The 478,979-nt window shown below is 53.1% G+C and overlaps 11 protein-coding genes, 2 long non-coding RNA genes and 1 other non-coding gene across 44 annotated transcripts; 6 read left to right on the top strand and 8 right to left on the bottom strand.

Annotated features, from left to right (window-relative positions):
* The first annotated feature begins 4,861 nt into the window (after positions 1-4,861).
* On the top strand, positions 4,862-11,184 carry Barhl1 (BarH like homeobox 1). The gene is made up of 3 exons (XM_027939128.2): positions 4,862-5,327; positions 9,102-9,324; positions 10,890-11,184. The coding sequence occupies exons 1-3, from the start codon at positions 4,862-4,864 to the stop codon at positions 11,182-11,184; spliced, it is 984 nt and encodes a 327-aa protein (XP_027794929.1).
* Positions 11,185-15,200: 4,016 nt separating this feature from the next.
* Ddx31 (DEAD-box helicase 31) lies at positions 15,201-75,041 on the bottom strand. The gene is made up of 20 exons (XM_027942505.2): positions 74,880-75,041; positions 70,722-70,978; positions 70,542-70,617; positions 69,602-69,645; positions 68,441-68,511; positions 67,567-67,631; positions 62,368-62,412; positions 61,179-61,220; positions 60,382-60,446; positions 58,999-59,118; positions 58,776-58,882; positions 57,410-57,645; positions 56,569-56,745; positions 54,497-54,556; positions 46,472-46,522; positions 44,849-44,988; positions 40,715-40,793; positions 34,804-34,915; positions 29,034-29,202; positions 15,201-15,904 (listed from the first exon to the last, which is right to left on the bottom strand). The coding sequence occupies exons 1-20, from the start codon at positions 74,904-74,906 to the stop codon at positions 15,781-15,783; spliced, it is 2,067 nt and encodes a 688-aa protein (XP_027798306.2). The 5' UTR covers positions 74,907-75,041; the 3' UTR covers positions 15,201-15,780.
* A 246-nt stretch (positions 75,042-75,287) lies between these two features.
* Gtf3c4 (general transcription factor IIIC subunit 4) lies at positions 75,288-93,501 on the top strand. Of its 2 annotated transcripts, none has more exons than XR_011704181.1 (5): positions 75,288-75,692; positions 80,520-82,346; positions 85,481-85,611; positions 87,078-87,258; positions 88,126-88,208. XR_011704181.1 is itself a non-coding variant. In XM_027942495.2 (5 exons), exons 1-5 carry the CDS (start codon positions 75,348-75,350, stop codon positions 88,710-88,712), a joined length of 2,457 nt encoding a protein of 818 aa, XP_027798296.1. In that variant the 5' UTR covers positions 75,288-75,347; the 3' UTR covers positions 88,713-93,501. The 2 variants fall into 2 exon arrangements, 1 of the variants encoding a protein (XP_027798296.1); XM_027942495.2 differs by lacking the exon at positions 87,078-87,258 and adding an exon at positions 88,648-93,501 and having other exon boundaries at positions 88,126-88,214.
* A 10,433-nt stretch (positions 93,502-103,934) lies between these two features.
* Tsc1 (TSC complex subunit 1) lies at positions 103,935-278,012 on the bottom strand. 10 transcript variants are annotated; one of them, XM_071601104.1, is made up of 35 exons: positions 277,957-278,003; positions 273,162-273,315; positions 269,429-269,491; positions 255,421-255,607; positions 253,823-253,926; positions 252,377-252,529; positions 250,136-250,280; positions 248,724-248,878; positions 248,278-248,351; positions 241,004-241,179; positions 240,239-240,354; positions 239,809-239,920; positions 239,391-239,509; positions 237,465-237,534; positions 236,900-237,004; positions 236,056-236,614; positions 234,752-234,795; positions 233,985-234,151; positions 232,980-233,162; positions 231,816-231,926; positions 231,036-231,158; positions 228,126-228,313; positions 227,881-228,042; positions 227,286-227,512; positions 204,304-204,353; positions 201,584-201,697; positions 195,613-195,681; positions 182,314-182,395; positions 181,709-181,780; positions 180,703-180,903; positions 177,327-177,458; positions 169,306-169,395; positions 151,498-151,639; positions 105,308-105,388; positions 103,935-104,219 (listed from the first exon to the last, which is right to left on the bottom strand). In XM_071601104.1, the coding sequence occupies exons 4-35, from the start codon at positions 255,524-255,526 to the stop codon at positions 103,982-103,984; spliced, it is 4,470 nt and encodes a 1,489-aa protein (XP_071457205.1). In that variant the 5' UTR covers positions 255,527-255,607; positions 269,429-269,491; positions 273,162-273,315; positions 277,957-278,003; the 3' UTR covers positions 103,935-103,981. The 10 variants fall into 10 exon arrangements, with proteins under 10 accessions (XP_071457205.1, XP_027798276.2, XP_071457204.1 ...); XM_027942475.2 differs by lacking the exon at positions 273,162-273,315 and having other exon boundaries at positions 277,929-278,012; XM_071601103.1 differs by lacking the exon at positions 273,162-273,315 and having other exon boundaries at positions 277,933-278,006.
* On the top strand, positions 212,774-221,149 carry Spaca9 (sperm acrosome associated 9). Of its 7 annotated transcripts, XM_071601111.1 has the most exons (6): positions 212,774-213,148; positions 213,883-214,065; positions 215,926-216,019; positions 217,476-217,656; positions 219,633-219,835; positions 220,194-221,149. In XM_071601111.1, exons 4-6 carry the CDS (start codon positions 217,513-217,515, stop codon positions 220,525-220,527), a joined length of 681 nt encoding a protein of 226 aa, XP_071457212.1. In that variant the 5' UTR covers positions 212,774-213,148; positions 213,883-214,065; positions 215,926-216,019; positions 217,476-217,512; the 3' UTR covers positions 220,528-221,149. The 7 variants fall into 7 exon arrangements, with proteins under 7 accessions (XP_071457212.1, XP_071457211.1, XP_071457214.1 ...); XM_071601110.1 differs by lacking the exons at positions 213,883-214,065; positions 215,926-216,019 and adding an exon at positions 213,387-213,851; XM_071601113.1 differs by lacking the exons at positions 213,883-214,065; positions 215,926-216,019 and adding an exon at positions 213,431-213,851.
* LOC114100961 (U6 spliceosomal RNA) lies at positions 244,435-244,541 on the bottom strand. Its single transcript, XR_003584183.2, has one exon. It is a non-coding gene; the product is annotated as a U6 spliceosomal RNA (small nuclear RNA).
* Positions 278,013-295,625: 17,613 nt separating the features above from the next.
* Positions 295,626-297,517, bottom strand: LOC114098302 (uncharacterized). Its single transcript, XR_003583729.2, has 3 exons — positions 297,435-297,517; positions 296,593-296,732; positions 295,626-295,837 (listed from the first exon to the last, which is right to left on the bottom strand). It is a non-coding gene; the product is annotated as an uncharacterized lncRNA (long non-coding RNA).
* Positions 297,518-297,534: 17 nt separating this feature from the next.
* Gfi1b (growth factor independent 1B transcriptional repressor) lies at positions 297,535-307,846 on the top strand. Of its 7 annotated transcripts, none has more exons than XM_027942431.3 (8): positions 297,535-297,610; positions 297,968-298,012; positions 303,916-304,030; positions 304,406-304,543; positions 304,987-305,252; positions 305,326-305,463; positions 306,411-306,675; positions 307,107-307,846. In XM_027942431.3, the coding sequence occupies exons 2-8, from the start codon at positions 297,968-297,970 to the stop codon at positions 307,283-307,285; spliced, it is 1,146 nt and encodes a 381-aa protein (XP_027798232.1). In that variant the 5' UTR covers positions 297,535-297,610; the 3' UTR covers positions 307,286-307,846. The 7 variants fall into 7 exon arrangements, with proteins under 7 accessions (XP_027798232.1, XP_071457216.1, XP_027798241.2 ...); XM_071601115.1 differs by lacking the exon at positions 297,535-297,610 and adding an exon at positions 297,717-297,885; XM_027942440.2 differs by lacking the exon at positions 297,535-297,610 and adding an exon at positions 297,717-297,885 and having other exon boundaries at positions 306,510-306,675.
* A 22,442-nt stretch (positions 307,847-330,288) lies between these two features.
* On the top strand, positions 330,289-345,917 carry Gtf3c5 (general transcription factor IIIC subunit 5). The gene is made up of 11 exons (XM_027942419.2): positions 330,289-330,716; positions 332,848-333,067; positions 334,436-334,634; positions 338,596-338,791; positions 339,736-339,840; positions 340,886-341,000; positions 341,375-341,455; positions 341,639-341,736; positions 342,786-342,868; positions 343,570-343,712; positions 344,432-345,917. The coding sequence occupies exons 1-11, from the start codon at positions 330,564-330,566 to the stop codon at positions 344,596-344,598; spliced, it is 1,560 nt and encodes a 519-aa protein (XP_027798220.1). The 5' UTR covers positions 330,289-330,563; the 3' UTR covers positions 344,599-345,917.
* An 8,041-nt stretch (positions 345,918-353,958) lies between these two features.
* Cel (carboxyl ester lipase) lies at positions 353,959-361,644 on the top strand. Its single transcript, XM_071600415.1, has 12 exons — positions 353,959-354,024; positions 355,954-356,104; positions 356,188-356,310; positions 356,537-356,734; positions 357,238-357,368; positions 357,491-357,598; positions 357,744-357,861; positions 359,010-359,196; positions 359,361-359,564; positions 360,011-360,208; positions 360,486-360,682; positions 361,220-361,644. The coding sequence occupies exons 1-12, from the start codon at positions 353,959-353,961 to the stop codon at positions 361,642-361,644; spliced, it is 2,106 nt and encodes a 701-aa protein (XP_071456516.1).
* A 5,351-nt stretch (positions 361,645-366,995) lies between these two features.
* Positions 366,996-408,169, bottom strand: Ralgds (ral guanine nucleotide dissociation stimulator). 3 transcript variants are annotated; one of them, XM_071601117.1, is made up of 18 exons: positions 408,063-408,169; positions 378,489-378,599; positions 377,422-377,615; positions 376,840-376,935; positions 375,843-376,051; positions 375,229-375,638; positions 374,348-374,563; positions 373,979-374,082; positions 373,504-373,588; positions 372,083-372,151; positions 371,558-371,644; positions 371,123-371,155; positions 370,810-370,931; positions 370,529-370,624; positions 370,039-370,240; positions 369,648-369,890; positions 368,602-368,716; positions 366,996-367,863 (listed from the first exon to the last, which is right to left on the bottom strand). In XM_071601117.1, exons 1-18 carry the CDS (start codon positions 408,078-408,080, stop codon positions 367,688-367,690), a joined length of 2,586 nt encoding a protein of 861 aa, XP_071457218.1. In that variant the 5' UTR covers positions 408,081-408,169; the 3' UTR covers positions 366,996-367,687. The 3 variants fall into 3 exon arrangements, with proteins under 3 accessions (XP_071457218.1, XP_027798209.2, XP_027798192.2); XM_027942408.2 differs by lacking the exon at positions 408,063-408,169 and adding an exon at positions 386,556-386,744 and having other exon boundaries at positions 376,840-376,899; XM_027942391.2 differs by lacking the exon at positions 408,063-408,169 and adding an exon at positions 386,556-386,744.
* Positions 408,170-412,071: 3,902 nt separating this feature from the next.
* Gbgt1 (globoside alpha-1,3-N-acetylgalactosaminyltransferase 1 (FORS blood group)) lies at positions 412,072-421,245 on the bottom strand. Its single transcript, XM_027942485.2, has 8 exons — positions 421,173-421,245; positions 420,901-421,024; positions 420,044-420,250; positions 419,428-419,493; positions 414,645-414,695; positions 414,536-414,571; positions 413,949-414,083; positions 412,072-412,756 (listed from the first exon to the last, which is right to left on the bottom strand). Exons 3-8 carry the CDS (start codon positions 420,112-420,114, stop codon positions 412,072-412,074), a joined length of 1,044 nt encoding a protein of 347 aa, XP_027798286.2. The 5' UTR covers positions 420,115-420,250; positions 420,901-421,024; positions 421,173-421,245.
* Positions 421,246-457,623: 36,378 nt separating this feature from the next.
* Positions 457,624-465,827, bottom strand: LOC114108519 (von Ebner gland protein 1-like). 7 transcript variants are annotated; one of them, XM_071601121.1, is made up of 9 exons: positions 465,688-465,825; positions 462,319-462,522; positions 461,211-461,891; positions 460,665-460,801; positions 460,188-460,258; positions 459,535-459,645; positions 458,642-458,743; positions 458,428-458,454; positions 457,624-457,785 (listed from the first exon to the last, which is right to left on the bottom strand). In XM_071601121.1, the coding sequence occupies exons 3-8, from the start codon at positions 461,673-461,675 to the stop codon at positions 458,429-458,431; spliced, it is 912 nt and encodes a 303-aa protein (XP_071457222.1). In that variant the 5' UTR covers positions 461,676-461,891; positions 462,319-462,522; positions 465,688-465,825; the 3' UTR covers positions 457,624-457,785; position 458,428. The 7 variants fall into 7 exon arrangements, with proteins under 7 accessions (XP_071457222.1, XP_071457223.1, XP_071457221.1 ...); XM_071601122.1 differs by having other exon boundaries at positions 457,624-458,743; positions 461,211-461,460; positions 461,763-461,891; positions 465,688-465,827; XM_071601120.1 differs by having other exon boundaries at positions 458,428-458,743; positions 465,688-465,826.
* A 9,993-nt stretch (positions 465,828-475,820) lies between these two features.
* Positions 475,821-477,840, bottom strand: LOC114098225 (uncharacterized). Its single transcript, XR_003583702.3, has 3 exons — positions 477,737-477,840; positions 476,675-476,761; positions 475,821-476,260 (listed from the first exon to the last, which is right to left on the bottom strand). It is a non-coding gene; the product is annotated as an uncharacterized lncRNA (long non-coding RNA).
* Between the last annotated feature and the right edge of the window lie 1,139 nt (positions 477,841-478,979).

The raw sequence follows: 478,979 nt of genomic DNA on the forward strand, positions 1-478,979 counted from the left end.
CCTCAGGATCCAGGCCACGTATGAAGAGTCACCTGGGCAACATCGTCCCACTGTGCAGCTGGAAGAGATGGTTCAGTGGTTTGCTTTAAAAGCAAATACATAAAGCTGGCACAGTGGTGCTCCTGTTATCCCAGCCACTAGGGAGTCTGAGGCAGGAGGATGGAAAGTTCAAGGCCAGCCTGGGCAAATTATAGTGAGACCCTGTCTCAAGATAAAAAAAATTAAATAAAAAGGCTGGGAATGTCAATAGTGGTAAAGCACCTGAGTTCAATCCCCCAAATTGAAATTAAAAATAAGTGTGACTTCAGCCAGGTACAGAGACAACTCAAGAAACTGAGGCAGGATGATTGCAAATTGAGACCAGTGAGACCCTGTGACAACATTCAAAGGGGGCTGGGGTGCAGCTCCATGAGAGAGCACTGCTGGGTTCAGTCCCCATTTCCACAAAACAACAACAACTTTTCAGGAACAAAATTTGCCTAAGGTGTAAAATTCAAGGGATTTCCAAACAAACTCAGTAATTAATATTTCTGATAACAATATTTTTAAACCAAACATTTAAAGCCCAGGAGAGACAAAAATATCAACATTTTAAAAAAAAGATTTGCTGGACTTACCAGTCCTAGATTCCAGAGTCAGGGCTCTAGTTCATCCCCAGCCCCACATGCTGCCCTAGACCAGCTGCCCGCGTGCCACATTCTCATATGAGCAGAACCCTCAGGGTCATTCTCAAGAGCGCTGAGCATAGCTCTCCTGGCGGGTGGCTCTGTCTGCTGAGTCAGATGAACAAAACCGGCAAAAGCAACCCTTCCTCCAGCCCCAGGGTTGAGCAGGGTTGGGGAGAGAGGAAGTCAGGGCTGGGTTCTGAGGATGCTGATGAGAGCCATGACCCAGCCAGAAGCCCATGCTCTCCCAGGTCCATCCCTCACCCAAAGTCAAGTCCAAGCCAAGAGCCTAGGTAGAGAAGGATGTGGATTCTACAGCTGGCTCCTGATGCTGATGCTGTGTACTAAGGGGAATGCTGGGGTCCTGGCTGGCAGGAGAGAGGGGCTGACCAGAGCCTTCTAAGGACTTGCCAGTGCGTGTGCCTGCCCCATCCCTCTCTCTGTGGGTGGCTGGTCTTGGACCTTCTAGGGCTCTGGGTCCAGAAGTGCTAAGTGTTTAAAAAGAAAACAATCTCAAGGGACTGGGCAAGGAAGAACTGTAATCTGACGCAAGAGATTCCAAGAGGAGGTGGGAAGTGGGTGTATAGGGTCTGGGGTCTTGAAAGGATGCTCAGGACAGGGAACGTGGGTGCTGGAGTGGCAGTTCTGGGGCCTAGGTTAAGATTGAGTGGTCCTAAGAGCATGGCTCTGGAAGTGCCCTGGCCACACTCATTTTCTTCCTTCCCTTGAGGTCTCCAAGCCCGTCTCCCAGGCTTTTGGGGAGGGGACCGAGAACTGCTGAGAGCAGTAGGCTGGGGAGAGAGACCTGCTTCCCACTGTGTCAGTGGGGGCTCAGAGAAGTTGGGCAATTTGCCAAGGTTTACACCCAGCTCATCCTAGTCCTGATACCCCTCCTTACCAACTAGGCTTCTTTGCCAAAGGGTGGGGCTGATCAGGAGCTCCTGGACATTTAGTAAAACGCCAGGTCCTGGGCTCCATCCCAGGTAAGCATGAGCCCAGGTGCGCACACACAAACCTCTCAGCTACGGACAGGCTAAGATGCAGGGCCCACCCAGATGATGAAGGAGAAAGGAGGTACCTCAGTGGATCTGGATAGGAATAAAACCATGTTAGTGAGAAGAAGCTAAATCCTAAATTCCAAATGAAATAAATTGCATAGCACGTTTATTTTATAATAGACATTAATAATTCAATACTAATGATAGTATATGTGGTCTGTTAAATATTCTTACGCCTTCAAAAAGCACAGAGAAGTTGGCCAAGGCTGTAGGAAATTGGGGTTACAGAGTTCTTTTCCACCCCAGAGGTTCCAGCCAGCTCCCCACCCCCAAGCCCCACCCTCCTGTTCCCATCAAGTGGCAGCGGCTGCTCTGGTTTTACTGTGGCTGGGTCAGGGATCCAGACCGCAGCCTAAGACCCAGAGGCCAGAAGGATCCGGTGTGTCCAGCAGCACCTCCCCAGTGCTGGCTTGGGCAACGGCTGCTAGGGACTGCAGACTCTCCTGTGGCACGGTGGCCAGGGGCTTCACCACCGTTAGCAGTCCCTGGAGATGGGGATATCTCACGACCCAAGTGAGGACCTCGGTGGCTCCAGGAGATGAGACACAGGCTGGGGGAGCAGGGGAGGGTGGGTAAGGGGGGGGAGTGGGTTCTCCACAAGCACCCCGAGCAGGAGTGAGGTCCAAGCCGGGGGCTAGCGGGGAAGCGCCAGGGCAGCCCTCCGCTGCTGCCTCCTTCTCTTGATTTATGGCCCCTTCCCCATTCACCAAACTGAAATAAACCACGGGCCAGCAAGGCCCCGTGGCGGGAGGCGTCCATTGCAGCCCCCTCCCTTCCGCCTCCCCAACAGCTTGCAGCCGAGCGCAGCCCGCTGTCCCCGGGGAGCCGCCCGTCCTCGCCCCCAGGTCGGCCGGCGGCCGGCCGCTTCCAATCTGCCGGCGGGCGCAGAGGGAGAGCGCGGCGAGCCGGGCGTGAGGCCACCGCCAACCCGGCCCCAGGGAGGAGAAAGTTTTTACTTTGCCTGACATCGCGGGGCTGCTCAGGCCAGGTCTCGGGTTTGGGGATGGAGCGCCTCGTGGTCCCGCTGCGGGCTCGGACAAGGAGCCGGGCGTCTGGCCCGCGGTAGTTTTCTGGGGAACCAGGAAGGGGAGCGGGAACGCGCTGCCCGGCGAAGGCCTGGTTTCCAAGCGTGCGGAGGGTGAAAGGCGCGCTCGGGGCCAGCAGGACCGCTCAAAGGCGAGGGCACTCTCTGGAGCTCCGCTCCCGCAGACCCGGTCCCGATCCCGGGGCAGCGCGGAGAGGATCAGGCCCGAGTGCGCTCCAGATCTGCCTGGGGTCCTGGGCCCTGGCACCACCTGAGGCCCACCCAGAAAGACGTGGAACTAAAGACCGAGCCAAGGTCGGGAGGGCGGCCGGGGTGTGGGGGGCGCGGCGATATTCCCAAGGCAAAGGCCACGTTTCCAGTCCTGCCTTGACCGCTCGCTCTTCCCGGGGAGCGCCGGCTGCGCGCGGAGTCCGAAACAGACGTCTACGCTCGCACGGTCGCACTCGGGCGCGGTCCTATTCCGAGGTACAAGACACCAGTTCCCCCGGACGTGCGTCGCAGGGGAGGCCACTGGCAGGGGAGTGGCGTGTGACTGCCTTCTTTGTCCTTGGCGGCCTCCCTGGACCACAGAATTTCTACGCTTTACCCTGTTGTTCCGGGCACGATGTTCTCACGGTCTCCATCCTCGCCCCAGAGAAAAACCATCCTTCAGGTCACCTCCCAGGCAGACACTAGGCCTTCTCCACCCTCCCAGGACTGCAGGGCCCAAAGGGCCAGAAGGAGAGGCTTGCAAATTGTCCTACACGGGAAACATCTAGAACCCAACAGAAACGCCCTGAAAACAACGTAAATTAAAATTTCTTCCTCGAACTAGGAAAGGGGTTCTCTGTCTCTTCACACGGACACACACACACACGCGCACACACGCACGCACACACCCACGCAGACACTTCTTTTTCCGCTGGGTTTAATACCTTTCTGTCCACTGGAGGAAGAAAAACGGGGGACAAAAATGATCTACTACAGAGCCACGGACAAAGCAACTCGAGTGACCTGGGAAGGGGTCGGGGAACGCTTTAAAAACAGCACATCCCAATCCAGCGGCCGCGCAGCCACTCGGTCCTCCTCCCGCCAGCCGTGCCCCCCTCGGCTAATCGCCCTCATTAGGGGCTTCATCACTGGCCTAATGAAAGCAAACCGTGTGGAAATCGCCGGTAAACAGTTGGGTCTGTGCTGTAATTAATTCAGTGTCTCTTTTAATCAAACTGAAAAGGAATCGGGCAGGGGCTTGCGGAGCCGTGACATCACCCCCAAAATCGGCCAGAGCCAATCAGCGTCATCACTCCGGGGACACGTGGGCGAGTCTCGTTTAAAAAAAACACAACACAACGAAAAAAAAGAGAGAATCAACAACAACAACAAAAAAAACCCAGCCCCAAAGTAAAAGTGACACAAGTTCATTTTTTAAAGGAAGGGGGGGAGGCGAAGGCGCGCGCGGAGGACGGGCGGAGAGCTGCAGCCTCGGAGCCGCAAGTCGCTGTCCACGGTGCTGACGGGCCCCTGGAGCGGCGGAGCGCGGATAGAGGACCTCCCTGGCCAGGTGGAGCGTCATGAACTGCGGGCCGCCGCCGCCGCTATCCGCGGTGCTGACGCCGCCAGGTGCGCTCGGTTCCGCCGGCTGGTAGCGCAGCCCAGGCCCGCTGCTATCCGCGGTGCTGACCACGCTGCCCTCGGCCACCGCTTGCCTGGAGGATGCGTGCGGTTTGGATTTTTAAAAAGCCGTTCTTTATTTAGATTCCAACATCCTCGCCTATCTTCTGTGCCACAGGGGCCCTCAGGCCGTCCTTCTCCCCCTTTGCTCTCCCCAACTTGGCGGCCCTCCTCCCATTCCTCCCTGACACTCCCACCACCCCCCCTCGGCTCGGCGGCTCGGCGCGATGCTGCAGAAGACGCGCTGAGCCCTTTTGGATCTAATGCGCACAGGAGGTTGGCCCCAAGCTCCAGAGCTCCCCCAAGGCTGAACTCTGTCCAAGGTGCCCGCAGGCTCCCTGCCCGCCTTCCCCATGCCAGCCCGCAGCTAGGGGCAGGGGCAGCGGCGGCTGGGGTTGGGGGTGGGTGGGGAGCTTTGGGGGAGGACAGGACGCAGCTTGGCTATGGAAGGCTCCAATGGTTTTGGGATCGACTCCATTCTCTCCCACCGTGCGGGCAGCCCCGCCCTTCCCAAGGGGGACCCCTTGCTCGGGGACTGCCGCTCACCCTTGGAGCTGAGTCCACGCTCGGAGAGCAGCAGCGATTGCTCTTCACCAGCCTCGCCAGGAAGGGACTGTCTGGAGACGGGCACCCCGCGGCCTGGCGGGGCATCGGGCCCAGGTTTGGACTCCCACCTGCAGCCGGGGCAGCTCTCAGCCCCAGCCCAGTCGCGCACCGTCACCTCCTCCTTTCTGATCAGGGACATCCTTGCCGACTGCAAACCACTCGCGGCCTGTGCACCCTACTCTAGCAGCGGGCAGCCAGCAGCCCCTGAGCCTGGGGGCCGCCTTGTGGCCAAGGCCGGGGAGGACTTTAGAGACAAGCTGGACAAAAGTGGCAGCAACGCCTCATCAGACTCTGAGTATAAAGGTAAGAAAACAGGAGGCAAAACCTTGGGGGATGGTATATTTCTAAAATCTGTTATTTAAAACTTGAGGGTACACATGCAGAAACATGCATGCTCTCACCCCAGAGCTCCCCCAGGGCCCTTGTGGAGCAGTTGGTTTTGCTTGAACCTTTTGGCCAGGCCCATGGTTGTATTTCTGAGCAACAAAGGGTCCAGGGGAAAGAGTGGGAGCTGGTGAGGGATATTGTGTGCCTGTGGACAGAGTTCTCAAAATGCACAAAATAAACTTTCTAAACTTGGAGTGGGACCACCAGTGGTGCCAGTGGACAGCAGCAGGTCTCTGCCTGGTCAGTGGCTCTCTAAGAGGCCGCACAGCAACGGGAGGCCCGAAGGGTGCTGTTTGTAGAAGCCAAAGCCTGGCAGGAAAATTTCGGCTGGAGTTCTGGGTACAGTCAGGGTTTTCTGACTTTTAATCTGAATTTCACAATGAGAAGGGAAACAGGGCTTTCCCTCCCACCGGGCCCAGTGCTACCCGCCCCATGAACCATGCAGAAGAACACGTTCACTTCAAAGGAGAAATCACACGGAGCTGGCCATCGAGCTGGCACAGGCTGGGAGGTTTGGTGGAGAGAGACAGCCACCACACTACGCAGTGCTGTTTGGATTTTCGTGCTTTGAGCAATCCAGGTTGTAGCAAGACCCAGAGGCTCCTGCACCACGGCCCTGCTTCCCTCCTTGGGGCTGGTGCCCCTGCACTTGCCTTTTCACCCTGTGAATTTTCGTTGTTGTTCTTCTTCCCTTTTTGTTCCCTCTTAACAAGGGAGCTGAGATCAGGACTGAGGGGGAAAGGGGAAAGGAAGGGAGACGGAAAGAAGAAAAAAAGGAAAGACTGGAGGGAAGAGGGGAAAAATTTCTTAGTTTTGTTTCTGATCCTCGGCTGCTACCTCAGCTTTACTGTCTGTTGGGGTCAGAGGCATAAAGTTCTTTTTTGGAAGAAGTCAAGAAGCACAAGGTGAGAAGGAGAACCAGGGCTTTGGGGAGAGAGTTCTGTGTCTCCATCCTGCAGAAAACTAGGAGTTGGTCCAGGCTGCTCACAGCTCTGTCAGAACCCTGGAATTCTTTTCACAAGACAAAATTTTCCTATAAAGGCAGCTCCTTTATTGTCTCAGGGGTCTGCATTTCTTAGCTCCTATTTATATCAAGCCCTCAAAAAAAATTTAGGAAGTCTCATTTAACACAAAATATAAGAATTCATTTGGAGACAGACCCTGACTCCAAATTGAAAACCATCTAGGGGTCTTATTTCACATCCTATTTCTCTCTACTTCCTCGTGTAAATGGCCGAAACCTCCTTCAGCTAGGCTGGACCAGTCATCCCTAGAAAACAGGCAGGTTAGACTAGAGCACTAAGGAAGAAATCCGGAGGCATGCTGGACCTTGGACCAGAGACCCTTGCTCCTCCCTTAGGGCCTGTTTAGAGAGGCAAAGAAAACTTGCCTTGGAGAAAGACAGGTGTGTGTGTTGGCGGGGGTGGGGGGTGGCGGTGGTGATGAAATATAATTTATAACATCCTGTTTATTTACAATTTGCAACAATGTCTACCACCACCACCCAGCTTTGTAGTTAGAGCAAGCAGCAAGAATCTCCAGCTTTGCTCGAACTTACAGTTTGGTTTGTTCTCCTTGCATGTTTTTGCCCCAATAAGAATTTTAGGAGAGGTTTAATTTAAGATAATTGGATATCAGTTTTCTTCTCCTGTCCCTAATGATATCTGATCAGGGAGGTGATGAGGGCTGGCTGTCTACATATCACTTATATAGGCTTGGAGGAGCAGGGGTAGGTCTCCCCCACCCCTAGGTACGGCCACCTTTGCATTTAAAAAGCCCTAGGGTGAAAAAGTGAGGAGGGCCTGGGGCGTAAAGGCTGTGCCTGGAATGTTTCCCCAGTGTGGGGACAACCTTTTCAGAGTTAGGAAGTTTGGCTCAGATGGACACATGGAGCCAGCTGTGGAAGACAGTCAGTGGGGCATTTAAGTGGTCACCTCCCCAGCCACTATCAATGCTGAGTCATTTCCTCCAAGGAGGGCAGGGGGAAAGGCCAGTCTCATCACAAGTTTCTAATACCAAAGGTTTCTCAGCCTAACATTGAATGAAGTTGAAGGGGGAGCCCAGCTTTGAAGTAAGGCATCCTTAACAGTAGTGATGGGAGTCAAGATGCAGGAGAAAACAAACCACATCTTTGCTCCAGGCAGGGAGAGGTTGCTGGAACATTGAGCTGTAGCTTCCAGACCTAAGTCTGGGAAGGGGAGGCCCCCTGGCTGGGTCTGCCCCCAGCCACCAAAGCCTATGCTAGAGAGCTCTTGGAGTTTTAAAAACCCAGTAGCTGATCTGTTCTTCCTGAGTGGGGGATTTTCATAAATAGCCCAGGTCAGTAGGTTAAAAAGTAAGATTTCTGTAATATTGAGTTTGAGGTTTGGTTAATCCTTTCCCTAAACTTGTGTTAACTTTCTCAGCATGCACGAATCCAACTCATTTTTCCTCTCACCCTAACACAACCCCATCTCTGGTGATGGCTGTGTCTTCAAGAAGTCCAGCCTGCCAGGCAGGAACTGCCTGTGTCCGAGGCAGAAAGCCTCGCCCTCTCTTGCCAGGTTCCGCACCAGGTGCCGGCAGGCCAGTCGGGAAGCATTGCCTTTCTGGCTGAAAAGCTTCGCTCCCTAGTGGCTCAATTAACCGGATTATTGTTTCCTACAGAGAGAAATCAACTCGAATTCAGCTGAACCCTGACACTGCAAACGCCACACACAATGAAACTCACCATAAAAGAAAATTTTAAAAGGGGGGGGAACCCCAGCCCGCACCCTCAGTTTTGGAGAAGTGGCCTATTTAGTTTTACAGTCTCTTTAGGGGGGACAAGGAGGGGCTGCGTCCTGCTTGTGGGATTAAGTGTGCGCTTTCTGACAGTCTACCCCAAACGAAAGCAGGGGAAAAGGAAATGACCCAAGTCGTTCTAGGTTCCATCTTTGGACCTCAGGAGCAGGGACCCCGGTGCTGTTCTGTCCCGACCGAGGGACTAACGAGATCTCCGCGAGGGTGTAGTGGGAGCCCCAGTGGGCAATGAAATGACAACGAAACCTAAGGAAGCCTAGACCTCGCTCGGTTCGCGCACCGGGGCAGACGGAGCGGTTTCTCTGGCAGATCCCGGCGCCGGCCTTCGGCCGCGCCCAAGTTCGTAGGACGCTAAGAGCCGAGAGAACTTTGACCCTAGATCGGTAGCCACACAGGGCCCGCGTGTGGTGCTTGTACAGTTATTTTATTCTTCAGGACAATGAACTGCCGCGGGGTGACAGGCTCTTGTCCCTCCACGCGGGATTCTCCCCGAACCCCAGCTTTCAGCTCTCTCCCTTCCCCTCACCGACTGGCCGGGCGAATGCGGCCCCGATGCTGCGGAGCCCACCCTCAGACACCCGGGTGCCCTCCTCCGACGGGTCGGTGCGGTCGCTCACTGTGGCTCCCTTCTGGGTCCAAGGAGCGCAGCGCAGGAGCGCGGCGGGGAGAAAGCGGCTCAGGGTTCCTTCTCCCCGGGGCCGCCCGCGGCTCTCAGCCTCCTGTGCTCCGGCCGGCGTCCCCCTCAGTCAGGGTTCATGCCCTGTTTCGGGGGGCCGGGAGTCCCGGCTCCAAAGGCGGTGCTGCGGTCCCCACGCGCTTAGGTGCTGCGGGGCCATCGATGTCCCAGGCCGCGTTTGCACAAGCACCACCAGCCGGCGGGCCGGCGCTGACTCGCCACTGTCTCCGCAGTGAAGGAGGAGGGAGACCGCGAGATCTCCAGCTCTCGGGACAGTCCCCCAGTGCGCCTGAAAAAGCCACGCAAGGCGCGCACCGCCTTCACCGACCATCAGCTGGCGCAGCTGGAGCGCAGCTTCGAGCGGCAGAAGTACCTGAGCGTGCAGGACCGCATGGAGCTGGCCGCCTCGCTCAACCTCACCGACACGCAGGTCAAGACCTGGTACCAGAACCGCAGGTGAGGCTCTCTGCGCGAGGGGCTGGGAAAGGTCCTTCCCTTGCAGATCCGGGAGGGGACCCAGATTCCACATTCTGGCTCTAAGGAGGGGCCCCTGAGTCCCCTATTCTGTAAAAGCGAGGAAATTGAGGCCCTGAGGGGAGAAGACTTTGCCCCAGGTCCCACAGTGAGGGACAGAAAAGAGACTAGACTCAGAATCCCTATGAGGTCCAAGACCTGCCCCCACCCCAGCCTGGGCCTTCCCCCAGCCCCCACCAGAACCCCCGAGTTCTCCCAGTGGAAGCCCCAGGGCATGGAAGGGGTGTGGACCTTGATCCCCCCAGAGTCCTGCAGGAGAGGACCAGCAGGCAGCAGCCCTTGCCTGCTGTAGCCCTGCCTGTCCAGGCGGCTGTGGCTGTGCCTCGGCATTTGCCGGGCTCTTTGGGACTCCCCAGTTTTCCCAGTCAGGAAAGGGTCTCCGGGGTAAACTGATTTTTCCCCAGTTCCTTGGGAGCATAGTGACTGAAATATTAGTGTTGGGGCACTGGTCTTGAATCAGTTTCCCAATCTTCCTCCTAAATACATCTGCACACACACACACACACACACACACGCAACCCACAGTGACACACACCGACATACAACTCACAGTCCTGTATACCCACAGTGGCTCACGTACTTAGCAGAGGCAGGAATGGTGCTTTTTATAAACAAGCCTCAGAACACGCAGCCCCATTAATAATAAATATGATTACTGCTCCAGGCATCAATAATTAAGGCCCGTTGCAGTAATTACACAATTATGATGATGATGAATAATTTAGGGAGGGAGATGAGCTGGTGTGGCTGAGCCCACCTCAGTGGAACCCCGACTGATCTGCCCAGCGTCACCTGCAAGTGAGCCCTGGGCTCCCAGTCTGAATTTTCTAAACTACCCAGGTCCATAGCTTGCCCAGTCCAGTGACCTCCCAACTTCAGGGCCTTACTGGATGCAGAGTTAGCCCCCAGCCTCAAACCTGGGTGTTCAGGGATGGTATGCATATGGAGGTGTGGCAGTTTGGCAGAGCCGTTGGTGTATGTTGGGCCAGCCACCTTACAGTGGAGGTTTAACTCATGGGGCTTGCTTCTAGTGGTGGCCAGACCTCCACTGCCTCTGCTGCTGTCTCCTGAGTGATCTGACTTCATAAGGTCCTCCCAAGGGACACATATGAAGGGTGGGGAGAGCCCCAGCCTGGAGCTCCAAGGGTTGTGATGGCCTGGGCAGAATGTGGCAGGCGAGGTTATGGCCCAGTTTTGGGTGGGATAGCCTGGCTTAAAACATGGGCTTTGCCCTTCTCAGACCACCACAAAAAGCACACCTCAGTTTTTTAATCTGCAAAATAGGGATAACAGCCGTGGAAGACCAGTGAAAGATTAAACGAAATGATGCCTGTAATGCATGTGAACAGTGTCCGGTGCTCCGTTGTTTATTAACAAATGGTGCCTCTGGCCTCCCTGCAGGCTCTCTGGGCCAAGCATTCGGGAGGGGCAGGGGTGGGAGGCGCTCTCGTCCTGACCCCGCGGTACGCGTTTATTTCGGTCCCCAGGACTAAATGGAAGCGACAGACCGCCGTCGGGCTGGAGCTGCTGGCAGAGGCGGGCAATTACTCAGCGCTCCAGCGGATGTTCCCGTCGCCTTATTTCTACCCGCAGAGTCTGGTTTCCAACCTGGACCCTGGTGCCGCGCTCTACCTGTACCGCGGCCCCAGCGCGCCGCCTCCGGCCCTCCAGAGACCTCTGGTGCCCCGCATCCTCATCCACGGACTCCAGGGCGCCAGCGAGCCACCCCCGCCGCTGCCCCCGCTGGCCGGCGTCCTCCCGCGCGCCGCGCAGCCTCGGTGAGGCGCCCGCCCGCCCCCGGCCGCGCTCCGTGGCCTCGGGCCACGCTCGGCGTCCGTCCCTTTCGCCCGCCTCTTCGGGCGCTCGCGCTTCGACGCCCCGGGGCGGGGGCTGCCTGGCTCTCCGCGGCGCCCCACCCAGTGTCCCCGAAGGGTCAAATGCCAAGTCCACTGAGGCCCGGACCCAACTGCGGCTCCCTACCCCCTCGGCGGCGTCCTCTCTCCGGCCGCCCCACTTCCACCCACCGAAGTACGTCCGCGCCACCGCCCGCCTCCAGCCCTCCCGCTCTGCCCGCTCCTCCAGGCGCCCCTTGCCCGCCCCCAGGAGCGGGCGGGGGTGACCCCCTGTCTCCCCCCTCCCTCTGCCCTTCCCTGCTCGCCGGGGACCGTCTCCCCGCGCCCCTGCGGGCTCGGCGGGGGAGCGGCGCGCGGAGGTCCACGCGCTCAGGCTGCGGCGCCCAGGCCGCGGCTCCGCTGTACATACCGTGTGCAAAGTGTATATGAAGTTATTTATTCGTGACCCATGAGCCCGTGACCGTGTCCGTGAATCAGTGAGTCTGTGGCCTGTGCCCTCCCCTCTGGGTGGGGCAGGGAGGCCGAGGGCTTGCCCGCCGCCCCGGCCCCGCCTCCACCTCCAGCCCGGTCCCCGGGTCGGCCAGGCCTCTTGGGTTCTCTTTTTTAAATGTCGAAATAAACTTCTTACAAACGACCTGGCGCCTGTCCGCGCTCCCGTCCGTCGGCCCGCGCTGAGGCCCTCTCCCATTCCTTGGCAAGAACCGTTTGCCTCTCTGTCCCTCCCGTCCTCAAAAGGGAAGCGGTTTTCTCCCCCTTCTCTCCCATGGCGCTGTGGTCGGGTACCGGGGACCACGACCAGACTCGCGGGGCTTGGGCAGGGGTCTCCCCCAGCGACCTCAGTCTTCCCATCTCTATAATGAGGCAATCCGTTGCTCTCCGCCCCCCTTCCTCTCCATCTGTTCCTAGCCCGTCCTGGGGACCGGGAGGCGCGGGGCCGGCGGCGGCGGGGGTCAGCGCCCGGCCTCCCTCTCGGCTGCAGGTCGGGCTGCGGGCTGCGGTGCCCTGGCTGAGCCAACTCATCTGGCCGCGGCCAGGGCGCCGGCAGCTGGTGACCGGCCCGCCGGGCGTGGGGCCGACAGATGGACTCCGAAGCTGCTACCTCATCATCCCACCCTCCTCTGCCCGGCGACCCCGGCTCTGACGCTTGCGGGCGCCAAGGCGGCTCCCTGGCCTCTAGTGCCCGGTAAAACCCATCGGGCGGTATCCACGAAGCTGACATCTCATCGGTAAACCCCTTTCGCATCCTCCACTGCCCCCTTCACCCTGGGAGTAAGTTAGAATGAGACCCAGACGGGAGTCAAATCCCAGTGTCTAACCCAGGCCTGCCCCTTCCCACCACCCTGGCCTGTGGCTCCACGATCCCAGGGGAGGGAGGGGGCTGAGTCCTCAGCCAGACTACAGGCCTCTAGATCACGTTCAAAGGGCCAAGGTCACACCCTGAGACCTTCCTCTGAGGAAGGGGGCACCAAAATGGCCAAGGCTGGGAAGCTTGGGTGCCTAGGGAGCCGAAAGCACCCTGCCCACCCCACCCTTTGTTGGTAGGATTGCTGGGGGAGGACTGAGATGGGGAGATGAGGGGCGTGTTCAGACTATAACCCCACAAACCAGGCCTGCTACAGTTTCCTCCCTGGCCCCAGCCCCCACACACCCTGGTCTTTCTTTCCTGGGATGGTGAGGGTATTATTCTAATTTTGCAAAATGCACAGCAGCTAATTAAGTCAAGGAGCCCCTCGGCTTTCAAGTTCTTTTGCATGTGAATGGGGGCTGGTAAATCCCCAGCTCTGGCTTTGGTGGGGGGTGAGGGGGGACTGTCCCCAACTCAGGGTTAATGAAGTGGGAAAGGAGTCTCTCATAGCCTCCTGCAAACAAAACCCCCCATGCAACAAACCCTGCCCAAATCCTACATGGATTGACTTAAACCCAGGGGATAAGTGCTTTAAATTAATCTCATTGAATAAGAATGAGACCAAACAAAACTCTTTAAAATCATATTAAAAATCTATCAAAGGACAACTTGCACCGGTGTGCTTTTCATTTTGTGGAAGTGGAGGAGGCAGACTGGAGCAACCACCCTTACATTTACACAGCCGCAGTGTAAATCACAGACACGTTCTCAACTATGTAATTGTCCTTGTACCTCAGAGGCGATTTCATATCTTACATTAATGAAGAACAAGGCTTCCCTACAAGTTTATAATTACAATATCTTAAATTGTCCTGCATATCCCATCTGTAATAATAACCTCACAACCTTAGCTGTAAGGTGGGCTTCTGCTTTCATCCATTTAGAAGGCCAAATTGGTTTCCCTGTTTCCAGCCCTGGGGGTGGGTAAGTCTTCATTTAAAGGTGGGGGAGGACCCCCAGCAGAGGGAACAACAGGGGGTCGTGAGAAGTTGCCTTTCCTGCCTTCCACCAGAGCCTCTCCCGGGACCCTGGAGCAACAGGGCAGGGCGACAGCTGGCAGTTTAGATGGCCACTGGCCCTCTGGCCAGAGAATCTAAACTGCCTACCCCTGTGGGCCCTGCCCTGGCTCCCCAGTGGAGGAACAGGTAAGAGGGGTGAGCGGTCCCGCCTGCCAGCGTGCTGAACTGAGACCTGCCTCCGGAGGCCCTGTCTAGGCCCCTTTCTCCCACAATCTCCCCTCCTTTCCCCTGGGGTGAGGGGAATGAAAAAAATCAAAGGAGCCCACTGGGCTTTGTCCACTGTCCTCTGCCAGCCTTCAGTAGCCTGCTTGCATTGCACCCGCAGGCTTAGTTACTCACCAAGAGCTATGTGCCCTTCAGTGCATGGGAACGGGGCCTTCAGAAGGTGGGCTGCGACTAGCGCTGCAAACAGGGAGATGTTCTGGATTCCAAAAAGGCCTTCTTCTGCCAGCCCACAGGGAGAAAAGTTTTAAGGCCACAGCATTACAGTAAATGTCCAAATTCTCTGTGACTCTAACATGGCAACCAGGCTTAAGTCATAAATGGGTAAGTTTGGGAAATTAGAAAAAAGAGGCACAATTAAAAATACACACAAAATTAGAACTTGTGCAGTGGAATTAGCCTAAATCTTTGCCTAATTGATGCCTGAAATGTATAATCTGTCAGGAGCCATAATAAGAGATTTATCTTAGGGTTATTTAAATTTAGACAATATTAACCCTAAATCTGCTAAATCCATGTTTCTTTATTAAGAGGGTGGTAGTATGTTGATTTTATTTAGAAGCACACAACACAACATCTCTAGTGAGACACCCTCACTTGATAGTGAATAGGATGTTTGAATTAAAGTCACCACAGTTTGAGAAGTTCTGACAGTGCTTCCGGAGGACTGAAGGACTCTGCAAGTCCCCCTGGACAGAAGGTGTGCTGGGGGCTCACACTGGTGGTCCGGACCACACGTGGCATCCTGTTCTCACAGCTGGGTCTCAGCCGTGAAAAGCTGGTTCCTCCTGTTCTTGTCCAAACCATATGAAACACACCTACCGCTGCGACCAGCCAGGAGGTGGTGAGGGGCCCTTCTTGCCACCCTCTCCCAGTTCTCCTGGAGCTGCGGGGTCACTGAAGTGCTGCCTCACTCTGTCCTGGGAAAGCCACGGAGGGGGTCGGGCCACAGTGCAGAGCAAGCGCAAGGAACAGGCGGAGGCCTGAGTGGGGCCTGGCTCCCGGGCTGTCTCTTGTGAAGCCCTCTCATGTCCAGATCTTACATTTATTGGGAAATCAATACGCTCCAGGGGTCCTCTTTCAAACCTCCCAGAGACACAATAGTGGGGGGCAGCTAGGGTCTGGGTCACAAAACAAAGACCCCAAACCTTTCTTGAAGGCAAGATGGGATTTGATGGGAAGAAAAGCCCAGGCCTTTTGACTTGAAAGGCAAGTAATAACAAGGCAACAGAGAGCCGGCCAGCCTCCGAGTGAGTTTTCCCTGCGCAGGAAGGGAAGTCCACACACCAGGTGACGCTGTGGCGACAGAGGGCCTGCCATTGCAAGCATGTTTGTATTTTGACCCAGACTTTATGGTTCTTCATTTAAAAAAGCATTTGAACATAAAGAAAATAATTACTTGACAAATACTTTTTTGTACAAACTCAAGTCCAGTTTTTAACCAATTCACATCATTCATGCCAACACCAGCATGGGCAGGGCAGAGGTTAGGGTTAGGGCAGGGCAGAGGTCAAGCTGTGAAGCTTCTTTGGACAAGGACACGGGGTGGGCGAGGGGAGGGTGCCATCACTGCAGACCGCGCTGGTGCTGGGCGTCTGGCACTGAGGAGCACCTGTAAGACCTCTCTCTGCCGTCACCTGGCTAGCGGACCTGCTGGCTGCCCCTCCCCACTCACTCTATCATGGTTCCTCTACCAAGGGGTCAGGGCTGGCCCTGACGTCTGAGTCCTGGGGTCTGGGTGTTCAGGGAGAGGTGCCTCCTCTGATGAGAACAGGCCTCAGAGCCACTCGAAGGCCTAGTCCCAGGGAGGAGAGGAAGGGCTGCTGTCCTCAGTTGTCTCCGGGTTTTCTGGCTCCAGGGTAGTTCTGTTTTCCCTTGGCTACAGGTTTCCTGATGGCTTCGCCTTCCGGCCTCCTCTCGAAGCCTCCAGGCCACTTGCATATTCAGAGCGCAGGACCTGGGCGAGATGGTGTGTGCTCTGGGTCTTCTTGCGAAGGCCGGGCCTGGAAGACAGGGACAGCAGAGGGAAAGAAACTTTAGTATGCTTTCCTCCTGTTTGGAAAGAGGCTGGCGCAGCTGGCCCTGAGACGGAAGCTGACATTTCTGTATTAATAGAAGTGCAATCCCTTCAATGTGCTTGTTTTGATATTCTATGCACCGGAAGATTAGATACGGCGCTGACAGATTTTCATAATGGTGCAAAATATCATGGCATTTTTAAAAGTGAGGCTTTGTTCTGTGTTGTTTTTATGAGGGAAAAAAAAAAAAAACTCTACATCCTCAAACTCTGATGGCAAATGAGGCGTGTGATATAGCAGTCTGCCAAAGGATCAGAAAACCCACCAGAAGACTCAACAACACGAAGCCATGAGACCTGTCGGTGTTCTAGTGACCTTGACACAGTTCAAAGTACCCTCTGGGTGCTGGTGGCCCTTGGCACCAGGCTCTCTAGGACAGGAACTTGCCAGGCCCACCCGTCCTGCCAGGTCCAATAGGAAGGTGGATGTCAATCACAGATGTCCATTGCTGCCAGAAGATTCTTAAAATCGTTTCTAACCTTGAGAGGGTGGGCTCAGGGTGCAGCCTGCCAACACCTGTGTGGAGCCTTCCCAGAGGGGTAAGTCCTAACCCACACTAACAGCTGAAAGCCATTTCAGATGCTGAACTGTGCTCAAGACAGCAGTCTCACAGCTGATCAGAGCAGAGGAGGAAATCCGTGGAAGTTCAACGACACACAGAAGAATGGTTATAAAACTGCAGAGCAGAGTGCTTCCCGCAGAGCAAGAGCAACGTGCCCCTGAGCCTGCGCCAGCAGCCAGGCCGAGCAGTGTCCTGACAGCGTGTCCATAGCCCTCACCAAGGGCAGCTGACACGTGCCACTGTTTTGTTTGCTCTAATAACCAGAAGATGAAATTGATTGAAATTGTGGTCAAAATAAATTAAACAGGATTCCCCTGAAACCCAAGAATTTGAAACAAGACCAACACTACACTATTAACCTGATGCAGGACGGGTGGCGTGGTGTGTGTGCTGGTGCCCACCCTGCAGGCGCTGCTCTTCACTACGACATGGGGGAGGAGGCGGCCACCTGTGCTGGGAGAAGGCCTGGAGGCAATGCTGAGGGGCCAGGAAGGGGGTTCAGGGCAAAGAGGAGACGGGCAGCAAGTACTCCCTGCTGTGCACGTCCCCTCCCAGTCTCACTCCATGGCAAGGACGACTGTTACCCTCACTTCTCAGGTGAGGACAGGAAGACTCAAGGAGGGGAATCTGTGAAGACCAACAGTCAGCAGACCCAGAGGCTGACGTGGACACAGAGCCCACGTCCACTCTTCCCAACAGGCTGGCCTTGCAGGCCCAAGAGCGGCAATGACCAGGCTCTGAGGTGGGGAGTCCTCGGTGGTTTCGAGGGGCTGCTGCAGTGAGGGAGAGGGGCAGGAGCCAGTGACGGCGGAATGGAGGAGAGCAGGACAGGGGACAAGGGGCCAGGGCTCTGCACCTCAGTTCCCTCATCTGAAGAGCGGGGACACTGAGGACGGAGCTCGCAAGGTCTAAGAGGACTAAGCAGGCAAGTGCTGGCTTCTGACAGGCAGGCAGACCACGGCCAAGCAGGGCCGCGAGCACTGGGCGGGGCGCTTCTGAGCGCTCCCCACCTGCTTCATCTGTCTGCACCCGACGCCCTTCGTCCCAGCGGAGGTCCGGCTGCGAAGGCCCAGGCGTGGCTGGGAGTGCAGACAGGCCCTGCGGCGGAGCACACGCCCTGCTCCCAGCTGAAGCTGCCACCTCTTGTGCTTGTAGTTTATTTTTAGTCAGGTTACATGACAGACAGAGTGAAGGGGTTCTGACAGGAAGGAGCGCTCTTCCCTCCCTCTCGTTTGAAGCCAGGTACTCACAATGTGTATAATTTTAAATGTAACAACCTGAGTTTCAAAATATGCAAAATTTCAGTCCAAATATTCTCCCCAGCATGAGTTCTAGCACTTCAATGATCGCTGCTGCCACTGCTAAAGCACAGTAATAACCCAAATCTCACCGGGTGATTGATGCACTAATTGCCTACAGACACGGTGTGGGCTGGGGACACCTCTTCAGCCCAGGGCGGCAGGCAGTGTGCAGTGCTGTTGGCCTCAGTCTACCAGGCAGAGGCTACTCAGTGTGCAAGGCCCATTCCAGGCTGGGGACACTGCTCAGTGGCAAACCAGGTGCCCAGCACGCTCAGCCCCTGCCCCCCTCCAAAGGGAGAAGAGCGCCACTTGGGAGGCTGGCAGGAGAATCAAGAGTTTGGGGCCAGTCTGGGGAACTTGGTGAGACCTTGTCTCAAAATAATAAATTAAAAAATGGCTGAAGTGTGGCTGTGTGTGGGCAGAGGGTGAGCTCTGGTGGGCACGTGGAGCCGGCATACAGGGATGCTAAAAGCAGGGAAGGCGTTGGCGTAGCAGGAGGGTGACACCAGGATCACGTCGTCAAGGCTGGTGTGGCTCGGGGTGAACTGGGCACTTAGTGTGCACAGGTCTCTCCTCTGATCCTTCCCGTACCTGGAAGGAAGCCTGGGGGCTGGTCTCATATGCCCTCACTCATGATGGTCACATCCTTCTCTGGTCAATGTCTTTGACTCAACAAGGTACAGAACCAGACACCCCTCGGTGGGAGAACTTCAGGCCAGCCCTGCAGGACCTCTCTCCCTGGCCAGCCCTGGTCCTCTCTGTGCTAAGGCCCCACTGAAAAGCTGAAGTGCAGATGGGAGAGGAAGGCTCAGAGACAAGCATGGGGCAGGCGCACCCCTTCCTCTGCCAAGCTACCGTTCTCCCAGAGACCTACCAACCTCCTTGCCTTCGAGTACCCCCACCCCTCACAGGCAACAGATCAGTTTATTTAACCAAGACAACTCCTAGTAGAGCAGACGGAAGACCTGCTACTGCCCCAGCCCAGGCTGGACCACACAGCACGACAGGCTGATGCCACCTGCGCTGACAGGGTGGTGAAGTCAAGGCCTCACCAGCAGATCTACACCCCGCCAGATGGGCCACTGAGAGACTGCAGGCCACCTCTCCACTATGGACACACTCACAGGGGCTTCCCAGGTAAGAGGCATGGCAGGGCGGGCTGTCCACAGGCTGTCTTAACAGGGAGAGCGGCTGTGCTGGGAACAAACCCAGGCCTGACACGAGGCAAGGCCCCACCACTGAGCTACTTCCCCATCCAGGTGTGCTCACCTGGAGACAGCTGGCTAGACTGCCCGCGGAACCCTCCTGCCTCAGCTCCAAGCAGCTGGGATCAGGCATGCCACCCCGCCTGGCTGCTGGTGGCACTTTTTTTAATAGGTTAGGACTATAAATAAGTTTAGGGTCACACGTAGACAAGTCTTTGTTCTAGGATTTGAAGAGTATTTAAGTAGATTTTCTTCTAGTTTGCTACTGCTTTAATTTCACCTAGATTTTATGCTGCTCTGGGGTTGGGTGTGGAGAAGGAACTATTTCTTCCCAGGAGTTCTCCACAACCTCACTGACGGGTCAGCCTTCTGAGCTGTGAAACGCACGCACTCCAGGGCACTTCCTGCAGACTGAGCACTTCTCCCAGGCTTCGCACTAGGAGGCGCAGAGGACGAGGATGATGACGAAGCCGCAGCCTACCACAAACACTCAGGCAGATGCCAGCGACGCGGGCTATGTGGGTTTAATGTAAAGCAAGTAAATCAGAGCCATGCCAACTGGCCATGCCAGGCGGGGGATGGTGATGGCCCTGGCCTGGCACCACACGCAGGCGCCAATAGGCATTTCAGTACTTTACCTTTCCAACAACCCTCCAAAACAGCTACTTGACTGGTGAAGAAAGTGAGCAGAGAGGTTAAGTAGCGAGTCCAGGTTACAACCAGTAACAGGAGAGCTGAATCCAGGAAGGTGGACCCCGCCCCTTGCGCACCTGACCACCATACCACGGTTCTCTAAACAAGGAGCAAGTTCCTTGCATAAAATATTTTTAATATAAAAACAATGTTTATATGGCCTCAAACTTCAAAACCTGGAACCCCCGGTAAAGTGCATCTTCAAAGTCACAGTGAATGATTTAAGGAAAAAAAACAACCCACGAGAAAAAACTCGCGTATGTCTAACAAATGCAGAGTAACTTTTAAGCTTTTATTTCCTCAATTTCTCTAATAAGCATTCATTACTTTTATAACTTGAAAAGCAAGCGCTCTACTACTGAGCCACGACCCTGGCCCCTGTATGTTAATTTCTTTTAAATATCTATTTTTTACTTGTAGGTGGACACACAATATCTTTATTTCATTTTTATGTGGTGCTGAGGATCGAACCCAGTGTCTCACACGTGCTAGGTGAGCGCTCTACCACTGAGCCCCAGCCCCGTATATTCATTAAAAAAAATTTTTTTTTTTTAGTTGTTGATTGACCTTTACTTTATTTGCTTATTTATATGAGGTGCTGGGAATCGAACCCAGTGCCTCACACTTACAAGGCAAGTGCTCTACTACTGAGCCACAACCCTAGCCCTTGTATATTCGCTTTAAAGGAGAAAAAAGTAAATAAATTTTGCCCTATGTTCAAATCCCAAGGTACTGTAATTTCTACTTAACAAAAACCTTTCTGCCTTTGGCTTTTAGTCAGTTTAATTTTGTGAGAGCTTTCCTCTTGTGCTATAATTAAACCACACTGGCAGAGGACACATTTTCCCATGAAGAACACTGCTTGTAAACAAATGATTCAGGGCCACAGCAAGGCCTGAAGGACCTGGCCCAGGAAGTGTGACCCTCTAACTGGAAGAAAAGCCTGGGTTCTGAGTGACTCTAGGAAGCAATGGTGACCTCAGATGACTTCAGGATGCTTCCAAGTTTCTCTGACGGCTTGTGCCTCCCTGGATGGAGGAGGAGGGAGAGGCAGTGATGCCCACAGGTTTTGGTGGCTGTCGGAAGACAGAGTAACAGGCACCTCTGGAGAAAATGTGACAAGTAGTGCCCCTGGGGCAGAAAGAACTGGGAAAAGAACCAGCAAGTACAGAGTGATGGTCTCGCCTACTGAGAGGAGCATGCTGACCCTCTTCAGTCACAAGGGAAGGAACCGTGTTGGGGCCCAGGACCCACCTGGGCTGGCAGTACAAACCTGTAATTCCAGCTCTGCAGAAGGCTAAGGCAGGTTTGAGGCCAGGGGCCGCAAAACCAAGAGGCTCTTCACTTTAGGGTTCTGTGCGGCAGAGCTGTACACTGGCTGGCGACTGTCTCAGGGCCCCAAAAACGCCCTGTGGGGTGAGCCCTGCTGCCGCCAGCAGACACAACAGCCGCAGTCCTGTGGACACAGGCACAGATGGACAAAATGTGAACTCGGCCTCACACCAAAGATCAGTGGAGAACAGAAGAGGACGAGGGCGCAGCTCAGACCAGGGCAGGCCAACGCCAGGCCACAGCCTGCGGGTCGTCGCTAACAGCCACTGACCTATTACTGGAAGGCCATGTGCCCCAGGGGAGAGCAAAGAGATGACAGTTAGAGGTGGCTGCATTCTGGCAGAAATGAGATTGTGAGAATTTTGAGTGTGGGCCACAGGTGGCAGGTGGCGGCACTGGGGATGGAGCAGAGGACCAGAATTCTGGTGGCCCTGGTTAGAACCCCAGTTCTGCCACCCACCTAGCTGACAACCTTGGAGAGCCAGCAGCAAGGTCACGAGGGCCTGGAAGCAGGCAAGGGCGAGCACAAAGGCGGGGAGCTGCAGCAAGTGCAGAGCTCCGTTGGCTCAGGTCCTCCGGGGAGGCGGCAGGAGCCCTCTGACTTCCAACCACTTGCACATCAAGTGTTTTGAAACTGGTATGATGAGATTCTGGGAATGCTGAATCTAAGCGGTGTGGGTCAGAATCCCAGCCCCACGCCCCAGACCTCAGCTCCTGGGCCTGTCCTGTTTGGCATTCTTATTGATGGCTTGGAAGATATTTTGAAGCACACTTGTAGCTTTTGCAGATGGATGGAGAACACCCCCAACACCCCAGAAGACCAAAAGGGCCCACGTGATGTGAAGTTTAGCCCTTAGAAGGTACGGTGTGTGCACAGGGGATCCAGATGGCAAGTTTCAACCTGGAAGCAGAAGGCCTGAGTTTTTAATCCTGGCTCCTGCCCCTGGACGCACTGCAGCCACAGCTCCGGTCACTGCCACCAGGGCCCCATGTCCTGCTGCTGGGTGGTTTCATGAGTCAGATTCTGCAAAGAGCTGGGGCAACCTGGGCTGCGTTGAGACAGGCCCGGGAGGGTGCTGGTGTGGCCCTGCACACTGGACTCATCCTCCAAGTCTGGGCAGGGTGCTTATTCCTCCAGGTGTTTGATCACTTACAAAACGATCAAGTGTTGCCTATTAATTTCAGCAACATCATGAAGAAGAGAGAAGGGGAGGAGGAAAGATGCCACCATTAGACAGCCGGCACACTGCCCTGGGGACGAGGGGCTCGACACACCTGCGTCTGCACACCGTGTGCACACCACTTAGGAGCCTCACAGAGACCAAAGAATGGACAGTGACAGTGGCCAGCCTATCTCATTTTGGGGAGTTCTAGCAGTGAGCAGGGCCACTGCAGAACGGGCACCCTGGAGTGGTAAGCCCCTGGGACATGGACACCTACTGTGTGCGCCAGCCTACTTCACAGTAGGCTGCTCTGAGTGCTGGGGTTAAGGTCAAAGGCAGGAACACACACCTTTTTACCCCTGCACCCACAGGGAGCTGGGGGACACTGAGGGCTGCCTCCTGAGCAGCTGCACAGCCCAGGCCCTGAAGTGGGTAGGGATGCTAAGCCTGTGGACTCTGGGCTTCTCACCAGTCACTGAGGGTCTTGTTGGCCACAGGGGCCACACACATGCCCTCAAGAGAGAGGCCACTGCTAAAGAACTTAAAGCACATAGGCCGACTGGCTTCCACAGCACACACCTCGAGTGCAGCCCTGGGAGAGCATCAGAGTGAGCAGGGAGCTCCACCTTCGAGTGACACTCACACAACAACTGCCACCCTCACCAGGGCCTGCGTCCCCCTTGATGACTGATAGGGGCCAGAACAGAAATGACAACCAAGAAAGGTCACGAGGGGGGAATGGCTGTGTCCTTGGAAGGACAGGAGTGCCAGCCCAGGGCCTGCCTCCGGCTGCAGGCACCCCCTGTGGAGGGGTGGAAACGCCATGGGCCCCAGCTCTCCCTTGCTTCTCGCAGGTGCACTGGGGGAGGAGTGGGTGCTGGCGGCCCCAGCAGGGAGTTATTATCTCCAGTATGCTCCCAGGGGAGGCTGGCTGGGCCCTGCTTTGCCACCTGCCCTGACTGCAGGGCCGAGCGCACAGCGCGTGGCTCCTGCTCCCTGCAGGTGACCCAGGTGTGGAGGAGGCCAGGGTCACTGTGAGCCCTCTCTAATTGCCTCATTAGCCAGGTGGGGAGGAGGCCGTGCTTGTTCCAAAGGAGGCAGCAGCCGGTAATCGCACCGTGTCAGATAAAAACGAAATAGTGGCAGAAGTAAAAACTAAGGTAAAAAGCTGCCCTGCAGAGCCGTAATTAAACCAGAACCCAGAGAGGACTCCCAGTGGTGTGCCGAGGGGAAAGCACCACCCGCTGGGCCCTGTGAGAGCTCCACACCAGCAGTGGACGTGTCAATAGACGCCTGAGCAACGGCATGGGCACTGTTCTCCCCTAGGGCCCCAGAGACCTCCAAACCTGTGTCTCAATCACCACCCGCCCTCCTGACCGAGGACACCTACTCCAAACCTGTGTCTCAATCACCACCCGCCCTCCTGACCGAGGACACCTAGAGTGCTCTTCTCCACCATCCGCAGCTCGCCTAGGTGCAGGGAGGACCCGCCCTGACCGGCGCTCGGTTTTCTTGCAGTCCTGGGGATTGCAGGGGGGGTGCCCCACCCCTGGGCTGCAGTCCCCTGCTTCAGCCTGCGAGCTGGGTTACAGTATGCGCCTCGCACTCTTCTTTAAAGGGCAGTTACCTTCAGCCGGCATCTCTCTGCTGTGCCAGTATATACTGGGTGCCCCATCACCTGCTGTGAGGACCATACTTTCCAAGTCCTGGGCTGCCCTAGGTCAAGTTCACGATCACCTCCATGTTCCTGATGGTGGACTGACTTCATTGAGCTGTGGCCTCAGGGCTGGGCCTGGGCGGTGCATTTGGTAGCACTCTCGAAGGCTGTGGCAGGCAGTGCAGAGCCGGCTCTGTATCCACAGTCCCCCAGTCCCCCACCCACCCAGGGCTCTGCTGCTGGCCCTGGCTGGTCCTCTCTGGTCTCAGCTGAGGTGAGCGCTGCCTGTCTCCCTCACGGGGGGGGGGGGGGGGGGGGGGGGGGGAGCAGGCAGGGTCTGCTGTTCTCAGGTGACTGGTTGATAATGAGGGCTCACCTTTCACATCGGAACACTTCCTTCCCCTTCTTTCACTTTAAGCACTTCCTCTCAGAATCACAGAAAGCTTTCAGTTTCTATTCAGCCCCTTGAAAACATGCTCTGAGCACCTACTGTGTGCACCAGGTAGGTGCTGGGGCCACAAGGAGCAGAGGGCAGGTGAGGCTCTGAGGGGAGGGACGACTCTAACCACACCCTTCCCAAGCACCCACTGTGACAGAGTGGCAGGGCATGAGGTGTCTGCCCACTCAGGCAGGTCAGGAGACTCAGGACAGTGAGGGACAGCAGGTCAGTGAGGCCAGGCGGGCTGAGGGGTGTGGCGGTCACGCTGCCTGTTTGGCAGCGACCACATGGGACCTGGAAGGAGACTGTCCAGAGCTGGGATGGCGCCCAGGGGTTGGGAGTCGCTGCGGTGGAGACAGGGCCGGGGTCAAGGTGGCTGGAGGGAGGCCGCAGGGGTGCGGGGAGCACCTTGCACCTCCCAGGGCAACGCTGCCCAGGCCGAGCACACGTCTGGCCTGTCTTCCACCGGATGTAACTGGCTCCATGCAATCAAGAAATTGTCCCTGTGGGCAGGATTCCAGGTTTGCATCAGCCAATGAGTGATATTAGGGCGGCTGTAAGTGCCACACAAAAACTGGCAGGTGAACTGCTCCTAATAACAAGAGCATTGCCTCCCAGGGAGAGGCAGCTGTAGCCCAAGACCAGCGTCCAGGGACCCCACTCTGTGCTCTCAAGGTTGTCCCTGAAAAGACAAGCTCAAGGGTGCTCAGGATGCTGGAGGAAGGAGAAAGGGCAGCAGTCACAGGGCTGGGGCCATGACCGTCAGGCGCCGGATCCTGTGTGGGATTCAGTACATTCAGTAACTGGTGCCACCCTAAGGCCCAAGTGCCTCTCAAAGGACGTATCTAAGTCACAGAGAGGCCAACTAACCTGCCCAAAGGAACACAGCATATAAGTGGTTCAGACAGGATTCAATCTCGACGTCTGTGGGAACCAACTCAGACGTAATCACCGTGTGATGCCCCGAGAGTTGGATTTAAGAAGCCAGAGAGTGGTGAGGCAGGGAGCTAACGGGGAATGGACGTCCCCAACCATTTACAGCGACTGAGCAGGTGAGGGTGAAAGTCAGAGAACGACAGAGGCTTCGAAGACCAAGAACACCAAGCTCAGGACTCCACAGCTCCAAGCTGAGCCTCAGTGAGCAGCACTTGAGACGCCCCAGTGTGATCCTTCTGCAAAGAGGTGGGACCTGGCGGGCAGGGTCTCTGTAAGATGTGTGCTCACTCTAGGAAGTAAAGCGGCTTCTGCACTCTGGAACACAGAGGTTGAGGAAGCGCCCTGCAGTGCAGGGGAGCAGCCGCTGGGGGTGCAGGTCCTGTGGGGACTGGGTGCAGCACACCTAGAAGTACCCAGGGAGGGCCCCTGATTCCGGATCCACCCTACTTGGAACCACCAGGTAACGCTGGGCCAGCAGGTCGGGGGAAGTTCACATAAATAAAGTAAGATGTTTCTTTTAGGAACAATTAACAACTGAGATCGTTGTCTTCCTATCATTAAGAAGGGAGTTGAGGTGGGGAACAAGCTGACTAGCTTCTGACAACTATGCTGTCACTGGGACAGCATCAGGGAGGCAGAGGGAAGCCCAGGTGGCACTGGTCCGGGGCACTGCAAGCTGAATGCCTGTCTGGGGAGAGAGCAGCGCTGGGGGTGGCCGTGACTCTCAGGAGACCTGCAGTGATGCTGAGGTCCTCAGGTGCGTGGGTTTCTATATGCTGGAACTTTCTCCAGAGGGCGTGGGCAGATGAGGGAACCAGGGCCCTGTGTATGCCTGCTCCCGGCCTCTGGGCACGTTGTGCTCACTGGCCAGCAGACACTGTGGCCCTCACCAGCACACAGTGCTAGGTGTCATGGCTCCTGCAAGGAGGGCAGCTTGGGTGGAACGTGTCCTCTTGTTCCCCAGGAGCTGTGGAGCCTACTCGATTTCAAGACAGGCACTGCTCCACAGAAGGAAGGCGCTGTTCTGTGCCGGATGTTGCTAAGGGGCCTCTGAATATCTCACCAAAGCACCACTCTGTGTGTGTGCGGCGTAGGTGTCTGGGGAGGGGCCGTGTGGACAGGTGTGTGTGTCGGTGTCAGAAGAGGATCTGTGGCTACGACTGTATCCCTAGGTGCAGGGAAGACACTGCTCCCTTTCAGAACTGAGGCCTGGAAGGTGACAGACATCTAGTTATTAAGAGCTCATTTGGAGACATTATTTATTTTCTTGTTCTAAAATGCGGTGGAGTGAAGGGATAAAGGTAAGTGGAACGCCAAGTCCCTTTCATGTTGAGTGGAAACGCCTGATGGTCAACAGTCCTTGGCCCTACCCTCAATTCACACTTCAGCAGCTTGAACTCCCTGCCTGGGGTGGCAGGGAGAGGGCTCTGGCTCAGTGTGGTGGACTTGGAAGCCGCACTCTGGAGAGTGGATGAGTGTGGACGATTCAGTGCTGCTCATCATCCCCTCACAGAACACGGGAGCCTTCTCTTTCCTGACAGATGGATTCAGAAGAGGCTCAGCATGGCAACTGTGGCCAAGCCCCATTCTCTGCGCCTTGTGAGGTGTAAAGGACTTTTCTTTCCAGTCCTTGAAAAGGAGCAATCTGCAGCTGCCCGAGCCCGACTGTGGTGTGACAATCTGCAAGGTCTCTGCCGCTCACAGTGGCCACAGTTACATGGTGCGTGTGCAGGGGCTGCAGACATTCCTCCCCAGGAGCAACAAGGCTCCCCAGTACAGAAGGTGCCCGCTGCATCCTCAGGAAAGGCAGGGTGGGGGAGTGGGGAGGGAAGGGCCTGGCGAAGAAGGGCACAACGGAAGAGGTGGCTAAGCAGAGTGGTGACACGGCAAGAACAGAGAGCGGCACTGTCACAGCCGAGTAATCCTGTGACACACTGCTGTCACTCACCACCCAGCTCCCTGCCGCGCCAGCCAGACATCAAAGGCCGCCCCACACCATCTTACATGCTCCTTATCAGCTAATCAGCCCATTCTTTCCTGAATAAAGCCCTGTTAAATCCCCCGCTCACAGGGGTATCATGGTCTTGGTGCCCATCTGTTAGCCAGGGTCAGCTCAGGCAGGAGGCGGCAGTTGCTCCCTCCCTAGCGGCTCCTCAAGGTAGGACAATGCTGCCTCAATCCCCTGCCCAACTGCCTCCTGCTTTGTGTCCTGGGGCCGGGGCCGGACAGGATGGCCACTCTGGGCAGAAAGGCGACTGTCTGGGCCAACACTTACTCGTGAAGTTTCCATCCTAAAGGCAGATCATCTGAGAACAGTTAAGATGTGGGGACTGTTTGTGTTCTCCAAAAGCAAAATATACCGAGGCACTGTTTCTAACAGTGGTCACTGGGCAGGTCCACTCCCGCCTCCTCAAAGAGCCAGCGTTGTACAGACAGTGGCAGGACATTCAGGCTAAACGTTCACGCTAGGAGGCCCATCAGACGTGGACTGGGGAGCCCGTGGTTTCGCTGCAGTATGTGCTGGTACCAGTGACACTTAAACCAAAGACAGGGACCCAAGTCTGGGGCGCTGGAGTCCTAGCCCAGCCACAAGGCCTGGCGGTGGAGCGAGGAGGGGGCGACAGCACACAGCACGTGCAGGACTCCACACACCTGCCTCTCAGCACAAGCAGGGCCTGGTCCTACCTGAGAGGTCACGTGAGGAAGAACCCTCAAGTTCCGAGCCTAGAGAGGCCTTGCCCGCGGGTCATCCAGCCGGGCACCTCGTTCCTCTGCCTTCTAGCTGTCTGACTGTCCACTTGGTTTGAAAGGTGTACTCACTTGTGTCACCTGATCTCAAAACCACCCCTGGAGTAACTAACACGGGCTTTCTTCTCCCTTTTGCAGGTGAGGAGACAGAGGCTCTGAGACACTGAGCAATGCACATCAGAGGGCAACTGAGGTCCATGTCCCCCGACTCTCAAGCTGTCATTCCACACGGGTTCAGGCAGCAGCAGGAGAGGCCTGTGCCCACTCCTTCCCTGTGTGCCCTCAAGTCACAGGGCTGAGAACAGTGTGCTGCCTGTGCCCGGCTCCTTGCAGAGTACTTGTGGGGTCTCCAGAGCTCCAGCTACGGCAAGGGCTGGGCCTGGTGCTCAAAGAACACCTCATCCTTGAGGAGAAGACGACTTTCTAATGAAGTCTGATGGGTGGTCGTCCTGGTACTGTGTGGCCAGACGCAGCCCACAGGGGCAGCACCCCTTTCTGGGCCTTCTCTTACCAGCTCTTGCTGTTTGGGACGCTCTCTTTTGGGGGAAAGAGGATGAGTTCACTGCTCTAAGCCCTCAGCACCAAGGTGTCTCAGCCCAGCGTCAGCCCCTGGGGCCGGTGTGCTGCACACCTGGGTGTCCTTGGCTCCTGGAGCCCAAGGCTTGGCACTCATCCTTCCCATCTCAGGAGGACAGGCCTGTTATCAGGGATAATCACAGAGTACTCCAGGAATCCACTGCCCGGCCCTGAGGCTCACCTCCACGAGGACACGAGGACAACCTGTGAGGGCTCTGTGCTCCACAGCCCCCACTGTGCGGGCCTGACAGAGACGCCAGGGAACTTCTGGAGGACTGGGTGTTTTTCCTCTTATTTCGGGTGCTTATTACATAGAAATAGGCGATCCTAGTGATAATTCACCACAAAAAACAAATACGAAGGCATGCTGGGCCACCAGCCCACTGCAGCACCTCACAACTCCTTGGTGCTGCTCGGATCCACCGGGCTCAGCTCGCCCTACCTTTTCAGGTTTGCCCTCCTCTTCTTCGCAGTGGAGACACTGAGATTCCTGGGTGCATCTCTGAGCCCAAAGCTCTTGGCCACGTGCCCAAGGTGGAGGGATCGTACGTGGAAGATGTGCTTCAGCTCCCTGGGATACGCAGCATAGGCGCGGATGAAGGACTGCAGGGCTAGGAGGGATGAGAGAGGCTGTCAGGACTGGGTCCTGAGGTCCCACAGCCCCCAGACTGCTGCGTACCCCAGGTCTTTATCTCCCCAGGCAACGGAACCCAACCAGGACGGTTATAACACAGTTGGCCTAAACCTATACTTCTGCGTATATTTAAAATTCCTAAACAATCATAGTCACAATTACTTGATAAAACCAACACAATCTCTGATTTTACTTCAGAATTTGTAATAATCCAAGGGCAGAGGACCCTGTTTCTTTTCTGGGTTGTGGTCTCGGGACCCAGTGCACACCTGGTGCTCAGCAGGCACTTGACAAATGTTGTATGAATGAATGAGGTGAGAATGGGTGAAGAAATGAAGAGCTGATCACACAGGACATCACCTTCTTATAAAAATGAGGGAATTGTTAGACAGCTACATTAGGAAAATTTTTTTCCTGATTGAATTTGCTGTATTGGTTAATGCGTGCATTTCAAAATTCAGGAAGTTAAAAAGGCTTTATCATTCACTATGAATATGACAGTGCTTCTTGGCACCCTGTCCACACTTATCACCACCCAGCCCCCGGTATGTTCATGAAATTTTAGGACCAAGTTCTTCCAACAGTGTCCAGGACTGACCAACACAGCATGTCTAACTCACTCAAAGAATGTGTAAAACAGAAAATGAAAAAAGAAATGAGAAAAATTTTAAAGGAGAATTATTAAATATCTAAAACAGTCCAGGAAATAGTCTGCCCCAAGGATGGCCAGAGGTAGGAGAGCCCATTCAGCATTGTGTAGGGAGAGCTACAGTCCCACCTGAAGTGAGGAACAGGGGTGCTTCCTCTGGACCCCTGCTCCAGCCAGCAAAGAGCCAGACCTGGCTCCCAGGGGCTGCAGCACCAGCTGCCTCTCAACACTCCTTTGGGAAAGGCTTTCCTGTGTGCAGCTCCCGACTGTCTCCCAGTGACGCTGGAAACTGCTGCCTGCCCCTGCTCAGGCCTGCAGGGTAGAGGGGCACGTTCTGAAGCGTGTTCTGCGTGCCACCACTGCCTGCTATCCTTCCAGACCCTGCTCCCCCGAGGCAAGCTGGAGCCCAGCACTGCGCGGACGAGGAGGCAGCACCTGCCAGCCCCCCTCACCTTGCCTGCTGAGCCACTGGACTGGCAAGTTTGCCCACAGCTTAGGTGCAATATCCCAGCAGCACCTGGAGATCGGCGTTTATGAACAGTAATAAAAAGTGTCATTTTAACAGATCAGCTCCGGGAAGGATCCTGGGAATCCATCAAAGCTCTATTTACTGAGCAAAGTGAACTCCTTTTCCCAATCGATAAGAAATAATAACCACGGCAACTCCTCGGCACCCCTCTTAAATCCGTGCTCACTCCCTTTTTAATAACCAGGGACTAGCTTTTTCAAAGAGAATCTTTAACACTTCAAATGGACTGCACTGCCTGGAGGGTTCTGACATGGGGCTCCCAGCCACAGAGCCACACAGCCCTGTCCTCGGAGAGGAATGCTGCCCCACCCTGGCGAAGGCCAAGAGGTGAGCGGCTCTACCCCACCTCCTTCCCCCAACCCCAATCCTTACTCTGGTCTACAACTCCAGACATAGACAAGAAAAACAAGAGCCTGCACTTTAAAAAACAGGGTCACCCCGGTGCTGGTCCAAGGCCTCCTCACTTCCCACCACACCCCTGCACAAGCAGACAAGCCCTAGGCCCCCACCTTGCTCACCTGGTCCTCCTCGTATCACCCTAACGCCCAGCACAGGTGTCTGTCCCAGGAGACGCAGTTGCCCAGTGCAAAGCCTCACAGGGATAAGGAGACTGCCAAGCATGGTGGGAGAGCTTCCTCCCAGACAGGGGGCCAGGCAGCATCTCTTGCTGCACACCCTCACCGACTCCTCGTCCTCCAGGGCCGCATCTCACCGGGGACAGCAACAGTGGGCAGTCCTTGTGGACTTGCGTGGACTCCTGTGCCAGGATAATTCAGAGAGGCAGGGGTTTCTGATGCAGCCAGGTAGAAGCGGCTCATGCTGGCAGCGTCCAGAATGCGCAGAAGCAACAGAGCTGTGGCACCAACACAGCAGAAAGTGGAGAATTGGAAAGGAGATGTTTATTTGGGTGGACACATGAAGCTGCAGGCAATGAGAGTGGAGTCCACAGCTGCTGCAGATTCTGATTTCCAGACAACTACCTAAGGTGCACAAATTAGGGGGAATAGACTTAAAATAACCCACATGGACATCTGTCCTTCTTCAATCCTGACATCTGGATCAGGAATAGGGATATCTCACAGATGATTCCTAAGATGAAGAAGGCAGACAGGGACAGCATCACAACCGCAGGTCAACCCCAGCTCCTCAGGACACCCTTTGGTAGGAGGTGGGTGGGGACAGGCATGTGCACCTTCCCACCTTCCCACCTGAGGTCGACAGCGACCATTCCCAGAGGATGCAGGAAGGAGGCACTCTGCTCTGACCCTCCCGGAGACACAGGGTTTGGGAAAGGGCCAGTTTGCCCTGATCCCAGGGACCTGCCATCCCTGGCATGGGTGTTCTGGGCTGAGAAGTGTCCCCTCTAAGAATAGGCAAAATGCCACACGGGGGTCCTGCTGTCCAGGGTGGCCTAAGATGGAAAGGAGTAAGCCGTAGGAGCAGTGGTCATGGGCCACCAAAGGACCCATTTTTGCTTGGGAGCCTGCAGTTCAAATGCATGCTACCACTCTTTATGGGACCTGGATCCCTAAACTAAGATTAAGGAATGAGAAAAAAACAAGGTAACTGCTCCTAGAAGCTGGGAGCAGTAAAAGCTGGCCACACCTGGGCTGGTGGCCTCCACATCCCAGCAACGTGGGAGGCTAAAGCAGGAGGACTATCACGTTCAAAGCCAGCTCAGCAACTTAGTGAAACCCTGTCTCAAAATGAAAAACAAAGAGGGCTGGGGATGTGGCTCAGTGGTTAAGCGCCCCTGGGTTAAAACCCCCAAACCCCACCTCCCCAAAAAAGCTGGTCACTAACAGTGACTGGGCTGGAAAACACAGGAGACAAGCGCACTGGGCCCCATTTCTAATAGTGTCCTGTCATAAAGGCAAAGCAAGCACCATCACTCATACAAGACCACTCCGAAATGGCACAGCAGGGAGGCACGGCACCACCCACAGGCACAGAGGCCGACCTGCACTGTGTTCAGTTCCTGAGAGGCGGCAGATGCATGTGCATTCCCGGGCCCAAGGTCCCAAGCCAAAGAAGCAGGGAGAGAACAGAGAAAAGCCAGAGGCTGAAACGGGTGAGCAGACCAAGCGAAGGGCTGGCTGTTCCCACCACTTCCAGCCTTCGAGGAAACAGATGATAAATGAGGGAAATGACGTATTCACTTCCCTCAGCACATAATGTTGGGGAGCAGCCCTGCTCCCACATCCTTACAACAGGAGAAAAGTAACTCTGCTTGTTTCTTTCTTTCTTTTTCTTTTTCTGGAACCAGGGATTGAACCCAGGCGCGCTTAACCACTGAGCCATGTCCCCAGCCCTTTTTATTCTTTGTTTTTAGACAGGGTATTACTAAGTTGCTGAGGCTAGCTTTGAACTAGTGATCCTCCTGCCTCAACCTCCCAAGGCGCTGAGGTCACAGCTGTGGCACAACATCTGCTGCTTGTTTCCTGAACATTCTACAGGGTGACACACCATGACCTGCTGGGAGGACCCAGGTGGCTCCATCAACCGCAGTCTTGCCAAAGTCCTCAGAAAGCACAACACCAAAATCCAAAGATGGTGTGTGGGCCTGCTCTCCTCTCCATTGAGACTGCTGTGGCCCTGGACTTGGGCTGGCTAGCAGCCCAGATTTGATCAGAGGTGGCAACTCTGTAAAGTCACACTGCGACAGATATTTCATTCCTCTTTGAAATATTCCAGAACTCAGAGGTGACTAGGAAGACCCCTAGGAATCGCTGAGTTCACTTTTGGAGATGCTAAGACAGAAAAGACTATCCCAGAAAAGACTAGAAGGCTACGTCCTACCCGTAATGACAATTACAGGGACTTCATCTTTCCCCTTGTGCATTCTTTCATGATGTGCTAAGGTAGATGACAGTTACTTGAAATAACTGATAACCTGCTGTGGGATTTTGGGTCAGTGCTGGGGATGGAACCCAGGGCCTCATGCATGGGAGGCAAGTGCTCTGCCTCTGGCACTTGTTTTATTCACCGGATCCCTGATGGCCACACTAGTCCATGCCCAGTCTCCTGATGGCTGCCCCTGCCCCCAAGGGCCCTGTCTCCCCAGAAGCCAGCTCATCTTTCAGGACATGAGCCTGATCGTACTGTGTCCCTGCTGATAGCCGTCTGATGCATCTGTTCCATTGAGTCAAACCCCAAACCTCAGCGCCACCTCCAGGCCCTCTGTGACTCCACCTCCCCACCCTCTCTCCTTGAGCTCAGCTGCCGGGTGGTCCCATGCCTGGAGCACCCTTCCTTGGGACACGGAGCTCATCCTGCTCTTGGGTTCCCCTCCACAATGGGGCGTAATCTGAGCCTCCTGTTTAAGAGGCAGGCTGTCTTGCGGCCCCTGCATCCCCTGCCCTGCTCTACTTCCCCACAGCCCTCACCGTGCTGCCACCAACTTACTACCTTCATGCTCGCTGCTGCTTTTGTGCCCACTAACGCTCTGGCTTCACGGGGGTGAGGATGTCTGTCCTGGTCCCTCATGTCTCTGAAGCACCCCGAATGGTGTCCGATTCAATAATTATTGTTGAATAAATGATTTAAAAAGACACTTCTATTTTTAAAAAATATTTATTTTTTAGTTGTAGTTGGACACAACATCTTTATGTTATTTATTTTTATGGGGTGCTGAGGAGCGAACCCAGGGCCCTGCAGGTGCTAGGCGAGCGCTCTCACACTGAGCCACAACCCCAGCCTCAGCACTTCTATTTAAAAAAGAAAGAAAGGGTGCCACAGAGTTTTTATAGTGGTTAGCCTGTTGGGCATTTTTCTCAAAATCGTGGGTAACTAACAGAAAGAACTCTGCTTCTTCTACTCGAAGGAAGGCGTGTCAGCACAGCGACCATTGCCAGCCAAGACATTCTTCTACCCTGCCCAGCCCACCCAGCACTGGCTACCCGGGTGAACTGCTCCTACAGAGGGTCTGGCCACTGCCAGCACGCCACCTTCCATGGCCCACGCCCCCACAGCACAGGCCACTCCCCTGTGCATCTTCAAACAGGAACTGTCTGGATTGAACACTTGCAGCCCGGGGCTTCACTTCTAATTTCCACCTCAACTACTAATTCAACTGATGTGTCGTATCTCTTCCATTTAGTGTTCAAAGAAGGAAAACGGATCCCCAAGTTCCAAGTTGTAGACTTGGGTCAAAGCTCTGGCCCTGATGTAAGCCAAGGTAAAGCCTCATTTGTGCACAGGATGGGGAAGGGTGAAATTAACATTTAATATCACTCTAAAGCCCCTCATGTCTGCTTCCAGGCCTGCAGAATCACGGAGACTGCAGGCTTCACAGGAAGCAGCGATGGCTGGTGCCTCTGCACCCGAGCGGGGGTGCGAGTGAGGCTGGGTCAGCACCCTGCTGGGCTGGTCCTCCACAATCACCTGCGAAATCCACTGACCTTTCTTTGCCCAGGAGACCGTCCTCTCGCTGGAGTGCACGTAATCTTCAAATACTGTCTGCAAGACTGTGGCTCGCTCACGGATTTCCTGGGGGCCAGCAGCGTGGGATTTCTGGGAGGGTGATGGAAGGATTAAAGGAGAGACAGAGTTGAAGTCAGGAATAATGAAGCAGTTTATAATAGATTTAATAACAGTAAAACCACACAGTAACCACCCAGGGGCCAACGAGGGTAATCCTCTCAATATTACTAGGGAAAAAAGAGCTATCAAGATGTTGAAGTCAAGCAAAGACGCGGGTGGCTTTGCGAGGGGCAGACTGGGTCTGTGTGTTTATTTACTTACTTTTCCTCATGACCTCTTATCACTCATGTTCAAAACCAAAGACCATTGGAGACACCCTGGAATTTTCCAATTTAGCATTGAAAACACCACTGAATACAAGCTGTTTTCAAATAAATTTCTGTAAATTTTCTCCCTTCCCTCCCACTCACCAATTCCTCTCTAAGGGCATTCGAGTGACCTCCTGAAATTCAGCCTTAAAGTCACTGCTATCCTGGGTTTGCAGGGCATACTCCCTGGATCCCCAGAAGTTTCCTGTTTGTTCCTAGAGCCAGTTCCCTGCAGCCCATCACGGACCTGGCTTTCACAGCGAGTCTGGGCCACCGTAGTACTGTTTCCACTCACAGACCCACAGATGGAGAAGGGTCATGAAGGGTAAAATTACTTCCTTTTCATATTTCATAATACCAGAGAAAAGATTTACTTTTTAAATATCTCCACTAAAAAGTAGTGCATTTTGTCTCCTATATCTTAACACAAACACAATGCTTCCTACTGAAGGTGCATTTGGGATTTGAGAGCAGAGCCTCCCGAGCCTTCAAGGCCCACAGGCCAGGTGATGCCCACCATGAAGCGGTGCCCACGTGTGGCCCCACTCGCACCCCAGCCTCACACAGGCCGCGGGGGAAAGTCCACATGGACCTAGGCTGCCACCCTCACCTCTGGAGCATGGGGTATGTGTGCCAGCGTTGGGCCCAACCTGGACACCCCTGGCTCCCTTCCACCCTTCAGGGTGACTGAGGAAGAACAAGGGGGACAGGTGAGAGCCTCTCTCTGGATAGACACTCTTCTCTGTATTAATAGAGACTTAACAACCTGGAATGTTTTCAGTGTAGTCAAATCACCCCTGCGACCTGTTTGGCTGATGACAGTCTGGCTGATTCCACCGTATGTGGTCCCCCTAAGGGTTCTATCCACTAGGATGTCAAGAGCAGAGTCACTCAGAAACCGTGTTACCAAAGTGGACATTTGCTATTGTCATTAACAAGGACCCCCTTAACCGATGTGAAATGCAAACTCTTCCCGCTGCCCTCCTTTCGTTGAAGCCACCTCAGCAGCACCACTGTCACCTTGCCCGCGTCCTTTTTTTAATATGAATGTGAAATTAGTGAGGATGCCCTTTCCCCTGGCGGACAGAATCCTCTGTTATTAAAAAGTAAAGCACTTTAATAATGAAAACTTTTTCCTCTTTTTCCTGTGTTTTAACTGTTTAAAATTAATGAGAAGGGCAGAATGGTTGTCAAAGCGATATTGAAAGCCGGGCAGCCAGGACCGAATAAGCACAAGAATCCCTCTAGAGTGTTAAGTAAACAGAGCCGCAGCCCGCTCCGAATCCCTTCTGTTGGTTACTGTATACATTCTGTAACAGCTCTCAGAATAGATCTGAGAGCCAGGGAGGCAGGGAGGTTCAGAATTCCAATAAAGGCCTCAAATTAAAGACAGCCTGGTGCGAATTCCAGGAGAAAATTAAAGAGACCTCAAGCTTAAGTGACAGGTGACTTGCTTCTGTGTCACAACTGTCAGGGGATTTAGTGATAATATGGCAATATATTACAAAGGGCTTTTCTTATTCCCCCCTTTAGGTTTCAAAATGAGGCATCTTTTCTTCCCAACCAAAAAAAAAAAAAAAAAAAAAACCCCACCATATATATATAACACAAGTGTATATACAAGTGAAATATGTAGAAAAAAACAATCAAACTAGGTTCACATATTTGAAATGATGAGGTCAGTTTTAGTAAAATATAAGAAAAAGTTAATGACAGAAAACATATTATACTTAGGAAAAAGCATGTCGTACTTTCCCCACCCCCACCTGCAGAAATACTCTAAGACGGCCCTCCTGAGAACCAATGGGGGCTTTTCAGCTGTCTGGGGGGCGGGGTGGGGGGGGTGGCCCGCAGCCAGGTGGAAACTGAAGATGGGGCAGAACTGCATGGCGCTGCCACCCCAGAAGACAGGCAGGTACCTATAATGAGAGTGGGTCAAAACCGCGAGCACACAGATGCCCTGGAACTCGGAGCTGGTTAATGACGCTACTCTGCAACCAGCAGCCCACAGGTAGTTTAGGAAGACACACGTCCAACTGTCCATCCGCACAGTCTGCCTCTGTCTCTAATGTCCTGCAGATCTTGGAAAGAACAGACCAGTGGAACGCCGAGCCAGGGCTCTGATTTGACTTTAACACCTCGCAAGGCTGTGACAGTCTGTTGTCAGGGTAAGTCTGTAGGCACACCTCACAGGACAAAAAACTTGTAAGAAAAATATGCTGGGGTGTGCATGCTCTCTCTGGTGGTGAAGATCTCACACCCAAAGTGCAGCAGCAGAGATGCCCGGTAACTGGGCAGGACCAGTCTGCTGCAGTGTTGGGGGGCAGTGGTGGGGAAGGCACGTGCCGTGGCGTGTGCCCACATCGCCCACTTCCAAGGTATCTTTAACTAAATGGCAAGATTTTGTTTTAATCACTTGCCTGCCAAGCTGAGCTTTATCCCACGGTCCCCAGAACCTTCTGAGTGCCTCCCAGTCAGGTTGAAAGATCAAATTTATTCTCTTTGTAGGTGGGTGAACACACACACCAAGAGGAAGCTATGTATATTTCATACACCTAAATATGAAATATACATTTTACAGATGCCTCACTCACTCGCTTTCTGTTCACAGAAGCCCAAAAACTCATGTGCCAAAGGGACATTTACCATGGACTCCAGTCGAGCTGGGTGCAGAGGAGGGTGCTGCAGCCAGGGCCCAAACGCTATGTGAGGGCTACACTACTAGCCATATACACGAGCTCTGGTGCCCTGCCAGAGCCACAGCAGCAAGGGGCGCCAGGGCGCCTGTGTCTCATGCGGAACAGAGCGAGCGGCGGTGCCCAGCGTCTGCCTTGCTCTTCCCACCTCCGACACTGACTGCACACATAAGCCACTTTCCCAGGATACAGACCTATGTAGTTAGTAACTGATTCAGTTTTTCTTTTCTTTTTTGAATATAAGTTAAACTCAGTCCCACAATCAAATTCTTTAATGGCATGACATCTGGAACCCCATATGATTAATTTAATTTTCTAAGTTCACTATTTAGTGTCAGGGAAACTCCTACCCTGCTTATTAACATTTTTTTTCTCTCTCTTTTTTAAAAAAGACCACATCTTTAAAGTGTTGTATCTAAGCTCACTTCCAGCTTAGGCAGGCCTTGCACGATGGGCTAAGACCGGCTCTGGCCTTAAGATCAGGCCCACAACCTGCAAGCACTCTCCACCCTGCTGTTTAAACCCCACAGCAGTGCTCTGAGCGGGCACTCCCACTCTCCACAATGCCCAGGCCACAGAGCTACCAGCTGTGAAGCAAGGATTCAAACGCAGGTCTGCCGACTCGGGATGCTCTTCCCTGAGACCGACAACGGCTCTTCCAGGCTCGGGAGATCCCTGAGGCTGGCCTCCAGCCAGGGAAAAGGCTTAAGAGAAGAATTGATGCTGTGAGTCCACAGAAGGGCAGATGTTAAAAAAATGGCGTAGGCTGTTGCTGAAAGGGCAGAGGGAACACAGCTGCTCTGTGCCCTGCTCGGGGACGTGTCCTTCAGGAAAGGCTCTACAGACGGACACAATGCTCATTCCCTGGAGAGAGAGAGGTCTATGTTCCCAGATAAAGACTGAAACCAAAGCGGGTCTGCAACTGGACATGTACGGTCAAGCCGGAGCCAACTTTTACTCTCTCATTTTGCAATTTCCCTTCTGGCTCTTATTTCTGGAGAGCAGGCAGATGCAAATGTTCCACTTATTAAGAAGTAGCAAAAAAAAAAAAGTAGTGCACTGGGACCCGTGTCACTGAGGAGTCTGGGCTTCAACTTTACACCTGCTACCTTCTCGGGTGGCTACAACATTAATAGCAGTAAGGGACAGACTTTTCTGGGCTGTGCCCTGTACCCACCCAGCCCTCTGTGCCTCTTTCAAGAAGGGTACTATCGTCTCCTGATTCTGCACAGGAAGGGGCCAGCTTAGCAAGGTCCAGGACCTGCCAGAGCCTCACATCTGGTGACAGATGAGGAGTCTGAGGCCTTGCCCCAACCACTGTGCCCTGCTGGCTCTGCAGCACCCCATGCTCCCGGCCGATCCCACAGAGCCAACTGCAGCCATGATGAAGCACTGTGGGTCATTAAAGCCCACAAAAACCCTAATCGAGAACTTGCAGTAGTTCCAAGGAACAAAGTGTAAGACCGATGATCATCTACACGGTGCCTGGTCATTCTAACAATGAACATACTCCTGACAAGGGATGGTCTGAGGTCTAGTAGAGCAGGGATGTTTTATGAGAAAAACTGCTCACACACCTTGTTGATGAACTATGTCTATAATAGTTCTTTTTGATCACCATTTACTGACCAGACTTCACACTTGTGAAAGTGGCTAAGATTACTAATCTAAAAGGCAGTTTAGGGCTGGGGACGGAGCTCAGAAGTACAGCGCTTGCCTAGTACATGTAAGGCTCCTGGTTTGATCCCTAGTACCGCCAAAACAAAACCAAGCAACACCATTTCATATTTCTGGTCGTGCATACACAGGCACAAAGCACAGTCCAATGTGTCACCTGTGAATCCCAATGACCTGGTTTTGAGTCCCAGAAGGATTGGTGAGTGCCATTCTGCCCTCATGAAAGCTCTTCGCCCAAGTCTCGATCTCCTCACTGTCAGCTGGGGCAATGGTGACCTCACGGGGCTGCTAGGAGGACTAAATGGGATCCTGTGAGGTAACAGCTTGGCACATTCCCAGGTCCCAGACACACACTCCAGCAGCAAACCTTGTGACCTTCTCCTCTCCTCTGATCAGGTCAACTTATAACTCAGGCCAGGACCAGTCGGGGCCAGTCCCTGTCTCGAGTGTGTCTGATCCACGTGAAGACACACTGCAGACTGACTGTCTACGCCATCCTCAGGCATAAGAAGCCAAATGCAAAACAGTCAAGAAATGTGACAGACTCACACCCAGTGACACTACCCACATGTGTGGGTAAGGGCACACTGAGTGAAGGCTGGAGGGGACAGGGGACCGGAGGGTGGGTGGGCCTGACAGGCAGCTGTGCAGGGTGCTCAGGGCCACTGAAACGACTCACAGCCTCCACCCAGAACCACACGGAAACTGGGTCTTCTTCCTGTGTGGCGGCACCATGCGTTACAAACCAGGTGAAGCAGCATGTGAGGCAGATAGATGCCTTCCTCCTGCCTCGCTGTCCAGGGCAGGAGCATTTAGTTAAATCACTCTCTAATGACCCGGAGAGGGACCCCCAGGGCTAAGCTGTGACGCTGCCCCGGACTGGCTCAGGCCCAGATCTTTCTGGGGAGCCTGCTGCCACCCGGACTGAACAGACTGAAGCCCATTAGCTGGGCAGGACCAGCGCACACATCCAGCTCAGAGGACGAAGAGACACATCTGAGACTTGGCCTCCTCTGATGCTCATGATCCTTGAGATGTGAGTTCTGCTTAACAGAAGAAAACTGGCACCTCCCACACAAGGTCTCCACCACCCCAGGGCCAGATACGAGCCTTAGCGGCCAGCAACAAGCACAATCAACAAGACTCACGTGGTTTCTTTTTCTTCCTTTAAAACAATCATCCTTTGCCAGAATGGACAAAATATCTTCCATCTTAACTTCAGAAATGCTGTAAAAGGAAACACACATCAAAGTAAACACTCTACTTTTTCAAAAACACTCCAAGCCCAATGCATAAAACCGGTCCATCTTCAAGCTAATCCATGCCCAAGAGGACCCCCATGACACTGCAGCTCTTGGAATGTCCAGCAACTGCCCTCCTCTCTGAATGGAAGACAGTGCACATCTACAATCCCCTTCAAAGGGACAGTGCCATCATTTCTTAATAAATCTTGAATGCCACACAAGTAGGCTTGTTTGTTGAAGTCCTACCCCGACTTGAGCAGATGATGAAATAAACATCCTGGAGAATGTGAAAGGAGGAAGGAGAAGACAGGCACAGCGGGCAGGCAAAGGCCCTCCATGCTGGGGACACTCCAGTGACAGGTGTCAGTGGCCCAGGCCCTGGGCTCAGCACCTCTGCTCTCTGCTCCTGCCATGGAGAATTGCCACTATTCCATCGCTTACATGTTCAGGGTAAGGGCCAAAGACCTACGCACAAATTGCTAAAACCAGAACCGGCTTCCTTTGTGAACAAAAGTCGAGCAGAACAAGAGACAAGTTTGGAAAGCCCACACTGCACCTGTGAGCCCAAGGCCCCTGCCCTGAGCAGGGCGCACACACAGGCCCACAGTCAGAGAGGGCCACCTGAACTCTGAAATGCTACTTCCAGGGAGAAGGGAAAGGGAACAAGCAATTCTGGGTGAGAAAACAGATAAAAAGATAAATGATCCGTCGTGGTCTTTTTAATGGACCAGCACACTGCAGCACGAGCAGCAGCCTCTGCCACGGTAGGGGACTGTCCTCCCCTTCCCCACAGGTCCCCCCACAAGGCCATGAAAACACCACTACTGAGACTGCCACTGGCTCCCCAGCGCCCACCCCAGTCCCCGCTCCACAGAGGAGAGGCCCTGGCAGTGGCCAGAGTCAAGGCAGGAGGCAGAGGGGGGCACAGCACCTGGGGCTGCTCCCATTCCTCCTGGGAGCCTCAAGGTGCCAACAGCCCTGTCCTGTCCTGCTCCAGCTCACCTGGCTCTCTTCAGCACCTTTCTTCTTGGGGGGCAGGGTACAAATGGAAAAGAACCTAAGAACTTGGAGTGAGACCTTGAAATGGGGGGAAAGGAAGGAAGAATGACGCCCCCACAGCCAGGGACACACACAGTGAAACAAGCCACAGCCAGGCCACACGCTCAACGCACCAGTGTTTCCCCCCGGCCTGGGCATGGCCCGGGCACCTGGAGGACCAAGAGCACTGCCCTAGGCACTCAGGAACCGAGAAGGAACTGGAGTGATTTCCAGTTTCAAAGGGCCTTCTTCCTGTATTTCTAAGAAATCGCTGCTTCTGAGGAACAAAGCAAATCTACAGTGATTATTTATGGTCCTATCAACAGATCTGAATCACCCACCTTGCCAGGGGGAGAGATGGAAAAATAAATAAATCCAGGGTCTGTCTTATGCCTGATCTAAGATATACACAGTTTGATGCAGAATTTTCATTTTAATGAAGTCATGACTTTCATTATCAACACATTTAAAGGGGAAGCAGGGAAAGTTAGGGAGCTAGTGAACACAGAAGTTGAAAGGACACAGAGGCAGAGTTCTGGGCACACAGGCATGGCAGCAGTGACCCAGGGCACCTGTCTCTTGCCTGGTCTGCTAAACTTAATTGTCAGGATGCGCTCTACAGCACCGGTACATGAAGGCAGGCAGCAATTTGTTGTGATGCCCTTGCTGCCAAGAGCCTCTGCCTGCCTTCCTGCATCTTCTCCGCAATTTATCAGCCACCCGGCGTCCTGCCGCCTGGCTCCTGTGTGCTCAGGCACAAAACGCTTCCTCCTCCTGCACCTTCTTTTAATCTTTAGAGTGTGCCTTTTGGATTCCAGAAATGTTCCAGTCTGCACCTTCCCACTGCACTCTGCAACCAGTTCTCACTAGGTTTTATTTTATCTTGTATTAAATCAAAGACACAGTTTACCTGTAGACAGGCAGTGTGCAGCTTTCCCTCAAGCAGGAGTAAAGACAGGCGTGCGACTCCACCGACTGGCTAGCCAACCCAGCCTCCTTGAGAAGTTCCACGTGGCCCCGGAAACCCTGGCTCCCCCTTTGGGAAGCACAAGGCACCCTTCCCAGGGCCCGGGCCCGGCCCCGCCCTGGCTCTGCACGCCCAGTGAGCTGGTGCAGAGTCTCGCACTGAGGCTGGCGGTCTGCTTTCCAGACAACAGCACTGAGGGGCTTGCACTTGTCCCGTCTTGATCGTACCGGCCCCCATAACTCCTGCCTGGCTAACACTGCTCTCCCTTTCCAGCTTTAGATTTACATCTGAACCCTTCATAGCAATAGACATGAATGTGTTTATTTATTAATCTTTTTTAAAAAAAGGACCACAAAAGAACCATGCTGCTCGCTCAGGCCCTGGGCAGCCATGTGGTCTACAACTGTGGCCCTGCTTCCCAAGGAGACTAGGCTGACATGAATGGGCACAGAGACACACAAACCAGGAACCAGAGAGGGACAGGAAATGGGAACTGCAGGTGTGGAAGAAGAGGACCTGGCTCCGTCTCAACCCAGCCAGGACTTCCCAAGCGCCTCTGCCTGAGGTGCCATCAACTGACTGACATGCAATTTCTTTTTTTTTTTTTTTAATTGTTACTTTTAAAAAAAAAAAAATTATTTTTTAGTTCTTGGCGGACACATACAACAGCTTTGTTTGTATGTGGTGCTGAGGATCGAACCCGGGCCGCACGCATGCCAGACGAGCGTGCTACCACTTGAGCCACATCCCCAGCCTGACATGCAATTTCTCTCATAACAAAACCATGCACACCTTCCTAAAACAAAAAACCACTCCTTCAATGACAGATCATATCGGGAAAAGAACAAGTTAGGAAGAGAAAAACCCAAAGTCTTTATTTTGGCCCATCTGAAATTAACCTCAGGATCAGGTCACTACTCATCCCTGATCACCAAAGGAGGCAGGTATGTTTTGAGAACAAGCCTCAGCCCACACTAACAGCCTTAAAAGGGTTTTGAAATTCTTACTGGCCTACAGGGCTCTGCAGGCTGAGAGCATGGGGGGAACTGCTGGGACAGACATGCAGCCCTGGCCTGGGGGCGGCCAGCAATCAGACCTGGTCCCCGGTCTGCTTGAACAGTTTAGTTCTGATGTATAGTACAGTCATTTTCCCAGCTCTGTACTTTAGAGGGGAAAATGTCACATAGTTTTATTTGTTGTTTTACATAAAACCTCGGGCTGGGCACAGAAACTATAGGAAACCAGCCGTGGCAGCCAGGAGCACAGCTGAGACGTGCCCAGAACAGCCCCGACCTCAGTGCTGCTCTGAGAGTCGCAACTGCCATTTGGGCAGACACAGGGCTCTTTCTGTGCTTCCAAAAATACCTTTAAACATCACTGTGCTGTGTTGGGGCACAAGAAATCCTTCAAAGGAGATCTGTGTTGAAAACAGCACACCTTTAGGAGCCCGTCACTGAATTGCTGCTGCAGGTGCCAGGATTTCATGGAAGACACAACATATCCGTGTGTGGCCCAGTGAGTCGCTTCTGAGGGCTCCCGTACCCTCCCAGGCCTGAGGTCTGCTGTCTGACTGCTACACTGAGGTGGTGGCTGGGAAATCCTGGCCGTGGACATGCAGTCAGAGCCCTTTCAACTGCCTCCAAATATCCCCCAGGGTCACCTGTAGGTAAGAAGCTTATTGTTTTGAAGTTATAAACATTAACTACAGGAAATGAAGACTGGGAATAGGAAGGGCCTGAGGAGCTGGCTGGAAGGCTGTGCATGCTCACCCAGAGTCAGAGACACCAACACGGCCTCGGTATTCAGGAGAAGCCAAGTGCCACGGATCCTGACTCCGCTGGCAGCACAATGGGAACTGTCAGGTGCTGATGGCATTAAGGGCTCTAGTTTTTGCCACTGGCTATACTGGGACTCATTTAGGGATCACAAGGGTTAATGGCTCTTCGGCAGCTTACAAGGGCCATGCACTGTAAAAGGCGACAGGAAGTTAATTAGGTGAGATCAGCTGAAGCCCATGCGGGCTTCTGACTCACTTGATTTTGTGAGCAGCCAACGAGTTGACATATTCTGCCTCCGAAGGAGCCAAGATGAGCAGGCTGCTCCCGTGGCAGCCAATCCGGGCGGTTCTTCCAATCCGGTGGATGTACTCTGCAGGTGAAGACGGGGCGCTGTACTGAACAGGGCAACAGAAACAAAGGTGTTCACAGATCAAGGGACTGCCGATAATTACAAATGCAAACCCCCACTCCTGCCGCAGGTAGCCCAAGAATTAGACCCCGGTGCTATGGACACCCTAACAACCACAGGGAGAAGTCACTCCCTGTGGTTGTTAGGGTGACACTCCTGGCCTCACTGAAGTAACAGGCTCCGACACGCCAAGCGAGCGGTGGCCAGGTTCCAGATGAACGAGACATCACTCATCCCAGTGCCTCCTTTCTAATCTCCCCTCTCCATGGGTCTCTTCATTTTCCTCTTGCATCTTTTCCCTGAGGGGATGTGCAAGCTGCAGGTGCAGCACATGGGGTAGGCTTCTCGGCCCCCTCCTCAGGAGGCAGCAGCAGGGATAAGGCAGCAGAGGACGCCAGGTGGCATGGACAGGAAGGGGGCTGGCCATGGTGCCGGCAGAGTCCACCTCTACTGCTGGCCCCAGGAGCGGGCCTCAGTCCCCTGCAGGGGGGCCAGCCAAGCTTCTGCTCCAGGGGAGCGTTCCTGACACAGGAGTAAGAGCCACGCCAACTCGGCAGCACCCTGGCACAGTGTGTTTGTCATTGACGGCAGTAACTGTCATCATTAAAGGTAAATGACCAGAGTCACTGTTTCCTTTTCTCTCTGCTGCTACATGAACCACAGATCAGAGGGCCTATGTGAGCCCACTGTACAGGAGGCCAGGGACGTTAAACTAATCAATATTAACAGTACACTACCCTCCATGATCAATTTTGTGTCTGACCTCCAGCACATTAAAATTATCCTCTCCTCTCATTTTTCATTCACTCTGGCCAGCAGGAAAGAAGACACAACGTCTCTAGTCCCCAAGTGATCCTGTTACGAGCAGATCAGGTTCCCCAGCCAGACACAGGCATGCAGTTCCACTAAAATGTGAACAAACCCTGATTCTCGTAAACAGGCCAGTGTCCTCTGACCACATACAGAAGGGCTTGAAGACACCATTCTGCACACTAACCAAGAACAACAGGAAGCAAACCCACCGGACTCCAGCGCTGACATCTGCACCCACTGGCAAAGCATCTCTGGCTAGGGGTATGTATAAGATGGAGTCAGGGACTTAATTGTTCCCTGCAGGCCAATGCACATGGACATGGTTCTCAGGACAGCTGAGCCATCTCCTTCTGGACACAATGAGGCCTCCCAAGAGCTCAGATAATTCCTGTGATTTTCAGACTGTTGAAACTTTGGTGTGTGACACCAGTCCAGAAGCAAGGCTGCCACCTCCCTCCTGGCTGTTCTGCTACAGCAGGGAGGTGGGATGGGTTAAGGAAAGATAGCAGAAGACTTGTGCAGACAGGGCTGACTGCTGCCTGGTTACCAGGGCAACACCCAAGAGGGTGATATAATTATTCTACTTAAGACCAATGCATCTGCTCATAATCATACATTCCAGCCTCAAGTTCACACCTGAACTACTAAAAAATTACCTGAACAATCCATGTGACTTGTGGGAGATCTAAGCCACGAGCTGCAACATCCTTTAAGAGAAAAAAAGAGCATGTTTAGAAGGAGTCTATTGACTTTCTGGGGGTCATGGATACACCTTGAACGTTCATTCACCCCACAACCTGCCCACACACAACTCAAGACACACCTTCAGTAGATCAGGAACCCACTCACATCCCTCTGTGGCTAAAAAAAAAATCTTTGTGGCAAGTTCAACAGAACCCTTTAATAACTCAAGTTGCTAAAGGACTGCACCTTCCATCTGAATAGCTGCCCATGAAACAAGTGTCCATGGACTGTTGCCCCACCCACCCTCCCAGCAACGCCAGTGGCCAGCAGTAAGGCTGCTGGAATGCCCCTCCTCAAGGGACTCACAGGGGTGGGGGAGGTGTTGCAAGCTGCCAAGTGTTCCTGAGGACTGTCTGTCAAGCTCAAGGGCAGTAAGGGTGGAGCATGCCGCTGTCCTTTCTGAGCGCTAGGTCAGAAGGCAGGCCATGCCTGCTGATCACTTCAAAGTCTAAACCAGACAGCCAAGACCAAAAACAACTGAGATTTTATTTTTTCTTTTTAACTGGTCACTGCCCAGAGAGCAAAAACTCTCTGTTCTCTCTAAGTCTCTTGCTGGTGAGGACCTGGAAAACGGACGCTCCCAGTCTATCAATAATCTTCACTCAGCATCCCCTTTGGTCTAACAGGAACATTTTCACTTGACATTTACTGAGCACTTACTACACACCAGGCACTGGGTTGAGCACTGGTTTACCTGCATTATTTCGATGAACCCTCAAAACAGCTCTTTAAAACAACTACATCCCCATTTGGCAGATGAGGCAACCAAAGTTAGAGAGGTGAAGTAACATGTCCAAGCTAAGAAGAGGGGGGACTTCTCCAAGGCCATGTTAGATTAGGCCACATTCCACCATTAAAAAAGACACCGTGTCCCCCATGCCCACAGACGGTGGGAATGCAAAATGGTACCAAGCCCTGCGGTGGGGAATTTGGTAATTCAAAAATCCCATGCACACTGCCCTGCACTTGCCCTGCAGTCCAGAACCATCTCAATTCTAGAAGGGTACAACGGCAAGAACACAAAATTACACACACACAAGGCTTTTCCTCCCGCAGTGCGAGGAGACGGGCTGCGTGAGACAGCTGCGCTCCATGTAGTGGACTAGAAAGAGCGCCTTCAGGACACTGGTTTGGACATGCTCCAGGACGTGCTGAGTGGGCCGGGTGCACTCCCACATTAGAAACTGGGGGACACCCACACACCTGCTTACATTCCAGGAGAACCCCCAAAGCTTACGGAAACAGCCATAGGACAGGAAGAGGACAGGGGAGGAGGCACAGGTGGAAGCCAAACTGGCTCCTTCAGTGAACATGGACTTGAGAACGTGCGGCCTAATTAAGAAGCAAGTGGAGCCGCTAGGAGCAGCTGGAGAAGCAGCTCTCGGGCAGCAGTGAGCAGCGTTGCCTGCACTGTTTCTCTTCAAAGGGACCAATGGCAGAACTGACACCCAGACCTCAGAGTCCAGGTCCAACTCCAGCAACAGGGAGGACGACACTGAACCACCCCCAGGGGCACTCTTGGCCAAATTCAACCGCGGAGGACTCCAAGAACCTACCACCTGATGCCTTCAACCAGCATTGGGGGAAGAAAGGAGCAAGAAAAACCAAACCACCAGAGACAGACGGACAGATGGCTCAAGCAGGCACGGGTGGTGTTGGCGGGCACAGCGGCCAGCTGGGGTCATCTCTGGACCGGGGGATCCAAGGTGACAAGGTGATTTCACCTTCCTCTTTGCGTTTCCCTTGGTTTGGCTATCATTTCTCCCAAAATTCTGATTCAGAAAATCAGAGCCCAGGTGAGCTGAAGACTGGCCCAGTGGGCCTCGGTGGCATGGTCAGAGCCAGCAGCTGCTGCTGGTCAGCGCCTCCTCCTCCCCCACACACTGCTACCACCTTTCAGCCCTGGAGACTCACTGGGCATCTCCTAAGTGAGATGGATCATCTGGGAAGATGGAGCATCTCCTGCTCTCCGAGGTCCCTGCCCAGGACGCTGGGTGGGTTCTGATGGGGGAAAAGAGTGCAAAGGGGCTTGGGTTGCCACGGACACGCCACATAACCACTACATCAGCACGCTTTAGGAAATCCAACACTGAACAAAACCACCTCCTCGTGAACAGCCCATCCCGGAGCGTGTAGCAGATCACACAGCTGGGTGTGGCGGCACGCGCCTGGAACCCAGCAACTGGGGAGGCCAAGGGAGGAGGACTGCAAGTTCAAGGCCAGCCTGGGCAACTTAGTGAGACACTGTCTCAAAGTAAAAAGGGCTGGGGATGTGGATCAGTGGTTAAGCACCCTTGGTTCAGTCCTAGGACCTCACACAAATACACGCAGCCCGGACCCTGGCGGCGTCCCCCAGATTTCACCACAGCACCCCTGCCTTGCACTGACTCCTTTAGACATTCGTCAGTTTGGCTTCTCAAGAGTGTGGCTGTCTCGAGGAACACCACACGCTGGTAGGACACGACTTGAGGGTGGTGTGTGTTCCAGGACCCCTTACGGGAGGCGTCAGGGTGGTCTGACCTGGGCAGGCAAGGACCTGCAGTGAGCAGTGCCCTGGCTCTGACACTGCGAGGGGACCTTTCCTCTTTGCAATGACTAAGGAATGGGAGGTGGAACATGGAGACCTGGGAACACGGCTTCGTAAGATACCTCCGCTGAGGGCTCCGGCTTCCACTGACGCTCCTTGTCTGCACCAATAGTGGCCCTGATGGCACAAAGGATGGCTTTCTATCACCCCTCCCCTCCACTGCACAGCTGGGAAACCCTTCAGTAAGGAACAGGTTCTCCACCACTTTTAAGAATCACCAGGATTCAGATGATATACATGGCTTATGTGAAAAGTAATCCCATGCCAAGATCCTGTAAGACCAGGCTTGCTGTGCGCCCAGAGTGAGGGGGGACTCAATGAGGCGTTGTCCTGTACCACTCACCCGGAGGTACCTCAGAGACCACCTTCTCTACTCGCTCTGAGAACTCCTAGTTCCCTTGGAGTGTGCTAGGCTGCGCCTGTTAAGTGTGCAAGCAGAGGCTGGCACACAGGTGTGTCAACCACCCGCAGTGTCTTCAGATGGCACAAGTGCCCCGAGAGAGGATGTTCTGTGTGTTCCCACCTAAGAGGAGAGGACCGGCTTGGCTACACCAACAGTCGATGGCTTCAGGAAAGCTAACGGACTCTCCCACCTGCAAAGCTCTTGTTAGGAAACGACTTCTCTTATTAAGTGCTCTGCTGGCAAGGGGCTCCTGAGCTCTACAGATAGGCCTTGTAAAACATTTAACGCTCGATGGTTCAGTACTTCCATCAGGAAACTCAGATAAAACAAAGCCAGCCACGACCCGCGGGAAGTTCCCTGGGCCTACACACTGATAGGCGAGTGGCGGTGGGTGCGGCAGCCTGCTTGAAGGTGGGGTCCAGCCCTGCACCACTGGCTGACACTGCCTTCCTGGGTCCTGCTGCTGGCATGGGTGGCGCTGCCTGCTGCCTGGCATGGGTGGCGCTGCCCACTGCCTGGGCTCTTGCCCAGATCTGAGCCAACACTGCCGTGAGTGCTTCTTTCGAGCATGCCCAGCCGTGGCTACGAGAGTGAGGAGGAGCTGAGGAGGATGGTCATGTGGTCCAGAACAGGGAGGATGGCCACTGGCTTAGCAGGGTCAAGTCAGCTGAGCCTCAAGTGGCCATCCACTCAGAGGCTACAGCACAGCCCTCTCTGTCTCATGAGGCTGCCGTGGAGAGCTCATCAGACAGTGTATGTGTGGACCTCAACCCTGTGCACGTGTGTCCTGCCTCCTGTCAGGAAGGAAGACGGTGGGGATTAGGCAGTGGCAACCCAAGCCCCTTTGCACTCTTTTCCCCCATCAGAACCCACCCAGCGTCCTGGGCAGGGACCTCGGAGAGCAGGAGATGCTCCATCTTCCCAGATGATCCAGCCAGCAGCCCCAGATCAACAGGAACCAAAGATTGCTGGAGACTCCCAAGGCCGCGGTTTGCGGCCTGCTCTCAGAATGCGAGTCCAGCCGCCGCCCGCTCCATCCCTCTAACCTAATTAGGGCAAAAGAATCGCTAAAGTCAGTTCTGAAAGACACTCACCAGCAAGGCCTTGAGGGCCCGGGCTTGACAACTGGCTGCCTCCATGAGACCCAGGAGTACAGATGGAAGGCAGCCTGCTCAGGTGCCAGGCTGTCAGTTGGATTAAAATGACTCATTTATTTACCCAAGAACCTCGCAAAGCACTTTTACTAACAGGGAGAGGGGGCCTGCTGCCTCTCAGAGAAGGGACGCAGCAAACGCGCCTCTGACGCCTTCCCGGCCTGCCAAAAGTCATTACTGCCGTGTGTGGAAAGCCATCAGCAGGGTACAGGCCCCCGCTGTCCGGGTGACAGATTGGGCTGCGTAATCAGAGGAGGAAGGGGAGAGTGCAGAGCTGTCAGAGGCGAGAGAGCTTGGCTGGAGCCGCCAAAAAACTGGCAACATGAGTTAGTGTGACTGAGTAAACAGCGACCCATCTCCAGATGATCCTCCGTGAACACCAGTGAAACAGAACGCAAGACCCACTGTACCCAACAAGCACGCCCCGAGAAGAGCAAGAAGTCTATAGTGCGAGGGGTGCTGCACCGACACTCCCGCAACTCCTACACCTCAGCTCCTTTGTCTCCTGGCCGCCTGGCACGGCGGAACTTCCCCAGGAGGACAGGAAATTAGGAGCGGTACAGGCACAACAGTGTTCCAAGCGGAAAAATGCCCAGGAGGCGGAGGGAGATGAAGGAAAGCAGCACACGTGCTGGACAACCTAGAGCTGCCCAATCCAGGCCTGTCCCTCCTGGGGAGGAAGTCTCTGTGTGCTCCACTTCCCAGGGGCCACCATGGACAGCCAATGCGCCAAGAGAAGGCCTGGTCTAAGCCAGACCCCCTTTCCTGCACTCTTCCCTCTGCCAAAGCCCCAGCGTAGTGGTCCACAGACCAGGCTCCTTCCCTGGCCGTGGGCTGGTGCCTCACTATACAGCAGCCGTTATTTTGAAGATAGTTCAATGTTTTACATTTGATTTCTTTGCTCTCAGTTCCACTTGGGAAAGCAGGCCTGGAACTTTCCAATGACTCCTTCCTACTTATCCCTAATTCCGTTCTTAATCTGGCCTCTCACACTGCCAATGTGTGAAGGCTTCTTCTCTTGGCAAGTGGTCTCCTTCCCTGACCACACTTCAATTCTGCCTCAGCTCCATCTGGACACAGTCCAGCACTTCCCAACAGTCAGGCTACGAAGGCCTGGGCCTGTCCCAGGAGGGCTGCCTGGGGCCCGAGGCCCTTGCTTTAGGGTGATCATCATGAACACCAACAACTCACCGCCCTTAAGTGCTCCTAGGAGTAAGGGAAAGAGGGCGAAGGAAGGAGCGTGTGTGGTTCCATCTCCACTTCCACATTGGCAGACACTGTCTTCTCTGGCCTTGTTAAAAGGTATTGGGATGATATATTAAAATGGCCAACGGTACAGTATGAAAGAGAGAAAATCCCGATGCAATAATTAACAACATGAGTCCCCTTTATCAGACAAAGCCAGTTCTCCATCTGCCTCATCCTGACGCAGCCTCGTTCCTCATTAGCACCGAGGAGGTTCCTGGGGAGCCTTCAGATAGCCTGGCAAGCAACAGGCTGCCTAAAGGATGCAGAGTGACAGTGCCGCCCCACCCCAAGACGATCTAGCATGGCGTGTGTGTCTCACGTACCCTGTGGTTCTCCAACACAGAAGTGTCAAAGGAAAGCCAACAGACACAGCAGGAGTGGCAGGAACACGGAGCAAGAGCGCACCAGCACCAGCACCAGCACCAGCACCTGGGCTCACCCGGCTCGGCACTCTCCGGTCACTTCTGCAGGGCCAGGGGCAGCACAGGCTGTGGCGGAAGGTGTGGCACTGGAAGTGACCAGGAAGCCGGGGACCTCAACCACAGACTTTAGGAAATCAGGCTGTGGGCAGGCAGTTGGCTGTGCACTCGTCACCAGGCTGGCAAGGGGCTAGGGCTTGTGCTCTTTGTCTGGCTGATATCACTTGACTACAGGTAGCAGCCAGAAAGAACAGGAAAAGTGATCATATGCTTTGACCTAGTGAGAAATGACATTTCAGAAAGAATGGTCTGCTTTCCACCTAGGGCTACTAAAAAAACAGCTTTGAGACCTGTGCTCGCCCATTTCCCTAAAGCATGACGCTTTCGTGTACTGGGAGCCTCAACAATGTCCCCAGGACAATCCAGGAGGAACTTAATGGACCAGGAGAAAATGCTCTGTACATACCCCACCTACATCCCCCCAGCAAGGTTCCTACTGCTCCCAGAGAAACTACCTGTACCACTCAGCCTCACACACCAGCAAGCGGACAGCAGGAGCGTGCTGTGGCCAAGTGTGCTTAGACAGCGGCATGCACTGGTGGTCCTTGACACGAGCTCCTGGCCCCACCCATCCACCAGCCAACCATAGGCAGTGCCTGCTCTGTGGGTGACTCCAGGATGAAGGAGAATGCACTGCATGTCTTCATGGAGCCCGTGACCTGGCAACACCCAGCCACATGTGGAAGAGAAGTGAGCAGGCATGGGAGGCCCTGGGACAGCCAGGGCACCTGGGGCTCCTCCTCCTGAGGTGGTGAAACACAGGCTCTGACCCATATCAGGCTCAGGCCAGTCAGTCTGGGTACTGGAGGCAAAAGGAAAAGTACCTAACACTTCTCAAGGCACATTCAAGGAATTTAAAGAGGGGCAGGTTGGGCTGGGGGGTAGAGAAAAAGGGGCGAGGCAGGTGAGGTAACTCGGGGCCAGGCCCTGGGACAATACCACTGCTGCATGACATGGATTCCCAGTGTCCTTATCAACAGACCATTTGGACTGGATCTTTAGATATTTCAAGATGGTCTATTCCTTTGTTTGTTGATTATGGTACTGGGATGGAACCCGGGACCTTGAACAAGCAGGTGCTCTAGCACCGAACCACACCCCAGCCTAACGCTGGTTTAGGAACAAATGCAGGTATCTGCCTGGGGAGCTGGCTGAAGGACAGACACAGCTGGCCTCCCAGGAGGCACACATTCTAGAAGCTTCTCAGCTCTGAGTGCCGCACACAGGCAAGCCTCTGCCATGCCTGTGTGAGAACAGCACTGCGCCAAGCAGTCTCCAGGAAGAGCTTCTGTTAAACAAGCACAACAAACTCACACAGACAAAGCTGCACTCGCCCAAGCTTAAGAAGAACACAGTCTCTCCTACCCTCAAAACTGAACACGCAGCAGGAGCTCCTAAAAAAGCAAGTGCTTTGCTGAGCAAGGGGAGCGGCTCCAGGCTACTCTCCTCCAGGCCGCGCTCGCGGCACACCCCGCATGCACACTGCACTTCCTCAATGCACACGCGGGACTCCCACGCAACCACACAGGGTCATGTTATGTCATCCAATGTGGCATGAGCAGAGAAGGCATCTCCTCTTGGGAGAGAGTGACATCATGGTCAAGCGAGTCCCCGGAGAGGAGGGATCATTCAAGGTGTGGTTCTCAATCTTGAGAGCACAAGAGATTAAAAAAGCCCATGCTGTGTGGAGGGCCCACTGAGGCCCGGTCACCTGGTCCTGAAGATCACAGGCGAATGCCGGTTCTGGACAACTGCAAACGGAGCTGTCCAAGAGCATCTATCTCCTTTAAAAAGGTGAGCAGAGGTGAGCAGTCACTTCTGCTGCAGAAAGACTTTCTCAGCTCTAATGACTCCCGATAGCTGTAATTTACAAGTTTTTGGTGGATAGAAATCACCACAATTCACACATTCTCAGACTAACAGCTGCCACTATTAGTGAGCAAGTCGCTAAATCTCCTGCACAGAGGCAACTAGAGGTGTAGGAGAGCAGCCACGTCACTGCCCCCGAGGAGCTGGCCACGGCCCCAGCCCAGACGAGCCCCACAGGAGCGCAGAGCGCTACTTACCGTGCAGAGGAGGATGCCCGTTCTGGAACGTGAGAATTCCTGGAACACCGATGTTCTCTCCTGCAAAAGAAAGAACAAAGGGCCTCATGACACCAAGCTAATGCCACCAAGGAAAGCTACGACTTCTGTGAATTCCTGCCTTCCTACTGCTCTACTTGTAGGCACAGAGAGGTTTAGCAGGAAAAAGGAAGACATCGAGCTGAACTCCAAGACCTGGTATCAGAGCGGGCTTTAGTGACAGCACACCTCAGGAAGCCCACAACTGGGGCACGTCCTTCACCTATGCTGATGACAGCCCTGTGAAGGCCGAGCCTCACTCCCTCTCCAGACGGACAATGGAGGCAGCGAGAGGTTGTGAAACCTGCCTGAGGGGCACACACGGAAAGGCCACGCCATGTGTGAACAGGCTGTGTTGGAGGGTTGGCGCTCAGACCTTCACATGGCAGGTCACGGTCCAGCCCACTGTGTGGCAGTCTCTATAAGCATGATTTTTACTGATTACGTTGTAGCCTCAAATTCAGCAAATTTCCTGAAAGCCAGAGAAACGTCTTGAAGACGGGACAGACGTACTTAGGCTGGGGAAGGGACGAACCCCGGGCCTGGTATTGGCAGCAGCCCCACGCAGCCTCTCCTCCCAGCAGGTGCTCCCCACTGGCGCTCACAGACTCGTCTGGGACGTCAAGCACTCAGGGAGACTGCTCAGGGGCAGGGGCCAGGAAGAGGGAACAGGGACTATTTAAAATGGGAGGCAGGGTCCCCACCTCCTGCCCTCCACCTAGCCATGGGAGGCTATGAAGGCCAAATCCATAATATCATAACATCAGTAAAAGGTTGACAGTTCTTAAGCTGCATAAAAGGCCAAACTACTCCTGAAAAAGAACAATGCAAGGGCGGCCCTGTGAGCCCAAGCGCGCCAAGAGGGACTTGTGCAGTGCTCCTGCGTCCCCAGCTCACAGACAGCGCCACAGGCAAAGGGAGGACCTGAGGTCCCACAGGACCAGAACACAGCACTCTACCTCCGGGGGGCCCAGGGCACGCGCCATGCTGGTGCCACCCCATTATGGAAGCCTGCGCCACCAATACCCAGAGGTCACCAGGTGCAGCCACAGCCCCTCAGACTAACGGAACCAACAGCCTCCACTCAGCGGAAGATAAAAATCAACGGCTAATACAACTCACAAAGGCTGGAAATTGAGGGACCTCTATGTAATCTGGTGGCAAATAAGCTGAGTCCACCAGTGACCTTGAATAAGGCCACTGTTTTGAGCCTCCACTTCCTGAGCTATGAAAACAAACAGGACAAAGAAGGAATGGCCTTGTTTAAGATCTCGTCAGGCCATTCACGCCTCAGAGTGCTATGAGCTGCTCTGGTTTGGCGGTGGTGGTGAGGGGTGTCAGTGAGCCCAGGGCTTCCCATGGGGGCCCCACCACTGAGCCCCGACACTGTGGTGTGTTGTGGCTTCCCTCCTCCCTTTCTTACCTCCTATGCTCCAGGTAACCTTGCTCCCACCTCGAGGACAAGATGGCCCCTCTTCCAGGCCCACTTGTCCTCCCCTCCCCACCTCCAGCGAGCACGCCTCTCCCCTACCCTGCCCTGACCTCCTGACATGTAGGACTAAGCATCTGAGACCAGGAAGACAGGGCACTCTTCCTCACGAGCATGAGTCCTACTCTCTGAGAAGAACGGCTGGAGCCCTGTGGTGCGCTGGACCCTCCCATCCCAGCGTCCAGCGTGCGGCGCTGCGTCTTGTTGACAATGGCAGCAGCCGTGCTCAGCAGTGCCATATGGGATCCACAGTTTAGCTCCATTAATGCTCTTAATTTGAAGACATCAAGCCCTAATTACACACTGGGTACTAAAAAGGCAAAACCCTTCCCTGGTGCCAGCTACTTAGTGGCACTCTGTTGCTGTAACAGCTGGCTGGGGTAGACGTGGGCCAAGCTGGGCCGGGAAGCTCTCAGGTGGAAGGAATGGGCTTCCGGAGCAAGAGCAAGCAGAACCACGGGACCCTCGCCCATGCCCACCTGGTGGGCCCCTATTTTCTGCAGTCTGCTGTGGGCCAGGTGCTCACCTCCTGCGCCATGTTGCCGTGCAGCCGTAGGAATGCCAGTTGCGGTGAGGCAGAGGGCAGCTGCCCAGGGGCCGGGGCCCGCAGGCGGTTCATCAGGGTCTGCAGGAAGAGGTGGTAGTGGAACTCCACCAGCTCGCAGCTCGAGAAGAAGACGATCACCTTCTGGTCCTGCTCCAGCTGTGTCAGAACCATGGGGAGAAGCACAGTTTTTAAGGTGTTTGGATCAAATGAGCTCTTCTAAAGTACAGGATCATGCCGGCCCCGACTTGGTGACAGAGCTTTCAATTACTCGAGAGAAAAAATTGATACTCCACTCTATGAAGAACACAGGGAAGGAAAATGACACAGCTCTCACCTCAAACAGAAAAGAAATGCACTTTAATGGTGCAGCTGACCCCCATCTCCGGCCTTTCTTTGCTCAGTGCTCATCACATGCAATACTACCCACTGCGGTCCTCTATGCACAAATAAATCTGAAGCCTCATCCCAAGTCCTGCAATCTCCCCTTCTCACAGCGCAGGGCGAGCCAGCACCTGAAGCTGATGGGTGAACGGCACCAGCACCAAGGCCCAGGAGCAGCAGCTCCTGCGCGTCTTTGATGTGGCCATGGCCCTCCCACACTTAATCTGGGAAGGTACTCAGATTTCAACCTGAACACCATGACTACCGCTACCTGCAGCTCCTTACCACCACCCTGGAACCTCTGATTGAAAGGACATGTATCAAGGTCTGCTTTCTGCGTGCGCGCATGCACGTGTGTCTCCTCAACCCACTACTCTCAATGCCTGGCGCAAACCAAACAGTGTCCCTTCCCCACGGGGCCAAGTCTGGCCAGTCGTACCTTGCCCTTCTGGAGGAGGAAGGCTGCGAGGCACACAAGCCGCAGTTTGCTGGGCACCAGTGCCACATGCTGGTCGAGACTCTCTGGTATGGCAAAGCCACCCAGCTGGTCAGCAGCTTGGGGAGGAGTGACTTCCTGGGTCACTTGGTCCTTTGGGTTAGGCTGGTCATGACTTTTGTCCAGAACAGAAATACTGACTGGATTGTGCAAACTGATATCAGCTAGCCGTGCTACACCTTGGACAAAAAGTGAGGAGGATAACAGGAATGGTTCATACATTCATACCCTCAAACACCCACCAAATCCCAGCAACTCAGGAGGCTGAGGCAGGAGGATCACAAATTCAAGACCAGCCTTAGCAAGGCCCTAAGTAACTAAGCATTATCCTATCTCAAAAATAAATAAATGTGGCTCAGTGATAGAGCACCCCTGTTTTCAATCTCCAGAACCATAAAAATAAGTAGACTGACATCCCAGCACTGATCTGTCCTAATGCCACTTTGGTGGGGCAGTCCACAGCCCAATGCCCACACCTGTCTGTATGTTCTGAACTCTCCCCAAGAGATCATCCAGAAGGTACCAAAGGATGTCTGCATCCACTCCACTGCCACCCAAGGTTCTTGGGTCAAGTAAGTTTTAGATCAAAGCAGTGCCACAGACTCCCTGGCCACAGGCCTTCTCAGGCCTCGAGTGTGTTTGCACCATGAGTCTCCCAGGAGGGGAGCTGGTGGTCATTTCCTAAACTTATTTACTGGACCACAGGATGCTTTTTTTGTGGAGTGACATTCCTCAGCACACCCTTGGAGCAGTGCTGAGGGGTCACAGGAGTGGCGCCTGGCTCAGCAAACTGTGACCAGGGAAGCAGGGCTGTGGCCTCCCTATGCAGGTGAGCCTGCTGGAGTGGTCCCATGTTTCCAAGCCTTAGCTCTCCCATCTGCAGAAGAGCTAAGAATTTCCACCCCATGAGGGTGGGAGAAAGAAGTAGGAGGATTACATTAAAAGCCACACCTGGAAGACTGGGGTGCCACTCGGGCAGAGCACCCGCCTAGCATGCACACCACCATTTTTTAGAACAGAGGCCCTGCTCCCTCTGGTTGCAACTTCAGTGAAACCCTGGGAGATCATAGGCCAGCGGTGGGCAGCCTTCTCTCCTCCTTCCCACCTGCAATGACCCTGGAGCTGGGTGGGACCTGCCCTTACTCCCCTGCCCTAGGCCCTGGATACCTGGAAGTGGTGGGGAATACAGAATGGTCTGGAAGTGGTACTCTTGGGACATTCCTCCCCTCTCTCTGAGCTTGGGCATCAGTGCCAGCAAACAACCAGTCCTCCCTGGGCCCCCCAGGACCTCAGCTCTTTTTCAATGCACCTTCCGAGAGTGTGGCGGACAGTAAGACGTTCTGTCGCTTCTGGCACTGGGCATTTACAGCATTGAGTATCACTGTGACATCCTTTTCAAAACCCAAGTCCAGGATTCTGTGATCATAAGAGAGGAATTTAATCCATGTGAGAGTGCATGTGATACCAGGCCAGCGGCTGCCTGGAGGAGAGCAGAAACGGCTTCCCCTCCACACTTCCCAGAGGAGACTCACCTATCTGCCTCATCCAAAATCAGCCACTGCATCCGTCTGAAATGAATGTTCTTTGTGGATTTTATGTGATCCACCAGACGCCCAGGGGTTGAGATAAGGATATTTATTCCTTTGCGGAGCCTGTTTAAAATTATATATCATAAGAGAAAGTAAATCAAACAGAAAACACAGGAAAGACAAAGGAGGTAGACTGACTTCATGTATAGCGCCAATGTGCCACAGCCGAAGTCACGGCCAAACACAGTGACAAGCAGACAGGAAGACAAAACGTGCCTATTAAGATCTAAAATCACATTCCAGTCATTAAACCTTTACTTTGAAGAGTCGTCAACAGGATCCAGTGCTGGGTATCTGACTCGTCGATGTCTGCTAACACACTCTGTGGATGGCATCCAGCCGGCTCTGGAAGGCGTCAGTGACCAGGAACCCCCCAGCTGGGAAAGCTGCACTTCCTGTGCTAGTGAGCTCTAATTGCTAGAATGTTCTTTCTTATACTGAACCCTTAATTTCCATTAGAGGGGCTTAAGCTTTGCCCCATTGACCATGTAGAATAAATCTCATTTCTCACTCCCCAAACAACCCTTATATCCCATTATTCCATAAACACAATACAATTTTTAGCTCGCTATATTTTTAAGCTTTCCTTTCAATAAAGTATGGTATTATGCCATGTCCTTGCAATAGGATAAAAAGGCAGAGTGTGCAAGTCAAATAAGTACCTGTGGAGAGAGGAGTAATGATCTCCTGTTACTGATGACAAGGACTAGATATGATGGCTGGAGCTCCAGCTCCTGTCCTAGACTAAGAGGTTACCTTGGAAACGAAGGGCATACAAAACAAGGAAGGAGCCTGGGTTCTGACACTGGCGCACCAGGCCAGCCCTGGCCTGGTCCACCAGACTTGCTGCATGTGAAAGAGAAAACTCCTATATTGTCTGTGCTATCACTGTTTTTACTAACTATTTTCAGCTGCATCTAATCCTAATCGATACTTTTTTGGGTGTTAAGTTTCACATTTACTCTTCAGTTAGAGACTACATACAGAGTTCAGTGTAACTACTAAAAGTGTTCAAAATACAGGTGCAATTTTGGATTTACCTGTTAACAATTTTCTACAGAAACCCACTACAAGTTCTAATACAGGATTAGGAATCAACGTGTGCAGGTGTAAAAGCATATTGCTAAGCACTGTGTAAACTTAAGATCTTGATTTTGTAAATCCAAACTAGGGAACCCTCCTCACCCCAACCCCCGCCCCCCCCTCCCCCGGGCTGGGTCTATCCCAGCACTGGGAAGAGGAAGCACAGCTGGAAGCCAGTTCAGCAGGATCATGTCCTGCTACAGAAACAGGACAAACAGATGAACAACTAGCAAGCGCCCCTACCTGGCCTTTTCTGATTTTCTCTTCTCTCCACCCATCAATACTCCAGGTACAATCCAGGTGAATGGCTACAGATAACAGAATAGAATCAAAGCCCCATTTCCTGAAAACAGAGACTAAGTTGTAGTCCCTAAGGAGGTCAGGGTTGGGGACACAGGCTCCTTGCGGTGTGGGGTGTCATGTGCACACAGGTCCTGGGATCATAGCTACATAACTAGTTGCTGACGCCGGAGGACACTAATGTGAGCTTTCTAAATGATTCAAGCCCCCACCTGTCCCCATGGAGCCTGAAGAGAATACAAATTTGAGTAAGTCAATTTGTTCTGGCAGGGCTGGGGGTGCTAATATAAAACCCAAGTGATACCCTTCCCTACTTCCCACCTCTGATGAAGGACAGATCAATTCATGATGGACTCTGGTGGGTCAGAGGCTCTGCCTCTGAAACCTCCTCCCTCTGCCTTCTTAAACAGACCCCACAGTGGCCTTGTATTGCTCTCCACTGGGTGGCCTGAGGGTTGCACCTGGGAGCCCCTGCACATGGCTTCCTGGTGGCTACTCTGAACAGGCTGTGGGACTGTAAGCTCCAGGAAACACTGGTAACTTAGCTAAGCTAGAAATCAATAGTTACAAAGGTTTCAATCGTAAAAACCTACAAAGTTTATCTAGAGAAGCTGAGATATCCAGGGAGGAGAGAAACAAGAATAATTTCTGACCTCTTTGAAAATAAAGACTGAGGTATATTAATCTTTCCTCAACATGGCAGAAAAGAAGATAAGGCTGAAACTCAAGCCTTGTCTTACCTTAAGCAGCTTCTGGACAGTGTCAAAGCTTTGCAGGGCCAGCTGCAAATATTAAAAGTTATAGATCATGAGCATAGCATCCAGTTTTTTTGTTTTTTTTTTAAAGATAATCTAAAATGATTAGGATCTGAGCGTGGACCTCAAGTTAAGACTCAGGGGAAAAAAAGTTCTTTACACAGAACCTACTCTGAAAACAGACCTGTCCCAGGCTGGCCTGGCAGCCTGCTGGTTTGGGGGTGAGGTAGAGAGTGCAGGGACTTCTCGGCCACGTGCAAACCTAGTTCTGTGCTCCCTCTGCTGGCCCGAGCACCCAGAGCCACTGATGGAGCAGAAGGCAACACAGTCAGCCAGAGTCCCGCTCTCCTCAGAGAAAGGTGGTGTGTGGGAAGGGTCGACCAGGGTGGGGCTGCCACAGCCCCACGTTAGGGACTTCACCTGAGGTGACTGCTGTGTCCTAGAACTGGGCCAGGGAATCTGAAGACCCGGCGGGTAACCACCCCCAAATTCTCACACGAAATCAAACCAGCAGGCTCAGTAAAAAAAATGGGTGTAGACAGGCTCAGAATCCCACTATCCAAGGAGACACGCACATGCCTCCACTTCAGGATTCGTGAAGCAGCCAGCTCGATGTTGTAAATTTCGGTAGTCTCTGTGCCCGCTCTGTCCCCAGGCCAAGCCGATGAGCAGAGCTCGAGGCTGCAGCTGTGAGAAAGGCCAATGGAAACTCCCTCCACCGCCAGGTCTCCGCAGGCAGCGGGGTCATTTGGTAGGAACCGGACACCTTAATCTGAAATTGCCTCTGTAAGCAGACACACCCACTATGTCACTATGTTCCACCAAAGAAGAAACTGCAGCCTGACTTCCAGGTGTAAGTGAGTTCTAGGAGCAACAGCTTCTTAAAAAAGGTTCATTCCAGAGCTGTTTTTGTTTTTTAATTAGTTGTTTATAAAAATGTTTCTTTTAATTCCTTTAAAAGAACAGAGACTTAATAATGCTGTTAGTTTTTAGACAATAGGAAATGCCTTCCCATGCCTATCTTCTGATTTTCTACAAGTACTTCAACTTTTCTTCTTGATAGGAACCAGAATGATGGTCCCTGTGCAGGGGGTCAGGCATGCAGTGGTCAGCACAGTAGGAGAAAACCATAAAACCACCTTGTCAAGGAAACACCACATGACCGGCCACTCACCTCCCTCGTGGGCACCAGAACCAGAGCATAGGGGCCGTCACTGCGCTGTGGACAGGAAAGAGAGACCATGAGTAGGACCAACAAAGGCCAGCCTCCAGATGGCCTGCTGAGAGACACCAAAAGCACACTCACGGGAGAAAGGGACATGCATGTCCCCCAACCCCACTACCACAGGACACCATGCTAGCAGGCCATGCTCCTGGCCCATGCAATCGGATAAGACAAAGGAATAGATGTGAAGCACCGGAAGGTGGAGGCAAAGTCACCATTATTAGCAGATGATGCTATCTCATCTTTGGAAAAAAAGACCTTCAGTCAACTGAAAAATAACTGCAAACAAGGTATTTCAAGTCCAGCAGCTGAATGCAAAATTAGTGAATAAAAATCAATAGCTGTCTATTTCAGAGCACTAGAAAACACAATAAAGGGAAATTTCACACTTACCATGGCAACAAAAAAAGATGGAAAGAAAAAGCCTAAAAGTGTACAAGATCTACACGAAGAAAATTAAAAACACCACCAAGGGGCATAAAATAAAATCTGAATAAAGATAAAGTTGTACCCCATTTTTGGATAGGAAGACTCAATATTATAACTAAATTAATTCTCTTTACACCAATCCATAAATGTGAAGTAATCCTAACGAGACACCTTAAAAATGTGTGTGCGTGTGTGCGCGCGCGAATGTATAATAAAATACATAGTAAGACAAGCTGATTTCAAGGTAAATACGGAAAAGTACACGTGTACAAATAACTGATGTCTATGAAGACATATCACATGTAAATTATAAGCCAAAGCAATTTAAAATATGATAGTGATATACAGAGATTGCAACAGCAAATAATCTAGAATAGAATCAAATACATATGGAAATTTAGAAAAATATACAAAGGCCATTTTATACCAATAAAGAAAAAATGGATTATTCAAAAGTCCTTTGGAAAAAAAAATAATCAAGTCAGAAAAACAAAACTGGCATTAAAGTTGGACTTTTACAGATGACATAAAATTCAGAAATCATAAAGAAAATTCTGGTAAATTTTACTACATAAAAATCTAAAACTTCAAAATGGAGAAATGTACCTAGGTAAAATAAAGAATCGAGTAACAGTCTAGGGAAAAATATGCTACAATGAAGAGAAGAGGCTAACTTCCTTAACTTTTACAGAAACTATAATTTTTTAGAAGGCCCATAATTCAATTAAAAGATCAATAACTCAAATAGAAAAACAAATAATTTATGAAAACTAAAATTCAAAATATGATTATTACATATATGTAGACATATTGGGGGGGCATTTGACCACTGAGCCACATCCCCAGGCCTATTTTCTATTTTATTTACAGACAGGGTATGAGTTGCTTAGTGCCTCACCATTACTGAGGCTGGCTATGAACTCATGATCCTCCTGCCTCAGCCTCCCAAAACACTGGGATTACAGGTGTGAGCCACCACACCCGGCAATGTTCACCTTTATTCCTGAAAAAACTCAAATTCAAACTACGATATAATATTTTCCCCATCAAATGACTAAAACTAAAACAGCAGACAGTTTTGATGAGGATGTGAGCAAACATGAACCAATGTAGCCTGCTGGCAGGAGGGCAAGCTGGCAGAACACCTGGCAGCTCTGGCACTAGCTGCCACGCTGAAAGGCAAAGGCCACGCACAGGAATGGCTGCTGTGGACAGGCATGCGGGCGTAAAAAGCCACAGAATATTTTAGAGGCTGTAGGGTATGATAGCCTTGGCTATCATGCTCTACTGGACATATGTCAGGTCCATCAACCAATGAGGGAATGGCCTGGAATTTATGATGCGAATGTATAATGGAATACCAGGCAGCCAGTACAAAGGCAGCTCAATGTGGAACTGATAAGAAACCAAGCCCCAAACATGAACAAAAGCACAGCACAGAACTTCATGTGTAACAAGCAACCATTCGTGTATGGAATCAAACAAAAACGAAAAAGTTCACAGGGAAAGGGGAAGACATTTGCTTAATAAGCAAAGAATACTCCCGGGAAGGGACTCCAGAGCCTGGCAGGCCACATCATTCCTCCCCAGCCACACACTGCTCCTGGAGAGGGGAGCAGGACTTTTTACTCCATCTACTCTTGGTACTCTGAATTTTTTGTTTAGACACATTGTATCTAAATAATTATCCTAACATTCCCCAGGCCTTGGTCCCACCCAGAGAGGGCAGAGATGCTCAATGAGTCAGAGCAAACCCAGTGGCAAATTCAATCACCAGCAGAGCTTTTGTGTTTTGCACAGGAAACATTTACCTACAGGAGAGAAGGATTTAGAGCTCACACTTAAGTCATCTGCCCTAGGACCCTATGTGCCCATACTGCAGTGCCACTGTGAGGTCAGGGGCACTTCACAAAGCATTACTCAGAGATGAGGCCAGCTCCTTGCAGGGCACAGCATGCAGAGCAGGATAGATGTGACACCACACAGCACAGCCACATGGTGCAAGCTCTGAGCAGTGGGCCACCCTTAGTCCATCACCAGGCAGTTGATATCTGGAGTCCTGGGGCCCCCAGAGGTCACAGGCCAAATCATTTTATAACGAATGTCAAGAGACTCCACTGAATACTCCTGGAAATTGGCAAATTAAATTGGGGCTTGGAAACTTTTTCTATAAAACACTTCAGTCTTAATAGAAGGTCCTGCTGATGGCGGTAGAGTCTCTGAGCACAGAAAAGGGCTGATGCTCGTGGTTCTGAACATGAGAGGCCAGGCCCCAGGGCTCAAGCCTCACAGGCACAGTTGGCCGAGACAGGCACCAACTGTGGCTCCTGGTAAACCAGGACAACACCGAGACACAGGGGGCTGGGCATGGAGTGGCAGCAGAGAGCACACCCAGCATGCACAAGGCCCTGGGTTCAATCCCCAACACCAAAAAAAAGTACACCCAGACCTAGGATTGAAGCAGAGATGCCCACACCGTCCACCTGACACACAGGCCATCTTGTCTTGCCCTCAATTCCCAGTCTGAGATGAGAGCTGGGTTAGAATTGCGGCTTCATTCCAACTCCCACGGTGCCCTAGCTCTCAGGCTAGTGTGAAGCAAAGCCCCACTGGTAGGCGCTCTGCAGTGTGTGAGTGAGCGTACCTCAGACAGGAGCGCCACATGAGTCCCCCCCTCCTCTGTGTGCCAAGGAAACGCTGGGCACATTGCGGGGACATGCCCGCTGTGAAGCACTCCATAGGCAAAGTCGTTGTCCCGGAGGAGACAGCCCTGGTTGCCCTGCCCAGAGTGCGGCTCAGCAGCCGGCTGCACTTCAGCTGCTTATGCAGAGACACGGGCCGGCATCTCCAACACCCAGTTCCACGACGTGCGGCTTTGTAACCTGTGTTTCTTCCCTTGAGCCAGACACTGCTCAAGTTCATGGCAGCAACCTAAGGAACATTACTTCCAGGGGCTACGTAGCATTCTATCACTGGGAATGACTGTGGCGGTTTCTTCTTTGAACCTTCTTTATATATGTTTAACCTACACATTTTGAAACAGCTTCAAACTTATTAAAAAAAATTGCAAAAATAGTACAAGGAACTCCCATAACGTCTCCCAGTTCCCCCACCATCAATACCAAAACCCCAGGATGATTACTGAAACCAGGAGGTTAACGCTGCATGCTGTCAACTACTCCACAGACCTTATTCAACGCCAACAACTGACCTATAAACGTCCTGTAACCCGGCTGGACTGCAACCCAGGACCACAGGTCTTCCGCTGTCCCACCTCCCCCATCTTTCCACCTGAGGCAGCTCTTTAGTATTTATTCTCATGACCTTCACCCTTTGGAAGACTACTGGCCAGTTATTTTGTAGGTTGTCCCTTAATTTGTCTGGTGATTCCCTGCAACTAAATCAGGTTATGTGTTTGTGGCAAACCCAGCAAAGAGCCTTGTCCTCAGGTGGCTCTGGAGGATGACACACCTGGTCACCTGGGCTTCCCGCTGTACAGTTCCGACTGCCTTCACCAAGATGTGCCTCATGGACACCCAAAGACCATGTGCTGCCCCCTCACTTCAGCCTCCATGCACCTCATGCCTGGACAGCCTTCCGTGGCCCTGCCAGACACAACACCACATGCACCCCCGGGGTTCCCCTGTAAGGAAAGGCTTTCCGCCTCTCCCATTTACCTATTCACTCAATAATTTATAACCTCCTGATACCCGCCTGGGCACACGGTCACACACCTTAGTCCATGGAGCCCAGTGCAAGTCCACGTTACTTCTCTTCTCACCTGAAATCAGGGAGGCCCGACGCCCTTCTGATTCTGCATGTCCAAGCCCAGAGAAAGCCACTGCTTGTTCTTTTCCTGTTCTGGGCACTCATTCCTATTTCCGGTCTCACGTTTCACCACTTCTGTCAACCGAGTGACTGGGGCTGCATCTGCGGTCCCCTGGGCTGGGATCGAGGAGAAAAGCCTCTGCCCATGGATCAGAGCAGTTAACTGGCCTCCACAGAAGCCCCACATTGGCCCTCTGGCCTCAGCACTAACTGTTTCACAGTTGAGGAGGAATTCTAGGCAACATGCAAACTGTGACAGCCCGACTGCACGCTGGCTGACTAGGCGCTCCTGTTCACACCTATAACCAACAAGCCGCCACTGTAAACACCAAGTGCAGCCTCTCTGGTCAAAAGTAACAAGGCACTGAACTCAGAATAAAGGCTGCAGCACGATTCCACATAATGACAACACTCGAGATCAGAGCACGGGTGGACAGCTGCAAATCAGGTCATTCTGAGGCATTTACTGAGTGATGGTCTTACAGAAGGTCGATGCTGGTTAAGTGGAAAGCACAGAAAGAGGCCCAGCGCTGAACTGTCCCATGAAGCCCTTGCAGGGCCACAGAGTGAGACCCTGGAGCCAAAGAGATGTGATGGGAATCTGGCTCCACCTCCCTGCTGCATGGCTTTGGCCATTTCACCTCCCTCAGCTTCTGTCTGTGGACTGGGCCAGCAGTAAAGGTGGCATGTGGTGGGCGCATGGCATCAAGAGGCTCGGAAGGTGAGGTGTGCAAGGCACACACAGAAACCCTGGTACACTTATGAGGGCGACAGGGAAGGACGCTGCTCCACTCCACACTGGACAGTCTTTGGTCAGGACTTGGGTAATAAATGCAATGCATGTCACCCACAGCACTGTGGACGAGAACAGAGAAGCACATTCACACGCACCTGTATTTTTGACTTCATTGCTTGAAGGGACTGGACCATGGGGATACAATAGGCCAGAGTTTTACCTTTGAAAAGAGCACAAAAGCAGTTAAAGGGCAAACAGGCTCTGCTGTCCCTGGTAGCTGGGAGAAGGTCAAGTGCACATCAAGAGACCTCACCCATCTGCCATAATTCCTGATTCTATTTTGTAAGTTCGGTCCTCCTAAAAAGTCTGAAGCTTTGTCTCCTTTATCCACCCAGCAAGGGAGGTTAACGGCATTTCCCAAGTTACACAAATGCTCAACCTGATGGCCATCTGCAGAAGCTTGACCTTCCTCCTCTGGAGCCCCCTTAACCTCTCTGATGAGCCTCACGGTCAATCAGGCCTCTGCAGTGCTGATGCGATCAGTGTGAGCCCTGGGAAACCCAGCAAGGCAGAAGTCCCAGCCCCTGCCCGGGGCTGCACTGGCAGGAGTGGACAACAGCCGTCTGCAGCACTGAGGGCACACGAGGGGCAGAGGGGCAGTTTGCCCAGGCAGAGCTCTGCCCCAGGACCACAGCTGGCATCCAAGCAGCCTGTGCTCATGCCAGACTGCTTTAACAGCAGAAGAAGAGTCACAACCGACCAGTGAGGACGGGTGGCTCTGGCCACAGGTGGTGGGACTTAGCCCCAAGGAAATAACAAGAGAGCCAGCTACCGCCTTGTCACTGCTGACCACATCACCACCCACTGTCCCCTTCCCTTCATTCTGTTAGCAAATGCGGGGCTCTAATAAGACACAAGCATGGCCTCCTTCCTCCAAACAAGGAGAAACAGCTACCACTGCCAGACACAGAGCCCACCGCACGACCATGGTCTTGGGGCCATGGAGGAGTGCAGCTAGACATCACTGACCTGAGCCTGTCTGGGAGCGCACCAGGGCGTCTCTGCCTTCCAGCAACACAGGAATGCTCTGCTTCTGAACACTGGTATCACCCAAAAGAGAAGACATGTCTCTATCAGGTGTGCAGGCAAAGATGCAGGGGACAGCGGAGGAGCTGCCCCATACTCTGAGCTGTCTACCCATGGTCCCCGAAGAAGTCACCTAACGTGCAAGGGAAGGAGCTGAGAGGCTGCTGATTATTAGGATAAGTCCCTAGTAAATTTGTTTGAATTTGGCTGAAAATGGTGAATCAAGTCAGAGATTGGCCATTGTTTTTAAAAAACTAGATGGCATGACAACAAATTAGAGTCACCACAGTAACAAGCCACATGCTCTCTTGCCTTCTATAATAGAGATTACAGACATGACAAAGGACAATTCCATTCGGAAGAGCCAAGGGAAGTATGCGAGCTACCCAACCAGCAGCATGGTCCCCTCCCTAGGCATCTGTCAGACGCTGAAGGATGTGTCTGCAGTGCGTTTAAGGCCAGTTACAGAGGAGTCATTGAAATCTGGCTCACCAAACAAACAAAAAGGGACTGGGATGTGGCTCAGTGGTAAAGCGCTTGCTTAGCATGTGTGAGACCCTGAGTTCAATCCCCAGCACCACCCCCCAAAAAGAAAAGAAGAATCTGGTACTAAGAGGTCCTCATCCTCATTCTTCAATATTCTCATTTTGACTTATAGCAATAAAAAGTGACCACGACTAAAGTACAGAAGTACACGTGCTCTAAAGAGGCCGCTCTCCTCCCGCACCTGACCATGTAACAAAAACAAAAATTTTTCAGTTTCCCATGTCATCTAACCAAACACTTCTGTTTGACCCTGACCTTACTATGAAAAAATGAGGTGACCAAATTCTGTATTCAGGTCAAATCATTCTCAGGGAAGAACTGGCAACAGCAGATCTTCTTAAACAGACTCTCTTGAGGGTTAGAGTGGAAACAGAGGCTCTCCGTTTGCCACGTGGGAACCCGAACATCTGAGTGCGAGGCCAAGCCCTTAAGGGGCCCACAGCCCGGCTGTTCTTCAGTGCCAAGACTCACAACCCGCTCTGCCCTCCACAGATGACGGTTTTCTTCTGTCTTTTCCACTTAAGCCCTAAGAAAGTTAAGAAGAGCCTAAACTCTTACCTGGTCATAGTGCATATTTTTAAGACAGTACTTATTGTAGAAACCTAAAAGAGAAGAGGAAAACAAATTTTTTTTTATACAAACATATTTAATGGAAATGACACACAAAACAGGAGAAAACACTAGGATGACACCGATTGCCAGGATCAAGTGAAGTTCCACCCACCCAGTGGTTCTCAACTGGGAGGCAATTCTGCTGCCCCCACACGTGACAATATTTGGAGAAATTTCTGGTTGCCACAGCTGGGAGAGGATGCTACTGTTATTCCCCAGGATGCTGTTAAACATCTGAATGTGAGCAGCAAAGTCCCCACAACAAATCACCTAGCCCAAACTGCCCACGGTGGTGAGGGGAGACCCTGGTCTACACACCATGGGTGAGAAAATGACCCTCCATAAGCCACCTGAAGAAGGGCTGGGGGAGCTGGGCTTTCATGGCACAGGAAACCAGGACACGCCTCCTCAGCCCAATCACAGTAAGCCTAGGAAACATGTTCATGGTACCAAAAAAGGGGGAAAGTGGTTTCTGTGTGTTAAAGACACCCTGAAACCTGTCTCTTCCACCTTCATCATCTGAAGCTGCACACCCCTTAACTACAAGAATGCTGCTTCCCACTCCTGGGGCCGATGTGACGTTTGCAATCACTAACGGCTTTACCACATTTACGCAGTAATTAGCAAGCTATTTCAAGTCCAGTAAGCGAAGCCCTGGCCTCAAAGTGCATCAGGTGGACAAAGTCTCCAGGCCTTAAAATAAGAAAAAAAAAAGATGGGGGTGGGGCAGGTAGGGCCAGGAGACAGAGAAGAGTAACCTCGGCGTAGCTCAACCACGCCAGCAGCCAGTCCAGCAGTCCGAATGCACTCAGGTAACTAGGAACAGAAGCAGACACTAAAAGACATGCAGGCACAAGACAGACATATGAGGCAGGAGAGTACTCACGAGATGTGGGTGCAGGCCCAGCTCCTGGAAGGTCTCTGGAGCAAATACCTGTTCTCGCACCTGATGTACCACAGGTCTGCAGGGGACGGACAAAGCCCAGGATCAGTGCCCATGCCAACCAGGAGAAAGGCAGACACAGGCCATTCCTCACGCCTGAGGTGCAGCCGCACCTGACCGTACCTGTGGAGTTCTGGGATGTCAGGGTTATTTTTGAACAGCGATGAAGTCTTGATGCATGGCTTATCCTCTTGCTTTCGATCTCCTGTGTTAGCCCAATTCTTCTTTGGAGACAATGTTTTTTGTGCATTGCCCCTAAAAGCCCTCCTAGTTTCTCCAACACCAGTTTTCTTGGCTGGGAGAAAGGACGTTTCTTTCTTCCGTTTTGCTGGGGGAGCCTCACTGGACGCTTGGTCTTTTCTCTTGGTAGCCTTTGCTTGCTGTTATTCCCCAAAGGAAAGATCAAGAGGTGCATTAGTCCATGAAGACAGAGAGCAGAGTGAAGCCTGACTGCCCTCGGAATTGCAGCTCTTCCTGCAGGGATCATTACGCCCCATATGCCAAGCCACAGTTTAGGGTTTGCAACCAGATTCTTTCACCACTTTTTCCAAAATGGAAAAAAAGAAGAAAAAAAAAGTCTCAGCTCATTCATCTGCATGGCCTCACTGTCTATCATGATCCTTAAACCACCTCAAGGAGGGTGAGGATCAGGGAGGAAGACGTGCCTCCTGAAATGATGTTCACCAATTAAGACTGTTCACAGGTAAGTGAGAACCACCTGGTGCAGTGTGCCAGCTACTGCCCACACCCCTAGAGATGCCCCTGAACGGCAGGAGCAGAGGGGCAGGAAAGTGAACCTCTCCATCAACAGAGCACCTCAAGCCTCGACACGGGGGGAAGCACAATGCTGCAGCCCAGCTTACGTACCCAGGAAGCGGGAACCTTCATTACTGCTCTACCCAGCTCTTGGCTCTGTCATCTTCTCCCCTCAAGCTGCTCCTCCAGATTCAGATGGTCTGGAGACAGCACCACTTGCCGTTGCCATTCCAAATGAGAGACTGCTTCATCCGTCACTTGGATCACAATCGGTTCCAACCCAGTTCCATCCCTCCCTGCCTGATAGGAGACTATAAGAGTACAGGCTAGCCACCGCTAGGTGTTTCCAGCCTGTTGCTTATTTCCATAACAGGAATGAGATTAAATGCACAAAGGGGAAGTTTCCCTAGGAAGAGAAACATCCAATTCCTCTATTGTCTTTCACTTTTCCCCCCAACTTACTCAAGAATGTAAGAGCACCTCTTGAGTAGCCAGTGTTTTGTTATTCTTGAGTTTTGGAATAGGTTATTTTCCTCTTGCCTGAAATAATGGCTTGTGTGTGCACACTGACTGGCATCAGCCTTGACTGTAACTTCAGGCTAACCTACTAATACAAACCACAGTTATTTTTCTTGAACAATCATAGGATTTCTTTACTTTAAAAAATTCTATAGATATAATTTCAAATATGTAATACTAATAACGTATGTACTGAAGTTGCTTCACTTTGTAAATTTATTTTTTTACAAAGCCTCAAGTTTATGAACTTCAGGATTAAAGAAAGGTGTGAAATCAAGTTTCAGGCCTGTTGAATCATCTGCAAGGTACTATGAAATTTGCTGACTTCATCTGATTGACACTGTCTGAGAGGGGCATCAAAGGCCTGAAGGCCTCTCCTACTATGTCTGGGACTCCTAATCACACCTTCCCTAGCAGAAGGCTTTGCAGCCTCTGCCCACACACCCCCTACAGCACAGGAGGCAGCCTATTCTGCTCCTGACCAATCCAAGGATTAGGAAACTCTTTGGGCCCTCAGGAAAGATCTGCCTCTTTGAGCATCCACAAGCTGAGGATGTGCTCTGAGACACACAGGGTTCCTGTGCTCCATTCCTCAAGCAGAGTGGCTTTCCATGACTTACAACTCCCTCCTCCCTCTTTGAACTAAATATTCCCAGTAATATCTAAGCTTTAGAAACCTTATCATCCTGATCACGCTTCATTAACCCATCAACATCTCTCTAAAAGCAAGCACAATCATAGGTTTTTCCACTGCTCTGAGGCTAAAAGTGAAAATCTGCAGTGAGATCCACACAGCCTCCAGAACATGGCCTCAGCCAACGTCAGTAGCTTCAGCCTCACCCTCTGCCATCCTGGCTTTCTTGATTCCCAGGACATGCCATGCTTCTTCCCTCCTCTAGGCCCAGCACCTGCTATTCCCACCAGGGGGACTCCAACCTGCCTTCTGGCTGGCTACAGTGCTCACCTGCCCTACCTTGGGAAGCACCTTTCCTGCCCCCCTGTGCTCCATTGGGCAAAAGTTCCAGGATCCTGGCTCTCCAGCACCCTGACTCTCCTTTGTGGTGCTCAGCACAATAACAAGCAAAGCACCTTGTCTGGTGCCTGCCTGCCTGCCTACTAGGCTGCAAACTTCCTAGGGAAAGGCCCAGCTTGTCCTGCACAACACTGCCAGCCCTGCATGGCCCATGCCTGGCACAAAGTCAGCACTCGACAAACACCTGTGAGGCAATTGTGTGACTGACACGAGATGGAGTATGCCCTTCACATATCTGGACACTGCTGCCATTGCTAGCTCTTCTCCCCAGCGACCATAACATACCCACTCATTAGTTGTCAATTATCTTGATTCTGAACATACAAAGTTCCAAGATTAGCCAAGACCTTGAGGAAGTCACAGACAAGTGGAAGATAAGTGTCAAACCATAAATTCAAATCCATGGTTACTATAACAGAGGACACTAACATGGCCTATGGCAAAGGGAGGGAGGAAAGAAATCAGGGACTCATTCTGAGGTGGCGTTTGAGCAGAGGGAACAGGGGCATAACAGATCTACTAAAATTAGCCGTGCAACATTAAACTACTTCCCTGAGTCTGTTCCTGTGCCTGTGAAAGGCAGGAACTATGGGAGGTGATCTATAGGGCCTGCCTAGCCCTGTGAGCATGCGGTACCATGTCCTTGGTATTAATAAACACACCGAGTAGTCACTATATGCCAGGCAGTACATGATGCACTCACGTGAATTAATTATTATTTATTAATACAGGCAATAGTATCACCTTATTTTAAGTTGAGAACACTCAGAGAGTGAGGTAATTTGTCCCAGGATCACTGAGGGAACCAGGCTTTGTGCCAGCATTATGATTCTACATATTGATGAAATGCTATAATGGGACTTATTGAACTGAACCCTGCTTGGCCATAAAACATGTAATTTCATTTCTAGAAGGATATATACCGAAATGTTAAAAGTTATCTCTCCGAGTTTGGGAATTATGAGTGCAGTTTTATCTTCTTTCTGAACTTCCTAAAATGAACTTGTATCAATTTAATAATCAGAAAGCAATTGGAAAGAAAATATCCCATGCAGTGTTAGGCATGGCAACATAACTTGAGCCTTTAAGATGCTTGCAAATCCGGCATATAGGCTACCCACCAGCAGACTTGGTCAGCAGGTGGATCACTCCCATTGGAGACACACATCAAAATGCAGATGCAGACCCTGCCACTGCTGATACCTGTCCCTGCTTCTCAGTTAATCCCATTTGAAACAGTGATTAAAGCAATCAAAAAACTAGATACTGTTTAGTCAATTCACTCTAAGTTTCCGGGCTTGGTCTATATTAGTTCTTCCTTTGTATTAGTAAATGCTTTCTATGTATCAGTTACTAGGCTTGTATGTGATACAAGCAAACCTACTGACTTCCTTGTGTAGCAATCTATTATCCAAAATGGTGCCAATATGATTTTTTTTAGCACTGGCACTTGGTAGGTGCCCCTGTGGGTCATTACGTAGAGTCTCACAGCTCTTCTCTATACTCCTCCTCCTACAGACTCAGCTGTACCAGTGGCTAGCTGAAGACTGCGTGCTCCCAATCATCTAAATCTTAAAAGTTTGTTGTTACACACTCAAGAAAAGGGAAGAATAAAATATCACCAAATAGAACCCAGAGGAGGGGTGTTAGCTGGTGCGAGTCTGTTCACAAGCGGTGAAGAACCTCGTCCTCGACACTGCTGGGCTGAACCCACTCTCGCAACTGACTTTTCAATGGAATCACGTATTGCTTTGTAGGAACAACCCCCCTAAACCCAACAAACAAACAAACAAACAAAACAAAGCCCCAAACCCGCCGAGTCCCTCCTACTCTTCTGCAATCGGAGACCGCACGAGCCTCCGCCCCGCGGTGCTCCTTCCCGGGGGCCACAGCGGCCGCCGTCAGCTCCGGCCGCTGAGCTCAGGCGCCGCCCGCAGCCAGCCCGCCGCGGTCCCCGCGCCCCCCGCACTCACCATCCGAGCCCTCCCGGCGGCCTCCATGGCGGGCGCGCAACACGTGGGCGGCCGGGCCGCCACCGCCCCTTCCGGGTCCGGGCCCCGAGCACGCGGCGGCGCAGGGGCCGAGCGCGGCCGGGGAGCGACGGGGACGCTCGGGGTGCCGCCGCGCTCCGAGCCCGCGGCCCCGACGCAGCCCGCGTGGCCAGCCCGCAGCGAGGCCCCCGAGGGCCCGGCCGGCCGCCGGCAGCGGGAGGCTCGAGGCGGCCGCAAGCTCGCGCGGTTTCCAGACAGGCAGTGTCGTGGCCGCCCGGCAGGGCTGGTCGCCTGGCAACGCGGGGTCCTTCCTGGCTCGGCGGCGCTCGCGGCCTGAGCGGAGGAGGCCTCCGCGGAGGGCGCTGGGGGCGGTGGCCGCGCGGCGGGGGCGGCCGCGGGGCGGCGACGCGGGCTGCGCGCGCCGGGAGCCGACCTCTGCGCGGAGGGGACATGAACGCGGCCGACAAGGCCCGGCTGGGGCCCGCGGTCGACGGGGCCGCCCCGCCCGAGGACGAGGAGGGCGAGGGGGGCGGGAAGGACCCGGCGACGGACGCGGCCCCTGGGCCCAGCGCCTCGTTCCGCCTCATGGTGACTCGGCGGGAACCGGCCGTGAAGCTGCAGTACGCGGTGAGCGGCCTGGAGCCGCTGGCCTGGTCGGAGGACCACCGCGTGTCGGTGTCCACGGCCCGCAGCATCGCCGTGCTGGAGCTCATCTGCGACGTGCACAACCCGGGCCAGGACCTGGTGATCCACCGCACCTCGGTGCCCGCCCCTCTCAACAGCTGCCTGCTCAAAGTAAGTGCGCCCGGCGGGGTCGCCGCGCGTCCCGAGCGCGCGGGGGGCGCCTCTCGCACGGCCTCGCAGGCCGAGGGTGAGGGTCGCCGCCGCTTGGGAGAACTCGAGCTAGCCCGCGGCTGCCGGCGCCGTGGCAGGATCACCCCGGGCTTGGGCCCCCGCCGGGTCCCGCGGCCCTGGCTTCGCCCCTGCTTCTGGCGGGCTGCTGGCGCTGATTGCCCTCCGCCGTGCTCCTGAGACTCCACCCCCTGTTGACCCAACCCCGGACCTGCCCCTAGCTTTGCTCCTATTGTCTGGGCCCGGCTCCCCGAGGCCCTGGGCTGGCTTTGTTTACTGTGTCGCGTCCTCTCGCGCCGCTTTTGCTTTGGAGAAGAAAAACTGGTCCTTTCCATTGTATTACCGGTTCAGCGGTTTTGCTGTGAATGATCCTTATGTCACACCTGGGGCCCAAAGGTAAACACTGGTTCTCGGGGTTTATACTCTAGTTTTTCTTTACTAGCTGAAAATCTTCGGGATGTGCACTGCAAAAGCCTCTGGAAACAGATGCAGTGCTTTAACTTTCAAGTCCAAGGTCTCTGTATAAACTTGGTACTTTCAGCTTCTTAAAACCTAAGTTCACCTCAACTTAAGTAGAGTTTCTAAAGTTTTGTTGTTTTTTGTTGTTGTTGTTTGTTTTGTTTTGTTTTTTTAATATTTTTATTTTTTTTAGTTTTCGGCGGACACAACATCTTTGTTTGTATGTGGTGCTGAGGATCGAACCCGGGCCGCACGCATGCCAGGCGAGCATGCTACCGCTTGAGCCACATCCCCAGCCCCAAGTTTTGTGGTTTAATCAGGTTTTTAATAGTAAGACTTTTACTTTGTTTTACTTTGTTCATTTTAGTGGCTTAGAAATATGAAGACTTAAAACATGAATGATGTGACTCTACTTTGTGTACAACCAGAGACATGAAAAATTGTGCTTTGTTTGTATAATATGAATTGAATTGCATTCTGCTGTCAGATATAATAAATCAGAATAAATTAAAAAAAGAAATATGAAAACTTTCCTTGTCCCTTTACAGATTTGTGTGTTCTTAAGTACAGTAAGCGTCCTGTCAAAGTGTATTATATAGTTATTCACCACTGATTGAGTAAGTGCCTGCCCTCATGGAGCTGAGATTCTTTGGCTGGTTATGAACAAATAATAATGCAGTAACAGGTAGTGATACCCACCATAAAGATCACGTCCACAGACAGAGATGGGATAATTGGAAAGTAAAGTTTTACTGAACTCTGGACAGCCATTCTGAATCTGAGTCACTCACTGTAGGTAGAGTGTCAGTAGCCTTTATTGCTTTTTAGCAAACTTAATTCAAGTTTCAAACACAACCTGAGTGTGAATGTGAAGATATCCTTAAATCCTTGGGATATTTTAAATTTGACTCATCTTGCCACATTGGACATTTGCCACCACTATTTAAATAGTACCAGGAAATCCTTCTTTAGCCCTCTCATGATTTGATAGAGAGCTGACATGAAGAGGCCTCATGGGATAAAACTGGCGTAATGGTAAGGATGTAACCGTCCATCAGCACTTTGATGGCTCAACCCATTGATGATCCCTGCAGACTTAAATATACTCAGTGTTGTCCAACTTTGCTTTTGTTCTGACCCAAATGACAGGCAGTCTGCAACCTGGATCACAGTTACAGTGTTTAGCACTCCTACACTCAGACACATGCTGAGCCCTTTTTAGGCTTTTGCTGATTCTGTTATTTAGATTATGAATTTCTTTTAGGAAAATCTGCAGATATTTAACAGTTCAAACATTTATGACCAGCCTATTTCTAAGTTATTTTCTTGGGTGCTGACATTTTAAGAAACCTATAATTTTCAGTGGCTCAGGAGGTTGAAGCAGTAGGATCACAAGTTCAAAGCCAGCCTCCGCAACTTAGTGAGGTCCTAAGGCAACTTAAGGAGATTCTATCTCAAAATAAAAAGGTCTGGGGTTGTAGCTAATAGTTAGTGTTCCTGGGTTAAATCCCTGGTACAAACAAATAAAATCCTATTATTTAGAGGACCTTCCAATGCTTCCTGTCAAATAATGGAAACTGGGTCATCCCAAGGTTCCTATGGATACCCAGCCTGAGGTCATCCCCACACACCTTCCCATACCCACCTCTCACCAAGTTACCTATGAAGAAGAGTCAGGAACCCCCAGAATACATCTCTTACTCCGAAGATGGCCCACATTCTCCTTTGAATGTGTACTCCTTGCTTTACTAAGTAAATCTCTATGCCTCTACAGACACATGTTGAAATTTTTGTCACCTTCATTAAGGACTCCACTTGTCCTGAGTTGAGGCCCCCTTCTCCAAAAACTCCTCGAGATCCTTCTCCAGTGACATCTCTTCCCTAGTGACAGCACCACTTTGTATGTACCCTACATTTTACATACTTCTATTAGGTCTCATTAACAGTCACTTAATCCTCAGAGAATACTAATAATAATCATCACAGACAATGTTTATCAAACACTAATGTGTATTACATATTTTGATTTAGTTAAATTTCTGAGACATGTATTATTATTATTTTGTAAATGAGAAAATTAAGACCAGAAGGTTTAAGCAATTTGCACACAGTCGTGGAACTGGAGTATAATGGAACAAGCATTTGAACATGAAGTATGGGATCATGGTTCAGATTTCATTCGATGCTGTGCTTTGTTATGGTGTGTTTCATTGTATCTACCCATGTAGCCACCTACAGCTCATTTCATTGGGATTTCTAGTCTGTCGCTGTCCGTGGGTCTATATCTGTCCAAGAAATTATCTTAAATATGTTTCTAAAATCAAGATGTGCTGCCTAAAACACTGTTTCCAGAGTGTTCTTTAGGATGGCAACTCCCCCAAAAGGTCCTACTTTAAATTTTTATTTTTTATTTTTGGCTAACTCTAGTTAAACAAGTCTGTACTTTGAAAGTCTATGACTTTTAAAGGAGGAATGATATGTAATGTTTTGTATTTCCAAAGCTATTTGGACATAGAACTGTTTTCAAGAAGCAGTTTAGCGGGGTAGTGTTCTGTGAATCACTTTAGGAAAAGTTAGCCAACTAATTCATTAGGTGGGCAACTTTTATCTGGCAGTGTTAGCAGGAAGGAGAAAAAGACTCGTCCAGGTATCTCTTGCTAGTTTCTAATGATTGCTGCTGCGTCATGCACTCACTGTTCATTTGTTAATATGCTGACAAATTTTATTCCTAATCAGGCTTATTAGCTTGCCTGTGTTCATCATTTGGGGAATCTTCTTAGACTATTGTTGCACTCTGGTTTTCTGACAGGTCTCCAGTTGTCTAAGCTTTACCCAGAATGCAGCTTGTAGTTCTGAGTTAATGTTTTCCAAGTTCTTTTTGTGTTCCAGAGTGTAATTCTTCTGTGCTTGGGGACTTACTTAAAGTGGCTTTTATTATATTCATATATGTCTGAGACTTGAACTCTTTTAGTCCTGTTTTGCCCTTTCAAGTTTGAAGATCAGTCTCTATTAATAAGGAGATTGACACTAAAGAATTGCAAGATACTACTTTCTTTCTCTCTCCATTTCTCTTAAGAAGTCCTTATGCTTCCAGCATAACAAACCATCTTTTGGTTCACCTCTGCTTTTTCTGGCTATTTCATGGCTCCAAATCACTTTTTTATAGTTTTTGTTTTGTCATTTACCTCTTCCTCCACGTTTAATATCCCCTTAAAAGTCTTTATAAAGAACTTGCCATCATACTGGTAGGCGTTGTTAGTGCGTTATGTATGGACCTAGAGAAGGGAGAGGTGAATGATAGCTAGAATAATCTCGGAAGGCCTCCTAGAATCAGGCCTGGTAAGCTGGGTGGGATTTGGATAGGGGACGGACTAGGCAAGGGGTCAAAGTGAAGCAGTGGAGGGAATGTTCAAGAACTAGAGGCAGAGTAGTCTGATTGGAGCCATCTTACTGTATAGCATGAGAGCAGTTGGTGCCAGCCCTCAGGGTAGTTCGCAAATTAGGGTTTGTATTGTAAGGGTATTATAAAAATTCTAGTATCTAATTGTATCAAAGATGAATATGGATACATATTTTATAAGTTTTTAGCACCTGTACTGTTCTGTGACAAGCTCAGCTGAGTACTCCATTCTCTCTTAAGAATCAGCTACATTTTGTTGCTTTTGTCAAGAAGCATATGGGAACCAGTCTGTGAATAATGACATTTATTCTGGCCCTTAAAAAACAATTACTGTGGGGCTGAGATCATGGCTCAGTGGTAGAGTGCTTGAGGCACTGGGTTTGATCCTCAGTACCACATATAAATAAATTAATAAAATAAAGGTCCATCTACAAGTAAAAAAAATTAAAATTAAAAAAATTACTGTGAGGCTTGGGTTGTGACTCAGTGGTAGAGCGCTTACCTAGCACCTGGGAGGTGCTGGGTTCAATTCTCAGTACTACAAAAAAAAAAATGAATGAATTAAAAGTATTGTGTCCGGGGCTCACCTGGTAGCACGCTCACCTGGCATGCGCGGGGTGCTGGGTTCGATCCTCAGCACCACATAAAAATAAAATAAAGATGTTATGTCCACTGAAAACTAAAACTAAATATTAAAAAAAAAAAAAATGTGTTGTGTCCAACTACGACTAAAAAATAAAAAATAATTGCTATTTCTTTATGTAAATACTCAGTCTTTGGACATGATCTTTTAAATGTGTTTAATGCCAAAATTAATGGACTTGACATCAAATTATTATGTATGTTATCATAAATACTCAGTTAATACAAGTGAACATTTATCTGATAGTTTCTGTTTCTCTTATTTTCAGGTTGGCTCAAAATCAGAAGTTGCTGAGTGCAAGGAGAAATTTGCCAGCTCTAAAGACCCCACCATCAGCCAGACTTTCATGTTGGATAGGGTGTTCAACCCTGAGGGGAAGGCCTTGCCACCAATGAGAGGGTTCAAATACACCAGCTGGTCTCCCATGGGTTGTGATGCAAATGGCAGGTGCCTCTTGGCAGCGCTGACCATGGACAATCGCCTGACTGTCCAGGTGAACCTCAACAGACTCCAGTGGGTCCAGCTGGTTGATCTGACTGAGATTTATGGAGAGCGTCTCTATGAGACCAGTTACAGGCTCTCTAAAAATGAGGCTCCAGAGGGAAATCTCGGGGATTTTGCTGAATTTCAGAGGAGGCACAGCATGCAGACCCCAGTCAGAATGGAGTGGTCGGGCATCTGCACCACTCAGCAGGTCAAGCACAACAATGAGTGCCGGGACGTGGGCAGCGTGCTCCTGGCTGTCCTCTTTGAGAACGGTAACATTGCCGTGTGGCAATTTCAGCTGCCCTTTGTAGGAAAGGAGTCCATCTCCTCATGCAACACGATTGAGTCTGGAATCAGCTCCCCTAGTGTTTTATTCTGGTGGGAATATGAGCACAATAATCGGAAAATGAGTGGCCTTATTGTGGGGAGTGCTTTTGGACCCGTAAAAATTCTCCCTGTCAATCTCAAAGCAGTCAAGGGCTATTTCACCTTGAGGCAGCCTGTTGTCTTGTGGAAAGAAATGGACCAGTTGCCTGTGCACAGCATTAAGTGCGTGCCGCTTTATCACCCCTACCAGAAGTGCAGCTGCAGCCTGGTGGTGGCTGCAAGAGGGTCCTACGTGTTTTGGTGTCTTCTTTTGATCTCCAAGGCAGGTCTGAATGTTCACAATTCCCACGTCACAGGCCTTCACTCCCTGCCCATTGTCTCCATGACTGCAGACAAACAGAACGGAACCGTGTACACTTGTTCCAGCGATGGGAAGGTGAGGCAGTTGATTCCCATCTTCACAGATGTCGCATTAAAGTTCGAGCACCAGTTAATTAAACTCTCAGATGTGTTTGGCTCAGTGAGGACTCATGGGATAGCAGTAAGCCCGTGTGGTGCGTATCTGGCCATCATCACAACTGAAGGCATGGTCAATGGCCTTCATCCTGTCAACAAAAATTATCAGGTCCAGTTCGTTACTCTCAAAACCTTTGAGGAGGCAGCTGCTCAGCTCCTGGAGTCTTCAGTGCAGAACCTCTTTAAGCAGGTAGATTTAATAGACCTAGTACGCTGGAAAATTTTAAAAGATAAACATATCCCTCAGTTTTTACATGAAGCTTTGGAAAAAAAGATCGAAAGCAGTGGAGTCACCTATTTTTGGCGTTTTAAGCTTTTTCTCCTGAGGATTTTATACCAGTCAATGCAGAAAACTCCTTCAGAAGCCTTATGGAAACCTGCCCATGAAGACTCAAAAATCTTGATCGTTGACTCTCCTGGGATGGGCAATGCAGAGGATGAGCAGCAAGAAGAGGGCACCTCTTCCAGGCAGGTGACTAAGCCAGGCCTGCAGGAGAGGAGCAGAGAGGGCGAAGCAGAGGAGCCCACAGACGACTCACTGCCCCCATCGGGAGACAGTGGAGGCCACGAGGCAGTGGAGGAGAAGCTCCTTGAGATCCAAGGGAAGATCGAGGCTGTGGAGATGCACCTGACCAGGGAGCACATGAAGCGCGTCCTGGGGGAAGTGTACCTGCACACCTGGATCACGGAGAACACCAGCATCCCCACCAGAGGGCTCTGCAACTTTCTAATGTCTGACGAAGAGTACGAGGACAGAACGGCTCGGGTAGGTGTTTCCCAAAACCGTCACGTCTGCTCCCTTTCTGAGAGACACGTGGCAGATTGAGTCGCTAGAGCTAAGCTTTCATGTTGGCACTTTGTAGGTAATTGATTGGCATGAGGTTAGGGAAACAAAGAGGAAATAGGGGTTAAATGCAAGGACACTTTCTTAGTACACAAAGAATGTTGGGTTCTTCCTTATGGTGGCCTGGGCTGGGGCTCAGGGCTTGCCAGAGGAGCTTTCCAGGCTGTGGATGAGCTTGGGGAGGCTGTGTGAACAGAGAGCAGTGTGGTGGAGGTTCCATGCCTTACTCCCTGCCCATCCTGTTTTACACAAGTTCTAGGTAGGGGGCACATTTTTGGTTTTAAAGGACTCAAAGAGGCCTTCTGGTTTTGCCAAAACACACAAAGGAAACATATATATTTTGTTTTTACAAAAAACTGAGTATTATCTTTTTCTTGGCACTGGAACGGTCTTCAGTGTTATATAAAACATGTTCTGTGGCATTTGGGGTCCCTGAGAGAACACCAGGATCCCAAGCCTGGGGACACTGCATACTCTCTGTTCCTCTTAAGGGACCCTGTGCAGGTAGCCATTTCTGAGGGTTCTGAAAACTCCCTACAGAAGAGAAATGTGCCTTTGTCACCCAGATGTCTCTGCCAGGGAAGCATCCTAGCAGCTAGCATCTGCTGAGATACCAAGAACGCAGCTCCGAGGAGCATGCTGTGTGCACAGGTGTTCAGAACCATAGCCTGGCCTTTTGCTCTGAAGACTAGCTCTGTTCTCACTGCCTCAAGTCTCATTTAACAAGTATTATTTGAAAACAGAAAATTCAAGTGTCTTCATCCTTAATGTTAAATCATTTAGAAATCACTCATTACATTTTCTTGCTGGCAGTGACACTTGTCCTTCCTGAAATGACTGCCAAGATGTCTGCAGCGACCCTCAGAGTGGCCAAGGTGCGCTGGTCATGTAACTGACTTTTCTACTTTAAAAGTCAGCTTTTAAGCAGTGTTTCCTTATGTTTCAATTGCCTGGGAAAGTGTTCTGGTTGTCATCATGTCATGGGACTGACTCGAGGGTCATTGAGATGGCAAAAGCATTGTGGAGAATGAGTAATGAAGTTCGTTCTTATTAGTTTATAATTCTGGTTTAGATGCTGTGTGGACTTGGGAAGCTGTGTCTAGCTGGTTGGTTCCAGCAAAGCCAGTCTGAAAAATGGAAAGATTATACCTACCTGGCTATACCAACTGCATTCTGACTGCAGACAGTGCACTCTGCGTCTTAAAATCTTAACTGTGTACTTCAATTGAGGGCCTTTTTAGTTGAAGGTCTGGGCTGGGCTGTAGCTCAATGCCTGAGTGTTTGCACCATGGACCAGGAAGAAAATCCTCCCTCCTGGGATGTTGTTCTTACCAGTGGTCATGAACCACCTCTGAGATTCCTGCCTGGCAGACTGTGCTTCTCAACCTTTCGTTTATTATCACCTTCCCCTGGAGTGTTCTTTTTTTCCTGGTTATTCCTGCCCATGAAATGTTAATACGACAGATATATTGTTTGTTTACCTGCTATTTATATATATATGCGCACTTGAATACTTAAGATTAAGGCTGGGCATGGTGACACACATCTGTAATCCCAGCGGCTCAGGAGACTGAGGCAGGAGAATTGTAGGTTCAAAGCCAGCTCAGCAATTTAGTGAAGCTGTAAGCAATTTAATGAGATCCTGTCTCAAAATAAAAAAAATTAAAAGGCTGGGGATGTGGTTCAGTGGTTAAGTGCCTGGGTTCATCATTTTTTTTTTTTTTTAAGGATATTTTGTCCCCCAAGAACCAATATTTGTCTTTCATGAAGAACTATGAGCCCCATTGAGAGTGAGTCAGATGAAATAGTTGGGCTTTGTGATGGAAGCCACGGAGAGCACCCCACAGTAGTCTTAGGTGCATCTGCACTGCAGGAACTCTGGGCTGGCTTGGCATGTCTATGACTGGTCCTAAGTTAGATCCTTTTTGGTTTTTTGGTAGTTCTGGGGACTGAACCCGGGCCTCTTACATGCTATACAAGCAGTTTGCTACTGAGCTACTTTGAAATTTAAGTGAACTAATTTTAGTGAATTAATCCAAAATCTTACAGATTCTTCACAAGAAGTATAAATGGATTCAAAATTTGGAAAGGCACTATGCTAGTTAGAAAAAGTGGTTCTAAAGGATTGGCACGTCCTGTGCTTCCCAATGAGATACAAGAGAGGTTTTGTTTCATTTTTTTCCCAGTAAAATGATGGCTGGGCCGTGGTACATGCCTGTAATCCCAGCTAAGGGCAGGAGGACTCCAGGTTCCAGGCCAGCCTAAGCGACTTAGTGAGATCCTGTCTCAAAATAAAAGAGCTGGGGATTATGGCTCAGGGGTGGAGTGCTTCCCTGACATGTGCAAGGCCTGGGTTTAACCCCTAACACCCCAAAAAGGGAAGGAAAGAAGAAAATAATGAAGTGGATTTGTGTTTTTCAGATTTTGTTTTGAAGAGTATGATCTTAACAGTAGAGGGAAGCAAAGCTAGAGGAGGGCAAGGCCTAGGGTGCCGCCGCCCGCCCCCCCATCTCACTCTGCTTCCTGCCCTCCCAAGGCGCGTCTTGCCAGGCCTCTGCAGCGGGTGTCTGGACCTCAGAGGCAGGCTGCCTGACTGGCTCAGTCGTGGGTCTTGGGCCATCAGAAGGAAAATTATTTTTTAATCCTGACTCTTGTACTCGTAAGCCTTTCTCAAAGGCTAAACGTTTGTAGAGTTCTATAAAGTTGGCAGTGTCACTCAATATTTTGTATGGAGGTTACTGTCAAAACATTATTAATAACAGCTAAATCCTTGCTTCAGACAGGAGCAACTAAAGCAAGGCAAGTAGTGTGAGTTTGGTCCTCACAGTTTTTCCCGTAATGGTCCTGGTTCACCCTGTGGTCACAAGGTACCTGAATGTGTTTGTTTTATTCAGTCAGTTGACATGTCCAAGGTGCAGCTTTCCTGTCTGACAGCAAGCCTGGCTAGTGTGGAAGTGAAGGATTCCATTCAGCCCTGAGTGGCTGTCTCCTCATAGCAGGTTTTGCTTCAGGACACCTGCAACCACTGCTGACCGCTGACCACTTTGTCTCGCTAGGTGCTGATCGGACACATCTCAAAGAAGATGAACAAACAGACTTTCCCTGAACACTGCAGCTTGTGTAAAGAGATCTTGCCGTTCACAGATCGCAAGCAGGCCGTCTGCTCTAATGGGCACATCTGGCTCCGGTAAGCCGGTATCTCACCCCTGCTCTTGCTCATTTCTCAGTGTTATGTAGCGTGAGCCACTGTGGCCAAGAATAGGTGACCTCATTACGTGTCGCCCACCACTACATTAGAGGAGATCTGCAGTCTGAAGCCTGGTGTGGACTCCTCCTCAGTCTGACTGGAGCAGGACCTTGAAGGACAGACTTGCTGCCTGGTTTATAGAGGTTTCCAGTTTGCTTTGGTTGTACTGTTTTCCTTTAAAGTAGTGAGAAGTTCCTAAATCATTATTACAAAATATTGTCTGTTGAATGGATGAGTTTATGTGTGCTCCTGGCACATTTTTTGTTTGTTGAATTTATAATGAAAGGTAGAAGCCTTTCTCCTCCCATCCTCATAGTCTATACCAACTGTGAGCCTCTTGGACAGTCCTTGCTTCCTCACCTGGCTCTCCCCTGCTCTTCTCCTCCTCCCCTCCATGTGGGTCTGGGGCCTGTCCTCCTCTCAGCCTCCTGGAGGCCTGCACCCCAGCCATGACTGGGGAGCTCATGTCTCTGGCCTCCCTCTGGACCTGGGACCTCACTGCTGATCGGCCTCTCGGGGGTGTTGCAAGCGCTTCACACGGCCCAGCCTCGTCTCACTGCTCCGTCTCTGCCCTGTCTCTGGCCCACAGATCGTAGCTGTCTCCCCTGGTCTTGCCGCCTGCCTCCCTGCCTCGACAGTCTTCTCAGCCTAGTTGTCACCGTGATCCTGTCCAGACATGGTCAGCTCCTGCAGCCCTCTGAACAAACTGTTCTGATGTGCGGGGCTGATTCCTTTCAGTGACTCGAGCGCTCCACACACCAGGGCCCTCCTCCCCGCCTCCTCGCTTTGACCTCTCTGTCGCTCTCTGCATTCCAAGTGACCTGGACTCTTTCCTCAGGTCCGTGAGGGACACCTGCTCTGGCTCATTTGTGGGGCTGACCCCTCCACCTGTAGGCTCTTCCAGCAGATATCATGTGCCTTCCTCAGAAGTCCCCTTTTCGGCCCTCCGACTCACTGGCTAAAGTTGTAGTGCCTGCTGACCCCCTTCCCTCCCGCGTTTGGCACCCTCTTCCCGCCTTGCTCCCTCCTCCATGGTCACTGTTATGTGGCATGTTACGTTTGTCTACTTCTTCTCTTTCCTGTGGACAGGGAAACTCCATGAGGACAGGGACTTTGGTGTTTTGATCACAGCTCTTTCTGAAACTGTGCCTGGTGTGTGGAGGCCCTCAGTAGACACTAACTGAGGGGCTGTTAGAGCCTGCCAGCTGGCCACCAGGCTGCGTGCTGCACGTGTTGTCAGCATTGGTACCGCGGCCCCGTGTGTAACAGCGCTAGGGTTCTCCATGTGTGAACGCTCTGTGATTTATTCCTTTATTGGAAGGTGTCTTTTTGTTTTTGTTTTGTTTTGTTCTGATTCTGATTTTACTCTTCGGACTTTGGTTTTTTTTTCTTTTTTATTTCTTCAGAATATGAAACAAGCTTATGGTAGACTTTCGGTTTATAGTAAAAAGAACATTTCTTGAGCACTGACAACCTTCCAGGCACAGTCTCAGCAGTGATGTGTCTTACATCACTGTACCTCCTAAAAACCCCACGCAGGAGATGCCACGTTGTTCACATCTATAGACGGGACACTGCGCTGCAAGAGTGAGTGAATTTGCCCCAGTCACACCGGTGGTTTGTGGCAGAGCTCAGAGCCTGGCCTGCTGGCTCCAGAGTCCACGTGTGACCTCTGTGTGTCAACCCCTCCTAGGTGACACTCTTTCACAAAAGTTGTTTTCCATTTTGTTGATTAAAATAGTGCCAAAGTACCTCCGCATGGTCTCTCTCCATGAGGTTGGGTGCTAGCTTCTCTCAGGTGGGCTGTTCCACCATATGCTCAGGTCTTCACTCCAGGTGAATCTGCTTGGAGCCCCTTCCCTTAACCCTCTCCTGTTTGTATTCCCAGCTCCCTAATTGCTCAGGGAAAACTACAGCCTTTGGGGAGACGACCTCCAGGGCCCACCTGCACCCTTGACCACCTCATGGCCTCCACTTGCCCCTTTGGCCTGGTCTTGGTAGATGCTTGGTGAGGACCTGTTGGGTGGAATTGAATCATTGGTGCCCTTCGGGTTTTCCTCATAGCTGTCAGGTTTTTAAAGATAGTGCTTCTACCTAAGCCTAGCAGTGACTAACAAGAATGACCTTCCGTGTAACAGTGTGCTCAATTTTTTTTTTAACGTAATAAGAATTGAGAATAGTCAGGGATGACAGATTAAATCCTCCCAGTGCTGCAGTCACACAGCAGCTGCAGTGAGTATCTGGCCTGGAGGCAGTGTGTCTCTGGTCAGTAACATGACAGGCCACTTCCCTCTTGCTCAGTGCAGGTGATGCAGGTTTGCCCCGAGGGGCACTAGGGTAGGGCGCGTTGTTGCCATAACCATGCTGGAGCTGCCCTCAGCCCCTGCCGCCTTCCCAGTGTTGGTGGGACCCGGGCTCGCCCCTGCCCTGACAGTACAATCGCTCTTCTCTCAGGTGCTTTTTAACCTACCAGTCCTGCCAGAGCTTGATATACAGACGGTGTTTGCTCCATGACAGCATCGCTCGGCACCCAGCCCCAGAAGGTGAGTGCTTTCCCATCCAGGGGGCAAGGAAGTGTGGGTGGGCAGTGTGCTAGTGCTAGCACCCCACGTCATGGCTGGGTTGGGCTCCACACTGCTGTGTCCGTTGTCAGGGACAGAGCAGGATCCAGCCTCTTCACAGTGTTGCTGTGAAGCCAGAACTGATTAGGAAATGGTCCCTGGAGTGTGTGGTGTTAAGTGCACACTGCCTTTACTTTGAGCAAAGTGGATCTTGGCTGCTGCTCTGTCACTGCGGACTGACCAGGGCTTGTAGAATGTTGGAAACTTAAGCCCAAAGAGTAGGGTGCTTTGTCTAGGGACATATGGTCATTGCAGAACTGGGGCCAGAATGTGGTCTTGATGCTGCCGTTCAGCACGCATCCTGTTTGGGCCTGCTCTAGGCCTGTGCTTGACGCCTCTCATCTTCCTTCTGCAGATCCTGACTGGATTAAGAGGTTGCTGCAGAGCCCCTGTCCTTTCTGTGATTCTCCTGTCTTCTGAATGCAGTAGTGGAGGGCAGAAGGGCGTGAGCTGTGGAGCATTCCAGAGCATGGGAAGCCGTGCGCTGGAGGAAGCCGACTGCGTGGAGAGGTGCTCTTCCTAACCGTCGCCAGGGCCTCTCTGGGAGGGCAGCGCACACCATCTCCAGGACTAAAAGATATCTTTCAAGTGATTGAAGGCTTGGTATCATTTTGAGATGGACGTGGTCCCCCAGCTCCTTACCCAATGAGGAACGTTTACTTTCAAGTGTCTTGATGAAAACAGTTTGAACAAAAAATTGTCCTATGGAATCTAGGAACCTGGTGGTCTCTGGTAGAGAATTGTGTGAGGGCCTTCTGGGCTGAGTTAGGTCTTATCCTTTTTTGGTCTGAGGCAGCCCATGGCTCTAGAGGGCTTGAATAGCCTGGTCCGTGCATTCCACGCACCAACAGATATTAAAAGTATTAAAACAATGTGTGGGCTGATGTTTTGCTCCCAGTGCATAGCTGCAGATCTGTGTCCAGTTGACTCTTGTTTCTCATGCATATGGATAACATTTTCCTTTAAAATTCTATATTTTTTAAGAAGTTGAAGCCAAGACTGAATCAGTTTTAATGTATCACACAATCAAGTGACTGTTCGAAGCCAACAGTTGTGATGTGTTTCTGATCGTCTCCGTATCATCAGATTTGCTGATCCTGCTCCTTAACATATGTGAGGGTGACAGTGCCCGCTTCACCCATCTGTGCAACCCAGATGAGATGCTGTGCAAAGAGGAAAAATGCTTTCTTCTTTGGAAAATTAGAATTTAAGTATTTTTAATGTCAACACTGCTGGATGGTGACTTGAGTATCCAGTGGAGGAGTCTGTTCAGGGAGTTCTGGAGAGAGAGCAGTGAGAGTTCTAGTGCCATAGATGTGGGCGGCTGAGTTGAGCAGAGCCTGGGATTCCTGCTCTGCAGAGCTCCTTGGAGTTTGGAATATCGGTATTTGTAGACTGTGAAGAGATGTCACGTTTCATGTCTCTATTAATTGCGCTTAATAGACATTCTGGAATCACAGTGTTCCTGGGTTTTTAGAGTAAGTGCCCTAGGGATCGGTGCTGATTAACTGGACTGCACTTTGAAGTGGTGCATAGCTCTGGAAGGTCGGATGGGAACTCAAAATACGAACTCTTCACTCTTATTTTGTGAGGTTTTTTTGTTTTGATTTGTGTTTTGTTGTTGTTTTTGGTTTTTGCCTTTATTTTGACATGGTCTCCTGCTTGTATTTTGTATCCTCAGTGAAAGACATTTTGCCTCACTCAGAAATTGTGTCTGCCGTTGGCTGCTGTGGACGAGACAGCCACACCTGTGCTGATCTCTTCCCGCAGGCCCCTCCAGCACTGCCCCAGAGTGTCTTGTTCTGTTCAAGGGCTTGCTTTGTCTCTTAGGCTTAATCATATATTTGCTGGACTCTTTTTTTTTTTTTTTCTTTAAATATGTTTTTTAGGTGGACATAGTTCCTTTATTTTATTTTTATGTGGTGCTGAGGATCGAACCCAGGGCCTCACATGTGCTAGGCGAGTGCTCTGCCACTGAGCCCCAGCCCCAGCCCCTGCCCCTATTTGCTGGACTCTTCTGCTTTTTTTTTTTTTTTTCATTTTGGTGGTGATTTTAAGCATCATGTTTGTCCAGACTTGAGGGACCAGCTTGTTAAATCGGTGTTCATGGTGGGGAACCCAGCAGCATGGTGGACATGCATGGCACAGGTCAGACTGGTAGAGAAGCCCTGGTGCCTGCAGCTGTCCAGTTCACAGGGCATGTGACGTGAGCATGGTGAGCATGGGAGGACAGTGCAGCTATGGTCATCAGGCATCCTAGGTTTCACCTGGTTCTTTGCTCCAGACTAGAGTCATAGGAATTTGTGTTGTTTTTGTTTCTTGGTACTAGGGATTGAACCCAGGGGCACTTAACCACTGAGCCACATCCCCAGCCCTTTTTTATATTTTAGAAACAGGGCCTCACTAAGTTGCTAAAGCTGGCTTTGAACTCACAATCCTCCCGCCTTAGCCTCCTGAGCTGCAGGGATAATGTGTGTGCCACCGTGCCCGACTCTAGGAATTTGTTCTTTATTGGGGAATTTTATGCTGCTGCCACTAAAAACTTACTTTAAGTTTTTATTTAAAGCAGTTGTGCATTTTCGAGAAAATTTAACTACTGCGATAACTAAAAAGGATCTTGGAATTTAGTATGTGTCTGTAAAAATAAATGTGGCAACTGATTTCCTAGACGTGGTTCTCTCTGCAGGGTCATGGCCCAGGTCCAGGCTCTGCCTGGTGTCCACATGCCCAGTAGGAAGGTCCTCTCCCACCCTTTCCCCCAGCCCCAGTGCTGAGCAGACAAGAGACTTGGGGTTAATGGCAGCCTCACAAACAGTTGGAGTTTCGGCATTGGAGTGGTGATCCGTGCAGCCTTGGAAAGTGGGAGTGGCAAGGGGCTGCTGCTGGCCCCTTCCACTTAAACTTAGCTCCCTCTTTGGATCTTCCTAAAATTTGCCGGGGCTGTTCTGGTGGCTTTCAAGTTGGTTTTTGCTGTACCTGTAATAACCGTGTCAGGAATGGGAGGGAGACCAGCTGCCCTGCAGTTGAAGTGCAGGAGGCAGGTGCTGTGGTGAGACCTTCGAAGCCACGGCACGTTTCTGGAGTCCGACTTCCATGTGTGTGTCACCTGTGCCTGGGTTAATTTGTTCCTGTTACTCTACATAAGAAATGTTTAGCTTGTTACGCTGGAAATTCATGCTGAAGTCCTCTTGTGTCCATACCCAGACCTCAGGCTTTTCTACTGCTGTTAAATCTGTCAAAACTACCAATTATTTCTCAGTGTTGGGAGTTATTGGAACCCTGGCCAAGCTCATGGTTGAGTGTCACCTTCTGCTTCGGCCTCCGGGAAGTTTTGAGGATATTGATGTTGAAGCATGCATTTGGACTTATTAGCAGGTTTAAGAGGTTAATCAGGTTGAAAGAATGTTGGAGGTTGACAGTTAAATATTGGAACATGGTTTTGATTACGAGGTATCAGGTAAAGAAGTGCTGGAGGGCAGGAGGGCGGCCCTGGTTAGGCTGGCGTTGGCCACAAGGCCTGGAGCAGACACAGGAGTCAGTGTCGTCGGTCAGTCCCCCCTCTCTGCCCCCGACCTCTCTTGCTTTCCATTCCTTTAGTTCCCTCAGCTGTAGGATATGTTCAGAGGTAAAATTTCTTTTTTGAAAGAAGAATGGATGAGGGAAAAAGTTTTCTAACTGCTCAGCCACGGGGTGGGGCTCCCTTCCTGAAAGAAACTGTCATTCTGCTTTCTGAAGGTGACAGTGTTAGTTGTTAACAACAGGGTGAGTTGTGTCTGGTTTTCCTCAACGGATACTTCCTGGTCAGAGAGTCCAGAGGCTGGGCTGGGCTGTGGGACGCAGGATCGGGCCTCTACCACCACCCGTTCCCCTGCCTCCCAGCCCATAGTTTTCTTCCCCAGCAGAAATTCTGGCTCTGCTGACCGAGCAGGTCGTGCCCAGTCACACCCTGCAGCCAGCCAGGTGGACAGCAGCTCTGCCGTCAGCGGCCTGTGCTCTCCGAGCCTGCAGGACTCCCGTGGCTCCTGACCCCCGCGTCCTCACCCGGCCTTCCCCCTTGGCTGTCGGGTTGAAGGGTGCAGCTGAGGCAGACGGCTCTGGTCTTCAGTGAAGGCAGCAGTGGCCGCTCAGAGCTCAGGCCGTCTCAGGGCTCTCACAGCTCCTGGACGCGGAGCTGCTCTTTCTGGAGGCTAAGAGAGTCTTGGCAGTGACCTCTGCTGCGGGCCAGGTGATGTGTCTGCTGCTCAGCCTGAATCCAGAGCACGTGGAACTGTCCTTAAAGGGACGCAGCGTTGCGTCCATAGGAAGCACTGGAGCCCTGTCCTGGCGCCCAGCAGGGTTATCCTGAGCTTGAGGGCTGTCCCACAGCGCCTACCCGCCCAGCAACAGGCAGTATCAGGAGGCTCTGGCCAGGTTGTCTTGGGGGTTGGCGCAGCTTCACGTCTGCTGCTGTGCTGTGTTCCATGGTATGGTGGCCACGGGCCTGTCTAGCAGAGGAATGGGGTTTCCATGGCGTCTGCCCCTCTGGTGTGGAGGCATCTGTCCCTGCTGCTCCCTGTCCCTCCTTCCTGACTGTGGGTGGGGGGCTCGTCTGTGGCTCCAGGGAGAGGACACCCAGGTCGAGGCCCCCAGCAGCCTCCGAGGACTTGTTCGTTCATCTCAAGAAAGACTTGAGATGGGGAAAAGGTGTCGCTCTCCCATGAAATTGTTACAGTGTGGCAGCCTGGTGGAAGTTCTGTACGTGGGTTGGAGAAAACCCTCAGCGCTCTGAATCTCATCCCGAATCCCTGTTAATCTCACACAGAAACAGGTGCTGGGAGACTGCCAGGACGGCGGTGTGAGAGGCAGCGGCAGATCTGGGTCCTTGCCCTCTCAGCCAGCTGACATGAGGGTCGTAGGTTCAGGGCGAGAGCTCTGCCCCCCCCCACTCCCTTTCTCTCTCTCTGGGGTACTAATGCAAAATTAAATGCAAAATGTCGATGAATTATGTCTTTTTCAAGGCTTTGACTCAGATTTGTACTTTGATATATGAAAGTGAATATCAAGCTTGTTTGTACGGAAATAAGACTGTATATAAAAATGAGTCTGTGTTGTGTATAGTGACATATATTTTATGTTTACCCAGCGCTGTGCTAAACTTTGTGCTTGGCTTTGAATTATATGTATATTTACACCTGACTTTTTTTAAATAAAAAGGAAGATTTAAAGGTCATGGAAAGATCTTTTTTTTTTTTTTTAATTGTTACCATCTAGTCATATGGTATGTCTTAGACTGTTAGTGTTTAAATAAAAAACTTTTTAAGAGTAATGACACATTTTGCTTGGAATAACTCCAGATCCAGAGAACCCACTGCCTTCTCCTTGCGTTTCCGCAGCTGGCCTCACTTGAGGCCACGGGCTCCTGGGCAGGTGCTCTGATGGCGCTCGTCCTGCGTGTCCAGCACCTTGTGGCCGTGTGGGAGGCGGGCAGAGCTCCCCCGGGGCTCACTGGCTCTGCCCAGGGGAAGCAGGCTGTGCCACCTCCTTCGCTTTCCTCAGCTTGCTTTTCCTGCAGGTAATGTAACCAGCCCTGAGCTCTTATCTAAGATTAGAGCTGAGGCTTCTGGGAAAATTTGAAATGGGGAAAATTATAGAGAAAAAGAAATAGAGATTTGGAGAGACTCGCCATCAGTATCCAACCCTGTGGAGCGATCTTATTTTCGCTATTATTAAAAGTAAGGGGAAGGGATCCTCAGCTTCTATACCTATTAGCTGGTTGGCCGTTGATACAGTTAATGAAAGACAATTGAATTTTAGCTCTTACTCAGTTTGGACCCCCTCGTTTGTTTGTGTGATTTAGTACTTAAAGTCCAATGAAGTTTCTGTTAATATGTGGTGCTGTACATAATGGCAGCTTCATAAATGTGAAATAACCTCAAATATGTGGTATTTGTATGCATAGCCACTAGTGTTGTTATTTTGGCCACTTTTTTATTCAAAATAAATAACAAATATTTGTATATATGTGTCTCTTTGATGGGGTTCATGGGGTCTGTAGCAAGCTGAGCCACCTCTTTAGGCCTAATCACCTCCAGCCAGGCTAAGCACAGGCAAAGGCAGAGGAGAGGGAAAGAACAGCTGGGGAGATGTTGGGGACACCACTAGCAAGAGCCTCAGTGTCAATTTGATGTGTCTTTAAGTTTTATTCCAGAAAAAGTCTGAGGAATGTAAGGGGAAAGGACAGATTCAGGGCTGGACGCTTGCGTAGCATTATATGCTATTTGCAAGCCTGGAGGGTGTGCCAGCATCTGAGCTGCTCCTTGTCTGTACTGGGGGTGGGGGCAGTGTCCCCTCCTGGTTCATCTGTGCCCCTCAGACCAGAAGGACCTGTTAAAACACAGACAGTGGGCCCGGCATGGTGGCACACACCTGTGATCTCAGTGACTTGGGAGGCTGAGGCAGAAGGATTGCAAATTCCAGGCCAGCCTCAGCAATTTGGCAATATCCTAAGCAACTTGTGAGATCCTGTCACAAAATAAAAAATCCAAAGGGCTGGGGATGTAGCTCAGTGGTCATGCACCCTGAGTTCAGTCCCCAGAACCCAAAATATTAAAAATACCACCCTAGAATTCCTGATTCTGTGGGTCCTCGGAGCCTGGGATCTGGCACTCCACGCTTTCCTGCTGAGCACCCGCGGTGCCTGTCGCGGTCATGTGGGGAGTGTTGGTCCGTACCAGTGCGGTCTCTGTGTCGTTGCCCTCTCACTGTGTCAGGAGCACAGCAAGGTGGACCACAGCCCTGGACCCTTCCTCACTGAATCTTGCTCATCTCCCTCTTCCCCAGATTCACCTTCAGATGGCACGCTCATCCCCCATCATGGGTAGCCTTTCCCCTGCCCTGTCCCACTCCCCTCACTTCTTTGGGTCACCTCCCAAATAAACCATCTGCATCCAAGTCCCCATTTCATGTTGTGGAGAGGGAGTGTTAGACCACTGGTCCCACAGGCAGCCCGGGGAGCTGTCAGGTCTGGATTCTGGACCCTGTTTCCTGGCTAGTCAGTGGCAGCTGGTCCCACAGAGCTGCTGTGCAGTCCCGGGAATGCAGGCTGAGCGCCTGGCATGACCTCATAGACCCAGGTGGGTTCTTGATGAGACACTGAGATCCAGAGTGGGGATCTTTGGGTGGGTGCTCTTGAAAATTGAATCCAAATTCCTTTCAATCCCACTGGCCAGCAGATGAGGTTCCCTCCCCTGCAGGAAGGAGAGGACCTCCCCTCACCTGGAGACCTCTACCAAGTCCATCCTGACCCTCCCCTCTTTCCTCGAGGTCAATTACTCAGCTCACTGGGAGTTGAAGTCCCAGTAGCTCTGGGAGTTGGGGCTAAGTGCTGAGAACGCAGGGCTGGGTGAGGTGGCCATCTGTCCACACCGAGGTGCTTGCTGTGATGGCTTCACACAGGCAAGGACCCCTATGGCTCGCCCTGGATAACAGTGGCCTGCTCACAGAAGCTCGGCCTCTGTGTCCCTTGCTTCAGTGGTTAGGATGCTCCTCTGCATCCACAGCATTGAGGGAGGGATAGGGGCACTGATTAGAATGAAGGAGGCACACGTTAGAACTGCCACAGGAGGCCCAGGGCTGGCTGCTGTTTCCCTGGAGAGACGGGAGTATGCCACTGGCTAAGGCCCAGGTGAGCACTGGAGGCAATGGGAAGCCATTGGTGTCGGGATAGACAGCAGGTTAGTCCTGGTGAGCCAAGGATGGGACTTCCTCATGTCCGTGACAACAGGACTACAGGATGACAAAAGCCAGTGGTGGGCCTTCAATCACTGCTAAAGAAAGGCGGCTGTGGCTGCTGCCCCAGCAGAACAACTGCAGCAGGCTCTGACCTGGCCAAAAGGCTGCAGTGTTCCTAGGGGCAAGGAACGTGGGTGGACAGTGAGACCAATGTCCTACTTTTTTAGCCAAAAAGGACCTGTTTCTGCTTATCTTGGCAGGTTTTTAATTCTTCAGTTTTGGAGGGTAGCTTTTCTGGATATAGCCATCTTGGTTGACAGTTATTTTCTTTTAGAACTTGGAACACATTGTTCCAGCCCTCCTGGCTTTTAGAGTTTGTGCTGAGAAATTGGAGTTCTGATTGGCTTACCACGGAATGTGACATGACATTTTTCCATTAAGGCTTTTAAAATTCTATCCTTGTTCTGTATGTTAGACGTTTTAATTATAATGTATCGTGAGTAGGTTCTTTTTGGATCTTGTCTATTTGGAGTTCTGAGTGCCTCCTGTACCTGGATGTCCATCTCATTCTCAAAGTTTGGAAATTTTTCCATTTTTATTTCCCTAAAAAGGTTAGTCATTCCGTTAGCCTGCATCTCACAACCCTCTTCAGTTCCAGTGATTCTTGAGTTTGGTCTCTTAATGTCGTGCCAGAGTTCTTGTATCTCTGATCATGGTACTTATTTTCTTTTCTTTAATGCTGTCTGAATGTTTAAGACTGGCCACTCTGTCTTCCAGCTCTGAGATTCTGTCTTCAGCATGAGCTACTCTATTAGACTTCCAGCTGAACATTTTCTTTTATTTATTGTGTCTTTCATTTCCAAGATTTCTATTTGGTTCTTTTTTAATATCCTGTCTCCTTATTGAATTTCTGATTCATATCCTATACTGACTTCCTTAATTCATTTAGTTGCTTTTCTGTGTTCTCTTGGAATTCATTGATCATTTTTATACTCCTTCTTTTGAATTCTTTATCTGATATTTCATCCACTTCAATATCTTTGGAGTAGGCTGCTGGTGAATTATGAGCTTTAGGAGGCGTCGTGCTACCTTGTCTGTTTGCATTTCTGGTGCTCCTGTATTGGGCTGGTGCATCTATTGGGATGAGTTTATCTTCCACTGTTAGTGTGGGCCTTTTCAGGACTCAGTCTTCTCTTGCCTGAATGTCCTAGAATGATCTGTGCTAAGACACCCTAATAGATGTGATAGCCACAGCCTTGTGTGTGTTCTGTTTTTGCTCTAGGAGTGGATATCCATGGTGAGGCTCCAGGGCCCACTCTGGCTGTCCCTACTTGGACCTGGTCATTAGTCAGTTTTCCTCTTCTGTGTTTTTTTTGTCTCTGTCTTTGACTGAGTTTAGTTCCACAGCACAATCTCGGTCTTGTGAACCTGTAGTGTCCCTGTGGATTTGCAGGCAGCTGGGCTTCTCAGCTCCACTTGACCCAGGAGTCTAGGAGGCTGAAGCTGCCCTTGCCTGTGTTTGCCTTCTCCCCAGCAACCTCCCAATGTCTCCCTGGATTTTTCTCACAAAGCACTCTCCTATTTGCTAATCCTCTCCCCAAGAAAACTGGCACACACCAAATGACTTCTCAAACATATCTGTTGAAAGTGGCTAGAACGTTTTCATTCATTCCCCCTCCATTATATATAATGATGGAATTTCTGCCTTCCGGTGTCTTGTGGCTTTGTAGAGAGAGCAAAGTTATTGCTACAAACAAGATGCTGACCCTGGGGTGGGCCCTGGTACAACAACCTCTCCCAGGTGCAGAGTCAGGGAACAGATGGGTACTTCCCACCTGGGCCTTAGGCAGGCCCGCACTTCTGGTTTTTCCTCTCCACCTGGAGATCAGTGGAAGGTCTTGCTGTTTCTAGAATAACAGAGCAGGTGCCTCAGTATTTATTTATATGTAAATCTGGGGTCAGCTCCTCATTCTGGTCTCTTGGCCCAGGGCCAGTGGGAAAAGATTCACAAAGAAAGAATGAGCCTGTTGGGAAGAGCCGGCTGGACACCCAGGCAGCCTGAGGAGCGGTGTAGGCTCAGGACAAGTGGAGGCTGTGAAGCTTGACCTCTGGCCCAGGGAAGGGCCACAGCTAGACTGGTTGTGTAGTGGCCCGAGGCTCCTGGGCAGCTGGTGAAAACCTGAGGAGTGTTTTACTAAAGAAGGAAGAACTTTGTGGTTTACTGCAGGAACCTCAAGCCCGGCTCTTTGGCAGGTGCTGGCGTCCAGGCCTGACCCTCTGAGCCTCTGTGCTTGCCAGCAGGTGTGGTAATTGGTCCAGACCCCAGTGAGGGCCTTGTCTCTTGTCACCTGCTATAGCCCCAGAACAACGGGGCTTCAGGCCTAGCAGGAGTTTGGTTAGTATTTGTGGAATGTGTGAACCCAAAGATTCGTTAACGTGTTTTTCTGCTCAACTTGATGGTGACAGCTTAAATGACGACCTTGAGGTCAGGAGTGGACAAGGGGTCCTTTTTTAAATGCGTGGGGAGCCAGGCATAGTGGTGCATGCCTGTAATCCCAGCGGCTCGTGAGGCTAAGGCAGGAGGATTGCAAATCCAAAGCCAACCTCAGCAACTTAGTGAGGCCCTAAGCAACTTAGCAAGACTCTGTCTCAAAAAATAAAAAGGGCTGGGGGTGTGGCTCAGTGGTTGAGCCCCCCTGGGTTCAATCCCTGGTACTAAAAATAAAATAAACAAAATGCATGGGGCTTTGACCACAAAATTACCAGCCTCCCCACTGTGAAGTGGGTATCATAGAAGAGACAGTCCGCCCGGCAGGAGGCAGGGGCTTCAGTTCCGCCCCCTCCTTCTCCTGGCTGGGCCCTCTTCTCCTCTTTGCCTCAAGCGCTCACCTCCTGCACACAGCTCAGGGCTCTGAGCAGGCTGAGCACTACCTCCCGAGGTCAGCGCCGGGCCGGGTCTCAGCTGCTCCAGTGAATTGACCTGCACACCCCAGGCACGGGGCAGGGCCCCGCTTTCTTCTCCCCTTTCTGCCCTTTAGATGAGAAAATAACAGCTCGCCTGAAAGGGCCCGCTGGGCAGAACCGTGTCCCATGGTCACCTGAGCTGCGAGGGAAGTCAGGATTTTTAGCTGGTGGGGTTCTGAGGGCATGGAGGGAAGGCCCTGGAAAATGGACAGTGTCCATTAGTGTCTGCCTCTCCAGCAGGGGACCTTTGGGTTCTCTCTCTCCTCTTTCCTGTCACAAAGTGTTGCAACAAATGTCCTTGAGCCTTGTAAACAGGTGTCGGGGTTCAAGAGCAGGAACCCAGAAGTGGCACTGACCCACGCTGAATGGGTGAAGCAAAGGGACTGTGTTTTGTGCTTTTCTCATTTTAATAGGTGCTGTCACTTTCAATGGGTGCCCTCCAAGGTGACTTTCCAACTGTATTTCCTCCATAGTGGGAGAGGGTCCGTCCCCACAGTCTCCCAGCCAGAGTGCTCTCTCAGGTTGGATGGCCCTTCTGTCCTTGGCCATGAAAGGTGGAGCCCACACCGGGGTCTGCCTCCGATTGCCTGTGTGACCTCAGGACGTCACTGCCACAGCTTTCTCATCTGTAGAATGGGGATAATAGATTCCTACTTTCCCAGACAAAGACATCCTCGTGGGACTGGCACAGACCTGACTCACGCACGCGGGACTCTTGCTATTCACAGACCCCTCCCCAGGCCTCCTTTCCAGCTCAGCCATGGGAGGGGTGTCAGAGCTCATTCCTTTTCAAGCACAAGGAGTACTGTGGCAATCAGCCCAAAGTGGCCTCCACCTGAGGCAGCACAGCTGGACGAAAGCAAGAATATAGATGCCTACAACGTGTGCATCTCCAGGTAAAGAAGGATCACACCACAGAGGTGAACACCAAAGCAGGGCACCAAACAGCTGATCAGGATCTTGCAGAGAAATTTGCACCCCGTGCTCACCACAGCGTTATTCCTGTCAGCCAAATGCAGAAGCAGCCTAGTGTCCACTGATGGATGAGTAAATGGTGTGGCCTGTCCACACTGCAGATATTATTCAGCCTTAAAAAGGAAACAAATCCATCTGCTGTCACCCACAGGAAACCATGCCAAGTGAAGTAACCAGATGAAGGACACATACAGCACGATTCCGTTTATACACAGTTTCTAAAGTAGTCTAGTCAAAGAACCAGAGTAGAGTGGTGATGGCCACCAGGGAAGAGGAGGCAGTGGAGAGCTGCGGTCCAGTGGTCACAGTTTCAGTTGTGCAAGAAGAATGAGTTCCAGGGACCTGAAGTTGGCAGTGCTGGACTGTACATTTCAACGTGTAAGAGTGTAGATTTTAATATCAAGGGTTCTTACCACATTTTTTTAAAAAGGTTACAGAGGACCCAATACAGTACAATCCCCCAAATGTTCCTTTCCATTCGTCGTCTGTCATCCACCCATCATCCATCCATCATCCTTCAATCTGTCATCCATCATCCATCCATCTATCCATCATCCATCATCTATCCATCCATCCATCAAATCCATCAATCACCCATCCATTCATAATCATCCATATACCATCCATCATCCATCCATCCATCCATCATCTCTCCATCTGTCATCCATCCATCCATCACCCGTCTATCCATCCATCATCAATCCATCATCCATCAGTCATCCATCATCCATTCATCCACCCATCCATTCATCCATCAATCATACATCCATCATCATACATCCATCATCTATCTATTCACCACCCATCATCTGTCCATCCCTCATCCATTCATCATCCATCAATCTGTCATCCATCATCCATCCATCCATCTGTCATCAATTATCCATCTGTCCATCCATCTATCTATCATTTATCAATCCATCCAACCATTATCCATCAGTCATCCATCTGTCATCAATCCATCTATCCATCATCCATCAATCCTTTATCCATCCATCATCCTTCCATCTATCCATCATCCTTCCATCTATCCATCATCCTTCCATCTATCCATTCATCATCCATCAATCAGTCATCCATCATCCATCCATCCATCATCCATCCATCCATCCATCCATCCATCATCCATCCACCATCCATCAATCCATCATCCATCCATTCATCCATCTATGCATCAATCTATCCATAAATCCATCCATCATCTGTCATCAATCCATCCATCCATTCATCATCCATCAATCCATCATCCATGCACCCATCCATCCATCATCCATCTATTCATCTGTCATCCATCTATTCATCTGTCATCCATCCATCCATCATCCAAAAGTGCAGTTATCTGCAGGGAATGACATTAAGAGTTTTGCTGGAGGTGTTCACTCCCTATTTGATATGCTTCTGCCATGTTGTTTGGATTTTTTACAAGGAACATATTTCAATAATCACAATATTTGTTTTTATTTTTTTTAATGGCAGCATGTTCCACGGTCAACTAAAACACACGTGTGTTTTTTTCCCCATGCACCTGAGCCCTCTTATGTGCCTTAGAACTCAGCTTCCAAGTCACCTTTGCCCTCCTAAAGGGTTCTCCTGTGAGTTGTGACCCCCTTTGAGTCCCTCCCACCTGCTCCTCTCTGGCAGACAAAACAGGCTGGTCTGCAGGGAGGATCAGCAAGGAAGGGTATCAGGAGCCACCCAAAATCTGAATTTCCTTTTCTTTCATTCATTTCTGGCATCTTTATAAGATATCAGTCCCATAAGGGCAGAAATCTTGTCCCTTTTTTCTCTACTGTGTCCCCAGTGCTGGGCATGTGATAAGTCCTCAATTAATGCTTGTGGGATGAAGGAGGGAGGGATGAGCCTGCGTCGCTTTATTCCCAGATTAACTGTCATTGCTCTGATGTGCTGCACACTGGCCAGGCAGCCCTGATGTCCCTCTCCCACAAGCCACAGAGGACAGTGATCATAGTTCTTATTCTCTTCTGGGAGAGAGAAGTCGATTGGCCCAGCTCAGGGCAGAGGTGATCCTGTCCTCATCCTCTGCAGCTTGGGATAGAGGCTGTGGGGGGCAGGCGGCCAGACACCCCACCTGTGCCCCTCACACCTGTGCCTTTCCACTGCCAGGGGCGCAGAGGGAACCGCACAGAGTGTGCTGGGCCGAGCGAGGGAGCCTGCGCACTGACCACTTAGGATAGAGAGGCGGGCGTGCCGGGCGGCGATGGGCTGTGGAGCCACAGACGACAGCGTCAGAAGCAGTTTGTTCTCCTGCAGGTGACGTTGATCAGACCTCAGTGGTTCATTCATCACAGCTGCTCACCAGTAAATTAGCAAGATTCGCCTTGCAGCCACAGGAGTGGCCTCCCTGGACCAGGAGCCCTGAGCACCACCGTGGGCTGGGCTGGACGCTCATCAAGGCAGCCAGGCCGCCCCTTAGGCTGCAGCTCCAATTAGGAGCCCAATTCACTGTGCCTCCCTCCAGCCCGAGCAGGCGCAGCCCGGCCTGCAAAGCCAGGGAGGGCGGCAGCGTGCCGCCAGGGAAGGCCCCCAGCCCTCACCTCCCAGGGAGTGATCTGCAGGGCCCCCAGCTCGATGGGCCCCACCTGCGGCCCGCATGGTCCCTGCGTCTGGGATGGCACCGGGAGGGACTCACTATATGTCACGACCTCCCAGGAGGCACTACATTTATTCTTATTTACAAATCCCCAGACAGGTGAGTGACTTCCCAAGGCCACAGAGCAGCACACAGGGCTGGGCTGCAGGGCTCCATGCCCAGCTCTTGGCAGGGACACCACCTGCCTCGGCGTGCTGCATCCAGCAGCTCAGCACAGTGGGCACCGCTGAGCTGGGTGGCAGGGGAGGGCAAGACAAATGGCAGAGTGGGCAACCCAGAGGCCAGGCAGCCGGGAGAGCTAAGGTGGGGAAAGTGACCCTAGGCAGGCCAGTGCTGGCCGCTTCCCTCCTTGCTATCTCCCACAATTCAAAGGGGCAGCTGTGTCACCTGCAGAACAGTCTGTCACAGACCCTCCTGGGGTGCATGGAGGGTGGGAGAACTGGGGCCTGGGCAGGGAGGCCCCAGTGGAGTTTCAGGTGACCCCCAGTGTCAGAGCTGGGCAGGGAGGTGCGGCATGGCTTAGGCTGGCCACAGAAGGCAGGACTTTCCAAGTGAGGGCCCAACCCCATGGGGCCTGGCTCAACCTGCCAGGGCCCAGGGCAGAAGCAGGGTGGGCCCAGAGGCACGGCTCAGCACAGCAGCTGAGCAGGGGCTGTGCTGGAGGAGCTCTGCACTAGCCCAGGCCAGGAGGGGCTCTGGCCTTCGGACCCACAGCCCTGGACTTCCCAGAGCCCCAGGGCTAGAGCACCTTCCAGCCTTGATCAAGTGGCCTTAGCAGGTCATCTACACTCTGCGTCCATGGGACAAGCACCTACCTAAAGAGACCATTGTGGTGTGCAGGAGAAACATGGCAGGGCTTGGAAGGGCTGGTCACCCCATCAGCCTAAGGCATTGCTGTCCCCCACATCCCTCCTGGCCCTGCAGAGGGACTCACTTTCTCCCACCCAGAGGGACCTGCAGGAGGCAGTCTGGAGACCAGCTGTCTGTCCAGCCCTGTGCTGCCCCAGATGGCAGCCACTAGCCCCTGAGGTACTTAAACCATGGAGGTTAAACAACATGGCCCCAGCCACATTTCAGGTGCCCCACAGTGCCCTGTGGCTAGAGGCTGCTGGACTGGACAGGGTGGGGTGAGGGAGCATAACAGTCACCCCCAGAGTCCCACTTCCCAGGCTGCTTGCTGTGTGCCAGACACCTGCTAGGAGCTGTGCGTCACTGCACTGGGTCCCCAGGGGACACATGGTGTGCGGGGACACTCCCAAGGCCTGGCCCAGGGCTCCCTGCTCTGTGTTCCCAGACTCCTAACAAGGCCATCTTGCAGCCACTGTCCCCCCAGGACACACAAGTCTGTCACCAGCACTCTTTATTGGCTTGGTGGGGTTTTCCAGGAGGCGGGCGGGGTCCACTGGGCCTGCTCCTTGCTCTGAGCCCATCAGAGCCCTTTCTTGGGCAGGGGATTGATGATCCCGCTCTCGATGTACTCAAAGACGGTGTAGGGGTCCTGGTCCCCATTGATGGTGGTGGCCCACCTGTAGAAGTGCCCCAGCTCGGCGGAGTTCCTGTAGTACAGATCCACCTTGAACTTGACCCGCTCCTCAGAATCCTTTGGGTGCTGCAAGAGACGAGCCTGGATCTCCATGGTGGGGGGCGGCTTGTACATGAGGTGGTACCTACGAAGGAGAAGGGAACAGGTGACCACAGGCTGGCTGTCCTACGCGGACCAGGTTGCTGGGCACTGTCAGCCATCACCACCAGCCCAGCACTCCTGGGCACAAGCTGCATGTACACTCCTGACTGCCTTGAGCTGCTGAGTGACCCAAGATCTGGTGCCCGCTGGGGTCGGAGCAGAGACATCAGCTAGGAGGTGGCTGCGAGGGACCACCCCCAGCCCTCCCCCCTCCCCCACTCTCTTCTTGGCTTTTTCCTCCCAACGATCCTCGTTAAGCCTCTACTTTAAGCCTGCATCACACCTGCTGCTGGGCACCGACCGACCGTGATCCTGTGTTCCTGGGACTCAAGGAGGGGCGTGGCAGGAAGTGCCAGACGGCACTGAGGACTGTCGCCGGAGCCAGGAGGACAGACCAGATCCGTATTCAGAAAAACCCTCTCTGGCACCTCCTTCTCCCCGTCCCCACTCCTGTCCCTACCTGAAACATGCCCCTGGTTCCCAGGGAAGAGGAGAGCTGGGGCACCTTTGGACCGTGGGGACTTTCAGGTGCATTTCTGCTGCACTGTGGCAGGGGAGGGTCACAGAAAGCTTTGGCCTGGGCAGGCGGAACTTGCCCGGAGGCCACAGTGCAGTGACTGTGCTGGGTCAGACTGCAGAATGAATGCAGAATGCAGAATCCACCCCCAGCCCTCGGGAGGACTCAAGGATGAGCCGGTTCCCGCGGGAATGCATCTGTACAGCTGCCAGCTCTGGGGGCCTCCTGGCCAAGGCCACTGGTGTGTGACAGGGGACACCTACCCACCCATTTGCAGCCGGTGCAGCCGTTTCACATGCTGGGCACAGCTGCTGACCCAGGACAGAGTGCCAGTGTCCTGAGAGCTCTGGACAGTCCTCTCCTGGTTACAAAGAGGGCCACCAGGCATGCTCAGAAGAGCTAGTGGGGACCCCATTTCTAGCCCCCTCAATCATCCCCAAGTGTATCCCTGGGGCAGGTCCTTTAAGGCACTGGTCACAGCTAGGAGAGGGCTCCCCAGGTGGGCCTGGCTGCTAGCAGCCCTGGGTGGCCAGCTACCAGGAAGAGGCACAAACCTTTCTCCTGTGACTGGATCCACTCTTCTCAGGGTCAGCCGCTCCATGATAGAATCGAACGGCACGTTCAGGAAAAACACCCTACGGGCACAGAGCATACCTGTCACGACCTGGACTCATGGTGCTGTGACAACCCAGGCCTGGGCCTCCTGAGCCCAGGTACACTCCCACCCCGCCAGCCCACGGCTGCCAGCCCATGTCCCCTGCCAGCATCACCCCGGGGCCAGGCGCCAGGCAGCCAGAGCCACCAGAATTATTCCAGCTGCCCAGGCTGAAGCTTTCTGTGACCCTCCCCTGCCTTGCCCAGTCCTCGCCCAGAGCCACAGTGCAGGCTCTGGGCCCTGCTCTCCCCACGCTGCCCCCACCAGCCCAGGCTTCCCGCAAGGCGCAGGGTGGCGTGGCGTGCCCTCCTCTGGAGCTGCGAGGAGAAGCAGCAACGTGGATGGCACCTGAGGTCATCATGTTAAGTGAGATAAGCCAGACACAGGGGACAAGGACACACGGTCTCACTCGCGAATCTCACAGAAGAACAGAATGGAAGGTGCTCACCGGGGCTGGAAGGGCGGGCAGAGGGCGGGTGGCGAGAAGCTCCCTGCACACCAGACGCGGGCGGGGCACAACTGCCCTGTTCCAGCCCAGCAGTCACCACCCGCTGAAACCAGCCAATTCTCAAAATGCCCAGAAGAGTGTGACATTCCCCACACATAAAAGCCATCTGCATCCGAGGAGAGGGGAAGGCTGGCCACCCTGATGTGAGTGGCCTGCACCCTGCACATGCTGACTACCACGGTGTCCCCACAGAGAGGTCTCAGGGAAGCTGCTCCCCAGGCAGCAGCTGCTGGGACGTCCCGTGCTCCCTGCCCTTCGCCTTCAGCCAGCGTGAGGGCCCAGGGCCAGCGCCGCGGGCTCAGCGCGCCAGCTCCCAGCAGGACAGGCCGTCACTGTTGGTGCCTGGGTCTGTGTCTGAGGTGCACACTTCCCACTGGGGACAGCATCGGTGACGACCGACACGCTCACACACCCACGGCCTTGAATTCAGTCCACTTTCACAGAAGCAGCAGAAGCCGCCCAGGCAGTGACCTCACCTCCGCTCTCGGACGCTCCGCCCCTCACTGACACCCGCAGAGACCTCCAGACCTGTCGGGTGGCCACACTTTGGGCCCAGACGCCTCTTGGTAAGGCCAGAGCAGTAATGGGCCCCCGGCGGGTGCCCAGGAACACTGCAGGGGAAGAAGTCACACGCGAGGCACACACTCCCCGCGGCCTGCGCTCCGCCTCCTCGTGGTGATTTCCCACCTGGCCACAATCCTGGTGGCTCTCGAGCACAGGGCTGGAGGGACCCTGGACAGGAGATTCCCAGGGGGCTCACAGACTCTCCAGGGCAGCGGCTGGCAGAGGACGCGGGCGCGCCTTGCCTGGCTCAGGAGGGTGGGAGGCAGCCGGCTTGCCTGGTGGTGGGATGGCTGCCTCTGGGTGGGGTTCTGAGCTAGGGAGCCTGCAGGTGCTGCGACCCCCTGGGAATTAGGTAGGACCGTCAACCACATGGGGACTCTCCAAGGGAGACAGGGCTTAGAGAGGCTCCTCGTAGCTGTTCTCAGCCAGAACCTCCTGCCTTAGGGAGGCCTGCAGGAGAGGCCAAGCCGGACTGCTGCTGGGACTGCACGAGGACCATTTCCCCCAGCTGTGGACACACTTTCCCCAGTTTCCTCTCATCTCAAGGCCTCATGGAACTAACTTGCCCAGGGCTGCAGCACTGGACATGAGGGAGGCCTAGAGGTGGCCAGTCTGAGCGCCGGCTCCTCCTGGCCACAGGAATTGGCTCAGGATGCAGGCCGATCCACGGAGGGCTGCCCCAGTGCATGCTGGAGAGAAGGGAGCCTCATTTCTGCTGAGGCTGCAAAGCAAATGGCTTGCAAGTCCAGGTTACCCAGAGAGAGCCCTGCTGAGAGAGCAGAGAGATGGGGAGAGACAGTGTGGGGCCCTGGATCAGGACGTGCCTGAAGCCAGCACACCCTCGGCATTTCTCTGACATGAACACGTAAACCTCTTTTCTCAGTTTCAGTTGGTCTGGACTGCGTTTCCTGCAATATGACACCTAACACCTCTCCAAGGCCAGGATGCTCTGCTGACGTCTGCCCCGCGCACGGCCCTGCCCCTGTGCCACGTAACACACCAGAAAGGGGAATGGTGAAAGCAGATTCTCAGAGGGGCACGGGGCAGACCGGGTGAGTGTAGCCGGGGCTTAGCCGCAGCAGGACGGAGCCGTGCCTGCCTTCCAGCTGGGGCAGCCTGGGCGCAGGGGCAGGGGGCAGTGGAAGGACCTTGGAGGCCCTGGTCACACTAAGCCTGAACGGCCTGGGTCTGGGGCTACTGGTCTGCAGATCTCAAGCCCCAGCGCCCACCCGCTGAACCAGATGACCCCTAGCACATGAAGGTAGGAGAATGGCCACGCCGATCCTGTTCCCGAGCTTTGTCTGATGGTGAGCACATCTAGATGGCTTGTCTAAAATGCAGATCTGGGCACCCACTGCCCCCTGAGCTGTTGAGCCAAAACCTCCAGGGAGGGACGGATTACCCTGTATTATAAATATTTATGATTCATAATATTTATTATAAATATAAAGTATTTATAAATCAACAGCTCAAGTGAGTCTCACAACCAGGCAGCTATGGGGGCCATGGCTCTAACCCAGGGTCTCATCCCTGGCCACACAGGCCACCATTAGGAAGCTTTGAGAATACCAAGCCTGGGCCCCAGCCCGTGATTAGTGATTAGTCCAAGGCTGAGTTCTGCAAATGGGGTTGTTTGCGGGGAGGGGTACTAGGGATTGAACCCATGGGTGCTTTACCACTAAGCCACATCCCTAGTCTTTTTTGAGACAGGGTCTCACTAAGTTGCTTAGGGCCTCACTAAGTTGCTGAGGTTGGCCTTGAATTTGTGGTCCTCCTGCCTCAGCCTCCTGGGTCACTGGGATTACAGGTGTGGCCCCACAACTAACTGCAAATGAGGATTTTGAGAGCTCTTCAAGTGATTGTGGTATGTAGCTAGGGCTGGAAACCACCACTCTGATCCAATCTACTGTGTCAAGATGGGGAAACTGAGTCACGGAGAGGAAAGGAGCTCACACGCTATCATCCTGGCACTGTGTCAGACATCAACGACAGGCCCTTGTAACGCCTCCTCCAGCCACTACCTCAGGCTCAGTGTGGGAAGCAAAGGAAGTTCCCTTAAAAGGCCCTGAAACTCCCCTGCTCCAGAGCCAGTCACTGGAGACGGAGGAGGGGATTGGCTGTACCCCCAGGAGGCTTAGTAAGTTGAGAGTCACGATACGCAATGACTGGCTCTAAGTCTCATGTCCAGTCCTGCCCAGAGACAGGGGCCCGCCTGTTGGCACTTGATCTCAACAGGTGGACCTCCATGGTCGCAGAAATTCTGCAAAGCACAATGGTGCAAAGGTGGTGAGAGAGGACTTCACGTCCACAAGGGAGACAAGGTAGGAAGGCAGGCAGGAAGGGAGGGAGGAGGGAGGGAGGAGGGAGGGAAGGAGGGAGGAGGGAGGGAGGGAGGGAGGGGGCAGGGACACGTATGGCAAGGGTGAGGAGACTAGAGCTCTCTGGCCCTGGGACAGGAAGGTCAACAGTGCAGCCACTTGGAAAATTACATGGTGGCTTCTCAGAAAAAGAAACACAGAATGACCATCAGATCCAGCCCCCCCACCCCCACTGGATACGGACCCAAATCCCTGGGAGCAGGACATGCACAGGAGGCGCACACCCCTGCTCACAGCAGCATGGTCCACACAGGCAAAGCGGGAACACTGCCGTCACGGAGAGGTGAGTGGACAAACCACGCGGGCTTTGCACACAGCCAGCCTTACAAGGCAGTGAGCTCTGACGTGGGTACGCGGAACCCACTGGGGCATTGGGAGCCTGCAGGACCTCGAGCTGGACGGAGTCAGCCCGACTAGGACAGGTGCCGCGTGATGCTGCTTCTGTGAGGTTCACAACAGTCCAAGCCACAGAGACGGCAAGTAGCCTGGGGGTTCTCGGGGGCCGTGGGGGCCGGGAGGTCAGCCTCGGTGGAGGGCGAGGCAAGGGTTCAGGAGATGGTGTGATCCTGGCTGCACAAGAGTGTGACTGTGTTAGTGCTGCTGAGCCACCTGTGAGAGGTGGCTGTGAGCCTTCTGTTGCTTTATCACACACACAAGCACTGCGGAGCAGCGGCCGGACCCTATGGTAAAGGCCGCGGTTGGGGAGGGGGTTCCTCTAATCATGAATAAACTTACAAGTTGGCAGGTTCTGAATACAAACAGGTGTACAAGTGAATGAGCGAATCAAAAATACAATCACACGATAGTACTAATTCTGCAAAAAACGAATGGAATGCTACAGGAACTCTTCCAGAAAACAGAAGAGGACTTCAGTTACTCTAGTTCCCAACTTATTTTATTTGGCAGCCTTTCCCTGATACCAAACGATAAAACTATTAATAATCCTCATGAACACAGATGCAAAATTCTTCAATAAATTTTTAGCAAATTGAATCTAGCAATACATAAAAGAATAATCTTTTAGAACTAAGTGGAATTGAGCCTAGAAATGGAAGACTGATATTAGAAAACCAATTAATACAATTTACTCTAGCATTAGACTTAAGAAAAAAAAGTGTGTCATCATCTCAAAGAATATGGAAAAGGCATTTGAAAAATTTACATCAGTTTCTGATTTTTAAAAAAGTCTTAGCAAACTAGAAATAGAAGAGAACTTTCTTGACACACTTACCAAAACCAAAACAAACAAACAAAATGAAATGAATTCCAGCTAATGTCATACTTAATGGTGAAAGACTGAATGTTTTCCCCCTAAAATTGGGAACAAGACAGAAATGTCTACTCTTACACCCTTATCAAACATCCTACTGAAAGTCCTGGATTATGCAATCAGAAAAGAACATGCATACATACTGAAATAAAACCCTCTCTATTTGCAGATGCATGATCATCCAATAGAAAGTCCCAATGGATTTTCAATAAAGCTACTAGATCTAGTAAGCAAGTTTAGTGAATTCTCAGAATATAAGATCAATAAACATGAAATAGATTGACTTTCTGGAGACTAGAAAATAAATTATTAGAAATTGAAATTAAAGAGTACCATATATACTAGTATAAGCCAGAATACTTACGTACAAATCTAACAAAACAGTATGAGGTCTGTGTGCTGAAAATCACAAAGTGCTGATGAAGGGAACCAAGGAGACAAATACAGGACTCAGATATTCAATGTCGAAAAACTCAGCTCTGACCCTAATAGGTCTGTTTGGTCAGCCTTTTCACCACTCTGACCAGAAGACCCGACAGACCACAATTTCAGAGGAGAAGAAGTCTATTTGGGGCTCATGGTTTCAGAATCTCAGGCCACAGCACCCAGCTCCATTGCTCTGACCCTGAGGTGTGGCAGAATATCATAGTGAAAGAGTGTGGTAAAGGGAGTGGCTCAGGACATGGCCACCAGGAAGCAGAGAGAGACTAAGCTTGGCTCACAAAACACACCCCAAAGGAAAGCCCCCAGGGACCCACCGCCTCCAGCAACAAGCCATGTGCCAGAGTTACCACCCAGTAAATTCCTACCAAAGGGTTAAGGCCCTGATTGGGTTGAATCTCTCCTAACAGCATCATTTCTCCTCTAAACTTTCCTGCATCTTCTTGCACGTGAGCTTATGGGGAGCATCTCACATCTAAACCCCAACAAGATCCAGAGATTCAGTGCAATACCATTCAAAATTATAACAAGTTTTTTCCCCTGAAGATCCTACATAAGTTAATTCTAAATTTTATATGGAAAGGAAAAAGAATCTGAATTATTAAAATAATACTAAAAAGGAAGAACAAATTGATTTCAAGACTTACCACAAATAGAGAAAAATGCATATTTACATTTGTAGAAGTGTAAAACCTCAAACTATTAAACTTCTAGAAGAAATCTATGTGATTTTCTTTGGGTTGAAGATTTTCCTTGATCGGACACCAGATTAATGGTTGATAAAAGAAAAATATTGGGGCTGGGGCTGGGGCTCAGCGGTAGAGCACTTGCCTCGCACGTGCACGACCCTGGGTTCGATCCCCAGCACCACATACAAATAAATAAGAGAAATAAAGGTATTGTCTCCAACTACAACTAAAAAATAAATTTTAAAAAAGGAAAATATTTATGTTAGACTTCATCAAATGTCTAACAATTAAAAACCCCACTCTTCAAAAGACATTAAAAAAGAAAAAGAAAGATGAGCCACAGACTGGAGAGGATATTTGCAGAACACAAATCTGATCACGGTTTGTATCCAGAAGACATCAAGATGTGAACTCTATGCACAGAAAGCCGCAGATACGGAGGCCCAAACAGACCTTCCTAACTTGTGTTTTCAAACCGCACCCACACGTTATAAAAGTCTGGTTAGGAAAACAGCTTCTGAAGAAGGCTCAGGCTGGCCCTCCTTCCAAGGAGGAACACTGTCTGGCCCTTAATGAAGACTCAGTCCCTTTTGGGGGTGACTCACACCCAGTGCTCATTTTTCCCAGACAGGCTGCCGCTGCCGCTGTCTGTGGTATAATCCAGTGTCTCCTCTCGAGGGGACTCTGCAATGACCACCACTGAAGAAGGATCAGAGAAAGTGAGAGTCAGTAATGAAACTACAAAACAATACCGTAGACTAACACCTAGAATGTTCTGCTTATCATCAACTACAATGTGTTGCTTGTGACACGTCCCAAAGGAGATGTGTGATGCAGGTGCAGTGGCAACTGTGTGGTGCTTGTGAGGCACAAAGCGGGAGTGATGGTTTTTTACAGACTTGCTAGGACAAGTCTGTATCTGTCTACAGGCCAGAGGCAGCGCTGTGTTGAGAGATGACTACATTTTGGAATGGCAGTGAGCCATTGGCAAGCTGTCAGAGAAAGCCAGTCAGAATGGGAGAGAAAGCTGAACTGAGCATGGGAGGAAGAAAAGGGACTTGGGGAGGATGGGAAGAGGGATAGGTGCTGTTAGTGAATTACATTGAGACTACCAAATCTAAAAAGTAGAACAAGTCACCTGCGAAGTATTCTCTATCAGTCTGTTTTCGGTTACTGTAATGGAATGCCTATGGCTAGGTGATTTATAAAGGAGAGAAGGTTATTTACCTCACAGTCATGGTACTGGCCTCTGCTTGGCTCTGGTCAAGGCTTCATGGCAGACGGCATCACACAGGAACTGTACTGATCCCTCCTGATGGCATGCCCCCGGTGACCTGAGTGCCTCCCGCCAAGCCCTGCCCCTTAGGGGTCCCGCCCCCTCCTCACCTGGCCTCACTGGGCCAGCTTCCAACATGTGAGCCTTTGGGGACACAGGGGATCCAGAGCTCTCAGCCTCCACGGGGGCTGCCTGAGGCAGGAGCTGGGCTGCCTCCCAGGGCCGCGTCCGTCCTGCCTGCACCGTGCTAAGCGTCAGGGCACAGGCCGAGCGAGAGCCCGCGGGTGGGTGCTGGCCCCCGGAGGACCGAGCAGCCTCCATCTGCCTCACGGCAAAGCCCCTCCACGGTGCCATGAGCTCCCTGCTCCTCCTGGCAGGTGCAGGCCACTGGTGCCGACTGGGAAGATCCCCCCACAGCTGTCAGGGAGACTGCGAGGGAGAGAGCCGCGGGGAGAAGGTGGACACCAGCCCCTCTGGAGCCTGGGAAAGGCCCCGCCAAGATTTTAAAGTGTTGATGATGTCTGTTTTCTACTCTGTCAAGGATGCAATCTGCAAACTAGAGGCCAAACATCTCCACCGCATCTTACGGCCTGAGCATTGCGCCTCCCGCCCTCGGGGAGCAGCTGCTCCCCACTCCTTAGGAAAAGGGGCTCCAACTGGCCATTTCTTGTTTAAAACTGTGCATAATTGAAAGTGGCAAACCCACCCTGGCTGTGTCTGCCGTCTCTCCAGGGGCAAGCAAAACACTCTCCAACTGTCATTAACTGGTAAATTAGCGAGCTCTCCTGGCGGCTCACCACGTGCGTGCCAAAAGCAGCAGTCTGGTTTAAGGAGAATGACCCAGGTATCAAATCCCTGCATAATCCGCCTCCGTCTCAGCGCCGTCTTCAAATGCCGCCTCCCTCACCACCGCGAAGAAAGAAGCATCTCTCCCTGGGCGGCCACCCAGGTGCTCCCCAGACGATACGCAGAGGCAAATTGCTGGAGTTCTGCCAACTTCCCCCAGAGAGAAAAGCAAAGGAGTCTAAGGCAAAAGTGACCCAGGCAAGTGGAAAGCTCCGGAACCGAGAAGCAGAATTTCCCAGGGGCCTGAGAGATCCCTGCGCCTTGGGCAGGCGGTGGTGGGAGGGCCCCGGGGGACAGCAGGTGTGCAGCAGGAACTTCTGGTAAGGTCTCCCCATGCAGGTCACTGACGGGTCAGGAAACAGTGCCCCCCCTGCCTGAGATGCCATGTTCCTGGGACCAGGAGACCAAGCCAAAGGACACGGACCCGCTCTGAGCTCTTGAGAGTCCCTGAGTTTTAAGTGCCTTAACATGACAGTTTCCGTGTCCGCCGAGCTATGCCCAAGGCAGTCCAGGCTCTCATCATCACTGTTATTATTAGTCGTGTTTTAAACCAGGTTCCAGGTTCCATTCTATGTCATCAGTGCAGTCTGGTCCAGCACACGTGTCCTTCACAGCCCCCAGCTTTTTCTGACGACAAGTTCACTGCCCCCCAAACTCTGCATTTCCCATAGGAGCAGGGTGAAAGGGGGGACCCTCTTGTGCAGGGAGAAGACAGAGGCACACTGTGACTTGTCAAGGTCATCATGACACATAAACGGCAACGCGAGGTGCTCACTGAAAGACGTCAGGTCCCAGGTTAGGCACTGTTGTGTGATCCCACTGACTCGGTGGCTCACACTTCCCCGTGGCATGGAAGGTCCCTGGGTCCGAGGGTTAGAGGCTAGCCTGGGCAACAGAGCCTGGTATCTCATATTCAGAACAGTATTGAAGGAAGAAAAAAAGGTCAGAACATTCCGGATGATTCTCCGTGAGTAGAATTGGGAGGGACCTTTGTTTTTTCTCTCCTTTTTTTTTTTTTTTTGTTCATTCCTGGGGATTGAGGTCGGGGCCGTGCGCGTGCTAGGAGAGCACTGAGCCCACCCCAGCCCTTTTCGGTTTTTATTTTGAGACAGGTCTCACTAAGTGCTGAGTGTGGCCTTGAGTGTGCCATCCTGCCTGGCCCCCAGGTAGCGGGGTTGTGGGAGTGTCCCACCACGCCCCTCCGTATACTCTCTCTTAGCTCCACTCCATTTAAATAACTTTTCATAACATTATATGACTTTTATGCAGAGAGACAAACCAGAAGCTTTTTAAGTCAGCGTCTACTAACATGTCACAGAAACGACGTCCTGGGCTTCTGTGTCCAGCAGCAGCCGGGGCTTCTCTGAGCCGGGTGGAGGCTCCGAGGGGAGCAGGGGCAGGTGGGAAGGCCCCGGGCACCCTGGAGCACACTGGCACACACGGCCCTGGCACGCCCTGCCACACATGCAGCCCTCTGAGCTGGGCAGCAACTACGGTTCCCTTGCTGAGCACGGGCTCTGGCCAGAGGTCACTAACAGCGCCTGTCCCTCTGCCCATTCTATCAAGGTGAAGCCAGGTCCCCTGGAGGTGCTGTTTGTCCTGATCCTCCCAAGGCCTGTGAGCCCTGGGTCCTGGGATTATGCTGACTGTTGTGTGAGCCCAGAAAAGCAGAATCCTGTGCAGTAAAAAGGAGCAGACACTTGACCCAGGGCTGTCCACTTCGGCCCTTCGCCCACTCTGTGTTGCCCCCGTGGACTGAGTGCCACATGCGGTATGCAGAGCCCTCTCCAGATGTGCAAGATGTGCAAGATGGGTAACGGACATTCTGGGGAGGTGGGGGAGGTGTGAGGTCCCCTGGAACACTGGGCATGTGCAGGACCATGGGGAGGAAGCCAGCCCGGGGACTCGGCTTCCCCCAGCCCCGTTGCACTCGGGGTGGCGGACTGACACCTGTGTGCCTCTGGCCTTGGCTCAAGCTCAGAGCTGGGAGCACCCACTCCTCACCAGCACCCACCAGGCCCTGGAAAACACGGGTGAGGGCTGATGGGCCCTGGTGCCATCTGTCCCAGGATGCCCCTGTAGGTGGGGCATGGGAACTCCCGCAGCCCGCCAGGTCTCCCTCCAGCTCCCACACACTCAGTCCAAACTGTCCCTACTGCTCCTCACTCCCCCTCGGCCCGCGCACACGTGGCAGGCCAGGGACCAAAGCAGGACACACACACACTTTGGTACAGCCACAGTCCCTCTTAGGGCTCTGGGAACCCACCTGGATCACTCTTCCTCTGTGCTGGTCTTCAAGGGGCTGGCTCTCACCCGGCTCACCTTCCCCTGGGTGCTCACGAGACAGCACATGACGTTCTTAGAAACCCCCATCTTCCTGGGCACTGGCCAGAGCCAGAGCACCCTTCTCCTGGCACTCAGAGCACCAGCATGGGCCGGCAGGGTCCCCCTCACAGAGGGGGTTCCCCCACAGAGGGAGTCTGCGCAACACCGAAGCATCCTGGGGATGCCCGTTAAAACCTCTGCCGGCAACAGCCCCAGGAACAGCTGCGGTGGTGGCATCTCCTCGGGGCCCTGTGGTATGGCCCAGGCTCAGAAGAGGCCAGTGGGTCCACCTTCAGGAAAGAACCTGTGCCCTCCTGCAGGAGCACGGAGCTGGCCTCAGCTGAAGGGCCTTCAGGACTGCGATCCTCCATGTGCTCTCAACACCTTTCCTGAGACAAGTCAACCCTCAACGCGTCCAGGGGAGCGGTTCCTGGTCTATTCCCGGAGCTGCGCAACCGTCCATTCCATCAAAGCTCGGCACATCTTACCTCTGTCAAAGGCGACCCTGAGCCGGGGGCCGTCGTCCCCAGCCCAGCCTGCACAGCACTACTGTGTCCCGTCTCCATGGATTGTCTTACCCTGAACACTTCATCTGAATGGATCGCGTGGTGTGTGCTCTCCACATCTTCCCAGGAGAAACAGGAGGACCCACGGGCTCGAATTGGGGTTGGCAGATCCCATGAAGCACTCGGTGTGCCATCCGCAGACTGCACGCTGCCCCGCCTGGCACCCTCACTCGGCCCCTGGCTTCCAAGGGTCCCCATGGTGCAGGGTGGCCAGAACGTCATTTCTCCACAATGCCGAGGAGTGTTCGTTCGGTTGAAAGGACAGGTCACATTTTGCTATCATTCACAGTTGGTGGCATTTTAACCCCAGCTTTCGAGACAAATCGCAGTTTCCTGGGGCAGTGCTTGAACAGTGACAGAGTAGGGCCACCTCTTCCTGCCCAGCGCAGCCCTCTGTCCAGGGCAGCCCGTTGGGCTGGCAGGTGGGGACGGGTCTGCTCCTCCACGCCCTCCTACTCTGGCCCCTTCTCTGGGCCAGGCATGGCCTTCTCGCCAGGCCCTTTCCACCCTGACTGCCCGGCGTCTGCTTTCTGGGAATGTGACCGTGTCCAGCTGGTCCCGGGGCAGGACCCCAGTGCAGGCCCACACACCAGCACCCGCCTCGCAGCCTACAGGGCAGATGGGGAAACTGAGGGACAGACAAGACCCTCCCCTGCCCAAGGGCCAGCCAGCCGTGGCAGAGCCAGGACCCCTGCCCAGGAGGCTTCGGAGTCCAAGCACGACGGTGGCCCTGCTCTGTGAGTTGGCTGGAGGGACAGAGGGAGGAGGGAGGGTGGGTGACCCCTGCCCAGCACAGACTGCACACCCGGTGCCCCACCCAGCTTAGCTGCACAGTGGCCTCAGAGCCACCTGGGGTCAATGTCATCTTTCTCCACTTGGCACAGATCAGCAGAAAGGGACTTGAGGCTTGCTCTGCAAGGGCACCCCCTGACCTGCCGGGGGGTCCCCACAGGTGGGGATGCAGGATCTGTGACACATGGGAACATGTGCGTCTCCTTGTTACTGGCCACCAGAAACGGGCCGAGGGCTGGTCCGGGGACTGATTTTGAGTCCTCCTTCCTCAGGGCCAGTCTCCACCATCCTCCAAAAGCTGCTTTTAACCCTGGCTGCCACCCGCGGCAGCAGCCCCCTCCAGCCCGGGACCCCACCTGGTTCCCCAGCACTTCTTTCGGGGGCTCCCTGGAGCCCTTGCTCTGACCCTCCTGCCGCAGACTTTTCTGTTCTGACCCTGGCTTTCCCCTCACCTCACTGCCACCGCGACCACCGTGGCCCCACACTGTCACCTCACTGCCACCACAATCACGGTGGCCCCACTCTTGCACTAAGCGTGCTCCACACACGCACAGGCTCCTCCCTGCCCGTGGGGAGCCGAGGCCCAGGGAGGTGCTGTCCTCAGACTGGGTCCCACCTCGCACGCCCGGTGCTCTGCTACATTCCTATGCCCAGAAGTTGCTGGAACATCCCAGAAGCCTCAGGGAACGTCAGGGACTGGACGGAGAGGACAGGTACAGCTCCTCTAGGGCCCGAGACAAGGCAGATCCCAAGGCCCCATCGCCACGGCGGCCCTGCCTGGGGAAGCTGCCGCGGTGTTTGTTAAGCCACACTCTAATCACTCCAAAATTATGTGAAGCCCCTGCATGAATATCGCAGGGGCACCTCCCGAGGAATCTCACTACAGAAACTGGGCTGTCGCCAGAGCTCTCGGTAAAATAAGGCACACGCAAAAAAAAAAAAAAAAAAAAAAAAAATCAACAGGCGGAGAGGTTGACCTCTGTGAGATCACCCAGGGTCGGAGCCAGTCTCTGGACAGCAGAAGCCTCCCATTTTACAGATGGAAGGGGAAAATGCCCTGCAGCTCTCCAATCTATTAGATCTACTTCTGGAAAAAACCGAAAGCTGATTAAATATTAATAAGCAGTGGTATTAATTAAGGGGAAAGTCCATCAAGAGAACCCCAATATGTTTACAGTGTCCCCGGGAAACTGGGAAAATTCACAATCAAGTGTGTAAATGTTCTAAAAAAGGGTCCTGAATATTTTATGAATATTTGTCATAAAACAGAAATAATAACCACTGTGCAGAGCTATTAGAATTAATATTTATGCTGCCCGCCATGAAATATTCATGGGGACAGAGAGAGGGGGGCCGTAAGACAAGAATTAATTTACACTGGGCTCGGTTTACCCGCCGGCTTGATGTTTAAAGCGGGCTGACAAGCCTCCGCCACCATCCGCCAGTCACTTCCCGCCGGCTGCCGAGAGCGAGGGGGTGGGGATGGTCCGGGCTGCTGACAGCTCACAGATTGAGTTTCTGACAGCCCTTAAAAAAACCTAAACGGCCCCCCACCTTTTTTTCCTTCTTCCATTGCCCAAGGCGCTCTGTTCTGCCACCGTTCATCCCATCTCCCCTTCCATCTGCTGAAATTAACGAATTAATGAGCGCAGGCCGCTTTACGGTGGGGCCCTATGAATGTTTACAGGCGATTAAATTATAATGTGGGCGGCTGTATAATTCATGAACCAATTAAAGGAAGTGTTAGTTGATTTGATGGGATGAGGACGTACAAAATGCATTTAACTAATGGGGAGCCAGCGGCTGCAGAGGGCCGGCTCCCTCTCTCGAATTACGCTGCTAATTGCTCGGCTTTACGGGGCTGTCACGGATAGCCATGCATATTTCATTGTTCTCAAATACTTCAATTGTTTGCGACCGTGTCACGGCTGTAATGTGGAGAAGCCGGGCCAAACTTGGATGTAGTTGCAGTGCCCCGCGGGCCTCACCGGAAACCAGAGCCCCCCAGTGGAGTCGGGTGTCCCTGGCCATTAAGTGATTAAAAGGGCTCAGCATGCGATCACCTTTTGTTTTACTAAGGGACACTAATTCCAGAAGCTGACCTCCCGTCCCTGGTGACACTGGGCCCTGAACAGTGGGAGACAGAGCCAGAGCCGGGGAGAAGGGGAGAAGGAGGGGAATTTTGGCAGCCCCCGGTGGTTCCCACTCTGTGGGCCAATGTCCGGAGTGCAGGGGTCTCAGGTCACCCAGAAGCCCCCCCTTTCCCCTCGGGCAGCCCTCCTGAGGTGCTCCCCAAGCTAAGGGTCACCTCCAGGCCTGACCTTATCCATCTGCACCAGAGGCTGCTCCAGCTTCGTGAAATGCAGTGAGCGGCAAACTTGGACCCGAACTTGAATCTCTCGCCAGCTCCAGGGAGTGTGGTGAGGGAGAGGGTGTGCAGAAAGCTGGACGCCCCACCCCAGAAGAGTGCTCAGGAAGAGGGAGGTGACCTCACATTCGGAGCCAAAGGAGGAGGAGACAAAGGTGGCCCTCCTCCCAGCAGGAGCCGCAGGATGCCACCTTCCAGCCAGCCAGCGCTCCCTGTTTAGGGAGCTCCTCTCGCTCCCCCCAATCTCCGGAGCATGTGGTCAACTGGACTGACCGGAAGTCCTTCTACTCTCTTCTCTGGCTTCCAAGCTACAGTCTGATTTTTGCATGAACTATGAAAACACACACACACACACACACACACCAAAAAATCCTGTGGTCAGGTGAGTGTGGTGATGCAAGCCCATAGCCCCAGCTAGTTAATGGCCTGAGGCAGGAGGATTGCTTGAGTGCACAAGTTCAAGACCAATCTGGGCAACGTAGTAGTGAGACCCTCAACTCAAAAAACAAAGTTAAAACAAACACAAAAGCCACCGCTGTTGTCGCCAACTTCAAGTGAATGGCAAAGAAAGAATTCCTTTTGCTCCCACTGATGTGAGGGGTTCCCAGGCCGGGGCCAGTGACTGGGCCTTGGGGCCTTCTCAAGTGCACCCTGAGCTGTGTGATGCGCGGAGGCCCCAGGTTGCCCACGTGCCGTGGGGTGATGACTGAAGGAGTGAGCCCTGGGCTGGGCCTCTCATTCCGGCTGGCACGTGATAACTGCCCAGATCACACTGTCCAGTACTACTGCCCTGTGTTATTGGTGGGTCTGGAAGGTCCCCATGGGCTCATGTGCAGAAGGCCTGGTCCTGAAGGCAGCAGTGTCAGAGGTCTGGGGGACCTGATTCGATCATGAGGGCTCTGATCTTGGTGGCTCAGTCAATGCTGGAGTAACAGTTTGATGGCATGAGTGGGAGGTGGTGGGGACGAGGGGGCAGGGCCTGGCTGCAGGAAGCAGTCACTGGGGTGTGCCCGGGAGGGTCGGCCTTGCTCCTGGCCCCTTTCCTGTCTGCTCCCAGCCATCCTGAGGTAAGCAGCCTCCTTCACCACATGCCTTGGCCTCCATGGTGTTCTGCTTTGCCTCTGCCCAAAGCAAAGGAGCTGGTGACCAGGACTGACCAAAAAGGAATCTCCTCCTGTGAGTTGTTCTTCTCGGGCATTGATCCCAGCTGGCGAATAGAAAGCGATGAACACCCCTAGGAGAGCAGAGCTGGCCAACGGCAGCTAACAGCACCATGTCCTCCACAAACACACCTGAAGGCAGGGGCCGGTCCACCCCTGCCGCAAGGGGTGTATGCAGTCCTGGCCTTTTGCAGTCAGCAGGATCTCTAGTGACACACACAGGGATCTGACTAGATCCACACGAAAGACTGTGGGAAGCCAGGGGCCCCGGGGAAGAGCACCCAGCACGACGTCAAGGAGGAGAGACAGGCCAATTGCAAACCCAAAGAAGCGGGTTAATGTGGCCTCAGTGCGACCAGCCACTGGCAGTCAGGTTGGCCTTAATGCACTCTGGCTTAAAATAAAACCAAATAATAATTTATCAGGTGCAACTGCTTCATATCATCTGCAAGGGGAACAGCATTCTCCGTGTCCAGAGGGGGAAACTGAGGCACGGGGGAGCTAAGCATCTTGGTCCACAAATTTCTTCTAAGCACATAATTGTGCAAATGCAAAGCCCTGTGGGCAGGTTTCCCATTGCTGAAGCATTTACAACAGCCAAAGAGGAGATACACGTCTATGCCCACAGACTCAGGAAGCCTTAACAAATCACACCATTTTCTATTCTGCAGCTTTCAAAGAAACAGGGTAGCTCTATGGCGCTGACACTGAAGAGAAGTGCAGGACACCATCTTAAGTTTTTTAAACTTACATATTATGACACGGGATGCATGAGCTTGTCTGTGTATAGCAAGAAGCTGTCTGGGGGTTCATGCTGGAGGGAGCCCCGCAGGGGCAATAGAAGGGACATTCAACCTCGCACACACCTGGTTTCTGTTTGTTTGTTTGCAACGAGAAGGTACCTTTCTACCATCAGGAAAAACACTAATCACAAAATCACAAGAAGGGGAAATACTGGGAATGACATTGGCCAAATTACTTTGTCATATCATATGCATGTAAAATATGTCACAACAAATTTCACCATTATGTATTATAATTATAATGCACTGATAAAAATATGGAGAAAAATAAATAAAATCACAAGAGAAGTGTTACTTAAAAGAGGAGAGGCTTCAGTTTTAAGCAAAGGACCGGTGCAGGGGCAGTGACCCATGCCTGGACCACAACCTCTTGGGGAGCTCCCAATGCACAGGACTGAAAAGCAACACCAGGGCCAGCCAGGAGCTCCCAGCAAGCCCCCAAAACCGCCCAACAGGAGCAGACAGACAGACGACCAGGACACAGCTGCTGGTCACTAGGAAGGACTAGCGGCAAGATAACTCTCCAGGTGCCAGGTCCGAGGGGCCCCGTGAGAAACTGTGCCCCACTTTGTAGAGCACTGCCTCTGGGTGAGGAGAATCAGTTTAGGTTCATTCATTCTTTCTTTCAACAAATATTTGCCCAGTGCCTCCTCCCTGCCAGTCGCTGGCTGCCCCAGACCCCTGCACCACTCCGGTGGTGAATGAGCCAGACACTCCTGGCCGTCACAGGTTCACTAGGCCTGTGCATACACCACCTGTCCTTCGCACTCAGGGTCAAGGCCCTGATTAGAAGATTAAAATATGTAATAAAAAAAAAAAAGGCCAGTTGGCACCAGCAAAGGATCAGATGCACAATTACTTTGTAACTGGTTGGGGGAGGTCTTGGGCCCTACAGCTGCTGGGCCAGCAACCAGGTGGTGACCACCGTGACATTTCCATTTACCAAAGTCAGTGGCTTTCTAAGTGCCGCAATCTGGACTGCATTACCGTATTTACTCTTGTTTTCTCTCAAGGCAGGTTTGTTCATCACCTAATTTTTTTAGACTGAGGTGAAATTCATGCGACATAAACACAACCATTTTAAAGTTCACGATCGTGGCATCGAGTACGTTCATAGTGACACAAAACAATCACCTCTATCTAGTTCCAAAACACTTCCATCACCCTAAAAGGGCCAAAGTGTCCGGGCAGCAGCACCTCCCAACCCGCCTCCCTACTGGCAGCCAACTGTGCCTGCTGCCTCCGGGGACTCTGGGCTAGGCACAGCAGGACGTCTCAGTGTGAGGTTTTGTGACCACTTTGTTCACAGGCACAGTGTGAGTGAGGTCGTATTTACTCCACTAACCACCTGCAACTGGCCCCTTTTACAGGTGGGAAAATGGAAGCTCAGAGGCAGGAAGGGACTGTCCAGGGCCACCAGGCCAGCCAGGGTGGAGCCACCTTCCAGCCAGGCCCCTGATTCCAGGGCTGCCACTCTCCTGCCTCAGACACTGTGAGACCTGCCGAAGACAACGCTGTTCAAGAGGGACTGGGAGTGGCCCAGGTTCATGCCTGCTCAGCTCAGACCTGGGGTCAGCTGCTTGCCGGCCCATCCCCATCACGACCCCTGGCCCACGCTCTGCACAGGCCAGCCCCCATGGACGTCCGCCTCCCAGGTCACCATGAGCCCCCTCCCTTCCTGGAGGACCCCCCATGCCCACAGAGAGCAGCTCCTGTGCCCTTCCACATGCCCGTGTTGCCCTGGTGAGCCCCTGGGAGGCGGCCGTGGGGACCTGCCGGGTTCACCTGCCCGAGGGTTGCTCCAGGCCTCACCCTTGGCCTCACGTCTTGGCCTCACCCTCTGCTCTGTGTCGGCCCCTGGGACCAACCTGGCCACATAGGTGCCTGTAAATGTCTGCGGACTGAGTCACACTACCCTCGGGAACCCCCCCTCAGAGGGGTGGGCTGAGCTGAGGGCGGCCAGAAGAACGGGTAGGAAGACCCCACACCGGGAGCTGGGGCGGCCAGGGGCCTTGCTGTAGGCGTCCTCGGGGCCCCCAGGGCTGGGCAGGTGGCCTCGCTCTGCTCCCCACGACCGGCTCCTCGCCTTCCTTTCCTCGCAGGACCTACAGACCCTTCTTCTGAGAGTCTGTGGAGGCCCAGGCCACCAAGGAGGCCCTCGTGGGCCAGGTTCCTCAGCCTCTAACGTCCCCTGAGCCAGCTCTGCTCCACTGCCACCTTCACTTCTACCACAGGTGCCATCCAGCATGAAGGTGGCAGAGGCCTGCAGGGGACAGCCTGTGGCGCTCCCAGCACATTCAGAAGGTTTTCCTGAACTGTCCAACTCCAGGATGTCCCCTGGCGCTACTTGACCTGCTGCCTTTGCCTCCGTCTGGAGGAGGGAGGCTGAGCCCGAGACTGCCCTGTGGCCTCCAACACAGCCCAGGGCTGAACTGCCTACCTGGGTGACTCCGGGCCAAACTGTGGCACACCACCTCCCTGGGAGGGAAAGCCGATCTCTAGGAAAGCTCTCCTTCTTTTGGACTGGGTCCTCAGTTTGCAATTAAAACTCCCAGGTTCAGGTAGCTTTGTCTTTGGTCTCAGTGGAATCTCTTCGTCTCCCCACAGCTGACTTCCTCTGCCCTCCTTCCACACCTGGAGCTCCTGTGGAGGCCCAGGCCCTGCCCGGGAGGCCCTCATGGAGACTGTCTTGCTGCAGTGACGCGGCATCTGTGAGTTAGGGCCCACCAGGGGAGGCCTGTGACCATCAACCTTGAGGCTGGGCTAGTGCTGGCCGCGGGGCGTGGGACAGTACTTTCAGTGTGGAGGAGATGGCTGTGGTCAAGACCCTATTTTTAGAGTCTCCAGTCAGCTTAGAAAAAGCTCTGAGACAGAGAGGGGGTGCAGATGCTTAGAATCTTTGCACTCTGACGTTTCTCAGGTACCTTAGCCACAAATGAACACCAAGATGCCCTTTGGGTCTAGATGGAAATGGCTATTTGCACATCACTCTCTGTGGCAGGTCTGCCGATATACACAGGGTCCCACAGGGAGCCGACTCCACCCCCGCCCAGTCAGCCCCAGGCCACCTGGAGCCAGCCTTCGAGACCATTCAGCGCCTGCCTGGTGTGGGACATCCCCATTGACTCTGGGAGTTTCTGGATGAATGGGCCCTCTCGGGAGGTCAGTGGGCTGCAAATGAGGAGACAGGAACCAGCCCACCCCTGCCTGGCTGCCCGTGAGGCGAATCAGAGGCCCCCTTTACCATCACGCTTCTGTGATGCAGGCCACTGTCACTCTGCTCCTCTGCACTGCACCCCTGATTACGGGGCCCTTTGGGGAACCTTCCTCAGGGCCACTTCCCCTCTGCCCTTCCCTCGGCTGCACCTGTCTCACGTAATAGACCAGCATCTTCCATTTGACTCAACCACTTAGAGGAAGAGTGGCTGAAGTTGTATCCAGAGACCCTGACAGCCAGGCTGGATCCCGGCGGCGAGAAGGGGAGATGCTGGTCAAGCACCAGCCAGGAACTCTGATCAGCCTGGGGGCAGCTGCTTGGAGGAAATGGCTGCAGCTAAGACCCTGCACACATGCTCCCTGCCAGGCGGGACTCAGGGCTCTGTGTCCCCAGCAAGGCCCAAGAAGTGCTGGTGTGTCCTGCAAAGGGCAGTCTGACCCTTTCCCCAGGCAGCCGATCCAGACTCCCTGACTCAGACGGCAGCAGGAGAAGGGCTGGAGGGCAATGCAGGGAAGGGGGCAGCCGAGTGCACCTCCGAGACCCCTGTCTGCATGCCCCTCAGACGGCTCACTCAAGATCACTACCAAGCCCACATACATAACTCCAAGATTGGCGTCTAGAGACCTCCGCCTGGCTGATTTTCTGTGTTCTAACTACTCCACAACTAAATGCTTCCCCGAGCCATTTCCTCCCCAAATATTTATGTTCTCAAATGTTTATTAGCCTCTCTATCATGATCAAGATTTTATGAGCACTCTATACCAACTGCGAATTAAAGACACAATTCCGGACCCATCATATCCCAGTTTGTTGCTACATTTGTCTCTATTATGCCACAGCAGTTGCCGTGGGCGCCCGGCAGATGACAACTGAACACGTTTGTCCAGGGGCAGCCAAAGTGAGTGACATTTCAATTCAGAGCAGCCACAGGGATTTGGTGATTACCGCCACCAGCAGTAGGGGTCTCTGCAGCTCTGTGGGGTAGTCAGAGGGGCTTGGGAGCAAAGGGTGAGGCTCCAGAGGGGCCCCCCCACCCTCTCTCTCCAATGTGACCCTCTCCAGCCCACCCATTCTGGGAGATGAAGAAGACAGATGAGAGAAAACGGCTGCCTTCACTCTGATGGCTGTACAATGCTCCCATGGAACAATCCGGGCTATGCCTGGGGCCTATAGGTTAATCCAATTCTCCACGGGAAGTTGCTACAATTCATTATTCACATTTGCCTACGCTGCCTCACACTCTCCCGCAGTCTTACGCGGCGGGCACTGCTGATCCCACCCTGCACATGGAGAAACTGAGGCTCTGCCGCCTCCCGCTGCTCCCTGGCTCCACAGCTCAAGCAGTCTGTGTGGCTGTCACCTCATCACACGGTCCCTGCGGTGAGGAGCCTGGCTGGAGAGTAGGGGAGCTGTCTGTCCTGCTCACCCCGAGGAGCTCTGTGTAGAGCTGCCCCAGCATGTGGCATGTGGCCATGAAATATTCACTGATTGAGATTCAAACTCAGGCCTGTTGGGTGCTCTTGTCCCTAGCACCAAAACTACCACTTCTACAAAATGCCACGGAAAGGCCAGCGGTGGTGGGTCCCAGGGGAAGGGAGAGCCCTGCGGCCAGAGAAGGCCACGTCCAGGCTTTTCCTGGGTGTTCCCACAGCCACAGGTTGCAGGAGGAGAACAGAGTGAGGGCGGAGCCCTGGGGAGCCAGCCGCCCCTGCGTCCGCTCAGGCTTCCACCTTCCCTGGGAGTCGCAGGAAGAAGCCACCAGAATGCCTGTCTCTGCTGGTGGCCTTAGCAATCATGAGCCTGTCCAGGCACTAAAACCCCCAGTCCTGACATTACCGTAGTGTCGACGTGAACATCAAGAATAACTGCTGCGGGGACCGCTGACATTCTTCAAAGAAAACATTTAGGCTCGTTTGAAACCCACCATTGACACTAAGGAAAAACATGCTCCAGAGACTTAACTTGCCGGGCTAGATGTTTGCATGGCTTGAACAGGTAGGCAGGAGTCTGGCCGAGGAGCCCGCTGGCTTCAGGGGCTGTCGCTCAGGCTACTGTCCAGACGTCCTCAGCCTGTCCCCTAAGCTGAACTGCAGCCTTGGCTGCCTGGATGCTCCAGCCGTTCCCAGAGCGTGCAGCACCTTCAGTCACGTCAGTCTTCATCCCCACCAGCACGGTTGGGAGCTCTTGGGCACTTGGTAGCAAGGTGCACAACAGACCTGCAACTACAACACAGCAACTCCCCTTGTGTTGGGGGTGGGGGGTGGGGACTGGGGTTGAGTTCAGGGTGCTCTACCACTGAGCCACACTCCCAGCCCTTTTTATTTCTTATTTTGAGACAAGTTGCCTAGGCTGGCCTTGAACTTGTGATCCTCCTGCCTCAGCCTCCCAAGGATTATAGGCATGAGCCACCACACTCAGCTCCTCTCTTTATTCAAAGAAAAAAAACTGATGCTGGGAATTGAACCCAGGGCCTCCTGAGTGCTAGGCAAGTGCTCAGTCACTGAGCTACATCCTCAGTCCTTCTTATTTTCTATTTTGAGACAGACCGGCCTCAAATTCCTGATCCTCATGCCTCTGCTTCCCCAGTCACCGGGATCACTGGCCTGGCCACTGTGCCCGGCTGTCGCTTCCAGGGTTATAATCTGGGAGGCAGTCTTCTGAATACACAGCCACCCAGGCAGGACATTTATTGTTTACAAAGTGGAAGAAACAATCCAAGCCCTTTCAGCAGGAGCTGGTGAAATAATGCATGTCTAATCACAGGATATCAGATCTGAAAGTACCGAGAAGGAGGCAGAGCCGAGCTGTGCGTGGTCCCAGCCTCCACCCATGATGACAATAAGTGCATATACTCACATCTCCTTATTTATGCAAAGAATTTTTCTAGGATACTCAAGAAACTATTTATAGTGGTTACTTCTGGGGAAGGGAGTAAATGTCTGGGGTGAGAAGAAAATGTAATATTTTGCCCATTTAAAAATTATGACATTTTATAGAGAGAAATGTTACATTGCATACATTAATTTAGGCTGCAAATATTGAGCACCCAATAGTGTCAGGGTTATTATGTTGAGAGTTTAAGATAAATTAGTGAATAAAACAAAAAGGGCTTCCTTGGGGAATTTTTTTTTTCCAGGAGTGGGGAGGTGCTGGGATGAACCCAGGGCCTCGCCATGCCAGGCAAGGGCTCCACCACCGGGCTCCACCCCAGCCCCTGTGAGAACCTCTGCTCTGGTGGACACTTCCACCCTGCCATGTACACGTGCAGGTGACAAGAATAACCCTGCAACCCCGCCACCTGAGAAAACGATGGCCCCAATCCTGATGAAGTGTGATGTCCTAGACATCCCTACCCCCCACCCATCTGCCCACCTGACACCCGAAGGAAAGCACCATCTCAGTTTCCTTTACTTTCCTTCTTCTTCTTTTTTTTTTTTTTTTTTGAGATGGGTCTTACACGTTACCCAGGCTTCGACCTCCAGGCTCAAGTGATCCTCCAGCCTCAAGTGATCCTCCAGCCTCAGCCTCCCAAGTAGCTGGCAGGTAGCTGGCACCACGGGGCATGCCAGCCTGCTCAGCTGAAGTTGAAGAAGTGTATGTGAGGCACCTTGATAGTGTGCTGCCTAGTTTTGCTTGGTTTTGGACTTTGCAGAAATTGTGTCACTCCGGCCGTGCTCCCTGGAAACCTCAGCTCTTGGTGGCCAGTGCTGCTCCCTGGTTCTTCCAGACGCTGTGCGTGGCTGGGGATGCTTTCCCTGCACCGCCCGGTCACCCCTTGCCACCCACCCTCTGTCTCTTCCCATGAAGAGCTGCTGTGAACGCTCACGTGCGGTTTCCGTGTCATTTATTAAGTGGATTTACAAGCAGAGCTCCCCAGAGCTGACCGAGGCTTTCCCGCAGCCCCTGTCCTCATGGACGCCGGGCTGGGTCACAGTTAAATGCTTGGTAATTGGTGGGACGAGCACAACGTATTGTTTGATTTTGTTTTGAATTTTCCATTTTCTAATGAGGTTTAGCAGAGTGTAGTTTTGCCGTTGTGGGTTTTGTGTATGCAGAAGTCCCTGCTTGTATCTTCTTTTTAAAAATCCCAGCCTTATGGAGATGTGATCCACCCCTGATACGCTTCCCTCAGTTAAAAGTGTGTACAGTCCATGGATTTTAGCACAGAGACAGACAATCTGTTCATGTTTTTTGCTCATTTTTGTATTAAGCATGTTTTTATCTCATTCATCTACAAGACTTCTTCATGGATTTTGGATTTAAATTACCTAGTCTGAGTATCTTTATGCTCTATGTGGATTCTTTTTGTCTTGGTTTTTGTTACCAGGGATTGGGCCCAGGGGCTCTTAACCACTGAGCCACATCCCCAGCCCTTTTTATTTTTTATCCTGAGACAGGGCCTCACTACATTGCTGGAGCTAACTCTGCACTGGAGGCCCTCCTGCCTCAGCCTCTGAGCCACAGGGTCCCAGGCCTGCTCTGCTGCTCCTGGTTCTATGTGGATGTTTTTTTTACTGGAAAAAAAGTTTTCACTTTTAAGATAGTAAAATTCATCAATCTTCTGTTGTTTGTGTTCTTTGCACCTTATTTTATCTCTATCCCAAGATCATAAGGTGGGTCCTACATGTTCTTGATGAGATCTAGAAACTTGCCCTTCACATCTAGGGCTGAGTCTCTCGGAATGGACTGTTCCATACAGAGCAAGTTTTTGCCTAATTGGACTTTTCCCCGTGTGGGTACCCCGTGGCCCTGGCACCGTTTACAGCAAAGTCCCTCTTTTTCACTGACCTGAGGAACTGTTCCGTCACTGTCCAGCACCCACACCACGCGGCCTGCCTCTGGGCCCTGGACTCTGCAGCCTGTCCCGTTGGTCAGCGCAGCTGATTGTCCGCCAACCTCAACGTCCTGAGTCCATCTCTATGTGTGCTAGGGCTGCCCCCTCCTTTGTTTGGGGGGATGACCTGGCTATTCTCGACTTGTTGTTTTTCTGTACAAAATGTAGGATGAGCTCAGAAAATCACACTTTCAACAACAACCATCATCTTGTTGGATCTCTGCATCACACTGAGAGTAGGTGACATGTTTAGGCAAGAACACGGCCTTGTGTCCCTTTAAGGGATGCTTTCTTTCATGTCTTTCAACAACAATAAAAAAATTTTAGACATTTTTAGTTGCAGATGGACATAATGACTTTATTTTACTTACTTCCTGTGGTGCTGAAAGTTGAACCCAGAACCTCACATGCGCTGGGCAGGCACTCTACCGCTGACCACAGCCACAGCCCTCAACGAAATTTTTATTTTAATTTATTCTCTTATGGAAGGTTTTAGACATCTTTTGTCATATTTATTTCAACATGCCCTTTTTTTCTGCTATACACTTTTGATTGTTTTCTTAATTGTACATCTTCCACCTCTTGGTTGCCAAAGTGTAGTGAATTTAAGACCTGTTAGCCAGTCATGTTGCTGAACTCTTACCCAAACTGTTAAGCTTTCCCCTGTTTGGGGGCTTTCTTAATGTAGACAACCATCTGAAAATAGTGCCTTTGGATTCTTCCATTCCAAGTCTTATGCCTTTATTTACTTTTCTTGACTTTACTGCATATTTATTAATGTTTTACAGAAATGCCAAAAGTGACAGTCATTCTGTGCTTGACTTTAAGGGGCAGGCTTCCAGTCTTTCACCACCGGCGTTCGTGTTTGGGTTTGACAGATATTTTTATCAGGTTAAGGAAATTCCCTTCAATTTATAACCAAGATTTTTCTTGTTATCATGAGTGGATATTTAACTTCATTGATTGCTCCATCTCCATCTGTTCAATGGCCACATGGCTCTCCCTCTCCTTGTTAGTGTGACCAATTCCACTGGAGTTTCCTACCGTCGAGTCATCCTGGAGCGTCTTCAGACACCATTGGATTGGCTTTGGTCATTTTCTTGCATAGGATTTCGGAAACTATATTTTGAAATTATGTTGAATCTCGGTGGCCTCCACGTTTCTTCCCTAGTTTGTCTTCAGGTTTGGATCAATGCTCTGCCTTATTAAGCGTGTTCCCTCTTTTTCTATTTTATAAAAAGAGTTTGTTTTTGATGGGGATGGTCAGCTCCTTGAAAGTTTTGGTACATTTTCCCTGTAAAAGCCATCGGGGCCTGGTGTTTGGGAAGGGCGAAAACCTTGTATCATTCCATTTATGAAACAGTTACAATACTGTTTGGATCCTCTATTCTCCTTCTTCTTCTTCCTCTTCTGTTTTGAATTGAACCCAGGGGTGCCCTACCCCTGGGCTGCCTCCCCAGCTCTTTGTATTTTTTATTTAGTGACAAGGCCTCTCTAACTTGCCAATGCTGACATGGAACTTTGGATCCTCCTGCCTCTGCCTCCTGAGTCAATTACAGGGTTACAGACCCGTGCCACGGAGCCCAGCTCTATTCCTTCCTATGTCAATACTGACAAGACTTTTTTCCTGCAAATTTGTGCATTTTGTTGATGTTTCCAAATTTTTGTGATGAAGTTATCCACAGTCTTCTTCCTGTTGCTTTAATTTCTGTTGCTCATGGTCACGGCCTGTTTTCATCCCAATGTCGCCTGCGCTTCCTTTCTTCTCTCATTGGCCACTCTTGCTAGAGATTGCCACCTTTATTAACTTTGTCAAAGAACCGCTTTTGGCCTATTGTGTCCGTGTTTTCACTTTGTCCCACCGATTCCTGTCATTAAGGCCTCTTTCCTGCCACTCTTTGGGTTTGTTATTTTCTAACTTAAGTCAGAGACTTAAAATGATCAATCTTCAGTTCTTTTGATATTTATTTTCACTGAATACCCATCTGTACTCTCAATTTCCACCTCCTTTCAATTAAAACAAGTACTTAACTTTTAATTCCATCCCTAGGAACGTTTCCTAAGAAAGTGACTAAAACAAACACAGATACAGAAGCAAACACAGATGTGCACGTGTGCGCATAGGGACACTGGTTGTTGCACCATTTTAACAGAAAACTGCCAGAAACCAAGGTCTGATGGCAGAGACCTTCGATGCACGAGGACGCATAGGGACAGTCAGCACCAGGTGGCCCGTAACCAGCTATGGCTCCGTGTGACGGAGGACAGGGTGAGATGGCCACAGACTTTTACTAGGTGAGAGTGCAAGTGACAGAGGATCTTTCACAATTTTATTGTTTGTTAAAAATTCTCACAGGCAGTGACCTGGGTTTTAGTCCCAGCCTCCGGAGGTAAACGGTTCCTTAGCTGGTTACTGTCCCTTTACCAGCAGACAAGGAGACAGGCCAGGAGGGGCACAGACGTTGCTGAACACAGTCCACCAGGGTCAGAGCCAGAGCCCTCTCCAGACCTTGACTTCTAGGCCCAGACACTCTTTCCCCTTTCCCCGGGTGGACTATGGTCCTAACTGACCCTCTCTGGGCTTCTTCACACCTAGGTTCTCTGTGGACACAGACCAGGAGCAAGGCCAGCTCTCTGGGGGGCCCGGGGAGACCCAGCAGCAGGGAGCCCTCTCAGGTGGTGCGGGCGTCCCAGCCTCACGGTGAACGGCAAGCGGAGCTCGCGAGTGGGAGGGCGCGCAGGGCGGAGGCACGGCGAGAGTCAAGGCTTTTCTGAAGTGGGTGTTGGGGGGGCCACGAGCTGCCTGCAGCCCAGCCCAGTGGCTGGGGGGGAGACCAGCAGTGGGGCTCCTCCCTGGGCCTGGAGAAGCCGAGCCTTCCTGCTGACAGCCATGGCCATCCCTGCCTGGTCACCAGATCGCTGTTGATTAACGAAGCTGTCAGGTGAATGATCCTCTCTGGTCATTAGTATCCTTTCAGAAAGACAATCCTGCCGCCACCGCCCATCCAACCCTCGGCTTGCAGCGCAATTAACTTAATGCTATGCAAATGAGAGGCTCTTCTCATCATTAGCTTATAGCCCACGAATGTTAATCGCATAATTGGGCCTTCAACAGGGTAATTAGACACGATTTCGTCCATTAGTCTTACAAGGCTAATTATTGTTGAGAGGCGAGGTGGGCCCTCCCCGCGCTCCTCGCCCGCACGGGCATCTGGCTAAAGCAACCACCGGCTGCACCAGGCCAGTCGCGCTTGCCACCACTGAAGTCCCCCATCGCTGGGGCAGGGCAGGCGAGGAAGGTGACGGAGGACAGGGCGCTGGGACCTCGCTCAGTGATGGGTTGGCCTAGCGCTCCACAGGCCCTGGGTTAGATTCCCAGCACACACTCACACACACTCGCACACTCTCTCTCTCTCTCACACACACACACACACACTCACTCTCACACATACATAAACACATACATCACACACACACACACACTCACACATTCTCACACACACACTCACACACTCTCTCACACTCACACACACACATACTCTGTCTCACACACACACAGAATACAGCATCTCTGAGGGAAAGGGGAACAGGCCAGACCCCCACCGAGCTCACCCTGGCTGACCCTGGCCCTCTCTGGACCCCAGTCTCCTCCTCTGTACATGAGGCGGATGGACTGACTGACATTGGGCCTTTGGGTGTGACTTTCATGGGTCGAATCTCGGAATGAACAATGAAAGCCTGCTCCTGGCCAGGGCAGGGAGGGACCGATGGACGAGCTGGGGGGAGGGAGCACTGGGGGTGCCCTGGGCCCCTGAGCACAGGCCCTGCCGTAACTGGAGCCCAAGCAGCAGGCTCAGGGTAAGCGATTACTTCCACATCTAAACAGCTAGGCCGTGGGTCCTGTTTCAGCCTCAGGTAACTGACCACTCCGGCCCCTGAGCCCAAGGCGGGAGGCTGTGGCTGCTCTGGCAGATGCCCACAGAGGGCCAGGAAAGGCGTGGGCGGCTGAGAGCAAGGGTGGAAAGCACAGGTGGCCCGCCCCTCCAAGGCCAGTCCTGGGGCAGAGGTCCCCAGAGCCTGCTGCCTGGAACACCCTGGGGTCGAGGGTCGGGCACGTCTCAGGGTCACCTCAGTGGGGTGCTGCAGGGGGAGCTCAGGCCACTGCAGAGCTGTGGACAGGCCACAGGACTACCCTGGAGATGGGTGGCAGGGCCAGCTGTGTGGGCTTTGGGCTGCTCCGGCTGAGAACACAGGTGTCCAGAGCTGTGGATCTGAGCCTGCTCCTCTGCAAAGACGTGCTGTGTGATGTGGGCAGAAACCCCAGCCTCTCTGAGCTTCGGCTGAAAAGTGTGGGCCCCGCTTGCGTTTTGTACCAGGGCTCAGTGGGATGAGGTAGCTGGCCCAGCGCCCGCCGGGAAAGGAGGGTGCTACAGCAGAGGCTCGCTAGGTTTCTACTCCAAGCAGAGCCACACAGGGACCCTGCCTTGTCTCAGGCCGCAGCACTGCACAGCCCCGTAAGCCCCCCCTGAGGGACTGAGAGGGCCCCCTGAAGGAACGGCAGAGGTGTCACCGGTCTGAACTTGTGAAAGGCCACACAGCAGAGCTGAGGGCGCGGGGCCAGCACATCTGACAGGACTTCCTTCAGAAGATCCCGACCTTCCCGTGCAGGTGGGCGCCCCATCGAGGTCAGCCAGGCCAGTGTCGAGCTCCTCCAAAGGAGCTGGCCTGGGGGAGCCCTTCCAGCCCAGGATGTCCCTGCTGCTACCTCACACCAGCCGGGTTCCAGCAGCCACTTTGGAGAGCTCAGGAGGCTGGAGGCCTCTTGCTGGCTCCCGTGAGCCCCCGAGCTTCCCCTGAGCTGTTGGAGTCCGCGGCCCATGCGACACTGCCCCCGGCTCTCAGGGGCTGGAACTTGCCCTTCGACATCTTTGTCTTGAAGCCCTAACCCAGAACTCGGGGTGGCAGTGTGAAGGGACTGGACCTTGTTGACAGAGGTGATTAGGTTAAAGGAGGCCCCGGGGGCCCGGTCCAGCCGCCTGGGTGGGCTCCCATCAGAGGGAGATTGGACACGCGGAGGGACTGCTGGGGGGGCATCTGCAAGCCAAGGACAGAGGAGACCAAATCCGCAGACTCGGCCTGGGTGTCCCACCTGGGCACCACCAGAAAACACATCCCCTGGTTTAGGCCACCTGCCCTGTGGCATTTCGCTGAGGACCCACAAAAGTGAATAGATTTCTACCAAGAGCTCAGGTTTCTGTCCACGACTGAGCTAAGGCCCCTTCTCCAAACCTTACTGGACAGTAAATGGCCGGCCCACCCTTCCTGCTGCGCCGGCCAGATCAGGAGTTCTCTTGGAGGCCTGTCTCGAGGCCTGGCACCCCGTCTGGCCGCCTGTGGGCCCATCAGTCTGCCTGGGAAGCAGCACTGGGTGGTCATCACCAGAGCGCGGCTTCTCTGCGCTCCGCAGACACCACGCTGGCCAGGCCACCAGGGTCCTCCGGGATCACTGCTGCCAGCCCCCACCTAGGCTGCCTGCTTCCATCCTGGTACCTCCTCTGCCCAGAAGCCTGTGTTCTCCTTTAAGATAGAAGTGCAATCTCATCATTTATTAGCCCAAACTCCCACAGGGTTCCCTCCTGACTTAGAGGAGCAGTCCAGCCCTTGGGGAATATGGCTCCCTCTATCTCTGGATTTCCACCTCACTTGCTCCCTGCTCCAGTAGCAACAGCCTCCTTTAGGGTCTTTAAGCTCCCCAAGCACATTTCCACCTCAGGGCCTTTGCACTTGCAGTTCCTGGGCCAGGACTGCTCTTTCCCAGACCTTCCCAAGGCTTGTCAGTTAGTAGGCCTCTGCTCAGTGTCAGCAGAAAGCCTTCCCTGGCCACCTCCAGCCACCCCACCAGCACCTCCACTCCCTCGCAGCCGCCCGTCTTCCCTGTCCCCCTGCCCCGTTTCCCTGTCTCTGTAGGACCCCGCACATCAGGCACATCAGGCATCTGTCACCAGCCTCGCTCACTGTGGTGTGCAGGGTGCATTAGGCTTCATCTCCTTTGTGTCCTGAGGACTGGAGAGACGCCTGCCCGCGACAGGCCCCCTGCACACAGCTGTCATCTGTTTGAACGGCCATTGTCATCCTCGGCTGGAGGAGACGGGCTCAGAGACGACAGCAGCACAGCCGCACAGGGCAGAGCCAGGATGCCAGCCTGGCTGTCGCACTGCAGAGCCTTCTGTCCACTGCCCTGTCCTGCAGTCCCAGAGGGGCAGAGGAGGGGCCTCCAGAGGGGGCGTTGGACTGAGCCTATGAAAAGGCAGATCTGGAGAAAACCCACAGTGTCCCGGAGAAGCCGCACCAGGCTGGACCCCAGGTGCAGGGGAGGAGGGGGCGTCCCTCTGCCCCGCACCCTGCTCTGTGCCAGGCAGCTCCTTGCACCCAGGAGCCATGCTCTGAGACAGGCCCGGGAAGGAAGAGGCCGCCCCAGCCTCCAGAGGGAAGCTGTGCCCAGCGGCGGCCAGGCGGCTGACCCCAGTGGGGTAGACCCTCGGAGGCGGCAAGGAGACTGTCTGTGAAGAGCCAGGCTCCTGTCTGGGGAAGGCTGCCCTTACGGTTTCACGTGGAATACTCCGTGATATTTAGGGAGGAGAGCGTCAAGCTCTTGGCCACACGCACCCGCATCTGACCGAGTCCTGCGCTTCATGCCCAAGGCCGGGTTCAGCAGTTCAGCGCTTTATTTATGCCTCTGAGGGAGAAGGAAATTGAAGTCCACTCTGATGTCTCCCAGAGTCTCCTCCAGGTAGAGAAAAGCAAACACCATTTCTCCAAGTGGTCGAGGTCTGCGCGCTCTCGCCCGCCTCTGGGAAATGAATTGAAGTTAACGGTCGAGCACCGCAGCTGCCAAAAACGGGGGCGTCCCCATCAGAGCTGACTCAAATGCCAACACCCGGGCTCCGGCCTGCTGAAGGTCACCTGTCACTCTCAGCCCGCTCAGGTATCTGCTGCCCAGCGGGGAGACGCGCTCATCTCCTCCGATGTCTTCCTCTCCAGTGGCTGGGGCGCCCTGTCACCGGCTGGATGCCAACCCACTGGGCCCTAATGAGAGCTTGGGAGCCCGGGGGAGAAGAGTTGAGATGTGCTTTGCCAGGGAGGAGCAGAAAACTTTAAAGGGGAAGGGAGGGAGGGATCCCTGGCTGTGAGGGGTCAGTCACCCACAGGAAACTGAGAGACATCTCCCCTTCCTTTCCGAGTGTCACATTTACCCAGAATGCTGTGCTCAGACTAGGGCAGCAGAGACAGGCCTGGAGACCCTTCCTGGACCTCTCAGAGACGCCAGGAAAGGCCTGGGTGCCTCTCTCCAAAAACTCTTAGGAGAAAAACACTAAATGGTGATAGGTGAACTGAATCTCAACATGCCACCGAGACTGTTGGGTCCATTCTTGACCAACAAAATGACTGGCCAAGAAAATACCAAGCAAATCCCTCACGTGGTGCTGCAGACGCTTCCTCAAGCTGAAGTTCCCGAGGTGACTGGCCACCTCCCACAGCCGGTCGAGTCCTGCACTGCCGCCCAGGGCGCTGTGCCGTGCCTCTTCCCAGTGCTCGGCTGCCCTTTTGAAACTGCAGAGCTGAGGCCGTGGTCACTCGGGCTCTCTGTGTCTGGGGTCCGTGGCATTTTTATACTCTGAAAGGCCCTTGTGGCTGTGGGCAGGGCACAGAGGTAACGGGCATTTTTGCTGTTGCTCTCTCAAAAGTAACTGCTCTCCTGCTCCCAGAGACGGACAGCAGACCTAGTAGCAGCCTGTCACACACTAGGTCTTAACCCAGGAAGAAGGCGTGCGGCCTTGCACACGGGCACAGAATCATCCTCTCCAGGCGTTTTCTTACACAAACATTGGAAATAAGTGGTAAAATGTCAACAGTCCCTCAGCAGAAAAATAATGGGAACGCGTTCATTTTCCCACTCCATTCTTATTTACCGAAAGATCAAAACGTGCCACTCCAGGGGCTGTGGCCCATGGCTCTGTACCACCATCACTGGCCACAGCTTGGGCTTGCGGCCCCGAGGTGCGCCTCCTGGAACTAGGGGCCAGGCCACCCCGTGGCGCCTCCCCGACCCCAGGCTGCCACCGAGTCGTCACCAGCCCACCTACGCCTGCCCTGAGAGTCATGTCATGGGGCTGTCGCTGAGCACAAGTGGCTGTGAGGAGCACTGAGGTAATGAGCCGCTGGCCAGTGGCACCTGCTGCACAGGGACTGTCCTGGGGTCAGCGAGAGGCAGCACAGACAAGCAGTTACTAGACGGCCCCAGGACCGCGGTGGCGGAGCGCGGAGGGACGCCGGGCGGTCACGGTGCTGCAGGGTGGCAGGCTTCTGCGTGGAGCTTAAGCTCTCCAGGGCTACCTCCAAAGGTGTCCTTGGACAATGGCGGGTCCAGGACGCTCAGCTGGGGTCGGCCAGCCCACCCCGGAGCTGCTGTCCTGGCCCTGTCTTGAAGGCACAGCTAACAACTCCCAACCCCTCCACGGGCAGCTTGTTAAGCCCAGCTGACCACTTCCCTTATCGGGCTCCTCCATGCCATCTGGGGCCAGCTGACGGACAATGGGGACAGCCCTGACGCCCTGGAGCCCAGGAATTATCAAGTTAGCCAATCCCGAGGAGCTGCAGAGCCTAGCTAAACCCAGCCCGCCGACACTCGGGAGCTGCCATCTGCAGTCCAGCTGCTGCTGCCCAGTGCTGGGCATGGTCCCTGCCTCACGCCCCGGGCAGCCCCTCTCTCTGAGCTGTAAGGAGCAGAGTCCTGCCTCTCCCCAGCCAAGGGTCTCCGTGTCCTCCATCCAACAGAGGCCAGGGGTGAAGTACACACATTTTTTAAAGGTTGCATCAGAGCTCCTACGTGACATGTGAGGCTGCTCTGGCATGAGGACCGTCCCTGTGCCTGGCTCCACGGGCCTAGGACAGAGGTGACATTTTCTCTTTGCAGGATCATTCTCCTGCCCCCAGGTGTTACAGGGGAATAGGAAGCCCCTTCTGCTAGCTGTCCCCCATGGCCAGCCAGAGGGAAGCGGCTGCTCGGGGGCCCGCGGGCCCGCAGCCTCCGTGCTCGTGTTCTGGGGGATCAGCTGCTGCCTCCGGAATCTCCGTCCTCCACCAGAAGGCGCAGCGTCCCCCGTGTGCTGGAGTAAACATGGGCGCCACACGCAGAGCCCATTTGGGCCAGCCCTGGGCCAGCGCTTGCCACACCACCACTCACCGTCCCCAGTGTGCTAACTGCTCCTGCCTGTTTGGGTGAGGAAGTTGAGGCACAGACAGGAAGTGACCTGCCCAAGTGAGAGGCAGATCCCAGAGGTTAGCCCAGACTCCACCTGGTGCTCCTCACCTGCCACCCCAGGCCCAGGAGAGCACCTCTGCAGAGAACTCACTCGGAGGGTGATTTTTGGTCTGTCGGTGGCGTTATCGCGGCTGAACAGAGCCCTTTCCAACTCGTAAACCCACCCTCCGTCTCTGCCCAGGAACACGTGGTGGGGCGAGACGGGCAGGTCCGGCCGCTTTGATGGTTGAGGAAACTGAGCGCCCCTTGGCCACTCGGCCAGAAAAGCAGCGAAGAGGGTTGTGGGAACAAGGTCGAGAACTCCGGGGCAGGAGAGACGGCTGCCCACGTCAGGGAGAAGACCCCAGGAGAGGCACGGCCATGGGTCTGCCCTGCTCCCCTCCCCAGCACGGGCCACGCTGTCTTTTCCACCTTTGACCCCAGACATTTGACACACCAGTCGCCTCCTCCACAGCCTTCCACCTGGCGGCTTGGGCCCTCACACCCAGGGTGGACGTCTGCCCAAAGGTGCAAGTGGAAGCGGCAGGCCCGTTGCACCCAAGAAAGAGCTTCCTCCCCACATCAAAGGCGCCATGGTGCACAGAGGTGATATGTATTCCAGCCCAGGTCTGGTAAACTCTCCGATGGCGGCAGCAAGGCAGGGTCACTCGGGTTCTATTAGCTCAATTAATGAGGAGTAAGAGAAGGCTAACACCCCGCGCGTCCCCGGCTCAGGCACGGAGCTGCAGTAATGGAGTTATTAACCTCCGCCAGCCACTGAATTTGGCTGCTGATTCCAACTCCATTTCCTGGTTCAGGCCTCCATTAATGGGCTGTTTATTATCCCTAATCCACACAAGGATCAGCTGCAGGAATGTGAGAGCTTCCTGGAAGGACCCAGTGATGATGAGCGCACACTCCCGGGCAGGGACCTCCCTGTTTTGCATTTTAATTGTTCCTTGGTCCTGCTGCTGTCCTCGTCAGACGTGACAGCTTCCTGCTCACTTTGGAACCATTAGAAACGGCAAAGTCATCATCCCAGGGCTGGATTGTCATATGGAATGAAAAAGGAACAAGCTTGTGAGGCAAAGCAGAGCCCCGCGTACAGGTCACACACCAAACGCTCCAGAACGTTGTTCAGAATTTACAGAATTAAAATCAAGAAATCAAATCAGCAGGTAGCAGAATAATTGTCTCAATATTGTTAAATGTCCTGAATAAGAATTTCTGGTTTGCTGGGGCTCAGTAGGGCCCTGAATAAAGGGGGACTGGCTTTTGTCCAGGATCGTCCTCTTGTCCACGTGCTGCCTGGGGACTGTGGCCGGCCACCTTCCTCGATTCTGACCCAGCAGTCTCTACTTACTTACTTAGCAGAGCTGGGAATGGAGTCCAGGGCCTCTTGCCTGCAGGTTCTCGAGCTCAATCTTTTTTATTTTTCGATTTTTTTTTCGTAGTGGATGGATCTTTATTGATGTATATGAGGATGGAACCCAGTGCCCTCACACGTGCTAGGCAAGCGCTCCACACTGAGCCGCAGCCCAGGCCCCATCAAGGTTTAAAAGGTTTTCCATTGATAAGGAAAGCAAGCAGCTTGCAGCCAGAGGAAAAATGTTTTAAAATAGCAGTGAATGGTGAGCACCACCCCGTGGTGAGCAGATGGAGCAGACACTCCTTGAAGGTCACCCTGCAGAGTGGAACTGTCCAGGGGCACCACCTCTGCCTCTGTCAAGCAAGAGCTCAACCATCAAACAAATGTTTTTATATAGACTTCACATTCAGGTCTGCAGCAAACCTGTTTGGAGGGAGGGAGTACGTGACGCTCTCCGGAGGGTCAGTAGGGCCTCCACAGGGAAGGAGGGTCGGCCCAGCAGGAGGCTCCATGGGGAGCTCCCAGAGCCAGTCCTGCTAGTCCACCTTATCTGTAGGGCTCCCCCATCATATGTGCCACCACCACGTTCCATGAGCTCTGCGGAGCAGTGCTGTGAGGTCACAGAAGGGGAAACCCAGGTTAACCGGAGCTCTGCATTTAACCTCTGGCCTTGCCTCCGCCTGGGACCCGAGCGCACCCAGCAGGGCTGTGCTGTGCAGAGCCTCCAGGGCCTGGCAAGGGCCTGGCCCCGGAAATCTGAAGAGAAGCCTTTCAGGCTCACTTGTCTGGAGGGGACAGGCCAGCCAGGCAGCTGCCCTGGAGTGGGTGTGCGGCCCCTGGGCGGTGGCAGTCAGGGAGCAGCCTCGGGCTCCCTGGAGGACGACCGTATAAGGAATGTCTGTCCAGCAAAAGCCGACAGCTTCCCCAGGACAACCAGGCCACTCTGGACGCCCCTAGATGCAGGACATACATGGGACTGACCATCATATTTAACCAGTAATAATAACAGAACTTCAAAGGCCGCCACACCCTCAAAGGAAGCCGCTCCACTGAGTCCGGCTGGCACAAACGAGCTGGGGGACACCACTCCTGGGCGCCTCAGCCCTACAGAAAACACCACCCATCAGGTCCCTGTGGCAGATCCATTGCCCTGGCTCCTGGGGTCTGCCCTTTCACCTCCTCTTCCAGGGTTCTCTGACAGAGCCCTTGGGGTTAAGGCCCCAGCCTGGCCACTCCTGAGGGAGGGAGAGGCGGGTGAGATGCCCATCTCTGTCTGATTCGCTGCCAACTGCCCGGCATCGTCAGAATCCCACGCTTCCTCTCTGCAGTAAACATTAATTTTAGAAGAAAATACCACACTGCAAACTTGCAGCCTGAGATGAATTATTTTACAGCCAGGCGAGGGCGGGTTCTGGATGCAGCCTGGGATAGCTCTTTCTTTGTTTCTTTCTTCTTCCCTTTTTTCTCTTTTTTTTTTTTTACTATTATTATTATGTTTTAACAAACTTTATAGCCCATTTTATTTGTTCTCAAATAACTTTTTCTCCTTTCTTTCGACACATCAATTACTGGTTTGTTTCCCTCCTCATATGACGTTGGAATAAAGAGATTGATGCTGCTCTCTGGGATGTGATTTAGTGTTATGTGCCCGGGTCTAGGAGGTAGGAGTCTAACCAAACATTGCACTGAGCACTCTCCATTTATTAGCTCTAAGAAGAGATTTATATTTGGCAAGGAGACAATAACTTTGTTTTCTGATAAGCCAAAGAGGTCTATTTTTGTGTTCAAAACAGGGAGTAGCTTGCCCTTCCTCAATAACTCTATTTATTAGTGTGAATATATTTTAATAATAGAATTGATATATATGTAAATTTATTTTAATCTAATTTCATGGAACCCTCCTTTAAAAAGGGGCTTTGGAGATTGCTCTCGTATCTGAATTATGGATTTCTGTATCGTTTCCCCAGATTGATTTTGAGGCTATAATTCTGCCAGGATTTCTCCTGGTGTCAAACCTGCGACACTGCGGCGGGCGTGTTTTACGATTGGCATCACCACCGAAGTAGAATCACATCCTGGTGCGCACCCCGGGGCCGGGAGGGCTCCTTCTGGAACGCTTCTCCTCCTTAGCCCAAGTTTGAATCACCAGAATGTTTAATTGAAAACCAGAGTGGCAGGAATGGACGAGACAGACGGGAAGGGAGGCAGGAAGAGAAACTCTGCCCTCGACAGCAGCAGACCACCCACCTACCTGGTCAACAGACATCTGTTAGAACCTTCCTGCCTGTCCTCTGTCCTCGGGTCAAATAAATCAGTGTCATTCACTAAGTTGTTAGGAGGTGACTTTCACTCCTTGTGAGTGGAGACGGGTTGATTTGCAAGCCGACCCTAAATCAAACTGGTTCTTGAACACCCTGCCTTTTCTGCCTCGCTGTGGGGTACAGGCTGTGGTGCTGGGCGCAGGTGCCTGGGGTCAAAATAAGACAACCAGTGCTGGACTCCTTCCCTCCAGTGTCAACCACACCATCCATCTTCAGGTGGGCTGTGCACCGACACAGGAGCCCCCTGGTTGGCTGAGTGGTGAGGACATTAGGAGAGAATGGGGTGGACAGGGACAGCCTGGGCCCTCAGTGCTGACTGGACTTACCCTACAATAAAGGGAGAGGGTGGGACATTCAAGTTGACACATTCAAGTTCCATCCCACCGAGCTGGGATGGAAGACACGTGGCCTTCCAGTGGGAAGTCCTCCAGACAAACCAGGGATTTAGCCCACCGTTGAGGAGAACCTGTGCCTCGTGCCCAGTCCCCAGTCCCCACAACACAAGGAGGGCTGGAGGTCTCGCCCACTGGCCAAGCCTCTGCACACAGATCAGGTCAAAGGTCGTGGCATGCTCAGACTGCCCCAGATCGCAGTCGGACTCACGGTCCTGACCTCTGAGGACCCGCCCTCCTGCTCTGGTCAGGACAGGGAAGTAGGAGGAAGGGGCCGCGAGCCAAGGACCCAGAAGCGACTGAGAAAGGCAGGAAACAGAGCCTCCCAGAGCCTGCAGGAGACAGCAGCCCCGTCACTGCTCACAGCCTCGGGAGCTGGGACAGGGACAGCAAGCCCTGCTGTCATCAGCTGCCCACACAATCCCCAGACTCAACAGGCCTTTCAGGACAGGTGACTCCACGCAGAACATCTGTCTTGCATGGAGATGTCACCCGAAAGGGGAGGGAAGGTCATAAAGAGGCAGTGAATCCATTATAGACATCCTAGGGAAAGGACCACTCAGGAAACCTAAGGCTCCTGGTGAAACCCTGTCAATATGCTCAGAATAACAGAGAGGGCAGGTCTATGATGTAAGAAATCAGGGTGAAGATGAGGGGATTTTTAAAAAAAGAGAAGAGAAGAAAGTTCAGGGCAACACCAAGGGGAAAATACAAGATTAGGGAAACGAAGAACCAGGCCAATGACACGGAGCACAGCAAGGCTGTGGGGAAGGCAGACCTGAGGAGGCCGGGCGGAAGGAGAGGAAGACGGCCACCGGCCACAGACCAAGGGCGGGGACAGGCACTGACACCCATGGACACACCATGATCCTCCAGAGGAAGAAAGCCGAGGGGCTGACCAGAAAGTAGGGGTATCTCCACCAGAAGAGACTCCTCAGACACCGTCAGTGGGAAGGATCATGACTCCAGAGAGAGTGGGGGGGGGGGGAGAAGACTAGGTGTGAGGCTGGAACATGGCCTAGTGCATGTGAGTGAACAGAGAGAGAGAGAGAGGGAGAGAGGGGAGAGGGAGAGAGGGGGGAGAGAGAGGGAGAGAGAGAAGAGAAAGGGAGAGAGAGAAGAAGAGAGAGGGGAGATGGGGGAGAGAAGAAAGAGGGAGAGAGGGAGAGGGAGAGAAAGAGAGAAGGGGGAGAGAGGAGGTAGAGAGGGAGAGGAGAGAAAGGGAGAGAGAGAGGGAGAGGAGAGGGAGAGGGAGAGAGGGAGAGAGAGAAGAGGAGAGAGGGGGAGAGGGGGGGAGGGGGGAGAGAGAGAGCGGCTGCGAGGCTGAAATATGGCCTAGTGCATGTAAATGAAGAGAGAGAGAGAGAGAAAGGGAGAGGGGGGTAGAGAGAGAGGAGGTAGAGAGGGAGGGGAGAAAGAGGGAGAGAGGGAGAGGAAAGAGAGAGGAGAAAGGGGGAGAGGGGCCCAGCCCCCGTGAGAGCCCAGACAGGGGAATGGAATCTGAGTGGACACAGTCCCCCTGCCTGGAGGCCCTGAGGACAGACGTCAGAGGGAGCTGGGCCTTGAGGAGGTGGAGGAGGTGGAGGAGGTGCTGCCGGAGCTCCGGCCAGATGCTGTTTACCAGTGAAGACAGCAGCGCCTTCCCCAGCAGCCAGAACTTAGGAAGCAGTGTGTATGTAGCCTACTGAAAGTGACTCAAAGACTGATCCATTCACATGAAAGATGAGCCAGAATCAATAAACAGAGAGGGCGAGTTATGTGAACAGCAGGTGTGGAAATCTTAATCTGGCTTCAGAGTAGTGAAGACTTCATAAGCATAGTCATTGTACCTGAAAACGGAAGATAAACTGTTATACTTCTTGAAAGAAAAGGTTGATCAGTGCAGATTGAAAACAGTGATCTGCCTGTAATAGATGGGCATGAAAAACGCCAGGCAGTCCCATCCCTGCCTCTCACCCTCAAGGTGAAGTGGTGTCTGCTGCACTTCGAAATCCACAAATTGGGAAATTTAGGTTTGATCTAATCATATGGAAAAGACTGGCAGGAAAAAAGGAAAAGAAGAGAAAAGCCTGGTAGAACTAGGAACCGATGTCTGTCTATTTATTTCAGGGCTGGGATTGCACTCAGGGCCTCACAGCGGCCACATAATTTTGAAACTGGGCCTTGCTGGGTGGCTGAGGGTCCTCCGACTTGCAGTCCTCCCCTCTGCCCTGAGTCCCTGGGGTCCCAGGGGTGCTCGGCTGCGGACGGAGAACCCTCTAAGTGAGCAGGGAGGGGAAGGTGACAGTAGCATTGACAAGACCCAGAGAAAGCACGCACCATAGAGAAAGGAGGGGACCCAGGAATCCCGAGTGGAGCAACAGTCATGGAGCTCAGGAAAATAAGTAGAAAACAGTCAACCATTCAAGGAAAAAGGCATGCAGATTGCATTAAAAAAATCAAACCAGTTTCATTCAGTCTACAGTGGGGACAAGTCTACGCTCCACTTGGGCCCAAATAGCTTTGGAGCTGTGTCAACAGCAAAAAGTAAGGGGTGCCCAATAGCTGGGAGTGAAAAAGACTCAGAACCCAGCGGACTCCGCAGACACCAGGCTGCAGGGCAGGCAGAGAGGGCTCCTTGGAACGTGCAGCAAACTCTGTTTGCTCCCAAAACTGCACAGAAAAATGCGGGGAGAGAGAGTCTGCAGGTGGGGGCCAGGCAAGGAAGGCAGAGGAGGCCTCCACGGAGGCCAAGGCCCCAGGACCCACAGCTGCGCAGGAGTCCCCCAGGTCTCAGTGGGTGCCACCTGCACCTGAGGTACAGCCGGAAGAGCCTGAGGTTTGCTGGAGCAGAGTAAACCCAGAGCCCTCCTCCCTCCACCTGCCGAGCCGCTCCTCAGACATGAAGGGTGCGTTCTCCAGAGGACAAGGTGTGGGCTCTTAGGGCTGAAGGGCGCCAAGCACAGGGAGTCACTAACAATGTGCCCACCCTAGGCAGCAGGGCCCTCTCACCACCCGCCTCCCACTGGTCCTGAGACAGGATCCTCCTGAGGATCAAGAGTGGCCCAGAGGAAAGACCCCAAGGACAGAGGCCCCAGGAGATCCAGGAGAAGGCCCAGTGGAGACAAAGCAGGGGCCAAGGGGAGCCAGACCTGGGAAGGAAAAGGCAAGAGAGACACTAGGTGGGAGGGAGACCTCTCCTCCCTCCCCTCCTCCAAAAACAAGCCTGTCACTGACATTCTCCAGAGACAGAAAGTCCACGAAGCGAGATCAAGAAACTACAAAGAGAAGATCGAGAAAATAAAGAGAACTCTGCAGAAACTCCCAGAGATAGAGAGGGCAAGAGGGAAAACTAAACTTAAAAAAATATCTAGAAGCAGAAAAACCCACCACCACCCAAAACAACAACCACCGAAACAGACAAAGAAGGTCAAAGGGCAGTCTTGGCGCTCCAGTGCCCACCAGATAAAGAGAGGGCAGTTGTCACCAAGTGTAGAGAAGGGCCAGACCCCAAGGACACGGGCCTCCTGCCTAAGTTCAGCACAATGGAGTGGATCAGACCCGGGTCAGGACATAGGAAGCTTCACTGTGACATCAGAACCCGAGACGACTCCCAGAGGGCAAATGTCACAAGTCCCCGAGCATTAGCAAGGGACCTCTCAACAGCATCCCTGGAGACCAACCCTCAGAGGGAAAATGATTCCCAGCTTGTGATTCCCTCCCAGCAAACTACCCAACAAGTTTGAAGAGAGAAAAAAAGACACCGTCAAACATACAAGATGCCAAAAAAAAAAAAAAAAAAAATCACTTTCCGAACTTTCCCAGGAAGCTTCCGATGGAAGTGCTCAATTAAAACAATGTAAGAAACCAAAAGCAAGATCACATATAAACTCTCTGACCTGGGGGAAGGTGATGGCACTTTGGAGTCCCAGGATGGCACTGCTGCGGGAGGGTGCCCTCCTCACACTGGCACGCCTGGGTCTCAGGTACAACAGCCTGGTGCTGTCACGCCATCTTTTACCTGGACGGCACTGGAGATGTGCTGTGTCCAACCAGGGAGTTCGGAAAAAAGAGAGATGAGTGTTCCAGAAACAGGGGCTCCGGCTCGGAAGGAAGGTAAAGGGAGGCCCTCTGATTTTAGTGAGGAGAAGTCCTAGAAGATCAGCCAGGCAGTAAGCCCAGGGAAAACCCAGGCCAAACAGGAGAGTTTGGGGGTCACCAAGAAAAAACTGGAACTGGCAGATCACATACTGTGACGGACGTTGTGGAAAACAGTTCTGAGAGGCTATATTGTAAGTGGAAATTACCAATTAATAGGTACACAGAAAACTCATCAAGCGAAAAAGCAAGGTAGTTATTAATTTTAGGAAAAACAAAATGTAAGAAAAGAAAGACAAAAATTCGCTCCTTCCAGCGGGGGAAGCTCCCTCACAGTAGGTTTCCTAGAAGGAAGACACGGCTGAATATTTGGAGCCCACTGGCAGAACTTAGTGCTGTTGTTACCTAGAGCTATCAAGAAGCCTGGAAACGGAGCCTTTTCTTTTCATACACTGGTGTGCGCCTCCGAAAATCCAGGTTTTGTTACTGCAGAGAAAGGGGAGAGTGAGTGTTGGAGTGGACGAGTAGCAGCCACCTGAGTCACTTTCACCAAAGACACATTTCCAACTGAACACGGTGCTAACATGAACCTTCATGTGCTGAATAATATGGCACCAAAACATGCAAAGTAAAACCCACAGAAACACAATAAAAAGAAAAAGGAACACAATATTCAAGGGAAGGTAACAGATCACTTACTCCTCGGTGGACTGATGACAGACAGACTACCACCACTTGGGAGCAACAATAAGGAGATATCCAAATTATAAGATCAATAAGGCTGAGTTAATATATATAACTTTAACTTAGAAATACATGTTATTTTTAATACCTACTGAACAATTATCCACAGGAGAGAAGTTTCAAAAATTTTGATGCCATATTTAAATTATCCATACTCTATAGGAAAATGAAAAATTAATAATAAAAGTTGAAATAATAACAACAAAATGCCAATGACATGAAAATGTTCAAACTCCTAAATAATTCTCAAGTGTAAGAAAACTCAGCTATACCTTCGGAATGCCTTTAAAATAATGAAAACATCAGACATGAAAAATAGGAGATACAGCCACCATTGCAAACAGAAGACCACTCAAAGCCTTCACCATTTCAGCACTGAACCAGAAACACAGGAAATTAGCAGATCATGCATTTTGCTTAAGTCTTATAAAATTAACAAAAGAAACCCAACACAAAAAGAAGCCATGAATCACGGGCTGGGGTGGTGGCTCAGTGGCGGAGCTCTTGCATAGCATGTGTGAGTCACTGGGTTCGATTCTCAGCACCACATATAAATAAATTAAATAAAGGCTCATCAACAACTAAAAATAAGATTAAAAAAAGAAGTCATTGATCAAGAGAAACAAAAGTTCATGAAAACAGAATACAAGTGAAGCAGCAGCAGAATTGATAAACATTTTGTTTGCCAAGCTTTCTTTGGTAAACAAAACAGAAAAAGGAAACAGAAAAATTAAAAAAAAAAAAGGAGGGGGGGCTACTAGTTAAAGTAATCCTCAAAAAAGAAGAAGAAACAAACACATAAAACTAGCAACAATAAAGAAAAAAATGACCACAGGTCCAGAAGAAATGGGAGAGCCCCACAGATGGGGGACTCTTGCTAATAATGACTTAAAGACCTGGGAAGGAGAAGGGTGATTGTCTAGGAAGAGACTCATTGCGTGAGAAAAGAGAGAAATTAATGCTGTAAGCAAAATCAAGTTGTTAACAAGCCACCTCTGCTCCAAAGTGCCTGCTCCGAGGAATAGTTACTGTGAAGCTGTAAAAACTCTTCCTGATAGGAGCAGGCAGGGAGACCTGGGGATGATCACACTCTGACACTAACACCTGGTGTAAGGGTCCGGCGAAGCGTCGGAGAAAGAGACCACCAAGTGACCACTCATGCAATTGGCAGAAGGGGATTTATTGATCTAGCATGCTAGGGCTCTGTGCCCACTCAAGAAGGGAGAACAGCCCAGAGCCCCGAGCAGGGGCTGAGCACTGCTTAAGTACACTTTTTTTGGGAGGGCGGGGATTTTACATACATCACAGTCTCCTTTAACAAATCATTATACACCGCGGGAAAGTCAAACAACAATTCTTAGACTTGATTAGTACATACATTGGTGGGAACAGGTCAGGCTGGAGTGATAGGTCATTCCTAAGGAGGGTACACATTCAAACTGATTGGTCCAGGCCCTGCAATGCCTACGTGACAAGCTGCACAGGGTCTTGAATGCCATAAATCAACTAAATAGCCAGTAGGGCATTGTCTTAACTGCCTCAGGAATTTAACCCAGGCTTTGCAGTTTAGAAGCAGGTTTACAATGCCTGGTCCTTTACCCTTTAACTTTTACGCTTTAACTTCAATTTCTTTTACCCTTACACTGGGAGCACAAAAATACGGGACTTCAGACCCATATTGTGCACATAAGTGCAAAAACCTAACTAAGGACACACCCGTCCATCCCAGCCCCCAGCGGGTTAGTGTCTTACCACTGCCATAGGCATCTCCACAAGCTGCTGCTCAGAACCACTTCAATCTATTATCTCACAGTTCTGTGGGCCAGAGATCCAACGTGAGTCTAAGTGGGCCAAGGCCAAGGTGGGCCAGGCTGAGGTGCTCTCCTGGGCTCACTGGTGTCCCCTGTCCCCACTGCCGCTTCAAGCCAGCAGAGGTGTGTCAAATCCTCCTCTGCTTGGACTCCCTCCAGCTTCCTCTTCTGTCCCCTGTGCTTTAAGGGTTCATGTGATTGTTGTGACCCACCCAGATATTTCAGGGGGACCTCTCTATTTTAAGGTCAATTGGTCAGTAACCCTAATTACATCCCTTTTGTCACATAACATTCAGAGGCATGACAGCTGGGGGCAAATGTCATGAGGGTCAAAAGTCTACCTGCCACAAGCAGTGTTGAGAGACTAACATGCCACGACCCAGCCCAAGAGCCTGACCACTGTTAGAAAAGGTACTGACGTAAGTCATTACTCGAACATGGGACATGTCGTAAAGAGAAAAACATTGTAAATTTTCTTAAAATGGACTTTATAAAATTCAATATCCCCTTCAGACATTTTACACCCATGGAGCCCTAGTTCTGTAACTTTATGGAAAATGCATATCCCTCAAACCAAAGCCTGTGGCCAGCGGTGCTGCCTACCAAGACCGCCCTCGGGTCAGGAAAACAGCCCCCGGCCGGCCTGGTTCTGCAAGCACTGCCCAGCCAATACGGCGCCAGCCAGGGCAGCACTGCGGCTGAAAGGAGGGGCACAGGGCAACCATCTGCGGGCGCAGAAGGACCAGCTGCAACACTTCCAGGGACAGGCAGAGGGTTCTAGAAGGAGGCTGGAGCACAGAATCAACAGGGAAAATCAATCCTGTTTCTGTTCTCCTGAACAACCCTAGAAAATAAGGAGGAGAAATCACTTCATCAAAGTCTCAACAAGAACAACCACAGATAACACCACACGGAAATATGCTTCACAGTGTGGCCCAAGAGTGCTGTGTTCCAACACCTGAGACCCCACATCAGCTTACAGTCGGAAGGCGGGTCCCATTCAAGTCCCCGGCAGTTGTCCTTACACATCGTGAAAGTGCTACAGCCTTCACCAGGAGCAATGAGCGTGTAGAACAGATGATAGAGAGAGTGATGGGAGGGCCTTGGCCTGCATTTATATTGAAACATGTGAGCAGTGTGGCACTGCCGCAGAAACGGACACGTGGAAAACAGAACGTTCAGAAAGGGACCCACGTATTTTGAGAGGCTGGACATACAAATGGACAATGGTCAGACCATACACAAAAGCAGAACCAGAACCGCCATCCACAGCAACTGCCCAGGAACCCAACGAGGAGCCCTCAGCCCCAAGAGTCAGGACCAGCTTCCCTTACTTTGCCACCATTCCCAACGTAGAGGAAGCCAAATATGCTCCCTCACCAATCATGCAGGATGCCCACTTCACGTCGGCCCAGCCCAGCTCCCCAGGCCAACAGCTTGCTCGGGAGGAAGCTGCCCTGGCCCACTTGCCTGCCTGCAGCCTCTGCCCCCTGCCCCCACGAGCTCTCATCAAGTAGCCCTGACCCTGGCTGGCCTTCGCTTCGTTCCACACCACTACGACTGCGGCCCCTCGCAGGTTCAAGGCAGTGGAGGAAGGCAAGGCTACTCAACAGTATTCAGCATGGTTCTGGAACAAATGTTAGCCACCTGGGACAAAGAAGACTCACACTGCATACCCACAGCAAGACAAATACCAAGGGCATCAAAGATTTAAGTGCAAAAAAAGTGAAGCTATTGAAATAGTAGAAGAAAATATCAGTTGATTTGCACAACAATCTCACAAGGAAGGCGACTATGGTATTTATTCCCATTTATGGGTGAAGATATCAGATCCAGAAGGAGCATGAAAGCCAGGGATCGAACCCTAGCTCAACTCCTAGTGCCCAGGGCAAGTGGGGCGGGTAGGTGGGAATGGGTGGACCCGCGTCCGTCCCACTTCAAGAACATGAGAACACGGTCAGATGGACCCAGTTCTCTGAGCCCTGGAGGGAGAATGCCCAGGGCTCAGGCAGGCCTGGCTCTGGCAAGACGGCTCACCTGTTGGGGATGTAGCCCAGGCTGTCGAGCTTCTGTGCCTGGTCCAAGTCTCGGGGGAAGCCATGCAGCACCCACCCTTTCTGCACACAGTCCTGCCGGTCCAGGCGTTCAGCCAGCATCTTCATGATGACGCTGTCAGGGACTGCAGAGAAAGGAGAGTGAGTGAGGGTCCGCCTGCTGGTCTGGGCCCCGGCCGGTGGCTTCCTGGCCTTTCTGGCCCACAGGCTGAGCTGCTGAAGAGGTGGGTGTAGGCGGAGCCACTTGGGACACCTGTTTCCAGCTTCCTCCATGTCCCAGCAATAAGAGGTTGGAAGAAACCGGTCTGCCTGAGATGGGGAATGTCCTGGTGACTTCGTCCTTCCCTGACCTAGACAAGATCCCATCACCATGGGCAGCCAGGGTAGTTCCCAGGCCTTCGATGACACGAGGGCAGTTCCCCTATCACCAGCAACCTGACCAGAAGCCCTACTTCCTCGTACTGTCATCTTGGGGTTAGGCTTCAACATAGGCATTTTGAGGGGGACACAAACATTCAGGTCAGAGCACCCCACAATGATCCAGCTCTGCAGCAATCACTTTTCACGGCAGAACACGAAGCCCCAAGTTCTAGTATTCTTCAGATGGGGTCTCGTTGGTGCCCTGGCTGCTCTCTGCTAATTTGGGTCCACAAGCACCCCTGCCCTTGCTATCCCTGAGTCTCCCGTCCTTGATCCTTGGACCCGAGTCTCTCTCAAGAATCATTTGTAACTGGAGACTGAAATACAGTCCCACGGAGAAGACGAAGACGTTGGAAGCCTCTTATTGACATTGCCGCGACTGACATTTCTCTCCTGGAATCCCGCCCTCCCGGGCTCATTAAGTGCCCTGTGTTGCCGATGTACTGCGTCCCAGCGATTAGCACTGCGCTTCCCGCACTTTGCACTCATTTCCCAGAAATACTTGGTAAATGTTACCACTGTTTGCTGTGAAGGTGGCCCAGGTGGGCTGCTGTGCAGGAGCCACAGTGACAGTGTTCAGCAGTTTCTCTGGAAGCTTCTGCCCTTGGGCCTGGCAAGTGGCTCTAAGGCACTTATGAAGTCTCCAAGGCCACCCCACGCCCCGCTGACCGCCAGGTGAACCTGGGGGTGAGCGGTAGATCACAACCGCTGCTCTTCTCTGTGCCAGCATGCACTGGGTGACACCCTTGTCACCAAAGAAATGCAAACCTTATCCCAAGCAATTTGCATCTCATCAAATTTGGTTTTTCTCCTGTCTTTCAACCTTTCTTCTCTAGTTCCTAGGAAGGAACAGGAAAGGGATTCTACTTAACGGAACACGTGGCTGTCTGCCCTGGTAAAAGTTGCATTGGCTGATTCCGCCCCTCTCCCCTCTCCCGGCATCCTGGCAGTGGCTCTCCAGTGCTTTGAGAAAAAAATCAGCCCCCGCCCCCGCCCCCACGGCCACAGGCCTGGCAAGCTCTGGATCCTGCCTTCCTCCTTCCCTTTGTCCACAACATCTTCTTACATGGGCCTGGCCAAGGAAAGGCCTTTGCGCTGCGGCCTCAGGACTCAGGACCAGGGAAAATTCCCTCCGGGGAAGACGCCAAGGACTGTCCCCAGCCTGGGCTGCACCTGCACTTACCACCCTCCTTCCCTTGTTCTGGGTGATTCTTCAGTGAATGTCTGCCACTCACAAAAGACAGTGGGTCTCACAAGGACAAAGGACTGGGCCTACTAACCTTTTCTGTGCCCAACACAGTGCCTGGTACCCAGTGGATAAGGACAGACAGACAGGAGGCCTCCCTTTTCAAAAGTGTCACTGCAGCTGACCAAACGAGACCAACTTGACCGACTCTGGGGAAGCTGCAGTCGAGGCTGGGAGCATGGCTCCGGCCCTCCCAAAGCAGGACCCAGGCCTGCCTGAGCAACGATGCCCACCAGGCCGTCCACCTGCAGCCTCAGCTTGCATCTGCCACAAGAGGACAGGGGCCCATTGCAGTGGGTCAACACCTCGTATGAAGTTCTGGCGTGCAGCAGACACTCTATGATGGTGGCTTGGTTTGATCCAGGAGATGTGTGTCAGGGAACAGAGGTTCAAGAACATTTTCTGGTTTCTCTGTGGCCAGCGAGTCTAGGATGCTGAGCCCCAGCCAGCCTTGGAAGTTAGAGACCACCAGGTGATCGGGTCCTCAGCTGAGGTGCTTGCTTACATTCTAGGGTTGTAACCCGGTGACCTCCTCTTCCTCTCCCCAGTAGGACTTGTCTGCACTCTAGGGTCAGGTGGCTGGAGCTGGGAGCTGTCCAGCACCTCCAAAAGCTCTGCAGCCCAGGAAATCAGGGCTCCACCCCTGAAGGGCTGGGGCGTGGGGACCCAGCTCTGAAGGTACTGTGTGCTGCAGTAATCGTCAGCTCTCTGACCCAGAACCCTTGTGATCAGGAACACCGGGGTGTCTAGGCCCACCTGGAATGCTGCTGGGGTTCACACCTAGACAAGAACTTGGGCACAATAAGCCTCCCCAGGGCTCCCTCCAGGGGGTGGCTATCAGCACGTGGCTAGTGCCGGGCACAGGGCTCAGCTTGGCTCTGACGTCAGGCAGGACACAGGGCCTGCCCTCTGCAGGTCTGTGTTCTTGTGGGGGAGACAAACAACACCCGAGTAGACAACCACTTCAGGAAGAGACGATGCCAATGATGGAGACTGTTGGTGTGACTGGCCGAGGCGGCCTCTGACGCAGTCACATTGGCTGAGATCCGAACGTGGACACCCAGGCCCATTAGGGCCTCCTTACTCTGTGGTGAGGACAATGTGGGGCCAGATATTTTCTGATTGTTCATAATGACCGTTCTTGGAAGCCAAGATGCCAGGGAGGCCCAGGAGGCCCAGGGAGGCCCAACATCTGAACTGCAGCTTTCTCGAGGGCTCGAGGTCATCCCCAGGACCTCCCACATTTTGAAGTTGGGAAGCCGAGGCCTGACGAGGGCGTGCTAACGCGACTTGCCAGTTGGCGCATCGCCCTCCCATCCAGCCCTCAGCTGTTCTCGTGCCTCCTTGGCCAGTGTCCCTGGAGCTCTGGCAGCTCAGCCACATTTAGCCCAGTCCAGAGAAGTTTCTCGGCTGGGAGAACGGGGCCAGACAGCCTCCTCTCCTCCTCCAGAGACTTGTCTTCCTTTTCTCCTTTTTTTTTTTTTTTTTTTTTTGGCCTTTGGGTAACAAAGATCCCTGGGGGGAGACTCCCAGTTCCCACGCCCTTTGGCCCCCGCTGTCCTAGTCTAAGAAGCACCCTACGCTGAGGGAACAGACGGGAAGAGGTGTGTCAAAGACCTGTCAGGGCTGGGCTGGGGCTCAGCAGTAGAGCACACGCCTAGCACAGGCGGGTCACGGGCGGGTGGCACGCACATAAAAATAAAGGTATTGTGTTAGAAAAAAAAAAAAGGAAGAAAATTTAACAGGACTGTTCACCATAGTGACATTGGGACATGCAGAGTGTCCCCCAGACACTGGGCAACCTTCATAAAAGGTCCTAGGATGGGATAAAGCAGCTCAACAACTGGCTTGTGGAATGAGGACCAATTTAAACCTTTTTTTAGTTGTAGATGGACACAACACCTTTATTTTATTTATTTATGTGGTGCTGAGGATGGAACCCAGTGCCCCGGGCATGCAAGGCACGCGCTCTCCCACTGAGGCACTGGCCCAGCCCTAAACATAAACTTTTGTGTAACTGTTTAAACACACAGGAGAGCGAGGAGCGGCCACCACGTGACGCTCCAGAGTCCACCGATCCCTCTGGTTCTGGAGCCCAGGGCACCAGCATCAAGAGGGGACAAGGACCCCATCCAACACAGTCCTGGCTGGAAACCGCAAGGCTGGGAGGAGTGGGAGGGGGACCCACGGGGGCACCTGCTGGAAGACTGGGAAGCCAGTGAGGCAGAGACGGAGTCCTACTGGAACAGGAGCCGCAACAGCCCCTCTTCAGGAGGCAGGAAGAAATGACCCCACACCTCCTGCTGAGGAGTCCATCAGTAGCCATTGCTGTGGTGCCTGCTTCACGCCTGCCTTGCGAGACAGGGACCACAGGGGCCAAGGGCCTCGCCTGGGCTGGACAGCAGACTCGGGGGCCTGGGAACAGCTGCGGACTCCTCTTTAGCACAAGGCTCCTCCCGAGCCAACCCACACGCCCGCCCTCGCACGTGACCAATAAAGCAGCCCCCTCTCTCACCAGGGAGCCAGCCTGACCCCCTATTGTGGGAACCCAGTCTCCATTCAAAAGGGATTTCCCCGGGGAAGCCTTACCAGGTCCTGAGGGAACGGAGACTGGTCAGGAAGACCCTTCTCTCTTCCATCCCTTCCAGCTACACACAGTTACCTGTTCTCAAGTTAAACAAGCAGCCGAGAGAAACTTGCTGATGCCTGGGATTTGCTGGGGGTCTCTGGGCTGGGGGGGGTTCCAGGTGCAACAGGGGGGCCTTGAGCACCTGCAGGCTCAGTATGCTGGCCATGGGTACCCGAAGGAACAATATTCTCTTTTCATTTATAAAGTGTTGTATGAGCTGGGCAGGCAGCGCAAGCCTGTAATCCCATCGACTCAGGAGGCTGAGACAGGAGGATCCCAAGTTCAAGGCCAGCCTGGACAACCTAGCAAGACTCTGACTTAAAATTAAATTAAAAGCTCAGTGGCAGGGGGCTTCCTAGCATGGGCACGCACACACACACACACACACACACACACACACACACACACAATGGAGTGTCATTCAGCCATAAAAAGAATGAAATCTTGTCATTTGCAGGAAAATGGATAGAGCTATAGACAAAAGACAAGCACAGAAAGAGAAGCATCACTGTCATGTTTGGGATCTAGAAAAAAAAGCTGACATGAGCATTGCAAGGGGACTAGCCTGGAAGGGGGAAGGGACAGGTGGATATGTGGGATGTGGCATACAGATGTATGACACTGTCACAATGAAACCCATTATTCTGTATGATCACTATATACTAATAATTATAATTTAAAAATCAGCTTAAGAAGCATGTTGCCTTCCCCTCTGGTTCTGGGGACAGAACTCTGGCTTGAGTACGCTGGATAAGTAGTTCACCCTGAACCCCATCCCCAGCCCTGAAACTGTCTTCCTATAAAAGGAAACCAATGCCCAGAGGAGGTAGACCTGGCCGCCCAGAGAGCCCGTTCCCCAGGCCAAGGCCATGCTGTGCCCAGGAGGTGGCTCCCTCTGGGGGCCCTGGGGTGTGGAAGGCCCTGTCCTTCTCTAGCTCCACAGTTCAGGACACTGCAGAATCCTGGCAAAGCTGCGCGGGCCCCGCAGGGCTGCGAGGCTGAGGAGCTCGGGGTCCTCTCCCAGAACTGGCTCCGAGGGCCACAGGACTTCTCTGGGGAGACCAACTATGTTGCCCTATCTGGGAGGAAGCGAGGGGAGCACTCCTGCCAGACGACAGAGGACAGACCCCTTGGCCGCTGCCCTGGAGGCCCCTGCCCTCGCCCAGGCAGCCTCTCTTGCCAGCAGCAATGTGCACGGTCCAGGGGAAGGGGACCCCAAAGACAGCAAACCCAGCCCGGGCCTGGAGATGGCTTCTCTGGGCCTCTGTCCCTGCTGCCCCTGCCCACTCTCTTCCTGCGGGCTGTTTGCTCATGTTCCCAGCCTGGGCTCCGACCGGCCAGGCCAGCTCTCCCGGTGTGGCTGCTGGATTCAGAGTCCCCTTGGTAACGGTCCATTTACCCTTTATCCTGCTCGCGCAGAGGCCTCTCAGGGCTGTCTGAAGTCTTCCACCATTAAGTCAGATGCCTCAGGCTTGATTTCTGGGTCTGACAGTTAACATCTCACCCTTCCTACAAGCTACGCCAAGGGCTCCCTCTCTGGAATGTCCTGTCAGCCTGAAGTCAGCAAAGTGCAAGATATAAGTATCCCATTATTTCATGAGGCCACGCCACTATTTAGTTTAGGGTTGTTTTTTTTTTTCCCCCAAGCTCTTCCGTGAAAGATGGCAGCCCTCAAGTTGGCCTTGAGTTTATTAAAATCTCAATCCACTGATTCCCTGCTGGCGGGGGTGCTTGGTGCAGGGTTGGTGGGGAGACGCTGGCAGGGGGCATGCTCCTAGGCCCTGCAGTTCTGCCAGGTACCCCTCCACCCACAAACCCTGGCCAGGCTCCTGTCTCAAAGGCGGAGCTGTTGTTAAAGGCCCAGGTTCAAGGCTCCAGGTCAGGCTCCTTCCGCCACCTCCGCTCTACACTTCAGACGGAGCGGCACCAGCTCCAGTCTGGCTGCCCATGAGATGGAACTGGAGGGACCGACTCCTACCGTGCCGCTGGTCCCACATCCGTCAGGGAGTGTGTGAGGGGAGTTGTGGAGGCCCCCAGAGCACCCAGGCTGCCGGGAGCCCGCCCTGGACACCCAGCTCCCCCTGCACCTGGCTGCCTGCTGTCTGTGTCACCGCAAAGTCCTGGGGCCACAGCGTTCTGCATGTTCCTGTGTTGCATGTTCTTCATGTTCCTGGGCTGGGGCTAGATTGGGGGACAGAATCAGGAGGGACATTAAGGTCGCTGGAGTTCTCAGGAAGGTGGACAAAAAGCAGAGGAAAGGAAAGGGCTCCCTCAGCTGGCACCTAAAGGTAAGGGCCCCAGGCCGACGAGGGCCCCTCGGCACCCTGGGGCCACTCAGGAAGGGTGAGGCACCTCCTCACACCCCTGCTGACCCCCACGCCCTCACAGGCCCACCCAAGCACACCAGGCACACACTGCTCCTACCCAGGCACTCGCTACCAAGGCCCTCCACACACACAGGCCCAGGGGCACCACAGACACTGGACACCCCAGGCCACCTATGCATGAGAGACCACGCCGTGTCCCCCCCTCCAACGCCACCCCACACCTCACCCACTGTTCCTGTCCTCACATGCCCTCACTCTCCAACTTCCTTCCCTCCTCCAGCCCTCCTGAAGTCCTGTGAGACGGTGTCAGGCCTGTGGACACCCCAGCACCCAGCACAGCTCCTGGGCTGCCCCCGCCCCTGAAGGGGACAGGATAGAAAAAGAACAGGACTGTGGAGGAGGAAGGGCTGCTTTTTGTTTTTGTTTTAATTTCCATGTAATTACCCTGATACTTGAAAGAAAAGGGGTCACACCCCCACCAAGGGTCTCTTCCCCAGAAAGCTAGGTGCTCTGCGCAAGGGTGGGACAGGGCCTTCAGGGTGCTGCTTAATAGCACTGTAATCCCACTGTAATTGTTAAATTAACAATGTCTGGGAGACAAGCACTCTCTGGGTGGTACTGACTCCTGGCAGCTGAGGCCGCAAGCCTTCACCAAGCTGCAGCTGGAAGTCAGGATGCCTTGGACCTGCTGGGTGCTGGGACCCCGAGGGCGCCAGGGCGTCCACCAGCAAGGCCGTTTGTTTGTTATGTACTGCCACCTGCTGGTCGATCGGAGACCCTGCGCCAAGTGAGCATTTCTCAGGCTGCAAGGATCATCTCCAGACCTGCAAGGGAGACGCTGAGAAACCCAACTGGCCCACCAGCAGAACCAGGCAATTCTGCAGGGGGCAAAAGCCCACTGGCCCGAGCTGCCTCTTTGGTAAACTGGGTCCCTTTCCCCAGACAAACTCCTGTGTCTCTGGGCCTGGCTGCCCAGGTACAAGATTGAACATCTTCTAAGGCTGCGGCTGCATTCCAAAAGTCTGTATTTCAACGTCTAATTTCTTCCTAATGACATGGGTATTTCTTGAAAGAAAACAGTGCCAAGAAATAACAATGCTTTGATGCTGGAGTTTTTCAGGGCTAGGGCAGTACATTCGCCTGGGGCTCTTGGTTCTGGAACCCTCTGTGCACTCACCCTCAGAAAGTGGCTGCCCACCCTCTACCACCCCCTCCTCTGCCACATCTGTGCAAGAAGCGCATCGAAGCGCCCACGCAGCACTGACACGCCCATCTCTGTAGCAGAGCTGACCAACAGCAGACATCTCAGTTTCTCCGTTTTATGAAGTTTTAGATAAGAAAAAAGACCACTAAAAAATGGGCACTCTTCTATAAATAACTGGTGCAGTACTTAGCCAATGATTACGACTTATTAAACAAAAATGCTCCATTGGCCAACTGTAACAATGGGATAATTATTCATATCTCAAAGTGCATTTTTACCTCTTTCAATGAAATCGAGAGACTCTGGGAGAGTGAGAAGACAGGGGTGTGTGTGCTGCATTGCCCAGGTGCACTGCATTAACAGTCTGTGCTGCAGAGCAGAGTTTAAAGAACATGATTTTCCCTTCATTTGAATGAATGGGGGGCTCAGAGGTGGTTATTTCTCCCCCATCTCAAAAGCAGCCAGGATGCTGTTACCCAGACAATCAGTGAGAAGAAAGTGGGCCCCCATAGGAAAGCAGGGAATGGGGCTGCGAGCCTGGGGTTCTGGGATGGAGGAGACACAGTGACGAGCTCACACAGCGGATGTGTGTTCTACAGTGCACTGGGAGTCGGCTCTGGCCAAAGCATTTATTTCAACACAAATATTCATTTAAGGTAACCATCATAACAATCCTACAGAAGGAATGACAGCATCCCACTTCACAGACTGGGAAACAGGCACAGAAAGAAGAAATGACTTGCCCAAGGCCACCCAGCTATTATTGGATTAGCTTGGAGTTTGCATTTAAATCCAACGGAAAAATCCATTATGAAAAGAACAGAATTGGATTTTCAGGTTGGGAGTGTGCAGAGTTCCAGCTTCTAAGACACTGGAAACTGTGATCTGCCCCACAGGCACCCTAAGCAAACCTGGACCACCCAGATCAAGCCCTCCCTGGTGTAGTGGATTAAAGATGGCCGCGCCTTCATTGCTACCCTGCTCGAGGTGAAGGAAGGGCTAATTACCCTGCTCTTGCATCTGAGGCTAGGTCCTCAGGAGCCTCATGGCTGATCAGCACCTCTGGCCCCTGCCACCCTTAGACCCCTTGGGATGCTGGCTCTAGGTAAGGAGGAGCTGGCCTGCAGCTGCCAGGCCATGAAGAAGCCAAGACAGCCCCAGGGGGCTGCAGGGAGAGGGCCTGGCGGTCAATCCCAGCGCATCAGCCCAGGTGCCAGGCTGGGAATGAGGAGTCCGCTGGGCACCCCTGCCCCAGCAGAGCACCAGCTGGACACCCAAACTGAGGTGCATAGGTAGGTGATTCTGTCTGAGCCATCTCAGCACGGAGCAGCCAAGCCCTCCCTGCCAACTCTGCCCCAGATCCTTGCCATCAAATCAGGAACTAATCACCATTTTATGTCATTAAGTTGTGCTAGCTCATTGCACTACAGTAAGTCATTGGGGCTCCAGAGTTGGGGTAAACTGGAGCTTCACCAGTTCCTGGGCACCACAGGACCAGGCCCCCAAAGCCGGTGGCAGTCATAGGAAGAGTGAGACCAAAAAAACAACAACAACAACAACAAAAAAAAAACCCATATATGAAATATACACGTGCCCAACAGGACTTGCTACCACCCCCTTGGCACCACTATTGTGCTGACGACGACGGCAATCACGGCAGCCGATACCCGCTGGCTGCGGCCGTGCCCGGGGCTTCCATGGCACACACATAGCCACAAACGACTGTGGATGTCTGAGTGCCCGCGGGACACTGTGGAAGCTGAGGCTCAGACAGAGGCCCCATGGCCCTTGTTCTTCTAGAGCCCAGACCCATAAGTAACCAGTGCCAACTGGACCGACACTCGCTGCCTCTCTAGAAGCCCGTCAGGCTGCCCGCTGTCCCCTGCAGCCCATCTCTCGCTTCCCTCAAGATTGAAGGGGGTCTCACCTGCACAGTGCCTGGCACTGTCCACACCACAGGGACCCAGATCAGCCGTCACATGGTCACTCACTCATTCACAAATGTTGGCTGAGCTCCCCCCTGAGCCATGCAGGTGTTGGGGACTGATCACCCTCCCAGCCCCGCCCACCTGTGGAGTGAGTCCTCCAGACAGGCTGTGCATGAGCAGTGATGGAGGGACTCTGGTGTGTGAGGTCCCCAACAAAGTCCCTCTTGCCTCCCAGTAACCCAGCCATGATTGGCAGCCTGGGAGGAATCAGAGTCCTAGCAGCCAAGATGGGGACAGGGCCACAGGAGGAAGCTCTCCCACCTTCCACCCTGATGCTCAGGACAGCCTGGGAGAGATGGAGGGGGATGGACACTTCCCTCCTTCACACTCTGGGAAGCTCTTCTCCACCTCCCGCCTCCCACACCCTCTCCCTGCCCAGTGTCCCTTGTCACCCACTGCCCTTCACTTCGCCCTTCTCACTCAGAGCAGGTGCAAAGCTGCAGGCCCTGGTCCCCGGGCTCCCTTCCCTCTTCATTCCTTGCACAGGGACACCTCAGAGCTGGCTTCTAGGTGACAAACCCCATGTAAAACTCCTGTCCCTGACCTGGATCTGCAGGCCCCACCTGCAGCCCTCGGAGAGAGAAGCAGTGTCCTCCCTGTCAGTGGAGGACACCCTAGAGGGAAACGGCTTCTGGCTGGGCCGCCCTGGCTGCACCAGGAACCTCCTGCCCGGAGAAGCAGGCGGGGCCTCCAGGGTCTGGCCTGTCTGAGACAATTTCACAGCTGAGTGCGTTGGAGGTTTGCTCTTCTCTGAGGCCACAGGGCTGCCCGCGGAGAGGGAAATGTTTTCGGAAGCTCTGGCCAGAGCAGGAGGGCACCTTGCACCTCTGGGCTCTCCTTGGACTTCCCAGAAATGTCTGGCTTTAGCTGTGGGGTTTTATTTTTGTTTGTTTTAAACCAGATCCCTGACACACAGCAAGCACTTGGTGAGCACTGGCCTAGCAAGAGGCCGTGGGGCTGCCCCGTGGGGATGAGAAATGGTACAGAGCTGGGCCTGGCCCTGAGCCCGGGGGCCTGTTCTTGGTGGTGAGAGAATTTGGTTGAATGGGTGCAGGAATGAATCAAGGCCCAAACTGTCTCTTTTCCTGCCGGGCCAGGCTTTGAGCAGAAGGCCTCTTGACCTTTCAGTGCCAGGCACTGCCCCTTGGGCAAAACACCACTTAGATAGCGTGGAAAGGCGACGCACACTTTGGCCATGAAGGACTAGTTAAAAACACCGACTCCCATGGGGTGCGAACCTGTGGGTGCACAGGGGCCCCAGGTCGGCCGGCCCCTTCACAGAACCGCTCTCATTAACAGGCCCTCGGGTCCTCCGAATGCAAACAGCACTTTCACACCCGCCGACCACCGTTTGGCTAGCTCGGCTGCAGCTTTCTCTCGGGCTGAAAAGACTCCTACCTATTTTCCATAAGGAAATCTTTGTAGCAGTCCCAGCGGAAAAGTCAAAAGTTTGACTTGAAAAAAGAAGCTACTTCAAAAGCATTGTCAGAGCGAGGTGAGGGTCCTGGAAAGTGCATACATTACAGGGGGCATCCGCTAATCAACCTCCAGGCCCCCTCCAGGGGGGCCTCTGGCTGGGGGACGCAAGGGGGCACATGCCAACACACATCTGGGGGAGGCGAGGTGGGGAAACCCACATTGAATAAAAAAGTAAATTAGCGTGTTTATGACTTACTGCTTGGACTGCGTGTGTGCGTGTGTGTGTGTGTGTGTGTGTGTGTGTGTGTAGAAAAATGAAAGAAAAATGTTGAGTTTTTTTTCAATAATAAAAAGGGAGCTGCTCTGCGGGGCCCCTAAAGCTTGTGAAAAATTAAACTCGACGGATTCAAACTGTCCTATTTCCACTTCAAAAGGGAAGAGGCACTGAGCTCTTCCCAACTTATCTTCAAACGCCCAGCACCCTAGAAAGTTTCTGCAAAAAAATAAAGGCTCCTGTTCCCCCAAGCGCTGTGCTGGTTACTGTGCCCACTGTCTCTCCCGCCACTAATTATACCCTTGTGAGTCTATTAATCAACTGGTAAATTATTTAGAGAGGCATGCGCTGTGTTCAGCTCCTACAAACACCACGCGGAAGGCTCACTGGCAGCGGGCAGAGGTCCCCCAGGGTCTCCCCTCCACGGGAAGACGGCTCGCGGCTCGCCAGGCTGCCCCGCTCCAAACAAGAAACAGCATCCACTCTGCTCAGATGGGGAGATTTACTTCGTCTTTCAACTCGGCAACTCTTTGCAAGTTTTTAACAAAAGAGAAAAGCAGGCCTATTGTCGGATCTTTAGTGTGCATTTAGTGCCGAGAATATTAATTCCCCTAAAAAATGAAGCGCGTGGGCTGGGCTCTGATCTGGGCCGCTGGGACTTGGACTAGGGAAGAGCTCTGGAGATGGTTGGTAACCACCCCAGCTGGGCTCCGCTGCCTGGGTTTGCCAGGGCGAGAGCTCATTACCAGAGAGCGCAAGTCAGGCCTCCGCCTCTCCTCAGGTTCTATTAGGCCATGAGGGACCTTCTCCAGACTGGAATGTTTAGGAAATCGAGGGGTGTGCAGGTGGGGCACAGGTAATGCTGCATAATGATCTGCCTTCCACGTTCTCTCTGCACACCAGGACTTTTGCTTTGGGGAAAGTTATTACACCAATTAAATGGCTGTGTTCACGCCTGAATGGGTGCGTGTGGAGGAGTCTGGGCCTTCCTACCTGCTGCATTGTTGGTCAGTCACTCTGCTACCTGACCAGCGAGCTGGTGGGGGCTGCAACGAGTGGCTCACCTCTGCTCCAGGAGAGATGGGGGATGAGAAGAGCCAGAACTCACTCAAAAGTCCCCCTGCAGGGGTCACGTTTTGGCTGACAGAGTCCTGACACTTCCACCATGTTCTGAGCACACTATTGAGGGGATCAAGATGAGCATCTCTCATGCGTAGAGTAAAGACTCAAACCAGCACAGACAAGAATCGCCTCCGGCTGGTTTTAATCCCATCCCTGGGCAGCCGAGCTCTGGAGAAAGAACAAGCAACCTGCGAGAACCAGAACGATTACCGAGACCTCGTGGCTCCGCTGCTTGATTCTGGAAAGAGACTGCCCAGAGCCCGGGTGCACACACGGTCACAGGCTATCAGGGCCAACAGCCTCAGTTCAGTTGATAGAGAAACGGCTGAGGACTTGTTTTTCCAAAAGCCCCAAATCGCTTTGACTCATGTCCTACCAGGTACAAGTGACAGGAGCTTTCCGGTGAGGAAGGCTGCGTGATTCAAGCTCAACCCTGCTGTCCTTCGCAGACCAACCCCCGTCCACGGTGCCGCAGTGGCTGCTTAAAGAAGGCCGCGCAGAACCCTGGGGAATAAATTTGTTCTATTCTGCAGCTCGAGTCAAAATGAGTTTAGAAGGTCAGACCTATATATTTCAAAGTCCAGGGCACAGAATAAGCATCTCCCCCATCCCTCTGTCCACGGCACCATCACCAAGAGCTGGGGCCCTAGAGTCCATTGCCCAGAAAACGGGGAAAGAAGGGAAAACAGCACAGTTATTAATTCTGTTGCTGATTCCAAAGAAGGAGGTGTTGGCAGCACTCGCGAGGACAAAACAGAACATAACCAAGTCTGTAGAGGTCACAGCTGGGACTCAGCATCAGAGGCCTGGTGGGGGAATAGGAGGAGGAGGCTCACAGGGGAAGGAGGCTCACAGGGTGAGGAGGTGCACAACAGGAACAGAACAGCACCTCCGGGCCACGCAGCTCCAAGTGGGTGGCTGGGGCGGGAGCCTGTCCCTCCAGGGACTCCACCATTGTGACAAGTGACCAGGAGGCCAGCAGCCCAGCTGATGGGCAAGCAGAGTCCCCACAGAGGAGGCCTAATACCCAGAGGAGCAAAAGGCTTGTCTCCAGGAAGCGCCACATTGTCTGGCCTGGGTCTGCTCAGGTGGTGACGTGTGTCAGCCCTCTGCCTGAGGTCTCTCTGTCCTTATCATACCCTTCTCCACCAGCCATGCTCCCTGCACCATGTAGACAGCCTCAAGGAGGTGTCTGGCTGCTCCCCCAGGCTCCCAGGAATGTCACCAGCGCCACGGGCACCCAAACTGCACCTGGGATTCAGGAGAGAGAAATCAGAGGTGCCTCCGTGGACCCCCAAAGAAGACAGGCAAACAGCCATAGCCTCCCTCTTCCAAGAGTTCTGCAGTCTAGAGGGTGCACCAACCACTGTCCTTGGGTGCTCTGGAGGGACCTTCTATCCTGGAGTCGGGGGACCACCCCCTTCCAATTCTGCCTCCACTCAGTCAGCAATCTTCCCGAGCCCGCTCTGGGGGCCATCTCCCTGTTCCCACCAGTATGTGGCCATGCAGTGGGTAGCTCTCCTCAGACCTGGCCTTGGAGGGGATGTTGGAAGCCCAGCTATGGCCTCAGATGCCAGCCACATCTCCATGCAAGAGTCCCAGCCTGTGGCACACCTGATGCTCCAGGGACTATGTCCTCATGAGCTCAGAACACAAGGTTAGGAGAAGGGACAAGGCTATTCACCACCCAAAACCTGAGCAGGTGCACCCAGGGACTGGGGACCCTGAGTCACAGATGTCATTGATACTCTAGGAAGCGGGGCAGCCTCCACCGGACCACCAACAGCAGTTACTCAGCAAAAAGCAAGGCTGTGGTTGGTGGGTAGATTCCGTGTTCAGTGGGATCTTCTCTACAAACCCAATTTCTATGGAGAATCTCTTCCTTTGCTGGGTGGTCCCTGCCAAGCCTGGGTGGTGCCGGGCTCCTCCTGGCCAGCCGAGAGCTCTGGTTTTCTTTGCAGCGTCTCCACAACCCACTAATGAGACCCTGTTAGTGGTTATGAATGTAAATGCATTCTTTGTTATCCTGCAAGATCAGGATTAGCGAGATGACAGGATTTATTGCTTCTGTTAGGAAGATATGATACTGGTTGTTGTTGTGTCTTTAATTTTGTAGGGAGAGCAAAAGTATAGAGCTACATAGTCTAAACAAACACAAAGCCGTGGAAGAAAAAAAGCACAAAACATTGACGATGGAAGCTATCCAAGTCTCTCCAACCTCATGGGAAATGTGACAGTGCACTCAGTGTCCTTGGTAGTCACCAAAAAAGAAAAACCCAAACAAACCAAAACTGTCTGCACCTGACCTCCACGGGGACTCCTGGGATTGTTACTGGTGGTGGGTGAGATAAGCCATGGTGCCTAAGGCACAGATGGGCTCAAGGAAACTCACTCCTGTTCCTATAGAGGGAAGAACTAGCAATTGTTCCCATTCACCTCGCAGATGCCAGTTGGGTAAGTGAATGCTGCGGTGCCCATACCTGATGGTCCATTAGGCTGTGCCATTGCAGGTGCCCAGTGCCCTGGGAGGCAAAAGGCAATAAGGTTACCCGGTCAGATGGTGATGAGCATGGATGAAGAAAACTAGAAGGTCAAGTGCTCGTGACCTCAAAAAGAATCAAATCAACATGCTAGTATGACCTCCTTGGGAACTGCAATACTCCAGGACATCTGAGAGCTAAAGGCTGTGACATATCACCATCCCCAACAATCACTAAAACTGTACAATCTCATGATTGACTTAAAATATATAAATAAAATATTACGTGGATATACATAAGTTAATGGAAAATTTGAACAACACTAACATGCAAAGAGCATCTACAAACCAATTACAACAAAGAATAGCTTAATTGAAAAATAGTGGCTAAGGAATTGACCAGTGGTAGAGCACTTGCCTAGGAAGCCTGAGGCCTAGCATTTGTATCCCAAACACTGAAAGAAAGAAGGAGCAAGTGAAGACAAATATAGATCAATAGGGCCAGGCTACAGAAGGGCAATGCACAAGAGATGGAATCTACACTGACTGTCTCATCAGAAGGTGTTCAACCTTACCAGTACCACCAGTAACCAAGAGGCCACAATTAGAAAAAAATAAGTTTGGGGGCTGGGGCTGTAGCTCAGTGGTGAGCATGTGCCTGGCATATTCAAGGCCCTGGGTTCCCTCCCCATCACCCCGAAAACCCAAAACCAAACAACAATAACAAAAAAAAAAATTTTTGGCACTTAACAGATGGCGGTGATTAGCTACAGTGGGCAGAATAATGCTCCCCAGCCAAAGCCCCTGGTACCTGTGGATACAGGGCCTGTCGGGGGATGTGATCAAGTCCTCTGAGACAGGAAGTTACCCTGGACTGTTTGGGTGGGGTCCTCACAAGAGGGAGGGAGGGAGGCGTGAGCCAGAGGGGGTGTGACAAGAGGAGCACCCTGCTGGCTTTCAGGTAGAAGAGAGGGCAGGAGCCGGGATGCAGGGCCTCTAGGACCTGGACGAGGCGGAAACACTCTTCCCTGGAGCCTCAGGAAGGAACCCAGGACAAGGACACCAGAACTGTAAGGACCAACGCCTGGAAAGGAAGGGAGCAGGCGTGTGCCACTGCAGGCGGGGACATCAGGGCCGGGTTACATGCCCCATTGTCCCTGGGCACAACCGTGGACCCAACCCATCCATCCATCCTGAGATAACCAGGGGCAAGTCCCCACCTGTGACCTGCTGAGAGGAGCCACGCTGCCTTCATCACGAGTGTCCTGCCGCTTTCCCTGTGGCACCCCGCGGGGCCCACACATTCCAGCTGGTGTCACGGGATCCCCCCTCCATCTCACAGGGGAGCTGGGGCTCCAGAGGGCGGGGTGGTTTCTTGGGGCCACACAGCTGTGGGGGCAGCACTGGAACCGAACCAGACTAGGAAGCACCGACACCCTACTGGTTCCCTCGCTGCCTGGCCCTCTCACCTCTGCGTCATTCTGGGTGTCCCTCGGTGACTTTGGAACAGGCCCCCTCTGACCTACCCCTGCACAGATCCAGGGGTCCCGTGGATCTCTCTCTGCTCACTTGAACTTCACCCTGGGGACCAGGACCCCTTGGGACATCCAGGGCAGGATGCCTCCCACAGGCACTCTCAGCCGACGGCTGGGAGCAGGCAGCCGCTGCCTCATTAATCACTCTACCCAGAAAGTGGCAGCAAGAAGAACCTTGCTGGCCAGTGGCCCAGGTGACGGCCGTTGCCTGCTAGGATGGCAGCTTCACGGGCGTCGATTCTCCCCCTTGCCTTCTCTTCTCCTCCTTCTTTCCTCGGTACTGGGGGTTGGACCCAGAGCCTTGTCATGCTGTCAGGAGCTCCACCACTGAGCAGCATCCCAGCTCTTTTCTAAATTCTATTTTGTGATGGGGTCTCAGATACATCGCCCAGGCTGGCCTTGAAGCTGTGATCCTCCTGCCTCAGGCTTCCTAGTGGCTGGGATTTGGGGTGTGTCCACAGGTTTAGGGTTGATCTTCTTCATGACAACCACATGGTCATGTCAGATGTGATATCTAAACTTGCACGACTGAGTGGAGGCACCACAGCACTTGTGCAAGAGACACGTGGGTGTGTGGAGAATGCACTGTCCAGGGAAGAGATGCAGAGTTTCTCAAAATCTGGCCATGAGCAGACTGTGTGTCCTCAGCAGCTCAGGCCCTCTCTGTGCTCCTCTGTGGCCTCAGGAAGCTGAGCTAGAATGATGTCCTTCCTAGGGGTCAGACTCAGAGTGCTTTCAGACTACAGATGACAGGGGGGATCTGGAAAGATTATCCAGTCCTACTCCCCCACTAAACCCCTGAGGACCAGTGGCCTGTCCACCCTGAGCTGGCCTGTCCTCACATCTACAGAGCCCTCTGCACCTCCTGCCTCTGGCGGCCCATCGCCACTCACCATGCAGTGGAGGACCCGGGAGCTCTGCAGCTCCTTGCAGCACTCCATGTCACCGCTTTGAGAAGCAAGAACCTTCTAGACACCAGTGATGACCCACTGTAGCCACAAACACCTCACTGAGGAACTGGCCCGGGCCTTTGCCTACGTGAAGGCCCAGTTGTTTTCCCCGACCTTGAGCCCTGGTGCTCAAGCACTGAACCCAGGGCGCGTCCTCTGAAGCCTCAGGTGGTGGCAGGTAGGGGAAGCCTGGCCTACCTGTCACCTTCTTCTCCAAGAAGGACCAGATGAGCTCGCCAATTTTTGACTTGTCTGCCACCGCCTCTTTCAGCAGCTGCCCGCAGCACACTGATGGGGAGAGGAGCAGAAAGACACCCGTCAGACCTTGAATAGAGGGAAGATGGAGAAAAGGGACCTTGGGGCAGGGCTGGTGTGAGGCCCTGGGTCCCATCCTCACGACACATACAAGGATGATTACATAAAATTAGGTTTTAAACACACATTTTAAAAACTGTAGGCAACGTGGGATGACACTGACAAGGAGGTCCCTGAGAGGCCGGGCGGCACTGGAATGACTGAACAGAGTGCGCAGCTCTCTGGGTCGCTGTGGAAGATGAACGTTGGTGTAGGGAAAGGCTCTTCCCTGACACCACCGCACAGGGAGGGCGGGGAGGGCGTCTCCACAGACCTTCTGCTCTGAAAGGTGTTCCAGGAATGGTGGGTACACAACAGGTGGCCAACTGATATGCCAGTGGGCTCAGCTACTTTAAAAGGCCACACTGGAGTGAGCGCCCTGCTGCACGGTCCGCCCTGGACGCATCCCACGGCAGCAGGGGTCTTTTCCATCATGCCCCACCATGTCCCCAAGCCTGGGCCATGGCTGGCATGAGGGAGAGGCTGGGCCACCGGTGCCGGGTGAATACACACCGCCTCCCACGTCCTTGACTAGGAAAGCCCTCAACAGCCAGAGCACAAGACTCAGGCTGTGTCTCCACGGAGTCGCTGACTGCACAACCTTGGCTTGGAGGAGTTTTCTGCTTCTACTAAAGAAACCAGAAACCATCCTAAAATTAGCAGGATGACATGAGGTTTGTGACAAGGACCATTATAAAGATTTAGTCCTTAACAATGACGTGCTTAACTCCCTATGCAAAGGACAGCAGGAATTTTGTCCTGAGTGGTGGGCAGTTTCACCAGCAGAGACAACAAGGGCTGATGGGAGTGTTTCCCCGCGGCCAAGTTTGCTTTGTCTTATTCCTTCTCTCAACAGCCTGAGGCTGTGATAAGCGAAGGAAGCTGTTTCCGGGAGAGAGCCAGGAAGTGCAAAAGGGGGATGCGTCCTGGACGAGATGGAGAGGCCTCGGGCTCTGGCCACGAAGGAGCAGCAGGGGCGGTTTTTACTCTTCTCCTAGAAAGCTCGAAACTGAGAAAAATACATGAAGCCACTCTTTCCAGCCTTGGACGGCACGGGCCGTGACCTTGAGAGGGGAGACACCCAACATGAGCCCCACAGTCACCCTGGATTCCATCCGTGGGCACGTCTCAAACCAGCACAGAAGCGGGCACAGACCGAGCAGCAGTGTCGCTGGGTGGAGGAGACAGCCTGGAGGTCGGGATCCAGAGCTGGAATCTGAGCAACAAGCTAATGGAGAGGGGGAGCTGGCACGGAGGTCCCAGAATCTGCATGGAGCTCGTCGAATCTTTGGTCAATACAGAGCTGCACAGGTGCAGAGGGAGCCTCCTCAGGGCCTGGGAGAGGAAAGCTATGGGGAAGCTGAAAAGGGAATGCAATTCACAGTGCCAGGGATGCCGGCGCTGCAGCCAGAGGGAGTCCTGCTGAAGACCCCAGAAACTCAGCGGAGACCCCAGAAAGGTCACACTGAGGTGTAAAGGTGCCCTAGCCCTATGGTAAGAACTCTGGGATACCTCGTTTAAACAGCCTGAAAATGAGGGGCTGAGGCTGTAGCTCAGCGGCAGAGCAGTTGCCTGCACGTGGGAGGCACTGGTCGGGTTCCCAGCACTGCATATGATGAAACAAGTAAAGGCAAGCTGTCCGTCTGCAACTACAAAGTGATTTTTTTTTTAAAAAGTCTCAAAATCAAGTTGATTCTCCAGTAAATTAGCTGCCTGTTAGAACTCAATTCTTATTTATTTATTTATTTTTAGTTGTTGATGGATCTTGGTTTTATTTATTTATATGTGGAGCTGAGAATCCAGCCCAGTGCCTCATACATATTAGGCAAGTGCTCTGCCACTGAGCCCCAGCCCCAGCCCCCAGAACTCAATTCTTTTAAACTCAAATTTTTCAAGCAGAAGCACACGATCCAGACCGTCAGCCACACAAGCACCACAATGTCCAGCATATAAACAAAAACTGCTTGACATACAGAAAATCAGAAAAAGGCAAGCCTCTTCAAGGACAGCATAAAGGCCATAGAACCCGAGCGAGGGATGGTGGAGATCAGACCTGGTGCACCCAGCCAAGCCCAGCTTGGGAAGGTGAGGCAGGAAGATCGCAAGTCCAAAGGCAGCCTCGGCAATTTGGTGAGGCCCTTAGAAATTTATTGAGTCGTCTCAAAATCAAAAAAAAAAAGAATTTAAGAGCTGGGGATTTGGTTCAGTATTTAAGCACGCTTGAGTTCAATCCCTTGTACCAAAAAAAAAGAAAAAAGAATTGGTACACCAAGTCCTTAAAACAGTAATTATAAATATAGCTAAAACTTTAAAGGAAAAGGTAGTTAAAATGAGTGAGCAGATGGGGAATCTCAGCAAACAAATAAAAACCACAAAAATAGAACCCGATGGAAATTCTGGAACTGGAAAATACAAAATCTTACATGAAAGGAATCGCCGGATGAGCTGCAGCGGATCTAGAGGCAGGAAAACATGCAATGGAGGAATTAGAAACTGAGCGGAGATGGGGAGGAAGGTCTGGGGCAGAGGAACAGTCTAACTTCCTGGCCACCCGAGTCCCAGAAGAGAGGGGTGGGGCATGTGAGGGATGACAGAGGAGAACCTGATGACCCACAGTGGCCACACATCCAAGAGTCTTTGAGACTAAGCAGGATCAGCACAAAGGAAGCCACGCTTTGATGCACCGGAGTCAAATTGCTGAAAGCTAAAAAGAAAGAGAAAACCCTAAAAGCAGCCAGAGCGGGAGGAAAGACGCTTCATATACAGAGAAACAAAGATGAGAGAAGCTGCCGTGGAGTCCTCATCAGAGGCAGTGCAAGCCCGAAGACAATGGATGACATTTCCAAAGTGCTAAGGGGGAGAAACCTGTCAACACAGATCTTTGCAAAGTGCAGGTACAACAACGACATTTGCAGACACACGGAAGCTGAGAGGATTTGTCACCAGCAGACTTTGACTAAAAGAAATATTAAAGGAAGTTCTTTACGCTGAGAGAAAATGATACCCGATGGAAGCCTGGATCTACACCAAGGAAGGAAGAGTGTTAATAGGCAGGACACAGTCTTCCCTCTTATTTCTTCACTTCAACACAAATGGCTTTTAAAAGAAAAATAGTTGTGATACATTGTGGAGTTTACACAGCAGCACGAAGGACCGCTCCCTCTTGGTGGAACGCAGTGCCACGGGGATGTGCCATGGTGAAGAGGTGCAAGGGTCACCCCAGGACCGTGACAAGCCAAGGGCACACGTTCAATCTCTAGAGCAACCACCAAGGAAAGCAGAGAGACACTCCTAAGAGAGCAACCGCACAGATGAAATGGATCACTACAGCTAGCTGGTTAATCCAAAGAGAGCAGGAGAGGAGAGGGGGAGCAGACAACCCAGAGAGAAAACGGAAACCAGGGTGGGGAGTGCAGCCCCCTGTGAGACGGCTGAGAAATGCACTGAACTCTCCAGCTACAGGGAATGCCCGCTCGGATTTTTAAAAATAGCAAATCCCCAGTATGTGTTGTCTATGAGGCCCATATTTAAAACGTTACGATACAGATAGCTTTAAAGAAAAGGAATAGAAGATAAACCACACGGACACTGATCACAAGGTGAGAAGGCCACGTGTCAGACCAAGTGGACTCTAAAAATATGAAGATTAATAGAGAGGTAGAGGATATGGCCCAGCAATAGAAGGGTCATTTCATCAAGAAGACATAACAAGACTTAATGCATATGCACTGAAAAAACTACATGGAGCAGACACTGGAAGAAAATAGACAAATCCACAATTAGAATTGGAGATTTTAACCCCTCTCTTCCAGTCAGTGAAATCATAAGTCTGGAGAAGTCATTCAGGACCAGGAAGGTTTGAACAGCGCTGTCAAAAACCTCATCCCGACTGACATTTACTGAGCATTACAGCCAACAGCTTCAGGATCCGTGCTCTTTTCTAGTGCACATGGGATTCACCAGTGCAGACCATATGCTGGGCCATAAAAAGTATCAAAAACTTTAAAGCAACAAAGTTAGTCAGCAATAGAATTAGAAATAAGTAAGAAAAAATAATCTGGAAAAAAATCTCCAAATATTTGGAAACTAAGTGGTGCACTTCTAAATAAAATACAGGTGCCAAAAAGAAACCACAAGGGAAATTAGAAAGCTTTTTGTCTGTGTTTTTTGTGGTGTGTGTGTGTGTGTGTGTGTGTGCGCGCGCGTGCGCGCGCCAGGGATTGATCCTGGAGGCATTCTCCCTTTGAGCCCCATCCCCAGTCCCTTTTATTTATTTTTTTAAATTTTTGAGACAGGTCTCCCTAAAGTGCTTAGGGCCTTGCACGTTGCCCAGGCTAGCCTTGGACCTGCCTCAGCCTCCTGAGTCATTGGGATTACAGGTGTTTGCCCAGCTTAAAAATATACTTTTTTTTTCAAGTTTTCTTTGCAGTTGTAGATGGACAGAATGCCTTTTTCAATATGTTTTTTAATTTTTATGTGGTGCTGAGGATGGAACCCTGTGCCTCACACATGCCAGGCAAGTGCTCTGCCACTGAGCCACAGCCCCAGCCTAGAAAATATTTTTAACTGAATGATAATGAAAACAAAGCGCCTCCAAGTGGGACGAAGCGGAGTGGTGTTCAGCGGGACTCTGTGACCGCAGCTGCCCAGTGAGGGAAGAGTGACAGAGGCCCTGCCCCTGGCCACCTCACTCAAGCTCACCCTGTCAAGACAGTCCTGGAGCAGTGTCCCCTCTCCTAGGGACTCTGTCATGGTGTGGGTGTGATGTGTCCCTAAAAGCTCCCGCGTGAGACGATGCGAGAAGGTTCAGAGGGGAGATGAGGGCTGTGAGGGCTTAGCCAGTCAGTGAATCGACCCCGCGGGCATGACCTCGTGGTAACTGAATGGGGCGGGGTGTGGCTGGGGGCCTCAGGGCGCCGTTGGTATGCATTCTGAGTCTGAGGACGGAGGCTCCCTCTGCTCCCCTTGCCACACTCTTCAGCCCTGATGTTCGGCCTCACTCGGAGCCCAGGGAACCGAGCCACCTTCTGTGGATGGAGACCTCTGAAACCATGAGCTCCCAAAGAAACTTGCCTCCTCTAAAGTTGTTCTTGTCGACCTTTTAGTCATAGCAGCAAAAAAACCAGAACAAAACAAAAAACCGACTAAAACAGACTTGAAGCCAAGAAAGAAAACAAGGGTCGTATCCGGGGTCAAGATGTTCGACGAAGGCAATTGTCTTCCTGCGGTGGGCTTTGATGAGGGCTTTGGAGGGCCACAGTGGGGGATGCGAAGGAGTAGGCGCTGGCAGGCCGGGCTGGGCCTGCAGTGGGGGCCTGGTCCAGCCTCGCCGGGCCTGCCCGCCTGGTCTCCCCGCACACTCCAGCTCTTCTTCCTCCACACCGGTCCTCTCCACGTATCCAATAAGGTGCGCGGCATTCAGTAGATGCCCCATGGGTGCTATTAATAATAGTCCAGTGAATCCCTCATGGCTGATTTTGATTAGAGAATTCTGCTTGTTATAAAAACAAGCAGATCCACATTGCCATACCCCACTCCACGGAGACAACCCGTCCCCGGGTGGAGGCTCCTTCAGATTTTGCATGTGCCTAGGCCAACGGGCTTTGTGTTTTTTGACAGGGCTGAGTGAACTGCCTTCCGCCCCCTCTTCCAGCAAGATGTTTTATCACTTGGCGGTTGCTTTTCGCAGGGTGTGAGGGTGCCTCTTGCTGTCCCCGTGCGGGGAGCACTTCAGTGGAATCCAACCCTAGGCGTGAGTCACCAAGTTGGCCGATCTGCACAGTGAGCATCTCAGTCAGGAGTGACTTTTTCCTTTCAAAAAGTTGTTCGCACTTGTATTCCCACCTATTATAAAAGGGGGGGTCTTTCGACAAGTGTGGCGGGCTCAATGCTGGGCGGCTTGCATGTTTGGAGGTGTGCTCCTCTGACTTAGGGCTTCCTCAACGTGGAGATCAGGACCACACCAAGTGGCCCCAGAGGAGCAGACAGTGCCCGGAGCCCTGGTTCCCCAGGCTTCTGTGGAGAGCCCTGAACGGCTTGGTGCTGTCTCTTTGCACCTGAGGTCCCTTCAACTGGCTCCTTGGGTCTTCTGATGTCCCCCATTTATCAAGAACACCTTTGGGGAAAGCAAACTTTCTGAATTAGTTTTCAAATGCTCCATGACCTAGAGTCCCATGAGGGACCCTCACTACAAAGCTTCACGAGCATTTCTATTTTCATTTTTGGAAAAATCTAGGCAGGTAATATCATCTCTTCACAAATGCTGCGCTGAAAGCAAATTTAGATTTTAAAAAATTCCTGAACGAGAGTAACTGCATAGGGGAAGCGCAGCATGAGCCGATTACTCAGAGAAAGCCGGGTGCTGATAAGGTGCTCCTGTTGTTCTCAGGTCCGCCCCCGCTCTGCCACGAAGGGTCTTGTGTCCTTCCACACAGCAAAGAGTGCAGACACTTGCAGGAGCACGTGGGTGCGGCCACAGGTAGCCTGCCGCTCATCCTCAACCACCGCCACGCTCCCGTTCCTACCTGTCCCCAGCCATCCCCACCCACTGCCACAGACTTCATCTTGGAATACTCTTGATATATCAAATTGAAAGAAGGAGTGATTTGAATAATTCCACTTTTCCAAGAAAAGGTAAATGCAGCCGGGTGCCGTGGCATTTGCCTATAATCCCAGCAACTCAGGAGGCTGAGGCAGGAGGATCACAAATTCAAAACCAGCCTCAGCAACTTAGGGAGGCCCTAAGCAACTTAAAGACACCATGTCTCAAAACAAAAAAAAATAAAAAGGGCTGAGATGTTGCTCAGCGGTTAAGCCTCCTGAGTTCAATCCCTGGTTAAAAAAAAAAAAAAGTGGATGCAGAGAATGTACACGTTATCCTAAAGTGTTTTCCACACTAACCAAATCTGCAGAGTAACTGTTCAGTTCCCCCTCTTGATTTTACAGGTGTGACTTTTGTCCTTGATTCCTGGCTAGTCCCTGAGGGTCTGGAATTTCAAGTTGGAGCAAACCTAATTGAAAAGCATTTTTATTCCAACTGTGATTCTTTGGGGTGCTATATGAATGAATATATTTGTGCATGTGCATGTATTCTCTCTATAGATTTGTATGGTGTGGATGTATAATTTGGGGGTGTGCGTATACATATTTATAAATCTGGGGTGCAGGTCCCGTGTTCTCCTGGTACATAAAGCAGAGGTAATGCAGGCTGGCTGTGCAGCATGGGGGTGGCGCCTCGTCTCCCTCCCTCCGCCCCTCACTGCACCTCCTACACTCGCCTCCTCCTTCCCAGCCCTTGATCCTCCTGAACACAGGCCGCCATTCCAAGACCGCCTGGGACCACCTCGGCAAAGACCTGGAGAGCTGATTTCAATATTTTCTCTCCTCCTGGTAAAATATTTATTGAAACTGTGCAGAGCGCGAAGTCTTCCTCTGGTTCAGAAATTGTTTGCCTGTAAACACGCTGACCTGGGTTGGGGGAGCGGAGGAGACGGAGCAAATAAATCAGCAGCAGATGCCTATTAGGAGCCGAGGCTCCCGGCGAGCCAGCCGCAGGGCTGCAGGAGAGCTCCTGGGCGGCAGAGACGCCAGCCAGCAGCCCAGGGAGACAGAATGATGACTGGAAACGTTCCGGCTCTTTGGGCTGCGGACACGTTTTTGCTGGTTGATGTCTTTATGGCAATATTCTTCAGGAGGAAAAATCTTATACCTGTAAAGATGGACTACCTGGAAATTGTTCAGAGCAGAGAGCAAGAAAGAAAATTGATATGGATTCTTCCTGCCCTCCACCAGCCCGTAAAATGAGGAAGCTTGGGGGGCAGAAGGCAAAGAAGGCTCTAGAAGCAGTGCTGCTTCTGGGCACTCACCGTTGACAAGGCCATATTTTTGGGCCAGGAGGCCAGCCTGCAGCCTCTTCCCGCTGCCCATGGGCCCCAACAGCAGCACCCTCGGGGTGAATGGGGCATTGGATCGATGGCCACTTTGGACGAAGGTCAGAGCTGGAAAGAGAAATGAGGATAATAAGCCCAGACGCTAAGGGAAGGGAAGCCAGCTCATGACCCCTCTGCCTGGCTCCTTCCGTGGCCATCAGTATTTCTCTTTTATGGCACCATAGAAACCCTCGGTGCCCCCGACCTGCAGGAACGAGCGCCCCCTCCCCACCCCACCCCCGCCCGGGACTGCCCTGGAATTGCACTAGAACCCGCACAGGCGGCCACTGGCCTGCAGGTCGAACTGGGGCTGGGTGTGCTGCAGAGGGAGGTTGGCTCTGGCACGTGACAGGTTTCCAAACTGCATCCTGGCTGAGCCTCTGACCTCCAGCCCTGGGCCAGGCGGGTCCCCCAGGGGAGGTGTCGGCTGGGTGTCAGTCTCAGGCTTTGATGAACGCATCAGGCCATGCGGGAGGCTCCCGTGCAGGGACTTCTAAAGGACTTGGGAATTGGTGGAGAATAATCTGCGCAGCGGCACTCCAGTGACACCAACTTTGTTGCAAGTCTCCAAAGAGGCGGTGGTGAAACAGGTCACAGGAGTGGCAGAGACGCACCCCTGGCATTTGATGAACAAAGACGTGGAGAGGCAGGGCCGAGCACTGCTGACAGCAAGACCTGCACCACAGGGGCCCTGGATGCCGAGAAGTCACAGGGAAACGTACTGAACATCAAACAGGCCACCTCCCACTCGAGGACACACGAGGGGAGCTCAGAGAACAGGCTGATGGGGCTGTGAAGAGCAGGCTTCCGGGCGGCCCCGAGGAGCTGCCCACCAAAGGGGCCAGCCTTTATAACAGGGCCTCCTCACTCGCCTCACTTCTTGCAGAAGCATCAGCCTGTCCCTGCAATGCCAGCCTCGGGACCCTGACTATCACCTGTGCCATTGTCCCGCCAGGGGATTCCGTCCTGGGCAGAGGCCTGAGCCAGCATGCCACTCTCAGAAATGTGCCCCCAGAAACCATTTAAGGTCCCTGTCGGGGTTTCTCAGCCTCAGCACATGGACACTGACGCCACATGGTTCCTTGTTGTGGGGTGTCCTATGCACTGTGTGGTGCTGAGAGGCAATCCTGGCTTCCACCCACAATGTACCAGAAGCACGACTCCATGCTGTGCAACCAGAAATTGCTTTCAGACAGTCAGTTGTTCTCCCTTGGATCCTGGGGGCCGTAGGGACAGAACTGCTCCTAGTGAGGATCCTTGGGCTCATTTGGGGATTATTTGGTTGGATGGATCATCAGAGACATCACCAATCCCCTCCTTAGAACTAATGGCACAGGAAAGTCAAAGCTGGCTGTCTTCATCGTCACTATCACGGCCAGCATATATTAACTGCTAGGCTAAGCACTCTGTAGTCACTCCCTCATTTGAGTGGCCCACAATCCCATGAGGAAGGTATCATTCTTGTCCCATTTTACAGATGAGTCAGTCAGGCTCCGAGACAACTCTCCAAACCCCCCACCACGGGCACCATTTCCCCACTGAGAGCCCGAAACTCAGCAAGGGGCTCCAGTAAGGCTCTCCTCAGACCGCCCATGATCCAGAGCCTCTGAAAAGCACCAAATGCTACAGGCGAGGCTGCCTGCTTACAAATGACGCTGAATTTACAGTAAATAACTAAGTTAATTAGAAGTAATGATCCCCCAGACGGTCTCGCCATCTGATTATTCTTTTTAAGAAATATGTGGTTGCTGGGTACACTGCAGAGAGATTAAAAAAACAACACATAGAGAATTCTGCATTCCAATTTCCAATTTATCTCTCGGCATTATTAATTAATAATAATTAATATTCAGACACTCACATTTTTATTTACAATTCCAGGCATGAATTCTTTATGAACAATCATATGAACTTTTAAATTTAATTAAGTAATTTGGAAGTAATTAATGTGTAAATTCAAAATCATGGCATAAGATAAACATGGCGATGTTTATCTTAAGAGCGCAGAGTATTTGCTACTAAAGACCCTTCTGAGATGCAAAGCGCTGGAAAATTATAAGCCTGGCATTTCTGAAAGCACCGTCATTTTCCAGACACACGCCTGTGGGCTGGTGGTGCCTCTAGATGGCATGGCTGCCCCAGAGACGGCAGCGGGGGGACAGCGGGAAGCACCCAGGGGCTCAAAACAGGTCTCATCGCGATAAACCTTTCTTTAAGGAGACCCGAGGGAGCAGGTGAGAAAGGACGTCACCAGCCGTCTAGTGTCCTCAGTGTCTCTGTCGAGCCTGTATCATGTCGAAACAGACTGAATGCCTCGGTTTCCAGGAGTCGGTGGACGGGGAGAACTGGGTTTTGACACAGCAAGACTTTTTAAAAAGTCATAACACAGTTCTGGGGACAGAGTGGTTCTAGCTTCCGTCTGCCTTCATAGGCAGGATGCTGAACCGCGGTGACAACACTTGGGAAGGGCACAGAGCGCTTCCTCACCAGCCACTGGGCTCTCCTGTGGACACACCACTGGGAACCCTGCTCCTGGGCGGGGGGCATCTTATGCATGGCCAGCCCCAGGCTCAGGGTGTTAAGACCGGCGCCAAAGATGGCAAAGCCATGTGTACTGGGTAAGGGGTCGACCACACCAGGGCTCCAGCAGCACAGAGGGCAGGCCCTCCTCCCTTGGTGCCCATGGTGGCGCACGTGGCGGCCCACCGCTCGGGATGGCGTCTGGACCTCCGCTGTGCTGTGGACGGCAACACAGCGCCAGGAGCAGGACGGCTCTTCTCTGCTCTGAACCTGAGTCTTGGTTGTGATAGTGTTTTGTTTTTTTTCTTTTTTCCCCCTTTTTGCAGTGCTGGGGGCTGAGCCCAGGGCCTCACACAGGCCTGGCAAGCGCTCCACCACTGAGCACGCCCAGCCCTCGGTCCCAACCTTCACACGGCGCCTCTTCCTTCTCCTTCAGGGTCAGGTCCAGACTCTGCCACCCCATCCCTCACCTCTCCTCCTCCCACCTCTATCTCAGTCAAACTTCCCACGGGCTGGAGACACGACCACGTCCAGGTGTAGGACACGGACACTGGCCCCAGTCTCCCAGTGGGGCACTTCAGGGACCCTGCACACACACGCTCTGGGCAGGGGAGCTGGACATCTATGACTTGACTCCTGGGGTCCTAGCACCCCTGGGCCATGGGCTGCTGCCAGATGGGTGATGCTGATGGAGCGTGCAGACATGCACGGTGGGCCTGGGTCTGGGGCGGACATGCACGGTGGGACAGGGCCTGGGGCGGTGCCCAGGGTGCGACTTCCCGTTTGTGTTTACCCTGGTAGAAGACGTCTACACATGGCTGGTCAGCATTGATGGTCTTCAGGATTTTGGGGTAAGAAGGAAGGATCCTGATGATGTTCCTATGATATACCAGCAGTTTCTGGGCTGTCTCCAGCTCTGAGATGCCCTCTGGCTCTATCAGACGGTTCTGGACTTCAAGTTCCGGGGGCCAGTCGAAGGTGGTGTGATAGATCTCTGCACAGAAAGAGGAGCAGTCGTCACCACCCCGTAGGGCTGCTAGGGGGGCTGCTGTGCCTGGATAGGGCTCTGCCCTGGAGGCCCAGCTTGTGGTTGACTGACATCCCAGGGCCTGAGAGCGCCGGGCCTGCTCTCCTTAACACAAGGATAAGAGTCACCCAGGGTAGGGCTGCCATGAGTTTCTGAGCGCTGGGCCCGGGCCCGGCTGATGGGCCTGCAGACCCTCACAGCAATCACATCATTAAGTACCAGTGAGAAAACGAAATCTCACAGAGGTATCCCAGGTGGTACTGCTGGAGAGGGGCAGAGCCCCGGGGCCACAAAGCCCAGGTCTATCACTCCCTGTCCCTGCCTGCCCAGGGTCCTCCTGTCTTCACGACCCGTCGGCAGGTCCTGGCCTGTGGCGCCTGCCAGTTCCCAGATAGAACACATGCCTATTCACCTGTGACCACAGCAAAGAGCAGGGTGTACTGCTTCCCAGGGAGATGGAGACAGGCCCCACCCCTGGTCCCCATGTGTGGCCCCGAGCCAGGAGGGGAGCTCAGCAGAGTGGGCTCAAAGCCTGGGCGTCCCACATCCACACTTGAGTCTGGTTCTACAGCAAACAAGCCCCTCTTCCACCTAAAGGTCTCATTTGCTGAAGTCCCCAGTTTCCCAGTCCAGCTCACAGCCATACTCCGCTGGCCCGAGTCACCTCCCAAACACTGTTCTCAGATGCCCAGCGCAGGGTGAATGTGCAGGAGTGAGGAGTCTCCAAGTGTTCTGGAAACCCACAGGGTGTGGGGCATGGAGACAGCCATACCTCGAGTCTGAGGGTCAATCCTCTTCCCCAGGTTCCTTTCGATCAGCACAGTGTCCGGAGCACTCAGCACGACTGGGCAGGGGAGACAAGGAGCAAACGCAGACGTGCCGGGCAGCTGACCCTCACGGACCAGTCCTTGCTCTATGCTTCGTTGGCTGCTCCCACCACCACCTCCCATCCCAGGAGCTCCTAAAGACAAGGTCTTCCTGGCACTAAGTCACAAAGGGTATCCTCTCGGGACCCCAGACAGCCCACTATCGACCCGCCCCAGCTAACAACCTTCACTAACATAAATAACAGCATGATCGACATCTTTGTCTAGATGCTTCTCCACATTCCTAATGACTCACTCCCTAAAGAGCTTCTCAGATAGGGGGTTTCAGGCCCAAGGAACCCGCAGGGTGAGAGTAAACCACCACCTGGCTTAAGGACAAGTGGCACTGTGCCTGGGACTAAGGCAGCATTTAATTCAACACATCTTTTTCTTGTGGGTCCCCAGACCTTCCTGGGTGGTGGCTGGGACAAGGATGGGGCTTGGGGAGCCAGCACCACAGATCAGGGGTTCATCCCACCCAGACCTCCTGGCAGGGCCTCGGGGTACTCACTGACGTGCCTGGGGGCGATCCCCAGGGTCTGGATCACCAGCGCCTGCTCCCGTGTCTCGGGGATGCCGTCCAGGATCCAGCCCTAGACAGAGGAGGTGAAGGGGTGCTGTCTCATCTGTTTTTAGATTTTTAAAAACTATTTTTAAAAGAACATAATAACTTTATGGAAGAACTGGAGCTTTTCAGACAAGGAAGTGAATGTCTCTGATAACAGCATCGCCTTCCTCCACAACTCCTCTCTTCCCCCCAAATCCACATTTATGGTCATCATCAGAATGTGTGCCCCCGCCTTTTTTTTCCAATGTTGGGGATCCCACCCAAGGCTCATTCACACTGGCAAGTGTTCTGCCTCTGAGCGCATCCCCAGCCCAACATGCACTTCTCGTCCTGATTCTTTCCACCACGTGTCAAAGCGACCATGAGCGTTTTCCACATTGCAGCGGGTCTCCATTGCCTCCATATTCAGTGGCTAAACAATGTCCGTCAAGTGGGTGTGCTGCAGCTACCTAGCCACGCCCCAGCTGGACAGGTCAGCTGCAGTGTCCACTAGCGTAAGTCACACTGTGATAGGCCTCTTGTGTGCACACAGCTCTTCTCACACTTCTGATTCTTTCCTACAGAGTTTCAGAACATGCAGAAAAGCCGAAGTAGCACTGCAAGTCTCCAGGAACACCGGGCACCTAAAGGCACCACTGAGACACTTGGGCTTATCTCCTTTTCCTGAAAAAGGTCCTCTTTTCCTAGGGTGGGAGGGGAAAGAATCACACACATTTTGTGATCTGTTCCTTTCACATGGTAAGAACATGGCAGGAATGTTTTGCATGTCACCAAAGGCTCCTCCCCTGAGGTTTCGGTGGCGGCCTGAGCTGACCTGCCGCATGCTAACTACGCCAATACTGTGCTCATTGGGTTTGATGCCACTGTTTCACCATTATTAAAAAACGCTGTTCATATGTTGTCTTGCTGAGAATCAAATATCCTCAAGGTGAATTTCCAGAAGTTGACACCTTCTCTTGTGGCTTTTGACATATTTTGTCATACGACTCCACAAAATTGCCTGGCCAGTTTATAAGTTCAATGGTGGAACCCCTGTTTCCCTGCATATTGCTAATGTTGGGCATTAACTTGAAGGAACTCTGTCCAGCAAAATATGCCACTGCTGCTTTGATTTACATTAGTAAAGTTCAATATTTTTCCATGTTTATTGGCTATTTAGATTTTTTCTTTTCTAAAATGTATATTCGTGCTATCAATCCACTTTCCCCTTGGGATTTCATCCTTTTATTTACTTATAAGAGCTCTTTACATATTAAGAATTTTAACCCATTTTGGCAAACACCACCACAAATCCTCTGAGGCCAATGATATCCTCGGGGTTTTCTGTGGTTTGTCTGTAGCCTTTGAATTTTGTGTAAGGTGTTGTTTTAACACACTGGCTTGCAGCCAAGACAACTGCTCCTTTTCTCTTTGGATTCTGGCATTGTGTGGATGTATAAAGAGATCTTCCCACCGCAAAGCTAATATTCGCTTGCATTTAAACCATGTTTTCTTATGTTTTTACTCTTTACACTTAAATATTTAAAAGTGCATGTTTTTTTGTGTGTGAATGGCACAGAGCTGTGACCTGTTTCCTTGTGGCTTGCCAACTATCCTGACCTCATCTGTCAAAAGTCTCTCTGTTCCCCTCCAATGTCTCTTTTGTCATAGTCTAAATGCTGATATGACTTTGGCTTTGGCCTCTTTCTGCCTGTAGATGATTAAACTGTTCCTATTTAACCTTTGAAATGATTGTTTTATAATTTATTTTTATGTCTAATAGAATATGCTTCCCTTCCCATTTTTTCAAATATTTTTTCTTCCAGGTAAGCATCAAAAAAATTTGTTTGTCAAGTTCCAAAACAGAAATTCTGGGAGGATTTTTGAATGACATTAAATATGTGGATTAATTCATGAAGAACTGACGTTCTTATAGGATCAAGTCGACGCATTATCTTCCCATTTGCTTAAGCTGTTTTCTATGTCCCTCAGCAATGTTCACATTAAACAATTTCTGAAGGCCTTTCAAGTCCCAGGAGTCTAGAGTCAGACGCACACACTGTTTAATGCTTGGGGCTCGATATCCAGATAAATCAGCAAAGTGAGCTCTCAAAGAGTGAAATATAAGAGCATATCGCTCCAGTCTCAGCTCCGCAGAGTAGGGAGCCTGGCAGGCAGGCGCTGGAGAGGAGGTTTGGGATGCAGGTTCCCCAAGAGAAGCACCTGTCAGAGACACCTCCCTCAGAGCCTGACACCTCAGGATGGGGGCGGGGGTGCCGGGGCAAGTTCAGACTCAAGGTCACTCACACCTCACACCCCAGGACTTAGAGGACACAGGGCAGGTGGGGTGAGAGGTGTCGTCTGGCAAAAACCAGCATAGCGCCCCCATTTCTATTCTACTAGAGCATTTAGGTTCCAACAGCCTCCACTGACTGCTGAATAAGAAAAGTTAAACAAATTCACAGCATCAAGAGCGCTGGGAAAAACAGACAGGTCTTGTTAATTTCTTAACCCATATAGAAAGAAACACACCATCACAAAACCCCTGGTTTCTGGAACTAAAAAAGCAAAGTTGCTTTTTTTAACAGCCCTTTCCTTTCAAATCCTTGTCACAGCCACGGCTCAGAGAAAGCAAACTGCCCAGGCGAGCCCCAGGAGCCCACAGTACGCCGTCCCCTGCGAGAGCTCCCTGGGTCCTACAAGGCCAACCAGCACTTTCTGAACTACAGCTCAACCCAGACCCTGATTTTCTCTTACGTGGAGGGGAGGAGTTAGCCCTGGGTTGCTTCCCCTAGCAAGAGGACAGCAGGCTGTGTCCAGCACTATTCGGAGCTGGAGGAACGCGGAGCTCTGGCCTTGCTGAGCACCAAGCTCGGCTTTTCATCTTGCATTTCTGAGCAATCTCCATGAGCACCATGAACTCACAGTGGATGTCGCCTGTGGGCCAGAGCTTTCAGAGCTGTTCAGGAGAGCAGCTCTCACCAAGTCCTCGCTGGAGAAAGAGGGACTTCCAGCCACCAGGAATGTGCTGCCAACTGCAGGGCTCCCGATTCGCCTGGTCCCACGGGCGTCACTGAGTCTCAGACTTGGGGAGGAAGGCGGGAGCTCTGAAGGGAACCCTGGTCACTGGCTCTCAGGTCGGCTCTTTTTGACTTGGGGAGGTGGCACAGTCCCCCAGGTGCTTGAGGAATGGGGTACCTGGGGACCCGCTGGGGCACACCCCACCCTACTGGACAGACAGCACGGAGACTCTTCTCCCCTGTGCTGGCCCAGGCTGGCCCACTGCAGTCCCCCAGGAGGGACGGAGCCTTGACTGGGGCTCTGTCTCAGGATGCATCCGTCCTGGGGCATCCATGAGATGGAAGGCCCAGGCGGGGCGCTGGGAAAGGGCCTGTCCCGGAGCTTCTGTGTTTAAGGAGGTCTCTTGCCCAGCTGCAAAGCTGACTGCACTTTCAAGGGAAATGGCGATTTTGGCAGAGAACACTTTAATGGCTGCAAATCCTGGCAAGGCGAGAAGCCATCAATCAGTAAACAGCATCCAACGACGGCTATGGTGGGACACCAAGACATTTGAGACGAGCCCGCATTGCTGGGTCTGAGGGTCCGAGGGCCGGAGTGGCTCGATGTGGAGGTATCAGTCAACCCTAATTAGAACACATTATCCATCTTCCTGACACTTCAGTGAGACGTCTGTTCCGCTCCGAGCCGCAGCTCTGTTCGAGCAGGTTAATTGATATTCTGATGCCTTCGCTCACCATACCCCTGCGGCTCGGTTCTGTTTCATCACACATCAAAAAGGCCGTATGCTCAGGGCACTCGCGCACCAGCGCAGAGCTGGAGGTCTGCACAGCTGCAAGGGGTATGGTATCACAGGAGGGACAACACTGAGCAGATGTCACAGATAAAGAAAGAGAGGAAGAAAGAAAAGACGCCAGCCAGCCTAGGGGGCTGGGCAAGGCCCAGCGGAGCACGGCCTGGCGCGGCCCAGGCCACCCTGCTTGGTGGGACACTGGCCTTTTCCGCCCTCCTGACTGTTATTAAAGGCAATTAGCAACTGCACACAAGAAGCCTCCGCTGCCCTCGGGGCCACTGCCTTCTGATGCATCACCTTCTTCTCCTTCTGTCTCCTACCAATGCCAGAGCGCGGGTGCTCCCTGGGGTTGCCCAGCTCCACCAGGGCGAGGCCCCTGGCTCCCACAGAGGCTCCGCAGGCCCTGCCCATCAGAGGCATCCCCTGGAGCTGCAGGCTGAGTCCCCGCAGTGCCACGGGGAGGCGACCTGGGGGTGGAGATTGGGTTTCCATCAATCAAAGTCGCTACGCCTGCACCATGGGGCCTTTGTCAAGTAAGATGAGGGTCACTTGAACACAAGCACTGCGGGACCACAGCCACCTGATAACGGAGGCTGCTATGTAACTAACCAGCAGGCCGTGCACACAGAGCGGACACACTGGGCAAAGGAACATTCCCCCAGGTGGGACAGAGCCGGTGGTGCAAGCTGCCATCATGCTACGCAGATGGGGTGAATCCAAAACTTAACAACTGTTTACTTCTGAAATTTTCCACTTAATATTTTGGGGCCACAGCTGGCAAGTAACTGAGGTCTGAGACAAGGAGGGATGGCGGTACCCAACTACCCCAGAACCAGGTACTCTGACTTATCCAAAAACACACCTTAAAAGATCAAGTTCGGGATACTGAGCCGTTCTAGACGACTAGCAAGAATGTTGACCTTCAAGTTTCATCTCAGACAACGTGGGGCACCTGCCGGCGCTCTGCGCGCTATGTGCACGCTGCGGGCAGGGTGTCTCCTCCTGAACTTGCCCCCGGGGGGCTCTGACTCTTCCACCTGGCGAGTTGGAGCTGGAAGCTTAGGTCCCACCTGATGCTGGGGAGAGTGACACAGCTGGCGGCTCTGAGCCCTGTCCAGTTTCGATCACTTCACCTCTCTAACACTCTGCCGTTCCCTGGACATTAGCGCTTGCCCAAACCTCAGGCTCCACCCCGCATCGCAATCTTCTATATTCTGCCCTCATGGCAGGGAGAAGGGACACAGGATGTACCACAAGCCCACGGAGCACACCCACGTGGTGTCTGCTGCTCAGCTGCAGATAGGCGTCCACACATGCCGCCAGCCGCGGCCCCAACGTGAGGCCCAGCACTCCCACACCAGGGCCACGTGGCTGGACGCCCTGTGCTCTGCCCTGGAGGCCCCTGCCTTGCTGCCACCATTCAGACCTCCCGTTCTGGTCCTCTGCAGTCCCAAGTGCACTTGTGTTGGGGGAACACACAGCCCAGGGCCTCAGCCGCGCAGTGGGTCAATAAAACCGCACTCCTCTGAGGGTGCCGGTGACATCTATGAACCTGTGAGCGCCACACCGGTGGCAAGGAAGCCCTGTGCCCCCACGTCAGCGTGGTAAGAGTGATGTGACTGATGCAGACCAATGGCACCACAAGGAGAGACAAAGCACACAGCTGTGGGTCCGGGGACCAGCAGCGGCTCCCGCGCTCGGCTGACATCTCCACTGTGAAATACGACTGGCTCTGTGGCCCGGAAGCATAAATCTGTGAACAACACGAAAAAATAAAAAAGAGCCTCGAAACACACCAAGTGAACTCAAGCTGTGGCCCCACAGTCGTGTGCTCCGTTGTCTCCTTATCGTGAGTACTGAGTCTCCGCTGCAAATGAGATCTAAAAGAAACCAACCCCTGAACACGAAGCGCGGGTTTTGCATTTCACACACAGCAGAGGGAACACCCCCAGCTGCCACGAGACTTGGGGGGCTGGGGAGACCCTGCTCCCGGCCTCATCAGAGACTCCCCTGACTGGGGAGTCGGGAGACCAGCTCCGTGCGGCAGGGTGCTCAGAGCCTGCGCTGAGGGCTTGGCTGCAGGAGGGGGAGCAGGGAGCGGCGTCCTGACCCTCAGGCATTTCCAGAAGGGCTGTTTTTTCTTTTCAGCAACAGACATCCTCCTCCCAGTGAGTGGGTGGGTGTCCTGTGGGGCGGCCCCCGACTAGAGGATGGGTATGACTTGCCATCAGCCCTCTGTTCTATCTTGTCCCCAACGTGGCCCCAACACTCGTCTGTACTGTTAACAGGACCACAGGCCCCAGGTCATGGTTTGGGATGCACTGAGTGGAGGCCCCTTCCGTGGCTCCACCAGCCCACGCCCCGCAGCACAGGCTCTGGGTTCTGCCCCTTTGCCTGCAATGGAAGAGTAGGAGACGCGGAAGAGGCGCTGCAGATGGCAGGAACTCATCCACCAAAGGCAGACACTGACAGAGACCTCATGGGCTTCCAACCAGCAGGTCCAGCCTTCGTCAGTCCAGTGGGCGACTCTGCTAGGGTGGCGGCTCTGTGCGTCATGGCCAAGGAAGAAGAAAGGGAAGAGGCGTCAAGGCGACCCAGGAGAGGTGGAGCACCAGCGTCCCCGGGGACTTGACCGGTGACTGCCTGAGCCTGGGAGGGGTGAGCCAACATGCCTGCCGCAGCTTCTTGCCTTGTGCTCGTCCCCAGCTGCAGGGGGAGAGGCTCAGGGGAAAGAAGCCCTCCAGCTGTGGGAGGCCGCAGGCCTGCCTGGAGTGAGGTTCTGGAAAGGGGCTGTGAGGCTTGCTGGTGGCCACCAGCTGAGCATGAGCAAGCGATGGCCTTCCACTCCTTCGTCACCCCAGCTGTCCAGCGTAGGACAAGGGTCTTAACTCTGTCCAAGGGGACCTCAGGGCCCGGCACAGTGCTGAGCACTGCGCTTGCGTTTTCTCCTCTATGAGGAATGAGTCTTGAGGGTCCCGCTCTGCAGCACCCAGGGTCCACACCTTGTCTGTGAGCCTCCGGGCACTCCACACAGAGGAGGCCCGAGGTCTGAGCAGCTCCCGCCACTTCCTGTGCACGTTTCCCTGGCTGCTGTCGGCCAGCCCAGCTGAGAGGAGCTCGGGCCTCTGGGCGGACGTGAGCGGAGTGTGGATCCCAGAAAGCCACTCTTTTCAAGTGTGGAGCAATATGACACCACCTCCTGACCAGCCGGTGCCACCGGGCACAGCCTTGCCTATGTCCCTGTGCTGGGACAGAAGGAACGGCCGCCGCCGCTGCCGGGGAAAACATTCTCCCATTTCTCTGAGACACATGATTTCCAGACTGTGACTTTCCAATTCAGTCTGGTTCTGGTGACAGAGAAATGCTTGTGTCAAAGGGCCTCATATAGCTCCCAGGGGACAATGGAGCCCCGCCTGGCTGCCAGTGAGCTGAGAAGACAGCCTTGGCATGGTGGCTGCGGAAACGACCTGCAGTCCTGGCCCGCTGGCCTCTGAACTCAGCCACATCCCCTCCTCCACCCAGGACTTTCCCGTTTCATAAAAGGTCTAATGTAGGACGATTTCTAAACACGCTTTTCTTTTTTTTTTTTTTTTTTTAATATTTATTTATTTATTTATTTTAAATCTTTGGTGGACACAACATCTTTGTTTGTATGTGGTGCTGAGGATCGAACCCGGGCCGCACGCATGGCAGGCGAGCGCGCTACCACTTGAGCCACATCCCCAGCCCTAAACACGCTTTTCAAAGAGATATCGATAAGATAAACTGCAGTCCATCTGCAAGGCAGGATCACTTTAATTTAATGTTTTAAAAGTCAGCATCCTGGTGGTTGATCCTTGTCACAGTCGATTAAAGGAACAAAGGGAAAGACAACAGGACGACCTTCAGCAGAGGGCGCCAACGTGGAGCCCAGCGCAGGGCGGCCCCGGCACCAACAGGAAGAGAACAGAAGGCTCTGCACATGCGACAGGCTCTCCAGTGCTCCAGGCCCAGGCCCCTCGGGGCAGCCCACGCTCAGGGTCCAGCAGTTGAACTTGATCAAGGGATAGGACACGAAAACCAAGTGCGAGACTCGGAAACAACTTGAAGATGGAAAGCAGGAAGTCACTTGAGTGTCTCCACGATTCACGGGAAACCCCAACAGGGGGAGGCCAAAGCCATCTCCCCAAAGCCACCTGGAGACAAATGTGCGTCTCCCATCGAAAGCCTCACTGAGTGCTTTGGGTCTGACTGCATCGTTTGCTGGATTTTAAACACCGTCCTCTCCCTGGACCAACAGCAAATTGGACAGGATTTCATTGCCATGGTGATGCGGAGCTGGGAAGTCATCCAAATGCATTCATTCATTCATTCCATAAATATTTACCAAGCATGGAGCCCATGCCAGGCCGTGGGACAGGCTGGGGACCTGCCACTGACCGCTCAGTGCACTTACTCCCAACTCCAGTGTGATGGTGCTGAGGAGGCGTGCAGAATGCCCTGGGTGTGTGACAGGAGTGGCCGCGTCTGGAGTGGGCAAGGGCAGGTGAGGCTGGAGGCTGAAGGATCGAGAAGCAGCTGTCCACCCGGGCGGGGCCGCTGGGGCAGCAAGATCCACAGGCCAGGATCTGAGCCCAGGCTGTGGTGCAGGTGTGGCCATCTCCGTCCTCCTCTGGAGGCCTGGTGGAGGAAGAATCTTCTTCCCGGCCCCTTAGGGCTGTGACATAATCCAGCTGCTTCCTGCTGGATGACCCCAAATCCTGGCTTCTTGCTGCCCGAGGCTGCTCACAGTTCCCAGAGGCCCTGAGCAGGGCTTCTCCAACAGGGCAGCTGGCTTCGTTGTGCCAGCAGAAGACCCTCTCTCTGGTCTGCTAAGACACTATTGGATGATGTAACCAGGTCCCTTGGTCCTGTCCCATGCCAGGGGAGGGGGTTGCACAAGGTGTGGACGCTGGGAGGTGGGAAATGGACAGGAGTCCCCTTGGGGCCTGCTACAGTGTGCCAAGGCCCTGAGCAGGGCAGGCCGGCTGAGCTGGAGGGCTGAAGGAGGTGGGTGAGAGAGGAGGGGGCGTGAGGCTGAGCCAAAGGCAGGCCCAGGCCCCAGCTCTAGGGATGCCCACAAGAGGGACAGGAGCAGTGGAAGGCCCCAGTCACACCACTTAGTGAAGGACAACTGCTTGTCCACACAGGACAATTTCCCAAGGATGTGCTTCCCAGAGAGCACTAACAGCAGCCACCTGCAGGGAAGGAAACAAACAAATTTGCACGCACATGGACAGATACATTGTGGCCAAGAAATAAAATCGTTCCTATTTTTAAAGTGATCTCTCAGGGACAACAGGGAAAGGACTGGGAAGAACCCAGGACAGAGGCAGGAGGCAGATCAGGAACCGAGTAAAGCAAAGAGATTCTTTAGTATTTCAAATAAAACAGCACAAACAATGACCGTGGTCAAGGCAAAGATGAGGATCCCTTTGGAACTGACCTGACCCCACATTTCCAAACTCACTACATATGTCTCAGCTCAGCTTTGTCCAAAAACTGTGCCCTGCAGACCTGGGCACATTCTGACCTCAAGAACTGGACTGTCCAGAGGAGTAGCTCATGGGTCTCCAACAGAGTCACTGCCTTCTGATGGTTCTAATACAAACTACTCATATTTCTTTCTTTTACTCATTTGATGGTCACTTAAAAAAAAAAATCCTCAAAGAGATTGCATTAGACCAAAAAGAAAAAGAAATGAAAACCCAGCGTTGAACCAGAGTCCTGGTGGGCTGCGGTTGCATCTTTCTCTCCTGAACACGATTCCCTGTCTTCTTCTGTGCTCTAAATTACCAATTCTGGTCCCTGTGAAGCTAAATAATATTAATTACCATATAAATGAATATGCATATGTGTCACTTTCTCCCTAAAAGCAAGAAAGCCTGTTTGTTTTGGATGAGGTTTTGTTTTGCTTTTGAACAACCAAAGCACATAATTAGAAGCCTCACCTCTCACTCCTGTCTCCACTGGGAAGAGATGAAAAAGGTTCTGGGTGCCCCATGAAGGTTAGAAGAAATTTTAAAACAAATCGAAGGAGATATTTCTTTACTCTGCAGGTAACAATGGCTTGGACATGATCAGAATCACAGGCCTAGGAGGGACTTCTGTGTGCAAGCCCGACCCACTGTTCTGCAGATGGGGGAAGGGGCTCAGGGAGCGCAGCTTCCCAGAGGAGCCCCAAGACCAGGCCCCGGCAGCAGGAACACCACTGTATTTGCACCTTGGTTCTGGGACTCCCTCTGCCGTGGTGGCCTCTGCACCTGCGAGATGGGGAGCCGCAGTGTGGCCTCCGCAGGGTTGCTGGAAGGCGGGTGGAGACCTGGCCATGCAAGCTACACTCTGATCCGTGTACAGCCACGGTCTTTCTGCACAGTGTGAGGTGCACCTGCCATGGGACCTGGCAGTAGGGCCAGACCAGGCCTCCCGACAGCCCCACTGCCACCTCAATGCTGGTTGTGACAGTGAACATTACACATTAATGTCATCGACAATGAGTTATAAGACAGGTGGTCATATACGGTATAAGTAATAATACAAATCAGAGCATCATTATACTAACAGTACATGCTACCATCATTTGGTGACAGTAGTGGCCATTGGCAAGGACTTGGGATGTGGACTCCCGTTGCTAGCTTCTGTGGCACCAGGGCAGAGAGTCGAAGCACCCTCAACTGTGGGGCCCCTGGAGAGGAGCAGCTGGGTCATCGCAGTTCCCACTGGGATCCCTGTGTCACTGGAGGTCTGGGCTTCTAAGCACCTTCAAGGGAATCTGATCTCAGCAGCAGCTCAGGAGGCTGAGGCAGGAGGATCATGAGTTCAAGGTCAGCCTCAGCAACTTAGTGAGGCCCTAAGCAACTTAGCAAGACCCTATCTGTAAATAAAATATAAAAAAAGGGTTGGTGAGGGCTGGGGTTTTGGCTCAGTGGGAGAGTGCTTGCCTAGCATGTATGAGCATTGAGCAATTCTCAGCACTGCACATAAATAAATAAAAATAAAAGTCCATTGACAACCCAAAAAAATATTTTTTAAAAAAAAGGGCTGGGGATGTGGCTCAGTGTTTAAGCACCCCTGGGTCAATTCCCAGTACCCAAACAAAAGACACTCTGAAAAGGAAAGGGGGTCTTCTACAATAGGCATGGGGAGGTCCCACTGTCCTTGCTAAGCTGGAGACAGACTGTAGCACCAGCTCGACTGGACTCCTGCTTGGCAGAGCTGGTGACGGTGGTTGGTGAGTGGCTCAGGACAAGTGCTGTCTCTGGGGACAGGAATGGCAGGATCACTCGCTGCCCATGTGTCCAGAACCAGCATCAATCAAGCAGATAGTCCTGGTCCCGAAGCTCTGGGCACAATGAATCGGAAATTCTGCCTGGTGTGCACGACTGTGTCTGCTGTGCACAACTGTGTCTGCTGTGCTCTTATCATCTGGTTTTCTGGGTGCTTGGGACTAAACTCCGGGCCTGGTGCATGCTAGGTACTCTCTAATACCAAGCTAGGGCCCCCACCCCACTGCGCTTTAAACACAGTCCCCAGCTTAAGGAGGGATTCCAGTCCCAGGCAGCTCACTTTTGTGCAGCGGAGCAACCCTGGTGGCCCTCTGGCCAGAGGCGATGAAGAGGGGAAAGCTCCGCGCTAAGGCCAGAAGGCAGATTCGGTGACTCCAGCCTGCTGCCAGGCTCCCGCGCCACCCTCCACCAGGCAAGCTCAAGGGCAGCCAGGTGAGGGCGCCAAGCACTGTGTGTGGAAAGCGCGTCCCACTTCCAATCCCAGAGGATACTACTCCCCCTTTATTAATCCCAGAGGATGCTCCTTCCCCTTTATTACCCGACAGACGGGCACTTCCCAGATGGAAGACAGGAGGCCTTTTCAAGGGTGAAGGATGAAGGGTCAAGTTTAAAGAGTGTTCCCTGAGGTTGGCTGGCCTGAGTGGAGGTGGGTGAGCTGGGTTTTGGCCCCGCCTCGGTCCTCGGCCATTCTCCCAAGCTGGGATGGCCCCCGCACAGTCCCAGCTCTAGAGGGGGTCCTGGTCTTCCACAGTGGTGTCCCCATCCCCACCCTTCTCACTGTCAGCCTCACTTGGGTCTTGTGACACTGCCTCCCGCTGCTGAGGAGCCAAGGTGGACCAATGCCCCTGCTGGAGTGGACGGCCGGGAGGTGGAGCTGGCGCCAGAGTCTGGGCACCAGGGAACCCGGTGCCCCGAGGGTTCTGCAGAACTCTGCAGAAGGGAGCGGGGGCGGGAGCAGGTGGCAGAGGGCCCGTCCCTCCCGACAGTGCCTCCACTCACCCGAGGACGCCTGCCACTTCCCGCTCAGCACCACCCCCAGATCCAGCTCCCAGCATGTGGACCTGGGGGGCAAACCACCCTGACGGAGGCCGCAGACAAGTCAAGTCGTCGGTGAACTTCCGGCCTGGCCCTGTGCTGGCGTGGCCGACCCCACCCCAAGTACGCCTCCCACAAAGACCCCACAGCAGCTGTGACTAGGAAGTCCCTCCTGGCCAGGGAAAGAAAAGCAGAGACTGAGAGGCCCAAGCGACCTCAGAACCGAGAGCAGAGGGACTCTCTGGATGCTCAAGGAAGGGACCCAGGGGAGGAGGGAGTCCAAGAGAAAGAAAAACGAAAACAAGGTGAGCCCCGGCCCCAGGGACCGGGGGGACAGCACAGCCCTCCCTGGTGCCAGGAGAGGGGCGCACAGAGCCCATGGGGTTCAGCTGACAGGACTGCGGCCATCCTGGTCAGAACTACCACTTTCCCCCCAGGTGACCTGGACACGCATCCCAGGCCCTGTGGGACAGGGGCCTTAAGAGAGGCCCGGGCAGCAGACTGACTGGTGTTGGACGCCTGAGTGGCTTTTGAGAAAGCCAGGTCCGCTGCAGCTGCTGCCCACCCTCGGCCAGCTTACTGAAGCCCCTTCCTCTTCCCTCAGGGGGTAGGGATGCCCCATCCTGCTGCCCCCCCCGGACATTCTTCTGTCCCCAGATTTCCAGTGAGTGGCACTGTGCAGGCTGGGACCTGCCTGCCCCTTTCTTGGTCCCAAGGCACCTTGCGGCCACTCCTCACCGGGGCCCAGGCTCTTCTGAAACAGTGCCGGGAATTATTTGAAGAAATCAAGACAACATGTAACGGCTCCCGGCTGTGGCTAGACCCTGGGTGCTGACATGTGCTGGTTGTCCTGTCCCCTCCCACCACATGCATGCTTCTGCAATTGTCCCTGCTTGGACTCTCTCCCGGGACCCTCCAACTGGGCCGGGCCTTTCCTTCAGGGGCCCTGGTGGGAGCCACCAGCCTCCAGTCCCCATGGCAAGCCACAGGGAAGGACACACCCACAGACGGCCCTCTCCTCGGGTCTGGCCATCCCTGCCCCTGGAGATGAACACGTCCCCTCCCTCTGTCCTGACAGCAGAGCCCCCAGTGGGAGCCACACAGCAGTCTCACCTTCTTGACGCAGTCCTCGTCCGTCAGGCGCTGCTGGATCAGCTTGATGAGCAGCGGGCTGGGGACGCTCTAGAGGGAAGAAGACCGCCTGAGGGTCACGGTGAGGAAGAGCCCACGCTGGCAGCACCCGACTGCCCTCCTGCCTCAGCCGCCAGCACCTTGCCCATCCAGTGCCGTCAGCGCCCGAGGCAGCTCCGCCGGCCACCCCAGGCCCCCCAAGCCTGGCCTGCAGGGCCGCCCGCTGCCCCTTCGCCCCAGGATCTCCTTGCTGCACTAACCGCGTGGCCGTGCGTCAGCGTCCCCAGTACAGGGCAGAGCTCGCAAGGAGAGGGCAGCTTTCACTGCTCGGTGCCCTCACAGGGTGCGCAGGAAGGGGCCCAGGCTCGTGAGAAGAGCTCTTCCCAGCTGCACATTTGGTGACTGCCAGTGGCAACAGCACACTGGCCATGGGTGGTGTCCACATCACACAGTGGTCAGGTGCTGTGGAGAAGGGCTTCCCCAGAGAAGGGCGGCTAGGTACCAGCCAACTGACCACCGTCCCAGGGCCCAGCTGACAGATGAGAGCGCGAAGCTTCAAATCCCTCGTCCGTGCTGCGAGCAGGGACGCCTGGGTTGCCCATGACCCTGTTCAAGCCGCACTGTCCTTATCCCTTTTTTAGAGAGGAGGGAGCTGGGCTGGGTGGGGGGGAGTCAAGGCCTGTCCCCAGGGTGACACAGTCAAGTGGACAGGGCAGGGCTGGAAGCCAAGACGTGTAGCCAGCGCCGTCTTTGAAGCACGGCGCCCTCTGCCCGCCCACTCAGCCCGGCAGGACCAACAGGGCAGCGGGACGGGCCAGGGCAGGAAGTTGGAGCCGGCCTCCCTGGGCGCTCCCTCTTCAGCAGAGCCCAGGTCTGGGTTCACAGCCACGTCGGAGCTGAACTCACAAAGCCTCGGACGCCCACAGCCCACGCCCTGCCCACCCCTCCCCAGAGTCCCCTCTGCCCAAGGTCCCTGAGAGCTGGCGCATCTCCCAGGCCCCACACAGGAGCCTCCAGGCCACCCAGCCCACACCCCCAGCTACATGGGGCCACCCTGTCCCCAGGTGCTGCAGAGGCCCACGGGCGCCTGGCTGAGGTGCAGGCAGAGCTGCCTCGTGCCCTTTCCACCAAGCCAGGGACGGTGCTCGGCTGGCAGAGGAGCCCGTACCCAGCTTCCAGTGTCCCCAGGCTCTGGCCCCCGGGCAGCACTGACATGATGCGGGAGGAGAGGCCGGGCCTTTAACTTGAGAAGCCATGTGTAAGGGGTCACAGTGACCAGGTCCTACCCCCAGGTGCTGTGAAAAGCACCTCAGGGGACAGATCTGGCATGTCCCAGGGCTCCTCGAGCAGGCTGTGACACAGAAATGGTGCCGCTAAGGGTACGCGCCCATGGCAGCCTCTGTGCGTGCTTTGTGCGGTGGGGAGCAGGCCTCCCGCCTGAGGCGCACCTTGTCCCACCCCAGCAAGGGGACAGGCCGGGCTGGGCTCACGCTGGCACAGATGAAGGCGAGCCCTGGACAGCGGGGGCACCTGCGCGCGCACAGCAGGGGAGGCGGGCGGGGCTGCCCACTCCTGGGGCACAGGTTCCCGACAAGAGCAGGCTGGATGGGGACACTGAGGGTGGAGCCGGAGCAGCCACTCTGCAGGCATGAGGGCTGTGAGGGAATGAAGAAAAAGAGAGAAACCAGGCAGCCCCCGAGCAGCTTCTCCAGGGTGTGGAGTTGGGGAAAAAAAAGAAGAGCAGACAATAAGAGCACGAGGGAGGGAGCACCTCGCCTGGGAACAGGGTCTGCAATGTGCTCGCCTGAAAGTCGGGGGCCACCAGGTCTCTATGAAGCGGACAGAGAAGACCACCTGAAAGCAGAGGCAGGGGGCTGACATGGGTGGGGAGGAAGGGGCGGAGCGGGGGCAGCCTGCAGCAGGCCCTTCTGCACCCTTCCCTGAGACCTGGGTCCCATGACATTTCAGCCCCGGCCCCCACACTGTGCCCCGACCTCTGGTGCAAGCCGGTGGCCCTGCGCCACGCCCGGCCTGCGGTCTGCTCTGCCGTGGGGCACGAGGCCCTGCTCTCCCCACAGGCCTTCAAGGAGGCAGTGGTGGGGGACGGCACCTGGAGAAAGGCGCAGGCCCAGGGAGGGTCGAGGGACAAGGAGGTGTCTTCTGCTGGTGTCCAGGGAAGCCCCCCAAGACTGGGGGCCGCAGGGCTCCCCCCGCCCCAGGAGAGCTGGTTCCATCCTGGGGCTGTCTTCCTCCTGACAGCACCCGCTCAGGAGGCGTGTTCCAACAGGGACAGGGACGCGGGACGCCAGTCAGGGCGCAGGAGGGTGCCAGCGGAGGACGGGGTTGAAAGGCGGCAGGTGGGGTGGGGCGCGGCACCCCTGCAGGCTGCACCGCGGGGGACAGGCCGCAGCTTTGAGCAAGGCCGTCCAGGCCCCCACGTCCCTGCCACTCTGCTGTCTCCGTGCCAGCTTTGATGTGTCGCGTCAGCAGCGGGGCTTTCGGGCTCTCCCCGAAGCCCTGCCAACCGTCTCTTCAGAGTCGGGCTCCCCCTTCCTGAGCTCTGTGGCTCCCCCCAACCCCAGAGCCTGGCTTTCAGGGAAGAAGGAGGGACAAGTGGACAGAGCCTGGTGAAGCCACCCCTGGTCACAGGAGTGCCCCTGGCCTCTGGGCTCCCTGCTGCCCACAGACCTTCTCCCGGCCACAGCGCTGGCTCTGGGGCTCCTGGGCAGAGGCGCTCCCAGAGGCACCGGGTAAGCGCTGCCCCACGGCCACTGGCTTTTCCTGGACTGGCTTCTTCACACTGTGCTGACACAGCGGCTGCCTAACACCAGCCCTGTCCCTGGGTCACCACGGGGCGTGGCGTTTGCTCAGGGGTGACGTGGGCCAGCTGAGGTGCCGGTCTCTGTCCCCGCTCCCTGCCAGGCTCCTGCGGGGAGGTTCCTGAGCTCCCCGGGGAGCCTCGGAGACTTCCTCAGAGACCCCTCACTGCAAAGTCTGCGCTGCCAGATCAGGGGGCTGGCAGGACCTGTCCCCTAGAATCTGGGAGACCTCAGGGACAGGGGGTGAGAAGTCGAGGGGACAGAAGAGGCTCTGAAGGAAGACAACAGAGGCCAGAGCGGCACCGCGGGGCCCACCGGATGGGAGAGGTGTGGCTCCAGGAGCACAGAGCTGTCCTCAGGTCACCTGCTGCCACCCTCCTCCACCCCAGCCTCCACCAGGCCTGTCTCTCTCCAGCGCCCAGTGCCTGGAGGAAGGGAGGGAGGACGGGAGAGGGGAACCAGGGCCCACCTCGGCTCGGCCTCCAGGAGGGAGGCGCAGGCCGGCTGGAGACGAGTGCCAGCAGCCAGAGGGCAGCACAGGACTCCGCAGCGAGAGCCGGTGGCCTGTTTCCCGGAACTGCTCAGCACTCTTGGGAGGGCTGAGCCTTGTGTGTGCACAGAGGCAGGGCGAAGGCTTTGCTTGGCACATGGCACATGGCCCCAGGGTACCCTGCCCTCCAAGCCTGTACCCTCCTCCACCCCAGCCGGGGCCTAGCGCTGAGTAGGTAGTCCAGCATTAGTCTAGATGTATTAGCCAACCAGCTGCCACCGACTGACTGGTGGAGAGAAGGCCTGCGGGCGCCCGGGCCCTGGCTTGTGCTTAGTGTGGCGCTGCTGGCCTCCAGGGAGGCCAGCCTCTGCGGGGGGCAGGAGGAGTTCATCTTCCCAGCACTGAGAGGGCAGGGAGGCAGCAGCCCAGGGGCCACGTCTGGGTTAGCACCAGCCGTGAGAGAGCTCACCAGGAGGCAGAGCCAGGAAGGCAGGGAAGAGGGGGCTTGGCAAATGGAGCTGAGCCTTAAAAGACTCAAGTCAGCAGCCAGTTTGATGGGGACTTTCATGAGCGGCCTGCCTGGGCGGCCCTCCCTCCGCAGCAAGGGGGCGGCCACGACCTTGGCTTTCATCTTCCCCCCAACAAGACATCCCAGGAAGCACTGGATGAGGTCTGAAATGGGCTGGTAATTAGCGTAACGAAGCCCGGGAGGAATTTCCTGAACTTCCTCCTCCTGGCTGAATTCCTGAACCCAATCTGGAATCTTCAGCCTAGAGATGAGCTGCCTCCCCAACACGGAAAGCAGGCACTGGGGAGCCATGTTCCCAAACCCTACTCCTACCCCCTAGAGTAGGTGTTCCCAAAGCGTGACCACAGCTCTGTCCCCAAGACTGTGGGGGCTCTGGGGGGACAGTGACTCACTGCAGGTGACCGACCTCCCTGAGTGAGGTCTTCCTGTCCTCCCATCAAGCTGCTGTCCAGGCCACCCGAGCCCGGGATCTGCCTGCAGCACCCCTCATCTCCGAGCACAGCCCTCCCCCACCTGAGGGCTGCGTCAGGGCCTCCTGGAGCCCTCTCCCCCACCTGCCACAGCCGACTGCTCCTGGCACACCTGACCAGCCGGCTCGGGCAGAGCCCTCTCCTGAGAATGGGGCCTCAGCACTGCCTCTGGGGGCAGTGTGACCAGAGGACACAGGACCTGGGACAGAGGGGTGGTCACAGTGGTAAGAGCACGGGCAGGAGAGAGAGGCAGGGGGAGGAGGGACTGCAGAGAATGGGGTGAGAGAGGACGCGCCCCAAAGAGGCTGAGAGAAGCCCAGTGTGATCCCTGGCTGCTGAGCCACGTCCCACGAGTCAGCGTCCCCTTTCAGGTCCACCTTCTGCTCTGAGCAGCCTGGGTGCATTCCTGCCACCTGCAGCCAGGGACTGGTCAGAAGAGTTGTCCTGCACTCACTGGTGGCCCCCTGAGGCCTGGAAACCACTTCCAAGTTCTTGGAGGATCAGGGGCCACAGGTACTCGTGGTAGGGACTTGTCATTGGATGAAGACAGACACAGGGAGACTAGAGGTCTCTCCTGCTGGGGGTCAGGCCTGGACAGAGCTGAACTGACCACAAGGCAGGAGGAACCTGTTGGACCCAGGGAAGGTGGACCCAGAGCCCCACCCCCATGGTGCCCTCAACTCTCCACTTCTGTCAGATTCCTGGCAACCGTCTTCATCTGCTACTCAACCTGAAGGACACTGTGGACACCAGTGTCCTTTAATGTGGCGCCTGACTGAAGTTTGCAAGTTTGGCTTGAAAGTGCCGTCGACCATCACATGTGCTTCTGTCTCAGGTGTGAGGTCACAGCTGGCTGGGTCTGGCTGGTCAAGTGCTCCTGAGTCCAATTTTAAGCCATGGAAGGGCCGAGGGGTCCAGTAGTGGCCTCAGTCTGCAGGCAGACCAGGAGGCCAAGGGAAGGCCTGGAGAGCCCAGCACACACTGAGCGCCCCGAAACCCCAGGCTGCTCTCCCTCCTCACCGTGCCCCCACAAACAGGAGAAGAGTCTCGGGGAGAAGCGCCCAGACGGCAGGTCCCTGCCTCAGGCTCAGACAGAACTGAGTTTCTGTTTGAATTAAAGAGAGACACTCCTCATCCCTGAGGTTCCCTTTAAAAGACGTCCGCAAACATGAGGCTGGTGGGGTGGTGCTTGGAAACAGCACATCTAGTCCTCATGCATGCGCCCACAGTGGCCATGAAAGGGACAGACTAGATGGGAGCTGCCCGGCCCTGAGGGTGGACACTGTGCCAGGGGAAATGCCCCTCAGGGCCAGCTCTGGGGCCTTCCATCAGCTGGAGGGGCTGACACCCTTCCAACCCACAGCTGAGCTCAGCCCTGGGTGACCCTGTGTAGGCCACCAGGTCCACCATTTGCAGGATGGAGACCACTAAGAAGCAAAGAAGCCAGCCCGGCCCCTCCTCACTCCAAACGCCCCTCCCGGCCGGCAGGCCACCCCTCCTCAGCACAGCTCGCTGGGTCTCACTTCACCCCAGCCTCCCGCCCGCCAACCCAAAGGAAATGGAGCCTCCCAGGCAGGCAGAGGGGCGGGGGTCGGGGCGCGGGAAGGCTGCCACCTGCCCAGCCCCCCAGCCAGGCCAGTCCTACCTTGGATTTCTGGTAATGCTTCCTGGCTTCCTCAGCCACAGAGGAAGATTTTCTTTCTATCAAGTTGTCGCTGGTGAGGAGATTGCTGCTCAGGTGTTTGCAGAGCCACATTGCCTGAGGGAAGGGGAGCCCAGCGAGGGCACCAAGAGTCACGCCACACCGTGCCCAGGCCCCTCTATGGTGGACCGAAAAGGCTGCTGGGGGAGGCGTCAGTATTTGTGGCTGGAGGGAGACCCCACGGGAAGGCCAACCCGCAAAGTCCCTCCAGCCTGATTTCTGCCTGTCGGCACCTGCTCCGCCAGCCCCAGGCTCTGGGGAGGCCAGGAACCTCCCAGTGGGGGGGCCTCCTGCCCTGGGCCTCCTGCCCTGGGCCTCCTGCCCTGGGCCTCCCTGCCCTGGGCCTGCCTTTCCAAGCTCTGTGGACCACAGGTTTTTAATTCAAGGAAGGGTTAGGCCAGGAAAGGTGGAGACAGAAATATGGTCACAAGCCACACTCATTCATTTCTTTCTTAAACTTGGGGCATCAGTGAACTGACTTTAGTTCGTTGATGACTGCCGTGTGTAGTCTACCAGAGGGGACATGTTTACGGCCTAACAAGGCAGTGAAATGTTCTTAGCTGGTGGCCATTTCAGCACCTGGGCTGTGTGGACCTTAACTCTCCCTGCTCCTCCTGCTACAGGATGCGTCAGGGACAACAGTGGGAAGGGCCCTGTCTGGGTCTTACGCTGGAAACTCCAAGTCTGCGTCCCCACACAGGCTCAGGGTGAGCGTGGTGAGTTCACCATGAGGTGTGAGCTTCAATACCAGCTTCCAGCTTCCAGAACCTGCTTCTTCAGGGGACAAACTCGATGACCTCAGCCTTGCAGGGACCTGACAAAGGAAGGTCTCTGTGCTCTAGGCTGCTCTGACCGGCAAGTCCCTCCTAGTGATCAGAGAAGAGCCTGAGCAAGGCAAAGATGGCCCTGACGGTAGCAGAACAAAAGCCCTTTCCCAAAGGGAGACCCGCCCCTGAGCTTCTAGACCCTCCTTGACCACCTAGCTCAGTAAATAGGTGCCATGTCTGTCTAATGCAGACGTCATTCAAGGTCCCTGTGTCACAATCTGCCAAGGGAGCCTTTCCAACTGGTTTTCTGAGCCCTGTCCTGGGAGATTCTGATGAGGTCGATCTGTAGAGAAGCCCAGGAACTGGCATTTTTCAAAGCACCCTGGTAATGCTAACGACCCATGGGCCTGGAAGCCCCCAGTTTCTAAAGCAAAACAGCGAGAGAGGCTGGGTTCTGGGGAGCTGGCTGTGGACAGGAGTGCAGCTGGCAGCCCCAGGCTGAGGAGTCTGAGACAGACAGAGGGAAGTTGACAGGTGGACAGAAGCATCAGCTACACAACTCCAAAGGCACAGCAGATGCAGGGTGCTCTGTGTAAGGAGCCAGCTCGGTTCCTTTTAGGAATAAAGATGCCAGTTAATTGGGAACAGGCTGCCCCATGACTCTAGTCCACAAGGAGTGTGCAGAGCAGTGACTTGGTCACTGGGGAAGGCTCGCTGCTGTCCGCCAACAAGATTTTAGAAGGCAGAAAGACTCAAATTTTGACATGTTGGTGGCACTTAAAAAAAAGGAGCCAGGCATAATGGTGTATGCCTGTATAATCCTAGCGGCTTGGGAGGCTGAGGCAGGGGGATCACGAGTTCAAAGCCAGCCTCAGCAACGGCGAGGCACTAAGCAACTCAGTGAGACCCTGTCTCTAAATAAAATACAAAATAGGACTGGGATGTGGCTCAGGGGTCGAGTGCTCCTGAGTTCAATCCCCATAGCAGCTCCGGGTCAGCCTTTGCCTTGGGGGAGGAGTCACAGAGGAGTGAGGAGGGCTGAGCTGTTTCCTGCATCTTCAAAGCACAGTCTCCTTAAAATGGAGAGAGACCAAAGAAAAGAGCAAAATGATAAGCATGGGTAAGATCTGGGAGTCGGGCACATGAATAACTCTAATCTAGTTTTGTGCTTTTCTGATTATTCAAAATATTTCATAATCAAAATTTTAAGGCTGAATCTTTTTTTTTCTTTTCTTTTTTTTTTTAAGAGAGAGAGAGAGAGAGAGAGAGAGAGAGAGAGAGAGAGAATTTTAATATTTATTTTTTAGTTCTTGGCGGACACAACATCTTTGTTTGTATGTGGTGCTGAGGATTGAACCCCGAGCGCGCTACTGCTTGAGCCACATCCCCAGCCCCTAAGGCTGAATCTTAAGACCAAACACTCTAACTTCTTGGGATGTCTCCTAGGCTCCAGTTAAGGGTGTGCAAAGGTAGCACTCAAGGAGCTGGGGTGGTGGCTCAATGGTGGAGCGCTTGCCTCACATATGTGAGGCCCTGGGTTCCATCCTCAGCACCACATAAAGATAAATAAATAAAATAAAGATATTGTGTCCACCTACAACTAAAAATATTTTTAAAATAAAAAGATCCCATTCATGTAGGCATGACAAGACTCCAGAAGGTGCATCCCCAATGTTGAAGTCTCTTGTCTCTGGGTGAAGGGGAAGGGTATTTTTGGTTTTTCTAGGTTTTCTACCAGGATCACACATAGGCTTGGTAACAAGGAAACAAGAAGGAAGAGAGGCAAAGAAGAGGAACGGCCCTGCTCTGCTGACAGCTCACTGAGGTCTGGGCTCCTTCCTGCTGGAGCACAAATAAGTGATCACGGCACCCCAACATTTAATATGATACACTTACGATAGTTGTTTTCCCCGAGGCGGGCGGACCTAATATCACAATCTTCGGCACTGTGGAATAAAAAGACCTGAATGTCACCGCTCAGGAAGACAAGCAGCCTCCCATGCCCACGGTGTGCTGGGTGTATTTATCTCTCTCCTCCCCAGATTTCATTTCTGCCGGTGACACAGCCATTTGTAACCCAGTGGCTCGGAGACGCTCGCACCATAGAACATATTCTCTGTGTTTAGAGAGGTAAGTGATCACTGAGATGGTTTATTTTTCTATCTCCATGGGGACGTGGACACAGCAACTTGTTTGCCAAACTAATAAATATCAAGAACAATTGGGATTTCAAACACCATAAAGCATTTTAAACAGGGACTTTGTCTCAGGGACACTCTCTCAAAGTTGTATTTTATGTAAATCGACCTTCAAAGCTCTTTTTATATTTATGCCTTTTTACTTAGCAAATTGTATTCCCGTCATTTTATAGAGGAAAATAATGGAAAAAAGCCTGGGACGCCTGGGCCAGATTTATAAAACCTGAGACGGGAAAGTCTTTGTTTTCAAATATGAGCATTTCTATGCAAATGGAAGACACTGGCAGCTCATGTGTCACCACAGCCCTGCCTCTGGAATGTTCTTGGCCCCCGCAGGATTCCCGAAGCGGTTCCCACATGGGGAGCATGTGCTGAAGATCATGCGCGAAGACCACCATTGGGGGGAGCAGCGGGCATGTGCGTGGGGTCAAGCTGCGGAAACAGCACGCTGTGTCTGGACAGACAAACCTGCAGTGGCCTCTTTTGAGCGCCATCTTGGTTACGTGGCCTCCCCCCACTTGTGGGAAGGGAGTCATCTTATCAGGCCCTGCTTGCGTGGGCACAGGTCACTGTCTGCACAGAGAGCCCATTCCTGCCAGGCCAGCAGGAAGGAAACTCAACCATGCAGAGGGATGTGTATGACCTACTTTGGGGACAGACAGTGAAGGAGCCAGGTGCTGTCCTCTTGGACAGCAATTTAATGGTCAGCACTACCATGCCCTGCCAGGCTGCTTGGCTTTAAACAGAGTTTTGCCCAAATTCACACAGCACTTTCATTTTCAGGGAAAACGTGGCAAGTTCAAGGCGATTCACTGACCCCCGGCACAAGCTCCAGAGCACTCTTGACGCTGGCTGGAGGCTGCTGAGAAGAGCAGGCTGGATGGCTCCAGGTGGCCAGTCAGCTGGGCACGGGGCTGACCTGCAGCCTATGGTCTCTGGTCTCCAGCAAGGGAAGTGCTCTCTCCCCAGCTCATGGCTTTCTGCTGCCACTTGGCTTTTACGGGTCCCTAACAAACTGCTGTAACCCCCTGAGTTCTCTACGACTCTGTTTATAAAGCTGCCTGCCAGGCCCTGATGTTGGAATGGAGGTGACTGCTTCTCAAAGCCCACAGCCCTTCCTGCTGGTGGCAGTGTGAACGAGGGGCATGGGAGGCAGGCACAGGGCAGCCCGAGTACCTCCTCCAGCCTGGCCCTTGCCCAGGAGTACTGGGTGCCAGGAGTACTCAGCAAACCGCCGCAGACACTTTTCTTTCCAAGTCAGGTTGGGCTGGAGCACTTCCTGCCCAGACTGCTGCCCATAGGCTTCTGGCCAAAAGTCCCTGTGTGCCTTTAGTGCCCCTGGATCCTCGGAGGCAGGTCCTCCAGAAGGGTGGCCCTGCCATCCAGAGCCTCATCTAGCTGGGGCAAAGAATCAGTCCCTCCTTGAGCTGGGGCCTCTGGGCCTTTCTCGTTCTTCCTCTAGATGTCCCTTCATACTCCTGTCTTGTCACTTGTCACTGCCCTATCAGGAATGTCCTCCTTACTCCTGCTGTCTCCTCCTTTCATCTTGGGTCTCCTGTCGGGGCTCTCGACCACGTGGCATGCAGGGCCACCTCCACCTTGGAGAGCTTCATCCCACAGCAGAAACACCACGGCCCTGGGGGCGGGTACCAAGGCTCATCCCTTTTGCCACCCCCCCTGCAGCACCCATGGGGGCCCCCTTGGCTGGCTGGCTGTGATCACCGAGTATCCACCACCCTTGTCACCACCATTACTGCCATTTGACAAAGAGCTCCCTCTCCAGCCTGCATTCTTGGAACAAGCTGAGGAGCCAGATGTGAGTCAAGCAGAAAAGGGGTTTAGTCAAAGACCAATGTGGCTGGGAGAGTCCTGCACAGGCTGGGAGCAGGCCCAGGGCTGCCCACTAACTAAGGCCACCAAGTGTCCAGGGGTACAAGCATGGCTGGGCAAGGCACCACACACTGCAGCTTGTGCCCATGACACTCTGACGTGGGTAGGCGAGCCACAGGCTCCACTCTGCCACTGCTGCCCAGGAACCAGGCCTGGTGGAGACACCAGGGAGAGGCTCATGCGACCAGGGCAGCTGAGGCCACAGGCCCAGGCCTCAGCCATCACAGAAGCGCAGAAGGCCTTCCAGCATCTGAGGTGGGGGCCAGGACAGGGACTCGGGGGCCGATTCTCTCTCTGGCCCTTGCAGGGCCCTCACCCTGGGTGAGAAAGCCTCGACAGAGGGGAACACACTTGAGGGTCTGGTTAGAAATGAGGGGGCTTTGGGGTCACCTAGTCAGGTGAGACTGGAGCTGGGGTACCATGGACGGCTTGCAGAGAGGGACAGGAGGGAGATGGCCAAAGGCAGGAGGCTTCATGCCATGAAGTGAAGCCTTGCTCAGGCCAGGAGGGTGCTGGCTTGACCCTGGGGCCACAGAGTGTGCCCAGTGCCCTAAAGGGGCTCCCAGCACAGGCTCTGCTGTGCCCCAGAACACCGGCCAGACCGGGCTGGGCTCAGGGCTGGTGGCGCCTGAGAGGAAGGGCAGTGCATGGCACCAAGGGCATTCTGGGACCAGTCCAAATCCCACGTGCTGCATTTGTTCTGGCAAAGTTCCTGGACCCATGACACCAGGGGACCCCCCGCCGGGTTTCTATAAGTGGCTCCCAAATTGTACACATCTACAAAAATGCTTTAACAGGGGAACGTGCGCGGCCTTTCCCCCACCTAAGTTCTCACACTCATTTATGTGATTAATTTCAGTTCTTAAAATCTAACACCTTGAAGCTCCAGCCTGCTCATAAGTAATTATTTATAAACAGTGTCATAAAAGGCTGCTTGACTGCCAAGAGTAATCAACTTCCTCCAACCACTTCAAAGGAAATCAAAGAACCTTTCCATCCACAGAGCCTTTTGAGGTTTAACTAGGAGCATGATTTAAAATTCACAGGAACCCCTTAGGTATTGAGCTTAATACACAGCTTTCCTGGACAAACGTTTGATAGGAGACGAAACACACCATTACCTTCACCAGCGCCGGCTCTAATATTGCCCAGGGCCACTGTAAATGCTCACTTTGTACTAAATATGCTCTTCTCGTGGTGAAGGGGCTGCCAGCCCTGCTGTGGCTCCCTCCCCACCCTCCTGCACGCTGGCTCTCGGGCAGAGTGAGTCCAGAGCTGCGCTCCGCTGCCCCAACCGTGGCCAGTGTTGCCTGTGTTCAGGTTGACCTTGCGGCCGGCACCAGAGGGTTGAGGGCCTGGCTCCAGTTAACTCAGGCCACCGTGTGGCTAGAAGGAGACATGCCGATCCCATAACTACCCAGGACACTGGAAATATTTGTTGGGTGTCACATGACCTCACCCAGCCCCAGCAGTCTTCTAGAACACAATAAGATTGGCTTGAACTGGCTCCAGGCAACTCCTAGAAAAGCCACAAAAGCAATTTGTGCCCCACCCTCCCTAGAACAGTGTGGTAAACTATTCTATGAAGGCTCCAGAGTATTTTTAATCTATGGTAATTTCCCCACATAACTGAAAACAAAAAACGAAAATTTAAAAATTGGCATTTTTTACTTTTGATAGGTTAGGGGTAGCATCTTTTGATCCTATATAATTGAATTTACCTTTTGTTTTTCAATAATTTGAACTAGACAGGTGGACATAGGCTGTGCTTCACCTGTGAGGGGGCCAGAGCAAGGGGAGGGAAGCCTGTGGACAGAATGTCCCCACATCCACAAAAGCTGACAGTCCAAGGCCTGGGAGTGGGGTGCAAGGCTGAGGGAACAAAACTACCAGGACCCTGACCACACCTGGGAGCCCTTGGGCTGGAAAGCTTTGAGGGTGGACGGAAGGCACCTGTGGCTGGGAGCTAAGGAGCGGGTCTGGATTCTTCTCCCTGCCTGAGAGCGAAGGCAAACAGGAGGAAGGAGCAGCTCCGCCGAGGGCAGCCTTTGGAAAGGCAGCAGCCCTGCAATGAGGGGGTGACAAGGGGGCCGTCCTAAAGAGAGGAGGTGGCTGTCCAGCCAACACCAGCTGCATCCAAACCAGAATGATATTGGGACTTCAAAATCCTGATGCACTGGGCAGTGTGACACCAAAACAAATCCCCAGGCAGAGCAGCAAGGTGGGAACGTGAGGAGAAGGTGGCTTCAGGGTCAGACTCTCAAGCTCCTAGGCCAGGGCCCAGTGAAGCCTGGAGGTCAGTGGCTTCAGCACACAGGGCAGGGCCTGCAGGCGCCTGGCAGGAGAGGTAGGAAGTGCCAGCACAACCCCAGGCCTTTGTCACCAAGCACAGCTTTTAATTTACAAAAATCTCATTAAGCTCTTCACCAACAAAAAGCTGAACATCACAATTGCCAAGCCCCTGTCCCCCACAGGGGCAAGTGGGCTTGTCATCCCCTCGGCCGTCACTGGCCACCAAGGAATAGGCCAGGCTGCATGGCCCCGCTGGCAGAGAGGGAGACTGGCACCAAGCCTGGGCAAGGACCCCACTGTCACTTCCTACTCTGGAGACAGTGACCTTCTCGGGTGGGTGGGGCTGTGGAGGCTCCCTGCCTCCTGGGCTGCACTTGGGCCCTCTCTTGCCTCAGCCTGGCCGCCGCTTCCCTTCCCCTTTGAGTGTCACTTTGCTTTTACTCCCACCTTGATAGGTTAGGGGTAGCATCTTTTGATCCTATATAATCCTATACCTTGGTCTGCCTCCTGACTTCACTGTCCCTCTGCCTCCTTTGCCACTGCTGGTGGTAGCCCAGGACAGCAGTGCTGCCAGCGGCCCTGGAGTAACAGGCGGAGCTCAGCCAGGCAGCCCCAGCTCTGCCTCAGGGTTGGGAAGAGGAAGGCAGAAACTTTCCCTCTGAAAACCAGGAGGAGCCTCCCACCCCACATGACAACCCACAGGGAACAGGCCTCTCAGGAGAGTCGCTGTAGGGCACAGTGAGCCAGGTCTGGCCAGTGAGGCTGAGGGGAAGACTGGTGGGCGGCCCCCAACATGGCTCTGCCTCCACCTGGGCATATGGGCGCTCATCAACCCCAGCTGGTGAGCCAATGCCCAGCCACCCGTGCCCACCTGCAAACTCAGAAAAGGGCACTGATGGGGCTTTCTTTGAACCCAGGGCAGGGATCTACGCAATGGCCTGGGGTCCAAGAAGCACGTTCCTCTGATGCGCCACAGCCCAGCCTGAGACCATGGGTCACTGCAGTGTCATGAGCCCCCTTCCTCCTCCAATAACCTGTGCTGCTCCTCACCTGAGGCTGTCTGCGACCCACCTCAGGCACCTCAGGCCTTGTCCCTTTCAGCCACACCAGTACTGACTCCTTAAAGCAGCCATGCTCTGGTGAGTTATCAAAGCTCCAATACGCTGGTTTTCCCTGACAGCTCAATCCTCCACCTGGCAAATCGGCCCAAGGCACCTTGGAGTGAGGGGTCTGCTTGCTCCAGGGCCTCCCCGGCCCCTCCTCCTGGTTCTGCACTCTGGCCTTGGGTCTGGCTGACCTGCACCTGGCCAAGGCTTGGGGAGCTCTGGAATTCATTAGCTGGCACCGATAATGAGACCGTCTGAAAAGCCCAGTGCTCGCATGTCTAGGTAGACCAGAAACCAAACGCACCTGACAAGAGGACTGATCAGAGAGCTTAAACCCAACAGGCGACATCAGCTAGGGCAGGCGGAGGCATTAATAATTGATTCCGTGGGCCATTCTGAGGTTTGCATTTTAATAACTTGGCAAGAGAATTTTTATTAGTTGCGTTCCAAAAGAAATGAAGGCATTTTTCAATTAACCACCTCAAGTTGTCAAAGCTCCTCCTCCCCCTGCTCCAACTCCTTTCAAACACAAGTAGGACAGAGTGGCTCCTCTTATGGCCAGGGTCGGGCAGGGGCTCTGAAGGAGCAGGGGCCTGCACACTGAGTGCTCACCATTATCATTGTCGCGCTGTAAGTGCTTGATCAGGAAGGAGATGGGGTCCTCAGGCTGGTAGATCAGGAGCTGCTCCAGCATGGTCTGTGGGCACAGGGCAGACAGAAGCACTTAGCACCCACAGGGGCCCTGGCTGCCACAGCTACCAGACATGGGCCTTCTTTCTCCATTGCACCCTGCCAAACAGGCCTTCAAACTGGGACCTAGCCCTTACCCATCTGGCATCTGCTGGAGTCCCCATGAGCAGAGGCATGAGGGGGGGAAGCTGTTGTGGGGGGGGCACCTGGAGGGACAGCACCCTGACTCAGAGCAGGCTGTCCCAGGGCCTTCTCCCCTGGTTCCCTTTGTACTTCCCATCAAGCCTCCTCCCAGTTCTCCTCAGGCACCCCACTGTCAGCATCTCCAGAGTCTTAGCAGAGCTATTTCCTAGCCTGGAAGGCTTCTTCCTCATTCTTGTCCTAGTCACCTTCTACTGGGTCCTCAGATTTCAACGGGAACATACCTTTCTGATCATATGCACTAGGTAACCACAACTGTCCCATGCTCCGGCACACCTGCCCTTGCCTCACCTTGTCCCTGCCTGCCTGATCATCCCCCCAGCAGGCCATGGGTTCTGTTGATCTGTCTGTGTGATCCCCAGGGCCCGTCACAATCCCAGTAGGTGCCCAGCACATTTGTTTATGGGGACAGTTAACCACCTGGGTTGCTACTACCTGGGTCCTTCCAGAGGGGGCAGAATAGTTATCACCCAAGTGTGGAAATAGTCCTCAGAAACTCTGGCCATTTAATCCATTTGAACAAACATGTTAAGGGCAAGCAGCTGCCAGGGCTTTTGAACAAATGGCACAGAAATGAACTGCTGGCTGATATGAGTGAGGCTGGTGGGACGAGGAGGAAGGGGCTTCAGTCCTGAAGGCAGAGGAGGTGTGGAGCAGTAAAAGGAACACCAACGTGTGACACAAGTCCTGGTCCCAGCCCCACTCCAAGCCTCACCAGCAAGTCCCTTCCCTCCTCTGAGCTCAGCTCCTCCACCTTTTCAATGGAACAGGTGGACTAAATCCATGTTTGCCTGTCACTGGCTGCACTGAGAGGATTTTAGACAGTTTGCTCATGATGATGTGGTTGCATATTTAATGTGTATAAAAAAAAATAAATACATCAAATCTATAATTTCAAGGATTTTGCTTAAGATGAGGCAAAAGGAGTTAACTTTTAAAAGTAAGTTGATTTCAAGAAATGATTTGGGGGCTGGGGATGTGGCTCAAGCGGTAGCGCGCTCGCCTGGCATGCGTGTGGCCCAGGTTCGATCCTCAGCACCACATACAAAGATGTTGTGTCCGCCGAAAACTAAAAAATAAATTTTAAAAAAATCTCTCTCTTTAAAAAAAAAAAAAGAAATGATTTGGTTAAAACAGGGGGGCGTGGTAGTATGTGAATCTATACATCTCACAAATTTCAGATACACATCCAAACCAAGCCTGTAGTATGATGCCCCACATCAGTTTTCAGATTTTGACAAGGTACTCCTGCTGTGTTCCATGTCGTCACTGGGGGAACCTGGACGAGGCTAGATCAGAATTCCACACTGTTTGTGGGATTGAACCCAGGAGTGATGTCTGTGAGCTAGACCTCCAGCCCTTTTGAAAAGGTTACTTTGAGCAAGGTCTCAGTTGCTCACGCTGGCCTGGAACTTTTGATACTCCTGCCTCAGCCATCCAAGAAGCAGGGATTACAGAGGTGTGTGCCACTGGCACCTGAAATCCATATTATTTTTGTGACTTTCCGAGTCAGAAATTATTCTAAAATTAAAAATATTAAATGAAATGGTCAAAACTCTGGCGGAAACATCCAAGCAGGGAAGGACTGGAAAGAGGCAGCGGAAAGCCCTCCTGGGTGGCCCCCCGGCAGGGCGCCAAGACCCGGGACCCTGCGCCGCCCGACGCGCCGCCCCGCTCGGTGACCGCGCGAGCCCCGCAGGCTCCGCGGGGGGCTCGGCTGCTGGAGGCGGGCTGCAGCCGGGCTGGCTCTGCGGCGTGCAGGCCCGAGGCTGCGCCCGAGGGCGCGGGCGGCGGGGACGCTGCGGGGCCCGCGGAGGGGTCACCTGCATCAGTTCGAAGACGTGTTTCTCCTCCCCGTACTGGGGCATTTCCGGGGGGATGAGATGCGGGGCCGAGGTAGCGTCCATGTCGCGCGGCGCGCGCTGCCTAGCAACTGGCAGCCAGGGCGCCGCCGGCTGCGTCATCAGAGCGCGCCGAGCCCCGCCCACGCCCCTCGCGGGGCCTCAGGTGGCCCGACGACAGCCCAGGCGCCCCGCTGCCGCCCCCGCCCGCCCGGCCCGCGGCCGGCTCCCCGCTCCCGGCCTCCGTCTCCCCGTCTGCAGCGTGGCGCAGGCGTTCCAGACGGGAGGGCGCCCTCGCGGCGGTCCGCGACCCCAGCGGACCCCCGACCCCGGTGCGGCCCGGCGGCCACGTGACCCGAGCGCGGCCCCGCGGTCACAATCGCGCCGCGGCCCGCCCCCGCCGGCGCCCACCCCGCCCACTCCCGCCTCCCGAGTCCTAAGCAGGGCCTCCCCGCCTTCCTGGGCCCAGACGCCCACGGAGTCACGCCAGCCTGCGCTCTGTGCCCGTCCTGCACAAGCAAGGGTAAAGGGGCCGAGGGGGCGGGCGGGACGCGGCGCGGCGGGCCGGGGGCTCCGGCTGGCCAGCTGCCTGCTCTGTGCCTCCCTTCCCTCCCTGGTGCCGGAGGGGGTTAGTGAAGTCTCTGGACTGAGACTTGCAGTCAGTGAGCACGCGATACGCGGAGGCTGCTGTGGGTAGTAGTAGTAGTATCTTATCTTTGCGACAGCCATGTGAAATAGGCGCTGTCGTTCCCATTTTACAGGTAAGAAATTGGAGGATCAGACTGACGAGTCCCTCATTTTACAGATGCATAAACTAAGGCTCAGAAAGGGGGAAAAATCTTTCCCAGGGTCACTGGTCAAAGCAGAGGGAGATCCGGAACTGGAAGTAGGCATCCTGACTCCAGCCAACAGACACCCTCCAAAGTAAAACCAGCAGTGCTGCCTTTTTCCCCCAAAACTGCTTTCTCAAAGTGCACACATCTTGGTGGGCTTGTCAAACCCAAAGACAGCTGGGGAAGAAAAGGAAGCTATCTCCCCCGAACAAAGAACACAACAACCAAGCCTGCAATTTGTGGCAGAGAAGTTCAGTTTGCTTCTTGGACATTTCTGAAATGACGTACCTTTCTCCTCATTTATTTTAAGCCCTAGGCGTTTTTCATACCATGATTTAATCTTCTTTAGCAGCCTGGGAAAATACAAATCAATTAAAGCCTAAAACCTATCAGGTAATCATTTTTTTCCTCCCTCCTTCCCTAGATCCAGAAGTGCCTGCACCCTGTACCTTTCATCTACACTAATTTGGCTGCAGAGCTCTTGTTCAAGGGATGATCACTTTGGATAGCTTATTACAGCTCCTCTCGTTGACATTCCTGGTGTGCATGTCACAAGTTGCTAGGATCAAGAACCAAGTCAGTTTTGCTCTCAGGGCCACCAGCCAAGGTATTGCTGTATCCTTGGAGAACTTGGCAGTCTCAGGAATCCCCAAGAGGATGGCAGGGAGCTGGACTCAGCCCCCTAAATCCTAGTCCCTATTGCTTTGAGGTGGGTAATAGGGGAAGTCTAGTGGGAATGGGCGTGAGGCCCAGGGTGTAGCTAGTGGTTGAACCCTAGAAGGGGTCTGGCAATCTGACCTGTCCCCACCCCCAGCCAGTCTGATTTGTAGCAAGTTTGTCTCCAAGGAACAGCAGGGAGGGAGCCAAAAGCCCAGACTAGAAAGGTAGGCTGCGGGAAGAGTCCAGGCTTGCCCATTTCAGCTTGTGAAATAACACGGCCTCTCATTTCTAGGCTGAGGGGATAACTCAAGGTAAAGCATGCCCAGGGCTTGCTTACTTAGAGCCCTGACCAACTGTTCTCATGAGGACAGGGTGAGCCAGGATCTAGGGCTGGAGCATGCCTGTCCTTTGCCCTGTACCACATCCACCCAAAGTCCCTCCTGCAGAGACTGTGCGACTTGCTTCTCCCACATGCCCACCAAGCAGTTTCATGTCATCACCTATGCCCTGACTGATCTCCCACTCTTTAACAGGTGGCTTCTTCCAGGGCAGGGGGCCTGTCCACTTTGGCCAGTGTCATAGAACTCTGTACCTGGACAGCATCTGGCAAAGTGAAGACCTAGCAAGCAAATGCCTGCCATGTTTTTACCCCCTTGGCTTAGAAGCCTCCAGTGGTTCTTCTGAACACCCAGCCTGACCCCAGGACAGGGCCTGTCTGCTGCCCTCTTCTGCAACTGCTCAGTCTTCCTGCATTCCCCACCCCTCAACCCAGCCCACAGTCCCACCTCTCCACCTCTCCTACCCCAGCAGCCCCTGCTTCTTTCCAGGGGCACACAGTTGTGGCAATCACCTGCCATCGAATGCAGAGTTTGATCCCAATAGTTCTAGTGGCTGCAATGATGGTATTATCATATTGCAGGCCCGGGGTCTACACCTACACCTGTCACCTCATCTGGTATCCATCCCAAGACTGGGCAGCTAATGCTGCTCTCTCCCTATGGCATGTTAGGACACTGAGGAGTAGCTTGCCTGAGGTCAGCCACAGGGGTGGAGCCAGGGCCATTTTAACCACTCTGACCACAGCACTGTGGGCAAAGGCCAGCCTGACTGGGTGCACTCTCTCCCCTGGAAACCCATTTCTGCATCACTGTGACTTTTCTAGGTCTTCCCTCTGAGTCATTTGCAAACCCCAGACTGGATTAGGGTGGGGCAGGTAAGCACTTGCCTTGGCACAGCACTTAAGGGGCGGCTGGGCTGTGGCTCAATAGCAGAGCACTTGCCCAGCATGTGTGAGGCACTGGGTTTGGTTCTCAGCGCCACATGTAAATAAATAAAATAAAGGTCCATCAACAACTTAATTGGCACCAAAAATCTCAATGATCAACGTTTTTAACAGTATTTTCTAAAAATCAAAAGTAATGTTAAAATCCATTTAGAATATCAAAAATTGAAGTAAAAGTCAGATACTATTAACTGAATTTTCCTTTTGCCACAGGCTCTAGTGTGGCGCGGCACTATCAATCCTGTTCTTCCTTAAAATTCTGTCATTTTGTTCTTTGTAGAATTTTGTGTTCATTTTTAATTTTTTGTGTTTTGTATTCACTTTAAAAAATTTTTTTTTGGTTGTTGTATTTTTTTATACCTTTATGTTATTTATTTATATGTGGTGCTGGGGATCAAACCCAGTGTCTCACACATGCCAGACAGTGCTCTACCACTCAGCCCCAGCCCCAGCCACAGCCCTTATATTCACTTTTTAAAAAATATTTTTCTCTCGATTACTGATTTTTTTTGGTTCCCCCTCAAGTTTCGCAGGAGGCAGCTGACTCCTCCCTCACCCTAGTCCTAGTTGTGGTGAACCCAACTGCACGGGAAGCACCACAGAAGCCCAGTGTGCCCAGGTATGCCATCTCTGCCCCCTGGGAAGGGGGCCAAAGATATGGCAGGTGTTCAGTCAGCAGTGGGCCCCAGCCTCCCTGCCCTTCCTTCCCCACGTCAGACGCTGTGCCTGAGTATGGGGAGCTTGAGGGGAAGGAGGCTGCCTAGCCCTGGACAGGCCCACACCAGCCGCCAGGGGGGTGGTGGTCCTCCTGCTGTTGGCTGGCACTCTCCTGAACCTGCCTGTTGAGGGTTATGGGGCACGACTCTCAGGACCCTCAGCTGGCTCATCCCACTGAAGGGCTACCCGTCTCAAATTCTCTGGTTCACTGTGCCCATGGTCTGTGGAGACATCTTCTGGTCCGTCTGTGCTGCCATCTCCTCTTGCAGCAGAGATGTGCTCCCAACTCAAGCTCTCCTCATTGCTGAGGGTGCCGAGGGGGACAGGAAGGAATTCTTCCCACATCCATCCTGTCTTCACTCTTCCACTTGAGACCTGCCCATCCTTGCTGTGTTCCTGCCCCTTCCACTGGGGACACCTTGTCCCTACCTTGGAGCCGACTCCTCTGATCCCCACTCATGAGGCACAGCCAGATGTGGCAGGGGTAAGGATGTTGGTTAATCAGGACGTGTAGAGCCTGGGGTGTCTCTGGGCCTCCATTTCCCTCCTGGAAGTGAAGGGGAGTTGGCCTGCTGACCTTTCTAGCTCTAACAAACATTCCATAAATCTGCAACATTTTTCACATGCTCAGAAAAATTGAGGAGTCAGAGTATAGAACCCTTTGCCCTTTCTGCTTACAGGGGATTCTAGAAGCTCTTGGGCCACCTGCGTCCCACCGGGGCCAGCCTGTGGCACCATGGGTACAGTTAATGTTCCTAATCAGGGCCAGGTCTGCACATGACGTGGACTGAGGCCAGGGCCCCTGCCCAAGCGCAGAGCAGGGGGACTTGCAACTTATACTGAACAACCCAGCACGGACCCTTCCCAGCTAGCCCACTCTCCCACCTGCACAGTGGCTGGTGTCTTAGTCATTTGGTCTTAACTGGTGTTCTGCTGGTTTTTCCTCCTATGGGCATACCCCTTGATTCCCGGGTTGTGCTGGTACCATAGGGAGGCCCTGGAGGCTGTGTATGTGTGTGTGTGTGTAGACACTCGTAATTGCAGAAGCCAAGGAAGAGAGAAGCTGTCCTGAGAGAAGGAAGTCACATTGCATGGGAGACTGTCCCTGGACGAGGGTCAAGTTTAGCATGGTCATGGGTAACCTGGGAGATCCTGAGTGAGTTGTGTGGTCTCCTAGGACCCTGGTTCCCTTCTCTGTAAAGCAGGGATCAAACAAACAGTCCCTGTGCCCCAGGGCTGTGGGGATAGGCTGAGCGGGTTGGGAATCTTTCTCTCCCGAGCCTCCCTCCCTCCCTCCCTCTGGGGCTGGCTCCTCGTTTCTGGCCCCTGGGGCCTCATGGCCCTCTTCCTCCCTGTAGATCTCTCCTATCCTGTAAGTGACCACAGAGGACAACCATGAATGAGGCCAAAGAGACCCTTCGTGGCATTGAGCAGAAGTACAAGCTGTTCCAACAGCAGCAGTTCACCTTCATCGCAGCTCTGGAGCACTGCAGGGAGAACGCACATGACAAGATCCGGCCCATCTCCAGCATTGAACAGGTGGCACCTGACAGGGCTGACCCTGGTCACAGGAGCCTCCCCAGCCCAGTCCCCACACCTGAAAGAGCCCAGGAAAGGGAAGCACATTTGTGCCTGAATTAGATTAGGACTCAGACCCTAACTGATGGAATAAGTTCCCCCCATTCCTCCCCTACCAGACTCATCCAGCCAAGGTCAAAGTCCACCTGCCACCTCTGTGACCTTGGGCCAGTGAGGTTACTTACCTCACTAAGCCTCAGTTTTCTCATATATTATGTGTATTCAGTGGAACCATCATGGAAAACTGCTGGCCCAAGTTTGGCTCCCAGTAAGCACTGGGGGCTGAGCAGTGGAGCTTTACTGGTGATGGAGATGGATATGGTCCTTGTCACCACATATTGCAGGGTACTGAGAAACTGCTAGTCACTTTTACAAAAATCTTCCTTGAGGGTTAGCTGTTGTCCAAGTTTGCTCTGCAGGATTTGGAGGCCATCCATGACGTTAGGGGCCTGAGCCACAATGCAGCTAGGACCCCACCCACAGGCCAGGCCTGGACTGTAAAGAGGCCACTGTGAGGAAGCAAGCTTGCCAAAGCCCAGCTGCTTGTGAAGATGGTGGGGGTGGGTACCGGGCTCAGAACAGCTCAGGAGAAGCAGCCATAGAGAACAGGCAGCCCTTGCTGACAGAAAACATTGTTTCCCTGGTTTTTGTAAAACCCTTGTCCCACTTCCCCAATTTTTTAACTTGAAAAATGCTGAACATCCAGAAAGGAATAGCACACAACCTTTGCCAGACGCACTAGCTCTTGACCCTGAGCCTACCAGCTGATGACATGCCCCTGCACTGGCTCATGCACAAGCAGGCAGGTCATCCCCCTGGAGCCTTTTCTAAGGGCACTGGACAGATTTTCAGTCTCCAAGACTAGCTGGAGTCCCGTCTGCCTTGGCATCTGCCCCTGAGCTTCGTGACATGTGGGAGTGGCCTTCCTGCCTAGACTCATCAGAGGCTCCTATAAATCCTGTCCTTCGCTGTGATGCCCCATCTCAAGTGCTGGCTCTCAGCCCCACTAGCCCTCCCTGAGGTAGGCATCCAAAGGCTGCCTGCACACACCCAGGCAGCCCAGTGACAGCTCTGTTGTGGCTACCACATGCTGTGGTGTCCATGCAGTTGTGGACAGGAGTCTCTCCCCTGACAAAGCTGGGGAGGAACCACTTCAGATCATTCAGGAAGACATCCCTTAGCGACAAGGAAGCTCTGTAGCCTGAGAAAGTTCCAGGTACTTGGGAAGGCAGTGATACCCTTCCCATCATCAGATCATGGTGAGAGTTAGTTGTGTATGGAATGAGTGATAAGTTAATGGGACCTAGACCCAACCCATTTCCTCCCCACAGGAGCTCAGGCCTCCTGCCCTGGCCCAGCCTCAGATGCAGTCACTGGGTGGTATCAGGTAACTGGAGAAAGACTCCCACCCAGGGAGGCCCCAGCCCCCTGCCAGCAAGGAAAGTTGAAAGTAGATCAGAGGATCAATATTCTTAGCGGCCTTGTATGTCTTCTTCAAATACGTTCAAGTCTTATTTTTGGCATTTTAGCTCCTACCACTCCTAGAGTTGTTATTTGAATATGGGATGTGGTAGGAACATTTTTCTCATATGGATCACCCTGTCCCCAGCCTCATTCATTCACAAGCTGGGAGACACATTCAGCTAAGCCACTTCCACTGGTGTCCCAGCGGGTGATTTCACCTCTTAATCTCCAGTATTCAGGGTGTTAATCTATAAAAAATAAGGATTTTAAGAAGGTACCTACGCAGTGTGTAGGGTTTAGAGAAGAGTGAGACAGCATTTTGCACGGTGCCTGGGACACTTAGTGATGTTAGCTGTATGTTGTGGTCTGTATGTCAGAGTGCCTAAGTGTTACTGGTTTCTCCTAGTGAACCCGGGTGGCTGCTCCAGTGGGGGCCGGCACATCCCCAGCTCACATCAGACTGGCCTTTACAGGTGCAGAGCTACATGGAACACTACTGTAACAACTCCACAGACCGGCGGATCCTGCTCATGTTCCTGGACATCTGTTCAGAGCTGAACAGGCTCTGCCAGCACTTTGAGGCCATGCACTCTGGCACCCCAGTCACCGACAACATCCTTGACAAATGCAAAAGCTTGGTTAGCCAAAGCAATGACCTGAGCACCCTTAGAGCAAAGTAAGTCCCTTTGGGCCTTGGTGAGGCCTTGGTGTGTGCTGTGGAGGATCCCCAGGGGGACACTGAGCTGGTGCTCTCCCCTGTAGCTGTGCACAATTCCTTCGTGGCATGACTATCAATGAAGACCTATTTAAAACCAGGACATAGACACAGCAGGGCACCCAGGCAGCGTGTTTTTCCAGACACCACAGGGCAGTGGTTCTCAGCTCCTGACTTTCATAGCAGAAGCACCTGGGGCTCCTGGCCTTGACCTGCTGAGCTGGACCTGGTGGGGACACAGCCTTAGCACCAGGCCTGGAAGCTGCCAGCCAGTCCCCACAGCAAGGCTCACCATTCTCCCTCCTCTCCTGGCCTGCAGGTACCCTCACGATGTAGTGAACCATCTCAGCTGTGACGAGGCCAGGAACCACTATGGCGGTGTGGTCAGCCTCATCCCCATTGTCTTGGACCTTATGAAAGAGTGGATTGCCCACTCGGAGAAGCTTCCCCGCAAAGCGCTGCAGCACGTGAGTGAGCCCGCAGCATGTCAGAATGTCACCAGGGCAGCCGCTTGTCCTGCCCGGACCGCAGGCACCCAGCGTTGGTTAAGAAAGCACAAATGTAGGCAGCTGGAAAAAGACTGCCTCAAACCCAGGGGGCGAGACAAAGGACATTCCAAGCCTCCCTGGAGGCCGCCCGGTGGGAAACTGTAACTCAAGGCCAGGGGCCTGCTCCACGCTGGGTGCTCTGCTAACCAGTGTGGACTCCCCTGTGGATCCATTCCTGCTGGTGCTGGCACCCCTGCCGTTAACCCCAAAAGGGCCAATACATCACTGAGAATCTCTCCTTCTCTTGCTTTCACTTGTAACTTTCCTGCTTCTAAGCTCTGTGCTGGTGAAGAGGATCCCCACTTAATGAGTTGCCCAAACAGTACGGTGTTGCTAGAGGGTGTCCCAGGTGAGGGCACTGAGCCACACCCAGCAGCCATCCAGCTCCCTGCCCCAGCAGCCACAGGAAGCAGCACAGACTCTCTGCAGGACAGGGATGCTCCCACTCCCAGGATGGAGGGAGGGGCAGATGCTGAAGGAACGCCTCAGGGTTCAGTTCCCTGGACCAAAACAAAGGCAGTGAGCCCACCTCTCCAGAAGAATTCTGTCTGTGGTTCCTGAGCAAGGACCATGGCCTGATGTCCACAGCATAGTCGAGGCCCACACACTGTGTGATGCGTCTGCTTTGAGCTCTGATTGTTACTTTTTCCCTTCGCAGGGGACGACTTAGCTTCTGTATTGTTGCTTCCTTGGGGGGAGACAGTCAAGAATAAAAAATGTTCTACCACCTCTGCCTGGCTGGCTTGGTTTCCTGGGACTTCTCCCTGAAAGAAAACCTGCGTTTCTCCCAAGACCTCAAAAGATACTGGGAGTTATGAACTCCCCATGGGAGTTCATAACCCACTTGAAGCAAAGTGTGAAAGATGATATATCAAGAACTATGTAATGTTTTGAACAACCAACAATTAAAAAAAAAAAAAAAAAAAAAAAAGATACTGGGAGGTAACCACACAGGCAAAGCCCCTCACAGACAGCAGAGAAACTGCTGCCACCAAGGGGACCCTGCCTCTAGAAAGGGCCTGACTCTGAGGTCCACACCAGGTAACAGAGGGCCAGTCCACAGACCTGCACCTTGTCTAGTAAGAGACTTCCTCAGGCAAGAAAACCTGAATTCCAGACAAATTAACAACCGCCACCTTCAAGTCCATCCCGAAGGTGCTGCTTCTGCCATGGGCAGCAGTTCTGACGTCCGGACAGCCGGGCGAACACCTGAAAACCACTGTGACACAGCTTGCCATAAGGGTCCTTTCCTCAGCATCACAGGCCATGCTATCAGAAGTCAGGGCAGATCTTAAAATCTCATAGGGTGGTTTCCCACCTTCTGCAGAATGCCCAATGGGCATGAACCAGCTGGTGACAGCTATGCACCTTCTCCTGGCACATGTGCACACAGCTGGCAGGGATCAGGGCTGGTGAAATCTCCACAAAATGCATGTCCACCAGGTTCCACCAAAAGGATCCCATGAAACTCAACTGGCCACCCCTCCAGACACAGTTAGCAGGAGTGTGGACTGGCAGCCCCTGGCTCTCAGGGCTTCTCTGGTAGACATGACTCAACCCTTGACACACGCACACCATACCACTCTTTGGGAAAGACCAAAGATTTAAGGCAGGTACATTATCAGTGAAGACAATCTTCCAGAACACAAAGGTGCTTAACAGAGACTAAAGCCTAAAGCCAGACCAATATTTGGGTGCCCTCCTCTAGCCACCCACGGTAACCACTCCAGACCCAAGGCTTCTGCATCTTTGAAGAGTCCCTACTTTACCTATAAGCCCAAGGCCAGTGTAAGTCACTCCATGTCACACAGCAGAGTAGTGCAAAACAATAATTTTTTATTTGTTCACAGTTAAACACAAGCAACTGCCTTGACATTTTAGAACATTCTAAGAAGGACAGCAAACCCTTTTGATTCCAATTCCCATTCACTGAGATTGTACCATGTTCTCTTGCAGTTCATGTTTATGGCATCTGATATGGATTGTTTTGACATGCTTTTAAGATCAAGGTGGGAAAGTTTAAACCTTTTGATGAGGGGACTTTCTTGCATTTAACTAAAAGCAGTCAGTTAAAAAAATCAGATTATTTTCATTCATGGGACCCCTTTAAACTGCAAGTTAGCCTCATATGGTTCATCCATGATTGAGTTATAAAACTAGATTACGTCTTAGCAAAATCTGTTCCTCCGTAATGTAACTGGTCCATAGAAGTCTTCTGAAGATCGATCACTGATTCTTCCTAGTGCAAAATGCTTGGCTGCCTCTGATCAGCCAGAGTATGTGCTGCGCAGAGCCTGGGTGCACCCTCCTGCCCAAACACTGCACCAGGTGGGGAGGGGACGACGGGTGGGGGAAGGGTGTTTTGGGGTCCTTGAGCTCCTAAGTTCTGCTCCAAAAAACCTATTCCAATGACTAAACCATCTAGCTTATCCCAAAGGGTGGCTAGTGTGGTGGCACTGGGCAGCGGCACAAAGCTCCTTGGCCCTCATGAACTCATTTAAATGAACGCCAAAAGCAGCTGGGGCTCAGGTTTCCCTTGCATCTGCCAACAACCTTTCAGGTGAGCATGCACAGGTGGCAGGATGGTGTGGAAACAGCTTCCCTGGGCACATAGGGAGTCGCGGATAGGGAAAGGAACTGCCTGGGAACAAGGGTCTCAGCAGCAGCCTAGGAGCTAGTTCCTGACCTAAACTTCTCTTTTGGCTACAGAAAGAAGCTAAATCAAGTGCAATTAATGACTTTGCAGTGATCTGCTGGGAGGAGTGGGCACGCATCACCACTCAGGATGTAAACAAACGAACACCCTCAGACTGAACACGTTCTCTAACACTTTCTGTAAGTCAGTTCTACAGCATATGCCTCCAAGAGTGAAGCCACAGCAGGTGCCCAGTGTGCTCTGGTCACTGCACATGGTAACTGGCTCCCCTGCAAGGCAGACCCTCCTGAGTGGACCTGAGCTGCTCCTGGGACCACACCGGGAGAGTCCCTGCAAGGGCAGACAGCTCTCCACCTGCACTGCAGCATGGGCCTGACCTTGCCGGGCCCCAAATCCTCCTTCGCCTGCCCACACTGGCTCCCATGAGCTTCCTCATGGACTTTCTTTAATCTTCAGTTCTTGCTGGCTTCAAGTGGTAGGTTCTAGTATTTGGTGGAAATTACCATTGGCCACTCACAACACGCTTCTGTTGTCTACACAAAAACAAGTAACCAGTTTTCTTTCCTTAATGCCAGTCTAAGCTCTATGGTCCAGCTTACAGATTCTTGCATCCCATGACCAGGCATGCACCCTCTAAACAACTGCTGAAGTTTTATCTTTCTGGACAAAAAAGAGCTGGAAACTACACATTCTGTTGCAAATGGCCAGGGAGAGCCCAGTATGTGGGCCCACTGTGCTGCTTTTACCCAAGGAGGTGCTGTCCTCTGGCCACAGCAGCAATGAGGTGGGGTGGGGGAGGCTGTTTTTAATTGTTAGTGGCTTCTTGGGCTTTCTTTTGGGTTGTGGCAGTATACCTTCTAAGAGTGTCGTCTGTTTCCCTTTAGTACATCACAGACAGTAGGAACTCTCTGCAGCTATTCCCAAAGGTCAGGCAGTATTTCCAAAAACACTGCTGGCAAACCTGAACAGATTACTATGTGCCCACCTGCCTCAGTGATATTGCTCTCAGCACTTACCTCTAATGACACCTCTTAAAACCTCTCCAGCTAAGAACAGACCCCAACCTCCTACCTCTGGGTTTCAGTTGGTTTCTTGATAGTCATAAGCATATTATTTCTCTGAATCCCACAGTACCAATTTTTGCAGACTTTATGATAGGGCCCTGTCACAAGCTTTTAAAAACCCATGAAGGTTCTTTCAGAGACGTGTGTGCTTATTTACAGTAGTGGGTTCAGGAGCTCATTTTTCTCTGCCCCTTCCTACTGCTCCTCTTGCCTCCCCCATCCCCAAATAATAGCACAGGATTCCCTTTTAAACAGATTCCACGCTGCATGAGATGCAGATTCTGGGCTGCTCAGGGCTGGTGCTGGGCTGGTTGGGGTCAGGAGGGAGTTCGTTCGAGTTATGGGTACTGGCCGTCAGCATAGCTCACAGTGATTTCCGGAAGGAGCCACCCAGTCCCAGACACCAGGAGCTCAGTCAGTGATGAGACAGGCTCTGCCGAGCATGCTCATCATTCCAATACCTTTCCTTAGGCCTCAGCAGCCTCTCAGGAGTTCCTCTCCCATTGCCTTTCATCGTTAAACTGCTTGAGGTATCATCAAGTGACCCACTTGAACCCTTGGCAGGTTCACTACTTTCAAAACAAAAGCAAGTCTTGAACTAAATCTGGAGCCCTTTTCAACACCAAAGCCCAAGTTTTCAGGCTGGGTAACTTCACCAGGACCCCAGGACTCAATCTCCCATCTCTATACGCGTGAAACCCGTATAGAGCGGCCTCCTAGAACTCACAGGGGCCCAAGCCAGAGCACTGGGGTCCACCTGGGCTATAAAGCTGGGAGATGGAACCTAGGCTGGAGGAATGGCACAGAAACTTGGAACCTTCAGCCACACCTCAGTCAACTGCCTCCTTCCTTCCCTACATTTACAATCCATATAACGTTCTTTCCCTTCTTACACAGGCCTCCTTTCCGGTGCCAGGTAAGGAAAGGCTGCAAATTAAGTGCCTGGTATCTTTGTTCTGTGGCACAGATTTAGTGGGCATGGGAAGGAGAAAGCACTGCAAACAGTTAACCTGTAACATCTTCCTGCCCTTTTTAAACTTGTTCATGTTTTCCTTGTATACAATGGAACAAGGAAACTAGAATATATTGGATTTTAAGCTTTCCTTTGGACAAAGCAGAATCGGAAGTATGGAATCCCCCAGGACTCCACACTGGACAACCAGTGCTGAGGGCAGGCCTCTGCGGGGCGGCTAGCAGTCAGGGCATGCCCTTCTGTGGCTGAGGTCAGTCAGTTACACCAGAAACCCTGTTCCCAGCAGGTCTTTGGCCAGTATTGCCATGGTGACATGGAGTCTCTGCCTAGTTCTCTTTAGTTAGGGATACTAGAATATTTACTACTATACTTACAAAAAGACTTTCTCCCTCACGTGCTGGAAATTTCCACATGCCGTGAGATTTCGTACCATTACAGTTTAACTTCTTCACGACTGAACCCTTATATTCTTTTCATGGAAAGAACAGAAACAGAAACACCAAGTTCACTGGCTCCTTCCTGCCAAGTATCTCCTACCTGGACTGGGACGCCAGGAATGATCCTTAGGCATCTAGCACTTCTTCAGAAGCACTTATTGAGCCTGGATGCTCGGCAGTGCTGGCGCTCTGACTTGTATGGCCCTCATGAGCACCTGCAGGCAGCCCAGTCTGTACAGGCAGGCCGCCTCCAACACCACCCTGCCAGACTCAACTCTATGTTGCTCTGCCATTCCTAACCTGGAGAGGGTGACAATATCAAGCTCCCAGGAGAGCTGGCCCTGAAAGTTAGAATTTGTGTGAAAAAGCTGCTACTTTGTGGTGGCCTGGAACCTACAGTAGTGTGGCAACCCCACAGCCCAAGAAATGTCACGTAAGCTGTGAAGAAAACTCTCTGGATCTCCAGAGCCTCTCTGCTGCAGTATTACCAAGTAGCCAGCAAACAAGAGACATGAATGAGCTCGGGGGGTGGCGGGGGGCCACCAGACCCAGGGCTGAACCAATAGCTCAGCTGGCAAGACCAGCCCAAAGGTGCAGCTCCACACACCTGAGCTTCCAGCAACCTCTCCCTGGGACCTCTCCTTGCACCCACAGAGAACAAGCTTATCAGCCACATGCCAGCCTGGGTCGGTGGGGTGCCACCATTCAAGCAAACACCAAATAAATAAGAGGTAGTGGGGAAAGAGGGACAAGAGCTTTCCCAAAGAGTGAGGAAGCAGAGCCTCCACAGCGCCAACCAGACTTTGGAAACGGGCATTTGTCTACGCAGAACTTTCTAGGAAGCTTATCAGAACCGCCAAAAGAATGGAAGGGTGAATGAACCATGTTTTTCTAGATCTGCTACTTTAGATGCCGAACCTCAGAACCAAAAAGCAGTGAGAAGTCTCCCATAAGAGCTTTCCTGTGAAGTCAATCAGCTTTGCAAGGTACGTCTTCCTGGAAGGGACAAAACCAAACTTACCTGCAATGCCACCAACTGCCTGGTCTAACCAAGGGCCGCCCAGTTATCTGACTTCAGGAAAGCAGAGAGTGGTGTGTTAGACTCAAAGATGAAATTTGGCCTCATATTGCACAGGTTCAAAGGATGCAACCATTTGGGGGAAAAGGAAGGAAAATAAAGCTACTGAGGAACGCAAAATGGCCCTCCATTAGTACAGACTGCTGGGTGAATCAGAGAGGGTCAAGGGGAAGGCTAAGAGGCATTTCAAGGCCAGATCCAAAAACCATTGTGCATTCAGTCAGGCGTCAAAAGGACCTCCGTCCCACTCCCACCACATGAGCAGCCACCCAGACCCTGGAAACAGGAAAGCCTTGAACGAGCATTCGCACCTCCTGTTCTATGCCAACAAGACGCGAGTTAACACTGACTGACCCTCCTTAGCTGTGTTCGTGATGAGTCTCATTGTAGTCCATGATGCGAAGCTGTCCAACACAGTCTGGGTTTGGGGGAGATGGATGCGGGCTGTCTAGGTTCAAGGGAGTCATGGCTTCCAAGCCCAAGTCTTTCCCCAGTTCTGTCTTTAGGGTTTCACAAAGGCTACTGATGGTCATGCCGTCCTCATCACACTGGCTCTCACTCTTATTACGAAATAACTCCCGGGCCTTCATGCCCAGGAAACTTTTGGAACTGGGGAGAGAGCCAACAGTCGTGGGGATGCTGGTGGAGGGCTCACCCGTGGCAGTTTCCCACCGGCTGCTGAATGGGCCTGCCCTCTGGCTTGGGGGTTTCTCCGGGGTAGAAAGCTCACTGCTACTGCTGCTGCTGCCTCCTGCTCCTCTACCTCCACTACTGCCCCGGGTACTGCCAGGCCTGGGAGTCTTGGTCTCTCCATTGTGGCCAGATGCCTCTTCATTGTGCCCTACCACGGAATCCGGGCAGCCATCATTACAACAGTCAAGCCTGTAAGAAATCCAGGAAGGAAAAAAGGAGTTGGTGACTGTGTCATCCACATTTGGGAGATGTGGAATTACTCCCACTGAATATGAACCCTGCTGGCCTGCTGTCTTACAACAGTGGACCCAAATAAGAGACCTCAAAGGGAAACCTAAGTCACAACCAGGGGTTCTGGGTGGCAATCTGCAACACAAACGGCAGATAGGGACTCAAGCCAGGAAGGTGGGAGGTTAACGGCACTGTGAGAAAAGGCAAGTCAGGGCGGCTCTCTGAGCCCTGTCCAACCAGCTGTAACTGCTACTGCCAATGCTCTGCAGCACTGCCTGCTAGTGGCAGCTTCATGGCAAGGCCAGGATACAATTCTTTCCTCCTACCTTTCTTCCGCTGCTTCAGCTGCTTCTGCCTTTTCCTCTTCAAGTTTTTTCAGGAGACCATCCTTTTCCAACCTGCCATACAAGTCTAAGATCTCCAACTCAAACACTCGGGTGATCTTTTTTTGAGCCTCATATCTGCTCTCTGCAGCCTCTAGCTGTCTTCTGAAAGACACAGACCCACCCGGAATATGGAAGACTCCCCTTCATAAGGAGCCACACTCGCCCTAACCCTTCCTATGAGGTACCTTGCCTGGGCCTTGACATCCTCCAAGTATTTCTTCTGTTCCAGAAGAAGGTGGTCTTTCTTGGCCAAATGAGATTCCAGTTCCAAAATCCGTTTCTGGGAGGTATCAAGTCTCTGATTCTGCTGGAGAACGTGGCTTCTGTTTTTTTCTAGTTCCTTCCGATAGGCAGTTTTCATCATTTCCACTTCCTAAAAAAAGGGACTGGAGTTATAGAAAATGAACAAGTCTTATCCATTTTGAGAAGGTGCTTTAGTACACTAATAGAAATACTAGAAACACAAACGAGTACAACTTTCTGAAAAGTAAGCTGGCTAGGATCAACTTAGCAACCCTTTCTTGAAATTTTTTCCTCAGGAAATCATTTGAAACATGAATACACATTTTATACAAAAATAATCACCACAGCTAATTTATAAGAGTAAGAAACTAGAAACATAGTAAACTCAGGGAAGTAAATGTCAGGAAGGCAGTTAAGCAAAATACATTTTGTATCTGTTTTTAGAAAGAGTACTACATCAGGACAAAAATAACAATGCACACTATAAACCTCTGTGGTGAACAGTACCCCCAAACATGCAAAATACATGTTCAAACACACCAAGTGAAATATGCCAATATTCACAGTGTGATTTCAGGTGAGGAGCATCACAGCCATTTACTTTCTTTTGTTTTTCTCCCTTCCCTAACACCACCCAGGCAAGCTGGAGAAGGCAACACCAGCAGGGCAATTCTGCTCACGTGGAGCAGCACGGCAAGCTGGGTCTCCTGACCACACTTCCTGGTGATGCTGTGTGGGTGACCTGCCTGCAGCTATACCCCTGAGTTAGCTGCTCTGGCCCCTCCAGAGAAGGAGAAAGCAGAAAAGAGTAGCTTTCTAAAGCCTGTGTTACGTTTGTGTGTGTTTACTGTGACAGTGAAGAGTACACAAAACCTGTTTTAAACTAAGGGCAAGGACGTAAATTCTCGTGAAGTTAGCCTCAGAGAAGTCCAGCAGGCCAACCTTCCAGGGTGCAGAGTGCAACAGACCAAAGCCCCAAAGCAGTTATCTTCCAGCCGCACTGAAGGGCACAGACCTTCAGCACAGGCTAGGGGAACACAGCTGACTTTAAAACGATGGCACAGTCAGCCTTTTGCAACCATGCGTTCAACCAGACACAAACTGAAAATGTCAAAAAAAAAAAAAACAACAAAGTGTCTGTACTGAACACATATGGACTTTTTCTTGTCATTATCCCCTAAACAATTAGTTTGTCAACTATTTACAGAGTATTTACACTATATCATATATTGTAAATGATCTAGAGATGATGTGCATGGGTTATACACAGACACCATGCTTGAGTATCTGCAGGTTTGGGTCTCTATGGGGACCCTGGAACCAATCTCCCATGGATCCCAAGGAACAAATGTACTTATTTATGGATAATCATGAGATTTCTGATGAGTAAAATCCATGCACGCTCACCTCAGTAGGCTTCAGCAGCCCGAGCAGCCATTCCCCACCTGACTCAGACAGCTGCCCCCTTCCTTCACTGCCCTGAACGGGAACAACCCCAGTCCCTGGCTCAGAGGCAAATCCTGGCCAGCTCAAGGCAATGCCAGGGCAGTACTGAGTGCATGACTCAATCCTGGCCAACAAGGGCAACAGGGAGTATGGTACAGGGTTTCTAAGAAAGATTTCTGAAAACCCTATAGAAGAGACACTCTCCTCCTCAGAACATGGTGGTGTCTCCCCTGGACATCTGTGTCTCTGAAACCATGAATGCAGCTAGTTAGAAAGCAAGGGTGATAGGAAAGCCCAGCTATGCAGAAAGATGGAAAGAGCCAGGCTCCTGATGTGCCAGAATCGCCAACTTGGCCAACCTAGAACTTACCAGCCTGGGACTTCATGTCAAGTGGGATAATAAATTCCTTCTGGTAAACCAGATTAGCTTGTTTTTGTGTGGTTTACAAGGGAAAGCATCCTGACTAGTACAATTTAAGATCATTATCCATTTTACGAAATGCAATGGGTCCCAAAATGGTAGGTAGCTGCTCAAGGTCCCAAAGAGTCGAAGACTGCTGTGCCCATCTACACTCTTCTGGAGAGACACCAAAAACATACTTTGGCCAGTTCTTTCAGAGGTTCTTTTAGGCCTGTTCCCCAAACTTTCTTCTCCCAAAGCCATTGTACCTCCAAAAGAAGTGATAGTTGGCTTCTAAAGAAAGTTTTACACTTAACATTCTTCCAGAGGGAGTCTAAATCTGAGGCTAAGAGGAGCTGAAATAAGGAAAAACTACTATGAAAATTACATATCTCCAACTCAAGGCTACTCTGTACATGTGGTCAAAAAAGACTCTACAAAGCACAAGCCCAAGAAATACTAAAGAGGAGGCCCACATGTGATGGAGAAGCTGGTGACAGAAAGCATCTGAGCATTTGCTATTAAAATTCTATTCCCAACACATTCACCAACATCACCCGAGGCTATTTATAAAGTGACATAAAACTGCCTGGACGTCACTGTGGAGGCACTAATTAATATCAGATCATCCTGTTGCCAGCCTTGTTGCTAGGACTGAACCACCATCTCAGAAATAAAATTCAACATGAAAAGAAAAGATGGCACGCACATGAGTGCACACCAGTACACACCCGCAGTCATGAGAGGTGTGTGCAACAGAACCAGTTCCCACCCTCTTCTCTCTCCTTCTCTCTGCAAGGGACAGAGGGAGAAGAGGGCCACGCCCTCAACCCTCCTCGGCAATTCCCTCAGGTGCTTTCACTTACAGTTACTCAATTTCAAAACGATCACAGGATAGCGGGGCAGTGCCGCACTGCTGGGCCGGGGTAAGGAAGGGGAGAACTCTTAGGATGGACAGCTGCCTGGGTCCAAAGAGCTTTTCCAAGTAAGGTTTGGCTCCCCATACCTTGGTGGTGTCTGAGTGCTTGTTCTGCAGTTGTTCCAAGTACAGTTCGTTGACCTCCCCGAGCACCAACAGTTGCCTGTTCAAGAACTCCATCTGCTGCTGGACCGACTCGCTATTTGACAGCTAACCAAAACACATAAGCAAGCAAAGTAAAAAATATCTGACAACACAAACCAGCAACTGGATGGCACACAAGGGACCAGTTCCTGGCATCATGGTTGGTGGGGAGGAAGGCAGCCAAGGTCACCAAAATGGATGGAAACACACTTAAAAATTATGCTATGGAAAGGAGAAGAATCACAAACACACTACAGCAAAGTTGGTTGCCCACAGGATACCAGGAGCAGGCGGCCTGACACATGACCAGTAGGACAGGGCCAGTAGGTCTGTGGGACAAAGACTCTGGAAACTTGTCTGTTCTTGAGTGAACAATACACTGAGAGCTCACCAAATTCCCCAGTGTGATTTACATTTAAGTTAAGAAGGTACTGAGAAAGGGTTCCACGTATGTGGGGTAGCCCAGGGCTCAGTGGCTACTCTCTGTGAGGTGCAGGGCTGTCCATGCCATGGAGGATAACCCAGCAGCACCCGGCCTCTATAAACTAACAGTAGCACAAAAAATGTGTCCAAACATTGCCAGATGTCCCCTGGAAGGTGGAGAGGGACAGAACTGCTCCTGGTCCAATGCCTGTCAAAGACTCTCAAGCAGTGAATCCGAGTCTGTCCCACCTGGAGGAAGAGGGCTGGCAGACAGCTTCACAGGTCTACCTTGTTCCTTACCTTCTGGGAGACCTGGCTGAGCAGTAGCTCAGTGTGGCACACCTTGTTGTTGGCCTTCTTCAGCTGCACTCGCAGTTCTGCAATCATGTTCCTGCAGTCCTCAAGCTTCGTCTGAACAGAGAGACCAGCCTGGAGTTACAGTGACACAGGCAGGCCAGGCAGAAACAGAATACCCAGCTCCTTGGCTGGTCTCCTGGTTTTTGGCCATCAGCATTTGACTTAAGTTTTAAAAAAGTAAGTCACAGTTGATCTGAGTCCCTTACTACTTAATAGGAAAAACAAAAAACCTTAGATTTGGCAGTTCCCAAACTGTGTGGCAAAGAGCCCTGGGGCTGCACAGCAAGCACACCACATGCTGCATCAATGGTTTCCTTTTTGAGGGAAATGCAGTGACATCTGTGGGACATTGTGTGAAGTACTAACTAGCTGGAGGTGGTCAACACTGATCCTCAGATGGTGCTATCCCCTACAGATGATGCCTTGTCTCTGCAAAGCTGGGCTTTTGGTGGTTGCTGTAATAAAAAGCACCCTCAGAAACAACATGAAACAGGAGATGAGGGCTGGGGATGTGGCTCAAGCAGTAGTGTGCTCGCCTGGCATGCGTGCGGCCCGGGTTCGATCCTCAGCACCACATACAAACAAAGATGTTGTGTCCGCCGAAAACTAAAAAATAAATATTAAAAATTCTCTCTCTCTCTCTCTCTCTCCCTCCCTCTCTCACTCTATCTTTAAAAAAAAAAAAAAAAAAAGAAAGAAACAGGAGATGTCACTGCCCCCTCAGATTCCAAGGTCCAGATGCTGCGTGGTGCCAAGAAGCGGACATGACCTTTGTAATTAGTTATTTAAAACAGAAATTTACAACACTTTAAAATGCATATATATTATTTTCACACAGCTCTTAAATCATTAGGCCATCAATACTCACTGAGTTGGTTAGCGCTACTTAATGAGTGGTCCTGACAAGTGTTTCTTTGGGCTAGAGGATCAGGATACTAAGGAAGGGAACCTCTGCCCTCAGTAAGAGCTACCTGATATGAAATCTATCTGTCATGACTCCAGAGAGCAAAGCATCCATCTCCATTAAGCTGAACCAGGTAACAACAATCAAGAAACACTTCCACCAACCTCTAGTTATGTTGACTTTGCTGGTGTTTCAGTTTATACCTGCAACTCCTGGCTCTGGTTGTAGAATTCTTCTCGGTCATGTTGCAGCTGTCTGATCTGACTGTGGAGCTGGGTTACCACAGTGTCACGCTGTTCCTGAAGCTGACTGTATCTGTCTTGTTCTTTCTGCAGACTCATCTTCCATATCTGGATGTCTTTCTCTTGTAACTTCAACTGATCTTTCTAGCAGAGATAAGAGATGTCATCATTTTAACTGCCGTCCAACCCGGGCAGCACTTCTCGAGTTTAACACAGGCTGCAAACACGCTGTGCCTACTCTGGATCTATAATAGCAGACTTAAGAGTCTGAGGGTCCACTACTGCCATACTTGGCTTTAGGTGAAGATTTTTCAAATTTCACATTAGCAAATGGATTGTAAGTTGCTTAAGAAATTTTTCCCAGGGATCCACATCGACACAAACTTCCCACAAACAGGTCTGAACAACCAACGATGGACTAAGACCTCTAACGCACAGTACTAAATTCACTAAAGTGCTGAACACTTACCCGGCACTTACACATGAGTGTGCCCAACACAAGGAAGGTACTTACTGAAATTTCTTTCAACCATCACAACTTTAAAAAGTAGATGCAGCTACTATTATTTCTTAGTTATGGAACGCATACATGTAGCAAGGCTTCAAGAGGCCCAAGTACTTCTCTAAGGTGGTAACCGGCAGACCCAACCCTCAAACTCCAGGTCTCACTGGCTTTACACCCACATCAGACAGCTGAAGGGGGATTGGTTTCACATCTGAAGAAATAACCATTTGACCCCTTATATTACCATAGCCAATTCCCAACTACGAGCAAACACAAGAAGTCACTTGTCGCCATGAATTCTGAAAACTTGAGGGAATTCTGAGATCTAGCCATTCATGACTGAACCTCAGAGACTAAGGGACCTGGCCCCAGCCTTCCCAGTGACAGGGCTGGGACTGAGGACTCTGAAGACAACTTGGCGGCTGCTGGTGGCACCCCTAGCCCCAGTCCCGCCTTCTCACCATGGCAGCATTGTGTTCCTCCAGAGCGGCAGCTCTGATCACCTTGCGCAGCAGCCTCCTGTTGCGGAGAGCATGCTGCTGCCTCTTAAAGCGCTCGTAGAGTAACTGGTTGTGCAGTAATAGCAACTGGTCTCGGAGGGTGCGGATCTCATCTGAAGGAGGAGAACCTGGTTTTAAAGCAGAGGGAAGTGGCCTTTTACACCTGGCTCCATCAAGTCCCTCCAAGGTGGGTTAGCTCAGAAACAGGCTTCTCTCAAAGACAAAGCATTCTGCAGTGACCACCTGGTCCTCAGTAATAGCCACTCTTAAGAAAGTGGCAAAGTATTTTCCACCTGTCCCCCCTAGAAAGAAATGCAAAGGCTGTACTTGCTGGAGGGGTATCTTTGAGAGCTTTCTTTTCCCCACAAATGGGATCAGATCACATGAAGATGTTTCCACCTCCCTCTCTGCAGGGCACTCCTTCCCTGCTGTGCTCTCCCCTGGAGAACCCCCCCCCCACCACCACCACCATTCACTTCACTTGGGCCTTCTTAGCAAAGCCTGGCCTGAGGCACTTTTTGCACTTCTATTCCCAAGGACATGGTATTTGCCACTTTTCAAAAGCAGGAAATACTGACTTGGGAACACTTGAGATTCTCTTTTGCCAAGCAGAGAGGCTGGCTGAAGCAGTACCAAGGGGAGATGGCTCCTAAAAGGCACCTCCTTCACAGGTGACAAGAAAGCAGGAACCAAGGGGGCTGGATGTCATGCTAAAGTAATAACTTTACCTCCAAAGTGGGTCCAATCGACAGACTTGCTGGGTAAGGACGACCTAGGAAGAAAATTTTGGAATAACCAAGTTACTTATCTAACAGAAAAAACATATCTGCAATTTAACTGCAGCAAGGTTAGATCACTTCCTTGTGGTGAGAATCTACAATGGCCTAAGAAAGTCTTAAGCAGCAAGTCTGTAAGGGGTTGGAGAGGGCTCAGCAGATGGAATGGGCAGGCAGCTGCTGGCAGTACCAGGTCTAAGGAGGGGAGCCCAACTCTGACTTGGCTCCTCTGCTCAGGTGTGGGGTCCACCTTAGGTCACCTCTCCCAGGACACTAGGCAACAGAACCTGGAGGCTACTTTCATTCCTCTCCATGGAGATATATGTGAGTAGTTTTCCTCTGAGAAGCTACCATTGCCCAAGTTCAAGAAAAAAGCAGCTCAGTTCTCTGAGCCTATTAACCAAATGTCATTTAGAGAGAAAGTTTAAGATTATAATCCTACTTGGTGCAGTGGCACATGCCTGTAATCCCAGAAGCTCGAGGCTGAGGCTGAGGCAGGAGGGATTTTGAGTTCAAAGCCAGCCTCAGAAACTCAGGGAGCCCTAAGCAACTCAGTGAGACCCTGTCTCTAAATAAAATATAAAAAAGGGCTGGGGATGTGGCTCAATGGTTAAGCACCCCTGGATTTAATTCCCAGCACCAAAAAAAAAAACTTAAAAAAAATTTACAATTCCCATTGAATTCCCCTTTAGGATATTACCCAAAAGAAAGATAAAAAATAACATTCCCCAAGAACCTGTTTAAAAATGGCAGAGGATTCCAACTCTGGACAGGTAATTCCCTTATCCCTTTCCCAGACATCCTCTGAGGCGGGTAATGGAAGAAAGACGGAGGCAGCCTTGCAGATTTCTAAGAACCCTGGTGTGCCTCTGGCGGGCAGGCAGCAGGCCATCTGAACTTGTGTTTTCCCTATCTAATGAACTGTGCTACCCAAACAGAAAAAACAATAATCTGCAATTAGAGAGGGAAGAACTGCAACATATAGACCTACATTTTTTGAGATACCACAACCTCATTTTTAACCTCAAATTTTCAGACAGCAAATGTGAAAGTATTTGAGTATCCTCACAGAAGATTGGCACAAAATGGCCCATATATAAAAACACTTGTGAGGTGGAGAAGGCACACCTGGAGAAGGCAAGAGCCTGGAAGATCTGGTGGACACAGCAAAGCAGCTGCCTCCAATGGCAGGGAAGTGTGACTCCCCCCTCCCTCGTGCTTCCTGTGTCTCTAACCTGCTGGCAGTTTCAACTTACTTGCTGAGCTCCCTGCCGTGTGCATCTGCTCCCTGCTGTATCAACCTATCCAGTACTTCCATTGGGGAGGTAGAGGGCACATAGTCTTCTTCAGGGTTTCCTTTTGCTTTCTTTAACAGCTCCTCGGTCTTTTTGCTGACAAAATGACAGGCAGTCTTTGGCAAGGCCACCTCAAAGAGATGATCATATGGGGGAGGCTGCCCACTTCCAAAGCCCACTCCCCTCCTAGGAGGAATTTTGCAAGGGCTGGGAGTGAGGATACTGGTCTCCAGAGAAGTCTGGCGCTCCCTGTCCCCAGCGGGGCTGGTGTTGGCACCACTGCGGGGCAGGTCTATGGGAGTAAAGGCTTGCTTTGGTGTGTCGGGCCCAAGCTTGTCCAGAGAGGAGTGTAAAGGCTCAGGGTTCATGCCAGATCCCTGAGTCCCAGAGGCTGCTGAATGTGTCTTCCGCTGAGAACCTGGTAGACTGTCTCGGTAGAAGGGAGAGTCAAAGCCCCCTCGAGGAACCATGGGCTCGGCTTCCACGGTAGCGATCTCAGAAAGTTCTTCAGATATTGCAGCTGAAGGAGGGCAGGAAACAAGGGAAGCTCTGGTAAACACTCAACTGGGGCCAGTCCATGCAGTTCAGTGCCAGAGCCACCCAGAGGGGCTGTCTAGTACCACACAAAGGGGCATAAAAAGTGGCATGCATGGCTTTACTTAGCATAGGTCCTAGAATAAAGCACCCACCTTTTACCCCAGAAGAAGAAAAACCAAACAAGCCAGTGAGTGTTGACTCTAGATCCCCTTCTGTGGCAGAAGGAGGGCTGAGTTCCATCATCTCACAGCAATTCCACATACGTTACCTTCTTCCTTGTCTTTTTCAATACTGTCTTCCTCAGAGGCCAGATCACCTAAAAACCCTGGAAGATCACTTAGAGTAACAGAACCTTTGTTGCCAGGTAGTTCTTCTGAAAAGAACCAGAGAAAACTCCAGTCAACGATCCACACGAATCCCTGCAAGTGCAAAGCTGCCTGGACTACACCATAATATGACTGCAGACCTGAGGAGGCTGGGGGTGAGCCTCTCCTGGAGCTACCGAAGGCTGAGGTATTCTAAATCATCTAATTAAAGGTACTAAAAATAACCCCACAGAAAACACAACCCTCAGGTCTTAATGTCCCTGGGAACAGATTAAAACCACGCAGTGTGACTAGCTCAAAACCCTCAGTGGCATTTCAGGGCAATTGCTTAAATGCTTTTTTGATTCTAACAGACTGGCTTTTGGAATTCACTATTGTCTTATTCTCCAGGCTTCAGCGCTCTCTGCTGTTCCAGAATGTCAATGTTTCTACCTAACTTTGCTTTTAAACATATATAAACCAATCCAAAGAAAGAAGCAAGGTCTATCATTACCCAGGGAATTTTACCTAATCCTCTGTCATTTGGAAGATGGTGCTGTCTGTGCAGACACGGCCTTGAAGAATCTGTTTTCTCCTCCTAAAAAAATCAGCATCATTTAATCATACAGGGAAAATGCAGCACACATGCTCCAGCACACTGAAGGGTGTTTAAGGTTTAGCCCAGTGGTTCTCAAACAGTTTGGTTTCAATCTATTTTTATATTCTTAAAAATACAGAATTCAAAGAGCTTCTGTTTACATTGTTAAATCCACCAACTGTCACTGTATTAAATTGAAACTGAGAAATTTTTAAAAATGTTATTAACTTAAAAATAACTAATCTAGTTGGGTGTGGTAACACACACACATGTAATCCCAGTAACACAGGAGGCCAAGAATGGAAGATCGCAAGTTTAAGGCCAGCCTGGGCAACTTAGCGAGGCCTTAAGCGGCTGAGTAATTAAAATAAAAAACGACTGGGAACGTGGGTCAGTGGTTAAGCCCTTCTGGTCCAATCTCCAGTATTAAAAAACAAACATATCTATAATATATTTGTTTGAAAAATAACAAAATTTCCCAAAACAGCAATAAATTTAGTAACAAGAGTAGAACTACTTTACATTTTTGCAATCTCTATTATCTAGCTTAATGAAAGACAGCTAGATTCTTGTATCTACTTCTGCATTAAATCTGCTGCAGAATATTATTTTTGGCTGAAGTACATGAAAAAAATCTGGTGCCCCATAGATATATAGCTGCAAACAATAAACACATATTACAGATTTGTCATATAGTTGTCAATAATCACCTTACTACACTAAAATCTGAAAAGTGTTAGTTGTTATAGTTACAATGTGAAATCTGAAGTTAGCTTTTCATACTGTGTCAAAATCCACTGGTCTACCTTGTATTCTGAAAGCACTTTTACCTATGTATGATTCTGCAACACATCATAGGCTGGACACTTAGAAAACAAGTTATCGACTCTTCCAAGTGCTAAAACACTTCATTGTATATATATATTTTTAAAAATCTTTTTTAATCATTGATGGACCTTTATTTATGTGTACGTGGTACTGAGAATCGAACCCAGTGCATCACGCATGCTAGGCAAGTGCACTACCCCTGAGCCACAACCCCAGCCCTTTACTGTATAATATTAAGGAATCAAAAACTTTAATGAAGCTTCCCAAGACTTTCTGATCTCATCACAGAAGTCTTGGGAAAGTCATGATGGCAGATATAGTTTCACAGCTTAATTTTTCCCTTGAAAGTTAATTTTATCACTGGCAAACATAAATGTCAGTGGTTTTTCTTGAAGTGACAGACTTGGTTCATTGTTTAGGAAACTGCCTGCCAAATATTCAAGTCTGAATCAGCTTGTCAGTCACCCATTCTTTCTAATAAAGCTCGTGCTCCACAGGAAAAGCTGCTTGGGCAGCTCCAACTGGAGCAACTGCACAAGGGCCCAAAGCCACCAGTGTCCTCTGTGTGCCATAAACATGCTTTGCACATATTTCCTATTTTGTTGCAAAGAATATTAAACGTATATATTCTCAAGGGCCCAGATTCACTAAAATTAGTAACTTTTACTGCTTAATGTAGAATATTCATAAGTTTTTTTTATTTTTTTTCTTTCCTGTTTTTAAACAATAATGCCTACTAGGCAGCTTGGAACCTGCTTCGATTTGTGCCAAGTGGCCACCACTTCACCCACCATTGTTTTTGTGCTATCATACAAACGCACACAGCAGGGAGGGCAAAGAACAGCTAGTATTAACATGAAAGCAGGCTGGACCCACTCAGTTCCCAAGAAGGGCTTCAGGATCCCAGGGCTCAGACCCACCACACTCTGGGTTGGAATTCTGTCTGGCATAATTAGGCTTCACAAAACAAGGCTTACAACCGAGTCACTGTGTTTGGGCAGAGGGACAGAGGACAAGCTGGCACGCACCTTCCTGGGTTGTGTAGCTGTGGCCTGGGGGGGTGAAATGTGCACATAGTCATCTGAATGGCAGGGTAGGGCTGGAGGAGGAGAGGTTGCTGGGGTTCCCAGAGGAGTTCCTTTTCCACCTGCTCAGAGACAAGGGCAAAATACACGCCAACATTGAGCCCAACTATTAGAAAACTGTTTTTTTCTTCTCAGCCTAACCAATGCTGCAAATGAAGCTACTATAGTTGACTTCCTAGGATCCAGATCTCTCTCTTTAATTTCACTTCACTTAATCTGAAAGCCCTAGAAGTTTGTGTTAATGTCAAAAAATTTACTATTGCAAAAATTCCCCAACTCATTATGAGATCTAAGAGAAAGCTCCTCTATCACAAAAGGCAAGCCCAAACCAACCAATCAAATACAAGAGAGACATACATACCAGTAGTACCAAAGACTTTACTGTAAGGGTGTGACAAATCAGATGGGACATTTCCAGGAGACGTTGGAGGAGTGGTCATACCACAAATCATAGATGGGCTCCAAAGAGTAGCCTGGGAAGTAAACACAGCAGTCAGCAATGGTGAATGAACACTGTGTCCCACCACAAGGCTTACAACCCATGTGTGGTTTAAATTTAACCTCACTGGGAAAAGCATCTTGTTAAAGCTCTATCAGGACACAAATTACATTTTGCATATTTAGTCTCTGCAATGCCCAAGTAACAACAGTAACCTTCTCTGCTTATGTCAAGAGTCTTTATATGTGTCTCCAGAAATGCAGAGCATGACAACTGCACACTAAATTCTGACCAAAATGGTCAGCTTCACCAGAAGGCAGGGGAAAAACAGGCACACTGCTTGACACCATACTTGGGGTGGCTCAGGTAACAGCCGTGTCGACGGGGAACTCAGAGTCTGAGGTAGCTGCCCGGGCGTACTGAGCAACGTCAGCCGAGAAGAGGAGCACGGGGTAGAAGTAGCACTCCCTAAAACCAAAGAAGAACACGGGGAGGAAGAGGCCTCAGGTCATTCCAATAAAACATGACAATCCTCTAGACCATCTGATCATACTCAACGCTCCATATCTGAAAAGTCTGAGGGGCTTCCCCACAGCCTTGGGGGCAAAGTAAGAGCATTTAAAAGATTCTTTAAATGCTCTATGGAAGTGCAAGTCCAGGGAGGTCTGACGCTTGGTCAGGATAACAAAGAGGCACTCTGGCTGGCAGCTTCAGTGAGTGCAGCCTACACATCAAGCCCAGGTGTTCAATGGGAATCCAGCTCTCAGCTGTACAGACTCATTCACACTGTGTCAGAGCTGCAGCCCCGCAGGTCTCACCCCACGGGCCTGGAAAGTGAGAGATTCCTTACGTGGAACTCAGAATCAGGCACTTGAACTCTTTCTTTGTTAATGCTGAGAACATACCACCAAGTTTGTGGGAGTACTATCAGGAAGAAGATCAAGGACTTGAAAGAGAAACCAATTAGAAGAAAATGGAAGTAAACTCTAATTTAAAACATTTGGGGAGAAGTTCCTAGGAAGTGAAGTAAGTGTTACTCTAAGAAAAGAACAAAAGATACATAAGGCTTTCTAGAGAGAAAGCTGCAAAGCAGATAAGTCCTAACATCCCTTTTTACCATAGCTATTCTGTGTGTCAACATAAGGGCTGGTGGTGACATCAGCAGAGCGATGAGGGAAGTGAGCGGAGAGCTGGTGAGACACAGCATAGCCATCTTCATATGAGGCTTCCGTAGGGTCCAGAGAGATTTTGGCACACTCTATCACAACATCGTGAGTTTCTAATTTCTTCCACCTAGAAAAGGTAATGAAAGTCAAAATAAAACAAATGGTATTCCATTCAATTACATCAAATACTTAAGAGGGCCAGCTCAGTGCCAGCCAGGGATTATGGTTAGCAAAGGATGATGCAGAACCAGGCTGGCTCAAGTACAAAGCAGTGTGAGAACACCAAGTTCTAGCTGTCCATCTTACAACCCATATCTTCCCTATTTAAAATGGTTACATAAAGTTAACAGAAGCTAATTTCAAAGAAAAATTTCATCATTAAAGACTAGGCACAGCCTCAAAATAATAAACCATGAAGAACAGTCACCAGGGGCAAAGGCAGCCAAGGCACAGGGAGAGCAGAAAAGCACAGGACAGCAGAGGCTGTCCTGGGGTCTCCCATAAGACTGGGGCCTCTTCTCACCCATCCCTGGGCCAGAAACACAGTATAGAGATACTCCCACTAGAGAGGGCATTTCAAGAACTGTCTGAGACTCCTGTTTATGGAGCCACAGTTTCACTTCTAGTACTTCGTCTCACAGAAGCAGGCAGACACCAAGATGTACAGCTTTGTTCAACACAGCTTGAAAAAGGGAAATAAGCCAAAGGACAACCAAGGGACTATATTATAAAGCAGAAATGTTAGCATACCACCATGAAAAGCAGGCTTAACAGATGAGAGGTTGCCAGGGATGGGTAAGAATACACAGGAGTTTCTGGGGCCATGGAATTGTACTTCATTGTGACTGACTTTTGTTAAAATGTAATTGATTATTTTCTATAAATTATAAGCTATACTAAAGTTTAAGAATCAAGTCTTCAAATTTTAAATGACACAATGCTCAGAATATAATCTTAAATGAAAAAAAGGACACAAAACTATTCAAAGACATGCCCTAAAACAGATCTGATAGCATTAAGTATTTGAACTTTAAAAACCAGAGGCTGGACTATAGATCAGTGATAGAGCGCTTGCCTAGCATTCTCAAGGCCCTGGGTTCTATCCCCAGCAAAGTGCACATAAGAAAGAACTGGAGTTATAGATGATGTTCATTTTTCTCTTTCAAATCTTCAGTGTTTGCCAGATGTTCTACAAGGGCCCTAATGATTAAGAGAACATTTAAAATATAATACTGCTCAAGTATAAGTTTTCTTTCTTTTAGACAACATTGCTTTATAATTTAGAAAATCTATACCCAGCCAAGTTGCCTATCAGGGATGAGACACTTTTAGATGGGCAAGGACTCAAATTTATGTCCCATGTAGCTCTCAGCTGGCCCTGGGAGCACAACAACATATCTTCTATGAAATCAAGGATAAAATATAGGAGGAGGGGGACACAGACTCCAGGAAACTGGGACCTGATTTATGGTCATGGTCGAGGCAAAAGTCTAGATAACAGTTGTTTCCAAGTACTTAGTAACTCTAACCGGTATTCTCATTTTCTGTCCCAAAATTTACAGGAAGAAGCTAACAACACTAAGAGCACTCTGTGGGCTCACGTGTACTCCACACTACGGTTACAGAATGCTCCTTAAATCTTACAAGTTGAAAAAGTAGTATTAAACATAGATGAGAGTGTCCAGGACATAAGGAACCCAGGCCGCTTCCCTACGGAGCAGCAAGCTTTTCCCCATTGCAGGGCTGGATCTTCGGGCGCTCCTCGGGCTCTCACTGCCTGAACTCTGCTGTCATAGACTCCCTTTCATGAACCCTCAGCATGCCTGCAAGGTGATTAACTGAGAGAGTGAGTCAGGATGCATATGTATACATGACAAGATTGATTTCAGAGAAGAAAATGAGAATCATAATAAAGAAGGAATACATTTAAATGTTTTATTTTAATTAAAGTGATATATCACTATATTTCCTTGATTCTAGAATGAACTATTCATACTTTAATATCTCTGAAACTAAATGCTATAATTTGATCAGGTGTGTATTATTTGGCATTTTTTTTTCTCAGATTTACCTAAAATATAAGTACATCATACATTCAGTGACACCTTAGACTCAATGAAATGTGGTAGTTTTAAAGAGTTGGTACAGTCCTAAAGTTTCCTCCCACACCACGCTGACAACCACTCTGGCTGCTGCTTCTAATTCATTAGTTGAACCATTCTCCCGCCTCCAAGTTCCTTAGAAGATGCCCTTGGCTTCTCCTTTCTTGATTTATGAATTTTAGACCTCATCTATTAACTTCCTGTTACAGGTGAACACTTAAGTCACTGCCATATCTCTCTTCCTTCCTTCCCAATGCTCTCAAAATATTTTTTTTTCCAAAATCAATTTCAATAATTATTAAGACAATATAAATACTATTTGCAGCTCAGGCTAAGAGACCACTGTGATACATTTACTTTCTCATTTGGTTTGGCCTGGAGTTGAGTTTTTTCTATTTTTTTTCCCTCAGTTTTCTATGATGAATTCTATCTATGATGAATTTCTATCATGAACTCTTCCTAAATTTATTCAAGCTGCTCTGAAACAATCCCTAATGTAATTTTTTTCATAATGAAATATAAATATCTATGAGGATTAGTTGGCCCCAGCAGAACTCCCTTTTGGAGGCCCTTCTCCCAGTCTGCAGGGTCACCATCCTCACCTATTGTGCAGCTGTCATCCTGACACTTGTCTTGACTATGCCCCCAAGTCAGGTCCTCAAGTTTCCTCAACTGTCCTCTTCCTTGATTTTACTCTCAGTTTGGTAGAAGACATTCTCCTGGGGCTGAATGAGGCTAAATGGGAGGAAATTTAAGTCCCTGCGCCTGCCTATCTAAAAATGTCTCATCCCTGATAGGATATAGAATCCTAGATCAAAAAATCTTTTTCTCTTACTTTTGAAGGGTTTCAGAAGCTAACACCATTCTGATTTCCAATCTTACTTAAATGTTTTAGCCTTTTTTCTTTCAGAAAAAAGGTTTATTATTAAGAAAGGTTTATTTCTGGCTTTTGTTTTGTTTTGTGTTTGGTGCTGGGGCCTGAACCAAGGGCCTCATAGATGTTAGATAAGTGTATACTCTAATATTTTGAAATTCCACTAACTTGAGATTGGTGGAATTGTTCTGCATTAAAGGGGCTGTGCACAAAGTAAGCCCCTTCAATCTGGAAGCTCATGTCCTTCAATTCTAAGGAATGTTTCTACATTATTATTTCTATTACAATTTCTTCTTCTACCAAGTTTTCTCCTCTCTTAACTCTTTTTTTTTTTGTCATAGAGATTTTAATAGATTTTCTGATTAACTCATCACAGTAATCATTTCTACTGTAATGATATGCAGCTAAAAATATGGAACGCTTCACGAATTTGCGTGTCATCCTTGCGCAGGGGCCATTCTAATCTTCTCTGTATCATTCCAATTTTAGTATATGTGCTGCTGAAGCGAGCACTCCTCTCTTAACTCTTATTATTGATACTGGCCTGCACTCACCATTCTAACTTTCTTCCAGAGATACACCTATTTCTACTCTTTGCTCAGCTTTCTGAGATATTCTCAACTTCATCTTTTAATTCTTTTATTGAAGTATTACTTTGGCCATCCTTCTAATTTTTTTTTTCAATTTTAAAACTTTTTTTTTTTTTTTTTAGTTGTATAGGGACACAAGGCCTTCACTTTATTTATTTTTAGGTGGTGCTGAGGATCGAACCCAGTGCCTCATGCAAGGCTGGTGCTCTACCACTGGCTACAGCCCCAGCCCATCCTTTTTCATTTTTAAGGCTCTTTCTTTGGTCTCAAAATAGTGTTTTTCCGCAGCACCTTGGTATTTACGATGTCTGTACACAAATACTCTCTCTCTGAAGTTACAGAGGACACCCTGTCTGCTCCCTGTGTCACCAGTACTTCCAGCTCCCCTTTCTGTGTTGGTCTGTCTTCCCATAGAACCTTTCTTCCAAAGTCAGATGGCCTGCGGGACCTGTTGAGCAAGGCGCTCTGAGCTGGCTAAAGAAGCCTCCAAGTTAACTGACTTGGCTGACTGATGTTTGCCTTCCAAGTTAACATGGCTGACTGATGTAGGACCTTCCAAAGCCCACTGTCTACAGTAAAGATTATTTATTTTCAAATATACACCCACAGGGAAGTAGATGGGGGAAGGGAGAAAGCAACACAGTGTCTGAACAAGAGCAGAAGGCAAGTGGCAACTGGTAGCAAATCTAAGGAAGCCAGGTGCTAAGCTACCAATGCTTTGAAGATACAGTTAGTTGACTTACACTGCGAAACTCTAAGATACCGAACAACTTATGGCACCCAGCCTTAATGAGTGGCAAGCAGATGAGGACCCTAGGCAGCCATAGTTGGAGCCACTAGAGGAGCACCAAGCATCCTAAAGTCCCTTCCCAATTCTACACTCACAAGCAATGGCTATTTTCTCACCAGAAATCTGGATTATTCTCTGGAGGGAATAAAAATAAGGAGTTTCTGGGTGAAGTATTATAGAGAAGTTGAGGGCATGATCACATTCCAGACACGTGGACCAAGTGAGCTCACACATCCTGAATGCCCAGGCCAATCAAGTCCCTCCACACCAACAGCTTCCCTCAGTGGTGGCCAGACCCTATGAGCCCAGCGATCAGAAGACTCTTCTAAAAATCTGAGCAGCTTAAGGAAAACAATAGTACTGCTGTCAAAATCTCTGCCAGGTGCTCAGATCAACACAAAACAAAGTGCAAGGTCAACGAGTTCCATTCCATGAGCACAATTTTTTTTTAAGTGTTCCTATCCAAAGATAAGCAGATCACCAAATCCTTGCAGAAAACCTCCAAGATTTAAAAAGAACAAAACAAAGCAAAAAAGAAAGCAGCTTAGAAGACTATGCAGAGAACAGACTATTCAGGGAAAACAAAACAAAAATACTGTCAACATTCTTGAAGGCAAGAGATTGCATCTATGAAACAAACGTAGGCTACTATAAAAAGAAGCCCTCTGAGAACTAAAAAGAACTCTTAGTACAAATGTGGTGGTAGAAATGCCGGCTGTAAGAGTAGGACTACAAGCCAAACACAGGAAATCAACAGGAAGTGGAATAAAAAGAAAAAAAAAGGAAAAAAAGAAAAGAAAAGCAGAGCAACACTCCAAGAGGTCCTGATCTCCATAGCAGCAGTTTTAGAAGGAAAGACAATCAGGGAAAGGAAACTAAACACAAAGTTTCCTAGAGCTTAAAGAGCTTCTGGGTTGGACAATGAGAATAGAATTTCACCAACGTGCATCATAGAAAAACCTTCACACATTGTGCCAAAAAGCCAGTGATCTCCTAGCTCCCAGAAGAAAAACAGCATGCACAGAGCACTGAAATGAAATGCCTTTGGATTTCCACAGCAAGCTTGGCAGCAGGAAGGCAATGGTACTGCCTCCAACCATTGAAGGAGACCAACTCTGGCCTGGGTGTCTCCACCAAGTCAAACGATGGCATCCTTCCTCAAATGCCACCAGAGAATACTTTCCATCGGAACCCAAGGAAACCAAGAAAGAAGCCATGGATGTGCTGCTCTGGAGAAAGGCAAGGCCAAGCCCTAGGAAAACAGGCTGATAGTTGGGCACCAGGCACAGGGGACAACCAGCTAGGTTCAGAACAAACCGCCAAGAGATGGGCACACTATAGGCCATCACCAAGGCCCTTTGTTTTTTGCAGTGTTGGGGATCCCACTTGGGGTTTCACTGCATGCTAAGGAAGCACTCTACCACTGAGACACATCCTCAGCCCTCACCACGGTTCTCACTGCCCTGCACTACCCTTTTAGCCAAGAGACACAACCAGGTGACCCTGGTCTAGATAACTAGTCTTCTAATAGTTCAGAGGCTGCTGAAGTTCCACTCTCTCTCCTCTGCCATATCAGCAAAGGACATTCACTTTACCCCATAGATGGATCCTGCTTTGAACTACTCCCGAGAGTTGAAAGTAGACACCTTCCTTCGCCTTGTTTTAGCAGCATGTCTAACAGCCAGCACCCACTGAAGGCCTGGCTAGATGCTCTGAGGCAGCTCTTAGCTTCCCAGGCCTCACTTGTGGCCTGTGACCTTGTGGCAATGATGTCCCTGAAGGCACTGCTATTCTTCCAAGGATGGTGAAGCCAGACCAATACCAGACACTGCTCCTGCCCTTGTCCCTGGGGACCTGCCCCTGATAGTGACAAGACTTCCTTAGCTAGGATTGGTTTCCTAATCAGCTTTACAGAACAAAACAATATATGCAGAACTATAAAGACAAAAATGAGAGAATAACTAACATAAAAGCAAGAGTAATAAGGTCAACAAGGAACAGGGAGGAAGAGAGTCTCATGATAGGCTCCTAACATATTGGAAAAGTTCTATTTTTAAAGCTGGGTACTGGCTACCTGTATATGTCTGTTATTATTAAATTTTGCATATACATTTTCTGCACTTCTCTACATATAACGTACCTCACAGTAAGTTGTTTTAAGCTGATAGGGTGTGACAGAGGCAGGGTTGGTTGAGAGGTGAGACCTGCTGTAGGAGGATCAGAAAACAAGCCATGTTTCTCATCTCAGTAAGAGACCCCAAAGTCCATATCTGTGGCTCAGTTTCCCCAACAGGGGAGCACAAGCCAGGCTGCCAGCGAGGAGCTTTTTCAGCTCAGTACACCACATTTCCTTCATTTCCCTCATTTTCAGTGTTAACAGAGCTCCACTTACACCAGGCCTGGTATCCTCAAATCAGGAGCTTTGCAGGTAGGTTCAGTACCTGCAGAGAACAAACCTGGCAACTCCTACAGGGCCCCACAGAGGGTGGAAGACAGCTGGTTACGCCAGATGGAAAAAGGTCTCAGGAAGGCTCAACGTGTGAAATATAGCCATTCTCAACCCATGTACTCTCAGCCACCTGCCCTACACAGTCACCAGCACCACCAAGAGCTAAGCTTTCCAGGAGTCCTGGGGACAGGCACCTGCACTGCAACCTCCCCTACTCTGCTAGTGGAATTACTTACTTTCTGTGAGGAATATGCTTTAAACTCATATAAAGTTCCAGCTGTATAAAGTTCTTTCAATCAATTGATAGAATGATTCTGTGAGTCAAACATCTGTATTCTTCAATAATACCTCCATGGGACATCTCTTAGAACAGAAGCAATCTCAAGAGATTCTTAAACATTCTGTCACTAGTTTCTATACCTTCGAGGGTCCAGTTCATGGTCCTTGGATCCAGTCACTAATTCTGGGTGAATTCGCACATGCTCCATCATTGGCTAGAAAAATGGGGTATACAAATTATAGGAGTGAATTTTTGTAGCATGTCCACACAATGGAATATTCTTTGACAATAAAATGGAATGAAATGCTGATACATGTTACAATATTGATGAGTCTTCATACATGTTAAGTAACAGAAGCCAGGCACAGAGGTACACACATTATATAATTCCATTTCTATGACATGTCCAGAATAGAAAGTCTTCATCATAAAGATGGAAAATTAGTGGCTTCTAAGGGATGGGGAGGGGGTTTTGGAGGAAGGCTGAATTTCTTTTCAAAACTTCTACCATTTATACAGAAGTTACAAATGTAGCCCATTCTGAATAATGCACTCAGTATCAAATAAATGAACAGTATTAAGTTACCTTGACCACTTCTTCAAAAGTCTCCAAGTTTTCCTTCATACTGTAGTGTGAACGCAGAAAGGAGACAAAGTTGCAAGGGTACATTCCATAAAGGCGATGAAAAAGGGCATAAACACTAGCATGGAGATGGACAAGGTAGATTTCTGTCACGTGGCCTAAGAAGAAAATCAACAAGATTGACACAAGACTGACACGTGCAAAACAGACAGGCACGCTTCTTCCCACCTTGCTCCAAGAACATGTCACAATGTTTTCCTCAAATGCAGACCTGAACACAGACACCCGCTTTCAAATCCATCAATGGTTCTGTACATACAGCCTCGTGATAAACTCCAATCTACTCAGTGTGACCCAGGAAGACTCTCATTGACCTAATCTCTGTCCTCTGCTCCAGCCATCCCCCAAAACACTCTCACAAGGCTGAACTACCTTTATAATGACACTCAACCTCCCTGTGATTTATAATTACACTCTCCACTGCTCGGGTCAGCACATGTTTCTCGAGGAAAGGACTATCCTACTCACCTCTCTATCCCCAGTGTCTTGGACTGTGCTTGGCACGTAATAAACATTCAAGTGTTTGTGGAACAAACATATGAGAACCTTTTGAAATCAGGATGTAGGCTTAGCAGATTTATAACTAAAGAGTGAAAAAGAAAAAAAACTATTATCCAGAAATTAGCTTAAACTGTTCGGTGTGGGAGAAACTGACTGAAACCCCAGTTCCTCCACAGCAATGGACAAACTGCACTCTCCCAGCAAAGATCCTACTAGACATGCTGGCATCGCCTGTGCCTATGCCTGCTGCTCAATCCTGTCTAGAAGGACAACGCACTCGCTCACAAAATGACTCTGACGCTGGGATTACAAACAATATGAAGTTTCACAGGCTCACAGCTCCTGGATCAGTTTGGTAGAGCTGTGCTACTGCCAATGTGGGGAAAATGAAAACCAAAGCATTTGAAACTCCAATGCTACTTAGGGCCTATTGCTTCTTCCCCCTCCCTCTATACATACACAAGGAATAGGCTCTCAGAACCAAAGTCTGTGTGTTGGTACAAAAATAGGAGAGTAAGACAAAAATTGTCCCACAAGCTAGGCTGTATCTGCAACCACAGAGATGGATGGTGTGTTTCCATGTAACTGAGAAATCAGGAAGTCTGACATCCTGCCACTGTTTCTCTGACAACTAATCTTTCCAAGCCAAAAATGTAAGGAAGGCATCTCACCAGCCATGCCTCTCACATGTGCCTGTAGACGACAGACCCAGGTATTTCCTCATCTGTCCAGTGGACACCACTCACTTCAGCCATAAAATTTCACACATCCTTCCCTTACAGCACATGAACTGTCGATCAGCAGGAAAGCAGCATTCACCTGGTAGAGCCTGAAAGGGATATAGAGCTCTGTACCTGGTTTCTTCAGGCACCAAGACGAAAGACGGCCAAAAATGTCAAAGAAATCAAGAAGGTGCTGCTTCCCTGACTGTGGAATCATTGGCAGCATGGTGATCAACACCAAGACGCCTGTTGTGAGGACGACGACATCAGTGTCCATCTACAGAGGAAAAAGACAACACCTGTCAGGTGCAGTGCACACTCAGCACCATGTCGTGTGAAGAGGTTCTCAATACCAAGGGTCATAAATCAGACGTTCCTCACACACTCATTTCCAAACCCTAAGGATCAAGTACTGAGCCTTAGCTATACTGTGATGAATCTGGGAGGACCATTTCCAATACCCCACACTTCCTCATCCAGAAGATGAGCTGAACGTGTTCTGGGGACTACCAAGTCGTAACCTCTCAGAATACCCTACTTGCAGCACCTGGATGGAAGTACAAGAAGGCATGTTTTAACAGAACACAGCAATATTGCTCTGTTTTCATCTATTCAACCAAACTCTAAGATGATTTTGTCAGGTTAAGCTAATTTAAAAAAACACTACACACTGGCAAGTAATTTGCTGAGGTTTTTTTTTTTTTTTTGGGGGGGGGAGTGGGTGGCAGTACTGGGGCTGGAACACAGGGCCTCATGCATGATACACTACTACTGAGTCCAAACCCCCAGCCCAATTCACTGTTGTTGTTTTAAGAACTATTACAGAAGTATAATTGAAGAAATCAGAATAGCACTAAGAAGTCAAGTTAATGGCTCACCTTCGTAGCAGTATTTAGAGACCCACAAACAAATCTCTGACCATGCTTTTGGTTTAAGGATCAAGTCAAATAACTTCAGGCTAACTGAGTACACTTAATACCCAATGGATAATAAATCAGCTCAGATTTGCTACAGCAGCTCACCTGACCCATAATTAAATCATGGATGTTGCTGAGTAACTGAAATTAAGGTTTATAAAATAAGACATTAATTAAGAGAATGCCATGAGGGCTAAGACATCTATTATTCCTATTAGAAAAGGAATCTACAATGCTAGAAATAAAGTTTTAAATATATTTAATTTTTACATTAAGCACCAAGGCTTCTGTTGTAGCAGATATCCAGTAGAAAGAATATATGGTAGATGAGAAACACATAATGAGAATATAATGAGAAAACATAATGAGTTCCAGCAAAAAGAACTAACCCTAATTCATTTACATAACATTCTAACTGAAGACCTAGATAAAAGGTCTTGATTAATACTCAAGGCTTGCCTTTCTGGAAAAGATAAATGTTTTGCAATCTGAACTAAATGTTGTGCATCAAAAGTGGATTAATTTCTCATCAATCCATTTGCTCAAAGAATACAAAGTTATTAAAACTGATTGAGAGCTGGGTATGTAGCTCAATTAATTGGCAGAGTGTTTGCCTAGCATACACAAAGCCCTGGGTTCAATACCCAGCAGCACCATAAATAAATACATAAACAACTGCCCTTGCTTTTTCTTAACCCAAATAGAAGACCCTGCCAATGTGACTCTTTGGGTCCTATCTCAAGGGATAATAAAATAGACACAAAAATCAACATTCATGGTGCTATATCCAAGGAACACAAAAGTACTGTATCCCAGAACAACACTACTGGGCACACCATGTCTCTGTGAGGCACTGTCAGACAATGTTAACCACAAACTCTTATTTTACAGTTAAGAAACAAGTCTAAGAACTAAACAGATTAAGACGACAGCAAGTATTTCAGCAAGCCACTGTAAAAACTAAAATCATAAAATCTAAATAGGTTTTTGGCTCTTAATGAAGAAAAATGTTCTTCATTTAGTGCAAAAAAAAAAAAAAAAAAAGCCACTCTGTAGGACTTACATTAACAAAATCTTAATTGTGGCTGCTATCAAAACATGCCTCTCTATAGTTAAAAGGAACTTTAAGCCATTTTCTATCAGCAAAAGGGGATTTGCAGCCTGTTTTTAACTGAGGGAGGCTAGATAATGCTGAGATCAAGAAGTATACAGTAACATAATGCTAGCGCCATCTGAATGAAACTTTACTTCACTACTTAGACAAAAGGTATTTAATGTCCATAGTGATGTAGTTGAGAATTACCAATTACAAACTCTGCTAAAAGAAAAAAACCAAGAAATCCTACAAGTTTTTAAATCCTGAAATTAACATCAAGCTTGCTTGTGTGAAGTCAGTCACCATTTCAGAGACAGTATTTATAATGTCATCTCATTTAAATCCTTACCAACACCCTACCTTGAGACATTTCAGTAAAGAAGGCAAAAGAGGTGCTTGAGAGAGTTTATGCTTCCAAGACGGCTGTAGTCGCACGACATGCCCCAGCAACGACAGGATGGATAAACGGGTGGCAGCTTTGCCCACGTACTCATTAATTTTGTCCAAGAGGTGCTGAAAAGAACAAAGGACATCCTCACATAAACAAATGAAGTTAACCCAAACACAGGCAGTAACGATGGAGTCCACTCCCTCAAGTCTTTCCTCTGGTGTAAACTGGTAAAGAGATCAAATCCAAGATTTTCAAAACCATGTGAGGAAAAAAAAAAAAAAAAAAGCGAGAAAGAAAGAAAGAAAAAAGTTGTGTTTGGCCTGTGAGAAAACAGTCAGTTTGCACACTCCTCAGTGACCCTTCAGTGAGAAAGGATCCCCACATTACAGAGCTGTAAGGGGTCGGTGGTTCCTCTGTGGTCTCTTGCTCCACTCTTTTTTTTTTTTTTTTTAATTTTTTATTGTTGGCTGTTCAAAACATTACATAGTTCTTGATATATCTTATTTCACACTTTGATTCAAGTGGGTTATGAGCTCCCATTTTTACCCCATATATAGATTCTTGCTCCACTCTTATAAGAACCACTGACCCAGGCTGCAGCCATGAAGGATCTGGCAGGATGCAACTGCTGCAACATCCCGCACACATACTTTGGCCCTAAACATAAGTCAGACATTAGGGAAAGTTACCACACAGCTCAGGGTAAAGGAAAAAAAAAATGTATTGTAAAAGGCACACATTGGCAAGGTCCTCAAATTTCAGAGCAGTCATTCTCACACACAAACTCAAGACTTACCGAAGTCTGCAATTACAATGCTTTGTTAGCTATTTAACACAAACAAAAATAAAAGCAAAAGGCAAACACAATGAAGCCCTCTAAGAGCCTGGTGCTAGAAAGCAGGATTCATTAATCAGCCATATCAATTACCTGCACCTAGGGATTTTCCCATATTGATAAAAGCCTAAAAATTCTACTCAAAGCATGGGCTTAAAGATGAACCCCCTACAGGCCAAGAGATCACTATGCAGTACTGTACCAGAATTGTGATGTTTCTTTAACCCATTATGTACCCTTGCTCCTCAATTTTATAGGCATATAACCAATATACATATGCGTGTGTGTGTGTGTGTGTGTGTGTCTGTGTGTATGTGTATTCCTATATAAAGGATGCTAGAACATCCAGGGTTAAATAAAAAAGATCTTTAAAAAACTCTGAAATAGATTTTATTCTGCAAACTTCTCAGGAAACAAAATTATTTTTCTTTATGGTCATAACCTGGGAATAATGTCCCTCGTGGCATACAGAAGTTTCAGGAAGCAGCTCTGGACACACTGTGGCGTGGATTTGCAGAGAAGCTGTTACATGACTCTTCAAGACACATGCAATGCCCTCCTACCACATTTCAGCAGTTACCTTATCATGTGGCTCTTGCAAGGTAGTCAGGATGTGCAACGCTGGCTGAGAACTGGTTTCCAGGTAATAGTCCACCAAGGTGTTTACAAGCATGGGACCACGGTCTAAATACAGAAAGGGGTAATTTATAACACTTACTTCCTTTAACATTATAATTTATTTCAATGCTGGCTGGTATAAAATCCAGGTGTTTCTTTATATGCTACTCAGAGTTTCATGAAGCATTTGGGCCTCTCTAAATTCATTAGGAATTAACAATGAGGTAATTACAAACTTATTTGCCTAAATATCCTAAAAGCATTATGAAATGCTACCATTTACTTTTTATTATTTTTTTAATCTGTGACTATTGGTAAAATTAGGACTGTATAAAATACATAAAAAATAAACATATTAAACAAAAAGTATGCAAAATTAAAGTAAAAGTCCCCTCACCACCCACCCTACCCGACTCTTTACATGAATACCCTTAAGTTCAGCTTCCCTGCTTGTATCTTCACTCGCATATCCACATAGACATGTCTGTGTATCTGTTTTCTTCCCCTTAACAACATATCACAGGCACCTTTCTGTGATGGCACCCATGGCCTGCCTATCTCATCTTTTGACTGAGTTGCCATTGCTCCATTGCACAATAATTAATTTAACCCTTCATCTACCAAAGGATACTTGGGCTCTCCAATTTTTCACCATATTTCACTCAAGGCAATAATGCAGATTCTTGGAGATGGGCCAAATGGTATGTGTTTTCAATTTGACTGACATATATTACAAAAAGGCTAACAAGCCAGGCACGGTGGCACATGCCTATAATCCCAGAGGCTTGGGAGGCTGAAGCAGGAGGATCATGAGTTCAAAGCCAGCCTTAGCAAAAAGGAGGCACTAAGCAACTCAGTGAGACCCTGTCTCTCAATAAAATACAATAGGGCTGAGGATGTGGCTCAGTGGTAGAATTCAATCTCCAGTACCCACCCCCGCAAAAAAGGCTGAACAATTTATATTCCTACTATATAACAGTGCCCATTTCTCAAATCAATGTTAGACTTTTGTCAACCTGGTAAGCAAAAAAGGGTTCTGTTTACATTTTTTAACTAATTAAAGAGAGATTGAACACTTATTAAAAACTACACATGAGGGGCTGGGGTTGTGGCTCAGCGGAAGAGCACTTGCCTAGCACATGTGAGGCCTTGGATTCAATTCTCAGCACCACATAGAAATAAAATAAAGGTATTATGTCCAACTACAACTAACACAAAATATTAAAAATAAAAATAAAATTACACACGATTTACTCTGCCTAGATTTTGCTTTTAAATTCTCAGGGTACAGGAAGTTAGAGGGAGGTAAGATGAAATAAAAATGGCAAAAAATGTGAAGCTGTGTTCATGGAATTCACCGTACTGTGCGCACTTCTTTGTGTGTATATCTGAGTGTTTGTGTAACTAAAAGTTTAAAGCACTTACCGCATGAACTAACCAACGTGTGCCCTCTTCTGGTGGCTCTAAGAACACCCTTAAAAGGCTGAAAACTTCTATTTGTCAGCCAGACTCATCTTTTCTTGTGAGCAGACAAATTAAAAATTATGTTCCCTGGCTTACCAGAATTGAGGTTCTCTTTAAAGACAGCTGTCACATCATCACGTACGCCCAGGGTAGGGGAATCCAGCATGGAAAGCAGCTCCCCGACATTTGCTGGCTGGGCCATTCTCTCACTTGACTGTGTTGTGCTGGCTCCAGGACGTGCATTAAAGGCTTGGACGGCTCTTCATTTAGGGCTGCTACCAGACTGCATGAAAAAAGAAGATGGATGGTGTGACAAATGTCCCCATTTTCCTCACAACAAACCACCTGCAAGACAAATCAGCACATGGGTTCAATGTAGTGAAAAGTTTGGCCAGAACTCTGAATAACTCTGCCTCTCACAGATGTATGAAGCAAGGAGAGCTCTATGGAATGCATCAGAGAGGAGCCTAAGACAAGATACCATTCACAACTGTCACTGCAGCAAATGAACACTAGGCTTTATGCCTACCTCTGATTCTACCTTGGATTCTGGCTGAGGCTGTGTTTGTGCTTCAAATGGATCTAAAAAGTAGACAAAAAGTTTCCACAAAAAGAACTATAAGCATTCTACTCTCTTGGTGACCCTCCCAACAATGTCTAAAAGTTAGAATAGCTGGTTAGGCCACACTTTGGTTACCCAACACCCGCTGTGAGTAGGGGTCATTTCTGTTTCACCACACACTCTTCATCACAGACATCTATTCTATACTCAAAGGCTCACAGACAGACCATCAGAGCAAACCATGAAAGCTCAGCTCTTCACAAAAGGGGAGCAACTGCCTTATCTTTATGTACAAAAAGCAGCTCATTCCCCAAGTGTTCCTATACACATTTAGGGCTGATTTCCGCTGCCAAGTTAGGTCTCTAAAACTTATTTTTGGAAAAGAATGAGACATTTATAAGACAGGATCTATGTGCCTTTTACAACCATCTCTTTACGCTACTACAGGGTGACTGGCACTTCTGTCAGCATGGTACAGGAAGGGAAACAGACATCAAGCCCTTTGCTCAGGGTCACAGAGCAAGGAAGAGGCAAAATCAGGCAAGACCTAATATTTGAACCCAGATCTGACTCCAAAGTCCCAATAAGCCCTAAATGTGACATCAGATTAACTTATGATTTTGATCATCACTGCAACTATGAGGTAAGCAGGAATTGCCTTTATTTTACAAATGGGAATATGGCTATCCAAAAAAGGCTAAATAATTTTACCAAAGTCAGACAGTAACATTTAACTTCAATAGTCCAACTCCCAAATCAATGATTAGCGATGCCCTTTGCAGCCATATAAAAACATTTTCTTATCTGCTTTCCTTTCAGTTAGGTAATACAGCAGTTCCAAAGCTGCAGGATGCATCAAATCTACCAGGGATGCATATTAGAAATGTAATGTTCTGGGACCATTCCAAAATGGAACTGGGGGCTCAATCATCTACACTTTCCTAAGGACCCCAGGTGATGCTTAAGGAGGTGATATTCAGGCCTGTTTGAGAAACACTATGCTAAAGAAAGACCCAGCTAAACAGTTAAGCTTCATCTGCAAGGATGCCGAACTAGCAGGGCCCCAAGAAACTGTCAGGTATTAACTCAGTGTGCTCTCACTTAATTAGAATCCAGTGACACTCACTGATTTGGCTATTGGTGAGTCAAAAGATTCATTGGAAAAATCAAGTGAAATGCATAAATACATTTCTGAAAGCAAATCATAAATACAGGAAGTTGCTGGCTTATACCCAAAAGTATAAATCTTACAGTTAAATCACAAAGGAAGTCAACTTCAAAGTGCTCAGAAATATGGGACCACAACTGGCAAGACTCTACTGTGAAAGTACAAAACTGAAAATAGAAAAGAATGTCATCTTATTGTGAACTGGATTACATCTACAAATGAGGACAAGGCCAACCTATCAAGCCTCACCACTCACTAAGGACTAAGCGAGTGAGGGTGCAGAGGTGGGGCACAGTACCTGCTGCGCTCTCAGTCACCAGCACTGCATGTCATCATGAAAATCACCAGTCAAAAGCTTTGGGTCACCACTTTCAAGATAGCCTTTTAAGAGCACATTTCTCTAGCCATATTTATTTCTACTTTGGATAAATCACAAATGATTCTCAATTAGCGATAAAGAATACAGTTCATAAATCTGAAAGTTATTCTGCCCCCTGGTTTGGTTTTATTCCAATAAAATTGCTACTTACCTACTCTAAGTCTAGTGAGATTTTTGTGTTTGCCTTCTGAGTGTTCAAAAGACAACAATGTCAGATCTGGTCTTCCCAATGCAGGCTGCTCCTGAGCACAGAGTGACAGGAGCTCAATTTTAAACAAAGATGGCAACCATCCAGCCAAAGTGCTGAGAGTCAGGGCTAAACGGCTTAGGGACCTAGCTGGTTTTTCAGTTTTTAACTGTAATTTAGGTGAAAAGTCTGTTTTGGGCAGTTTTCTCTTTGCAAATGGTTTATAGAATGCAAAAATAAGGTTTTACTCTGAAACACATTAGGATATTTTTGGCAACAAGATTTTTCTCCTTGGTTCTCAACTTTTTACCCATATTTTTTAATCCCCAGGAAAAAGACAAATCTTAGGCTTTTTGTGAGACCCTTTGTATATGTAACCTCAGTTCAAGCATTTCTGATATTCTAAAAATCCCCCAAGAGTTAAATTATAAGCTTTGGAATCAGTCCCAAAATTGGAACATTTCTTTTTAAACTTACTCAAATACTTCTCAGGGCATACTAACCTTCAGGTGTGAAGCATGGAAGGCAGACTTAGCGAGTGCAAGAACTACATGCTCTAGTGGAACAACGCATAGGTTCAGTAGGGACACAGAGGAGGGAAAGGAGCAGCTCAGCTGGACACGGTGTTGCATACTTGCTAAACACACCTTATAGCCTATGGAGAGCTGGCACCACAGACACACTGAAGCACCCACTACAAACAGCTATACAAAGTTGGGTTTCAGGGGTGCAACTTTGGGGTTTATATATTGTCCTTGGCTCCTTGCATTCTCTTTCTCTGCTTCCTGACTACCATGAGCTGAGTGAGTAGCTTTCCTCTGACTCGCCCTTCCACCCTGTTGTCTCACTCAGGCCCAGAACAGTGGAGTTGGGCGACCATGGACTAAGACACCTGAAACTGTGAGCCCAAAATAAGTTTTTCCTTCTTCAAGTTGTTCTTTTCAGGTAATTTGGTCACAGCAATGAAAAGCTAACACACACTACTCTCAAGTGTCTAATCCTGACCTTTTCAAACACATTAAAACTGGTCCTTGCTCAGGGCCTTTGCACTTCGTGTTCTATATCTGGAATGCTCTCCTCTCATATCCTTGTATAGCTAACTCAGGTCTCTGCTTAAAAGGTCAGCATTTCAGAATCACCTCTGCTGACAGCCTGATCTTAAACAGCTATTAGTTACAATGTTGGAATAAAATATACTTTCTAATCATGAGGAATCTTTTAAAAATTGTTATATTACACATACTAATTGTACCAAATGATGGGTTTCACTGTGGCATTTCCATACACGCACAAGGAGCTTTGATCATGCTCCTCCTTTTCCTCCCTTTTCCACCCACTCTATCCCCAGCAAGATCAATATTCCCTCTTTTGTTTCCACACGAGAGAAAACATGCAATATTTATCTTCTTGGGTCTGGCTTATTTCACTTATCATTATGTCTTCCAGCTCCATCTATTTCCATGCAAATGGCAGAATTTCATTCTTTATGGCTGAATACCCCATTGTATACATACACATGCCATTTTTTAATCCATTCATCTGCTGATGGGCACCTGGGATGATTCCATATCTTGGCTACTGTAATGACGCCACAATAAACACCAGTACATAGGTGTCTCTTTCGTATGCTGAGTTCACTCCTTCAGATATGTACCCAGGAGAGTTACAGCTGAGTCACACAGTAGTTCTATGTTTAGTTTTGAGGAACCTCCATACTGTTTTCCATAGTGGCTATACTGATTTACATTCCCACAACCAGTGTGGGAGTTCCTTTTCCTCCACCACCTCACAAGCATTCACTAATGTTTTTCAATAACAGCCATTCTAAGATACAATCTCAATGTAGTTTTGATTTGCATTTCTCTGACGGCTAAAGATATTGAGCATTTTTTCATATAATTATTGGCCATGTGTAAATTCTCAAGTTTCTATCCAGATCATTTGCCCACATATTAATAGACTGTTTTGTTTTGGCTAAGTTTTCTGTATATTCTGGATGCTAATCCTGTCAGATGAATTACTGGCATTCTGTGGGTTGTCCCCTTCCTCTGCTGATGATTTGTGATGCAGCTTTTTAATTTGAGGTAATCCCATTCATCAATACTTATTTTTGCTTCCTGGGCTACTGGAATCCCAATCCTGCCTACACCAGGATCTTGCAGTGTTGCCTGCTTTCCTCTAGAAGTTTTAAAGATTCAGATCTTACATTAAGCTCTTTAACCCACTCGGCGCTGACTTTTGCACAGGGTGAAAGTGAGGCGGCTTCAGTCTTCCACACTTGCATGCCGTTTCCCAGCACCCTTTGTTACAGAGGCTCTCCTTTCTCTAATGTATATTTTATATTTTTGGCATCTCTTCATCTCAAGAATCAACTGGCTAAAGATGAATGGATTTCTTGGTCTATTGTTCTGTTCACTGTCCTAAAAGTCTGTATTTATGCTAATATCATGCTGTTTTATCACTACAGCTCTGGAGTTAGTTTTGAAATCAGGTATAGTGCTGCCTCCAGCATTGTTCCTTTTACTCAGGATGACCTTAGCTACTTAAGGTCTTTTCCGTTTCCATAGGAATTTTAGGACTTTTTTCCCCCTAGTTTTGTGCAGAAAGTCGCTGATATTTTGACAGGAATTGCACTGAATCTGCAGATCACATTGGGTAGTTTTAACATTATTAATTCTCTTAATCCATGAATATAAGCCATCTTTGTACCTTTGAATGTCTTCTTTAATTTCTTCAGTGCTTTGTAATTTCATTGTAGAGGTTTTTCACATCTTTAGATTTATTTCTAGGTATCATGCACGTGCACGCGTCTCTGTGTGTGTGTGGGGGGGGGTATAATGTGAATGTGACTGCTTTCCTAACTTCTTAGCAAGTTTGTAACTGGTTAGAAAAGTTACTGATTTTTTAATGTTGAGTTTATGTCCTGCTACTTTACTGAAATTGTTTATCAGTTCTAAAAGTCTTTTGGTGGAGTCTTTTGGGTTTTCTGTTATATATTCATATCTTCTGCAAACAGGGATAATTTGACTTTCTCCTTTCCTATTCATATGGTTTTTATTTCCTTCTCATCTGATTTTTCTGGCTAGAATTTCTAGTACTATATTGAATAAGAATGGTGAGAAATAGACACCCTTATCTTAAACCTGATACTTGGAGGAAATGTTTTCAGTTTTCCCCTATCCAATATATTGGCTACTGGTTTATCACATAGAACCCTTATTATGGTGTGATACAATCCTTCTATATTTATTCAGAGCTTTTATCACAAAGAGATGTTGATCTTCATCAAAGGCTTTTGATGCATTTATTGAGATGATTGGGGGGGGGGTTGTTGTTATTGCTTTGTTTTGTGGTGGTGGGGACTGAACCCTGGGCTTTATGCATGTAAGGCAAGAACTCTACCGCAAAGCCACATTCCCAGACCTGATTATGTGGTTTTATTCTTGATTATGTGCTGTATTACATTTATTGACATGCATATATTGAACTATTGTAACAAAACCAACTTGACCACAGCATATGCTCTTTTAAATGTGTTATTGAATTTGATTTACAAGTAATTCATTGAGGACTTTGAAATCTTTGTTCACCAGGGATACTGCTCTATAATTTTCTTTCTTTGTTGTGTCCTTGAGAGATTTTGATAGAAAGATAACACTGGCTTTGAAGAATGAAATTAAGGTTCCTTCTCTATTTTATGGAAGAATTTGAGGAACATGGGTATTAATTCTTTCTTAAAAGTCTGGTATAATTCAGCAGTGAATTCCTCCAGTCCTAGGCTTTGCTTTGTTGGAAGACTTTTTACTATTGTTTATTATTGGTCTATTTATTTAGTTATTATTGATGTATTTAGTTTTTTTAATGTTCTCCTGATTCAATTTCAGTAGGTTATGTGTGTCCAGAAATGTGCTCATATCTTCTAGATTTTCCAATTTATTGGCATATAGTTTTTCTTTTTTCCCCTTATATTTTTAAAATTTTTGTTTTATTTAGTTATACATGACAATAGAATACATTTATGTACTTTGATATATCATACATAGATGGGATATACTTTCTCATTTTTCTGAGTGTACATGTTGCAGAATCATATTGGTCATGTAGTCACATATATACATACAGTAATAATGTCTGTTTTATACTATTATCTTTCCTATCCCCACATCCCATCCCCTTCCTTCCCATCACTTCCCTCTACCTAATCTAAGGTAATGCTATTCTTCCCTAGTGCCCACCGCCTTACTGTGAATTAGCATCTACATATTAGAGAAAACATTTGGCCTTTGGTTTTGTGGGATTGGCTTATTTCACTTAGCATGATATTCTCCAACTCCAACCATTTACTGGCAAATGCCTTAACTTCACTCTTTTTAAAGCTAAGTAATATTCCATTGAGTATATATACCACATTTTCCCCCCACATTTTTTATTGGTGCATTAGTTATATATAATGACGGGATTTGTTACATATTCCTAAATGCACATAATAGGCATAGTGTTTTTCAAAATATTCCTTAATAATGCTTTGAATTTCAGTGCTATCTCTTATGATGACACCTTTTTTCATCTCTAATTTATTTGGATCTTTATTCTTCTGGGTTATATAAAAGTTTGTCAATTTTGTTTATCTCTTCAAAGAACCAACTCTTACATTCATTGATCCTTTGATTATTCTTTTAGTTTCTACTTCATTCATTTCTGCTCTCATCTTTATTTCTTCTACTGATTTGGGGTTTGATTTGTCTTGATTTTCTTTTTTTTAAAAAAATCTTTTTTAAACATTTTAAAAAAACCTTTTTTGTCAGTGGATCTTTATTTTATTTATTCATATGCAGTACTGAGAATCAAACCCAGGGCCTCACAGATGCTAGGCAAGCACTCTACCACTGATCCACAATCCCAGCCCTCCCTACATTTTTTATTGGTACATTTAGTTGTATGTACTGATAAAATTTGTTGTTACATATTCATACTGCACACAATATATAACAGTATAAAAAAAATTAGCCAATATCACCCCACAGCTGTTCTTGGTTTTCTAAGACCATGATATGCATTATTAATGAAGTTTTTAAAAATGTAAATGCTGATATAAAATTTCCTTAGTATTGCTTTTGCTGAATCCCACAGATTTTCATACCCCGTGTTTCATTTGCATTTATTTCAAAGAACTTTTAAATTCTCCTTACTTCGTCAATGACCCTCTGTTCATTCAAACATATCTCCATGTTTATATATTTCTTCAGTGTCTCTTAGTGATGATTTCTAGTTTCATTCCATTGTGATTATGTCAGATGCAAGGAATTATTTCAATTTTGTGAATTTAGTAAGACCTGATTTGTAGCCTAATACATAGTCTTATTTTGGAAATTTCCATGTGCCAATGTGAAAAATGAATGTTATACACCCATTGGATGAACACTCTGTAGATGTCTGTTAAGTCCTTTTGATCTACAATATCACTTAATGATGTCTCTAGTTTGATGTTCTTTGTCTGCATAATCTATCTATCGGTGACAACAGAATACCAAAGTCACTCACTAGTATTATTTGGGGGCCTAACTTACCTTTTATGTTTAATAATATTTGTCTTATGAAATTGGATGCTGAGGGGCTGGGGCTCAGTGGCTGAGCATTCCCCTCACATGCGTGAGGCACTGGGTTCGATCCTCAGTACCCCATACAAAAACAAATAAATAAAACAAAGATTTAAAAAAAAAGAAGAAAGAAATTGGATGCTGACATTCAGTACATATATAGTTATTATATCTTCCTGATGTATTGTTTGGTAAATATATAGTGACATTGTCTCTTATAACTGATTCTGTCAGATATATGCATAGCTACTCCTGCTTGCTTTCTGATTCCATTTGCTTTAGATTATCTTTTTTCATCCTTTCACTTTCAGTTTATGTAAGTCTTCACAGTTTCTTATACACACCACATTATTAGATCTAATTTTTAATCCAATCACTCTGTGTCTTTTAATTGAAGAATTAAGGTCATTTCACAAGCCAGGTTCAGTGGTGCAGCCTGTAATCCCAGGGATTGGGACACTGAAGCAGGAGGATGACAAGTTCCAGGCCAGCCTCAGCAATTTAGTAAGACCCGTTCTCAAAATAAAAAGGCTGGGGGTGTAACTCAGTGGTAGAGTGCCCCTAGGTTCAATCCAAAGAACAGAAAGAAAAAGAGAAAAAGAGAGAGGCATAGGGAAGGAGGGAGGCAGGGAAGAAGAGTGAGTTAGTTTACATACCGTTATTGTTGAAAGATATGACTTCTGCTGAGAAATCTATTGTAGAAAGTTTTTTTGTTTTGTTTTTTCTTTTTTTCTGGTCAAAATCTATTTGGCGTTCTACATGCCTCCGGAACCCGGGTGTCCATGTCTTTCCCAATATTTGGGAACTTTCTGCTATTATTTTATTGAATATATTTTCTATGCCCTCAGTATATAGCTTTCTCCTTCTGGCATACTAATTATATGAACATTTAATTTTTAATGGTGTCCCAGAGATCTTGTATATTCCCTTTGTTCTTTTTTTTTTTCTTTATTGCTATCTGAACATAATATTTTGGCAGAGTCATCTTCAAGTTCCAATATTCTTCTGCATCATTTGGTCTGTTGAGACTTTCAACTGAGTCTTTTTTTTTTTTTTTTAATCTGATTGAGCTCTTAATTGCAACATTTCTGTTTGATTATTTTTCAAAATCTCCATCTCTACTGAATTGTTCATTCATATCCTGCGCACTGTCCTCCTTAATTCATCTGTTCTCTTGGATTTAAAAATCATTCTTTGAATTTTATCCATGTCAGTATCTTTGGAATCTGTTACTCTGGAGTTATAAACTTTAGTAGTAATGTTATTACCTTGTTTTTCCATATTTCTTGTGTTTCTATGTTGAGATCTGTACATCTGTTGGAATGTAGACCTTTTCTATTTTTATACAGTGGCCTTGCCATATGTACTGCCTTTCTTCTGTCAGTGTGACCTAGAGTATAGGTTTGTTGTATAACACTGAATAATTTCCCTGTAGTTTCTTTGGTTGATCTGTGGGTTTGGCACAGAATGTACCATATCAGGGTTGGGGAGACCCACTGTACCTGGAAGACAAGACTGGGGACACTTTGGTACTTCAGGAAGATGTGGTGTGAGCAGCACAGTATGTGGGATGTACTCTGTGTTTACGTCTATTATAGAGTGTTAACCTGTATCAGGAATTGGGGGTTTACACATAGCTGTTACTTGAAAGAAATTCTGATGCTGGTTCCTCAAGTTGTGTTGAAGGGCCTGAAGCTTTTGTCTTGTGATTGGAGACTGGTGCAGATCTAGGTACTTCACAGGAAGGGGCAGGAGTAGGAATCACAATTCCCCATCTGTGGGACTCACCTTCAGATTTATCAGCCCTTGTTATGGTTTAGATATGAGGTGTCCACCAAAAGCTCATGTGTAAGACAATGCAAGAAAGTTTAGAGGTGAAAGGATTGAATTAAGATAGCCTGGACCTAATCAGTGCATTAAAATACTTGAATGGGTTAACTAGGTGGTAACTATAGGTAGGTAGGTAGAGTGTGGCTGGAAGAGTGGGTCCTGGAAGCATGCTTTTGGGGTATATATTTTGTCCCTGGTGAAGGGAATGGTCTCTCTGCTTCTTGACTGTCATGTCCTGAGTTCCTTCCCTTCTCCATACCCTTCTGCTATAATGTTCTGCCTCACCTCAAGACCAGAGCAATGAAGTTAGCCATCTATGGCCTGTGACCTCTGAAACTGTGAGCGCCAAATAAACTTTTCCTTCTCTACATTTGTTCTTGTCAGGTCTTTTGGTCACAGTGGCAAAAACAGCCCTACTCAATCTGATCAGGTATGGCTGCCATTGATGTAGAGGACCTGTATAGATATACTGTCATTAACCACTGTTTTTCCTCTCTGCTACTACATGGGGTTATCTCCCAGGAACCAGACCTCAGTCGCCTACTACAAGTGCCAGCTCATGGACGGATCAACAGCCAGGAGTTTTTGTCCCCCCACCCCTCTTTTCTTTAAATACAGTGTCTTCCAGGGTTCCAGCAGGACCAGAGATGGGCAGAGCTAGGCTTAATTCCTGAGCTGGCTTGCACCAAATTTACACTCTACAACTAGTCGTCATATTTGATCATACAGAACACTTATGATCTCAACAAACATGGAAAGTAGGGATTTAGCAAAGTTCAATTTCAATATCTTTATTCATCCAAAATCTGATATTTGGCTTTGGCTTCCAACTGTGGAAGGTCTTAAGGCTGAACAGTTAGCTGCCTCAGTGGCAATTCTAGCATCCTTCACCTTGTGTGTGTGATAAATAATTTTTATGTTCATGTCACTACCATTATACCTATCTACAAAACATCAGTAATGCGGATTAGGAAGAATTTAGAATGTTCATCAGAAAGTTTAATGGTAGATCAACACCTGAGTATTCATGAAATATAAAGTGAAATATCCAAGTCCTATCAGATGAGTCCTGTGTCTCATAAGTTGAAATTCTGTCAGTTTAAATATAAAAGATGTTTCTTATGAAAGTAAAGATCTCAATTAACGATATATGTGAGTTTTATGTTAAAAAATGAAGAACTTTTAGATCACTAAATGTAAAGAATATTAAAAGAGTGATTTAGCTAGATACCTTTGCAAATAACAGTATATGCTGTTTCAGTCAAATGTTTACAACAATTTAAATAACTCAGTTACAAAACAGATACTATCTTTTTTTTTTTTTTTGAACCAGGGACTGAACCGAGGGTCATTTAATCACTGAACTACATTGCCAGCCCTTTTTATTTTTTATTTTGAGTCACAGTCTTGCTAAGTTGCTGAAGTTGGCTTTGAACCTGAGATCCTCCTGCCTCAGCCTCCCAGTAGGATTATAAACGTGTGCTACTGTGCCTGGCTGCTAAAGTATATCTTAAGTCTAACTTTCACATAACTGTTCTCCAATATTTATTACAAACAAAATAAATAACCTTTAAGAACTGCATTTAATTTGCAGTCTCACAATCAAAGAGTCACATTTAAGACTATGAGAATGAATTAAAATGTTGACCTTTTCATCTCAATGTTATATAAAAAAATTATAAACAAAAAAATCTATAATCACAATCAATGACATCCATAAGTCATTTTAAAGTTAAACATAGGTTCAATCCCCAGCATAACAAAAAAAGCAAAACAAAGCACAACAAAAAGAATATCAAAAGTATGAAGAAAAAATTGTTGAGGAAAAAAAATGAAAATACAAAACACATTTTACAATCACTAGCCAAATTTTAAAATACACTTCACAAAAATGCAAAAATGCTACAAGACAATTTCTTATCATTTTTGAGAGGGGATGAAGAAATTCTGTGGATTGAACCCATGGCCTGGTGCACGTTGGGTAAGCACTGTTCCACTGAGCTACATTCCCAGTCTAGTTTCTTGTAGTTTTGCATCCATGGAGACAAAGCATCCACAAAGAGGTTTGTCAAAATAACCACTAAACATTGCCAGCAATTTTTAGTAATTGAAGATGAAGAATCTTTGAGGCCTTCCAAGCTATGAATCTCAGGCAGAAAGATGCTTCTAGAAACTTCCACTAAAAACCCTCCTGAATGCTGTTTTGTCCAAGAAAACTGCTGAAGGGACCAAGGATGCTAGCCAGAGAGGTACCAGACACAGTCAGCCCAGCATGTAGCAGCACTCTCCAATGGCTTTTCCTAGCCTCAAATTTCAAACTTTTAAAACCTAACTACTAAAATGTGATATAACATAGTCATGAAAGATGTTTTAATAAAATCTGAAATTTATTTTTATATCCAGAATTTATATTTTATGATGTTGTTACTCCACTTGGGCATCAATGACCTGAACACCTGACCCTGATTTTGGGTTAAAGTTCATATTAAATGAATTTCTTTAAAAAAAAAAAAAAATGGAGTATGAAAAAAGCCACAAAATTTAAAAATGAAAAGTCAAACTTAGAAAGTTTTCCCCATTTACAAGAGAACAATACTTTCTATCACCTACAATGTGTAGTAAGTCCCTGTTTATAAACCAACAGATTGTTAAGGCACAAGTCTTAGCCTTATTTCACAATTCCTATGACACATGTGAGGTGACAGTGAACAGTAAGAGGCAGAGCACTGAACCAAAAATGACTCACATTAGCAGTCTATGCATAAAGACAGTAGACCAAACACCTCCCATCTTCCCTATGCCTTTCCTGTATACACACAACTCTGTTACAACTGGCATTCTTTTTTTTTTTTTTTTTAATTTTTTAATATTTATTTTTTAGTTATCGGCGGACACAACATCTTTGTATGTGGTGCTGAGGATCGAACCCTGGCCGCACACATGCCAGGCGAGCGCGCTACCACTTGAGCCACATCCCCAGCCCCACAACTGGCATTCTTAATGGTAAACTTGAAATTACAGTTCATTGATCACTTAGGTGACTAAGACTAAATTCAGATCCACAAAAATGTCAGAGCCTCGATATTTATGAAGCATACATTTCTGGGGGTAATGACTAAACACATATAATATATTAATTCCTAAAAACAACTAAAACATATAATTTATCCCCCCAAAACTAATTTAAGACCATTAACAGACACAGCCATATTAAGATGTGAATGCTCAGACTTGGGCTACAACTCAGTGGCAGAGCACTTGCCTAGCATGTGTGAAGCACTGGGTTCAATCCTTAGCACCACATAAAAATAAACAAAGGCATTCTTGTCCATCTACAACAACAAAAAGAGATGTAAAAGCTCAGCCAGGCATGGTAGCACGCCTGTAATCCCAGCAGCTCAGGAGGCGAGGCGGAAGGATCGCAAATTCAAAGCCAGCCTCAGCGATTTAGCGAGGCCCTAAGTACCTTAGTGAGACCCTGTCTCTAAATAAAATACGAAAAAGGACTGGGAATGTGGCTCAGTGGTTAAGCGCCCCTGGATTCACTCCCCAGTACCAAAAAAAAAAAGGGCTGGGGATGTGGCTCAAGGGGTAGCGCGCTTGCCTGGCATGTGCAGGGCGCTGGGTTCGATCCTCAGCACCACATACAAATAAAATAAAGATGTTGTGTCCACCTAAAACTAAAAATAAATATTTAAAAAAAATTCTCTATCTCTCTATCTCTTCTCTCTCTCTCTCGTTAAAAAAAAAAAAAAAAAAAAAAGATCCAAATGCTCACTCACTTCTCCACCCAGGATGAACATTATAATCAAGTGCAGAGCTAATAAAACCCTGAAGTCCCACACCAAGAAGGTTAAGGACAGGGGTCCAGACATCACATTTGGTTTGCTGATATAAGGCAAATGGATTTCTAAGGCTCAGTCAGTGTTGAGAACCTGTACTGGTTAAATGCCATGTCTTGGCAAACAGGCCTGAAATTATTTCATGGTTAGAACCAGGCTTTGCTGCTATACAAAAGCTATTTCTATCATAGGTCCAAAAAGTGACTACCAATATGACCTCAGGAAAATTGCATAACATCTTTGAGCCCAATTCCTCACCTGTAAGTTGTGGATACACCAGAAGCATGCTGTGGAGAAGAAAACAAGTAACACACAGGATGCACCTAGCACAGTGCCTGGCATTGAGTAAGCAATTAATAAATCAGTAGTAATTTGACTAATTACTTCAAGCCACAGAGGGGTCAGTGCCTGGCAGGCAGCTAAAACCATAAATGTGAAATCTTTGAATGCAAAGAAGCACCTGCTACTAATACACCCATGGACAGGGTGAGAATTCCATTCAACCTTCCCCCAACCACTAGACTGCATTTATACCTTACCTGTTCTGAGGAAAATTGGTACTTCAGTTTCCAGTGTTCTCAACTTGGTGTCTTTCATGGTCACTGGAGGGAAAACACACACAAATATGTGCATAACAGTCTTACAATGGAGTAATGTTCATCTGGTACAACTCCTTCCTGCTCCATCCTGACAGAGAGCCATGTGGTTTCTACTGGAATGAACACTTAAAATTATTGGAAGCATGTGTCTCAGCATTTCTGAGCAGCTCACTGCTAGAAAATTCTTTATATGTGCTGTGCTGAACTGGGAATCTCTGCCTTTTGTTAACCATTGGAGCTACAGGGGACTGGGCAAAAGAAGCTCTAGAATAAGTTCCAAGTTGAAATCCAAGCTCTGCCACTTTTTAGTGGTGTAACTTTTAGCTATTTATCTTAAGTCTAATGTCTGACCTTGAGTCAACCTTACCTGTAAAGTGAGAATAATAGCACCAACCTTGTAAGATCATTCAAGATTAACTGAGATGACACATCTTATTGGAGGACTTTGAGGCAGTCCCACAGGAAAGACAGTAAGAGGCACAAAGCACTGGGTGGGCCTGAACCGCCCTCTCACCCCCACCCCCTACACCCTGGCTTATGCACCTTTCAATTTCTCAGCCAAGCTGCATCACATACCCACCTAAGGACTATGCACACCTGTCCCTGCCCTGCCACCTCCTAAACCAACTCTTTATCCTGAAGGTATCAACTTAAACACTTACTTCACCAGAGAAGCCTGCCTAGGTCTCGTCTTCCCCAACTCCCACCTCCAGACTAGGTCTTATGTCCCTTACTGCAGCCCAATTAATATGTGGAATTCGTTTTTGGAAAAATTTAAGTTGCACTTTGAAGAAACTATAGCTGATTCAATACTCTAGGAGCTACCACAGTGTCTGCTTGTTGACTGAATGATTAAGAGTTAGAATATTTCCTAGATAAATAAAGCCTAATTCTGCCTTTAAGCAGCACTAAATCTAATCCTTCTGATAGGCATAAAATACTTGTGAACAGCTATTTCTCAACTTTCTTCCTCTTTTAACCCTACTTTCTGTCAAATTATCTCATTATTCATGTTAAATGAGTATATATAAATACACTCCAGTCTACTTTAAAAATATTAGCCCTTCAATTATGTTTAGAAATGATCTGATCCACAAGACTGTAAATTCCACTGAGGACAGAGGGCATCTGTTTAGGACACTGAGGCCTATCTTGGCCTACAAGAGGCAAAAATACCAAGTTCAGGTCCTTAATATCTCATTAACTTTTTCATCACCATTCTCAGGCTAAATATACAGAATGGAAGACGGGCCTCATATACTATATACACCAATTGCACTGAACACAGAAGAGACTAGAAACAAACTCTAAGATTTAAAATCCTGATCAAAGTCAAACAGGAGGACAAAGCAACTCTATAACAATTAAAATCTTTCACTCCAGATGACAGGGTAATAATAGTTCCACGTGGAGCACATTCAGGACCTTCATGCCAATGGTCCTCAGAAATCCCTGCAAGCATGTAAGGCCACTGCTGCAGCCTGGCCACCCTTGCTCCACCAAGTCAGAGAGCTGCAACTGGTGCTGTGTCCTCTCATCTCAGAATCTTTAAATCTGCTGTTAGCAGGGAGTCATGTTGACTTCCTCTTACAATTAATCCCAATTGGATCTTTAACCTGAAAAGAAATATCTAAGGCAAGGGTAAAATTAGCATACACCAAGATGAGACCTTGCCCAGACAAGATTCCTGAGCAAGATAAAGTAACTACCAGTGGAAAGCAAACAAGGTTTTCTCCAGTGCTCGATACTAAGACTCAACATCTTAATCATCACAATTAAAAAAAAAAAAAAAAGTAATGGGACTTAACCAACATAATTCTTCATGCTGTCACCATTATTTATATTTTAAATGTTCATTTATTCACTTATATATACACCCTGCCCTTCGGGGGTACTACTGGGTACCAGCATTCAGATCAATGAAGTGAGATATAATGTGTGAACCTACCTGGAAGTGAGGGATATTGATGTTAACACCTGTTAGAACATAATAACATCAACTCTCATTCTTCCAAAACCAAATGAAAAAAGAAACATCCCAAAATCTAGGTTTCTCCCTTTTTGCTATCTGCTCCAAAAGTTATGTTCTCACCTATATGAAACATTGTAACTTCACTCCTATAAGCAGTCTTTTTGAATAAAGAGCAGGTTTGAGGGGAAAGATGAAGGCTCCATGCTTTTGGTATTCTTCAATTAAACAGAAGGAACATACAGGTCCATTTGTTTTCACAGTTAATATAATTAATTTCATTCTTTAGGTGCTTGTAGATAGATAGCTTATATGCCTGGGATTACACGTGTACTTCAGAGTAAAAGCCACAGCTGTCATGAGCAGAATCTGTACCTGCCCTAGACAAGATGCATTATGAGTGCTACAAGGGCTAAGAGCTAGGAATAACTTTATGAAATGCTAGCGGCAGGCACCTAAATGCCTTTAGTAAGTATTCTAGCTGAAATTATGAGCTGAATATTCAGATATTTGGAAAACCAGTGTTGTGATGTGCGGCCTAGAAAACTAATCCCCAGGCTTCCCGAGGACTGTGACTGACATAAAAGAGGTAACTGCATATCAAATCACCTAAGAGAGTTTTGTACACATTTGTCTATAATGTACAAAGGCAACTGCAGATATGTGAAGGCAGGTATTTCTTCACTTTAACTTGTTTCCTATATTCAAGTTTTTAGCTTCAAGAATCCAAAGACAATTCACACAGATTCACATACAAATGGACTACTGCATCATAAAAGTACAGTCTAGATAGAGCAGAAACATTACACTATTGTATTTATGTTCAGCTCTGGTTCGTGAACTCTCAGGTGATTTCTTAGAGTAATATTCTAACAATTGAACCAAGTTGCCTTCAGCACTAATGCACTAATGGTAAAATACTTGGTCCAATTTTTTATTCTTATGGATGCACAGATAAGAAGGGGTAGAAAATACTGGAAGACGGGGCAAGAAATCTGCTGCACTTAGTATACGAGAGTAAAACAGCTGATGGCCAAAGGTGCCAGAATGTGTAGGCAAGAACAATTTAAACTGTCTCAGCAGTTACTCTCTTCTCAAGGTCACAGGAGCTGGGGCAGGAGAGCTCCAATTTGCCAGACTCTCTATGCAAAATTTCTGTCCTTTGGCACCTTGACAGACTGTTCACTAAAGTTCATATCTTATTCCAAAGGTGATGAATCCTCTAGCAATGTACCTGCGGGTCCAGATTTTGGTAAGGTGCATCTCTTCCAATAATATTACTTGCATCCTGATTTTCTATTAGCATGAATAAAATTATATACCAAAAATACAGCTAGAGAGATATCATGTATGTTTCATAAAGTCACCATGTCAGAATTAAAGCTTCTGTAGGTTTCAAGTTTATAGGATCAAAATAGAAATATTTTAGGGTAGAAAGACACCAGGTTTGACAGTCTAGAACAGTGGTTCTCACACCACCAGCATCAGCATCACCTGGGAATTCGTTAGAAATGCAAATTTTGGGGCCCTGTCCTAGATTTCTGAATCAGAAACTGAGGGAGCGAAGGCTTTGAGGTGCTTCTGATGCCCACTATGATTAAGAATCACTGGCCTACAAAGAAGACAGAGGGAAGAAGGCAAGAAACATCATTCATTCATTCACATCTGCTTTGAAGCTCAAAAGGGAAAAAAATATACACAAACCTTGGGAAACTAATAGAATTCTTCCAGGTGCAAAGAAACAGACTGAATGCCAAGCCTGAGAAGCACCTTGCAGGTTGTATATCCAAGTCCTTCACTTCTCTTTCACTGTGGCATCTAAGGTTGAATTTTCCAGTAAAGTGTAAAAAATCTTCCACTACGAAAGTTTAGTAAGATGGTTGGTGACACAAATAACACACAAGTTCACTTTGAAAAGACTTAAGCCTTTCTACCTACTGGTTTAAAGAAACCTGTTTCATACAGCTCAGGTCCTTTTTAAAAAGCAATAATCCATCCAAAATCACTGGCTAGGCTTTAAGCTGAGTTCATTAAGTCTCTGACATTACATCCAAAATTCCACGTTCGTATGCATTTTTTGGTGGTAATGGGACACAAAGGGTAGAGGAAGGGACATAGCTTTTTATAGATTTTTAGAAGAAATAAAACCTGCCCCCACAAAAATTAAAAACCACTGACCTCTGAGTTAATTAGGAGATGAACAGATCAGATAGTTTATCACAGTGCAAGATTAAACACTGGGATTCTGGAGTCCACCAATCAATTCCTATCTCAGCTCTGTCACTGAGTAAGAGACCTTAGGCAACTTACTTCATATCCCCTAAGCCTTCAATTCCTTTCTTACCCTGCCCTCTTAAGGCTGTATGAAGAGTAAACAAGATTAGACATGTAAAAAGCTTAGCACGATGTTTGGCACATAAGCACTCTATTTAATCTCTCTTGTAACAACATACTACTAAACAAAATGTATTGCTGAGTACATAGCACGTAGCAGTCTATCCATTTAACACCTTGTGTTTGAAAGACCAATAAAAATCATTCTATAATTTAAAATGGATACACTTCCAAGTTTGTCACTATGTTCTGTGAAAGATGCAGATAGCACGGTCTTGATGACAGTAGACTGGGAAGGGAACCACATCTCTTCTTCCCAGCACCTTCTACCACATCACCAACTCCAGGCACGACCATCTTGTTGCTCCAACATAGTCCTCTAAAGCCATATGTTTACTTCACAGATTGACTTAATCAAAGCTGCTTTATTAAGGCACTTTACTCACTAGATGTCAATCTGAACACATTCAAACTTAAAATATATTCTGTTGCCCTCTTTTCCTCTATACAAGACAAGTTAGAATTCCACAACAGCCAACAAGAAACTAACGAAGTCCTGAGATCATGTACTTTTTATTTAAATATATATTATGAATTTTTATCCTATCCCATTAAAAAAAGACATTAAATTATAAATTTTTAGTGCCTGTACGTTTAAGTAGTAAATCAGAGAAAGAATAATCTCCAACTGCTATTGGAAGGCTTCTTCAAACCAACTTAAATGGAAAAAATAAGTATTTCATGCAAACTAAATTATATTAGTTATCAACTGATGACCTGAGTTTTAAAAAGCTCAGTGTTTGAGTGTGTACATTTGTACATTAATATATACACACATATGCAAACAACTACAAATTAGAATGCTACTGAGTATACTTTTCTTTCATGCCTACAGCTACTGAAACGACAAAACTAATACAAATGAAACCAATTCTTCAAAGAGAGTTTTATAATATAAAGAATTCATAGGGAATCGCTTTTTTAAAAATACTATGATATAAAGAATAAATACCTATCAAGTGAGCTAAAAGTCACCAATTCATTTGATTTTTTTTTTCTTTTTCAATACCAGAGGTACCATCTGCAGCCCTTTTTTATATTTTATTTAGAGATAGGGCCTTGCTAAGTTGCTGAGGCTGGCTTTGAACTTGCGATCCTCCTACCTCAGCCTCCAGAGCCACTGGGATTACAGGCACGTGCCACTGCACTCCATTCACTTGATTATTACAAAACTATTGACACTTTGAGTCCATGGATTTAGTTGGAATGCTTAGTTGAAGCCAAAATGACTTTTAAATTCCAGAAATTTAGACTTACAGATACTCATTAGTTACAGTCCAACTCTTCCTTCACAGATGGAGAAACTGAGGCTCAGAGAACTTAAATAACTTTTTAAAAGTTTTTTTGTTGCTGTTGTTTTTTGTTTTGTTTGTAGTACTGAAAATTGAACTCAGGGGCTTTCTATCACTGAGCTACATCCCCAGGCCTTTTTATTTTCTAATTATGAGACAGGGTATCACTAAGTTGCTTAGGGCCTCACTGAGTTGCTGAGGCCGGCCTTGAACTTATCCTCCTGCCCCAGCCTCCCAAGTGGCTGGGATGACAAGCATGTGCCACCTGCTAAGTTGAATACTTTTTGACTCTTTAGAAAAGCTTGAAATATTGATATATTGCTGTATTTGGCTCATTGGCATCCAAGAATATCCAGTTAACTCCAGGAGAAAATAATTGTAGTCCATCATGCCACTGGAACCTGGAAACAAACATACCTGTAGCCTCACAAACTTGGAAAGAAAACAGAACTTTAAGTTCAAATAAGCTCTAATTCAGAGCCCAAAACTCATCCACCATTACACACACCAGAGGCTGGCTATTTTAAGAAATGCCTCTGCAATAAATTATAAATCAAAAGAAAACGGTCAAACTGATGCTTTAAGCCCGCAGTCATCAGGTCATCAACTTCCGGTGTATGTGAGAATTAGTCTTCTTCCAAAATGTTCCCAGTGACGGGGTGTCCTCAAAGACTGAACATTGTAGGTCTACCTACACAGGTCGGATACCTGTGCTTTGAGATTCACTGCATTTTGAGATTCCTTGTTCATGGCATTTTCGTTATTCTGTAAACACTACACAAACAAGGTATATGTTAGATTTACCTAGTGAGGCTGCTCAATTTCATCTCATGACTGGAACCAAGCATGCTCAGAAGGCCCTAAATTATACAACAGCAGCAGTGACAGATGTCTTCACTCACCCAGTGAACGAAGAGTACAACAGAGTCACAGGGTTTGAGATACCCCTGTTTAATTAAAACATGCAAGAAGGCTAGTAGCCTTCTTTCCAACCAGGAATTTAGGAACACACCAGGAAATGCATGAAGCAAAGAAAGCTTACATCATGCAGGCATGTGATGTAAGAGTATTTTGGATAAGATATTAACTTTGGTAAGAGGATATTTTCCATTTACATCTCCCATAAATACCCCTTAAGTTTACACAAAGTGGTTAGAGGAAGATTCTGCAGCTCCCCAGGGCAATAATAAAGAATGGTTCAGTGTTTCTGAGGAGCCTCATTTGCCTGATGCACGACTGTTATAGGTATATTTCCCTTCAAAACCCTAAATCAGTTTTTATATTTGCATATTCCAGGTTTCCTCAGGAATGCTCAACTTAAGAATCACAGGTGGCTGCTCAGCAAATCAAAGGCTCCCATAAGATTAGGTTTGTAATGCTTCCTGAAATTTACTGCTCCACTTTCCAGCATGTTTGAATTCAGATGACTCCAAGTTGATCCCCAAATCATAAATCAAAATATCTCAGAAGAGTATTATTCTATTTTAGTACTTTTACAGCTTACTCTATGTAAAATGAAGTGCTATTTCCACACTTTCTATTAAAAAAAAAAAAAGCAGGGATTATAGCAGGACTTCTTGCCATAAATACATCAGGTTTAAAAAATACCAAATACTTTCCAGCCTAATTTAGACTAGCAAGTTTACAGGCACAACACTATCAGAAACAAAAGCATAAGGCATATAAGCCAAGTGCACCCCCCTTCAAAACGAAAGACACACACACCTTGACCAAATGATTAATTCTAATCACTTAATGACAGACCAGTTTTAGCAGTCAAATAAAAGAGTCATGTCTTCGAAATCCGTCAGACCTCAGTTCCAGTCCTCGCTCAAATGACCTTGGACAAGTTACCCCAACCTACTCTGGCCTCAGTTTCTCCATCTGAGAGGACAAGAGGTATTTATAGTAACCGCCTCTTCCTTTGAGCAAAACCAAATAGATGGTGACTGCAAAGCACTTTACAGGGCCTGGCACACAAATTTTAGCTGCTGTTAGGAGTTAGAGGTCCGCGCCCCCTCCGAAGTCTCCCTCATCCCAAACCCAAAAGACAGAAAGCAAAACTCTTTAGCAGGCAACAAAGAAAGCGCTTTAATTCCAAGAGGTGTCTGACTGCAGGCTCCACCAGTTCCTCGAATGAATGAATGAGCGGTTCTGCGAATAGCTGTCGCCTAAGAATCACCTCTGTGGACCTCAAGGTAACTGTCCTCCACCGTCAATTAAACACCCACGAGCATACCCGGAGCTAGGCACTGCGGTCATGCAAATTTTGGCGGAGCCCGGTGCGCAGAGCAGCTTTGGATGCCCACGAGCGGCCTCCATTCATTCTTCTCCGCCCCGTCCGGGTCATCTTCCGAGGCCCAGGACCCGCCCCAGCCAGGCCCGGCCCGGCCCGGCCTGGCCCCAGCGGCTGAGGGTCCCTCCCCCGCCGTCCGCGCCCGCGGCAACCTGTCGCCCACCGAGCAGGGCCGGCCCGACGCCGCCTCGGCTGCCCTCCGCACACCAGGCCGCGTGCAGCCCACCCAGCGGCCGCCAGCGAGCGGCCGCGTGTCGGCCGGGCCCATCTCACCTCCTCGGGGATCCCGCCAGCCCCGGCCGGGCCCCGGGGACCGGCCGCGCAGAGAGAGGGAGCGGAGGGCGCTCCGTAGCCCCGGCCCAGGCCCCCCACACCCAGCCGGCGCGCCCCTAGTCTCGACACGCCGGGGCTTCCCCGACGGGGGCCGAGCTACCAGGGCCGCCCCGAGGAGCTCTACGCGAGAGGAACAGCGGACGCCCCCATACTCACCCACCTCTCCTCCCCCGCCGCTGTTTACCTCACAGTCCCTCCAGCCTACAGGGCGCCGCCATCTTGGACGCGCAGCACCTCCCCCTGGCGTTAAACGTCCACGGCCGCCGGAAGCCTCCGCCACGGAAAAGAGTCCCCAGCCGGGCTGCGCCTCGCACCCGAGACCAGCGACGCGCGGCCGAGAACCGCAGCGCCGCCGATGGAGCGGGCCGTTGCGCTCATCTTTGAGGCTGCGGGCTGCTGCGGAAAAGGACCAAGGAGCGTTTTCAGTGCAGGGGGCGGGGACGGCGGAAGGATCCCAAAGGGAGGCTGCCGAGAGATCTTGTGACTCCGAAGGAGGCGAAAGAAGGCCCGGCGCGACGGGAGGAGCCACGCGGCGCCGGGGGCGGAGCGGGCGGGGCGCTCACGTGACGCCGGCCGAGGCGTAAACAAGCCGGCCCGCGGGCGTGGCGCGCTGCTGCTTGTAGTGCGCTCGGTGGTCTGGGGTCCTCCTGCGCGCGGCTCTGGGCCACGGTCCTGCTCCCCGACCTGTCTCTGCGGCCCGAGTGGGTGAAAGGCCTGCTCTTGAGCCATAGGGTGGGGGTGGGGGTTGCAATCTCTCTTTCTTTTGCAGAATATTTGCAAAAGCGCGGCGCTGTGTCTCTGCGGAGAACCGCTCTGGCTTGTGCCATCATGTTACCGACACTTCACACTTACCTACTCGTGAGACCAGAAAAAAACAGCCCTAGTAAAAGGAGGTAGCCTTCAAGTCACAGACCTTGATTTGTATCCCGCTCTGCTACTCCTCGCGGTGACAAGCCCAAGCTTCCGTTTCTTTCACTGAAATGGGCACAATATTCGCGAAGTGGGGGATCCAGGAGATACAGCATGGGAAGCGTTTAGCATAGGACCCCACGTCTAGTAGGTACTTAGTGGGTGATGGTCCCTAGGAGGCAGGGGGCAGGATGAAAGCCTAGAGGGGCAGAGAGCAAGGCAGGGCAGAGTCTAGCTGTGGTATCTGAAAGGCTTTGTGGAGTGGGCATCAGGCTGGGTGTTAAAGAACAAAAATGGAAGAAAGGGCATTCCAGGCAGAGAGAACCAAAGAAGCGAGAGCCTTCAGCAAACAAATGGAGTGAGTGATTGGAATAACATGGAAACCAACTAGGTCACAACACACGTTGGCATGTGATTAAGGAGTGAGATGGGGAAGTGGCCAGCACAGTGGATGCTGTCAGAATTCTGAAAAGTCAGGGTGGTCCAGGGAAGGGCTAGTGCTGGTAGGATTGGTGCCCTTGTGGAATTAGAAAAGTACACCCCCTCTGGGCCCACTGTCCCAATGAGCAGAGCCCAGCCCTCATTTTCCCCCTCCCACCCACTCCCAAACCTCATGGGGGAACTTTGAGCAGTGGACACCCTTTAGAATCAGATTATAAAGCTTTCTCCAGAAGGCTTATGAGGAAGGTGGAAATTGAGCTGGGGAGTCCATGGTCCAACACAGTTACACAGGCAGCTGAGGAAAGCCAAGAGCTCTAGATTCAAAGCAGTTTGAATACAAGTTTTGTCACATGAAGAGAGATGGCTTGGAAAAAGTGTCCAGGGAGTTACCAGAGAGAAGGGGAAACTCAGGACCAGCCCAGTTCTTGACACACCTGATGGAAAAGAATTTCGGCATGCACCATTCAAAGACATACAGGTTTATTTAGGAGAGTAGATACATATCCGAGGGAAAATGTGGGCAGTCTTCAGATGGAGAGGAGAGACAGCAACCTGTTGGTGTGGAGATGAATATTCATAGAGGGATTATTGCTAGGGTCTGGCTACAGGGTGAGCCAGGTAGAGCTACGTGACTGCACGCCAGTGTTCCCTGTACTTGCACATTCCCCTCATGGGTACAAGGGCCTCGACCAAGGCATGTGCTCAGGAGCTGCCATTCTGCATGGGTGCTCTGCATTTCAGTCGTTCGTGAGTGTCTCCTGCATTCCAGGGGTTTCTGGGCACTTCCTTTGAGACTCAGTATTTCTCCCTTTATTCCCAAATTCCTATCTCAGTTTCTGCTCTCATGGTAACAGTGAGCCTTGGTCTCCTCACCTGCAACATAGGGTGATAATAATGGGCACTTGGGGCAGATTCAATGAGAGATTAAGATGTAATTAGTGCAGAGCCAATTCCATCCATGTCAGATTTATTGTTAGCTTTGCTCACCACCAGCGGCCAACAGTCTCTGGAGTTGATCTGCCAATTCTTGTAGCTACCCAAGCATGGTCCTTCTGGAAGGGGGAAGGATCCACGTGCTCTCAGTTCCACAGGTCTGTAAACCAGATCACAGGAAGAGATACTGCCTTTGCATACTCACCAGTGCGGGCATTCAAGTTTGTTCAGAGATTTCTGAGGCCACCAGTGGCTGGGAGAGTTAAGGTTATTGAGGAGTGGGGTGGAGGGCTCAGGCACTGCTCCAGAGTGCTGACCCTGGAGCCCCGGCTCTCTACCCCACCTTACTTGGCTCCATGACATCCTGCTGGAATTCACTCCCCCTGTAAGGGAGCAGGGACACACAGAGCTCATCAGCAGCTGGCTCTCAGGGGGGCTGTAAATACATTGTTACTGTTTATACAGTGTTTGGAAGAAGAATGGCAATTGTTACCTCAATATGGACTGCCAAGGGCTAGTGAGAAGAGGAAGGGAAGAAGCCTGAAGAAGGCCCTGCTACCTGCTCTTACCCATCTGAGATGCCTGATATTTTTGTCTTCTCTGAAGTTGAATTTTGTCACTTGCGGAATACATGTTACTCACACCCCCTCCTTCCCCACATCAGCCCAGAGTCTCCCATAGCAGGGGCCTCCAGTTGGTAGGTATTGCTGACTGTGGACACTGTTGCACTTGTCTGCAGCATCTCTCCCTCCCCCTCTGAGGAGGTACATTGCCCTTCCCCAGTTCCTCACCGGACAGTCACAGTGCTGCCCCAGGCCCCAGAACCTGGACTAGGCCTAGCCAATCCCATCACCTAGCAAAGAGATTGGCCCACTGTTGGTCATGTGACTTGAGCACAGCCAACTGGAATGCTTCCCTGGGTCTTTATATATAGACACTAGAAGAGATTTCTCTCTTTCTCTGGGGGGTCACCAAACTGGGATGAGGAAGCCATGACCTTTCCCTTCCCCGGTACCATATGGAGCTATAGGAGAACCCTGGCACAAAGAGAAAGGAGACACTGAGACAAGAGGGATGAAGGGACTGGAGGGTGTGGTTCAATGGTAGAGCACCTGCTAAGCTTATCCTCAGGCCAAAAAGGAGGAGAGAGATGGAAAGAGAAGAGCAGATGCTGGCTCCTGCATTTCTGGAGTCCCTGAGACCAACTTTATCTTGTTTTTCCAACTTCCACAAAGCAATAATTATTTCAGCTGATGCTGGCTTCCATGGGTTTGTGTCCCTTCTGAACAAAAGGCCTTCTGGAAGGATGAACAGGACTGGGAGGCCTCCGGAAGGACAGCATTAGAAACATCCCCCCACCCAGTGCCTGAAGCTCATCCATTTGAATGTTCTCTGGCTTCAGCTTTCAGCAGTCTGCATGATAGCTCCTGGCCAGTCTCCCTGACTTCAGTGACCACACATCTGCAGAATCAAGACCAAGCCCCTTTGCAGCCCTGACCTCTCCTCTTGCTGTCCAGCACCATGTCCCCCAGTGCCCTGGACACCTAGAAGCTTCATGCCTGCCCTTCTCAGGCTGTCTCCACTTCATACAGGCAGCCTCATCCTCCTGTGCCAGTCACTCTCCATTGGTCCTTCTTTCTCTGGGCTCCCCTCCACTGCCAAACCTTTGGCTTCCTGTTGCATTTGACCAAAGTGAGATGGGCTCAGAGGAGGAAGAAGGAGCTGTCCTACCTGGCCAGCTGTGGTCCACAGATCCTGCACCTGACCTGGCTTACCCTGTATGTTAGCAGGGACTCCCTCCCCTTACTCCTTTTCAGTACCAGGGATTTAACCCAGGGACACGTCAACACTGAGCCACATCCCCAGCCCTTTCTTGTATTTTATTGAGAAACAGGTGCTTGCGGAGTTGCTGAGGCTGACTCTGAACTCATAATCCTCCTGCCTCAGCCTCCTGAGCCACTGGGATTATAGGTATGTGCCCCCATGTGTGGCCCTCCCCTTACTCTCAATACCTGGATGTGATCATAGTGTCCTGTGTCACTACTCCCCAGGTATATCATCATCTCTGGTGTTTCTGAAGCTGCTCATACCTTTGTCTTTTAAATTGTCCAACTGAGGATGCTGCTGGTTTCCACCAAGATCCTAACAGCTACAGCCAATTAATTCTAAGAGGATCTGCCCATGGTCTGGGGTACCCACTGTGAACCACTCCAAATTCATAGACGGTCTCACATACCTGTGCACACATACCTGATTGGACCTGGATTGGTCTGAAAACATCTCCCAAGCCAGCCAGAGTCTTCTTGAGAATTTTGCACTGAGATCCCAAGGCTAAGAGCCAGAGTTGGTTGAGGCTTGTAAGTTTGTGCAGCTCCTGGGACATTATCCAGGGAATGCAGACCACATATAACAGTCCTGCCTGGGTTTGTGTGACAAGGCCAAACAATGTTGGTCCCTGGGGGTCAAGTGGAGTTGGATCCAGTCAGGTCCCCTCAGCACCCTGGACAGCAGAGGGTAAACTGTCAAGAGTCTTGCTGGGGAAGCCATGTGCCCAGACCAGAAGGGGGCAGACGTGATGCAACATAGGCCCCTGAGGAGGAAGGACAGCCCAAGGGACCTGGCTGTCCTTCCTGCTTCAGCCTGGAAGGTGCTTCTATATCTTTTCAATCCATTTCACTTTTATTAGCACCTTTTTCCGTTCCTGGTGACCAAACAAGGCTGGTGGTGGTCAGAACAATGTCCTTTCTTCTTCACCCGGTCACTCCTGTTCTTTCTCCAAGACTGAACTCCAGTTTAGCCTCTACCAGCCAGCCTTCTCAGGGCCTCCAGCTGCCTAAGGACCCCTGCTCTGAGCTCAGCCCAGCCCACGTCCACCTCTGTTCCTTCAACCTAACTCCCTCTCCCTGAGATCATGTGGGTGGGCCTGTCTCCCACCAGGTGCTCATGTTCTGCCACCCCCAGGTAGTGGGATGGCAATGTGGTCTCTTGAAACATCTCTGGGTCAAGGTCAAAATCCCGGAGCAGTGCATACTGAAATACCCCTCCCCACCCCGTACATATGTATAATTAGTGCAGGGTAATTAAAGGGGAAAAATAAAATGAAAATCCAGGGACGTTGGCACCAAAGGTGAGATGGAAGAGCCCCCAGAGGGAGCTGAGGGCGAAGAGAGCGTTGGAATCCAGGGCTCCTCCGTGGGGGCCGTGCGGCTGCACCCCTCAGTGAAGTAGACATATGAGGCAAGGTGCATCTGGCTGAGGACAGGGGCTCTTTTGCTTACTTAGGCCGGATTTTGGGGGCAGTATTAATTTTCCAGAGCTGCCATGATAAAGTACACGGCCCGGTGACTTAACAACATGTACTCTTTGTCTCCCAGGCTGGAGGCCAGGAGTCCGAGATCACATATATGGTTCTGAGCTGCAAGGGGGAATCTGCTCCCTGCCTCTCAAATGCCTCCCGTGGCTTGCTGGCAGTATTTGGTGTTCTTTGGCTTGCGTCACATCACTTCCACATTCACACGGTGCTCCCTGGTGCTCCTCCGTATCCAAAACGTCTCCTTTTTATAAGGACACCCGTCGTAAGGAATTGGGGGCCCACCCAATCCTGGTACAATCTCATCCTAACTAATCACATCTCAACGTTACTGAGGAACTGTGGGTTAAGACTTCAACATGTGAAAGTTCAGGGGATAAATTCAGCCAAGAGCAGGGGCTAGGCTCCATCAGCCGTGGTTCATGAAAGGGCTCTTATTTTTATGCATGCGTTCACTCCCATCCTCCACATCTAATTCCCCCTCTCTCATAAGCAACCATCTGACGCATGAGACGTGTATCCTTTTGTCTGTCTGTGTCCTTGCACAGTCCATAAGTGTGTGTGTGGGGGGGGTGTCAATTAATGGAATTATGTTATGGATAGAAATCTTTCTCTTGGTTCATTTCCCCGCTTGGCGTGATGTCTTGAAAGTCTGTCCCTGTTACTCTGTGTTCATCTGGTCAGCAACTTCTAACTGCTGACAGCGACTCGGTGGTGTGAATCTCACGTAATCTACCCTCCGCCCTCCCATGGTGCCATCAGAAGCCACACTGAGATAACATCACTGTGCTTGTCCTCTCATGGGTTCAGCTGAGAATGTCTTTGGGATATAAAACTAGAGATGAACCTGGTCTCGGTGTGTGGACTTACTATTAAGATACACCATCAAGGCCAACAAATATATGAAAAATGTTCAACACTACAGCAATTAAGGAAATTAAATCAAAGCTACGCTGAGATTGCATCTCACTGCAGTCAGAAAGGCCGAATACAAAGAATACAAAGAGTAATGAATGTGGAGAGGTGGAGAGGAGGTGGGGGAAAAGGAACATTTTCACCCTGTTGGTGGGATTTAAGTTAGTGCAGCCACTGTGGAAACTAGTGTGGAGGTCCTCAAAAGACTAGGCATGGACCACCAAGTGACCCAGCTGTGACACTCCTCAGTATTTTTTCCAAAGAATTGAAGTCATGATGCTCCGTGGTCCATGCACACCTGGGTTCACAGCGGCAAACCATGGAGCCAGCCGCGGTGTCCTCGGTGGGTGGACGGACAAAGCGAATGTGGTGTATTTGCACAATGGATTTCTATTTGGTCATGAAGAAAAATGAAATCATGTGATTTGCAGGAAACTGATTGAAACTTGAGAACATTATGTTAAGCAAAACAAGTCAAACTCAGAAGGTCACCTGTTGTTTTCTCATATACAGAAACTAGAGGTAAAAAGGAAAAGAAAGGTGAGGGCTTTCATGAAAATCTAAGGGAGATCAGTGGAATAGGGAAAGGGGTCAGGGGAAAGGGGGAGTCTGGGCTGTGATGTTGGTCATGGGTATTGTTAAATCACGTGCATGTGCAAATATGTAACAAATCCCACCATTATGTACAACTGTAATGGACCAATAAAAAAGGGGGGGCATCAAAGTGTTCTGGAGGCCTGCCCCCATCTGCATTCCCATGAGAAGCCCACTCAGTGTCCTTGCCCCTGCCAACCTTGACATGCAGGAGCTCTTTGATTGTTTGGTAAAGCAGAGCTAAAGTGAGTCTCCTTCTCGTTTCGATTTCCTCCCTGACCTAATGAGCGGAGCACCTCTTCATGCTCTTACTGGTCTTGTTTCTCTCCATATTTCTGGTTCTTATCTCTTGGCCCTTTTCCGGGTGGAGTTGCTGTCTCTTCCTAGCTGACTTCAGGGTATTCTACCAACGTGGCCCTTGCTGGCTGGATGTTTCAGGTGCACCCTGAGTCTCCCATCTACCTATTAACTCCCTCTCCTGTACATCAGTGGGGAAGTCATTAATTTTGATGTTACCAAATGCATCACTTTTTCTTTTTGACTCTCTCAGTTTGGGTTTTTGAGGTTATCAAAGTGCCTTTTCAACCCTTTGTCATAAAACATATTTTTAAGCACATTCTACATTTACATTCTTATGTCTTTACATATGTATTTTGTATCTTTATGTTTTACCCCTAACATCCAGAGCCCTGGGAAGGCCATGGAAAGGTGCCACTTGGATCTCTTGTTATGGAGCCTCGCAAATCCAAAATCTGCAGGGTAAGTTGGCAGGAAGGAACCACTGACCAGGAAGGAACCACTGTTGCAGGTCAAGGCCCAGGCCATCTAGGAAGAATTCCCTCTTGCTGGAGGGAGGTCAGTCTTTTGTTCTATTCAGACTTTGACCTGATTGGACACGGCCCACCCACATTATGGAGGGAAATTCTCTTTACTCAAAGTCCACAAACTTAAATGCTAATCTCATCCAAAAACACTCTCATGGAAACGTCCTAAATAATGTTTAACCACAGATCTGGCCACCATGGCCCAGGTAAGTTGGCATGTAAAATTACCCATCATATCAAGAATCTAAAAAAGAAAGTTTCTTAGCTTCTTACACCCACCGAGGGGGCGCTGAAGAGGTCAGACTGCTGCATTTGGCAGGGGAAGGTGCTGAGCAGCTGGAACTCTCTGTCTTTACCTGGGGAGGTGCCTTTAGGGTATTTCTCCAGGTTTACTGAGCAGCCATAATACTCAATTTCCTTTGGAAGAAGAACACCTTATTTTGGAGACAAACAGATATAACAAAGATCACCTTCTGAGTAGTCTTGTTTAACCAGTGGACCAGAAAGTAAGAAAAATCCCAGCTGAGAATATGATATAAATATTGGCACGGAGACGCAAGCTGCTCAGTAGATCCTGGAAAATATCCTAAAGGCACCATCCAGATCCTAGAGACCTCCCCGCTCAGATTTAGCAGTCTGACTTCTCCAAGTGCACCCTTCAAAATGGACCACCTTTCCCTGGGTTCATCCAGAACAACACAGAGGCTTCAGGTCTTTCCTCTTCGGCTTCCTACCACCAATGGTGTAGTTGAAGTCCTTCACCTATGTGTTAGTTGTCTCTTGCTGTGTAACAAATAATTTTGAGACTAAGTGGCTTAGAGTGGTCTCTGTGGGTCAGGACATGGGTGAAGTTTAGCTAGCTAAAGATGCCTTGTGACATCAGCTGGGGTTGCAGTCATCCGGAGGCTTGCCTGGGGAAGGAGTTGCTCCTAACCTCACACATGTTTTTGCCTCATAGGCTGTAGGATGGAGGTCTTCCTCAGTTCCTTATCACATGGGCCTTTCCACAGGGTGCTCATAATGTGGCCCCTGGCTTCCATCAGAGAGAGCAGGAGAATACAATCAAACTGGATAATAGTCTATTGTAATCTAACCTTGGAAATATGATATATTGGAAATATCCCTTAGTCTGTTTTCTCTTACTATAACAAAATGCCTGAGGTGGTACAGCTTATAAAGAAAAGAGGTCATTTAGATCACAGTTTTGGAGGCTAAAAGTCCAAACAACATGTCTGGTGAAGGTTCCCCTGGCTGTTTCACATCTCCTCAGAGGGCATCATGCTGGGAGAGTGGACAGAGAGGGAGAGATCATATGGTGAAGCAGGAATCCAGAGTGAGGGGAGGGGCTGGGAGTGCTTTTGTTATTACAATCCTCTCTCCAGAGCTAACTCAGGTTGCGTGAGAACTACCTAAACCCCTTCCTAGGCAGCACCTCAGTGACCCACCCACTCGGCCCCACCTCTCAGGAGTCTCACAGCCGCCAAGCCCCCAGCTCATGAACCCTTGGAGGACAGGCTCAGACCAGAGGCAAATCATAGGAACATTCCACCATCTTTTCTATCCTATTCATTAGAAGGAATTCTCTGGGTCCTGCCACAGCACCACCGGCAGGGGGCTGGATCAGGAGCTATCATCATGGGGCGCTTTCATTCCAAGGCTTAGCACACAGGTTTTTGTTGTAGTTGTTTGTTTTGTTTTTGATATTTTTTAAGTGTTGATGGACCTTTATTTTATTCATTTATTTCTATGCTGTCCTGAGAATTGAACCCAGAGCCTCACATGTGAGGCTAGTGCTCTACCCCTGAGCCCCAGCCCCAGCCCCTGACACACAGTTGCCTGGGAAACTCCTTCTTCTCCTCCCAGCTGCCCTGACACCCCAGGCGGAGGGGCAGGTCCTTCTCTGGTCCCCAGCACTCTAGTCCACACCTTTGGCACCCTCTAATCACTATAATGACATAACTGCCAGCACTGGATGAGGAATTACCAGGGCCCAACATTGTTCTTGGGGTTCAGAGGACCCAGTAGGAACAAGAACCTTATAGACCAGGTTAGGAGACGGAGTTTCAGGGGTGAGTATCACACTACCTGGTGAGTACTGTGGAGAGCCCAAGGACAGGCGTTATGACAGCACGCCCAGCCAGCTCCATTCTTGCTGAGGTTTCTTTCCATTAGAACACTCCAGGTGGAGCAAGAGCTTGTGTGAAAAATCAGAAACAGAAATCAGAATCCCTGGGCCGCTCAGCAGGCGGGGCGAAGCGCACAGGCACAGGCGGAGGAGCAAGGCGCAGTCACCCTGCAGGCTACGCGCAAGGCAGCCCGCAGCTGTGCGGTGGCCTGAGGGCTCCGAGCTCACGGAGTGACCCTGAGGTGTAGGGGCCTCTGAGCTGAAGGGACTTGCCCGCAGTCTCTAGCTAATGTGCCAGTGGACAGGGGTTCAAACTTGACCCTGAGATCAGGGAAGAGCCCTTGAAGGATTTTCATTGGTCGACGCATGCTGGGGAGTGGAGAGTGGGTGGAAGGACCAGGCTAGCAGGCAGGGAGACCATAGAGGAAAGTGACGTGGCACTCGCCGGACAGGAGCTGGACACCCAAACTAGGGTGGCTGGGAGAAGAGGAGGAGGTACCCCAGGTTTCTAGCTGGAAGGTGCCAGAGGGGAAGGTGGGCTGGGGAACCTGGGTTGGTGTCATTTGGCAGAATAAGCAGCCAGAGACACAGACCCCAGGACAGCTGCACAAGAACAAACACAGCGTTGTGATGTGAAGGCGGAGACCAAGGCTGGGAGGGTGCTGGCCTCATGGGGTAAAGGAGTTGGGAGAATTGGCCACAGCGGCCCAGGTGGATACACCGTGAGCAGGCCCTCTGGGAGGGACACAGGGGACTGAGCTGGACAGAACCTGGATCTGGAACCCAGGATGTCGCCTGCGGTAGCTCTGCAGGCCTCAGTTTCCCCATCTGCAAAGTGAGGATGACACCTATGCCGTGGATACCCACTCCTAGGGGGCCGCGGTGCAGCTCAGTGGTAGAGCTTGCCCAGCGCGGGTGAGGCCCTGGCTTCCACCTGAACACCCGGAGAAAGGGCGGGGGATAAAACTGGAAGAGCTGCCGGGACAGCGAGGGAGAGACACCCAGATGCTCAGCAGAGTGCCACCGTCACTGCTATATTAGTGTCCTGGAGCTGCCGCCGTGGCAAATTGCCACACAGTGGGTGGCCAAAAACAACAGAAATGCACTCACGATCCTGGACTCCAGAAGTCCCCATGTCACATGGTAGTCTTTCTGCAGGCTCTGAAGGCAACTGTCCTGCCTTTCTGCAGCTTCTGGTGGTCACCAGAACTACGTGGCCTCCCTGGTGCACCCTCTGTGCTCTGCCCTTATGTGCCCCTCTTCTTATAAGGATACCCACTGTCCGACTTAGGGCTCACCTTAATCCAGTGTGACCACCTTCCAACTGGATCACACCCTCAAAGACCTCATCTCCAAATATGGTCACAATCTGGGGTCTGGGCAGACATGACTTTGGGGGATCTTATTCAATGCCTTACACTCGCTGTCAAGGGCTTGGGCCCAGCAGACAAGGTGGGAGAGGGACCCACCATACTGACGGAGTCAGGTCCAGCTCAGAGCCAAACTGAAACATGCTCTGGGACACAGGGGTCAAAATCAGAGTGAGGTGGCAGCTTGTTGGCAGGGGTGGGATTTGAACTTTGCTTCTGGTTTAAACAAGAGTTTGGTACGTGGTGTGGGGACAGACGGGCTGCACTGCAGGAAGGACCCAGCAGCGTGAGCAAGGGCCCTAAAGCGAGACCACATTTGCTGCAGGACACACGAAACAGGGCAAGAGAGCCCCTCTGGGAGGACCATGACCTAATGAGAAGCTGGACCCTGGCTGCGGCGGGGAGGGGGGGAGGGTGTGAAGGGCTCATGAGCCGCGGCTGAAGGAAACTTGTGCCGCTGCCTGGTGGCGCAGGCTCCCCCACCCAGTTAACAACCCTGGGCTGCTGGTCTCCTCTCGCTTCACTCCCCCGTGGCCTTGCTAGACTCCACTGCAGTCTAAGGTAAGGCCACACCACACAGTTGGTTGGGTGCTAGAGCTTCCTGGTGACATATGCCACCCCAACAGCAAAGCAGCCACCTACACAAGCAGGGGTCTTCCTGGAGCTGTGTCTTCCTGCAGCAGATGCGGTGACCATTTGGAGAAGGACAAGATTATCTCGACTTCACCCTTTACACCAGAATAAACCCCAAATGGGTCAGAGCTGCAAGCGGCAAGAGTGAAGCCCCGCATGTGCTGCGAGAGAGCGCCAGAGAACTCTCTGTGACAGCGGGCCAAGAAAACCTTAAGGAAAATAGCGGGAGAGTCAGCAGCAGCGGAAGAGGCCAGATGACCTCAACAAAACCGAGCGAAGCCCAAGCACCCTTTCGTGTGGCAAAAAGAAATGTGCAACGTCAGAAGCTGAATAATAAGCTGCCTTCCTAACATAGAGAACTCGTAAAAACCCAACTTTAGAAGAGCCGATCATTCGGTGGAAACAGGCAAAGGGTGTGAACAGAAAGTTCACAGCAAAAGAACCGGGAGTCTTACACACAGGAAGAGACGTGGCCCCAGTCATCACAAGGGAAATGTAAATTCCAGCTATCCCTAGATGACTGTCCTTGGCCTATCAGGTTGGCAGAAACCCCCAATCTGACAACCTGCCCCACTCCAAGCTGGGAATTTGGCCCCGTCTGAGGACATCACACATGTTCCGCCCCCTTCACACCAGTGCCACTCCTTAGCTCCTACCCTCAGATACACATGCATGCATACACACGCAGGGTCACGGTCATTTCTCCTGAAGTCACAGCTCCCGGCTCGCAGTGCTGGAGGTTCAGGAGCATGGCTGAGCATCACTCAGCTCTGGCCAGGGCCTCCTGGCTGCATCACAGCGTGGCCGATGGCTTCCCACCCGGAGTGCCTCTAGGAGGGAGCAGGCCAGGAAGCCAGAGAGCAGGGAGGGGCCGGTCCTGGTCTTCTGGTAACAGCCCACTCTTCCGAGAACTAACTCAGTCTAGGAAACAAACTGTTAAAGGTTCCACCACCTCTCAACATTGCCACACTGGGGACGAAGCTTCTGTCACATGAGCCCTTGCAGGACAAACCACCTCTAAACTTAGCACAGTTAATGAGAGAAAATTCCTCTTTACAGAAGAAAATGCCACATAATAAAGTTAGAGGGCTTGTTAAAATGGGAAGAATCTCCATTTGGCAACTTCCAATGAAGTCATCGGTGCCACTAAGGATCAGCTGTGCATGTCCATTACAGGATGCCCAGCTGTTGAGTCCTGCCCCACAGATTGCTTCTGAACTCAGCTTTATGGCAGAAAGAGCTGGCTGTCACTGTAACCAAGGGACCAAACTTGGCATCACTGAGGTGGGACAACCGGATGTTAGGCATCTCCTAATGCTATGAAGCTCACGGCATCCCTGTGACACAGATATGCTAAAAAAAAAAAAATCTTCCCTGAACATAATCAAGCTTTAGACCTGAGTTCCAGCATACGGGATGTGGGAATAGGTGGAAGAGTACCACAGGAAGGAACCAGGCAAATCCAGAATGTAGGACCTTCTTACTAGACTGGCCTGGGCTCTTGTGAGGAGGGAAGCAGTAACAAAAGGGAGCGGCAGGGGGCGCTGTTCCACTATTAAGAGACTGAAGAACGGGAAGCAAATGCAATTCCTGATGCTTGTCTGGGTCCTGATTCCGACAGCAAAGTAGAAGAATGTCAAAGAAAACCAGGGAAATTACAAAGGTGTAATATGGATTGGGTGTTCAGTGGTACTAGGGAGCTATTGACAACTTCCTTAGTAACGTTACCTGCAATAACGACGTTGCAGGTACCTGATGATGTAACTGTGGGGGGAAGTATCATGAGGTCTGCTGCAATGTATTTTCAAAATGCTTTATCAAAACCAAACATTATATGCTTGTATGTGCATCTAGGGAGATAAGGCTTTTTTGGCAAATGCTCTTATAAAATACCAGTGGTGGATAGGTGTGTTCATTAGATATGGTTTATTTCCTTTTCTGTTTGAATTTTTTTTTTGCAATAAAAATTTAAAAATTTGAAGATCAAAATATAATTCTAATACTTAGTGAAGGAAAGTCTGAGGTCCTGACCATGAAGTGGGGAGATTCTGGGCTCCAGATATGGCTTCACCTTCCCTGCATATCTCGATTTTCCCCACCTGTGAAAAATGTAGGCCTTGGGTGTGATTTTTGCATGTATGTGTATTGTTTTGAACTTTTACTTACTTTTTATATTTTTGCAGTGCTGAGGATGGAACCCAGGGCCTTGAACATGTGAGGCAAGTGCTCTACCACTGAACTACATCCCTAGCGTGTTCATGTATTTAAAAAATTAATTGTTGTAAACACACATAACATTTCCCACGAACACCATGTGTGAATGGCACTATGTACCTTCACATCACTGGGCACCCAGCACCACCATCCTTCTCCAGAACTTTTTCATCTTGTAGAACTGAAACTCGTCTTCAATAAACACTAACTGCCCCCTGCTTACCCAGTCCCTGGCCACCACCCACCACTGCCTGAATCTATGGATTGACTACTCTAGGTACCTCTTAGACACAGGTCCCTTGGTATTTGCCTGTGTCTGGCTTCTTTCACTTAGAGTAACGTCCCTGCTGTAGCAGGTGTTTGAATAGCCACCAAGCACACTTGACAGCCATCTGTCAATGGACACTTGGTTGCTTCCAACTCCTGGCCATTGCTGCTATAAATATCTGGGTACAAATATCTCTTTGACTCCCTGCTTTCAATGCTCTTGGGCATGTGCCTAGAAGTGGAATTGCTGAATTTGGGTGGATAGTTTATAAAGGCCTCTCTCCTGCTTTCCAAATGAGCATATTACAAATATCCTTTTAAAACTTCAAACTGATCCTCTTGCAGAAATGCCTTTACAGATACAACCTTCAAGTTTGTATCACTGTGGTCCCCCGGTTTCCTCTGATGTGGGGTGGGGCGGGAGGGTCACCTCTGGGTTGATAAGAAACAGTAGGTGGAGAGTCTCCATCCTCCAGGGGATTGTGTTGAAACTGTAGCCTGAGAAAATCTCTAAAGGCAGCAGGTACATGCAAAAGGGATGGAAATCAGGTGCAAACCCTGGCTGCCTGAAGGCTCCAGGTGTTGATCTCACCTCTGCCTCCACCTTCCCGGGGTCCTGTGCTGATCAGCATTGAGGTAGAGCCCCCAGGTATAGATGGGCTCTTTCCCAAATGGGCTTGCATTTCTAGTCCTTTGCAAAGGGGTAGCTTTCTCCTTCAGTCTTCTCCTTCCTTTGAGGATTTGCTTCCAGCGTCTGGAGTCTGCAGCTCTGCCCCAGGCCAAAACTCCCTGATACAGGGGACCAAGGCCAGCACCTGATAGGGTGCTACTCCAGGGGGCAAACCCATGGGAGACTGTGCACCCCTGAGGCTGGCTAATGCACGCGCAAGCGCGCGCGCGCGCACACACACACACACACACACACACTCGGCTTGCCAGGAAGGGTACAGACTTGGGTGCCAACATGGTGCACATCCTGAGATGGGAGTTGGCTGTGCCCTGGTGGATCAGGCACATGGTCCCCACTTAGGGCTGTAGAGACTGGCCATGGTGCCAATTGTGCCTGGGGGTTGGTGCCTGGTTTCCCATCATATGGCTTATTGATCACGTTCCCCCAAATCCCAAGTCCCAAGGTGCTCCCAAGGATTAAAAGAGAAGAAACCATGGAGCCCCTCCACCCTACTTAGCCACTGCCTAGGGTAAATTTCCAAAACCCTCGTTCTTCCTCCTCCGTCTCTGTAGCCTAAGCGGGATTTCTGGGAGTCCCCAGAGGGAATACAAATGCGGAAGTTATGGGAAGTTTATGGAGCAGTAGCCAGATGTCAGCTGTTCCATTAATAATCAACCTGTCATGTAAATCAGCACAGTCTGCCTGATAGGAACCTGGCTGACATTGACCCTGTTGTGTCCCGCTCCTCCCCGCAAGCAGCTGAGGCTCCTGTGACTATCCAATTAGGGAAAGGGAGTTTGTACTCAGCTGTTGAATGTGTCTGGTGAGAAATAACAGCTCACACATTTTAGTATTTATAAAATGGTTTGCATTACGGCCCATTCTATCCTCAGCCCATTCTACAGGTGGAAAGCCTGAGGCCCAGGGGAGCCTGCCTAATTCACACGAATAATATACTATTAAAATATAGACAGATCTGTTTTGACTGTTTTCAGATTTTTGTTAGAGGAAAGGAGACAGGAGCGCCACCATGTGGCGACAGGGGGAATTGCTTCTCCATGGAGCCGTGGGTCTGCAGTGCCAGCAGTCAGGAGCACAAGCTGGTGTGTAGCTGGGCTCCTGGCAGCTCAGCCGCCAGCAGCCAGTGACTAGGAGCCTGGGCTTGGGAAGGGTTCCACAATCCACCTGACAACCAAGTGGATGTTTTCCACTTCTCTGCCTGCTGCCAGGTGTCACAGGGACAGCACACACACACACACACACACACACACACACACACACACACACACGACAGGCAGAACAGAGCAAAAGGGCGTTTTTCTGGCAGCAAGAAACGCACACAGAAGATGGGCCTCCACGGACAGGCGTGATGGTGTGGCCTGAAATTCCAGTGTATCCAGAGGCTGAAGCAGGAGGTTTGCAAGTTCAAAGCCAGCCTCAGTAACTTAGCGAGGCCCTAAGCAACTTAGAAGACTCTGTCTCAAAAATAAAAATTTAAAAAAAATATATATGGCTGGGAATGTGGCTCAGTGGTTAAGGGGCCCTGGGTTCAATCCCTGTTTTTTTAAAAAGAAAAAGAAAAGGCCTTAGCGTCCAGCCAGCTCTCTGGAAGCACCCAAGTGGATCTGGGACCAGAGCCCTGCCACCCACCCCTCCAGTGCCTTTACCCCCAGTGCTTTCCCACCCCACACAGTGCATTCCGTGCCACCTGAACGTGCCTCCTAAACAGCTCTGCACAGTGCACACTGCCCAGCCCTTGGGCACAGAGGTTCCTGTTCATTCAGCCCCGATTATGTTTCCTGTAGCTGATGTCCACTGAGGTCCAGGCCATGCCCACTGCAGGCTGAGAGAGGACCCATCACATTTTTGCTCAAGTTGCTGCTGGTCTCCTTGAGAAGTAAGCAAGTCCCCTCCGGTGGGCAGCCAAGCAAAACAAGAACCCTGTGGGGGTGTGGGGGGTCTGGGAGGGCTTCCTGGAGGAGTTGAGAGCTGACCCGGATGTAGAGAAGAATGAAGAGCAACTTTCTAGACACAGAGTTTAGGGCAAAGGCAGGACTTGGGATTTGGTCTCCAAAAGGGAAAAACAAAAACAAAAAACAAAAAACAACAAAAAAAACCCAGCACGTTCAAGAGTCAGCAACAAGACAGTTAGGAGGAAGGCAGAAGCCACGGCCTTTCAGTGGTGTGGTGGCAACTCTGTCCTGGCCCCAACCCTCCACCCTCTACTGCTCCTAGCTCCTGTAGTCAGGACAGGAAGGTCTGCCAGCCCTGGCCAGCAAGAGGCCCTCATCCCTCCCCCTGGACTCAGTGATTGGTGCAGAGATGTGCTCGTGACCAGGATGGGCCAATCAGAGTCAACCTGAAGACTTTCTTGGAAGTTTTGAAAAGGGGGCTTTCTCCAGCCAAGTGTTTAAGCACCTGGAGGAAAGCCTGGTGACACTGTGTTTGACACTGGGTCCCTCAGCCCGAGGCTGCAGAAAGGAGACAGCTGAGAGGTGGAGATTCATTCATTCTGTGTCAGTGTCGGTAGTGTCCGTAATACACTGTCACAAACACTGAGGTTTGGCTGTGAGCCAGGAAAATGCAGTCCCTGCCCTCCTGGTGCTTAAGTTCCTGGGGAAGTCGGACCTAATAAATAAACAGGCAGATAAGTAAGCAATATATATTCAGATAATTATGACCATTAGGAAGAAAATGGGCAGGATGATAGAACGGAAAGAGAAATCTGACTTCAGCTGATGGCCAAGGAGGTCTCTCTGCAGAGGTGACATTTCAGCTGAGATGTGAGTGACAGGAAAGATCCTGCTACCGGGACACGGGAGAGTCCATCCAGACAGAGGGAATGACAGATGCAAGTGTTCTGAAACAGAAATAAATGAGATTCCAGATAGTATCATCAGAGCTACAGGATCCAGCCATGCCTGAAGCTGACAACTTTCAGTGACACTAAATAACTGCTTTGTAATTATTAAATAAATATAAATTGAATTTCTATAAACCAGAAAAAGTGCTGTCATTTGAAAGTGAACTGACACTGAAGGGAAGGTTTGAAAGCAGGGAGGAATCTTGCTCCCTCTCTCCCCTCCAGGCTCCGTGTCTCCAATGCCCCATCCCTCCCTCCCACTCCTTGGGTCTCCATGCTCCACCACAGTGAACCTGGCGGCTGTCAGCTCCCTGGGGTCCTGGCCTCCAGCACTAGCACAGGCTGTTCCTCTTTTCAGTTGTTCTTCCCTACTTTTCCAAACTAACCGAACCTCAGCATCACTTGGAATATCCCTTCTTCCACTGACCCTCCACTTCTGAATCTGTTCCCAAAGCCCCAGGATCCCTCTGCATGCTATCTTTACCTCTCAGTGCTTGCCCCCACCCCAAATGGTCAAAGTCAGGTTTCTCTGTCCCACCTCTGGGCCACGAAGGAGCTGATAGGGCTTCTCTTTGTTGTTATTTGAAACCTGCTATGATCTGAATCTGTCCTTCCCAAACCCTTGTTGGAACTGCAGGCCCATTGCGATGGGGACAAGGGGTGGGGACTTAGGAGGCCCCTGGGCCTCCAAGGCTCTACCCTCATGGATGAGTTGGTGCCTCATCAAAGGGATGGAGGCAGAGGGATCAAACCTTTTGTCCTTCTGCCTTTTCTGCCACGTTCAGGGTCTTCTTAGGCCTCTGCCACACAGAGGGATGGCACGAGGCACCATTGTGAAGCACAGAGCACAAATCTGCCAGCACTTTGATTTGGGGCTTCCCAGCCTCCAGAACTGTCAGAAATAAATTTCCTGGTCAGTGACATTTTGTGACAGCAGCGGGGATGTGGCAAACAGTTCCAGATGACTGCCAGTAATGTGCATCATCCAAAGGTCCCCATGATGATTCCCTGAATCTCTTTCTGCTAAGAGTTGCAGGGGCTGGGCACACTGTCTCCTGCCTGGCCTGTAGTTGGGGCTGGGTCCGCAGCATCACACCCTGGTGTGTGTAGGGCCCCCGGGCTGCCAGGCTGGGCTGGGCAGCAGCAAGGCCTCGCCCCTGTCATTCCACCCCGAACCTTGGACTCGCAGTTGAAGTCAGGGCTTCCTGTCCACAAACTTGTTTTCTTTAGGAGTGAAATGTAATCCCTCTCGCTGCCAGACTGCAAGGACATGCAAATGAGCTAACAGTGCTGTTTTGTGAGATTCTCCACTTATGCAAAACCTCCTGAAATAAATCGGTTGCCTGAAAGCAGGAGGAGGTGGAGGACAAGAAGGAAGGAGGAGGGGGACCAGCGCATGGGGCTCTGCGCCAACGGAAAGAAATGTCCCAGAGGGCTGCCAAGCTTTCCCCTATTGATGGCACCCCCGAGGCCCTCACTGGCTTCTCAGACTCCTCGACTGCCACCAGATGGCAGCACACGCCAGCTCTGGGTCCCAGGGCTCAATCTGTATGTGGGCTTCCGCAGGCAGAGGGTCCGTGGCCCCCAGACTCACTCCATACTGGGCTGCTCCTTTGTCCGTGCTGCGGCCACGCCTGGGGAAATGTGCATCTCCCTCTTCTCAAATACGCCTTGAGCAAGGAGGAGACAGGCCTGGCCAGCTCCACATGGTCCCCATGCTCCCAGCCCTGGGTTCCACAGAGAGGGCCCACTTCCCCCACCAGCCCAAGGGCAGGATGCTGATTTGGGAAGGGAAGGGAAGGAAGAAAGGGAGGGACAGAGGCAGGAAGGAGGCAGGGAGGTGGCTGGAGGAGAAGGGAGGGAAGAAAGACAGGAGAGGATGGGGACGAAAGGTAGGAGGGAAAGAAGAAAGATGGAGAGAGAGAGGGGAGAGGAGAGGAAGAAAAAAAAATGAAGGAAGAGGGAACGGAGATAAGATGGAGGGAAGAAAGAGAAAAGGAAAGAAAGAAGAAAAAGTCAAGAAAGTTATGATTTCTGTGTACAAAGTTGGGTATTGCAAGTAAATGCTTCGATTTCACTTTGATTTTAAAACTCCAATACTTTAGCCATTCTTTCTTTTTCACCCAGATGTTATTCGAAGTCTCCGGAGAGAATTTCATCTGCGAGCGGAGGGTGAGAGATGAGAAAGCAGCGACTGGGTCCTGGAAGTTTTGATAAGCAAATGCGGACGGGCTCGCGCGCTCTCTCCATTGGCTGCTGCTTCGCCGCCAGATTTTGACACAAATAATCAGATTGAAAATCAGGGAGGGGAACAGAAGAGGAAAAAAAACACAGAGACACACAGAGAGAAAAGGAGAAGTGTCTATTTGTGCAGAGAGTCGCGAGGCTGACCGAGTCGAGTCCGGTCCGCAGGGACGGACGGCTTGGAGGTTCCCGCGGACCCTGCGCAGCGCTTGGGAGGGGACCGCTCCCGCGGTGAGTGCTGAGGGGCGGCTGGGCGCTCGGCCTTTAAATCTGCATTTCTCACTGAGAGATCCTTTCAAAGCAGGGCACTTAGTTCCTCTGGCTGGGTCAGGAGGGACAGGTGGACTAGCAGCCTTCTAGGGATGTCTCCAGCGGGGTCCGGGGGGACACCGCGGTAAGGACCGCCTGGGCTGAGATGCCCGAGCTCCTGCGTCTCGGTCAACTTGCACCAAGCCACACCAAGCCACACCCACCCGAGTTCTCCCAGGGACATGGGCAGTGCGTGCACACACCGCCCTCGGCACTGGGTTCCCGGGACACTGACGCTGGAGTCCACGGCGGGGAGAGCACAAGCCGCTCCAGCCTCCTGGACAACAGGAGTGCAGGCGGGAGGTGCTGTCTCGGGTTCCTCTTCGCTGTAATTGTCCCTGGACTTTTCTACCTATTGGGGGGGGGGGTGGGGGGGGCAAAGGCCGTGTCTGAGTCCTGTGGGCTCCTGGGGAGAGCCCCTCACTCGGAAGCAGGCTGGTTAAGGAGGCACTGGGGATGCGCCATTGGTACCTGGTGGAGTGCTTTTTTTTTTTTTCTGGAAAGAACATCTTTGGGGCAAATTAAACGACATTCCCAGCCTGTGGGCCTGGTGGCTACTGGAAGCTGGCTGCGCTGCACCTGCTGGCTCTTGCCTAGTAGGTCATTGGTAGAATACTCCCAAGCAACGTCTTGGACACGGAGATAGGTGACTCTCCTAGCCCTTTCTTGCTCTCAGACTCAGGGTCCACGTGCTGGTGGCCCTGCAGAGAGATCTTGGAGGAAGTCAGAGAGCCATACCTGAGTTAGGTGTGACTGGCAAAAGCACCGAAATCAGTGTGGATGGTTTCTCAAGGCTCTGTGGAGAGCAGGGTGGGCTGCCCAGGGTCCGTGGGAAGGCTCTGGGACCAGGAAACCAGTCTGGACTCTCCACCTGGTCCAGCATCTACACCCTTGGCAGAAACAGCAGAAAACCTCCCCCCTGGTATGGAGAGGGGCTTTGTGTTCCTTCATTCCAGAAATTCCACCCAGTGGGAGCTGCTCTGGTGCTAATACAGAGATGTGCAGGAAGGGCTTCTTTGGCTCACCTTTTTAAATTGTGATAAAACACATATTCACAAAATTTACCATTTTGTATTTTTTTTCCTCTGGTGCTGAGAATGGAACCTAGGGTCTCACACAAGCTGGGTAAGCATTCTACCCCTAAGCTACACCCCCCAACCTCTTGCCACCCCTTTTTTTGATATTTCTATGTTGCCCAGGATGGCCTGAAACTCCTGGGCTCAAGAGATTGTCCTTCCTCAGTGTCCTGAGGAGCTGGGATCACTGGTGCGTCCTGCTGTGCCCAGCTCATTTTAGGCATTTTTAGGGGTACTGTTCTGTGGCATGAAGTCTATTTACATTGTTGGGCAGCCATCCTGCACCTGTTACACCTTCTAAACCTGGAGCTTTGTACCTATGAGCAATGTCCATCTTTCCCAGCGCCTGGAAACCTCCCGTCTGAATGAGTCTCTGAATTTGCCTGTCCTAGGTACTTACATAGGGGATCAAGGTCCACCCTGTCGTTGCAAATGGCAGATTTCTTTCTAAGGCTTAATAATGTCTCCCCGTGGAGGGCCACTCATGGGGACCGACTGCACCGCTTGGCCACTGGGGACAATGCTGCTGTGACCGTGGGTGTGCAAAGATCTCTCTGAAATCCTGTTTTCAGGGCTTGTGGACACAGACCCAGAAGTTGGTTCCCTCACTTTAGACATTGAGTTCTCCGCAGGGCCCCCAGCACGGCCCGGCTCCTCTCCCCACCATTCCCAGCTGCAAGGGTTTCAGTCTGTTGGTCCCCTCATGTCTTTAAACATAAAGGAAGTCCCAAGGGTCCTCCATAGCTGACCCTGAGAATCGGCTCGATCTTACCCAACCTTCCCCAAAAGGGAACCCGAGTGTCTTAGCCAAGGTGGGCCAGTCCCTCGCGGAAGGTCAACGAATCCTACATGGGATTTTAGAGCAAAAGGGAAGTTTAGAAATCTTAGCCCAACCGTCTCTTTTGAGAGATAGGAAAACCAAACCCAGGTTGGTGGCCGCCGCGGTCACAAGCTCAAGGTCACAAAATCAGACTCATCCCCACAGGCGTTACCTCCATCCAGGAAGACCAAAGCCCCGTGATCCTGACTCCACCTAGAAGATGGGTGCAGGAGGCTGTCAGGGTGCAGGTAGGGCCCTGGCTGCTGGAATCTGACCAGGGTCAGGGGACCCTCCATCAGGATGGGAGGTTAATGGGGCCTCCTTCCGGAGGCTGATACCATCAACACCTCTGTTTTATGAAGAAACCGGAGCTTCTTTCACAATCTCTGCTCCTAGCTCTTTCTCAGAACGGTCCGTGTGAATCAAAACCGAGTGGTTGTTAATTAACTGCACTGTAGGTGATTGGTTCCTGTTTTTTTTTTTTTTTTTAAACTCAGCTAACAGGGGCTAAAAGGAAGTTTGCTGGGTGCATTTGGTTCCCACTGAGGACTTCAGAGCTTGGCCATGGAACTGGCTGATTTCCTGTCACTTTGCCAGGCTGAGGGGTGAGGAGGACATGGGGGACCAAGGAGATCCTTGGAGTAGGCTCGAGAATCACCTGCCTCCCATGGGGAACCCGAAAAACTGGATCCCCTCCCCCTCTACCACTGTGTAGTTGGCACAATCTCCGTGATCCCAGAGCCTGCCACTGCTGTCTGGGATGTTAGTCCGTTGACACGGCTGCTTCTCTGGCTCTGAGCCCAAGGACAAAGCTTCCCATAGGGAATCTGTTCCTCACTGCCCTACCTGTGACCCTGCAGGACTGATGTGGGGCTTGGGGGATTTACAAAAGACCTGAAGACCAGAGGAGTGTGATTCAATGCCTTCTTGCTCTTCGTGCTGTAGGCTGTGAGGATCTCAGATGGGACTGGGTAGCAGGACAGGAGCCCTCGGCCTGGCTCTGCCGTGACCTTAGACAAGCCACCAACATCTCAGCCTAAGCCCCCACCTGCAACCTAGGGCACGGCCCAGCAGCCCAGCGCTGGCACAGACAGCAGGAGCAAATGCCCCCACCTCTGGCCTGTCCCTCAGGAGCATGGAGGCCCCAGGGCCAGCAGATAGAGTCCTTGCTCTGCCCTGGGGTCCTGGGCCGCCTCTGAGCCAAGGCTCCTCCTCAGTGACATCAGTATGGAACAGGATTCCCTAAAGGTGCTCAGGTGGCTGAACAGACCCTGGCTGCCAATTTACCCTGGCACTGTCTCAGAGGCTTCAGGGGATACCTTGGTTGTAGCTGATCTTCTACTAAAAGAGCCTGTGTCAAAAACAAGCAGGTCATCTTTTGACAGACTGTGGCTTTAGGCGGCCCCCACAGGACCAAGGTGGAGGGAACCCAGGCCTGGCCCAGCTCACGGGGGTCCCTCCCACTCTGCCCAGGGTCTGGCCTCCCCAGGATGTTTCCAGAGAGAAGAGTTCAGAGGGGGAAGGAAGGGGGTGTGGGGAGCCCTGGCGGGGGGAGGGAAGAGGCAGGAGGAGGAAGACATGTCCCTGGAAGATAAGGTGGCTGTGGGCTGCCTGGCCTGGGGCAGTCCCCGCAGAGCCTTTGTTCAAAGAGCTGAGAATCTGACAGGGAGGGGACCCCACCCCTCCTTGTAGAGCTCAGAGAGAGGAGGCCTGGAACATGTCCCCTGTTCCCTGGGGATTTCTGTGGCCACTGGTCCAGGACTGGACTGTCCTGCAGGTATTGCACCTGCTCTGCCCCAGTGCTGGGGACGCAGCAGGATGCAGGCCTCCTTCCTGGCCTCCGAAGCTGCTCCTCACCTGGGCAGAGGTGCCACCACCCATAGCTCAGCTGAGGCCCACACTGAGCACCTAGGGATTAAACCCAGGGGCACTTAGCCACTAAGCTCTTCCCCAGCCCTTTTCATTTTGAGACAGGGCCTCCATAAGTTGCTGAGGCTGGCTTTGAACTGGCCATCCTCCTGCCTCAGCCGCTTGAGTCTCTGGGATTATAGGCGTGCACCACTGTGCCCAGCTCGAGAGCTTCTTTGTGACATGTGAAGTTCCCTCCTGCTCCCAGCAGTCCCCTGGCATTGGGGAACGATCTCTGTTTAGCACATCTGGATACCAAGGCTCAGGGACAACATCCAGCAAGGAGGGACCTGGACTACCCACTCCCTGCTGCCACAGCCCAAACTCTCAATGTTGTCCTCGGACCCTGGGCCAGAGGACAAGCAGGCCGAGGCTCTCTTCTGCTGACTCTGGTCTTCCCTTCCGGGGGCCTTGCCTCAGTCAGAGCTCCGGCTGCCTTCTCTGATTCCCCACCCCTCACACACACCCCCGGCAGGGCAAGGCCTTATCGCCCAGCCCCCACAGCTGCTTGGAGCAGCCCAAATCCTTTCCCGCCTTCACCTTGGCTGGGTGCTATCACCCTGCAGCCCTGTGTGGAAGCTGCGGGGTGGGGGAGGGACTCCACCCACGCCTTGCAGGACTGGTGCCTCTCCTGAGCTCTGAGCTCAGGCGTGTGCAGCCTCGGGAGGAGGAGGGCAGAGGACCTGGAAGATGCTCTCTGTTTCCCCAGGGCCCTCGGGAGAGCCTCATGAACAGGCGGCCAGGGAGGCAAGCTGTTGGGGATGAGGCGGGGAGGAGACCCTCGCTGTGCAGGGGAGGCCAGGGGGAGGGGGTGGTCAGGATGGTCCAGCTTCACACACCCTTGGACCTGGGAATAAGGGCAGCAACTTGACAGATCTGGTCCTCAATTTGTCCCCCAAACCCTGGTTAGGGGCTCAGCGATGATGCTGGGCTGGGCTGCCACTCAACCATGAGAGTTGATGGACATTTGTGTCTTCCTGTATGGGTGATATTGTGTGGTTTGGGGGTCCTCTTGGGCCCAAACCTTATCTACTCCCGGGAGAGAGAAGGGTCCTTCCTCTCTGGGAACCAGACATACTTGTCAGCTCCACAAATCTGGACGTCATATCTTAAAGAAAAGAAAACTGGCCCAGAGAGGTTAAGTTTCTGCCCTAATTTGCCCAGTAGTGAGCCAAGATAAACACTCAAGAGATTCTCATCCCCAAACCAGAACACTTTTTTTCCTATGGCATCTAATGGTGGATCCCACTGGGAATCACATGCAGCTTTCTAGAAGTAGGTCCACAGTGTGTCACGGACAGAGAGACCCCTGCCCCTGCCCTTCTCTCTCTGATCTTGTGCAACCTGGGGCTTGCTAGTGGGAGCAGGCTGACTCGGGATTTTCGGAGTGTGAGTGTATTCCTTTGCTACTGAGGGATGGCAGCCTTTGTAGCTGCTGTGCAAGTGTGTGCCACAAGCAGGGTGGCTTAAAGACAACGGAAATGAGTGCCCTCACAGTTCTGGGGTCTAGAAGTTCAGAATCCAGCGTCAGCAGGGTCACACCCTTCCAGCAGCTCTGAGGACTCTGCTCCACGCCTCAGCGCTCCTTGGCTTATAGAGACGTGATTGGGACCCCGCCACCACTGTCACAGCCTTTTCCCTGTGTGTCTGAGTCCAGGGTTCCCTCTGCAAGGACACTGGTCATAGTGTCCTTCTTTTAACCGCCCCTCCCCTTGCAGGTGGGGGCACCTCTGAAAATGCCGCGCTCCTTCTTGGTAAAGAGCAAGAAGGCCCACACCTACCACCAGCCCCGTGCGCAGGAGGACCCTGCCTGGCTTCCTGCCATCGCGCCCGGTGAGTCCCAGTCCAGCTGGCTGGCTGCATTCAGGCCCTGCCCCAGAAGCCCCTCTCCCAGTCCCGCAGCAGCAGCTCGGCAAGGTCTCCCCTGGGGTGACGGGGCATGGGCATTGGAACCGGGGCTGGTGCAGATGGGTGGGTCCCACTTAGAGACGCAATGGAGGGCTGCTCTAGAGGCAAGGCTGACCTGGGGGTCCTCAGCACTCTGTCCACATCCTGCCCACCGGGAAGAGCCCCTGCACGTGGGCAGCCAGAAGCAACGGCAGATGGTCTCTCCAGGTCCCCTCCTCTTGGGAAGGCAGTGCCACCGATGCTCCCTATGGGCTTCTTAGGAGCTGCAGCTGGTGACTCTGAAGTCTTGTCTCCCCACAGTGACCAGGGACCAGGTCCTGAGCAACAGCCCTGAGGTCAGCACACTGCCCCCAGACCAGTACCTTGACTGGAACAGTGTCAAACGGGAGCCAAGGCTGGAGCCTGGGCAGAGCTTGACCAGGATGGCCTCAGTGCCAGGTACCCAGCCCGGGACCCCAGCCACTCCCCAGTGGAGCTGAGGGAGGGAGGCTGGATGGGCTCCAGGATCAGTGTCCCCTGGGATCGTGGGTCAGGAGGACCAACAGTGCCCACAGACACCTGCATGCCATAAGGGCTCTCTGGCTTCTACCTGAACGCTCCTTACAGGGAGCTCAGTCCAGATGAGGGCTTCTGGGAGGTGGGCCCGCAGCACCCAGCAGGTGCGTGTGGCGGGTGAGGGGCGTCATGGGTTGAGGAGGGGTGTTTGTTTCTTGCCTAGGAAGTCTGAGGAACCATAATAGGGACCCAGACAGCCCTGGCAGTGAGTATGCAGGTCACACCAGGAACCCCTCTACACTAGGTGTCACTAGGTGGTGGTGGGTGCTGGAGAGCGGGGGGCCCCGCATTAGTGACTCACCAGGCATGTGTCCTTGTCTCCTCAGAGGGCCCTGTAGTGATGGCCCGGCCCCGGGATGGGGACTCGCCCCTCTCCGACTCACCCCCCTTCTACAAGCCCAGCTTCTCCTGGGACGCTCTGGCTTCGTCCTACGGCTGCCAGCAGGGCCCGTCCACCATGCAGTCGGCCTTCCTGGAGCGCTCCGTCAGGCTGTACGGCAGCCCCCTGGTGCCCAGCGTGGAGCCGCCGCTGGACTTCAGCCTGCGCTACTCCCCAGGCCTGGACGCCTACCACTGCGTCAAGTGCAGCAAGGTGAGCGCGGCAGGGGCCGCTGGGCGGGGCAGGGGCCGCCGCCCTCCCGGGGTCTCACGCTCTGCCCCCCCAGGTGTTCTCCACCCCTCATGGGCTGGAGGTGCACGTCCGCCGCTCCCACAGCGGGACGCGGCCCTTCGCCTGCGACGTCTGCGGCAAGACCTTCGGCCACGCAGTGAGCCTGGAGCAGCACACGCACGTCCACTCCCAGGTGAGGCCGCCAGACTGGACCTCCCCCCAAGACGCTTCCCTCCGGAGCCCGGGGCTGCGGCTAGGTCTCTCCTCTTGTCCCGGAGGTGATGCAGATTGGGGGGGCCCCTGACTCAGGCCCCCCAGGTCTGGCTCCCCTGCCCCGCCCCCAACGCTCCTGGGTCTCCACTCCACCCAGCTGATGGGAGGGAGCTCTTGACCCTGGTGGGGTCTGGGGACAACAATGGCTGTGATGCTCAGAAACGTTTCTGACTCTGGGTGGCCCGAGCAGGTGTCATTGGCTTTGAGGACTTTGCCAGGCTTTGCCAGGATGGGCGAGTCCCCGTCCTGGCAGTTCTCAGAGTCTGAGTCAGGGTCAAAGGCTCACTCCCCCAACCCCCACTAAGAGAGATCCAGCTCAGGTTCTTCACTCCAGGAGGGCACCGGAACCCACAGGGTGAACAGAGGTGGGGGGCAGGGAGGGACCAGGGAGCTCCCACTTGTGAGCCCCGCAGCCTGCTGGGTCTGGGTACCGGCCTGCTCTCAGCGTCCACCCCCCAGCAGTGCTTGAGCCGTAACTGTCAGAGACCCAACGTACAGACCAGGAAACAGGCCTGGGGGGGGTTAAGTGACCCCTGGAATCACATGACTGCTCAGAGGCCAGAATCGGGCCTCAGTAACTCAAACTCTTAACTAACCCACTGCTCAGCCTCTCAGCCCGGCCTCAAGGGCCTCAATCAGGGTCAGGGTCATGGAATGTGCGCTCCCAAAAAGGCTGACCGTTCAGCCGTCCATCAGTCGGCCAGCAAACACTTGCTTTGAGTAGGACACTGAGAGCAGGAGGGACCTCACACAGGCCTCTCAGGCCCCACCCCTGGTCCTACCTGGGCAGCAGGATGGGGCCTCCTGGGTTCTGCTCCTCCAGGCCCTGCCCTTGAGGCCACCCCAACGGAGTGTCCTCTTCCTTAGGGGATCCCAACTGGGTCCAGTCCTGCGCCCAGCCTGGCTGTCCTGGGCGGCGAGGCCCCACCTGCACCTGACCCCCCGGGGCCTCGTTTCCTCCGGCAGGAGCGCAGCTTTGAGTGCCGGATGTGTGGCAAGGCCTTCAAGCGCTCGTCCACCCTGTCCACCCACCTGCTCATCCACTCGGACACGCGGCCCTACCCCTGCCAGTTCTGTGGCAAGCGCTTCCACCAGAAGTCGGACATGAAGAAGCACACCTACATCCACACCGGTGAGTGGCAGGCTGCCTCCTGGGGAGCCGCGCCCGCCGGCTGTCGGCCAGGGCAGGTCGGGTGACCGGGAGGCGCAGGCTGGTGGAGGGCCAGATGCCTGTGGCACTCACGTGCACCGAGGAGTGGATACCACAGGGGCAGGGACAGCACGGTGCCAGCACTGGTGGTCTCTGGGCAGGTGACTTGCTGAGGCACTCATTGGTGAGCGCCTCTGTGCCTGGCCTGGGCCAGCTGTGGGGATGTAGCAAGGGAAACCTGGCCCCTGGCCTCTCCTGTGGACAGTGCAGGCCTTTCTGGCTCGTCACTCTCTAAGGTGGACATGGGTGGACAGAGAGCGGGCACAGCAAAGCTTGGGAGGGCAAATGTGGGAGGGGAGGAGACACAGGCCTGGCTGCCGCTGACCCTGGCCCACCTGATCCCGGCCTCCCAGGGGAGAAGCCTCACAAGTGCCAGGTGTGCGGGAAGGCCTTCAGCCAGAGCTCCAACCTCATCACGCACAGCCGCAAGCACACCGGCTTCAAGCCCTTCAGCTGTGAGCTCTGCACCAAGGGCTTCCAGCGCAAGGTGGACCTGCGGCGGCACCGCGAGACCCAGCACAACCTCAAGTGAGGCCATGCCTGCTCCGGCTCTTGGGCAGCCTACCTGGACGTCCCATCACCTACAGGCCGGCTTCATGCCCCCAGATTCCCGGGCTTCTGGAGGTGGCACTGACAGGAGGCTTCAAATTTGTTTTGAGACTCATGAAATTGCTGTGTGACCTTGGGCAAGTGACTTTCCCTTTCTGGACCAATGTTCCTCCTTCCACAAAGTGTGAGGGCTGGTCTGGGTCTTTTGGGGCTGAAGTTGTCCACAGATGTGCTCATCTTGAAAGAACACAGGAAGCTGGAACACCCCAGGGGACAGGAATGCCAAGAACACACCAGAGCTGGGACCCACAGTGAAAGCCTTCTCCTGCCTGCTGCCCACTTGGATGTGGCCATCTTAGATTTCCGGGGTCCTCTTTCTGGCTGCCACAGCATTCTGAGCTGCCTCCTGCCCCCGTAGGCCAGGTGTGCCCCGGCCACCACCAGCCCTCGACTGGCCACTAGGATTCAGCCGTGGGGCTGGAGAGGACAGCAGTCACTGCTCCTCTCAATTGCTGTAAATAAAAATAAAGAAGGCTTGTTTCCACGCGCTGCCCGAGGCTCTGGGGAGGGACAGTGGGGAGCTGGGGGAGCAGAGAAGGCTGTGGAGGGACTCGGGGACAGGAGGGGCGGCGTGCACAGCCCAGCGGGTGAGGGCCACACGAGCATGGGGGCTGCTGCCCTGGCACAGGAGGGCCAGCCGCCCAGTGCTGCTGTGACAAAGTGCACAACCCTGTCCCCCAGCACCCAGCCCTTCTCACAGCCCCAGGGCCGGACACCAGGGCCCGGTCTTTCAAGATTCCTCCTCCTCAGCTGCTCTTTCTTCCGTCCTTCCTGCCTCCCTCTCCCCCTCCCTCTCTCTCTGCTTCTTTCTTCCTGTTGAGCCCAGGGCACTTAGCCACTGAGCCCCAGCCCCAGCCCTTCTTGTTTTTGAGATAGGGTCTCACTAAGTTGCTTAGGGCTCCATTAAGTTGCTAGGCTGGCCTCAAATTTGGTGATCCTCCTGCTTCAGCCTCCTGAGCTGCTGGGATTGCAGGCGTCCACCGGCACGCCTGGCTCCTGCCTCCAGCTTCAGAGGGCAGCACTCTCCTGTCCTCTGCCGTGCCTCTCTTCCCCCGCCTTTGCCCTTCTTGCCTCCTCTTAGGAGGACATGGAATAACATCGGCCCCTGAATAACCCAGGATGATTGTCCCACCTCAAGACCCTTAATGCAATCGCAGTGGTGGGCTGGATGATGGCTCCCAAGTTGACATCTGTGTCTCAGTCCCTGCCCCAGCCAGCGTCACCTCAAGTGGCCAAAGGGGAGTGACAGGTGTGCCTCAGGTGAGCTTGGTGTGGCCCCTGGGCAGTGGTGTGAGTCCAGGTGGGGCCCTGAACCTCTCTGGGCTCAGCTTCCTCTGCAGAACGGGACACATGACAGTCCTTTTCTGGAAGTGCTGTTGGAAGGATTCCCTGGGGACCACATATGAAGCCAAGGGCAGGCCTAGCCAGGTGCGAGCTACCAGGTCACGAATGTCCCTGCTTGAAGTCCTGGCCACTAAACCAGCCCCCTTGCTTACAGCTCAGGAGCCCCTGACCACAGAGAGCAGCGGTCTGTGGATAGTGTCCCCTCGTCTCTGGGTCGGGCCCAGCCTCAGGTTTGGCAGTGGACAAGTCGGTGAAACCCTGGCAGGTACTGAAAGGGACTGAGAGTCTCCAGACACCGGCTCTAACCCACACACCCTCTGCAAGGAGCCTTGTGGTCCCACTTTACATTACAAAAGGGTAGCCAGGCTCAGAGAGGCCAGCCATAGAAGAGCAGAAGCCACAGCGCTTGCCCCCTCGGGTTTCTTTTTTTTTTTAATATTTATTTTTTAGTTTTGGGCGGACACAACATCTTTGTTTGTATGTGGTGCTGAGGATCGGACCCGGGCCGCACGCATGCCAGGCGAGCGCGCTACCGCTTGAGCCACATCCCCAGCCCCTCATGTTTCCTTTTTAATAAGCTTCTTTGGGGAGGGTGTGGCTGGGCTCAAACCCAGGTCCTTCCCCAGGCTGGGTGCACCCTCTGCCACTGGAGGTGTTTCCTTTCAGAATGTGATTTAACCTGGGGCTCGTGACCAGCCTGTTCAGCGGGTCTGACCCCAAGGCTCACCCTGTCAAGGAATAGCAATGGTGACCTGCCCGGAGCAAAGGCCAGTGCCCACTGGCCACGGCCACTCATCCTTGGAGGAAGCTGAAGCTGTTCCTGTTGCAGGTCTGGCCTTCCCACCTTGGGGCAGTGGGGGCCATCCCTCAGCTGATGAGCTTCCTACAGAGAGGACCTCGGCGCTGGCGGGACGGCCAGCACCCGTGTGCCCCATGCCTGCCCATGACCTCCAAAGCCAAAGGGAGGAGAGGGCACAGTGGCCAGCAGACCTTTGACTGCGTGACTTCTCCGAGTAGTGGTGTGTGATGGGCGGTGCCCACCTCCACAGGAGGAGATGTGCCCCGAGGCTTCCCTGACGAGGAAGGGGAGGGGGATGTCCACCTGCATGCCCACGGTCACACGGCAGGCACTGCAGGTTGGGATCGGGAGCCCCATGGTGTTTCCTCTAGTCTGTCCTCTGTCTAGACCTCTGTGAGGCTACTGTCTGGATCCCCCTGAAAACTGGCAAATCTGGGCTTGGCCAGCAGGCCCTGAAGGGCACTTCCCTACAAAGGCGCTTCCTGTTCATCCAGATTCCCCCAAACACCCCATCAGGTGTGTGGGGCTGGGGGGGTGATTCACCTAAGAGGATGGTCACCTACTCAGCAGGCTCCCCGCCCGTGTCCTGCAGGGCCTGGGTCTTGAAGGCAGGGAAAGATGGACTCTAGTGGCCAGGGCATAAGACCCACCAAGCCCTGGAGAACACCAGCCCCTGCCCTCCTCCTGCCCATGGGACACTGAGGTCTAGAGAGGGAGAAGGACTTGTCCAAAGCTGCACATCTCAGATCGGGAGAAAGAGTCACGGTACTTGCTGGGGTGGGGGTGCTCCGTGCCTTTTGCGGGCTCGCTCGTTCTCTCTCTCCCTCCCTCCCTCCCCCCCCCCCCCTGCTTTGCATGCTTCTGTTTGCTAAACAAAACGAAGCCGATATCAGGATTCCAGCCCTTCTCAGCAGAGGCTTGGAGGAGAAGCTGAGCAGGGGCGGCCTTCCTCATTGGCCGGGGCTCCTTTGCTTCCTGAGGCTGGGATTTAACAAGTGCCCACGCAGTTGGGAGGGGACCACAGACAGCAGCCACTGAGCAGGGACCCAGCCCCCATTTGCATAACAGAGGGGGCAGGTATGTGGCAAGTGGCAGGAAGCCCAAGATCAGCTTCCAGGGGGGGACAGCACAGGGTGGAAAGCGTGGCAAACGCCAGGCTGGGGCAGACGGCTGGGAGGGAGCCCTGCTCCCCTGCCGAGCTGGAGAGCCACTGCTGCCCCACCGCACAGCTGCTGGACCCCAGGGCTGCACAGGATGGCCTCAGGTGCACCGTCTGAGGAGAGGGCAGTCTCAGGCTGTCCCCTGTGCCCCTGAACACAGGAGAAGCCCCTCCCCAGAGCAGGCTGACCAGGTCCTGCTCACCAGGGTTCCCTGGAGGACACACTGGGAGGTGGCCCGCCACCCTCCATGGAAATCACTGATAAGAATGGAAATGCTCTCCAGGGTCAGCCCTGGGATTGTGTGACCAAAGTGGCCCCAGCCTGTCTCCCTCTCCAGCAGCAAAAATCTGTCTGGTGGCCTGGAAGACCAGCGGGCGGATCGAGGCAAAGAGGCAGGGGGCAGTTTCTGGGAAGTCAGGGAAGGGGAGAGAGAAAGGGTCCTGGGCCATTTCTCACATCAAGAGCCCTTCTGGAGTCAGGTGTGCCCCCAACCCATCACCTGATGGTCAGCTCACCCCAGCTGCCCACCATGACCCAGCCATCACAGGTGACCCCAGTCCCTGACCTCAAGCCATCACACTACTACTGCCCTCCAGGGCTCCTCTCTGCAGAGTGTGGGTGACGTCCACTCAGGGGACGGGGCCAGGAGAGACGAAGCATCTGGGTTGGCCAGTGTTGTACCCAGCAGGTGAGGGGTACTGCGACTTGGTCTGGGGAACAGGCAGGGGCAGAGGTGGCAATGGAGCTGAGCCGAGAAGGGTCCCCTAAAGCTGCTGCACAGTGTGCCCTGCAGGAGCGGAGGGGGCACTGGGGCCCCAGTCCCTGCTGAGGTTGCCCAGGAGTGGAGGACAGCTGGATGGAGGCGAGGGGGAGGCAGGGAGAAGACACTGGGAAACCTGGGCTCTACCCAAGAGCCCTGCCACCTGGCTCCAGACAAGGAAGGACCTTCCCTGGTCCTCCCCAGAGGCCTCCGAGGAATCCTCAATGCTCTTCTCACCCTTGCACCTCTGCCCACGGGGCTCCCTCTGCCTGAATGCCCTCTTCCCTCCCCTAAGCCCTCTCAGCCCTAAATCCCAGCCCCCAGCACGAGAAAAGCTTTCAAAACTCACCCGTCCCTGGACCCTCCATTCTACTCCTGGGAATGCAACCAAGAGAGTTGTGGGTGGGCACACAGTGGGCCCCAGGAGCACCTTCTCATCCTGTTTGTAAAGGCAAAAAACAGAGAAGAAACGGGAACCATCCCCAGTGCCCACAAGGGGAGTCTGGCCAAGCGCAGGGTGTCCCTGTGGCCTTGAAAGGAGCACCTGTGTTTCCTAAGAACTGCCCTGGAAGCAGGCCACAAGGCTGGTGTGAAGCCCATGGTGTGACCATGCCAGCTGTGTGCAAACAGTTTGCACCTCCCGGCCCTGTGGCCGCAGATGGAGGGTGTCTTCCCAGAGGCTCCGCGGTGGGCTGTTCCAGCTCCTCAGCAGCACTCAGGGTCAGCCTTGGAATGAACCTGGGGGCCGTTTAAATGACACAGGAGGACGGGGGCGGGGGTGGGGTTGATAAACACCGAGCCATTTCATAAAAGGGACTTGAGCATCTGTGGATTTTGGTGTCCTGGAGCTGTTGACGGCAGTGCTGCTGGACGGTCGGACCTCTCTCTCCATGCTACCTGTGCATGAGACCTTGTGTGTTTTCTATACTGGACAAAAATAAAAAAGGAAAAGAAAATCGATTTTTTTCAGAACAAAAGTATTGGCGGAGGAAGCTATTCCTATTTTAAGTGGAAAGTGGTTTGAAATCAGTAAGCACCCTGATTCCATTTGCTCCTCACACACACAAGTGATGGAAGGAAGTGTGGAGGACAAGTGGTATCAACAGGGCTGCCCCAGAGGACGGGGCGGCACGGGTTTTTTGGCTCTCATTATTGGGGGTATGTTTTATTTTTCTGCAGTGGGCACGCATGATAACATTATCACTGGTATTAAAAAAAGACTCCCTCAGGGCTGGGGTTGCCGCTCGTGTTGGAGCACTTGCCTGGCATGCATGAGGCACTGAGTGCGATCCTCAGCACCACATCAAAAAAATAAAAATAAAATAAAGATATTGTGTCCACCTATAACTAAAAAAATATATACTTAAAAAAAGACTCCCTAAGCTCCAATATACTTTGAGCTTTATATTAATTGGATGTTGGCCTTTCCACCCCACCCCCAAAGCTCCCAGTTCCTGCGGCCCCCGTTGCAGGTAGGTATGCAGCTTCTTGGGGGCAGGCTCCTTTCTGCCTTACCACTGTTGACTGGCTTGTCCCCTCACCCCAGGAGCCACCTCCTGGAAGATGCTGGATTCCATCTTTTGGGGCCAATGCCCTATGTCCCCAATACATTCAGGATCCCCTTGGAGGCCCTGGCTCCTTGGCAGCTGGGGTAGGAACCCTAGAGTGGAGTGAGAGCCTGGCTTGGGGACAGAGGCTGCAGGGCAAATGGATGGCTCTTGGCTGCCGTGCTGCTCTTCTCCTTGCTTGGGTAGTGGCTTGCTCCACCGCCGTCTCCGCGAGTGTCCATCCGGGCTTGGGCCCATTCAGGAGCCAGGCAGGGCCGGAGGTTCTTAGGGGGGTTTCTGAAAGGCAGCAGGAGGGAAATCTGAGGCAGGGCCCGTCTGCTCCGGCCATGCTCAGGTTTGTCCTGATAAGTTTATCACCCAGTGCCGGCTGCCAACCGTCGGCATGAAGCAGGCCAGCAAGCCAGGCAGAGGGACACTCCTGGGCCGATAGCGCCTTCCAAGTGTTATCAGGAGCCTTGCGGCCCAGAGCGCGGGAAAGAGGGAACAGGGGCAGGGAGGGGGAGAGAGAGAAACTTCCAACACTTCACCCAGAGACAAGAGTCAGGGAGGAAGAGGCCTCGGAGGCTCCCGGGCCCTGGCCACCACTGCTGCCCTGGCAGATGCCGCTGCCAATCAGCCCCAGCCCGGCAAGCTGGAGGCCCATGAAACCGTCTTGGCCTTCTCCGCCAGGGAATGCTGCTGATGCTTCTTAGCTCTTGTGCAAGCTCTAAAGCAAAGCCCCCTTTTCTGGAAGGTTCTGTTGCCCCAGAACACAAGGAAAAGCATGTGGGCGGAGGGGGGCAGGTTCGTGGGGACCCTGTCATTTAACACTTCTCTACCATCCTTCAGCATCCCCTCTCTCCCTGCCCCGAGGTCTGGGGTGAGAGTCCACTCAGCTTGCACAGTGAGCCCCCTGGAATGTCCAGCCTGGCCCTCCTGCCATCTGCAGAGCCACAGCTTTACCACATGGTCATCCCTGGCTATGAGGGGGACACTGTATGAGCAGAGAGGAGGGGGAAGAAGGGCGAGGTCAGGGAGATCAGGAGGAGGAGAAGAGGGAAGTCCAGGCCTGGGAGACCCCGCCCTCCCCAAGGTCCCTTGAGGGTGAGTTTTTTAATGCCCCTTTCTCCACTTTTTCTGGGTTTTCCACAATTTCTACAATAACAGTGTTTTTATCATTTGTTTTTATTCTAATTTGTTACACAGCAGAATGCATTACAATTCATATGACACATATAGAGCACAAGTTTTCATATCTCTGGTTATGTACAAAGTATACTCACACAATGACCATGTTTTGAGGAGGTATAAGGGGAAGGAAGGGCCCAGGACTCTTGCAGAGGCACAAAGACAGACCGTCCGTCTGCTCCTATCCGAGGGCCTGACCTGGGCCAGGCAGCACTCCAGGTGGGAGGACAGGGCAGTGGGCAATCAGACAGAAGCTCTGAGTTCCTGGAGCTGAGGTGGGGGGTGCTGAGGGTGAACAGCTGGGAGAGAGGGAGAGCAGTAAGGGGCCAGCGTGGTGGTGGCCCTGAGGCCACCAGGTCAGGTGGCAGCACTGGTGTGGAGGGTGAGCTGTGACTGAGGGACACACTCTAGCCTCGTGTGGGTGAGTGTCAGACCCGCCCTTGGCCTGAGGATCTCTCGCCCATAAGATGCCCCGTGTGATCTTTAGACACCTCGAGACTCGACCTTCAGACCCAGGCCTCTCAGGGAGAGGAGGCTGGAGGTGGCCACTGAGGGGAGAGCAGACAGCCTGTGTAAGGGCTGGGACAATAGCAAAGTGGCCTCTGACACATTTCTGCCACGTAGACCTCTGCCTGGCATTGCTAAAATGTAGTGTTTCTTGGGAGTGGATGTAGTGCCAGGTGCTGTTGCAAATACTTCATATAAATTAACCCTCTGTGTGAGGGGGATGCTATTATTCCCACTTCCTGATGGGGAAACTGAGGCCAGAGAGGTCAATGACTTGGCGGGTCCACAGCCACCAACGCTGCATCTGGCCTCTGCTCCTTCGGTCTCTGTACCCGAGAGCCTCTCCCTCTCCCACACTCAGCCAGGCCACTCCAGATGCTTTCCAGGTGGCTCTGCTAGGCTCTGCCCTGATTTCAGAGCTTCCCTGAGGCAGGGATGTGGGCCGCCCAGGACGCCCCTGAGCACATGATAAAGGTAGTTGTTATTTTCATGGCTAAGAGTCCTGAGCATGGGGCACAGGCCCGGCCCTGAGGGGCAAGGCTAGGGAGCAGGTGGGCCTTGCCACTGTGTGGTGAGCCGAGCTGTGTCTCACCCCTCTCCCGTCCCTGCTGACAGCCCAGCCCCAGACGCCAGGCAGACGTGCAGAGCTATTTCTGCAAAGGGTGACTGGGAACTTCCTCCCGGATCTCTTAAAAATAGAGGAGTTATCGAGGCCCTCAGGCCCCTTCCTCTACATGGGGATTCTGACATGATTTCTGGGGAGGCCTGAGCCCCCTGGCCTCCCTCACCCCACAAGGACTTATCTCTGAGCTCAGTTGGACAGCAGGAAGGGAGCAAAGCTACCACGGTGGCAGCTCTTCCTGCCCCCAAAGCCCCTTTTGGGAGCGGCAGGGGATGTGGGCACTGACTCAGGGTGTCAATCACCCCTGCTCCCTGGGGCTGTGGTTGCCACGACTCGGGGGAATCAGAAACCAAGGGTTGAGCATGTTCTGGGGATGCCCCCACCACCGTCCAGCCTGGCCTTCCTGCCCTGGCCCTGCCCTTGTGCCCAGCACCCTCATCTCTGTGTGGCCCATGGCCATGCAGTCACTGGTGGACATCTGTCTCACTGTATTCCCAGGAGCTGGAGAGGCTGAAGGACCAGGCACCTGGAGGTCAGGCCAGGCCACGTGGGGAGAGTGCAGGGCAGGACAGTGGAGGTGGAGGGGGTGGCAGGCTTGCGCAGGGCCCACCTCTCCCAATCACTGGGTCTGCTCTGTAGCAGAGGAGGCCCTGGGGGCCAGCCATCTCCTCTAGGGATCTCTTCCCACCCTGCAGGCCTCAGATTTTAGAAGACAACTCCTCTTGGGGCCAGAGGAGAGACCCTAAGTCTCCATTCAACAAGTATTGGCTAGTCAGGCGTGGTGGCACACTCTTGTAAGCCCAGTAACTTGGGAGGCTGAGGCAGGAGAATTGCAAGTTCAAAGCCAGCCTCAGCAATTTAGTGAGCCCTAAGCAACTTAGCAAGACACTGTCTCAAAAAAAAGGGTGGGGGGCTGGGGATGTGGCTCAGTGGTTTAGCCCCCCTGGGTTCAATTCCTAGTACCAAACTAAACAAGACATAAAAGTGTTAGCTGTGTCCACTGTGGCTGAGTCCTGAGGGGCTAGACCCAGGAGAGGGGATGCTCAGAGGTCCCCAAAGTCAGGGAGGTCTTCTTAGAAGAGTCAGGCCTGATGACAAGAAGAATGGGATTTGCCAAAAATGGAGAGGGCCACGCCAGGTCAAGAAAAGAACGGTACCCAGGCACGGAGTGGGGGGCCAGCGGCCTGCCTGTCTGCCCCAGCTCGCTCCCAGCCTGCTGAGGGGCGGGGGCCAGCAGTGCCCCCAGGGCCCCAGGAGGCCATCGTGTAATCTGATGGTGACCTAGAGCAGTTCCACTGTGGCCACTGTTCCTGTCCTGCTTTCCAGTCCCCGCTGGGTTGCAAGATGCCCATCAGGCTTGCCTGGCCACCGTGATCACCTGCAGCCCGGCCCTGCCTTTGACTACTGTGGAGGGAAGGGTCCGGATCCTGGGGTTCAGCTCCCCAGGCCGCTCTGCAGGGCCAGCAATCTTAGCTGGAAACAGCAAGGCTGGGGTTTCCTCGGCGGCTCCCCAGCCCCCTCATCTCATCTCAGACTTATCGCTGCCCGCCAGCTGCCTGGCCCCCAGCCCCTCCAACCCCCTCCCCTGCATGATTCAGCAAATCTCCCTCCAAGAGGGGAAAACAAGGGTGAAAAAAATCACAAAGTCAGATTACAAAGCCCCAACCGTAGGGCAGGCCCCCAGCGGGGAGATAGGCTCCGCTCCCCACCCTCAAGCCCCTCGGGCAGATAAGCCTGTAAGCAGCAGCGGTGGGCTGCTGCAGGTGTGGCTGGGGGGACTGGCTCCACGGAAGTCCAGCAGGGAACAGGGCCGTTGGGTGGCCCTGTGGTGACTCAGGTCCTTGGGCTTAGCCACCATGCGGTGAGCTGGGCAAAGAGGAAGCACCCACGGCCACCACTGCTGTTGCCATCCCACCCCAGGCACAGAGGGAAACAGAGAAGGGCGGGGGCCTTCTCAGAAAGTTCGATGGCAGGGTGCCCCACAGATGCCCTCCACCCAGGGTGTGTGTCCCCCTTTGCAGCTCAGCCTGCAACCGTGCTCCCCACAGGGCCAAGCTGCGCAGGCTCGGGGCAGCCCAGCAGCCTGTGTTGGGGAAGTGAGGTGCCTGGCCTGCAAAGGAGCGGGGAGCCAGGAACGCCATTCCAAGGCCTAGCTTCCTCTGGGGAGGCCTGGCTGGGGTCCTGGCCATGACACTCGTCAACCTTGGCCTGCAAGACCAGAAACACATAAGGGGTCAGCAATGTCAGCCCCAAGACCTTTCTGGGGCAATCCTGGCTCTTGGTGTTGGGGAAGGAGGCAGGTTTGCAGACCTCCCCTGCAGGGTGCCTTGGATGCAGGAGACCCTCTGGTCCTGGGTGGAGGCTGGGGGGAGCTGGGACCTAGGGCTTCTCCTTCTGCCAGTGGAGGAGGCTGAGTGACAGGCAGGAAGTGGAGCTGGAAGTCACCCTAAGCAGCCATTCCCTGATCACCCTGTCTGCTCAGCTGGCTGTGAAATCAGAGTGAGGAGGACGGTGGCAGCGGGGCTGCCCTGGGGGAGGACCTTGGCCAGCAGGTAACACCCCAGGCTCTGGTCTACATATCCTAGCTTGGGGCCAGTTTGGGTCGAGGCCTGAACAGTGCTTGGTATAAGGGTTCGATGGTCCAGTGAACTTTATTTATTTATTTATTTATTTTTTGATGCTGGGGATTTTTTGGGTGCTCTACCACTGAGCTACATCCCCAGCCCCTTTTATTTTTTATTTTGAGCCAGTCTCACTAAGTTGCTGAGGCTGGCCTTGAGCTTGAGATCCTCCTGCCTCAGCCTCTCGAGTTGCTGGGATTACAGGCCTGCGCCACTACGCCCAGCTCCAGCCATTTAAAGACTTATTATCTGTGGAAGCGGGTCCAGGTCATTTCCTCCAGAACACAGCAGGACCACGGGGGTGGAGCAGAAACCACTAAGGTGCTAGTGTTGGTTGGGGGCCTGATACATATGTAAGCCCTCCTGTCATGACCTCGACAGGTCCCTTTCTCCCACTGGGCTTTGGTCCCTGAGGTGTAGAAAGAAGAGAGTGGTTAAGAAACTCCAGAATTTTGCAAAACACCAACTGCTCAGCTGGGGGTGTAGCTCAGTGCTAGGACACCGGCCCAGCACATGTGTGAGAGGCCCTGGGCTCGATCCCCGGCATCGCAAAAACAACATAAAACAAAAACCAAATTGCTCATTGCGTGTGTAGTGGGCCAAGGTATGAACCAGAGGCTGGGAAAGCTGATGGGCAGCAGGTGGCATTGTTTACAGTGACCAGGAGGTGGCAGCTACCCACGTCCCCACAAGGGGCCCATCCATAGGATGGGATATAATTCAGCCTTAGAAAGGAAGGGTATTCTGACATCTGCCAGGACGTGGAAAAACCTTGACGAAATTGTGCTAAGTGAAATAAGCCAAGCAGAAAAGACCACAGGACCCCGCCTCTATGCGGTCCCTTAGCAGTTAGGTTCAGGGGACAGAATCGTAGTTGCCAAGGGCTAGCTGGTGGGGCGAGGGTGGGTGTGCGGAGTTAGGGTTTAATGGGGACAGGGCTTCAGCCTCACTGGAGGAGAGCGTTCTACAGGTCGAGGGTGTGATGGCTATAGAACCACGTGACTGTACTTAATGCCATAGATGATACTAGGAAAGGCCTGAGATGGCAAAGTTCATCATCGTGTTTCAGCAGGCACACAACAACGCCACACTACAAAAGGAAGAACAAAGCCAGTGGGCATGGTGTGCCCTCGGTCTGTGCTGAATCAAGGCTTGAGGACCATATCCCAGCCCCCAACAGCTCACAGTCCAGGTGACAGGGCAAGCCATGGCCCCGGGACCCATAGCCAACATTCAGGGAGCCCTGCTGGGGTGGGAGCAGGCTGTGGGAGTGCTGCAGGAGAGCCTCCTCTCTCTAGGGGTGAGCCAGCGCCCGCCAGGCAGCAGTGCCAGAACACCAGGGTCCTCCCAGGCTGGCTTTGCCTCCCTCCGAGCCCCCTAGAGTGTTGTTCCCTCTGCCTGGGGGCAGTGTCCCTAGTTCTTCTCTTTCTGTACTCCAGTCCCAACACACCTGCACCCCACAGAAGCCTCCGTTCCCCTTTGCAGACTCTCACAGCCCGCAGGCATCTTCCTCCGATGCTGGTCATAACTGTCATTAAGCAGCTGTGCGAACTCATTCTACAAAGGTCCCCACTGTCTCCCCAGTATCCAGTAAGAAATACTTTATAATAGGCGATGGACACATGGGTCTCCCTCCCAAAGGGACCCAAGGCTGGGTCAAAGTTGGAGTTGCCTGTGCAGGTGGGACTTCCTGGTGTCTTGCTTGGGATATGAGCTGGAGTTCAGAACCACTGCAGGTCCCTCTTGGGCTCGTGGACCTGGTTAGGAGCTGTCTCCTCGGCCATGGGGGGAGGATGCCAGGGACCCAGCCCAGAGCTGCCCTGGAGGAGGCCCCGTGTGTGGGAAGCGCTCTGCCTTGGCCTGAGCTCAGCATCCTGGAAGCGGGCCCAGTGGCACCATGCCCCCCCTCACCCGGGTCCTTGCTGTGAGCCTACTGCTGGCTCAGCTCTTCCCTCAGTGAGTGGCAGGAGCCGTTTATCCCTGATGGGGAAACTGAGGCACAGCCTTGGCCAAATTTGGACTGAACTTCAAAGGACCACTGCCCAGCACTCCAGGAAACTAGAATTGGGGGCTGGCCCCTTGGCCTTTCTCCGCCTGGGACCCCGGGACTGCCCAGCAAGGTCTTGCAGTGTGGCTGGGCAGGCTGCACGCAAAGGGTGAGCAGAAGGGCAGCCCGGCCTCAGTCCTTCCCTCTCTGCCTCCTCCTGGTCCTGCATCCCTCCCACCTCCTTTCCTTTTCTCCCTCCCCTGTCCCAGTCCGCGGGTGGGCGGCCTGCATCTAATGATGCGGTCATTCACCCTTCCTCGCGTGACCCGCAGGTCCCCGCAGCGCTCCAGCGTGGCGGGTCTCTCCCGGGTGCCAGGACAGTCGGAGCCGAGGGAGACGGCGCCCCCTAGTGGCCGCGCTGGGGCTGCCCACGAGTGCGGTCCTGGTGCGTTGGCTGCGCATCAACCAGCATCGCTGCGGGTCAAGTCTGGGCCCGGCTCCAGGAGATGCCCGACAAACCATCCGTCCAGGGGTAGAGGGCGGCCGGTGTGTTGCAGGGAGAGACCTCTTCAAAATTCTGGCTATGAACACCTTTCCAGCATTTTGAAGAGGTCCTGGGCGGGCCTGGAGCTGCAGGGTCAGGAACTGGGGGTAGAGGGTGAAACTGATGAGGTTGGGAGGAGATGGAAAGAGAAGATCCCTAGAGTCTGTTGAAGGTTTGGGTTCCACCCCAGAGCCATAGGGAGTCACAGCTGGTCTCAGGCAGGTCAGTGAGGAATCAAGATTTGAGTTTTGGGAAGAGAATCCCCCTGATTTTGTGGGGAGGGCAATCCTGAAGGTGAATGAAGCACAAAAACCTATGGCTCTGGGGGTTGCTAGAGGGGAGTCCCACAGCCCCTCAGGAAGGAACTGCTCAGGGTCCTAGGGAGCCCCCTACACACACACACCAGCACCTTCAGCTCTGGGTCACTGCTGGAGGATGGCTTCATGCCTCAGAGGCTCCTGTGACCCCAATGAGGAAATGTAGTAAGGTGTAACCAAATCACAGGTGCACACAGTCTTTGACCTGACACAGTCCCACAGATAGCCAGCCTGTGTGTGAGAGGACACACGGCAGCAGTGTTTGCCCTGGATAAAGCCTGGAAATAACCTAAGTGCCCATCGGAGAGGGCTGGCTGAGGAAATGGAGGTCCAGCAGACAGGGGCACAGTGTGGGTCTGTGGGAGAAATGAGGAAGTGCCGGGTGAATGGATATGGAGTAATTTCCATGCTGCCTTGCCAAGGAAAAGGGAAGGTGGGGAGGGAGTGCACGCTGAGCTTTCATTTGCGGTCAACTGATTGATTGTTGACTTTAATAGATCAGAGAGTCTGTTATAACCTCAAGGGAAGCCAGTAAGTGCAACTGTTAGGACAAAGAGAATAATAAAACCCGCTCACTTTTTCAAAGGGGAAGGGAATCTAGGTACAGTTTTGCTTATAGCTGTGTAGCTGATCTCCAGAGAGAGAAGCAAGAAACTGCTCATGTCAGTCACTCCAGAGAAAAGAAGGTCTCAGAGTCTGGGGGGGGGGGCAGGAGGGAGACATTTGCTGAGTACCTTTTGGTGTCTTTTGAATTTTGAATCACTTTTGTGTGGTTACCTGTCCCCAGGTGTAAGTGAATGTGGGAGGGCGGTAGGAGGCAGTCCACGGTGGTAGAGCTGAGAAGGAGGAAAGGATGGCAGGAGAAAGGTCCCTGATGCCTTTGGCAGTGGAGGATGCTGGGGTGGGGGCAGCTGACACCCAGGTTTCCGGAGCTGTTGTTCCAAGGGGGTGGGTGAGGGGAGAATAAGGAATCCCTGGAGCAGGAGGTCAGGAGAAAGAGGTCTGGGAAGAAGGGGAGGTTCTGGAGAATGAAAATGACCAAATTACATGTAAAATATATGATAAAGATCCCACTATTGTGTATAACTATAATGTTCAAATAAAAATGTAAAAAAAATAGAGGTTTGGGAGGATACAGGAGGATTTCAGTTTGAGCATCTTTTACCTTTTTTCTCTTTGACTATCCAGGAACCCCCGTACCCACCGTTGGGGAAATTCCCCTTGTAGGTAACCGTGGAGGGAGAGCACCTCCCAGCATGGCCCCTGTGGGTGAGTCCTGGGCTCAGGTGCTTCCTCAGTCACCTCTGGCAGACGGTCCCATAACCCAGCCTCAGCTGTCAAGTTCTGGCCCATGCTAGGAGTTTCAGGGTTTGGTTAGTGATGCAGAGGACCCACTGATCCCCTAGAGCCCTGTTTCCCCTGCTTGGTTGATGAAGTGACTCACTACAAAGAAACAAGAGAATGTTTTGGGGTGATTGAAATATTCTGTATCATGATTGACATGGTAACTTCATTGATATATTTGTAAACTGATCAAACTATACACTTAAACTGTGCCTGTTGTGTTGCATGTAAATTATACCTCAATAAAGTTGATTCAAAAATATTTACACACTAATACATACATGACTTGATAACAATAGCTCCAAAGGCAGGAGGCATCTAAATGTGTCTTTACAATGTCATGGAAGTGGCAAAGTACTAGTTTGTACAGTATTTGACTCTACAGTATTAGACCAAGGATTCATATTATAATCTCTAGGGTGACCAGTAAAAGTTGATGCAACTTTTTGTTAGAGGTAAAATAAAGCAATAAAATATGATTAGTATAAAAGGAGGTAAGAAACAGGAAGGAAAAGGACAGAGGATAGATAGGAAAACAAATAGTAATATGAACGATTTAAATCCAAATCCATCAATATTACAGTAGATGTAAAAAGACCAAATATTCCAACTAAAAGACAAAGAATATTAAACAGGAAGGAAAAACAATATTACATGCTGCTTATAAGAATATAAGGATAGGAAAGATTTAAAGTGGAAAGATGAAAAATGTACATACTGTGAAAATATAAAAGTATTCATATACTGTGAAAACACTAACAAAACAAATCTTTTGCATCTATAATACTATTGCACAATTAAAACTTTTTTTTTCAGTACTGGGGGATTGAACCCAGTACTGAATGTATGCTAGGCCAGTGCTACCACTAAGCCACATATCCCCACTCTTTTTAATCTTTGAGACAGGGTCTCAAAGTTGCCCAGAAATTGTAGTCCTCCTGCCTGAGCTTCTTGAGCAGCTGGAATTACAGGTGTGGGGCACTGCACCTGCCTGCTCAATATCTCTAGGGAGGAAAGAAATGCAAACTTAAGACATAGGAACAGAACCACCACTCAGTGGTAAGGTAATGAGAAGTGACTGAACACCAAGCGTAGCTGGACTCTCAAGTGCGGCTAGCGGAAGTGTAAGATGGCACAGGCTCATGGAAAACAGGGCCTCAGTCTCCCCTCAGGTCAACACTCGCTCTCCAGGTGACCCAGCTTCTCCATGCCCGGCATCTGGCTCACGGCAGCAGGAATGACTTGCAGGGCAGCGTTCCAGCAGCTGGGTCCATAGTGGTGCAGAACCAGGAACCGCAAGCTCTGTTCACACAGGCTACAAAACAAATGGTCCCCAAAGAGAGTTGCTTAAGATAGCAGCATGCCTCTGTTGTCTCTCCTCCTGTCTGAGGGTCAGTCAGCAGGGCATGGGGCCAGTGACCATTCTCTCCTCCCTGTTGCTGGACACCCCAGCTCCACCATTGGCAGCTGGAAGCACTGCAGACAGAGCCCTGGCCCCCAGCAAGACGTCCTGGCCAGAAGCAGCCCCTCCACACAGGACCTCCGGGTCTCCAGAACCCTAGCTGAGTAAACCTCTATTCTTTATAAATTACCCAATCTGGGGGCCTTCCATTCTAGCAACAGAAAATGGACTAAGACAACATGCTTTTGGTTATATTTCAATTAAAAAGTCTGTGTGTGTATGAGTTTTGTAGTGCTGGGGATGGAACCCCCTTGCACATGCTAGACAAGTGCTTTACCACTGTCCTCAGCCCCAAAGGTTTTTTCTTTTCCCTTTTCTCTAAAAAAGAGATGCCACCAATATGCATCAGGGTGGGAGTGGGAGAAACATGGAGTCAGGGCAGGAGAGTTGGAGGGTGTGAATGTGGAGAGGCTTCCGGGAGGGGTAGCCACCACCACTCACATGCAGTCCAGTGTTGTAGAGGACCTGGAAATGTTCTGAGAAATGGGTCGTTGGGCCATTTTGTCCCACGCAGACATCAGAGTGTATTTGCACAAACTCAGACTGCTGCAACCTCCCCCGTGACAGGATCTCATGGAGCCACCATGGGAGGTTGTTCTGTTGACCCAGGTGTCACTGTGTGACTGTGGCTGTACTCACTTGACACACATATTTTTGTGCCTCTTCCAGGCAATTGCAGAACTTAAGCTTATATCATTTAGTGTCTTTTCCAAGCCAAAGCATTCAGAATTAGGTCTACAAAACCAAGGCTGGCCCTGAGGCTTGGGAAGCTAAGGCAGGAGGATCACAAGTTCAAAGCCAGCCTCAGCAACTTAACAAGGTCCTAAGCAACTTAGAGAGACCTTGTCTCAAAATAAAATATAATAGAGGCTGGGGATGTGGCTCAGTGGTTAAGTGCTCCTAAGTTCAATCCCTGGTACCAAAAAACAAAACAGAGCTGGGGCACAGCTCAATGGCAGAGCACTTGCCCAGCAGCCATGAGGCCCCCAGGTTGGTCCCCAGCATTCCCTCCCAAAAGAATCAAAATTAGGTGTGAATAAAATAGATAATTGAAAATTAAAACAAATTTTCAATTCTATAAAGCAGCAAAACCCAGATAAAGTGCTATCTATATTAATGAAGTGTTGGTTGTCCTTACTTTTTGGCTAGGTTTTTGGGCTGCATTCTCTGCTCGCCTCTGTGATTTCTCCAGAGAGGATGGAGTTCTTGGTGTGGCTGATCAAGTTTTGTTCTTTGTTACTGCTAGTAAAGAACTTGGCAGCTTCCAAAACTGTTGCTAATGCTGGGCCAGGCGTGCTGGTCAGCCCCACCACAGACACAAGGCCCTCTCATGCAGGTGTACTTTGGCTCATAGTTTCGCAGGCTCCAACCTATGGTCAAGAGGACATGTTGTTTTGCGGGGAGGGGCAGTGCCCCATGGCAGAAGTGCCAGGTGGAGCAAAATGCTCACCTGATGGCTAGGGACTGAAAGAGGAGAGGAAGGGCTGGGGTCCCGCTACCCTTCAAGGTTGTGTCCCCCACCCTGAAGAGCTCCCACTCCTTTACCACAGGGCCAAGCTGGGGACCCAGCCTTTAACACGTGGGGCTTTGGGGAGGGACAAAATACCTGTGAAAACTACTTAAAAGACAATTTTACTTTGGCTCCTGGTTTCAAGGCCTCTTTAAGTGGCACTGTGCCCCTCTCGCCCCTTCATGGCTGCTTATTCACTCAGTGCACTGTCCTCAAGTTCCATCTGTGTGGCAGCCGGTGTCAGAATCTCCTTCCTTCTTCAGGCTGAGTAATACCCCACCTCGGGGCTGCACCACACTTGGTCTACTCCCCAATCCGGAACGGGGACGTGGGCGGCTCCTCCTGGCTGCAGGGACTGCTGCCACTATGGGCGTGGGTGTGCAGGGGTCCAGCCTCAGTATCCGGGGGCAATCTTATTTTAACTGATTTGAGGAGCTGCCACAGTTTTCCACCCTTTCCAGTTGTGCACGTCTACCAGGGGGTGCAATTGCCCACCATCCGGATTATAGCTCTGAACACTATCCTGCCTTGGCCTTTCATGTCACAGCATCAGTGAGTTGTCGCAGAAGGTGAAGGAGTGTGCATCCCCTGAAGCCATTGCTACATGATGACCAGCAACAGCTTAACCCAGGGCCTCACACAACCTAAGGGGGCCTCTACCACTGAGCGACACCTCACCCCAGGACTGCAAACCACGCCCCTGTATTCCACTCCACTTCAACTAAACGTGTTCATAAGTGAGCTTCCACTTAGCCAAGGCCCCCACACCTGAGTGCCTGGATCTCCCAAAACAGGCGGAAGTGAGATGGAGGACCAGCCGGATGGACCACTGGCTAGATGGGACAGGTATAGCTGGTTTACCACTGCAGCTAAGATGACTTATTATTTCAGCCTGCATGGAAACATCTCCTTACAGGAACCTCCCAGGGCCTTTGAAAAAGGCACATACAATTGATGTGCCTTGGTCCTTCAATTTTATTAGTTTCATTGTAAATTTGCCTCTATCAGGGACATTTAAAAAATATTTAACATAATCTCTATTTAGGAACAAATTTCGAAATTCAGTCCTATGTATATTTGGTTTAATTTTGCTTTGGAATACAAGTTGATGGGGGAGGAGAATGTCCTTTGGAATAATCTGTCCCATTTGGAAGTAAAAGAAAACTGAAACTTCTGTACAGACCCATCCCCAGGTCCCTGTCACCTGTCACCCAGTGATGGGACTGTGTGGGACAATTCCTGGCCCTGGCTTGGGTGTAAGTGTGCAGGATCTCACCTCCTCAAGAGAAGGATGCTGACTACGTCCAGGGCAAACCTTCCATGAGTTGCCAGGTACCTAGGCCTCTGGCCCCAGTATGCCCAGCCAGCCACTTGGCCTTTTCTCCCAGGGTGTCATGAGTACCTGTGACCACCAGATGGCTGTGTTACCCACAAGGACACTCTGTGGCCCTCTGGTGGCCAACACCAAACCTAGGTCTTTGCTCCAGTCCAGGGTGCAGCAAGTCAAGTGGGGCTAGGGAATATAAAGCACCCACTGTGTGCTTCACAGACTCACCTAGAAGCTCAAGGAGGAATATACAGATTCTGAAGCCAAAAGGAATTTTCTTGCATCACTGGGGATGAAACTCAGGACCTTATCATGCTAGAGCCTTGTCCCCTGAGTGACACCCCAATACTACAGAAGCACAGAAAAAAGTTCTCTTTCCTCTTGGTTAATATGGATCCAGGGGTGGGGGTGTCTCTTATTGGTAGAGTACTAGCCTAGCATGTGCAAGACCCTGGATTCCATTCCCAGAACCCCCCCTCAAAAGGATACATATTCGGGGCTGGGGATGTGGCTCAAGCGGTAGCGCGCTCGCCTGGCATGCATGTGGCCCCGGGATTCGATCCCCAGCACCACATACAAACAAAGATGTTGTGTCCGCCGATAACTAAAAAATGAATATTAAAAATTTTTTTTCTCTCTCTCCCTCTCTCACTCTTTCTTTAAAAAAAAAAAAAAGGATACATATTCCAGTACCACCACAGAAGGGGGTCCCCTGATGTCATTCAGCATTCATGGCCCTGGCTAGAAGACAAACAGGGGAGATTACAGTGGTCAGAAGTACCAGATGGCTTTCCCACCACTCTTGCCTGTGGGATTGGACTTTGCCAATCAGCCACCAGTTCCTTTCCACTGCCCTGGGTCACTGTGAGGGCAGAACAGCAGTCTGTCCTCCCCCAGGTCAGTATATGATCAGTACATCAGTTGGACACAGGACAGCCAAGGGCTGGGTCTGGCATGACCTTAGTGCTTGAGGCTACGGTGGAGGGTGCAGAACAGGTCACCCCACCCGCTCCCATACCAGTGTGCCCCAGCTGCCAAGGAGGGGCTGAGCCTGAACAAGCAAAGGCTGCTGCTATTTAGTGTCCCTCCCTCACCTGGCTGACTGCTCCTCATTCTTTAGGTTTCAGCTTAGACTTCATCTTGACCTTGTGAGGTTAGTTTGGTGCTTGTCTTCTAAGCCCACAGCACAGAAGTCTGTTTAAGAGCTTACTGTATGAACTCCTGGGTTTGCAGGAGGGGGCTGAGGCCTGTTGGAAAAACAGAGCAATGTACTGGGCCTGGGTTTTCCTTAATGCTGCATTACTTGGTATTATGACAGGTGGATTCTTTTTCCCTTTGGGGATGGTGCTGGGAATCAAACCCAGGACTTCTTACATGCTAAGGGAGTGCTCTACTACTGAGCTACCTTTTATTTGGTAGCTGTCTCTGCTAGTCAAATATGGATGGAGGCAGGGTCTGTGGTCTCTTGGCTGCATTGTCTGAGCCAAGCACAAGGTCCAGCACATAGTAGGGAGCATTTACTAAATGGTGCCTGTGTGCATGGTGCCTCCTTTAACCTGGTTCCTAATGTTTCTTGGCCTCTCTGACCTCCCTGCTTGGGTCCCAGACAGGACCAATTCTCTGTCCTCCAGAAGCTTGGTCTGATGCTCTGAGGTTGGCCCTTGTTTTCCCCTCAATCCTTTATTCTGTCCTTGGTTCCTGTGGACTTTGGGGACATTATTCTACTGGATGAGCCCTGATTGAGTACCCCCGTGGCCATCCCCTAACCCAGGGGCTGGACTGCATTTTAGGTTGGAATGAGCCACAGACCTCGTCCACTCATTCAGAAAACCTTTCCTGAGCAGCTGCTCTGTGCCACACCCTGTGAAGACACTGGGTAACCAGACAGTCTCTGCCCTCAGGAAGCTGCTGCTTAGTGGAACAGAACAGCCAGTAAAAAAACAAGACCAGGTTCCATGATGGGGTGCATTTGGGTGCCAGAAACACAGAAAATAGCGCCAACCTAACTTTCAGGGTCAAGGTGAAGTCTAAGCAGAAACTTAAAGATTGAGGAGAAGTTGACCAGGTGTGGGAGGGAGAAGTTGTGGGGGAGTCACTAGCGACAGGGACAGAGTGAGATTTCAACCTAGAAAAATCATTCTTGCTTCCCCAAGAGGAGATTAAACAGAAAAAAACTAGAGGACCATCAGATTGAAGAGCAGGCTCACTAAAGTTCCAGGTAGTTTGGAATCAGCTTTGCAAGATGAGAAACTCAATTGCTTCCACAGCCATAGGTAGGGGAGCTGTATTTTGCAAAACAACAAATATTGCATCAATGTGCATCCAATATTTTATGTCAGCTCTATTGATAGTGACAAAGGCTTTGAGACTGACTCATATGTACCAGACTCACAGGGGTCTGGTGTAAATCCGATTTGTTAATTTACAACTGCAAGCAGGGGTAAAATATGCATGTTATTCAGATTCTCCTTTCTAGAAAAAAAAAAAAAAGTCATCATATGACTGTTTGGAGAGCACCAAATGAGAAAAAAAGGACATGAGAAGCTTGAAAGAAAATTTTATCTCAAGGTCAGGAAAATTCTGGAGGAGAACCCTGGCTTCACTACACAGAACCCCTTTTGTTGTGGCTGAATGCACAAGTCTCCCCTGCAGAGGCAGGCCAGGTCTGCTGCACCCTAGTAGGCAGCTCTGTTGAAATGCATGGTTTTCTTCTGGCTCACCCATCACCCTTTGCTGGCTGATTCTCATTTTGCTCACAGGGGATCCTGCTTCCAAGATCTGAGGTTCTCGGCTGACATACTGCACATGGAGTCATGCTGTTTTCCTTTTGGAATGTATTTGGTGGCCCAAACTTTGCCGTTTCCTCCCCCAGCCCTTTTTGTGCGTAACGGGGGATTGAACCCAGGGACACTCTACCCTGAGACACACCCCCAGCCCTTTCTATTTGGAGACAAGGTCTCACTAAGTCATCTAGGATGGTCTGAAACTTGCGATCCTCCCGCCTCAGTCTCCCAATGTTGTTGGGATTACAGGCTGTACCACCTCGCCCGGCCTTGTTCTGCCTTCTTAAATCCATCCACAACGACGAGTAATTCAGAAATCATTTCAAAAATCGGGGGTGCCCATACCCAAAGGGTTTCTTGATTTTTTTCTCCTGACATCCTCAAATCTAGTCCCTTCTTTCCACTCCCCGGGCTACTTCCCTGGCCCCAGGCCTGAGCGTCTCCGCCAGGATCCCGCGGCTTCTCGGCTGGCTGGCCCGAACCCCCTCTCGCCCTCGGACACACTCCCCACACCACACGAGAGTTCTTTTGAATACAAAACGGCCATAGTGCTCCCGCCGAAAGCCCTTCACGGGGTCCGGGCCTCACTCCGAAAAGGCCAAGTCGCCAGGCACGTCCTCTCCCAGCCGTCCGGCCTCCGACCCTTCGGCCCGCTCCGCTGGGCTTCGGGGCCCCGCGCCAGCCGGAGTCTCGCCCATCTTCCCTGCAGGGTCGGAAGCGTGCCAGCACACGGCAGGGGCTTAGCAGTCTAGTAAGAGGACGCCAGCGCCCTGCCCAGAGCTCGGGATCTGCGTGCGGGAGATGAGGCGAGCGCCACTCCACTACGCCGGGCGGACTCGGGATCGGCTCGAACACTGCCCGCGGCGACTCTTCTCCACAGCAGGAGGCGTGCCAGAAGCCCAAGGCCCGCCCCCAAGCCCTTACTGGGTGGGATCTGCGGAAGAGAGCAAGTCCTGGTTCCGTATTGGCTAATACCGGAGCGAGGAAGGGGCGGAAACTGACTTCTTCCGGACTCCTCATTGGCTAAGATCTCAGTTCAGCCCCCGGCTTCTCATTGGCTAAAGTCGAGGGTGGTGTCTTAAACTCCTCCGGGTCCCGGGCTAGCTGGTGGGAGAGAAGAGCCCCGGCCCCGCCCCTCGGACCAGCCCTCTTCGTTTTAAACAAAAAGTCCAAGACGCTGCTGTGGTTCACTCCAAAGTCTCCGCGGTTAGCCCGGGGCGTTTGCTGCCTGAGGCCTTGGAGCCTTTCTGAACCTGAGGCTTTAAGGATACGCGACAGGCGAGGGAGGCCGGAATGATTTCTTCACGGACCCATTGAGGCGAGGCCTCTGGGAGCGTTTTGAGGGACGGACCGTGGCGGGTCCGCCTAGGCGTGCAAGGATGGCGGCGGAGAAGACTGATGTGGGGCCGAGGGCCGCGGTCCCTGTGGATCTGCGGCGGGAGCGGCGCTTGGTGTGCGTGGAGTACCCGGGCGTGGTGCGCGACGTGGCCAAGATGCTACCGACTCTGGGCGGCGAGGAAGGCGTCTCCCGAGTATGAGCGGGGACTCTTCTGAACAGCGGGGGAGGGACCGAGTCGAGAGACAGTGGCTGAAGGGGCGGGGCCTCGATGGGAAATGTGGTTTCCCTGGCAACGGAGGCGGGGCCTGCGGCCAGTGGGCGGGTTTTCGTAGACGCGGGCCCTGGGCGCGCTCAGCACCCAAGGGACGCTGTGGGGAGGATCTAGGAGAGGTCCTGGGCCCTCTTCCATCCCGTCTCCGGGCATGAACAGCACCCTCGGCATCCGCGCCGCGAACGTGGCCAAGCCGCCGCCCCGCGGCCTGTGCTGAGCCGCCTGGTCCTTTTGCTCGGAGTAGAGAGCAAGGTCCACCCCCCCCCCCCCCCCCCCCGCCCGGGATTAAGAATTGCCTACCTGCCTGCCCGCCCCTGGGCTTAGAGGTGCCTGAGCTGACCTCTTAGTCTGTGCCAGGCACGTTCTGCTACTTTAATTAAATTCCACCCACCGTAGAGCCTACGAGGGTGTAGGGTCGGACCTGCGCTTTATTTATTTATTTATTTGTGGTTTTGGTGGTACTGGGGGTTGAACCCAAGACCTCAGGCATGGTAGACAAGCAAGCACTCTATCACTGAGTTACATCCCCAGTCCTTTAAATTTTTTGTTTTGAACAGAGTTTCTACTAAATTGCCCAGGCTGGCCTCACCTTTCCATCCTGCCTCAACCTTCCAGTAGCAAACATACCATATACCTGGTAACTTCCAGGTGAAGACATCCAGCTCTGTGCCTGGCTAGTGGCTGCATTTTACAAGGGACTGATATAGTTTATTCAGGGTCACACAGCAAGTGGGGCAGTTGGGAATGAGGCTCTCTGTATTCTTTACATGAACTACATCTTGAAATGTCTGTTCTTTAGAGAGGTTTTCTCTGAACACTATAACTTTAATTCCAGTCTGAAATTTTGTTTTGACATTTATTGTCTGTCTCAGCTCCTTGGCACTGAGGCTGTAAACTCCCTAAGAGCAGGAACCTCTCTCCTTGACTTCTGTACTCCTAATATTTATGAGTGCCTGATTCTTCTTAATTTTTGTCAAATGTATGATTGAATTTCATAACACTCGAATGAGTTAGATACTATGTTTTAATTCCTATTTCTTAAAGGCAGGTAAGAAAGGTTAGGTTCAGTATCTCTTGAATGACACAACAAGGACTTAACTCCTGTGTGTCTGACTCTAAACCATGTGTGAGCCCCTTGGGAAGTGCACCCCTTCATCAGACATCGGTTCTACTCATATTTCTTGAGCACCACCTCTATTCAGGCCCACATCTGCATTCATTTCCACTCCATCAGGACTCAGAGAAATGTGTTTTATGAAAACGGGATTCCCAAGGATTGAGACTCTTGTAACCATTGTTCTTAGAGAGTTCCTGAGCATTTCCTGAGGGCCACACCCTGTCTGGGGTGCTGGGCAGCCAGCAGGCCAGCTTGCAGATAGTCTCATCCCTTGCTTCCAAAGGCACACTGAGTTCCTCTTTCCCAGTATGGGGCAAACTCTCATTCAGACTTAAATTACAGTGTATACCCTGAGGTAGGCATGAGGAGGAGTGCTTTACACCTAATTAATTTAATTATTGTAATACTCCTGGAAGGTGGGTACTATTCTTAAGGTTTGCTTTGAAAGTTGTGGGTGACTGCTCCTCAGAGACAAGTACTAATTTAATCTTCTTTGGACCTAGACATATTTGCATATGAGACTGAAAACCATAATCAGTTCTGGCAGGGTGCATGGTTCCTGGAGTAGGTAGTGTTGACAAATCGCCCAACCCCATAAGCCTTTGTTACCTCAAAGGCAAACAAGGGTGATAGTGTTGCCAGAAGAGTCACATTATGCCCCCACTGAAGAGGCACTTGATAGATGGTGGCTTTTATTAATTGGAAGTTGTTATCTTTATAAGCCCTTAGAAGGAGGGAGACTATTTACCCTTCTTTTCTCTACTAGATAAGAGATTGAGCTGCTTGGGTTTAGAAAATGAGCCTTTTGGAACTAAGAGCGCATCATGGAACATGAGCCTCCTGACCTTCCTCAGTCACCAACAGGTTTGGGAGGGGCAGCTTCCCACTGGCTGCTCAGCTGCCCTCTGCTTCCCTGTCTCCCTCCCCTCACTGCAGATCTATACAGACCCCACCAAGAGGCTGGAGCTGTACTTCCGACCCAAGGACCCATACTGCCACCCAGTGTGTGCCAACAGGTTTAGTACCAGCAGCCTGCTGCTCCGGATCAGGAAGAGGACCAGGCGGCAGAGAGGAGTGCCGGGGGCGGAGGCCTACTCCAAGGTCGAGTTTGACATGGAGATCCTGGGCGTCGTTTCTACCATTTACAAATTTCAGGGTAATTGACATCTCTGAGGCATTGGGTTATCAGGCCTGCTCCGGAGGCATGTGGGTCATCTGCCCAGTGAAATGCACATTGCAAATTACCAGCAAGCCTTAGAAATATTCATAGTTACAGCTGCCAGCATGTGCCCCAGCCTGGGGGCTGGTCTATGTGGAGCAGCAGAGCACAGGCACTGTCCTGAAGGCTACCTTCCTTCCTCCAGCCAGCACTCCCCTGGGGGCTGGGGGCACGTCACTGTCCACTCTTCTGTATTCTTTTTTTTTTTTTTAAGAGAGAGAGAGAATTTTTTTTTTAATATTTATTTTTTAGTTATTGGCGGACACAACATCTTTGTTTGTATGTGGTGCTGAGGATCCAACCCGGGCCACACGTCTGCCAGGCGAGCGTGCTACGCCTTGAGCCACATCCCCAGCCCTCTTCTGTATTCTTAAGAGAAGCCAGGACTCTGGCTTTCTCTGAGTGTTAGTGAAGCCACCTTGTAGGCCAGATCAGCCTGGAGGGCAGGCCTAATCTGTGCCCAGTGTTCTGGATCAGCATCTTGGTCTTGATGGTGTTGCTCTTGCCTCCCCTCTGGAGTCAGGCTGGTAATTACAGGGAGCCCCTGGAGGGGCCATAAGCGGGGCCTGGGGAGGTGGGGTAAGAAAGAGCACAGGCTTTGGAGTTGGGCCTCTCTGGGCTCTTCCAGGTTCTTTGGGCAGATGACTTGCTTCCCTCAGTCTCCGCCTCCTTGCCTGTTCAAGGGGACTGCAGAGCCCTGAGTTCCTTAGGCCTTGAGAAGATTCTGGAGATGGTGCTTATTAAAGGGCTGGGCCCGGCACACAGGAGGCGCATGGCAGATTTCCAATAAGCCTTAGAAATGCCAGAAGTTACAGATTCCAGTATTAAAGATTGAGGAGGGAAAAGGGAAGTTGAAGGGGAAAATGGGAAGTGGAGAGGAGACCAAAGCAGAGCAGAGCTGGGGTCACTTGGCTGCACTGGGATGCCAGTCACACTGTGGAAGCCGTGTTCCTCAGAGAGGGGGCATCCTCTCCTCGTGGTCCCTGAGATACCACACTTGACATTTCTCTCTCTAATTGAGCCAGCCTGTGCTGCTTAGTGGCCCTGGACTGGCAGCATTAGCCTCCGAACTTGGTAGAAGGTGGGTCCCAGGTGTTTCTTCCACAAGTTAAGAAGCACCACCCTGCCCCCCACCCCAGTCGCTTTTACGGGCAGTGATTCAGAGTGCGGGGAGTGTGGGAGGATGCTGCTTTATCTCCCACCTCCATCCTCCCTGGGGGGATAAGGGTGTTGTGTGGCAGCTGCCAGGTCCTAGGTGAGTGTCCCTGGCCATGGTGTCTGCCATCTGTCCTCTTCTCTTTCTAGGAATGTCTGACTTCCAGTACTTGGCCGTGCACACGGAAGCCAGCGGTAGGCACATGTCGATGTATGACAAAGTGCTCCTGCTCAGGCCCGAGAAGGAGGTGTTCTTCCACCAAGAGCTGCCGCTCTACATCCCCCCACCCATCTTCTCCCGCCTGGACACCCCAGTGGACTACTTCTATCGACCCGAGACGCAGCACCGGTAAGGACCCTGCCCCACTGCAGGGCTGGGGACAGAGAGCCCTGCGGCCAGAGGGCCTGGGTCCAAGGACTCCTGACAGGAGGCCTCAGGCATGCCTCTCAGCCTCAGATTCCCACTGACAATAGTAGCTCTTGGGTTAAATTCCTTTCTTCCTTTGTTTCTTTCTTCTTTTTTTTTTTTCTCAGTAGTGGGGATGGCACCCAGGGCCTCATGCGTGTTAGGCAAGTGCTCTGCCACTGAGCTACATCCATAGTCTTTATATTTTATGTTGGGACAGGGTCTCACTAACTTGCCCAGGCTGACCTTGAATTTGTGATCCTCCTTCCTCAGCCTCCCCAGTTGCTGGGTTTTTGGGTGTGGCCACCATTCCAGGAGTTGGATTAAATTTTAAAAGCACATTTTATTAGCACAGTGTCGAATATAGCGTGAGCCTGGTGATTCCCAGGCTGGCTCATTCCCAAGGACCACTACGGTACAGAGAACTTGTCAGTGGGACTTGAGGGTTCCCGCTGAGAAATGTTCTCTGTGGTTCTGGCCCCTGATCATAGCTGACTAGCCACTCTCTGGACCTTGGGGTCAGCAGCAGTAACACTACCTGTTGTGAACCTCAACTCTGACCCCTGCCCTTTCCACCTCCTCTGCCTTCCCTGTGGCCTTGGCCCTTTCATCCCAGGCAGACTTCACAGCCATCCTTGTGATCAATCCTGCCTCTGTCATCTCCCTTTGCCAGGCTCATCTGCAGGACTTTGGCCCCATTCACCCTTGCTGTTGGCCACCTTAGGTCTGCCCCTGCAGCTGGAGGTTGCTTCTGAGTCTGCCCAGCCCAACCGTCTTCTGTGCCGTCCCCTGTGCTGGCCGTGCCTCTGCTGGACATGGCTCACTATGCACTTGGCTGTGGTCTGTGTCCTGTCGGGCTTCTGCACCGAGGGGAGCCCAGGTGGGATGACTCCCAGCCCTCCCCCATATGCACATCCCTACGTGATGAACCTCAGCAACTCAAACGCAGATGGTCTTGCCATAATTAGAGACCGGGGCGTTGTTGGAAAGGCAGGCCTGGGCATTATCAAAGGCTGGTTTTTCCCTAGAGGCCAGCCACACATTGAAACGAAGAAGTAGGATTTGCTTTGTGGAAAAGCCAGAGCTGAATGGAGTAGGAAAAAATAAAGAACACGAGTCTGAGACCACCTGCTTGAGATTGGTGATACTCGCCTACTCTGCTGCTGTCCCTGGCATCCCCAGGGTATTGGGCTGTGTGACTCACCAGGGCTCTATCACTCCATTTTGCTAATGAGGAAGCTGAGACCCAGGGTCCCCAGGCTGTGTGGGAAGCACCTAGTCCTGGTCTTGCCCATCCCTCAGGCCTTGCTTGGGGCTCAGTGCCATACTGACCTTATTTTTGTGTACTTTTTTTTTTTGGTACTGGGGATTGCTCAGGGGCATTCAGCCACTTTTTTTTTTTTTTTTAAACAAGCTCTGTCTTTTATTTTTTAATATTTATTTATTTTTTAGAGAGAGAGAATTTTAAATTTTTTTTTTTCGGCGGACACAACATCTTTGTTTGTATGTGGTGCTGAGGATCGAACCCGGGCCGCACACACACCAGGCAAGCGCGCTACCGCTTGAGCCACATCCCCAGCCCCATCATTCAGCCACTTTTGCTGAGGCTGGCTTTGAACTCATGATCTTTTGTCTCCTGGCAAAAAAATTTCTCCTCTTAGTGTGAGTTCCCCAAAGGAACAGTTTGGCCTGCTTCATTCTTTGCTGTGACATTGGTGCCTACACAGAGCTGGTCCTGAGTGAGGTGCTCTGAGAGTATCTGGGCCTCACTAGGAAGCATTGGGGGAAGATTGGCACCAGCAGAAATGCAAAGGAGAAGCGCATGTGCAATGTGGCCCACAGGCGGCGACATCTGCCATCTATGCAGCTTCTGGAGAGCCAACTGCCAGTACCGAGTGGCACATGTCCGGGCACCTCCCTGGAATCAGGGCAGGCACTAGAACACATTCTGAGGCATCAAAATAAATTGTGGTGTATAATAGAAGCCTAGAAAATAGGAAAGTATGCAAGGTGGGCCCAGAACGGTCATCTCCAGAGGGTGGAGGACGGGAGAATCCCCTTTCGTAATTAAACATTTCCTTCAACAAATCCTGAGCAGGTGCTTACTGTGGACCCCCTGGGACCCCGTGGGGTGAGTCTCTGTTTTGAGTGGGGACTGCGGAGCATGAGCAAATGGACGGGGACTTCAAGGAGATAACTGGTAGCTGGGCGGGTGGGTGGGCTGAGGGCTCAAGAGGAGCTGGTGTTGGAAACCAAAGTCTGAGTGACAGAGCCAGGCAGGTGAAGATCTGGGAGAACGTTCCAGACCAGGGATTTGGCACATGCAAAGGAAGGACCGAGAGCTGGTATCCGAGGGCCAAGGGCTTGTGGGGTGTGGCCTAGACTGTGGCAGTGGCTTTGATCATAACCTCAGAGGGGCATTATTCTCTGCCCATAGGAAGATAAGAGCCAGGCACAGTGGCACATGCTGGTGGGCACAGTGGCACATGCTGGTGGTGCCAGAGGCAGGAGGATCATTTGAGTCCAGGAGTTCGTGGCAGCCTGGGCAACATACCAAGACCCCATCTTGAAAGCGAGAGAGGGCAGGAGGATGGGAGGGAGAGAAGGAGGGAGTGGAGGGAGGGAAGGAGGGAGGGAGGGAGGGAGGGAGACAGTTTAAAAAATATGGTCGGAAGTTAGAGTAGAACTGTCTAGATCATTGGGAGTGATTCCTACTGCCCTCACTCCCTCGCTACCTGTCCCCATTCTTGCCCGGTGGCCCAGCTACCTGAAGAAACCACTTTGTGCCCCTCTACACACCTGCACCAGAGTCCTGCACCATGCAGATTTCAGGGTTCTCCTGCCGTGGCGCCCGTGTAGGGCCTCCTTCAGCTTCCTTGGTTGTCTCTAAAGCTACTCAGGAGCCAGAGGAGGGCTGTACACGTTGCTTTTGATTGATATATCCCAAGTCTATTTACTCTGTCAATCCCCTGTCCCCTTCCAACTATTTTTCTGATTGTGACAGGGGGAAAAAAAAAATTGCAGAAACATACAACCAGAAAGAATCAGGTGCCACCAGCTCCCTGCTGAAACCTTGTGCAGAATAATGCATCAGGAGCCCCCCAGCTGCCCCCCCCCCACCCCTGTGGGATTTCAGTGGGGAGGTGGTGACACAATTTAAAGTAATATTTCTGAAATGTTGTGGTTCCCCTCCCCCCACAAGCAATTTACTCTTTTTTTTAATTAATTTTTTTTAGTTGGGTTGGACACAGTCCTTTATTTATTTATTTTTATGTGGTGCTGAGGATCGAACCCAGGGCCTCGCCCATGCTAGATGAGCGCTCTACCGCTGAGCCCCAGCCCCATAAAGTCAGAAACAAACAAATATATAAAAGAAGGAAGTGGACCACTTCTGTGCCGTGTCTGCAGGCACTGAGAGCAGCCCAAGTCCCTGTCCTGCCCCAGAAGGCAGCTGTTTCCAAGCCTCAGGGGTGGACTGAGGTGGGGGATAGTATCCCTGGGCCGTGTTCCCTCCCTTGGGATTTATTGGTTTTCCACAGATGGAAAGAACCTGTTTTTTTCCCAGGCTGCTATCGATTGTTCTGCGCTGTTGCCTTCCTGGGTGCACTGGGCTGGCCGCTGCCTCTCGGCCCCTCCCTGAGTGCGGGGAGGCTGGAGGGCCAGCCTGAGGGACCCTCCATCTCAAGGGTGTTGAGCCCCTCTCGCTCCTCTCGGGAGCCTTCCAGGCTAGTCCTGCTGATTTTGCAGTCAACAACCCGTGACTCCTAACTCAGTTAGAATCATGGTGACATATGGCCCCAGCTGGAAGCCACCATAGGAGGCAGGAGGTGGGCAGCAGAGGGAGCAATGGGCCCTCTCTGCCTGGCCAGGCCTAAGTGCTTCTCCTCCAACCTCTGTGCCCCAGGGAAGGCTACAACAACCCACCACTCTCAGGTGAGAACCTGATCGGCCTGAGCAGGGCCCGGCGCCCCCACAATGCCATCTTTGTCAACTTCGAGGACACAGAGGTGCCTGTGCAGCCACTGGAGGCTGCTGCGCAGACATGGAAGAAGACCTGCACCAACCCTGCAGACCGGGAGGTGGAGGAGGCGCTGAGGAAGGTGGGCTGAGCCCTGCCAGCCCACGGGCCCCTTGCCCTGACCCCGTTTACCCAACTGCTCCCGTCCCCTAGCACTGTGGCTTGGCTGTGCTACCCAGTAGTACGCGGGAGCTTTTCACCACCAGACGTAGCATCTGAAAGCCTGCCCCACAAGTTCTGCAGTCCTGAGGCAGGAAGTTCTGGGGGTGCTCGAGTGGCCCCTGGGGTAGCCAGGAGGGTGTGGTGCTGGAGTGAGACCCATGTGGAGCTGGCGTCATGGCCTTCCGGCAGCCCTGGATCCGTTGCAGCCACGTGCCCATGGTGCCTCCGCCCCGGGTGGAGCTGGAGCTGGTGCCGGCCACTACACTTGTCCTCTGGCTGTGGTGCTGTGGGGACAGGGTCCTCCCGACCAGCCCGCTTCCCTGGTTAAGCTGAAGTCACCCTGTCCCCGGGCACTGCTGAGAGACGGTCGGCCCCGCTGCGTTTCCAGCTGTCCTCTTCCAACTATTTTTCTGATTGTGACAGTAAACTGTGCTTGTTAGGAAAAAAAAAATTGCAGAAACATACAACCAGAAAGAATCAGGTGGCACCAGCTCCTTGTCCTTGTGGTGTCACAGCCCAGGCACCCACCCTCCGGGTTGGGGCTGTGTGGGGTCCTGGGGCTCCAGCACACCCCCTCACAGGCCTGCATCTGCTGCAGTGTGAGCTGTATGAGGACAGGGTCATGTCCTGTGGCTGTTCCAGGATCCCAGGCCCCATAGTTGGACCTGGCACGTACAAGGCTCTAATCTGTGCCTCAGAGAGGGAGGGGTGGAGGAGGGAAGGGGTGACTGAGCAGCAGGTGGGTGAGTGCCTGTGTGCTATGGCCTGCTCCCATGGCTGCCCACTGGAAGGGCCTGCTGGGGCTGGGTAGGAGCGTGGGGGCCACTGGTACTTACCATAGGCTCTGCCCTTGACCCTCCCCAGCTATTTGACATTCGTCCCATCTGGTCACGAAACGCTGTCAAGGCCAACATCAGCGTCCACCCTGACAAGCTCAAGGTCTTGCTTCCCTTCGTGGCTTACTACATGGTAAGTGTCAGCTAGCCCAACGCTCCCCTCGGTTCCCACCAGTGTGATCCTTGATCCCTGACACGATGTCTTAGAGCCACAGCAGAGCAGGGGACCCTGTCTCCTGGCACCCTTCCCACTGTCCTGCACCCCAGATGGCTTGTCAAAGCCACTAGAGAGGTTTCTAGCTGCCCACGTCCACGACGCACTCACAATCCCCAGTAACGTTTGGCCTGTCTGGAGGATTCAGGGTGAAGTAACTCCCTGGCTCGTGGGTGAAGGTTGTGTGCTGTAGAATGACCAGATAGTGAGAGCTCTCAGGGACCAGGCGCTGTGTGAGACTGGGGGCCCATCCCCAGGGAAAAGCCCAGGCTCAGAGAGGTGATGTGACACATCAAGGTTCTGCAAGGCCACCTGGGGCTTCAGCCATCTAGCCACAGGTCCTGGACCCCAACTACAGTGCCACCTGCTTCAGCTCCTTGCACTGGAGTGGGGCAGATTCATCCCAGGAGGGGGATGGAGACGAGGTGGCATTACTGAGGTTTCCAAAGGTGCCAGAGGAAAGGGATCTTACCTGCCAAGGGTCCCATGTATGGGGGAGCTGCATACGATGCATACAATGTGACCAGGACTTTGGTGAGAGCAGAAGGAAAGCCAGTTCTCTTGTTCTGTTGGACTCCAGACCCTGGAGAGTCACCATCTGTCACTTAGCATTGGTGTCTTAGCATAAGTCCTTCAGTGGTACCACCCAGATAGAAGGTGGCCTGTGCACCAGGACAGTGCTAGCACTTGGCCCTGTGCCAGCCCATGTTAGGGGCTCCTGGTCTCAGGTGACTCCCAGAACCTGGAGGAAGATGCTCTGTGACCTCCATTGGTGGGCAGCCTGAGGCTTTGGAGGCAGGGTGCCTGTCAAGGTGACTGAGCCCACGTATGCAGAGCAGGGTGGGCGTTCAGAGTCCTGAACCCAGCTCTCAGGGTCCGCTGCCTCAGCACAGGGTTTGGTCCCTGCCCTGACACAAGGGACCTGGGTTTTGGCCCACCTAATACTTGCCTTTTCTGTCTCCAGATAACGGGCCCCTGGAGGAGTCTGTGGATTAGATTTGGATATGACCCCCGAAAACACCCAGAGGCCAAGATTTACCAAGTCCTTGACTTCAGACTCCGCTGTGGGATGAAGTATGGTGAGCTGTGAAGAGCTCTGCTCCCCGTCCCCTCTGCCGCCTTCTGTCCTGAGCCTTCTCTTTTGGTGTGAGAGTTTGTGGGTCACAGTAGCAGAAACAAAGGTCCTAGCTTGTCCTTGTCCACTGCTGACCCTCATCTCTGAGCCACAGAACCTAGTTTGCAGTTCCACAGTGACCTGTGGTCATGTGACATGAGGCCTGCCCTGCTAAGTGTCTAACCCAGGACCACAGCAGGACCCCACGGGTGTCAGTGCCCATTCCCCTATGGTGTGGTGGCCTGGGTCTGCTTTCACAGGAGCTGGCCTGTGAACCGTAAAGCCCTAGCTGCCATCCGGGGGGCCTGGCACCTCCCACATGCCCACCCTCATCTGCAGGATATGGCTCCGGTGACATGCCTGTCAAAGCAAAGCGCAGCACCTACAACTACAGCCTTCCCATCACTGTCAAGAAGACACGTAAGTGCCCAGGCCCATGCGTGCAGCCAGCAGGAGGGACACTGGGGTGGTGGGCACCGGGGTGGCAGGATGGGGCTCACTCCGGGGTACTACTGGCCCTTCTCCTGGTGGCACAGGAGGGTGTGCTGGATGGTCTTCGCAGTCTCCGCCCGTTTGCCTCAGCCCTGTCCTTGCCCTGTGCAGCCACCCAGCTTGTCACCATGCATGACCTGAAGCAAGGCCTGGGCCCGTCGGGGATAGCCGGCCCCCGGAAATTGGCCTCCAACAAGTACAAACTCAAGGTGGGTGTCCCAGAGCCCAAGGAGGGCAGCCCACCGGCTGGGGTGGAGGCTGTGGGCAGGGTTGGCATTGTGGGTGGCACTGGGAATGGCTTGGTTGAGGTGGTCCTCTGCCTGCCTGCCTCGGGACCTTCCAGAAACTGAGAGTGAGAACTCAGGGTATGAACCCCCCAGGGCCATGGGGATTGAGGGCCCCTTGGCAGAGAGGTGTTGACAAATCTCTCGAGAGGGAAATCTGATCCAGCAGCTGTGTGTGGCTGCCCCTCATGAGCCTGGGCCCCACAGAGGCCTGTAGCTGCCACCTGGGTGGTGGGCATCGGGCACACATGTGCTGCAGAGCCAAACCAGAGCTCTGGGGCCCAACGGAGGCTGGCTGGGAGCTGGGAGGGGCCAGCTCACAGGTGCCCACCGTCACTGGTGTCATCCAGCAGCCCTCGGCACTTCCTAAGCCTTCCACTCCCGGGCTGTGGTGCTGCGAGGTGGTCCTAGAGAGGCCAGCAGGTGCCCCACCCTGAAGGCCTGCCTGGGGGAGGGTAAGTGTGAGGCCAGCAGGGGCAGCACGCAGGCCCCTGCACCCCGCCTGCTGGGTGTTCCAGACCTTAGCACTCTGCTGGGTGAGGGTGGCTGTGCCAGCCTGAGGGAGCCTCCTTCCTCTCAAGAACTCAGGCAGTTGTCCCTGTCTCCAGAACCCATGAAGCCCTGCCTTCCTCCTGAGACATCAGGGCAGCATGCAGGGGACATAGAGTGACCAGCAAGCAGCAGTCGATGAGGAATGGATGGCCAGGTCCTGAAGGAAGGCACAGAGGGCAGAGGCCAGCACGGGCTGCTGCCAGCCCCGTGCTGTAAGCTGGCGGCTTCCCCATGGCCTCCTCACCGCTCTCCCAGAACCCCCAGGGAGTCAGCTGGCTCTGTCACATCTGCTCCCCAGCTCTGCCTGTTTGCCCCCTGGTCTTGGTGACCAGCCTCTTGGAGAGACCCAGGTCCTGCAGCCTGGGCCTTTCCCACTGCCTGCCCCGGGCTCTGGCTAGCTGCCGTTCTCTCCCTCTCCCCAGGACTCAGTCTACATTTTCCGGGAGGGGGCCCTGCCGCCCTATCGACAGATGTTCTACCAGCTGTGTGATTTGAACGTGGAAGAGTATGTACACAGGGGCCTGTGGGACTCTGGGCAGTGTGGGGACCTCCCTGGGGACCAGCGTCTCTGCAGCCCTTCCCCTGGGTGCTGGCATGGAGCTCTCAGCAAGAAGACCTGCACTCGAGTGGGTGTTGCTGAGGGCCCTGCCTCAGGCCCCAGCTGTGCCAGCCTTGACTGTGCCTGGTACCAGGGCTGGGCCTCTGTGGTCTGGGGTACCCTTGCTCTGCAGTCCTACCATTGCCCACCTGAGGTCCGTGACACAGGTCCTAACTCCACAGCCAGTCAGAATTCCAGGAACCTTTGGTCCACTTGTGCTTAGTGATGTCCAAAAAGTCTGAGGAGTGGGGCACTGGGATAGAGGTGACGGGGCAGCAGGTGAAACGGCTTCTAATCTGAGAAAACGGACTCCTGCCAGAAAAGTGTGTGTGGCACACACCCAGCTCACGTGCAGCTGGGGCCAGGGTCTCGCAGGTTAGGACCTGGCTGGGAGCATGTGGCCCCTCCACCTCACTGCCTGGCCGCCCTGCAGACCACACCAAGGGCTGTTGCTCAGCACAGTGCCACCTCTGCCAAGATCATCCCCAGCACCCTGAGAGAAACCCTGCCAAAACTGCCCCCTGCATCCTGAGAGAGACCCTGCCAAGACTGACCCCAGCGTCCTGAAAGAGACCCTGCCAGTTTCCCACACCTCTTCCTGCCCACAGGTTGCAGAAGATCATTCACCGCAATGACGGGGCAGAGGACTTGTGCACAGAGCGGGATGGGTGGTGCCTTCCCAAGACCAGCGATGACCTGAGGGACACCATGTCCATCATGATTCGGCAGACCATCCGCTCCAAGAGGCCTGGTAAGAGCATGGGGTGAAGGGAGGCCAGCTGGGAGGGAGGCCTGGAGAACCAGGACCTAGTCCAGGTGCCAGTGTCCCAACTGAGGTTGCCTGGGTGGAAGTCATGGCCCTGGGTCCAAGGCAGAAGCAGGCAAGGATGGGGCTCCAATCCAAGGCCTCTGCCTGATGCCCTGACCTCTTCTCCATCCTCCAACCGTGGATGGGCTGACTCTGCCCTGGCTTCTTCCACTGTGGGGAGCAGGGACAGGAGGAGCCTGTGGCCCATTGCTGCTCTGCCTTCCCAGGCTCCTTCCCCAACTGGGGTCAGGGCTGGCCACTGGGGAAGCAGGGCCAGCACTTGCTGGGCTATGCTTTGAGGAGGCTGGGAGGGTGATGGGGCCTCTGGGGCTTTTCCCAGGATAGGGCCAGAACAGAGGCTCGTGGTCTTGCTTAAGTCACAGACACAGCCCGTTTGGGAATCCAGTCAAGGCCACACACCTCTCCCAGAGATGAAGGTGGGCCTGGAGGCCACCCATGGCTCTGCTGGGACAGAGGTTTCAAACCTGCCTGCTTCCGTGTCCCCTGGGATGCTTGTTAGACTGCAGCTTCTTGGGCCCCCAGTGCTTCCCACAGCAGCCAGTACCTAGCACGGGGAGCAGGCTCTCAGCAGCCCTGCATCCCATTGAGGGCCACCTGTGAAGCCCACATGGGACACACTGTCTGATTTCCTCCTGGCCCAGCACTCTTCTCCAGCCCAGCCAAAGCTGACCGTGCAAAAGGGCAGCTGATGTTCGAGTCTGGGGAAGATGAAGAGGAGGAAGAGGAAGAGGAAGAAGAAGAGGAGGACTTCAAGCCCTCGGATGGGAGTGAGAACGAGATGGAGACGGAGATTCTGGACTACGTGTGACAAGACCCTCATCCCCAGGCTGACCAGGGGACTGGTGTCCATCCTGGTGAGGGAGCCATAGCAAGCTGTGGTCCCCACTGTCATCCACAGTAGCAAGGCTGGCCCCAGAGGCCCCTCTGAGGAAAGCTGGAGTCCCAGAAGGACAGGCCCTGGCCCTGGCTGTGGCCTGCTGCTCCGTGCTACCCTTTTCTCTGGATGTTTGGAGACATTCCTGGCTTCAGCACTCATAACGCAGGTCCGAGTGTGGCAGGCTGAACTGGTGCTCATGACCTCTGGCTGAGGGAGAGCCAGCGGTGATGTACACTGGCACAGCCGTCCCAGCAGGGGCCTCGTGACTGGTGGCAGAGATAGCTACCGCAGTCCACATCACAGATGGCCAAAGACTGCCCTCGGGGCTCCCATAGTGCATCAGTACTTCCTTCACTCACCCGGTGAAGTGCTGGTAGTGCTGGGACAGTTGGCACCGGCCTAAGCCCCTCGTTTGGGTGAGACGAGGACATTGGGAGTAGCCCAAGGCTAGGCTTGTTCCTGACTTCCAAATGGATATGATCTTCAGAAGTTCCCAGAAAGAGTTCTTGTTGTGTCACAGCTTCCCCCTGTGGACTCTCCTGTCCCTGCAGAGCCCGCCTCCTGTGCCCCGGGGGCAGCAACACCAAGGCCCTGAGCCGGATGGGCCTTGGCCTGCTTTTCTGTGTGGCTATGAGTCCCTTCAGCAGCATGGCAGGCAAAATAGAGACACATTAGTCTCAAAACCAAAGGCCTCAGACCAGCCCCATCCTGCTGACCAAGTTCCTGGGAAGTCCCCTCCCATGACAACATCAGGAACCCAGTGGCTCAGCCCAAGTGGCTAGGCCTGGGAGCCAGCTGCGCAGGGAAAGCAGGCCAGGTGGCCCACTCCCTGCAGCTGGGAGAAGCTCAGCCCAGAGGCGGAGACGGCCCCTGCCTAAGGATAGGCCGCCCAGGCCTGGCCTGGCCCCTTGCCACAGTTTCCCTCAGGAGCAGCTGGCCTCTGCCAGGTCTCCGCTGGGGCCACTCACGCTTCGTCTGCATCACTAACCCCAGTCCTCAGGGAGGGCCTCTGGGTTCTGGTCCCATCTTCCCAGGAGCACCTTGGTCCCTGTGCAAATCTGGGGAGGTACTAGGACGGGGCCCCCAGCACAACTAGGCCTTACCCTCCTCCCCCAGAGCCTAGGACAGGGCTGGTCCTGCCTTAGGTCTGCCCAACTAGAAGGGCTTCCCAAGGTCTATCAAATTGTGAGAGGTATGGTGGTTTCTTCCTGGAATCCTCCCTTTTAAATAAAATCTTTTACTATGAAAAATGTCAGATAAGTGCTGAGCAACTTGCAAGCTCATGGTGCAGCGGTGGCCGTGGTGCAGTCTCTCTGTGTCGATTCCCCGGCGTCCGTCCTCAGGAGCCCGGCTCCAGCTCAGAGCTGCTGCTGCATTTGAACAGCAGTTACGTGTGAGCTGCTCGGGCTTCTCCAGGAGAGCAGACCTGTCCAGCCCCGTGTGGGCAGAGATTTACATCTAGGAGCTGGCTCACGTGGCAGTGGAGGAGCAGGTCCCACGACTGCAGGCGGCAGTGGCTGGCAGTGTGCTGGCAGGGTCCTTGCTCAGGCCAGGTCTGCAGGTGAACTCTGATTGGGTGAGGCTCACCCATCACCCACACGGAGGGTGATCTGTTAAAGTCCCCAATTTAAACATTAATTTCGTTCAAAAAAACACCTTCACAGAAGCCTCTAGAATAATATTTGACCAGTTGTCTGGACACAGCCAGGTTGACACATAAAGTTAACCATCACAGTACCTAACAAATCTCCAGTAATTTCTTAGTATCTAATCCCGTTCCATATTCCCATTCCCCTGATTGCCTTAAAAATGTCTTTTTGCTTTTGGGTCATGGTTCAGATAAGTTCGCCTCTCTGCCGTCTGCCTTCACCACAAAGTGACGGCTCACAGCCCACACCACGAGCTGAGGTGTGCTGGCACCATGCTCTGGGGCCTCGAGCCACCAGCCCGAAGAACCCTCTTTACAGCTCGCGCGGTCCAGGCCTCCTGTTACTCCAGTGGGAAGCAAAGGGCTGTTTGTCCTGTGGAGTGTCCCTGCTCTGGCTTTGCCTGGTTGCTTCCTTATGGTGGCATTGGTCATGCTCTGCTGTCCCCCTTATTTCCCGAGAACCAGAGGAAGTCACCTAGGCGACGCCCCCAGGGAGACACAGGATGTATGTTCATCCAGGTGTCACCGACCGTTGGTCTTTCACCTGGTGGTTTTTATCAGCTACTGATCAAATAGTCACCTGAATTGGATACTTTTTTTTTTTTTTTTTTTGGTACCAGAGATTGAACCCAGGGGCTCTCAACCACTGAGCCACATCCCTAGCCCTTTAAAAATTCTTTTATTTTGAGATAGGTTCTCACGAAGCTGCTTAAGGCCTCTCTAAGTTGCTAAGGCTGGCTTTGAGCTTGCAATCCTCCTGCCTCAGCCTCCTGAGTCTCTGGGATAACTAGTGTGCACCACCGTGCCTGGCTTGAATACTTCTTCAGTGATGGCAAAGTAGTTACTTCTGGGGCTGGGGTTGTGGCTCAGTGACAGAGTGCTTGCCTTGCACATGTGAGGCACTGGGTTCAGCACCACATAAAAATAAATAAACAAAGATATTGTGCTCATATATAACTAAATATATATTAAAAAAAGAATTCTGTTCTCTCTGCATTTACTGGTTGGAAGACTAAAGGATTCTTCCTTATCCATTTGATTACCTTGAAATACTATTTGGACAGGAAAGAGGTAAATATCTGTTTTCCCCTTAATCAGTTTCCAGAATGCAGTGTCCCTTGACCAACGATGTGGTTACAGCGCCATGACCAAGTCGGGGTAGAAAGTATCCTAAGTGGGAAAATGCAGCTCCTCCCCCAGCCTGCGTCACACACACACAGAGCCCACCGGGTTGGCCTGCAGTGGGGCCAAGCCTGCTTCACACTCAGGTCTGACCCTCATGTAGCTGAACACCCTATTGAAAGTGAAGAGCAATGGTTGTCTTGGGTAAAGCTGAACCGGGAAGCCCACTTGTCTAACACGGTGCTCTGGCAATGGCCAGGGATGGGGTGGGCAGTCTCTCCTTCCAAGCTTGGTAGCTTGTTTCAGTCAATTGCAGGAGGCTTTTCTTTTTCTTTTTAAATTTTTTTTGTGTAGCTGGAGATGGACAGAATTGCCTTTATTGGCTTATTTTTATGTGGTGCTGAGGATGGAACCCAGGGCCTCACACATGCTAGGCAGGCGCTCTGCCGCTGAGCTATGGCCCCAGCCCTGCAGGATGCTTCTTGACACCCACCTTGTCTGCCTTTGGCTGAGGGGCCTCAGAACTGCCCCTGCAGGCCTGGGGTCCCATCAGGTCCTTGACTTTCCGGCCCGTGAGGCCCAGGCTCCGCTGTGTGCTTCCTCCTAAGGCGTGGTTTGGGCAGGAAGTGCACGTGGTTTCAGAGGCTTCAGTCTGGTCCCTGGGCCTGTGGCAGCAAAGTACATCCTGATGGTGGCAACGTGTGACTAAGGAGGGAAGCAAAGTGAAACGAAGGGGCTGGGGTCCCAGTATCCCCTCTGGGGCACACCCCCCAATGCCCCAGCTGCCCCCCAGTGAGGCCCACCTCCTAGAGGTTCCACCACCTCCCAGTAGCACCACAGCGGGGGACCAAGCCTTCAGCACAAGGGCCTCTGGGGGACATTCAAGGTCAGATCACAACACTAGGTGTGAAGATGGTGTTTAGAGACCACAGTCTGGTGGTGCTCCTGGATTTCTTCCCAGGAGCTTTGAATAGGGAGAGCAGGAAATGTGTATTTCTCTGTAAAAAGAGTTCAGATATTCCAAATTGAAATGTAAGATGTAGGGTTTTACCTCTCATTTTACTTCTACACTGAAGAATCTTGAGTCTTGACAACACCAGCATTGCTTATTGTCTTTCTTTTATAACATACATGCACCAATTTCAAAATATGAAACATAACTAACCATATAATGATGAACTTAGATACCCTAAATGTTTATAAATGATCAATCATATAAAGTTGTGGGGAGCCACATAAGTCACCACGCCTTCCAGTCCTGATGCACCACGGGGATCTGAAAGATCACTGCAATCAGGTGCCGTAGTGCCATGACTCGTGACTCGGTCTTTCCCCCACTCGGATAGCAAGGCCAGTCTTCTGAGTAGGCACACCCTGGGGTTGAGCTACACTCACCTGTTCTTTTGTAATCCTACCCCTTTACCCTGTTTGAGATAGAATGTTCCATGGAAACGCCCTTTGTGTGTCCCCTTCTCTTGCTCTGCCTTTGGGTGAGGCCTTCCTAGGTGTCAGTCAGCCTGCTGACAGTGGACATCATGAAGCTAGACTCAGCCCCCCGAAACCTGACCCCTTGCCTCATTTGGGTGGCTTCTCCTCAATAAAAGGGTCAGCACGTGCCCCTCGCTCTCTTTTTCACAGACCCCTAAGGTTAGAGGAGCCGTCACAGGACCCAAAGAAAAAGGTATTTCTCTGTCACTGTGTGATTGTTTCATGCTGCCCAGTTCACCTGGAGTGACCCTGAGTGTTCAGTTGCGAAACTCGACATAAAGTAATATGTGATTAAAGTAAGAAGACTGCTAAGGATTATGTAAGATTGCTTTGCTTTTTTTCCTCCAAGTGAGTTCTGCTACAGATACACAATTTTGTTTCCAGGTTGTTTGAAGTCAGAGGAATCCTCCTTAGGCCACCTGCTGATACACCTGTGTCTCCTGCAACTTTGGAACTGATCTTTCTCTGCCTGTAAAACAAGGTTTAAGTTTCCTACCTGATAACCAAGAACTGTCAGCCCTAATATTTGCTATGCCCAGAACCTCTCATCATGGTCTCCCTCAGGGAAAGTACTGGTAGGGAAATGTGTGGTCCAGAGAGGCCAAACCTCAGCCAGGCCACACAGCACTAGTGGTCCAGTTTGTGACTCTGCTTTGTATGACACCAGCACATGTACATTTGCCCTCGCAGAAGAAAGTTCTCCCAGTCCCTCCCAAAATTTGTTAAAAATTACTTGCCTAAGTTCTATATGCTCTTAAATTAATTGAGTTAGTTTCCTACTGTGTCAATCATACCAGTTTAACACTTTTTTTTAAACATTTTTTTTAGTTGTAGTTGGACACGATGCTTTTATTTTATTTATTTGTATGTGGTGCTGAGGATTGAACCCAGGTCCTCGCTTGTGCTAGATGAGCACTCTACCGCTGAGCCACAACCCCAGCCCCACAGTTTAACACTTTGATACTTTCAGCCTGGCTTTCTTGGAGGTCACGGAACCTCCAAGCATCTGAGGGTGGCTGTGAAATCTGTCCACAGAAAAATATGCACGCCACAAATACATGAGATCCAATGTCAACAGCTCTCCACGGCCTGCCCTTGAGCTTCCTAACAGGGCCACCAACAAGGATTTGGAATTCCAAGTCCAGTGTCTAGATTAGATTTTGTCATCCAAATTACTATAGTGCAGCTGGTGGGGAGCAACCCCGCTGCCTCTGGTTTTGCCTGATTTTCCCATTCTGGCCTTTTGTGAGAGCTGGGACGATGTCCCAAGAGAGGGCAAGCAGCAGCTGAGGCCGAGGTCGCCATCCCCCACAATCCCCCAGGGGCAGAGGGGCTGAGGCTGAGGGCAGCCCAAGGAGCAGACCCCGGGGCTCTGTGGTCGCAGACCTCACACAGGTATCAATTCTCCAAGGCAGACGCAGCTCATGGACACGTCTGACTGGCATAGCCAGGAGCCCTGGGGTGAGTTTATTTTTGGATGGACAATGTTAGTCTCTTCTAGGTGTTTCTGGAAAGGCTCATTCATTCTTTGTTAGGTTTTATGGATCACCTACTCTGTGCAGGACCATGTGGGTCCTTGGTAAATAAATAAATGACCACCCTTTTTGTTAAAATGTAGCCCTCAATGGTCCTGGAGCAACTGGACATCCACATACAGCAAAGTGAATCTAGACACAGAAAAATTCATTCACGATGATCCCAGACCCAAGTGTAAACCGTCAAGCACCTACAAGATAACAGAAAGTGCTACATGGTCCTGGGTTGGCATGGCTTTTTAATGCAACACCAAAGCCAGGATGCATGAATTAAAATTAAACATTCTGTTCTTTGAAAGAAACACTGAATTAAAAAATAAGCCAAAGACTGGGAAAAAAATGTTAGCCAAAGATCTATGTAAATAAACACGCAAGAGTGCTGGCAGCTCATCAGTAAGAAAACAACTCAGTTACAACATGGGACAGAACTCAGCAGATACCACCACAGAAGATGAGGATGAGCAATCATCTGAGGGATGCTCCCGGTCATGTCACCAAGGAAGTGTCAATCAACCACAGTGACATGCCATTTCATGCTGTAAGAATGGCCTGAATCCACACAACTTGCTAGCATCAAGTGCCGGAGGGGATGTGGAACAGTGAGCACGCTTGGTCATCACAGCTGGGACTAAAAATGTCCAGCTCTTCCAGAGGCCGTGTGGCAGATTCTGTAAAAATGCAGCAATCTCACTTGGTACGTGAAGCCGAAAACTTAGGTTCACACAAAAACTTGCACGTGAGCATTTGTAGCAGCTTTATTCATAACTTCCTGAACTTGAAGGCAACCCATATATCCATGAGCAGGGGAGTGGGTAGACAAACGGTGGCAATCCAGATGACGGCTACCATCCAGGGCCACAAGGAAAAGCACGATCACCCAAGGGAGGACATGGAGGGACCCAACTGCGCCATACGTAGTGAGCAAAGCCACTCTGAAAAGGCTCTCACTGCCCAGTTCCGACTGCTTGACATTCTGGAAGGCAAAACCAAGAAGATCGCAGATCAGTGCTCCAAGGGGGTGGTTGCGGGGGTGATGGGGCACATGGGGTTTTTAAGGCAGTGCTGCTATTCTGAATGATCCCATAATAATGGAGACACGGCCTCATACATTTGTCCAATCCCATAAAATGTCCAATGCCAAGAGTAACCATCCCGTACGCTTGGACTTGGTGTGATGACGTGTCTGTGTGGGCTCCTTCATTGTAACAGATGTCCCCCTCCAGTGAGTGTGGATCCTGCAGAGGGCTACAGATGTGTAGGGGCAGGCAGACATGGGAACTCCGTCCTTTCTGCTCAAATTTGCTGTGAATCTATAATTGCTATAGAAATTTGATATGAGCCAGGTGAGGGGGTGCCTACCTGTAATCCCAGCTACTCGGGACGTAGTGGCACCCCTGCCTTCACAGAATATCTTGACTAAGCTCCTCCAGAAATCTTCCCCATGATTGATTTCAGTTCTATCAGCAAAAGAGTCTCCACAAAAGAGTTCAATGGAGGTAAACTTCCTATTTTGGCCTGTTGCTCTATTTTACTTGGCCACTGGCCTGGGAGAAATCAGCACTCCAGGTGCTGGACACCCCTTTACTAGTTTTCCATAAACATTTATCCAGTATCGTAATTTGTAAAAGTGTGTTTGCAAATGCAAAATTTGATTTAAGAAAAAAAAAAAGACAAATCCTTTAACAAGGCCTCTGGCCTTGAGCTGGGCTTCACAGAGATGCCTACCTTTCTAAGATAAGAGAAGTTACCAGTTGGGCTCCATAGTAACAGCTGGCAGGGGAGGAAAGAAAGGAGAGAAGAAGCTCCCCCTTCTCAGGTGTGGTCCTTGAAGGGTTAACTTGCCCAGAACAGTGAAAGAAAAAGCTGCTTTTGTGAGAACTTTTTTTTCTGCAGACTGGGAACTTCTGAGCCCCTCCCCTTACATGCTGGATGTAAAGTTCTGAAATTACCTGAACTAGGGGTTCAGGAGATTGATTGATTACAGCGAAAGCTGTGCCCTCTGAACCTGGCTGCAGCCAAATAAAACTGTTTCCTGCTCTCTTGTTGCCTCGTGTGTCCCTGCAACAAGGAGACTGAGGCAGGAGGACCACAGGGTTGAGGCCAAAGTGGGCAATTTCACAAGACCCTGTTTCAAAATAAAGTGTAGGGGCTGGGGACATAGCTCAGTGTAGAGTGCTTGCAAGTGCAAGAACTAGCTGGGTTCAACCCCCAAACCCACAAATAAATAAATGAACAAAGAGGCCTCCTTCCCTCCTGCCTGCCTACCCTCTGCACTCCTCCTTCCACCTCAGCTTCTAGAAACAAGACCTCAAAAATATCCTGGAGCGAAGTCCCCCCCTTCAGGATCACTTCCTATTTCCCAGAATTGGAGCAACGGGCAGACAACCAGGCACAGGGGCGTTTCCCTCTCCACTCCTGCCCGCCGCCCTTCTTCCCACTGCCCCCACTCCTGCCTGCTGCCCTCCCCACCTTTCTCTGGCCTCTGCCCCTGGCATCACAAAGACCAGACGCACAGGTGTGGATCTGCAGATCCCTGCCAGGCCTGGCCTCTGGCCACGGAGGGGCAGCGGGGTCTGTGGTCAGAGCCAGAGGTACAGCTCCTAGGCGGGTCTGGCTGCACCTGGCCAGCCAAGGTCCCCACCACCGATGGAAGAGGACTGTACAGTGTGTGGGGCGCCCCAAGGTCTTCAGTGCGAGGTGACCTCAGGTGCAGGCAACTCCTCAAAAGCACCCTCTTGGGACTTGGCTCATGGCTATCTGTCACTTTGATAACCTTTTCTGGTTTCAGGGTGACTTGTATTCCCAGAAAAGCTAGTGGCCTCTTTGGAGATAACTACCACCCACCCCTTCCTCTGTTGTCAACTCCCCCAGACCCTGCCTTTCCCTCTCCCTGGCTCTGCCTCTCTCTGCCCGTGTGCCCCAGGGCCCTTGCATGGGCCATTTCCATGGCCCGTCCTTCCTCAGAGATGCCTCCTGTGCTGCCCCCATCCACACAGAGACCCTTGTCACCCCCCAGTGCTCTTTGTCTGGCATTCTGGTCCCTGCCCCTAGCCAGGCTGTGCACCCAGGGGCCTCCAGTAAGAGCTTCTTGAGCAAGCCAGGGTCCGCCAGCTGGTGCCCAGTAGCCCCAGCCACCTCTGCCTAGAAGTCCCACACTAGTCCCCGTCTACTGCGGCTGAGCTAGGGAGCAGCCCGGCACTTCTCTGAAGGGAACACCACCTTCTGGCAAATGAACAGGAGTACAGGGCGCCCAGCACCCAGCCAGGCCCGGCCGGGCAGCCCCACGGTGCCACCTGCCTTTGTTCCCAGGAGGCAGTAACCTACACAGGTGCACTGCGGGCACCAGCCAGGCACGTGGAGCAGCCCGCCCTGAGAGATGGCCCCTACTGCCTGAGAGTGTGCTGCGCACGCACTGACCTTGGCTCCAGTTCCATAAATACCCGGGGCGCGGAGGCAGGGCCACCTGGAGGCAGGGCCACCTGGAGACAGACACTCGCCATGGGGCGCCTGGGGCTGGTCGTCCTGGGCCTCGCCTGCTGCTTGGCTGGGGCGAGCGCTGCAAAGGTAAGCGAGAGCCCCGCAGAGGGGCCGGGAGCCCAGGGGCCCTCTCCTCGATGACCCAGATCAGGAAACTGTGGGGACAGGGCCTGTAGAAGGGAGGACAGACAGAGAATTCCCAGCGGAAACAGCCAGAACAAGAGACCCAGCGAGCCCACCAGCCCCGGGGCTGCGGCCGCCCAGGCCCTCCCTGCTAACCCACTCACGTGAGGCGGAGCCCCTGTGAGGCTGGACTTCAGAAAAACCACGAGCGACTGTTGGTGGAGGGCATCGGTGCGATTGTCCACTGCCCGTCTGAGGTTCAGTTGCCTGGGCCCCTTGAAGGTTGCTGGCCAAGTTGGGCCATCCTACCTGCAGCCCCGCTGATACCCACCTCCCTGTCTCATGGAAGGGAAGGCAGGGCCCTGGGCAGACAGGCCAAGTGCCCAGCGTCACACAGCCACCCTTCTGTTCTCAGCAGGAATCCGAATCTGGGCAGTTCAAGCCAGGCTCTGGCTCCCAGTGCCACCTCCATGTCTTGCTCCCCCCAGGGGCACTGAGCCCAGCTTGCCTTGTGCAGGGCTCCCCTCGAGGTAGGGCTGCACCCGCTTTCTGGGGCATCTGCAAAATCTGCCCTTTAACTGGCTTCCCGAGGTGTGAGGAGCAAGTAACGAGTCCCCAACAGACACACAAAGTCAGAGAGGGCGTAGTCCCCGTCCCCAGCAGGACTCACACAGGGCCTCCAGGCCCTCACCGCACTGCCACCCCCCCACCCCCGTTCTCTGTCCATCCCTCATCCTGCCCCCCAGCCCCCGGGACTCCTTCCAGGTGGCCCTTCTCTACCTACTTCTGCCCCCGGGTCCTGCCCCGGGACCTGGAAGTCAGGGACCTGGCACTGGGTCCCTTCTGTCACAGAGGGGAAGTCATTATTTTTCTTGGGAGGGTTTTTGGGGTTCCCCCCACGGCTCCGGTCCCCCACCGACAGTCATCGCTCCCTATACTGCCACTTATTCCAGGTCCCCACACCCCAAAGCCCCCACCCTGAAGCCCTCAGACCCGTCTCAACCACTCACAGACCCCTCTGAGAGGGACTGCCTCCTCTCTGGAGCGCTGGCTTGGCCCTCTGCCTCCTCCCAGTGGCTTGGGGGGATGGAACGAGGAAGTCGGGGGGGCCTGCCAGTGTGGCAGGGTGCCCAGCAGTGTCAAGAGGCTCCCTCTGGTCCACAGTCCCTGCCGGCCCTGCTCTCCCACCTGGTGTGACAGGGGTCTGGCAGCTTAGGCTTCAGACTGGGGTGTAGGCCTGCTTCCTGCCACCTGGGACCTGGCTCAGGAGAGCCAGAGAGTTGGGGCTGCCACCGCTCTCCACACAAGGGGAGCTGCTCTGGGCGGACAGGAGGCAGCGCCCAGAGGGCGCAGGCTGGGCAGCCACTTCACAGCAGGGTGACTTTAAGCAGGGAGGCCGCTGAGCCTCAGCTTCTCCGGGGCAGCAAGCAGCTGAGCCCCTACCTCCAGGACCCTTGTGGGGATGGACATGTCAGCCCGTGTGGGGCAGCGCAGACCGAGACACCCGGAGCAGGTCTGCTGGCTTGGGTGGGATGGGGAGCTCCCTGGTGGGTCTTCCCACCATCTGGTGGTCTGCTGGCCCTGGGGGAGGCTCTATGGTGTCCCATCTTACAGATCAGGAAATTGAGGCTCCAGGTCTCAGATAGGCAGCTTCGGCCAGAACCCACACGTCCACGCTGGCTGAGGGGCAACTCTGGATCTCTGGGGCTAGGGCGAAGGGACAGGAAGCCAGGCCCTCTAGCCCGCTGGGCAAGGAGCAACGGCCTGCCTTCTTGGGGCCTCCTTTGATGCTGTCTCTGGGGAGCCTCTGGCCCCCTGGTGCCTGCTTGGTTGGCCACTCCGGATTCAGGCCAGCCAGGCCCCAGTCTGCTGACCTTGCCGCCTCTCACCCAGCTGGGTGCCGTGTACACCGAAGGAGGCTTCGTGGAAGGTGTCAACAAGAAGCTAAGCCTCCTGGGTGGCGACTCTGTCGACATCTTCAAGGGCATCCCCTTTGCCACTGCCAAGACCCTGGAGAATCCCCAGCGTCACCCCGGCTGGCAAGGTGGGCACCGTGGGTGCTGGGCCAGCCTGGGTGGGTGGTGAGGGCACTGCCCTCCTCACGCCAGCCCCTCCCACTGCCCGCAGGGACCCTGAAGGCCAAGGACTTCAAGAAGCGATGCCTGCAGGCCACCATCACCCAGGACAACACCTACGGGGATGAAGACTGCCTCTACCTCAACATTTGGGTGCCCCAGGGCAAGAAGCAAGGTCTGCCTCTCAACCCCCAAAGGAAACCCCACATCAGAGCCCTGCCCCCGGCGGTGTCTGGGGGCTGCGAACTGAGCTCCCTGGAAATCAACACAGAGGTGTGGGGGGAGGCGCCCACCTCTGGTCCCCAGCCTGGGAGAAGGTGCCTGCTGCGCGAGGGCAGGGGAATGGCTGAGGAGAGGGCTGCAGGGGCATCTGAGTCACCTGGCCTATTCCTGCGTCTCAGTCTCCCAGGACCTGCCGGTGATGATCTGGATCTACGGAGGCGCATTCCTCATGGGGGCTGGCCACGGGGCCAACTTCCTCAATAACTACCTGTATGACGGGCAGGAGATAGCCACGCGTGGGAACGTCATCGTTGTCACCTTCAACTACCGCGTCGGCCCCCTGGGCTTCCTCAGCACGGGGGACGCCAACCTGCCAGGTCTGTGGGAGGCTCTGGGGTGGGTCCTGCGAGCTCTGAGTCCAGGAGGAAGATGCCCTCAGCACCCCTTGGCCCCAGAAAGATCCTGAGAACCCCACAGAAAGGCCAGAATCCCATTCCCAGAGCCAGGAAGCTAAGCTGAGTGACGTAGGGAAACAGGAGGCTGCGGGAGGCCAAGTGGAGTGGGGCAGGGAAGCCCGGGGAGACCAAATGACACACTGGGGCAGAGTCAGGGGTGGACACTGAAGCCACAGGACAGACAGACAACAGGAGGGACTGTGGCAGGGACGGGGAGATGAGCAGGCCTGGCCATACTACTGCCCTTCCCTGTCCCAAGCTCCACATCCCTTCACCAAGTGTCTTGGGGCCCCGTTTGCCCGAGGATCTCAATGCCACTGAGGACGATTCCCTCCTCCCATGTTGTTGAGCCAGCCCTGGGTGCCCGCAGCCCCCTGCCAGCCCCAGCTCAGGTCTGGACAGACTCCTCCCCTCACCCTGTCCAGGTAACTATGGCCTTCGGGATCAGCACATGGCCATCGCCTGGGTGAAGAGGAACATTGCGGCCTTTGGGGGGGACCCCAACAACATCACCATCTTTGGAGAATCAGCGGGAGGTGCCAGCGTCTCTCTGCAGGTTGGCGGGTCCCTAAGAGGAGGGCTTTCTACAGGGTTTGGAGGGCCAAGGGGGAGCCTGAAGTACCCTGGCTGGTGTCCTCCGCCAGGGCGAGCCTGGCTGACAGGACTTCTGTATTGCAGACCCTCTCCCCCTACAACAAGGGCCTTATCCGGCGAGCCATCAGCCAGAGCGGTGTGGCCCTGAGCCCCTGGGCCATCCAGAAAGACCCACTCTTCTGGGCCAAGAAGGTAAGTGGAGGAGGGCAGGGAATGGCAGGCTCGGGTTCTGCTAGAGACCCCGGGCGCCCTCCTGCTTTCTGCCGTCCGCCTGGATCCTATCCTTACCCCAGACTGCTCCCTGCCTGGTCACCGGCCTACCTTACTCTGCCCCCAGGTTGCCAAAAAAGTGGGCTGTCCCTTGGATGACACCGCCAGGCTGGCCAGGTGTCTGAAGATCACTGACCCCCACGCCCTGACCATGGCCTACAAGGTGCCCCTGGCAGACCTGGAGTGTGAGTGGGTGCTGCTGGGGGAAAACGGGGACCTATGGGGTGGGAGGCCACTGCTGGGCAAGGCCAAGCTCCTGGAGAGGAGAGGAAGGCACCGGGGCTGGGGCCAGGCCCGTCACTCACTGGCTTGTGTCCCTAGACAGCTCAGTGTCCCACTGCACCCGCTGCAGGCCTCAGGGGCTCCTGGAGGGAGGGGTCTCCTACTGTCTGTGAGTCATGGTGCCCCCTTTGAGAAGCTGATAACATGGGCCCCATGCCCCCAACAACACGTACGCGCAAGGACTTACGCACATTTTAGAGAGGTCCCCAGGCCCAGCGTCCCGTGCTCCACACCCTCTCCCTCTTCCTCCCGCAGCTCATTCAGCAAACACTGGCTGAGCATCTACAGTGCTGGGCCCCGCAGGCCCTGGCAGGGACTCCCCTGCTTGCCGGCTTGGCAGCTGGAGTCCTGCTCTCTCTCCCAAAGCAAATCTAAGGAAGCCTTACGTTTGCCTCTTTAACTATGGCGAATGCAAAGCCAAAGCCAAAGCCAAAGAAAATCATAGGGCTCAAATGCAAACCGACTCTTTTTCCCCCCGTTTGGGTGTGGGGATAAACCCAGGGCCTTGTGCTTGCTAAGCATGCTCTCTGCCAACCCACACAGCTATCTGAAAGAATGGAACTAAAGCCATGGCCTCGCCCTGCCCTGAACCAGCTAGCTATTGGGTCCTCTGGGTGCTGGTCGGGGTTCTGGAAGGCTGCAGACTTGCCCGTGGCGGAACCCAGCCCGGTAGTGGGCACCTCCCCCTCCCTCACTCTCAGCTCCTTGTTCCTGATTCAGGCTGAGTGAGAAGAGAGGGAGGAGAGGGGTGCCTGCCCCTGGGGCGAGAGGACGAGGCCCTGTGGCAAGGTTTGCAGACATGTTGATTGCCGCAGCTGGAGGGGTGTCATGGCATCCAGCGGTGGAGGCCAGGGATGCTGCGCCACCTCCCGCCCTGCACAGGACAGCACGTCCCACAGCAAAGCGTTATCCAGTCCCAAAGTGTCCAGGTCCAGGGTCGAGAATCTCTGATAGACCAGAGAAGGAAGGAGATGGACTCAGGCTGTACAAGGCCGATGGGAGGGCCAGGTGGACACGGCGAGGTCCAAGAGCCCCTTGTCTCTCCACCCAGACCCCGTGCTTCACTATCTGGCCTTCATCCCGGTCATCGATGGAGACTTCATCCCTGATGACCCCGTCAACCTGTTCGCCAATGCTGCTGACACAGACTTCTTAGCAGGCACCAACAACATGGATGGCCACCTCTTTGCAGGCGTGGACTTGCCGGCCATCAACAAGAACAACCAGGACATCACAGAGTGAGCAGGGGCACAGGACCCCAGGGTCACATGCTGGAGGACAGCTGGGGAGGCTAGCAAAGGCTCAGCAGGCGGTTGAGTGCAGGAAGTCGGTGCCAGGTTGGGGTGGTACTAGGGGAGGGTGGTTCTAGGTGGAGGGTCCAGTGCCTGCTTGTTCCCTTCAGAGAGGACTTCTACAGGCTGGTCAGCGGGCTCACTGTCACCAAGGGGCTCAGGGGTGCCCAGGCCACCTTCGACATCTACACTGAGTCCTGGGCCCAGGACCCCTCCCAGGTGACCAGGAAAAAGACTGTGGTGGACCTGGAGACTGACATTCTTTTCCTGATGCCCACAGAGATCGCCCTGGCACAGCACAGAGCCAAAGCCAAGTGAGATTCTGGGAAGTGGGTGCCTTCCTGGGGGGAGGGGCCATCTAAGATGCTTCACCTTACTTCTGAGGCCTCTTGGCCGACTAAACAAATACAGTGAGCTTCCCATCAGTCAAGGCAAAAAGGGAAACAAATGTGGACACATACCTTACCTTGTCCAATCAAAAGAGAAGTGCAAATTCACGTGGAGAGGAAAAAGCCCTTTCTTGATACTAAATTACAGGAGCAAGGTGCCTCAAACATCTTATAGAGGTGAGGCATAAATATGATCGAATTGTGGAATTCATGAATTTGGGCTGTGGCTCTTCCTTCCCCAGGTGTGAATACCCCACTTTTTCCATGGGTTCGGGTGGGAATTCCCCAGCTCCTTTTCTGCTCCCCACTGGCCTCCCCCAGGGCCCACTTCCAAGTGTCCCTTCCAACCCGGCTGTCTGTCCACCCCTCAGGAGTGCCCACACCTACTTCTACCTGTTTTCCCATCCCTCTCGGATGCCCGTCTACCCCAAATGGGTGGGGGCTGACCACGCTGATGACCTCCAGTATGTCTTTGGAAAGCCCTTTGCCACCCCGCTGGGCTACCGGCTCCAGGACAGGACTGTCTCCAAGGCCATGATCGCCTACTGGACCAACTTTGCCAGAAGCGGGTAAGGTGTGGGTTGAGCCAACAAGGCCTCCTGCCGCTGCCCCCCTGCCTGCCAGTGGGGAGACTTGGGCAAGTCATTTAGCCCCGAGCCTCCGTGTCCCCTTCTGTACCTGAGGATAAAAGCTGCGCACAGAGCCCAGGACCTCAGCCAACGCTGGGCCACAGATGGGTCTTCAGAGGGCCAGGGCTGTGCAGGGTGTGGACATGGAGCTGCCGGGGCTCAGAGCTGCAGCCTCCTGGGAGCCCTCGGACCTGCCCAGCCTCTTCTCACTCTGCAGGGACCCCAACATGGGCCACTCGGCCGTGCCCACACATTGGTACCCCTACACCCTGGAGGACGGCAGCTACCTGGAGATCACCAAGAAGATGGACAGCAGTTCCATGAAGCAGCACCTGAGGGCCAACTACCTGCAGTACTGGACGCAGACCTACCGGGCACTGCCCACAGTGGTGGGTGAGGGGGCCACCCCAGAGGCCCCCGCCAACGACTCCCGTCCCCCCCTATTCCCCCCCGCCAACGGCTCCCGTCCCCCCCTATTCCCACCCGCCAACGACTCCCGTCCCCCCCTATTCCCCCCCGCCAACGACTCCCGTCCCCCCCCACTCCCACCCGCCAACGACTCCCGTCCCCCCCTATTCCCACCCGCCAACGACTCCCGTCCCCCCCCACTCCCCCCCGCCAACGGCTCCCGTCCCCCCCCACTCCCACCCGCCAACGGCTCCCGTCCCCCCCCACTCCCACCCGCCAACGGCTCCCGTCCCCCCCCACTCCCACCCGCCAACGGCTCCCGTCCCCCCCTATTCCCCCCCGCCAACGGCTCCCGTCCCCCCCCACTCCCACCCGCCAACGGCTCCCGTCCCCCCCCACTCCCACCCGCCAACGACTCCCGTCCCCCCCCATTCCCACCCGCCAACGACTCCCGTCCCCCCCTATTCCCACCCGCCAACGACTCCCGTCCCCCCCTATTCCCCCCCGCCAACGACTCCCGTCCCCCCCTATTCCCCCCCGCCAACGACTCCCGTCCCCCCCCACTCCCACCCGCCAACGACTCCCGTCCCCCCCCACTCCCACCCGCCAACGACTCCCGTCCCCCCCCACTCCCACCCGCCAACGACTCCCGTCCCCCCCTATTCCCCCCCGCCAACGACTCCCGTCCCCCCCTATTCCCACCCAACGACTCCCGTCCCCCCCTATTCCCCCCCGCCAACGACTCCCGTCCCCCCCTATTCCCACCCAACGACTCCCGTCCCCCCCTATTCCCCCCCGCCAACGACTCCCGTCCCCCCCTATTCCCCCCCGCCAACGACTCCCGTCCCCCCCTATTCCCACCCGCCAACGACTCCCGTCCCCCCCCACTCCCACCAGGTAACGACTCCCTGGCCCCCCCAGTACCCCCTGTGGACCAGTCCCAGGGCCCCCCAGCACCCCGTGGATGACCCCCAGACTGTAGCAGCACCTCCCGCGGACAATCCCGAGGGGGCTCAGATTCCTGTAGTCACTGACTCCTTTCTTCTGTGTTTCAGGAGCCTCAGCCCCATGAGGCCACAAGGGTGGGACCCCAGGGTCCACCTCCTCTCTTGAGCTCTTTTGAATAAAACTGCATCTCTTTTGTCCGGTGTCTGTCTTTGCTTCAAGATTAAAGGGAGGAGGGGCTGTCAGTCGTCCTTAATAGCAACAGGCATTTGGTCTAATGCTACAGGTCATCTGGGTCAGGTGCCAGGCTGCAGAATGTTTAAAGTCTGACCTTCATTTTAGAGAAGGGACAGGGGCAGGGGTGGAGTATGGGGGTCTTTTGCTGGCAGGAATCGGCACCCAGCTCTCAGCTTCCCGGGAGCCCCAGCCAGGGTAAGCCCTGGAGGCACCTGGCAGAGGGCCCAACTGTCTGGGGCCCTTTGGGTCCAATCAGTGGTGCACGGGTGGCGGGCGCTGGGACTGACTTGTGGGTGGCAGGGTGCGTGGAAGGCCACTGTGGCCTTCAGCGGCACGTTGCCATTCTCCCCAAACACAAAACAGCAGGGACAGGAGTTGGGGGTCTAGAGCAAGGATTCCAGAGGATTGTCATGTAAGGGAAAGGTGCCAGGGCCTGAGGGACCGAGGAGGCAAGTCCCTCGCCACGGGCTGGTCCTCTTCCTGGGGGACTTCCTCGCCACCTTGTAAGCCTGACTGTGCCACTTCCCCTACCTGGTGCTGAATTCCACAAGTTCCTATTTGGTGATCAGAGAAAGCCAGCAAGACAAGTGTCGAATGTCCTGCTTCGTCCTCCGCTGTAGGAGGGCAGCCGCATGGGTCAGGAACGGTGGTCCTTGCAAGTGCTGTTGTTATTATTATTATTACTTTTTGAGCTGGCATCTCACTGCAGTGCTCAGCCGGGTCTCAAACTCATGGGCTCCATCAATCCTCCTACCTCACTCCAGAGGACTGAAGTGCGCACCGCCCACCAGGCCACAAAAGTTCTATTCAGGAGAAGGGTTACGTGGCATTAATCCACCCCACGGCGAGCAACCATCACACCACTAGTTCCAAAATTCTTCATCAGCCCCAACAGAAGCTCCGTGGCCACTGACCATGAGCTCACCCGTTCCCCACTCCCATGGCCTGGAACTCTGCTCTCTGTCCCCATGAATCCGCCTATTCCAGATGTTTCTTCAAGGCCATCACAATGTTCTCGGGTTCGTCCTCACTGTGGTTCTGTGGCCTGAGGGGCCCTCTGTTCCTGGGTGTGTCTGGACCACCTGCCCTTGGAGGCTGCTGGGGCGTAACGGTGCCCAGGACTCCCATGGGCTTCCTCATTTCTGCCCAGTGGGTACTGGTGTCCCGTGTGTGTTCCCGTCCCGCTGAGTGATCCAAGTCCTCCGCTTTTCTTCTTTGTTAACCTAGCTAACGGTCTGTCGATGTCATTGTTCCTTTGGAAGAACCAACTTTTGGTTTCACTGAGATTCTCTGTGGCTCTTCTCTTTTCTGTCTCTGGTTAATCTTCATTATTTTCCTCCTTTTGTAGCTTTGGATTTAGGGGTCTTTGTTTTTGTTCTAAGCCATACTGTTTTGCAGTTGATTTTATGATTTTATTTTATTTATTTATTTTTTTTTAAAGAGAGAGTGGGAGAGGAGAGAGAGAGAGAGAGAGAGAGAGAGAGAGAGAGAGAGAGAGAGAGAGAGAGAGTTTTTTAATATTTATTTTTTAGTTCTCGGCGGACACAACATCTTTGTATGTGGTGCTGAGGATCGAACCCGGGCAGCACGCATGCCAGGCGAGCGCGCTACCGCTTGAGCCACATCCCCAGCCCCTGATTTTATGATTTTAGATTTTTTTTTTTTTTGTAGCAGGGATTGAACCCAAGGCCACCTAGCCACTGAGCCACATCCCCAGCCCTTTTTATTTTTTAACACGGAATCTCACTAAGTTGCTTAGAGCCTCATTAAATTGCTGAGACTGACCTCAAATTTGTGATCCTCCTGCCTCAGCCTCCTGAGCTGCTGGGTTTCACCTAGCTTGAGATCTTTTTCTTTCTTTCTTTTTTTTTTTTTTTTCTTTTTGGTATCAAGGGTTGAACCCAAGGGCACATACTTAAGCACTAAGCCACATCCCTAGCCTATTTTTTTTTTTTTTATTTTATAGACAGGGTCTCACTACACTGCTGAGGCGGGCCTTAAATTTGTAATCCTCTTGCCTCAGCCTCCTGGGTCACTGGGATCACAGGTGTGGGCCATTGCAGCTGGTTTAGATCTTTCCTTTTTTACCGTGGGTGTTCACAGCTCTCCAGTCCCTCTGAGCAGTGCTTTTGTTGTTTTCCTACTTGCAGGACATCATGGGGTTCCCCATGATCTTGTCTTTGACCTGCTGGTTGTTTAGAAGCGTGCTGTTTGAATTCTACAGATTCACCGTCAGCCCAGCTCCTTCTGCCGTTGACTTCTCGTTTCTCCCACTCAACTTGGAAAGAGACTCAGCATGCGTCAATCCTTTAGATGTACCCGCTGTTCCTGGCCTCACACACGTGTCTGTCCACATGCATCTGAGAGGACGCACCCTCTGCGGCCACTTAGGTCCTCTAAGGGTTAGGGTTCATCATCTTGCTCAAGACCTCTGTTCCTCATCCACCTCTGGTTGGCTCTTCTATTCAATATTGGAAGTGAGGCATTGAAGTCTCCCAGTCTGGATTTCTCCCTTCAATTATGTCCATTTTGCCTCTTATATTTTGTGCATGTTATTAGTTGTGCATGTTTCAATTTTATCTTCTTGATGAGACTTCTATCGGTATATACAGACCTTCTTAACCTTCCTCGTCTACTGCTACTTTCTGACATAAAATTTTACCTGATATTATAGCTGTTATTAAAATAAACTATTATTATGGAATATCTTTTCCTATCTTTGTGTCAAAGTAAGTTTCTTTGAATACAGCATGCTTTTCTTTTAAAGCTCATTCTGCCCATCTCTGCCCTTTAGAGAATCTAACCCATTTATATTTACAGCAAGTATTGAGAGGGAAGGTCTCACTTCTGCCATTTAGCTATTTTTTTTTTTTCTGTATGTCTAATATGGTCTTTGCTCAGTTCCTCAAATACTGCTTTTTATGGACTTAGTTTTTATTTATTTATTTATTTGTGGTGCTGGGAATTGAACCTACGGTCTCTGGCATACCAGGCGAATGCTCTACCACTGAGCTACATCCCCAGTCCCTTCAGTTTTCTGTTTTTTGTAATTAACAGGCAAAGTATTCTAATGTGAATGTATTTGTGGATGTATATATTTTTTTTTTGTAGTGTATCATTTTGTTTCTCCTTTTCCTTTACTTCTTTTAGTCATTTTCCTAGTGGTTATCTTTGGGATCACGATTTCTAACCATCTCTTTTCAATACCAACTCAGTGTCAGCAGTACACAAATCCTCATGGATTTCCATTCTTCCCCTTATATCGTTATTGTCACGGACTACATATCTACGTCTACTCACATGGATTCATAATCAGTCTGATGACTTTTGCTTTTAAATCACATATAAAGGAAGAGTTAAGGCCGAGGGGCAATCCTGCTGTCTTTTCTGGTCACCTATTGGTGGCTTCTGCCGGCTCTTTATTTCTTTAATGGCTTTGGGTCACAGTCTAAGCCTTTCATTTCAGCCTGAAGGACTAAAAGCATTTCTTGTAAGGCACCTCTTCTAATAACAGTCTTCCTTACGTGTTTTCATCTGGGAACATCTTCAATTTCTCTTCTATTCTCAAAGGATGTCTTGCTTCCTCTTTCAGCACATCTTGGTCATGTTGTTCCACTGTGTCTAGACTAAAATTGGCTGCTGACCTGACGGAGGATTCCTTGTATATGACAGATTGCTTTTTTCTTCCTACTTTCAGGATTTTCTCTTTTGACAATCTGTCTGTAGTATGTTTTGGTGTGGATCTCTTTGAATCTACAGTTTGAAACTTACTGAACTTATTAGGTATACCTATTTACATACTCCAGCAAATTTGTGAATTTGAATAAAAGTTAATAAAAGAAATAAAGGAAAAGGAGAATCAAAATGATACACTACAAAAAACTATTCAAAATACATGTGCATTCAAACACTTGCCATGCTAGTTTTCCTCATTCTTTCCTTTCTGCTCCTCATACAGAAGAATTTCAAGGGCCTTATCTTCAAGTGCACTGACTCTTTCTTCTTCCTACTCGGATGTGCTGTTGAACCCCTCCAGTGCATTTTTCATTTTGGTCATTATAGTTTGCAGTTTCAAACTGGCTCCTTTTTATCATTTCTATCTCCTTATTGAATTGCCCATTGTTCATACATAATCCACTGATTTGGGGTCCATGATTCATTGAGCTCACTGAGCATATTTAATGCAAGGATGTGCTGTCTCTGGCTACTAATTCCTCAGGAATAGTTTCTATCAAAGCCTTTTTATTTTTCTTCCTGCAAGTGAACCATATTTTCCTTTCTTTGTATGTTTTGTGATTTGGGGAAAACTGAACACTGAGTACTATGATGGGATTGCTCTGAAAAGCAGATGGTCCCTCCCCAGGAGCTGATTCTGTGGCTTGTGGAAGGCTGTCTCCTGTTTCTACTGTGAGTCTTGCAGACTGTTTTTGTGAGGACTGTATTCCGTGTTGTGTGCAGTCTGTCAGTTTTCTGTTCCTTTGTCTCTGGGGTCACCTGTGATGGAGGTTTCCTGAACTGCTGAATCTCAGCGGTGTCTTGCTTGGTCACTGTGTCTGATTGTGTTCCAAAGCAGGGGATTTCAGTAGTCCCCTCCCACCCCCAACTTGACAGTTGTTTCCCTGGAGAGCCTGAACCCTGGAGCTTCCTACTCTGCCATTTTCTGTTGCAAATGCTATCTGTAGACAGCAACATTTCAGAGGTTGCTCCATACTCTGTGAAACACCCCGATCTCTTGTCCTAGGAGTTCTGAGGGGCCCTCAGCACACGACCCAGCTTACTGAGACTGAGATGAATGTGTGCCCCATGTACGCTACACATGTTGCCTTCAGCATGCCTCAGAAGAGCGGCTGGCCCTTCTTACATCTACAAAGAATAAACTGAGAATCCCGTGAGATTTCCTATTTCAACATGAAATGCGAAAGTCTGTCCCATTTATGTTAATACAGGCAATGAAAGAACAAAACCATAATGACCAGGTTGTAGTAGAAACAGAATTTTAATATAATATTCAAGTCTAGCATTTTCTATTTACAACAAATAAATATTGCCCCAACCCAATCAGTAAACTTTTTTTTTTTGCTTTTTGCTTTTTATACAAATATTCAACCCCTCCCCCTCCCCCCAAGCCCTCCTTCCCCCAAACCCCGTCTCACGTGGTCTCGTAAAGCCCAGGATGCAGTGGTGAATGGCACTTTCAGTGGCAGGAGATTCGACGCCAACGGAGCTGTCCTCACTTGCCAGGTGAAGAGTGTGGCCCATGAGAGGGCTTCTCTCTCCGCTCCCAGGGCGGGCGGGCGGGCTGTGTGGTGGGTGACACCCTTACTCTCAGTTGGCCCTGGAGATGGACTCTTTGGTGCAGCCTGAGAAAGGCTAGAGTGGTGGGAGGAGGGGCCGGGACCCCAGGATGGTCACAGGCGAATGCCTGTAGGCACCAGGAGAGAACTGCAGTGGTCAGACCCGCTGGGTGAGGGGCGCCCTGGGGTCCCCGCGGGCACAGGTGGTGGTGACTTGCACCTGAGAAGGTGTCAGGAACTGTACAGAGGGCAGTGGCCAGGGGCAGGCAGAGCACCATGCCCATTGGCAGCGCTTCTTAGCCAGTCAGCTAGTCCTCTGTGGCAGAGAGCAGAAGGCACCTAAGGCAGCGGGTGGTCCACGGAGGCCAGGTCAGCCTGTCAACTGGCAGGTGTCAATCCCGGCAGCAGGAGAGGTTCAGGTGAGCTGGAGTCTGGGGGTGGCCTGGGCTGGCAGGTGGGTAGAAGGGGGCTGCTTGTCCTGAGCCACTCTCGTCTCTGTGCTCACCACTGGCCAGCCCACCCTAGGGAGATGTCCTTAGAAGATGCCCTTGGCAATCCTGAGCCCTTTCTGCTTCATGCGAGGGAGGGTGGAGCTGGCTCCGTGCTTGACCTTTGCCCCCTTGGAGAAGGTCCGCTTCTTCAGGACAAAGTCATAGTTGGCGGTAGAGTTCATGGCGTAGAACACATTGGCGTTTTCAGGGATCTTTAGTTCTGGTGAGAGGGGGGCAGAGGGGTGGTCATGGTATTCACAGGTCCCCACAGGATCCACTACCTGAGTCTCCTTTAGGACAGGCCTAAGCCACAGGCCTGAGATCCCCCAGTCCAGCTCCAGGACCACCAGGGACCCCCTGGAGGCTTTCTGCCTGAAGACAGACCTTGCTGAGGCCCTGATGGGATCTTGTTTAACAAGGGTCTTGATCTCCAGAATGCGGCGGCTGGGCCTAGAGCTGGCAACGGGTCACCCCACGCCGCCCACAGAGCTGCCTTTGTGGTCCTGACCCTTCCTAGAGCAGGCTTTGCAGACCCAGCACCTCTCCCGAGTGCTCCCGACCATGGCCCCAAGGACCACAGACAGCAGGCCTCATCCCAGGCCCCCTGTGCACCCCACGGGACCCAGGCTGCCAGCAAGTCCTTCCTCTGGGTCGTTTCTGGCCTGGAGCCTGCTCTCAATCCTGCTGGGCCGAGTCGTGGGGCTCTGACTAGTCCTGGCCTCCCCAGGCCTCAGTCTTTTCCGTAAGGCAGGGGCGCCCCCAATCCTGCGCACCAAACCAAAGTGGTGCGAGGTGCGGGGAGAGGGTCTAGAATGCGACCCGCGGGGATGATGGGTGTCGCTGCTGACTGGGCTAAGGCTGGCAGGGATGTGTCCAGGGCTGCCGTGGGGCAGGCACTGTGTGGCCTGGGGCAGGAGTGGTGCTAGCCGTCCCCCACCCCCGCCATCCCGTCACTCACTGCGGTCCCCTGAGATGATCTGCAGCAGCTCGTAGTCATCGGGCTCCTCCTCGTCCAGGTTGTGTTTGTCCAGGGCCTTGCGAATGACAGTGGGAGCCTTATCCTGGCTGGTCACCTGGGGCAGAGCAGGGGACCGTCCTTCAGGGCACAGGCCCTAGAGCGGCCCCCCCAGAGTGCAGGGCCAGGGACCCTCCAGAGTCTCCTGCGCTCTCAGAGCAGGGGCTCACACTCTCATCCCCTCTGGTTCCCTGAGGGTGGCCTCCTTGGAAGGAAGGGTGGTCCTTCCCCGCTGTTCCTAGCCCCCTTCTCCCACAACAGAGACTGCTGTGTCCCCCATGTCCCCTGGGGAGCCGTGTGAACCCCAGGGATAACAAGATTGACACATCTGGGGAGCAGATGGCCTCTAATCCAACCCAAGAGAACCGGGTCTGCTCTGGGCTGGAGGCTGGGGGTGGGTGGCACAGGTCAGAGGCCCGGAGGCCTGGACCCTGAAGGCGGCCAGGGCACAGGCAGGGCTCAGACAGAGGTCATGCAGGTGAGTGCTTACTGACAGCCAGGATACCTCCTGGCATGCCTGACCCCAGCAGGATAGAGGTGGCCGACAGCTCCCTGCAGCCAGAGGCCTGGACGGGCAGACCCCATTGGCTCTGGGTTCAGAGACATCCAGACTCGCACCGCCGCTGGCCCCTCCGTGGCTGCCACCATGTGGCTGCCCCCACTCTCTTGGCCTGGATCCCTCCCTGCCCCTCCACCAGCCAGTGCCCCACGGAGGCACCCAGAGTCACTGCTGCCTCCTCTGCTCCAGCCTCCAGAGCTGTATCTCCTTCCTGAGCAAAGTCAAGGCCAGACCCTGCTCCTGTGGGCCCATTCCTCCCCTCCACTCCCTGGGATGAAGCCCTTGGCATTGACCACTTCTTCTTACTCCTGTCTCCCCTCTTGACCCCTAGAACATAGACTCCAGGAGGGCTTGGGATGGTCCTTGGTGCTCAACACGTCTGCCACCTGGCTGGGTGAGCGCGAGGGGCCACCCCGGCCAGCAGGCTCACCAGGATGCTCTTGTACATGTTGCCGTTGTCCACGTCCAGGCTGACGCGGACGATGCAGCAGTCGCCCACCTGCTGGTTGTAGAGCGGCAGGGAGGAGCTGTAGCTGCAGACCCCCGAGACGGAGCGCTTGTGGGTGCGAGTGGTGGCCACGGGCGTGGTGCAGGCGGACGATGAGGAGGTGCTGCTGGAGGCCGAGCTGATGCCGGAGGTCTCTGGGGAGGACTGGGAGGCCGACTCCCAGAACTGTGGGGGACGGTGACATCAGCAGAAGCCCAGACCCTGAGGGGCACCTGGAGGGCCACTGGAGGGATTTCCCGGCCCTCGGGTGGATGCGGGGAGGGGTGGGGACGCTCGCGCCAGGAGGCAGGGTGGGGGACGGGCAGGTGGGCACCTTCTTTTCCTGGCCATCAGGGGACTCTGGGACGAAGCTCATGTTGATCTCCTCCACGTCGGAGCTGGAGGAGCCGGCCGAGTGCACGCTGAGCGCATCTGTGATGTCCCCGCTGCTGAGGTAGGAGCCACACCTGAGCTGGTCACACGACCTGGAGTGGGAGCTGCTGCTGGTGCTGAGCTCTGTGCTGGGGGCCTGGCGGCTGGACGACACGGCTGGCTTACCAGAGGCCCCTCGTGAGGGACACATCCCACCCTGTCCCCGTCCCCTGAGGAACTCTGTACAGGGGGTACTGGCTGGAGGCTTGGTCAATCACCAGGACCCACCCCTCCCACCTACAGCCGTCTGAGACCATTCAGAAGCGCTGGTTCCCAGAGGAGGAAACCGGGGCCCTGTCACAGGAATGGTCAGAGATGGTGCAGTCCAGTGCTGGCCTGTGTGGCTTAGCCCTGAAGCGCCTCTGGCCCTGGCTGCTGGGTCGGACACCTACTCGCTCCAGCGCTTCACAATGGCAGTGCTCTTCTTGGTCTTGAGGGTGTTGCTGGCAGACTCAGACGGGGGCTCCAGCTCACAGGACAGGCTGTAGCTACAGGCAGGGACGGCGGTGAGGCCACCAGGAGCTGCATGCGGGCCTCTTCCCAGGACCTCCCCAGAAGCTGGACCTGGGGGCCACCGCCCTCCTGGTCCGACACTGACCAAAATCTCAGGTCCCAACCTCTTTGGAGCCAGTCCAGGCCACCCTCGATGTCCCCAGCTCCTGCCCAGCCTCACCTCTCGGCCTCACTGAGCCACTCCATGGCCCGGAACCAGGACCCAAAGTGCTCCGCGGGCGCGATGCTGTAATTGTTGCAGGCTGACTGAAGCAGCTTGATCTGCGCAATGACCTCAAACTCCTGGGCGAGGGGCGGACAGGAGGGTGAGGGGCCCTGTCCAGGCACAGGGCAAGGCAGGGGCTGCCCTCTGGGACTTTGCTTGGGTCCCTCTGCCCCTCCAGGACCCTCTCTGAACCACAGCCACTCCTTGGCAGCCAGCCCAGACCCGACTCCTTCCCGCCCTTCTCAGTCACCAAACATGTAGTGCTCACCTTCCTCCTCTTCTCGAAGTTGATCAACCTCCCCTGCAAGACAGACAACCAGCATCCCTCAGGGAGCTGCCCTCCACCTTTAAGGCCTCCTGCCTCTGCCCCCCCACGAGAGCCTCCAGGGGACGGGGCACCTGCACAGGCACAGGCTCTGGGGATAACGGAGACCGAGGCTTTGGGTGAGGAGGCCCTGTCGTGGCCACCGCAGGCTGCCTGACCTTCACTCATGCCCACAGCTACCCGAGAGCAATTCCATCCACACCCCACAGCCAGGCAGCCTGTGGCACACAGGAGGGTGTCGCATTCCCCTGCAGGGGACCACGAAGCTCTCAGCAGTACTGCGGGCTCCGGGGCCAGCAAGGGCTCTCTCCTCCCAAGCCTTGGGACCCAGGACCCCAACCCAGTTCCTGCCCTGCCCCCGGCCTTGGGCTCACTCACATACAGATAATCCTTCATGGCAGTGTCCAGCATCACCAGGTCAGTGAGAAACGTGCCCAGGTAGGGGACAGTGCCCTGGATGACACCCTGTGGCATGGGGTGGGGGGTGATAAGTAAGGCCTGGGGCCCTGCCCTGAAGGCTTCTTAGCCTGACCCTAACCCCACGTGGCCTCCCACTGGGAGCAGTCTGGGAACCTTAAGCTACCTCTGTCCCAAGTCCCCCTCCTAGACTCTGTGGACCCCAATCTGTCTCTGTGCAACTCCCTGGCTGGCATGTGGCAGATGCCCAAGGTTATGTGACTCCTGATCACCCCTCCCCACCAAAAACTCTGCCAGACCCTGGGTCTGGGGCTTCAGCTCATCCCCCATGATGCCAGCTGGTCAGGGCGTGGCCCCGCCTGGGTCCAGGGGAGATCAGGTTCAATGGGGGCTCAGGGACAACAGGAGGGAAGGAGTAGGGAGCCCCTTCCTCTCCAGCTCCCCCAGCACCCATATCCCTCCCTGGCCTTGGGCATGGTCACTCACCGATTCCTTTGGCCGCCTCTGGGTTCTCTTGGGATTCATCTCCAGGGTCGCAAACTTGGAGGTCCCCTCCTGCCAGGGTGGAGGATGGGGTCAGAGCCTTCCCTTGCCCCTCATCCATCAATACCCCTGACCTTGGGCCCACGGGCTGGTGCCAAGTTCCTGCTGCCCCTGGCATTCTGCTCCAGCACTCACTAGTGGGGACCCTGAGTTGGCAGCCTGGCCTCTCTGTGCCAGTTTCCTCATCTACAAAGTGGGAACAGGACTACACGTGCCTAGGGGGCAGAGAGGGCTCGGTGCCACATTACTGGCACTGGTGCTGTCCCGACTCGCCCTCGGCAGCACAGTCTGCTCAGAGCCCACATGTTCCTTTTCCTCTTGAGCCTCATCACCTCGTGAATTGGCATCGGTACTCTTCCATTTGCCAGATGAGAAAACTGAGGCCCATGGGGGGTGGTGCTTGGAGGGCAGGCTGTCCACATCTCTCTGGCCAGTGACGGGGTTCTGTCTTTCCCTCGGGAACACTGACGAGGCTCCCGACACTCTGCTTTCATGCCACACACGGGGATTTCAATGTGGGATGCTTCTTCCTGACCTAGCTAGAAAGCGTCCCTTCCAGGGGCCCTGGGCCACCCTGTCCCACAGAACAGGCCTTTCTCTTTACTCCTCATTGATTTAGCTTGCATGCCCAGGGTCTCCAGCTGAGCTGAACCTCAAGTGGGGAGAGGGACAAGGTGTCTGGGTTCCTGCCTGCCCCAGCCCCTAAGTGGCTCCTGTCTCCCCGGGGCCCTGGCAACATTCCCCTGCAGAAAGCTGTCATTCTCCACTCGGGACTCCTGGGGGCCACCGCACACTGACCAGGGGTCTGGGGTGGAGACACTCTGCTTTCTCCTTTATAGGGAGGCTTCTGAGGTGGGCTACTTGGCACCTGCCCCTGCTCCAAGGAGTGTGCAACCTCTTGAGGGTTCTATGACCTGTCAGCAGCCTCTGCTCTTGGGGCAGAGCCCAGCGCCACCAGGGCAGCCAGATCTGCCTCTTGAGTCTGAATGTCAGGACCCAAGCCTGGCGGCCCCTTTGGTTGACTGGCCCTGGGCACCCCCTGCAGATTCCCATTCCTGGCAGACCTCTCCTCTGGGGTGTGCATTCACGCAGAAGTGGTGGCAGGGGCCTGGGTGGCTCGAGGAAGGAAGCCTCCCCCTCGGTCCACCCTACAGCCTGCATGAGGCCACATCCCAGCAGACAGCTGCAGGCCTGCTGACCCTGCCTACTCCTCCACCCTCAGGAACAGTGGGTCCTCCTGTCTCGAAACAGACCCTCTTCCCTCTGTCCAGAGAGACAGGACTGGAAGTTTTCAAGGAAGCGTTTGATGAGGATCTGACCCCCAGCCTGTCTCCCCCTCCATCCACCCCAGGACCCCCCCTGACCTTGATGAGCAGCTCTCTGCTCAAGGAGTAGTTGTTCTCATCAGAGAAGATCTCAGATAGCTTCTGGAATATTCGGAAGCTGTCCCTGTAGGAAGAACGAAGAGAAGATGACACTTGGGAAGGGTGGGGAGGGGTGTGACCGCCTTCCAACTGCCTGGGAAAATGGGCTGCAGATGGGCTCCAGGGCCTTACAGCCTGGGGAGGGGAGCTCCTGGCTGGCGCAAGGGGGACCCCATCCCCATTTCTGCTGAGCAGTGTTTTCACCTGTTCTGATTTCAACTGGACAAAGATTCTGTGGTTACAGGTAAAAACCTGAGCATTGCCCTGCAGACCCCACCTGGGGTCTGGCGGAGGAGGAAACCGAGGCCTGATGCAGAATGCTGATGGGTCTTGAGACCCGCGGCGCCTGCCAGGGCTCCCGCCCTCAGGGCTCATGCCTGCCCCAGTTCACCGAGCTCCTGGGGAGAGCGCCCACCTGGAGACCTCCTCCCACGTCTTCTTCAGGCGGTGGATGGCGTTGCTCTGCAGGGCAGAGAGGATGGCGTAGAGAGAGGAGAAGTTCTTCAGGACTCGGCACTCCTGGGGACAAGGACTCTGTGAGCCACGCCTGGAGCTCCTGCCAACTCCTGCTGGACCCCTGGGCTGGCCCAGCCCCTGAGATGGTGCCAGGGGAGTCCCTGAGGGATGCCTGGGGCCCTGGGGGAATGAGTGCCCAGGCAGACTCAAGGCCAGCATGGCCCTGGGGAGGAGCGGCCTGGGGTCCACACAGGGGCTCAGACTACACACCACATTCTGAGAGCAGATAAAGGTGAAGAGGTGTCCCTGGGCTCCTCTCACCACATACCCTGGCCACTTCGACCCAGTGTTCCACCACCCGGGCCCTGTCTGAGGCCTTCATGCTCCGGTCCCCAAGGCAGGTAGTGATGACACAGTTGGCCACATTGTTGAACTGGGTGACGGTGGCACGGATAGTGGGTGCTAGGTGCTCCTTGCCCTTCTTGTCCCTCTGGGACCAGATGGAACCCAGGCAGTGGTAGGGCACCACCTTCTTGAACAGCTCCTGGGGAGGAAGGTCAGGGTCACCCACCTGTGTTGCAGACCACTGTCCCCCAGGCCTGGACTGGAGCCCTGTGGTCAGGGCTGGAGCTCAGGAAGTTGAGGATGTGGCTTGACCTTGTGGGAATCCCTGGGTTTTGTTCCCTGACCACCGAGGACACCCTGCACGTGAGGAACCCAGGGTGAAATCTCGGCAGGAAAGCAAAAATAGCATTTTCTCTGCCAGTCTCTGTCCAAGTACCAGGAAGAGGCTTCCGCCTGAGGTCCCAAGGCACCCTCTGCCCTCCATGTTCACATGCCCAACTGGGCTTTACCCAGAGTCTGCTAGGACAGTGCACATCAGGTGCCTAATAAGTGCTGAGGCTGGCAAGGCCTCCTGGGCAGACCCTGGGTGACCTGTGGGCCTGGGGGCTCCACAGTGAGCACCTGTCCTCCCTGGGTCAGGCCCGCCAAGCTGTGTCCTGTCTCCTTGTGTCCTTGTACAGTCACCCTATGGGAAGCAGGGGTGTCCCATGGCCCCGAGGGAGTGGGCCTAGGGCATGTATTCTGCACAGGTGGAGCCGGGATTAGGATCGGAACACAGCTCTGGGGCAGGGGATGGCAGGTCTGTGCGTCTGAGGACAGAAGGAAGGCCACTCCCTCCTGCCCAAGCCGCACTCAGCCACTCACCGCATCCATCAGCGTGAACTGCTCTGCCACCAGGTCAGGAGGGAATGCTAAGAGGTGAGGCTTCTCCTGGCTCAGCCCATTCTCCGTGGACACAGGCGAAGGCCAGCAAGGTTCCACTGACAGCGCGGGTGCTGAAGTGGGCTCTGGCTCTAGAGTCTGTGACAGGGCCGGTTCCCGTTCTGGAGCAGGTGATGCAACTGGCTCCGGCTCTGGAGCTGGTGCTGGAACCGGCTCCTGATCCAAAACGGGTGCTGGAGCTGCCTGTAGCTCCGAGGCTGGTGCTGTGGGCTGCAGCTCTGGAGCGGATGCTGGTGCTGCCACTGGACTGGGTGCCAGGGCTGGTTCTGGAGCTGGCTCTGGCTGTAGCTCTGGAGTTGGTTTCAGAGCCAGCACTGGAGCTGCTGCTAGCGCTACAGGAGCACAGACCCAACATGACTGCCTGCCTGAGCCTGCCCAAAGACAGAGACACCCCGAGCCCACACAGGACGACCTCCCCGACTGCAGAGCATCCCGACCCGCAAGGCTCATCCTTGCTTCTGGCCCAGCGCCAGCCCTGGAGCCTGCTCTCCATGGTGCCCAGCTTGACGCTTCCTCATGTGCCCTCAGACACTCACCCCAGGTCTCCTCGCCCTCGGGCTCAGCCTCGCTGGGCTCCAGGTCCTCCAGCTGGGCCAGAAGAAGGTGGGCACGGCGCTCCAGGTCCGAGCCAGGCATGTTGAGCTGCACATAAGCCACCAGCTGCTTGAGGCAGGGAAAATCCGGAGGCTGGCAGAAATCCTCCGAGTACTGGTCCAGCCAGGTCCCCAGGATGGAGGAGATGGCGCTGGGGACCAGAGGGTGAGCAGCAATCAGAGGTCTGGCCTCTCCTACCCTATGGCCTCTCACATTCCTATGGGGCTGGGCTCCTGCGCCTCCCCTGTCCCTCTAGAGGCCGGTCCAACCCAGTCCAATCCAAGCCCCTTTGGCTGTACAGGTCACCAGGCCAGGTTACAAAGATCTTCCACTAGAGGGAGCCCTGGGGCAACGATCAGACCAACTCCCCTTAAAGGTCTCCAGGGAAGCCTGACACTCCTCTGTCTGCCTCCTACCCCACTCCCCAATGCACACTCCACCACCTCCTTCCAGCACTCACAGGGCCCCATCGACACCTCAGCCTGTGGCTCATGCTGCCACGCAACCTCATTTTCTGTGAGCTGTGTGTGGGTCTTGTCTCCCGAAGGGCACGGCCTGTCCCCTGCACTCACTGAGTCCCCCTGGGGACCAGCTGAGAACCCATTATCAAGGAGCTGAGCATGATCAGCTGCTCCCCAGCCCTCCAGTCCAGCCTTGACACAGGACAGGTGGGCAGGCCCGGCTGGGTTGGGCTGGGCCGGGCCAGGGTGGGGATACATGGCCACAGGCCAGCTCTGGGCCCCAGCCTCCCCTCTGCTCCCAGGGGTCCTGGGACCTCACCCACAGCTCTGTCCTCCTCCTGCAGGCAAAGCCCCAGACCTCAGCCTGCCAGCAGGAATCAAAAGTGGGAGCCAGTGTTTGCCTAGCCCTCCCAAGGCACAGCCTCCAATGCCCCCACTTTGGAGACAGAAGCCCTCCCTTGACCCAAAGCTCACTCACTTTTTAAGTTGCTCCTGAGGTCCGCCATTCTCACTGGAGTAGGGCAGGATGCAGCCATATCTAGGGGAGGCCGTGAGGGCGTCACATCTACCGTACCTGCTTATGACGTCTAGGGTTACTGGCTGACCCCCGACAGGAGGGGCCAGGACCGCAGGGGTCTCCCTGCTCTTTTCACCAGGTGATGCCCATGCCTGGAAATGTACTTGCACACAGCAGGCACTGCATATATGTTCACTGAATGAATGAGCCCAACCAGCTGCTTCTCCAATACCCCAGGGGTCCCTGCTGTGGCTACATCTAGTCCCCCCAACCAGATGGAATCTGGACCCTCCTTTACAAATGGGGAAACTGCTTTGCCCCAGGCAGCGAGGTTCTTCATGGGGGAGGGGCACTCACAGCCCTGGGCGGGCACTCACAGCGCCAGGCTGGGCAGGCACTTCAGACTCATGCCACTTGGTCCTCACTACTCATAAGGGTGGTGCTCTGAGTACCTGCGTTTCCCCAGAGCAAACTGGGGCTCAGACAGGAGCTGGCGTTCCCATGACCCCGCGGAGTCCCTCTGGGCTTGGAGGTGGGGCTCACCTTTTAAAGAGCAGGTCCAGCACCTGCTGGGTAGTAGTGAAGGCTCTATAGGTGCACAGGAAGACGGTGACATAGGAAAGGTCGCTGCCCTGGAAGGCGGGCACCAGGTGCTCCACCAGCTTCTCCAGCGTGCCCGCCTTCACGGTGCGCACCTTGCAGGTCTCATAGAGGTTCAGCGCCGACTCGTTCTCACCCTGGGCAGACAAGGGAGGGGCAGTCTGTGGTAGCACAAGCCTCCAGAGTGGATGGAGCTTAGGCCAAACTCCCAAGTACTCAGCAGCTGTGGCCAGAGTTGGGACAGGAGGGTCTCCAGAGGAAAAGGCGTCTTGGCCTTAAAAGTAGAATTTGAAATGTGGGAGTGATTACAACTACTGATTCCTTTGGGCCAGTGTGAGGAGGGACGTTCACAGCCTCAGATAACACAGCCTCAGATAATGGTGGGCCTCTCCGAGGGAGTCCTAAGGAGCACCCATCCAGAGAGAAGATGGGACTGTCCTAGGGCAGGGGAACAGCCTGTCAGGACACACAGGCGGTGTTCCCTCGGTCGCAGAGGGAGGTCGCCACATGGCACAGAAGCAGACACAGGAGCACGGGGCTGAACAGCTGCAGCAGTAGCCTCCCTTCTGGAGACTTAGGAGCCGAGTCACATCCCCTCATTGACCTGGAGGGGCCTGGGGATGTGCTCTGTGAGGTGGTGACGTGCAGGAAGCGTACGTGACAGCTGTGCCTGTGCTTTTTAGGTGAAGACAGCTGCACTAGGTATACGAATGCAGGGCTGGGAGAAGGTGCAGTGAGGTCAGCTGACAGCTGTGGGGACACCTGGGAACACGGTGCAGCCTGACGAGAGGTGGGACAGAAGTGAGAACATCTTCTCCCACACTTGGCTGCTGTAATCAGGGCCTCGGCACCTGATCAGGAGCTGGGGGGCCCTGGGAGGGATGGGGAGCAAAGGCCCAGAGTCTTCTCAGGTGGGATAGGGCCCTGGTGGCTCTGGGAAGGAGCCTGGCACAGTTGCCGTTCGGGATCTGTGTCCCTGGGCTTGAGTGGAGACCCTGGCACACACTTACCCCGAGCCAGCGCTGGCCCTTGCTGGCCCCATGATGCAGCTGCACCTTGCGCAGGGAGATGGAGTAGATGACCCCGTTGACCAGCTCCTCACCGATCTCCTGCGTGGAGCTCTGCAAAGACAGTGCCCGGCAGCCGGGCCCTGGCGTTAGGGGCCTGCCTGGCCTGAGTAGCCTTCTGTCTCCAAGAGGAGGCACAGATGCGTGGCCACGCAGACCTCCAGCTCCAGGTAAAATAGAAACATCAGGACAGGGGCTGCTGCACCACGTTCCCCTTCTCACCCAGCCAGTAACACCCTGGGGTGTGGACAATGGGCCCCTGGGCTCCCAAGCGCCCAACCAGCTGCTCCGGACTGGCCACCTCTCGCTCCATCCTCTCTCCAGGATGGGCACTGAAATTGACCACTTCATAGATGGGCAGGTGCCGCTAAGAGGAGCAGCTGACCCTTCACTGAGCTGCCTCAGGTAAACAGTGGCTAGGACCCCAAGGCCCTGCTTCTGTGGCCCCCCAAGAAGGCAGCTCCTCAGGACAGGGGTGCTGCAGCCATCCTTTTCCCACCTCTCTTCTACCCCACTTGGGGTCCCCAGCTGACCCAGCTATAGTGGAAAGCTGTTCCTGGCCCAGCCCTGGGTCAGCAGCATGGGTCTGGGGCAGGTGTGTGGCATCTCTGAGGGCTATGTCACAGGCCACTTCCTTCCCCTCTGCTCATTTATGCCCTTGTGCCCACGTGGGCGACGAGGCGTTCCTATCTCTGTTCCTCTTCGTGGGAGCGTGGTGGATATGAATGGCGGGGGAGATGGGACCAGTGGTGGTGCTGGGGTCCACAGAACCCCCTAAACATGGGATATTGGCTGGGGCAGAAAGTGGGGTCCTCTGACTGCTCCCAGGCTCCAGGGCAAGAAGGAAAGGCTTTTATTTTAGGAGCAGACTCTGCCCACCGGGCGGGCTAGCTCAGGGGGCTGCATCCTGCTTAGCCATGCCACCCCGGCGGCAGGGCAGCGCCCACCTCACATTTGTGTCCAGGGAAGGGGTGAGCTTGTGGTGGGAGCAGGGACTAGAGGCTGACCCTGAGGGTTGAGGGAGGAGCTGGGAAGTGAGACTGGCACATGGCCACGTACACCCAAAGTCACTGCTCAGGTGGGCGTGGAGCCGGAGGACCCATGGGAAAGAGCTCCTTGGCCTGCCTCTGCAGCCCTTCTCTAAGGCCCACACACCATGTGCTGGAACCCGGGCCCTGTGACTCTTGCCCACCCTCAGAGAGAAAGCTGTGGACATCACACGGCCTCCTGACCCTCTTCCTCCCTGCTGAAGGGGACTTCCTTTCCGTCTCAGGAAAATGAGACAGATGTTCTCCCTCCCTGCACACAAAACTGCCTTGGAGGAGACGAGTTTCAGAGGCCAGGGGTCCTGGGCCCCGACCACCCTGTCTCCTCAGGGGTCCTAAGAGGTCAAGACTTGGCTGGGGAATCTCCAGGGATTTTAGCCATACCAGGTCCAGCTGGGAGTCAGTATCTGAGCACCCATCAAGGGCAACAGCTCGAGGATCTCATGTAGGACCCACGTGCCATGGTGCACTGAACTTGAACCACTCAGGAACCCAGCACAGTGCCAGTGCATAGCAGGTCTCAGAGATGGGCTCCATCAGCATCTGGTCGGCCAACCCACAGGAGAAGCAGGGCCAGGTGGCCTTGGCCATGCCAAAGCAAGTCTAAATAGCAGCTCCTCAGTGAGCCACTGGCCTCGGCTGGCAGCCCAGCAGCTGGCCCTGTGCAGTGTCATGTGATTCCTGCGCCCTTCCCCCAACCAAGGGGCCTCTCCTGTCAGCTGGGTGGGGGGTGGGGGTGCAAGTCGGCACCACACATGCCTGCCCTAGGGGTGTCACCAGTCAGGGGCACAGATGGGGAGCTGCTCCAGCCCCTGCGGAGCTAACCCTGAGCTCCAGGAGGAATAAGGCAGATGCCGGAGCAACGCTGGGCCTTTTACCCCCTTCACCCCCTTTACCCAGCAGAGACAGCAGCGCGGGGCCTCCACTCCCTCCTCTGACGCCTCTTCCCGGGACAGAGAGAGAAAGCAGTCAACAGCCCTGGGATCTGTCCCCAGGACCCTCTGAGCCACCAGGCACCCACAGGCCACCCTTTTCTAGCAGAGCTGAGAGCCCACATGGGCAGCCCAAGCCCCCAGGGATCTGGGAGGGAGAGGAGGGGAGTGGCCCAGTAAACAGCTGAGGCAGAGAAAATGCCTCCCCAAGGGCAGACGACCAGGGAGGAAAGAATGCCACATGGCTGGCTGTTGTGGCCGCAGGGGACGATCTTCCTGTCCTCCCTTTAGCATGCGCAATGTCCCCAGGGCCCTAGAAGCCAGTCAGGAGCTGTGCCTCAGAATAGATGTGGGTCAGTGGACAGGGCAGCGGTGCCCTGGGGCCCTGAAGACAGGGCCCCCACATCTCCTGTCTGTTGGGGCACAGACCACGGCCCTTAGGACAGGGAGAAGAACAAGGGCCTTGGTGGTTAGTATGTCACCTGACCAGCTGTATCTCCAGCTGTCCCGGAGGGAGCTGTGGCGGCTGAGCCCCGCGAGCCAGACTCCCTGTAGGTGGAATCATGGCTGCTACGAGGGGAGCCACGGCTGCCTCAGCTCTGTCCTCCCCACAGGGGTTCACGTCTGCACACACCTCAGCCCTGTAGCTCAGTTTCCTGTGGAAGCTTCCAACAGGGGTTCCCAGGCGCCTTGGGCCTGCAGACACTCATGGGGCTCTCTTAAGGAGGTCTGGCTGAGCAGGGGGCTGAGGCTCAGGGAGGAGGCCAAAGCCGGAATCACTGTCTCCTCTCTTCACCTGGAGAGGTCACCTCCACTTGGGCAGGTGGCACTAAACCCTCAGGGACCCCATTACAACCCCTGGGCTGCTGTCCAGGGCCAGCGAGTCATCAGGGCCATCCTGGAGCCATGGCCAGCCTCTAGTCAGCATCCTGAAGCTCTGGGAACATGAGGCCCTGCCCCAGGGCCCACCAGACCTGAATGCCACCCCTCACAAAGAGCCCCGACTCCAGCCAGGTCTGGTGGACGGGGAAAACAGCAGCTCTCCCACAGGTGACGGAGGGGTGGATTGAGGGCATGGCCTGGCCGTGTGGGGGGCAGCACCTGACCCGCCACAGCCCCCAGGAGTTGGCAATAAACCCTGGGCAGGAAAACCTCAGGGAGCCTGTGTGAGGCCCCCCGAGGCTCTGGAACCTTGCCTGACCCCTGTGCTGGGGCAGCTCCTGGACTTTTAGCCTTTGAGTGGGACGCAGCAACCACAGCCAGAACAGAGCAGAGGTATCAGAATGCCAGGCTCTCCAGGTCCTCGGTGGCCAGACACCCTCCTCACTTTATGGGCCTGGAGACAGAGGCCCGGGGGGCGGGGACGGGCACATCCGGGTCCTGGTTCAGTCCCAATGAGGGAGGGGGACCCCAGCATCATGACCCTCCACCCTGGGCCTGCCCCTAACTCCGAGGCCCAGGGCATGAAGAGGACCTCAGCAGGGATGTGGGGTCAGCCGCACTCCAGTCCCCAGCACAGAGCCTCCATGGGCATTACACAGGGTGCCTGGCTGCCATGGCAACAAGTGAGCTGGGCCCACGGCTGCAGAGGCCATGAGGCAGCTCCATGACCCCAGACACTGAAGTCTGGTGACCAGCCTGTGCCGAACCCCCAAAGAGACTGTCCTGCAATCCCAGGACCCTCTCTGCCAGCCTGGGCCCCATGACTTGCCTTGTTAGCATTGGAGACTAAAGAGGCCTCCAGTGGGGTAAGGGAGACCAGCCTTCCAGCTGAGTGTCCACGCTTCTGTCTGTCTGCTAACAGCCAGCTTCTGACTGTCAGGCAACAAGCCACCAGGGCCAGAAGGAGGACTGCAAGGGGACCGAAGGTCCAGATCACCACCACCACCACAGACCACAGTGTCCAGCACACGTGGGCACTCCTGGTACCAGGCCCTTCCCGCCCTCATTGCATCTAATCCTCCCAGCACCTCACCTGACAGATGAGGAAACAGCTGGGCAGGGGTGCACCCAGGTCAGGAGCCAGGAATCGGCAGCCAGGACAGGGATTTGAACCCTGGCCTGTGCAGACACACCCAGGCCTGGTTGCTATTCTGACCACGGTTACAACCTTAAAGCAGGGCCGGGCCGCTGTCATGCAGAGGTGGAGGAGGGCAGAGACAGGAAGGGCTCCCTCAGGTCACTCTGCAGGTCAGCGTGACTAGGCCAGTGCTTCACACTTGCACCTCTAATGGAGATTTGTGGACACCGGGAGAAGGGCTAACAGTACCACAGCCCCAGGTCAGCTGCAAGAACCAGGACTGGGAGGCTCCATGCTGATGGGCCAGGTGGTGTGCCCCAGGAGTCCAGGGCACTGGGCAGGCTCGGCTGCTCGCCTGGCACCTGCTCAGAAAACCTAATTGTGGCCGTTGTTGCTTGTCCAGCTCTGATACTGGGCCAGGCACGGTGCAGAATGCTCGTCAGGCCTCTTGCCTCACCCGTCCTCACCGGGACCCCGGGGGATGAACCTGCATCATGTCTGTGGTATAAATGAGGAAACCAGGGTCCAGAGAGCAGTAGGTCAGCTCCAAGGTGCCAGGTTGGTGTTCGAGTGCCCCGTTCTAGACCTCAGAGGAGGAGCGCTGACAACACCCAGTGCCCACCAGACAGGCTCCGATCCCCCTGCCTTGCTCATGGACTGTCCCTGCGCTCACCCTCTCCCTCCCGGGGGAACTGGGACTGCTGAAGGCTCAGCTCCTTCCATGCCAGGTGGCAGTTTTCAACTTCCATCTCTTGGAGTGGGGCTGGGGAGGGTTGCACCTTGGAGGTGCATCTCTAGGAACACGGCTTTTCTGGGCCTGTGAGGCTGGAGGCCCAGCCCTGGGACAAGGTGGCCATGGCATGGTGGTACTACACTGTGGGAGCCCTCTAAGCAGCTGACCAGTAGCCTCTGGGAGCCTGTCCTCAACTGCCTGGGCACAGCCTCCTGAAACCTCCCCACTGGCTCCTTCCAGAGGCCGTCTGCTATGGGCAGTGAAAAATCTACCTGGACCCTTCTTGCCTGCTACACAGGCAAGGCCTGGAAACTCTGTTCAACCTCCTGGTTGAGGGTCAGGCTCTGCCCTGCCTGCATGCTGCCCGACATCTCTTGAACTTGTCAACAAGGCCATCATCTCCAGAATACCCTACGCCTCCTGGGAAGAGCCCTGCATGCCCAAGTGTCCTCAACCTGGAGCAGGAAAGGGGACCCAGGCCAGCCAACCTGCCTCCCTCCTTCCTCAGTCCCCCAAGGAGCAAAGTAAGAGCCAACAGGGGGGTCCTGGGGGCCTGTGGTTTGTCAGTCCCCTCATGAACTAGATGGGTGATGAAACTGGATCTTTGGAAGACTCCTGGAAGACCACAGTACACAGGGGCCCTCAGACCGTGCCCCTGGCTCTCCAGTGGCAGTACTAAGGAGCCCTGGGGTTGAGCTGTAGAGCTGCCCAGTGTGACCAGCTGGCTAGACAGCAGGGGAAGGAGGGGAGCATGGGGGAGAAGCCCTGGGGGCGGAGAAGCCCCTGGGAGTGGAGAAGCCAGGGCCCTGCCCTGGGCCTCCCAGGAAGGCTCCCGGGGCTCCTCTGCCTCCACCAGCTTGCTGCCTGCTGCAGTCTAATTAGTTGTTTCATCTGTCAAATGGGCTATTAATAGTCTTGACCCCACAGGACAAAATGCATGCAAATGACCTAGCACAGGGCCTCCCAGGAGGCACTGCCTCCTTCAAGCCATTTTTTTTTTAAACCTGTGGGTCTGATGTGGCCTGCCTCCTTCAGAACCTGTCCTCAGGGTCCTCTGGACTGCAGCACTTTCACCTTCCTCTGGAACATAAACAACCCTCTCTGCCCCTCACTGACTGCAGTCCTTGGGAGCCCTGGGAGCCCCCAGGTCGTGGTCCTCCAGCCAGCTCTGCTCTATGGTGACAGGATCCCCATATCTCCTGCACATGGCAGGCACCCACAGGGGGCACAGCCCATGTTCGAGTCCTGGCTGCCGCCCTTGGCTGCGTGTGTGACCAGGCCAGGGGCTTCACCTCTCTGCCCCTAGGCTCCTAGAAGGTGGGGTTGGCGCCTTCTGAAGTCTGGTGCAGGCTGCGGGAATGACCCACTTCTCTGAATCCTCCCAAACCTTTACAAAGGGTGTCACACACTTTCTAATCAGGCAGAGATGAATTGCATCCTGGGCCCGAGGGCCCTGTCCTCTCACTGCCTGGACACCTGGCCCCAAGTGCCAGAGACTGGCTATCCCACCTCCTCCGCTGCCCACAGCTCGTAGGTACTGCAGACCCTCACGCTCCTCTGCCAGACCAAGCAACGATGGCCTCAAGGTAGGGCCTGGACCTGGCGGCCTCAAGAAAGCATGGAACGGCACAGGTCAGACTGGGCCACTGACGTCTTGGCTAAGAGTCAAGAAGACAGGTGGATGCCCAGATGTGCAAGGGCATCTGGCACCCCTGCGAGGGGAAGCCCGGCAGAGGCTTGGTGGGAAGAGTCGGGAAGCAGCCTGCCTGGTGGTTTCCAGACAGGACAGTGGCCTCGAGCAGGGCTGCTTTGGCTCTGGCACACTGCAGCCACCAGGAAATCAGCCCCAGGATGGGGGGGGGGGGTTGGCAGGAATGACAGGGACTTCCCCACCCCCTCCCCAGGCCCATGCTAAATGGTCATTGTGTTTGGTTTCCGGCAGTGGCCTCCTCTCCTGCCAGGACCCTGGCTTTCCTGCCCCAGCCAGAAGCTTCCCCTCTGATTTCTAAACAGCAGCTATGAGCTGCACCTCAGTGCTGAGGCCCAGGGAGGGAGAGCGACGAGCCGTGGACAGCCATGAGGGATGGAGCTCAGCTCTGCCTCTCCCAGGGCTCCTCAGGGATGCAGATGGACAGAGTCAGAGAGAATGGGCCCTACCCCAGTCAGGAACCTGCCCAGCCCCTGCGAGCACTCTGGCCAGACCCTCCCAGCACACAAAGCCCCAGGCACTGCCAGATGTAATGAAAGCCAGATGAGTGCTGGGCTGGTGTCAGGCCTCCCACCCCCACGCTCCCAGGGGTCCTGCTCCAGCTGACAGAGGACCAAGAGTGCTGGGTGGATGGGGGTCCGGCAGCACACCTAGTCTGAACACCAGCCAAGCTATGGAGTTCTCCGGGGCCTGGGGTTCCCCCACAGAGCTCCCAAGTTGGGCAAGAAAACATGCTTTGTCCAGGCCTTGTCTAGGCAGAGGAGTGAGGGGGCTGCTTCTCATTCCACTACCCCTGATGCACATCAGGTGCAGTCAGGCTGAGGCAGAGGACATCACCCACCGTCCCAGTGCCCTGCCCCTGTTCTGGGCACATTAGAAACAGGAGTGCCAGCCCTCACCCAGTACTCCTCCTCTATCCATGATGGGCGAGTGAGCCCCCTTCTCTGAATCCTCCCAAATCCTTGTGGATTAAGGATGCAGGCATGTTATCTAATCAGGCTCAAATGAATCACACCCTTGGTCAAGGGTCTTGTCCTCTCACTGCCTAGACACATGGTCCCACAGGTTGTAGACCAGCTAACCACGCCTTGTTCCCCTGCCTGCTGAGCAGCACTGATGGGTTCCAGGAGGCCAGACCCATATCTGCTCCAGAAGGCCCCTGCAGTCTTAGCCACCTGGGGATTACAGGATTCAGCCACCCCAACCCTTTGCTGGGCACTTGCACTGTGAAGTCTACCAATGTGGAGCAGGCCCTAGCAGGCCAGGCCCCTGCGGTTGGCAAGATCACAGGCCACAGGCATAAAAAGGTGACAGTGCCCAGGGAAAAGGTTTACCTGAGCTGCGGGAGCTGGGGTCGCCACACTGGGCTTGAGCAAACCCAGCTCTCGACCTGAACAGCTAGACAGGCGTGCTAGCAGCCGCCATGCCCACCTTGCTGCCTTGGGGATGGAAAGAGGAGGGGGTTACTGCAAAAGGAACCCCCAACCCACGCACCTACGGTGAAGGGAGGTGGCCAGCTAAGGACGCTGGGCCGCCGTCCAGTCCTCCCTTGAGAGACACAGCTCACCCACCTCGAGGCGCGGCAGATCTGGGTCCAGCTGCGTGAAGCTGTGTAGCACCACCGGGCAGCTGTCGGGGACGCCCACCTCCAGGCGCACCGCGTCCCACACACTGCGGCTTCGCCGGGAGCCCGGGAACAGCGGCTCGGCGCCGCCCGCGGGCCCGGCCGACTCGGCCCACATGCGCTGCACCATGGACTGCTCGTGGCGGCGCGGGCGGCCGGCGGGCCGCGGGACCCCGGGCGGCGCGGGCGCGGGGCCGGCCCGGCTCCGCGCTGCCTGCGCTCTGCGCCCGCGGCCCGGCCCCGCTGATGTCAGGCAGGGGGCGGACCCAGGAGGAGGCGGACCCAGGAGGGAGGCGGGACCGGCACGGGCGAGGGGCGGGGCCGGCCAGACGAGGCGCGTGTGCCAGAGCACCGTGGCACTCGGCGGAGCCGGCCCGCGGGTGCGCGTACGCGCTGGCGCAGTGGGTGTGCTGCATGCGTGAGATGCGTCTTGCCAAGGTGTGCTGAAGTCAGCCCAGCTCCTCCGAGTCCAGTGAAGCCCCTCCCTAGTGTGCCCCCCCACCCCCACCCCCCGCTGTTGCTTAACCTCGCGGAGCGCGGAGCCTCAGTTTCTTTATCTGGAAAACTTGGGTAACGAGAACGACTTCCTCAAAGAGCGGCTGGGAGGATGGCATTGGGTCATGACGTGCGGCACCGGGCCGATGCCTGCGCGTGGTGTGGCTATGTGCTCACAAGAGCAGTGGAACTGTGGCAGTGGCCTCGGTACACAGCAGCGTTGGGCTGTGTGGTGTGGAGCTGAGGGAGGACGGTGCCCTACCCTTTCTAGAAAAAGGTCTAGCCCCTTTGGGTATTATGGCCACCCCAGAAGGGGTCCAGGTGGAAGGGCAGCCAGGGATCCGGGAGAGAACCAGAGAGTGGGCTGAGGCCTGCAATACCCAAGGAGGGAGGGATCTAGAGCTACAGATGCCTGGCAGAGCCCCTGGCCCCTAGCCAGGTCAGCTGGAGCCGCTGGTGGCTTGAGCATTCATGGAACTGGGGCAGTAGTTCCCTGGCAGAGCCAGGGAGCCTCAGCTATTCTTTCTGGCAGGCAGGGAGGAGGGAAGCAGGACCAGGCCAGGTTTGGAGAACACGTGTAGAATGGGTGAATGAATGGGTTCCTTCCTCACATTCAGTCTCCTCCTTGCACCTGTGCCATCTTCACAGAGGTGGGGATCTCTGTCAGCAGCCCTTGCAATGTCAACCACCTCTCCACAACTGTCCCAAACCACTGGGCCTGTTTCTCTATGTGTAAAAGGAGAGAGCAGTGGAGAGCACACCTTCCACAAGCACTCCCTGCGCACCTACTGTGCCCAGCCCCACACTTCTGTTGGAGCTGTGAGGTAAGGAAGCCACCCTAGCCCTGTGACCCCACAGAATGGCTGGTTATTTCCAGGTGGGGCTGTGTTCTTACATTTTCTAGTTTTTCTAAAATGTCTTTGTAACCAGGTATGTGTATTAAATGGTGTTTTGTTTTAAAAAGTTAAGATGGGACTCAGATCCCCAGAGGTTGCTAAGGAAGCATCCCAGTCCTGCCTCCATGGAGGGTGAGGTGGGTGGGCACATCAGAGGAGGGACTGGGGACCTGCACATGGCCCTGGGCACAGCCTCTTCCCACCTGCTCCTGAGCCAGGTTCTCTGAGCTCCAGCACCTGCCCAGCTGGCTTGATCGCCTGCCCCTCTCTTAACTCATTCTCCCCAGGTGAGCCCCTGCCCCCTCCAGTGAGTCCTGATGCACCTGGCCTTGCCACCCCTCCAGCCTTGAAGGTTTGGGTGGGGTGGCCCAAGGAGGCTGGAGAGGGGGAGGATCCCCCAACGGCTGGCCTGACCGCCTCCTGGCCCACCACCTGCCTGTGCATCATGGATGCAGGGGTCCCCATCGTCTACTAGCCAGTCCCTCTGGCTGGTGTCTGCGGATTTTACAAAGCTCCCCTCTGGTGAGCCTGTTATGGTTCTTGATGCATACATAGACACACCCTAAGATCCAGGGAAGCCCAGCTCCCTTCCTACCCTGTGACTCCCGTCTGCCCCAGGAAGTCACCTTTGTTAAGGGGTAGAAGCTGTTGAGGCAGCAAACAGAAGCTCCTGCCTAGTGTGGGTGCCCAGTGCCTCACCCCTGCAGCCTGAGATGTGGCCACACCATTAGAGGCTGACTCCCTGGGCACCTCCTGCATACAAGACCCTCTCCCGAGGCTTCACGTGAACACACCCTCCCTCAGAATTCTCCTCACAAGTAGATCCCTTACCAAGGACAGGACCATCTGAAAGAGGAGACAAGGACAGCATGTGTCACAATGGAAGGACAGCACCATGCACATGTGCTCACCAAAACCCAAGGCATCCAGAAAGGCCTCTGCATGGAACCAACATCTGAGGGGCTCACAGGGGACAAAGGGACATGTTAGATGCACACTAGAACGCAACCTCCGAAGGCCAGGTTGTGCAAACCTCTACAGACAAACAACCAGTTTCTTCAACAAATACACCTGGGGGGGGGGACGACTATACATTAGCAGAAGGGAAGTGACACCAATCAAATGCAAGACATGGATTCTGGATCATGATTTGAACAAGGCAACAGTTTAAAAAAGAGAGAGAGAGAGAGAGAGAGAGAGACAACTGTGATTACAATGGACCCTCCTTATCTAAGGGGGATACCGTCCAAGACTCCCAGTGGATAACTGAAACTGAGGACAATACTGAACCCAAGCACTACAATACTGCACATCAATCTGATAACCAGGCGGCTCAGTGACTAACAGGCAGGTGGCGTATACAGTGTGGATACAGTGGATGAAGGGATGATTTCATGTTCCAGTGGGTAGAAGGGACAGTGAGAGATTCCATCATGCTGCTTAGAACAGCATGAAATATAAAACTCTTCAGTTTTACATTTCTAGAATCTTCTGTTTAATTTTTTGGGAACTTGGTTGACCTTGGGACACTGAAACCATAGAAAACAAAATTGCTGATAAGGAGTGACCACTGTATTTGAACACTACTGGATATCTGAGGTCATCAGACATAATCATTTTTAAGTGTGATAATGGCACTGTGGTTACTATTAGAGTCACGTACTGTAGTATCTGTGACTGGAATGATGTGCCTGGGATTTGTAAATGTTGTCCACTGCGGGATGGTGGGAAACGGGGACAGGCTGTTAAAGCTGAGTGTCTTTATGTCATTTTTCTATTTTCATGTCAGTTTGGACTTATGCACAATAACAATCAACAAGAAGGGCTCAACTGGAGACTGACCCTCCTATGCCCCTTAAACTCCCTGCAGCCTTAAAGAGGGCCACAGACTTCAGACCCCAGCCAAGGCAGTGACACTTCACTCTGTACCCAGGACAGAAAAGGCTGGTGGCCCCACTTGGGCGCCGGCAGTGGACATCTGGGAGAATGTGAGTCCTAATGTCCAGACGGTGCTGTCAGAGGAGGGTGGTGGCTGTGTGCAGCCCCAGTGGCCTTGGGAAGGCCTGAGCACAAGGCTAATGCTGTCCCTTGCACTTGGGGTACCTGCTAGAAGCAAGCAGAACCAGGGGGAGCACAGGGAGTCCCCCTGGGGAAGTGGGAGGTTAGGGAGCAGTGTCTCTCCCTTCCTCCCTCATCATACCCCAGCCCCCCACCCTGGGAGTGCATCTGCCCTTCCTTGGGGGGTAGAGCATGACAGACCCCGAGAACAAAGCTGTGTGGATCTTGTGCAGCCGCGATGTTCCTCGAAGGGAAATTCTCAAGGCTGTGAACTGACAGCTGGAGACTAGAGCCAGGCTGAGTCTGGCCACACGTGTGTTTTGTTTGGCTTGCAAAGTGTTTTAAAAATTTTCAGCCAACAGTAAAAGGTCAGGTGACTTCATATAAAGATCTGTATTTCCGGCTTCTCCTGTAACGTCAGATGACCTGACCACACCAGGTCTGTGTTCCCACATGCCCTGAGAGGCCAGGCGGGAGCTGACGGCCCCTGCTCCCTTTAGCTGAGACATGGGCTTGGAGTTTGCCACAGACACCTGGGCACTGACCATCACTCACTGGCTGCAGAAAGTCCACCTTGGCTCACAGGAAAGGTGTACTCGGGCCCAATGGCTATGTCTGTCTCCTGTCCCTGCACATCAGTGGATTCCCAGAACACAGCATCCAGAGGGGTCCTGACCTTTCAAAGCCCACCCAGCAAGGCTCACATACAACTGCTGCAGGTCCCCAGAGAGCGCTCCGGCTCTGCTGGAAGCCTGCCGCCTTCCCTGTGGTGAGCACCTGACAGCTGGTGCACCCACCACACCCCGTGGATGTTCCAGCCAGGACCCAGGCCTGCGTTTACACTGGTCCCAGGGAAGAGTGTTCCAGTCCTGGGGTGCAGGCAGCAGTGAGGAGCAAGAACTGGGTGCAGGCAACATGGGGGCAACCACAGCCTGGGTATCAGCCCTCCAGCCTGGACTGGGCACAGCCAGCAGGGCACAGCAGGCTCCAGACGCAGCCTGGGCGTGGGTGGAAAAGCATTTCTCCTCTTGCCGGGCAGGTGGAGTCACCCCCGTCTGCCTGGAGTTCTACATTTAGAGCACGGGGAAGACACAGGGTGTGGCCAGGTCAAGCCCCTCTGTCATTTCCCGGCAGGGACATCACCATTCCTGGACTGCCTGGGTCCTGGGGTGGCCCTGTGTGGGTGAGTGAGCACACATCATTGGCAGGCCGTGACGTACCTGGGTGAGCAGGGGTGTGCCCAGCACAACGGGAGGGCCTCCCTGGGCCCCGCCTCCTCTGTGCCCGAGTTCTGGGGACCACCAGTGGCCTCCTCCTACCCCAGGATTGGCAGGGGTGTCTCTGGGGGCTGAGGTGGAACTCCGAGCTGGTCAGGAAGTGGGAACTGAAGCCCCGGGGAGGCCGCACAGGGTGGAGGGATGGGAGGTGGTCATCACCCCAGTCTGACCTCACAGGGCGTTCCTGTCGAGGGCTCCACCAAAGCCTGGAGCCTGGAGTCGGCCCAGGCTGGGGACCTGGAGGCGGGGGCTCAGCGAGGGGCACGTGGGGCCTTGCTGCCTCCTGGAAAGAGGGCTCGCAGCCCAGCTCGCTGGCTCTTCAGGTGTCGAGCAGAGCTAAATGGCAGTCCAGGGGTCACCAAGAGAAGTGCTGCCCGTGGTGGGGCTGGGACGGCTGACAACTGTCCCTTAATCCCTGAGGGCTGGCTGTTCATTCCCTGAGCAGGAGGCCTACACCTGAGAACCACCGTGTCAACTTGGGATGGGCTGGCCAGAGGTGGAGGGACACAGAAGAGGGGAGGAGAGAGGCAGAGGGGACAGACAGAAAAGGAGACTGATTTGAATTGGGAACAAAAGAGAGGGTGAGGGACAGGGAGACCACAGAGGGACAGTTCTCAGCCCTCCCAGGGACGCCACGGTGGGGGCAGGGAGCAGCGTGGGAGCACTAGCAGGTGTGGCTGAGGAAGACACCAACCACAGGGGGTCCCACAGTCTTAGCCCCAAACTTATCCCCTAGCCTGGGATCGGGAGGTGGTGACATTGGTCCCAAGCTGTGCAGGGCAGCAGAAGTCAGAACACACTGTCTGAAAAGTGCCCATCACACCCAGCAGGGACCCAACACTCCACACCCTGTCATCTGCCCTTCCCTGGAGGGTGGGCAGCCAGCGGGCATCCTGTGCCAGCTGGAATCTGTCACCACACAACAGGGACCAGAGGACCAGCCCCAGGGGGCAGACTCTGACTTGAAGTCCAGATTCCGGTTCAAGCTCCTGCTCTGTCTTCTTCTAGCCTCAGCCTCACCTCCCTGAACCCCAGTTCTTGTTAGGAAGATGGGGATGCGATATTGATAGAGCCACCAGCTGCAGAGGTAAGACGGGGCGGAGCCGCGGGAATACAAGAAGCACTCTAGGAGAAGAGCCCCGGAGCTGGCAGCCAAGGCCACCCTGCACTGACCCACTGGGGCCAGGACAGGCGTCAAGGCCAGCCAGAGTGACATCCCCAACCGCCTCCCCGGCACTGAGGAGGAGTCTGAGGCTCCCGCAGCCTCCAGTCAGACTCCTTGGACCTGTTCTGACAAGGAAGGACAGGGAGCTCAGGAAGCCGGCGCCTGAGCCCGGCCCTGGCTGTGACCCACCCGGCTTCCCCGCTCAGACTCACCTCGGTGGCGGGTGCCAGCAGGGGTATCGGCCAAGGCATGGGGGTTTGGACGGTGGCATGGCGGGCAACAGCCCACCGTCTGGCAGTCACCACTGAGATGCAAGCAAAGAACACAGAGCCTTTCCTCCCCCTGGGCAGGGCGGATCTGGCATGGGCCTGGCCTGCTTCCCGGGCCATGGCAGGGCAGGAGCCTGGGGGACAGAGGGCTCCCCAGGAGGCCCTCAGCCAGTATGCCTGTTGCCTGCCTGCCCCAGTGGAGTCAAGTGTTCAAGTGCCTAGGCCCAGTGTCACCCACATGGCTGTCATACCTGCTCCTGTGACGGGTAGGGCTAGGAATTCTGGCTTGTACCAGGCCAGGGGGCAGCCAAGGATGAGTGACTAGGGCTGTCCCACGCGGGTAGAGCAGCTCTGGCCCTAACGTCTCCTCTTGGACTCTCTCCTCTGCTGCCCAAGGCCCTGTGCCCACTGCTCTGCCTGTCCAGGGACTGTGGTAAGGACAGGGCTCGCCACCTGTGAGCCCTGCAGTGGCGGGCGCCGTGGGAGGAGGCAGGAGAGCCCCTTACTTCTCCTGGAAGTTGGCCCTGCCCACCAGATTGCAGGGCTCCCCTGTCCCTGGCAGCCAACTTGGGATTTCACTTTAACTTGGGGGACTGAGCTGGAGTTGCCAGCTGCTCACGTCACTGGTAGTGACTAAAAATGGGGCATCACCACCATTGCCAGCACTTTGGAAAGGACGCTGGCAAACAGCTGGAGGCTGCGCTGTGGGGAGAAAGGGGGGGCAGAGAAAGGGACACTGGGTCAGGGCCATCCTGCTCCCTCCTCTTGCCTTCTCCCCTGGCTGCAAACCAGGCGTCACAAGCCTCGGAGGAGTCCCACGCGCCTGCCGGACACAGAAATGGAGGCCTGGGAGCCAGGGCCCGCCCACGACCTCCCAGGGGTCCCAGGAAGGCAGGCTGAGAAGCCAGCATACTTCCTTACCCTCCTGAGACCCTGGCCAGGAGGTTGCCCAGATGCTGGGCGCGAGTGGAGGACACTGGGCTGCAGGTGCAGGGCCACGGAGGCAGGGGCTCTGGAGCCCTCCAGAAGGCACATCGGGGCCCAGGGCGTGGTGGGGATGGCTGGGACCCCGTGTCGCGTCCAACGCAGCTTGCCAGCACCCTGTTCCTCTGAGGGTTTCACATCCTCTTCCGGTGGCTTTGCGAGGTGCAGGGGCCTGGCTGAGCAAGCACTTGAGCCAGGGAGCAAGACCCAGTTCCTGTCCCTGCTAGGTGCTGCCTCCCTGGGGGACTTGCAGGTTTCCTGATCCGTGATGGTGGGGGTGGGGGGGGGGACATGCAGGAGTTTCAAACTCAAATCTAAACTCCTCCTTCCCCTTCCCAGCAGAGGAGCTGGAGCTCTCTCGCCCCTGAGCTCTCGCCCTAGAGGGCTCCTGCATGCCTCCTTCCAGGAAGGAAGAACTTCCCCGGGTGGGGACTCTCAGGTATGGGTGGGCACTCAGGGGTAGGGGAGCTAGGCAGGGCAAGGAGGGGATCAGAGAAATGGAGCCTGGGGTCTCAGGCAGGCGGGCCCTGGAGCAGCCCCGCCCCACAAACACCCCCATCCGTTTCTGTCCCACCTGGAAGATCCAAATCCTCACCTGCCCAGGCCCGGCCACTTAGGCCAGCTCTGATCCCAGCCTCCACACAGGTCCCTGCCTGGAACCGGGCTGTTCCCTGTATTCTCAGCATTTGGCTGTTCCCAGCAGCTTTCTAGGACCCCTGTGACACTGTGACCCCAGTCCTGGCTGTCCCTGCCAGCCTGCCCCTCCCCGCCCTCTTCTTCACTGACAAGCGTCCTGCTCCTTCCAGGCTTGAGGCCATGTCTCCTGTGGTCAGCGTCACCGAGGTCTCTTGCCACGCTGACCTTCAACCCTATGAAAGCAGCAGGCTGAAGAGCTGCCGCGGCTGGGTTTCAGGCCCCCCTCGCCAGACGAAGCAGGGAGGCCTCTGGGCCTGCTTTCTCATCTGGAAAACGGGCACAAGGGCACGGGTGATGTAGGGTGATGTAATGTGGCCACGCCTGCGGAGGCTGTGCACGCGGTCTGGGCTCTGCAGCACGGAGGGGTCCTGTACAGTGGCCCACACTGGACAGACAGCAGACGTTGGTGGGTGCGGCCAGTGCACCAGGAGTGCCTCGGCCTGGCTCCCACTGGGGGGCTCTGCAGTGGGGCCCCCACTTGGGGGAACTCGGGGTGTCTGCTGATGTAAAAGCAAACACAAGAGGGTGCTCGGCCCCGGAGAGGGGAGGCTAGGGGTGGCAGGCACGCAGGCGCTGGTCCCCAGGGGCTGAGCCCTGGCAGGCCTCACAGATCTGCACCCCACCACTCCCCCAGAGCTGGACTGTCCTTGCCCTCAGTCTCTCCCCCCATCATTAAAGGCTTGGACACGTGACAGTGGGCGTGGCTTGGCGAGGCTGGGCTGCAGTGGCAGGTTTACTAGGGAGCTTCTGGACGCAAGGCGGGAGGTTGGAGGGCCTTCCCTCTGCCTCAGTTTCTTTGTCGGTGAAGTGTGACTTCTGGGCCCAGTGCCACGGAAAGGGTGAGGGGGCTGGAAAGGAGTGTCGACCGCAGCCACGTGTTTGGGCTTAAGAGAGGCCTGCAGAGGAGGCACCCAGCTTCATGAGCAGAGGAGGGGCAGGGGACCAAGAGGGACCAGTCTGCTTTTGGGTGTGTGTTAGTGCCACTGATGGCCAGGCATTTATTGAGCGCCACCAGGGACCAGGCCCCGCACAGGCCCACATCTCCAATACAGGCTCCCTGTCCTTCTCTAAGAGCCACGGGCTTCCCAAGTCCATGGCCCTGGGGTTCTCCCCTCAACCTCTGGCCTGGGGCCGCCCCAGGCGATTCCTTCCCAGCAAGGCCAGGTGCCCTGGGGCGGCAGACACTGAGCTTGGGAAGGGCTGGGAAGGCCCAAGGGCCTGAATCACAGAGCCAAAGAGGCAGGACCAGCTGCTGCTCAGAAACGCAGGAGCCACAGGATGGGTGGCGCCCATCAGGAGGGGAGGAGCCAGTGGCCGCCACCACCCCCCCAGCGAGGGGGAGAGCAGGCCCTTTGTTCCCAGCCGGCCTGGTGCCACATGATGCACCACATCACTGTCACTGCCTGGAACGGAGACAAGCCGGCTGGGGGCTGGGGTCAGCCAGGGGAGCTCCGCCTGCACCCCCACCACTCAGGTCCCGAGCAGTGAAGACAGCACTGCCCGGCAGCACCTGGCCAGTGCTGCAGGTGGCCAAGGTGCTCTGCCCCCAGCCAGCTGGCCCCGGGATGATGCACTGGCCATGCCCACACAGGCCAGAATCCTGGAAACACAGGCCAGAATCCTGGAAACGCAGGCCCAGCCTTTCCTGGGGGCCAGCTACTGCATCGGGGCTCTGCTCCCCTTCCAGGTGGGGGCAGGCCTGGCCGGTGCGAGCCGTTGTTTGTAAACACTCGTGGCCGTCGCTAGGAGCTGTGACTCAGAGCTGGAACAGTGACTCCTCCATGAGCTGTTTACTCAGCACAACATCCTGTCCAGGAAGCAGACAGCTCCTCTTCCTGCAGCCTGCTGACCTGACTTGGGTCCTGCAGGGGGTCAAACCCAGCTCCCTTCCCTGGTTTCTGGGAACTGGGTCCATCATGAAGTCACTCAACACACACTCCCGGCCAGGCTGGCTTTGCTATGGAGGGGCGTGCTGCACCCTGCAGGAGACACACCTAGCTCCGGGGCGGGTGCAGGGTGCATCCAGGCCTCTGAGGCTTTGACTGCTAGACTCCCAGGGACCAGGGCTCTGAACTCATCTGTACCTTGCTTACCCACTCACAGTTAGAAGCTTTGGAGGCAGAGTAGCTCCTGATGCCCTTTGTTCCTCAGAGCCCTGCCTTTAGCACCCTTCAGTGAGAACAAAGCACTTCTCTACACAGCCATCTGTGTAGAGTGATGCCATAGTCACTGAGGCCCAGAGAGAGCAAACAACTTGCCTGAGGTCACACAGCATATCAGTGCCAAGTTCAGACGTAAGCCTGCTCTGGCCCCAGGCTGCTTATTTTCCTTTATTCTTTACTCTGCACTGAGTTAAAGATCACAAATGATTTGTAAGCTGGGCAATGTGGCACGTGACTGTAATCCCAGCCTCTTGGGAGGCTGAGGCAGGAGGATGTCAAGCTCAAGGCCAGAGTGGGAAACTTAGTGAGACCCTGTCTAAAAACCAAATAAAAAGGTCTGGAGGTGCAGTTCAGTGCTTTCCTAGTGTGTTTGAGGCCCTGGGTTCAATCCTCAGAACCACAAAAATAACACAACAAACAAAAACCCCACAGATTTGTGACCCACAAAACACAGGCAGAGGTGGGGCTGTGGATGCTGGGCTGGGGCAAGTGGTCTGTCCCACTTAGGCCCAGGCTCAGGACTCTGACTTCCTCGATCCCTGATCACTGCGGCCCAACCCTGGTGCCTAACTGGACCACAGCATTCCTGCCAGGCACTGCCAGAGGGAATGACATTCATCATCCAGGGTTGACGTGGGTTTGGCTGACAGGCCTGGGGCAGCAGCTCAGAGACAACAAAACTCACCCAGAGTCACACAGCAGAGCAGTGCTCTGATCTCACCTGGACTCGCAACTGGCATTTCCATCTGCCCTGCCTGTGACTTGACCTTCCTGGTGCCCTCTCTGGGCAGAGGGAGGACCTCAGGGTCCTGGTTTACAGGAAGGCCAATAGGGTGGGGACAGAGTCTCAGAGGGACTGGTGGAAGGCTGCATACCTCAATGGGGTGGCCCCTTCCCCTGCTCCAGGCCAAGGAGAACAGGGCCCCTGGGGATGGTGCGAACACAGGACGCCCCTGCAGAGGCTGCGGGAGCTGGGAAAGGCCACACGGGGCTGCGCTTGCCCTGGCAGCTGAGGGTGCCCTGCCCTGGGCGGAACCGCAACCCCTGGGCTGACTCACCCACCACAGGTCCCTGCCCGCCCGCCTGCTTGCCTGCCCGCTGCCCTCTAGGAGCCACTGGTCCCGGGGCTCACCCAGAAGCCAGGGCTCCGAGGATCCAGCAGCACCAAGGGCACGGGCAGCTCCCTACCCCACGCTGGGCCTGCCCCTCAGGAAGCCCTGAGAGTCCCAAGGCCCAGCGGGAAGTATCCAGGAGCAGCTGTGGGCTGGGGGTTCAAGTCTAAACCCCAGCTGCTCATGTGCTTGTTGGGTGAGACTGTCACAGGCTGGGCGCTTACTGTCCCTGGCTGCACCTTGGTCTTAGCCCACAAAGGGGACTAAAATCTGCCTCAAACAGGCTGCAGAGTGAAAGGAATATCCGTTGGGAAGCGCCTAGGATGGGGCCTGCATGGGCCGCGTGTTCAGTATACGGGCCCTTTTTATTTCGAGGCCTGGGGATTGGACTCAGGGGCTTTCCTGAGCCACACAGCAGCCCTTTTTACTTTGAAACAGAGTCTTGCTAAGTTGTCCAGGCTGGCTTCAAATTTGGGGTCCTCCTGCCTCGGCCTCCCAAGTCTCTGGGATCACAGGTGTGCACCGTGAGGGACTGGGTTCTCACTTTTAATTCAGAACTGGACGAGACTGCTGCAAGCCGCGTCTGAAGTACTGTAGCAATGTCGGGTGGCCATCCGAGTCTCTAAGCACTGTCAACTTGTTTGTGTAGAGGACGGGCAACAGGATTCACAGCTGGCACCATCTAAATACAACAGAGCGCCCCGGGGCACAATGACCGTTCGCGTGCGTGGTTGTGGCACGAATTTACCGAGCACCTACTAGGTGTTGGGCACTGTTCCAGGGCTGGCGATATTTCAGGGAACAAAATTGATAAAAACCACCTCTGCCCCTGGGGGTGTAATATGTGAAACAGGCTTGAAAGTGAGGCGGCCACAGAACAGGGCAGGGGCACTGGCACAGGGAGGGGACTGCGTGACCTCCTCAGGGCCAGGTGAGCTGTGGGAACAGCAGGGTGGGGGCTCCAAGGAGGGCCCTGAAAAATAACTCATCTACTGTGGAGTCACTTGCTTCCTGCCTCGGGCACAGAGAGTGGCACGAAGCTCCCTGGGCAGCCACATGAGTGCTGTTCTCCCATCTATGCCCAAGCGCCCAGCATGAAGCCTAGCCTGGGGAGGGCCTGGCCACCGTGAGAGGCCAACGGGTGAGTCGGCACAACCACACACCAGAGGGAGGAGCACTGGTTCCAACCCTGGCTCCTTCCCTCTTTAAAATGGGCAGGTGGGGATTTGGGACGGAAGATCCTAGAGAGCAGGGACTCTTGCCCACGCACAGCTGCCTGGCCTGGTCCCCGGCACACAGCGGGCTCTGACCAAATGCCCACATCAACAAGTGGACTCCATGGTCCTGAGGGCTCCTGCAGCCTCAGAATGCCTGGACGCTAGAATATTCAGAATTCCTCCTGGGAGGTCACCAGGGGAGCCTGGAAGCTGAGCAAGGCTGGAGGGAGCTGAGCGGCCGCAGGGAAGGGTCCACGTGCCTGCCCAGCCATCCCCACGGACGGGCCTTCCAGAGCCAGGCTGAGAGCCAGAGGCAGGAGAGCCCGGCAGCGGGTGGGAGGAGGTGCAGCCAGGCCTTCTGGGAAGCAGGAGCCCTTTTTCTTAGAAGCTGGGCCTAGAGGTTCCTGGAAGCCAGCCTACCCTGGATGTCCACCCACCTGCCCTGGCTCAGTGCAGGGGATGCCCCCTTAGATTCCTGGCCAGGAGCAGCTCTTGGGGAGTGGGTCCCCGCCGTTGGCTTAGCCTGGAGAGGCAGAGGGTGCAGGGCTGAGCTCACGGTCAGGCACTTGTGTCCAGCAGGCCTGGTCACCCGGCACCAGAAGAGTCAGGACAAATGGGCCCTTGTGGTGCAGGAGCTGCCTGCTGTGCCAGGGACACTGTGTGCCCAGGGTTGCTACCAGCCTGCTGCTCGGGCCTGGGAAGCAGGGCTACCCTCTCAGAAGGGGACCTCCTAAGCTGTACTGGCCTCTGGAGAGGGCTTGGGACTCAGCTGGCTGCTGGGAGGTGGGGCTGGTGCCCATTGCCCTCTTTCTCACAGTCCTTTTCCAGCAAGGACATCCCCCAGGCTGGGAGGTGGCGGTGCCTTGGGCTGTGAAGCCCAGAAGCTGCCTGTCCCTAGCCTCTGTCTATGTGTCCCAGGCACCGTGCCAAGCACTTTCTCACCATCACAACCCGGGAGCTGCGCACAGTTACTGACCAGATGATAAACTGACACTCAGGGGCTAAGGGCAGTGCTGAGATGTCAGGATTCCCCATGGCCAAGGCTTGGGCTCGATGCTTTGAAAAAGCAAAGTCACATGCATGTGCGTGCGCGCGCATCCCCCCCCCCCCCACACACACACTTGGGATCATGGGCTCTCCATCCCCAGGCCCCAGCCAGGTGTCCCCACATGCAGCCTTACTCGTCCCTTCACGTGAGCTTCCTTAGCCACCTACAGCGTGCAGAACCCAGGTATGTGCCCACCCTGACACACATCTCTCAAACCTAGGCATGGCCATCCAAAGTCAGGGAGATGCTCCCAGGACAGACACACACACACACCATGTGCACACCCCTCATGTCCGTCACAGGACAGGAGCACAGCCTGCCCCTGCAGGCCCAGAGGCCCTGGATGTACAACCTTGCCCTGCACATCTGCCAAAAATGAATGTGACCCAGAACACATTCCCCAGCGCCTGCAGCCAGCTCCTGTGCCTGTCACTGCCGGCCCCTGGCAGGGCTGTCGAAGGGGCGGGGGCTCGTGCTCTACCAGGGATCCCTGGGCCCAGCTCCTGGGGAGGAAATCCTCTTGGAAACCCAAAGAACTTCAAGCGTCTGCTCCGAGGAACAGGGGGCGGTGCTGCCAGCTCAGCCCTTCCCATGGGCACAACCTGCCTGGCCCTGCCCCCAGCCTCAGCTGTCACCTCTCTGCCCACACAGGGCTTCAGTCTAGGTGGGCTGCCTCACCCCTGAACTCCAGCTCTGGGCAGCTAGAGGGTCAGGAGCTTGGACATGGCCCCAGAGAAGTGGGATCAGGTGGGGCTCCCCGAGACGGGGCCACCCACTCAGCATTTGTCTGAAAACACTAGTGGATTCGACTCAGGGTCGGCACGTGTCCCTGTCTCTTGCCTGCACCCAGCTCCCCAAGACTGGCCACCTGCCTTGGGTGTGGGGGGACAGACATCCCTGCACCTGTGGAGGGCCTGCAGGTGCCATAGGAACACCCCACACATTCCACATCTAAGCCTCTGCAGGTGAGGTGCTGGGGCTCCTCCTCCTCCAGCCCCTTGACCTCTGCACAGCCCAGAACTCCTGGGGACTGCTGTTCCTTGCAGACAGGGACAGATGATTGAGATAATCAGGGCTGGGCCACATTTCCACATGGGTGGGGTGGGAGCAAGAATCTCTTTGGAATGGATTCAGTTCAGGTGGTGGCAGCCCTAGGGGCTTAACCCCCCAGCCCACCTTCTGGCCCTTCCAGTTTGAGCTTGACATTTACAGGAAAAGGGTATGAGCCCCCACCCCCAAGTTCCTGGGAATAAGACGCCTGGGGTCAGGATGGAGTCCTAAGTGGGAGGGGGGAGGGGGAGCTCCTGGACTCAGGGCCGCTCCCTGACCAAGGGTCCTCCTGACTGGACACACCCTCCCCTCCCCTGGTGCTTGGTACACAGAGGTTGCAGGGGCACCTGGGACCTCAGGTGATGTGCGGAGGAGGTCCATCTTCTAGGGCACACAAACAACAAAAGCTGTCAAAGCGGCCTTGAGGCTGTGTCTTTGGTTTTTTGAAGCATTTCCAATTTTTTAAAATATGGTTTATGTTATATATTTTCTATTAGTTTGGAGGGGACAGTCTGGGAGAGGGCGGCTTCTCTGGGTTGTCCTGCTTCCTCCTTTCCTGGGCTCCTTCCTCTGCTGAGCGTAGACACACATCCAGCCTGCGAGCACAGCGTCTGCTCTCTGGCTGGGGGGCGCTCACGGTGCTGTGCACTTTGGCACTGCTGGTGTGAGGTGAGTTCGTGCCAACTGGGGGGGGCAGGGAGAGAGAAGAGCCTGGTTCCCTCCCCAGGGGAGCCGATTCTGGATCCCAGCCCAGAGAGAGGGAAGGAGGACGGGAGAAGGGATGCCCCAGCCTGCGGTGCAGGCCCCCCCTTCCCGCCGCTGGGGCCTGAGCAGTCTTCAGGGGATCAGCTGTGCAGGTGGTGATGCAAGCGCCAGACAGGGCCAGGAGGCCAACTGGTGCAGAGGGTGGGTGAGGGCTGTGCCCTCAAAGCTCTTCCTACCCTAGCTGTGGCTCACGGTGCTGGCCTGAGTGCTCTGGGGGCATCCAGCATGAATATGGGGCACTCCGCCTCCCAGGCCACCATCTGCAAGCCTCAGCCCGCTCCTGTGCCTACTTGCAATCCACCTGGTGCCCCAGTGATCACACATGCACCTGGCACTGGCAGAGGCAGAAGAGATGAGGGTCCCAGAGCCTCTGGACTCTGGAGCTGGGCATGTCTCTCCTGTCCAGGGAGGCTCAGGAGTGAGGTCATAGCCCAAGGTCACAGAGACCAGTTGAGTCAGACTAGAATCCTGGCTCTGCAGGGCACAGGGAAACCCTGTGGGTGCAATGGTCACCAACAGTCACGCCCCTCACTGCCATCCCCAGGGAGATGGTCTGAGGGCAAGTGGACTCGCATCTCACTCTCTGAGGTCCAGCCTGCCTGGCCTGCCCCCATCTGCCCTCTCTCCTCCCTCTGCTGTCGGCCCTTTCCCTCGGCAGGGGCTGCAGGGCCTTGCTCCCTCCCAGCTAACACCCTGTGTCCTCAGGCAGCCTTCCAGCACACAGGTGGGGCCCACAGGGCCAGGCCTCCTGACCCCCTTAGGCAGGCAGGAGTGTGTATTTTCCTCCTGGGCAGGGAGGGGAAAGGACAGGGGCTGGGAAGGGGACATACCAGGTGCAGAGGGTTTCTAGGACACCCAGTAAGAAGCACAAGCTGGGATTCCCACCCAGGGTCCTGCTCCGCAGCCTGTGTGGCACAGTGTTCCCCTGAGGGCCTGGTCTGCTGCCGAGATGGACTGGGCAAGGTGGAGGGCAGGCCCTGGCCCCCACCCTCGCACCCAAGGCCCCAGAAGAGGGGTAGATGGGACACAGATGGGGAAACTGCGGCCAGGGAGAAGGAACACGCTAAAGTCAGTCTCAAAGCTGGCCCAGAACCACAGCTCTACTGCAGGGCTGCACCTGAGCCACACCTGCCCTACCATTCTGTGCCACGTCCAGGGAGCTCAGGGCTGGGGGGGGCAAGGCATCATCCTGCCATCCCCCACCTGGCTGGCATGGCCCCATTCACTGTGCCTTCTGACTGAATGTTCTGACTCCGACACCATCAACTGTGGCAAAGGTATACGGGAAATGGCCTCCATTGCTAGGGGACTGGCCCAGTGTCAGGAGGCTGGCAGGGCGGGGTGATGGGGAGCAGGAGAGAACGGGGTTTCCCTCAGGAAGGATCCAGGGGGCGGACGGTGGACCAGCTATGAGAAATACCTAGCAAACTCAGAACTGTGGGCCACACACAGGCCACTGGAAAGCCCCTAGCCCTGAGCCTTCCTGCAGGCAAGTATTTTGGGGGCCTGAAGTTGCCTAGCAACTGTTTCAGGTTGCCACGGGAACGATCTCTTCTTCTGGGGCTTGTCATTTTTAGGGGGTGCCGTAATGCTTCCCACACCCTTTCCTCTCTACAGCCTCACCCCAGCCTAGCTGCCCTGGGAAGGGACACAGAGGGTTCCTAAGCTCACCCCACTCCCTGAGGGCCCCTCCCAGTCCTGGCCCTAGAAGCCTCTGAAGCTCTAACCCAAGAACCTGAGAAAATGCAGAGAGAGAGAGTCCAAGGTCTTCCTGAGGGTGGGAAGGGAGGAGAGGCTCCCAAGGCCTTCATCTGCAGTCACTGCTGACCCACCTTGGGGGCTCTGCCTGCCCCGCCCTGACCACTGGAAGCCCACTGTAACTGGAAGGAATGTGGTCCCAGCCCTGGTGCCTGGCCTGGATGGGGCTTGTCTGAAAACAGGTTCCCACCTTGCTGTGGAGTCCCTTCCCCTTTGGGTGCCTGGGTGTCCCCACCAGAGCAAGGATGCCAGTCTGGCATATCTCAGGGTGCCAGGCAGATATGCAAGACCAGGTGCAGGGACAGTGGGAGGGGCTTTCATGACAGGTACCTCCAGAGCCCAGGACAGAGGTATACACGGGCCTGGGAAGAACCCTGCAGAACATGGCTCCTTGTTTGGTGTGGGAGTGTGACCTGCTACACTGCTCATGGCAGAGCCAAGGTGGCCCCAGGTCCCAAGGCTCCCATCCACAGCTTTCCACAGAGCGGCTGCCCACCCCACACCCCGGCTCCGCCGTCTTTTTACGCCCCCTGAGCCAGGGGCCTAGGTGCTCTGCACAAAAGCCCCCCTGGAAGGCTGCTGGGAATCAACCAAGGACCAGCAGCCCAGGGCTGAGACGGTGAAAGGGGCAGGGGGATGATGACAAGAATGGCCTCCACTCCCGGGGGCACTCTGCCCCATCTCACTGATGTCCACGGGAGCCCTGGCCATGGTGGGGGGCCCAGGCTGCACCTCAGCCCACACTGGCCTACCCCTCTTGCATTTCTAGGAGGATCATGCTGAGCCCTACCAGGTATAGCAAGGCAAACTGGGCAGCACCAGGCCCTGCATGGACAGCCTACCGGGCCCGTGGCCACCTTCCATGGGCCCCCATACCTGGGACCTGAGGATGCCCTGCTGTAACAGGAGAGCTGTTTGGAAACCTCAGGTGTAATGTAGCTGCAGCGCCCCTGGAAAGGCCGAGAAGGGCCGTCTCAGCTTGCAGGTGCAGAGAAAGAGGAATGCAAACTCCCAGCCCTGGCTCTGGCCCCTCCCTGCCTTCCTTTCAGTTCCTTCCTCTGATACAGGCTCAGCAATAAGTGATCCTCTGTGCTACAGGAGCCATCCTCCCCACCCCAGCCTCCCTCACCAAGTAGCCACCCAGCCACCACCCCATGGCTATCCTGGCTGGCTTGATGTCCTTCTGCATGTGTCATCAAGAATTGATTGTGCTCTGGGCCTGTTCACTGCGAGGTGCTGCCTTCTGGACGCTACCAGCCGGACCTTTTGTCTGCAGCAGCCCAGTGCCGCCACACGGGTCACAGCGCCATCTGCTGGTGCTGCTGGAACAGCCAAAGCAGGCCCCAGTCAGGCCCCCACAATCCCTAGCCAGGGGCCCATTCTGCCACATCCTCAGATCCCCACTGCTTTCCAACCCCATGGACACCTGGCCTTTAGGAGGTAAACCATTCCTGAGACTTGTTATGGGTTGAACTGTGTCCCTCCAAAAGACCCCCTGGTACCTTTGAAAGAGACCTCTTTTAGAAATAGGGTCCTTGCAGATAGTATGAATGTGACTTCATACTGCATTAGGGAGGGCCACTAACTGTGTCCTCACAGTAACAGAAAACCTGACACACACACAGAGGCAGCCATGTGGAGCCACACCTGGAGTGACGCACTTACAGGACAAGGACCTAGAGCTAGGGATTGCCAGCAGCCACCAGAGGTTGGAAGAAGCAGGAAGGATCCTCCCTGGAGCCCTCCGAGAGCACAGCCCTGCCGCACCTTGACCTCACACCTGTGGCCTCCAGGACTGGGAGCGTGCCGGCCTGCTGAGGGGAGCTGGCACTTCATCACAGCTCCAGGACAGTGACAGACACCAGGCCCCACCTGCGAAGAGCCAACCCTGACCACGGGATGCCTCCTTGCAGAAGCCCTCTCAGCGCCCACCCAGGTGGACACCACCTCTCCCAGCCCTGACACCTTTTGGAATGATCCTCATGGCCTCCTCTGGTGGCCCAGGCCAGGAAACCTGTACCATCTGAATGAATGAATGAATTCCTTCGTGACTCTGTTATCTTCAGATGTCCATAAAAGTCCAGGGACAGTGGTGATGGGCTGAAGGGAAGCAAGTGGGTGATGGCAGGTGAGGAGGGGCTGCCTGAGGGGACTCTGGATACCACATCCCCAGCCCCAAGGCTCAGGAGGCAAAGTCATTCAGGTCACCTGTCCTCCTTGTGGCCATCCCCCTGCCCCACATACAATGGGAGTCACTCTAACATCTGCTTCCCTGGGAAATGATGGTGTGTGTGTGAGATGGTGGGCTCAAGTCCCCGGTGGCCACTGCACAAACTCAGAGGTGGAAGACACACAAGGAGGCAGGACTCGAGCACAGAATGCAACCCACGCCAGGCCTGGCTCTGGGGCTGTGCTCCTAAGTAATTTCCTGGTCTGCACCCAAGGTGGGTGAGAAGTGAGCAAACCTGTATCACAGCTTGCAGCCTAAGCCTCCCAGGGACCCCCCATACATTCAGGCTCAAATCCAAATCTTCATCTTAGACCCTACCAAGGCTCCCAGTGACGACTGCCTCCTGGCACACAAGTCCTTGAGTAATCTGCTCTCCCGAGGTGCACTGGATTTGGTTGTGTTCAGGATTTCTGAACAATTCAGTAAGTGACATGAGGCCACTACCAAGATTCACAAAAAACTGTCTTGGTTTTCCTTGGTTGCCTCATTCTGGGGAAGCAAGTGCTGACATCATGCCTGCTACAGAGGTTATGACCCCCACAGAGGATCCCAGACAATGGATACAAGGGATCTAGCCCAAGCTGGACCCTGCCAACACGGAACAAGCTCAGAGGTGCGTTCTCCAGCCCAGCCTTGGTGGAGGCTGCAGCCCAGCCTCCTGAGAGGCCTGGAGGAGATATGCTGGGCTGAGACCTCACCTAATCACACACACCTGCTACGTAGTGAGAGGTGAATTAGGGGGATGCTGCCACACAGCCAGGGACAACTAGAGCGCCTGTGCCTCTTCATACACACAGGTCCTGGAGGGCAGGGCCCATGGCGGTCAATTTAAGGGTCACATCCAGGACCAACATGGTCCTTGCCTGGGGCGAGTGCTCAGGCATAGTATTTAGGGAAAAGATGAGAGGAGGTCTGAGCCCCTCCACACCCCTGAGCAGCTCACACTGTGGCAGGGATACTAGTGATGGAGGTCCCTGGGTGGAAGGCAGGGCACATAGACCATGACCCTGGGCATTCTTTCCTGGCTGCACTTTCTTCATTGGCACTTCTGCCCCCTGGTGGCCAGCACTAGCACTGCAGCCCCAGGCAAGAAACCCAGAAAACAAAACACACACCTTTGTTTGGATGTTGTCAAGGCAGCAGCTCTCCCAGGCCCCAGGAGGCAAAGGAGCAGGACCCAAGGCTCCAAGAGGAACAGGAAGGACCTCAGCAGCCTCACTTGCTCCCCTGTGTCCCTCTGCTGGCCCGAGGTGTCACGCTCACTCAGGAGGCCTCCTCACCCAGCTAGGACAGTGACCCTGCCCACTTCCAAAGGAGGACCCCAGACTCCAACAGGGACAGTCTCTTCCCTGGACCTGAGATGCTGGTCCAGTGTGGGGCAACACTCTGCATGACCCCTACTGTCCTCAGTCCTCCAAGGCCCCCACCTACTGTGTTCAGAAGGACCTCTAGAGAGGACAAAGCATTTTCCAAGGGGCTTGGTGGACAGTGGGTCACTGATGGAGAACTAATGCCATCAGAAACTTCTGGGAGTCTGTGGGACCCTGGAGTCACAAAGGCCAACCACTCCAATTTTCAAAGGGGAAACTAAGACCTCCCCTGTGGCCACCTCCACACCAGGGAAGGACTGCTTAACCTAATTCTAGGTGTCCAGAGTAGTGGACACAGGACCCTGGCCCTGTCCTCTCCGGGCTGCTCTGGGAATGTCCCATGCCAGGCATACTGGGGAATCTTGAGTACCCAGCTGCCTATCAGCAGGGTATGTCCCCACCTCCCAAGCAATGGATCCCTGGCATGTTGCTTCTACCCCTAAGGGTAATCTCCAACCTCTTCCTTCTTTTCCCTTGTCACCTCCCCAGTGTCCCATCTTCTGATACCTAGGAAGTCTGCGTGGTAGGCGTGCGTGTGGATGTCCAGAGTAAAGAGCCCGCCTGGAGGGGGTGGGCAGGGGATTCCCAGGATTTTAGGGGCTCTCATTCCCAAAGCAAACCCCAAAGGAGGACTGAGCCGCGGCCCAGGAAGCAGGAGCCCTTCCTTCGCGGCTGGACTCTGCCACCTGGCGTGCCCTGGCCGGTCCCTCGAGACCCTGCCTCTTTCCTGGCTCAGTTTCCCAATTGTACCAGGAGCGGTGGACGCGGAACTGCGTAAGCGCGCGCTCTGCGTGGATGCGGCGCCGGCTCCCTCCCCCGGTGGGCGTGGGCGGGGGTTGCGGGCCGCCTCCACCCGCGGGCGGGCGGGCGGCCGGCCGGCTGGCCGGCTGGCGCGGACTCACCTGGCAATCTACCATCATCCTCAGCCTCCGCAGCTCATCGCCGGCCCCAGGGCGGGCCCGGGGCTCGCAGAGACCGTTCGCCTCGGCCCGCGCGCGGCGCAGGGGGGCGTCCGGCTGCGGGGCTCATGGCGCGGCCTCGCGTCCCCGCCGGGCCCGGGGCTCCGCGGCCGTCGCCGTCGCCGCCAGCGCCGCTCCCATTGTCTGCGCCTGCCGCGCTGCCGGCCGCTCGGGCCCCGCGCTCGGTTCCTCCCGGGCTCCCGGGGCTCGGGCCGGGTGGGCGGGGACAGCGGGGACAGCACGGCCCCGCCCCGGCCCCGCCCCGGCCGTCGCAGGTGCGAGGCGCGGGCCCGCTCTCGAGCTCGGGGGCGCGCTCGGCCTCCCTGCGTCGGGCGCACGCGGCTGGACCCCGCGCTGCGCGTCCAGTCTTGCGTCCACAGCCCGGCGCGCACACGGGGCCTGCGCGGGACCGCGGGCGGCGCGCGCACGTGACCCCGCCTCGCGCCGCGCACGCGTCACGCACCGAGTGCTCGGCTTGGCCGGTCTCACATGTCCTTCCGCCCTAGCCGCCTGCGCTGTTCCCCAACCCTCTGCGACCTAGTACCACAGTCACCGTCGCCAGGTGGGGACTGCTGAGCTGGGTGCCCCTGCAGAGCCTGCAGTCGCCAATTATACACCCTCACCCTGTCAGGCGCGTACCCAGTGCCACCTGCTGTGTGGATGGCTGGGGTCAGGGGAACTTGAGAAGACCAGACTCAGGTCAGGTCAGGTAGCCCCCTCCTCTCCTATTCGCCCATCCTTTCCCTTCTGTGACACGACTAGATCCAGCCTGTCCCATAGGTGTAAGGGGGACAATTGGGAACCTGGGAGGAGGGGGTCTGCAACTGGTGCTGGGCTGGTGTGGGTCTCACTGTTACTAGGGAAACCTGGGGCCATAAGCACTCAAGGCCACTTAGCTCTGAGTGACCACACCAGCTGTGGGTAGGGGATTAGGAAGCAGTTCTCTTCTTCATCACTCATCCAGGACAGAGGCTCTGTCTGGTCTGGTGACAGGGATGTCACGCAGGGGACCTCCTGGGTCCAGCCTCTTGGGCACCTTTGTCTCCCTGCTTTACTCCCAACACACCCTTATGGGGGGCAGTCACTGGCTCATTTTGATCAAGGGAACTGAGGCTCTGAGAAGTCACTCTGGAGCCTATCACAGGGCTGTGCAGGTCCAGTGTGGATTTGAACTTAGGGCAGCAGACCTCAAGGGTGAACTCCACATAGGAGCTGAGAAGGTGGCCTGTAGCTCAGTGTGAGTCCACCGTGGATGGGGAATTGAGGGGCAGGGCCTGGGGAGCCCCCCTGGGTGAGGAAAGCTCCAGGAAGGAGCTTGGGATGTGGGTGCCCCTGGGGACAACGTCTGGACCAGATGCACAGGATTCAATTTCAGACAGGGCTCACTGCAGATTAGGGGCCAGGGGACCCCATCCAGGCAGTTTCCTACGAACTGTGGCCTTGTAGAGCTTCAGGGGCTGAGTGGACATGTCACTCACCCAAGATGGACTCAGAGCACCTATCTCGGTGCCCTCTTGCTAAGCAGGGTGTCCCAGAGCTGGCAACACATGAAGGCAGCTGCCCAAGAAGGGTGGGTGCTCAGAGGCCTCCCAGCCATAATCTGATTTACTCCTGCCCCTTGGCTCAGAGAGGTGGAGTGACCTGCCCAGTATCCCACAGGCTCTAGGACAGAGCTCTAAACTAGAGTTCAGCCCCCCCCCCGCCCCCCGTCATGCATGCAGCAGAAGGTCATGGAGCGCTTCCTGGGTGCTGGTTCTGGGGGAAACCCAGCTGGCCATAGCCCATCAGTGCCATCTCAGAGCTTACTGCCTGGGAACAGGGTGGGAGGGGCAAAATATCACTGAAAATGACAGGATGAGGAAGGTGAATGGGAAGCAGAAGGTGCCCACTCTGGAGGGGAGCACAGATCCAAGCCGGCTTCCCTGAGGAGGTGGTATCAGGAGCAGGTCCCAGGGAACTGGTCCAGTGGTGGGTTGTGCTGGCCTGATCTGTGGGCAGTGTGACCACAGGTGTGTGGGACAGGCCCTGTGGGGCAAACGATGATGTTGGACTGTATCGTGGGATACAGCCATGATCTTATGTCATCCTGCAGGCCATGAAGGGGCTGAAGTCTCAGCTCATGGGGCCTCTGGCCGTGGTCCTCAGACACTTGCAATGTCTGTTTCTTGAAGTGCTTCCTCTGCAATTTAAAAAGCTTCAGAGCCCACAGAACTCCATGCTGCCTGCAAATCTGGCACCTGTAGTTAAAGGGAGCTTAGATCTGATCCTGCCAGGTGGGACGCTGTCCCTGGCCTCCTTATGCTGGCCCAGTCTCCACTCCTTTTTGGAGAGCAGCCAGGTCTGTAGCTTGGTTCCAGGAGTTGGGTTCTGTCTCTCGGGTTGTGTCTGAGGGCCATGCTCAGGACCACGGTTGGCCAATGTGCCCAGGGGCTTGGGCCCAGGTTGAGAAGGCCCATAGCTAGGTCTGGCTGGGCACCACGGCTTGGCATGGACCCAGAGCAAGGCTGGCATAAGCTGGGAGCAGCGTCTCCCCTGCAAGGCTGACCTGCCCAGGTCCCAGGGTCCCCTCCTCATGAGGCCTTCCCCGTCTTCACATCCAGGAGCCGCCTCCTGCTGCAGACAAGCGGCTTTTCACAGAGCTCTCCCAGCCCAGGCAGCCTAGGCACGCTCCCTCTCAGGGATGGAGAGGCCATGGTCCATTCTCGACCAGAAGACCCAGGGCCTCTCCCAACTCGGGTCCTCTCCAGCCCATGCTGTGTTTTCACACTTGTGACTCCACCTGCCCACAATCTGGGATCTGTCCCTGCTTGCTGGCTAAACTACAGGTAATGTAGGAAGAGTGGGCTCAGGGGGCAGGTTACAGAGCATCTGACTGTTTTCAGATGACCACAGTGTACCCCAAACCTACTCCATGTCTCCTCCATCCACAGAGAAGATGCTGCTGCCCCAGGGAAGTGGCCCTCAACCCACACCCAGCCCATCTCTGCCTGGCTGGGCAGACAGATGGCTGTGGGCCTCAGGCCCCGCTGGGTCCATGCTGGATCAGTGCCGCAACAGGTTCTCTGCTCCTGGCCTGCACCACTGCCCTGGAACCCTATGCCCACCAGTGGCTTCCAGGGCTGAGGTGACCCTGGATACAGGAGGGTGACAGACATACCCCTGTACTCAGGGACAAGAGCCCATGGGGTTCTCCTGCATGCAGGGTTGCGGCAAACCTCCGAGGGCTCCCACCTCTCCCTGGCTCCCCAGAGAAGGAGAATGAGCTCCTGCCTGTGGCAGCAGCCAGCTTTAGCCTGGATCTTCTGGAATAACTGTCCGCCTGGTGTATCCCCAGAGTTTGCGGAACTGTGTCAGGTAACTCTGGTTAGGACCAAGCAATGTGCCCCCTTTATTGAAAACTATTACAGAGGCAGCGGCTAGTCCGTGAGAGTGGCTCCCCAATGTCTGCAGGAACCCAGAGGGAGCCTAGACCAGGTCCATTTCCGAGGCTGACTTTGGGTCCCAGATGAGGAACTGGCTGCATATGGCTGAGGGGACATCATGATACAGGCAGCCAGAGAGAGGGGTCCATGGTGCCTTTCACACAGTGGTGTTAAATTGCAACTTCAAGGGCAATATGCACCTCGGGGGACCTGGCAGGATTTCAGGCCCTCAAGGGGGCGGAGACGCCAGGGCCTGCCTGCCTGAAGGTGCACCTGCTAGACGAGGCAAGCTGCGGGGCCCCATCTCTCTAACCTCTTGTCTTCCCCTCTGATGATCCCTGTGCCCGATCACTGCACCTTCAGGGGTGCGCTGCCCTAGGACGTGGACAGCGCCTCCCTCACCCCTTCTCAGCTGGAATCTCCTGGTAGCTGGAGGTAGGCAGGACAGCCTGCTTCCCATCTAATACTTGGACAGGGGCAGGTGGCTGCAGGGCTTTGGGTCCCCATTCATGGTGGCCCCAGCTCTGCTGTCAGCTCCTCAACCAGCTGGTGTCCTTGTTCACTGTAGAAAAGTGGATCAGCTTTAGGCTGGGCGGCTGGGGCTTCCTGTCATCCCAGATGTACTCCGGGGACAGCACCTTGGATGGCTTGTGTGAGATAAAGTGGCGGTTCAGGTGGCTCTCCTCTTGCCAGGTGGCCATGATGCCATTGGCTTTGTCTGTCAGGATGGCCATATGGCAGACCCTGGTAAATTTATATACACTGGCCACTCGCCCCCCAAAGACTGCCCCACCATAATAGAAGTCCCCCTCGCTGTTGGCCACAAAGGCAGTGGAGGCTCTCCTCCGCTCATAGGGGAACTGCTGGTGGGAGGCAGTGAAGTAGCCTGGGTGAATGGCAGCCACAAGGTCCCCCAAGGTCTCAGGACCCCACAGGTTCCTGAACACCATGTCTACATCAAGGCAGAAGAGGTAGTCTACCTCCCGGTGTGCCCTCTTGGCTATGTGCAGGCTGATGGTCTCCATTCGGCGTGTGGAAATCTCCTCCCAGTGAGAGTGGCGCCTGATGGGGATGATGCTGAGTAGCCGGCCAGCGCCCAGCGGGACCCTGGGAATGGCTGCAGGGTCGTGGGTGAAGATGTAGTAGTGCACGCGGTAGCCATGCATGAAGAACTCCTCGGCCGAGTCCAGGAAGTGCTGGACAAAGCGGGTGTACCTGGTGGCGACAATCCTGCCATCCACTGCTGCCCTTCAGGGCCACTGCCTGGTCCCCACCATGTGCTGGCATCATGCGGGCCACAGGGTTTGGGCTGTCAGGCTGGGGTCCACTTGCTGGCTGCCTCCCTCCCGCTGTCACTCAGGTGACCCTGGGCTCTCGTCTGTCAAGTGCCCACAATCCTACTTCAGCTGAGCATTCCCGACCTGAAAACCCAACTGCAGAGCCTTATTTTTTAATTTTTTTTTTTTGGTACCGGAGATTAAACCCAGGGTGCTTTACTACTGAGCCGCATCCCCAGCCCTTTTTATTTTTTACTTTGATACAGGGTCTTGCTAAATTGCTGCGAGCCTTGCTGTTTGAACTCTTTTTTTTTTTTTTAAAGAGAGAGTGTGAGACCGAGAGGGAGATTTTTTTTTTTTTTAAGAGAGAGAATTTTTTAATATTTATTTTTTAGTTCTTGGCGGACACAACATCTTTGTATGTGGTGCTGAGGATTGAACTCGGGCCGCATGCATGCCAGGCGAGCACACTACCGCTTGAGCCACATCCCCAGCCCGCTGTTTGAACTCTTGATCCTCCTGCCTCAGCCTTCTGAGCCACTGGGATCACAGGCAGGTGCCACCGTGACTGGTTAAACACACTGACTTTCTTTGTGCACTTACTATAAGTGCCAATGTTCTCGGAGAGTCTCGTGATGTTCTCATAGATGCCTACGGGAATGCCCATCTTATAGGCGGCACCACTGAGGCTAAGCTGGAAGAAAGGAGCCGAGAAGCAAGTAGGTGGCAGAGGGAAGGGAACGTGGGTGGTGGATGCTGGGTACAAGGAGCGGGCGTGGGTGGCCTGACCCCGCAGGGGCCATTCATCATCTGGTCTGTGCCTTAGACCTCGGGCCCCATCGGGGTCCCAGGTGGTAGCTCCTAAAGGAAGGGCCAGGTAGAGTCAAGAAGAGGAGAGCGGGCAGGGCCGAGGCCAGGACAGGGAGGCCGGCGCCTCCTGCTGCTCCACCTGGGCTGGTCCGCCTCACCTTCCATGCCAGGCCCCGCCTTGCCCCAGCAAGCCCACCCCGTCACCCTTCGCCCTGCACCTTCCTCGGCCTGGCACCTGTGCCCTACAGGGCCTGCCTTCCCCTGCACTGGGAGCTCCCGTGGCTCAGGGAGACCCACCCGCCCACTCACCCCCCACTCACTTCCCCACGGCAGACACGGTGACTCCGATGGTCAGGTTCAGCGGCTGGTAGATGAGCTGCAGCGACTCTGGGTTGAAGGTTCCCTCGGAGACAGTGGGCGCCAACCAGGGCGTGAGTGTCAGCAGCTCCGTGGGCCTGGTGGCAGGGGAGGGGCCAGTGCTGAGGGCCTCCCTGGGTGGAAGCCTTGGCCACGTCCTGACCCGCCTCTTAGGCTGTGTTACCGGGGGCAACCCCGTGCCTGCCTCTGGGTCTCAGGTTCCCCATGTGGAAAGTGGGGTGGCACCAGCTACCTCACAGCAGGACAGGGAGGACCGGAGCTGGCACCAGCGTGGAGCACGTCTAGAGGAGCCAGGTGTGACCCCATGGGCTGGTATCATCTGCCCCTCCAGCCTCCTGTGGGGCAGGTGCTACTGTGATCCCCTGCACAGGGGAAGCTCCGCGCCATTGGCTAACCTGCCCGAGGTCATGCAGCCAGTGACAGGACTGGGTCCCAGGCCACCCAGACATGAGCACCTCCACCAACTTACGAATCAGTGCTGTCACCCGCCCCCGCCCCCGCCGATGCCAGGTCTCTCTGTGCCTCCTACCTCTGCTCCAGCAGCTTGGGCTGAGGGTACAGAGGCCTGCAACCAAGAAGGGCCAGTGTGAGGGGAGGCAGCCCCCCTGGGGCGGGAAGGGGAAATGACAATCTCTTACTGTGCCACAGGCCGGAGGGGCTCCTCCCCCTTGTGGTGCAGCTTCAGGTTGCTGTGCAGAGGTGAGAGAGAGAGAGAGAGAACACGCCGTTAGTTCCTGGCAGGAGGGGGCCTGGGCTGGGCCGACTCCTGCTGACCTCCCCACAGCTTCATTTTGGGCTCCTAGGGTGCGGCCTGCCCAGGGCCAGAGGGAGCAAGCACTAAATTGCCTAGTCTGGCCTCACGCTTCCTGTCCTCCTTCCCTAGCCTCCATAGTAGCTGGGGTTATGGATATGCACCACTGCCTCCTGACCTCAGGTGGTTTTATATAAAGGAATTCGCCCTGGGTAACCCGGTGGGCCTAGTCACGTTAGTCGAAGGACCTCAAGGACATAACTGAGGAAAAAGATGTGTGGCCTTGGACCGCAGGGTTGGCTCCTGCCAGTGAGTCCAGCCTGCCCGGAGGGCCCTCGCCAGCACAGGTGCCCATTCTGCGTCTCCGTGGCTGGCTGGCTCATTTCTCCCTGGCTGAGACTTGCACCTTTCCTCATCTGTGGAACAGGAGCCATCCTGACCCAAGTGGCTGTGTGAACAGGAGCCATCCATCAAACAGGAGGAAGGACGTGCCCAGCATTGGCCAGCACTCAAAGAGGGCAGTTGTCCTGGCCACTTCAGTGTCCACTAGCTTCAACAAAGGTCATACTGAGTGCAGAAATAACAGGAGGTGGCAGGGCTGCAGGCCAGGCCCTGGGCTTGGTGCCAGCAGACTGAAGGGCCTGGGCCAGACCCTGACTCCACGGGCTCTTGTCCCTCCTCTGCCTGCCACAGGGAGTGGGCTAAGGCTCAGAGAGGTTAGAGGCCTGCCCCAGGCTGCCCAGCAAGCAGTGGTGGTAGAATCGGCTCAAAGAAGCCGGGTAGACAGCCAGGAGGCGGTCCCAAGGGTCAGGGACCAGAGACGGCTCACATAAGAGGATGGCTGCAGCCTCCTTGAGTTCTCCCACCCCTAGTCTGGGGCTTCCTTTCATGTGGCAAAACATACAAACGTGACATTTGCCATTTTAACCATTCTTAAGCATACAGTTCGGGGCTGGGGGTGTGGCTCGAGCGGTAGCGCGCTCGCCTGGCATGCGTGCGGCCCGGGTTCGATCCTCAGCACCACATACAAACAAAGATGTTGTGTCTGCTAAACTAAAAAAATAAATATTAAAAAATTCTCTCTCTCTCTCTTTAAAAAAAAAAAAAGCATACAGTTCAGTGGCACTAAGCACGCCCATGTCGTGGTGCCACCCAAAGGCACATGTGTTGAGGGCTTGGTCCGCAGTGCAGCCGTGTTGAGGGGGGGCTCTCAGGAGGGATCGGGACCCTGCAGGCTTGACCTCTCTGTAGATGAGTCCCTCGGTAGGTTCGTGGCTCATGGCGTTACTGGCAGGTGGTAGAAACCGGCAGGTGGGCCCAGTGGAGGGAAAGTCCCTGGTGTGCCCTGGAGGGGCATTTCTTGTCCCCACCGTCTCTGTTCTCTCTGCTCACTGGCTCCCGTGAAGCGAGCACCTCTGGTCTGCCACGTCCTTCTGCCATGAGGTCCTGCCACACCACAGGCCCAGAGACAGCGCGGCCATCGACCATGGACCAAAACCTCTGAACCCCGGAGCAGAATAAAGGCTCCTCCTTTGAGGACTTTCCTCGGGCACTTTTGTCCCAGCAACAAAAAGCCGACTGATAGGACTGCTCTGTGTGTCTAGAATGTTCCCTTCACCCCAGACAGAAACGTGGCACCTGTTAACAGTAGCTCCCTATGGCCCTGTCCCCAGGAAAAGGACCACCGTGTCGCTGGTGACCGTTGTCTAACTCTGCTTCCTGAATCTGACTACCACAGGGACCTCTTTTAGGTGGACCCACAGTCCTCGTCCTTTTGCGATTGGTCTCTACTTGTTATTTTCTTGGTCGTGGGGATGAACCCAGGAGCACCCTACCATTGAGCTACAGCCCCAGCACTTTTAAAATTTCATTTTGAGACAGGGTCTTGCCAGGTTGCTGGCGACTAAAACACTCAAGGTCACTCCAAGGGATCTGGGCTGTGGGAAATGACCGCACAAGAGACAGAAATACGTTTTTCTTTGGGGGGGGGGTCCTGTGACGGCTCCTCTGACCTTAAGGGTCCGCAGAGAGAGAAAAAGAGAGAGAGCGCGTGCATGCAAGAGCATGAGAGCGAACAGGCTCTGACCCCTTTTATTGAGGAGAAGCTATTCAAATAAGGCAAGGGGTCAGGTTTCAGGGGGCTGAGTCTATCCTCAAGATGTCCACTAGCAGGTTGATTGACATGTAGAAGGACTACACCCAAGGACAGAGTAAAAGAAGGGGACACACAAAAGGCGTCTCCATGGAACATTCTATCCCAAACAGGGCAAGGGGTAATATTACAAAGGAACAGGGGAGCACAGCTCCACCCATGGGGCAGGCAGGCCTATGCACGAAGACACTGTCACACGAAAGATCGGGGCTATCGTCTGGGTTCCCTAGGCAACCAGATCACAGAGTGACACACTGCCACACCACTCAGAAGGGGAGACAGACACAGTCACGTGCTAGTCGGCCTGCCACACGGTCTCACTTAGTTGCCCAGGCTGGCCTCAATTTTGGGATCCTCCTGCCTCAACCTCCTGAAAAGCTGGCAATCCAGGCGTGTGCCACTGTGTCCAGCTGAGTCTCTCTTCTTGAACTGATGAATTTCCAAATTCAGCTCATCTATTTGGACCTCTGCCCTCGTTTTTTACAACAGCACTTCAGGTCTCTTCTCTCCACAAGTACAAACAGGCACCAGCCACGCTGCGGCCTCAGAACATAAAAGCTGGGTCTGGAGGGTGCAGCTCAGTGGCGGGGCATCTGCTTGGCATGAGTGAGGCCCTGGGTTCCACCACCCAGCACCAAAACAAAACAACAAAAACAAAACCCAAAACCAAAACAGAAAAACCCCAAACACTTCATATTTCTAAACCTCTGAAGGTAGTAAATGGAAAGTGAAGGAATCCAAAGGAAGAAAGAACTAAAACAGACACAGGTTTTCAACTTCAGTCTATCACAGAACCATCCAACAGAACCAAGAGGCACCCTGGAAGAAAGCCAAGGCTGAGGTGGTGCACGACAGACGCGACCAGGACAGACACGGGACCAGGACACAAGAGGAAATGCAAGTGACACCGTGGGGGGAAGGGGCCTTGTGGGTGGTCAGGGGAGTGGAGCTTAAACCAGAGAGGGCACGGCCACCTCCAGAATCAGCAAGGTGGCTCTCTTTTTCTCCCCAGCACTAGTGGGGGTGTGGTAGAGGGTGGGTTCCCTGGGTACTGCCCAGGCTGAGCTGCTGCTCAGGAATGTGTGTGATGTGCTGTGGTCCTTCCGGAAACCAGCTGCGGAGAGGGATCGAGAGCCCATCCGTACCTGCTGGCCTGGGGGGGGGGGACGTCCAGGAGCCACCTTCATGGAGGCGTGGGGGCCGTGCCCACAGCTGCTCACCACGGACCCACAGGTCACGGGGAAACAAGTGCCCAACAGCTGGTGGGAAAGGAAGAGAGGCTCCCAGCCCCTGGGTGGCATAAAATGACAGTGACCAAGAGCAGCAGGGACACACACTGGAAGTCAGTGCTGGGAAGAGGTGGAAACACCATCCCAGCTGCGCTCGCTAGACAGCAAGCCTTTGCTTCAGCACCGTGGGATGGAGCCGTTCAGGTGGACAGTGGGAGGGGCTTCGTAGGCAGGGTGGGGCAGGACGGGTGGGTGGGTGGCTCCCCTTTTCTTCTGTCTTTTCTGTTTCCCAGCTTCCCAGCTGCTAGGGCTGGACACTGAGTGTGAGTGTGAGTGTTGAAGTGTGATCCCTGTTGAGAGGCAGGAAGAGGCTGGACACTGAGTCCATCGTGGCGTTCAGCAGTGGCCTCAGGGAGGCCATCAGGGTTGTGTAAGGTGATCAGGGTGGGGCCCCGCGAGGGCATCTGCTGGCTTTACAAGGGGGAGAGAGACCAGGAGGTGCACACACACGTGCACTCCCTGTCTCTCGCCACGGTCCTCCTGTGCTGTCTGGGAACTCTGTCCACAGGAAGGCTGTGACCTGATGCAGCCCTTTGCCCTTGGACTAGAACCCTGAGCCAACATAAGCCTCTTCTTTTTAACTGGCCAGCCTGTGGAGGTGTGTAATTAGCAACAGAAGTGACCATGGACCACGGCCCTAATTTACTACAGTCTGTGTTTATAACAGTGCAACCTGCCTTGCTGCTCACTGGCTGACCATCCAGATGTGTGACTTCCTGTGGCTGTAGAGTCAAAAGCCCCCAGGGCCCAGATGCCCCTTTGAGTTGTCCCAACCCATTTGTTCACTCTTAGCTGTCAAAAAGGCAGAGTCGCCAAATGAGGAAGGTGTCAGTCAAATGTCAGTTTGTTCCTGAAGTCCACATGGAACACATTGAGTGAAAGGCCGTGTCCTGAGAGCACTGTCTACTGGCCACCTGCTCTGCACCAGGGCAACGCCAGGCTACACATCCAGGTTCTGTGTGGCCCAGGAGGGGACCCTCACCCATCCCATTTTAGAGCTGTGCAGCCTATATAAGGCCAAAGCACACAGGGCACAAAGATGCGCCAACTCAAGTGGCCATCTCGCGCCACATCTGTGGCAGCCCGAACATCCCTAGACACCATAGCAGTTCAGCAGAACACAAGCTTAGGACCCAGGAAACTGCAGACAACATGCCCCTAAAATCACTTGTGTCTCTCGAAATGTGAGCAGCCCCCAGGGGCCCCAATTCTCACAGCCCCATACTTACAAGATCTCTGGGCAGGGGAGGTAGTAGGGCACATAGGAGACGGGCGGCCAGTTCCTGACATAGGCCCTGGGAAGGAAAGACACCTGTTGACTCAGGCTGACACCCACGTGGTGCACGTTACTGGAAGTGAAGAACACCAATGGTGCATTTGGGGGATCCCCTGTCATTCTAGAGCCTGGTGGTCTTTAGGACAAGGCCTCCTAGAATTCCCCGTGGACACCGAAGGGCCCTGATGTAGCTATTTGCTCACCCATAGCAATTTATTCCTGGGGCATGCATGGGCTTGACCAGTTGCCCACAAAGCAGTGGGGTGAGGCGCAGCCCCAGGAGCTTCTCAGAAGGGTACTGGGGTTCGTGAACTTGGGAGCATGAATAGGAGCTGCTCACCAACACGAGTAGAAGGATGGTGTAGGCAGAGCAGACTTCAGGACAAAGGTGGGAGGACCGTACAAGGCAAAATTCAGAAGCTGAAACTAATTAGGTCTGGCTGGGGCTGGGGCTGGGCCTGGGGGAGAGGTGCCAGAAGAGGTTGGTGGAACCTGGAAGACCTTAAGGTGGTCAAAGTTTGGGGTTGAGGTGCAGAGGCAGGGAGGGTGGGGTCCATGGGGCAACTTACCACAGGGCCCAGAGGCTTGTGCCGGCCAGCAGGCAGAGCCCCAGGCCCAGGGTTGGTCTCCGGCGGAGCATGGCTGAGTGCTGCACCAGAGCCTTGCCACCTTCAGAGACCGCTGGCTCCTTGGCCAAACAGTCCCTTTCCTCCCAGGGCAGTCAGGCTCTGAGCCTGCCTCTTGGCAGTCCTGAGATGCTGAGGTCCCCAAAACACCTGCAAAGGAATGCTGTTTATTCCAGGGCAGGGCACCCACTTCTGCACCTCTCTCTGTGACGTCCTTCCCAGCAATGCAGACCCTAGGCCTCTCCTCCTTCAGGTCACTGCAGAGGCGGACAGGTGGCAGGCACTCAGTGCTTAGCTGGAGCTGTGGCTGGGGCAGCTCTGGTGTCTCGCTCCCTCCCTGCGGCCTAGAAGAACAGAGGCCGGTCCTCCCAGGGGCTGGCACGCTGAGGCGGGGCTTAGCGGATTCTCCGTGGAAACCGCAACTGGAACCAAGCCCGGCGCCAGAATAGCAGGGACACACCTAGTCCCCTAGGGTGCGCGGCAGGCAGCTGGGAAATTCCTGGGGAAGGAATTTCCTTCGGGAGGAGCGGGGCGACTAGGTTTTCCAGGGGACCACTGGGAGGCGCTTCCGCCCTCACTGGCTTGGTGACCTCAGACAGCCTCAGGGTTCTCTGCTAAAGGGGTTGGGAACAGCACGCACCACCGGTGGGCATGTGCGGGAATGGCTGTAAAGCGCTCCGCTGCGGTGGATCAAGGTCAGACATCCCGGGGTCAGGGTTCTGGGGTTTTGGCCTCTGCTCATCGAGGGTCTCTGGCAATCCTGCTCCCCCTCTTTCGCTCTGGGGCCTCCGTTTCCCCACCTGGGCTTCAGCAAGCAGCATCCTCCAAGCCCTCGCTTCCACTGCTGGGCCCAGGACTCAGGGCCTCTCCTCTCGCCTGGAGTGCAGACCCCGGAGGCTGGGGCCGAGGCGCGCACCTGCAGGTCTGCCGGCCAGAAGGGCTCAAGGTTCGGACTTCCCTCCGCTCACGCGCGGCGCGGTAGGGTAGGGCAGGTGGGAGCGCAACTGTCCCCGAGGGGTGCAGACTCACTCCTTGAGGCCGCACCAGTTGTAGGATGGACGCAGGGACGTACCTCTGTCCGGAACCAAGGAGTCGGCTCCGTGCACCTAGCAGCGCGCAAGCCGGGTGCGCGGTCTCTGGCTTGGGGTGGTCTCTGGGCTGGGGCGGATAAGTCCCTGGGGGTGGAAGCCGCGCGCCCCGCCCTCCAAACGGCAGCAGGCGGGTCGCCCTGACTCCACCCCCGCGCCCCGCCCCCCCGCCCCCCCCATCGCAGGCGGGTCGGCTCCGGTGTCCAGCTGGCAAGGTCTGAGCCCCGCAATCTGGGCTGTGGCGTCATCTCGGAGAATGGGACTCCGCCTGGGAGGCAGCAGGGTGCGGGACCAGAGCATGAGGTAGGAAGGAAAGCATAAGGGTGGGTGGCTAACGGGAAGGGAGCACGAAACGGGAACTCTAAAGACGCTCCCAGAGCGCCTTCTTCAGTACCCCAGAAGTTCTCAGCCCCGGCTCCTGTGCCAGTCCAGGTGATTGCATCACGCACTGTGCTTACACGAAATGTTTCTTATAGAGTAGATAAACCAAGGTGGGGGATGTTGTTAGAGACTTATGGGCATATGCCGAAAGTTAGCTAGATGGCAGCCCAGGGATCCCCAAAAGAAGAAGACCAGTGACCCGCCTTGTGCTCCGGCCAAAGTCAACCCACCCACTTCTTGGGTTCACTGTTCACGAAGTTTCCTCTAAAAAGAGCCCATGCCAGTGCATTGGTGCAGGCCTGCAGTCCCTGCCACTCCAGAGTCTGAGGCAGGATTGAAGCTTGAGGCCAGCTTCAGCAACTTAGTGAAACCCTGTCTCAAAAAAAGGTGCGTGAGTTGGGCTAGGGATGTGGCTCAAAAGGTAACCCGCTCGCTTGGCATGCGTGGGGCACTGGGTTCGATCCTCAGCACCACATAAAGATGTTGTGTCCACCGAAAACTAAAAAATAGATATTTAAAAAAATTCTCTCTCTCTGTCTCTCTCTCTTTAAAAAAAAAAAGGTGTGTGTGTGTGTGTGTGTGTTGGGGTGGGGCAGGGATGTGGCTCAGTGATGAAGGGCCCTGGGTTCAATCCTAGTCCACCGCCCCACGCCCTGCCATGCTCCTGACCCCAAAAGGGCATCTTGCTCTGAAGCACCCCACTTCCTGTCTTTGAGCACCTCACTTTCTCTGTTGCTTGCTTTCCTGAATGAATCTGTGTGCCTCTTTTGAAGCGTCCTGAGATTCCTTTCTGTGGTGTAAGTCAAGAACCCACCAGGGCTGAGTTGAGTTTTCCTTCTCTCTTCTGGGGGACCTCCTTGGACCCCTGTCCAGTGACAGGCAGACACTTCACTGTGTGTAGCAGAGTGTCCAAGTGGTCATGGAGAGGGGGAGCCCGCTGGATGCAGTTCACTGTGGGTTAGGGTTGACTTCCCTTGCTCAGGGCCTCCAAGCCTGGCTTCTCTCTTAGCTGGGGACTAGCAGCAGCCCCAGCATCTCCTGGAGCCTCATGGGACTGGCCATGCTTCCCTCCCATGGCCTGGCTGGTAGCATGCGCCCGCCCAGGAAGAGCTGCTGTGGCTTCCCCAGGTGCTCTGGGAAGGGCCCTGGGACATTGTGCCAGGGGTACAATAAGCAGGAGGTGAAGGAGTGGGCTTGGGAGGCAAAGGCCTCTGCTGGGTGCCTGAGGGCCGAGGGGGTAGGAGGGGCAAAAAGAAGGGTCCCTGAGGGTACACAGGGAGAGGGTAGTAACAAGGAGGTGGGGAGGGGCAGAAGTCAGTCAGGAAAAGAGTGGAAACTAAAGTCCTTGGTGACGACCCTCGAGAGGCTGTGGGATTGCTCAGTCAGGACATAACTTGAAGTCACAGACCCAGGTCTGCCTCCCAGGCCCCTCAGGGGTGGGCTAGCCTGTGTCCAGAGGTTCCTGTGGCTGGACTGTTTCCTCAAGCTGCAGGTGCCTGTGCCTGGCATGGCCATGGAGCTGGTGAGTGCCAGCTGGAGACATGCTTCCAGTTCAGCGGCATACAGGGGTTCCCTCGGGCCTGGTGGACCTGGCGACCTGGCGTGGGGCCTCCTGATTCATTTTCCTTCCTTGGTTCCTGTTTGCGAATTCCCTGGTCGGCCTTGGGGCCACCGGCACCTTCCTGGTAACTGTTATCTGATAAAGAGAGGACACTCCTACGCCAGTTCCCTAACAGGCAGGAGGACACTGCCTATCGGCCACAACCCTGTTCTGGTCCAGTCTGTCCTCTATCCCAGAGGAGGGCAACGACTACAGCTGGCCTGGAAGGGCTGACGGAAAGGTCCCTGAAGAGACAAGAGACCGCGCCTTAAAAATGTAACAAGCAACGACTGGGGGGAGAGGACGGCGCCAGGAAGGCAGGAGGGGCCTGGGACATGCTTCTTATTGGAGCACCCAAGTGGACAGATCTGGGGACTTGGGCAGGACCCACAAGAGGAATGAGACCAACCCAGTACTGAGTTGTAGGAGCCCTCGGGAGATGGCTCAGTATGTTAGCCAGTCCTCTCTCTACCTTTATAAAGACTCGTATTTAATATACTAAGTGTCTTTTGAGGAGGAGGCAGACCCTGAAGCTGGGGTCCAGATCAAGGTCCCCACTGTGGCTTGGGTGCCATGCTGTCCCACCTGTTAGGCCATGAGCTCAGGGCGGGGGGCAGAGGAAGGGAGAGGGGCTCTCTGTTGTCGCCCAGATCCTGCACACACAGGTGCCTGATGTATGCATGCATGCCTGACTGAGTGACCCCAGACCTCTTTGTGTCTCAGGATCCTCATCTGTAAAACAACAGCACCCACCTCATAGAGCTGTTGGGAGGGTCACACCAATTCCTTCACCTATTTATTCAGTAAACAGCAGGTGCCTCCTGTGTTCCAGGCGCCTGCTCTGCAGGCCTGGGAATACAGCACTGAGCACACACAGCCCTGTCCCCATGGAGCTGCCTCCAGTGGGGGTTAAGTGAGGGGATGCAGGTGACAGGTGTACGTCCTGAGCTCAGCTGGGAGCAGCTGCTTGGATGGGCAGGTCATGCACAAGTCCAAGTCCAGCAGCTCAGGGCCAGCCCCAGTGGGACCTGTGGAAGAGGGTGCGTGGGGACCATGATGCTATGGTTTAGATAAGTGTCACCAAAGGCCCATGTGTTAGAAGCTTGTCCTGCAGTATGGTGCAATTGGGAGCTATAAGAGGTAGGACCTGGGGGGCCTTCCGGTTGTTTGGTGCATGCCTTTGAAGGGGATTCTGGGACCCCACCCCCTTCTTTTCCTTGTGTGTCTCTTTTGTAACCAGTCATAAGGTGAGTGGCCTTCTTCCAGCATGAAGAGCTTTCTTGCCACATACCCAAAAGCAACAGGGCCACTCAACCATGTACAGAAACCTTCAAAAGTGTGAATGTGAGCCAGAAGAAACCTTTTGTCTTTACGAGTTGACTGTTTCAGGTATTTGTTATGGTAACAGAAAGCTGACTCACACACCTGATGTGACCATTCATGCCACCCAGTATTCCTATGTGGCTGTTCCTCTTCCTGGTCCTCAGATTTTCACTTGTAAAATGGACATATGAAGGAACCCATCCCTGAGTTCCATAATGAAGTGATCCTAAGATGGAGAGGTCTGTTTTCTTACTAGCAATCCCAGAGGGCTGAGGTATGGGTTTAGAGAGAGAAGTGGGCAACATCCTTTTAGGGGCTGGCTAAAGTCCCCTCTTGACTCTAAGGCCAGTTCTTGGCCTCCACACCACACACAGACTCTCCACAATTGGCCCCCAACTTTGACCCATCTCTGGATTGCGAGAGCAATTCCTAGCAGCAAGGGACTCCATAACTGAGGACACCCTAGAGTGAGCTGGGCACCAAGACCCCCAGGCCTTCACCTCCAGGGGAGTGAGGAGAGCATGCAGAGCTTCCCCGGCCATGGAACTGTGCAGAGGGGCTTGGCAGGGTGCAGCGGGGCCTGGGAGCTCAGCAAGTGGGCCTCACCACCCTCACCTTGAGGAGGCACTTCTGTTTGGAGCAAGGGCCAGAGAGTTCTCCAGGGTGTCAAGCAGATGTCTACAATCTCAGTTGAGACTTAGACGTTGATTTTTGCCTGAGGGTGGGCAGCAAAACCGACCTCAGCTCTCAACCCATGTGCCCAGGGCTCTGCCTCCAATTTTCTAAGTGACCTTGGGCAAAACCTCAGTTTCCCTACCATGAAAGGAGATGACAGGTACCTTCAGTGCCGGTCAAGCACTTGCTCCTGGAGCCCTGGTTGTGGGTGGGGAGTGCTCAGGTTCACAGCCCACAGGCCCAGCAGCAGAACCCAGCTGGGAGAGGCGGGGTCCGCAGGCTTTGAAGCTGGAGGGGGCCACATCCTGAAATGGCTAAAGGACGAAAACCCAGCCTCTCTCCTCCTAAGGACAAGGACAGGAGACAGTGATTTGGATGTCATCACTCACCTACCAAACTGCACCAACTTGCCCCAACACCCTAGAATCAGAATCCCTTGCGCTGGCCAAGGGGAATGGACACTCCCCAGTGGTAGCAGCCAGTCTGGACTGTCCGCCAGTGGTGGATGGTGGCTCAGGTGTGGGACCCACATCCTTCCCTTTGATCCAAGTTTGTCTGCTTCTAAATCCAGAGGGAGGATGGAGATGTGACCAGAGCTCAGGGCACGGAGCTCACATGCCTCAGAGCCCTGCATGGGACGCTGCCAGCGTCCAGCAGGGGGGACTTCTCGTCCCTGGCACAGCCAGCGCTCTGAAGCCATTTAAAATGATGGTGTCTAATGAAGCTCCCAGACTGCCATCAATGCCCCTTAGAGGGCCATGAACCGTGTTAGTGGGGTAGGCTAGGATTTTAAGTAAAATAACCTTAGAGAGAGGCTTCCCAGGCAGGGCCAGTGTCGGGTGAACTGCAGTGTGTGTTTGTGTATGTGTTTGAGGACACTGTGTCATGTGTGAATGGTGTCCCAGAGGGGGAGGAGAGGGGGCTGGAAGAAAGGCCAAGGGACAGGCCAGGGGACACCGGCCAGAGGTTTCTGGTATGCCAGTGTCAGAGATGGAAGCCGAGACAGCCCAGACACCGGTGCAGGTGGCTCTGGACCTCTGACACCCCTGCTGAGCACTCCCTGTTCCTGGGGGTGGGGGGCCCTACACCTCAGGGACAGAGGACTGGCCCAAACCCCAGGCTTGTTACCACTCACTGTCCAGGAGGGGTCTTTGCACCCCATTTCCCACTCAGCTTGGGAAAGCTGTAGTGCCACCTCAGAGCCCCTGTGCAGATAGATCACCCCCAGTGCACACTGGTGACAGCCCATGGACAACTGTACCCTGGTCCCCAGGCTGGCTGTGCCAGGCAGTCACCTCACCCTGTCTGCTGCTCTGTGGGTGGCCAGGCTCTAGGGGTGCCTCTCAGGCCTAATGCCCTCCTGGCTGAGCTGGCAGAGCGTGGGCAGCCCCTGGCTGTGCTGGAGGTTTCTATACAAAGTCTCTGGAACCTTCTCCAGGCCCCGCCTCCACCTTTGGGTTCCTGGTTCGCACTCGCACACGGGGCCCCAGTCCTGGCCACCTCCTCCCAAGCAGGGTGGGGTCTCCTACATGGAGAGCCTGCTTCAAGCTGAAGGGTCTGTGCACGTGGAGCTGCTGCTTTCAGAAGAGAGGGTGGCAAGCAAGGTCCAGCAAAGGGTCCTACCTCGGTCAGGGACACCTGGGGTGACCATGCTGCTGATGACATGGACATGTCTCCTTGGCCCGCCTGAGCCCACTGTGGAGCCTGTTCCCCAGAACACCATATCCTTCCTCTCTCCCTGGACTCTCCGGGCCCCCTGGGAGCTTCTTCTGCAGATCAGCGATGCAGCCACCAGTGTGAGGGTATCAAAGCCCTGGGACAACACTGCACCTGTGGGGACAGAGCTCACCCAGGTGATGAGTCTCCAGAGAAGCTGAGGCTGGATGTCCACCCAGGACTTGTTACCCGGGGCCCCCACTGAGGCCCCTGCTCTGCCTCCTTCCGTAGCCTGGCTCAGGCTGCCCAGAGTCATCAGCCACCGAGTTCTCACGTGCTGGCTGGACCGCTTGAGCAGGCTGTCTTGACCTTCTGGACCTGAGCGTCCTCATGTGCAAATGGGGGCAACAGGCCCATCTTAAAGGGGACCTTTGCATGTGATCACACAAAGGCATGCAAGGTCAAAGTGCAGATTGTTCGCAGCTAAGAGGCAAACTGCAGGAAGAAGCAGGAGTTGGTGAGGTTGGGGAAGGGTGGAGAGCCGCCTGTCAGGCATTACACATGGACACAGGCAGAGACACCCAGGCACAGCCGTATCCAAGCATGTGCACACTCACAGACACACCCACACGTGGCGCACACACATGACCATACACGGGCACAGGAGGAAGACGCTGCGGTCACACCTCGGTCAGGTCTGGGAGCAGAGGACAAGTGAGGGGCGCGGGCCAGAGAGCAGCAGGGCCTGTGGGGGCCTGTCCCTGAGCCTGGAGCAGGAAGGCCCTGCCTGGAGGAGGTGGGCTTGGAGGCCTTCCAGAGGCCGGGCCAGCAGGCTGATGGGGCAGGAGCGGGGGCAGGGGAGAGAGCCAGCCAGGTCTCCAGGGTGCTCAGGGGTGCAGGTGGGAGACGAGTGCTGGAGGGAAACAGCACCTTGGCGCCCAGGGGCCGGGGCTGCAGGCGCCATGCGTAGCCAGGGAGGTGTTTGGGGAGGGGCTGGATGCTGAGCCTGGAGTTTAGGGTGGGACAATGGGGGGGTTCAGAAACTGCTTTCGGTGGGAACTGAGGCCTGGGCCTGGGCGGAGACCCCGCGGAGTGCATCAGGACCAGGCTGGCCAGGCTCCCAGGGAGGGAGGGCCCAGGAGCCTGTCTGCCACCCCCTGGCTCCAATTCCCGGGTGACCACGGGACAGCCTTCCTCAGAATGGGTCACGTGAGTCAGTCCCACTGGCTAATCACACAGATTAGCTCCGTGCTGACCTTTCACCTCCATCCAAGCAAAACAGCGCCCGCGCCCTGTGGCCCAGGAGCCTCAGAGCAGGTGGGGCGGGCAGGGTCCTGCCTCCTGGGCGGCCTGGCAGGATAAATGGCGGCTGGGAGCAGGAGCACAGAGGTGACCTGGGGACCATGCGGCTGCTCCTGCTGACCGTGGGGCTGAGCCTGCTCTCTGTGGCGCGAGCCCAGAAGTTTCTGCTGACTCCTGCCAGCTCACAGGAGGTGATAGCCCTGGGGAGGGCTGGGGTGGGACCTGGAGTCCCAGGTCAGGCCTCTGCACTGGTGCACTATGGGAATCCAGGTGTACCTTTGCAGTGCCCTGTCCTGTGTCCTTGGTGACCTCCTCCGGCACAGGAGGGGTGCTGGGGATAGCAGGGTGCCTTCCTGCCTTCTGTGAGGTCCCCCAGAGTCTGAGGGGCCGTGGGCTGGGTCTTGCCAGCCCCGCTGCCCAGAGACTTACTTCCTCCCTTGTCAGCTTCTGGGCTTCCGAGAAGCTCCTGGTTCCGCAGCTAGGATTCCATTCAGTGTTTTGTCTCCCAGGGAAAGGCTCAGGGCGACCCTCTGTATCACCGTGGATCGTCCAGGGACTTCTGATTTTCAAAAATTCTGGTTTGTTTTATGACAAGACTTAGAGCCCTGGAGATGCCACACACCAGCCCAGGCCCACCTCTGAGGGACAAAGGTGCCGGGTGGCTGCCTCCTTATCCTGGTGTCCTTGACCAGGGAGCTAAACTGACTGAGTCCAAAACAGACCCTGGGGTCAAGGGTGGTGTCCAGGAATCCCTGCTCCCTTTAGCAAGGAGTCAGACCCCTGGGCCCACACGGCTGGCCCCCAGAGCCTCCCCATGGTTCCCTCAAGTCTTCCTGTCCCCTCTCAGCGACTGGACAGCTGCTGGTCATTCTGTCCGCACCCAGCTCCCTTCCATGCCCTTTCCACACCCAACCCCTGGTCTGGATCTTCTCTGCATCCCTGCAAAGGCCCCAGGGTCAGCCACTCCAGGCCTTCCCCTTGGCCCTGAGGCCCTGGGTGAAGGAGACTGATGAGGTCAAGGGCGTGTGGGACCCAGAGCCAGAACGAGGCAGAAGCCAGTGCTGAGGCTGCTGGGGTCAAATGCTCAGGACCGGTCACTGTCAGGTGCCTGTCTCCCAAGTTCAGACTGACCGCCCTTGGTCTCTGGAGGACTTGGGTGAGTCAGTCCTTGGAGGAGCGGGTGCCAGCAAGGGAAGGAAGCAGAGACCAGTGCTGTGGTCTGGTCACCCTGCAGCAGTGACCGTGGTTATCAGAGTAGCCATGCTTAGTTGGTGCAGGATCAACATGTCCCCTGTGACTCTCCTGAGCTCTGTCCACTCTGTCCCTTGCCTTGTTCTCCTATCTCATCTCTCTAATAATGAAGTTCCACTAGTCCTTTAGGTGACTTTCTGGGCCCCTCTGGGTGGCCTGTGCATGGCCCCGGGTCAGAGGCCCTCCCAGGAGGTGTGTTGCCCTGGAGGGCCCCTGCCCCAGCCTGCCTGGCTCGCCTACTGCTGATGGAAGGGGATGCCCTGACCAGGCCTCCTCTGGCTCCTGGAGTCTCAGGCCTCAGCCTGCAGAGACCCCAAACCATCCCTCCTGCCTCTGCCCCCAGGTCAGCCCCACCTGGACCCCTTTCCCTGGCTCCCCTGCCCCTACAGCCTGCTCAGAGCTGGCTCCCCTCCCCCAGCTTCTGGGAGACTGGCACATCGTGCGCTGGGCAGGAGACTTGCCTATTCCCAAGGAGAAGAAGACCCACCCGCTGCCTCCCTTCAAGTTCGTCAGAAACAAGCTCAACAAGCTGGAGTTCAGGATGAACCTCATGTGAGTGCCCTGCAGGTGGCCCCTTCATCTCCCCCGCCCCTGCCCCTAGTCCCTGACCTCAACTGGTCCCTCGAGTGGCAAAATAGCCCCCTCTTGGGTTATCTCGGGAACCTGCCAGGCGCCCGTGGTAACCAGGGCAACGACACTCATGGGGTCTCTGAGCTGAGCACAGGACCCCACCTGCCCACGTGCTGGTGTGTCTCTGAGGTGCTCCTGTGACCCCAGCTCTCCAGCACAGCGTGACTTGCTCCTGGAGAAACCAGGTGTGGGCACGGAGCACTCTTCTGCACAGAGATGGCCTCTGCCTCCTTTGGGATCTGCTCTGGGTTGTGCAGTCAGTAAGCAGCCAAGGCTCCAGGACCAGGACTCTCCTCTGGGAGATGCGTTTGGAAGAGCATTTGGGGACCCAGGGCAGGACCTGGCCTCCTTGGTGGGCAGAGGCCTGGGTCTGCGGGGCACCAGGCTGCCTGACCAGAGCGTGGGTTACGGCTCTGCAGCCTTCCAGGCTTCTCCCAGCTGTGCCACCTGGAGCACACGGGGGTGAGGGAGGTGGGGTCCTTGGCCATCCATGTCCTGGGGGCTGGGGCCTGCTGGGACCTCCTGGCCTCCTCCCTGGACTAGGATAGGAACCTTCAGATGACCTCAGAGATCCAGCCTGGACTGCGGGGTCTTGCTGGGGTCTGTGTTCCTTCTGGGAGCCTGATCCTGACCAGCTGCTGCCACCCAAAGAGACCTACTTGCTTATAGAAGGGACCTTCTGAAGCCATTCCAGGCACAATTGGAGGTCCAGACTCCAGGGGCTTGGGGACCTAAAGATGGGTCTCCTGGGGACTCTGGCCACAGAGTTGAAGAGCCCAGGCTGACTGTGGAGTGTTATGTGTCAGGAGGAGATGGGGGCTGGCCTCACCACTGGGAGCTCTGTGGGAGGCAGCAGGGAAGGAGGGGGCAGGCGTCCAGGGGGAGAACCGTGCTTGGCTCTGTGTTCCAGGAAACCCATTGGATGCATTCAGTTCCAAATGATCCTGGATGTAGCCTCCCAGGGCACCTTCCAAACTGGTAAGTGGCCAGATGTGCATTCTTTCTTTCAGTAGGGTCTGCAGAAGGACACCTGAAGGCCAAGTGGCTTGTGTTGCTCACAGGTTAGAGGCACACCATCTCTGTCCACTTCTTGCCAGGGAAGGATCACGCCATTGCCTGCTTCAAGGGCAAGATACAGCAAACCTACCAGATGACGATGCTCATGGGTGCGCTCCAGCCTCTCGACCGTGTGGAGTTGGGTGTGAACCTCCAGGTGCCGGCAGACGGGGTGCAATGCCTTCCTGTCCAGCCATCTGCAGTTCCCACCTGGGCAGCCATTTCTGGGACTCCTGGATACTCGGTGGGAGAGGAGTTTGTAGATTTTGGCCTCTCATCCTCAGCTCCTACATCACAAATCCGCATGCCCATGTCTGCTCCTGGGCCACCTGGCCCTGACCCCTTCCTTTCCTGCTCAGTCAGCTGTTGGTGTGGTCATGCTCTGACCCCAGGGGACCTGTTTGAAGGCCTACTTGTCCCCAGGGACATTGAGCAACATCTGGAGATGTGTTACCCTGATGACGGCTGAGCTGGGGTCCTGGCATCCTGGGGTGGAGGCTGGAGCCCTGCTCCCCACCTTGCTGTGCGAGGATGCCCCCACAGCAAGGACCCCTCCCTAGAGGTCAGCTGTGCCCAGGTGGAGACCCTGTCCCTGGCCACTAACCCTTGGAGCCATCTCCACCCTGAGACTCACAGCTCCCTGCAGCCTTTCTAGTCTCCGCCAGAGTTCTCCAGAGCTTGGCGCTTCTAGATTGGATTTCACATGGCCCCCCATCTCCTGGTCCAGTGCAGGACATACCTCCACACAAATAGGGTGCATGTGGGGTGTGGTTTTGGGCAGGACCTGAGCTGAGAATTGGAGAGGCTAAGAGCTCACAAATCGCTCTCTACTGAGAGTCCCAGAGTCCTAGGAACAGCTTCCTGGGGTGGAAGCTGGGGGGAGATGGGCAGGAAGGCAGTGTGCCCTGTCGGTGCTCAGTGCCCCTGTGTGAGGAGGGTGCCTGGACAGAACTCGGGGTGATGTGCACATTGCTAGTCTAGAGGGGCCCAGGGTGCAGCCTCTGAGACCAGGTCTGCAAGGAGAGGTTTGGGCCAGGGAGACTGGGCAGTGGGGGTGATGGGGGTCTGTAGGAGCTGAGGGCACACAGGGACAATCCTCAAGGACGGGCATCTTTGTGGGGCAGGGGTCTGATTCATGGAGACGGGTCATTGACAGGTAGGCCCCACCCCTTCCCTCCTTCTGCTCCCCCCGTGGTCACACTCAGGGCTGTTTCTCCTGGAGTGATTGGGGTTTGGAGGGACGGTGTCCCTGAGCCTAGGATGTGCCCATGCAGGGAACTCTTCACTGGTCCTCTGCTTGCCAGGGTTGGGGCAGTGGCACCTCTTTCCTGTGGAAACTTTGGAGACAGGGATCCCCTGGGGCCTCTGAGCTTTGCCAGGAGCTCAGAGGCATAAGTGTCTAGTCCCAAAGAAGACGCAGAAGTGGTTGTTGCCTGGAGACGCCCCCTGGCTGGCTCTTTCCCCAGAGGTTTGTGCTGGGAGATTCCATCCCAGTCCCTGGAGCCCCTGGCACAGTTGGCTTGAGTCCTCTCAGTGGCTGGAAGCCCCTGGGGGAGACGACAGTATCTAGACTGGAGAGATAAGCCCCACCAGGATCCCAAGCCCCCTCTCCTCATGCCCCAGTGGATGGGGCACCAGCTTCCATACCCACCTCCCTCCATCTGCCCTGCAGGCCGCACCCTGGAGGAAGACCCAGGGGCTCTGAGCATCTTTGAGAAGTTTGTGAAAGACAAAGGGCTGACCAAGATCACCGCCCCTCCCCACCTTGGTAACCAGGGCCCTCCTTTCTCCTCCCTTCACCTGTGATCTCCGTCACCAGCGGCTGGGCCTTTGGGTCTCCTTCCTCCTATTAGATGGTGACCACCTGTTCCCATCCCTTGTGTTTTTCTGGGTCTGCAGAAGCCTGTAAGTTGCCCAGAGAGTCCTAGAGCAGGAGGGGGCTGCAGAGCACCCGGGAGGATGGAGCTGAGAACCCTGGCCACCCTTTCCCTCCCACAAGCAACTCCCTGTGGCAAGAAAGAGCAGGGCCCAGCCCACGCCGCCTCACACCTCGTCCTAATAAAGCTGGACAATGGCCCCTGGCCACATGGGAAACCCCAGAGCTTGGTCAGCGTGATGAAATGAGGCTGGTGCGCCTGCTGGTGGCAGTTATCCACCTAAGGACTCTGTTCTCCCACAGAGACAGGGAGACAGTCCTCTGCCCCCTGACGGTCACATTTCAAAGGAAAGGTTTTCAGGCCCCTGGGAGAGACCCTTTGGGTCTGAGTTAGTGACCAGTCACAGCTGCAAGCCCTTTTCAGTAAATGCTCTAAGAAAGGAGGCCAGGGGTTAGCCAGAGAAAAGAGCGAATTCTCCTGGCAGCAGGAGGCTCTCAGGCAGGCACCTGAGCAGGGCTGGGGTCCCCAGGGCTGAGGCCTCATGCTGCTAGGATCCTTGCCACAGTGAGGTCGTACCGTGCAGAGTTTGTAGGGAGTTGTCGAGAGTTCTGGGGTTGTCATCGCACACATGTTGATTCAGCCTGATTCAACACTGTGGGTGTCGTACCCTAGAACCCATTCCTACCCCCGGCCTCAGCAGCAGGAGGCCACAAATGAACAGTCTGATCTCAGGCAAGGCAGGAGATTTCAGGGGCATCCATGGGGGATCAAGACATTCTGCGTAAGGTTTTTGTTTTTGTTTTTCCCTGTGACCAAAATGCCTAACGAGAACAATTTAGAGGAGGAGAAGTTTATTTGGGGCTCATAGTTTCAGAAGTCTCAGTCCATAGATGGCTGACTCCATTGGGTCCAAGGTGAGGCAGCACATCATGGGGGAGGGCCCTGTGGAGGAAGGCTGCTCAGCTCATGCAGCCAGGGAGCAAGAGAGAGCAAGTCAGGGACAGAAGCAAAATATGACTTCCGAGGTCCCCCTGTGACCTACCTCCTCCAGTCATGCCTCAACTACCTAGTTACCACCCTGTTACGCCATTCAAACTAGAAAGGACTGATTAGGTCACAATTCTTACAATCCAATGATTTTATCTCTGAACACTCCTGTATAAACACAGGAAGTCTTGATCCAAACCATAACACCCTCACTGTCATCTGGCCTTGCACAAATGTCCCAATTCTGTGTGTCAACCTCTCCCCGTATTGACTTGACTTACACACATGGGACTTCACCAGGTTTGAATGCAACTCCCCAAGTAATTCTGAAGCCCTGCTATTAAACTTGGGGTCTGATTTTCAGCCACTGCTGTCCTGTGGCTACAAAAGTCACATATAGTTTTAAGAACATGGTACAGCCTTTGTGTCCCCCGCCCCACCATGTTTTTAAATTAGTGATTTATAGTTTTCTCTCTTCTTTCTAAAGACTTTCTTTAGAAGTTTCTTTTCTCTGCTTGAGCTCAAAACTTGACATTTCCTTCCAGAAATCCCCAGTACAGTCATATTTTAATAAGCTTTTTCACTGATGTGACCAAAAGACCTGACAATAACAATTTTAGAGGAGGAAAAATTTATTTGGGGCTCATGGTTTCAGAAGTCTCGGTCCATAGACAACTGTTTCCATTCCTTGGGGCCGGAGGTGAGGCTGGACATCACATCAGGAAGCAGAGAGACTTCTCCTCTTACCAAGGACAAATATAGAGCCCAAAGGCACACCCTAGGAGCCCACCTCTCCCAGGCACACCCCACCTGCCTCCAGTTACCACTTAGTTAGTCCCTATCAGGGATTAATGTGCTGATTATGTCAGGGTTCTCACAGACCAATCATTTCACCTCTAAACATTCTTGCAGTCGTACACATGAGCTTTGGGAAACACCTCACATCTAAACCACAAGTCAGAAGCAGTCTCTCCATCCCTGGTCCTTCTGGTTATTGTCTTTGTTTGCAGCCACATGTTGGTTCCTTTCCCAAAGCCTGGCTTCCCATAAGGACTGTCCCTGAGCAAGCTCAGCTAACACCTGGAGGCTCTGTGGGGTCACTTTGTGCCCTGCGCCTCCCACATCCCATTTTCCATCTGCGAGATGCCCCCATGCTCTGCAAGTACAGGCAACCTCACTCTTGCACCGTGGTTGGCAAGAGTGGGGACCGCCTTTCACTGAGGAGCTAGAGGACAATCTGACTGCCCGGTCGCCTGAGCTGGCGGAGAGGGCAGTGGGGAGACCGCTCTCTGTCGACAGCGGGGCGGGGGGATGCCGGCCCTGCCCTTCCTCCTGTGCACTGGGAGCGTGGGCGTGTTCCTCCTGCCCAATAAAGACACAACCCAAACCAAACGTTTAGCTTTTGATGAGACAGGTCCATACTTGTAACTCCCATCCCTCTTCATGGGCTGAAATCAAGGGCTGCGGGGAGCTTGCAGGGGGGGAACGTTTCCTGCAGTTTCCCACTTCCACGGGAGGACATGTCTGGGCTCAGGGCTCCTCCTCTCTCTTCCCAGCCAGCAGTGCAGGTCTTTCCTCTTTTCTGCTCTCTTCTTGGGTCCCCACATAATCCCTCGCGGTCCCTCCTCTCTCCCCTCCCTCTTCCCTTCCCCCCACTCTCACAGGGATCACTGTGGCTGCTTTGGACTCACCCAGGTACCAGGAGAATGGCTCATCTCAGGACTCTCAACTGAAACACATCTGAAAAGTTCTTTTGGTCACACATTCAAGTCTCTTGGGATGAGCACAGGACAGCTCCAGGGCCATTATGCACACTACCTACCACATGGGGAGATTGACAAGCAGTGGGGTTGTGAGTGAATGAGCAGGGAACCCCAGGGAGAGGGGGGTCCTGGGAAGTCTGGGAGGCCTCTCCGAGGAGGCGGTGAAAACACTGATGTCATTTGCATGCCATAAACGTCACCCTTTAAATGAAATCATCCGATGGTTTTCAGTGTATTCTCCAGGCTGGGAACCATCAGCATTATCTGAGTCCGAGTAGCTCATAATCTAGCAGGCTCCTCACTCCGGTCACCACTTGTACCCCTTCAGCCCCCTAGCACTAGCAGGCTCTTAGTTGCCTCTCATCTCTAGGGATTTCTGGGTTCAGGATGTTTCACGCACCTGCAATGGCACGGATGCTCCTTGAGACTGGCTTCTCTCCCCTGGGACCATATTGGAAGTACATCTGTGCTATAGAGGGAGCCACAACTGCTACACCAGGTTCATCTGTGCTGTGGAGGGAGCCACACCTGCTACACCAGGTTCACCAGTGCTGTAGAGGGAGCTACACCTGCTACACCAGGTTAATCTGTGCTGTAGAGGGAGCCACACCTGCTACACCAGGTTCACCTGTACTGTAGAGGGAGCCACACATGCTGCACCAGGTATATCTGTGCTGTAGAGAGTGCCACACCTGCTACACCAGGTTCATCTGTGCTGTAGAGGGAGCCACACCTACTACACCAGGTTCATCTGTGCTGTAGAGGGAGCCACACCTGCTACACCTGGTTCCTCTGTGCTGTAGAGGGAGCCACACCTGCTACACCAGGTTGATCTGTGCTGTAGAGGGAGCCACACCTGCTACACCTGGTTCCTCTGTGCTGTAGAGGGAGCCACACCTGCTACACCAGGTTCATCTATGCTGTAGAGGGAGCTACACCTGCTACACCAGGTTCATCTGTGCTGTAGAGGGTGCCACACCTGCTACATAAGGATCATCTGCTCTGTACGGGAGCCACAACTGCTACACGAGGTTCATCTGCTCTGTAGAGGGAGCAACACCTGCTACACCAGGGTCATCTGTGTTATAGAGGGAGCCATACCTGCTTCACCAGGATCATCTGTGCTGTAGAGGGAGCCACACCTGCTATATGAGGTTCACCTGTGCTGTAGAGGGAGCCACACCTGCCACACCAGGTTCATCTGTGTTGTAGAGGGAGCCAAACCTGCCACACAAGGTTCATCTGTGCTGTAGAGGGAGCCACACCTGCCACACCAGGTTCATCTGTGCTGTAGAGGGAGCCACACCTGCCACACCAGGTTCATCTGTGCTGTAGAGGGAGCCACACCTGCTACACCAGGTTCATCTGTGCTGTAAATGGAGCCACACCAGCTACACCAGGTTCATCTGTACAGTAGAGGGAGCCACACCTGCTGAACCAGGTTCATCTGTGCTGTAGAGAGTGCCACACCTGCTACACCAGGTTCATCTGTGCTCTAGAGGGAGCCACACCTACTACACCAGGTTCTTATGTGCTGTAGAGGGAGCCATACCTGCAACACGAGGTGCACCTGTGTTGTAGAGGGAGCCACACCTGCCACACCAGGTTCATCTGTGCTGTAGAGGGAGCCACACCTGCCACACCAGGTTCTTCTGTGCTGTAGAGGGAGCCACACAAGCTACACCAGATTCACATGTGCTGTAGAGGGAACCATACCTGCTACCCGAGGTTCATTGGAGCTGTAGAGGGTGCCACACCTGCTACACCAGGTTCATCTGTGCTGTAGACACCAGGATCATCTGTGCTGGAGAGGGAGCCACACCTGCCACACCAGGTTCATCTGTGCTGTAGAGAGAGCCACACCTGCCACACAAGGTTCATCTGTGCTGTAGAGGGAGCCACACCTGCCACACCAGGTTCATCTCTGCTGTAGAGGGAGCCACACCTGCCACACCAGGTTCATCTGTGCTGTGGAGGGTGCCACACCTGCTACACCAGTTTCATCTGTGCTGTAGAGGGAGCCACACCTGCTATACTAGGTTCATCTGTGCTGTAGAGGGAGCCACACCTGCTACACCAGGTTCATCTGTGCTGTAGAGGGAGCCACACCTGCTACACCAGGTTCATCTGTGCCGTACAGGGAGCCACACCTGCTACACCAGGTTCATCTGCTCTGTACGGGGACCCACACCTACTACACCAGGTTCATCGGCTCTGTAGAGGGAGCCACACCTGCTACACTAGTATCATCCGTATTGTGGAGGATGCCACACCTGCTTCACCAGGATCATCTGTGCTGTAGAGGGAGACACACCTGCTATACCAGGTTCACGTGTGCTGTAGAGGGAGCCACACATGCTATACCATGTTATCCTGTGCTGTAGAGGGAGCTACACCTTCTACACCAGGTTCATCTGTGCTGTAGAGGGAGCCACCCCTGCTACACCAGGTTCATCTGTGCTGTAGAGGGAGCCACACCTTCCACAGCAGGTTCATCTGTGCTGTAGAGGGAGCCACACATGCCACACCAGGTTCATCTGTGCTGTATAGGGTGCCACACCTGCTACACCAGGTTCATCTGTGCTGTAGAGGGAGCCACACCTGCGACACCAGGTTCATCTGTGTAGGAGAGGTAGCCACACCTGATACACCAGGTTCATCTGTACTGTACAGGGAGCCACACCTGCTGAACCCGGTTCATCTGTGCTGTAGAGAGTGCCACACCTTCTACACCAGGTTCATCTGTGCTGTAGATACCAGGATCATCTGTGCTGTAGAGGGAACCACACCTGCCACACCAGGTTCGTCTGTGCTGTAGAGGGAGCCACACCTGCGACACCAGGTTCATCTGTGCCGTAGGGGGAGCCACACCTGCTACACCAGGTTCATCTGTGAAGTAGAGGTAGCCACACATGCTGCACCAGGTTCATCTGTGCTGTAGAGAGTGCCACACCTGCTACACCAGCTTCATCTGTGCTCTAGAGGGAGCCACACCTGCTACACCACGTTCATGTGTGCTGTAGAGGGAGCCACACCTGCTACACCAGGTTCATCTGTGTTGTAGAGGTACCCACACCTGCTACACCAGGTTCATCTATACTGTGGAGGGAGCCACATCTGCTACACCAGGTTCATATGTGCTGTAGAGGGAGCCACAGCTGCTATACCAGGGTCATCTGTGTTGTAGAGGGTTCCACAACTGCTACACCAGGTTCATCTGTCCTGTAGAGGGTGCCACACCTGCTACACGAGGGTCATCTGTGCTGTAGTTGGTGCCACACCTGCTACTCTAGGTTCCTCTGTGCTGTATAGGGTGCCACACCTTCTACACCAGGTTCATCTGTGCTGTAGAGGGTACCACACATGCTTCAGTAGGTTCATCTGTGCTTTAGAGGAAGCCACACCTGCTACACGAGGTTCATCTGTGTTGTAGAGGGTGCCACACCTCCATAGCTTTCCACGACTGAATACTGTTCTATCATGTGTATCAGGCTGCACACACTGTGTCCTCGGAGCCATCTGTTGTGGACATCAAGGCCACTTGTACTTTTGGGTATAACCATGGACATCCATGTGTAGTGTTTGTGTGAACATAGCGTTTCAACTCCCGGATAGAGACCCAGGGTGGAACTGCGGTCACGTGGCGATTCTGTCTCACTGTTGGGTGAATGCTGATCTTCTCTTTTCTGAGCAGCTGCACCAGTTCCTATTCCCACTGTGTATGTGAGGGCTTCTCCACACACCCTGCTGTCAGCCTTTGCCATCTTCTGACTGGATTCTAGCTCCCTCAGTGGGTGTGAATGTGTCTTTCACACGGCTTTGATTGGCATTTTCCACTGGGCTCTTAGTTATAAGACCACTCCCTGTGTTGTTGTCACAGGTGCTTCTTTGATATGTGATTTATGAATCCGATCTCACATCCTTGCCTGGCCATTTCCTTTCCTGTGAAGATTCCTTTGATGTTCCAAAGTCCTAGATCTGCATGAAGTCTATTTTGTGTCCTCCTTTGGTTCTATTAGTATGGGTAGGCAGCTAGAGATGAGCAGGAATGAGAAGAGGGGGAGTCGAGAGAGTGGGAGGCTGTAAAAGGGCCCCTGGCCAGCAGCTGACCCAGAGGACCCAATCCCCATCATGCGCTGCTGTGAGGGCATGCACCCCTCTGCTGTGGGGCGGGCCGTGGGAGAAAGCAGACTCGGAGCCACCAAGCAGCACCACTGCTCTCCCCCTCCCTCCACAGAGGGTGCCCATCCCACTCCTCTCTAGATTAAGGGCACACGTGATATCCCAAGGCTGTGCATCTGCCCACAGCTACTGTGAGGGTCAGTTGACCATTACATGGCCTAGTCCCTGTGGCATTTGGCCAGAAAGGGCAACGTGACCCAATCCCCGGACATGTATCCTCAATTTTCACACGTTGTAGCCATAGCACTTTTCCCCAGTGGGCAGCAGCTATGCTAGTGCCAGGCCCAAGAGCAGGGTCACTTCAAACAGTCCCACCCTAATAACAGCCCACCCCAAATTATCTGGGAGCACGCTGGTCCCCGGCTGACCTGCCTGCCTGGCCCTGCGGGTGCGTCTCACTTTCTCTTGCTCTTCCTGTGCTTTGCAGTGAACCTGCTCTAATGGCCACCTCCCCCTCTCTGGGTTTCTGCTTCTGTGTGGGATGATTGGTGAGGGTCACTCCACAGTCCGCTCAACCCCTGGGGAACTCTTCCCTGATCTGTGGGTGTCGTATGTAAACATGGCTGGTCAAAGCCAAGGTCACTAAGGTTTCCACGACCTCTGAGAGCTTTAAGATGTTGACTCCCACATTTGGGTCTTGGATTCATTCTGAGTAAACTTTTGCTCATGGCCTGAGGTCCAACTTCACTCTTTTATAGGTGGATGCCTAGAAAACATCACCTGTATTCCGACTGGCCCCAATTCTCCTCTGTCTCTTGAAATGGGCGTGCCCTGGTAATGGGCTCAGTGGGGACAGGCTTATGATGAGGCAAACCAGGACAGCAGGGAGCGGAAGCCATCGATGATGGGGGAACAGAGGAACAGTGGGAGAATCAGGGGTGACGGGTCAGAGTGGGAAGCACACTGTTGAGAGGGGGGAAGGTGTGGTTGGGGGTCCCTAGGCCAGCAAGGTCCTGACTCATCATGCTAGAAGGGCGTCATCAATGCCACACGTAGCACACGAGTCTTTTTAGTCCCTTAGTAGGAAGAAAGCTTGTACATAGGGGACCTCTGACCATTTGGCTTCCTTCCTATGAAAGGAATCTAATTGGAAAGGAATCTAATCTAATCTAAAGATCATTGTAGGTGAGGCTCCCATTGATGGGCCATTTTTCTTTGTTCCCTTGTAACGTTAAAAAAGAAAATTAATCTCTTCTTCAGGATCTGTGGGTCAAGATGGTCCCAGATTCCCAGGATGCTCTCAATGGGGTGGTAGCCAATAGGGATGGTTGATTTCCCATCTATAACGCAATGAGGCCAGAGTCTGTCAAGCCCAGCAGCACTGAGATCCTAGGGAGATGGGTATCTGAAGGCATCTCTCCCACAAATGCCATTCTAAACCCAGAGCCAGGAGGCGTCCCTGTGTGGCTCCTGAGAACGTGGTATGGCATGCCTGTCCAAGTCCCATATCTAACACCTTGTCTGCTAAACCCTGTCACTCAAGTTTGTAATCAATTTAAGAAACGCCAGCTAACTGACCTAGCCTGGGGAAGTGGCCCCTACTCCTTCCGTGTGGGACCCCAGAGCAGCGCAGGCCTGATGCTGAGGAGGGGAGGGGAGCGGAGGTTTTGGTGTCACTGTGTTGGAAACACAGCAAGTCTGCACCTCAACAGGATCGACGCTGTGAGAGAGCAACGAGGACCAGGTAGACCAAGAAGGTGACTTAGTGCCCTCTGGAGAAGCCCTGAGAGGAGACTGTGAGGCCCGCTCCTGACGACAGTCAGGAGCACAGCGCTGGACAACGGCCTCGGCAGTGGGACGCTCTCGTTGCCTCTGCAGTGGCCCCGCTCCAAAAGGTGCCACCAAGACAAGAGAGAGTGTAGGTCTGCCTTCTACCCAGAAGAGACGAGGTGTCACTGCAGTGATGGACGGCTGAGCAAAAACGACAAGATGTCATAAGACAGCACGTGACCCACAGGGTTTTGGTGGAGGGACGCGTACGTGGAGGAGCTCAAGGCCAAAGGCAGGATGTCAGAGGCCAAGTGAGACATCGTCTCAGCCAAAGCTGGGAGGGGAACGAGGTGAGGGGAGACTCCTGTCCTGTAGATGGCCATCAATCCAAGACACGGTACCGGGTCACATGTCACAGGAGCGTGGGGAGCTGAAGCTGAGATCGTGGTTCTGGGGTTCTGATGAAAGAAAGTTCAGTCAGATGTGACAAGCCAAGCAAGAGGACTCAAGTGGACTCCCAGGAGAGAGTGGACCAAGCCACAGCGCTGCCTCCGCTCACCACTGCTGGGTGTTTTCCAGAGTTCAGAGTCCACCCTCTGCAGCCTTCGCCATTGGTTGGTGAGCTCCTCCTTCATGTTGGGCAGGGGAGTTGTGACCCTAGCTGGTCCTCTGGGAACTGTCACAGCAACCATCTTATTCAGGGGGCTTCATCTGCGAGACAATTCTGTGAGTATGTGGGTACTGGGGTCAGTGGATGGGCAGAACGTGCCTTAGTGTGCCTGTGCTACTAAAGACGTTTCTCTTCTGAAAGACATGGGGGATTTGTGGCCATGAGTCTCACTTTACAACAACCCCATAGACCTGCCGGGGGTTTGTGCCATTGGTCTTTCTTTCTTCATGTATTTCTGAACTGGATCCTTTAGTTTCCACCTGTTTGTTCTCAAGATTTGTGCATGTGCTATTTTTCTGTAAGTTGTTTGATTATTATTATTATTATTATTCATTAGCCATTAAAGCAATTTTTGAAAAAAATCCTGTGACCCTGAACATTTATTTGTTTGTATTCTACTGTTCATTACCAACTACTAGCTAACAGTTTTCCCTTCAGTTCTTGGAAGCGTTCTTAACGCAAGTGACCTCTCAGGTCTGTGGAACTCTGACCTCTGGTGTGGATGGGTGTCGGGTTTCTGTTCTCGTGACTAAAAGGCTCAGGGGTCACTCCAGGTAAACTGGGCTGACTGGGCTGCACAAAATAACCACACAAGAGACACAAATACCTTTTTCTTTGGGGTCGCTGTGACGGCTCTTCTGACCTTAAGGGTCCGCAGGAAGAGAGAGAGCGAGAGAGAGCGCACGCGCTGACCCCTTTTATTGAGGAGAAGCTATTCAAATGAGGCAAGGGGTCAGGCTTCAGGGGGCTGAGTCTATCTTCATGATGTCCACTGTCAGCAGGTTGACTGACACCTGGGTAGGCCACACCCTAGGGCACAGTCAGAGAAGGGGACACACACAAGGCACTTCCATGGAAGATTCTGTCCTAAACAGGGCAAGGGGTTATATAACAAAGGAACAGGTGAGCGTAGCTCCACCCATGGGGCTGTAGGAAGACACGCCCATGCACGAGACATGGACCCTCAAACCCAAGAAGGGTGGGAAAAGCTCTGCCACATTTCTGTGATTGAGCCCCTAAGCACCCAACCAGGGAGTGTGACTCAGTCACAAGCAAGGTTGGTCTCCCACAGACGGGCATTTCCCTACCTGCTCACAGGACTCTCTGCACATTTCAGGGGCCCCTCCTCCTTAGATGCTTCCCATCTGGGCATTGTCTCACAGGCTCTGGTCATTGCTACTGCCCCAGGTCCCACCTTTATCTCCTCCAATCAACCCAGCAAAGCTGCCTTGACCTCTGAGTCCCCTCTCGGCTTGGTGATAGGATTCCCTCCAGGTTCACAGTGGCCTTGACAATGGCTGACATCATTTAATTCCCTCTATAAGGCATCAAAACCAGCATTACCTGGGGCCCAACCTCTAAAATCAATCATTTCAATAGTTCTGACTTATTTTCGAACCATTCGTGGTCAATCCAGATGTCCACACACTGTCACTCCCTGCTCCATAGACAGATGTCATGCACCATCATTCTGGCCTGGACTATGGCAGTGTCTTCCAACTCATCTCTCAGGCTGTATAGCTTCCCCACACCTCCAAATATCTGCCCCCACTGCAGCCACTAGTGGGACCCTTTAGAAGAGTGAGCCACATCCCGACTCTGCCAAAGCCCTACAAGGTCCCCCGTTTCAGAGTAGCAGCCAAGTCCTTCCAATGGCCCACGGCCAGCCCTGCAGTCCTGCCTCCCTCTCTCCTGGGATCTAGCCGGTCTAGCCCTGTGTCCTCTGCTCCAGCTGCCCCGCCCTCCAGGCTGCTCCTGGCACATGCCAGGCACCCTCTCCCCGGCCTGCACCGCATGTTCCCTCCTGGAACCCTCTCCCGCCTGACTCCTCCATGGCTCACTTCCTCAGCTCTGTGTGCAAATGTCACCTGGTGAGGCCAGCTGCACCCTTCCATTTACAATGCAAACACCCTGGTCCCATTGTCCCCATCCGGCTTGTTCCATTTGCTTTTCCCCATAGCACTCACCTCCCTTTAAAATAATAGGTCATTATAGGAGTCCACGCTGGACCAGGGGACAGAGCCACACAGTGGGCGGAGTAGGGAAGTTGTACAAGGAACAAGTAACAATGCAGGTGTCAGGAGAGCTATGAGAACAGCTCGGGGTCAGGAGATGGAGGAGGAAGAAACAGGGGCGTGGTGATCCCTCCACAAGGCTGGTCAGAGCTGGTGGGAGATGGGGTGTTGCCGCCCAGGGATGGGGGCACGTTGGCCAGGTTGCCTGGGTCAGCGCTGGTCATGGTCAGTGCAGAGGTGAGCAGGTAGGGGGCTGAGATCCGGGCCTTGGGCTCGTTTTCTTCCCTGGTGCCTGCCCTGGGCCTGCAAGAAGTGCACACAAGTCCTGCACAGGGGTAGCCATGTCTGCTCCTGCAGTGCCCGGTTAATGTGTCATCTCCTGGAGACAGGCACTTCCACTGAGCCATTGTGATGCTGAGGGATATTGAAGGTATTTCCACGATATGTAGGTTAAGCAAAGTTATTGTGGGTCACATCTGCTCTGCACACGGGGGACTGTCCCTGTTGGAAGGGCACATCTGAGTGGAGTTGCTGAGTCCTGGGCCACCGCTGATTTAAAGGCATATTCATGCTCGTGGTGATTTTAAATGACAACTTTTGCTTTGAGAGAATTGTGGATTCATGTGCAGTTGTAAGACGTAATACAGAGGGAAAAACCCTCATGGATGTAGAGGTTCCTGTCCTTCGTCTCCTGACCCTGTAGCTTCCTGATGTTTCTATCATGGGTTGACCCCAACCTCCTTCCCTGCTGGATCCTGACAACATCTATCCATCCATCAATTCTGACCTCCTGCCATGTCATCCCATAGCAGTATTACCATCAATGGACCTTGACCTCTGCCTTGTCTCCTGTCTGGCATGCATTGACCCCAAACTGCTGTCCTACCTTCTGTCCACCATCTGATGATCCCTGCTCCTTGCCCTATCACCTCATGAGGGTGTCCACCAGAAGTTGACCTTAACCAGTATCTAGGAGGAGCAAACTTAGAGAGCTCTGTAGAGGTCAGCTTGCTGGGACAAGGGGCAAGGTGGGTGGCCGGCAGGAGGCGCCTGGAGATCTTCCATTAAACCCAACATAGGCCTGTGCCCGTGTCACAAGACCAACCATCAGTGGCTCATACAAAACAGGGGACAAAAGATAGCTAGGGCACAGTCAAACCAGAACACGGGCAGACCAGTCTCCCCTGCGTGGGGCCTCCAGCTGCTCCCTGGCCTCTGCTCCTAAAGAGCACGGGCCCCGCCCTCCCCACCCCGGGGAGGACAGGCTTCCTGCTCAGAGCCCCTTCCAGGCTGGGGTCAATCCTGGATCACGCCAGCACCTTCAGGACAGCCCCACGGTTATCAGAGGGTGCTCATTAGTATTGTTCAGCCAGACCCAGGCCAGAGAGGCACAAAGACACCATTGTAGGCCCAGCACCTGACTCCAGAGCCAAGGTCCCCTGGGACTCAGGGCAGGTGCTCAGGCCTGGGAACTGTGGGGTCTGCAGGGCCAAGGGGGAGATTCAACTCCGGCTGGGGGCAGCTGAGGTTGAAGGAGCAGAGCAGGGGCCCAGGGGACTCAGCATGAACTCTGAGCACAGGTGGGCACCAGGCCTCCTGAGCCTCTCAGGAGATCTATCCAAAGGGAACCAGGCTGTCATGGGGACCTGTGGTTGGTCAGAGCTGTTGAGGAGGGGAAGCCTTTGGGAGGGGGCTCTGCAGGAATGAGGAGGGGACGCCCCAGGGAGGGCTCACGGCAGGCTGTGAGGGCTCCATCCCTGAAGCCCGCTCCAGGGGGAAGGTGAACACCCAGGGAGCCTCGGCTGTGCCAGGGGGGCAGGGGGGTCCTCAGACGACCAGAGCGATAGCAGCTGTATGTCCCCTTGTTAGAGTGAGTCCACAGAGACTCGCAGAGGTCGAATAACTCAGGAGACACGTCTTCATGACCCCTAACACGGGCCCAGCTCCTCAGCTGCCCTGATAAAGCAGAGAACCGCGGGAGCCGAGCCCCTCTCCTGGGGACGTCAGCTGCCACAGAGGAGGTGGGCGAGGGACACAGAAGTGCTCTCGAGACGGCAGAGCTGGCCTCCTGGCACACCATGGGTGGATCAGGAGGCCTCCTCCATCCCTAGCGAGGCCTGGGCAGCTCTGAGGGGGGATGGCTAAACTGCTCCTGGCCATGCGATGGTGTCCCCCCTTCCAGGGAGCTCTGGGGAGGGGCACCCAGGCAGGAGGGCAAGGAGGGCAGCTCCAGGGTGGAGAGCTGGGCTCTGGGGGCTGGGGCACAGCCTGTGGCCTGGAGATCCGTCCCCCTCAGCAGCAGGAGAGAAGCCAGTCCCTGGGGAAGCCGGGCCCTCCCTCCCTGGGGCTCCCAGCCACAGCCCACGCCTGTCCCCTCCAGGCTGGCTGGGCTGGAGCAGCACCTGGGTGGTGCAGACACTGAATGGCCTTGTGTGTCTTTCACCTTTAGGTGGCTCCAAATGGTGACTCATGGGATCCAACAATAACGACATTCCCCTCCCTGATGATGGGGATGTGGCCCTGAGTGACAGGCGGTGGGTGTGTCCTGTGCCAAGTCCACACAGGACACTGGCCGAGGGGGACATATAGGGCGTCCTGTGAGGAGCCGGCACAGCCTCGTCCTGACGCCCAGGTGACCCGCCTTGGCCCAGCGCAGAGCCTGCAGATGAAGTCCCTGTTCCTGACCATCGTGCTGCTGGGCCTGCTGTCTGCCCTGCAGGCCCAGGACCTCCTGACCTTCCCCTGGGAGGAGCTGACTGTGAGGCTGGGTGGGCCAGTGGGCGGGGTCTAAGATGATGGCATCTGTGTCCTTTCACAGACTCAGCGTTTCTCATCCTGTGTTTCTCTTGTTTTCCACAGAAACCTGCATCCCCCAGTGTTACTATGGAAGTGACCACCTGGGAACCAAAGAACCAGAGTCCTGTGTTCCGGAGTTGGAGTCCTTCTACTCTGTTCCCCTCCCTTCAGGCCCCTCAAGAGGGACTCCACTCTCCCCAGTCGGGAGTTTAAGGACACTTGGGAAGTCCTTCCTCTTGCCACCATGGGGCAGCTCGGGGTCCTCCCTGCTCTTGTTTCCACCTGGTCCAATCCTAACCCATCACCCACCACGATGCTCAGGGACCCGCTCGTCCTGGGTGCTGGGATGGCTCCAGGGGCCCACGGCTGCCCAGGCACCGAAGGCAGCTGGGGAAGGAAGAGCTCTGTCTGCCCCCAACCCTGATGCTCCCTCTGGAGGGGCCTTACCTCTGCTTCTCTTCCTGCCACAGCAGCCACTTGGGTCTGCACCTCCTGAGCCACCTCCCTCCTCAGCCACCCTTCTTGCCTGGGCACCTCCTGCTGCAGCCCTCTGTCCCCATTCCTGATCCCACCTGATTCCTAATGGAGACTTTCAGCAGCCCCTCGGGCTTGGTCATGTCTGAGGGGTCTGGCAATCGCCTGCTAGGAGGGGAGGGGAGCCGACCTTGGGCCCTGCAGGGGTCATAGCCCAAGTACACAGCCTCCAATAGGCCTGTCAGCCAGGTATTGTCCCTGAGTGGCTTGGGGAGATGCTGGGCCCTGGGCAGGAGCATTTGGGAAGGCACTGGGAGGGGAGGGCTGGGGAGACATCTGTGTCAGGGCTGCAGACAGAGCTCAGGTCCTGACAGGGCTCCTGCCTCAACGGGGGCTTCATGGGATCCCACCGGGGCCTGACTCAGAGGTGGAGTGAAGGGAGGGTGGCCTCTTGTCACCCCTCCAGAAAGAGAGCCTCCCTGGTCCCCACCCCCACCCTGGCTCTCCTTGAGTCTAGGCTGACACTGGCCTACGTGACAGTGGGCACAGTGACCGAGGAGAGCAACAAAGTCAGCCCCAAACCTCAAAGCCCAACAGGACCCCACCTCCCTGAGGAGCCACAGGGACAGTCTTCCCTTGAGAGGCTGTTCCACTCCAAGGACAGAACTGCCCCCAGTCCCGCGCTGGCTCTAGCACTGGACGTCATTCCAGAGCTGGGGCTGGGGACAGGGCGGATGGCAGCACGGCCTTCTGAAGGGAGTGAGTGCAAGGGGAATGTATGGTTTAGAATGATTCGAAGGGTGGACTTCCAGCCAACAAATATGTGAAAAATGTTCAACGTCTCTAGCAATTAGAGAAATTCCAAATCAAAACCACACTAAGATCATCTCATTCGAGTCAGAATGGCAATCATCAAGAACACAAGCAATAATAAGCATTGGTGAGCATGTGGGGAAAAGGTCCACTCATACACTACTGGTGGGACTACAAATTGGTGCAACCCCTATGGAAAGCAGTATGGAGATTCCTCAGAAAACTGGGAATGGAACCACCATTTGACCCAGCTATCCCACTCCTCAGTTTATACTCAAAGGACTTAAAATCAGCATACTAGGGGCTGGGGTTATAGCTCAGCGACATAGCCCCCGCCTCGCCCTTGGGAGGTACTGGGTTCAATCCTCAGCACCACATAAAAAATAAATAAATAAAATAAAGATATTGTGTCCATCTTAAAAAAAAATCAGTATACTGCAGTGATACAGCCACATCAATGTTTATAGCAGCTCAATTCACAATAGCTAGACTATGGAACTGACCTAGGTGTCCCTCAATAGATGAATGAATAAAGAAATTGTGGTATATATTCAACCTTAAAGAAGAATGAAATTATGGCATTTGCCAGTAAATGGATGGAGCTGGAGAATATCATGCTAAGTGGAATAAGCCAATCCCAAAGAAACAAAGTCCAAATGTTTTTTCTGATAAGTGAATGCTAATTCACAATGCAGGATGCTAGGGAAGAATAGAATTTGGATTAGACAGAGGGGAATGAGGGAGGGAGGGGGCATGAGGGTGGGAAGGATGATAGAATGAATGGACATTATGACCCTATGTGTGTATATGATTCCATGACCATTGTGATCCCACACCATGTTCAACCAGAAGACTAAGAAGTATACTCCATTTATGTATGATATGTCAAAATGCATTCTATTGTCATGTATAACTAATTAGAACACATAAAAAGGTGGATTTCGTTGTATGCAAAATTTAAAACCTAAAAAAGTCATTAACCATAAAGAATATGAAATGAAAAAAGGAAAAAAGATTTTTTAAAGGAGCCGTCAGGATGGGGTGTGAGCTGTGGAGCTGGAGCAGGCCCTGAAGGTGTGTGGGGCTGGCTCTCGCCCTGGGCTGGGGCTGTGGGGGCTGCGAGACCCCTGCTCTGGCTGAGCACCTGGCTCTGGAGCTGGTGTCCAGCTGGTGCAGGGGGCTGCTCAATCTCGAGCAGTAGTTCTGGGACAGTCCTCGACTTGGCTATTGCTCTGGGGCTGGTTCTAACTCTGGTCTGGTGCCAGAAGCAGGGCAAGGACAGGCAGGGGAGGTGGCCTCAGCTCTGGAGTAGAGGCTCCCTGGGTTTGTAGCTGTCCCCAACTCGAGCTCCACTGATGGTCCCAGGTCTCATGCTAGAGGTGGCCCCCACTGTACAGGGTCTGTGGCTGAGGGTGCACGGTCATCCTATTGGGCCATGAGTCCGAGGCAGGAGCACGTCAGGGGTTCACTGTGATGTTCCAGGTGCCTGCAGACACCAGGGACAGCACACAGGTGCCTGAGGTATGCATGCACGCCTGAGTGAACCCAAGACCTCTTTGAACAGCAGGTGGCTCCTGTGTGTCAGGCGCTGCTCTGCAGGCCTGGGAATACAGCACTGAGCACGCACAGCCCTGTTCCCATGGAGCTGCCTCCAGTGGGGGTTAAGTGAGGGGATGCAGGTGACAGGTGTACGTCCTGAGCTCAGCTGGGAGCAGCTGCTTGGATGGGCAGGTCATGCACAAGTCCAATTCCAGCAGCTCAGGGCCAGCCCCTGCAGGGTCTATAGAAGAGGGCATATGGGGTCCATGGTCTGAATGGCCACCACCCACTATCCCTGTTTGCTCTTTCACCCCACTGACTCCTCATTTTTCATATCTGTAAAGTGGGCATCCAAGGAAATCCATCCCTTCCTGCATAATGAATTAGGCCTTGATCCTCAGAGACAAAGGAGAACTCCCTCTTGTTTGCCCCCTACAGGTAAACCAAATGGGCCGGGGCTTGAGTTCACCTAGAACACTGGGCCATGTCTACCTTGGAGCCTGACAAGGGTCCTCCACTGGTCAGTGCTGAGCTGAGCTAGCAAATATATACTGACCCTCCATGGTCTTAATGTCCCCGCGTCAACTGTTACTGGTCATGTGACTTCTCAAGGAGTCACAAAACCCAGCAGAACATCCAAGGCACAGAGCAGCAGGGTTCAGCCTGACCAGCAACGGGGTCCAGGCAGGGATCTTCCCAGATCAGTACATGAGAGTCTTCCTCCTTCACTGCCGTTTTTGACCTCCTCCCAGCCCTGTGTCATGTTTCATTGAGTGGATGGCCACAGTTGACTTAATCAGACTCCCGCTGTGGGACACGGGATCATTTCCAACCTTTGGTTCCTATGGGGACGCTGTCAGGAGGAGCCTGTCCCATGTGGCGTGGAGGGGTTCTTCTAGGGGTTGACATCTCTGGCTTGGAGCAAAGAGTAAGTGTGTTTGCGATGGTGATAGATGCATCTCACCTGCCTCACTGGGAGGCGACTGCACTCCATCAGCAGGCGGTGCTGTGTTTACCAAGCCTCAGGGTGTATTTCCAAAGCTCTGGATCTGACAATTTTGTCACACTATGCCTGAGAATAGTGATACATTCATGTGTTTAAGGAAGTTTATGTTTCTTTTTCTTTGTGAGGTGTCTTATACTTTCTTTTCTCCTCCATTTTCTACTGTGTGGATGGTCTTTTTCTTATCAGCTTCTAGGAGCTCTTTATATATTGCAGACCTGAACCCTGCGCCTGAGATGTGACTTACAGGTCACAGTTCTCAGATTGTCATTTTTTTCCTTTTGAGTTACAGTGCTTCCCCCCGACCCCTGCACCCTGGCTATTATTAAGATGTGAGTTCTCTCCAAATTGATACACACACACACACACACACACACACACACATTTAACACAATCCTTACAAAAAACTACAGCAGTTATTGCTTTGTGGCAACTGATGATTTGATTATAAAGTTCATGTAGAAATACATAGAACCAAAATAGAATCAGAAGAAGCTCAGAGAAGAACCAAGTTGGAATTCACACTACTGGGTATTCAAACTCATGGTAAAGCTACAGTAATCTAGGCAATGGGGTAGTGGGCAGTTAGACATGTGGAATAATAAAAATAAGTGGATCCAATCCAGGTCACTTACAGACATTTCTGAGTCACGGGAACATCATGAGGATACATCTACACAGGAAAAACCAATGAACATCCACACCATGTCAGCACAATAAAGGTCAAAAAACACATGGTGAAGTCAGGAGAAAAAGTCACTTGGCAGGTTCAATCCTCCCTAATGATCAAAACAAAAACACTGAACATAGTCGGAGCAGAAGGAAGTTTCCTCAACATAGTGAGGATCACATGAAAAGCCCCGTCTAACATCATGCTCAGGTAAATGCTCTTCCTCTGAAATCAGGAGCGAGGCAAGGATGCCATTCTTCCCAACTGTGTTCAGCCTAGTATGGAATTTATAGTCAGATCAATTAGGCAAGAAAAAGAAATCAAAGCCATCCAAATTGAAAAGGAATGGTACAATTAACTACCTCTGTCCACAGATGAAATAATCTAATGTAGCAAATCCTCAAGATTTTAATCCTTAAGATCCTTACCAATAAAAAAGTTAGAAATGAAAGCAATCTTAGCAAAGTGGCAAAATAAAAACTCAAAATTAGAATATCCATTATTTGTCTATATGTTAACTATCAATAATTTGAAAAAAATTGAAAGTAATTCTAATCACAATGGCATCATAAAGGATAAAACACTGGGGAGTAAACCCATCCCAGCTGTGAAAGGTGCATACACTGAAACACTGCTGAAATAAATCAGACACAGATGATTGGAAAGACATCCCATATTCATGGACTGAAACAGCTAAATGGCGTTAAGTGTCCACACTTCCCAAGGGATCTAGAGTCAACGCGACCCTATCAAAATCTCAAGGGCATCCTTTGCAAAAATAGGAAAGTTCAGTGTCTCCTCCTGTAAACCAGGTAGATTGTGGTCCCTCTCCATAGCTATTCTGAGGATTTAGCCCTTGCTGGCCATAGCAAGAACTCACTTATGATTGCTCTTGTGGTCAGTTTTACTATTCTCTGCTTAGAAGAAGGAAAGAAAAGGAAGAGGGAAGAGAAGGCTAAGGGTCTAGTTGCAAGACAAACTCCAGGTTAAGGTTTAGGGAAACAGATCAAACTGATCTGAGATGCAGGAGGCAGAGTCCAGAGGTCTGGGATCCCAACTGCCATCCCTCTCTTACCTCCTTTCCATCTGCAAACATGGGAGGGGAACTAACCAGGTCATCTCTAGCCAGTTAGTCCTTCCAGATATGACTCTAGACAGCCAGGAGGGCAACAGGAAAGCCATTCAAAAGGCAAACACAAATTTCCAAGTTTGACTAAAACTCAGACAAAGGTCAAGACATTTGGGAGTCACCGGAGGCAGATTCTCAGAGTTGGATTGATGGGTCATTTTAAAATTTTTATTGTACATTTTAAACTTTATGATTATTTGTAATAATTATGTGAATCCCAGCTCCTGTGGGAGGGGTATCCTTGAACAGGTGCCTTAATCCTGATGGGTTTCATTGCCCTCTGTGCAAGGCGGGTGACTTAATCTTGACGGGGCTCAATGCCCCCATACAATGGGGACAATAATGCTGCCTGTGGATGTACCTCTGGCCACAGAATGATCTCAAATGGCAGATCATGGGCTCCCTTCCCATCCTGCTGAGGTTGAGCCTCCACCTCCACACAAAAGTCATCCTGAGGACTGTTGATTGCAGAGGGGACAAGATGCCTTCCAGGGAAGGATTCTGAGAAGCTGGACATCCCACTTTCCCAAGCAGCCCCCAGTGAGCCTTTCCAGCTCTGTGTCTTGGCCTGAGTGTGCACGTATGTGCCTGTGTGTGTGTGCCTGTGTGTGTGTGCCTGTGTGTGTGTGTGGGGTGGGCATGTCTGTGGTGGAGGCCAACCCCAGAATAATCCCCTGCTATTTAGTTCTTACTCCATGGGAAAGTGATGCCACACCCACTGGTCTTCAGAACCTCCCGCGGCACCCGAGCCCCTGCCCTGCTTGTGGCTCCTCAGCTTAGGGTACATGCACCCAGTGGGGTCATGCAAGAGCTCCAAGTCCATCCTGTGGAAGGTCCTCAGACTGCTCCTGAGCAGACAGACGTTCGGTTGCATCAGCTGAATCTCCAGCAATGCGGGGGCTGAGGCTGGGAACCTCCCTCTATTTCGTTTTTCTAGAAATTCGTTTCCCTGGTCCGGTTGGCAGAATAAAAAGCTGCCCAGGTGTGTGACCTGTGGATGAGTGAGGCCACCTGGCAGAGGGAGGGTAAGGTTGCAGAGGGAGTTGAGCCTGCCAGGGGCCTTCCCTCGTGGTGGGAGAGTGTCCCTCACTGTCTAGGTGTGCCAGGGCGGCAGGAGTGTGAAGGGAGGCGGGAGAGCCAGAGTCAGAGGAGAAGTGACTGTGGAGCGCGGTGGGGTTGGGAGACACTGTGGGCTGTGACCACGGAGGGCCAGCTGGGGAAGGCAGAGTACCAGAGCTGAGAAGCAGAAGGTGGCTGTGCCAGGAGCCTCTCAAGGAGCTGGCACAGCCTGAGCAGGGCCCGAGAGCAACAGGGCCTGAGAAGGCGCACGGTGTAGGCAGCAGCCCGGGCTCTCAGGAGGCTGCTGCCGCCCACCTGGGCCAGGGGAGCTGAGCCCGGGTCAGTGGGTCTGTGCAGAGGGCCGTGGACATGGCGCTGAGGAGGGTCCTCACCTGCCCCACAGGATGGACGGCAGGGGCGGCTTTCTTCACAGGGCATTTGAACCCTGTGTTCAGCCGCCATGAGAGCCCTGGGTCTGGGCCTCAGGGGGTGAGTGTGTGTGTGTGTGCATGTGTGTACGTCCCTGTGTATCTGTGTGTGTTTGTACGCCTCTGAGTCAGTGCCTGGGTGCTGGTGTGTCTCTGTGTCCATGTCTGTGTGTGTCCTAGGTTCCAGGGGCTGCCATAGCAAATTCAGCAAAGCTAGTGGGGGTGCAAGAGAACAGAAGTTGGCTCAGAGGTGGGGAGTGGCTCAGAGGTAGCCCTGGCCAGCGCACACTGGGTGGGGGTCCCTTCCCAGCACTGCAAATGAAGGTAGGAAAAACAGACGTTGATTCTCTCAAGCTCTTGAGGCCAGGTGACATCAAGGTATCATCAGAGTGCTGAGATAGTGAGTCCTGAGCCAGTGAGGGTGACGGCTGTGGCCCCAAGCCCTCCTAGGGTGGGCCTGGGAGGTCCCAGCATTCTGAAGGCTCAAGCCCAGTGGCCCAGATTCCCATCCTGGAGAGGGGCGAGGGCCAGGGTCATCTCAGTGGGTTCTGTTTCTACTTAAATTAGCTAGGATGCACTTCTGGCATTTGGAGTCACCAACAGTGATGGTCCAGAGGCTCATGAAGAAAGAAAGACATGGCAGTGCTGAGCCAGAACTCTGGAGGAACCTGAGCCTGCCCTCCAGGGCTGTGTCCGGGAGACTAGGCAAGTCACTCAGGCACAACTCAGGAGGACCTGGGCACCCAAGACGGAGATGGAGAAGAGAAAACCACAGCAGGTGCACCGGGAACCAGGGACCCCCAAGTACAGAGAACAGCATCTCAGAGAAGTGCAGGGGCCACCTGGGCACAGCAGCCCCCTTCCCAGGAGCCACGAGGTGGGCACAGCCCAGCACCCACCCACGAGGAATCAGTAGACCACAGCTGGGCCATCCCCACAGTGGATGAGCATCCAGCCATAGGAAGGAGCAAGGGCCTGGAGCAAGGCCTCTCCTGGAGCCTGTGACCCAGGGGTGGACCTGCAGACACCTGCTCTGGGCAGCACACTGTGGACTCCGTGGGGGCAGGGTCCCGAAAGGCCAGTGCTCAGGGCGGGGCCAGCTCCACAGCTGCCATTCCTGGGGTGGGGGCTCAGGCAGCGGCTGCTCATGGGGCGGGGGCTTCACTTTGGACTGAGAACTGGGCACTGGACAGAAGTGGTGGCTGCACAGTAGGTGCAAGTGCCACCTGCCACCAAGTGGCTGGTTTGAGGTTGTGTGCCTCCACCCACCAAATCACTAAGACAAAATGCACCTGTGGAAACCCTGAGGTGGACCAGCAAGTGCCCGGTGGCTAAGAGGATGAAGAGACATTCCCTCCAGCCCAAGTGGAGGTCTGGCTGCCCAGGGAGGTGGGTCAGGTCGCTCACAGCTCACCAACTGGGACAACAGGAAGGACACGGGTGAGAGGCTTTGGGGCTGAGCAGGAGAGGCTCATAGGCCAGGACGAGGGGGGTGGAGGGCAGGGCCAGAAGGGCAAGAGGGAGGTGACCGAGGTTCCAGGACCAGGCCAGGTAAGTGGCCAGTGTCCCTGGACAGGCAAAACAGGCCTCTGTGGGTGGTGACCCCTCCACGCTGACCCAGAGAAACAGCAGGGAGAGTCTGGGAGTCCCGCAGGGCCAGCCTGGGCTCCGGTCATTTCCATCCTTTGAGTTGGGCCCCAGGCTCGTGAATGGTCATCAGATCTGAAGCCCTCTTTGGAGACACCTGTGTGACTCGAGGCTACAAAGGATTCTCCAAACCCCTTTCAAACACACGTGGGAGGAAGGGCAGCACTGTCCCCCCGAGCCCGCAGGTGGGCAGGGAGGGAGGCCACAGGGTCCAGGACAGGTCTGGAGGGAGTCAGTCTGCAGGGGACTGTAGAGGGGCAGCAGTGAGGGCAGGCCCACCCACCAGCTGCAGTCAGGGAGGAGCTGAGCCCAGCACCAACCTCCCTTCCTAGTCACTCAGGGCACCCGAGGCCCCCATCTGGGCCCTGGACGGGGGACTGTGGCGTCCGAGGGGTGCAGCTCAGAGCCCCTTTGGAAGCTGCTTCCCTGAGAGAAGTTGACCTCATGGGGCCCTTGGGGGTCCTGCCCTATGTGAGTGGCAGTTGGGGGGTTCTGTTAAGAATGCCTCTGGCTCTTGCCCGTCTTGCTCATGGCCACCTCCCCTGGTCAGCCCCATGTCCAGTCCCCCTTCAGGGTGCCCAACACTGGGCCCAGGCCCCACCCAGGGCCAGGGCAAGGCCAGCTCATCCGAAGTCCATGCCAAGCCCCCTCTCAGGGCCCCTTCCTCACGAAGGGCCTGGACCCTGGATCTGGCCAGTGTAGCCCCAGGTCTGGAAGCTCTGTGGGGACAGAGCACTCAGAGGCCCACTGCTTAGGGGCAGGTCAGGCCAGGTGGGCAAGCTGTGCTGGGCCCAGGCTCCCAGGGCCGGTTCCTCAGGCTGAGAGGCAGCCACCTGCTCACACCTGCCAGGCACCCAGCGTGATGGCCTTGGCCGTGGCAGGGAACAGGGGAAGAAGCCATCGTCACTGAAGAAAGCCAGTGTCCTGATGGCCTGGCCTCCACACCCCTCCCAGACTGGTGGGTGCGTGACATGCAGGGCCTCCCCTGGCAGCACCCAGCTCCTCACAGGGCTGCAACACAGACTGCCTGGCCCCTGTAGTCTGGATTCGGGCCTCTCGTGTCCAGGAGAGGGCCCAGGGTGTTGGCCAGCCCCACCACGGGTCTGGGACATAGGAAGTTTCTGCAGAGGGAGCCCCCGGTCAGAGGGACACTGGGCTGGTTCATCCATGAAGGAGAAGAGCCTGTGGCCCCAGTGGGCTCCATGTCAGCGGCTCAGAGCAAAGCCCCAGAGTGACTGGGGACCTGTCCTCACGGCACCAGGGCCTGGAGCAAGGCCTCTCCTGGAGCTGTTTCCCCCGGGGCAGCTCCTGATTCCAGCCAGTGCTGCAGAGGTGGGGGGGGGATGTGGCCCCTCTCACAGTGGGCGAGGGGTCCCAGTGTCCTGCTGTCACTGTCGTGGTGACCCAGGACCTGACCGTCAGCCTGTGCCCTCAAGGGTGATCGCCCCCCAACTCCTGCCACCCCCTCTAGGTGGTTGGCAGCCCTGGAGCCCAGGTGGCCCCTCCTGCGCTCAGGTTCTGTGGGTCCCTCCCCTGGGTGAGGAGCTCTGCTCTGTCACACTCACAGCCCTCTCCCTGTCACCCCCAGACTGGGCTTCATGGTGGCCCATGTGGAAAGCCCCCAGGGGAACTGGGCAGAGCCACTCCCACCTCCTCAGCCGGCCACTCAGGCCCTTTGTAGCAGCACCGTCCATGAGAGCCAGGACGTGCTGGGCACTTGTCCTTCCCATCCATGTCCCTACCCGTTCCTTCCCAGCAGGGGGCCCTCCCAAGTGCCCCACAGACAGACAGTCACCAGGGACAGCTGAAGCTCTTTATGGAGAATCAGGAAGGTGGGGTGGACGAGGGGGAAGGGCAGTGGGGGGAGCCAGCTGGGCCCAGGTGGGCCACCCTCCATGTCCCCCAGGCCAGAGGTCCTGCTGGTGCCACCCGGGGATGCTGCAGAGCATGGTGTCCCTGCCCTGGGAACAAGAGGAGGTCAGTGAGCCCAGGGGGTGGGCCAAGGGAGGACTGCAGTAGTGGGGCTCCATCCGCGAGGCCAGAGCAGGTTGCCCAGAGCTCCTCTTCTGTGTGGGAGGAGGGACGGTGACTTCAGGCCAGTGGAGGGCAGGGAAGGACAGGATGTTGTGTGGCTCTGGCTCCGCCCACACCTGGGCAGGGGACCTTGGGCAGTCTCTGACCTGTCAGCTCCCTACATCACACAGCACGAGGGACCAGGGATTCTGAAGTCCCCAGGCATGGCTGCCACACCTTCAAAGCAACTCATGGGGCACATGGTGTCACCACTGAGGGCCAGAGAGGTGCTGAGGGACTTCCCACCTTCTGGCAAGCACTCTGAGGGGTTGGGGGAGAGGGCCACGGTCTCCACCAGGGGCCCCACCCAGGAGCGGTCACCATGGCGGGTTCCCTCACTGCCCAGATGACATCCTAGAGAAACCTGAAGACAACACCCGAGGACTGGCCACGCCTGGGGCAGAGCACACCTGCCCGGCCAGGTGGTGGCTCTCCTGTCCACCTAGAAGCAGGGGTGGTGTCCCCTGAAGTCCCATCACTCCACCCCCAGGACTGGGAGGTCCTCCTAACCCCTGAAACTGGTCTCTTACCCTAATCACTCTCTGGAGAGCAGGCTTCTGTGGAAGAAAGAAAAACACGATTCAGAAGAGCCTGGGATTCCATCGGAACCCAGGGCCCCGCCCTCGGCCAGCACTTCCCACCACCCCTCAAAGGACAAAGCCAGGATCCATGCAGCTCGCTCTTGTAACCATCCTTGGCTGGAGCTCCTGGGGCGGGGAGAGCCCTGCAGAGCCCTCTCCCTACCCCTTTGCTTGGGGATGAAGATGCTGTCTGCGTTGAGGCCTCTGGCTGCTGCGACCTGCTCAAACTCCTGCAGGGCGTCTACGTTGACTTCAGGGTACCTGCCTGTAGGAGAGGCCAAGGGAGACAGGACTGTGGGGGCAGAGCTGGGAGCTGCTGGCATCTCCTTCCCAGCCTGGAGGACTGACCAGCGCAGTGCTGGGGAGGGAGACCTCAACGTGGAGGCTGGACCCAGAGGCCTGGGGCTGGGGCAGAGCCCAGATAGGAGAGGAGGACCAGGGGGTGTGAGCATCCACAGGGCACCCAGGGCAGCCGACCCAGAAGGCCCAGAGCCGCTCTCCCTAAAGCCACCCAGCCTCTCCCGGGGCAGGACAGGGAGTGGCAGGACCAACTCTGCCCTGGAGGAGCTCCCCCAGGCTCAGGCACAGCCCTGCTGTCCACTGCTCTGTGTTCCCATGCACCTGGCTGTGGGGGAGCTGGGGGACGCCAGGCCTTGTCTTCAAGTCAGATTGGACTGACACCCAGTGTCTGCGTCGAGTTGGACTTCCCACGCAGGCTCCCCATCCACGTCCTCCCTGACCCCTGCTGGACTCCCCACAGGTACCCACAAATGGCCCTGCCAGGTTTCCCCAATGAGTCCTCGACTCATCCTGTGACATTCATGACACTGGTGGCCCTGCGCCCACAGCACCTCCTCCTTCCTGCGTTCCCATGCAGGGACGGGCCATCCCCAGTCCTGAGCTCTGAGGTGGGACTCGGGCTTCCTCTAGGAAACCCATCATCTGGACAAGGTAGCCAGGTCCTTGGATCCTGGTGGCTCCTCCTAGGGGAGGGGCAGGGGGCACAGGGAGAAAGGAGAGGGACCAAGGCTGGAGCCACCAGACACTGTGACTCACCCACAAGCTTTGCCATTCGGATCTGCTGCCCGTGCATGTCCCCCTCACAGTAGAGGATATAGTGGTCCTCGTCCTGGGACTTAAGGACCTGCACCACATGCTTGCCCCCATCTGCAGAGGGACAGTGGACGAGTTGGGGAGTGGCCCTGATCCTCCACTGAAGACCCAGGATGGCTGACTCCAGCCCACAACACCCCTCAGTAACTCCCCCTCTCCCCTCCCAGGCTCCCTGACCTGGGTCCCCACCTAGCCTGGCCCCAGGCCTTGGGGCCACTTCCCAGGAACCCAATGCACCCAAGAGATGGCACATGTCAAGCTGGTGAGTCACAGGGAGGTCTGGGGCATGAGACTGGCAGAGGTTGGAGCTGGGGCATCACAATCCACCCTCAACCCCAGCCAAGTACAGTCCTGGCCCTGACCAATGCCAGGGGTCAGCTGTGGCCAAAGAGGGAGCCCTGGGCAGAGACCCCCAGGCCTCATCCACCAGCCTCAGCAACACTGGGGTCGGGAGTTGGACTCTGTGGGGTGGAGGCTGGGTATGTAGGAGGGCCAGAAAGGAGAGCCTCAGGCCCAAGGCCACCCTGAGAAGCTGCCGGCTGGCCCCTCGTGCCCATGGGTGGCCGGAGCTGCCCTGAACGGGCCCCAGCACTCACGGGCTGTGTATCTGCCCGGCTCGGCGGTCTTCTCCAGCACAGTGCTGATCTCGCGACACTGGCCTCCGATCCTGGAGGACAGAAGCTCCGTGGGCAAGGCCGCCCTGCTCAGGGCAGCCACGGGGCCTGGCCTGGCAGGAGGGCCGCAGACAGGCCCAGGAGCAGCAGGCCTCTCCACACAGGAAGTGAGGTGTGTTCACAGACGCTGAGCACCCTGAACTGGTCCAGGCACCAGTGGCCCTCTGTGTCCCACGAAGAGCCTTTGGGCCCAGAGTGGCCAGAACTCTGTGTCCTCCGACCCCCTCACTGGCTGCCAGGGGATGTCAGGCTGCCTGGGAGGAACCCCCTGGCAGAGTCTCCATAAGGCTCCAGGTGCTGGGTGCTGAGGGCCGAGTAGGCCCCCGGCATGGTCTGCACCCCACCCAGCCCTGCTGTCCTCCGTGGAAAGGGAGGACCATGTGGCCCGCAGACACTCACAGGACGGTGAAGGTGACTTCCAGGTGGCCCCCTGCCAGGGTCTTGATGGTCATGGGGGTCACAGACACAGACTCCAGCTTCTTCCAGGGAATCTCCTTGTCTGCTGCCGTGGCCTTCAGGTACCACGTGCCTGACGCCTGCAGAAGGCACCTGACCATCAGGGCTCAGGCCCGCCTCCAGGGCCTCCCCTCCTCAGCTACCCTGGACTCTATGCTCCAAGGACCGGGGACCTGGAGCATCCTCTGCCCCTACCCCACCCGAGCTCACCCCCACTCCCACCAGGCCCCCGAGAGCCGGATCCCAGCTCCCGCAGGTCAGCCAGGACCCAGGCGCTGGCTCCCAGGGCAGATGTGTCCCCTGCTTCCACCAGCCCTCTGCAGCCCCATCTGGCCCAGAACCCCCCTGCGCCGTGTGATGTCTCCTTGGGGCAGGGGTTCAAGGCCTGGTGTCGATACGAGGGTCTCCTTCATGTGGAAGGGATGGGGTCTGCACCCAGCCATCTTGGCCCTCCCTGCCCCCGCAGCCCTCCGCCCATCTGAGCCTCACATCCTGGGTCTCCTCATCCCCGACTGGGAGCGTCTGGGCCCGCAGGGCAGAGAGGAGGCTGAGGCCCAGGGTCAGGAGCAGGGTCTTCATGCAGGGGTCTGTGCTCGCGGCTGCTGGGCGCGGGCTCTCTGGGCTGGAGTGGCTGTGCTGCTTCCTCACTCCCCGCCCTTTATACTGCTCGGGGCAGGCCCCCGGGGAACTTGGCACAGAGCACCCACCAGTCCTTTCCTGGCCACTGAGCGTGGCTGCTCTGCAGTGGAGCAGATGAAATGTCACTATTGTTGGAAGTTGCTGAGTAACAGTGTGTCCGTTCCCCAGGGCATCATCAGGACAGGGCCGCTGTCCAGGGGAGCCACTCGCACATTTCACCTGGCAGAAAATGAGCCGGATGGAGGGTGCAGCCCCCGTGTACAGAGCCCCGAGGGTGTGTGCGGTGGCAGCAGAACCCTGGGGCCCTCCTCTCATGGCATTCCCTGGCTGACACAGGGGGGACTCAGTGAGCCCTGGGCTCTGGTCTTGGTGACTTCCCGCATCCACGACAGGTCACTTCACCTCAGATTCATCTTGCAGAAGGAGGGACCCTGGCCAGGCACAGTGGCCACCCCTGTAATCCCAGCTCCTGGGGAGGCTGAGGCAGGAGGCTCTCACCTTCAAGACCAGCCGAGGCAACTTAGCCAGACCCTGTCTCCAAAGAAAGAAAGGAGAAGGGCTGGTGATGTAGCCCAGTGGTAGAGCCCCTGGGTTCAGCCCTCAACCCTGAAGAGGAGCAAACCAAGCGGGACCTGCAGTGTGGACAGGAAGTCAGTGTGTGCACAGAAGCTGAGGTCCCTGAGCACTGTGTGCACCAGGACCCGCTCCACGTCAGAACAGCCGAGGGTCAGACAGACACCCAGACAGGGGTATGTGTGTGCACAAGCACACACACACACACACACACACACACACACACACACTCAGACAGCGAGCAATGGCTGGGGAAGGGGCTGAAGTCATGGTCCACTGACTCTAGGCCCTGAGGTCAGCCGTAGCCAGAGTGGGATTCCTAACCCCAGGGAGGAGGCCAAGAAGCCCTTCCCACCACATCCCAGGGCTTCCAACCTTTGATTACCTAATGCCCTGGCCTCAGCAGGTGGGAGGACGCAGGAGAGCCATTAGGGCAGGAGCTGGAAGGGCACCCTGATGGCTGGCCACACCTGCGATGTCCTCTGTGCCCATATCGGAGTCCATCTGCCCAGGGTCCATGCAGCGCTGGACCATCTGGCTTAGATGTTAAGTTCTTGTTTTATTTCCAGTTTCCAAGATGAACCTCCTCCTGGGGGGGGGGGGGTCAGGTGGGTCTGTTTCAAATTTCACACCTGTTCACTTAAAGCTGTCACTACCTGCCCCATGCTTATATTCCCCCCCTCTTCCCTGAAAACGGGAAGTGCCCAGGTCCTCTCCCTATCCATATGTGCTCCCTGTCCTGTGTGTTTGTGTGTAACTACGCGTGTGGCCTCGGGATGCGTGTGATCCTCGGGATTTGAAAGTAACGAAACCTTCATTTCCCTGTCTCTCCTGATCATTGAATGGGTCGTCTATAGCTTAAAGATCCTACATTAAAAGTGTCACAGCAGAACCGAGACCTGGGACTTGGGATGAGAGGCAGGGAGGGTGAAAAACTGCTAGACAGAGGGGCACAGCAAAGTGACGGTGAAAAGTGGAGAAGCTCAGAAGCAGCAGCAGCACCCTCAGTGAGCTAGCAAGCCCACGCCCCTCAGTGCAAGAAAGGGCTCGCAAAGAGGTGCAGAGGGAAAATGAACAGCCGGTGTAGGCATTTACCCCTGGTGATGCCAACACATTAATACTGAAGATCAAAAAGAACAAGAAACTATAAAATGAGAACAGGTCCGGGTACTTTTAAAATGCAAGGAAATAGAGATCATTTAAGATCTTCAAGGTGCATATGTAACAAATAAAAACCAAATAAAGGGGATAAAGTCTATGCTTGACAGTAGAAAGGAAATGACATATATTGGAAGACAGGACACAGAAATCAATAAAAACAAAAATACACCAGAATCAAGTCAGTCTGCAGCCTCCATCTAGTAATTAAATGCTACCAAAAAGATGCTCCTGAGTACAGCGGCTCTCAAAAGCCAAAAGAAATCCACCCCAGGCCTCGAAAAACTGAGAAACATGCAGAATAGATCAAGAGGTTCCAGCATGCTGACGAGTTACAAAGAAAAGCATTTTTTAAATCCTACCAACAATGTACACGTGTTCTTTTCTCCCCACATCTTTGCCAGAATTTTTTACTATTTATATTCTTGGTGCTTGCCATTCTAACCTGCTGCAATCTGGCTGGGCACAAAATCACGAGCCCCTCAAGCAGGAACAAACTTTATTTCCAAAACTCCCAGGAACGCCACACCAACGGGAAATCCCTCCTCTGGAAATCCCTCCAACTCTCCCGGAACCCCCCTGAGAGCTCCAAAGTAGCAGGCCTAGGCGGACAGCAGGGGTCTAATATCCAATTGAATACACATCTTAACATAACCATTATCATCTCAATGGCTTTCTGGCATCACCTTTCAACCAAAAATGCCATGCTTTATTCCTACTCCTCTATGGCTCTCAGCACTGACCTGGGTGAGATGAGATCTCAGGGTAGTTTTGACTTGCATTTCCCTGGTTGCTAAGGACATTGAGCATATTTTCACATATTTGTTGACCATTTGTATTTCTTCTTTTGAGAAAAGTTGGGTTGAGTTTATCTGTGCATGTATTGATGCAGAAAGACAAGGGTCAAAAATGTTCTCTCATATGTGGAAGCTAGAAAGAATTAAGGAATAAGAAAGTGGACTCTCATAAAAATAGAAAGGAGAACAGAAGAGGAAGGGGAAGGGGAGAGAGCAGGGTGAGAAAAGGGAGGAAGTCCAGGAGGAGACCTACTGACCGTGGGCCATGCTGTGTAAGTACATCACAGTGAATCCCGCTTCTATGTATGATTACAATGCACCAAGTAACAAATAAATAGAAAGAAGAACAATAAAGGAAGAGGTCAGAGGAGAGCAGAAGGAAGGAGAAGAGAAGTTCTGCAGAATAAGAGGAAACAAATTAACATCACCTTTACACGTGAAGATGAAACCCACTCATGTCTAACCATGACACCCAAATAAAAACACAAAAAAGAAAACATCAGAAAAAGGTAAAATAGAATATCAAAAATGGTTCTCTCTTTTAAACAGTGCATTTGGAGAGATCATGCGGTCTTCCTTAAAAAGTGATAGATTCATGAAGGGTAAACTGATTCAGGGAGTTAGGAATCTTCCTTTATTAACTGAACATTTAGACTTTTATTTAAACTCTTCTCTCTGTATATATTACTTCTTTATTATTTCCTGAATTTATAACTTCTACCGTCAAATTATTAAACAGTGGGCCACCCCCTTTGAGTGTGATGAAAGTCACTTTGAGTCAGAATTTCAGACCTGTCTCTCTGCACACCAGAGGGTGTGCCTGCCTGTTGGCTGCACAGTGCTCCTGGCTTCCGTGTTTTTATTATGTCATATGCGGCCCTAGACTCTATCTAGCTGTGTTCTATCTTTCATTTACAAAATGTAGGACCTATATTTAAAATGGACACACATCAAAACACAAAGCCATCTCCGACTGCGGGAGAGCTGAGAGCCACCCTCCCTGGCCTTCATCAGGGATGGATTTCAGGACGACTGCTGCGGGCATCACAGGAAGCACAGGTGCAGCCGCAGTGACGGGGACAGGGCTTCAGGAAGCCAGTCAGCCAGGTCCACTAACTCTTGACCATAAAAATCACAAATGGCGCATGCTTGGAGACCTGGAGGTGAGGGAAGGTCCATTGCACTGATATTTAAAAGTGCTACTGTGTGCGTGCACACACACACACACACACACAAACAAAAAAACACCTTCGTTTGCAAGAGTTCATACAAATTTTTAAAATGCGCTTTGAGTGCAGAAGAAGAGTGATCTGTGGGGAAATGGAAACGCAGGTGGACACAATACAAAATTTTTAAATTAAATACAGAAGCCTGTTAGGTTGAACCTTGTTCAAGATAAAGCATCAATGCAGTGAAAGGGAGCCAGCTCAGACACAGCTAAGGGGCCATCCTCCAAGGAGGTCAGTGCCACGAACTTGAAGGCAGGCCGCAGGGAGCACGAGAGCCAGAACAGAAGGGGAATGGAGGGGTCTTGGCAGACCCACACTCCACATGGGAGGTGCCAATCCTCCCCGGTTAGACAGCAAGTGCTATGAGTTCTGCATGAGGCTGGAGGCAAGCGTGGGTGGCTCTTCAAGTCCTGATGGAAGGCTGTGAGCGAAATGCAGGCCTCACACTTGTCGGTCAAAGGGGAAGTCCTGCACATGATCTCGCACCACATCTGAACATCTGAACGCAATGCATAGCTTCAGCCATGCTAGATGGTGACCACGCAGAGCAGAGGTGACGACAGTTCTTACCTACGGGGCAAACCCCCAGGATCCAAGCCAGGGCCTATGTCCGACACCAGTGTTCCACGGTCTGAGGTCCGTGGTGAGAGATGAGTTCTGATCTGCAGGTGGAAGAGAGTCAGAATCCTCTTTCTATTCTGCCTCAGGAAACGGTGTGGTCAGCTTCACAGGAAGAGGTAGGAAGGGGCGCAGCAATCAGCTTTGTAAGCTTGTGATTGGTATGCTATTATTTTCTCAGTCCAAATAAATATTTATTTTCAGATCAAATTGGAATTGATGATTGTGTCCAGCTCAGACACAAAGTCCTAGTCCAGTGGCTGCTTGGCGTGGAGTTTAAAGGCCGTGCAGGCACCCGAGCAGTCCAGACGCTGCCGCGGGACTCCATCACGGAGCCCAAACCCCCACAGAATCTCTCCACAAGTCTGCACGGTTTCCTTCCCTCGCTCTAGCAGGGCCTTGCCCAGGTGCAGTGACACTAGACGTCCCTTCTCCAGGTGAGACCAAGGAGGGCCCTGGGGTGGACATCCAGGGCTCTTGCCCGTGTCCATCCCGCCACCTCCCAGGCGAGCCAGGCAAGGGGCCAAGTCGATCTAGGCGTGAGCACAGCCCTCTGCCAACCCGGGGCTCGCTTTCCAAGGTCCATCGAGGTTCCAGCTTCACCGTCCAGTCAGTGTCCTGTCCCCACTGATCGTCCTGTTTCCCGAGTGACCGCAGAGGGCTCCAGGAGCGGCCTGGGTTGGTGCAGTTAGGCCTGCCGGGCCCAGCAGGTCTCTCCATTATGCTCCCCTCCTCTGGGGCCCTCCAGAGCCCAGCACAGTCGCCTCCCAGGCCAGGAAGGGGGGAGCCAGCTTGACGCACAGCGTGGGGAGAGCACAGAGCCCCACGTGGTGCTGGGGGCAGCTGTGCCTTGGACAAGGGAAGGAGTGATACGGTGTCACCATCCAGCCTAGAGGGGCCTCTTGGGTCTGGCCTGTCACATCTGTCTGGCATGTCCCTATCACTGGTCCTGGTGCCTCCCTGTGGAGCGACAGCCATGTGGACAGCTCAGGTCTGGCGTCCCCACCACCGGGCTCCTCGTCCACCCAGGCCTGGGCTGGCAAAGCTGGCTGGACGGATGTACCCAGGAGTCACAGGAGGCTGAGGGGAGCGGACCTGCCTTGGCCACGAAGCCCGGGTGCACCTGGAGGCCGGACGCCCTTGTGTGCAGAGGGGCTGCGTCCGGGGCACGGCTGTGTTTGCACTCAGGCTCCCTCTTCTCCGTTCCCCCCAAGGCCCTGGCCTATCCGAACAGCGATGCTTTGAGTGAGAGCTGACCTGTGTGGCCGTCACACAGGCAGGAACGTGCCTGCAGGCTCCTGGCCCAGTGTCCTCCCGAGCCAGGTTGCTGCATGTGGAAGTGGCCTCTGGGGAAGCTTTGCCAGCCTCACCTCCAGGCCACGAGGCATCCCCACGGGCTCCTCCACACCCCCGGTCCAGAGGGCTGGTCCCCCGAGGGGAGGGGTCGGCGTCTGGTGGGCTCAGAGGGGGCAGGCAGAGAAGAGCCAGGCACAGCACCTCCGAGAACCACAGCAGCGGCTCTCTGGGGAAGAGCCCCTCGGAGGACCCCGAGCAGAGACAGGAAGCGCCCAGGTCCTGCGTGACCTCACAGCCTGCCCGACCCTGCACTCCAGCCCGGACCGCTGCACGGCCAGCTTGACTCCAGCGGGGAGAGCACAGAGCCCCTGTGGTGCTGGGGCGCTGTCTGTGGACAAGGGACGGAGCGATGCGGCTGTCTCTGGGCAGGGAGAAGCCAGGGGAGATGTGGGGCTCGGAGGGCCCCCCCGCCAGCCTCCGAGGCAGCGCCACTGCTGATTTCCAGCCAGGAGGAACAGGGACCTGGAAGGGCGACAGGATGTGTCCTGAAAACTGCAGCAACTGACCTTTCAAACACCACGGACAGAGCGCGCTTATCTCGCCCGCGTGAGTCCTCGCCCCCAAACAATTGTGTGGCGCTCTGGACCCGTGAAGGCCCGGCCTCGGGATCTGCGTCACGCTGGCTCTGGCCAGCTGGGCCCTTCTCAGGGAAGTGGGCTCAGGCAGCTCCCGGCTCTCTGTACCCTGCAGGGCCACGTGCCTGTCTGTCCCACGGGCTGGGCCCTCTGTGGGCAGGTGAGCAGCTGCTGGCTCAGAGCCCCCAGCACTGGCTGCCAGACAGGGGACCAGGCCACCCAGGGACTTCCGGGGCAGCTCAAGGCCACCACCCTCCCTCCTGCAGGCCCCAGGGACCGGCTCCTTGCTCTCCTTGTGTTTTGCCTGGGGAAGGGCAGACGGCACCTGAGGAGAAAGTGCCCCAGAACTGGAAGCTCAGCTGTGACCCCAGTGCAGCACTTGGGCTGGAACTCGGCTCAGCCCAGCAGCGGCCATTCTTCAGACCAGGCTGCCTTCGTTCTGGGCTATTTTCAAGTTCTCTCTTCTTCCTCTGCCTCTCTCAGGAGCAGACTCACTCCTGGGGCCCTCTGGTCACCTCCTCTGAGCAGTTCTGCTCCCATACGATGGCCCCCGTCACGCCCGTCCACCTCCAGCGGATCCCTCTGTGGGCCAAGTCCCTTTGCAGGGCTGTGCACCATCCGCCCAGTCCAGCTTCAGAACACTACCCCCAGTCCCTGAGCCCATCAGCACTGGGTTCCCAGTCCCACCCCAGCTGGAACCACGGATCTACTTGCCACCCCTACAGAATTCCTGTTCTGCACATTTCACGTGCACGGGATCGTGCAGTGTGTGGCTTGCTGACTGGTTTCCTTCCACGCCTGCGGGGTCTCCAGGCTCGTCTGAGCTGAAGCCTGGGCCACAGCTTCATTCCTTGGTGTGGCTCATAAAGGTTCCGTCATGTGGACAGACATCCATTGTCATCTGCCAGACCATCCGATGGTCATGGACACTGCACCTACCAGGGACCTCAGCACAGGTCCCTCCCAAACCCTTGCAGACAACACATTGCTGACACGACTCAAGGAGTAGCCACAGAGAGTGCACCCCTATATTCAACACCCCTGCATGTCTCAAAAGTCACCAGTCACACACAAAGCCACCTTCACCCTCCTGGAAGACGGCTGAACAGTCCGAGAGAAGCAAGGTGGCAGAAGAGAACTGTCCTTAGTGGGACTTTGTAAGTATATAGAGTCAGGGAAACTACATTCTGGGGAGAGTGGGGGAGGCAACACTCAGGACCAACAGAGAAGTGACAGTAAGTCTAAGCTGCATGAGCATCAGAAGGGTAATGCCCAGAAATTTGCAACCAGCCCTGATGATAGCCACAGACCAGCCGTCCCTACGGCAGGAAGAATCCACGGTTCATGCCAGTGCTGAGTCCAGGTCAGGAATTCAGCCTGAGAGGGTCTCCCACAGAGCAAGGCGGCTTTAGGGAAGAAAGTCAATATCCAGCTCAGCAAGCTCCCAGAGTGCTGTGGCCAGGAGCCATCTTGAGAAGGTCCTGTTGGGAGGGACTCGACTGCTCTTGGGAGGAGAAAACTCAGAGAACCGCAATTCAGAGTCCCTGTGAACACTCTGCCTCACCGAGTAGGTGGATTGGCTGCAAAAGACAGCTGTGGCTGGGGAAGGGGTGAACCTGAGCCTGCTGAAGAGTATGAGCCAAGGGCACTGTGGGCTGCGACAATAGGGGGCACAGCGAGAGTGGAGGGTACAGCAGTCTGCATTCCCACACCTGCTGCATTCCATGCTGTGAGTGTCACTGCCGTTTGTTTTCCTCCTTCTGGAGCAGGGGATCACGTCCAGCACCTCATGGAGGCGGGTGCATGTATGTGCCACTGAGCTGCACTCATAAAACCATGGAGAGAAGTGGCATTCTATGACGGTCATGTTTTCTAGTCCTGTTTGAACCTCGGCAGAGATTCTAACTCTAACAAAGGGGAGAGAAAAGCCCCCAGCTGGTAAGCAGGCCCCAAGTAGATATGGTTAGGGGGGTCCAAATGCCTGCTCTGGACACTCACCCCATAGCAACAGCACAGAAAAAGAACCGATGGTCATGGACACTGCACCTAACAGGGACTTCAGCACCAAACCCTTGCAGACAACACATTGGTGACACGACTCAAGGAGTAGCCACAGAGAGTGCACCCCACACCCCCTGCTGTGTGCAACACACCTGCCTGAACCACCAAGGGACCCCAGCCCGGGAGGCTTCAGACAGAGCAGGTCCCTCAGCTCTGACACCACACACACTGTCAAAGTCACCATCACGGGCAGAGAAGCCACAGGGAAACTGCAGTGTTGAGTCCACCTGGAATTAAATTCATCACTACACAGCAAACAGATAGCCCAGGGCACATCACGGAGAGAAGGCTATTCCTTAAGAATGGCCCCACATAAAACGGAAGAGACGCTTATCCCAACAGATGCAAAATCTAAACATGTAAATACAATGTGTAAAAAGCAAAGCAACTCGACTCTTCCAAAGGTTGACAGCTCTCTAATAACTGACTCCAAAGATATTGAAATGGATGAACTATGGACAAAGAATTCAAAATAATAAGGTTAAAAAATTAATGAACTCAAAGAAAATTCAAATAAGCAGCCGAATGAATTAAGGAAGACAATGTAGAATATGAAAGAGAAATTCAAAAAAGAGGTAGAGATTCTGAAAAAGAACCCAACAAACCTTGGAAATTAAAAACTCAATAAGTCAATAAAAAAAGTCAATGAAAATCCTCACCAATAGACCAGATCAAGCAGAAGACAGAATATTAGGGCTGAATAACGAGGTTGGGGAAATGCCACACTCAGGCAGTAATAAAGAAAAAATAATAATGAATGAAAAACAGATGAGATCAACGGGGCACAATTAAGGCCAAACTTTTAAATATTTGATATAGATAAAGGAGCAGAAGAACAGGCTAAGGGCATAGAAAACCTATTCAATGAAATAATATCAGAAAGTTCCACAAATCTCAAGAAAACATGGATGTCCATGTACAGGAAAAACCTGGGACCCCACAGAGACTTGACCAGAAACACATGTCTCTGTGACATATTACAGTTACCTGCCAAAGGTACAGAAAAAAGAAAAGATACTGAGAACTGCAGGAGGGAAGCCGCACGTCACTTACAACAGTAAACCCATCAAAATCACATATTTCTTAGCAGAAACTGAAGGTGGCAGGACAAGGAATGATGTATTTTAAGCTCTGAAAGAAAATAACTACTATATCCAACAAAGTTACTCTTCAGAGTTAAAGAAATAAAAAATAAGCATAAAGCAAAGGGATTCCTGACCACTAAACTAGCATTCCAGAAGATACTCAAAGAATCTGACACACAGAAGAGGAAGCAAGATAACTACAACTAGAGAACATGGGAAGGAATGAATCTCCCTAGAAGAGTTGATGAGCAAACGAGAACGAGGAAAGACTCAAACACTATTGATTTAGTAAGTCATAAAATCCCTAAGATGAATAAGGGAGCAAGAAATGAATCTCATGTAGATTATATGAAACAATTAGAAGAGAATCCATAGAATGACAGGACTTAGTGCATACTTTTCAACAATGACCAAAGGCAAATGATTTCAATTCTCCAATTAAATGAAGCAGACTGGCTGACTGGATTGTAAAACAGACCCAACAATCTGCAAGAATCAGCTCACTGCGACGATATGAACCAAGTACAAGTGAAGGGAAAGAGAAAGACGTCTCAAGCAAGAGGCATCTGAAAGCCAGCAGGAGTAGCAATGCTCAGACCTTTCATAATTGGGCTTCTAGCCAAAATTAGTCAAAAGAGACAAAGAAATTCACTACATATTGATAAAGGGAACAAACCATCAAGAAGTTATGGCAATTTGGAGCCGACCCCACAATATGTAGATCGGAGCCAACTTTTTCTTCTATCAGCTGCAGAGTCTCTGATTTGATATCAAGCTCTTTGATCCATTTTGAGTTAACTTTTGTGCATGACGAGAGAAAGGGATTCAGTTTCATTTTGTTGCATATGGATTTCCAGTTTTCCCAGCACCATTTGTTGAAGATGCTATCCTTCCTCCATTGCATGCTTTTAGCCCCTTTATCGAATATAAGATAGTTGTGATTTTGTGGATTGGTCTCTGTGTCCTCTATTCTGTACCATTGGTCCACCCGCCTGTTTTGGTACCAGTACCATGCTGTTTTTGTTACTATTGCTCTGTAGTATAGTTTGAAATCTGGTATCACTATACCTCCTGATTCACACGTCCTGCTTAGAATTGCTTTTGCTATTCTGGGTCTTTTATTTTTCCATATGAATTTCATGATTGCTTTATCTATTTCTACAAGAAATGCCATTGGGATTTTGATTAGCATTGCATTGAACCTGTAGAGAACTTTTGGTAATATCGCCATTTTGATGATGTTAGTTCTGCCCATCCATGAACAGGGTATATTTTTCCATCTTCTAAGATCTTCTTCTATTTCTCTCTTTAGGGTTCTGTAGTTTTCATTGTATAAATCTTTCACCTCTTTAGTTAGGTTGATTCCCAAGTATTTTATTTTATTTTTTTTTTTGAGGATATTGTGAATGGGGTAGTTGTCCTCATTTCCATTTCAGAGAATTTGTCACTGATATTCAGGAATGCCTTTGATTTATGGATATTTATTTTATATCCTGCCATCTTGCTGAATTCATTTACTAGTTCTAGAAGTTTCTTGGTTGAAATTTTTGGGTCTGCTAGGTATAGGATCATGTCATCAGCAAACAGTGCTAATTTAAATTCTTCTTTTCCTATATTTATGCCTTTAATTTCTTTCGTCTGTCTAATTGCTCTGGCTAGTGTTTCAAGAACTATGTTGAATAGAAGTGGTGAGAGAGGGCATCCCTGTCTTGTTCCAGATTTTAGAGGGAATGCCTTCAGTTTTTCTCCATTTAGAATGATGCTAGCCTGAGGCTTAGCATAGATAGCTTTTACAATATTGAGGTAAGTTCCTGTTATCCCTAGTTTTTCTAGTGTTTTGAACATAAAGGGATGCTGTACTTTGTCGAATGCTTTTTCGGCGTCTATCGAGATGATCATATGGTTCTTATCTTTAAGTCTATTGATGTAGTGAATAACATTTATTGATTTCCGTATATTGAACCAGCCTTGCATCCCAGGGATGAATCCTACTTGATCATGGTGCACGATCTTTTTGATATGTTTTTGTATCCAATTTGCCAGAATTTTATTGAGGATTTTTGCATCTAAATTCATTAGGGATATTGGTCTGTAGTTTTCTTTCTTTGAGGTGTCTTTATCTGGTTTGGGAATCAGGGTGATATTGGCCTCATAGAATGAATTTGGAAGTTCTCCCTCTTTTTCTATCTCCTGAAATAGATTGTAGAGTATTGGTATTAGTTCTTCTTTAAAGTTCACCCATAGCACAAGAGTTAAAAACAAGAATCAACAAATGGGACTTACTCAAACTAAAAAGTTTTTTCTCAGCAAGAGAAACAATAAGAGAGATAAATAGGCATCCTACATCCTGGGAACAAATCTTTACTCTTCACACTTCAGATAGAGCCCTAATATCCAGAGTATACAAAGAACTCAAAAAATTAAACAATAAGAAAACAAATAACCCAATCAACAAATGGACCAAGGACCTGAACAGACACTTCTCAGAGGACATACAATCAATCAACAAGTACATGAAAAAATGCTCACCATCTCTAGCAGTCAGAGAAATGCAAATCAAAACCACCGTAAGATACCATCTCACTCCAGTAAGATTGGCAGCCATTATGAAGTCAAAGAACAACAAGTGCTGGCGAGGATGTGGGGAAAAGGGTACACTTGTACATTGCTGGTGGGACTGCAAATTGGTGCGGCCAATTTGGAAAGCAGTATGGAGATTCCTGGGAAAGCTGGGAATGGAACCACCATTTGACCCAGCTTTTGCCCTTCTCGGACTATTCCCTGAAGACCTTAAAAGAGCGTACTACAGGGATACTGCTACATCGATGTTCATAGCAACACAATTCACAATAGCTAGACTGTGGAACCAATCTAAATGCCCTTCAATAGATGAATGGATAAAAAAAAATGTGGCATTTATACACAATGGAGTATTACTTGGCACTAAAAAATGACAAAAACATGGCATTTGCAGGGAAATGGATGGCATTAGAGCAGATTATGCTAAGTGAAGCTAGCCAATCCCTAAAAAACAAATGCCAAATGTCTTCTTTGATATAAGGAGAGCAACTAAGAACAGAGCAGGGAGGAAGAGCATGAGAAAAAGATGAACATTAAACAGGGACGAGAGGTGGGAGGGAAAGGGAGAGAGAAGGGAAATTGCATGGAAATGGAAGGAGACCCTCATTGTTATGCAAAATTACATACAAGAGGATGTGAGGGGAAAGGGAAAAAAACAAGGGGGAGAAATGAATTACAGTAGATGGTGTAGAGAGAGAAGATGGGAGGTGAGGGGAGGGGGGATAGTAGAGGATAGGAAAGGCAACAGAATACAACAGACACTAGTATGGTAATATGTAAAAACGTGGATGTGTAACCGATGTGATTCTGCAATCTGTATACGGGGTAAAAATGGGAGTTCATAACCCACTTGAATCAAATGTATGAAATATGATATGTCAAGAGCTTTGTAATGTTTTGAACGACCAATAAAAAAATTATTAAAAAAAAAGAAGTTATGGCAGCCAGGTGCGGTGGCATACGCCTGTAATCCCAGCAGCTCAGGAGTCTGAGGCAGGAGGATCACAAGTTCAAAACCAGCCTCAGCAAAAGCAAGGCCCTAAGCAACTCAGTGAGACCCTGTCTCTAAATAAAATACAAAATAGGGCTGGGGATGTGGCTCAGTGGTCAAGTGCCTCTGAGTTTAATCCTCAGTACCTCCCCCCTCCAAAAAAAAAAAGATGTCATAGCAACTGTAAATACATATGCACCAAATTTTGCAATACTACACCCCTAAAACATCCTAAGTGAAGGAAATAAGTGCAAAAAGTCACATTTATATAAAAATGTCTTGAAGAAGCAAAGCTTTAGAGACAGAAGGTGAGGGCCCAAGGCTGGGAGGGGCCTGTGGAGTGAATGTTAAAAGACACAAAGGAACTTGAATTGATTTCACTATTCTGTAACATGACCGAAAATAATTAAAGAGTACACTTAAAAGAGGTGAAAGTTATGATATGTAAGGACACCTCAATAAATCTGTTTTTTTTTTTTAAATGCCACCCAGCATAGATCGCTGGTCCTAAGCGTAAGGAAGAGAGAAGGTGGGTGCATACAGAGCAGGTCTGAAGTAACACATGCAATTCCAAGGAAGACTTTTGACCTCTTCTTGCCCGACAAGGGTGAAACTCATGGGGACAGCTATACCTGGCCTGCTCCCATTTTCCACAACTGCGGGTTGACCAGTGCTCCAGGGAGCCAGTGCTCTCTGGGAAGCCCCTCCACAGAGCAGCCAGGAGCCACCCCCAGCTTGCTCCTGCCTCTCCAAGGCTGGCTCCTCTTCCTGCGGAGTGTAGCTCAGTTGGTAGAGTGCTTGACTTGTATGCACAAGGCCTCACTGGCTTGCTGGCTCCTCCTCAGCAGGCGGCCCTCCCCCGCCTACGTGGCTGATTTTTGGGGCAGGGCTCCCCCTGCTGGCTGCTCTCCTGGTACAGCAGGTACCAGGCCTTTCACCATGCATGTCTCTAAGACCACCTCCTCACCTGGCTCACTGTGGCAGGTGCCCTTCCTAGCACCAGGGCTTCTTCAGGTGTTCAGTGATATTTGTTGGATGAATGAATAAATGTTTGGAAATGGGGATAACCTGAGAAGGGCACTAGCGGGCTGGGTTTCTCAAAAGACCTGCACTTCTTACTCTTCAGGATGCTCTGCGCAGATCCAGGCATGGGCCAGGCCCCACACCAGACCTCACACCAGACCTCAGGGCTAAGGACACCCATGCAGACACTGGTCCTCCAAGGGCCCCAGACTGGTGAGATGGTGAGTCCTGGGCCAGAGGGCCTCGCGGGCACTGGGTGTGCTGTCCCCTGACTGGGTGTCTAGGTGTGTGAAGACTTGTCAGCCTGTGTGTTTCACTCTGGGAGGAAAGGGACAAAGGAGGGAGGGTGGGAGGCAGGAAGTAAGGAAGGAAGGGAAAACACAAAGTAGAACGGGGAATGCCACCCATCGTGGTCTGAGGAGGTCCCCAGAAGGGAAAAGGGACTGAGACCCTGGCTGAGGCAGGCATTTATTTAGGAGAGCAAGCTTTATTCAGTAAAGCAAGCAATGGAACGGGACACACATGCAGAAGGAGGGTGGGGCCACTCAGCCGTAGCTGCTCTTTGGGGGTCTTGGGCTCTTCTTTTTAAAGGAAATTCGGTGAACAGTGAACATGAGAAGTGGGTGGGGTGACCTCAGCCGGTGACCTCAATCCTCTTAACCACGGAACACAGGGCAGGTCGCGTGCCTGCTTCTTTCGGGGACATCCAGGCTGACATCGACACCTGGGATACACCATGTAAGTCTCCAACAGCACCTTTCCCCTGGCTTTAGTCCATCCAAAGCGCATGCTGGGGCTGGGATGCAGCTCAGTTGGGAGTGCTTGACTTGTATGCACAAGGCCCTGGGTTCCATCTCCAGCACCACCACCAAAAAAAAAAAAAAAAAATGTTGCGTTACGGTACGCAGGCATCTCAGCCACTCACCACACCCAGGAGGACCAAGGAGGTTTAAGGGTTCTCATCTGGAGGAGACAGCTTGGAGAGTGAAGGTGATTTAGAGTTGGTCTCCTTTTCCCTTCCTGCTAGAGTCCTTTGTAACTATGCTTATCTCTTTTCTCCCGCTTCATGATGGACCCGGAAAACTTAGCCATAATAGGAGCGGCAGGCCACAGCCCGGGATAAACTCCCAACTCCTCAAGTGCTTCCCTCTTGTGTAGGCAGGGCGGTGCTCTACGGCTCTCCAAACCTGTCTCCAGTGGGCAAACTGGCCTCCCGAGCCCCACCCTCCCAATTCCTGAACCCGGCCTGGCTCAGAGTAAATACTCACAAGCTGTGAGCCCAGGGCCATCAGCCCACAGTGTCCTCCTCCATCAGCTAAGTAGGGCCTCCCCTCTATTTCATCCTTCTCCTAGTTCTGTGATGGGGTTTTAGGATAGAGAGAGAGAATCTTAAAGTCCCACAAGCCTGAGATGCCCAAAGCACAGCTGGAGATCTTGAGTGGCTGGCCCTTGGCCAGACCCATTTAAAATGAGGGAAAGTGCAAACAAAGGAAAAACTCTTCAGATTGTACATTCCACCCTGTCCCCATCTCCTGTCCAGCCCCTGCAGCCCCCTCTAGAAACATTAACTCCCCACACCCACCAGTTGCTGCCTCTCCCTCTGAAGGCCTGGGTTGGCCTTTGAGTAGTATTCCTGGCTTTTCCCAAAGACATCTCCATTTAGAGAGTGCTCCCCCCATCCCTTGAATGTGGATCTGTTTTCCTAAATAAACCTGTCTGTGACTTTGCCCGGCATGTGCTGGAGTTATCTGCCATATTCCAAGGATCCTGCTGGTCCTGAATCCAGTTGTCCTTTCTCTCTGGAAAATCCTGGTACCCGTCCCTGGAGACACCTCTTGTCCCCCTACAATCCCAGTCCGACACCACCACCCCCCGCCCCCATAGCAGTGCCTAAACAGTGCCCTAAATCAGGCATAGTGCTGGCTCTGGGCACCTCGGCCCTGGTTCTATGTCCTTCCCACCGCAGTTCACAGACCTGCACCCGGCCGCCAGGGTTCCCACGTCCACTCGCGCTCTGCTGTCAATTCCCATTCTGCAGAGGGCTCTGGGAGTCACACTAGGAACTCCAGTTCGGGGAAAGGCAGGTGAGCATAGAGGGACCAAGAGAGGCGTGGAGAGTTCCCAACCTGACCAACAGACGGGGGGGGGGGGGGGGGGGGGGCCACTAAACCGCCTTGGATCGCGGCAGCATGGTCATGGCTCCGCGTCCGCACCTGTCGCCACCTTCTGCCAGGAGCCTCGGAACCGGGTGAAGCACAGGGCAGCCGCGTCGCAAGAGGACAGGGGCGCTAGGGAGCATCCGCGGCTGCCCGCGGGGAGGACTATCATACCCAGGACTGTGGCCAGGACAGGGGCCGCCAGCGCCGGTCCGGCAGCAACCGAGACCATCTGCCTCTCCAAGAGTCCTGCTCCTTCCCGGTCTCGCGGCCCTGAGGTCCCGCAGGCTTCCAGCCGACCACCCCCCCCCCCCCCCCGCCCATTTGACGCCCCGCCCCACAGGGTGCAGACCCGCCCTCACCGAGAGCCTAGATTCTGATGCCATCTGGCGCCCAGAACCCGACAGCAAGGGTCCAGCATGTACCTTTAAGTGCCCTTTTTAAGTCTGAAACTGTTGATGCACTACCTTTTCAAAATAAAATTTAAGCAAAATGTAAATAAATTAGAGTAAAATATAGAGCAATATTACTTTTTAAAACTTGAGGGGAAATGTTTGAGTTTGACAAAAGATTCTTTTTTAAAAAAATTGCAACAAGTGAAAACAGCTCTTTATTTAAAAATACCTTGTAAACATTCTTTTGCCTTGGTAGCTTAAACAAATATAACTCTAAGTATAGACAAATATATATTATATTCTTAAACAAATATAACCCTAAGTGAATACAAATAAATAGGACCCAACAAAGATGAAAAAATGTGCATGGCTGTTTTTTTAAAAAGACAAAGCCTGGGAAGGAGTTCAACCTGTATAAAAAGCCTGTGTCCTGAGAGCTGGAGATTTGGCTCAGCACCACAAACAAAAAAGCTCCTATGTACAAGACACTAAAGAGCAACAGCTGGACTCTCTAATAATGACCACCAAGAGGAGCTCCATACTCATTGTATTAAGAGTAAAGGGTAATGGGCGTGCAGGCACAGGCTGTGTGTGTGCTGAGCAAAGTGAGCACTGGAGATGGTTGGTCCCCCCCACCCAAACAAGGGAGTGCACCCGTGAGAGGTCTGTGAGTCCGTCCTGCCATCGGTTTTCCTGCTCCTCGGTTTGCCCGCCTGGCCACGCCTGCCTTCACCTCTGCTCCTCCTAGTGCAGCACACTAGCTCTGAGCTTACACTGACTGCCTGGCGTTCCTAATGTCCAGTCCCACCCTCTCCCTGAAGGTGCACCACCCCTGCCAGCTACAGTAGACTCTCAATCCCGGTCACAGCCTCCTAGTGGGAGCTGTGTTCCCTCCAGAAAACAGACAGAGGCCAAATTAGTGGGCATCCCGTGCAGCCAAAGCTTCAGAGACCAGCAGCAGTGGAGAATCCAGCAAGGAGGAGGAGAAGGAGGACAAAAAGGCTCCCCAGAAAGCCCCAAGC

Source organism: Marmota flaviventris, chromosome 13, assembly GCF_047511675.1.
Source record: "Marmota flaviventris isolate mMarFla1 chromosome 13, mMarFla1.hap1, whole genome shotgun sequence".
NCBI classification, from domain to species: Eukaryota; Metazoa; Chordata; class Mammalia; order Rodentia; family Sciuridae; genus Marmota; species Marmota flaviventris.

What these genes read in the sequence shown, in the direction of transcription:
- Barhl1 (XM_027939128.2), top strand. Translation starts at nt 4,862, where the DNA reads ATGGAAGGCTCCAATGGTTTTGGGATCGACTCCATTCTCTCCCACCGT. An exon ending in ATCAGACTCTGAGTATAAAG is followed by an intron (nt 5,328 to 9,101) that starts GTAAGAAAACAG and finishes CTGTCTCCGCAG; the next exon opens with TGAAGGAGGAGGGAGACCGC. An exon ending in ACCTGGTACCAGAACCGCAG is followed by an intron (nt 9,325 to 10,889) that starts GTGAGGCTCTCT and finishes TTCGGTCCCCAG; the next exon opens with GACTAAATGGAAGCGACAGA.
- Ddx31 (XM_027942505.2), bottom strand. Translation starts at nt 74,906, where the DNA reads ATGGAGGCCGCCGGGAGGGCTCGGATG. An exon ending in CGGGCATCCTCCTCTGCACG is followed by an intron (nt 46,523 to 54,496) that starts GTAAGTAGCGCT and finishes TTTCTCTTAAAG; the next exon opens with GATGTTGCAGCTCGTGGCTT. An exon ending in GGTCTCCTGGGCAAAGAAAG is followed by an intron (nt 29,203 to 34,803) that starts GTCAGTGGATTT and finishes CATCCCTCCTAG; the next exon opens with CCCTGCAGTCCTTCATCCGC.
- Gtf3c4 (XM_027942495.2), top strand. Translation starts at nt 75,348, where the DNA reads ATGAACGCGGCCGACAAGGCCCGGCTGGGGCCCGCGGTCGACGGGGCC. An exon ending in TCAACAGCTGCCTGCTCAAA is followed by an intron (nt 75,693 to 80,519) that starts GTAAGTGCGCCC and finishes TCTTATTTTCAG; the next exon opens with GTTGGCTCAAAATCAGAAGT. An exon ending in AATGGGCACATCTGGCTCCG is followed by an intron (nt 85,612 to 88,125) that starts GTAAGCCGGTAT and finishes CTCTTCTCTCAG; the next exon opens with GTGCTTTTTAACCTACCAGT.
- Spaca9 (XM_071601110.1), top strand. Translation starts at nt 217,513, where the DNA reads ATGAATGAGGCCAAAGAGACCCTTCGTGGCATTGAGCAGAAGTACAAG. An exon ending in CCATCTCCAGCATTGAACAG is followed by an intron (nt 217,657 to 219,632) that starts GTGGCACCTGAC and finishes TGGCCTTTACAG; the next exon opens with GTGCAGAGCTACATGGAACA. An exon ending in CTGAGCACCCTTAGAGCAAA is followed by an intron (nt 219,836 to 220,193) that starts GTAAGTCCCTTT and finishes CCTGGCCTGCAG; the next exon opens with GTACCCTCACGATGTAGTGA.
- Tsc1 (XM_027942475.2), bottom strand. Translation starts at nt 255,526, where the DNA reads ATGGCCCAGCCAGCAAATGTCGGGGAGCTGCTTTCCATGCTGGATTCC. An exon ending in AGCACTCAGACACCACCAAG is followed by an intron (nt 228,314 to 231,035) that starts GTATGGGGAGCC and finishes CCCTTTTTTTAG; the next exon opens with GAAGTGGAAATGATGAAAAC. An exon ending in AAAATATGGCCTTGTCAACG is followed by an intron (nt 169,396 to 177,326) that starts GTGAGTGCCCAG and finishes TCTCCCCATCAG; the next exon opens with TGTGCTGCGGGCAGCTGCTG.
- Gfi1b (XM_071601115.1), top strand. Translation starts at nt 297,817, where the DNA reads ATGGAGGGAAGAAAGAGAAAAGGAAAGAAAGAAGAAAAAGTCAAGAAA. An exon ending in TTATGATTTCTGTGTACAAA is followed by an intron (nt 297,886 to 297,967) that starts GTTGGGTATTGC and finishes TTTTTCACCCAG; the next exon opens with ATGTTATTCGAAGTCTCCGG. An exon ending in GCTTCCTGCCATCGCGCCCG is followed by an intron (nt 304,031 to 304,405) that starts GTGAGTCCCAGT and finishes GTCTCCCCACAG; the next exon opens with TGACCAGGGACCAGGTCCTG.
- Gtf3c5 (XM_027942419.2), top strand. Translation starts at nt 330,564, where the DNA reads ATGGCGGCGGAGAAGACTGATGTGGGGCCGAGGGCCGCGGTCCCTGTG. An exon ending in CATCACTGTCAAGAAGACAC is followed by an intron (nt 341,456 to 341,638) that starts GTAAGTGCCCAG and finishes TGCCCTGTGCAG; the next exon opens with CCACCCAGCTTGTCACCATG. An exon ending in TGTGATTTGAACGTGGAAGA is followed by an intron (nt 342,869 to 343,569) that starts GTATGTACACAG and finishes TCCTGCCCACAG; the next exon opens with GTTGCAGAAGATCATTCACC.
- Cel (XM_071600415.1), top strand. Translation starts at nt 353,959, where the DNA reads ATGGGGCGCCTGGGGCTGGTCGTCCTGGGCCTCGCCTGCTGCTTGGCT. An exon ending in GGGGGACGCCAACCTGCCAG is followed by an intron (nt 356,735 to 357,237) that starts GTCTGTGGGAGG and finishes CACCCTGTCCAG; the next exon opens with GTAACTATGGCCTTCGGGAT. An exon ending in ACCAACTTTGCCAGAAGCGG is followed by an intron (nt 360,209 to 360,485) that starts GTAAGGTGTGGG and finishes CTCACTCTGCAG; the next exon opens with GGACCCCAACATGGGCCACT.
- Ralgds (XM_027942391.2), bottom strand. Translation starts at nt 386,738, where the DNA reads ATGGTGCAGCGCATGTGGGCCGAGTCGGCCGGGCCCGCGGGCGGCGCC. An exon ending in CGAGGGCGAGGAGACCTGGG is followed by an intron (nt 375,639 to 375,842) that starts GTGAGTGTCTGA and finishes GTGCTCCTGTAG; the next exon opens with CGCTAGCAGCAGCTCCAGTG. An exon ending in GCAGAGAGCTGCTCATCAAG is followed by an intron (nt 372,152 to 373,503) that starts GTCAGGGGGGGT and finishes CCACCCTGGCAG; the next exon opens with GAGGGGACCTCCAAGTTTGC.
- Gbgt1 (XM_027942485.2), bottom strand. Translation starts at nt 420,114, where the DNA reads ATGCTCCGCCGGAGACCAACCCTGGGCCTGGGGCTCTGCCTGCTGGCC. An exon ending in CCCCTCCGGCCTGTGGCACA is followed by an intron (nt 414,572 to 414,644) that starts GTAAGAGATTGT and finishes TCTTGGTTGCAG; the next exon opens with GCCTCTGTACCCTCAGCCCA. An exon ending in CCCAAGCTGCTGGAGCAGAG is followed by an intron (nt 414,084 to 414,535) that starts GTAGGAGGCACA and finishes CCCTGCCACCAG; the next exon opens with GCCCACGGAGCTGCTGACAC.
- LOC114108519 (XM_071601120.1), bottom strand. Translation starts at nt 461,675, where the DNA reads ATGAGAGGAGGGCCCCAGGGTTCTGCTGCCACCGCACACACCCTCGGG. An exon ending in GAAGTCACCTTCACCGTCCT is followed by an intron (nt 460,259 to 460,664) that starts GTGAGTGTCTGC and finishes TCTGTCCTCCAG; the next exon opens with GATCGGAGGCCAGTGTCGCG. An exon ending in CCGAATGGCAAAGCTTGTGG is followed by an intron (nt 458,744 to 459,534) that starts GTGAGTCACAGT and finishes CCTCTCCTACAG; the next exon opens with GCAGGTACCCTGAAGTCAAC.